The 515,128-nt window shown below is 42.2% G+C and overlaps 16 protein-coding genes and 2 long non-coding RNA genes across 52 annotated transcripts; 9 read left to right on the top strand and 9 right to left on the bottom strand.

The window, feature by feature from the left end:
- The first annotated feature begins 7,700 nt into the window (after nucleotides 1–7,700).
- Nucleotides 7,701–25,335, top strand: KLHL12 (kelch like family member 12). 10 transcript variants are annotated; one of them, XM_081194723.1, is made up of 13 exons: nucleotides 7,751–7,850; nucleotides 8,585–8,686; nucleotides 9,984–10,223; nucleotides 11,530–11,683; nucleotides 13,121–13,338; nucleotides 15,036–15,185; nucleotides 16,208–16,322; nucleotides 19,092–19,198; nucleotides 20,566–20,761; nucleotides 20,932–21,090; nucleotides 22,067–22,165; nucleotides 22,954–23,140; nucleotides 23,658–25,335. In XM_081194723.1, the coding sequence occupies exons 3-13, from the start codon at nucleotides 10,041–10,043 to the stop codon at nucleotides 23,782–23,784; spliced, it is 1,695 nt and encodes a 564-aa protein (XP_081050849.1). In that variant the 5' UTR covers nucleotides 7,751–7,850; nucleotides 8,585–8,686; nucleotides 9,984–10,040; the 3' UTR covers nucleotides 23,785–25,335. The 10 variants fall into 10 exon arrangements, with proteins under 10 accessions (XP_081050851.1, XP_081050849.1, XP_081050847.1 ...); XM_081194721.1 differs by having other exon boundaries at nucleotides 8,585–8,720; XM_081194720.1 differs by having other exon boundaries at nucleotides 7,767–8,079.
- A 1,430-nt stretch (nucleotides 25,336–26,765) lies between these two features.
- RABIF (RAB interacting factor) lies at nucleotides 26,766–28,742 on the top strand. The gene is made up of 2 exons (XM_081195082.1): nucleotides 26,766–26,933; nucleotides 28,177–28,742. The coding sequence occupies exons 1-2, from the start codon at nucleotides 26,781–26,783 to the stop codon at nucleotides 28,420–28,422; spliced, it is 399 nt and encodes a 132-aa protein (XP_081051208.1). The 5' UTR covers nucleotides 26,766–26,780; the 3' UTR covers nucleotides 28,423–28,742.
- Nucleotides 28,743–45,266: 16,524 nt separating this feature from the next.
- LOC308587606 (tubulin alpha-1C chain-like) lies at nucleotides 45,267–56,053 on the top strand. The gene is made up of 5 exons (XM_081195270.1): nucleotides 45,267–45,415; nucleotides 49,604–49,826; nucleotides 52,403–52,551; nucleotides 53,749–54,429; nucleotides 55,540–56,053. Exons 1-5 carry the CDS (start codon nucleotides 45,413–45,415, stop codon nucleotides 55,831–55,833), a joined length of 1,350 nt encoding a protein of 449 aa, XP_081051396.1. The 5' UTR covers nucleotides 45,267–45,412; the 3' UTR covers nucleotides 55,834–56,053.
- An 8,336-nt stretch (nucleotides 56,054–64,389) lies between these two features.
- Nucleotides 64,390–68,632, bottom strand: LOC308587308. Its single transcript, XR_014008314.1, has 3 exons — nucleotides 68,465–68,632; nucleotides 64,733–64,887; nucleotides 64,390–64,536 (listed from the first exon to the last, which is right to left on the bottom strand). It is a non-coding gene; the product is annotated as an uncharacterized lncRNA (long non-coding RNA).
- Nucleotides 68,633–71,459: 2,827 nt separating this feature from the next.
- KDM5B (lysine demethylase 5B) lies at nucleotides 71,460–122,460 on the top strand. 2 transcript variants are annotated; one of them, XM_081194655.1, is made up of 28 exons: nucleotides 71,460–71,683; nucleotides 82,349–82,426; nucleotides 85,307–85,429; nucleotides 85,771–85,941; nucleotides 89,418–89,474; nucleotides 91,871–92,005; nucleotides 93,289–93,391; nucleotides 93,864–93,973; nucleotides 95,063–95,221; nucleotides 96,488–96,607; nucleotides 97,833–97,991; nucleotides 99,878–100,059; nucleotides 100,280–100,442; nucleotides 102,159–102,278; nucleotides 102,934–103,128; nucleotides 104,794–104,975; nucleotides 106,993–107,117; nucleotides 108,774–108,924; nucleotides 110,993–111,107; nucleotides 112,129–112,484; nucleotides 113,935–114,073; nucleotides 114,388–114,567; nucleotides 115,889–116,047; nucleotides 116,759–117,244; nucleotides 119,478–119,589; nucleotides 119,784–119,938; nucleotides 120,996–121,313; nucleotides 121,615–122,460. In XM_081194655.1, the coding sequence occupies exons 1-28, from the start codon at nucleotides 71,546–71,548 to the stop codon at nucleotides 121,750–121,752; spliced, it is 4,629 nt and encodes a 1,542-aa protein (XP_081050781.1). In that variant the 5' UTR covers nucleotides 71,460–71,545; the 3' UTR covers nucleotides 121,753–122,460. The 2 variants fall into 2 exon arrangements, with proteins under 2 accessions (XP_081050781.1, XP_081050782.1); XM_081194656.1 differs by lacking the exon at nucleotides 89,418–89,474.
- On the bottom strand, nucleotides 122,336–127,594 carry LOC308587307. Its single transcript, XR_014008313.1, has 3 exons — nucleotides 127,378–127,594; nucleotides 124,126–124,939; nucleotides 122,336–123,797 (listed from the first exon to the last, which is right to left on the bottom strand). It is a non-coding gene; the product is annotated as an uncharacterized lncRNA (long non-coding RNA).
- A 1,646-nt stretch (nucleotides 127,595–129,240) lies between these two features.
- Nucleotides 129,241–162,616, top strand: IPO9 (importin 9). Its single transcript, XM_081194679.1, has 24 exons — nucleotides 129,241–129,536; nucleotides 141,132–141,193; nucleotides 142,544–142,630; nucleotides 142,869–143,070; nucleotides 144,188–144,276; nucleotides 145,514–145,600; nucleotides 146,817–146,936; nucleotides 147,691–147,791; nucleotides 148,304–148,362; nucleotides 148,791–148,942; nucleotides 149,202–149,300; nucleotides 149,723–149,829; nucleotides 150,545–150,684; nucleotides 151,085–151,244; nucleotides 151,499–151,725; nucleotides 152,489–152,637; nucleotides 154,251–154,379; nucleotides 155,902–156,177; nucleotides 156,716–156,882; nucleotides 157,130–157,263; nucleotides 157,983–158,102; nucleotides 159,043–159,147; nucleotides 159,449–159,525; nucleotides 160,584–162,616. The coding sequence occupies exons 1-24, from the start codon at nucleotides 129,386–129,388 to the stop codon at nucleotides 160,692–160,694; spliced, it is 3,111 nt and encodes a 1,036-aa protein (XP_081050805.1). The 5' UTR covers nucleotides 129,241–129,385; the 3' UTR covers nucleotides 160,695–162,616.
- A 2,710-nt stretch (nucleotides 162,617–165,326) lies between these two features.
- Nucleotides 165,327–188,943, top strand: LZTR1 (leucine zipper like post translational regulator 1). 2 transcript variants are annotated; one of them, XM_081194697.1, is made up of 20 exons: nucleotides 165,331–166,380; nucleotides 166,509–166,571; nucleotides 169,393–169,449; nucleotides 170,033–170,112; nucleotides 170,659–170,767; nucleotides 171,351–171,434; nucleotides 172,250–172,307; nucleotides 172,990–173,129; nucleotides 174,939–175,140; nucleotides 175,330–175,440; nucleotides 176,370–176,462; nucleotides 177,271–177,366; nucleotides 177,964–178,147; nucleotides 178,420–178,589; nucleotides 178,809–178,965; nucleotides 180,852–180,978; nucleotides 182,746–182,895; nucleotides 183,755–183,860; nucleotides 184,926–185,006; nucleotides 187,781–188,943. In XM_081194697.1, exons 1-20 carry the CDS (start codon nucleotides 166,214–166,216, stop codon nucleotides 187,895–187,897), a joined length of 2,352 nt encoding a protein of 783 aa, XP_081050823.1. In that variant the 5' UTR covers nucleotides 165,331–166,213; the 3' UTR covers nucleotides 187,898–188,943. The 2 variants fall into 2 exon arrangements, with proteins under 2 accessions (XP_081050824.1, XP_081050823.1); XM_081194698.1 differs by lacking the exon at nucleotides 182,746–182,895 and having other exon boundaries at nucleotides 165,327–166,380.
- A 3,081-nt stretch (nucleotides 188,944–192,024) lies between these two features.
- MMP24 (matrix metallopeptidase 24) lies at nucleotides 192,025–234,676 on the top strand. 2 transcript variants are annotated; one of them, XM_081194713.1, is made up of 9 exons: nucleotides 192,025–192,270; nucleotides 211,742–211,890; nucleotides 213,611–213,727; nucleotides 220,293–220,597; nucleotides 226,154–226,315; nucleotides 228,928–229,142; nucleotides 230,026–230,164; nucleotides 230,311–230,577; nucleotides 231,075–234,676. In XM_081194713.1, the coding sequence occupies exons 1-9, from the start codon at nucleotides 192,106–192,108 to the stop codon at nucleotides 231,410–231,412; spliced, it is 1,857 nt and encodes a 618-aa protein (XP_081050839.1). In that variant the 5' UTR covers nucleotides 192,025–192,105; the 3' UTR covers nucleotides 231,413–234,676. The 2 variants fall into 2 exon arrangements, with proteins under 2 accessions (XP_081050839.1, XP_081050840.1); XM_081194714.1 differs by having other exon boundaries at nucleotides 192,026–192,237.
- A 1,766-nt stretch (nucleotides 234,677–236,442) lies between these two features.
- EIF6 (eukaryotic translation initiation factor 6) lies at nucleotides 236,443–244,759 on the bottom strand. The gene is made up of 6 exons (XM_081194793.1): nucleotides 244,521–244,759; nucleotides 243,161–243,246; nucleotides 241,530–241,705; nucleotides 240,261–240,437; nucleotides 238,402–238,583; nucleotides 236,443–237,298 (listed from the first exon to the last, which is right to left on the bottom strand). The coding sequence occupies exons 1-6, from the start codon at nucleotides 244,625–244,627 to the stop codon at nucleotides 237,289–237,291; spliced, it is 738 nt and encodes a 245-aa protein (XP_081050919.1). The 5' UTR covers nucleotides 244,628–244,759; the 3' UTR covers nucleotides 236,443–237,288.
- A 1,718-nt stretch (nucleotides 244,760–246,477) lies between these two features.
- Nucleotides 246,478–384,878, top strand: CEP250 (centrosomal protein 250). 7 transcript variants are annotated; one of them, XM_081194633.1, is made up of 34 exons: nucleotides 246,478–246,604; nucleotides 259,965–260,037; nucleotides 352,711–352,893; nucleotides 353,536–353,592; nucleotides 354,185–354,267; nucleotides 354,407–354,572; nucleotides 355,220–355,326; nucleotides 355,478–355,735; nucleotides 356,485–356,581; nucleotides 357,299–357,397; nucleotides 357,891–358,043; nucleotides 360,936–361,114; nucleotides 361,603–361,785; nucleotides 362,156–362,300; nucleotides 363,721–363,867; nucleotides 365,231–365,461; nucleotides 366,180–366,373; nucleotides 366,882–367,009; nucleotides 367,146–367,315; nucleotides 369,018–369,197; nucleotides 369,762–369,896; nucleotides 370,829–370,972; nucleotides 371,484–372,322; nucleotides 373,079–373,238; nucleotides 373,481–373,838; nucleotides 375,712–375,839; nucleotides 377,170–377,290; nucleotides 377,938–378,092; nucleotides 378,780–381,245; nucleotides 382,016–382,144; nucleotides 382,436–382,588; nucleotides 382,974–383,081; nucleotides 383,316–383,363; nucleotides 383,901–384,878. In XM_081194633.1, exons 3-34 carry the CDS (start codon nucleotides 352,711–352,713, stop codon nucleotides 384,180–384,182), a joined length of 7,986 nt encoding a protein of 2,661 aa, XP_081050759.1. In that variant the 5' UTR covers nucleotides 246,478–246,604; nucleotides 259,965–260,037; the 3' UTR covers nucleotides 384,183–384,878. The 7 variants fall into 7 exon arrangements, with proteins under 7 accessions (XP_081050759.1, XP_081050763.1, XP_081050758.1 ...); XM_081194637.1 differs by lacking the exons at nucleotides 246,478–246,604; nucleotides 259,965–260,037 and adding an exon at nucleotides 350,107–351,013 and having other exon boundaries at nucleotides 383,922–384,878; XM_081194632.1 differs by lacking the exons at nucleotides 246,478–246,604; nucleotides 259,965–260,037 and adding an exon at nucleotides 350,107–351,013.
- FAM83C (family with sequence similarity 83 member C) lies at nucleotides 247,374–259,945 on the bottom strand. Its single transcript, XM_081194716.1, has 4 exons — nucleotides 259,017–259,945; nucleotides 254,140–254,307; nucleotides 252,350–252,474; nucleotides 247,374–249,671 (listed from the first exon to the last, which is right to left on the bottom strand). The coding sequence occupies exons 1-4, from the start codon at nucleotides 259,563–259,565 to the stop codon at nucleotides 248,804–248,806; spliced, it is 1,710 nt and encodes a 569-aa protein (XP_081050842.1). The 5' UTR covers nucleotides 259,566–259,945; the 3' UTR covers nucleotides 247,374–248,803.
- Nucleotides 269,764–314,355, bottom strand: UQCC1 (ubiquinol-cytochrome c reductase complex assembly factor 1). Of its 4 annotated transcripts, none has more exons than XM_081194777.1 (10): nucleotides 314,197–314,355; nucleotides 312,226–312,330; nucleotides 310,682–310,786; nucleotides 301,942–302,049; nucleotides 293,887–293,959; nucleotides 290,909–290,966; nucleotides 287,280–287,388; nucleotides 273,889–273,966; nucleotides 272,956–273,069; nucleotides 269,764–270,041 (listed from the first exon to the last, which is right to left on the bottom strand). In XM_081194777.1, exons 1-10 carry the CDS (start codon nucleotides 314,218–314,220, stop codon nucleotides 269,907–269,909), a joined length of 909 nt encoding a protein of 302 aa, XP_081050903.1. In that variant the 5' UTR covers nucleotides 314,221–314,355; the 3' UTR covers nucleotides 269,764–269,906. The 4 variants fall into 4 exon arrangements, with proteins under 4 accessions (XP_081050903.1, XP_081050904.1, XP_081050902.1 ...); XM_081194778.1 differs by having other exon boundaries at nucleotides 314,209–314,321; XM_081194776.1 differs by lacking the exon at nucleotides 314,197–314,355 and adding an exon at nucleotides 313,880–313,927.
- Nucleotides 338,709–344,101, bottom strand: GDF5 (growth differentiation factor 5). The gene is made up of 2 exons (XM_081195288.1): nucleotides 342,491–344,101; nucleotides 338,709–341,276 (listed from the first exon to the last, which is right to left on the bottom strand). Exons 1-2 carry the CDS (start codon nucleotides 343,125–343,127, stop codon nucleotides 340,408–340,410), a joined length of 1,506 nt encoding a protein of 501 aa, XP_081051414.1. The 5' UTR covers nucleotides 343,128–344,101; the 3' UTR covers nucleotides 338,709–340,407.
- A 1,327-nt stretch (nucleotides 384,879–386,205) lies between the features above and the next one.
- On the top strand, nucleotides 386,206–407,418 carry ERGIC3 (ERGIC and golgi 3). 3 transcript variants are annotated; one of them, XM_081194862.1, is made up of 14 exons: nucleotides 386,206–386,339; nucleotides 390,806–390,876; nucleotides 391,980–392,067; nucleotides 393,046–393,132; nucleotides 393,410–393,503; nucleotides 394,346–394,511; nucleotides 396,046–396,103; nucleotides 401,301–401,315; nucleotides 402,976–403,007; nucleotides 403,621–403,717; nucleotides 405,344–405,408; nucleotides 405,959–406,095; nucleotides 406,472–406,527; nucleotides 406,958–407,418. In XM_081194862.1, exons 1-14 carry the CDS (start codon nucleotides 386,252–386,254, stop codon nucleotides 407,035–407,037), a joined length of 1,134 nt encoding a protein of 377 aa, XP_081050988.1. In that variant the 5' UTR covers nucleotides 386,206–386,251; the 3' UTR covers nucleotides 407,038–407,418. The 3 variants fall into 3 exon arrangements, with proteins under 3 accessions (XP_081050988.1, XP_081050986.1, XP_081050987.1); XM_081194860.1 differs by having other exon boundaries at nucleotides 393,046–393,165; XM_081194861.1 differs by lacking the exon at nucleotides 401,301–401,315 and having other exon boundaries at nucleotides 393,046–393,165.
- Nucleotides 407,303–421,489, bottom strand: LOC308587326 (CMP-N-acetylneuraminate-beta-galactosamide-alpha-2,3-sialyltransferase 2-like). 5 transcript variants are annotated; one of them, XM_081194864.1, is made up of 8 exons: nucleotides 419,073–419,447; nucleotides 415,697–415,861; nucleotides 415,323–415,657; nucleotides 413,086–413,276; nucleotides 411,842–412,021; nucleotides 411,025–411,070; nucleotides 409,158–409,277; nucleotides 407,303–408,114 (listed from the first exon to the last, which is right to left on the bottom strand). In XM_081194864.1, exons 3-8 carry the CDS (start codon nucleotides 415,593–415,595, stop codon nucleotides 407,947–407,949), a joined length of 978 nt encoding a protein of 325 aa, XP_081050990.1. In that variant the 5' UTR covers nucleotides 415,596–415,657; nucleotides 415,697–415,861; nucleotides 419,073–419,447; the 3' UTR covers nucleotides 407,303–407,946. The 5 variants fall into 5 exon arrangements, with proteins under 5 accessions (XP_081050990.1, XP_081050992.1, XP_081050989.1 ...); XM_081194866.1 differs by lacking the exon at nucleotides 419,073–419,447 and adding an exon at nucleotides 421,337–421,489 and having other exon boundaries at nucleotides 415,323–415,878; XM_081194863.1 differs by having other exon boundaries at nucleotides 415,323–415,861.
- Nucleotides 421,490–425,355: 3,866 nt separating this feature from the next.
- On the bottom strand, nucleotides 425,356–460,657 carry LOC308587322 (arf-GAP with SH3 domain, ANK repeat and PH domain-containing protein 1-like). 6 transcript variants are annotated; one of them, XM_081194846.1, is made up of 29 exons: nucleotides 460,402–460,657; nucleotides 459,461–459,641; nucleotides 457,625–457,697; nucleotides 454,204–454,349; nucleotides 453,256–453,321; nucleotides 452,844–452,893; nucleotides 452,601–452,730; nucleotides 450,691–450,776; nucleotides 449,447–449,522; nucleotides 448,431–448,526; nucleotides 447,728–447,828; nucleotides 446,444–446,513; nucleotides 445,974–446,061; nucleotides 445,448–445,496; nucleotides 444,610–444,773; nucleotides 443,855–443,988; nucleotides 443,099–443,190; nucleotides 440,963–441,152; nucleotides 439,066–439,151; nucleotides 436,976–437,091; nucleotides 436,260–436,327; nucleotides 434,905–435,012; nucleotides 433,195–433,432; nucleotides 432,355–432,516; nucleotides 431,285–431,348; nucleotides 430,272–430,321; nucleotides 428,507–428,646; nucleotides 427,376–427,494; nucleotides 426,703–426,826 (listed from the first exon to the last, which is right to left on the bottom strand). In XM_081194846.1, exons 2-29 carry the CDS (start codon nucleotides 459,584–459,586, stop codon nucleotides 426,739–426,741), a joined length of 2,976 nt encoding a protein of 991 aa, XP_081050972.1. In that variant the 5' UTR covers nucleotides 459,587–459,641; nucleotides 460,402–460,657; the 3' UTR covers nucleotides 426,703–426,738. The 6 variants fall into 6 exon arrangements, with proteins under 6 accessions (XP_081050975.1, XP_081050977.1, XP_081050976.1 ...); XM_081194847.1 differs by lacking the exon at nucleotides 460,402–460,657 and adding an exon at nucleotides 460,286–460,381; XM_081194848.1 differs by lacking the exon at nucleotides 460,402–460,657 and adding an exon at nucleotides 460,309–460,373.
- A 128-nt stretch (nucleotides 460,658–460,785) lies between these two features.
- LOC308587321 (fer-1-like protein 4) lies at nucleotides 460,786–514,795 on the bottom strand. Of its 3 annotated transcripts, XM_081194844.1 has the most exons (46): nucleotides 514,431–514,447; nucleotides 513,047–513,266; nucleotides 509,968–510,023; nucleotides 509,261–509,349; nucleotides 507,762–507,861; nucleotides 506,787–506,878; nucleotides 505,665–505,706; nucleotides 504,297–504,452; nucleotides 503,567–503,627; nucleotides 502,452–502,583; nucleotides 500,834–500,896; nucleotides 499,609–499,693; nucleotides 498,335–498,494; nucleotides 497,667–497,850; nucleotides 496,714–496,900; nucleotides 495,682–496,052; nucleotides 493,742–493,850; nucleotides 492,501–492,699; nucleotides 491,471–491,591; nucleotides 490,189–490,289; nucleotides 489,686–489,773; nucleotides 488,570–488,686; nucleotides 487,348–487,500; nucleotides 486,111–486,294; nucleotides 485,154–485,278; nucleotides 484,104–484,238; nucleotides 483,404–483,577; nucleotides 481,896–482,012; nucleotides 480,909–481,070; nucleotides 479,685–479,853; nucleotides 478,738–478,904; nucleotides 477,077–477,208; nucleotides 475,683–475,725; nucleotides 474,026–474,132; nucleotides 472,705–472,836; nucleotides 472,228–472,338; nucleotides 470,790–470,917; nucleotides 470,055–470,225; nucleotides 469,236–469,390; nucleotides 468,418–468,596; nucleotides 467,685–467,770; nucleotides 466,292–466,390; nucleotides 465,697–465,938; nucleotides 463,325–463,614; nucleotides 462,622–462,722; nucleotides 460,786–462,102 (listed from the first exon to the last, which is right to left on the bottom strand). In XM_081194844.1, the coding sequence occupies exons 2-46, from the start codon at nucleotides 513,123–513,125 to the stop codon at nucleotides 461,922–461,924; spliced, it is 6,135 nt and encodes a 2,044-aa protein (XP_081050970.1). In that variant the 5' UTR covers nucleotides 513,126–513,266; nucleotides 514,431–514,447; the 3' UTR covers nucleotides 460,786–461,921. The 3 variants fall into 3 exon arrangements, with proteins under 3 accessions (XP_081050970.1, XP_081050971.1, XP_081050969.1); XM_081194845.1 differs by lacking the exon at nucleotides 513,047–513,266 and having other exon boundaries at nucleotides 514,186–514,795; XM_081194843.1 differs by lacking the exon at nucleotides 514,431–514,447 and having other exon boundaries at nucleotides 513,047–513,342.
- Between the last annotated feature and the right edge of the window lie 333 nt (nucleotides 514,796–515,128).

Below are 515,128 nucleotides of genomic sequence, written 5' to 3'. Positions count from 1 at the left end.
TGAGCAGTCCCACTTTCTCCTCTGCCACTCAATAGCATCTCTCCATGCTTAAGAGTCACCTGTGTGGCACACATACACCTAGGTCCCCAGGTACATACTTGGGAGCATCAGACTTGAGAACAACCAAAACCATCTCCACTATGTTCCTTAGTATCATCTCACCATGGCCTGAAAGAAATGTATTCAGCTCAGTTATCAGAGGGCAAGGTCCTTTGTGGCAGAAGGAGCTTCTGAAGTCATCCAGGTGAATCAACCTTACCAAGCTTCCACCAAAACTATTCTCATTCACATACTAAGCCTGTGAGCAAAATCATCCAAAACAACGAATTCTAGAGTTCCTTGAGCATCCTACAAAAGCCCAGATACTTATTCTGGGTAAAATGAGAATTTCAACTTTTATTTAAAAATATATAGCTAGCCCTTAAAGCAGAAATGGCTAGTTCATGGGCTGTATGTGGCCTGCCAAGATAATTTTGGTGGCCCATAGGACGCCCAACATTTATTGGTGGCAAATTCAGTGGTGCTGGTTGGGGGGGGGGCTTTCCCCATGTTTCCCCATGAACCCTTGGGTATAATATGGGTAATTTTCATCTGTGTAATTTTCTAAATACACCCCCAAAATGGCTCCCTTTTAGCTCTTTATAGTTCCATGTTGTAAAGAATGCTTTGCCTTAATTTTTGGCAGCACTATTAACAGTGATACTTACTGCGTTCAATAAATGAATGAGAAACAATCCAAGTATTTTCTTTGCACCAACTACATCTGTTGTTGCTGCTTTTTGGTACTGTTTCTATTCTTTTGCATGTGCACACACAAGATAAGATAAAAATAAACACAGCACTACTCAGTAGCTGCCTGCAATGCTGTCGGCAGCCAAAGTGTGGACCTTCAGCAATCTGTCCAGAGTTCTGCTGAATACATCAGAGTGGGGACAAGCAGTTGCAGCCAGCAGCACCACTTTAGCACTTAACAATAAGCACTGGTGAGCAAATTGTGTGTTGTGATTTGTAGTCTTTGTAATGGAGAACAAATGGTGTTGGGCAGGGAGGGGCAGTTGGACTGCTGTCAAATAAGCTTGAAGGCAAGGAAATGAATTTTGGAAGAAGAGATTTATTAAATAACTTTTAGAGGGAAGAGGAAGTTAAATGTATTAAATTGATTGGGGAGGGGGAGAATAGAAGTCAAGAATTTAATTCTTGACCTGGAAAGTTAATGGAATGAATTTAGGTTAAGGATGGAGCATAAATTGGTGTCCTTTTGGAGGTTTAGACAGCATGAATTGGTGAGTTTTGGTTGTACTCCAATGATTTTAGCGGGGTGGGATTTTGCTAGCAAGGTACTGTTAGAGTAGTAGGGAATTTAAAAAACCATTGATGTTCAGGCAAATCACCAGAAACATCACCCACACATCCCCCAATCCAGAGCAATCCAGAATTATATACAAAATTGTTTCAACCAAAGTAACGCCATGTACATCTCTAACTGCTGTTAAAATAATCCACATTGTAACCAGATTCAAAAAGCAAGTAAGAACAGTGCAAAAACATTGTTGAGATGGATATACTTTGAGCCAAGCATCTTCTCATGCACCCACCCCCAGGCTTGGTTTCTACATGTTGCGAAACGGAATGGCAATGTAAACCATAGGAAGGTTGAGAAGCTAGGAAGCTCCTTTTTTTCTTAACCTCATAGTAAGACCAGAAGCTTTCCTGGCCCATAAAATGTCTAAGAGGTAGGAACACACATTGATGCAGAACTAGTGCAAAACTTGAAGGTGAGCCCATAAACAAGGGCTCACCTTCCCAGCTGTGGCACCCAGTATTTCACAGCAGACTCCTACAGGAGTCATCTTGCAACAGAGCAATCTTAACTGTAGGAATTCTGCGCCAATTATGCCAGCATAAATTGCACTGGCACAATTTAGCCCCTATTCCATTCTGGAGGCATTTGATTTACACCACCCTTTCTGCTGGCTACGTCCTGCCGCACCACGTGATGGAGCTGAAAGCGGTTTGGGCCCAGGGGTGCCAACTTGAATAAATATTGGGGAGGAGTTGTGATGATACATTGGGCTAAAGCAGGCATAGGCAACTTTTGGCCCTCCAGATGTTTTGGCCTACAACTCCCATGATCCCTAGCTAACAGGACCAGCGGCCAGGGATGATGGGAATTGTAGTTCAAAACATCTGGAGGGCCCAAGGTTGCTTATGCCTGGGCTAAAGATTTTGGACATACGGTAATATTCAATTAGAATCATGGAAAAGTTTATGGAAGGAAGGTATCAATTTTACTGCATACAGTGCACTTAAAGAAAATGTTATGAAAATGATGTATAGATGGTATTTAACACCAGCTCAACTTGCCAAAATGTATAGGACAAGAACTAATCAGTGCTGGAAATGTAAAGAAAAGGAAGGTATCTTTTACCACATGTGGTGGACTTGTAAAGAGGTAAATGCTTTCTGGGAAATGATATATAATGAGTTAAAGAAAATGTTTAAAAATACATTTGTTTAAAAACCAGAAGCCTTTTTATTGGGTTTAGTGGGTGAAGAGATATCAAGGGAAGATAAAAGACTGTTTATGAATTCAACAACTGAAGCAAGATTTCTTCTTAGCCCAAAAATGGAGACAACAAGAAGTAGCAACGAAAGAAGAGTGGCAGATGAAGATGATGGACTTTGCAGAACTGGCAAAGCTGACAGGAAAAATCCGAAACCAGCAAGATCAAGTGTTCCAAAAGGACTGGAGTAAATTCATACGATATTGTAAGCTATTAACATCACTAGCAGGGTTGTTTGAAGACTTGTAATTGAAGGGGACAGGTTAGGTTACCCAAAAACCTGTGTAGTCACACACACCCCCAAGCAGGCCTCAAGACTTTTAAATTACTTTCTCTGAGGAGGGTTCAGTAGCTAAAAAAGTGTTAGCTAGCATTAGCTTTGCTGTAACAAAAAAGGCTGAGAAAACTGCTTTTTTGCTTCCCAGGCTTTCAGTGGCATTGTCTTACCAATTGTAACTTTCTTCCGGGAAGGGCGCCAGGAGAGCGAGAAAGAAACAATTCTATGGAAGATTGTTTCTGCCAACATTCATGTGTAAACTCATGAGGCAGGGCTCCTAAGGAGGGGGAGAAGGGTACCCCGATGGCTCTTTCTCTGAATTAACCCCTCGGTGTCTGTGTGGCTCCTTCTTCCCTTCCCGGGCGCAATGCTCTTCCTACCTTTCTATATTCATTTAAATTTTGAGTTATTTTGTAATGTGTGTAATTAGAATTGGAAAAGGTACAAAATGCAATGATATAAAGGTTAATTTTGAAAGTCATGAGGCGGGAGGGAAGGAAGCTGACAGGCCCTAAAGAGCCAGGGACGTAAAGTGGAGCGTAATGATGTGAACGTATATTATTACATGGAAAATAAACAAAAATTGTGTGTGAGAGCGATATTGGGGGGGGGGGGGGAGGACAGGTAAGCCCCGCCCCACATAATCGATCACATGATGCGGCACATGCACACTATTTGAATGGCAATGCCCATCAACTTGGGGCGGAGGGCGTCCCAAAGTTTTATTTGGAGGGACCTCGGCCCCTAGGAGTAGGTAGATTGGCACGGGTGCGAATCTCTCCTTGCTCCATCCCGCCACGGGGTTGCCGTGACAGCAGCGCGGGATTGGGGGGCGGGAAGGCCATGACATCCAGCCAGCTGTCGAGGAGTTAAGCGTAGGGACGGAGAAAGGTATTGCCGAGGCTCCTCCTGATCCTCGCACCCACGAGCTGCTCTCCCTCTTCCCGGCTCGCCAGCCCCCCTTCCCCCAAGGCTGCACCGCCATCCACGTGGTCCCTTGCGCCCTCCGCGCCTTTCGGCTCCGCCCCCGCCTCGACGTTCCCTGGTTTGGCTCCGCCCTCTCCAGAATACCGTCCACGAGGGAAGGAGCCGGTCCAATGTGCAGAAGTGCTCGCCTCTCCTCGAGGCCTGCTGGGGCGCGAGAGGGGGCGAGGTCATGTGGAGGACGCGGACCCCCTTCAAATCGCCTCGCATATCTCACGTCGGTTATAGTAGCTTTTTATTTCATGCATGCACCCCAAAGCACTTCTCTGGGAAACGCAGTGAAGTGCCACACGGGACAATAGGAAACCATCATAAAAGTTTTTGTTTTTATTTTTAGGGGAAATCCTTGGCCACCCAAGGATAGATCATGCCTGAGGTGTCATGAGCCAGAATTGGGGAGCTTGAACGGAACTAGTGCTCCGTCCTGGAAACTGAACAGCAGGGCATGCAGAGCAAGCCAACAGTCAGACAAGAAGAAGGGGACTTAACACACATGCAAAATGTGCTCCCCCCCTTCTTCAATGAATAAGCACAGTTAGCTAGTGTAATCTGACATTACAGACTTGTGCATATGTGCATTCCCAACTAGGCTTGAACCTAGCACCTATGGTTTTTTATTTTCAGAAAGTAAGCATTGCCATGATTGTATGCCACAAAATTATGTTCTCTTTCAGTTTACTTGTTTATTCAGTTTCATAGGCAGTTGTTGTTGTTTAGTCATTTAGTCATGTCCGACTCTTCGTGACCCCATGGACCAGATCACGCCAGGCACTCCTGTCTTCCACTGCCTCCCGCAGTTTGGTCAAACTCATGCTGATAGCTTCAAGAACACTGTCCAACCATCTCGTCCTCTGTCGTCCCCTTCTCCTTGTGCCCTCCATCTTTGCCATCATCAGGATCTTTTCCAGGGAGTCTTCTCTTCTCATGAGGTGGCCAAAGTATTGGAGCCTCAGCTTCAGGATCTGTCCTTCCAGTGAGCACTCAGGGCTGATTTCCTTAAGAATTGAGAGGTTTGATCTTCTTGCAGTCCATGGGACTCTCAAGAGTCTCCTCCAGCACCATAATTCAAAAGCATCAATTCTTCAGTGATCAGCCTTCTTTATGGTCCAGCTCTCACTTCCATACATCACTACTGGGAAAACCATAGCTTTGACTATACGGAACTTTGTTGGCAAGTATCAACTGTCATAGGCAGTATCAACTGTCAATTTGTGAGCAGCGACTGCTGCAGTAACTAACAGCCTCTTATGCCCAGATTTTCTGGCTCTTCATCGAAAGCTGCTAGCATTTCCTAGGCAAGCAAAATGTGTGAGACACCCCCAATCCTAGATGGTTTGTGAACAAGTTAAAAAGCAGATGTCCCACTACTGATCCTGTCTTAGAAGAGGTAAAGCTCTGAATAGGACCAAAGCTTTTTTTCCCGGGTACAGTCTAGAATTATTTATAGTGTATTTATATTACTAATCTTCTTGTTGTTTAGTCGTTTCCGACTCTTTGTGACGTCATGGACCAGAGCACGCCAGGCACTCCTGTCTTCCACTGCCTCCCGCAGTTTGGTCAAACTCATGTTGGTAGCCAGCCACTTCATCATCTCTGAATCTACTTGTACTTGTCCTCCAGTCTTCCTCACTAGAATGTTGGGTGCCTTTCAACCTGAGGGACTCATCTTCTAGCGTCACAACTTTTATATGCCTGTTGTCTTTGTCCATGGAGTTTTCATGGCAGGAATACTTGCCAGTTCCCACTCCAGGTGGATCACGTTTAGTCAAAACTCTCCACTATGACCTGTCCATCTTGGGTGGCCCTGCACAGCATAGCTCATAGCTTCTCTGAGTTATTCATGCCCCTTCACAACAAGGCAGTGATCCATTAAGGAGTTACTAATCTTACTGAATGGCTGGAATAGCACAAATGTTATTAAACTTTCTTTCTTTCTTTCTTTCTTTCTTTCTTTCTTTCTTTCTTTCTTTCTTGTCTACAATGTCTCTCCCTCTCCCAGTCAACCAAGAAAGTGTTTTGCTAAATTTGTACAGCTAAATGTGAAACAATTAGGAAAGTCTGCCATCTTCTGGAAGAAAAAAGGATTCCCAAGTTGGTAATTTCTAGAATACAGTAGTAGCACGTTGCCGCAAAAACAACAATATTGTGGCACTATCAGTGTGGGTCCATGGGGGTGGGAGAGGGTGTGTGGGTGTGGGTGTTTGTTTGTTTAATTAATTAATTAATTTCTATCCCGCTTTTTCTTCCAGAGGAGCCCACACCAAAGTAGTAAAACAATACAATTAGGACTTGTTATCATTTCTATTATATAAAAAGTCTGGAATGTGTTACTGGTGTCTCTGGCCTGCTTTTTGTCTCTTTTTCAAATTTCATACCTGTTTTCTTGATAATTTTGTTCTGTGCTTGCTTTTGAATTTTAATATATAACAGAGTGGCTAAAGACAAACAAAAATCATTTGGCCTCCCAATTAGGAAGATGTGACAGAACAGAACATGCTGATTAACTCCTTCCTTCCATCAAATTAGCATCTCATTTGCATGCATAAGGTCACAGGTCCAGGTAGGACTGTCTGAAGCCCCTGTCAGCTGTTGTCAGTCAGTGTAGTGCAGAACTAAATGGACCAGTGGTCTGACTCAGTATAAGACAACTCCCCATGTTACCCTCCATGTGTTTGACGGGTAACTTCTGCATTGGGGAGGCTATTATACTGCTGTATGATTTAGAACCCCAATAACCCAATGAATACAGCAGGCTCCCTGTTACATAAGTTGCCCCTCCAATGTATAGAGAGCAAAATAAGTACAATGGGGGTGGTAATAAGCACATCTCCACTCAGGAACTCTGTCTCTAGTTTCGGATGTCATGTATCTTATCTGTCTCTAGTTTCGGATGTCATGTATCTGATCCTGCAAGGAAAAATCAGTCATGAACATCCATCCAGCAATATGTGGTGTAGGATCAAAGTGCATGTCTAGAAAAATGAGTCACGTGAAGCCCTGATCCAGATCAGAACCATGCTGCACAGCCAAGGAGTGAGCCTACACTTCCCTCCACTTACTGTTCTCCCACTAAAAGGTCCCCCAGTTGTTGTTAACACCCAAAGATGCTTTGCCAAAAAGAAAAGAAAACCAACACACCAAAAAAGCAGTCACTGGGGAAAGGCATGGGGCAGCAGGAAAACAACATTTGGAGGAAAGGGTGAAATCTCTATTATCCGAATCCTAAGTGGAATCCACACGGTTTGTTTTTTTTAAAAGTGGTCTGAGAATATTGTTTTTAAACGCACACTTAGTATGCAGGTTAGGCCCTTAGCGGTTCACCAACAATGGCAACTGCATTCCCCATTACCTTCTCTCCTGCATGGTGAGAGTGTATCATACTGGGCTAGATTAATAGTTTCCCCTGCAACACCTGAAAGATTCATTTATTTAAAACAACAACAATAACAGTAATAATAATACAGTAGTCGTGGCTTTTTCCATGCCTCTGCATGCAATCTGACCAGCCCGGAAACTGAGGCTGCTTTTTTTTGCAAAATCTCCCCCAAAATTAAGTTTTTTTACCTATTTTTAGGAAAATCGCAAAAAATAATAATCAACACTTCTTATTTGGGCTGCCATACGCCCATGGATTTACCGAACATGTTAGTCGCTTTTCCAAAACTCCGCTCGACGATTACCGGTTATGTCCGGGAAATTCAGGGCGTATGGCAGTCCAACAACGGCAAGAAATGAACAGCCTTTTTTCTTTCTTTTTCTTTTGCAGCGTTCGGGCGGAGTTATCCAGCGGGCGGGAGCTGACATCGCGCGGCTTCGTTGTGAATCCCTGTTGCCTAGCAACCGAGGTCGAGCAGAATCCATCCGCCGCCGCGCTTCTTCCTATTTAAAAGATGGTTCCCGAAGCCTGCGGCTTGGCGTCCACCATAGTGACGTCATCGAGGCGCGCCAGATGCGAAGGAGGAAGGAGACGTGTGGGCCTGAGGAGCCGAGCCGGGAATCTCTCCCCTCACGGGGAGGGTGCGGCGGTGAGTTTGGACGGGGGAGGAGGCCCCGAGGGCAGAAATGCTGCGCGGCCCGCCCCCTTCCATGTGCTGCTGAGCGGAGCTCCTGAGCCCCCGCTCCCTCCGAGAGCTTCCACGGGCCCAGGGGAAGAGGTCCATGAAGCCCTGGGGAAGAAGGGAGAAGGAGAGCTTCCCTTTTCGCTGAGCCACAGCTCCCTTCCCAGCCGCTGCTGCTGAATAGCCAAATATATAGGCACCAGTATTTCAAAATAGAGGTCTTGCCCTGCTGTGGGTTTTGGCGACTGCACCGGGAATAGTACCAAATTGGGTAGCTAAATCTTCTCCTAAGCACTGATGGTTGTGGTAGGTCAGGACTGGGAGCCCTTTTCAGTCGGAGGGCCATATTTATTGCCTTCTGGGAGCCGCATGCCTGTGGTGGGTGGGGCCAAAGGGGGCAAAGTAGCAAATTTAAATTTTGCCTTTGTACTCTTAGGCTAGTTTATACACACACTCACACGGCTCTCTAACCTCCACCCGGAAAAGCGTGAGGCATGATCAGAGGTCAGGGATGAGTTCCAACTAGGATAAATACTTGGGTGTGAAGCAAGGGAATTGGCAGGTGGGGCATGGGGAGGCACCTGAAGGTCCAACAGAGAGAGCCCTGGGGAATTGCATTTGGCCTCTGGGCTGAGATTCCCCAATTATGTGCTAGGTAATGGGACCCATTGCTTGAGCTGAGGTCTATGTATCTCATTTAGGAATGCCCAAGAATTGCAATGTTATGAGGGAAGTTCTGTAGGTTCGTTGGAGAATTCAACTCCAGGAGAATATTATTCCCACATTGGAATGCCACTGGTATGGTCAACGAATCTCTTCAGTTAACAACTGTTTGTGGTAGGGAACAGAATTAGCTCTGAAATGGATGTTTTCTGCTCACATTATTTGCAAATGCGTTTGTCTTTGAACCATTACTTCAGTTGCTGCAACTAAACACCAAGTAAAACTTGTGTGTACAGTAAGTTACCTGTCATTACATTGATAAGCTAGGGGTGGCTAGGAGGTATAGCCTTAACAACCTGTGAAACAAGAAAGATTAGGCTACTATTCTGAGTTGTGCACCCTTGTTTTGGAGTGAGTTCCATCAATTCAGTGGTACTTGCTTCTAAGTAATTATTACAGCAGATAATGATTTTGAGTATCTGCTATAGTAAGTTCTTGAAGCTTTATTAACATACATTTATATACCGTATTTTTTGCACCATAACACTCACTTTTTTCCTCCTAGAAAGTAAGGGGAAATGTCTGTGCGTGTTATGGAGCGAATGCCTGCGGGTGGCGGGGGGTGTCTGCTGCAGTCGTGAGCAGAGGATCCATGGTTCCCCTTCCTTCCCTCCTCCGTGGTTACAAAGCATGGATCCACATGGATCCTCAGGATTTTTGCATTGGGCTACTCCAAACTCACTGTCAGATCACATGTCTGTGGCCACAGCATGAACCACAAAAATCATATATCCACTATTTCGTTTAAAATATTTTTTTTCTTGTTTTCCTCCGCTAAAAACTACGTGCGTGTTATGGTCCGGTGTGTGTTATAGAGCGAAAAATACGGTACTTTATAAAACAAAGGCAGAGGCTTTGATTGTAGAAGTCTTGTTCTATTGATCTACATTAGGAAATATTCATATATTTGTCTCTTTTTTAACTTCCAAATAAAATTGAAGTAATTGACATGGGGGAAAGTTAAATAGGTGGCAATATATGGTTTAACTTTGGCCACACTGTTGTGCTTTCCTGGACAGGTGGTGTTCCACCATTGTCCTTGCACTTAATCTTGTCTTTGTCTTTATTAGTCTGTAGTTCTGAGATGCTTTGATGTTCTACAATTTGCCTAGCACACATCTCACTGCAAATAAATGTGTACTGTTCTGAGATTTTATTGCATTAAAACATAGAATTTCTATGTTTTATGATATGCCTATTCTTCTGTTAGGTAGGGATGGTGGTCATCTGAATGTAGTTGAGTAGCGCAATTAGAAGTGAGTCAAGGTAGACGACAGGCCCATGGGATAGAAGAGAGAACCGGCAGAAACCAAGATTCTCATTCTCCACCTCTTTCAAGCTTGATTCCATTAGTGAAGCAGACTCTTCTCTTAACAGGTTACTCAAACTCTGAACCTACCTTCTCAACGCTATTGTTGACTGGAGTAATTCACTATGGCTCCTAAAGATATAATGACTAATTCTCATGCCAAGTCCATTCTCAATGCAATGAACTCTCTACGAAAAAGTAACACACTTTGTGATGTGACCCTTCGTGTGGAGCAGAAAGACTTTCCAGCCCATCGTATTGTGTTAGCTGCTTGCAGTGACTACTTCTGTGCTATGTTCACCAGTGAGGTAGGCAAGATGCAGAGTACACACATTTTTGTTTTTATTCATGCAAATAAGAAAGTAGCTTGTAATACAACTTAAAAGTGCAAAAATGCCATTAAGGTTGCAATTCTGTATGCATTTATAGCTTGCTCTTCACCAAGCAGCCCTAATGCACATTATGCACAAAGCCATGTACTGCTTTTCACTTACTCAGCAATTAAATCCATCTTAAATTGCAATCAAGGTCAACAACAGCACTGCAGTAGGGAACATCAGGTCTTATCCTGTACCTCTAAAGATCTAGACACCTGCCATCAAAAAGCATACGAAGACACGGCCATTTGCCCCTTGGATGGGGGGCATTGCACAGCCTGGGGGGCCACCATAGAATTGGCCCTCTCCCGCACTGCCACAAGAATCATATGGTGGCAGTCTTGTTAGCAGATCTCAACATCCCAGTACAGTATGAGAAAAGTTAAATTGTAGGCTTCCTAATGTTTCAACTTTATATACAATTTAGCTTTCTTGGATAACTAGGCTTAAAAAAATGTTATCTCTGTTGCAAATCCACACTTTTAAATTGTTACTAAGCTGGCTGGCAAATGTGTTTTGTCTTCTGGTCTACCAGGAAGGAAGCTTTACAAATGTTGGTGGTTCTTTTTTAATTTGGCTGCAAGTGACCCATGTAAGTACATAATGGGTAAACAAGCCATGCAGAATTTTTGTAGGATAGAAAGGCATTACTATGTTCTCCTCTCAACTCAGTGTAATAAGGACATTGCTGTAATTTATATGTAGAGGTGCATGTTAATTACTTTTGGTGAATTAATTTGCCTGCCCCTTGACAGCATGTTATTAAAGCTTTTGTTTCTCTGATATTTAAAATAACACTTTTCAAAGTCGAAACAAAATATATAAATAAAAATTCCTTCCAGTAGCACCTTGGAGACCAGCTAAGTTTGTTATTGATACGAGCTTTCGTGTGCATGCACACTTCTTCAGATACATGCACATGAAAGCTCATACCAGTAACAAACTTAGTTGGTCTCCAAGGTGCTACTGGAAGGAATTTTTATTTATTTATTTTGTTTCGACTACAGCAGACCAACACGGCTACCTACCTGTAACTAGAACTTTTCAAAGTATTATCCTTGCACCAAAAGGTCTGTAGGGTATTTGTTATATGTTCCATTTGCTGAAATATTCATGTGAGATTATTAATGCTTTGTATCTCTTCCCCATTGCCCCCACTGTAGTTTTCCAGGTTATGTTTTGGAAGCCTGTAAAACCCAGGGAATAAAAAAGTACTTCCCTTGTTTATAATTCGCAGCTTTCAGAGAAGGATAAACCCTATGTGGATATTCAAGGGCTAACAGCATCAACTATGGAAATATTGCTGGACTTCGTATACACGGAGACCGTTCATGTAACAGTGGAGAATGTTCAGGAGTTGCTTCCAGCAGCCTGTTTGCTTCAGCTGAAAGGTAATGACAAAAACATACAGTGTAGGTCAGGAGCGAAGAGCTTTTGAGAATCCTTGATCTGTACTGCCCATTTTTAAAGAGATTTATAAAGTGGTGAACACAATTAGAAAACAAATATATTTAGACTAATAACACAAATATAAAACCAGCAGCTTCTAATACAACATGAGCCTAACCTTGTCTAAAAGCCCACATGAACAAAAGCATTGTAGCTTGAGTGAACCTATTCAAATGAGTGTGTCAACCACTTGGGTAATATGATTGAAAATGCCACATTGCAGATACCAGTGGGTGATACTTTAGTGGGCTGGGGTCTGAAGAAATATCTTGAACCATGCTCTCAGCGGGCAGAAGGTGCTCCAAGGATTCATCAGAAGTGTAGTTTGATTAATAAGGAAAGCCAATAACAATATAAAAGTCAAGGAGGGTTCCTTTTTAAAAGTAGAAATTTTGCCATAATGAATAAAAGGATCACAAACATCTCTGCTTGTTCTTATTCAAGCACAGTAAAACATTCTTCATCAGGTGATGTTGGTGGGGATGTGGTATTTCTGTGGTTTCATGCCTCATGCATTGATTTTGTAATTGGACAGCAAGTAGGAACTGTTCTCTAGTGCCACACTTTTTATATAGAAACTGAAATTTATAAACTGCCTATCATAATGCATTCAGAGGCAATGTACAGAAAATTATACTACCAGCACTGCATATAAAATCATATTAAAACTCACATTACACCATAGTAAAAGGTATATACTTTTGCAAATTTTCATACTGGGACTCTTTAGTGAGAGAGTCTCCCCATTTTAAGATTGTTAAACTTGAAATTATATGCATACTAGGAACTGCATCCCTGCTAGCACTTCTTGCCAGCCCCACTGCTCCTTACCAACCCCCTCCTTTTAAGCCTGGCCAAACCCCCTCCCTTTTATGTCACAATTTGCATGGCTGCCCATTGGCCACACAGGCTTTAGCTTACAATTTTGTTATATACTAAGATACTGAACATTCAGTTACCTGAGTTCTGGGAGAAATGCAATCCTGAGAACAAATGAAAATATAAAATTGTAAAACTGTAAAAGCTGTTGATTAGTACAGTAGTTTGGGAACGTTTTCTGGGTAGTAAAATATTTATGTCTTTGTGAAAGGGTAGATATTGTTTTTGTAATATGGATAAAATACAATAGTTAATTAAGAATGTATTTTACTGATGTCACACCATTTTTAGAATTTATTACCACCAAAAAGAATCTCAATATTACTTACCAAGGAAAATGGCAGGCTGGTTAAGATAAAAAGAGGTGGCTTTTTATTTACCAGATTTAGTGTTTGTTAGGAAAATGGATGGATTTGTTAAGCGCAGTTTTCCCCCCTCTTAAACACTTTTCAGAACAGTGACTTAGCCCTCTGAAGTGCAAATCATGTCATTTCTCACAGGAGTGAAGCAGGCTTGCTGTGAGTTCCTGGAAAGCCAGCTGGATCCTTCCAACTGTTTGGGGATTCGAGATTTTGCTGAAACACACAATTGTGTGGACTTAATGCAGGCAGCCGAAGTTTTTAGCCAGAAGCACTTCCCAGATGTAGTTCAACATGAAGAATTTATTCTCCTAAATCAAGAAGAAGTGGAAAAGCTAATAAAATGTGATGAGATTCAGGTAAAATATTCCTTCTTGTTGTCCAAAGCAATGCTATTAAGTTCTAGTATTTGATACAGGAACCAAACACAACCTAGGAATTAACCAGTAAAATACTGTGGAGCTGACCGATGGAATTCATACTTTGGAGGTTAGCAATTTACAGTCCATGAGCACTTGTAAGATCTCACTAGAATTCTGAGAATCCTAGTTTTCATTTCAATATAAAAGCAAGTTGGTAGCCTTTACAGTTACCAAGATCTGTTTAAAGAAGCAATGGCAAAAGAGAGAATGTGAACAAAAAGGGGTTAGAATGGATGCAAGGCTAAAATTCAGAATTTATGGCAGAAGGGGGGCAGGGTGTAGGAGGATGTACAAGATGGAAGTCTGGAATAATCAATATAGATTTACAAGGAAAGTCCCTGGAAGACCTAGAGAAGAACTCTGCACTCAAGAGGAGCCCTTACTTGCTTCTCCAGGAATGCTCCCTGTGACACAATGTGGAGGTGTCTCCACAAGTACAGGAGGTTTCCTGTTGCAAACAGTAGCCCTTGAACTCTCAGAGGAACATGGGAGTGACCAGAGCTCATGCCTTGTGCCCCTTTTCCCACCATGTATGTGTGTTAAACCAAGATTCTGAATGTCCAAACAAGGCTTTTGAGGCACAGGGTGTGGGTTTTTTTAACAGTTGGTCCATGCTCTTAAAGAGTTACAAATCAATACTTAATTTTGTGCTACAAAATCATTGGCAGTAAATGAATGAAGCCATTGAAGAATGTTAAAGTGTGAAGTGCAGTCTTGCTAGTTACTCTGAAAGATTTTGTAAGGCACCACCCAGATCTTAAGCACATTTGTGCTTGTAAATATGATCACCCTTTTATCAGTGGGAAAGAGCCCTCTTTGTTCTACACTCATTCTAACCCTATCTTGTTAAATATATGTTTGCCTAGGTTAACATTATGGGAGATATTTGCTTTATGAACAAAACCCAATTGCTCTTAAAAGAGCAAACCCAAAGTTGAGTTGGGTGTGTGTGTTATTGTTTTTTACTTTGATATGGATTTTTGTGTTTTTATGTTGTAAACCGCCACGAGATCCTCAGACAGAGGATTAGTATAGAAATTTAATAAAGAATAAAAATAAAAGGGACTGCACTTTCTTCAGAGAAAATGCTTTTTGAAAGAAAAAATCTTGCATGGTCATGGTGAGGAATATGTGCTAGTCTTGGGTTAGAGTACTGTTTAGGGAGGGTTGCAGGGGTGTTTGTTGCTGTTAACTGATTATTATTTTTACCCTTATTTTTAATTTTTGCTGTGATTTGTGTGGAAATTGTTCAATTTGGTTGTGTACTTTTTGATGTGTTTATTGTTTTTGATGTTATGGTTATATTTGTAACTATGTAAGCCACCTTGAGCCTGGTTTTAGCTATGGAAAGGCGGCATACAAATAAAAAGAAGTATATCACATCATTGACATTGCACATTATATGCTTCTCACAGTTACACGACAAGGTCACGCATTTCCCCCTCTAGAGAGCTGCCTGTGCTTGCTTTGCAAGGTGGATCTTGCTTTCCAACCACCATAATTTTCTGTGCAAATGCAGCTTCCCCACACCAGAAGTACAATCTATGCTACACCCCCCTTAAAGTAATCCCTCCTCCCGTGTTGTAGCTATCTATTTTTCAAAAGACTGATTAATTCCATGCCTTTTCTTATAGGTGGATTCTGAAGAGCCTGTCTTTGAGGCTGTTATTAATTGGGTAAAGCATTCAAAGAAGGAACGGGAAGCATCCCTGCCAGAGCTTCTGCAGTATGTGCGCATGCCACTACTCACTCCACGCTACATTACCGATGTCATAGACACTGAGGTAGGGCCAGTTGCCCTATTATGCAGCTCATGGAATAAGTCCTGCAGAACAACTGCTGTATTTAGGAAAACCTCACTCATAATAGTAACTTTGTAATGTGTTCTAGCTGATCCTTTGCTTATATACATGTTAGAATATGGGAACAAAGATTAGTACCCCTGCAATTCTCCCTTAAGAGGAACCCTAACCTCAAACCCATCTACTTTTGTGTATTTTTAATTTCCGCATCCATGTAAAGAAAACCAACCCATAATTTTCAGTTATTTAGCCACAGGCCTTAGCTATTCAGATGGCTTAATATAACAAAATAACATCAGTTCTAATAAATGTAGTACACCTAATTTGCAGTCTACTACACAAGTCAAGGTTCCTTGGACAAATATTTGCAGCTGCCATAGAAAAGTTAGGCTGCTTTTAGAGTAGCCTTCTTTTTAGTATTAGCAAGTAGGTAAACAAGATTTTTGCAATTTTGGCCAATGGGTTCTTCCCTCTAATAACTGAGGAAGGAATTTCTGTGCTGTATCCTTGAAAATTAGAAGGAAGCTCACAGAAGGCTACCTGCCACCCTACCCAAGGCAGTCCTTTGCATTGCCTCAAAAAGGGGACCTTCCTGAGTGGTGTGGGATAAGGCATAGGGCTTTGCTAAAGGAAGAAAGAATTGGCCAAAATCAAATTCACAAATCAGTATCCTTAGTATATAATTTTACATTCAAACCAATTAAGTTATTGCAAAGGTCTTCTGGAACCAGTGTTTTAAGTTTTAATCCTGGAAACTGTATTTGAATAAAGATTTCTGTTGTATGCTCCACCAGCATGGTTTTTCCATGTTTTATATTACAGTACTCGAATTAATGTAACTGGACTAATTTTAGATTAATTTCATTAAATATTGGGGTTTTTTTGCAGTGGGTCATAATGTGCAAGTATTTCCATTCTTCTACTAGCTATAGGGTATTTTGAAGAATTGTAAAAGTGTATAAAGAATTGGATAAAGTGAAAATAATGCCTGTATGTTTCTGCAGCCTTTTATTCGATGTAGTTTGCAATGCAGAGACCTTGTAGATGAAGCAAAGAAGTTTCATCTAAGACCTGAACTTCGGAGTCAGATGCAAGGTCCCAGAACCAGAGCACGTTTGGGTAAGCATCAGAGAAGTGCATATCAAAATGGCTGGGAAAGGGTATGGTTTAATGTCTTCTGCCATTTGGCAGGCTCAGAATGAAGCAATGCTTCATGGTTATAAGGGGTCTGTTCTTTAGTGTACCTGAACTTTGGAACTCCCTGCCTGTTGACATTACACAGGTACTGTCACTGTAATCCTTTAGATGCCTGTTGAAAACTTTTGTTTCAGTGGGCCTATCCAGACATATAATTTTGATATGTAATCTGTTCTTAATTTGTTATGCTTTTATTGCTTTTAGATGTTTTAACCATTCTTCAAATGTTTTAAATATGTGTTATTTTATGTTTAATAATGTTTGGACGCGGGTGGCGCTGTGGGTAAAACCTCAGTGCCTAGGACTTGCCGATCGCATGGTCGGCGGTTTGAATCCCTAATGTTACCTAATGTTTTTATTATGGAAATGTTTGCCGCCCAGGACCTTTTGGGAGGAAGGTCAGGATATGATTTTAAAAAGTAAATAAAGCTGTGCCTTCAGACCATCCCCGGAGATATAGGGAAGGATGTGGGGGGATGCTGCTCGTTTGCACAGACCTAATAAACATGTGGGTACAAGGACCCAGACAGCAGCTGTATGATACAAAAGAAGCACCTTCACAGCTTTGTCTAAATAACTGCTTTGTAGGAATAACCAGCGCTTTTTTTAAAAAAATGTTTAGGGGTACTCTCATTTTGACTTAAGAAAATCACCATTTTATAGTTAAAATTGGGAAAAATAAACACAGTAAATGGACACAAGTACAAAGATTCACAAAATGTTTAGGAGCTATGTTTATCCTTGCGTATCCCCAGAAAAAAACACTGGGAATAGCAGCTGTTGCCCCCAAACACACCTTTGGGGAAGTAAAATTGCTGAAAGCTACCTGTAGTTAGCCAACACATTCATTTACATACCTCAGGTCCTGCACAAACATAAACAATGCTCAGAAAACAAATAATTGTTAGCTAGGTCTTTTAATTACTTGGATTAGTGTGTCTGTGTGTGTGGTATAGATGGATGTTAACTGCCTTGCAAATACTTCTGCAAACTGTCTAGCCTCAGAAAATTTTGCTAGCCTATCTGTCCATACTTGCCCACATAGCATATGTGACTTAAAAGAGAATGAAATTGGTTAATACTAGCTTGCATGCATGCCTGGAAGCTATTGTTAATCACGAAAGACAGCCATATAAATTGCATCTTACAAACCTGGTATAAATGATAAATATAATTCTTAACGTGTGTTCCAAGCAAGAGAGAATCTCTGTATATAATAAGCAAGCATATTAAAATACTTCTGCTGCAGTATGGTATTTAATATTACTCTCAACTGAAGCATTGTGTAAAGAAGGCTTGTTAGAAGAAGATGGAAGTAAGTTATTAGATAATATTACGGCTCAGTGGTAATTTTCAGATACTCAAGCCTTTTCCTGACAGGCATACAGATACTATTCTTAGATTCTGTATAAAGCTGAAAATTCAACCTAAATTTGTTAATGACAAACTGATGATGCTGGGAGAAATTCAAAGCATATTTTTTTAAGACAACATGTTCAGGATGTTCTGGAAAGTGAGCTAAAAGACTTCTCATGTGGTATGACAAACATCCTTGAAGCTTCACTATTATCTTCTGGATTGGAGCAATTAATTGGAAATTAATAGAATGGACTTGCCAAGGGCAAATATGGTTGGGAAACAAAGCCCAAGTGCACAGCTGCAAAATGGGCTGTAAGGTTGTCAAGAGAGAGAAATGAAGATTATATGGCACCAGCTAAGCATGAATCATCTGTGTGGTGGTGGTGTTGAAAAGAAAAGAGTAAGGGTTATTGGCTTGGATTCACAGACATAGGATATTAATACAGTTCAGTTTGGCGTTAAACCAAAACTAGATTCTTATTGTCACACTTATCTAGCCTTTAGTAGATTGATGGGCAAAATAGCAATCTCAAGGCTGTTGTTGAAACAGGATTAACTATTCCTCACAATCATGTAAGAAAAAGCAAAATGCAGTGAAATACACCAACTCATAGATAGGTTTGCTTACATGCTATTGAATTTTTTTTTAAAATTAAATGCTTAAGCTTCATGATTTGCAAATTGTGTCCTGTGTTTAGGCATAATTCAGGGGTGGCAAGTGGAGTGGGGGACTATGACTATGACTACAAAGTGCAATGAAATCAGTTGCTTAATAAAATAGGTGTCGCTTGCTGGAGAGTTTAAAAACATTAGGCAATCTGTCAAGAGTAGCTTAAGAGTATGTAGCCTTGTATTTAACAACTTACCTAGCAGCCATAGGAATTCTATGTAGATGCGTTAAAGGCCTGACTGAGAGATGGATTACTCCATCCTCCTCAGCCAGCCCACTTGGTTTCCAGTCTAGCAACAGAGGAAGGAAAGTCTCTTCCTCCACAACCATCACAGAAATGCAGTGGCAGAATGAAACACCTATCCTTTCACCAGTCTGCAGTTTTTTAGTAGCCTGCATTTCCATGCCAACAACAGGTGATGGACTTCTGTTCTCCACAGCTGGCATGAAAATGCAGGCCACTAGCTCTTTAGCCAAGTTATCAAAAAATAAAATAAAGGCTAGTAACACTTGCGCTTTTATTTTCAAGGCTGAACTAGTGTGCCACTCAGTTCTACTATTCTTGACCCACTACTTAGAGTTAGAGGATCGGTACACCAATAATGGAAGTAAAAAGTATATACTCTAGGATATTCACCTTAAAGTGGTCCGTTTTTATTCAGGTGCCAATGAGGTTCTCTTAGTAATTGGGGGCTTTGGAAGTCAGCAGTCACCTATTGATGTGGTGGAGAAATATGATCCGAAGACACAGGAGTGGAGTTTCCTACCAGTATGTAATTGTTTGCTTTATCACATTTTTTTTTGCAACAGTAAAATACCAGGTCTATACTTTAATAACACATGTTTGACCAGTCTGATTAAGCTTACTAAGGGGCTAACTGCACTTACTAGCTGATGCATGTAACAGTGCCTCAACACCTTTTTAAAAAAAAGAGATGAGGGAATTTAAAACAGGGAAGCAGCAACTGGGAGTGCTTTACCATCTCCCTGCCCTCTGTTTTTCCTGTGATTGCTTTTCCTCCGTGGGGTTTGCAATTGGAAATGCTTCTTTTGAACCTTGTGGTTGGAAGAGTTGCTGCAGGGAGGGCTTCACAAAGATGTTTCTAATGCAGGCATCTTCTCCACGTAGGAAAATGGATAAACCCTGTAGTATCACTGTTGTGAAATTGTGGGCTGGATTCGGCCTGCCAAACCAATGCAGGTAGCTCACCACACATTGGCAAAATCTGACCATCCCTTGCAGCACTGGGCTGAGAGGTGTTTAACTCTCTGCAATGTGTGTATCTCACATGTGTGTCTCAGGGGCATGGAGTTGGCTAACATCTGGCTAAAAAAAAGGGTTAGCCAGCTCTGCCGTACAGCATCATCTGTGGGCAATAATACATGTGCTTCTGAATGGTGACTTCACACCAAGTATGTGGGTGGCAACATAGTCTTGCACACATGCTAGGATAATAATTACCAAAAATGAACTGCGAGTCGGAAGTCCCCAGTTTAAATCTCATCTCTTCCTAGAATTTACTGGGTAATCTTGGGCAAGCCACACTCTTCCATTCCCACCAACACCCCCCTAATAATTTCCACCCTCAACTCCTTTGGGAGGAAGAGTGGCATAGGCTTTTAATAAAATACTGCCCTTTTTTGCCTTAATAGGGCTATTATAAGGATTGTCCAGAAGGCATGTGAAACTATTTGAACCCATGAAAGCATTGTACATATATAAATGTTAGAAATGCCTCTTGTGTAAAGTAGTCTGAGATGAAGAATTGGGGAGGTTCTGGATGATGCCTCACAGAGCCATCTGAAATTTAATGTTTTCTAAATCCCCTGGTGAGCTGTTTGCTTTTTGTATGTCAAAACCTTTTGATACTGCATTCCATTGAGGCTCTTCTCGTCTCATGCAGAGAACCTCAAAAGTGTGCTGCATACTGAAGACGTGAGCATGTGAAATTGAATATATTGAACATATTGTTGTAGATAAACAGGATATATAGAAATGATAAGCCCTGGCACATTAGTGCAGCATTGTCTGTATTGATCGCACTATCTCTGTATGGAATCAATAAGAAATTGCAGGTGCCCATCATACCTAAAGATACCCAAAAAAATTGCTTCCATTTTTTTCTTTATGCATAGAGTATCAGCCGTAAAAGACGCTATGTTGCCACAGTTTCCTTGCATGATCGGATATATGTAATAGGTGGTTATGATGGTCGTTCTCGCCTCAGTTCTGTGGAATGCTTAGATTATACATCTGATGAAGACAGTATCTGGTACTCTGTGGCTCCCATGAACGTTCGACGGGGCCTAGCAGGGGCTACAACCCTAGGAGGTATGTATTGGTAAACGTATTCTAATTCCCCTACTGATAATCATTGCTGGAAACAATCTTAAGTACATTCATTTTGCGGGGAAATTAATTCATTTATTCAACCAACATAAATGCATATTTGTAAAATACTGATTTCAAATACTGTGATTTGTTTAACTGTTGTGTTACAGACATGATCTATGTTTCTGGAGGTTTTGATGGAAGTCGGCGCCACACCAGTATGGAAAGATATGATCCCAACATTGATCAGTGGAGTATGTTGGGAGATATGCAGACAGCTCGAGAAGGAGCAGGACTGGTGGTTGCTAATAATGTTATCTATTGTCTTGGTAGGTAACTTCAGTGTATTTACAAATTTTTATATGGTAGTGCCTCAGCTGCAGTCTGGTGAAAAGACTATGCAAGAAGCTGTAATTAGGAAGTGATCTTGCAAATTTCACAGCATTTGTAAGTTCTGTTTTGCCCTGGAATGCCCATCAAGTATGAAAGGTTTCTTCCGTGGAAAGTCTTTGAATTCAGAATTCCAATATCTGAAAGCAGTAGGCTCCATATATAAACATAGAAACAGAGCAAAGGCAATGAATTTTGCAGGACGGAGCTCAGAAATTGTTGCATTGCATCGGTCCTGTATCTTTTGGTTTTTAAGAGGTGACTTAATATTTAAGAAACCATCCCAAAGAAATCCTTAGTAGGTGCTTAAGAGTTGTTCAGCACAGTAGATGCAGCAGCCCTCAGCTCCACAGGCTTCTCAGCCTACCAACCCTGAAGCTTCTGCCTTCAGGATCCAGATGCCCAAGCCAGCCACTGCCACTACTGGCCACCTTACTTCGCCAGCCAGCTTGGGGATCTGCTGCTTCTACTGCTGCCAGCTGGCCAGTTAGGAGTCTGTCTGACAGGAGGAGTGTGGGAACAAGGAAAGTTGGTAGAAGCAGTGGACAGCTGGCCTGATAATCCACTGCTGCAGTCGCCACCGCCAATCTCTAGGCTGGCTTGCTGCTGCCTTCCTCTTCCTGCAGTCCTCCTCCTGCCAGTCTGACTCTTCATCCTAAAATGTTTGGCAACAGCACAAGAAAGTCTAAGTCTTTCATGATCCTCCCTGCACTCCTCCTTTGCACCTCTGACATCAGGAGAGGCAAAGGAGAAGTGGTGGCAACGGGGAGATTGTAAAAGGCTTTTGGTGAGCTCTAAAGGGGATGTGGGTGTTTTTGGTGCGGAGGTTGGCTTGGTGAGTCAAGTGAAGTGAGCAGGGGCAATAGCCCCTCATAAAAGTAATACAAGTAATTTAATGGGTTCCTCTGCTTTCAGGTGGTTATGATGGTCTGAACATCTTAAATTCTGTGGAGCGATATGATCCCCACACTGGGCACTGGACAAATGTCACTCCAATGGCCACAAAGCGCTCAGGTGAGAGTCCTGATCAGGGTGGGGAGCTGTTGGCAGTATACCAGCTGTCTTTAACAGTATTGGTGGTTTAATAGGGACCATCTGATTAGAGTGAGAATTTTGTTCTTGCTTCTCCCTGCAACTGTACTCCTACAGAGTAGAGCTCCTGAAGCTTCCAAATAATGAATCTGGAATTTACTAAGGGCACCAGTAACCAGCCCTCTCTTCCCAGCAGCTCTCCAACTACCACAGGGTTGTATCAGACAGTGCATGGAGTTCTGCTCATGCAATGTGACTTCCACTTCTCCTCTCCTCTCCCTTCATGCTCCCAACATCTGCTCCAGACAGTCCCCCAGCTTCCTGGTGCAGATTTTTTTGGGGGTAGTGGTGGTTAGGATTAGGGTTAGAGAAGATGTCCTATTACACTGCACAAGCCTGTTTTGTGAGGACCGTTAGATACAATTCATAATATCTGAATAGCCTTCACAATATAAAACATCTGTTTTCTCTCACTCCTTTATACAATTAAGACAGTTTGCATACTGTCTTTAAATGTATATAAATGTATACTTTTCTAGGATTATTTAAGCAACTTTGACATCCTGTGCAAACATTACAGTTCCGGGAAGATTACTTTCCCCCTGTCACCTTTGCAGTGGTAGACTGTGACTATTAAAAGAGGCAGGCATTATGATAACTTCACTCACCAAGGGGCTTGTTCATTTTCAGAAGGCAAGAGGCGCAATCTTCCATCCAGATATGCCTAATTGTGGGATTTGGTGCCACATTCCATGGTTTTTCTTTTCCAGGAGCCGGAGTAGCCTTGCTGAATGATCATATCTATGTGGTTGGAGGGTTTGATGGAACAGCACATCTCTCCTCTGTAGAGGCGTATAACATTCGCACAGACTCATGGACCACAGTGACCAGCATGACAACCCCCCGCTGTTATGTGGGAGCAACAGTCCTGAGGGGGCGACTTTATGCCATAGCAGGGTAAGGGGGCCAAGCTTCACTCAGAAATACCTTTAAGCCCTAGCATAGCTGGGGAAGTCTGACTATACTTTTTATAAGTGTATTAGATGCCCAGTAACAGGGCAAAAGGCCCATCTGATACAGCATTTGTTTTTGCGCACTGAGGCACATGATCAAGATCAAAAATGCAGGAAGGATGAATGCTGTTGCGCTGAGGTCTTGCTTGCAGCCTCCCTATAGGTATCTGTGAGAGCAGGATGCCGAAATAGATGAGCTACTGGCATACCAGGCGGGAGTCTTCCTTCTGTGAAATTGTAATCTGTAGATTGGTCCATAGGGTGGGTTTGTTGTAACATGGTCAAAGATGGACATGGCAAGTGTTTCCTTGCACTGACCTCTCACAAAATACAAGAGTTCTGTCATCGTATGACTTAATAGGGATGGGTTTGCCACCGCTCCAAACTATTATTGAGTCATCTCCTTTTTAAGAGTTCCAGGCTTCAACATGTTCTCATCAGTAATCTTCTCTCACATGTAGGTACGATGGGAACTCGCTTCTGAGCAGTATTGAGTGCTATGACCCTATCATTGACAGCTGGGAAGTGGTAACATCACTGGGAACCCAACGGTGTGATGCTGGCGTTTGTGTGCTGCGTGAGAAGTGACCTTAGGGGGAAGGCCTTGCGAGAGCACCTCTGTGGAACTAAAAGACTATGGGAGAAAGTACTGGCTCACTTGCAGCTATTGCTCTTGTAGCTGTGGATGCAGTGACCATTGCTATCTGGCCTGCACTGCAGACCTTCAGGCTCATCTTCAAAGCTACTGATTCCATTTAAAAAACAATCCACACACAAGGCACTTTGAACTGAAAACAGAGAAATCACATGCTCGTGTAATGATAACCCTGTGAAAGTGAGTTGCCTAAAGCAGTAAAGATGTCTATGCTTTCTGGCCTGCTGCATCTCTAGAACATTGGCACATACAAGGAAGTTTGAGCATGGCACCAACGATTTGTGCCTGAATGTTTCCATGTACCAAATATGCTGCAGTGCAGACATACTGTTAGTGAGCATTGTGTGGGCACACTGTGTTTTGTTTTTGGATGCTTTTTACGTTCTGCACAGACTTGCCCATGGTGCTGGGGAGAAGAGCCAGAGGCTGATGCATGCAACTGATAAAGACGCTGTGTGTTGGTACAAGCAATCTGGCCTTCCACCATAACGGAAAAGGGGGCAGCGGAGACTATAGCCTGCTGGAATATTCAGTCTTATCTGCTGGGAAGAAATGCAAGCAGACAGGAAGAAAATACTGAATTTCGTGTTTTTACCTGAAGAGAGGGTGTGTGTTCTAGTACTTGTGAACAAAAACCTGTTTACATCTGCTATCTAAGCCAAGTTTTTTTTAGTGTTAGTGGAGCAGTGAAGTAGGAAATCTTGACATATTGGCGGGAACGAGTATAATGTGCTCTGGAAAGGGTGCATCTGCCCAGGCCACTTAGGCTGCCTTGCGAATGTCCCTTCAATCTCCACAAATCACTGAACATCTCTTTTCAACCCCACACTGGTCTTAAGCCTGATACCCTGTGCAGGCCTTCTGCATAAGCATTGTCAGCACAGGTTGTCTTAAACTCAGCTTTTATTGTGCTTCTGCTTTAGCACCAAAGTAGGAGCATGATACATTATATTTTGTTAAGAGCACACTAATGTTTACAGTGCATTGTAGGTTTACCTGATGTCATTTCTCTCCAGACCCAATTACAACAAGGCATTTCACGTGAACTGGAATATTTGCTCAAGGCATCTCTTTCGTGGCATATTTATGATTCTCCTTGCCTATTTTAATACCCCTCTGGTGTGTTATGCAGCTTGTACTAGATATGTGAATTCACACCACATTGCTGAAATGGACACCTGAGCCTGTGGATAATGCGCCTCCAACCCCTCATGGATGTGCCCTAAACTTTCAGCATGATCCTGGAGCTCTCTCTCTCCCATGACCCACTGAGCCTCTTCCTGTCACACAGCTCTATTGGGAGCCAAGGGGTGAATGTATTTATTTGCTGGGTGTTATTGACTCCTTGCTTTGGGGATATGGTAGCATGGGAGAATGATGCACTTTCAAATAACACTGAGTTTATAAGTCCTGTCCTATCACATCAGTGTTTGTGATTCATTTCTTACGTATTTTTTAATAAAAGTATCTCTGGTACATGTGAACATTTGGTTTCTCCAAGTAGGTTGCCTTTATTTTTGCAGTAGCATTTATTATTTAAACCATTTTTTAAAATATAAAGTATTTGTTGGTGAAGTGCTCCTTTTATGTAGGCTTCTTCTGAAGAGGTGACAAATGGGCATTGGTGGAGTCTACATTTGCCCACTTTTCTCTTAAGTTCATCTCTTTTTTTACAGCTTATTTCTTAAAGAGAAAGTAGTGATGGGGATTAAGAAAATGTTTATAGAATAATAGAATTGTAGAGTTGGAAGGGACCCTGAGGATCATCTAGTCCAGCCCCCTGCAATGCAGAAATATGCAGCTGTCCCAATATGGGGATCGGACCTGCAACCTTGGCATTTTCAGCACCACACTCTTAACTAACTGAAGATTATTTTTACTTTGATGCATTTGCGGCTTTCTTAATCTTGCATATCTTCAGATCTCCTTTTCCACTCTTGCTTACATTATAGTATGACCCCATTGCTCCTTTCAGGGAGGGAGCTGTCATCTATTGAGGCAGGCTCTGAATGAAATGAATAATGCATCTCATCATCTGGTAAAGAAGTTGCCAAGAAATAATTCTGTGTGTTTTCCTACTCTTTTGAGCCCTTCCACTTTTCTCTGTAATACCTTACCATAAAACAGAGGCAGGGAGCTTTAGCCAGGTATCAATCTCCTTACACAAGAAGCCATCACATTCTTCTTCCTCTTTAGTACTGTATTTTAATCGAACTCAGTGAAATACATTACAGGAGAGAAAACTGAGTAGTAGTCTGAACAGAGAAACCATGGGCACAATGAGTTGTTTGGAAGGCACAACGGCCGCATGTGTGAATGGAGTCACGTTTTATTTTGGGACGACTCTTTCCTTTCGGTTACTTACTCTAATTCCACCCGCCTAAAAACACACACACACATTACGGCATCTATGCCAGCCTTCAATAATTCCCCAGTTAGCAAACAGGAACAAAGAAGAATCAGCACTAGCAGGGCGTTCTTCCCAAAACGAAAGTGGGATGTGCGCGCTACCACCTTTCCTGGCATAACGGGAAGCTGTCTTCCATTCACGCAGACGTGTTCCTGGCAACTTGCAAGCTGGCGCTACTGTGAACAAGGGCGCAGAGCCATTTGCTCATCTTTTTTCCCCTACTGGGTTCGTAGCTGATGAATTCAGCCGGCGTCTACTTTTACTATTTCCGTTCGATATTAGTACTAAAAAAACCCCGAACTGGCGCAACAGCAGGATTGCAAAAGGAAGCAAAGAGCTTTAGCATTGAGGAGCGCTGGACTGCGCCGCTCGCTCGGTCTCCTCTCCGCTTTGCCGTTCCAGAGCCGCCGCGTAATTTGCGCGCGCGCCTTGCAGAGCCGGCCGAGGGGAACAAAGCGGGGCGCCTCTCTCGTCCCCGCTGGTGTCGCCCCGCCCTCGCCCTCTTGCGCCTGCGTGGCTATGGCGGCGCCCGGTTCGGAGATGGAGGCGGCGGGCGCGGCGGGGCCGGAGGAGCTGGTGTGCGCGCGGGGCCGGAACCGCAAGGCCGTCCTGTGCCAGCGCTGCAGCTCCCGCGTGCTTCTGCCTGGCACCGCCACCTTCACCCGCCGAGAGGTAGGCAGCGGGCGGGCGGGAGAAGGGCTTGCTGGGACGCCCGTCCTCGGCCCGCCTCCGGGTGCCGCGAGACCGGCTTGCCGAGGCCAGGGCGGGGTTTTCGGAGGAGCTTCCCCGGAAATCTCCCGTTCCTCCGGTGGTGCTTTGCTTAATAAGAGCCAGAGGTAGAAATCTCTGCCTAGCCCTGAAGATCCCTCGGTGATTTGGGGCGAGTCATTCTCTCAGACTCGCCTAACGCTACATTGCAGGGAGGTTGCGAGTTAAAAATGGGATATATTGCGGGTGTGGAGGGGGGTTGATATCTGCAATGTTGAGCTTGTTAAAGTCCGGGGTATAAGTGAAAATAATGGCTATGAAAGGAAAGACGTTTAGAAAGACGCTTGGCGACTTGTCTGGCTGCAGAATGGGAAGACTGTGAAGACACCCTGCAGATCCTAAGAGGCATATTTCTTATTAACACATGCTTTACAGTTATGGAGATAAGTCTTGCCTAAAATGAAACCTTGAATCCAAAATCTAGGTGGAGAGCCTACTTTGCAGCCAGAGGTGTACCCAGGCTCCCTTGCACCCTTCGCAGTGAGCTGTCTCGCCCCTGTCTTCCCTTGCACCCTTGGCAAGGAGATCTATTGTTGTGGAGAGGCACAATTTTTGCACCCTGGGCCTGCACCCTTTGCAGGGGCCAAGCTAGGCAGCTCCCAGGTACACCCCTGTTTGCAGCTAGTCAACTTGTGTATGCTAGGGGAGGCTAACCAGTGTTATTGGACTCTTGATTCCCATCAGCGCCATCCAGCATGGTCAATAGTCAGGGATGATGGGAGTTGTGGTCCAACAACATCTGGAGGGCCACAAGTTAGCCACTCTTGATGCATATTCAAAGTACAGTGGTACCTCGGGTTACATATGCTTCAGGTTACAGACTCCGCTAACCCAGAAATAGTGCTTCAGGTTAAGAACTTTGCTTCAGGATGAGAACAGAAATTGTGCGGTGGCGGCGGCAGCAGGAGGCCCCGTTAGCTAAAGTTAAGAACAGGTTAAGAACAGTTTCAGGTGAAGTACAGACCTCCAGAATGAATTAAATACTTAACCCGAGGTACCACTGTAAGAGTGAAGAGACAGGGAGTTGTGTGTTTGGGAAACTGTAGAAAGCTCTAACTATCCCATAGTAAGTAGCAGCATATCATGCCAGCCATGTTGCTTCTTTCACGATAAAAGCAGCTGACTTGCTTGTTTTGTTGCTTGACAGCTTTTCCTCCCTGCTATGAAGAAGAAGACCGCCCTGGTGGGTAACAGTGACTTGGATGGGGATGTCCTACAGGACCACTGGCTGGTTGATGACATGTTCTCTTTTGAAAATGTTGGCTTCACCAAGGATGTTGGAAATATAAAGTTCCTGATCTGTGCAGACTGTGAAATTGGTCCTATTGGCTGGCACTGCTTGGATGACAAAAAGAGTTTTTATGTGGCCTTGGACCGTGTGTCCCATGAATGATGTGCTGGCTGGTGACCAAAAGATCAATGATCTTCCTGTCGGCTGGTTCAGACATGTTACAGCTACTCTTCTCTCTAGCAGACTAATGTCTACTTTGTAATGCCAACATGCAGCCTTGAAAACGGCTCAAGAATGGTGCCCTAACATGTTGCATTGAAAGAAGTGTCTGCTTATATTGCTTGTCAAGTGACTTACGACTCCCTTGAACCCCTTCTTCCCCATTTGATTCTTGCCCTGAGTCCTGTTCTTGTCTAAAATCTTGCAGATTACATTGGTGTAATTTGAAGCAAAGACCTCGCTTTATTTAATTATTGAGTGAATAATTTTATTTTATTTTATTTTATTTTGCTTTTGGGCAGTATCATATCCAGATTTATGGTTTTCTGCTGTATTTTGGACCAAAGGGTGCATACTTTTGACTTTAATGTTTACAGACATGACTGCTATATCTCTGTCAATTGACATTTTATAATTGACATTTTATAATTTCTATCTTATAACTGTTATTGAAAGCCAAGTCTTGGTTGCGGGACTTTTTAAATGTGGGAAAATAAAACAAAGCTTTTGAGAGTGCAGAAAGAAAAGTACAAGAAAAAATGTCATTGGAGGAGCTAACCTTCTAATCCTTTACAAATATTTGTATTTAATTAAATGTAAACCAAGCTTTTCAATTTGTATGTTGTGATCTTTCTATAAAATGTTGCCAGAGATAATGAACCTAATGAATCTTAGCTAATTAAAAACACAGTAAATCTTGACAAAGAAAGAATGCTTCAGTTGGATTTACTTCCACTTCTCCGCATAGTTGAGGGAGTTGAGAATGTTGAACCTGGAGAAGAGGAGACTGAGAGGAGAGATGATAGCCATCTTTAAATACCTAAAGGGCTGTCACATGGAGGATGGACCAAGCTTGTTTTCTTCTCCCAAAGCTAGGACCTGAACCAATGGATTCAAGTTACAAGAAATGAGATTCCAACTAAACATCAGGAAGAACTTTCTGAGAGTAAGAGCTGTTTGACAGTGCAAGGACTCCCTCGAGAGGTTGTGGACTTTCCTTCCTTGGAGGTTTCTAAGCAGAGATTGGGTGGCCATCTGTCATGGATGCTTTAGTTGGGATTCCTGCATTTCATGGGGTTGGACTAGATGACCCTCGGGATCCCTTCCAGTGCTACATTTCTATGATTCTGTGATAGATCAAAGGAACTATTTGTAAATTAGAGCTACAAAACATTGCTAAAGGACTTCGTGGAGAGAAATGTCCAATGCTTTTGTTAGGCAAAAATATTCTAGACCAGCAATAGCCAATGTGCTGTTTTCTAGCTATTGCTGGACTACAACTCCCATAATCCCTGACTGCTGACCATATTGGCAGGGGCTGGTGGCAGTTGGGAGTCCAGCAGCATCTGGATTTTAGGCTACCCCTGTCTAGTGAGTAGATTTCTAGTGCCAACATCCTGCTTAGTTGAGAAAACCCAGCTTTAGAGCACCCCCAACCTCTCCTGAAGCCCTCTAGCCCTCTAAGGAATTAGTTCTATTGTTGACGTGCTCTCAACCATCAAAACATTTCTCCTAATTTAGTTAAAGTCTGTCCTCCTATCATTTAAGCCCATTAGATCTTGTCCTGTCCTCTGGGACACCAGAGAAGCCATTGCCCTTCTTGGCAAGCATCTGAAATGACCTGGAAAGTAAAACAGAGGGCATGATGACGTTTCCATTTCAAATGTACACCTCATGGTGGCACCACTGCTTCAGGGCTGTAGTGTGGATTCTTTTGCTTCTGGGATCCAGCACTTGTCTTGCAAATAAGTGAATGTGTCTCTGTTAAAGCAGTGGTTATTTCCAGTGCAGCAGCTTCCTTCATACCTCTTTACTACATTTTCTTAAGTGGCTGATTCTCCTTGACCTCCCAGTGGCTTTTGATACCACTGGCCATGTTATCCTTCTGGGCCATCTGTGAGAGGTAGGAAGCACTCCTTTGCAGGTCTTCCATTCATACTCTGTGGCAGCTTCAGACAATAGCCCTGGGTGACTTCTGCTTGGGCCAGAGCTAGCTTTCTTGTGGAATCGCACATGGTTTAGTCTTAATTGTCCATGCTATGTGTACGAAGCCACTGGAAGCAGCCATCAGGATTGGAGCACCAAGTCATCAGTATGCTCATATCACACACAGTGTTCTCTTTTCCACTTGTACCAAGCAAGGCACTGCAGCTGCTCAGTCAGTGCCTGGAGGTGGTAATGAGCTAGATCTGGCCCAATAATTCATCTTCAGTGTAGTGTGGTAGTTACAGTGTTGGATTGGGACCTGGGAGATGGGCTCAAATCCCCAATCAGCCATGAAGTTCACTGGGTAGCCTTGGACCAGTTCACTGTCTCTCAGCCTAACCTACTTCACAGGGTTGTTGTGAGGATAAAATGGAGAACCAATATATCCGCTGCCTTGATTTCCTTGGAGGAAAGATGGGATAGAAATGTAATATAAATAAACTGAAGCTGAATCCAAACAAGGCAGAAGTGCTATGGTTGTCCAGGAGGTGGCAGAATTAGCTGTTCTTGATAGGGTGCACTTTTTTTGAAGTGTGTATTTTGGGGACACTCCTGAAATAATCTTTTTTGTCACTCAAGGCCAAGGTGGCCGTGGCTAGGAAAGCCTATGTCCAGCTTCAGCTTATGTACCAATACAGTGGTACCTCGGGTTAAGTACTTAATTCGTTCCGGAGGTCTGTTCTTAACCTGAAACTGTTCTTAACCTGAAGCACCACTTTAGCTAATGGGGCCTCCCGCTACCACCGGAGCATGATTTCTGTTCTCATCCTGAAGCAAAGTTCTTAACCCGAGGTACTATTTCTGGGTTAGCGGAGCCTGTAACCTGAAGCGTATGTAACCCAAGGTACCACTGTATAACCATTTCTGGATAGGAATACCTTGGCTGTAGTTATTCACAATCTGATAAGCTACAACCTGATTTGCTGTGCATGGGGCTGTCTTTGAAAACTGTCTCGAAATCACAACTAATGAAAAATGCTGCAGTACTAATGTTAATTGGAACAGCAGGCCGTAAGCACATTACTCCTATCTTGAAAAAACTACACTGGTTGCCAGTTGTTTTCTGGGCCAAAATCAAGGTGTTTACTTTGATGTTTGAATGCCTAAATGGCGTGGGACCCAAATAGCTGCAGGAATGCCTCCTTTCAACTCAACCTACATGTGTTTTAAGATCAGCAGGTGACGCCCTCTTGGTCTTGGTGGTCCCTAAGCAAGATTGTGAGTGGCCCAGGGAAGGGCCTTTTCTATGGTGGTGCCTTGCAAGTGGATCACTTTTCCTACAAAGGTGCACCTGGCCTCACCTCTTTATAGTTTTAGGCACCTGGTTAAGATGCACCTCTTTCAGTAGGCATTTGGAGGATAAATGGATTACAGTGGTACCTCAGGTTAAGTACTTAATTCGTTCCGGAGGTGTATTCTTAACCTGAAACTGTTCTTAACCTGAAGCACCACTTTAGCTAATGGGGCCTCCTGCTGCTGCTGTGCCGCCGCCGCCTGATTTCTGTTCTCATCCTGAACCAAACTTCTTAACCCGAGGTAATATTTCTGGGTTAGCAGAGTCTGTAACCTGAAGCGTATGTAACCTGAAGCGTAGGTAACCCGAGGTACCACTGTACAGTGGTACCTCTAGTTATGAACTTAATTCGTTTCGGAGGCCCGTTATTAATCTGAAACTGTTCTTAACTAGAGGCATGCTTTCGCTAATGGGGCCTCTTGCTGCTGCCGCTGCGCCACCAGCACATGATTTCTGTTCTCATCCTGAGGCAAAGTTCTCAACACAAGGTAACTCTTCCAGGTTAGCGGAGTTTGTAACCTGAAGCGTTTGTAACCTGAGGCGTTTGTAACTCGAGGTACCACTGTATTGGCAATATTATTATTATTATTATTATTATTATTATTATTATCATCATCATCATCATCATCAGCGTTATCAGCATTATCATCATTATTTATTTATTATTTATACTCCACCCATCTGGCTTAATTTCTGCAAGCAAATTGGTTCAGGCCTCTGACAAGAGTGATGTGCCCCTCTTACAGCAGCCTGCTGGACATGCAACAGTGGGGGAGAGAGAGAACAGGGTGGCCTCCCACCAGCTGCTTGTTCAGCCCTACCCATAGTCAACATGTGGCCCCTGACAGACTACCCTCAAGGGAATGTGGCCTTTGAGAGGAAGCTGTTTGGCTGCTCCTGTTTGAACTGACCTGGACTGGTGTACCATAGTGTGTTTGTCCCCCAGCCAAGAGAGCTGCCTCTAAGAACAGTCAGGAAAAGGATGCCACATCAACAGTTTTCAGCCCAGGCACCTGTCAGAGGAGGCTGCTTCAGGCAGCACCGTCCTGCGATGGAACAAAAGGCCCCTAGCTACTGTTTAGTGCTAGCCGGAGAACATTCCTTCGATGTGTGGAGCGCCAGGAAATTCTTGCCTTTCCTTCATTATGGAATGATTCCTTTTTCTCCTTTCTGTGCAGATCATGACTTGGCTCATTCTGCCAGGACATGCTGAAGAAGAGGATGAAGGACTGGCTCTTTAGGCAGTGAGTACCATAGGAAAATTTGGCAGGCGGAGGGTTATTATAAGGGAACTAGATGTGGAGAACATTGCAGTGGGCCAGATTCAACTAAGTAGGTCTGCCAGCTGGAGCCAGTGCCAGGACTCCTGCTAGCACAATGGGACTTTGAGTTCAGCGGGAAGCATGTTTAGAATTGGAGTTTTACTCCCAATCAACCAAGTTCCCCTTGTTTTCAGTGGAACCTAACTCATGACTATGGGACGCGGGTGGCGCTGTGGGTAAAACCTCAGTGCCTAGGACTTGCTGATCGTAAGGTCGGCGGTTCGAATCCCCGCGGCGGGGTGAGCTCCCGCCGTTCGGTCCCAGTTCCTGCCCACCTAGCAGTTCGAAAGCACCCTTGGGTGCAAGTAGATAAATAGGGACTGCTTCCTAGCGGGAAGGTAAACGGCATTTCCGTGTGCGGCGCTGGTACTGGCTCGCCAGTGCAGCTTCGTCACGCTGGCCACGTGACCCGGAAGTGTCTTCGGACAGCGCCGGCTCCCGGCCTCTTGAGCGAGATGAGCGCGCAACCCTAGAGTCGGTCACGACTGGCCCTGACGGGCAGGGGTACCTTTACCTTTTTTAACTCACGACTAACGTTTGCTAGACTGGGGACTTCTTCTTTAACAACAACAACAACAAAAAGGAATATCAAATATCAAGCAGCTTTCCTTTAAAACAATATTTATCATATTTTTAATCAATACTTTTTATATGCTCATGAACCATTGTATATACATCCATTTATGACAGGCAACAGTCCTAAGTGCTTAAAAGGAAGCCCCACTGACCCCGGCTTAAAGTGGAATTATAAAGTAGCCATGCTAGCCCGTTTAAAAATTTTGTCCGAGGGAGGCGTTGGGATTCAACTCACCTTGCTTTGTAGACTGGCATGGGGAGGGTAAATAGGGAGGAACCTCCAGTATTCCTTTTGCTGATCTATTTATTCAGTATTATACTGATACTCTCAGAGCCCCTGGCCTCATTTCCTACTTCCTTTTCTTCATGCTCATCCTGGGAGATGAGACATCTTCATGAGTCTCTCCAGCAGACATCAGTGAGCAAACTCTATGTATCTCCACCTGAGTGAGAACTAGGATCTTTCCTATCAAGAATGTGTTTCCTTTAATAAGCCTAGCTTTCTTATATTCAAAACTCAAGAGTCTCAGTGTAAAGTGTGCTTCTTCAACAGTGTTTCAGTTAAGCTTCCAAGTTGCATGTTAACACCAAATACCATGAGAAAGTTCCTTATTGACCTTGGAGCAGCAAGGCATAAGAGCAAATTTAAAGCATGCATTATGGTATTGCAATCAGAAACTTTTATTAACTATTAAATTCTACCCCTAGAGACAGAGATCTATTTGTGTACTAGCGCTCTATTTGTGAACTGGCAGAAATCCAAGAACATGTTAACTCCTGGGCTGTCTCCTTTGACAGCCACCTATTACAATACTGAATTTGAAGAAGAAGAAGAAGAGTTGTTAAGCAATAGGTATATGTGGGGAACATCTGGTAGGATTAAATTTAGAAGGGATACTTGAATCATTCTATCAGATAAGAAAAAAGTGGGGTGTTCTATACTGTCTACTGTACAACATAAAAATGCAAAATGCAAATGCAAAATACATAACATTATAACATAAAAATTAAAAACAATATAAAAAACCCCTCCTACAAGCACATTTAAAAGCCCATCTTTCTTTGGCAAACACTTCTAGCCGAATAAGATTATTTTCCAATAAAATGGTCTTAACAGTGAGTGTGTAAGTGACTGTGAAGGCCAATTCTGGATCCACATGTCCTTCCACAGTAGGGACATAGGATTCTGCTGAGGGTTTGCCAAAAGTGTCTTATTCTTAGCTCCTTTCTCCTTTTTGCCCTGAGTTCATGCTTCTTCAAAGTCCATGGCACCTTTGGTAAAGTCTATTCTCCAATTGGAGCACTTGCAGGCCAGTGTTCCCCAGTTATCAGTGTTTAAACTACCGTACATTTGCCTTGAGAGCATCTTTAAACCTCTTTTCTTGTCCATTTTGCTTTCCATTCTTAAGTTGGGAGTAGAGTAGTTGCTTTGGAAGGCATCTGAACAATGTGACCAGTCCCACGAAGTTGATGTTGAAGAATCATTGCTTCAACACTGGTGATTGTTGCTTCTTCCAGTACATTGTCATTAGTTCTCCAGCCTTCCCAAGTGATGTGTAAAATTTTTCGGAGACACCGTTGATGGAATCTTTCGAGGAATTGGAGATGGAGTTTATAAGTGGTCCATGTTTCGATTGCTTAATCAGGCAAAGACCTAACGGAAGAGGAACAATTTGGCCTGGTGCCTAAAGATATGTAATGAAGGCACCAGGTGATTCCCACTGGGGAGAGCCTTCCACAAATGGAGAGCCACCACCAAAAAGGCCCTTTCTCGTGTTGGCACATAAAGAATATCAGATTCAGTAAGAAGTAGATTCAGCTAAAGTACCACCACATGGTATTTATTTATTAAAATGTGTTACATGTTGCTTTTTATTACAAAATTATCCCAAAGTGGAAGTGCAATACCATAAAACCATGCAAGCCATCAACAAACAGTAAAACCAGACACCAACTCTATCTGAGGAATAACCAGAGTGCCCTTCCTCAGGTTGCAGCATTTTCAATCCCTGACAAGGCCGGCCCATAAGTTAGAAGGTGCTCCCTCAGGTATCCAAGTTCTAAGCCAGGGTGAATAATTTTTTTGGCTTGGCAAACCAGATCTTTATCTTCCCACCCCACCCCTGTGCAGGCCAGCTTTGACTAGTGAACATGGCTACCCACCTGTCAGTCACTGGACATCATTGCTGGTATGCAGCCCCTGGAGGTCTGCCCAAGGTTAGCCAAATATAGTTAGCCACTCCTAGTTTACTGCATACTTCAAAACCTCAAATGTTTATTCATTTTTGCATTGCATTTATTAGCTGGACAATATACCTTAATTTATTGATGTATATATAGAGATTTTGGAGACAATGTTTTCTTTTCTGTAATAACAAAGAAAGGAAAAACGTGAGGAAAGATGAAAGACCCGCGGACATCTTATTTACAGCTAGCAGCATTGTGTCCTCTGCTGCTCAGTAATTCTAAGAAACCGAAACATCAGTGCTGGTTTGAAAAGTTCAGTCTGCTATTTTGATCGAAACTGCCATCCCATTGCATCGAAACATATTTGAAAACCTGCTCCTTGCTCTCCACAATTCTATGCAAAATTTGGTTATATCTTGAGATGTATCTAAATGCATAGCAAAGCAGGCAACATTGCAAAGTATATAGTAGATTGAGAGGTAAATCTCTGTTCACTCAAAAATCAGGTATTTACTTTACCAATTTAATAAAATATTTATACTATTGTTCAGAATTCTTTGCCATTTGTGAAAATTGTGCATCAGAAACATTAATTACTATGATCAACTTCTTTAGAAGTTCTTTATAAATCTATAATGTCTATACCCTTACCTTATGTAATATTTAAGGGGAAAGTGGGGAATTTTTAAATAATTAAAAATACAGAGGAAGCGCTGATTTGTTATGGAGTGATGTCTGTATCTGTCATAGATTCCTAAAACCCACTGATGAAACTAGACACCATTTTGGCACAATAAATGCAAATCATATACGCCAGAGAATTTCACCTCATCATTCTTCCTGCAAACTCAGAACATCTGGTTGAACAGAAAGAGGCCCTTTGCAAGATATCACTATCTTGCAGAAGGAAGTATATAATTATGCATTGCCTGGAGAGAATGGAGAGAGAAAAGCTTTACTCCCTCCTCTTGTAATATTAGAACCTGGAGACATCCCATAATGTTGGAAGATTCGGGATAGACAAACGAAAGCACTTCTTCACACACACATAGCACTTATCCACACTTAACTTTCATCCATGTTTTCAAGGCACAGACTGCACCTTAAAGCTCTGTGCCTAAGCACCCTTTTTCCACTCTAGATCTTTCCCCGTGAAAACCTGCTCTTTAAAGCTCAATCGGAGCAAGCGAAAATCCACAGAAAACCCAAATTTGCTCTGATTAAGTACTAAAGGGCAGATTTTTGTGGGGAAAGCTCCAGGGTAGGGGGATAAGCCAACTTGGACACTGAGCTTTTAAGCGTGGGCCTGTGCCTGGAAAGAGCAGGGTAAAAGCTAAGTGTGGATAATAGTTAAACTATAGAATTCGCTCCCACAAGAAGTAGTGATGGCCACCAGCTTGGATGGCTTAAAAAATGGATTAGGCAAATTTGTGAAGGATAAGGCAAACAATATCTCCTTGCCACCTCCACTGTTGAAGGCAGTATGCCTCTGAATGCCAGTTACTGAACCATGTGGCAGTCCTGAAGTGACAGGTTTGGTGTGGTTACCAGGGGTCAGCAAACTTTTTCAGCAGGGGGCCGGTCCACTGTCCCTCAGACCTTGTGGGGGGCAGACTATATTTGGGGGGGGGGGGAATGAACAAATTCCTATGCCCCACAAATAACCCAGAGATGCATTTTAAATAAAAGGACACATTCTACTCATGTAAAAACACGCTGATTCCCAGACCGTCCGTGAGCTGGATTTAGAAAGCGATTGGGCCGGATCCAACCCCCGAGCCTTAGTTTGCCTAACCATGGCTTAGATATTGTTTTTAGGTTTGCTCTAGGCATCCAGTTGGCCACTGTGTGAACAGAGACACTGGCCTGGATGTGCCATTAGCCAGAGCCAGCAGGCTTTTCTCATGTTCTTCTGAAAGAGCGGCAATTTCACTCAGAGAGCCCATGCAGCTATTTTGTCACGTATTCACTCAAGTGTATTATACAGTTGTGCCTCGCAAGACGAAATTAATTCGCTCCGCGAGTTTTTTCGTCTAGCGAATTTTTCGTCTTGCGAAGCACGGTGCCGGAAAAGTTTTGGAAAAGCTTCAAAAATCGCCAAAAACCTCAAAAAAGGCTACCACACCGCGTTCTATGAGTTGCTCCTCAAAGTCAAGTCGCAACTGTATTAACGGTGTTAAGAAAAAGGAAACAAACTTGCAAAAAACGCAAGACGTTTTCGTCTTGCGAAGCAAGCCCATAGGGAAATTTGTCTTGCGAAGCAGCTCAAAAACCGCAAAACCCTTTCGTCTAGCGAGGCATTCGTCTTGCGAGGCATTCGTCTTGCGGGGCACCACTGTATTGCCAATTAATTATGGAATGTGCAAACTTCAGGTGCAAACATGTTTTAAATTTGCACTGAATGCGCTTGAAATGTATTGTGTAGATCCACGTAACAACGGTGCTTTCCTTCTGCAACAAAGCAGTCATGTGATATATGTTGTACCCTAAATGTTGCAATTCATTCCTAATTATGGTTAACGTTGTAGGGATTAAGACATATTTAAAAGAGCAGGTTTTCTGAAATACATTTGATGGAGTTTTTGTACTGGATGAAAGACTAAAAAGACATTTGGTAATGAATGGATTAAGAAATATTATGATGCAATTACGTAGGCCCGATTCCTTCCTAACAGGTTAAACAAGAAATAAAGGTCTGCAGTCTTTGGTATGCAAAATAATATGGTACGGTTGCAAGTCTCATTTTTAAATATAGTGGAAATCTCATAAAATCATGCATTAAAATTTAAATTAAAGAGAAGCTGTCTGTACTCTTTGATTTTCAGGTGACAAAAAAGATAAAATTAGGTGTTTGATAGTGATATATAAATATTATATATGCAGAGAGGAAATGTCCACATTGAATCATAGCTTAAATACTCCACATGAGAGCCAAAGTTCAATGCTCTCACTTCGGGGGGGGGGGGAACTAGCACTCCAAAACACTGCCAGCTCACAAAGTCCAAAAGCTAAGCAGTTCTGTGTCTCTGGGCTTTTCTGAAAACTCTGGTCTCACTCAAAACTGTAGTCAAATGTTCTTCTCACAGAGAGACACCTTGTCATGCTTCCCTTGACTAAAAGGAATAAAATTTCCCAAGGCTCACTTAGTTTTCTTGGGCTATCTTAGTTAACACAGATACACACCATCTTAATATAGCTATCAATTGTCTTGTCAAATCTAAGAGGCTAGTCAGGTATTTCTTCAAGGCAACTCACATGGACAAAAAACCCATTCATAGTGATCTAATAGAAAACCCATAACAATCCAGCATTGTTGGTTTACACCTCATAAATCACACATTTATTATATCAACTCTTGCAATGATTAAATTGAGGAAGACTGTCCTGCAAAACCATTTATGGGATTGACCTTAGCAGCTGAAACAGCACTGTCTCTGTGATTCCTTGTGTGGACTTTCCCACCCCAGTTAAAAGTGCCAGCTTTCCTATCCTCTTTTCCTCCAATTTGAGTGACAAATGATGAGTCAAGGACAACACTGCAAACTATCTTTTACTGATACTGTCCCCAGATTCATCTTGTTATTTGCAAAATGAAACCCATGAGGTTAAATTTCAAGCCTTGTGCAATTCAGTAAAAATACCTGGCATTTAGAATCACAGCAAAGGGGAACAGAGATAGTTCAGCTGGTAGAGCATGAGATTCCTGCCTAGAAGCAGAGCCCTAGCTAGATGATCTTGCACCCCTGGCAGAACCTTCCAGATTGCAGCCCCTAGACACTGACAAATTAGCTCTTTTTTCCACCTCTCTTGCACCCATTCAATTCACCCTCTATTTAAAACATGTTCTTATGAGGCAATAATCAATATTTTTATTTATAGACATATTTGTTGACATACGTCTAGCTGATTTTGTGCACTCACCCTCACCTGCACCCCTGGCAAGGGCCTACCTCACCACCCCCTAGTTACAGCCCTGCCTAGAAGTACACACAACATCCAGAGCTCCTTCCAGCTATTCTGCCATATGCATGTGTGATCTTTATACTGCCTGGCTCTGGGTTTCAACTCAAACCCAGTAATATTGGTGAATCATTCAGCACTGATTTTGATAGAAGCCAGATTCAGCCAAGAGTGCCCTGGGGCCCTGTTTTTGCCATGGGACATTTCTCAAGTTTGAGCTGGACACAGCCCAATGTAAGTGTAAAGTGCACATTGCAGAGTATAGTCAAACCTTGGTTTCCGAACGTCTCAGCTGCCGAATGCCAAAAACCCAGAAGTGAATGCTTCCGTTTTCGAACACACCTCAGAAGTCAAATGTCTTCTGAGGCACATTTCTCCATTTTTTTCAATGGTTTTTGATGCCAGCCCTCTGATCCTCAGTTTTCGAACGTTTCAAAAGTCGAATGGACTTCCAGAACAGATTACATTCAAAAACTGAGGTTCCACTGTACCAGAGGCTGATCAAGAATGTGAGAAGAGAGCTGGGTCTAGCATCAAGGTAACTCAAACCTCCCGGTCTGCAATAGCAAAAGTAGGAAGAAAAATTTAACAGTTATGCTAGCTGAAGCTGACGGGAGTTGTAGTCTAAAACACACAGAGGGCACCAGATTGGGAAATTCTGCAGTAAGACATATTCAAATGTATTTCATTGGCCAATATCTACTCCCAGCTGAATCTTCTGTACTACACAAACCCATGTATTGGGAGCTCATGCAGTTCAAAACAGGCACATCAGTTATTCATACATGTGGTGGCAAACCTGCTCACAAAACCAGTTACCGGTACCATTGCTATAAAAGTTTAGGGTGCACACACACAGCAGACACACAGAATATTCCCTTAGAAAAATTACTTTATTTTAGCAGACAGAACAATCCCAAAAATCCATCTTGGCTTTCCTAATCATTCCAAATATTTCCTCTGCAGAAGGAAATACATTGGGGAAATATTTCCCAACAGTTCTTTCACTTACAAATCATTCAAACCCTGTCTTGAGGACATATTTTGTGTATGAATAGGGTATGCCTGTTACCTGGATTCAAGAACTAAAGTATTTGCCATCTCAAAAGCATGGTCAGGCTGTCCAGGTAATGCAATCAGCAAAACATTATAGGGTATCTTGACAGACAGGAGAGAAGGCATGTACTCAAATTTCTGCTATGGACAGCCTCCTGTGATGTATGTATGGTGCTTTTGGGGTGGTCTTTGATTAAGGGGTTGGGCAATTTCAAAAGTCTTTAAAGGGGCTTGCACACCTTTGTTCTTGGTTGCTCACCTCCTTGCAAAGGGTGGGGGGGGGACTCGTTGCAACAGAAAAATAAATATCTTCCTTCTTTCACTGGATTTTGCCTCCATCCATTCTTCTCTGACCGATCATGGACTTAGGGGACTCTAAGTCCCAAGGGAATTTGGGTTGCAAAAGCCAACCCCAATTTTTCTAAAACACCATGCACGGAATCAAGCAGACTCATAAGTAAAATCTACAGCCAAAAAAGTAGACAAATGCCATCAAAAATTAGATTTATTTGTTCACCCAATGGCTCTGAAACCAAGTGTGTGATGCACCCTAGTGCTATGTGGATTGCTGCAAAGCACGAGTATTTAAAGAACATGAAAGGGGGAAAAACCACCGAAATGTATTATGTGGGTGTTTAAAAATCCCTCAGCCTTACCTAACACACTCAAGAATGCAAAATAATCCCTGGCCTATCTTGCCTGGCCTGTCTGACTGGTTAATAAGTAAGTCACATACAGCAATTACAGCAGGCAGGCAACTCCCAGAGCTGTAAATACTCCTCCTGTGTTTCTCTTACCAATACCAGCCCACATTCCCCTTGCACACACACATACCATGTTAATTCCTGGTCATGTTCCTTCCTTCCAGAAACCATGAAGCAATAATTAAATTCTCTATAGTAAGAGTCTCCTACTGGGAAAAGGCCAAGGACAAACCAGGTTACATTTGCTGGGCTGCTTTAAATGAGAAAGAGGCTTGCTCACACACACACAATCAATCAAGAACAGAGTCTTTGGAAGTCTTGCATTCAAATTCTGCTGTGACCTCATTAGGCTATCTTGAACAATCTATTATTATCTTAGCCTCTTGTACAAATCCCTTCTGCAGTATAGGAATAATAATTCTGATCTCCCTAAAGATGGTTATTATAAGGAGGATTTTTGAGATAATGTTTGGGAAGTGCTAAATATCATTGAAAAATGATATTTAAATACTGCTGTTATCATTTACAGTGATTATGGCTCCTCCATAACCATGGTGCAGAAACTGGTGGCATTGTTGCTAAATGCCAGGTCTGTCCAGAATAAAACATCAATCATCCATGATTTGATTGTGGATGAAGGGGCAGACTTGGCATATTTAACTGAGACCTGGGTGGATGGGTTGGGTGGCCCTGTGCTAATACAGACATGCCCATTCCAGAATTAGTCAGGAGATAAAAACCCATAACAGGCCCAGCTGCAAGATGTTACTAGTTAGGAATAGGTGGGTGTCCTAGAAACCTGGGTACCAGCCTTGAGATAAGGGGCTGTAAATCTCCAGCAGCTGGCAGCATAGGCGCCGACTCCATGGGGCCTGAGGGGGCCCGAGCCCCCTCAAAAATTCGTTTGGGGGGGCTCCGCCCCCCCAATAATCTCGGGCGCCCCTCCAGCAGAGCGCCACCGCCGCCCCTCCCCCAGCCCAAAATGCACAGGGTCGGGCTGCATGCCTCCTGCCCTCCCTCCCGAGCAAAAGCTCCACCCAATTTCCTTCGGAGCTGATTAATAGGCGCAGCACGCTCTCCCCTATTCGCTCACGAGGAGGCGGTGCCACTTTATCTGCATATTCATGAGCTTATTTATTATTCATGAGCTTTCGCGGGCTCCCCCAATCTTTTTTATAAGTCGGCGCCCCTGGCTGGCAGTTATTTCATGAGATACTCAATACCCAAGAGCCCTTGATCTACCCCTGCTGCCGCTAATGAACCTCAATTTGTCCAAAGTCCAATAATAAAACATAACTCCCCTAACTAATATTTACATATCACAGGATTTTACTAAATGGTGACAGGGAGCTACTACCAAAAAAATACATTCTCTTATTATCATTACTGGAAATAATAGTTTATCTATGATTAGTTAACTATCAGCATAATCCTATACATGTTTACGTAGACAGGTATGTATCCCCAAACTCAGTGGGACACACTAGTTAGTAAGTGTGCTTGGAATGACAATTCACAGTATGTAACATATTGGCACAACCTCAGTTATATTGTATCTGTTTTCTATCAGATTTCTGCCAGCTGTCTGTGTTGCCCTGAGGCAATAAGTAGACTTGACAAGAGTGCTAGTAATGTGTTGGCATGGGAACTAATAAATAATTAGTCAACTGATTACTGATTTGGACAACTATCAGAGAAGGTACTAGCCCCCTCCTAGCTAAGGATGTGTTAATCTATGTGTAAACATACACTGCAGTTTGAGAAAAAACAGGAAATATACAGAGAACTCAGCTTGGGCTTTATCAGTATTTTAGGATGCTACACCTGCCTCCCTGCTACAGGTGTAGGGAACCTTTGACCCTCGAGATGCCACTGAACTACAATTTCCATCATCCCTGGCCTTTTGCTGTGCTAGCTGGAGCTCATGGAAATCGTAGCTTAGGAACATCTGGAAGGCTGAAGGTTCACCCCACCTGTCTTACTAGATGAAAGAGTGGACAAGACTCCAACACCTTTAATAGTTATGTAGGAGAGAGAATTTTGGCATGTGTAACTTGCATGACAAGCCCAACCTGCTGAAATCTCTACACAATTATTAACGTGTGGGAGCCCTGCCTGATATTTCACGCAAGAGCCCAGCTAGATCAGAGTAAATACCTTCTAGTTCAGCATCTTGTTTCCCACAGATGCCCGGAGGAAGCTCACAAGCAGGGGAAAAGCACAATCTTTATCTTCTGCTTGGGCTCCCCAGTGAATGACACTGAAAAGCAGGAAGCCTCAGATTCTAGGGAGAAATACTATAGTCACCATGACTAGTAGCCAATGGCAGCTTTATTCTCTGGTGGAGTTGTCCACAAGACAACTTGTAGAGAGCTTTAAAATTCTAAGCTGGTTGCCATCACCATAGTTGTGGTAGCTAAATTCCATGGTTTAGCAATGTACGGAAAAAGTAGCCCCTCTTGTCTGTCCCGAATCTTCCACATTTCAGCTTAATTGATTGACTCCAGCTTCTAGTATCGGGTTGGCGGGGAAAGACTTCCCTCTATCCACTTTCTCTACATTGTGCATACATTTATACACCTTTATCATATACACACACCCCCAACACACACACATCTTACTCTTCTTTTCTCCCAACCTAAAAAAAAAAGCTCCAAATTGTGTTAGGGTATTTACTCCAGTTCCCTGATCATGTTGGTTACCCCTTCCTTCAACTCTGCAAAATTCTTTTTGAAATGCAGCAATGGGAACTATATGCCGTATTCGAAGTATGGCTCTACCATAGATTTCCATCAAGGGCAGTTTTTCATCTCTTTCCTAATGGTCGCTGATATAGAGTTAAGCCACCCACCCTGCTCTCATTCTTGGAGACCTCACACAGGAGCAGCGGCCTTTCTGTGCCTGCTGGAGTGTTTAAACTGGGCAGCCGGCATATTTGTCCCCAAATGCAAATGTTACAAAGTTCCAGTGAGCCTTTAGCAACCTCCTCCCAAAAGGGACCCAAACCTGGCAACTCTTGGAGAAGCAATTTCATCACAACCATATAGAGCGCTGGGTTCAACCTAATTTAAAGTGGATTTATTTCCCATCGCATCGATGGTTCGAAGTGTGTCGGGAAGGAATCGATCAGTGCATCTCTTGGCACCCGTCGGATTCACGTCCAACGCACCTCATTCTTCAACCTGATCCGTCTTGCAAGCTGGCGGGATGTCGCCAAGTTGTGCAGAAAAGCGCAGCCAAAACAGGAGCGCAGGGTTCTCCGGCAAGCGGCTCGGCACAAGGTGGGCGGAAGGCTCAAGGGACACGTCCAGAAACAACTGACCAACCCCCAGCCTCTGGGGGACAACGCACTTGGAAATTTTCCAAAATCAGGGAAGCAATGCCTTGTGCTGGACTCCGCAAGGCCGCAGTCAAGCCCAGGTATATGAACCTGACATAAAAGCAGGTTCTGCCAGTGGTGGAAATAGCACGAGAGAGAGGGAGATTGCGGGGTTCGCTCCTATTCCGATCATTTTTGGTTTGGCGGGAACTCGTCTCCCAGTTTTGCCTCGTTACGAATTATCCTATGGCTGTCCGCAAATGGGCAAATTCATATCCGCTGCCCAATGATGGCGGGCCGGGGGCGTCTCCCTTTGGCTCCCTATTCAATGGGGCGCGTGGGGCGGGGCAAGGGGACTCTGGCGCTGTCCAATCGGCTGCGAGGGGAGAAGCGCTCCTTCGGAGCCCCTTATATAAGGGATGCCCGGACCTCAGAGCAGCTGTTTTCGTGGTGCTGATCAGACCCGTAGCGCGTCTGCTGAAGCCAGAGCACCGACAACCTCACAGACTCCTCGTAGCCTGTCGGAGACATGGTGAGGGCTGCTTGGTTTTTTCTTCCCTCCGGTTCCTGCCTCTCCCCCTCGGTGCCTATTAATAAAGGCGCGCGTTATGTGTTTTTTTGCCTTACGTAATGTCATGCCGTCGGGCTTTCCAACATCTCCCTTTCCGTTTTCTGTGCCGCGCTAGCGACGATGGGGCGAGTGGGGGCGTCGAAGGGCTTCTCCGCGTCCTTCGGGGCGGGAAAGAGGGTTGTAGATCGGTGTGTAATGCGCATTTAACAGAGCGGAAAGTCTTTGCTAAGACAACGATCCTATCCCCGCTTACACAGGAGTAAGCCTTGCTTAATGCAGCGGGACTTACTTCTGAGTAGACGCGGTTAGGACCGCAGCCCATGCCATCTATAGAAAGAAGCTACGGCAGAGGTGCAGGACTTTTCAGAGCGGGTGGGGGTCCCCTCGATCTCGGAAGGCCCACAGGTTTCCCTAAGGGTGGTCTCTGTGAAGCTAGTAAAGCAGGATCGGGCCTTTCTTCGTTTCCTGGTTCCCCGCCCGAATCGCGCGCCCAGCTGGTGTAGGCTGAGTTGGGGGGGGGGGTGAGCTTCGGGTTTTTGCAAAAGGTCAGTGTCCAAAGTCCTCGCGTGGGAGACCAGCCAACAGCTGCTGCGCTTGGACTCTTTTCTCCGATTCTGTCTCTCGTTGTCCCTCAACCTCGAGTTGCCCCGTTTGTCCTTTCTGCCAGCTCCTCTTGAAACCTCCGCTGCTGAGATTCTCGGTCTTAATCGTCTCAGGGCCTAGACATGCATTTGGGGATACGCAAGAGATGCCTGCATGCCCTCAAATCAAATCAAAGGACCAGCAAAAAGGAAGCTGAGACTTAAAATGGCTTGGGCATGACTCATTTGTCTGGGAGACTTCGAGTTGACATCTCCGAGCCCCCTTCCTTTGTCTGGAATGGGAAGGAGGGGCAGCAGGGGCGAGAGTTTTTGATCCACCACCCTCTGTCCTGCTTGCCTCCGTTTTAAGTCCTTCAAGACTTAATTGGTTATTTTTGACCAGGTAGTGGTTTTTGTGTGGTTTTTTAAGAGTGCTGGAAGCTTTCTTGGGTATCAGAACTAGTTTGATGCTGTGTTGGCCACTCACTGCACTCCCCTTTTTACAAGTTTATAAAGCAGCATTGCTGCAAAATGGTGGGAAGTTTTTAAAGAAGATGGCTGCCTCTCTCAGTCCTTCCCTTCCCTGGTATTTCAACATCCTGGGGTTTTAGGGTTGTTGTTTTTAAGTCTGTCTTTGATTTTTAGCCCAAAGTTCACATTGCTATTTTGTGTTATCCCTTAATGTGAATTGCTCCATCCTGTCAAACTGACTGGTGTGTGTGTGTGTGTGTACACACGTACACACATGCACAAATACACACTTCATTCTTTTAAAATTGGCACCAGGGCTTTCCTGTTACGTTCCATCCTTTTTTGCTAGTGAGTTCTCCAAGTACAACTTTGTGAACACACACCAAAAAAAAACCAAAAGGCAAGAGAAACATTGCTGTAATAGTGATAGACACTAAATCTTGAAATGACTACAGAGACCTGAATTCTGTCTTAGAGGGCATTTCTTAACATCTGGCTAAAGTGCTGTATTCTGTCCATCAAAATTATGGCCTTAGTTGAATTTTAGATTACAAATGTCTTGCATCAAGAGTGACTTGCCAACAATTCCGATTGTGCCAGTTAAATAACTGCAGGAAAGGATGTGATTTCCCCCCCCTCCAGACATGAAATAGCAGGGAGCAGTGTAACAGGTAGCAGAAATTATTGATCATTCCTCCTCATGATTCCTTAGGCAAAGGAAACTCTAATCAACAACTGAAGATTTCATCTGCTGTCCTAATATTCTTGAGAGTTTATTCAATTATGAAGCCAGTAAGCCTCATACACAAGCACACACACTCAGGGTTGCAATTTTGATATGCTTTAACTCCAGTGTATGATATTTCGACTGAACTAATGTTTCCAGGTTTCCACTGTAGTTACAGCCACTGCTAGCTAGCTGTGGACCTATTTCCCTTACTTTGATTAGATCATCTTTCTGTCTGTGCTTCATATTTTTCATTCTGCCTTAGCTGAGGTGTGCCTGCGTTCCATTAACAGCTGTCCCTGGCTTTGGGGGGGGGTGTAGTAAAAGACCTGGGGTTGTAAACCAATGTTAGTTCCACTCACGTAAAAACTTAAGTTGGGTACAACCCTTGAATGTGCACAGATGTCTGAGAACTAAATCTCCAGATTTTTTGCTGTAGCTGCAAATCCTGACAATACTGCTGGATTGCCCAGTAAGCCACCACCACTCTCGATGGGTGTCCTATGAAGTGCACTGCTTAATAGATGAAAGACAGATAGCAGGAACATGAATCAGCCATGAGGCTGTTTTCTCAGTGTTGGCAAGCCAAGGACTGGATGTTCCTGTTCTGTGCCTCCCAGCTTGCTGCTGAAATGAAGTGAGAATCCTGTGGCACTTTTCACACTAAGCAAAAACTCAGCTTGAAAGATGTGGGGGCATTAAACCTCATGCACTATATCCTTGGCCATTTATCCAGGAACCACTAATAAGGTGTCCGGAAGGTGGAAGGTGGAAAGAAAGAGACCTTCTGAAAGGGGATACAAGTTTTGATGGGAAAAGAGCAGAATGAGATTTAAAGCACTTACTAACATTAAAAATATATACAATTAAGTTATTAACTGCTGCTTAAGCTAAAACTGAAATACCATTGTGAGCTGTATAATTTAGATCTTTATCCTTCCGTGGTAGAAGAAAATTACCAAGTATGGATAATTGATGACAGAAATATCTAAATGTAAGAACTGGAGGGATATCTCAAAATAGGCCTTACAAGAGAGCATCACCTGAGCTTTGAGACACATGGGAGTAAAGTTAACAAATTAGGACAGCTAATTAAAAGTGCACCAATAGCTTGCTAATTGAGTTAGCTTTATCATTATTTCTAGATAAAGAGTACTTTGGGGACAAGCTTAACTTCTTCTCTTTTGCATTAAAAATCAATAAAGCAAGGAAAAGCAGCATTAGTCAACACGTAGTATGAGAGATGAATATTTAAATAACATTGGGGGGAGGACCTAGGGAAAAAACAGTAACTGGAATGGGGAGAACCTTAACTAGGGTAGATTTAGGATTTGTGTTAGCCCAATTGAAACATAATTTCTGTATGGCAACATATCACCATCGGGCTTGATGTTTGCACATGAACATCATAATCCAAACTGACGACAACTTCCTTGGAAAAAGACCATTTTTTCTTTAAATGGACTAATCTGTGCTTTATTTGGCATATTTGTATACCGTTCTTTAGTCAAGGCTCCCTGGGTGACTCACAATAAAAAAATTATTAATGCTGTACACAGTGCATTATAGGAATGTATATGGGAATCTAATTACAAAGCTCAAGCATCTTGGGTTTCTAATATTTTTTTTCTTGATTGGTTCTAGAAAAGCAGAGCTGCCAGGGATTCTAGATGGCCAAGAACCTTTTCTACTTCTTGGGCAAGATAGTAACTGGGAAATAATTTGAGTAGTAGATATCCTATACCCTTTTAAAATGTGGCTCTTTGGGGGGGAAGGTTATTGGGTCATTATTTTTATTTTATATACATTGTAATCTTTTCTGTGAACCGCCCTGAGACCTCTGGGTATAGGTCAGTACTGTATATAAATTCAAAATTAATTAATTGTACAGTTGGAAGAAACCATGAGGCTCATCTAGTCTAACCCCCTGCAATGTAGGAATCTTTTGCCCAACATGGGGCTTGAACCCACAACCCTGGGATTAAGAGTCTCATGATTTACCGACTGAGCTATACAGCAGCTAGAGAGGTGGTTATTGGCAAGCTGAGTTTTCAACCTAAATTAGATGGGTTTGTTTTCAACTGAATAATTAATATATTGTATATGCAATAAATGATGGGCCATCTGCTATCAGTACTATTTCAGTAGTGGCTAGGTTGGCAGTTACGGGACACAGAGACTATTGAATCTTTTTTTTTTAATCCCACAGGACATTGGTAACTGTAAATTGAATTGTGCTTGGCAGCTTCTCTTTCAGTGCATATTCCCCTTTTAATGGGTTTGGTGGCAGTTTGCATTTCAGTTTCAGTAAAGAACAAAGGAGGAGGAAACTGGGCATTAACCTTTTCTGTCTGTCTCCCTTCCCCACAGCGTGAGTGCATCTCAATTCACGTTGGCCAAGCTGGTGTGCAAATCGGCAATGGATGCTGGGAACTCTACTGCTTGGAGCATGGGATCCAGCCTAATGGCACCATGCCAAGTGACAAAACAATTGGTGGTGGAGATGACTCATTCAACACCTTCTTCAGTGAAACTGGTGCAGGGAAACATGTCCCTCGTGCTGTATTTGTGGATTTGGAGCCAGCAGTGATAGGTAAAGTAAATACAGCCTGTGCGGTTGGAATGGATGTGAGATGGGATGTGGGACAGTTGTATAATAACAAGTCTGGAATGTGAGGTTTCAGTTTTTCCCTGTTGTAATTTAGATTCTGTATAAAAGACATTGCATGACCTTAACTGTAGACATAGCCCAGGGGTCTGCAACCCATGGCTCCGGAGCCGCATGTGGCTCTTTTACACCTTTGCCGCGGCTCTGGGGCGGATACTAGCGAGGGGAGGAGGCGCATTGTGCGCCCCGACACTCCCCACTGTGGTGGGCACTGTACTGGCTGTGATGTCGCATGGGGGCAGTGCATGCGTTAGTCACGCACCATCCCGACGTCACCTTCCCGGTTTTGCGGCTCCCAGTGTTTTTTTCTTCGGAAACGGGTTCAAGTGGCTCTTTTTGTCTTAAAGGTTGCAGACCCCTGACATAGCCAGAGCAAGGCATAGTGTTTCTAAACATGTGGTTAACATATTTATCATTATTTAAGTTTAGAATCATAGAATCATAGAGTTGGAAGAGACCACAGGGGCCATCGAGTCCAACCCCCTGCCAAGCAGGAAACACCATCAGAGCACTCCTGACATATGGTTGTCAAGCCTCTGCTTAAAGACCTCCAAAGAAGGAGACTCCACCACACTCCTTGGCAGCAAATTCCACTGTCGAGCAGCTCTTACTGTCAGGAAGTTCTTCCTAATGTTTAGGTGGAATCTTCTTTCTTGTAGTTTGGATCCATTGCTCTGTGTCCGCTTCTCTGGAGCAGCAGAAAACAACCTTTCTCCCTCCTCTATGTGACATCCTTTTATATATTTGAACATGGCTATCATATCACCCCTTAACCTCCTCTTCTCCAGGCTAAACATGCCCAGCTCCCTTAACCGTTCCTCATAAGGCATCGTTTCCAGGCCTTTGACCATTTTGGTTGCCCTCTTCTGGACACGTTCCAGTTTGTCAGTGTCCTTCTTGAATTGTGGTGCCCAGAACTGGACACAGTACTCCAGGTGAGGTCTGACCAGAGCAGAATACAGTGGCACTATTACTTCCCTTGATCTAGATGCTATACTCCTATTGATGAGGCCCAGAATTGCATTGGCTTTTTTAGCTGCCGCGTCACACTGTTGGCTCATGTCAAGTTTGTGGTCAACCAAGACTCCTAGATCCTTTTCACATGTACTGCTCTCAAGCCAGGTGTCACCCATCTTGTATTTGTGCCTCTCATTTTTTTTGCCCAAGTGCAATACTTTACATTTCTCCCTGTTAAAATTCATCTTGTTTGTTTTGGCCCAGTTTTCTAATCTGTCAAGGTCGTTTTGAAGTGTGATCCTGTCCTCTGGGGTGTTAGCCACCCCTCCCAGTTTGGTGTCATCTGCAAATTTGATCAGGATGCCCTGATTAGATACAGTAGTAGATAGGTAGCCGTGTTGGTCTGCCATAGTCAAAATAAAAAAAATTCCTTCCAGTAGCACCTTAAAGACCAACTAAGTTAGTTCTTGGTATGAGCTTTCGTGTGCATGCACACTTCTTCAGATACAGTGTATCTGAAGAAGTGTGCATGCACACGAAAGCTCATACCAAGAACTAACTTAGTTGGTCTTTAAGGTGCTACTGGAAGGAATTTTTTTTATTCTGATTAGATACAGTAATCCTTGAGAAATTAGGTAGTACTTTGCTGTGACTTGGATGGAAGTGAAGCCTGGGTTAAGATGTCACTTATGAATATCTGTAATGCTTGTTATGTGAAATACTGGATTGCAGGAGTTTTGCCTAAGTGTTTACAAGAAAGTGTTTACAGATGAGGGGACAGGACAATTCTTGTGGCATCTTAAAAGGTGAAAGGTTATATCCAAGTAATTATTACTCAGAGTAGACCAATTTACATTAATGGACTATGTCATGCCCATTTATTTCAGTGGGTCTACTTTGCGTGTAACGGGTAAAACACTTAACATACTTACTAGTCTTTAAGGCAGGCATGGCCAAACTTGGCCCTCCAGATGTTTCGGGACTACAACTCCCATTATCCTTAGCTAACAGGACCAGTAGTCAGAGATGATGGGAGCCCTCTTTAGGGAAGTTTTTAATGTTTGATGCTGTACTGTTTTTAATATTCAGTTGGAAGCCGCCCAGAGTGGCTGGGGAAACCCAGCCAGATGGGCGGGGTATAAATAATAAATTATTATTATTATTATTGTAGTCTCAAAACATCTGTAGGGCCAAGTTTGGCCATGCCTGCTTTAAGATGTTTGAAGACTCTTTGTTCCACTCTGCTACAACAGACTAGCATGGCTACACTGTGGAAATTGTAGCTGGAAAAACATTTTAACCCACATACTGGATACTGTTGCCAGCTGTTTATACTTCTATGTATATTGTTTAAAAAGCAGTTGTTCTTGTACTAATAAAACCTGTTCTAGGCAATCGCTAGCAGTGCCTGTCAGTAGAAAAAAAAAGTTCTCTTCAAGTTCTATAAACCTGCAAAACTACTTAGGGTGCTTCAAGCACAAGCAAAATTGTAAATTTTATTTGTTTCATTTTTATTGTACAATAACTTGTGGTTTTGTTTTCAGACGAAGTGCGGACTGGGACATATAAACAGCTCTTTCACCCAGAACAGCTGATTTCTGGCAAGGAAGATGCTGCTAATAATTATGCAAGAGGTCACTACACTGTAGGCAAAGAAATAATTGATCTCGTACTGGAGCGCGTCAGGAAACTGGTAAGTTCTGTTGCTTTTGCACAGTCAAACTTGCATTGAAACATTTCGCCCTGTTTAAAAATTAATTCTGTCAACAAGTGTTCACCCGTCAATCTGCCTGTCAAAATGTAAATATCCTCAAGCTCTTTTGTAGCTCCATCTAATTTTTTTTGGGGGGGGTATTTAACTTTTGATGCTACTAGAACACGGACTGTTGCTTCATGTATTTTTTACTCTGGTTAGAACCATGTGGCAGTCCTGAAGTGACAGGTTTGGTGTGGTTACCACTGTCCCTCAGACCTTGTGGGGGGCCAGACTATATGGGGGGGGGGAATGAACGAATTCCTATGCCCCACAAATAACCCAGAGATGCATCTTAAATAAAAGGACACATTCTACTCATGTAAAAACACACTAAATCAGCACGCCAGATTTAGAAGGTGATTGGGCTGGATCCTGCCCGGGGCCTTAGTTTGCCTACCCATGGGTTAAACTAATAAGACTTGAGCAAACATACCCTCTTCCTTCCCTAGCCACCGTACTACCTCTTTGTCTAGGAGGTCTATGTAAGGCAACTAATACAATGTTTTACATTCGTTTCTGCCATTTTTTTATGGATTTCGTCTCGTCTCTCATGGTTTTAGAATTGAGTCAAAGAAGAATGAGGCTATAGATAACTACAGTAAGATAATTCTGGGGGCTATGACTTTCTTACACCCTAAAATATTTAGATTGCAATTTTTGTTGGTCTGGTATAGATTTTAGCTTTCTCAATTTTTATGTATAAAATAGTATTGGGTTAGAGAACTGAAAGGGGGGGTATTTTGAGAGTTTTAAAAATCTTTTTAGGCTGTGATTGCCCAGAAAATGTAAGTTATTGGGTGACTGAAATACTCTAAATAAATAAAACTACATATGGCCTGCTCAGTCAATGAACTTGCAAAATTTGCTTGTGACCTCCATGTAATAAGAAATATCTACCTCCAACTGGCAGATTTGTTTGGTTGGTGTGGGAACTGCTCACAGTTCCTGCTGATGAGTTCTACATTTGGTCTCTGCTTTTTTCTTACAACTGCTTAGTGGTTGAGTTGAATGATAAATGAACTTTTTGCTGCTGGGCAGAATACCACACCAGAAGGTAGAAAAGTGAATGGGCAAAACCCATTCTCAAATGTTAGGATTACTAGCCTGCTATAATGTCCTTTCCCCCCTCCCCAGGCTGACCAGTGTACTGGCTTGCAAGGATTCCTGATCTTCCACAGCTTTGGAGGTGGCACTGGGTCAGGATTCACTTCTCTGCTTATGGAACGCCTCTCAGTCGACTATGGAAAGAAATCAAAATTAGAATTTGCCATATACCCAGCGCCCCAAGTTTCAACTGCTGTTGTTGAGCCATATAACTCCATCCTGACAACCCACACCACCCTCGAACATTCTGACTGTGCCTTCATGGTTGATAATGAAGCAATCTATGACATTTGTCGTAGGAATCTGGACATCGAACGCCCAACCTACACTAACCTCAACCGCCTCATCGGTCAGATTGTTTCTTCAATCACCGCCTCTCTCAGATTTGATGGTGCCTTAAATGTGGATCTGACAGAGTTCCAGACAAACCTGGTGCCTTACCCCAGGATCCACTTCCCTCTGGTAACCTATTCCCCCATTATCTCAGCAGAGAAGGCCTACCATGAGCAGCTCTCTGTCTCTGAGATCACCAATGCCTGCTTTGAGCCATCCAACCAGATGGTGAAATGTGATCCCCGCCATGGCAAGTACATGGCTTGTTGTATGCTGTATCGTGGAGATGTTGTCCCCAAGGATGTCAATGTTGCTATTGCCGCTATCAAAACGAAGCGTACCATTCAGTTTGTTGACTGGTGTCCTACTGGTTTTAAGGTAAGCGCTGCTGATTGCATTCAAAATGGTCTGATTCATGTGAAGATTTATAGGTGATTGAATAAGCACATCTCAAGTATATAATTTTATAAATGGTGTAGGCAGGCTTAATTAACTGTGATTCAGTCTTAAGATGACCTAAAGGCATGCAGCCATCCCCTGAACTGGATGGTTGATCACAATCTTGGTGGAAGGGTATCTACTATTTCCTGCTTTTGCAGACCCTACATGAAGGAGGGTGTAAATACTCAGTCAATACTCAGCTTGCCATATATATGAACTAACTAAAGCTGATTCGAACGTTGACGATCAGGACTTTTCAATATAAAAATGCCTTCTAACGTTAGTCATGGTAGATTAATGTACAATTTGTGGGGGCAGTTTAAAATGGGAGCACTAGCTCCTAACAAAATTATAAAATGATGTAGGCCTGTAGAGAAAAGAGAATTATGTTGATGACTAATGATGTTTCAGCTTCTAATGTAGGACTGGGAAACCTGCATCCCTCGTGAGAGATGCCACGTGAGAGAAGTGGGCGGGAAACAAAGGAAAGCTGAAATGGGAGGAGGTAGAAAATCTCTCTGTTCTGACTTCTGGCAAGAGCTATTTGTCAATCCTTCCCACTGGGTGAGGAGAAAGGGGTGAAAGAAAGAACAGGCAGCCTTTGGAAGAAGAGATTCCCCCCCCTTGCTCTAATGGGTATCTGAAAGTCCCATCCACGTGTCAGTTATAAGAGCTGCCCACTATGCTAGCTGTGAAGAATAGTGGCGCAAAATACTGCACTTTGCAAATGGGTAAAAGTTTTCCCCATAACACAAATGCTACTTTGTGGGGAACGTATCAGGATACCCCTCAGGAAATGGATATAACTAGACATCTCTTACATTTAAATCAATGTGGGAAAGGAGCCCAGATCAAAAGATTTTTAGAACAAATGTGAAGTTCTACACTCCCAGCCCCGGTGTTCTTAACGCAGGGTGATCTTGACCTTGAGCTTGCTGGCTTGTGTACAGATGCAGCTCCTTTCTGACTTGCAAATGCACACAAATTAGATACTATTGTGATGTAGGAAAATTTACATTGTCTGCATTTCTATTTATTGTTTTCTAGGTGGGTATTAATTACCAGCCTCCGACGGTTGTTCCTGGTGGTGACTTGGCCAAAGTCCAACGTGCGGTCTGCATGCTCAGCAACACCACAGCCATTGCGGAGGCCTGGGCCCGCCTGGACCACAAATTCGACTTGATGTATGCCAAGCGTGCTTTCGTCCATTGGTATGTCGGAGAAGGAATGGAGGAAGGGGAGTTTTCGGAGGCCCGTGAAGACCTGGCAGCACTTGAGAAGGATTATGAAGAAGTGGGCACAGACTCCTTGGATGGTGACGATGAAGGCGAGGAGTATTAGACTTGCACGCATGTCTGTTGTATGGCTGTTACCATTTGCTGCTTTGTAATAGAGTAAATGGGGAGCAAATCTCAAATGTAAACAGAACACCTGGCATTCCATGCCAGAGCGCTTGGAATAAACACTTTTATAACTGAGGTATCTTGCCAGTTGATGATGATGCAAGCATTAAAGCATCCAGCTGGATGCAAACGAATAAAACCACCTTGGTATTTACTAACATGGAGTACTTGTCTCATTGCTACATGCCCTAAACACTTGAAGCAGGCAGATTTTAGGGAGAGGAGATAGATCATTGGGAAGAAGTTGGGTTACGTTGGTGGCTTAGCCACTAACAAACTTCGGTGGTCAATTTGCTTGCTCCTGTACTAGCAAGTAGTTGTTAACAAACAAAAAGCCAAGATGTTTTCAAACGTGCTTGAAAATGTTAATCATTGTTGTGAGTAGTGCATATAAATTCGACTTGTAGCTAATGAAATACTCCAGTCCTAGACATGCTTATTTGGAATTGCAAAATGCTAAATAACCAAAACTTCTAAATATTGCAATTGGTCTAATTAAAAGTAGAAACAAAAGAGTAAATGGCTAGCCCCTCACAACCTGCCCACCCACTGGAGGGAAAATACACCTCCAGAACAAGATACCACATGCAATAGGATGAAAGAGGGTGTTTGTTGTTTAGTCATGTCCGACTCTTCATGACCCCATGGACCAGAGCACGCCAGGCACTTCTGTCTTCCACTGCCTCCCGCAGTTTGGTCAAACTCATGCTGGTAGCTTCGAGAACACTATCCAACCATCTCGTCCTCTGTCGTCCCCTTCTCCTTGTGCCCTCCATCATTCCCAACATCAGGGTCTTTTCCAGGGAGTCTTCTCTTCTCATGAGGTGGCCAAAATATTGGAGTCTCAGCTTCAGGATCTGTCCTTCCAGTGAGCACTCAGGGCTGATTTCCTTCAGAATGGATAGGTTTGATCTTCTTGCAGTCCATGGGACTCTCAAGAGACTCTCAAGAGTCTCCTCCAGCACCATATTTCAAAAGCATCAATTCTAGAAGATGAGAAAAGGGGAAGAGAAGCTGCAGAGGAATCCAGGTAAGACGGAATTGCTGGATGAAATGAAAATTTGGATATACTGTATCAACCGCTGCTCCCCTAATTATGTGAACCAGTTGATGCCTGTTTGTATTGTATGAAGATGGCATATTTCAGCAGCTTACCTATGTATTTGTAAAGAGTTTTGCTTAGCTACAGGTAGCAATCTAAAGTAATCTGATAGTATCGAAGGTCTGTTTGTGGCACATGGCTGCTCAAATTCTACTTAGTTATATAAAATGTCTGAGGAGGCAGGAGGTAGGCCTTAAAATCACATATATTTACTAGATCACTTAAATTGTGGAGTTCTGCCACTGGTTACTGTTTGGCAATGTGCCAGAAATCTAATAAATTTGGTCTTTGTTACTATTGCTGACCAATTCCTGATGTTAAAAAAATGGAATATTTTAAAAACTCTTTGTTAATGGGGGTTGTGGGAGGAGAAAACTACATTTCTGATCAGATCCACTATTGTAAACGCATCATGCTATTGGTGTGTATTTATATTTCCACATTTCACAGAGCTATGATGTGATGGTGTGGGTACAGTCTGAGTTCCCTGTTTATAATTTTCTGTCATTGCCTAAAGCAGGCAAGGCCTTTTTAATATGTCACTTTCCAGTCACATGCTGTTCCTGGCACAAAAAGAAAAAAGCTTAAGACTCCCGAAAATAGGTCATGCTCTTATTTGCCCAAGCTTCAGTGGAGGCATGGAACAGAATAGGTTTGATGTATGTTTAGCCTTGTATGTTTGGCCTTGACTACCAGTAACAGATGTTTTGCAGAAAGCTATGGGGAGTTCATGATTGTAGTAATTTTGTAGGCATCTTTATTTTTCCTTTAGCTTATTTTATGGGGAGAGATGCTCCTCTGTCACAGGGAGCATTGAAATTGGCATATACTGCAGGATCTTGTTCTTAAACCTTGCAGATCAAAGAGGCATTATATCCCTAAATTATTTATATGGCAATACACTTGTCAATGGGGGACGCGGGTGGCGCTGTGGGTAAAACCTCAGCGCCTAGGACTTGCCGATCGAATCCCCGCGGCGGGGTGAGCTCCCGTCATTCGGTCCCAGCTCCTGCCCACCTAGCAGTTCAAAAGCACCCTTAAGTGCAAGTAGATAAATAGGTACCGCTTTATAGCGGGAAGGTAAACAGCGTTTCCGTGTGCTGCTCTGGTGCCGGTTCGCCGGAGCAGCGTCGTCACGCTGGCCACGTAACCCGGAAGTGTCTGCGGACAGCGCTGGCTCCCAACCTCTAGAGTGAGATGAGCGCACAACCCTAGAGTCTGTCAAGACTGGCCCGTACGGGCAGGGGTACCTTTACCTTTACCTTACACTTGTCAATACAGTGGTACCTCAGGTTACGGACGCTTCAGGTTACAGACTCCGCTAACCCAGAAATAGTACCTCGGGTTAAGAACTTTGCTTCAGGATGAGAACAGAAATCGTGCGGCCCCATTAGCTAAAGTGGTACCTCAGGTTAAGAATGGTTTCAGGTTAAGTACGGATCTCCAGAACGAATTAAATTCTTAACCCGAGGTACCACTGTAAAGTAAAGCATGCTGGGACTGAGTGTTGGGTCGGCTGGGGGCTAGGATGACCCCCAGGCATACGACAGGAACATTTCCAGCCTGACTCTCCCTTCAGCGTGCAGCTCTAGGGAGTTTCTACAGCCTTCCCTGACGATTTATAATGACTCAAGTCCTGGAGACACTGAGCACATATTCAGAGTCCAGCTTAGCTGTCTGCGTTTATCTCCGCTGGAGTTGTGAGCACTAAAAGCTACTGTATTAAGCATTAGGGAGAACAAAAGAAAAACATGCCTCCTCTCTCTCGCTCATCTTCCTCAGAGAGAAGTCAGAAGTGAAAGCAAAAGCAAATGGAAACAGAGTACAGTAAACATCCGCTCCACTGATTTCAACAATTGGTGCTGGAATGCATAACACAGACACGTGATGAGCCAATTCTACACAATATCTGCACGGTGAAAGGAATAGAAATCCAACACTGAGTAGGTGGGTCCTAAGCAAAAAAAAAAAAAAAAAAAAAGTGGGGTCAGAGCAAAAGGGAAGCCAGCCAACCCCTTCTCTCAATAACTGCTGGCCACTGCTCTATGCAGTGAGCTTCATGAGCCTCTTTGAGAATAATCTTCTAGTTCTGACCTGGTTCTCTCAACCCAGGCTTCCCATTAGACTCTTTCCAGCCTAAGAGGAGCCAAAGGACTTCCTTTTCCAGTTGGATTAGCTCATGGGAAGCCCTGCTTGTGACCTATAGGCATCAAGTTGGCCACGGTAAGGGTGGTCCACTGTTATGTTCCTTCTTGAACAAGGCCTACCAGAGCTCTAGCATGTCCTGCATTTCTCACCATGCTGCTCTAGCAGAGTCCTCCTGTCTTGTGGTTTGATCTCTGATCCTGATTTTTCTTCAGCATTCCTTACTTTGTTTTCCAGCTCAGCCACGTGATCACTTTTGGATCCTGGTAAGTCATCTGACACTGGACTCTTGTTCCTGGCTTTTGGTATTCTCCAGACTGCTGCCCATTGGCCCATACCTGACAGCATACTCCGACACCCTTGCCTTGGCCCTTGCTCACCACCACCACCACTCCAGCCCTATTTGAGGCCAGTGTGGTGTAGTGGTTAAGAGCGGTGGACTCGTAATCAGCTGCTGGGTGACCTTGGGCTAGCCACACTTCTCTGAAGTCTCTCAGCCTCACTCACCTCACAGAGTGTTTGTTGTGGGGGAGGAAGGGAAAGGAGATTGTTAGCCGCTTTGAGACTGCTTAGGGTAGTGATAAAGCAGGATATCAAATACAAACTCTATGAAACTAGGCCACATGTTGCAACCTGTCCTAGGGCCTATGTTTGTAATAATAATAATTGTACCCCGCCCATCTGACTGGGCTTCCCCAGCCACTCTGGGCGGCTTCCAACAAAGATTAAAAACACTAAAACGCCAGTCATTAAAAACCTCCCTAAACAGGGCTGCCTTCAGATGTCTTCTAAACGTCAGATAGTTGTTTATCTCTTTGACATCTGATGAGAGGGCATTCCACAGTGCAGGCACCACTACGAAGAAAGCCCTCTACCTGGTTCCCTGTAACTTGGCTTCTCACAGTGAGGGAACTACCAGAAGGCCCTCAGCACTGGATATCAGTGTCCGGGCAGAACGATGGGGGTGGAGATGCTCCTTCAGGTATACTGGACCGAGGCCATTTAGGGCTCTAAGGTCAACACCAACACTATGAATTGTGCTCGGAAATGAACTGGGAGCCAATATAGGTCTTTCAAGACCGGAGTTATGTGGTCTCAGTGGCCGCTCCCAGTCACCAGTCTGGCTGCTGCATTCTGGATTAGCTGTAGATTCCGGGTCACCTTCAAAGGTAGCCCAACGTAGAGCGTGTTGCAGTAGTCCAAGCGGGAGATAACTAGAGCATGCACCACTCTGGTGAGACAGTCTGTGGGCAGGTAGGGTCTCTACCTGCATACCAGATGGAGCTGGTAGACAGCTGCCCTGGATACATAATTGACCTGTGCCTCCATGGACAGCTGTGAGTCCAAAATGACTCCCAGGCTGCGCACCTGGTCCTTCAGGGGCACAGTTACCCCATTCAGGAACAGGGAGTCCTCCACACCTGCCTGCCTCCTGTACCCCCAAAACCGTACTTCTGTCTTGTCAGGATTCAACCTCAATCTGTTAGCCGCCATCCATCCTCCAACCACCTCCAGACATTCACACAGGACCTTCACCGCCTTCACTGGTTCCAATTTGAAAGAGAGGTAGAGCTGGGTATCATCCGCATACTGATAGTAGTATGTAGTAACAGTGTAGATTTCGGCACATCTACACAGAAGTATGTGCCGCTGTGGGGTTCCTCCCAGGTAAAGGTGTATAGTGGTGATCCTTACAGCTTCAAAATGTGCTGAAGCAAACCTGAAGCCCAATTATTACTTCCAAAAGGTAATGACTGTTTTAGAAATGTTGATGCTATTTAAAACACACAAATACTCACACTGGAGGCCTTTTTGGACATTGTTTTGTGTTGGTTTTTATAACTGTTTACAGAGTGCTGCCAAAAGCATGATAGGACTTCCTTCCTGCGTTGATAATTTCCCGTCAAGTCTTCTTTTGCCGCTGTTGCTTCTTGTTCCATGACCCATGTGGTCTGGTTTCTGGTCGCCCACATTAATTCAAGAGAGTTTCGTGCCGTGGTGATAAATGGCTGCAACTAGGTTCCTTTGAAGGTCTGGAATCCCAGACCAGCATATTAAACATCAGTCGTCAGAGCTTAACAAAGAAACTGAATTTGAACTAGAAGAGGGAAAGGAAAGGAAATTGCAAACTTAATCCTTCTTGCCATACAAATGACTAAAGCAGGGTTGGTGAACCTGTGAGCCTCCTTTTTATATCCTCTTACTCCAAGGAGTGCAGGGATCCAGAATTAGCCTCCACAGTCACTGACGGACTCACTGTTAAAACCGTGTTTATGGAAGACAATCTTACTCGGCTACGAGTGATCGCCAAACAAGAAGAAAATGATATTTCCTCATTACTCCCCACAACAATGACCCTCTGGAGTCCATTAGCCAGAGTGACTGGCCCAAGGGCACCCCATGAGCTCTGTGACTGAGAAGAAATGTGAAGCTGGGTCACCCTTGCCTAAGTAAATCACTTTAGCCATTACTTCACACTGGCTCTCTTTTTGCATCTCTGCACTTGCTGTCTACCTCCTAATGCATCCAGACCTTTTAATACATTGGGGGAATCCAGTACCCAGATAAGCTCTAGTACAGTGGTTCTTAGTCATGCTGGCCACATGACCTGGAAGCTGAATGCCGGCTTCCTCGGCCAATAAAGCAAGATGAGCGCCGCAACCCCAGAGTCGGACAGTTCTGGACCTAATGGTCATGGGTCCCTTTACCTTTACAGTGGTTCTCAACCTGTGGGTCCTCAGATGTTGTTGGACTACAACTCCCATCATACCTGGGCTCTGGCCTTGCTAGCTAGGGGTGATGGGAGTTGTAGTTCAACAACATCTGGGGACCCACAGGTTGAGAAAGGCTGCTCTAGTACAAGGCCAGAAGCCAGTTTTGGCTCTTGATCCTCATTCAGCGGGACTACATCAGTTTACAGAGGGGAATGAGAAATTCTCTCATCTTCATGTGCATGTATGCATTGAATTATGCAGCATACATGTTTCATTAATGCACATCTGAAGCTGCAGCAGCCTTAAAGAAAAAAGAGGAGTGGCAAAAAAATAATTTCAGCTGCCTTAAACTGAAGACAGAGTGCCTAAAGTGCTGCCTGTAGAAACTGTTGAATTGGGACCAACTACCAGCTCAGCTGTGATTGGGCCAGAGCAATGGTTTCTGCCAGAGGTTAATATGGGTGTTAACACCAGTGGCAGAGCTTCAAGCTCCAGAGAGGGAGGAGGAGAGCAGGCAGGGGCGTGGTGTGATATGTGTCCTGGGGGCATGGCGTGGTGTGCCACACCGCCTGCGGGGGCATGGCACCCAGCGTGGGGGGGGGGGAAGCTGCAATGACACCCCACCGGGATTGTGCCACTGGGGGTGGTGCGCTCCCCCGCACCCCTGTTCCTCCACCAGTGGTTAACACCAGTCTCAATAGTATATCTTGCCATGGCTCATGGCTCCTTGGTTGGTTGTCAAGTCTCTGGATGCTATCTATGTTTGGGGTTTGCAGACTTTGAAGGTGCCAGGGAGGTATCAGTGCACTGTGCAACAATTACAGATTATGCTTCTAGATAAAACTCATCCAATACTTTTAGAAGTTAAAAGCTGAGGTCCTGTTGAGGTGCAAAGTCTGAAATGAAAGCTGTTAAGCCATTCCGTATTATAGATGGTGAAAGTACAAGGGAAACTTATGCCACAGCTGATGACTCAGTGCTATGTGGGAAAAGGCATGTGTAGGTAGGTTGTGTGCCTAGCAAAACTGGTCTGGCCTGATCAGAAACAGATGCTCTCCATTTCTAAATTCATTTGTTCCCAGGAGGCTATTTGGCAGAATGAGTTTTCTAAAATTCCATGTGCATTGTGGCAATTGAATGCCCTTACTTGCAAATTTATTTAAGCCCCCAAGTGGACAGAGAGAATACTTTTGATGTTTGGTCTCAGATAACTGGGTTCCATTCATACAAACAATCAGCTACTTGGTAGTTGGTTGAAATTCCTGCATGAAGGCTGCTCTGCTTAACAAGTATTTTATTTTCTGATGGTTTTCTGATTTATTTTCTGGATAAATCAGCTACTTGCCATCACATAGCCAATGCAAACAGTCTCTTATGATATGAAGAGACATGGTGCAGTTGCTGGAACTACTTGGTAATTTAACTGGCTACAAACAAAAGACTTCTCCCATGTAAAGCACCATATATGCAGTCACAATTTTAAGTAGTCACAAAATGCGTGTTTTCTTAGTTGTGTAAAGGTACATCTCAATCTTTCTATATTGCAGAATGTTTGTGGAATACTATGTGGGATCTGGCCTCTTTTTCTTTGTTCGCAGCATAGGGGTTTGCAGAAGGGAGATACCCGGTTACCAGAATTAATTGCTATCTCACAGCCTTCTCCAAGTTGGTGCCCTCCAGATGTTGTGAACCACAGCTCCCATCAGCTGTGCTATCTGGCCCCATGTAAAACTTTCACCTGCTGGTTTTAACAGATCAGGCTGCTGTTGAAGGTACACGTGCAACCCTGGCAGCTCTTTTCTGGTTAATTGGCAAACCTACATTGTGAATGTCATGTCTGTTTTCTCTACAATAACTAGCAACCCCCTTGCCAAAAAATAAATAAATAGAAATGCAATATATATTAAAAAAACTAATATTTATAGTGCAGCATTTAAGATGTTAAGTTTATTTATTTGCCACACCTTTCTGCCAAAGCAGAACAAGCATTATGGGAATCATAGAATGAGAAAGGGAAATAGATTCCTTGAATCACATAGCCAGAAAATAAGTTCCAGACATTCAAAAACTTTCCTAATAGATAACCTATCCCTCTCTTAAGCAGAGGCCACTTTAAGGGGAAGATTATTTGAGCTGTTACAAGAGAGATATCAGAACAGAAATATAGATGTGTTTGCATAGCTTGTTGCAGATGGCAGGAGCTTTAAAGTGAATCTTGTGTCCTGCCAGGGTAGATACATGTCTGGCTGCCAGTAAAAACTCCCTCCACAAATCCAATTGTTGATAAAAGCATGTGAAAGAGGACGTCCTCTGTATGTGTGGCTTGTTTGATTCTTAGATTTTTGCCATTGAAAATTCTTTCTTCCCCCAATCTGAGGCTGCTGCATTTGTGTGTGAGAGAGAAAACTCTCACTGCCTAACATCCCACCCCATTCATCACTCAGCTTGCTTTGCCTGTATTCTGAAGCAAACTTTTTGTGTCCTAACGTTTGAACATTAGAGGCAAAAGCATCCTGTTTTATATGTTGCCATCTAGTGGAACATGTGAATAAGAACAGATCTGGTATATGAGGAGTTTATATGATGAGTTGGCTAGTTTGCCAGAAATCGTCACTTTACTATAAACACTACAAATGGTTTCCTGTGGATTCTTGTTGCCTGGCCGTTGCTAATCCCAAATCTGCAAAGAAATCAAGATTGGATTATTTTCATTTTGGTTTCAGATGAAAACATCCTACTTCTAAGCATCAATTCATCCTCCTAGGATGGATCTTCATGTAGTAGCCAAAATAGAACCATCCACACGAGTGTGAGATTATGAGTAGGCATGTATGCTTGGGGGAACCAATATCTATATATAGATAAAATAATCACACCATTTTACTCTTAATACCCAGCATCCTTCCAGGATTTGGTCTGAAGGCATATGGCACAGCCTCTTTGGTGATCTTTTGCACATCTCAGTCTGGTGAGATCTAACTCTGGCCTGGATAGGAGACTGCCTGTGCATCCCATTACATTGCTGCAATTTCTGTAATGGAAGAAAGGTGGGATAGAAATGTAATAATGTCAGACATTCACTGGCCTTCCTTTTGGCCCTTTTTGCGTGCTTTAACTTGGATGGAATGTGTCCTTGAACTGTGATAATGGCTCTTGCATGCGTAGATGGCAAGACTGGCCTGCCCATGAGGTAGACTGAAGCAGCCGCTTCGGGCGACGGAATCCTGTGGGTGCAATCACTGCAAACTCCTTGCCTACCACCTCACAAGATCTCACCAGAAGACACTGCCACTTAACCTCAGTAAGCATGACCTTGACAGGAGGTGGCATCTTTCTGTTTCGCCTCAGGCAGCAAAATGGGACAGGTGGAGAGACGTATGTAGAGATACCATTGATTTTTTAGTGGTTGCCATTTAGCCTTTTGTGTAAAGCTAAGAGTTGCATCCATTGCTCTGCCCCCTTTTACTTATGTTCCCCATCCCCTAAGGACACAGAACAGAGTGAAGAAGTTTGGCTAGAATTTGAAGGCCATGTCTGGTCCATTATATAGGAATTGTAGGGAACCAGTCAGTGGGGGAAGTGGATTATCAATAATATGTTGGCCATTTCTGTTTGCTGTTTGTTTTATTGCAGGAGGAGATTGCCTTGGAATTATTCAAGCCTTGGAGTCAGCTAGGAAGATGTTTGCAGGAGAGCTAAAACCGAATTTCTCAATATGTCAATGGCTGTTGAAATTTAAAAATTCAGCTTTGATTTTGAAATTTTATTTCAAATATGAGTGCTTTAGACTGTGGGGTGCATGCTTTTTTTTACTGGCAATGCAATGTTTCTTGATTGGTTCCTGAATCCCACCTTAGCCCTTTCAAGTGTGGCCAATTGCCAAAGAAGACAGGGCTACAAACAATTGAGTAAAAGAGAGTCTTTCAGGAAGTGTGACTAGCATGTGCTGAATTGACCTTGCTATTTGCCACTATTTTGCTTTGTTGCTCTTTTACAGTTATTGATTATTTCTGCTGCTTTTTCTGCGGCTTTCCTATTGTTTTTAGATGTTCTATGGTGGTTTTGTATTTTTATTAAATATGATTCTGTATTTGTCTAATGGAAGCTGCTTTGTCAGGATCCTAGTCCTAAAAGACGGCCTAAAATATCTTAACTAATAAATATTGAATGCCAAATATCAAGTAGCATTAAATATTGTATACAGAAGTGCTGAGCACTGGATATCAGGATAAAGTCTACAGAGGAGGAATGGGATTTTAAGGCTGTGGGTTTATTTGTTTTTAATGCAGGCACATATATTTGACCTTTACCATGATCATACAAAAGCCTTCTTAGCATAATGCATTTGATGAAAGCTTTCTTTACATCTGTTTAATTCTGTGCATTCTCACTTGGAAATGAGCCACACTGAAATCACACTGAGGTTAGAATTGTGCTGTTACCTGGGCCTTACTTTCGGGCATAATGGCCCTTACTTCTGAGTAAACATACAAAGGATTGTGCTCCACTGTAGCTTTTAATATACACATGCCCTTTTTGCTAATTTTTTTATTAATCCATCATAAAAAATACTACTCCCTGATTCTGTAGACACAGCAACTAACTTAGATTACAGCTGTGCTGAACTTCACCCACAGTGTGTACTGGAAGGTGGGCCAACGCCTTGCTTTCCGTAACTCAGTAACTTCCTTGTGAAGATGACTCGCGTGGATAAAAGGCCCACGCTTTAGAGCTTGGCAAACACGCCCCCACTCCACAGTGTGGAAACGACGTCCCCTCGAAATTCAGGGTGGCGCTGTAAGTTAAAAGACCTGATCCCATGTGGCTCGACGGCGAAGCCTCCCCTTAAACTGTTGCTATGCTGGAGAAGTTGCCTAGCGCATACTTAGAGAAGGGCGCGGGGCAATGGAGAAGTCGGGATAATAGAGGGGGCGGTGTCAGGGCCGCGGAGAAAGAGGAGTGATGGCTGCAAGGTTGGACGGCGGAGGGGGGCGGGAGGGAGGAGCAGGCTGGCCCAGAAATGCGGGAGCGAATACACGTGTGCTACGTGCAGCGCCCGCTGCTCCCCTGGGTCCTAGAGAGTTCCTCAATGGGGAGCCACCTCCGTGGGGTGCTGTGGGGTGGCTGCCTTGTCGATCGGCTCTTTGGCTCCACCATCCCTCTTTGCTGGGTCGACCCCCGAGGGGAGCCTCATGCCTCTCCCCCCTCCGCCAGCCCAACACGCCCTCCCTCCCTTTGGTAATAATGCTCGATGTGTTTCTTTACCAATGGAGGCGCTTCCTTCGACTCCCCTCGCCGGCCTCCATAAGGCAGACCCCTGCCAGATGCGGAGGGGGTGGGGAGGGGGCCTGGGTTGCGTCCGGGGTGGGTTGTGCCTCCCTTGGAGAAGCTGACACCGGAGGGGGCTGCCCCTTCCCTTTGTCCTGTTCAGCGGCCTCGACAGAGGCAGTGGCCCGGAGTAGGGGCCCGAGGGGGTGTCTGTTTGCTAACCTGCACGCCTTTAGAGCTGCTCACACCCAGGATCACCCGGCCGAACCCCAAGTTCCTCACCCTCTCCCAGTAATGAAATTGGGGGTGCGGAGGCAGGATTAGAGTAGCATGGAAGACTACACGAGGGGGGGCGATACTCATCCGGAGGGTTGGGACAGCTGCTGCAGGATTGCTGGAAGTGATACAGGGGTAGGTAGCGGAACCCACGAGCTTTGTGCAATACTAAAGGAGGGAGGCATAACTACTAAGGAGTTCAGGGTGGGAAGAGATTATTACAATGGGCGTCTCCAGATTTGGAGTGTGTGTGTTGGGGTACAATTGAGAAGATGGCTTGATCTGTTTTCTCTTAAGCGTAGGAAACAGTAGATTCACCGCCGCGCCCCCCCCCCCCAGAACACACCGTGGGTGTTTAAGAAGGTCTGGAGCGGACCACTTCAGCAACCTTTATCAGTGGCTCCATTTGGGGATTGGGGGGGGGCGAAAAGAGGAGGAACCTCTTTTGTGCACAACTTTTGGAACAGTTCCAATATCTCCCCCACCCCCTTGGAAGGGAGCCCGGTCTTTGCTGGAAGCGAAGGGGTTCTGCTGGGGTAGGAAGGATTATAAAACGGGGGGCGGGGGTGATGGTGCCAGTTCATCTCATGGAGAAGGTACGGGGCGGGGAGCGGAAAGGTTGTGGCCCGGTGTGGGGAGAGGAGCAGCGACAAAGCTACCTTTTTGGGGGGGGGGGAGCCCCGCCAGAGATCAGTGGGCGGAGCACTGTTAACAACTGCCAGCTCCCCGGTGGATCACCGCCCCTCCCCCTGAAGCGTGGCACCGTTTATCAAAAGAGCCTAGACGTTAAGGCTGCAGCCTTACGCTCGAGAATAAATCCTATTGAGCTCAGTGGGGCCTACTTATAAGTAAACCCGTGGTAGGATTGTAGGATAGTTGCGCCGAGCAATGCCCCCCCGCCCCCTTCCTCCCATCCAACCATTAATTCCCATTGTCCTGGGGACTCCAGTGATCTGCCTACAGTCCCCTCTGAACCAAGGGGCCTCCAAGTCTTGTATTAGAGCTAGGAAGCCACAGGGATAGCAGCGTTACAGTGAGCCCCCCCCCTCCTTTGCCCCACGCACTGCTTTACACTGGAAAGGGAAGGCTTCCCCACTGCACAGAGCCAGGCGCAGACAATGAAACAGCTCGGCCTCCCTCCCCCTCTGACGTCCCCCCAAGCCCTGGCCTATCCCAGAGAATAGAGAGGCTCTTTAAAAAAAGAAGTGCCGGCACTGAGGTGGCTGTCAGCTGTGAAGGATCCCTCCGCACATGTAAACATAGATCATAAAGGCGAAGAAGGTGGATTAGAGAGTAGAGACCCATGTGGTTGGCGTTCTCTGCATGGAGCTCATTAGCTTAGAGGCCTCTAGTGATCCCCTGTTGCTGGCGAAACTGAAGGGAATCTGTCATTGCAGCAGTCACGTTGTAGGTCCCCACCCCCATGCTACAAAGACAAATCCTAAAGTTTTGCACAACAGGACTAAAGGAGGAGATTGTGCCAATCCTGCGGTACTCCTGCTCTACTTAATTTAATAAGAAGTTTGGAAAAGGCCTTTATCTTTTGGTTGAGGAGCCATTAACTTATACAGAACATAATATTTTAGGGATAAAATAATTCTTGTGGTTTAATAATGGAATCCTCTCTCTCTCTCTCTCTCTCACACACACACACACTTGGGATAGATTATATGTATCCTCATTTTATTCCTTATTAGTTCTAAATTGAAAACAGCAGTATTATTCTGAAGGAAAGACTGAAGATTGCAGTCTTGTAACAAAATGCATGGTACTAAAAATGATCCATACCTACTTGAAAAGCCACCCACAATTCATATCATGTGATGTTGACTATGGTGATCAAATGTATAATCTGTGCATGATTTAAAATGTACAAGCCACACAATAAACTTCCCTCAGTGTCCCCCTCTCCACTATTAGAGCTAAAATGCAAGCATAAACGTATCTACCCAGAAGGAAGTCCTACTGAGTTAAATGGGGCTTACTCCCAAGTAAATAAATTATAATTGCAGCCTTAAGCATTCTCTTGGAATCAATACAAAACCACATGATTTTGATCATAGCTTTAGACAGAACTTTCCAAATTTTTCATGTTGGTGATACACTTCTTAGACATGCATCATTTCATGACAAAGTGATCCAGTTTTCCTAGCAAACCTGAGGTTAAACTAACCCCTTTCCAGCCCCAGCAGAAGCACTGGGAGCGTTTGTGCGGACACACCTACACACTGCAGCCAACACACTAATGTTTTGCAACACACAATTTGGAAAGCTCTGGCTTCTCTAAAGATCAGTATCAAGAAATACTTGGGTTATGGGAAGTTACAAAATTAAACAAATAACTGAAGTTGGTGGGCTTTACCCATAAGCCTGCATACAATGTAATCAGGCTGTTATTTCGTTTAATTTGAAAAAAAAACCAAAGGTAATATTAGAAATGCATGAGAAATAAAGAAAATAAATAAAACTAATGTGAGAGAAAACATACTGCTAACCCTATTGGCTCAATCTCCATTTTGAATTAGGAATGGTTTCCACATAAAGAAACTAAAATTCTATCTATGAAACAGTATAAAGTATGAATATAAAGCAAACCCAAACTCAGTTTTAAATGTCAGACTATTATTTGTTTCATATACTGTACCTTGCTGAGACACATTAATATATTTTTGACAATGAAATATTTTTAAAACAATGCATGGCTAAATAAAACCACGGAGTCCTAATCTTCCTTGCATGTGCATTATTCTCTTGTAGAATTAACTACTGCATTTGAAAACACATGTGGATCTGTTTTATGTTTATAAAAAAGAAGGTAAGAATCCTGCCTATTGAAGCATATTTAAGCACGTGAAGCATATTTAGGCATATTTAAGTATTTCAACATTAAGCTATAGCACATTTAAAACATTTACAAGTTTTTCAGAATTATGTAATTGCTAATCATTTGGCAGTATCAATGTGAGAATACAGCATCCTAATAAAACAAAATGTGATTTTCATCCCACCATATGTGAAACAAACTTATTTTAAATGCATGAATATGTTGTGCTTTGTTTTAAAAGTGCCTGGGGCTGGCAAAATTAAAGCTACTTCACTTAAAACCAGCAAGAAAATATGCTCATAATCAGAATGTCAATCTTTGCACATTTGGGTGTTATCACATAAAAATGGATATTTTCCTGTTATGGACAAACTGTTCTGTCCTAATAGGTGCCAAGTAAGTCAGAAACAGCTATTTAAAGCACAGCTAGTTGAATCATTTTATTAGTTATTAATTGTGGAAAAACGATGAAATTGAGTTATAAATACAGATTTTAGAGTGGAAGGCATGTAATGAAGATGATGATTGCTAGGGGTTCCTGGTTTTGTCAGAGAAACAAAATGGAGTGACTATGTTGAGTGTACTGTGTATCCTGAAACAAAATAATGGGTACCCAGACGAAGAACGCGAATTGCAAAGGTGGCTCCTTTTTCCTCAGTCCCGTTTTGTCGGCAAACAGGAGTCCAAATAGACTCCTGGATCACTGGATCGATCCCAAAACAATGAAAGCCTACCATGGGGCATGAAGGCCTAATCTCGTAGGAAGAACACGCTCCCTCTTTCCAAAACAGACACATTCCCTTTGGGGGAGGGGGAAAGAAACACAGCTGAACCAGCCCCGGCTGCAATACTTTCTCTGCTCCTGCTGCAGCCCCATTACTTTTCACGCATATGGGCCCCATGGGCGTAGCCAAGACGGGCCCTATACTCGGCCGTCCCAGAAGAGGCCTTTCTGCAAAGAGGAGCGAGCACGCCCGCACGCAGGCAACCAACCAACCCGTGTTTTGCGCAAGCTCTTTCGGACGAGAGAGTTGGGCGTCCGCGAGCCAACCCGAACAAAGGGGTGCGGTGGAGAAAAGGGGCTGGCACCCCATGTGGCGTGGGGGAGCGGGCGGGCGGGTCCCTCAGGAGGCACTTTCCATAGGGCCGGGCCTCCTCCTCCTCCTCGGGACTCTTTTTCTCCCCCTCCCCCCGCCCTCGCTTTGGCGGAGGCACACGGGCCGTTCCAGCGGCGCTCGGCGACGCTTTGGCTGTTGGGGGATTGTTCGGAACGGCTGCCTGACTCGGCGCTGCCCGTCCTGCCGGCGACCCAGGGCTGACCATGGCCGAGTTCCTGCCGCCGCCCGAGTGCCCTGTCTTCGAGCCCAGCTGGGAGGAGTTCGCCGACCCCTTCGCCTTCATCCACAAGATCCGGCCTATAGCCGAGCAGACCGGGATCTGCAAGGTGCGGCCGCCGCCGGTGAGTGAGCCTGGGCGACCGACCTGTGCGCCGCCTTCACCCCCCACCCCCAGCAGCGACGCCGCGGACGGCCGAGCAGGAACGGGGGGGGCGCCTGCGTGCAGAGAGTCTGGGGGCAACAACAACATCTCTTCCCTCTTCGAGCCTTTTGCCCCCCCCCACGCCGTCCAAGTTCCTAAAAACTCCCGGTCCCAAGACCCCTGCATTGGGGGGGGGGGGCAGGTATCATTTTACACATCCCCACTCAGTAAACTTGTGCATCTTCCGTCGGTCCCCCTCCCCCCTTTAATCTTCAGCGCGTCTCGGGGGGCTTCCATTCGCCCCCCCCACTGCACGCCTTCATGGGGGGAAAGAGTCCCCCACCTCCACCCATTGACCCTTGAATGATGGGCAAGGTTTGGGTTTGTGGACGAGCTCTGAGAGAGTCCTCAAAGGCGTCCTTGTCCCCATATGGACTCGCTTTGGAGGCCAGGCTGGCGTTTACCCCACAGAAACGGGGTCATGGGTTGGAGTGCAGAATGGCCCTCTTGTGTCGCTTCAGCCCAGCGGACTTTTGAGGTTTGGCTCCCCGAGGGAGACCCACTCTAATATGGCTGCCAGTGAGCTTTCTGCCTCTCTCTCTCGCCTCCCTCCCTCCTTTCCTCTCCCTCTCTCTCGCCCCCATGGCTCTCTCACTTTGGCCCCTGGCTCCCTTTCCACTCGGGGAGCTCCCCTCCCGCGGCTCCCCCATCTCCTCCTCCTCCACCACGACCCAAATAAAGTTGCCTTGTGTGTCTTATCCCGCGGGTTGGGGGGGGGAAAGCAAGAAACGCACACCGTTCACACAATGAGGCACGTTTCTTCAGCTGCTAGTTTTCCAAATCAAACGGGGAAGTTGGTCCCGAAGTGCTTCCTTTGGGATGACTCGTCCTAGGGTAGCTCCAGTGGCGAAAGCCTCTCAAGACCCAGTTGAGGCTTTTGTTTCTCTGCACAGGATCATATTAGCAGCTAGTTAAGTAATAAGAGTGCAGCTTTTAGCATGAGTGAGGAAGGGGGAGGTGGAAGAAACTTTATTAAGGCTCAAAACCTGCCTTGCAAGCCCACTTTTAAATTGAGGGAACAAGTTTTACCTCACAGGCAACTACAGTGAAGAAAGAAGACATTATTTATTTATTTCCTAAAGACTTAATGCAGCAGTAGTAGTTGATTTTTTTATGGCTAGAAAGAGGCAGCCATTGTCACCATTTTACCTTTTTTATAGTAGGGTATTTTGAAGGTAAATAAGTGTTTCTTCCACATGGTTTGTCTAACAAAGTTTAAGCATTGTCAAATTCTTGGGGACTGGGCTACTAATATCAAGAGAAATACTTTATAGCAGTCACTGTGTTAAAACCTGAGACAGCTGCTTGGGTGTTGCCCTCCATGTTGGCATTGTGGTTGAGCTAGGACTGTGGATTTTCTTATTTCCATGTTTTCTGTACCCACAAAAAGCTTTTCTGTGGCCACTTTAGTTCCATCTGGGTTAATTTTAATACTGGCACCCATATTTTAAAGTTGGGAATATATAAATAGAAGCCATTGAGTTTTCAGAGATATTTTCTTTCAGAATCCTAGGCAGACATGGCCACCATTTTAGAGTGCGATACATAGTGGGAAGGGTGATAAGTCTTCATCATTACCAGTATAAACAGACACTACAGAGGGCTATAGAAGGGGTGATTTTGAGCCACTAACTCAATTCAGTTTTTAAAAAATTGTTTCTCAGTATAATTTGCTTCAGATTTATTACCCCAGTTATTTGCACTTCCTTTTTAAAAAAGGTAAACTGTGATTGAGGAAGGATTTGAAGAAACAAAGATTTGTTTGTTACAAGGGGTATACACTACTTTCACTAAAAAGAAGGCAATCTTCATTTAGGGAGATGTATTGGTAAATATGGATTCAAACAACTTACATTCTAGTTAAAATACTTGAAATGTTAATTTGGAGCTGAGTATAAATGAGACATATTGATGAACTTGAGTTCTGCAATGAAACTTGAATTTTATTCATTCTCTGTGTATCCAGTTACATTTCAGTATGACTTTCAGTCCTAACTGGAAAACATAACTGAAGATTGACCCTTGAGTGAAGAAAGTAGCTTGTAGGAACTTTTCTTACTCTACTAGGTGAAATCTTGTCAACCTTTGTTCCTGTTAAATTCCATTTATTTCAGTAAGGTTTGTGTGCAAAGAGTGATTGGTGGGTGGAACTCACATATACACTTGAGTAGGACAGCCTTTTGATTTGAAAGTAACTCCATTTAATATATGATGTTTTAAAGTTTCTCTTCAGTTTCATTTTTATGTTTTAATTGTACATGTGTATGCATTAAAAAGTCTGTGGCTGAACAAGATAAAAACTGCACCTAAGATTGTGTATCATTCCTACCTACATGACATCCATTTTAAATCCCTGTGTTTGTAAAATTATTGTTGGTGGTTGGTTGTGGTTTTAGCCCCTTTGAATAGGGTGGAGGTAAAGTGTGTGTGTTATGTATGTTGTTAATGCTGAGATGGCCTGGCTTGATTGTTTGGTCCCAGTGGTCCTACCAATCAAGATTTACTTTTTAGGAAAATAAGTCATGAACATGCATTTCACAGAAATTACTTCAGGCTTAGGTGCGTTCTAGAAAGGCAAAGTATTGCCAGGCTGCCCTTTGAGGTGATTTTTTAAGGAAGCACATACCACAGGCCTTTTATCATATGAAAGCATTGTGTCCCATACATTTGAGATCCTTGCTGGTAGGTGACACCATATTTATAAAAGGGCCTGCTCATCCCTGGGTGGGTCAGAGCGCACAAAATATTGATGGCCCATGGATTAGTATCTAGACTATAATATGACCCTCAAGGACACAAGTTGGCCATCTCTGTTCCAAAGGATTCATTGCTGGGTGTTTGCCTGTTGTTGTTTTTTGTCATTTAATTTTGGCAGCGCTTGGTAGCAAATAATTGTTTATAGGAGCCTGCTTTCTTGCTTCCAGCTCTACAGAGACAAAATGACATCCCTTTTGTTTCTGTTGCCTTGCTGAAGAGCTTTTTAAAAGGGGGGGGGGGGAGCAATGAGAATTGTATGTATGTAATAATCCCTCCAACCCATAACACTAATGCTTTGTTCTGACTCAAGATGCAGTCTGCTGCCATTTTGAATGAGGTACACTCTACCACCATGTTCTTTGAGTGTGTTTCTTTTAAACTTGTTACTCCAACTTTTGTTGGTTATATGAGCAGACAAATATTTTTAAAAGAGGGACATTTGTGAGAATTGTATGTTTTCAAATGAAGCTGTTGAATAATGAAGCACACAAAATGCCCATGGAATTTAATGTCGCCAAATAATGCTACTCAACACCTCATGTTGGTGTATTTGATGTGAAATTAAACTCTGGAGTGTAGGTCCCATCTGCTTTTAAACTGAAAATTTTTTTGCACTGGTCTCAGAATACTTAATATTATAGGCTGCAGTCCAGCACACAGCCTGATTGTGTGCTTAGGCATGCCTAAGACCATGGATTTCAAAGGGTTTAGATGCTCCTAACTCTGATCAGGGTGATTGTTACGGATAATTGAGTCTCACTGAAATTAGTGCAACTTGTGCACTGAATTAAATCTACAGACTTAAAATCCTGTACACCAAGGGTGTGTGTGTGATAAAGGAAGCCAAAAAAGAAAAAATGGGGTGGTAACCTTTATATTTTTTAAAAAAGAAAAGAAATGCCCACACCATAAATTACCAGTCCAAAATGCCACCCAAAGGATAGTGGGTTTTGTGGACACCATCTGCTAAATGCCTACTTGTTGTAGAGATGCTGTAAAGTTAAGTGGGATGGATGATTGTTTCTCTGGAGCTCTATCCAGAAGGCAGATGAATCTTCACTCCCAGGCCTTCCTTGGAAAAGGTGCTGTAGCAAGCGATGTTCTGAAAATTAAAGCTTGTTCCCAGCTGTAATTGTGTTGATGTCTAGCAGGCAGGTAAAATGACTTCCAGATCTCCAAATGTTTTTTTCCATCTGCACCAGAACGATAAAGGCAATGTTGATAATGTAACCGAAAACCTCCTTTCTGGACTAAGAATTCGTTTTCCTAATAGCCCAACCAGAAATCATCAAACGGGAATGTTTGGATTCAAATAATGTTCATTTCATAGAAAAAAGGACAGTTAAAATGGCTTAAATGTGCACATTTCAGCATTTGACATTGCCTTCTTGGTGGCGGCACTGAAGTAGGTTATTGTTACTTGAATGAGCTGGCACAAGCCTTGGATCAGACCCAGGTTTTGAGCCTAACTTATTAACAAACCACCATTTGCCAAGTTTGTAAACCCAACAAACCACAATTTGTTTCTAACCAGGAATAGAAGCTTTACATCTTTCTTTTTTTATATGAAGGGGAAAGGAAGTGCACATACCTAAGATTTGTTTGAGCTTGTTCATGTAACAACACACTATGGTTTTTTTTATTACCCCTGATGAAGCCCTTACTCTGAAAATAAAGAATATGCATCTTGCTTCCAATTTTATTTATTATCAAGTGATCCTTGGATGTGAACAACTTTTATTTAACTGGGATAGCAGAATCACTCTCAACATCACATGCCTTATTCCTTCCAGTTGTAGAAGACTTAATATACATACCTTCATAAAAAGGTGAAACTTAGTCTGTTTCTTAGGCATTTTGCTTCCTGAAATGAGGTTATGATAGTATTGTTTACTATTCTGTATGAAGTGTCATATCTATAGCAACATGGAATACAGTCTTCTAGCATTACCATAAGACGATAGCTTTCAATCAAGCTTGTGACCTCTTGACTGTATTTGCCTGGCATAGACATTGTACCTTTGACAGCAAAAACTGAATTCAACAGGTGCTTCTCTTGGAATGGAGTTAGGAGGTCATGCATATTAGATTTTTGCTGTCAAAACGGCATGATGTTTGCCAAGAAAAACACTTTCACCAGACCTAAACTTGCCAAAGCTTGGCACACTGGTACTTTGATTAAATTCTAGCTGTTTCCTGTGTCTATACATTCAGGTGGTATAAATGTTAATTTCAAAATACATTCCTTTCAAAATATGAACATTTGGAAAATCTGAAGCAGGGACCTACCTGCTGATGATGGACATTACCTTAAATCTAATCTGTATCTTAGTCTTCATATTCTACTGTTGGGATGGCACAATCAGATGAAAAACTTGTAATTCTGGAATAGTTTTCAACACTTTCCTTGTGCATGCGATTGGTCTCAAGAGTACACTCTTATTTTTGGGAGGTCCAACAAAGGGATGTGGGAACCAACTCTACATTCCATGACTTAAAATTGGGGCTGTGCAATTTTTCAAATGATAGCTTCTGTTTCTCTAAGAAAATTTGTAACATGGTCCTTTTAAGTTTTCTTTTCAAGCCATTGTTAGTAAAGGATCACCAGTTGCATTGCAGTTCATTTGCTAAATACCACTTCTCTGAACTTGCTTTTTAGTAGTCTCAATTTGGTTGACTGGTTGTGAAAATCTGCAGTTCTTGGTGAAGGAGGATTTTCCCAATTGCTTTCTTGCCCTTGGAAAGTCCTCATAAACCCAACATCCTACCTGAAGAAATCCCAGCCAACCTCTACCTTCAGGTTATATCCCCAATCTTGGTCTAACTATAAAAAACTTTTAGGAGTTTGGTCTAGGGCTTGATCAGTGATGCCTTATTGAGCATCAGTCCTCCCCTCTTTCTCAGAGACCTAGACGTGAATTTTACAGAGACTATACCTTACATGTCTGATTTATATTAATGTAATTTAATATTGCAATTTCATTCCCAAGAGAAACTTCAACTGGTAATACACAAGTCTTGCTAAAAGGGCATACATAGATCAAAGTGATTTCTTGTGCAAAACCTGTGCATTATTATCACATCCCTGTAGAAACATGTAGAAACCAATCTGGTTATTTGTATGAACTGTGGCATGCTGAGGCATGCCTAATGTGTTATGAACCAGACAGAGACAAGTGAATGTACCTAAGGCAGTGAACACTGCCTGGAGTTGGTGTACTGCACAAACTAAGAAGCTTGGTGTACATACACACCTTAAAGCAACCTGGGCTGGAGAGTTCAGTATGAAGCACTAATTGGGTAGTGCTTGTAAGATGGCACTTGAATACGAAGTACTTTTTGTATGATCAAGCTTTTTTGGGTTATCTGTGTGGGGCAATTAAAAAAAATGGCAAATTTAGTATTTGAAATGCTGGATTTATGCAGGTAATGAAGTCTTCACGACTTCATTGACCCTTTTCAATGCCATTAAAACAATTCCAGAGCATGCCATCAAATATATCTTTTAGATATTCCTACCAGTAATTACCCTTATTATTATTATCTTTAAGTTGGCACATCACTGTTTTATACCGTGGACCATGTCTTTTCATGTTTTCTTATCTTGAAGGAACATACTGGAAAAATAATTTCATCACTGTACCACAGTCCCTCTCTGTCTGATGTTCATACAGCAAGACTCAGTTCTGTGAAGGAAAACAACAGTTTACCATTAATCCTGCTATATTAAGGAAAAGGACTCAAGCAAATTTTTGATTAATTTCATGGCTTTGTGATGAGCTAGAAATTATACACACAATATTGTTGTAGCTGATTTATAACTCACTCCAAAGTAGTTGTGGGGGTGACAGCTACTTTGCATAAGTGAAGAGAAAAGGGAGAACAAATGTGGAGAAAATTAACATAAATCAGTATTGGAAAAGTTAGCAATATTTTAAAATCCAAGTCAGGAAAAGGGATGATAGGCTTGCTAAATTTTCAGTGTGGTAACTTGTGTGAAAAGGCTATGTAGCAGAGAAAAATAGCACTTGCAGTCTACAGAATTGAAAAACTTTATGGAGATTTCAGAACATACACTTAACAGGAAACAGAGAGTTACCAGAGTGGGCTTGTATCAGGAGCACTTTCTATACGTCTGCTTCACAAGTCACATTAAACCACACTTCATTTTTTTTTTTATAAAATGAATGCACTGTAGTGAATGCCACTGGAAAGTTTTTGCGCTCTCTGCTTGCTCCTGATGTACCATTAGGAAACAAGCAACATTGGCTTGTCCTGGTGTCCAGACCTGGGCTTGTGGTTTGTTTTCCCAAAGCAAATGTTGTCTACTGCTTGTGCTTTTGAAAGAACCAGGAATCCTTGTTTGGATGCAATCACAAGCCAGACTCTGGCAGGAGCTGAGAAGGTAGAGTGAGAAATCCTTAGCTGCATGTGATAGCATGATGAGCATTCATATTAAACCATAGTTAACTTTGAACTATGGCTTAATGTGATGTGTGAACTAGACCATTTGAAAGCCATCTTTATATAGAAAAAAAAATGCCATGTGTGAAGTGGGCCAAACCTGATATTATGGGAGAAAAACTAGTTTCCCAGTATTTTCGCTTCTAAGGCAATGTGGGCTGGGGGATATTTGCAGAAGAAAACTAGTGGGTTGTTGCGTATGGGGTGCGGTGTTCTTACCTGTCAGTTCTCTCCTGTAGATACTGTCTGGGCACTTACTTTCCTTCTCTGATTTTTGATTTTAGGACTTGGGGGGGGGGGAGAAGAAAAATTATGTTGTGGGTGGCATTTGTAGGAGAAATTTGCAGGCACTGGAGAGATTACATAGCCCTCCTTTCTGCTTTCTGATCAGCACCTCCTGTGTCCCCCACTCTATCAGAAAATTGGGATTGGAACCTTATTGTTCCTGAGAATGTATACTTTAGCCCTTAATGTCAGTATGCTTGCTGTAGCAGAGAAGTGGTAGCTGTTGGATTCACTTTCACCAGTGTGGGACTAGATTAATTCTTAAATCTGTAGCTGTTATACAGAGGGTGGGCGAGAAACATAAGTGATGTAGCCATCTTGAGTTTAAATAGATCCACCTCTGATTTCTAGTTTAGGTTGTTCTTACATATTAGTGTGGCAGTTGTGTAACTATCCCTTTAAATTTAAATTTCTGCTGCCTTGTCTTTCTGGATGACAACAGAGGCTAACTGTACTTCTCCACTCCCACCCCAAAGGTAAAAAATAGGAATTTGAAAATAGTTGATTTCATACATTAACAAAGTTAGCCATTCACTGGCCCCATCAACTCCTGGCAAATAGAAGGGGAAGAAATGGAGGCAGTGTGAGATTTTACTTTCTTAGGTTCCATGATCACTGCAGATGGTGACAGCAGTCATGAAATTAAAAGACTCTGCTTCTTGGGATAAAAGCAATGACAAACCTAGACAGCATCTTAAAAAGCAGAGACATCACCTTGCTGACAAAGGTCTGTATTGTTAAAGCTATGGTTTCCCCAGTAGTGATGTATGGAAGTGAGAGCTGGACCATGAAGAAGGCTGATTGCCAAAGAATTGATGCTTTTGAATTATGGTGCTGGAGGAGACTCTTGAGAGTCTCTTGAGAGTCCCATGGACTGCAAGAAGATCAAACCTATCCATTCTGAAGGAAATCAGCCCTGAGTGCTCACTGGAAGGACAGATGCTGAAGCTGAGGCTCCAATACTTTGGCCACCTCATGAGAAGAGAAGACTACCTGGAAAAGACCTTGATTTTGGAAAAGATTGAGGGCACAAGGAGAAGGGGACGACAGAGGACGAGATGGTTGGACAGTGTTCTCGAAGCTACCAACATGAGTTTGACCAAACTGCGGGAGGCAGTGGAAGACAGGAGTGCCTCGTGTGCTCTGGGTTCATGGGGTCACGAAGAGTTGGACATGACTAAACAACAACAATTGTAAATTTGATATATAGGTATTGAGCAATCCTAACTCCTTCTCCTTCCATATTTATGGCTGGAGAAGGTTAAGATGGGATTGTGATGCTTCTCTGCTGGCCTCTGACATTAGAGTGAAGCACAGTTAGTGGGAGAGGTAGCTGTGTTCAGCCTGGTGGAAGGCTCCCACTGATGGTTCTCCCATTGGCAGAAGCAGGCAGTACATTCTGAAATGAGGTATTTTGAGGTTGGGCCCACAAATTCCCTGAGGAGTTTAATCCTAAGGCTCTTTTGGCTGCTTGAGCAGTGGATCCACCGCTCCATCACTCATTGAAAAGATCACAAAGCAGTATGCAAAGAAAAAGCAAAAAATCCAATAAAAATAGATATATTATGGAAAATATCAAAATCTATAAATAAGACAATATAAGAGAATATAAGAGATCAACCTCCAAAATGTAGAATTGCACACACTCAGTACACTTATCCTCTCTCAGTATCCACATCTACTAACTCCTCTGTATATCAGTCAGGCTGTAGCTGCACACATTCACCCACACTCATAGAATCTATGTTCTCTATATAGATTTCCATACTTCAAAATATTTCCATATAAATATTTACTTTGACTTGGTACAGATTGTTTTCCTTTTAAATTTTATTAAATTTTAGAGAGTACTATAAAAAAACCGAAGTTGCATCCAACTTAATCACTGTGCACATGAGTTGCATCCAACTTAATCACTGTGCACATGAAACAATTTCTACCCACACGGTGCAACTTCCCTTTCCTCTCCTCTCTCCACATGCCCTCCCCACCCACACCTGATCTGGGCCTTCCCCTGCCCCTGGAACAGATTTGGGGGTGGTATGTGGTCGGAGAAGGATGGGAGGTTCCATTATGCAAGCTAAAGTTGTTCTGCTCATGCAATGACTTGGATTAATTCCAGTGTTTGAAAAGATTAAAAAGGTAATATTGGTGATGACAGCATTCTACTGTATTTGACTAGATTTCCAGCACTAGTGGTTTTTGGCATGCATTTTCTAATGCCAATGAGATCTGCACTGTATGGTGTGAGGTAGCATTTTTACCCCATATAATATTTGTGTTTGTAGTATCGGATGAAGTGTGCTCAGCAGAACCCAAACACCCAGAGCCAGAAAACATATTCATGGGATATTGTATAAACAAGAAACTAATGTTTTTATTTTAAATTGCAAACAATTCCAAAGTGTAAAAACTATATTTTAAAAATGCTCTGGAAATACTGTAAAATGTCTAGAAAATGCTGTAAAATGTCTAGAAATTACAACTGAGAATTAACATTAATGGGTTTTTTTTTGGGGGGGGAATGTTTTTCTTACCCCATTTAGAAACCTACAAGAAAACTCTTCCTGGTTAGAGAAAGGTCCCCCAAACGGTGTTAACATAGTTTGTGCCAACCAACTGACATTTGCTTGACCTTTCCATGACCATTTGTCTATGAAAAAACAGTGAAGTGTTTTACTACCCCAATCCACTAAATTGGCTGGAGTAATAAACACACCCCAGTGGAAAAATTCAATGCTTTTCTGGGCCATTTTATGCTGCAGGTGGTTTTTGTTTACACTACTAAATCAGTAAGTGGTAACTGGCTCAAACTTGGGAATGCTGTACAGCTGACAATTTGTGTGTGGTTATGTGTGTGAGTAAATTGCACAGTGAGAAATGTGCCTGCAGTAAGTGTCTTACCCTGCAAAGCTGGATGAAGGTTAATGCCAGTAAGAAGTAACTGTGAACTATATTTTTCTGTTAGATTTTTCTACATCTGAAAATAAAGTGAACAAGATCTTTTAAACTGTATATCAGTTTTGGTTTGTCAAACAATTCTCTGTACTGAATTATTCCCCCCCCCCCCCTTTCCTAGGATTGGCAGCCTCCATTTGCATGTGATGTTGATAAACTTCACTTTACTCCACGGATCCAAAGGCTGAATGAGTTGGAGGTAATGAATTAACTAATTGTAAATACTTCCCAGTGGCCACTGATGGATTGGGTGCTTAAAACTGTTGAGAAAAATGCAGTATTTTTAATTAAAATAGCAGATCTCCTTTTCAGACAAAAAGAGGAAACAGGTGTGGTGATTAGCCACCATTCTGTTGTGATCTGTAAGGCCAGATAGAGAAGTTCTAGAATACTACTTCTCCCTCAACAGTTTGAGGATCTGACAAAGACATAAATTCTAGCTGGAGAGCCTCAGCTGCTAGCTCTCTGGCTGGCGTCTCAAACATTTTGACCTTTTAAAGATGTCTCTTTGGAGACAGTATACACCATATTTTTCTGCCTAATGTTCAGCTTCCCAGGGATATATTATTTAAGTATGCTTTCTTTCATTTGGCATCTCATGGTATACAAAGGTATAAACAGTTTGAACAATTAAGAACAATTAAAATCAGTAAAGATCCATTCCGAAAATATTAAAAATACAAAAGTGATCCAAGGAAAATTAAAGTTTGATACCCTATAGTGGAATCAAACACCAGCAAAAGCCTGGGGGCATTGGTATGTTTTTTATGAGTGCTGAAATACACTAGTGTTGGTCTGCAGAAGATGTAAATAGTTCCATAGGGAAGGTGCTGCTACAGAGAAGGCCCTCTTCCTGGTTACTGCCAAATTCACGTCTCTATAAAGTGTAGCACAACCAAGAGAGCCTCCTCATCTAAGTGTAATGAACATGAGGATATCCTAAAATAGTATCTGCGTAGGAGTGAGATGGGAAATAAGATACAGAAAAGTGGAAAGTTTCAAATGTTCTAGAAATGTGAAGAATGAGTACTTCATAAGCCTGGAAAAATCACACTACTGGTTCATTTGGCAAGAACTTCAGGAGAAGTCAATCTTAGACTGTATTTCTACCACTTTTCCTCTAAATATCTTGGCTGTTACATGTTTTATGTGACATTGAGTCATGCCTACCCCTTTCCAGTGGTTAAGATGTGGAGGTGCTTCAGAAGTGCCAGTTGATGCATTTTGGTGGTGTGTTGACAGCTATTTTGTTTTGAACAGTCATTAAGCTTGTTCTGCTCATTCTGCAAGCTCCTTTTGACTACTTTTAACCTTCCATTCTACCAAAAATATCAGATTATTATTATTTTTGTCATTTTAAAGAAGCAGGAGTAATTTAAATAAATATATGTAGTGTGTATTAAAATGCTATACAGTATTTGCATTTGATCAGAAGTCTTTTCCTGTGCATGCAAGACATCAGGTGGGACTTAAATGCCACCTAGTGGTAGCAGGCAGAATTCACTGTTTTAAAATTCTGAATGCTCTGGAGCGTTAATTCTCTCATGGACCCAGTCTAAAATTCTATCTCGCCACTTTTTTGACCTCTTCTGATTGCATGGTTCAAGCCTTCCATTGCAGCACATTCTTCATCTGGGAGCCCTGGTGGACTCTGTTGTGGGAACAATGTCCTTGTCTCCAGAGAGGATAGGCAAGGTCAAAGTGGCACTCAGTTCTGTCAAAATCATGAGTGAACCTCAGGGTGCAAATTCTGGGTCTCATGGCAATACTACATTCTTGACCTCTTCAGTGGCTGCTGCTCTCTCATCGAAGTTCCATAGCTGCCAAGTGACATATCCTCATTTCCCTGCCAAGATTGGTGTGTCACTCTTTCAGTGGTGGCTTCAGAAATCCTCCCTTCACCAGGGATTCCCGCTCAGACAACCCCCTTGGACAGTCAAAGGGATTGAAAATGCTCAAGCCAGCTGACTGAGCAGGGAGCACCTCCTTTGTGGAGAATGAATGCTTCATCTTGAGGTGTTTAGAAAAATTGTGTCCTGCTTTTGGGACAGTCCAGGTGGACCTCTTCACCTCCTTAGACAATCGCTCTGTCCTCACCATGGCCTCCAGGAATGCTTTATGCCTTCCCCCCATTCCTACTCTCCCAAGTCTTGAAGAAGGTGAGAGAAGAGAGGGTTCAATTCACTTTGTGGTCCGATACTGGCCTTAAAGGCCATGGTTTTCCGAGATGGGGATAGCATTCCCATGGACTCTTCTTTTGCATGACAACCTCTTGACTTAGGGAGAGCTTCATTATCCAGTTCCAGTGCGGCAGAACCTGCATGTTTGAAGACTGAGTGGAGGTATCTCAATCAAGTTGGGCCCTTCTCCCAGCAGCTGATACCATGTTGACCTCCAGCATCCTTCTTCCTTGGATATATCAAAGCACTTGGAAAGTGCTATCTAAATGGTGTAATAAGAAAGGGCTCTTGCACACACACAAAAGGTTGGAATCTCAGAGTTGTTATTACCTCAAGCCAGTTTGAGCATGGGCTTCAAACCTAATACCTTAAAGCTCCAGTCACCAGTCCTTTCAGGTGTGCTGTCAGAGAATCTGAGCAAGACTCAAGGCTCTCATCCATATGTCAAACATTTCCTTTGTGGTGCTTTGCTCAAATGTTCTCCCACTCACCATAGATTCCACCCATCTATGGGAATCCACATGGTGCTCCTAGCTCTCCAAAGATCTAGCTTCATGAAAGGACTAGAGCTCTAGAACATTCAGAATTTTAAAACAGCAAATTCTGCTTGCTACAGGTAGGTAGAGCTCAAGTCCCACCAGATGTAGTTTTTACATGCTAATTTTTACACCGAGAAGAACTCACATTTGGGTAGTGTACATGGTTGCTTAAAAGCATAGCAGCTTCTTCCTCCATACTGCTGCTTGCGTCACAGGATAATGAGTGCTTCTTAACCTGAAGAGACAGTAATCACCTTTATTTTCACTATCTTTGTTCATTATGCATAATAGATTGGAGAATATTAAATTATTACTTGAAAATAATAACTAAACTGTATAATAAATCCACACTCTGAACAGGCTCAGACCCGTGTAAAACTGAATTTTCTGGACCAGATTGCAAAGTTTTGGGAACTTCAGGGATGCACACTGAAAATTCCACATGTAGAAAGAAAGATCTTGGATTTATTCCAGCTTAATAGGGTAAGTTTCACATGCTTTTAGGCTGAAGTCATGCTAATTTTCAGTAGTAAGCAAGTAAAAATAAACTTGTTTGGTCCTGAAGGCCCTTGAGTTGATAAATATTTTAGAATGTAGCATCTAGATAAACGGGAATTAAGTAGTTGTATTAATTACTTAAAGCTTTGTTTTTGTCTGACACACTAAGTAATTGTGTTAAGGTAATAACTTCCTCTGGATCTGACATTTATTTATAAGATAGCACCTGCTCACTGGAGTTAAGCAGTTTCATTTTCTGAGTTATATTTGTCGGAAATGACCCTGTAAATTTGTAAATCTTGATGTGCAATCCTTTTCATTTGCAGCTAGTTGCAGAAGAAGGTGGATTTGACTTGGTGTGTAAGGACAGAAAATGGACTAAAATAGCTACCAAGATGGGGTTTGCTCCTGGAAAAGCTGTGGGCTCACATATTCGTGCTCATTACGAGCGCATTCTTTACCCTTACAATTTATTTCAGACTGGAGCTAGTCTACTGGTGAGTATTGACTACTTTTCCTAGATTGTGTACTTCTTTACAAATTGACTGTTTTTCCATTGTGGGAAAGAGTTATCCAGTGTTTCAACATTGCTTTCAATTTTCTTTCTTGGTGAATGCTTTTAGAGTTCTAAAAAAGACTTACTACAGCAGAGTCATGGAAATTTTAATATTTTTTTTTAAGTTTCACTGAGCACAAAGACATAGTGGTATATTAGCTGCTGTTTTTAGGGTTTTTATCTTCTTGCTTGATCAAGAAGTTGATACTTACAATGGCTATTCTTGCCTAGTAGAAAGGAAGTGGTTTGGACTGCTTTGCTCCTTCCTTACAGTTAGAAACAAAGTAGTTAGCTTTTGAACCACATCTAAAGCTGTACTTTGCTTTGAGGGCTCTATGCAGCACTTTTTTTACAGTACACATTTTCGGTGTGCTAATATTCTTAGCTTACATTTGTGCAGTTCTAGCCTGCTTGGGTTCCTTCCCTAGCTTCCACTGAATGGGAGTCAGCTTCTTACTTTATTGGACCCAAAGTGGTAAAAGTTTATCTGCAGTTTCTGAGGTAGTTGTGCAGTTGGTATATAGAAAGCTGGTATGTCTGAAAAGACTTGACACTGCTTTATTGAAAGAGTAGAAATGTATGTAGAAAGGATAGGCTTCATCTGATCAAAGACCAGTTTAGACCATCTATAGCAGCCTTTCTCAACCTGTGGGTGCCCAGATGTTGAACTACAACTCCCATCACCCCTAGCTAGCAAGGCCAGAGCTCAGGGATGATGGGAGTTGTAGTCCAACAACATCTGAGGACCCACAGGTTGAGAACCGCTGTCCTATACTTAAGTCATTGGGCCACTTAACTACAGCAGCTGGCAGCAGCTCTCCAGGGGTTCTGACGGGACAATCCCAGCCCCATGTGGAGATTCTGGGGTTTGAACCTGGGACTTTCTGCTTGCAAAGCAGATGCTATATTTCACTGAGCTGCAGTTCTTTTATGGCAAAGAACTCATTACACATGCACTGGGTACATCCAGACTAGACTACTGTAATTTTCTGTATGTAGAGTTGTTTCTGAAGAGAGTCTGGAAACAGATGTCCGGATGCTTGTGAGGATTAGGCAGTTTGATTATATAATACTAATTTTGTATTGGTTGCGTTGGTTTACCTTTTTGTTTCTGGACTAAATGCTGGTACTGATTTCTAAAGTCCCATCTCAGCCCCATTATTCAGGCAGCCAGGTCGCAGGGACATGGCCTGTATAGTGATGTCCCTACCCTTGTAGAATTTCTTCTCCCTAGAACTCTTTAATTGGGTCCTAAATATTTATTCTGTCTAGATTTTGATTTTTTGTTCCCTTCCCATCAACTTTATCAAATGCTATTTTTGTTATGCTGTATGTCAGTTCTTATGGGACGCGGGTGGCACTGTGGGTAAAAGCCTCAGCGCCTAGGGCTTGCCGATCGAAAGGTCGGCGGTTTGAATCCCCGCGGCGGGGTGCGCTCCCGCTGCTCGGTCCCAGCGCCTGCCAACCTAGCAGTTCGAAAGCACCCCCGGGTGCAAGTAGATAAATAGGTACCGCTTACCAGTGGGAAGGTAAACGGCGTTCCGTGTGCTGCGCTGGCTCGCCAGATGCAGCTTTGTCACGCTGGCCACGTGACCCGGAAGTGTCTCCGGACAGCGCTGGCCCACGGCCAATAGAGTGAGATGGGCGCACAAACCCCAGAGTCTGTCAAGACTGGCCCGTTCGGGCAGGGGTACCTTTACCTTTACCTTTATGTCAGTTCTGTTCTAAAATTGTTTATTGCAAGCCCTAAAACGCAGGGTAGAAATTTATCCGATAAATAAGTGAACAGAATGGGAAGAACTTCATGATCCAGGCTGATTTCCCAGACACCTCTCCCTCTCTCTCTCTCTCTCTCTCTCTCTCTCTCTCTCTCTCTCTCTCTCTCTTGTCAAATGAAAAACATAAAGGGTTCCCCCCTTACCCACAAATACAGGAGTTTTAAAGATTTACAGATCACTTCTGGCAATTTCTAAATAATTGAAGTATTTTGAGCAAAAAGAGAGATCCAAATTATATGTGTAACACTAGCTTTAAAACTAGTTTGGTCTGCTAAAAGGCATTTTTATTTTGGAATTTGAGAGAAGTTGTATCCCTGTCTGTACAGACTCCTCTATACCCTTCCTTCCTTTCTTTTACACTGATCTTGTTTTCTTTCTCCTTAAAAAAAAAGAAAAAAAAGTTGAAATTATTTGGTTTGATATAAATTCAGAAGGTGGATAGGCTTTTAAACTGAAGTCTGAAGTTGCAAAGAAAGCTGCACATTTTAGTGCAAGGTTTCTTTATCACAATTAAAAGGCTGTGCTTGCATTACCTCCCACCTTGAGCATAGCATACTTTGAATTAGTCTTTGTTTATTCTTCATAGTAGTTGTGCTGTTTGATAGCACATTAGAGGTCATTCTAAATATCCATAGTATTGTTTTTTTAGAATTTGTATTTTAAGATATTTACTAACCTATCTGTAGGTCTGTGTGGCACTGTGGTGCTTATTCACTAAGTTAGCCTACACAGTAAAGGCTATGGATGTATGGTAGTAATCAAAATAGCCGTCAAACTCTACCTGTGTCTGTAATAACAGGGATCTCTTCATATTTAAGGATCATGCAGAAAGCTGTTGTTACTAATTTTATCCCATTCAGCAATATGACAGGCCCTTTAAACTTAATGGTCTTTGTGTCATAAGCTTACTTACAGTGGCTGTGTTTGCACAACATGCATAGAACCACCTCATTCTGGGGGGGACTGTAATAGGCCAACTGAAACATAGCTGCTGATGAGCTAAAAGGGTTTAATTAACTCATAGAAAGTAGATTCCTTTCTTTCTACTAAATAACCATAATGGTATATTGTGGGTTGTAAAAATAAAACTCATATTTTCTCAAGTATATGTATATGTGTGTTTTTTTCAAAGTTCTGAATGTTTTGGTTATTAATTTGTAAAAATGCTAATGATGCAAGGACAAAACCTTTGAAGTAAAAATACTAGATTTTTGTATCAGAAAAGCAATTTTAGTGTTTCTGTCATTATGTTTGTTAATACATTCCTATTGTTTGTCCAGTAGAAGCCAGTAAATCATGGCAGTCTGTGTTTTGTTCTAAAGGCTATATAGTCATGGTACCATCTTATGAAGATCTGCTGCTTTGGCCTTGTGTAATCAGGTTTTTATAGTTATTGTAATAGGAACTTATAGAAGAGGATCTTTTTGTTCCATCTTAAAACAGGGCTGTCTTAATGCCCATGTACTTACTGAAAATCTAGTCCTGGTATAGGTGTCTTTATATTCCTGAAATGAAAACTTGCAGCTTTTCAGAAAAGGACCACTTAGAAGGAAATGACTTTCAAATAGCTACTTGTGACCCCACTTCACAGGGTCACAATTCTTTGAATTGTAACTCTCCAAGCTCTCTCTTGCAATAGGCGCCAGACATTTGTTCCAAACTGATGTGTTTAGTGGATGATGCAGTTCTGGAAAAGGTATGTTCAACATTTTTTTAAATGATGATCCTTTCCCGTTTCTCTTCTAAGCTGTTTTAGGTGCTTCCTCTATATCCACCTGTGCAAAATAGTTCTATATTCTGTGAAGTGCATCAAGGAATTGTGTGAATCTGTGTTTTGGGCACAGGATTTCAATTATATGCTTTTCAATAATGTTTCTATAAAAGCATGTTATATTAACTTGGTTTATCCTTGATCCATTGACTCAGGCCTATTCACTGTATTTTAATTTAGTGTGGAGTGTTCATTGCCTAACTCAGACAGTATTTCCTGTATTCCGTGATTGTGTGTTAGTGTATAATATAGAGAGGGAGAACGAGGCAAATGCTGTATAAAAAATTAGTTGCCTCTTATTAATATCTTGCATTCATTTTTAAGCAGCTATATATTTGTGATATTATGGAGTGTTGTGGTATTTGTTGTTTTATATACCTTTGCAATTATTTACTTAAGATTTTATTTTTTCATATGTAAAGCTTCTACCCTTCAAGCAAGTGCTGTTGTTGTATGCAAAATGATTCTTTAGCAGCTATGATTATTCTTCTCCCCTGTCTATTACTTGTATCTTCATAGCTTTTTGTTTGAAGTCTAAATGTTCCTCAGGAGAACAATTAGCACTGTGATGAGAATTGACAACCTTCTATGGAATTTTGTTTTATTGGTGCTTCTGTAACTTTTGGATTCTTGAAAGCTGCGTGGAAAAAAAGTTAAACACCATTTTGTGCATGTAGAGGTTTATATAAGTAGTTTGGTGAATGATTAAAATTCTGGTTATTTAAAAGGCATGGTGTACATGGTCAGGCAGAGAGAGAACTTTCAGATGCATCCAGGCCATTTTGGCCTTTTCCTTGTCTGGGCATCCCTGTTCTACCACCATGTGGTGTTTACCTATGTACCACATATTGATCAGGCAACACTTCAGTTCAATTGTAGATTTGTAAGTTCAGTTGTAGATTTGCTAGGAAACATATTTCAATGCACAGCTGGCAGAAGAGGAATGATCAAAAGGTTGAGAACTGTTTCTCACTGTGTCTGTTAAATTTACAAAGAATTCAGGTTTAGCTTTTTATGACAGTAGCACCTTGGTGTCAAAACAGATGTGCAATTCTCCCCCCTTTTTTTTAAATACTGGGAAAAGCAACACTCTCTGTTTAATATCCCCCTGCTGCAAATCTGCTGCTAATCCTGCTGGGGGAAGGTACAGGTACATGTACATTGACTTAATCTTTCCCTCCATTAGAATAGCAGTCAAGATTTATTTATTTATTTAAAAAGTGGGCATGGAGAAAAAGTGTACAGTGGTGCCCCGCAAGACGAATGCCTCGCAAGACAAAAAACTCGCTAGACGAAAGGTTTTTTCATTCGCGATTTGCCTCGCAAGACGAATTTCCCTATGGGCTTGCTTCGCAAGACGAAAACGTCTTGCGACTTTGTTAAACCGTTTAAACCGTGCTTCGCAAGAAGAAAAATTCGTTAGACGGCAAAAATTGCGGAACGAATTAATTTCGTCTTGCGGGGCACCACTGTATTTTCTACATTAAGCAGTGTATAACTTTAGTGAAATAAATACATAAATATAAATATTGCTCTCTTTTTTCCCTAGCAGTAAAACATTTATGCTTGGTAACTACTTGTGTTCTTTGCTTCTTCAGCAAAACATTCAATGATTTGTGCCTACCTGAGAGCCAGTGGTTGGAGGGCTGCAGTCAGAATGTTGTACCAGGACTGACCCAATTTCAGATTCCTTTCTCTTTCATGACACTCCTTGGGAGACCTTGGGCCAGTCACCACTCTATTCTTAACCTTATCTCACAGCATTGTTGTGACAATAAAATGTGCATGGTAGGGAATAAATGTACACTATCCTTCTCTCTAGGAATGAAGGGTGAAAAAAACAAGTAATACTTCAGTATATTCATAGCAGATTAGGTATTTTCTTCCCGCTGCCCAGAAAACTCAAGTGTTATTATCAATAGCAATCCACAGAAATGGTGAAATTGTCAAGAATTCTATTGCAGGTCCCATGCAGAGTAACTTGGATGTAAATGATCTCTTCTGTTCACTGTCATTAGTCGCCACCACTGCAAAACTGCCAGATTGTTGGATCCAGATTTACTTCTGCAGTTACTGTTGGAATGCCGTATAGAACACAAAACTTGTAACAGATTTATTTTCAAATAAATTTGCCATTATTAAACCATTTTAGAAAGTACAGATCGGTCATTCCAGTCCATCTGTAGTGAATATAATCGTGTATGGTTTTTTATTTTAGCTACTAAAAATACTTTGCATTGGTGTTTTTTTTTAAAAAAAATGTGAAATATTTGTTAGAAAACAGAGAAAGGAAAAAAAATCACTTTTGCTTGTTTTTTTAGTGTCTTCAGAAGCCAGATATTACCAGTGGCACAAAGGACAAGGAATATAAACCACATGATATTCCTCAAAGACAGTCTGTTCAGCTGTCTGAAACTTGTCCACCTGCTCGTCGAGCAAAACGCATGAGAGCAGAGGTAGGATTGACTTTTCATGTATTGATTTCTAAAATGACCATAATTCAAAGCCACAGAAGTACTTTATAAGTAGTTAGTTTCCTTGCCAGAAATTAAACAGCAATTCCAATATTTCCACATCATCGCTGCCTATGGTTCTGAGGAGCACATACAGTTTTATTTATGGACTGATGCAGACATACTCTTTAAGAGATTATGAGTGGGTTGTAGGATCACACTGCCTTTCCTTGTGGGAACAAATCATTCAGCCTTAACCACAGTGAAGTCTTGTGTTGGCACTACCAGCAGCTGGATAACCAGGGTTCCCATTTAACAAGGATTTGAAACTAGGGTCTAGATTTCACTAGCATTTCCTCATATTGTCTGAACCTGTTGACATCTTAAGTAATGCAGTTTATATTCATACAACATTTCTTATACACATTAGGGTTTAGAATCTTCTGTAGTCATCTATACAACAGCTCTGTAGAATATATGTCATAATTTCCGCTTTTGAGTAAACTGAGGCTGAGAAATGCTGACTATCCAGAAATCATGAGTCATGCACAATTTTGGTTGCCCTTGAAAACCGAAGGCCTTAAGCAACATAACATTCTTTTGAATTCCTACTAGAATCTAGTTTAGGAAAAATTTCCATTTGGGTGTCTTAGACTAAGTGTAGCATCCCTGAAGCTTTACAGTTCTCTGGAGAACCACCGAGGTGACTTATCAATTGTCTGAATTGGTGTGGGGTTTTTTTTTGTAATTTTAATCATATATTAGCACATCTGTTTTAAAGCAGCTGAATCTAAACTTTCTGAATAGTCTAGGATGCAGCTTTAGCCTGGATTGTGTGAATTGCCTTGACTTTGACTTTGACTTAGTCATCCACCTACAGCTGTGCAGGAGCAATATCAGCACATGAAACTCCTACCTACTTTTAGTAGGGAACAAAATGTCTATGAATGGGACTTCATTCTTCTAGTTTATCAGTAAAATATTAATTGTAGGTGTTGGATACTTCAGGCTAACATTCCTCAGCATTGTCGTTACTGTGCTTCCATAAGAGAAAATCAAATGCCAGCAGTTGAGGAAGGAGTCAGAAGCACTCCTTCCTTTTCACCTTTGCATAATCTTACTATTGCCATCAATAAGTTATGGGGCAGACTATACATTTAAACACATCCAAATAACTATTCCAGGAGTGGTCTACTGTTGCATATTATAAGCTCATGACAGGTAATTCTGTACTGAACAAAAAGGAAGAATAAATAAAGATTAAGCTTAATTCCCCTCCCCTCTAGGCTACTAATATTAAAACTGATTTGGAGGAAGCCACAGAAACCAAAACTCACAATTTGAGACGTAGAATGGGAACCACGCCTCCAAAGCTTGAGCCTGAAAGTGGTAAGTGTATCAATGGGGTGGGGTGGGGGGAATAAAATAGTAGGCATTTGCTTTTTAACATCCAAGTTATAGCTTGACCAATATTCATTTGGATGTAGTATTTGTCAAAATTGTGGTGGCTTTGAAGAAAAATCTTTTATTTTAAAATAAAGCTTTGAAATTTATGAACTTGCTGACCTTTAACAAGAGCAAATACATTGCTGAGACTGTTGGTTTTTTAAAATGTAACTTCTGTAAAAAAATATTAACAAATTGTAAGTAGGTGGTAGGCACCATCTTAGAAGAACCTATTCTCTTTCTCTTTGTTTTTACCTGACTTGCAGATTTAATAAATTAATAAATATTCACACAATTTAATCACTTAAGGATTCTTTAAGTGGGTGACAGCCCCATTTAAACTCTTTTAAAAGCATTTCTATTTTGTCTCAAACACTTCTGAGTAATATTTTCTAAATGTATTTTGCTGAATCAGATAAAGAGTCTCAAGGCCTTGTGAAACGGGAAACGGTTGAAAAAAAGCAACCCATCTGGGAAACAGAAAGAGAAAAACCAAAGGGACGTTCTAAGAAAAGCTTTAATGCAGTGAGTACTCTTCTCCCCCGCCCCCTTTAATGCTGATTGTAGAAAATTATGGGCTTGTAGTTTGAACTTAGTAGTCAGTAGAAAAAGAATTTCTTGGTATGTTGTATTGTGAAATACAGTGATGCAATACTTTTGATTCTTGGTTAATATAGAAAAAATATGATGTGTTAACTGTAACATGTTTTTGCAAAAAGTTGATCCAAATGAGGCTCTACAATTACCTCATTCATTTAGAATGAGATCTCAATTTTGGCATTCAGCTGTCCAGTAGACATATGGCAAATTCCATCTGATATCTGTGTCATGTGCTCCATCTTGCTATGCAATGGGAAAGCTGCTTTTTCTGAAAAGCTGAGATGCAGGAAGCTTTGTAACTGTTACTGGATCCTTTTTCTCTTCTAGGAGACAGACTGACTGCATATTTTTTTATAGCAGCCACAGCTGAGATGATAAAATAAGGTGGCTCATGCATCCCATTATGCTCCTTGATGGAAGGGTGGGATAACTATTAGAAAATAAGGGTGTTTTTGATGGTAGCACACCAGGTTTTCTTTACTCTTTTTTTCTATCCATCTATTCATAGATAACGTACTCCAAACAATTGGGACATTAATGGTGCAATCCAAACCTGACCTGGCAGCAGTAGGTTTTAATGAAGTGGCAGGATGCTTCTGCATCCCTGCCACTCAAGCTGCCCAGGACCGAAGGTTGCACCAGTCCGGAGTTGGCACAGCTATCAGGCTTGGGCCCAGTGCCATCAAGTCACAGCAGTGAAGTCCTGGGGCAACACACCTGCTCCCCCAGAATCCCTGTTTTGGAGCTTTCTGTGGAGTGCTGCTAGTAGGTTATACTTCTCAAACATACAGTTCATGAATCTTCTCACCAGTTCAAAGGGCGTTTGGATCACAGTGCTTCTAGCTTGAGATGTTTGTAAGAATAAAGAAATGAAATGTGTTTCTGCATACACATGACATGCCTACATCATATCTATCTGTCAAGTGTTTTCTTACCAAGAACCATGCATAGAAGTAAGCAAGGTAATGATGGGACCAATCCCCCATCCCTCACTTTGGCAATTTTTTTTTACAGGTGGATTTGTATGTTTGTCTCTTGTGCGGCAGTGGTAATGATGAGGATCGTCTGCTCCTATGTGATGGCTGTGATGACAGTTACCATACCTTTTGCTTAATACCACCTCTTCATGATGTTCCCAAGGGGGACTGGAGATGCCCCCAATGCCTAGCTCAGGTAATAATAAAATATGGGTGAAATATTTCCCCCCTAGGTCTCACAAATATAAAGGGTCAGCACCCAAGTAGACTAAAATACATTAAGCAAAAATCTGTTTTTCTTTGACTTCTCCTCTACCTTGGAGGTTACTGAGTGGTATCCAAGTAATATGTCCCATCAACACAAGGGTTTCCAGAGGTACTTTATCTGCGCAAGTGCCTTGCGCCTTCCCCAGATCTGCTGTACAGGGTGTATGGAGGTGTGGGGGCAGGAGTTATGTTGCACAAGTAGTAATCCAAGTAGTAATCCTCCTTCTGATGGGACTGCAACTTAAGGCTACTCTGGAGACAATCCACTGTTGTACACCTTCATCCTACCCAACCCCATGGTGCAATTACTCATTCAGTATAAGAGTTTGTTTAGATTCAGCATACTCCTAGAGCCCCAGACCCTTCTTATCATTCAACAAAGGGTTCTGGTGGCTCCATTGTTCCTCCTGGAGACAATTTAAGATTCTTCTCATCATAGGGCACCCGTACATATCTAATATAGCGTGTGTCTGCCTGGGTCTTGTTACAAAACCCCTTCCAATACTGTCCTGTATTTATGGAGTTAATTTCACTCCTCTTATCAGTAGCTTTCCCACTTACCTTTTAGGCAGTTCCCTCTCCAAGGTTAATTTATGGGTCTGGGATGTTAAAAGTGGCCTTCTACTAATTAACTTTTAAAGTCAGTTGCTCTGTGTCCCGGTCCAGCCTCATTCTCTCCACACACACCCCGGCCACACTCTTTTATGTTGTCGGAAGGGTACAGAACATGTGCATGCTTGACATCTTCTCTTACTCAGATGTTTTGTTTTACCACTATGGTAAATGTACACTGCTGCACTCCATCCAGTTATGGTTAGTTTTTAATACATGCCTCACAGGGACCTTTGGTTTAGATAATTAGATGTGAGTGATTGAACCCTGTGACCCAGGATTGATGGGAAGCTCCCACTGTCAGCCCTCTGTCCCCCAAACTGCCAATGAGCATTCTCCCCAATGGTTTGTACTCATTTTGAGAAAAAGGTGGTGGGGCTTTTGAAGAGCACCATCTACATTTCTCTACTCCTTGTTTATCCTTGTAGTGTAACCTGCAATTCCTTTTGTCAACCTGTAAAAATGGATCCATGCTAGTCCATCTTGGATGAAGTCCATTTTGTTGTTTGTTTAAAAAAAATACTTGCTTTATGTATGGTATGTTTTCTCTTTGTTAATTCAGTGCTGTATTTTAATTACACAGGAGTGTAATAAACCACAAGAAGCATTTGGTTTTGAACAGGCAGCAAGAGACTACACACTTCGCACATTTGGAGAAATGGCAGATGCCTTCAAGTCAGATTATTTCAATATGCCAGTGCATGTATGTTCACACTTCTAATGAGTCTGTTAACTTGGGTTTCATTATGGGGTTTATTAAAATTTGCATTTGGGGGAAACTATTGTGTTGGTATCTAGAAAACAAAAATGGAGAATTTAGTTTTGAATTTGGAATGGGAAACTAAACACTGGCAGTAGGGTTTCTATCTCATCCATATAAAGTGGGTGGCAATGTGACTTTTTATAAGACAGAATGGCAGCTGTTTCCCATTTGGTTTTTTACGTGATAAAGTTGAAGATTCAGAATTGACACTCTGGGCAGAACCCAGGGAAGGAGTTAAGGTGTTGAAAGATTCTTGCCTCCCTCTCCCACTGCTATTCTGGCATTTTAAAGGAGTTCAGTGTAACTTACATTTTAATGAACAGGTGGCTACTTTAACAACTTGACGGCCCCAGAAAGGATTTATATCCTGCTTGGTACTTATTTATTTGCCATGACACTTCCATACCGCCCATCAGCTAAGTCCTTTGGTATTAGTTACTACCTGACAAACTTGTCTTGTCACCTTTTCTAATGTTTCCTCTAGCATTTATTCTGATTTAATGCATTTGTTAAAAGGGTTTAACACTGAGTTGTGGAGTACAATATCTTCTAACAGTACCAGTGTAAATAATAATTTTTTTTTACTGACTCCCTAAAACTGCATGTGTTTGTAGTAACAGAAAGCAAGTACTGACCCCTGCAAAATGTTGCATGCAAGTATCACTGGTCATTTCATGTATAATTCTTACTGATGCCCATTAGAGACTGTTAAATCTATGACCCTAGGAATAGGATTTCCCCAACCTAAAATATTTTAACTATTAACCTGAGATACCTGAATCATCCACTGGTCCATCTCATCTTTCTCATTGGCATGTCTCTATTCATGCAAGGACCCCCAAGTTTCTTTCTATGTGGCACTTCAACTGGTCCAGGGAAAGTATGAAAGTGGTATTTTCCTTCGTTTTCATGGTTTTCACCACTAAGGTGCACTTCTAGTTCCTTTCCAGCTCTCTTTGTCTGGTTTCATCGTGGCCTCTCCTACTTGTATTTGCAGCATACCTGCTACATTCCCCCTGTTTTTTGATAGGGAATGGCATTCTGTGTTAGGGATAGTAACACTTAACCCTCACCACCTCACAATTCCGTTTCGGCCCTTTATATTTATAACATGCTGCTGTTTTATTTTTTGTTAGTGAGTAACTTTTACCTGCCTCTTGTTCAGATGGTTCCTACAGAATTGGTTGAGAAAGAGTTTTGGCGTCTTGTTAGCACAATTGAAGAGGATGTTACAGTGGAATATGGTGCTGATATTGCTTCAAAGGAGTTTGGCAGTGGGTTTCCTGTGAGAGGTGGGAAAATCAAATTAAAACCAGAAGAAGAGGTAAGATTTGATTATTAACTTATATTTGGCATGTAGGCTGTTTAGAAACATATATAAAATTTCATGGATTCAAAGTAAGAAATGAGCAACTCGGACTGGCCTCAGCCTTTTGGCGGTTTCTCTGCTTGTGAATTAGGTGGTGGTTATGGTATTTTTCGGTTCCAAAATGGCCATCTTGCTGATTCTCCAAGAGGAGGGAGGAAAGCACTTTGCTATCATTTTAGACGTGACGTGAATGAGATTCTGGAACAACAATATGCTCCCCCAGATCAAGCACTTCCTTTCCAGTGTGGTAAAATAAGCCAAAAATATCCCAGATGGGAATAATTTGAAGCCAATTACTTAGCTGCTCAGAGTTTCTATGCTTATTTCAACCATGGAAGCTTTTAAACTAGCTATTTAGTCCAAAATCACAATCTTTTGTTCACATACTATTTTTTTAACAAATCATCCAGATGACTTGGCCATCAAATGATTGTTGTTTTGGCTTTGTCTTGTTTGTCTCTCATTCCTTTTTGGAGCACATAAATTCCAACTATTGCAAGGGGAGGGAATCAGAAGACCATTGTAGCCCTGGCTGGTGTACATCACCTTTGTCCTACAGTCCCATACCTCCCTTCATTACATTTCTAGCCCAGGTTTCCCACCCACCCTTCCTTGTTGCACTGGAATAGAATTACTGTCATAATTCCACCCGACCCCCTGCCCTTAGACTCCAATTTGAAGGAAGAGGACTTTGTGTGGCATAAAGCTGGGGAGGTTTGCAGAACAGTGAAATACCTTTTGCAAATGATTCAAAGACACTATGAAATCCCCCTCCTTTCTCTGATTCATATGGCACTGGAGTTAGTGGAACACCCTCCCATCAGATGTCAAGGAAATAAACAACTATCTGACTTTTAGAAGACATCTGAAGGCAGCCCTGTTTATAGAAGTTTTTAATGTTTAATGTTTTATCGTGTTTTTAATATTCTGTTGGGAGCCACCCAGAGTGACTGGGGAAACCCAGTCAGATGGGCAGGGTATAAATAATAATATTATTTGTTTGTTTCTTGAAATCAGTGAGAGGTCCTGCTGCTTTTCAAGGCTGAGAAGAGAAGATCTCGCTCTCTCTTGCACTGGGCTGTGATGGAAAGCAGCAGGATCTCTTGTTGCTTTCTGATTTCTGCAGCTTCATGTGAGTTAGAAAAGGCAGGGGGAAATCCATGCCATCTGCACTGAGAGATATTTTACTGTTCTGATGTTCAGCACATCAAGGAAATGTGAGAGGAAGGAGTAATCCAGGGTGGGAAAACCTGTGGCTCTCCTGATGTTATCGGATTCCCATCAGCCTCAGTCAGTATGGCTAGTGGCCTGGGATTATGGGAGTTGGAGTCCAGAGAACCACAAATTCCCTGCTCCTGGATGAACCCTTCTTGCATCCCCTTCTCTTCATAAGTTCTGTAAAATTACAGTTGTGTGTGGACATCCACATGTACCCATCTTCATTTGGCCCTTCAGCATACGGGTGGGCATTCCTGGATGCTAATGGAAATGAAGCAACAGAATTAACTGCAGTATGGAACCATTATTTTTATTTTATTTTACAGCTGAGAATTATACCTCAGCAATGCTAAGACATCCTACTTCCAAGCAGCCCAGGTGATCTGTAATACATGTATTAGGACACAAGTGCAATAAGAACTTAATAGGAATATAAATTTATTTTACTGGAAAAGCTAATGTTAAAGCAATAGCTAGACTTCGGGTGGTAAAGTACCCATGCAATATTCTATGGCATTTTTTAAAGTTATCAAATTAGAAAAATGTCCTCCTCAAATAGAAAACTGCTTTTTAAATGTGGTTTGTGTTAAACCTGTGGACTCTCCCATTTGCTTTGCTTTCAGGAGTATCTTGATAGTGGATGGAATTTGAACAATATGCCTGTGATGGAACAGTCTGTACTTGCTCACATCACTGCAGATATATGTGGAATGAAGTTGCCTTGGCTATATGTAGGGATGTGCTTTTCTTCATTTTGCTGGCATATTGAGGATCACTGGAGCTATTCCATCAACTATCTGCACTGGTGAGTTTATAGGGAATGGAACATATAGATATGTTTGTGCAACCTGATATATATAGGTCACCAGACTAAATTATTTTGTTTCCTTTCCTTTTAACATTAATATCTATGTATTTGTATCTCTGCATACCTAAATTGTCTCCCCACTTATAGGACATATTTATGATCCTAAAACCTGCAAATGGTTGATTATTGTAGTTTAACTGCTTTTTTATGTTTGCAGGGGGGAGCCTAAAACATGGTATGGAGCCCCAGGATATGCAGCTGAGCAACTGGAAGATGTAATGAAGAAGTTGGCTCCTGAGCTATTTGAATCTCAGCCAGACCTTTTACACCAGCTGGTTACAATTATGAATCCCAATACATTAATGTCCCATGGTGTGCCTGTATGTCATTGAGCTTTTGTTTTCACCCCTACCCCTTCTAGTGCAAAGTTCATAGCTTAAGCAGTTGTTTTGTAGTACCTGACAAACTTCAAGCTTTTTTGCAAACACTAATAGTTGTGATGTTTCATGAGGTATAGCTATAGAAAGAGCAATACTGTCCTTGCTTCTCAATAATTAATTTGAAACTATCAAAACCAATTTTTGTTTGCTGTTCCAAGCTCCTATTGTGCACAAAAAATGAGCACAATTCCACAGTGGAAGATTATTAATTCCTTTGTTACACTTTGCTTGCTTTTTGTGCAAATTAGTCTCCAGGTAGGAATTCTGTGACTGTAAAATGATGTCATGATTTTTCTTCAAGGGCACTATTTTGGAGTAATTCCTATAAAGGAATAAAGGTGGAAAGTTACATCAGAATGCAAAATATAAACGGAAAGAGTTATTATTAGTTTTTCTTCTCCTCTCCCTCTCCTTCTCCCAATACTACAAAGCTTTAAAGGTGACTTGCAGAAGTAAGATATAAACATTCTATGCAACAAAACATCTGTGTGGATAATACTGAGCTAGATGGACCAGTGGTCTGACTTAATGTGAAGATGGAAGCATCCTTATAACAGTGATTATAAACCAATTATGAGCTATTGAAATCCCCCTTCCCCTGCTGCAACAGTAAGATAACCATTACAATAGGGAGCTAACAAAACTCTTCAAGTAGCAAGAGAAAACATTTTACAATAAAATGCCGAGGAGTCTTGGCCTGGTGCCAAAAGATGTGGAGTTACGGGTTGTTTACATGCCACTTTTTGTCTCAAAACCCCCCAAAGCAGTGAATGACATAGTAGTACAAAAGAAATATACAAAAGATAAATCAAAACAATATAAAATAGCTAAAGCACCAAACTCTCCTGATCACATTTGAGAGTTGCATTGATGTTTTCGCCACAAAAGCAGCTCCACAGCATTACGCATCCCATTTAATTTGCATCATCTTGTGCAGCACCAGTAGCATGCTGTCACTGGAAAACAGGTTGTAGGCTGGGTGAAACAGGTTGTGTCCATCTTGGTGTTACTCATAGCAGAGACATTGATTAGTTAATTGAACGTTCTCTTTGTACTATTACAAAACTTTAATAAACATGTTTAAATAAAAAAGAGCAAACCTGTTGCAATGACTAGCTCTGGGCTAGTCATGTTCATTAATTTCAGTGGCTCTGCGCTGAGTAAAAGCTTAGTTGAATAGCTTCCTTAATATTTAGCCCCTTTATGTTTGCCAACATAATGTGACAGGGAGTGTATTAGAGTTAGAGGCTGAGTCGCCTGGATAATTGAACCCCTCAGTATCCATGGGTTTCGAGAGCTGTCCCACTTTGCGAACAGCAGTGACTTCTTTCTGATGATGATGATGGCTGTCATCCTAGATAGCTTGAAAGAAAGGCTTGGACAAACTCGCAGGATATTTCTGTCAGCACCAAATAGATTTGATACGTAAATGTACAGAAGCAGTCCATACTCCTGGATACCAGATGGTGGGGACAAAGAACATGGAGGGTTGTTTCTCCCTTTACACCACATTTATGGGTTTCTTGGATGCAACTGATTAACTATGGTTAGAATCCAAATGGATGCTTGGTCTGATCTAGATGGCTTTTTAAAAGATTCCTAAAAATTCTAAATTTTCAACTTCAGCATTTTCTGGTTTGCTTTGCTTTGCCATAGATTTACCGTACCAACCAGTGTGCTGGTGAATTTGTGATTACGTTTCCAAGAGCCTATCATAGTGGCTTTAATCAAGGTTTCAACTTTGCTGAAGCTGTTAATTTTTGCACTGTTGACTGGGTAAGTTTTCCATTTTATTGCCATCTTGTTGGAAAGCATATTCTGAAATTTGAAGGTGTGGCCATTGTTTCCTTTTACCTTCAAAACACTTCTGTGAGTTGGATCACAGTGTGGTTAGTATGAATTTTATTCTTTTTTTAGAATATGAAATCTGGTTTTAAAAGATCCTGCTGTATTCTTTGGACACCTTGTCATCATCTCACCATAAGAAGCAAACGAATGTTATACATTTTGTTTCTGGTTCAAAATTTTGTAGAAGGGCTTCATTGTGCATATAGCATTCTTGACTGCCGAGATCTTCCAATCCACTGAAGTAAAATGGATATATCTCTGCCGATGTATTTCAAATTGTGTGAATGATTGAAACATTTCAGCTGGAAGTGTGCTGTCAAGTTTCTGGTTATGCTTCAGTTTTGTACATAGCACTGTACAATCTTAATTAGCATTGAATTCCTTTCTGCAGAGAATCGTTTTAAATATTTATTTGTACAGGGTCCTAGAATGGGCTGTGCTTACCTTGTTTATTCTGGATCAAGTGGACTGCATTAATTTAATATTTTGGCCAGTGATGTATTGGCAAGAACCTGTTGCTTTATACAGCTTCACCTCTCCTGAGAACGTTAAGAAAATCCATTTATTGTATTTTTTCTTCTAGTTGCCATTGGGACGTCAATGTGTGGAGCACTATCGCTTATTAAACCGCTATTGTGTGTTTTCTCATGATGAAATGATATGCAGAATGGCTGCCAAAGCAGAGACTCTTGATGTAGTAGTAGCATCTACTGTTGAGAAAGACATGGCTATTATGATTGAAGATGAAAAGGCTTTACGGGAGGCTGTGTGTAAACTGGTATGTTTTATGAAGTTAAGCGATTAGCAGTGAAATTGTCTCAAAGCGAGCAGCTCAGTGGTAGCCACCTACTTTGCTTGCAGGTCTCTCTGAGCAGGCCATCTCAGAGCCCTGGGCCACTTACAACTTTTGAGGCCCCCTAGCCAGTGGTGGCTTACTTCTGAGATCCACTCCATGGGAATTTCTCTCTGATAAGTATGTACAAGATTGCAGCCTGAAACCGCTAGTGTTAAAGGTGCCATACAAGGGCCCCCATGAACTTCCAAGCTATGGGGAATTTTTTTTTCCTCCCAAGTTATTCACTTCAATACGTAAAGTGGTGTTGAATATTGAGTGGAGTGGGACTTGGGAGATAAAGGGTTAAAAACACTGCTCAGATGGATGAGACCTCCTGGCCATAGGAGTACTTTTGGACTGAGTGACTGAGTTGTGCAGAGAGTTGATAGGCCAGTGAACAGGAGCTGGAGAAGTTCCTCCTGGAGAATACACACTTCTCTCAGAATTTAGGCCAGTGAACAGGAGCTGGAGAAGGTCCTCCTGGAGAATACACACTTCTCTCAGAGTTTAAATTGGTTGTGGAAGGATATATGGAACTGGAAAAAATGTGCCTTTGCGATTTTTTGGGGGTGTTAAAAAGCACTTGGTGTTTTAAGCCCTGGTTGCCCTAACGGCTCCACTGCCCCAGCCATAATAACTATGAAATATGACAACAAACAAAAACAAAATAAGGAACCACAACAAAAAAATAGACATATTTTGATTTTTTTAAAATTTAGGCTTTTCTACCCTTTTCCTGTGGAAATGCATAAATTACTGAGGTAAAATGGTACTTTCATGTAATATGGCAATTGATATTAAGCATATGACAGAAATCCATATCAGTTAAACAAAAATGGTGTCTTTTAGCAAATCATCCATTTGTTTAAATTTGCATTTCTAAGCTGGGAGGGTGTGTCGCAATCTGGTCCAATGTATATAAAAACAAGTTGTGAAACTTAACAAATTTCCCCAAAATAACAAGTGTTGAATTAAATTTGAGGCTTCCTTTGAACTTGAGTCCTCGGGGCAAATGGCCCTCTTAGGTCCCTCTCTGTTTGGCCCTGCTTCCAGGTTCAATTTCAGCATCTCTAGGTATGGCAGGGAATGTCCCTTCTCTCAAACATGCCAGCCAGTAATGAGGTAGATGGATCAATGTTCTGACTCTGCATAAGGCAGCTTCCTAAATTTCTATGTCCTGTACTCTCAACTAGCAAGGAGAGAGATTCCTACTTCTATTCCTTGCATGGTAGCTGCCTCATGAATAGTCCGTATTAGAAAAAACAATCGGAATGTTTGGTCGTTAATGCAGGTAACATTTATTTTTTTGAAAAGTTTTATTGTTAGTTTACTAACTTTGGTAAGGTAATTAATGTCTTAGCTGTTTAACTTCACTATTTAAAATGCTTAATTCTAAAAAATGATAATTGTTGATAATTTTAATCTACATGATGGGGTAATTTACTCATAAATGTACAGTTTACATGCAGTGAATCAGTTTATTTTTATGGAAAGTAGCTATGCCTGAATCTCTCAGGATGGTACGTTGCCATTCTTGAAATTTACTTACATCCATGAATTGTTTTGTTTTTACTGTCCTATGAAGTGAATGACTGTTGATTATTACAGGGGGTTACTGATTTAGAGAGAGTGAATTTGGAAATATTGCCCGATGATGAACGACAGTGCATAAAGTGTAAAACCACTTGTTACATGTCTGCAGTCTACTGTTCTTGTAATCCTGACTTATTGGCATGCCTGTATCATGTAGAGGACCTCTGCACATGTCCCGCTTATAAATACAAAATGGGGTAAGATTTTGTTTGCAAAATCTATTCCGAGGAATAGAAATGTTTCTCTTAAAGTATAATTGCATTTCTTTTTCCTGCTTTTGCTGAATATTGTGTGTAATAAAATATTGCATCTTAGAAGCTTAAACAACAAATTTTGTTTGGTTTATTATCACAGCCTGTAATAGGTTAGATTTTTAAATAAACAGCAACAGATCATAGTTGTATATAGGAGGGAGGGAAGTTACAGAAGCATAGCTTTTTCTGGGGTAGTTCTAGGTGAATTCTTTGCATTTTCAGTTTCATTTGGGGACAGGCAATGTATCTTTTGGATTTGTTCCCCCCTCAGTGTTTAGCTAATAAATACCCTAATATTGTAATACAGTGGTGCCTCGCAAGACGAAAAGAATCCGTTCTGTGATTCTCTTCGTCTAGCGGTTTTTTCGTCTTGCAAAGCAAGCCCATTGACGGATTAGCGCTATTAGCGGCTTTTAGCGGCTTATCAGCTTATCGGATCAGCTGATAAGCGGCTTAGCGGCTTAGAAAAAGGGGGGAGGGGAAAAAACCGCAGGAACTCGCAAGACATTTTCGTTTTGCGAAGCAAGCCCAAAGGGGATTCGTTTTGCGAAGCACCTCCAAAACGGAAAACTCTTTCGTCTAGCGAGTTTTCCGTCTTGCGAGGCATTCGTCTTGCGGGGCACCACTGTACATTATTTTGGAAGTAGTTGTTGGATTGAAAAAATGATATGCTTGGTCTAGCTTATGTGACTTAAGTTATGTACACCTTTTCTCTGTAGTTGATTTTATGACTTCCTTCCTAAGTTTTCCCCATCCTTATTGCTCTAAAATACTGTATCTCTGAAAAGCAGCTGCAAACTACCAGGAAGTGTTTCCATGCTGCTGTTTGCCACTGTGTAGGTTATTGGGGGTGGGCGTGTTATATAGACATGGTTGTGCTGCAGACCTGTTGCTGCGGTTATCACACTTCAGGTGTGTGTGTGTGTGTGTGTATACATACATACAGACACACCACACCACACACACACACACACACACACACACACACACACACAGCCCTGCCATTTGATTTACCTGTTATCCTTTCCTTCTAAAGCAGGGGTTGAGGAGAAATTTAAAGAGTAGAATGATGCGTCATCTCCGGAGGAGGAAAAAACTTAAACACGTAGCAGAGTTCCCAAAAAATAGACCAGAGGCCATTGTACTTCATCCAGCAGAGCTTTACTTGCTACTGAAGGCAAATGGGCATAATCTCATTTGCATGGAATAATAATAATTTTATTATTTATACCCCCCCATCTGCCTGGGTTTCCCCAGCCACTCTGGGTAACTTATAGTACATATTAAAACGTAGTAGAATGTCAGACATTTAAAAAATTCCTGCTACAGGGCTGCCTTCAGATGTCTTCTAAAAGTTGTATGGTTCTTTATCTCATTGACATCTGATGGGAGGGTGTTCCACAGGGAGGGCAAAGGTGAAAGCAAATCCCTCCCCATCCCATTGTTTTTGGAATCACTTCTCCACAGCTGTCTGGACCTTTGGACCACTTCTGTGGTCAGAAGTAACTCTTGATGGGAGAAGGATAGATGGGGGAAACTGTACAGGCAAGCTCAGTTCCCTGTCTTCCTGCACTTTAAAACTTGTCCTACCCCATAGGGAATTGACAGAATGTGTTACCCCCACATCTTTTCTCCTTTCCTTTTCCTCACCCAACAAATAGTAAATAAAAATGTGTCAATATGATGTAACTGCATCACAGGCTCAGTGATCCCCAGTTCACATTATTGAATTCTGGCTGTGGAGGTGGGGAAGCTTTAAAAAACAGTGACATTGCATCATTCATTTTTGTTTCTTATCTGTTAGAAAGGGGAGAAGTGGGGCTGCTACCTTTGGCAGTGGCTACAGTCTCCCTAACAATTCGGCATACTGTGCAGATTGTAGTAGAATAGTACATGCCAAAATGCTTCACTTAGAATTTCAAATTTGCAAGTCTTTATTGAAATTCTGTACTATTTCCAGATATCGTTACACATTAGATGAACTCTATCCAATGATGAATGCACTTAAGCTGCGGGCTGAATCCTACAATGAATGGGCTTCTAATGTAAATGAAGCTTTGGAGGCAAAAGTTAATAATAAAAAAAGTATGTATCTTTGCCTTTTTGTTTTGTGCTATGACTACATATTGTCAAATGTTGTTATTAGTTTGATATAATCTTTTTTAAAAATAATTTTTATTAACCGACCAATCACATCAAATCAAACCAAATTACATAAATTCCAAATTACAAAGCCGAATTTTAAATTTTTGTTGGGGGTACCCATATTTCAAGTTCCGAAGGGGATCCAATCATCTTCCTGCTGCTGCTTTAATGTCCACAAATCTGTCCATATGATGTTCACAATACTGTCCAGTCCTTATTGTTTTCCACATCTCCTCTTGTTATTCTCATATATTTTTCCTTTCGCTTTGTGACCTCTGATGCTCTCCAAAGCGGTTTAAAACAAGTTGTAATCCTGTGTGGATATTTTTATTCATTCAAGAACCATATTCAGACGGTTTCCGTATATCATCACTTCCATAAATAAAAACAGTCTTACTGTCGTTAATCTTCACAAGTCTGTCGCCTTTCTCCCAACCTCTGAGGAGGTTTGCCAGGAATGCAGTCCGAAAACAAATCCATTCCTCCTCCTGGTTGTAAATCCTTCGACAAAGCCTGGCAAGATGGCGACTGTTTTTATTGCTGCGTCACTCCAAAAGCTCTTATTCTTTACTCAATCTCCATAAAACATACTTTTGGTTAAAGTTCATTTCCACACAGTCCTTAAACATCCTGCTTAGGTCAGTTAGCTGACGGATCCAATGGTGCCCTCACCACTTTCACCACTAGTGCCCTCACCACTTTGTTTCGAATCTGGGGGTGATTTATGGGCACAGCAGGCAAGGGCAGTGTTCCCCATATCCCTGGGGCAACAAGGGAGGCTGCATACTCCCATAACAGCCTCTTAATTACCTCGTGTGGGCCGGAGAGATGTTATTGTCAGCCATCTTCCAATGTGCCCCTAGTGCCCCCCCCAGTTTAATATTATCAGGCTGTTATTTATCACATGTTCCCAGAAATTCCACTAAGTTCAGTGATACCTACTTTCCACTAAGTGTACATATGACTGCAGCCTAGTTCTGTATAGGTTGAAGATGAGCAACCTCATCTGTTACCAAGCCAGGTTCAAGCCCGGAACAACTTAGGTCCAGGGTACCCCAGAGCTCTCCTGAACCCTTTTCCCCCAGCTCAGTCACTGAAATCAACTGCAGGAATGCCATTGGTCGTTCCCCAAGTTAATGAAGGCTCATTTTACAACTATCAAAGGCCCAATCCTGTGGAATACTCTGCTAATAGAGATTCACCAGGCCATGTAGGCAACTAAGAATACATTCTTCCACAGTGTTTAATTAATCTCTGTTTTATACTTTTTTATATGGTTTTTATTGTACAGTTTTATATTTTATTGCTGTAAGCTGCTTTGATATACTGTATTTTGCCGTGTATAAGACTAGGTCTTCTCCTAAAAGATAATGTCAAAAATTAGGAGGCGTCTTATAAATCTGAGTCCCCCAAAATAGGGGGGGTCTTATACATGGGGGCATCTTATAGATGGGAAAATATGGGATATATTTTGCAGTATTTAAAATAAATAAATAAATAAATAAATAAGAAAGTAGAATGGTTTACTATAAAAGTGCAGACCCAAATTAGTGCACTTTACTATTCTAATGACCAAAAATTTTGGTTCTCGCAAAGGTCTCATGAATTTCAAAGCTTTAATTGAAGAATCTGAAACGAGGAAGTTTCCAGACAATGATTTGCTGCGACACCTTCGTTTAGTTACTCAGGATGCAGAGAAATGTGCCTCAGTTGCACAACAGCTTCTTAATGGCAAACGGCAAACTAGGTATGTTTAATATGTGTTTTGTAGCTTGATTTCAAATTCCCAGGGGGTTTATTAGGAAAACTTGCTTCATGTCTTTAAATTATTGTGAGTGTTTAAACATTTTTTGCTTCTAAAAATGCTGAATACAACCCTACAGCATAAAGTGCTGAAAATAGCTAAATTACCTACATTTTTATTGAGGTTAAATGTGAATAGAAACATGCATATCTATGCTTGGCATCATCAGTTACTATGATGGTGGGCATTAAAGGTAAAGGGACCCCTGACCATTAGGTCCAGTCGTGACCGACTCTGAGGTTGTGGTGCTCATCTCGCTTTATTGGCCAAGAGAGCCGGTGTACAGCTTCCGGGTCATGTGGCCAGCATGACTAAGCCGCTTCTGGCGAACCAGAGCAGCAGACGGAAACGCCGTTTTATCTTCCCGCCGGAGCGGTACCTATTTATCTACTTGCACTTTGACGTGCTTTCGAACTGCTAGGTTGGCAGGAGCAGGGACCGAGTGACAGGAGCTCACCCCGTTGCGGGGATTCGAACCGCCGACCTTCTGATTGGCAAGTTCTAGGCTCTGTGGTTGAACCCACAGCGCCACCCGCGTTGGTGATGGGCATTACCTGAAGCTATAAGAGCTGAGCAATGTTCAATTTCCCTTTGGGAGGAGTGCATGTTTGCAGCAAATAACACAGTGAAGTAATTGTTTGTTCATTCTGCTGTTCTCAGATAGCCACATTGACCTAATTAATAGGAAATGGCTGCAGACACTCCTGCATCATCAAAGGAACCTTGGTGGCAATCTCCCATATCTTGAGGGGAGGGGTGTTGGCAGGAACAGAGTGTAACTTTCTTAGGCTTCTTTTAGCAATGGTAAACACCAGAGGAGATTAGAAGGAGCAAAACAGGAGTGGGAAAAGACACAGAGGCAAGCATCACATGGTGCTGAAGAAAATACTTTCTTTCAAAAGCACTCAAGTTTTCTATTTTTACACTTAATGTATTTTGAGTGCACCAGTTCTTTCAGTAACAGTGGCAGCTTCTCAGTTTTTGAATGAGGAATTTATGTTTGGTGTGGCGGTAGACAATTGGAATGAGCATGGTAAGCAGTAAGATGGCCAACAGTGACACCAAATTATTCAAGGTAGTAAAAATAAAAGATATGTCTCCTAACTGGGCATTAAAATGGGAAATACAGCTCAGTGCATGTAATTGTAAAGTAACACACATTGGCACTAAATAAAACATCACCAGTGATGTCAGCTGATGGGCGGTTGGACGTGGTTTAGAGAAAATGGCATTGCACACCAGTTTTGACTCAGTAGTGGACCAGGTTTGGCCTGCAAACTGGATGTTCTCCACCCCTAGTGTACAGAAAGTGGAGTGATGTCATCCAATGAAGCTAAATGATGGGAGGTTCAAGACAGATAAAAGGGAGTACTTCATAGAGCTAAACCCTGGAATTCACTAGTGCAGGATCTGCGGGTGGCCATCAGTTTAGCTTTTTAAGGAGATTAGGCAGATTCATAGACAATAGCAGTGGCTACTACTCATGGCTGCATGCTGTCTGCAGGTTCCAAGGGTGGCATGCCTCTAAATATTAATAATTGTGTGGTAACAGTGGCTGAGAACTTTCCCCATGATGTCATCCTTGTGGGCTACCCATAGACATTGGGTTGGCCACAGTGGGAAACAGGATTCTGGACTAATAGACTTTTGGTCTGATCCAGCAGGGTTCTTCTAATGTTCATGTGTTGCAGTGTGTTTGTAAAAAAAATTAGACCATTTTCTTCTGCTCCTTTAAGATTTGCCATTTTGTATGAAACTTGTGTTGGCCTCATTATTCTCTCAGAAGAGTAAAATTAGCACATTCACACTTTACTTGGTGTTGACCACATGCTGTTCCCCACCCCTAGCTTATATGAAGTTTAAATAGCAGGTGAAAAAGTATCAGTTGCAACAAAATTCCATCTGTTGTAGGAATTTCATTGAATAGTGGGGCAGAAATCCCTTTTAAAAAATAATTTCTGATTATGCAAATAATTGGAAGCATGTTGTAATTATGTCTGTGTGATTGCAGGTATCGGTCTGGAGGAGGAAAATCTCAAAATCAGCTGACTGTGAATGAACTCCGTTTATTTGTTAGGCAGCTCTATGCTTTGCCATGTGTCATCAGCCAAACAACATTGCTGAAGGTAAATTAGAGTGCTCCAGATAATAAATATTAAGAAAACAGACTCTGATTTCTGAATGTTCCAAGAATTTGGATAGAGAAACAAATGCCACTAGAGCCAACAACTTATTGGGACTAAACAAACCGTAGTTAAGCTTGTTGGGCAGGGTTCGGGCAATCAAAACAGTCAAGTCAAGTAACCTTTATTGGCATCACATAAGAACATTCAGAATACATTTAGAATAGATAAGCCAATACGATCTCGTCACCACCCCAACAGCACAGTCACCTGCCAAAGGGGAAGGAGGTGAGCAATCTGCCTCATATCTGTGGGTTTCCAGCAAGGGCAGGATCCTGTAGCATACTTCGGCAACAAAAAATCAAATAGAGGAACTTAGCTACTGTCTTGGTGAGCTCCTGGTCTCCCCCCTGTAATAATATGTGCTCGCTTTGGCAGCACATATACTAAAATTGGAACGATACAGAGAAGATTAGCATGGCCCCTGCGCAATCAAACAAACAGTGGTTTTAATAAACCATGGGTTAGTGTTTTGTGCAAACCAGACATATATCATATTTTGGTGTATGTATTTGAACATAGTTTTAAATGAATGTAAATTGGCAGGTCTGCATTACTAATTTTCTATGCTTTCTTGGTGTAGAAACCTTACCCCAGGGAGTTGTCACTTCCTAAGAGCAGGAAGAATATGAATTCAGATTGGAGCTCTCCCTGACCAAAATCCACATCTAATAAAGTTGACTTGGTTAACTCATACAAAATTCTAAAACACATCAGAATTTTTGGTCATTATTTATTTAAGCAGATCTTGGCAAAGTTGATAAGCTCTTAAAATGAGATTTGTTCAGAAATCTTCAAATCTGAGGAATTATTATTTTTTTACTTCTTGGAAACAAATATGCCTCGTATTCTGAAAAGCCTGCTAGGTCGCTTGCTGTTCAGGTGAAAGTGACAGAATAGATTTCATGATATTTTGGTGGGAGAGTTTTAAACCCTTGACATATTTTGCTGCTTTATATTTCAGGATCTTCTTAATCGTGTGGAAGACTTTCAGAAGTATAGCCAAAAACTCCTCTCTGAAGAAATTCCCAGTGCTTCAGAAATACAGGAACTCTTGGATGTCAGTTTTGACTTTGATGTTGATCTTCCCCAGCTAAGTGAATTACGGATACGCCTAGAGCAAGCCCACTGGCTGGAAGATGTGCAGCATATTTGCTTGGACCAAAATTCTCTTACTCTGGATGATATGAGAAGACTTATAGACTCTGGTGTTGGGCTCGCTCCTCATCCTGCTGTTGAGAAGGCAATGGCTAAGCTGCAAGAGCTGTTGACAGTATCTGAACACTGGGATGACAAGGCTAGAACCCTGATAAAAGCCAGGTAAAAACGGAATCTTCCTCTTTCAGAACTATTGCAGTTACCACACACTGCTTTCAAGTAATTATTTTCCCAAACTTTCACAAAAATGAGGAAAGGTGAGTCTGTAGCACTCTGTGTACAGGAAAGAAAGTGAGATGGTATATTCTCTGTCCCAGCAGGCAGGAAATGGTTAACCCATCTTCCACTTGATGGCATTTGGGTGACGACGAGTCCTACAGTAATGTATTGAGCCTAGTTTTAACTACAGGCATTAACTTCTGACCTGTACCACTTTAGACTTCAAGATGGAGCCTTATGTGTCTCAATGCTTCTCTGTATGTATGTATGTACAGTATACATGCATACAGAATCTCTGCACATAAAAAACTGTTGTCAGGAAAGTGACCAGGCTAGAACTCTGCCCCGGATTCAGGTAACCATGCACACTAGTGAAGACCAGCACAAGGGCTCTCACTAGTGTATATGGGCTTCGCTCCCCCCCCCACTTCCCCAAATCCACTCAGAAGGGTCAGGAATACTCCCCAGAGCACCACATAGGAAGAGGAAAGATCAGAAGAGTGCAATGTTGAATTCCTCCCTCTTATTTTTATGTTATCACCATCGGGCTGAGAGAATCTTCCAACTCTTGGTCCCCATTCCCCTGATTAAAATGTAAAAATCGCATATGTGGGGAATATTTTCCTTAGCAAAAAAGTGTGTTGGGGTGGGGACAGAGTCTCTGTGTGTATGCATGTGTTTGCTGAACTGCTTTGCAAGCAGCATATGCAGGCAGAGAGAGCATGGAAGGAGCCGGCTGCTTTGGCTTGCTCCCGCTCCCCAGCTGGGCAAGGCAGTGGCAGCCCAGCAGCAGCAGCACAACAGAGCCCTTGCACTGCCTTCAGGGCTCTCTGATGCAGATGCTGGGCTGCCTCTGCCTTGCCCAACCCATGCGCCAAGGCGGCCTTGGATGGGGCAAGCGCGCTGGCCTGTCTCAGCTGCTGCTGCCTCGCTGGGGGGGGGGGGGGGAGTCTAATGGATCCTCCACCTGGTGTGCCGGAGGCATGGTGGGGGTCTCCTTTAAACTTCTCCATTGAGAGGCGGGCAGCTGCACACCCCCAGTGGAGAAGTTTAAAGGAGCCCCCACCTCCCCAGAATCCCTCCCCCTGTGTCCTCCTTATTGGCCTTCAAGATATGGAAACCTTATGCAGGCAATTCTCAATTTGTGCATGTTCAGCGTTGGAAGAGAAGCAGGGTGGGCATACACATGTGATGACCTGGAATGTGACCCCTACATAAATGGGGGATTGCCTGTAATTTAAACTGAATTATATATGCTTCTAATTTGTCTGTTGACATCCCATACCGACAAGAAGTGCCTTATGATACTATAATTGTTTGGCCAATAGCAATTTTGCACTAGCGTTTGAGTAATAATACAACATTTTGATCATATATGTTTGTTTATTTTAAGACCACGGCAGTCATTAAGTAGTCTTGAAGCAGCAGTGAAGGAGATTGAGGAAATTCCTGCTTACCTTCCAAATGGCATAGCTCTGAAAGAAGCTGTAAAAAAGGCCAGAGACTGGCTACAGGAAGTGGAGGGCTTACAGGTAGGAAAGATATATCTACTGATCATCAGTGATGTTCATTAGTGATTTCACTCTAACTTCATTTGTTTCTGTAGACTGTGTGGTGTTCAATTGCTGGCAGAAATTTAAGTTGTACAACTGATGTTTCCTTAGGGTAGGGATGGGGAACCTGTGATCCTTCAGATCTTGTTGGGACTCCCATCAACCCCAGCCAGCATGTAGTCCAGCAATATCAGTAGTCCCACAAGTTCTCCGTATCTGCCTTAGATAGGCATGCAGCAGAATAATGCAATTACTTTAATGTTTTTTTTAAAATAATGTTTCTACACTGTTAGGTTGGTGGACGTGTGCCTGTGTTAGATACACTTGTGGAACTTGTGTCTAGAAGTCGCTCTATTCCAGTACATCTTGAATATCTGCCAAGATTAGAATCATTAGTTGCCGAGGTTCAAACTTGGAAAGAGTGTGCAAACAATACTTTTTTGACTGAGAATTCACCTTATTCTCTTCTTGAGGTAAGCAGTTTATGGTGTATACATGCTTTTAATTCAGTATTTGTGATATATACACAGCACATAGAAATTAAGAGTCAAGGGTTGACTGAAAGTATCCCACAAAACTGGACAAGACACCTGACATAGATTTGTCCCAACTATGGTATTTGGATCACTATGAAATCAAGAATTTTGGCCTAAAATTGCCTAGCAAAACTCCCATAGCAGGCTTCTGAGGGTTCCAGCATACTGTTTCCTGTGGCAGCTACTCGAGGATTTGATGGAGGCTGCAAACTAAGCCTTCATTGTTGCCTTCACCACTATGCAGTAGGCACAATTATGTGTTCTAGTAGTAAATGTTCAGTTACCCTCACAGCAGGCCTTATGCCTATTGTTCTTAAGCCATTGTCTGGCCTGAAGCCCCACACAAAACCACAGGGGCATTCAGGCTCCATCATGCCAATGGCCTATCACATCTCACCATTCCACAGTGAAACTAAGGCCTCCACATCCTTAGCTGCCAGGAATTTACCTAGAATGCAAGAATCCATATTGACAAGTTCCTCACCAAGGCAAAGACAAAAGTATATGCTTTCTGTGTCAGGCCAGTGACAAACTTATGACTGATCCATGGTTGTCATGGAAGTCATGAAGTCCTGAGCTGGACCACATTAATCCTAATTGTCCCTCCAAAAGGTGGCTTTCATGGTTCAGAGAGGTCTATCAGGACGATGTTATACATGACTGTGTGCAGTAACTAGTTTGGCCCTTGATATTCCCAGATAACTATGATATGGGAAGTGGGATTATACAAGAAGTAAGTGCTGCAACGACAGCCCTCAAGGTTCAGGTGACTGATGACTATCATATTTTAAAAGATGTATGTGCAGTCTTCTGTTTAGTGTATGCCACCTCCCATGTTTGTTCTTGGCTACAGCTCATGTTTAGTGAGCAGTTAGCTTAACCATGAGTAAAAGGTAAGGTAAAGGTAAAGGACCCCTGGACCATGAGTAGCACTTCTGGTAAAGCATTAAGCCAAACCTTGGTTTAACTAGGTGTGAAACAGTAGTAAAAAGTACTTGGGAGGAGTAAAATTATTGTGAGCTCCTCTCCAGGAGCCTACAAGTTTGTCTTGCTGTGTTTTGTGAAACAGGTCAGTGTCTTGTTGCATCTCTCTTTTTTGACAGCATGACCTTGCATAGAACATCCTGATTCAGATGGATCTTTATTGCTTTTGCCACAACAGACTAACACAGCTACTGTGGATTGGCCATTTACAAGGCGGATACGATTATGCTGTTTTACACCAGGATGAATAATGGTTGTTCTGACTCTTCACCAGGTGTTGTGTCCAAGATGTGATATTGGAACATTGGGATTTAAAAGAAAAATGAAGAAATTAAAAGAGCCTGTCCCAAATGGAAAAAAGAAGAGTACCAAATTAGAGAGTTTAAATGATTTGGAAAGAGCTTTATCTGAGAGTAAGGAAACTGCTGCTGCGGTATGTATACTGTTAGAAATGAGTTTGGAAATAGATGTTCAGTAGATTAAGCTTTTCTCTTGCTTTGTTCTTTTATGATGCTTCATTTCTTCCATTTCCTTTGGTGTGGAGATGCACACTAATCCTTTTTTGTCTAGTACAGTCATACCTCGGGTTGGGAACGTGATCCGTGCGGGAGGCACGTTCACAACCCACAGCGCTGCGTCTGCACACGTGCATGATGCGATTTGGTGTTTCTGCACATGCGCGAGCGCCGAAACCCGGGAGTAACCCATTCCGGTACTTCTGGGTTTGGCGTGGTCCTCAATCCAAAAACTCACAGCCCACAGCGTTTGTAACCCAAGGTATGACTGTATAACTTTTTGCGTTCTCTCCCTAGTAAAGAGGGCATGTTTTAATACATTTTAAAAATTGGACTTTCTGAGGATTGAGATAAGATGTGTTTGGGATGGATCTTCTCTTACTCTACATGTAAGTGTATCCCTTAACATTTGATGAAGTATCAGACAACGTGCCATTTTAAAAAAAAGGTTCAAAAAGAATGCATTTGATTTGACTCCCTAGTTGGAATCATAGAATTGCAGAGTTGGCAGGGACCATGAGGATCATCTAAAGCTTTCTTGCAGGATTTGGAGAAAATTATAGTTGAGTCCTTCAGTTTAAAAACTTTGCTCTGAGGAATTTGACTGTTTTCATGTCATTTTCTTCCAGATGGCCACACTTGGTGAAGCCCGCTTAAAGGAGATGGAAGCACTGCATTCACTTAGAGCAGCAAATGAAAAAAAAATATTCTCCACTGAACAGGATGTAGAGATCAAAGTTTGTCTCTGCCAGAGTGAGCCCGCAGCACCAATGATACAGTGTGAACTATGCAGAGCGGTCTTCCATACCAGCTGTGTTTCAGTGCCCAGAACTTTGCAGGAACCTCGGGTGTGGCTCTGCCCTCACTGTCATAGATCTGAAAAGCCACCTTTAGAAAAGATTCTACCTTTACTGGCTTCCTTGCAACGTATTCGAGTGAGACTGCCTGAGGGAGATGCTTTACGGTATATGATAGAGAGAACCGTGAACTGGCAACATAGAGCACAGCAGATGTTGTCCTCAGGGAATATAAAACTTATACAAGACAAAGTGGGCTCAGGTATACTGTACAGCAGATGGCAAACCATGGCAGGCCAGTTGCAAGAGACAAGTAAGGTAAGGTTCTCCTTGATACGGGGAGCTCACCAGGATGTGTTGCGCAATATCCAACTGACACATTTATCTAAACTCTGAGCCAACAATACTGTGGTAAATTATTAAGGAATTACATGCTAATTCCCCAGCCTTGGTTCATGCACATTTATTACTTAATGGATTGTCCTATTAGGCCATGAATTCTACTCTCTCTCCTTGATATGTATCCTTGTTGTGGAGTTAAGCTGCCTTATGTTCCTGTCCTAAACTGTATCATTTAGAATAAAGTAAATCCTCCTGTACCCCTGCTTTCCTGCTCAGTTGTTAACAGAGGGCTCTCTTATCAGTCTTGTGTCTCTGGCCCTTCATCAGCTCCTCTGTCATGGACCCCCAATCTGCTTGTGGACCAGCTGATCTGATGTCACAGTCTGTTTAGCTGGCTTGGGATGAAACTTGTTTGACTATTTGTCTTGGGGGGGAAAGACCCCCCTCCCCCAAGGTATCACAAGGGACGTGGGTGGCGCTGTGGGTTAAATCACAGAGCCTAGGACTTGCCGATCAGAAGGTCGGCGGTTCGAATCCCTGTGATGGGGTGAGCTCCCGTTGCTTAGTCCCAGCTCCTCCCAACCTAGCAGTTCAAAAGCACGTCAAAGTGCAAGTAGATAAATAGGTACCCGCTCTGGCGGGAAGGTAATTGGCATTTCCGTGCCCTGCTCTGGTTCGCCAGAAGCGGCTTAGTCATGCTGGCCACATGACCCGGAAGCTGTACGCCGGCTCCCTCAGCTAATAAAGCAAGATGAATGCCTCAACCCCAGAATCTGTCACGGCTGGACCTAATGGTCAGGGGCCCCTTTACCTTTACTTATGTGGTACCACAAAGCCAAACTGGAGAGAAGGCAGTAATTTGCCATCATTTTAAAGTGGTGTAAATGTTGACCCTTCCAGTGACTTCCCCAAATTAAATGGTTATATGTTTTTTTCATGGAAAATGAAGCTCCCTTCTCCCCTACCTTAATGTGACAGTCTTTTGTCTGCAAAGGACAGGCACATCTTGCATAGCAATGTGAGATAAGCTTTGCTCAATCGGACTAAAGGTCTAGTGTGGTATCCTGTGTCTCACAGTGGCCAACCAGATACCTTCGGGAGAATAGCCCCACTGTTGTCCCACTACCCTGCCCCCCAACTGTTCCTTTTAGCTATAATGGCTTATAGCCATTGATAGACCACCTCCATAAGGTATCTTTTTAAAGCCCTCTAAATTACTGTTAATCCAGTAGTGTGTTGAGGTAGTACTTAATTTTGTTTGTCATGAATCTACTGCCAAGGAGTTTCACTGAGTTACCCCAAGTTCTGATGTTATAAGAGAGAGTAAAAAATAAAATACTTTCACTTTCTCCATAATGTACAGTATAACATTAACTTCTGTCACATTCCCATTTAATCATTTATTCTTGTCTAAAAAGCCCCAAATCCATTCAGGAAGGTGATCAGCTCCTAACAATGTTGGTTGCCCTTTTCTTTCCTGTTTTCTATGTGCCTTTTTTGAGAAGAGGCAATCATAACATGGAATTTGCTTTTTTTACTTCTACACACAAGAGTTGACATTTTTCGTTAGTTGTCTCTTTAACCCCCTAACACTTTTCCCTCCAAGTCACGGACAGATTAGACCCTATTACTGAATGTGTGGTTAGAATGTTTTGCCCCTTCACATTTCAATGGCTTTTCATTTGCTACTTTTTGCTGGCCATCCACCCAGTTTGGTGAGATGCTTTTTGGAGTTCCTCACATGTTTGTTGATTTTTCACAATCATGGATAAATTAGTACTGTATTTACTGCAAACTTTGCTACGTCACCCCTAACTCCAGATCACTTATGACTAAATTAAATAGCACCTGCTCCAATACTGATATTGCCGACATGGATTACTCTGTTGTGGAAAATTGTTTATTCCTCACTTCTGCTTCCTGTTCCTTAATCAGTTTCCAGTCCAAAAGAGGACCTAATCCAGTGACTTCAGTTTGTTTTAGATGGTTATAATATAGTGTTTTAAATTGTTGTAGCCAGACATAGCACCTTATGGTGAAGAGTGGCTAATAAATTGAAATAATAACAATAGAACTTTCTAAAACTAAGATATTGGGCATGTCATTTTAATCAATTGTTAATTTAAAGTTACATTTTAACACCATTATCATTCAAGTTCACAGCATGTTAAAGAAATAAGGTGGTGTTTAATTGCTTCTCTTTAATTAGGTTTCACAGACAATTGGTGCTACATCTTTCTCTTTGCCACATGACTGGAATAACAGACCCATGCATTTACACTCTCCTTTCTCTACAGGACAAAACTGCATCCCCCTTCATGGTAAATATGCTGTACTTATCATTCATCAGTGTGAAATCCTAAACATAACATTATGAGCTCCTTTGTGTAGGGTCTTGTAGGCAGAGAATTTGTAAAAATAATTTCAATTTGCTTGATGTGCTTTGGAAAGAAAAGTTTTAAAGCTATGTAACTTCACCACTGATAATTAAAAATTATTTTGTTTGTCACTCTAGCCATTAGTGCAGAGCTGAATGAACTGATGATGGAAGCCCAACTACTACAGGTTTCATTACCCGAAATACAAGAGTTGTATGAGATCTTATTCACAAAGCAAAGCCCAGTTGCAAAGACAGAACAGAGGTCACCAGTAGGACCAACAAGTGAAAAGGTAAATATTTTGGGCCGGGGTCCATCTCAGAAAGGGAGTGATTGCTTGAATCTGCTTGTTTGAAAATCTTGTTTTAATTGCTGTAGTGTAAATACAGGCTCCCCCCCCCCTCTCATCAACAGTACACATGCACACACAGAAGCATTTTCCTGTGTATCACTTTTATTTCTCCCCTCCCTCAACATCAGCCACCAGAGGATGATAGAGAGGGCACACTAGAAATCCAGCTCAGTTGTTTCTCTGTATCCCTTCCCCCCCAAAAAGCACACCAGATGTGCAGTTGCAATGGAATTCTTACAAACGTTCTGTTGCATAAGCTTTGCCATACCAAAGCTCTAATGTCCAGGTTTTTGTGACATTGCTTATGAGCTCCAAAAGTGGTTAGGGATAGCTTGCATGCTGTGGCAGCTCACAGCCAATATGTGTGCTCTCAATATTAATTCCCTTGCACTTAAAAGGTGAAAGGAGGTTTTTTGTATCTGTGTTGAAAAAATGGTAAAACTTTTCAAAAAAATCTCATTCTTAAGTACTATAAGAAAGAGATGCTGAAGTATTATGCTTAATATGTAAAGGTAAAGTAAAGGGACCCTTGACCATTAGGTCCAGTCACGGACGACTCTGGGGTTGCGGCGCGCATCTCGCTTTATTGGCCAAGGGAGCCGACATTTGTTCGCAGACAGTTTTTCCGGGTCATGTGGCCAGCATGCAGCATGACTAAGCCGCTTCTGGCGGACCAGAGCAGTGCACGTAAACACGGTTTACCTTCCTGCCGGAGCGGTACCTATTTATCTACTTGCACTTTGACGTGCTTTCGAACTGCTAGATTTGCAGGAGCAGGGACCGAGCAACGGGAACTCATCCCGTTGCGGGGATTCGAACCACCGACCTTCTGATCAACAAGTCCTAGGCTCTGTGGTTTAACCCACAGCGCCACCCGCATCCCATGCTTAATATGTGCTTCTCATTAAATGTGTGGATGGTTACTGCATAGCATGCCAGAAGTATAAGGAACTGGCTACATGGTACTTTATGATCTTCTAATGCATGTTTCTTGTAGACTGATTTTTGTCGAGGGAAGCGAGATGGAATTTGCTCTGTGGAAAGGAAGCTGAAGAGACATTTTGAGAGAGGAGATTTCTGCAGTGAGATGAGAACACGAGTCAGAAAAATAGCTCCCAACAAGAAAAAACTGAAATTATCTCATTTGAGGGAACTGGGTACTAGCAAGCTGGAAAGAAACAGGTTGTTTGACATACAGCGGTCTGGTGAAAGCCAGTTGCTTCTTTCGGATATGTCCTTCTCTGAACAAGAAGAATCTGAAGATGAGGATGCCATCTGCCCAGCTGTCAACTGCCTGCAGCCTGAAGGTGATGAGGTAAGTTGAAGGAAATATCTGTAAAGGATGTAAAAACGCATGGTTTGGTAGAATCATAGAGTTGGAGGGGGCATTGTAGGCCACCCAGAACAAACAAACCCAGTTCTTTCAGCCTTTCACCCTAAGACTGTTTTCTGAACACCAGTTTTTCTATCTCCTCAAAGTATTGTGCCCAGTACAGGATATGGTACTAGTAGACTGCTAGACGTAGCTACAGAAAACTTGCTAGCAAACAGATATAAAAGTGATGTACCATATTTGTTGTTGTGTGAAGACTTTTTAACTCTCTCTTTGTGTCTAGGTGGACTGGGTCCAGTGTGATGGCTGCTGCAATCAGTGGTTCCATCAAGTATGTGTGGGTGTCTCTCCAGAAATGGCAGAAAAAGAAGACTACATATGTGTGAGCTGTACGGGAAAGGACTCCCCATATCGAAAGTAACATGCCTGATGAACATAAGGACTCTACAACAGAAGATTAGCTTTTTTCTCTCTCCATAAAGCCACTGGGCTGGTTTTAGAGCCAAGTTGCAAATGGTGCTACTTCTATCCTAATGGGATCATTTTTCAGACCTTAAAACAATTTGACACTTTTGTATTTTTATCCTTTAAGCTGTTTGTGGTTATTGAGGTTTGAAATGCTGACTGTTCAGACAGGGGTTTTTCGCCAGTTTGAAGGCATCAAAACACGCACCTTTTCATGTATAGCATTAAATTACCTCTTTGAAATTTACCAGCACATTTAATCAACTCTGTTTAGGTGCAAAACACTGCACTAAGAATTCCCATAATTCCTCTTTTTGAAGAAATCCCTGTTTACTCTTTTGAACATTTTTGAAAACTTTAGATTCCCCTCCCCCCATTGATTTTGTAGACTAGGTTTATTTATCTGAGCAATAACTTCTGTGTCTGGTTTCAGTGACTGGAATTCTATTTCTGAACAGCGTGTGGTGCTTTTAGCATTGGTTAATGTACAGAAAGCAAATGTTTAGGTTCTAGTGTCACTGATGAACTAGTGATGTAGGAGACAAGAAAGCTCTGTAAAGTAATGGCCACAGCTGTATTTTGGCTTTTTCTTCTTTTTTGGTAGCTTGTATCAAATGTTGCAGTTTATATTGTGGAATAAACCCTTGGTTATGTTACAAAATTCCATGCTGGTGTCTTCAAAGATGTTGCATTGCAGCTGTTTCCCATCTTGATCTCTTTTATGATGCATGTTTTCACATGTTATGTTTTTAAAAGCATCCATGCCATTGCATTTTCAGACGTCTTTCTCTCCTTAATCCCACAGAGCCTAGATCTGCCTTGTAAAAACCTATTTCCTCATTACCTGTGGCAAATAGGCATAGAAACTTAACAAATCTGTTTCTTTTCCAAGACCACGAATGTGTAGGCAAGTGGGTTTTATGAGGTAGTAACTTTTGTAGATATGTTTTACAAAGGTCTGTCAGATGACATAAATGATGGAAGGGCCTTGGCTCAGTGTAGAGTCCATGCTCTGCAGGCAAAACATCCCAGGTTCAGTCCTCAGCATCTCTAGACTTGTCACAGAATTCTGATGGAAATCGGTGTGGAAAATGCCGATGTTCACTTATTTGTCCCATGTCTGGAACAGAAATCAATTCAGTGAATACAATTGGTATCCGCTCTTGTTTTGAGTTCGCCAGTGGTGCATGATTGATTGCTTTTTTCCCCATTTGTATTGAGTTCCCTGTGTATTGAAATGAATGACCATTGCATCGAAATGGTGTGTAATAACGTAATAATAGCAATTAATGTAAAACTCTGACAAATTGGAAAGTGAGGCTAATAATGTAGTTTGTGTTAGAAGACAAACTGCAGCAGAATGGACATAAATGTCTTCTTCCATCCCTAGCATCTCTAGGTATGGGTGGGAGAGACCACTGCTTTAAACCCTGAGTGCCACTGCCAGTCAGTACCTGAGCTAGATGGACTAATGGTCTGATTCAGTATGAGAGTCAGGATTCATCTTTGAGCTTTGTCAGCACAAGCCCTGCCCACGGCTATCTTGTGTATTGGACTGGTGTTCCTTTTTGTGTTAATTCCTCATGGTATATATTTGCTCACTTCTGACTTCGGTAAGTTTTTGGACAGCAGTCTTCACAACCAGATGCCATTCTTTCCCATTTCATGGGTGACGAGAATACAGTTTGGAAGTCTTGACCAGTGAGAAAAAGGACGGAAATATTCCTAGCAGCTTTGATCTTCTTGCTTCTATCTCTATATAACTGCCACTTCTAACCTGTCCGACTGAGTTCAGAATCAATGTTATGTTAGGTGATAGCTCAGTCAGCAGAGAATGAGACTCTTGACATACATTTGGCCTAAAACGTAACCTGCTAGTGGAAAGAAAAAACATTGGCTGGCTGTTACCTTTTTAAAAAAATGCCAATACATTTAAAGCATAAAACATATTTGTAACACAAAAATCAAAAACTGAGGGGCTATGGAATTCTTATTTACAGGCTTATTACAGTGGTGCCCCGCAAGACGAATGCCTCGCAAGACGGAAAACTCGCTAGACGAAAGAGTTTTCCGTTTTGGAGGTGCTTCGCAAAATGAATTTCCTATGGGCTTGCTTCGCAAGACGAAAATGTCTTGCGAGTTCCTGCGGGTTTTTTTCCTCCCCCCCCTTTTTCTAAGCCGCTAAGCCGCTTATCAGCTGATCCGATAAACTGATAAGCCGCTAAAAGCCGCTAATAGCGCTAATCCGTCAATGGGCTTGCTTCGCAAGACGAAAAAACTGCTAGACGAAGAGAATCACAGAACGGATTCTTTTCGTCTTGCGAGGCACCACTGTATTTCATTTTAACTTCTGGAATTAGTGGTGGGAATATGCTATGGGATTAGTTCTTAAGACTTGCACTAAATCTGACAGCTAGTGAGTACAAGCAGTACAAATTATGGATGCTATAGTCCAGGAGTTTCTTCTGTCTACCTGCAGCCCTTGTAGTGGTTACAGAATAGCAATGGAAACTGTGTTTTATAATAAAGTATTGTCCCAACTGCAATGGGTTGGCTGCACTGACCAGTAGCACTTTCAGAATTCCCATTATTTGAGAACAAACCATATTAAGACACCCTTCCCCAGCCTGGCACTTGCCAAATGTTGGGACTGCAGTTCTCATATTCCTTTACCCATTGTCATGATGGCTGGGGTTGAGGGCAGTTGGAAGTCTCAACATTTGGAGCATCAGCCTGAGGAAGGCTACCTGAGGGAAAGCCTTGCCTTGAAAGCCATGCCCAAAACAATCTTAGTGCCACATTTATTTATTTATTTATTTATTTATTTTAATAAATAAAGAGCATATTGATCAACACTTGGGTGGAGGGGCAGAATGAAAAACATTTTGCTCCTTTATGAAGAAACCTGTTCCAGAACTGTGTAGAAAAAGATTGTGTGTGAGAGAAATACTGTCCTAGGTGTGTTCCTTTCCAAAATGCTGTGTTGCTTGGGTGGAAAATCAGTGGACACCTCTGCTAGCAGATTCTGAGGGAACGTGATTTTTGCAGACCAGCTCTTTCTGCTATAGTCAACCTATGCCACCTCCCATATTTTCAGAAGTGTCCCTCAAAATTCGCTCTGATTTTTGGGGAAATGCTTGTACCTGTGGGGGCAAGGAAGAAATGGTGAACAACCCCCTCTATGATCATCCATTGGCTTAGCAGAAGCACCTGCTGAATCAAAAGTCCTCTTGTGAGCTTAAGAACACCAGTGTGTATCTTTGACTTGGCACAACTCATCCAAGTTATACAGTGGTACCTCTGGTTACAGACACTTCAGGTTACAGACTCTGCTAACCCAGAAATAGTACCTTGGGTTAAGAAATTTGCTTCAGGATGAGAACAGGAATCACATGGCGGCAGCTGGAGGCCCCATTAGCTAAAGTGGTACCTCAGGTTAAGAACGGACCTCCAGAACGAATTAAGTTCTTAACCCAAGGTACCACTGTGCCATGAGAACACAAAGTAGCAGCATCAATAGAGTAGTAACAAAAGTTTTGTAGACTGTTCAGCCCTAAGATTTTCAGAAATGTACCCTCTTCAGACCAATAAACATCTCATTTCAATCGACAATGTTACCTTGGAGCCAGTGCTGCCAGCCTTTTCCCCTTATGAGAGATGCATGTTTAAAGGTAAAAACATTATTGGCCTATGACAGTGTTTTTATTTTGGGGAGAGGGGAGCACCTATTGTATGGGAGTGGGAGAAAGAGTGGCCAATATTACATTGTTTTGCCAGGTTCCTGCAAAGGCCCTCAGCTTCGAAAGCACTGCATTGTGGGAAGGAAACAAAAAACCAGACTTTATCATATCACCACTGCACAGCCAGCATGAAATTGGGTTACATACAGTGGTCTAGTTGGTTCCCTGTACAATAGTGAGGTTATTACAGAGAGATTGCCATCATTTTGACAGAATCAGATCTAGAACACAAGGATCCTGGTATAAGAAAACTCTGATCTTTCATATGGAAGCACTTAAATAGGATTGTTTTGTCACCATGCCGGTCTATGCAAAGCAGTGTTCTCAAGCATTTACTCTAGAACACATGGGTGCTGATGTAACAAGCCAGTGCTGGAAACATTTAAATTGTCACCGTGTTGATCTATGCAAAGCGTCCTCTCAGGCATTCTCTTTAGTGAAAGCCGTTGCACAACAAAGCCAGTTAGGGAGCTTTGTCTTAAAATAGCAACAATGAAATTGGGTTAGTACAAATACTGTATTGGTAATAGGCCAGAAATAATAATGTCTCTGATCATCTGGATGTTTATAGGCTCTGTCATGCACTTCACTGGCATGACACATGTCTCACTACTGCCTGCTCATGAGATCTGAACTGGCATATTTAATTCTGGCTGCAACCCAACTTTACCTCAGAATGTGCTAGTTCAAAAGAAAGATGCCTATAGTCAGACCATGCTTGTGGTTTCATGCATCCATCTGCAAGACAGACAATGGGATATTTATAGGACATGTTGGATTTGTGAAAAATCCACACATTTTTGTCTGTGGTTTTTGCATGATTAATTAAATGCATTTCAGCCACTCTTAAGAAAAGCGTTGCAAGCCATTCAGCAGTTTGCTTCAGCATACAATTGGGGGGTGGAGGAAAAATAACTTTGCTATGTATTGATGCTGCAGGACATTTGTTACAGGTGCCACATAATACTTGTTCTGCACTTGTAATAAATCTGTCTTTTAGTGTGGCAGCATGTACACTGTGGAACTTCCTGTGAATGAGGTCAGGTAGTAGGCACTTCCACTGTAATCTTAATGGTGCCTGTTTGAAACATCTTTTGTTTAGGCAAGCCCTCCAGGCATGTAGAAGTTGCAAGTATTTTTTTTTTCCTTTTCAGCTCTGATTAATAAAAGTCCCCTCTCATCATCATCATTATATTTATATATCAACTTCAATTTGAAATTACAAGGCAATGTACAATAAAAAACACACAGTACAAAATAAATGAGCAGACAAGAGACAAGGACAGGCATAAAATTTATAAATGCAACCAAATTCTGGTCAATTCTTAGGGCCTCTTGGTGCAGCCTTTGTATTTTGTATCCTCCATAGCACTCATCCAATCCATATAAGGGAAGTCAGCTGTGGCAACACAGTGTAGCCCTTCAGTTCTCCTGTTCTTCCAGGGCTGTATGAGCAGTTGGCTTAAGAAAGCAGCCCTTATTGGGCTTTCAGCAATCCCTCTCTTTACTGCCTCACCACTATTTGAAGTACAGCCAAGAGAATGATGCCAAGCTACAGCTCTGCTTGCTTTTAGCTACATAGCTCACTACTGAGAAGGATGGGTGAGTGGGAGGGCATTTTAATTCTGATGGTGGCAATGAGGAAAAAAATGCTTGGGTTTTTTTAGAGACACAAGATTGTGTATGCACAGTGATGCCTACTCATTAATAGCAATCATGCATGCTATCCAGCAGGGGCCCATGACATGTATACAACCATGTGCCATCTTGAAGAAATTTTTTTTCTGGTCCCCACCCACCTAACTGATATCAGGGACACCCAGAGAAGGAGCTCTGATTACCCTAATATCCAGACAGTGGGAGCTTGCAGTCCTTTCAGATGCCCCTTCAGTACATCTCCACATTTTACCACTGCTCAGCTGACTGTCCAGAGCTTTGCAATGGCCAGACCAAATCAGAATGAATGTAAAGAATGTAATTCTAAGCACACATGAGAGTAAGCCCATTTCAATCAAGGTTCCCTAATTGGTCAGAAATAAGTTGGTATAGTCCCTCCACAGTCAAGAAGCAAGGTCATTTCTCCTCCCTGTCTTTTGTCTTGTTATTTATTTTAACTTTTATTGATTAAATTTGTATACCACCCTTCATCTGACGATCACAGGGCCGTTTGCAACATACAAAATGAAAACAAAAAACACATCATAATCATCCTCATTCTCATCAACAAACAAAGCAATAACCAGTAGGGAGGAACATGTGATCTTCGTTGGACTCCAACTCCCACCATTCCCAGCCAGCATAACCAATGGTCAAGGGGTGAAGGAAGTTGTAGTCCAGCAAGAGCCAAACATTCCCCACCCCCTGCTTCAAGATGTAGGCAAACAGTCAATTTTTGTATTGTATCTGCCCATCCCTGTCCAGCAATAATGGTGCCCATCCCTATTTCCAGCAAAAGCTATTGAGCTGGACCCCTAAGCCAGCCAAAAATGGATGGATCCCACTGTCCCATTTTTTTATTTCAAAAGTCAGCCTGTTCGGTCAAGGTGGGCGAGCCTGAATGGGGTCAAGAAAGTAGCATGGTAGCGGGGACATGCTGGAGACCCGCAAAAGGGGTCTTCACCCTGGACAAAGTGGTGAAGCGAAACACCAACTAGGAAACTGGTCATCAGTGGGTGTGTCTATGACGTCACCCGCTTCCTCAGTGAGCATCCAGGTGGAGAGGAGATTCTGCTCAAACAAGCTGGTAGAGATGCCACTGAGAACTTTGAAGATGTTGGCCACTCTTTGGATGCCCGAGAGATGCTTGACCAATGCCTTATAGGAGAGGTTCATCCGTATGACAGTAATCCTAATGTCTCCAAGGTTCCAAACAAGTCTCCCTCGAAAGAATGAAGTTTCTGGACAGTCCATCTGATCCTGTTTGGGGAGCCATAGTGTTGGGACTGATGTATGGCTACTACATGATGGATGGGAAATTCTCCTGATTTGACCTTGCTGAACCTTTAGGACTGGAAACCATGCCTTGCCACTGAAAATGGGGTTTTACTAAATTCTGATGAACACCTAGATTTTGTCCTTCACTTGTATCAGCCAGTCCAGCAGCCCTGCTGTCTGCAAAGCTAAGCAGGAATTTGGTGTGGCTCACTGCTATCTTTCTTGTAACTGCAGAAACAGCAACTTCCTGCCATTCCATGGCATGGCATTTCTGTCACCATTGACCATGAGTCACTTTTCATCCAGCACTTTCTGGTTTGTCATGATGGTGCCTCTGACCCACGCCAGCCTGTCCCATTAAGTACCAGCAGAATGAGATGGCATGCTGTCAACATTTCTCTTTAGCAGACCAGCAAGAGAAATGGCTCCACCAGCCCAGCGTAGAATGGGAACGGTGGTACACCTGCCTCTTCTCGGGTGTTTTCCTTCAGCTTCTTTCCGTACATGGTTTTTTGAAACGGTTAAATGGGTACATTTTTCTTTCAGTCTTCTGCTTTACATAGTCTACCTTTTTAACCTGCCTGATCTGTAATAAAGGACTCCAATTTTTTTTTTTAAAAAAGTAAAAGTTGTCAGCCTAAGGATGCGATGCTTCCATCCGTGCTGCAGGGGGCGCTCTCCGAGAACCGGTTCCGGCGGGATCCTCGCAGGCGCCGCTCTCCGCGCGAGAGAACGTCGTTGCGTGCGCGTTTGGCGCGCGGTGGCGGCAGCAGCCGCGGCCCTCAGCCCGCCTAGTGGCGCCTCATCCGCACCCGCTGCTGCCTTTCCTCCCGCCTCGCGCTTCCTCCCCGCCCCCCCAGCCCCGCCGAGGTTCTCCCTCGCCTTTGCTGCTGCTCTCCTCAGGGGCGCGGCGGTATGGCGGGCGTCGCGTCAGGCGTGGGGCCGGGCCCTGTGGCTCAGGGGCTGAAGGAGGCGCTGGTGGAGACCCTGAACGGCATCCTGTGCCCTGTGCAAGGGGTGCGCGCAGCTGCCGAGGAGCAGGTGAAGGTGCTGGAGGTCACCGAGGGTGAGTGTGGGGGCAGCAACTGCCGACGGGGCGGCGGCGGGAGGGAAAGCTCTGAGGGGAGCGGAGCCTCCCGCTTCTTCCCTTTTGTGGGCCTGGGGTCTCCCCGGCCAGGGCGATGGGCAGAGAAGGAGATGGAGCTACTCCTCGGTTTCCCAGTTCTGGATTAACCCCTTTTTTGGGAGGGCCTTTTGTGGGGCAGGGGCTGGAAGGGACTTTTCGCAGAGCTCGAGGTGGGCGGGGAAACTCGTGTCCTGCCTCTGCTGCCACCGGTTCCGCGCTCCCTTCATGGTCTTGCCCCAGTCTCGCCTCTTCTTCGGCACCGGAGATGCCGAGGCTTCCTTTCCAAGTCGTCCGGAGTTTATATATCTCGGAGTGGGCTGCCTCCGGCGGCCCCGCTTCTCCTTTTGTGCCCATTGTGTATGTAAGGCGTAAATCGGCCTTCGTCTGGTAAGTGTCGTCGGCCTAACCCTAAGGGTCGCCGCAGCGGTGCGTCCACACAACTACTACAGGGTGAAGTTAAAAAGTGGCTCCCTCCCTTTTGTGCTTGGTCAGAAAAGGTTGAAGAGGGTTCCTCATGGGATAAGGTTGGGTGATGGGGAAGGAGGGGGCTTTGTCTGGGCGCCTTGCTGAAGTTCGCCTATAAAGCAGCCTTAAGGGTTTCCAAGCTAAATTATTCAGACTTTAAAGAGCAGCACTGAACTGAGTGACATAGTAATATCTCTGTAGTAAAATTGGTTGGCCTAAAGGGTTGCGTACAGCCGGGTTTTAATGAGAAAAAGCTGTGCTCATTAAGTGTAATAGAATTAAATAGAGATGTAGATCTTAAAGCCTTCTGCAGAAATGTTTCAAAAAGGCGTTCTCTCCTACTTAAGACTAGCTTAGGTGTATACAGTACTGTCACAGGGTATACTGTCTTTCTCCCACTTCTCCTCTGGAGCATTGTTATGCTCACTGTGATAAGCTAGCTGTGGGAGTGCCTGGTATATAAATATTCCCACACAGATTGTGATCTACCATGTGAACTGGTGCAGATCAACAAGGGCTGAAGCATTGCATGTCTGAATTGCAGAGTCTGAACGTGCTGATACTTCACTCCATCATTTCCAAATTAGGCTTTTTAAATGTGCTCTAAAACCCATTTAAACTCCATAGATTTAGACATAGCAGTTCCATAAACATAATAAATTACTTCAGTTTAATGTAGAGAGTTATAATAAGATCTGAATTCTGTGTGGTTTTTAGTTGTTTGTGTGTGTGTGATATGTGTTGATATATACCCATATGCATACATACATACATGTGTGCTTATATGTGGTTAGATCCAACTCCCACCAGTCTCAGCCAGGACAGTCAGTCATCAGGGGTAATAAGACACGTATTCCAACCATTAGCTGATTGACACCATGTGCCCCAACCCTGTGCTAAGGAAATTAGTTTTTCCTGCCAAAATACCACAATAGAAAAAAATCTGCTTTAGCTTTATTTATCAATTTTTGAATTATTTATGTGCTTATGCGTTAGGAATATTCTGTTAAAATATTTAAAAACAATGTTTTCCATAGCAAATTCAAGTTAAATAAGCCTTTAAGAAATTTATCTCCTTTCCCTCTCTTGCAACCCCCAGGCTGGTAACTTAAATGACTAATGAGAAGAAAATTCCTGAGATTGTAGTTTGTAATGTGTTGTGGGCAGATAGGATTGCTACTTGGTCATTGTTGTGCAGGCAAGTGGAGCTATAGGGGGTAAAGGCATGACTACCAACTTTCAGAAGCAAGTCATGAACAATATAGCACTTTTGTGATGCTGTTCTTGTTGTTTGAAAGCTGTCATTGCTTGAAGGAGAAGTACCAATATTTATGCGTATTTGTACTATATTTTCTGTCTTTATGTTTTAAGCAGTTTGATTATGTCACTTCAAAGGGAACTTCCTTCAGACACCCAACCCAGCTGAAGCTTCTCCCAATGTGGTTTCTTTCAGTTGATGAACTTCTGTCTCTGGCACAACTTAATTGGAGATGTCTGCTCCAAAGTACAAATGTGTGTTGAGGTATTGGTAGAGAGGGCAGAAAGATTAATCGTACAAAGAGGACATAGATGGCACTATTAAAGTGTCACTAATTATTGCAATAAAAGAAATCAGTTGTATAGCCTTCTGAGAAGGCTTATCCATGAGGCTTCTTCACATAGGATTAAGCATTAATGATGTATATTTTAAGATCAGAAGTAAGTTGTGCATGTTTTCTTTGTAACTTAGCTTTATCTGTACCTATCCTGCAAGCCAGCCCACTTTTTTTGCTTAATTCTTATATTTTAAGAGCTGATTGCACTAAGGAATGCTGGATTGAAGAGAATTTACAGCACCCTATTGTGTATGAAAGTACCGTATTTTTCTCTCTATTACATGCAGATTTTTTCTTCTAAAAAGGAAGGGGAAATGTCTGTGCGTGTTATGGAGCGAATGTGGGGGGGGGTCCCTGGAGCCGATTAGGGGAGCGCAGGAACAAAAATCAGCAAAAATCAATCGTGCGTTGTGTCCGAGAGGGAAACCTGAAAAGAGGAAGTTGCAGCTTTCCTGCATTCTGCCTCAGGGTCTTACTGCCCACCCTCCTCTGTTTCGTTGCTGTGTTTGCTCAAACGGAACAAAGAGCAGGCAAATCCCCTCCCCTCCAGGCAAGCAGAGGGGAAAGCAGAGGTCTTTCCTTCTAGTAATTCCTCTCTGTGCTCCTCGCAGGCAGCCAGAAAACATGCAGGAGGAGAGAGAAAGCTGGCTTCGGTTTGTGGAAACTTTTGCCTTTCTTTCCTCCCTCCCGTAAAATCCCTCTCCTGCTTTCTTAGCCAGCTGCTTCTCTGCACAACGCTCTCTTGTCCCTTCTGTGTTTTTCCTTCACTCCCCACTTAAAATGTAGTTACAAAGCATGGATCCACATGGATCCTCAGGATCTTTGCATTGGGCCACCCCAAATTCACCATCAGATCACATAGCAGCCTGCCCCCCAAAAATCACACACCCACTGTTGCCTGGGGCTGCAATGGTGCAAAAACGTGGTTAAAAAGCATGGATCCACATGGATCCTCAGGATCTTTGCATTGGGCCACCCCAAATTCACCATCAGATCACATAGCAGCCTGCCCCCCAAAAATCACACACCCACTGTTGCCTGGGGCTGCAATGGTGCAAAAACGTGGTTAAAAAGCATGGATCCACATGGATCCTCAGGATCTTTGCATTGGGCCACCCCAAATTCACCATCAGATCACATAGCAGCCTGCCCCCCAAAAATCACACACCCACTGTTGCCTGGGGCTGCAATGGTGCAAAAACGTGGTTAAAAAGCATGGATCCACATGGATCCTCAGGATCTTTGCATTGGGCCACCCCAAATTCACCATCAGATCACATAGCAGCCTGCCCCCCAAAAATCACACACCCACTGTTGCCTGGGGCTGCAATGGTGCAAAAATGTGGTTAAAAAGCATGGATCCACATGGATCCTCAGGATCTTTGCATTGGGCCACCCCAAATTCACCATCAGATCACATAGCAGCCTGCCCCCCAAAAATCACACACCCACTGTTGCCTGGGGCTGCAATGGTGCAAAAATGTGGTTAAAAAGCATGGATCCACATGGATCCTCAGGATCTTTGCATTGGGCCACCCCAAATTCACCATCAGATCACATAGCAGCCTGCCCCCCAAAAATCACACACCCACTGTTGCCTGGGGCTGCAATGGTGCAAAAATGTGGTTAAAAAGCATGGATCCACATGGATCCTCAGGATCTTTGCATTGAGCTACCCCAAATTCACCATCAGATCACATGTCTGTGGCCACAGCATGAAGCACAAAAATGATACATCCACTGTTTCATTCAGAATTTTTTTCCTTGTTTTCCTCCTCTAAAAACGATGTGCGTGTTATGGTCAGGTGCGTGTTATAGAGCGAAAAATACGGTATAAGAGTGCCATAGGTCATCACAACAGGATAATACTAACCTGCAGAAAACTCTAGGCTGCCTCATTTTTTTTGAGAGCTTGTAAAAATATTAAACGGGAAGCAGCTTTTGACTCACTTTTCCAATTCTTAGAGTACACCAAGTCATAAACTATCCTTAAAACACAAAACTTAACCATATTGTTGAGCATGTGGGGAAGAGTTTTATGAGACAATCCAGATAATTGCCTTTTAAAACAATTGAAGCCAAATGTCAAACTATATTAAATTTTATTTGGTGAAAGGTGGGGAAAAAGAAAAGGGAAGGCAAAAACACACAGAGAGACATAAAATGAACTAAGTCAATATCTTGACCTAACTAGTTAGATCTTTCAGAGTACCTAGCAGAAAAGAGATTCAGAGAGAAAGCATCTGTGGTCACCTGGCTGAACGGTTTCAAAACACTGTTGATGGAAACTTAATTTTTATATATATATAATTTTTATTAAATTTTATTTTTAAAAATTGACAAAACATCCATCTTACATATGATATATAAAAACCACTTCGCCATCTTGGCTTGAGACTTCCCTCCTCCTTAACTAACATCATATTGATAATAATTTATATCTCTAATCTTACAAAACTTCTTGTAGCCCTACTAACGATGTCAATTGTTTACAGTTGTCTCTCAAATACAATGTAAATTTATTCCAGTCTTTTGAAAAGGTCTGGTCCTGCTGGTTCTGAATTTCCCCAGTTAGTTTTGCCAACTCGTCATAGTTCATTAACTTCATCTGCCACTCTTCTTTTGTTGGGATCTCTTCCTGTTTCCATTTTTGGGCCAGTAATATTCTTGCTGCAGTTGTTGCATACAAAAACAATATTTTATCTTGCTTATGTATTTCTCTATCTACAATACCAAATAGGAAGGATTCTGGTTTCTTTACAAATGTATATTTTAACATTTTTAAAAGTTCATTATACAGTGGTACCTTGGGTTACATACGCTTCAGGTTACATATACTTCAGGTTACAGACTCCGCTAACCCAGAAATAGTACCTTGGGTTAAGAACTTTGCTTCAGGATAAGAACAGAAATTGTGCAGCGGCGGCACGGCAGCAGCGGGAGGCCCCATTGGCTAAATTGGTGCTTCAGGTTAAAAACAGTTTCAGTTCGACCTCCGGAACGAATTACGTACTTAACCAGAGGTACCACTGTATATCATTTCCCAGAAAACCTTCACTTTCTTACAAACCCACCACATATGGTAGAAGGTACCTTCTTTTTCTTTAGATTTCCAACATTTATTATTTCGTCTGTACATTTTTGCTAACTTCACTGGTGTTATATACCTCCTATACATCATTTCCATTACATTTTCTTTAAGCGAACTGCAAGCTGTAAAATGTATTCCAAAGTTTTCCCCAATCCTCTAATTGTATATTCTAACCAATATCCTTTGCCCAATGTATCATAACCAATTTAACTTCCTCCTCTTTCACATGCCATTCTAAAAGTAGTTTATACATTTTCGACAATATTTTAATTTTAGAACTCAACAAATCTACTTCAAACCTGGATTTTGTATATTCAAATCCATTGTTTTTCTTATCTTCTTTAAATATTTCATTTATTTGACAATAATGCAACTATTCGTTCACTAAGCTTTTAATTTCTTCATATATTTTAATTTCCACTGATTCTCTATTTCGATCACCAAATCTTCATAGGTGGCCATATTTAACTTTTTTACACTTGTAGCCTCCAATGGCGATAACCACCATGGTGTTTTATGTTCTAACAAACTCTTATATCTATTTATTGATGGAAACTTAAATCCAATATAAACCATCCTCTTAATGAGAGCTGATGGTCATTTGGCCCAATCATGAGTTAATGCTCCTGATGATAGTGACGGCTGATCATAAATTTATTTAGACGCTGGGTCCACCTCAACAGCACTAAACATATTACGTAAGGCAAGCCACTTCAGATTAGCTGACCCACTGTAAATAAAGGATTAATTTGAGGATGTACTACTGAAAATTAAACTCAGGATATATTCAGGGACTACAGGCAAATTGACAGAGGTGCAGGATTTCAGACTCTTGAAAAGATAGTATTGGCCTGTTCACACACACTCTTACCCTCCTCCCCATACAAATTCAACGATTCCTAACCTATTTCTTACATGACCCAAGTGTCAGGTGCTTGCACCTACAGGGAAAATTTATATGCAGCTTGTAGTATCAAATATGAGCTGATAGCTGCTTTGAAGATCTGAGGTCAGCCCTCCTGTTACAGAACAAATGAGAATTGCTCATTCTAGGAGTGGCTGCTTCAAGCAAGCTTGGGAACATGTCACACTTCTACTTTTAGCAGCAAGCCCAGACTGTTGCATTATATGATCATGTAATGGTACAGTATGGGGTGAGCAACCACCATTGGGCCCTCTGATGTGTTGAACCTTACATACATCATTCACAACTATCACATTTTCATCCTGCACCTTCTGAATAGGTTATTTATTTTAAAAGTAGTAGTAGTAGTATTATTTGGCAGAACCTGCAGATTTTGTTATGCTGAAATTGGAAACACGGGCAAATTAACACTAGTTTGCCCTAGCAATTACTGAAGTAGTTTTTTCCCACCCTAACAATTATTCAGGTAGTGTAATAGGTATGAGTTACTCGTGCGTAAACTGGTGCCTTTCTCGGTTAATTTGCCTTGTTAAACCTTTCTGACTGCACAGCCCCTTCTCATCGTGGCTGCCTCAGTCACTGGCAGAATCCGTCAGTGGGCGTTTCTTGAACCTCTTCCAACATAAAAGTTGTTTGACACCCCGTCTCCTCCTCCTCTCACTGCGCGGGAGCCTTCTGCACAGGGAAGGTGTGGGTAGCGGAGGACCTGGGCTCTCCTCACTGATGTCCAGTGAAGAGTCCTGGAGCCCTCTCTCCAATTCCCCCATCTGCCCCCCTTTATCCCTGGTGTTGCGCTGATTGGCTTCCCCCTCTACTGAGCTGTTTCTCCCCCTGCTGCTGGGTCCTTCGCCAGCATCATCTGGGAGCCTCCCCTTCGCCTCTCGCTCCGATGTCAGTTCCCTGACAGGTAGTTATTTCCTATCCAGAGGGCTCTGAGTTGAATTTTAAGAGTTGTGAACCTATTGCTAGCTGAGGTGGGCCCTGAATCTCTCTCAGGTTTGAAAACGGGGGCATTTTTGACCCATATCACAGCCAAAGATACCTCTTCACAGAGTCCATTTGATGGGAAAGCAATGGCTGTGAGATTGCGATTTAGTGAAAATAGTTAATGGTTTTAAGTAATAACCTTGAGAATAGGCTAGTGTGAACCATTCTACATAGCGTTGCTCAGGAAGAGTTTTGCAAGCTTCAGTTGAGATAGCATATGACAGCATCATTGTCAGGGCACTTAAATTATGTCAAAGAGCATGTCACATGAGATGTATCTCAGTGGCCACCCCACAGCTGGCCATCCCTATTTTCCTGGAGAGTTTCTAGGACTGCCCTCAGTCTTGCCTCACCTCAAGTCACCAATATGTTTTAAACGTATAAAACAAGGGTGGCTAACCCGAGATCCTTCAGAGGTTGTTGGACTACAACTTCCATCATTCCTGACCATTGGCCATACTGATTGAGGCTAATGGAATTGAGAGTCCAAAGCCATGTGGAGGGTCACTGGTTAGTCACCTCTGGTCTAAATCAAGTGTGCATAATTAATCTGTGCTAGATGATCCTGAGTATGCACTTTTTATGACAGTATAAGAAGCTGCCTTATACCACGGTTGGGCCATTATTTCATCTAGCTCAGTATTGTCTACACTGACTGGCAGTGGCTCTCCAGGATTTCAGGCAGGAGTCTCTCTCAATCCTAACTGGTAGTGCCAGGGATTGAACCTGGGCCTTTCTGCTTGCAAGCCAAACCATGTACCACTGAGCTAGGTTTTGTTGAATTAGATCAAGGTCCATGCAAGAATGTCAACAATCAGCATTAAGGATGTCATCTTCTGCTGTTATGTGAATAAGTTAAAGTACTTGGTTTCATTTAAAACACAGTCTGAATGCCGTATTGCTTCTCAGTAGTTATGTCTTTGCTTCATTATAGATGTTTGTCTTTGCAGTGATAGCATAGTTTGAACTTTACTGTAAACAAATATCTTTTTCAAAATATTTTTGTCTTGTGTTTCTGTCTTAGGTAAATATTCAGCTGCTAACAAAATATAATCAAATTGAAGTATACATTTAAATTAAAAAACAAATGTAACCACAATTTTAAAATATCAGGAATCAGTATTTTTTTAAATGGCAGTATCAGCACCCGATGATTAAAGTGTAGCACCCAAAAAGTCTTTGGTAAGGATGTATGTTTACATAATTTGTACATACCTTTTTTGGGGGGGTGTTCGGTAATCTTTGCGGCACAACAGAAGATCCTGTCCCTAATGCCCACCACCTTCACTTCTTATGGGAGAGGGGCATAGAGTTGGGATTCTGAAGTTGACTTCTGTGTTCAGCTGGATTCTAAGGCTGTTCTTAGTATCCAGTCCTATGCTGTTTAATGTCAAAAGCAGCACTTTGAATTTAGCCCAGGGACAAATTGGTAACCAATGGAGATCAGATGATAATAGAGAGATGATCCAAACTGTGAGTCCTACCTAATGCCTTGGTTCACAGTGTAGCTGCCCATTTACTACAGCATGAATGAAAGAGGCCATGTGCCAGCTGAAAGCGTAAAATGCATTCTACCCACCCTCACTATCTGGTTTCTAGGCACAGAGCTGAATCCAGGAGCACTCCAGTATTGAGTCTGATGTTCAGGGTGGTGCAGTCCTATCCAAAACAAGTTTTACATCTACCTTCCAGTTTCCTCACCCAACAATATTTCCACTTTGTCTGGATTAAGTTGCAGCTTGTTTGCTCACTGCCAATCCAAAATTGACACCAAGCAGTGCTTTAAATCCTCCTCAGTCTTCCTGAGCTCATATTACTCCTGTGGTTTCAAGACTAGGTAACCATAGTGGTCATATAATGATTCCACTAACTTGGAACTGGAGGGGGAAATTGCTTTCCTATTCTCACTTGAGGTTTTCTGGATCTCTTCCAGTATAGCCTAAACAATGTTCTTCTGCGAAGGGAGAACCCTCGGGGATCAAGACTCAGTCCTGAGCATGTGGTGTTCACTGAGCCTAGCTGATGGAGCCTGTACTTGGATAAAGGCCAGTTTTGCAGTTTTTTACTACTAGTATTGGCTTTGGTTCCACAAGTAGTTTGAGAAAATATTTCTGAACAAAAGAAACATTTAACATTGCTTCTTCTTTTAATTAGGATGCTCCTGCTTTTATAGGAACTGTGCCCCATAAAAATTCAGGAGCAAGAAAGAAAGATGGGCTCCTTTTGAATTTTTCATTGCATTTTCTATATCAGGGTGGGGAACCTATAGCCCATGGGCCTCCCCATATGTCCTGCCAGGCAATTTTGATTGATGCATGCTTATCTGCCCTTCTGGTGTCAAATGTGGGACACGTAAAGTTACCGCTGGGCCAGAAAGGTGCCAGCAAAGCCCTATTCATGGTGCTTTGAAGTCCCAATTATCAGCTGATTGTTGGGGTTTTGAAGCACAGCTTAGGGCTCTCTGCAGTCACAGACGTCAGTTAATATTTTGGTGTTGGAGAGAGCCCTGGACAGCTGCAGCCCGTACATTCAGCTGGAAACAGCTGCACAGAAAGCCTTGTATTCAGAGAGTGCTGGAAGAAGTGCTTTGAATACAAAGGTGTTCTCTGCAGAGGAAAAGGTGTTCAGTTTTTAGGATCATTTACCCCTCCTTCCTGCATAATGGTCAGCATATTTTGAATGTTGATGGCTGTCAGTCACCTGACATACTGATATGAGGCAGGGCAGTCCAACTTTTCATACCAAATGGGCTACAAGAGTACTTTGACATGGAACCCATGGGCTGCACACTGCCTTATCATGCAGGGTTGTGGGAATGAGGCCAATCTTGACGTTGGGAAATCTTTTTTGCCCCCCAAGGGTCACATTCTTTTGGGGAAAACCTGTCTAATGCTGGAGCCGAAGCAAGAAGTGGATAGGTAAACAGGGAAGCATGACTTGATTGAATGACTCTTTCAGTTACCCTATCCTCCCCCCCTCCCTCTCTCTTTTCTACCCCATCTGTCTCTGCTTAGAAGTGTGGAGTGGAGGAAAAATTATGATTAAGATTTGCATCAGCAAAAGGGGAACCATTTCTCTGATTTGTGGGGAAGTGATTAAAGTCTATTTACAAATAAAAGGGTTGTATTGTTGGAAAGCTCAGCATACAAATTACATTTCCTGCAAAGATATCACATATCTTGGCAAAAGAAAGAATTAGTTGGTTGGGCAGCAGAAATACTTAACAGCTCTGCTACAAAGCAGCATCTTCCCATTTTTCTTTGTGAAATTGTGGGAATTACAAAGGGGGTGACTGGATGGGAACACCCTGTGAACCAGAAGTCCCACCCCTGAGCTAAAAAACTACATATATAAAATTGAATAATATGTCTTATTGGAGAGGGAGATAAGAAACTGCAGAGATGATGTTGGTGGAAATATTGAGGGACTGTACTAGCACTGCATCAATTATCAGCGGATTTTGCATAGGATAATTACAGGATGTGAATGTGATCAGTACGTACGTGCTGCAATGGTGTCCAAGTGCAGAAGCTTCTCTTGTACCATAGAACTGGCAGAACTGGAATCTAGCCATAGAACTGGGAGACATTAGGAATTATTTGTTTTAATTGAATGTTTATAGTTTTAAACTCATATTTATGTTAGCGTAGTTATAAGTTCCTTTGTGAAAGCTTTTTACCTTATAAAGGAGGTAGAAATAAAAAATTGGCGTGGGGAATCTCACACCTCAAGGCCACATGTGACCCTCCAGGCCCTTTGATTTCTTCCTGGGCCACATAGCTTAGCAACCATGCTCCATTTCCTCCTTGTGAGTCGATGCTTGACTGGAATGCTTGTTTATCTCGATGGATGCTTGAGAAAGGTGATATATATATGCATGTGCTTGTGGAAACTTAAGCATTTTGTGTGACTGGGTCATGTTTGTTGCTCCACGTACTTCTGCTTTTAGCCCCATTCACTACTGGCATGTGGCCCTCCAACTGAAAGCAGTTTGCTGCCTCTGATCTAAATAAATAAAATATTTACTGCTTAGATACACACAGGATTGTAATTTTAAAGCTTCACTTTCAAATTGTATGAGCTTCTTGCTTTGTAATGACCTTTTTGCTTTGTAAATCATTTGGTTGCAATGTCTGGTCCAACCAGACATTATTTTTTATCATCTATATTTGCGTATTAGTGGCAAAGTAATGACAAAGTGTTATTTTCTTCAAATGGTTCAGATTTCTAGATGTCCCCTCTTTTCTCCAACTTTCTGCTATAACCCATTCATTGAAAATACCTTTTGTTCATAGGATTTTTGAATTAAAAGGTTGGTGGAGAGAAGCTGAGAATAGGGCAGGAAGGAATGGACTGTGCAAGGAATAAAGGGTCACACATGAAAAATGACAATGTAGTTTCCCAAGCGTTATAACCTCTGAAACAAGATATTGTGTTACCAGTAGTTTACTTTTTTTTTCTTTTAATTTCAGAATTTGGTGTTCACTTGGCAGAATTGACTGTAGATCCCCAAGGAGCACTGGCCATTCGTCAGGTCAGTCTCAAATAATTTAAAGTTAAAGTATTTGTTTGCTGAGCAGCTTCCTGTTATCCCTATAACCAGGTGAGCAATTATTTTGGTACAGAGGATGTTCACTTTCATGTATTATGACTCACTTCTCCCTGCCCCTTCCACAGATGTTAATACCACAGAGCTGAGTAGGAGTCCCTTAGCACCACTTTCTAGAAACAGCTGCCCAAATAGGAGTGGAACCCATGTAAAACAGTGCCCCAGTCTTCATCCTAGAGAGCCAGTGCAGAAGAATGCAGTCATCAGAACCTTGCCCAAGAAGGGAGCATTAGCTATGTTGAGATAGAAGCAGAACATACATATTACAAAATAGTAAGCTACTGCTGAAGTATGTCACATTTTCTGGTATAATCACGATGCCTTTCTTAAAATAGACAGACTGACATGAATAAGGACATTAATTTTTTAACATTTTAAAGTTAAGCACATTTAAGTCCCATTAAATCAAATGAGAGAGAAAGCACATGCTTAAATTTCTCTCCTTGAAAACAAAAGTGCTTAACGTAGGAAGGATCATGCCAATCCAAAAGCGAGTGACTTCACTGGAATGTTGATAATGGCAGTCCTTATCTCCCTTGTCAGAGTGAGGAATGTAAGAAAGCTAACTCTTGAACATGGTATCGTGTAAGACAGGATGATGTCCTTGTAAAAAGTGTTCTTTTTGTCTATTGAAAAGTGCATTTATTGCCTTGCCTCTGAATGTTTACATTGTTTTATTACTGAAGCACAGACGACAACAAAATCCTAACTCTTTGCACATATCGTAGATTCCGGTGTATAAGAACTTTTTAACCCTGGAAAAGAGGTTAAAAAGTCGGGGGTCGTCTTAGACACCAGGTATGGGCGGCGCGGAGAGGAGCCCGCCCCCCACTGCTGCTGCGGCGGCTCCGAAGTAGCAGCAGCGGGCGGCAGTCTCAGCTCCGTGCCGGGAGAAAACCGCCTGGTGTGGATCCCGCCCCCCATTGCTTCTTCGGAAGCAGCAGAAATGGGCGGCAGGCTCAGCCCTGTGACGGGTGGCTTTCTCCCAGTGCTGGGCTTATAAGATGAACTCCCAAATTGCAGCTGCCAATTTGGGGGGGGGGTCGTCTAATACGCCCAGTCGCCTAATACGCCAGAATCTACGGTATCTATGATGGTTGACATTCCTTTTCTTGTACTTTGACACCAAAGAAGCAGGCATCTTCTGAATTAGCATGTTTATCTAATGTTGAGAGCTTTCCCTTTCTGTGGGCAATCTAAGAGATAAAAAGGACCTTTGAAGACCTAAATTTCAACAGCTCAGTTTTGTTTTATCTTCCTTGCTTTCCTTCGCAGCTGGCTTCTGTGATCTTGAAACAATATGTGGAAACTCATTGGTGTTCCCAGTCAGACAAGTTTAGACCTCCTGAGACTACAGAAAGGGTAATACTTTCATTAATTGCTCAGTTACATAATGCTCAAGTTTGGAAGAGAGATGTGTTTCCTTGATTTCCAAGTTAAAGCCATTTATAAATGTATAGAGAACTTTTTGTATAGGATACATCTCAGCTGGATATTTACTGATACGTGACTTGGAATAGTATAGCATCTGAACATCCTACTGTGTTGTGCAAATGATTGGTGTCCCTTGCTAAGTTCCTCCACCATTCATTTTCCACAGGCAAAAGCTGCCATTAGGGAACTGCTTCCCAATGGGTTGCGAGAATCTATTAGCAAAGTACGTTCAAGTGTTGCGTATGCCGTTTCAGCGATAGCTCATTGGGATTGGCCTGAAGCTTGGCCTGAGCTTTTCAATCTGTTGATGGAAATGCTTGTCAGTGGGGATCTGAATGCAGTGCATGGAGCTATGCGAGTGCTTACAGGTATGTGAGGATTGTGTCGTCTTAACTGAGTAGTTCTTGCAACTTGTTTTGGGGCTTCCAAACCATTTTAATATGTTGACTTTTTTTTTTAGATAGGAAACTTGGTGTTGCCTTCTTTCTTTGCCTTATAAATTACATTGTTCATACTGCAGCTTGTAATATTGGAAATACTTTTAGTTCCCCCTCTCCTTATACAAATTTCTGGAAGCTGCGTAATGATAAAAAATTTTAGGTGTAGTAGTAGATGAGACTGTTGATTCCAGTAAATCTTCAGCAAATAATCCACTCTAGCCATCTCCCTTGCACGTAGTCACTAGTTCATCTGTCTAGCAGGGTACGTATAACTATGGTGTTCATAAATGTTAAATTAAAACAGAAAAAAATCCAGTAGAACTGGGATTTATTTTTTATTACCTCTGCAGGGTTGGGTTTTTACAGAAGATTGTAATATAGCATCAGGCTAACAGCATTTTTGTCAAATTTGTTCCCAATTGAATCTTGTAGTCCCCCTGTGCCACTTCAACTACACTGAATTCTTGAAACTGTTGAGTGAAATGTTAGATACTTTGGGTTTAGTCAAAAGGCAATCAGTGATTGCTCTGTTCATGGACGCCACCATCCTCTTTTTGCGGATTTTCATAATGAACCTCTGTAGTTCTATCATGCCTGAGCCTTGGCTATACAATGTGAGAATTAGGGTGAATGTTAATTTCAAAACAGTTGCATGTAACTCCTGAGAGAGAATTAATGCTGAATTCTGAATGACTCCTGTACTGGATATAAGCCTAGTTCTCACTGAGGTTGTAAAGCTATGGCTGGTTTAGATGTTGGGGAGAAGACTAGGCTAGAACTCTTCAGCCTCGTAGTTTAGTCCTCTGTGTACAAATATTTGTTATGTATGGTGGACTCTTCAGTTATGTGAGCAACCGCCAGTAGTCTGAAGCAATACAACCCAGATGCAGTTTAACACCTCAGAAGGAAGTTGACTTTTGCTTTATGTAATCCTAAAAGGAAACTTAACCCTTGCCCATTTGTGAATATGTGTGAACAATATGGAAGTGAGATGTTACTCTGAATAATCTCTGAATAAGTACTTTGCTACTTTTCTTTTTTCTAGAGTTTACTCGGGAGGTGACAGATACACAGATGCCCCTTGTAGCTCCTGTTATTCTTCCAGAGATGTACAAGATTTTTACAATGGCAGAGGTATGGGTGAAAATGGATGACTTCCATCTAGTGGGAATAACAAAATTTTCATTAGAGGAACCATCCTACTAAGTACTGATATGTTTAGATCTACTGTGCTCTTGCATAGTTAACGCATACTTCCTCTAGCTTCTCTTCTAAATATGTACTTAGAGGATCCCTAGACAAGTTGAAATGTGGATGTATGACATGGGTGTAGCCAGGATTTTTGTTAGAGGGGGCAGGCCTTTTGTTGGGGGGGGGGAGAACCTCAGTTAGCTATGTATTTTTATTGATGGGGGGCAGCTGCCCCTCCCTGTTCCCCTTGACTACGCTCATGGTGTGTGGCAAGAACTATCCTCTAGGTGTGTTTTTGGCTCTGCTGCAAGAAGCTGGTGGCCCCTATGTGGTAGCTTCTGCATAATATAGACAGAGAAGATGCCTTTGGGCTTTGTTTTCATATTTCCAGGTCTAGAGTCATATTTATAAATATACTAGTAGCTACATGCTATATCAAGGATTACACCAACACAAGTTGTATATAATGGTTTCTTCAATGCTTATCTGCCTCCTAAGCCAATTCTGTTAGTGCCCCAGTGATCCTAGTATTATTCTCACAGAGAGTGGTGTCGTGGTTAAGAGCAGTGGACTCGTAATCTGGTGAACCAGGTTTGATTCCCCACTCCTCCACATGCAACTGCTGGGTGACCTTGGGCTAGTCACACTTCTCTCTGAAATCTCTCAGCCTCGCTTACCTCACAGAGTGTTTGTTGTGAGGGAGGAAGGGAAAAGGAGGTTGTTAGCCGCTTTGAGACTCCTATAGAAGTGATAAAGTGGGATATCAAATCCAAAGTCCAGTTATGTGATGATTCTAGATGAATATTTTACAAAAGGAAAATTTCTTACAAAAATGAGTGTTTTGCTTATTTTGGTTGTACAAGGAAATGATTTTCTCTCAGTAGAAACAGATTAATAAAGTGTGTGTGACAGAAAATTAAATGTCAGAACATTTCAGCTAGGAATGCTTTGAAAGGCTAGTTTGAAAGTATATATTATTCTATCTTAAAATATCAGTGAAAATCGTGCTAATTTTAGGTTGTCTGCACAGTGAAAAATTAGAAAGCTAACTACTTTTTACTAGATACAATTCTGCAGAATTGTGAAGCAGGAAGAACTAGTATTGTGGGTGGCAACTGCTGATAACACATTAACAAACACTAGTCGTTTTCATATTTTGACAAGTTGCTTTTCCTGTTAGGTTTACGGTATTCGTACAAGATCACGTGCTGTGGAAATCTTCACTACTTGTGCCCATATGATCTGTAACATGGAGGAGTTAGAAAAGGTAAATTGTTGATTCCTTATTTATGAGTTCTGTTGATTGTAGTAGTATAATATTCTTTCCATTATACTTGACACAGGGTTGTACTAACTGTGATAGATTAAAAAAGAGGCGACAAGATCAAAAATTTCTTCTAGCATCATGGCTGAAAGGAGATTTGAATGTGAATTTTTATGTCCAAACCCTCCGATCTATACCCTGCATTGTATAGGACTAGAGTGTATGGAAGGTCGCCTGTTGGTGCGAAATGTGTTGCCAAACTGAGAGAATGGTAATTTCTATAATTTTTAGCATGACAGTCATGAACTTTTAACTTGGTTATAATGTGTGGCAAGGGGAGACCTCCAGCAGTCTCCCAGGAATGGAAGCTGGTATGCTTAGTCCATTTTTAGAGCCTATCTTGAGAGTAAAAAGGTAAAGGGACCCCTGACCATTAGGTCCAGTCGTGGACGACTCTGGGGTTGCGGTGCTCATCTCGCATTACTGGCGAGGGAGCCGGTGTACAGCTTCCAGGTCATGTGGCTAGGTCCATGTCTGGCGAACCAGAGCAGCACACAGAAACACCGTTTACCTTCCCACCGGAACAGTACCTATTTATCTACTTGCACTTTGACGTGCTTTCAAACTGCTAGGTTGGCAGGAGCAGGGACCGAGCAACGGGAGCTCACCCCGTGGCAGGGATTCAAACCACCAACCTTCTGATCGGCAAGTCCTAGGCTCTGTAGTTTAACCCACAGTGCCACCTGCGTGCCTTCATCTTGAGAGTAGTTGGATTCAAATGAGGCTTGCTGAATATGCAATCCAATTGGTTGACAGTATTTGAGTGTATTGTATTTGGGGGTATGGGGAGAAGCCAAGTAATTGAGGGTTTATGAAGGCAGCTACTGGAACACTAAGAGAGAGGGGGAAGCCAAGGGCAAGCTGAGCCATTTTGGGTGGGATTCAACCAACATAGGTTCATTAATTTCAGTGGGTCTACTGTAAGTCTTAGTTGAAAACAAAGCTTGGAAACTAAGTGACAAATAAATGAGATGTAGAGGTTATGTGTAGCTTTAAAATCTGCAGCAATTAGAACCGGTTAGTTGTTTTTAAGGAGGAGGGAGACCATGAAGAGCTTTGGGGCATGTGAGTCACAAGTTTCCTTCACTGTTTTTTCCAGGGATAAGCAGTTTAAACATTGCTGTAACTGAAAACCAAATGATACTTTTTATTCTGGTAGGGAGCAGCCAAAGTCCTTATTTTCCCTGTGGTGCAGCAATTCACTGAAGCCTTTGTTCAGGCCCTACAACTGCCTGATGGACCTACATCAGATAGTGGACTTAAAATGGAGGTTTTAAAGGTGAGTATATAAAATACACCTGCATGTAAGCAGAGAACCTTTTTTTGAAAGTCTTGCTGTAGTGGGCAACAAAAATTGTGTTCTTAAGCTTTGTTTTTATTTACATGGTATGTGACATTATAACAATACTAATGTAGCTGTTAATAACAGATGCCATTCAATTTAGGTAAACAAAATGCAACACAACAGAGTTTCACGAAATATCTTTCTTTAGAAACCCTTACATAGGAGTAAAATAGCTCTGTTAGGGATCAAAAATAAGTATTCATTTTAGAAATGCTACTGCTGGAGAAGTGGTATGAATGCCTTGTTAGAAATTACTCCAGGATATTTTATTATATAGTTAATTTATCTAGAATGAGATTGGATCATATAAGGCCAGGGGTTTGTGTGCAACCCTTTGTTTGTCCTTTGTCAGAACCCATGAATAAGCTTTTCGTAAGACAGTAATATGTTTCCGGTTGGGTTCTTAAAGATGGACATGGCTTTCTAGCTCTCTCATCAATTGTCAGCTGCTACCTCCTAATGACGTAAATGAATCTATGGGTCATACTGTGTCTATGGATCATAGAATCAGAGAATAATAGATTCATGTTTGTGTTCATTTAATTACCCATTTCAGTATTAGCATTCACTTGCATATATATCAGACAAGTCTATTCTTCAGATGGAGAAATGTGAATATAGTGGTTTTTAGAGGGAAAATTACTAATTTTGTAAAAAAAATGATTCTAAGGATCCTTTCCTTCTGCAGGCAGTGACAGCCTTAGTGAAAAACTACCCAAGGCATATGATTTCCTCCATGCAACAGATCCTTCCTATTGTGTGGAATACACTTACAGAAAGTGCAGCCTTATATCCTTTTTTCTGCATTTTGGAATAAGAGCAGATTTTCTAGAAAGATGTACTAAGGCAGGAAAAAGTAAACAGCAGTGGTGGTGTAAATTTGAACATGCAACAAGCATTTTACTCACAAGCAAATGAACATGGATGCATCTGTGTCATAACTTGTTGTTTGGACCTTAGATTATCTCATTATCACTTTATTTGTATACCACCTCTTCACAAAAAGATTATTCTCTAAGTGGCTTACAACCCTGAGAAAAAAGTATCACATAATCAACAGTTGCAAGAAAAAAATTATTTTAACGTCTGTAATAAAGATGGCTGTGATATGCAGCCAGTTTGTCTATTTTTAAAAAAAGAATTAGCCACAATATGGTATTGATTTCCTGTTCAAGGGGTATTGTTGCTCACTTACGCTGACTGAAGTATACTAATTTCATTACAAAGGATTTGGTCCTTAAAAAAAGGTGCCATGATCTGGTAGTATGTCAACTGAATCTATTTCTCCTTAACTAACATACCTATGTGAGAACAGAAGTAAATTACACAGAAGAAGTAGAAGACCCAGTGGATTCTGATGGTAAGAAACTCACTGTTACAGGTGTGATCGAAACTCTATCTAAACATCTATAAGAAACATCTGTAAGACACTCACAGCACGTGGATCTCTAGAAGAAAGAAGTCATCCTTGAAAAGCATGCTGTGTGACAATTATAAGATTAAGTACTTTTTGTTGGAAACCTTGGGAAAAAATTTAAAACTGACTAACTTAGGTGAAGCCAATAATTTTTAGTATATTTCTATATAACTAGAGTTGAGATTTTAAATGTTAAAACAGCAACATAAACAACAAGATCCTTGCTGTTGGCAAAGATTTGAAACTGTGTAAAAAAAAGAAATAGGTTGACTGTCATGCAATAAGTTGAATTAATTTTGGAAACTATTCATAATTTTTCCTATCACAGAAAAAAGTATGACTTTAACAATCTTTACTTTTTTCAAATTTAGGTGAAGTTTTGGGCTTTGAAAACCTAGTATTCAGCATATTTGAGTTTGTTCATGCTCTGTTGGAAAACCACAAATTTAAAAGCACAGTGAAGAAAGCATTGCCAGAGCTAATATATTACATCATTCTCTATATGCAGATTACAGAAGAGCAGGTAAGTATATTTACTGTACATTATTATTTAGAAAATGATTTTTTAACGCTTCGTATACAGCCTTTAAAGCTGGTTAGAACTAAGTGATAGAAAATACAATATTTATGATTATTGAATCAGTTCCTTTGTAATAGTCTCCAGTGATCTGAAAAATAACATTGGAACCTTTCTGCATGTACTGGTTAATTTAGTTGCATGTATTCCTGAATAGGCTAAGGGTTTCCTATAAGTTACTGATGTATTGTGCTCTCCTTCTTAGATAAAAGTCTGGACTGCAAACCCACAACAGTTTGTTGAAGATGAAGATGATGATACATTTTCCTACACAGTTAGGATTGCTGCACAGGACTTACTGCTGGTAAGAAATAATATGCAGTGTTTTTGCAGTAATGGTAAATAGTAGTGATTTTTCACATGCAGCTTATACACAAATACAAACCCATATACGTGGTGCTTGAGTATTTTCTTTAGAGCCACTTCATGTATGATTTATTTGAGATTCCTACATTACAGGGGGTTGAACTAGATGGCCCTCAAGATCCCTTCCAACTCTATGATTCTGTGATTTCATTCCCTTTGGATATTCCACTAAGCATCTTGGAAAAAGTCAATCTGAAACAGAGAATGAAGATTTGAGGGCATTTCTATCATGCCCAGATTCTCTGTGTTCTAGGACTATGTACTTAAACATCTAGCTTGATTTTCAACAAGGTGTAGTGTGAAATGAGTTCCCTTTTTTCTTGTCTGCAAAATGTATCTTATTGTCATATTTCTGTGTAGGCTGTTGCGACTGATTTCCAGAATGAGAGTGCAACAGCATTGGCTGCAGCAGCTACAAGACACTTGCAGGAAGCTGAGCAAGCTAAAAACAGTGGTGCTGAGCATTGGTAAGACTGGGTGGCAGCTATTCATTTGATGGTACTATCTCAGACTATTTAGCAGGCAACGAAAACAAATCAGTTTCATTGATTGATGTAGTCAGAAATGATATTAACTGAAAGTCTTAACTATTCCAGTTTCCAGCTGTTAAAATTGTATTTATAGTGCATATGCACTATATTGATACTATTCGAATGCCAGTTAGATTATCCAAATTATTGTAGGATTTTTTTTTGGGGGGGAGGACTATGCATTTTATAATCTAAGTTCCCAATTGGGGGTCCGTGTAATACACCTAGTGGGTCTGTGACACCATTCACATAACAAAAGCTACCATCGAGATATCAAAATTTTCAAAAGTAGGGGGTCAGTGGCTTGACTCTTGAAAACGGGGGCCTCAGTACTTAGCTAATTGGAAACCACTGATCTGATTAAATCTGTTAATGGAGTCAGATTAATAGAAAAGCATAAATTCATTCATAATACAATTTACAGCAGTTCTGAATGGCTTAACTTTCCCCCAGTCCCCCCCAGTACAGCATTTTATAGAAATCCTTTTCCACTTTCTTTTTAATTATACAGTACTCTATGTTTACAGTTCATATATACAGATATTTACCTTTTGTGTTATTAAGGGTAACAAAACATCTGTATAATTTCTCCAGAAGTAAATTAGAAAAATGAATATTGGAAGACCTAAGTTAACTTATTTATTTATTGCAGGTGGAAGATACATGAAGCTTGCATGCTGGCTTTAGGTTCTGTCAAATCTCTTATCACAGACAGTGTGAAGAATGGTAGAATACACTTTGATATGCATGGATTTCTAACAAATGTAGTTCTTGCAGACCTCAACCTGTCAGGTACTTCATCATTTGGTTTACTGATTGGTTCCTAGAAAATAACCTGAAACTCAAGCTGTGTTGGAGAAATTGTTACCCATAGATTTCTAAACTTAAAAAAGATAAACTAGCCTAAAACATTAACATCAAAATATAAACGCAGGAGGGAGGCATTTGCTAAAATGAAGTCCATAAAATGTAAATAGCAGGAGCTTCAGTGTGGGAGAGGCGTTTTACTCTGAGTAGACCCATTGCAATTCATGAAGATGACTAATTTAAGTCCATTAATTTCAGTAAAGTTACAATGAGTAAACAGTTGAAGACCATTCTGTAACTCTGAGCTCTTCTCAATAATATATTGGATCCTTCTGTTTAATGGTAATGAGAGAGAAATGCACGAACGCTTTTTTCCTTCTTCCAGTGTCTCCTTTCCTCCTTGGTCGTGCTCTTTGGGCTGCCAGTCGTTTCACAGTCGCAATGTCTCCAGAGCTCATCCAGCAGTTCCTACAAGCCACAGTTAGTGGTCTTCATGAAACTCAACCCCCTTCTGTTCGAATTTCTGCAGTAAGGGCTATTTGGGGGTAAGTAGGTCAAGAAATGGAACCTATATTAGTTGATTGTAGGCTTATACAAGGAAATGTTCACAATTTCTTTCTGTGACAATGTTGAAGCTGTAACCTTGACTCTGTGATTATGACAGTGCATATCTACTCAGAAATAAGCCCTAACCAGAGTTATGTCTGGATAAGTATGGATAGGATTGCAGCCTGAAAGAAATATTGGACACCATTACTATATTACTGACTGTTGATGTTTTTTGGGTTTTCCCTCCTAGGTACTGTGACCAGTTGAAGATATCTGAAAGCACCCACGTCTTGCAGCCTTTCCTTCCCAGTATCCTTGATGGACTAATTCACTTAGCAGCTCAGTTTAGTTCTGAGGTCCTCAATCTTGTGATGGAAACACTTTGCATTGTCTGCACAGTAGATCCAGCCTTTACAGCAAGCGTAGAGAACAAGATCTGCCCCTTTACCATTGCCATCTTTCTCAAATACAGTAATGGTATGTGCTCAGGCAAAACTATTAATGATCATATTATGGATACAGATAATCTTCATGAAACTATCTTCAGTTAACAGGGTTATGTATGTGTTGGCTTTCCCAATGCCTTGTTGTGAAAGACAACTTTGAAATTTCCGTGGATAGGAAAATCCATCAAGAAATTGTGTTTGACATTCTCATTTCTTAATCCGTGAAAATGTCCCAGCTACAGCTTGGTGAACTTGGTAGTTATAATAATTAGAGCTATATATTATTTCAATCCTGTTTTCTCGTAAATAATGCCAGAAATTTTGAGGTGTGGTTGATCAGAATCTCTGCATCTTTCTTCACCCAGTTCTGGTAGCACCTCTTCCGCCCTTTGCATTTAATAATTACTGTTAGTAGCTAGGAGCAAGGGACATATTTTAAGTATGTGGAAATCAAGCATTCTTTCCCACTGTTTAGTCTTTTACTCTTGATTGTTGATACTTCTAACCAGATATCATGACATTGGGACTGCAGATGAGTCAAGCTAAGGCATCCCCACATACAATGCACGAATCACCAAGGGCAAACATCACAGCTGTGACTTTCTTTCTGACCTTTATAATTTAAAATAAACTGCTTTGTTTAGGCAGAAAGGAGGAACCCTGCCACATATAATGGAAGAGCATCATATTTGATCTAGAAGGATTTAAAATTAGCATGTCTCATTCCCTTACTTCAGTAATATAATTTGATGTAATTTTATACTCTTGGTAATTGGGTGTTTTTCTTGCTTTAGATCCTGTTGTGGCCTCACTTGCTCAAGATATCTTTAAGGAATTAGCGCAAATAGAAGCCTGCCAAGATGCAATGCAGATGCGATTGATCCCAACCCTTGTCAGCATCATGCAGGCTCCTGCTGATAAGATTCCAGCAGGGCTTTGTGCAGTAAGTATGAGGGTATCTTCTCAGAATGTGAAATGCTTTATATAGCCTAATGCGGTTTATAAAAACAGAAATATTTTTTATTACTGAAAAATACATAGTCATGGAAGAGAAGGGCATACAGTTGGATCGTGTCTTATGTGTGGGTTTGGTTTCTGACAAAGCACATATATACAAAATTGTGTACCGGCAACTCCCAACTTGCATGCAATCTACTTACATATAACCGCACACATGCACAGTGCCAGGAACCTGAAAGTTGTGGAAGAGACCTGGAAAGTCTGACTCACGGGGAGACTCCAGAGCCCCAAAAGATCGGCCTCTTTGGGCTCTGGGGATGGTCTCTTTGCAAGCCACAAGGACTCTCCGGGGTGCTCCCCTCTTACGCGCATTTCACTTATGCATACAGGGGCTCGGAACATAATCCCCATGTAAATGGAGAGTCGCCTGTAGGAAGAAGAAATACCATCACCAGCAGCAACAGGTCGTTCTTCCTCTCACTGGCAGCAGCAAGCACTTGAGCAACCCGCCAACTGCTGCTACAACCCAGCGGCCTTTCACAGCTTCTTTGGCACTTGCAGATCTGCCCTGCCTCTTCATCTCTTCTTCTTGTCCCCTGCCACTATGAACTCTAGCACCTCCAGCTACCTAATGGCCTCAAGAAGTACAGCACTGCTGGGTTCACCCTCTCTTTTATTGGCAGCCAGCGGGGCGGTAGAGGCTGCACACCACTGCTCTCCCACCTTCCAAGCACAGCATGTTGCTGGCACATACTGGAGGAAGTGAGTCAGAGATAAGGTGCTGTGAGTTCAGTATTGTACAATAAAATGGAACCAGTCCTCTACTCTTTGCCATTACACAGCTACACAGTGCCGAGCTCCCTGTGCCTCTCCCTCCCATTCAAGCAACATGCTATGTTTGGAAGCCAGGAGAACAGTAGTACCTCACCTCTGTTGCCAAGGCACATGTGGAGAGGGATAGGGGTTATGGGACCAGGTGGGGTGGGCCATTGCTAACTGGGAAGCCCCCTGAGGTGCCCTTTTCCACTCCACTGGGGGATATTCCTTGTGGAGAAGTGATGGGAACACCATTTTGAAACGGGACCCCCCCCTTTCGCTCCCCACTTGAGGAAGACCCACTGCAGCTGGATCTGCATAAATAGAATGCATGTAAGATGTGCCCCCACCATATATATTTTGAGAACAGTGCACATACCTTGTCTTTGGTCCTTTAGGTCTCACAGTTAGTTATTTCAGTAACTGTTTCTTGGTAAAAACTGAACTGTTAACCAGATTGAGAGTATTTTTCACAGTGTTTGGACCAGGCACGTTAGTTGAATTTAAATATAATTTATTTCCATGAGAGCTAGTCATGACTAATGTAACTCTTCGAGTTCAACGGGACCTAAGTTCAACATCTTAATTTGGTTCTAGCCAGCACACTGAAACTACCACTCTTCTGACTACTCTTGATGCGACCATCTGGAAGAATCTCTGCAAGAATATTTTGCAATGACAAAAATGTTTTCTGCAAATTGATCTGCTCCTTTCCTGACGTTGTGCTGTGTCTCCTTATTCCAAAACTACTCGCCATCTATCTGAATTTTTCTTTTCCAGACTTCAATAGACATATTAACAACTGTTGTGAGGAATACTAAACCTCCCCTTTCACAGCTCCTAATCTGCCAAGCTTTTCCTGCTGTGGCTCAGTGTAGTCTACACACAGATGACCATGCTACCATGCAGGTAATCATTTTTTGGAAGAGGAGAGTTTTTGTTAGATCTTGCATTGTCTGTAAGTTTCTGAGTTGAAGCCAGCCACTTCATACTCCATATCATGTTTAGGTTTATGGACTGGAATTTGCAACTGGATCTGTTATTGAAAGCATAAGTATCTTGTTTTTATTATAATTCTTGGTCATAGTAACTTGAAATTTACCTTGCTTAAGCCCCCAAAATACTAGAGCGAGTGAGTACCTCATGCTCCTCTCTTTTTCTTTTGGTAATCTATCATAGAATCTATAATCTATCATTTCTCTTAATTCAAAGAGAAATAAATGGGTTTGATAGTACCTTGAGAGTATTTTTTAGTAACTTTTTTATTGTAGAATGATATAACTTTTCATAGGAAACTGTCTATTCTTAGACTATTAACACAACTCAAATTATATGATTGAATTGGAGAGAAGCAAGAAACCTAAAGATGAATTATATTCACAGAGGAGTATTTGAAAGGAGGTTGTGAGTTGAAGTCCAAGCTCCTCACATAAACCAACCTGGACATTGTGATCATCATCTGAGACCCTTCTCAATGTACCCCTTCCACAGAAATTCTGAAGGGTGGAAACATGAGAATGGGCCTTTTCAGTGGTGGCTCCTGTTTGTGGAATGCTCCCCAGAGGCTTGCCTGGCATCATCTTTATTTATTTTTAGGTGGCAGGCAAAAACGTTCCTTTTTACATGGAGTTTTGGCCATTAATTTGAATGTTATTAAGTACTTACGATTTCTTGTAGTGGGGCAGGATCTTTAAGACCTGTCTTCTGTTTGTATAGATTTTTAAAATAGTTTTTGGTTGTTTTTGGTTGTGCTTTTGTAATTGGTTTAAGTAGGTCACTTTTGTGAGCAAAGTGATGAATAAATAAAATAAATAATACATAATAGAGTCTGCATGTACTTGAGGCAAGCTTCACTGACCTTGATTTCCTAGGAAAGGTAGTTCCCATTCAAATCCAAAACAATAACTCATAAAGCATAAACTAATGAATTATGGGGTCCCTTCCATCATGTCTTTGTTGGCACTGGTACTACTGTGCCTGCAATACAGGTAAGTTGTTATTGCTTAATAAGTAACATTTCCCCAGTTGAGTCTTTCACAGCTGGCTGGCTGTAGATCATGTTTATATTCAGATACAGTTCCAGGATTTGTCTCCCATCTATGCAGCAGCTAACAAGACCAGAAAAGCATCCTGTGTTTTCATAGCATTCTCTCAATGCATGAGCTCAGAATATTGTCATCATAACAGATTATTCCCAAGTGCCAGTTTTGCCAGATAAAAATGTTTTGGTGGCACTCAGGACTATTTCCTAGCCCTGGCATAAAAGGAAAGGAGCAAGTTTGCATGAAAAAGATATTCCACATACAGTTTTTGACTCGTACAAACTCTTGCCAGTTAGTTTGTTTCCTTTGGGCCTATAATGCTGTTTGTTAAATGTCTGAAGCACTTGGTAGGTTGAAAGTGTGTATTCTCACGTGCTTTGTTCTTTCAGAATGGGGGTGAGTGTCTACGTGCATACATTTCAGTCGCTCTGGAGCAAATTGCACAGTGGCATGATGAGCAAGGCCACAATGGACTGTGGTATGTGATGCAGGTGGTGAGCCAGCTTCTTGATCCACGCACTTCAGAATTCACAGCTGCCTTTGTAGGCAGATTAGTTTCCACGTTGATTTCTAAAGCAGGGAGTGAATTAGGAGAGAATCTCGACCAGATTCTGAGAGCAATTCTTAGTAAAATGCAGCAAGCAGAAACACTCACTGTAATGCAGGTAAGAGGCTCAAAACTTAAGTTGATAAAATGAGTTGCCTTGCCCAAACCCCTTGATGTATTTAGCTATACTGTAGTTTTATACATGAAGATGACCTGGCTTAGAGCAAAGCCAATTTGGTGAGGGATATGTTCGCTAATGCCTGGCGGGATGGTATTCCAGTTGTAAGTGGGTGTTCTGAACTGAACTCACAAGTTTGTTTATCCATTGCTTATGAAACAGTATATTCCCTATGATTAAAAATATTGTATTAGCTTACAAAACAACTTGTGTTCATTACTGCTACTTAAGCAGAGAACTTCTAAAATTCTAAAATTATATTTGAGATGCATCATGAAAGATGACTAAGCTTCTTAGCAGGGTTCATGGGGACTAGGTGCTTTGTAACTTTTTCAGTCAAGTTCAGTGACTGATCCTGCAATCCTTTTTTGGTTTTGCAGGATGTTATTGTTGAGTTCAGTTTCAAGCATTGGTAAAACTACTGAAATTCCCAAAATACAAAAGTCAAAATGTCTATCTTACTTTGTCTCTCTTGCAGTCTTTGATAATGGTATTTGCTCACTTGGTTCATTCTCAACTTGAACCACTACTGGAGTTTCTTTGTAGTCTACCTGGGCCAACAGGCAAGCCTGCCCTGGAGTTTGTAATGTCAGAGTGGATGAGTCGACAACATTTGTTCTATGGACAATATGAAGGCAAGGTCAGGTAAGGTGTCCCTTGATCACATGTATGCCTTGAAATACTTGAGCATGCTCATACCTTTCATTTTAAAAGAATCCTATGTCATTGTAGATAGTTGTTTGTTCCTGGTTTTGCTTTAATAACCTGCTCTTTGAACAAACCACTCTGCCCCAAATTTGTAGATAAGGGAAAACTAGTTCTAAAGTCTTGTAAATAGGATGACAGTAAGAATGGAGCTGATCTTCAAGTATGTGCCTCTTAAAATTTTCAGCTCTGTAGCCCTGTGTAAACTCCTCCAGCATGGTATCAATACAGATGACAAGCGACTGCAGGATATCAGGGTAAAAGGAGAAGAAATATTTAATATGGAAGAAGGAATACGCACACGATCAAAAGCAGCTAAAAGTAAGTGTTATTCTTTCAAGATTGAATCAGCCAGAAGTAAGAGGCATAGAAAGTCCATTAAAATATGCTACAACTCCCATCAAAACCAGTGGGACTTAAGTACCACTGATAGAGAATTAAAAGCTTTGAAAGTTATGACATGTACATCTTTTTCTGGTCTTTTTCAGACTAATGTACAATGCAAGGCTTACACAGACATAAGAGATTTGATAGTTGTTGAATATTAAATGCATGTTGGTCAGAAACAGTGAACAGTTGCTGACTTACAAATAGCAATTGTATATAGAAGAGTGCCACCTTTTAAATAATAAGATAAAGTGATGATGACTGTGCAAAGGATTGGCATTTAGTCATCCAGTTCTCCCTGATGCTGCAAATGTAACTGCTCAACAGGATGTATACTCAGTCATTAGTTTGGAAAACAATGTTAAAGGGATCATTTGTTGTTTAGTCGTTTAGTCATGTCCAACTCTTCGTGACCCCATGGACCAGAGCACGCCAGGCACTCCTGTCTTCCACTACCTCCCGCAGCTTGGTCAAACTCATGGGATCATAGTGAATATATAGTGTTGAAAAGAGTTGACTACTGCTGCTTTTTGTGACAACTTTAAAAACTGAAGAGTGTAACATATTTGCAGTTGTGAACGTTTACGTAATTGCATCGAGTTTCCTAAATTCTTAGCTGTATGTATAGATTTTCCCCCCTCTGTTTTTCCCAGATCCTGAACGCTGGACAAACATTCCTTTGTTAGTTAAAATCTTAAAATTGATAATAAATGAACTTTCTAATGCAATGGAAGCAAGCTCTTCTCGACAAACTGCTGCAGAATGGAGTCAAGGTACAACACTGATGTGGCTTTCAGTCTTTATGGTGGTTATCATTTGGTGCCATCCAATATGTTGCAGTGGTAAAGAGTTTCAGACTAGGCCTAGGAAGACCAGGTTCACATTTCCATTCTGACATGAATCTCACACTAGGGCCCGTCACTGTCTCTCAGCCTAGCCTACCTCACAAGGTAGTGGTGATGATAAAATGGAGGGATAGGGACCCAAGTATGCTGCAATGAGCTCCTTGGTAAGATATAAATGTAATACATTAAAATATATGACTGCTGCTTCTGTAGCACAAAATGTCAACTATGCCCGCATGGGGTGTGTGGGTGTGTGGGTGTTTGGTTTTAATTTTTTTAACCCATAAATCATAGAGAATGCTCACAGGCTGTGGACAATCTTAGATCTGCACTAAGCTGCATGAGAGCTCAGGTGTTTAGAGAATAGAAGTCCTGGGAATAAGTCTTCTTACTTACAGTGAGAGCTCTGCCCCCTTTATATGCCCCAATTCCATGTAATTTTCCACAGTGACTAGAAATACTAAGTATTCCATGAAACAAATATTTTCAATTAGAAGTATGTGAATTACTAACCAAAATAATATAACAAATTTACTTAGCAATAAATACAATTTTAAAATAGTACTTAATTGTAGGTATATGTGCTTAGAATTGAGCTTTCTATGTACCCATATAGAGCATTCCATTGTCAACCATGGCACTTTCAGTTTGTTTTTCTTTTTGGTGAGAATTGCAGCTTCCTTGGTAATATTCTGCTTGCTCAGAAATGTACAGCTCTGTCCAAATTGAAATTTCCAGTATGCCTCCTAGTTAAAAAGTGATTTCCAGGTGGTGAACGTTACATCAAAGCAAAACGTTACATCAACGTTACATCAAAAACAAAAAACCACACTCCTCATGGCAAAACTATTTCTCTCTTAATTAACAGAGGAATCCAATGATATGTGGGAAGATCAAGAAGAGGAAGAGGAGGAGGAAGACGAAGGGTTAACAGGGCAGCTATTGTCTGATATTCTTGCTACAAACAAGTATGGTGAGCAAAGCAGTTCTAAACTTGTGAAGATTATTTGTGCAGGGAGCGGTAGACCCAAACCTTTAGTAAAAAAAGTATTTTACAAACCACTTTCACTGTGTTGTTTACAAATGTGACTTGTATAAGAACTGAAATAACACCAATTTATTTCTTCTTTCAAATGTATTCGGTGTCTAAATAAAAGTGTTGTAGTTCCTTTCAGTGCAAAAAGTGTATGCAAAAAAGACAGATTTCTGTAATTGTGCATCTTGGTGTTTTCTTGCCAATATGATGGCTCACATATCACATTGTTTGTTTACAGATGACGATTATTATGAAGATGATGATGAAGACGATCCAGATGCACTGAAGGATCCTTTGTATCAGATAGACCTACAGGTAGGTTGAATGATCAAGGTTTTATTGCTGTTTACTAATCTTTTTAAATACTTTTTCTAATAAATACTTATTCTAATCTTTTAAAATACTTAATTCAGATACCTGGAATACAGTTAATACTGTTGAATACTGACTTGAATATTTATTCTCATCTGTTTAACATGCCCTCACAACAGCATGAAGATACTGTAATTAACTTTGAAAGCTTTATATCACAGTAATGCATAGCACCACACATAAGGCTGTAGACAAAAATCAGTACATCCATCTAGTGGTCAGTAAATAATGGGACTCAGAAAGAACAATCTAGATTTCTCTGTGTTGCCAACCAGTGGTCCTGAATATTGGGATGTAATAGTGCTCTGCTGCTGTTCTTTAAAGAGAAAAGCTTTTTAAATCTTGGGACAGGAAGCATCTGGAGTTCTAATTTTGAGTGGGAAAATGACTGAAAACGTTCTGCTTCTTTCCCCCTTCCCAAACTGCTTTGCTCTTATATTATCCCAACACAAATTTTGTAACTGATGAGTAATGCCATACAGTTGTTGTAGTTAGTGGAGGGTATGTATTTGGAGAGGAAGGTTCATCTTTCAGGAAAGTTTCTTTTAACAGCAAGAGAGCTATACAATACTGAGTCTGATGTATAAGAAAAAGAAATAAATCAAAATTGAAATTAGAATTCAATAAAACTCCTCTTTGGGGTTAAAATGCAATCATTTAGTTTAAAATAACTGGTAAAATCATACCAAAACAAAATAAACTAAAACAACAGAAGCAATAAAAGCGAAGCAGTGACAGATTATTAGTATTAGTATTAGTATCTGACAGGGAGCAATTCAGGTGGAAAAATAAAAAGGTATTTTGCCTGGCATGAAAAGAACATTGGAGTGGCACAAGGCTTAAGGGTTTAAGACCTTTAAACTAAGGTCTTGAGCATTTTATATTGTTATCACTCTCTTGCATTAATATATTGTTCTTCTGTATTATAGAATAATTTCACGTATAAATAATTGTGCAGTATCCTGTGGAAATGAATTGACAACTATTTGTCTTCCTTATAGGCTTACCTTACAAACTTCTTATGTCAGTTTGCACAGCAGCCTTGCTATGCAATGTTCTCAGACCACCTCAATGAGAATGAAAGAAGAGTTCTTCAGACCATTGGCTTATAAATCCTGAGCATTGTGAACATATCTGGAAAATATTTTTCTGGTTTATTTCACGTTTTGTGACATGAAACATCTTCTATTATTCACCAGATGTGGTTATCTTTATTTTGAGGAACTGTTCCTTATCTTATCATGATGTAGGGTTAAGAGAAGGATTGTTGAAGGCAACAAGAGGCAGATGTGCATAGAATTTTGCACACTGGATTTGCACAATGGGAACACTATTCTTCAGATCAGCTTTTCAGGAGAAAAATTAAGTATCGTGCCCTAAAGCCAACTTTCTCTCCTCCACTGAAAAAGCACTTCACTGACTTTTCACAGCACAGCTTAATGAAATGAGGAAGACATCGCCATTCGTTCGGATGTGTATTGAAACTGGGAAGTTTTGTCCCACTTTGCACTTCTGTCACACAGGGTAAATTATCTTGATCTTACCATATGGCATCTTTTTACCGACACTTGAGTGGAAATGGAATCCACTTACAATACAAGAGCTTGGATTAAAACCTGAAAAATAAAATTGTTTACCGTTCATATATAGAAGTAAACGACTCCTATGTGAGCTCCGTTATTCTCATGATTCTTTACTAAAGTTATCATGCACCCATTCTGAGCAGGCTTGCTAAAAACTCAGTTCCTGTGGTTACTGATGACTGGTTTTGCAACCAAACATTTTTATACAAAATCTTGATTGTATTTAACTTGTCTGTTTACTCCATGAATACAGCTTTCATATACTTTTTGCTTCCTTCACATGCACAAATCACACAATATGGCTAAGCTGTAGTCCACAAATTAGTATGTGTATTTTTATAGGGCCATAAAATTAACATTTACTGGCTAATCTGCAAGTACAGTGATGCATCTCACAACACCTCTTTGCCTTTTTCTCCCTTTTTGGGAAAGAAATTAAAAATAAAATTGTTCAAACCTCCATTGTTATCATTCTTTTTAAAATATCCAGGTAACAAAGTTGCATCCTTTGGTAATCTCTTTAAAATTCACATGTGAAAAGCATACCAGCCTTTAATTGCCATTGCATTGAACCAGGTATTGGTATCTTTAATTTGAGGTCTTGCACAGCTTGTTTCACTGGTTTTTATGTTAAAGGTTATATGAGTCTTCCAAAATTAAACCCAAACTTAATGATGTAATTTAATGATGTCATGATCTATCAACTTTATAAAAATACAGTAGAGACAGTTCATGTGTGTATTACAACAGTTTGGATGAGATACAGTATGATGGAGGAGAGTGATGGCTGCCAGGTCTGAAAACTGGATTTATAATACTTTATTCATGTTCAATGGATAAAATTTAATGAATCGTGAGAAGCTGGAGGTTTGGGGAGTGTTTCAGTTTAACAGCTGTCAGAGCTTTCAGCCCCAACTTGAGACTTCAACTGCGTAATTGCAGGACACTGCCTAGGAGGAAAAAGCAGTAGGGGTTCAGCAAGGGAAATAAGATCTCAAACGTGCTGGGGCCAAGCTTAGCTTTGCATGCTGAGTGTACAAAAAGAGACTGTTAATTGAGGGACCAATATTAACTGTAGTTCCACCCTCCCCGTAATTCAATTGGAATGTATGAGCACATTTGGACCAGGTTATTATTTATTCATCAATGAATTGCTGTTTGCATATGCCTTAAGGCAATTTACAACTATACCATAAAACCAGCTAAAATAGTTTTAAGAACAGTACAAAAAACAATTGAAGGTAAGTTTATTTTGTATTTTTGTTAAATCTAATTGAGATGCAATATGTAGGATGCATGTCTCTCCAACTCAAGTTGTTTGCTGACAGCATTTTTATACTCAAGCCTAATTTGCCAGTAAGAAGCAGTCTCATTGAAGTTCTGTTCTGCATTAGAGGCTGTTGCCTGAGTTACAAGAGTTTTACAAAATAATAAACATTTTAAAAAATCTACAGAGCAACAATGTCTAATTTTCTTTGTAGTATCAGAAACTATAACTTCACTTTCTTATTGTCAGTCCATACCAACTTCATCTATTACTGCACAACATGATTTTTTTAAAAAAATGCTTACTGCAAGAAGATTTTTAAAAAACCTGTTTGCTATGGATCCACTTCCAGAAAATTGCGAAAATAGCAGTTAACCACATGTGTATCTTCAGGCAAATATTAGGCTAGGGCAAAGAAGCTGAAGTGAAAGCAATGGTCTGAACTTTGAGTCATCTCTCTCATAGTGGCATATGAGAGGGTAGCATAGAACAATGCAATTTCTAGCACTCCACAAATTTAGGACCACTGTGCCAAGACAAAACATATAGATAGCTGACATTCTTGTGAAGTTAGCCATCTTAAATGTCTTCCTAATAAAAACCTATTTATATATGTACAGTGAGGGGTATTCCTCCTACTTATTCCTGTAACAACTATCTAGGCGGCAAGACTGGAGATAGCTGAGGAAAAGATTTTTTTTTTTAATAGTTTATAAACCATTTCTAAATTGAAGCTGAATTTAGACTATTTTATGGAAATGGTGTCAAATAGTGACGCCAACTTCTTGGAAGAGGGCAGTATCGAAAGCTACGACATTTGCAATTCTTTAAAGAACAATATTTTTTTATTGTCTTGCCAAAAATATTCCGTTGAACTGTAAAAAATAAATGCCTTAAGGCTTTTTTGTGCAAGTTAGGAAACTTGAAAAAAGACCAGTTAGCCGAGAACAATCTTGTGACACAACCAACTTTAAAGACTACGGATGGGATTCAACTACCATGCCCTGCTAGCACAAGGATTTTTGCTTGTGCAACAGGCATCTCCCCCAAAAATGTTCTAGAGTACATTTAGGGGGGCACACATGGGGTGGGGAGAGGAAGAAGAGGTTCCATTGTGCAAGATTTAGTGCTATGTTTGGTTCTACCCCAAGTGTGAAACATCCACTTGAATGGTTTCCCTTCTGTTTCCTTTTCTAAGGTATGTCTATAAAATGTGTTTTACATAGAACTGTAAAAATCACAAAATCCTGTGTTTGAAGTACATAAAGCTAAAATGTAAACTCAGGAGTTAATAGCTCAGGATAGCATATTAAACTATTATTTAGGATACTAGAAACAGTTTATGTCTCATACATTCATTGTCCCTTAAAATATCATCCTGTAGTCTTAAACTATCTTTGCACACTAAAGGATGGACTTTGAGTACCTCATGTTTTTATTGCTCCTTAAAATGAATGCCTGCTATACATCTCCTTGATGAAAGAAAATGCAAGCAACTTCCCCCTTTTTATATGTATTTATCTTGCTGAGTAACTTTCAGAGCTTCATATAAATTGAACAGAGGTTAGATCTGGTCAAATGCAATTTTAGAAACTGAGCTAAAGCTATCCATAAATATTGTTTGTGTCTTGATTATGTGTAGATAAAATTTAATAAACACTATAAATGTTCAGTGTCTGCTTTATTCTACACACAAAAGCCTTCCTGTGCTAATATGCATCTGTTTGCTTAAATGATGCAAGAACTCCCTGCCTGCATTCAGACGACTAACCCTGGATATGTTCTGTATTTAGTTTTACAACAAGGCTTACCATTTGGTTAACTTTGCACTGTTGTCTGGCCAGCATCTCTACATGTGCATGTTGCCTTATCAATCTAGCAGGTAAAGAACCATAACAACAAGCAATTTAGAGTGGAATTCTATTCATGTTTACTCAGAAGTCCTGCACTGAATGTGTATTACAGTACTCCCAACTAAGTACATAGGACTGCAGCCTTAGTTCCTGATGTTCTTTAGCCCTGGCAGGGATAATACAATCCAGGCTACATAAGGGCTCTCAGGAAAAGATAACTGGAAGTATGTATTTAGCCGATAGAGAATTTAATTGCCATTAAATTGTTAAATACAAGGATGCGGTATCTTGCCCACAGATGTATCTCCCATCCACCTCAACCATCCACTGCTGGAAAGCCATTAGTTCCTCAGCCCTGGTTTACCGGCTACTAGCTAGCTGATATTAGAAGGTGTGGCACTGGTGCCTAAAAATTACATCTATTTGTTGCCATACACCCACAATATTTGGCAAGCACTATCATGCCTAGTTTGCAAGCTTTTTCCAGGGCATCTGCCTGCCCTTTTAAAAACCAGTCTGCGACAAACTATTGTTCTATTTTAATGCAGGGAAAATGCTTGCCAATCTTGATCTTTCCTAGACTCAAAATTCCAATCTGGAGTGCGCTGCATCATAAAGATTTTGCCTAGTGTTAGCTAATGCGCTTGATAACAGTTCTACAAATAATACAACTTGATTAGGTGCATGATTAGGTACAACTTGATTAGGTACAACTCTGATTCTGTGCATTCTAACGTGACAAGGCTGCAGGAGGCACACAGCCTACAGTGGCTCTTAATCTTATCTCCTCTATTCACAAGAACTTGATACCCGTTTCATGTGATTCTTTTGCCTTACTGGACATAGAGAAGCTTGACAAACACTAGTTAAATGCTATCCGGAGTCTTAGTGAGAAATAAATAAATAAATTCAAAAATTGTCCAGTAGCATCTTCGAGACCAACTAAGTTTGGTCTGGGTATACACTTCCGTGTGCATGCACACCAAAGCTTATACTCGGAACAAAGTTGGTCTCTAAGGTGCTACTGGACAATTTCTTAATTTATTTCGACTACGTCAGACCAACACGTCTACCTACCTGAATCTTAGTGAGAAAATTCAAATTAAGACTGGTTTTTCTGGATTTGCTTCTTAAAGGTTTTAGCACCAGTGTGAAAAGAAGGCTGTCTTTCTCGGGGCTTACAGAGCAGAGAAGGATTTTCTGTTTGCTAAAGATGGTTAAATCCTGTTTCTTAAGAACGTTAGAAGAGCTCGGCTGAATTAAAACAAAGGCGCCTGTAGTCCAGCATCCGTGCTCACAATGGCCAGCCAGATGCGCTCTCCTCTCCCTGCTTGCGATTCCTAAACTGCCTCCGATACTAGTAGGCATGGAAAGCCCTATTTTCCATGAATTTGGCTAACGCCCTTTTAAATGTTGGAGGCTGAATGCCACAGTTAAACCAAGAGCTACGTTTCTCGCATTAACTCTCCACCACAGTGCTCTTATTTATCTTTATGCCCATTTCTGAAGCAAAGATCCAGGTCTTGTCTGGCGCGCTGGGAAGAAAGAGCTGCACGTCTGGCGCGGTAGGACCTTCAATGTGGCGGTTCCTAAGATTTTTATTAAAGCTCGGGGTCTTCTTCGTTGCGTCTGTTCTTTCGGGCATCTCTGAAACCGACAGAGGCAAAAAAGGCCGTTTCCAGGCGACGTTTCTGCGACTACTTCATTCCGCGTTCTAGTTTACGGTCCAGCCCTCCGAACGCCGGTCTCAGAACGCGCTTGGCATGCTGGGGATTGTAGTCTCACGTGGCCACGATAACGACTAAAAGCGCTTCTGGGTAGCGTCAGTTCCTCTGAGGTGAGACGGGAATGCCGGGAAGTGTAGTTTCTGCTCCGCCCTGGCCTCTACCGGCCGTCGTTGGCCCTCCTCCTCCTCTCTTGCCCGGGCCATGGCGGATGCGGCCGGCTCGGGCGGGCGCTCCAAAGTGGCGCCTAGCGTGGATTTCGACCATAGCTGCTCGGACAGCGTCGAATACCTGACTCTGAACTTCGGGCCCTTCGAGGCCGTGCACCGGTGGCGCCGCCTCCCGCCCTGCGACGAGTTCGTCGGGGCTCGGTGAGGAGGCTGCTGGGCGGCGGGGTGAGGGGAGGGGGGTTGTCGCTGAGGGGGAGCCCTGAGGGGGCGGCGGCTGACGGGTTACCGGAGGGATAAATAAGGCCGTTTTCTCTTCTTCGTCCTCTCAGCCGCAGCAAACACACCGTGGTCGCCTATCGAGACGCCATCTACGTCTTCGGCGGGGATAATGGGTGAGTCCTCCTGCCGGGAATCGCGGATACCCCGTTGCAGGCGGCGTCATAATCCCCAGGTCTTCATCCCAGGTCGCCTTCGCATTAGGCGAGGCTGATGCCGCTGTCGCTTTCTCTCTCCCTTCCCTCTGCCTTTTAGCAGTGCGATGCGGGGGGAAAGTTTCCACAAACTCCCCATCACTGTCTCCCTACCAGAAAAGCTCCCCTGTGGAATTGTTGCTTGTCACACGCTTATATTCGCAGGAGCCCCGCTAGGGAGAAGGGGAAAAAAGCGAGTGGCAACCCTAAACCCAGCTGGAAAGTGTACAGTGATTGATGGGGAAGGTGTTTTTTGCCGGAGAGATTTGCCGTGGAAATCAAAATCTACGCATGCAAATAAAAATATTTTGGTTTCTGATGTTTGGTATCTAAAACAGGAAATAGGGAAAAACAAAGAGCAGCCCAGAGGAGCTGAATTTGTTTTTGTGATTTGGGGGTGAGGGTAGGGGAAGATATATACAGTATGTGTGTGTGTGTGTGTGTGTGTGTGTGTGTGTACACACACACACATTATTATTTCATTTTATAATGTATATAAAACAGAGAGAACAGTTATAACAACAGACAAAAATTAAAATACGAAAAACAAAGCTATAAAATAGGCATGTAGCAGTTGCATGTGAGTTAAAATAACAAATAAGGACTTAACCACTTTATCAGATCATCAAGCATCCTTCCAGCTTTGCCAGGCTTGTGCAAGGGGTTGCCCTGAAAATGATGGTTCCTCTGTATGTGTCATAAAAGAATGCCAAATCATATTATAAGTGTCTAGAGGTTCTGTGGGGGGGGGGGGCGTTACTGGATTGTTGTTTTTATTTTGATTATATATTTTGTGGTTTTATATTTTGATTTTGTTCTGTGAACCTCCCTGAGACCTCCAGTTATAGGGCGGTATATAAATTCAATAAATAAATAAATAGTCCTTGTCAAAAGCTCAAATTATGTGTGATTTTAGAAACTGTTTTCACAAATTACAGTTAACAGACATCAACCTCTAGTTTTGCTTTCTGCTGAATATAAAGAAGTTATGACACAAACTCCACTAAGGAAGCAAAAAACCAAAAGCCTACTTATTATCTTTTGGTTTCTTATGTTTGGTATCTAAAATCTCTGTTTTAGAGCAAATCCAGGCAATATGGGAATAATAACAGTGTTATTAAGGGTAGTGTTAGTATAATGGATAGCATTAACAATCAACACAAAGTTACTGGCAGCATATAAAACTAACAGTAAAAACTGAGTTTTGCCTTGTCTCCAACATCATTCCCCACTCTCATGGGGACAATAATATTGAACTGTATAAGCTGCTTCCTCTTAGCCCATTCCCAACATTATGCCATCTTTGCCATCTTTATCCACAATCTAGAATATAGCTGTCCAATAGTATTCAGCAAGAACTGTTGGCAAGGCTGTTGAGTGGTTTAGCCTACCAGGATTGTATTCCACTGATCTTGCGATGACTGCCAATTTGCTACTGAGCCACATTCAGAGTATTAGTACTGTGATGACTTGTCAAGTCCAGTACAACTTGGGATTTAAGTATTTGGAGCATCGCCTTACATATTGACTTGCTGATGTGGTAAGATCATTGGTGGGGGACAATAGAAGGAAGCTGGGAAAGGGCCTGCTCTGTGGTGGCACCTCAGCTATAAAATGCTCGAGGTTTGGGGATGATGCCTGCAAATTACTAAAATCATGAATTTTCCTTCTGTGTCTCGTATGATAAGCTGTCATTATTTCCACTGTAATAAAGAGAAGGCAAAGACTTCAAAGATAGCTAGGAAAAATCATTTGCAAACAAAATAACCCTCTGTCCTGGTGTTGTCATATTTCTCCCGTAACTTCTGAAACTCGGTAAGATATTAGAAGTGGATATGCTGGAAGAAATTTATATTTAAAAACATTATGATTATAAAATTGGATCTTGATTGTGGGATTCAAAGCAAGTGGTAGAATTATTGTGGGAGAAAATTGCAATCTTGACTTAGTCCATGTTGAGGGATGGCAGATCTGTATGATTTCTCAAAGCAATTTACTAACAGAGACAAATGCACATTATATGTGTGTGGCAAATTAGTTAACAGTAATTAAATCCAAATTATGATAGGCATAGCCAGGATGGTTTCAGCAAATAATAAATGTGTAATATTTTAGCAAATCAGTGTAATAGCTGGTATAGTTAATTGTAATATAAACAAGTGCTATAAATAGCAACATTCGCATATATTGCTTAGTCATTTTTGGGGTTAACAATGGTTCAACAAACTTCAAGCCATCTCACAGATGAGAAAACACACTATAGCTTGTTTCACCAAATCTTGGTTTGTGTTTTGTCTGCTTTTGTCTTATGCCCCTGTAGCTTGGCAAAGTCTGGGGCAGAGTAGCCAAACAAACCAATGTTCATCAAGATGGTTGTATTCAGACATAAAGATAGGCCATAGTTTTAAAAAGCCAAGATTTGTAACCCACCAACAACAATGGTTCAATATTTTGGCTTGTTGTCAGAAAACAAATCCTGGTAAGCCCATAGGCTGATTCAAATATTCAAACAAAGTATACTTTGGTTAAACAAACCAATGCTTTGTGTTGTGAGTGAACCAGGCCAATGTGAATTACTGTGTTTGCTCTCATTTGTTTTGGGTACAAAGCATCTCTTTTGTACTCTGTGCTGCTTGGAATGTTTGGGGACTAAAAACTAAATAATGTGGAGGCCGGCATTATGCCTCTATATTTCATTTTATATCTGAGGATAACTGTATATATTATTTCCCTTATTCTGAAGGAAAACCATGTTGAATGACCTATTGAGATTTGACGTGAAGGACTGTTCTTGGTGCAGGTACAGCTATATTTCTAGTGAATATTTCATATATTATTTTGGCATCTATTTTAAAGCCTAACCGATTAGATCTTCTAAATGGCTGACAAAATTAGATATTATTGGCATGCGGCATTTTTTTAATGGATAATGTATACTTGATAACTATCTACTGTGGGTTTGTAATCAAATTATGTTGAAGTGTTATAGATGGGGAAAGAAGGGCAATTTTGAAACTTGTAATAAGGCCTCAACCCTTTCTTTATAAAATTAGGATACAATCCTAAACTTGGAAGTTTGCTAAAAATCTATATTTACAATAATGCTTTCTTATAGTAAAACAAAATATATCTAGTGGCTGCTGTTTTCTGCAGTTCGAAGACTCTAAAATGTTCTAAGAAAATTCTCAAAATACCACAAATTACATGCATCTGTAGAAGTGTGAAATGAACAAATTATTTAATCAGATTAGAGTCAACAGGGCAATAGAAAATGCACTTAAAATGCACGCCAAACTATGAATATTTAAATATCCTTACAAATAAAATATTGTCACATTAATGAGTACTCTTGCATTTGTACTGCTTTGTGTTACACTGTGCAGGGCTTTTACTACAGGGACCCCTCCAGCACCCAGATATCACCATTCAGCAGTAGTCTATGGAAGCAGTATGTTTGTATTTGGTAAGTTATTAGTAAGCTACATCATTATCTGTGAGCAAGTCTGAATAAATATAGGTTTGAGGTCTTGCTGGATTTGTGAAAACGCTGTCCAGCAAATACTAGTGCAAGAATTGACAAGTGGAATCATAAAAGTGTTTGTGTCATCGTATAGTAGATAATTGCCAATTTGCCAGTTTTGTAGAGTTTTGCACAACTTAATTCAAACAGGTAGCATGAATATGGATATCCAAACGAACAGCTTAATTCTTGATAATTTATGTACGGTATTCAGGATACTAAAATATATGAATAATTCTGTATTGAGCAATGGAAATTATAGATGATCATGAAAGCATACAGATGCAGTAGATCAAAACTGTGTGTGTGTGTGTGTTTAAAAAAAGCATCAAAGTTGAATTTTGGGCTGTGTTCTCTACTGATAGCTATATAGCGATCTGCACCCCAATTGGTTTGCCTTGTTCAGCTCCATAATTTTATTAAATAATATTTTGAATCTGAAATTGTGCCTAATACCCCTTTTACTGCAATCACATTATCATCATCTAGGTGGCTATACTGGAGACATTTATTCCAATTCCAATTTGAAGAATAAAAATGACCTTTTTGAATACAAGCTTGCAACTGGTCAATGGACTGAGTGGAAGATTGAAGGAAGGTAAAAGCCTGTGCATCAGTGTAAACCTTTTAAAAGGAGATTGTTATTATACCATAGTGAATATGATTGTAAAGCCTGCAAAGATACTTGCAATTTATTGTCCCTTTTTTTAAAAAAAAGCATCAGTGCTAGTCAGCCAATAAACAACAACAATTTTTGCACTGTTTAAAGTTAGTAAACTCCACTCATGGAGTTTTTAGGACCCCACCCCCAATGTTATGCACCACAGCCTAACCCATTCAGCAGGGCTCCCGACCCTTATGTGGGGACTGCCATGTTGTGAGTAGGGGGGCAGGAATGTTACCTTTTCCCTTCTTCTGGCATTTCTCTAGATCCAGTTCTTATTAGATACTACTAACAACTTCTTAAGGCATCAAGGCAAATATTGGGTGGTGGCGAGATATTCATTGGAAGTTTACTCAGAGTGGACTAATTGAAAATAATGGATCTAACTCAGATGTGTTCATTTATTTCAGTGGGTATGTTCAGAGGAAAACTTCGTTGAATACCACATATTGCCTTTATTATAAATGTGTGTTCACATTGTCATGTAAAATGATTGATAGGTCTGTTCTTATTTCAGATTACCTGTTGCCCGGTCAGCTCATGGTGCAACAGTCTATAGTGACAAATTGTGGATCTTTGCAGGATATGATGGGAATGCGCGGTAGGTAGCATTTTTCTGGTCTCTTCTGGTTCACACACAATAATCCAGCTTCAGTATTGCTAAATATGAAACAGGGTTTTTTGTCTTTCTGAGTTGTAACAAGAACTCTTCTCTCTTAGGACATCTGTGCTAGAGCCTACTGTTTTCTTATTTAGTATTTTAAGTTTAGAGTCGGACCATGATGACATCTAGAAACTTGTAGTTAATAAAACCTGATCTGGCATGTGTGCAGCTTATTGAGCAACTGAAACTGATGTGAAGGAAGATCAAATAACATGTTTAAAGTAGTTTTGAAATATGTTCATTGTTGGGAATTGATAATTCCCATCCTTTAGAGCCTCTTGTGCAGACAAGAACAAACTAGAAGTAATATACTTTGTGCCAAATGCCTTGCTAAGCTTTTATTTATTTAAACATTAGAAACCACATTTTCATAACATACAGAAAGGCAGTGTAACTCATAAAATGAGGTGAGAGTATGAGTTCCACAGGACAAGGCTTGCCACACTGAAGGCTCATTTCCTAATAAAAGGCTTGCTGACATCAGCAGTGTGGGGAGCAGCACAAAGTAAGTGGCTAATTCCCATAGTGTCTCTCCATTTCATATTCCCCTCTCCCCACAGCTGCTTTTTGTAGGGGGAAAGGTGAGAGAGGTTTGTTGCATGCATGTATCTGTAATGTCTAGATTGGTCTTTATTCAGTCTCCAAATTGGAAGGAATCTTATTATATATGTTAAAGGAGTAAAATATATTCCAGTTTGGTTGTGATCAGCTTTTAAAGAGTATTTTAAAACTGATCTTTCCTCTTGATGCAGACTCAATGACATGTGGACCATTAGTTTACAAGACAGGGATTTAACTTGTTGGGAAGAGGTAAGAGGAATGGATATTTTAAAAAGTAACTATTCATTTTAATGCTTGATATAGTTTGTGTCACTTATCTGATCTAGAAAAGCTTAGTCTTGTCAAAATTAAATTCCTCGGTAACAGTGAAAGTTAACCATTTCTCCAGAACACCCTGATGGCTTTGATATACATTTATAATGGAGCATTTGCCACACGTTTTTTATTGAATCATTGTTACAATATAATTTATCACCAACATTCAGTGCAGAAACTGTTATTGACAATATCTTATTATTGAAGTCTCCAAAGTTTCAAACTTAGTTCATCATGTGACACTGATAGTAGAAAACCAATGTTCATAACTAGGTGTGTGCAGTTACTTTGATTCCACCTATGTATTTCCTGGTAGATTGTACCTTAAGTAAACAAGGCTGCAGTCCTATGCCTGCTTACATGAGAGTAAACCTCGTTGACTTCAGTGGCTCATATTTCTTAGTGGATATGTATAGGATTGTATTGCAAGATATTAGTAAGGTTTGTGTTTTTAATACATTTGGGGCATGTTAACAATTGCATGGTTTGCTAAGAACATAGTTGTTGTATATGTTTTGTATATGTATATGTTTTGAGTGAGCAGTCCAAACTTGAAATTGACCTTTGGCTTAATTTCAAGATGAAATATGGTCTATTTTGTGTTGCTGCATTTCAGATTAAGCAAACGGGTGAGATTCCTCCTTCGTGTTGCAATTTTCCTGTGGCTGTTTGCAAAGAGAAGATGTTTGTCTTCTCTGGTCAGAGCGGAGCAAAGATCACCAATAATCTTTTTCAGTTTGAATTCAAGGAAAAAATGTGAGTATCAAAATACCCAACCCAAACCAAATTGTGGCTAAATTAATACAAGAACAACCATTTTGTGCATGTTCAAAGCACATGTGATGGTGCATGTGTGTGCCATTTTTGGACCCAGATGAGGGTGTAAAAATGCAGGGCTGACTTATGTGTGCTCTGCCATCGCACGTGACAACCAGGAAGGAAACCCCCACACAAATTGGGGGTTGCCTGTACTGTGAAATAGAAGCACTTGAAGTATTTAATGTGTTTTTTATAATGTGCCCACAAAAATATTGGGGGGCGGGTTCAATTCAATAGGAAAAAGTATGAAAATACTAATAAAAATGTAAATGGGGCTATAGCTGCAGCTGATTGTCATTTGGACTGGGTGGAGCAGTTTTAAACCTCTTCTACCTACCCCAGCACTGTATCTGCTTTTATTTTTTTCTGCTCCCATCAAAGTTAGTGGGACCTTGAGAGTATAAACACTTGTTTGGGTACTGAATTAGGCCCCCAGTTTGGGAGTAGCCATCCCTGCTTTCGTATAGTAATATTGTGAGATGACATCATGCATTGTTGATGCATTTGACACACCAGGTTGGGGCCAGAAATCCAAAGCAGTGTAGTTCTCCTCGCCCATGAAGGACAAAGATTGTCAATACAGACTGCTCTTCTGCTCACTTGATGTATATTGGGGCACTTATAATATATGCACCTACTAAAGTCACTTACTCAGACAAAAGCTTGTACTTCTTTCCCATATGTTGCAAATGTTTACATTTATTGCTTACAAACAAAATTCATTGTACCAATGTATTTAAAGTTTAAAAGAAATAGCACAATCGTATGTCTGTTCAGAAATAATCCCACTGTATTCAGGATTGTCATTAGGATTGCAGTCTGAGTGAGTATTGCATCTTAGACAAGACAACAGACCCAAAACACATAATATACACATAAAGAAAAGAGCTATAGAATTGATATCATACTACAGCTTGTGGTATGCTATGAGAATGAAAGATAACATAGTTGTGTGGCGCTGTGGGTTAAACCACAGAACCTATGACTTGCCGATCAGAAGGTTGGCGGTTCGAATCCCTGCGACGTGGTGAGCTCCCATTGCTCGGTCCCAGCTCCTGCCAACCTAGCAGTTCGAAAGCACGTCAAAGTGCAAGTAGATAAATAGGTACTGCTCCGGCGGGAAGGTAAATGGCGTTTCCGTGCGCTGCTCTGGTTCGCCAGAAGCGGCTTAGTCATGCTGGCCAAATGACCTGGAAGCTGTACGCCAGCTCCCTCGGCCAATAAGGCAAGATGAGCGCCACAACCCCAGAGTCGGGCACGGCTGGACCTAATGGTCAGGGGCCCTTTACCTTTACCTTTATGTCTGTTCAGAAATAATCCCACTGTATTCAGGATTGTCATTAGGATTGCAGTCATAAAGAAAAGAGCTATACAATTGATATCATACTACAGCTTGTGGTATGCTATGAGAATGTAGCAAATGTTTACATTTATTGCTTACAAACAAAATTCATTGTACCAATGCATTTAAAGTTTAAAAGAAATAGCACAATCGTATGTCTGTTCAGAAATAATCCCACTGTATTCAGGATTGTCATTAGGATTGCAGTCTGAGTGAGTATTGCATCTTAGACAAGACAACAGACCCAAAACACATAATATACACATAAAGAAAAGAACTATAGAATTGATATCATACTACAGCTTGTGGTATGCTATGAGAATGAAAGATAACATAGTTGTGTATATGGATTCATGTGTGTCTTCAGGGACTGAGCCACTAAAACATTTTGTTTTCTACTTCAGTTGGACAAGAATTCCGACTGAGCATTTACTACGGGGCTCTCCTCCTCCCCCACAGCGGAGATATGGTCACACAATGGTTGCCTTTGATCGCCATCTCTATGTGTTTGGTGGCGCTGCGGACAACACATTGCCTAATGAACTTCACTGCTATGATGTAGATTCTCAGACATGGGAAGTTATCCAGCCAAGCCCAGATAGCGAGGTAAAAAAAGGATTAAGATTTAAATCTGGTGTGGGGAACCTTTAGCCCTCCAGGTGTTGCTGAACAACCCCCCCAGAAAGTTGCCATCAAGGAAATGTGGCCTTTGGGTTAAAAAATCTCTGTTTTATATATTTGACAGATACAATGTCTGTTCATGTTGTGTGTCTTCCTACCGACCTCCCCTTCTAGCTACCAACTGGAAGACTTTTTCATGCTGCAGCAGTCATCTGTGATGCAATGTACATCTTTGGTGGAACAGTGGATAACAACATTAGGAGTGGAGAAATGTACAGATTTCAGGTAACACATTAAAACCACGTTAATTTCATTTAAGATTATGATAATTTTTTTTTCAATGACCAAGTTTAACAGCAAAGAACAATTTATTTTAAAAGTTTTTATATTTGGCTTCATTCTAATGTATAACGTGAAACTTTAATCAGTGTAAGTTCAACCATTTCATTAACATTTCAAACAATGTTCTTTAAATAACTCATCTTGAAGCATGGCCCTGTGACCAGGAAGAGAGTGCCACATCTATGTCAACATTCATATCCATAACAATAGCATTAGGCAGCTCTCCAAAATAGCTGCCAGTAGAAAACAAAGATGCTTAAATGTAACAGGAGCTTCATATTAATTTTTGCTGCACCTGGCTGATATATGCGAACTTCCCTGCCAGAGCATATATCCTTCTACCTGAGCACGGGGCATCTCATCATAAAACCACAAGTACGTCATGGAAATGTGTTATCCTCTGCTTACTTAGCAAAAACCTGATTTGCAAATATAAGAAGTGATGTGGGTGGCTGCTTGAACATCTATTCTGAGATGGCTCAGTGCAACAAGCTGTTCATGTGAAATACTTTTATTCTAGCTATTCATATATTCCTGATTATTATTATTTTTGTATATTTGTGTTGATGTATGTTGAAATTCACTAATACAACACACATTTCAGATAGCTTTCCATGCAGAGTTGCCCCCATTTGGTTATATTTCAAGTGGCCACCTACACCGCTGTTGGCACCTGGGAATTAGGCCTGGATGCTTCTTTCGCACTGCTCCGGTTCAAATGTTGTAAGTCATTCTACAACTGGCTGCTATATACTGCAACAATACATTGGGTCCAATGGCAACTTTAATAATTACACTTTTGTAATATGGCAACACAACGACAGAACTTTTCCGTTTCAGACTTTTAACAGAACTTCAACTCTCATTTTCAGTTTTCTTGTTATCCCAAATGCACTTTACATGATGACTATGGAAGACTGTGGGAAAACAGGCAATTCAGTGACCTGGAATTTATTCTTGGAGAGGTGAGTGTGTTCTAATGGACATGTTGAGCAGAAGTTGTTTCCTTCCTGGCTAAAGAGATACAGTTGTGATACAATACTACATCAGATACTTTTAATTATATACAGTACTTTGATGGAGAGGGAGAGAAACAGATGTTGCAAATTGGCTTTTTATGTGCTTTTTCACTGAAGAGTTTTCTTTATGTATAGGTTATAGGGGTAGGTATGATAGTGGCACATTCCACTGTTATTTAGGAAATAGGGAAACAGAGTAGTACATTGAGTGAGGTCCAGTCAGAGTAGACCCATTGAACTTAAGTTCATAGATTTCTGTGGATATACTTGTAGTATGCTTAACTGGCTAGTGCCCATTATCTCTGCTTGTCACTTTTTGTACCCCTGGTTTCAGGATTTTAAAGTTGCCAGCAAGAATATGTTAACGTTTTCATGATATCAACATGGATGGTGTAATATTGATTTTGGAAAATATTGAAATAATTTTAGGTTTATACTAGCTATTGCACATCTGTCACAATCTCCTCATTTTGTACAGGTACCTCCCCATTTCACACAGTTGGCACATGTGTGACCGCTCATGCACACGCCATTTTTGGCACTGTAAAGGGTCAGCACGGGGTGGGCTTATGGGCCTTGGAACATAGCTCCCATGTAAATGGGGAATTGCATGTATTTAAAATGAAAATACGGGTGTTTTTTGCTGTGTCATCAGCTTTTACTGCAGCAAGTTAAAAGATTTTAAAATTCAGCTATCTGTCAAATCCTATAACTGTCAAAGAATGCAGTTCTTTTTCTCTCAACTGTTTGACAGAAGGAAGAAAGAGTGCGAGGACATACAGCCATTGTCACAGCCCGCTGTAAGTGGCTCAGGAAGAAAATTACACAGGCAAGAGAGAGATTGAAGCAGGTATGATTTGCTGGGAAGGTTTCCTTGTGGGACGATTAGCTATTATAGTCGTCATTGTCATGGCATGCATTCTGAAAAACATTTTGAAGAATTGATTCTGTGGTTAATCTCATGACTTCCAGATTTGCAGTTTCATTGACATGGCACAGCACTATCTATCAAAAAGGGTGACACATTGTTTCTAAGTACCTACATAAGTTTGTCTTGATAAATTGAAAGACAGAGGCTATGACTGGATTCCGTTAACCTGGATGAGCACCTATGTCAGAATTGTTTGTTTTGTTTAAGAAATAGGATGTTCTAGGTCAGGGATAGCTAGTGTGATAACCTGAACGCTGTTGGACTATAACTGTCATTATCCCTGCACATTGGCCATCCTGGCTGGGGCTGATAGGAGTTCTAGCCTAACAACATCTGGAGAGCACAACATTGGTGACCCCATTCTAGGTTTTTAGTACCAAAGTTACGTTAAAAACATAAGTTGGTTTGCCTGATATTATCTGTACATGGTTAAATGCATGAATGGTTTTGGGGTGGTGTTATGCTGTAAGACTGCCCAGATGGTTCAGTCTTTCCTTGTTCCCATTGTGCTGTTAGAAATCTAAGCAAGATGTTGATGAAGAAGGAGAAGGGACACCCCAGATGGAGACAGCTGGCAACAATGTCAAGCTGTGCCGCCTGCAGCCACTGCTGGAGGTGACCATCCGGGAAGCTGAAGCCCAGCCTTTTGAGGTGCTCATGCAGTTCCTGTACACCGACAAAATCAAATACCCACGCAAAGGTAGGGTAGCAGAATGGCTTCCTAGGAGAAGAAGTGTACATTTTCTGTCTCAGCCTCTTTCAGAGTTTCTTCACATAATAACTATGTAGTTTCAATCCATAAACACATTGTTATTTATCTGTGCTTCAAGGGCATTTTCAGACTGTGCTAGTAGAGCCCAATTAAGTTCTTAATATTGGAACAGGGAACCTTTCCCTGCCTGCTGTCACACTTCTCTGTCTCCAGTACATTAAATTAAATTATTTTTTTATATATATTTTTGTGTTGTACAGGGCATGTGCAAGATGTATTGCTAATCATGGATGTGTACAAATTGGCCCTTAACTTCAAACTCTCACGACTGGAACAGCTGTGTGTCCAGTATATTGAGGCCTCAGTCGATCTGCAAAATGTGCTTGTTGTGTGCGAAAATGCGAACAAACTTCAGTTAGATCAGCTAAAGGTAGGTGTGCGCAAGACTATGAATAAGATTTCATTTAAAAACCCTAGTCCAAATAGAACCAACCTAATTGGTTAAATCCCATTCTAGAACATTCTGAGGGAGAAAAGACTTGCTGGTAGATTCTTCAAAGATAACTTGCAGGAGAAATATGACAGACTTGTGTTTTTCTTAAAGTGGTGGTGGTTCATCAGATGACAAGCAACTATTTGTTTCCTTTAGGAACACTGCCTGAATTTTGTAGTAAAAGAATCACACTTTAATCAAGTAATAATGATGAAAGAATTTGAACACCTTTCCTCAGCTTTGATCGTGGAGATAGTACGAAGAAAACAGCAACCTCCACTTCGAACACATTCCGATCAGCCTCTTGATATTGGTAACGCACCTTCCTTCCTGAATGAAATATAGTTTGTGGCTCTTGATGAATGTAAATAACGACCCAGATCCTGAACATGACTGTCTCCAGTTGTTGCTGTCATTTAATTCTGCTTGCACAACTACTTTAACTCTTTCAAGAGTTGATAGAGGGATGTAGAACAAAATTCAGTAAAAAAGTTATTTTGAAATAAAATGTATCTTAAGAGGATAGTATAGTGGCACTTTGTAGTTTTTAGTGGGGAGAGAATGGAAATCTGATTGTTGGCTAGCTCTTATTGATGGTCTGACAAGAGGTTACCAACCACTAAAGGGTCATGAAGACCAGAGACCCTGTTGCTGGTCTTAGTAGCTGGGTTGAGTAATAGTGTAACTATTACCCAGATTGAGAACTGGAGTACCTATCAGTATCTGGTTCTGCATACATAGTTAGTCCCATAGCATTCTATTGCATAATGCTGGTTGAGGGCCGTCCTTAAAATAAAACTAAGTGGCTTACTGAAGAGAATCATTTGACCAAACTATAGGATAGGAAAGAGTAAAACCCTTAGATACCACTTTTCTGTTTGCGAATTCTATTTTTAAGCCATGCTAATCCCCCTCATTACTGATCGTGATCAATTTGGTTGATTTGAGGTGATTATCTCTCAACACCCCTAGCAGTTGTGCTAAGGGGGATCACAGTGTACTCTCCTATGAAACATCTACATGAAGTTGTTGTGAGTGGTCATTAGGGGATCTGGAGTGAGGTGTCATGAGTGTGCTAATGGTTCCAGTTCTTTTTCTCTGTAACATCTGATTTGGGGGAGGCTGGGCAAACCTTGGACTGGCACCTGGACTTGGCAGTGAGCTGGACAAACTAAGTCAGAATTCTGACAAGACAGAAACACTGTTGGTAGGGTGGTTTCCGATTCCGGAACTGTGGATGTGCCTGCATCCATCTCTGTCACTAGAGACCCGGGTGACCTTGATGCCTTTTACTGCTTTCAGCTGGTAATACATTTACAACCATTTCTAGAATGGGGTAGTCTGACATCCACGTGTTGGAAAATCCAGTTTGGATTGCTGCAGTGCACTCTACATGGAGCTGCCCTTTAGGTTGACCCAGAAGCTGCAACTCGTGCAAAATGTGGTGGCTTCCTGCCATCATGTTACACCACTTCTGAACGAATTTCGCTGGTGGCCAGTTAGTTTCCAGGCTAAGTTCAGGATGCTGGTACAAAGCCCTAAACAGCTTGGGACCAGGATACATAAGACTCCTTACATACCCTGTCCGTCACTGTGCTCTGCAGATGAGGGCATCCTGCAAATACAATCTTATCAGGAGGTCTGTTCTGCACAGCATTGAAATCCGACTTTTAGTCTGGTGGCACCTACCCTTTGGAACTCCTTCCCCCCCGCCTTCATATCAAAGAGGCACTGTTTGTTGTTGTTTTTTGGTTCCTGTTGAAAACTTTCCTTTTTCAAAAAACCTAAGTGGAGATTTTTATCCCAGACAGTGTCTGTATTGGCTTTGAAACTGTTTTATATATATAATTACTGTTTGTATACGTGCAGTTGTTTTTATATGTGGTTTTTATTGTATGGTGAAGCCACTTTGAGATTCCTCATAGGTAGTTAAATGAAATAAGTACTAATAATTTTGGACTAAATTTTCCTTTAAGAATGTGATATTTTGCTTACTTCCTCCCTCACAGGAAAGCAGTATACAACTGTGACTCATTATTATTATTACTTATTTTATTTTATTTTATTTATTTTATATACTGCCCTATACCCAGAGGTCTCAGGGCAGTTCACAGAAAAGATCAAAGATTCATATTCATTTGAACTATACATTGATCCATACTTGTGTGTTACATTTATTCTCTGTATGTTCATGTTCAGGAACCTCATTGATTCAGGATATGAAGGCCTATCTGGAAGGTGCTGGACTAGAATTCTGTGATATAACTCTACTCTTAGATGGTCACCCAAGGCCAGCTCATAAAGCTATTCTTGCAGCCCGCTCCAGGTATGTTCACTTAGATGTTTTATTATGTTTTTGTATATGCTGGAGGCTGCCCAGAGTGGCTGGGGCAACCCAGTCAGATGGGTGGGGTGCAAATAATAACATTATTATTAATTATTATTACTAGATCAGTCATTCAGTGGTACAGAGTTATACTTTCAGCTGTTGGGGCTTTACTTCCTCTTTTCATTTCTCTTAGGTTTCTGTTTCCTTTCTGTTCTCCTTGTTCCTTTTATGGCATATAGAAGTGAGTTCCTGAATGGAGGGAGTTCCTGAGTGGAGTTCTGCTGCTGTTGGAATGGGGATCTCTCTTGATGTGTTATGGATATTGAATACACAGTGCAAAACAGATTTGATATCCAGGAACATCGGAGATCCATGTTAAAATAATTGTGCCCTCTGCCCCAGTTTGGATGTTGGCTTATATGCAGAGATTGGGGCCGGGGAAAGTATAAAAAGCTGAAATCTGCTCCTGTTCTCACAAACACACAGTCCCTAAGAAAGATAGTATCTTACCATAGCCATTAAGATGCCACAGTGCTATTGCTTTTGCTGCAACATACTAACCAGGCTACCTCTCTGGAAAGCATAGAAAACTTTGATTGTAAATTTGACTGGATACCTGTGCCACTGCCACACTTAAACTACCAACTTTTAATGGAATGTTTTGCTAAGATAGGTTGCAGAAATTATTGGGGAATGAGAAATACAAAAGTAATTTTTTTCTTTGGGATAGGCAACTTAGTGTGTTGCAGGGGAAACAACACTGTCTTGTTGCACCTTAAAAGATTAGCATATTTATTACAGTGGAACCTCGGGTTACATACCATCCTCCTTATGAGTGCTCCAGCTAATGAGCTCCACTAACCCGGAAGTAGGTGCTCCCGGTAGTGAACTTTTCCCTGGGATGCGAGCGGAAGTCGTACAGCAATGGGAAGCCCCATTAGCAAAAACATGGCTCAGGTTAAGGATGGTTTTGGGTTAAGAATGGACCTCTGGAACAAGTTAAGTTCGTAACTGGAGGTACCACTGTATAGCGAAAGCTTTTTTGGACCTGAGTCCACTTCCAACGGGTGTTTGATGTAAACTGGTCAGCTTGTGCACACATGTGGGGAAGAGTGAAGTTAGAGGGGAACCAAATGCAAAAAGAATATTAGGAATTATGTAAAAGCAAAATGGATAAAGTGACAGTTGACAAGACAGTGTTGGTTATAACACAAACATCCTGGCACTGGTAAGATAACCAACACATGATTTTTCAAGTGGAAGACATTCTACTTATGCAGTCATTTAGTTTGAAACCACCCATTTTCGGAAGTCAAGCTACAAGGGACAGCATTGAATTTCTTGAAGAATTGTAATACGGCATAAGCTTTCATAGAGCAGAGACTACTTTATAGATGCATGTAATATAATCCTAAAGCAAATTTGCTGAAGGAAAGTATAGGGAAATAGATTATTAAGAAATAAATTTAGAAATGCTAGTTAGTTGGTACGCATTAATCATTATTTGTTCAAGACATGATATGGGATGTGTTTCTGAAAAAGCTTGTTAAAATTCTGCATTTTGATAAGCCTAGACTTAAGCAATTTAATATATAAAAGAGGCATTTAGAAATGCCTTAGGCCTCCCACCATCCAATTTTTTTTCTTGCTGGCTAAAAATTAGTAAAACAATCTTATAAAAAGCAGACAGTAGCAGAAAAATGCCTTAATTATTTTGGCTGACCCTGTTTCTTCTTGCATCACCACATTTGCATTTTTTTCCAGTTACTTTGAAGCTATGTTTCGTTCTTTTATGCCAGAAGATGGGCAAGTTAATATTTCAATAGGTGAGATGGTTCCAAGCAAACAAGCATTTGAGTCTATGCTAAGATATATTTATTATGGTGAAGTGAACATGCCTCCTGAAGATTCTCTGTATCCTTTATCTGACTATATAGGCTGGATCTATTTCCTTGATACTTTTATAAAAATGTACTTAACATTTTAGTGTGTCCAGTTCACGCATTTTTCTCAGCTATAAATATGCAAAAACCATACTGAGGTGAACAGTAATTCTTTGTCAATCAAAATATTGTACATCTAGGCTAAGTCTTTGAATGAATCTTAAAGGGTGTAATAGGATTTTGGGGAAAGGGCTAGCTTTGCATAGTCAAACGGAACAGTAAATAGAGTATGTTTTTTGTGAGCATTAAACTAAAAGCTCAGATGAGTTCATTTTTCTTTTGTCTCAACATATTCTAAACACAGTTAAGACTGGAGAATCACTGAATATTTGCTTTGGTTCTCCCATCTGGTGTAAAAATATAGGGTAGTTTTCCCAGGGCACCTTTCCCAGACTTTTTGTATAGTTTATGATTTTCCTTAGTGCTGTTCCTGGCCAAAATCCTTGGACAGACAAACAGATAGTTTCAGTTTAGGAAGCCAGTTAGTTGGCAGTTTACTATAAGAATTGATCCTCTTCAAGGACACCAGTTCTGTTTTTTTGTTCCATTTTTTGCTTATTCTGTCTCTCCAGAATGTTTGAGTTCACAGAAAACCTGGAAACAGCTGCTGCATATATAGCATGGTTGATGTGGCAGTGCTATGCATGGCCCAGAGCCAAAGACAACTTTCAAGGAGGCAGCCAGCAGCAATTATAACAATAACACATTAGAGAGAATGCAGCAGACAGAGGTCAAATCTCTGTTCATCCTTATTGCCATTCCATTTAGGTTTATGGTACCTCTGTTCCTTGCAACTTGAAACATGAATTCTCTTTAACTGGCTTTTTTAGCTACCTCTTTGCTGCCCCTTATTATTATGGATTCTACAATAACCGACTCCAGGCATATTGTAAGCAGAACCTAGAAATGAATGTTACTGTGGAAAACGTGCTCCAGGTACTTATTACCACCTAATCAGGAACTAACTGTAATTACAATTACAATTAATAACTGTAATTACAATTAGCTCCTAACATATTTTTTTTCTATGGAAACTTGTCAAATAAAAGGCCCATAAATTTTTGTCTTGGAGGTTTGTAAGATGAATTCACATTCCCAGATGAACATTATGGCCACTGCCTAAAGAGGGTGCATCGGTTGGGATTGCATCCTACTGGCCCCATGGTGTAAAGACACCCTACAAAGTGGCTAAATCCTTAATATATTTCTACAACAGACTTGAGCTGATGCAGTATCATAGAAATTGCCCCAATTACTATTTTATTTTCTAAATGAAAACTTTTTAAATAAAGTTTTGGGTTTTTTTTAAAAAAATGTTTGTTTGTTTGTTAAGTTTTATGGAATTGCCCCAATTACTTTATGACTGCCATAAGGTTAAAAATGGAGGGTGCATAATCAGTATCTAGTTCTATGCTGTTTTCTGCCTCAAATACAAGAAAACACGAAAATCCTGGGAGCAATCCTATACACAAAAAGCTGGCATAAAGCAAGCCTGGTGTAAATTAAGCTGGTGCAAATACACTATGTTTCAAACTCATTTCAGGAGTCGGGCTACAGCTGGCTGAGGCAGCCTAAGCCTAGCAGAGGGAGAACAAGCTTTTAAAATAGTGTGTTACAGCACCCTTTTGATGGCCTAATTTACACTCAGTTGCCAGTTTCCTTGACTGAGCTGTATGCAACTCCCCTTTCTCAGGGCTTACATTGGTTTAAGAGTCACTGGGCTTGGCTCAGCCAGCTGGGTCCTGATTCAGCCAAGATCGGGGAGTTCTGTTGGTGTCTGTGTCTGAGCTGAGGATGAGGAAGCCAGTATAGCCTGTCTGTACTGGGAACCTCTCAGCACAGCTGGAGATCTTTTGGATCCTAATCCTGCTCACCCCAGTGGATCTTACAATAGGATTGCACCATTAATCTATAAAGACTGCTCTCAAACAATTAAACATTTAAAGTGGTTTGGTTTGTTGTTGTTTTTAACACAGTAAAAATGTAGAAACTCTGTTTCAGATTTTAGAGGCAGCTGACAAGACCCAGGCTCTGGATATGAAGAGACACTGCCTGCATATCATTGTTCACCAGTTCACCAAGGTTGGTTGGATGTTTTCTTGGGTTCTGGGCATCTGCTGTCCCCTTTCACTGCCATGGTTGAAAACAGTTTAAGGTAGTCCTCCATTTCATTCTTGTTCCTCCCTTTGGACTGTGTGCTATGCTTTTATAACTTGTCTTTAACACTGATAAATATATAGTCACTAACATGATTTTAACATGTTTGTGGTTGTGTTTTCCATTTCTTCAGTGCCTCTTTACCTTTTATTTGTTGTCTTCTTAAATACTGACTGTTCTATGTACCTTGTTTCCATGTGTTTCATTTGGCCATATAGCATAAAATTTACTTTCTGGTAATGAATGTAAATAGAACTCTCTGTTTTCTATTCCAGGGAAAAGATCTTCTGAAACTTTGCAAAATGCTATTTTCATGGAATTGCTATATACTTTTGTGTTGGTCAAGATTTTTAAAAAAATCTCTGAAAATATTCTGAGAATCTAAGGAGACTTTAGATATGTGTTTCACAAGCAGGAGCTCTGCCACACACCCCCAGACACACAGCATGACAACCTGCTCTTGAAATGCAGGGAATGTGATATGTCATAGAAAGGTCACCTTCTCAAAGGAACAAATCCTCAAAATTCCATATTGCTACATCTAGCCCATTTCAAGAGCCCAATAAGGATGAAGAAATGCATAATATTTAACAGCAGTGGAGCTGATTTGAAGTACCTTTGCTGTGTTTAATCCAAACATGCCTTTCCTTTCTCAGGGTTTTTTTTTGTGGGGGGGGAGAATCTACAGGGCTGTAGTAGAAGCTGTTTTGCATTGGGCTGATGGGCTAGTGTCTGTGATGTCACTAAGAAACTGCCTGTCCAACCGCAGACCAATTATATATATATTTAAAAGCCTGTCTTCGAACTTTAAATTAAAAATTATTGGATATACATTGTTGGTCCACACCTGTCATCTCAGTTGCAAAGCCAGCAAGAACCCAAGCTTCCACTGTGGCTGAGACTATCCTTGTATTATTATTATTATTATTATTATTATTATTATTATTATTATTATTATTATTATTTAAAGAAATCTAGCTTTTTGTAGGTTGGCCATTTTCTTTGAATTGTTTACATTTTTACAGTGTTTTGAAATTTTTATAAAACCTCTTTCTGTTGACTTCAGAAAAATATCATAAAATGAGTTCCAGAAACACCCTCTGCTTAGTCGCAGAGAGATGAAAACTAGAAGAAACGAAGGGAGATGCTTTTGTGGGGGGGGGGGGAGGTTCCATCTTCACTAAACCCGCTTGCTTAACAAGTAAAAAGTGTTTAATTCTATTGGAATTCTGTTTCCTGAACAGATCAGTTTTATTAAGCTAAAGAAAGGTTGGTTTTTTAAGAATAAAGCTTTACGCCTCATTACAAAATCTTGTTCAGAGTTTACTAAGTGTTAAATCGTGTCCCCCCCCCCCCCGGAGTTTTATGTTCTGTTATTTCTTTGTGTTGGAGACCTAACTGTCCAGGACAATACAGTACCTTTTTTCCTCCTTGATAAATGGCAGATTCCCACCAATGTTAACAGCACTACTCTCTTTTATTCTTTGATAATTCTACTGTACCCTTTTTGGGGACCTTTAAAGTCAAATACATATGCTGAGGGTATAATAGATTCATGAAATAGAATTTTTATATAAGAATAAGCCAATGTATTGTAATCTTAGTGAAAAGCCTTTTCCACCCTTGATGCAGAAATTGGTGGATGAAACTAGCAATATTTAATGGTCAGGAGGGTATTATGAGTTTCTTGTGATTTCAGTGGCGGGTTTTTTTTTGGGTAAAGCTTTTTATTATAATGTATAGAAAACACAGTATAATTATAACAACTGAAGAAAATTAAAAGATGAAAAACAAAGCTATAAAATAAGCAAGTAGAATGAGTAGTTGCATGTGAGTGAAAATAACAAAGTCCAAGTACAGACACTTGTGATTTCAGTTTCAGATGCAGAATGTGTTATTACTTTACACATACCCACACTCTTTTATTATGAATATTAGGTATTGACACATAATAAAAATGCAACATGTTTTGGATGCTGTTTGCTTGCTTGCTTGCTTGCTTACTTTAGAAGTGAGATTGTACTGTCTACTAGTAAAAGTACTGCTGTTGCTCAAAATTTAAAAGGAGTCAATTAAAAGCAAGTCTGTTGCAAGTGCTGTGCTCTTTTGAAACTCTGGTTGCAAATGACACCAATGTGAGGACTTTTAAAGTAGGGAAAAGAATACAAAGTTTCAAAATACAAGGGCACACACTTGCTTTTTAAAAAAAAACAAAACAAAAAACCCTACAGAATCTTTTATGTTGGTTCCAATATTTAATTTTGAGATGTTTGGAAACCTAATCCCTGAATATGTAAATATTCTGGTACACAATGCTTAGTGCTCTTGTGTCTATGTTTTTGAACAAATTAAGTGCTGTATTATATTAAAATGCTATAAACTAATAATAAAAATGTACCTGTACAAACAGGATACAATGAGGCTGAAAGAAGGCATTACAAAACTTGCCCATATGCCCTTGACGTTCATCAGTTCCAGCACAGCTGTGTGAGCTTGGGATGATTAGAGTTGTAGTCCAAAACATTTGTAGGGCATCAGATGGGCATGGGCTATGGTGCCTACAAAATAAATATTGTTTTTATTATTTCTATGTGTTTCAAATTCTATGTGTTTTATTATTCTATGTGTTTTATTATTTTATTTCTATTGTTATGTTACAGTGAAAACTAATTCCCTCCCCCTCTTTTTTCCTCTTGAAGGTTTCGAAATTGCCAAACCTTCGGTCCCTCGGTCAGCCTCTCTTACTTGACATCATAGAATCATTAGCAAATCACATATCAGACAAGCAATGTGCTGAACTTGGCTCAGATATCTAAGATTTCCTGTATTCTTCATATTGCACTTTTTCTTCAAGAGATGGCACTTTTCCTACCTGTACCACCAGTCTCTGTCTAACCTTTGTTACCATTCCACGTTGATCTGGTGAAGAACGTCCTCAAAGCATGAAAACCTTTGAATGTGTGAAAGGTAAATTTGAACCTGAACCTGACCACAGGGATGCAAAGAGAAGACGATACGACAGTTCTCAGGCATGTTGGCACTACTAAGAAACAAGCCTGATACAAATATTTACTTAACTTTATTACTGATAATGCCTCTTTGATTCTTTGTCCTTGAGAGCATCACATTTGAACCACGACAAGATGGTTTTATCCAAACACAGAAGTTGCTTCCTTTTCCCATCAGTACACTTCTGATGCCTGGCACATTTAATCAGGTGGACTGAGATATAGAAGCTGAAGGAAAAACGATTCAGTGCTTGATGGCTTCAGGTAATTATGAATGCAGTAGAGCAGCCAAAACTGTGTTCTGCTTCTCCGTCAGTGTAACAAGTCACTACATGGAGCATCTGTTGACAAGGTGCATCCAGCATATATTTGTTAAGTCGTAGGTGTTTTTCCTTTCCCAGCATCTAAGCAGATGCCACCAAAGACTCTTTTCAAAACAATGTTATACCTTTCATTGTGTCTGTTTGTAGTTTAAAGGTTGAATATACTTTCTGAAAAAAAAAGTGGCAAAGAAATGTAAATGTATATTGGAATGTGGTGTACTCTCGAAAGCCTTTGACGCAATCTTTTAATTAGGGAACATTAATACCTGATATTTTGCACACTTAAGTTCTCAGTATACCTTGAAACATTCACATAGAAATTGATCAAATAAAAGTTGTCTCCTTGTTTGTCTGCAATTTATTTATTTTTTATACATGTTTTCATTAGCAACCTCAACATCCCCCCCCCCCCGCCCACAAAGGGAGTGTAGCTGAATTGCTGGCTTGCTTTCTTTTTGCTTGCTTCTCTATTCTCACTGTACTGCTTTTGGAAACAAAAATGTATCTGAATAAAGCAGACCTTTCAATTAACTAATAGAGCATGTTTTGCAGTTGAATCAAAATGTCAGTTACAAGTTTCAGTAACAGAGGCATGCACAGGTATGCCATATTGGAGAACTCAGAAGGTGATCTCAGGGTCCAGGTAGGTTCATATGGAAATAGGTATCTTGAGGTATTGTGGTGCTGAGCCATTTAAGGCTTTATAGGTCAAAGCCAGCACTTTGAATTGGGCCCGGAAACTAATTGGTATCCAGTGCAGTCAGACCAGGATCGGTGCAATATGCTCAAGCCGTCTTAATTCTGCACAGGCTGAAATTTCTGAACCATCTTCAGAGGCAGCCCTATGTATAATGCATTGAAGTTATCTGTCTTTGAGGTTACCAGAGCATAGACAACAGTAGTTAGGCTGTCCCTGTTCAGATAGGGGTGTAGCTGGGCCACCAGCCGAAGCTGATGGAAGGCACTCTAGCTCACTGAGACCACCTGACCCTCGAGCGACAGCAATGGATCCAGGAGTACTCCCAAGCTATGAACCTGCTCCTTCAGAGGAAGTGTAACCCCATCAAGAGGCAGGCGATCTCCCATCCATCTGGTCTAGGGAACCACCCGCTAACAGTGCCTCAGTCTTATCTGGATTGGGTTCCTGTTTATTCGCTCTCATCCAGTCCATTACCGAGGCAAGACACTGGTCCAGCACTTCCACTGCCTCACCTGCAGGTGTAAGGAGAAATAGTGCTGAGGGTCATCAGCATACTGCTGACAACGTACTCTGAACCTCCGGATAACCCCACCCAGCAACCTGTGAGAGAGATAACTTATTATCCTGTGTATCTGAAGAAGTGTGCATGCACACGAAAGCTTATACCAGAACTAACTTAGTTGGTCTTTAAGGTGCTACAGGAAGGAATTTTTTTATTATCCAATTGTAACCATTACTTGAGCAAAGCACTTATTTTTAATAGTGGGGTTTCCACTAGGTCTGACAAAGTGTCATCCATGCCAAGGTAACTGGCTCTGGAGTGATTCTGCTAAAAAATAGCAGGGGGGGCACAGCTAGCTAGGCAGGGAGGTGATGAATGCCTCCTTGTGAGAGGGAGTAGTCCCTGCCTGCTTGAAGGAGGCAGCAGTAAAACCACTCCTCAAGAAACCCTGGACTTGGGAAATCTAAGTAACTACTGGCCAGGTGCCAATTTCTCCTCCTTGGGCAAGGTTCTTGAGTGGGTGGTTGCAGACCACGTCCATGTGCTCTTGGAGGAAACTGATTTTCTAGATCCATTTCAATAGGTTTAACACCCAAAAAATCACTGCAACTCCTCAGAGTGCCTGGTCAGTACCTTTAAGGTCCCAATACATTGTTACATGAAAAAAAGTGACCATGTTACCTATTGGTCACATACATGCATGATCATAGAAATACATAAATGATTGTCTAAAAACAAGCATTCAACTCCTTGTTAATTAGCATCCATCTTAGACATGGGTATCAAAATGGAAAAACACTCTGGTCAGCATTCAGTTAGGACTAGGCTTAGGTCCCTAAAAAGCAGGCTTCCACAGGTTTCTACCATCTCCTTGGACATTGCCTTTTTGACACTGACAGTAAACTTCCAACCACAAAGTGTGTCAGGTTAACAGTGTAGCTTTTTCTAAGAGCAGGTACCAGCTAAATAGGTCATGCTGCTTGCTAGCAAAGTCTGACTGAGAGAGAAGCAATCATGGCTGCACTTACCGTACATCAAGACAGTCTCTCTCTGTCTCTTTCAACACAATTGGTCCTCCAGGCCACCTTTAAGAGAATTGGAAAACGAGTCGTGGTCCCATCACTCCTCCCTGGGCTCTGAGCCTTATTCTATTGGTGGTTCTCCAGCTCGTTCCTCCCACCATTCCTCTGCGTCCAACCAGACCATGACATTGTGGCACAGTCATCATAGATCTCTTAACCTGCTAATTTAGCATTCCATATCTAGAATGAAAAAGCTAAACGATATTTCTCAGAACTTGGTTTACCCCTGCTTTCTCACTTGGTATGAGAACCACAAGTCTGCACATTTAAAATTACTTCGGTTACCTCTCAATACACTTAAACCTCTGTGGGGGGGGGGGAGTGTTGGGTCATAATCAGTGCTTTTCCCCCCAAGGGGTATTCAAGGGTACTCAGTACCAGCACTGCACCTCTTTTTCTATAAAAAAAGCACTGGTCATAATAATTAGGGACATGGAAGTGATAAGCATCACCTTGAAGCAAATTTACTAGTAAATGAAGGGATTCCGAGACTGGAGTAAAAAGGATAATAATGGGGGGGAGGGAACCACTTGAAAGTTAGCCCCGTTATAAAATTTTACTTAGTCATTGTGTTAAATAGAATTGGGTTGTAATTCAAGTCTGCATGTATTAAAAAATAAAAATAAAATACCAAAGACGCTTTAAAGGGGTAGCCAGTGGTGGATAATTTCAGATTGAATAATCTAGGTTAACAACATCAGGAACTTTCACACGGTGACCATCTGCAATCAAGACACTTGATATCTAAGGTTGCAAGCGCCACTGAATTCAAAAGAAAAAAATTCCTTCCAGTAGCATCTTAAAGACCAACTAAGTTAGTTATTGGTATGAGCTTTCGTGTGCATGCACACTTCTTCAGATACACACTTCTTCTGTAACTGTAACTGAATTCAAAAGGACTGACTTCCAAGTAGGCATGGTGAGGATTGCGCGCTAAAAGAACTTTAGAGCCCGTTCTGTTGCTGATACTTTCCCCCCATGCTTTGGCGAGCATCTTGGAGCCTTTCAGCCTTATTATTATTATTATTATTATTATTATTGAGTGCCGTCTTTCCAACCCGGGCTAAGACCAAACGTCGCCCGCCCGCCCTTCTCCTCAAGCGGCGCCGCGTTTGCCACACACGGTGCCCACCCTTGGCGAGCTTCTCCAAGGCGCGCCCTTCAGACAGGCAGACCTGGAACGGAAACCCTTCTTTCCCGCCACCTGGGAAGGAGGCTCCCAGGGCGGGTGGTGGGCACTGTCTGAGTGTGCGTCTGTGTGTGTGTGTGCCTGTGTTTGCGCGCGCGCGAGCGCGATTACCTCAAGGAACCAGCGGGGTTGAGTTGCATCGCGTCCCCTTCCCACCTCTGTGGCCGGGCGCATGCGCGGTCGGCCAGGCCCTGCTCTCCCTGCCTGAGCAGGTGCAGGGATGGGCCCCGCCATGGAGCGGAGGCAGCGGGGATGCCGTGGAGCCCCTGCCTGGGGGTGCCTCCGCCTGCTCCTGCTCCTCCTCCTCTGCGCCCCCCTGCTCTGCGCTTCTGGGGACACCAGCGTCGGCCCGGTAGGGACAGGGAGCGGCGAGCCGCCTCCCTGGGTGGGTGCCGTGAGGGAGACAAATGGGAAGCTGCCGCCCGGAGGGCTCCTTCCTCTCCATCCCCGGGCGTCGCCCCCGCTCCCAGCCCCCGGGCACGGCAACCTGGGGGGGGGTCCTGCTGGGTCGCCCCCCGGCTGAAGGGGAGGGCAGGTGGAGGCGAGGTGGAGCTGGACCAGTGCGCCTTCCCCAGGCTGGCAAGGCTGGCAGAGACAGGGAGGGGCTGCTGGGGTGCCCCCCTTCCTCGCTCTCCTCCTGGCACGGCGGCGTTGTCTCCAATTAAATGAAGGTGGACGCGGGTCGAGGGGCTCCTCCCGGCGCCTGGGGGGTGTTGTTGGCTGTTTTCCTTCCCTCAGAGGAAGGAGTGGGGAATCTCCAGGAAGGCTGCTGATGGGGGGAGATATGTTTGGGTGCCGCTGCCTGGGAGGTCTGGCGTGGGGTCCTCAGGGGAAGGGGCCTGAGCTGCTCTCTTCCGCCTGCAGGGAATAAGGGGCGGCGGCGGCGATTGTGGGGGTCAGGGGGAATGCCATGGAGGACGGTGGCTAGGATGCGCGAGGGAGAGAAAGGTGAATCGGGGTGCCCTGGTCTAATGGAAATGGGCACATGAAACATGTGAGCCAGCTTCTTCGGGGGGGGGGGCGACTCGAAAATGTTCTTTCTTTTACGTCCCTAATGGTGCGTTCATGGGAAAGATCTGCCAGTATATAGGAACGTGCATACATGTTATTGAGCAGCATGCACAGCTTTTGTGGCCAGCAGCGCAGGCACAGAGGGAGAAGTACGGCGCTGGCTAAACGTTAATGGTGCTGTTGATTTTGGGTCTGTAATTATATTCCTGTACCCTCTTCCTTTTGCTAGCTTTTTATGGTGTTGTTTGGTACATGTCTCAGTGTTAATGCCTTCCATCAATAATAGGAATAATAGAAAAACATGGTGTGAAAATGCAACCAGGCACAACTTTTAAGGACGAAGATATGCATGGTTGACAATGCACATTTTAGCGTTTAGGATGAGGTTGGCCAGTTATATGAGGTGTGCACTTTTGTTTGTCAATATAGCTGAGTGTTATTACCTACTCGGTCTTGAATATACCGATTTGGAAGGGTTAAATTAATGAGGTGGGTAGGAGATAAGGACAGTCCAGTTAACTGCAACTGTAGAACCTTCACAGAGCAGTGACAGGCTAGCAAAGCTGTGCATAAAACTTCTGATACATGGGAACTGCTGGTCTGTTTCTTAACATTGACCTGCTACTGACCAATGGCTGCTGGTGAGATGCCCCAAGGATCTTGTAGCTGACATTGCTCGCACAGCAGCAGCAGCCCCTCACATCACATGCTAAACCACTATTGACCCTGAGATAGGACTGGGGAAGATTTTTTTTTGTTTGTTTGCATTTAAGAGCAAATCTGCTTAATCCACGTTTTCTGCAGCAATACATGAACAACCATTCTTTGAAATAAGCACTTTCCTAGATCTTGCAGTGCTGTCCTTCAGACAAGTACTATGTACAGAAATGCATATACTCTAGTAAAATGTGCATTCAAATGTATATATTCTTTAAAATAACATACAAAATGCATTAGGGAAATTTGTTTGGCAAAAAAGGTATATTTTAGGCAATATTACCCAGAAGCTGTATGCCGGCTCCCTTGGCCAATAAAGCAAGATGAGTGCCACAACCCCAGAGTCAGTCATGACTGGACCTAATGGTCAGGGGTCCCTTTACCTTTTTTACATACAAGAGTGTATGCTGTATTAGGAGAAATTTGTACGAAAAGGCCAAATTTTCGTGAACTTTTAAAAATAAATAAATCTCAAGCTGATGTGCGGATATGGATAACTGAATTTAAGACTGGAAGAAAGAGAAAGTGGAATTGGCAGGTTTATACATCCATAGACTGAGGAAACTTTCTAAAGTAGTTTGGGAGATGGGGTGGGGATGTTGTATCATTATGGGTGCAGCCAAGCATTTGGGCATGCCTAAAGTAGCTGAAATAAGTTCCATTAGTTCCATCATCCCTGGTCACTGGTCCTGCTAGCTAGGGATAATGGGTGTTGTAGTCCAACATCTGGGGACCCTAGGTTGAGAAAGGCTGATCTGTAGAGTTGGGTGTGTATGTGCAGGTGAATGTTCCTGTAATGAAGGAGCTTGTGCTAATTACATTTAATATGCTACAGTTCTGTGGCCCCAATTTGGAGAAAGTTACATTTTGGTCATTTGAAATCAATGGGACAAGTGGATCACATCACAGCTAATGTTAAGTGAAACTAATAGTGCATTCTTAAAGATGTTTCCTTAGAAGGAATTCCATTCAGTTCAATAGGATTTACTCCCATGTAAATGTGTGTAGGTCTGTAGCCTAACATTCTCTGGATAGGATTCTATGAGCGGAGAAACTACCATGGCATGTGTGCACCCCCAGTGGTGGTGCTGCTGTGTGATAGCTGTGGATGCATTCCTGCCCTTAATTATGCATGGTTAAGTTTCCTTTAATTTAATGAGTTCTGTACCTGAGTAACTGGATGCAGGGTTGCAATTGCAGAGAGATCCTCCTTTACAGTGAAATATATGCATATCTGTTCAGAAGTAATTCCCATTCGAGTTCAGTTGGATGTGCCCCAAGGTAAGTGGGTATAGGATTCCAGTCTTATACTGTAATCCCAACCCCATTTAACTGTGAGTAAATGGGACTGACTTCTGAGTAGCCATGGTTAGGATTTATATATTTATTTAGAGGGTTTGTACCCTGCTCTTTAGCCAAAAAGGCTCCCATACAATACATTTTAATATATATATAGTCCCTTCCTGCACACAAAATCCAACTCAGGCCCCAGTTCTGTTCTTATAATGACCAGCTTCTGGTACAATTCAGAGGTAGGAGGTGCCTGATGGCAATCTGATGGAATGAGCCCTGCTTCCTATCTTTCTCACAGAGGCAGTCTGATGAAATGGCTGCTTCAAGGTGAAAGTTGAGGGAGAGGAGTCCTGATGGAGCTGGTCTGTCACAGCAGAGCTGATGGAGTGAGCTCTGCTTTCCATCTCCCACTGACAAGCAGAAGGGGACAGATAGATTACAGCCTTAGTTGCAAACATAGGCCAAGTTTAATTGACAATGTGAATGATCAATAGATTAATTACATGCTATGCAATCAATAAATATATGTAAAACTATGCAGTTATGCTATCTGGATTTATGATATGGAGCAGGGGAAGAGTAGAGGAGAGCAATGAAAGCTAGAAACATAGATGTAAAGAAGCATAAAATGAATTGAAACAATAGAGTCATTAACAGTATTTACCCAAGTATTTTTTAAACTAGATATGTCCTCCTGGGTGCCATTTTTCATGAAGTTTGAACCATTAGTTCTCAAGCCATTTGAACTAGGAGTAGCTACCATTCTCAAGTTCATTCAAATGACAGAAAATAATATGACATAATTTGCTTGAGTTTTATAGAAGCGTTTACAAGAAATCTATTTGAATATAGAAATATTTGAATGAATAGTTGGGTCTTGAGCCCTGAATTATATTGTTAATGGTCAAGGTTGTACACACTACCTGGCACAGGTTCATACTGGTGGTTGTTGTTGTTGTTTTGTATTGTGGAGGCAGCATAGCTGTGTATGAAAAGTATAGAGAAAAGCCATCCTCATAAGCAATTCATAAGCAATAGAAATGAGAGGCAAATATGTTACAGGTACCATTAGGCATGCAATTTTCAAGTAAATTTATAGCTCTCCCCCCCCCCCTTGGGTTTGTCAGTCTACGGATGCATTAAGTCCTTGGTGCTTTACTTTATATTCACTTGCTAAGTACTGAAGTACTAAGTACTTTGTGGACTTCAGCATCAGATCAATGAACACAAGGTGCAGCTGCTGTGTAGGTTGACATTAACTAGCTCGGGGTGGTTCTATCATTAGGCTTGAAGCTGCTGTCTCCTTGCAGAGGAGGTAATCCTAGGTTAGAAATGAGTAGTTGCAAAGTAGCTTTCTGGCATTTTTGAGTAAGACCCATTTGTATACAGTAAATCCTGCTATTTCCATAAATGATATTTCTACTAGGCGCTTATGTGAATTGTTGAAACAGGCCTAAAAGGTAAATACAAAGATATATATATATATTGCCATTTTTAGGGCAATTGCCTGTTTGCTTTGAGCCTCAATTCAAATCTCTGAATATTTATTCTAAAGTTCAGTTTACATTGCTAGACATTTGTTGGTGGTTGGTAGTCCTTTGAAACAAAAATATTTCTCCCCTTGCACAAACTCTTGAGTTTGTCTTGAGTGACAATAGCAGAAAGATTTCACCCAACAGAAATTACACCATAGTTCTTCCCATAATCCAAACACAGATGTGAACTAACGTCAGTTTAGGTGATAATGAATTTTTTATCTTCCCAAGATCCTTTTTGTGACATGTTGAAACAGCAGTCAATATATTCCATCTGAAGGAATTGTTTGCTGATGCAGCATGTGTTGAGATTGGGCTGTTAGTCTTTTGAGGCATGCATTGTAGAACTCATAGAAGCTTTCCTTCAGGTATCGGTTTGTCTGCTCATAATTAAAATATAATGCAAGAGAATATAAATTATTTAAATCTCCATGAAACTGAAATTGTTGCAGACCAGATATGGCTGTCCTGCTTCAAGCTACTGGTCAACTGAGGCAATCCTTATGGGGAATACAAAATGTCGGAAGGAGTGTTTAGCACAGCCCTCCTCAGGTGTATGGAACCAGCTATGTGGTTCTTTGGATCACAGCCATTTTACTCTAACCATAAGATTCAATATCATGCAGTTTCTAACACTAACTGTAGAGTGAAGAGATGATCATGTTAAAATATTCTGTTGGATCATTAGGAGTCCATGTCTCAGCTTCCATTTTAAAGGGGTAAATAAATACTGTAACTGTAACTTTCTCCATAATCACAGTAATGTTGAGTTATGTGGTTACTGCTCTCTCCTTTTCGGTTCAGTTGTTTATTTCTGTTCTTAATGTATCTTGAGAAGCTTTAAACATTGTCCTCTACTCTGTTGACTTGATGTCTTCATAAAAATAATTTTCACATTTAAGTTTGGTTTTCTTTGACTTTGAAGTAGCTTTGACTTTAGTAGTTTTGAAGAAGCTACTAAAAGTGTTATTAAATACCTTTCCTCCACAGCAAGTTCTGTTTAACGTTTCCAGAATTATGGGCAGCATCTAACAAAATAAGTTGCATTAGCACAAGGATTTGTGTTTGTGCAGTGAAGCTCCCCTTCCTCTCTTTCCCCCTGTTACACACCACAAACCTTCTCCAGGGGGTGGGGTGGGGGGATGACACAGAATAGGTTTAGGGGTGTAGGGGGAGGAGAGGATGGAGAAGTTCTGTTATACAACCCGAAATCCTTGCACTAACATAACTAATTCATTGGGTACCATCCTATGTTACTTCTTTTTCTTATGGGAAATGTTTGTACATAACATACGTGTGTGATCAATTAGGCTGCAATGTATGCTAACGTCTATCATAGTTTGTCTAATATCAATCTAAATTGGATACATCAGTTTACCAGTTTTTGGCAGTTCACCAAATACCTCCACTAAACACATTCTTATTATGTAGTCCATGTTCTTTCACCTTGCCATAATCTGTTATAATTTTGATATTGAATTCCTGTCTACTATATCAATGACTGAATATTTAAAACATTAGGCATTTTGGGGGCAATAAGTTAAAGATAGATTCAAGCATGGGCGTATCCAGGATTTTTGTTAGGGGGGACAGGCCTTTTGTTAAGGGGGGCAGAACCTCAGTTTGCTATGTATTTTTATTGAATTTTATTGATGGGGGGGCAGCTGCCCCTCCCTGCCACCCTTGGCTGATCTGCTTCAAATGCAACACTAAGCTATGGCTTATATAGGAAACCATGAGTTACTGTAGCTACCAGTTGTCCCACAGACAATCAACAAACCATGGCTTATTTATTTGAAGCTTGGTTTGTTTTCCAGCTACTTGAACCTTTGTAGCTTGATGAGCTCTGAGGTTAGGTGGCCAAACATCCCATGTTAAGGAAGGGTGCTAGTTTCCCACATAATATCAAGTCATAGTTAAAACAAATCAAGATTCATAAGCTAACAACAAGCCATGGCGTCAGATTGTGGTTTGTTGGCTACAATTGTACCATAGCTGAGCCACTGGGCAATGTTCACACAGAACACTAAAAAATGACTTAATAATCCCTGTGAATCAGGTCAGTGTTAGCTGGTTTACCCCTTTTCATCTATCCAACAGGAAAAGTGAGTTCTGTTCACTGCATTCAGATTCTTACAGAGGCAACACTAATATTAGAAAATTATTTAATATAGCCAACTAAGGAATTAAATAGTGTTTCATAGCTAAAGCTAGAAAAAATTGAAACAAAGTAAGAAACATTTTTTCCGATGACAGCAATAGGCTTTCTGACCACTGTCTTCCAGGGTGGTACATAAAATGCCAACTGTTTCAATTTCCCAGAACAGAGATGAGTTTTCTGGAATATTTGTTCCGCCTATAGTTTTAATGTGAAAAATCCAGTGAACTGTTTTAGGCAGGCATTTGGATTCTCAGTCCCCCCTCCCCTTCCGTTAATATTTTGTTTGAGTACATTTCCCTATACATTTCTGGCAGTATCATTTATATGAACTCATGCACCTGAATGTTTTAAGTTCTCTGCTTTCTGAAAAGTTAATCAGATTAAAAGTATATAGAAGAGGGGGGAAATGCTTTATGCATATTAAAATACCTTGGTCCTATAATTTAGACCTCAAAACTCATAAATGGGTTTTAATTATTAAGTCCAAAAGAAATCTTGTAACCCTGGAGGGGGGAGTTTCAGATGCTTGGGTGAAAATATAGAAACACTAGTTTCTGCCTTAGCTCTGCCACTGCAGGAATTAAAGTACTAAATTGGTCATTTTCGTACGGTTCAGGAAACACTGTAAGAAATTTTAATGCACTGTGGGGGTTTTGAATGCCACTTTACTGATTCTGAAGGGGAAGCTGTCAATCCTGTCAAAAAGCTCATTTTATCCCATTTTATATGGCTATTCTTTTTTATATAGTTTATAGTCACCTGAAGACTGGGGGAAAACAAAACATTCTCACCTTCAAGCTTTCTTTTGCAGTGTCTAATCACCCTTAATATGCTGTTGTTGGCATCTGTCTGTGTTGGCAGACAGGGCGGAGTGTGCCTTTGGCGGTGAAGTCACTGTTAGAAATTTACAGCGCCTGCTGTGGCTGTAGAGACCGATACAGGAGAGACATGTTTTGTTGCAGTTGGGGCAGATGAAGGTATCTGGTTATGATGCCACAGACGCACCATGACGTTTCTTCTCTGCACTCCTCCCAGTGGTCATTCCTCCTCTGGTCACTGCGATGGATTCATGACCTGCCTGCCTGTCTTCAGGCACTGCGGTTGTTGATGCTGCCAGCCTTCAAGTCACGTTTGTAGACATCTTTGTAACACAGAGTTGGTCTGCCAATGGGTTTGGTGCCACCCATAATAGTCCTCTAACTTAAATGTGTTATAGTTTTGGAAATTGTCATCCTGCAGTCGTTCTGCTAGAGTTGGAGAAAGTAATGATGTGCCTAGTATACAGAGGCAAATTCTTAAACATCCTAAGAAAGCTGAAAGATTTCAGGGACCCGTCTTAAGGTCAAAAGCGAGTGCAGGTAAAATTAATATTTTGCATTCTGAAATGATGGGCATAATTCTTAGTTCTCCAAAATGTACAGCTACAGGAGAGTAACAAGGGGATAGAATATGGGGGATCCATCTGTGTTGAATACCAACTGCCTTGACGGCAAGGCCAGCCTGCAACACTGCCATTTATGTCTACCATTACCTTTGTGGGTTGATTTTCTGCCTGGGAGGGTGCAGCTATACAATTCCCTTGTCATCACTAAGTGATTTCAGCCTGCTTTCTCTTGTCTCCCCTTGTCGCCTAGCTCTGCCCAATAATTGCTTTAAGTGCTTTTTATTTTTGCTCTCTTGTTTGATTATCACACACACACAAAAGTGAAGAGAGATGCTAAAATTTTAAAGCTGAAATTAAAAGGGAAACTCGTAGTGGTGGGGGAAGTAGCCCAGTAAAATGGCACTTACCAGGAAAGTCATGCCTTTTTAGTTGGTGCTAAAACACCAACAATTGTTTTAATAATTAAAACGAACAAGCAAAAGTGCATTTTAGTGCAAATAAGACAGATTTTTAAAATCATCATCATCATCACTCTCACAAAAATGGCATGCACCAGGTGTACCAAGAATGGGGAACCTGTGGCCCTTTAGATACTGCTAGACTACAACTCCCATCACCCCTCACCACTGGCCATGTTTGCTGAAACTGAGGGCAGTTGGAGTCCAACAATATTTTTTATGGCTGCAGGTTCTCCATCTCCTAGTATAGATGCATGGGGATAGCCTCACTTGCTCGATAAAGCACAGCACATATTACAGCTAAAGGTTGTATCCGTACCACCCGACGTTTTCAGACCCAAGACAGGGACATACTGTACGTCTTCTGAGATGATCTTCTGGGTGAGTCACATGACCCATGCCTTGCTATCGCCACCCCCCAAAAGGCAAGGGCAAGGGTATGGCACTCAAAAGGGTTGCCGCAATCTTGCATGGAAAAATGGGATATCTCATTTTTTTCTGGGGCACCTAGCAGGTTTCTGGTGCTGTGCGTGTGGGGACCCACTAGGATAAAGGGGCTTAACATTTCCTTTCCTCTCCCCCTGCATCTCCCCAAATCTGCTTTGTAGGGTCCCCAGCCCTTTGGAGGGTGCACATGGGGGCTGGAAGGAACAGGGCAGGAAGAAGAACTTCTGTTCCGCAGGTAGAACTCCAGTGTTGTTCAATACAATCAGGTTTTCTGCAGAAAAAAAGATGGGGAAATCCTACAAAGATGGGGAAATCCTACAAAATGATGATAACAACATATAGATGCCCCAATTAAAAATTAGTTCCAAAAACATGATAATTTGGCTTGGTAATTTGGTGATTTGGTAAAATGTTGGTGTAAAAGAATTCTAATACCTCCTGCTTTTAATAAACACACCTTGAAAAAATATGATGGGTCCAGCTTCTTTTTTTGAGGAAGAAGGTTGCCTACCATTGATGTGTTTTTATTTATTTATATTTTAATAACCACTTACACACAGTTCTCAATGTAATGTGAAATAAAAGTACCTTAAAAACAATTAAACGATTAAAAATAAACATACAAATAACATATATCCCAATACAGAATAGACACCCATGGCAGAAACCCATTCATGTAGCTGGAACAAAAATGTCCTCAATTGTTTCCAGAAAGTGTAGCCAGTGGGCACTTGCTGTATCTTGTCAGGAATACTGTAACACAGAGCAGGGCTTTCAGTGTGGCTGCCCTTGTTCAGAATTACTGTGGAGCAGGCCTCTGACAGCTTTGGGACTTGCAGAATAAGCCCTCTCACAGACCACAGTGACCTAAAAGGTGCATAAAAGCTAAAGGTGTATTGGCTCCTCCTCTTGTATGGTTAGAGGAAGCTTGCCCAAGCCCTGAGAGAAGGCGGCATGTTGAGATTGTTGTTGAGCTGTATTTGTGGTAAATTGAGATCAATATGTCAGAACTTTTTGGATTGCAAAATTGGGCTTTTGTGATCAAAGATATCTATGTTCTTAGTTTGGAGTGTTTAGCAATTGAGATCCTAGATAATTAGCAGAGACAAATAAGGTAGGATTTTAGTTTTGAAAGCATACCCAAAGAACAATCCTCCTTGATTAGCAATATAGGAGAACACTGCCTTTCAATGATTTGTACATGGAACCAACAGCTAGCCCTAAAATTGATGATACCTTATCCTGGAAGCCCCAGAAATTATTTGTGTAGCTAACTGATGAACAGATGTTGTGTCTGACTAATAGCCTTTCTGTGGCTTAATGACTCAGGATTTTGTTTTTGTCATTTTAATACATCTGGAATCTAAAAACTGGCTGGCTGATACCTCTGCCCACCCCCCACCCCTTTTTACTGCCTTTATATATTTTCAAGAATGCAAAATGAGAATCAAAGGAAAAAGAAAAACCCATAACAATAAAGCACCTCTGCCTTGAAAAAAACAAGGGCATTGTCATGTAGGAATCCTACCAGTATGCAGATTTGATGCACAAGACCTCAAGTATTTTCAGGTGCTTGAGGCACTTATAGTAGTGCTGCATGAATTTTGTGTTTTGTCCATTAAGACCAGAGCTTTTAGTGTGATGATACCTGCCCTTCAAAAGGTGCTTGCAATGAACACCAGGCAGAGACCTACAATATGGCATTTAGGTGCCTGCTTAACAGATACCTGTTCTCCTAAGCTTTCCCTGAGAGGTGATCCATCTATATTGATATACTAATTGGTTTATCCTGTATTCTGCAGTGTAGGTGCTAATGGAAATGGTTGCAAATAAATAAATATGTGGTCAACCTGGGCTGTCATGTAGTAAATCCTCTGAAATGGATGCAAGTCAGTGTTGCGATGCCATTGTGAATTAATTTTTTTTTTTTTAATTCTGCCTTATTGGACCTAATGACATAAATTAAGACAACTTGTGTATTTTTATGTATTAAGTTAACAGCAGAGCAGGATTATGCAGCTTTCAAATTAAAGCAAAATACATTTCTAAAATGTGCTCAACAATGTGCAAATTAGGTGGGCTGGCTGTATAGTTGAGGCAGAGGGCACCAAAGCTTCTTTCTGCCTTTCAGGATGGCTTGGCTCAGATCAATGAAGTTTTGTTTTGCAGGCTTCAGGTGAGACATTTGTTTTGGATTTGATTAAATCGAACTGTCTTGAAATATTTTTCATTGGTGACTGCAAATATAAAATCATTTTGCAAACAGCTCAAGTGATTATGATCAGTGCCTATCTACTGAAAATTAGTGGCCATGTGTATCCAATGGGTATAAATTTTAATCTAGATTGTTATGGTACGGTAATTCCTATATATGTCTGTCAGAGCTGCTTCCAGATCCTAGCTCACAGAGGATCACGCTAGCCAGCAATCATTAAGTAAAAGTCTTTATTGAATTACAGTTTCCATTCTCAAGCTGCTGCGTGCAACTCTACGTCTAGTGGCTAGATCGGCGAAGCTCCGTCTGAGTCTCCGCCCCTTGTGCACCAACTTAATATCCTAGCCCTGCTCCACCTTTTCCGCCTGACTGTTCTCCTCTGGGTCCCTCTGCTCCCCGGGGTCTCTTCCTTCCTGGATTCTTCTGACGCCGACCCCCCGGACCCCCCTGTCTCCTTGCGCCGGGCTTTAGGACCTGGCTCTCTTTCAGGGCTGCCTACTGCGTCACTTTCCTGTGCATTTGAACTTGGCGCGCGCGCCCAACCTTCCACTTTCCGTCTGACCGTTTCTTCGCTCCCCGATGGAGGTGTGGCCACTCCTGACTCATGCCCTTCCCCCTGTTGTGAGCTGCCAGCGCTTGCTCCCTGGCTCCCTTCCTCTTCCCTGCTCTCTGGCGGTGACGCTGGTCCCGATTTCCAACTGCTCTCCTCTGAGTCCCCTCTGGCTCTATCTTCCTGGGGTGCCCCCCTAGACTCCCCCCTTGCCCTGGCCACTGGTGCTCCTTTCTGTGAATCTTCTGATTCACTGGAAAGGCTCGGAGATCTCGGGTCGTCGTCATCACTCATCTTTTCTTCTGCCTCCTCCCCTTCGCTCTCTGTTTCCTCCCTTGCTCTTGCCTCTGCTCCTGAACCCCTGACATCCATCCCCCCTCGAAGCCCCCCGTTCCCCCCTCCCCTCCTTTTGGTGCGGGAGCTGGGTGCTGCTGTGTCAAAGGGACGAACGTCGGATACCGTTCGCTTCCCGTGGCGGGCCTCCATCTGAAGTCTCCCGGTTCTTCCCCCCTGCCCTCGTCGACGACGGTCACCTCCGCTTCCATCTCTGTGCCGCCGTGCTCGAAACCAGGGTCGTCCCCGAAAACGTCCATGTCCGTCTCTCCCTCACTTCCTCCTGGCGGCGTTGCTCGTCCTGGACCTTCCAGCCACTTCCTGCGCCACTGCTCCTCCGGTCTGTCGTCCCACCAATACGAGGGTTCTGAGGCAGATCCCGAGGGTGACCCCTCCGGGGAACGGGCGTCTCGTATCGGGTCCTTGTCTGAGTCGAACCCCCGGAACGTGCTGGCAGAAAGCGTGGGCGTGAAAAGCCAGTCGTCGAAAAAGTCTTCTGGCATTGGCCTATGTGGGAAGAGGGCATGAAACTCGTCTTTGAGCAGAGGTTCGTCCAAGGCGTAGCCCGGCACCCAGCTGTTCGCACTGGCCGGGGTGCCCTCCTTGGCGAGAAAGTATTCTACCCCCTCTTCCCCCCATCTGGAGTCCAAAATCTCCGTGACTTCGTTGATGCGCTCCTCCTGTGCCACTCCCGCGTGCCCAGTTCTTTCTCTGAGTGGACTCGGTGCCGTTCTGGGTTCCTGAAACCTGTGCGGTGCCTTGTAGGGTGTGAGCACCGATCTGTGGAACACCGGATGCATTCTGGAACCCTCCGGAAGCACCAGCCTGAAAGCTACCGGGTTGACCTGCTCTTCGACTTGGTAGGGCCCCAGTTGCTTATGCCCTAGTTTCTTCTTGGCCAACGACCTGGCCGGCACTGCGTGGGCTGCTAACCAGACCCAGTCTCCCACATGGATCTCTTCGCCAACCCTTCTGTGTTTGTCCGCTTGTACCTTGTATGCGTGTTTGGCCAGCTCCAGGTGCCGCCGCAGCTGATCGTGGACCTCCTGCAACTCCGACGCGAACGCATCTGCTGTCTGCGGCTCCCCCTCCCCCATTCTTTCCAGTCCCAGGAAGGTTCTGGGGTGCCTCCCGTTGTTGGCGAAGAACGGCGTGACCCCCGTGGACACGTGCTTCGTGTTGTTGTAGGCGAACTCGGCGAGCGGCAGGTAATCCACCCACGTCGCAGGCTGTTGATTCGCATAACATCTCAGGTACTGCTGCATGATGGCATTGACCCGCTCCGCTTGCCCGTTGGTCTGCGGGTGTCTCGCCGACGCCAGGTTGATCTTGACGTTCAGGAAGCCCATCAGCTTCTGCCAGAAATTTGAGATGAACTGCCGCCCCCGGTCGGACAGAATAGACCGTGGCAGACCGTGAACCTTGAACACGTGGTCTATGAACAGTTTGGCGGTTTGCTCCGCCGTGGCCACCTTAGCGCACGGAATGAAATGTGCCATCTTGGAAAACAAGTCCACCACCACCAACACTGCCGTATTGCCCCTCGAGCTGGGCAGATCCGTGACAAAGTCCAGGGCCACCCTCTCCCATGGTTCGACCGGAGTTTGCAGCGGTTCCAACAGTCCGACCGGCGGTCTGTGCACTGGCTTGGCCCTCTGGCAGGTGTCACACCTCGCCACGTAGTCCGCGACCTCCCCTCTCATTCCGGGCCACCAGAAATCCCTGGCGACTAATTCCACCGTCTTCTCCTTGCCGAAGTGCCCGGCAGTGGGTGCGTCGTGCAGCTGCTGCAGCACCTTGGCGCGAAGTTCGTCTCCCGGCACGTAGATGGCCCCTTTACGGAGGAGCAATCCATCTCTCAGCTGGAACCCGTCGGTCGCTGCCGTGCCCCTTTGCACCTCTGCCATCTTTGCTTGCGCGAAGGAGTCATCCTGCAACGCTCGTCGCACCGCCTCCAGATCCACGGTTGCCGCGGCGCACGCCCACACTGTTGGTGCGAAGATGTGCATGGCGGCCGCTGGCGTTGCGTCCTCCAGATACTGTGGCTTACGGGAGAGAGCGTCCGCCATGATGTTGGTGTCCCCCGGGACATACTCTATGCGGAAGTCGAAGTTCGCAAAGAACTCAGCCCAACGTATCTGCCTCTGGTTCAGGAACTGTGCCGTGCGCCAGTGTTCCAGATTCTTGTGGTCCGTGCAAACCTGCACCGTGTGCTTGGCGCCGATCAGGAAGTGCCTCCAGGCTTTGAACGCTGCATGAATGGCCAGCAACTCCCTGTCCCAGATGGTGTAGTTCTGCTCGGACTTGCTGAGCTTCCTGGAGTAAAACGCTCCCGGCCGCCAAACCCCCTGCGGGTCTTTCTGCAGCAGGACTGCCCTCACGGCTCTGTCCGAGGCGTCTGTCTCGACCCTCATCGGCCTGCTGGGATCGACATGCAGCAGCTGCTCTTCCGACGCAAAGAGACGCTTGAGTGCCTGAAAGGACTGCTCCGCCTGCTCTGTCCAGATGAACCTCTTTTTCTTGGAGCTAAGCGTGTCCGTGATGGCCGCTGTCTGCATAGCGAAGCCCTTGATAAACTTGCGATAGAAGTTCGCAAAGCCGACAAACCGTTGGACCTCCTTCCGGTTGCGTGGGCTTTTCCAATCCAACACCGCTCGCACCTTGGCGCTGTCCATGGCGAGCCCCTTGTCAGACAACTTGTAGCCCAGAAAATCCACCTCCGTCACGTCGAATTGGCACTTCTCCAGCTTGGCGTAGAGCCTATGCTGCTTTAGCCTGCTCAGCACTTCCTTGACGTGCCTGTCATGCTCCTGCTGCGATTCCGAAAAGATCAGGATGTCATCTAAGAAACAGACGCACGTCTTGTAGAGAAGTCCCGCCAGCACGTGATGCATGAATGCTTGAAAAACGTGGGAGCCATTTTGCAATCCAAAAGGCATAACTCTATATTCGTAGGTGCCCAGTGGCGTGAACATGGCTGTCTTCCACTCATCTCCTTCCCGCATGCGAATGAGGTTGTACGCGCCTCGCAGGTCTAACTTGGTGAACACGCTGCCCTTCCGTACCTTAGCGAGGAGGTCGTCGATCCGGGGCATGGGGAAGTCCGATGGCTTGGTCACACTGTTTAAGATGCGATAGTCCACGACCAGTCTTTTTTGGGGCGTGTCCCGCTTCTTAACAAAGAATACAGGACTGCCCCCCGCTGCCTTGGACTCCCGGATGAAACCGCGCTCCAAATTATGATCTATGAACTCCTTGAGTTCTTGCAGTTCGTCCTCAGACATGGAATACAGCTTCCCTTTAGGCAGCGCCGCCCCCGGCAGCAGGTCAATTTTGCAGTCATATGGTCTGTGAGGGGGTAGCCTGTCTGCCTCCTTCTCGCAGAAAACCTCCAAAAATTCTGCGTACTTGTGGGGAATCGCTTGCAGCGTGCCTAGCAGCAGCTGCGTCTCCTCTTCCTCTCCTTCCTGCCGGGGCACGATGCAGTGTTCAGCACAAAAGGAAGAGCCGAAGGTCAGCTGCCTCTGGTACCACGCCAGCGTTGGGCTGTGCTTGTCCAGCCAACTCATGCCCAATACAATGGGCGTGTCCGATAGTTGAGTGACGTTGAAGCTGATGATTTCCCTGTGATTCCCAAGTCGCATCACCATTGGTGGCGTCTGCTTCACCACTTGCCCCCCGAGCAGCTCCCTGCCATCCACCGTGACAACCTGCAGGGGCAGCGTGGCAGGCAGCAACTGTATAGCGTGCCGGTCGACAAAGTCTTGCCCTATAAAGTCCGCATTGCTTCCTGAGTCAATGGTGATTGGCACGTCCATGGTGATTCCATTGGGCAGCTGGAGCGATGCGGTGAGCCTCACTACTGGTTTGGGCGGGAGGGGGTTCACGGGCTGTAAAATCTCTGGGGACTGCTTCACTGACACGTCTGGCTGGGCCCCAGTGCCTCTTCCTCCAGCCAGACTGCGTCGTTTCCCTGCTGTGGTTCTCCGTGCTGCGTTGCTGCAGTTACCATTGCTGAGGCTGCAGTGTGCTTGCGGAGCCTCCGGGGACACTCTTTCGCCATATGCCCTGGCTCCTCGCAGATGTAACACTTCCTGTTCCCTCTAGGAGGCTTCGCCGTCACTGTTGTCGGTGCTAGGGCTCTGGCTGCTGACTGAGCCCTTGCACTTCCAACCTCCATAGGTTCTGTCCCTCCTCCAGACGGAGGCGTGGATTGCGCACGCGCTGCTTCTCTGGGAAGGAAGGAGGAGCCCCTGGCTGGTTCGCGCCCTCCACGCCCTTCGTCCCTGCTCCACGGACGTTCTTCCAGCCGCACCCCCACCGCCAGCGCCCTCTGAACGATCTCCTGCGTGGTCCGGGGTCTCTCCCCCCTCGCAATTTCATCTTTAACAGAGCCGTGCAATCCCTCCCAAAACAGGTCTCTTACAGGGGCCGAATCTCTGTCCCATTCCAGGGCACTGACCAAAGCGAAAAAGTGGGCATGGTACTGCCTTACGCTGGCCCTCCCTTGCTTCAGTCCATGTATCTGCTGCCGAGCAAGATCCACGTCAATGCTTGATAAAAAACATCCATCCATCGCTTTAATAAAGGCATCCGCATTTTGGAGCGCCGGATCATTATCCCTCCACAAATTGCGCAGCCATGCTTTAGCATCCCCATGCAAATGGGACATGATGAATCCCACTTTCTCTTGCTCATCTCTAAAGTCTTTATTCAGCAGTTGCAGTGCGCACATTACGTCTGCTCTAAAATTGGGGTACTGTTGCAGGTTCCCATCGAAGTGAGAGACCAGACCGCCTGTTCGTCTCGCCAACCCAATTCCCTCCTGTCTGGGTGTCAGTTGCCCTTGCTTCGTAAGCATGTCCAACCTGACCTGGAGATCCCTGCAGGCGGCAGCTGCCTCCTCCTCTCTCTTCCTGGATGCGAGAGCCTCGGCATTCAGTTGTGACACTGCTTCTCTGAGTTCCGCTATCTGCTGCTCAGCCGTCATGTCGGCTGCCGTTCGTGAGCTCGCTAGTAGGCACCTGCTTCTCTCCTCTCCTCGAGGCTGTAGATGCCCACAATACTGGGACGGAGCTTACTGTCAGAGCTGCTTCCAGATCCTAGCTCACAGAGGATCACGCTAGCCAGCAATCATTAAGTAAAAGTCTTTATTGAATTACAGTTTCCATTCTCAAGCTGCTGCGTGCAACTCTACGTCTAGTGGCTAGATCGGCGAAGCTCCGTCTGAGTCTCCGCCCCTTGTGCACCAACTTAATATCCTAGCCCTGCTCCACCTTTTCCGCCTGACTGTTCTCCTCTGGGTCCCTCTGCTCCCCGGGGTCTCTTCCTTCCTGGATTCTTCTGACGCCGACCCCCCGGACCCCCCTGTCTCCTTGCGCCGGGCTTTAGGACCTGGCTCTCTTTCAGGGCTGCCTACTGCGTCACTTTCCTGTGCATTTGAACTTGGCGCGCGCGCCCAACCTTCCACTTTCCGTCTGACCGTTTCTTCGCTCCCCGATGGAGGTGTGGCCACTCCTGACTCATGCCCTTCCCCCTGTTGTGAGCTGCCAGCGCTTGCTCCCTGGCTCCCTTCCTCTTCCCTGCTCTCTGGCGGTGACGCTGGTCCCGATTTCCAACTGCTCTCCTCTGAGTCCCCTCTGGCTCTATCTTCCTGGGGTGCCCCCCTAGACTCCCCCCTTGCCCTGGCCACTGGTGCTCCTTTCTGTGAATCTTCTGATTCACTGGAAAGGCTCGGAGATCTCGGGTCGTCGTCATCACTCATCTTTTCTTCTGCCTCCTCCCCTTCGCTCTCTGTTTCCTCCCTTGCTCTTGCCTCTGCTCCTGAACCCCTGACAATGTCTAACCCCATTTAATTTGGATTTCTTCAACTCTTTGTCATATCAGTACCTGCTGTTATTTTTGTACTGGACTGTTGTTCTGGGATTGAGTTATTTAGCATTTTAAATGCAACATAAATACCTCAATGTGTGTGTGTGTGTGTGTGTGTGTGTGTGTGTATGAACAGAGTCATGCTTGTGAAAATCCATTGCACGAGTAGATGGGCACAACTGGATATTGCTATGTATTTATGAAAGAGAAAATACAAATATAATTGGAGAAATGTTGCAGTATATAATAGCTTTGTGGGGATATTTGATATAGAAACAGTATGGAAGAAAGAGTTCAATCCTAACCCTCTTTCCAAGTCATAGTCCCAAGCATTATCTCTTCCCTGCATCCCACCCTGTCCTCCTCCTGGTGCGGCTGCATTTTGTGAAGAAAGAAAGCATGCTATTTTTAAAAAATGTCACCAACGCAACATTTTTAGTCCTCAGAATGTAGACTATTTTGAGTAAATTACTACTGTAGTCTGTAATAGTTGTGCAGTAGAGCTACATTGGTTGATGTCAAAACCTAAGACATTACTGCTACATTGAAAATATGTTGAATTGGTTTAACTTGTGAGCTCTGCTCTATACATGACAGGTCTGTAAACATCTTATCATCAGAATTTGCAAACACTGTGTGTGTTATGCTGGTAAATCCTATGTAGGTAGCAACACCAGTTAAGATTGCTTTATGACTTACTTTCAATAGAGAACTAACTTTTTCACTTTTTAATCTAATATCAAATTTTAATCCTAGCTGTTCGCCTAAGAGTACACATTCCTTTTAGAATTCTATGGACTAATGGTGAATTCATTCCCTTCCCCCATTTTATATGCAATAGAGGGAGATCTTAAACAGGCACTGTCACATATAGTTTGAACCAAAGCTTTGTTTGGAAACAGGACAGTCCTTTGCTTGAGGCTGCCTCCAGTCAGACTGGACAGCCGTGGTCGAGACTAGAGGAACAAATAGCCTGATCTGTTATAAGGCAATGTTTTAATTTTTCTCTGTGAATGTGTTCTTAAAGCCTTTCAAGTATTGGTCATATTTAAATGCATTGATTTCCTACATTGTCTTGTCACACCCTAATTTGATTCTCATTGGAACTCTATGTAGTCTGCAGCACTTTGATAACACAAAAACCATGCGGACTACTATCGTAAACAGGTTTATACATTTTGGGTATGACAAAAACACACACACCAAGATTGTGAAACAAAAATGTGTGAGCAATCTACCTACCCTCCACCCTCAGAACCACCTGGCATATACTTTAAAATAAGTACATCAGCTGAAATTGAGATATGTACACTAATGACCTGTATGCAGACAAAAGAGATAAATTTGCACACAAACTGTAATTCAACCACCCCTGGGAGGTTAGCAAACTAGCACTGATTATGGCAATCAGGCTTTGCTCATGTTGTACTTTTATTGTTATCCTCAAAACAGCATGTATTCAGATATACCAAGTAGAATAAATGAGCTCAAAATATGCAGCAAACTGTTTCAGCTTTGGATTTACAGTGGTACCTTGGGTTAAGTACTTAATTCGTTCCGGAGGTCCATTCTTAACCTGAAACTGTTCTTAACCTGAAGCACCACTTTAGCTAATGGGGCCTCCTGCTGCCGCTGTGCCGTTGCCGCCCAATTTCTGTTCTCATCCTGAAGCAAAGTTCTTAACCCGAGGTAATATTTCTGGGTTAGCGGAGTCTGTAACCTGAAGCGTATGTAACCTGAAGCGTCTGTAACCCAAGGTACCACTGTATATTAAAACTAATAAGAGTGTAACACTTTAAGAATAGCACATCTAACCTGCTTATATATACTGTCAAATCAGACTATGTTGTAAACGTGGTTTTGCTTTACCATATTTTTCAGAGCTGGTTAAAAACCTATGGTTATCTGCTCCCTTCTGACACCCGAATGTCTGCTCTGCACTCAGGAAAAGTTATGCAGTCTGCAGTCACCACTATGCAGCAGTTTTATGGCATCCCTGTGACAGGAGTGTTGGACCCAACGACTATTGAGTAAGAATTACTTTTGTAAACAGTTGAAAGCATTGTATTCACCAAAATCATCATTAATTGCTGGATGAAATCCTGTATAATGTGGACCTGCATAAATTCACTTGGTGCTTATGTATTCTCTGGAACAGAACATGTCTCTGACTCCTGGCTCAAAGGGCCAACCAAGCCCCATTTCTTGCTAAATAAATTTAACTGGAAATGAACTGATCAACTAACATAATCCATGTTAAATCCAAAATAAGTGTGTTCATACAGGGATTTGTGCTGGTTTAACTAAATCGGTTTAACAACTGGAACTCGTTGACATGCAAAAACAACATTGTGTGCAATGTATAATATAACCATTATTGAGTTTTGTCTAAATCCCATATATACAGAGGTATTGCAGTTCTATATCTTAAACCATTCTATATTCTGGAAGATACGCTATTTCAAAACGTGTCTCTGACATAATCTGAGCCTGATCTTTACTGATTTGCGTAGTGCCAGATTGCATGAGATGTTATTAATGAGCACACAATTTTTCTTGCAGAAATAACTAGCAGGGCAGGACGGTTGTGGGGAGTGATGTTCCATATTGGAACCCTGGCATGGAGCAGAGAGTTATTTAGCCCTCTACTGTGGTGCAATTGCAATCTGGAACAGGGGAACCCCATTCCTGCAATTTACGTGGGCAGAGGAGCATTAGCTACTTCTGAAAGAAAAATCACACATTAAGAGCAAATAGTTTGGCTCTTATGTACACATAGTTATATGAATGTCAACTTTCCTCCCTTCCTGCTTCCTACAGCTCAGAATGTAGATAAACTGATTGGTAAATGTATTGGTATTTTTACTTTGGTCTAATCTATAATGGAGGGACGCGGGTGGCGCTGTGGATTAAACCACAGAGCCTAGGACTTGCCGATCAGAAGGTCGGCGGTTCGAATCCCCGCAACGGGGTGAGCTCCCGTTGCTCAGTCCCTGCTCCTGCCAACCTAGCAGTTTGAAAGCACATTAAAGTGCAAGTAGATAAATAGGTACCGCTCTGGCGGGAAGGTAAACAGCATTTCCTTGTGCTGCTCTGGTGCACCAGAAGCGGCTTAGTCATGCTGGCCACACGACCCGGAAGCTGTACGCCAGCTCCCTCGGCCAATAAAGCGAGATGAGCGCCGCAACCCCAGAGTCGGCCATGACTGGACCTAATGGTCCGGGTCCTTTAATCTATAATGGATCCAAGTCATTGTTAAAATGTTGTTTTAAGCTCCCTCCCCACTTTCCTGAGTGATTTGGAAATTCCAGAGACAGGTGCATTTTTTGTTTGTTGTTGCTGTTGTTTTGCGGTTTCGCAGTGAAGAAAGAGAATCCTGAAAATGTGTGGTGCCTTGAAAGGATAGGAGAAACTGCATGCATGAATGTGGCACTAGTTCTTAAACCTCTTCAGTCTCCAAAAGCAACAGCAAGCCCTCAAGATTGCTTCTTGCTACCCTGCTTCAAAAACTCTAAAAGCTCTTTTTCTGGCCCAGTTCAAGCTGCCCTTTTCTTTATTCCATTTCAGCGCCTGCCCTCCGGGCAGAACACCCTTAGGCAGGCAGGTGTAATCTGCATTCCTAGCTTATCTCGGTTGCCCATTAATTAGCATTCATTATTTGTAGCTGAACCACCAAACAGGACAGCCTAGCTCATAACCATTCCATTTAGCATATTTCCCAGACTCACTAGGGAATATTTCGCTTTCTAGGTGGATGAAGAAGCCTCGCTGTGGTGTTCCTGATCATCCCCACCTAAGCCATAGACGAAGGAGCAAGCGATATGCGCTAACTGGACAAAAGTGGAGGCAGAAGCATATCACATACAGGTGTGTATAATCCTGTATTTTAAAGTTCAATACATAGATATTCAACTGAGTTCTATAGGGTGCGTGTGCGTGTTTGTATGTTATGTAGCAATCAATATCCCTAGGTAATTTTGACTTATTTAATAGCCTGCTGCATATAAATGCCCAGGATACACATTTTCAGTAAGGATAAGCAATTGGAGGCACCTAGTCCAAATCTCTTCCCTTCAGAGGTACTGCCTGCTCCCAAATCGCCCCAGAAGACATGTGACAGGAGTGGCAAGTCAAACCACTGTCTCCCAGCTTCTGTTTCCTATCTATAAAATGAAAATACAGGCAATTACCGAAGCATTATATTATATTGTATTACATTAGTAACCATAGCATAAGTCATGGGTTTGAGCTTTTTTGCTTACATTTTTTGGATATAATTAGTCAGGCTTTTTGTTAAAAACAATTAATGAGTGACTTGGACATAAGTGGACATTCAATGCAGCAGGTAGTCTGACGCAGGCAAAGCTTGACTGGGTCAGAACTGCCAAATTCCATGTATAAAATTAGCTTAAAATGGATTTCTCCTTTATAAGTAAAAAGACAACAGGGTCTTTTATTTCTTTCTTTAAAGCCCTTTAATCATTTATTTTTGCTATCTTTAATCTGATGTCTGACACACTTACTCCCTCTAAACTTAGCTGAAAAGGTGACTTTGTTAGTTATTTTATCTTAATTTATTCCAACCTTGCAAGATGGAAGTGATTGCAAAGTCTGCTTCAGGGAGAATGCTACATTTCAGTCTGCCTAAGTGATGAATTTCAATAGATAATGGTATTTTTAGCTTACTTTATATAAAAAAAAAGTAGGAGCCAAAAGTTCCATGTTAAAACTGGACTTAAATTAGGCTCTCCATTCCCCTGTATTCTTTGCTTAGTTATTGGTAGAATGTCCATGAATGCATTCCTTTGTGTGTGTTGCCCCTTTCATTGAAGTAAATGGGGAAATCCCTTTGAAGTGTGACAGCTCCATATGTATCTTTACAGTTTGCCAATTCCTTCCTCAACCTCCAAGCATGCAGCAATATGGCTTCGCCACCCTTCTCTCAAGCTTGCTGTGGCACAAGCAGAGAGTGCTGTTTTCCTGTTTGTTACCCTGGATTGGGATAAAAGTGGACAAATTGAACACTTTCCAAGAGCCAAAGAGTCATACAGATTCTCTGTACTGGTGTTCTTAAAGCAACAGATAGAGATTTGGGATTCTTCAAGATTTGGGATTCTTTAAGATACTTGGCCACCTGAAAGACTTTGTACACACCTCTGGTATGGACACAGCTATCAATCTAATGATAGCTGCTATAGTAACAATATCCTTCTTTTAGAAAAGAAGTAGATTGCTCCACCTCTCTTGGGTTGTGTTCAGGTTTAGAATCGTAGAGTGGTGGCCAGGAGCAAAAGAGGACAGGGCCCCTGCACCTTTACACCTGCTGAAATTTAGCCTTCTATACAATTATCAAAAGTGCTGAACCCCTGCTTTCTTTTGCATCACTCATAATGTGATAAGATAAGCCACTTAGTACAGATCAGAGAATGACAAGCACCAGACTACAGTTTCATGCAAAAGTGCTTACTGTTTGTAACGCGTTGGTGCTTCTGGAAATAGATGTCTATGTTTGTTATTTATTTGTGCATGCTTTATGTTCATAGGCGCCGACTCCATGGGGCTTGAGGGGGCTCGAGCCCCCTCAAAAAATTTTTTGGGGGGGCTCAGCCCCCCCAATAATCTCGGGCGGGCGCCCTTCCAGCAGAGCGCCGCCGCCGTCCCCCGCCTCCTCCCCACCTGCTCCTTCGCCAGCCAGCCAGCCGCGCGCCCTAATCGGAGAGCCCCGGCCGTCCCCCGCGAGATTAGGGAATCCCTGGGGGCGGGGGCTCCTGCCTCGCTGCTTCGCAGCACCACCGCCACTGCCAAGGCACTGCCGGAAATCCCGCGAGAACAGGGGAATCCCGACTGGCCACACCTCCCAGCCAGCCAATCGGCTGGCTGGGGGGGCGTGGCTTGCCCTATTTAGGGCCGGAGCCACTTTATTTGCATATTCATGAGCTTATTTATTATTCATGAGCTTTCCCGGGGCCCCCCAATATTTTTTCTAAGTCCGCGTCCCTGTTTATGTTGTTTATGGGATGGCATTAAAGGGCATCAGCCCACATGTGCAACTGGCTTCCACTCCATGTGCAACACAAACAGGACTTCCATTCCATTTCCTTCCCTGTACTTCTAGCAAAAAGTGTGCTAGAATGTCCCTGTTTTCTGAGGAATGTTGGAGGGTATGTGTTTGTAAAGAAATTGCCATCCATTAACATAGAGTGATACAGGTTTTACAGAAATGTTTGTATTTAAAACTATTTGGAATTTTTAAATGCAGATTAGGGTTATTTGCATAACCCTAATATGCATAACATCGGCTCTGGATCCATTCCAGTCCGGCTTCCGCGCTGGTCATGGGACCGAGACGGCTCTGGTCGCCCTAACAGATGACCTTCGTAGACAGCTGGATCAAGGCGGGTCGGGGCTGCTGATTCTTCTAGATCTATCAGCAGCTTTCGACATGGTCGATCACGAACTTCTGGACCACCGCCTTGCCGACGTGGGGATCCAGGGCACAGTCCTTCAATGGCTGCGCTCGTTTCTCTCTGGTCGGGGACAGAGGGTGGCGCTTGGGGGGGAATTGTCATCGCGCCACTCCTTGGTGTGTGGAGTACCTCAGGGTGCGATACTCTCCCCGATGCTTTTCAACATCTTTATGCGCCCCCTCGCCCAGCTTGTTCGGAGTTTTGGGCTGGGTTGTCATCAGTATGCCGATGACACCCAACTCTATCTGTTGATGGATGGCCATTCTGACTCGGCCCCAGACACACTGACCAGATGTTTGGAAGCTGTGGCTGGATGGTTACGTGGGAGCCGGTTGAAGCTAAATCCTTCGAAGACAGAGGTCCTGTGGCTGGGACGGGGCGATATGGGATTGGGGGGGCAACTCCCATCTCTTGCGGGGGCGCAATTAGTGCCAGCACCGTCCGTTAAGAGTTTGGGTGTAATCTTCGACACCTCCCTTTCCATGGAGGTGCAGATTGCAGCTATAACAAAGGCGGCATTTTTCCATCTCCGCCAAGCTAAGCAGTTGGCTCCTTACCTCTCTCGCCCTGACCTAGCCACTGTGATCCACGCGACGGTCACCTCCAGACTGGATTATTGTAACTCGCTCTACGTGGGGCTGCCCTTGAGACTGACCCAGAAACTCCAGCGGGTGCAGAATGCTGCAGCGAGACTCCTTACGAGGTCTTCGCTGCGAGATCACATTCACCCGGTGCTATACCAGCTGCACTGGCTCCCGGTGGAGTACAGGATCAGGTTTAAGGTGCTGGTTTTAACCTTTAAAGCCCTATATGGCCTAGGACCCTCGTACCTACGGGACCGCCTCTCCTGGTATGCCCCACAGAGAAACCTACGGTCTTCAAATAAAAACATCTTGAAGGTCCCAGGCCTCAGAGAGGTTAGGCTGGCCTCAACTAGAGCCAGGGCTTTTTCGGCTGTGGCTCCGATCTGGTGGAACGCTCTGTCACAAGAGACCAGGGCCTTGCGGGACTTGACATCTTTCCGCAGGGCCTGCAAGACAGAGCTGTTCCACCAGGCCTTTGGCCAGGGCACAGCCTGACTCCCTCCCTCGGCAATCTTCGCAGAGCTCTGGCCCAATGGTTGCCAGTGGCTTGAATTAATTAATTTTTATAATGAATGATTTTAGAATGTTGTTTATGTTGTACTTTTGTACTGTTTTATTGTTGTTAGCCGCCCTGAGCCCGGCTTCGGCTGGGGAGGGCGGGACATAAATAAAATTTTTTATTATTATTATTATTATTATTATTATTATTATTATTATTATTATTATTATAAGTCAATTTGTATCGGAACATTTTCTGATGCCTTAGATTTGAACATGATCTAATTTAGTACTATTATTATTTTACTTGTGTTTAGTAAACCAGAGATGACTAAGCTCTGACTCTCTGGAACTTGCTCAACTATAGGTCCCAAAACTAAAGATAATAGCAATGAAAATAATTAATTACAACCTTGAGACTGCTTTGTTGTTGTTGTTGTTTAGTCGTTTAGTCGTGTTTGACTCTTCGTGACCCCATGGACCAGAGCACGCCAGGCACTCCTGTCTTCCACTGCCTCCTGCAGTTTGGTCAGACTGCAGTTTTGGTCAGACTCAGACTCAGACTCATGAGACTGCTAAACTTGCTTAATACTGCATTTACAGTCGGAAAAATAAAATTCTGGACCCCACATCACCGTTTATATGGAGACAATCTTTTCCTTTTAGTTGCCTTGATAGTCAGCTATTGATTTAGCCCCCTATTGATAATTCCTTGTATAATTTCAGGCTGCAGTGTTTCACAATTTTATCTGAAAATTTGGTAGCTACTTTTTAACTAGAGACTGACAACTACTAATATATAGCCATGCTTCCCTCTAGTGGTTGATGCTGGTGACTACAACCAATTTTTAAGTGCTGGTATTTTAAAGGTTTTCAGACTTTGCTTTGGTTTCTGTGTTTATTCGTTTAGTTAGGAACTCTTGGGCATGCCACGGAACATTAATTATTGCTGAGGATTCAAAGATATAGAGGTGTGACCATGTCTGTTCTTGGCTCTGCCCTTTGTGAGTGTGTTCCAGAGATTATGCCTGTTAACAGTTGTCCATGAATGCATGGGAGCAAACGAAGGCTGGAAGTCAACATGGTTCTACAGCAATGGTTCCATCAGCACAAACATTTCAGCTTGCCAGGTGGAATACTCTCAGGCCTCTTCCCCCTGCATGTTGTTCTGGTGGTTCTCCTGTCCCCCAAAGAGCCAAAAGGGGGGTACGGGGGGAGGGAAGACTCATTGCACTAGCAGCACTTCTTGTGCTGACTGCTCCTAGTGCAACTGCTTAGTTTAATCCAGGCCAGAATATTTTAATAGGTAGTCTAAAATAAAATATTATAGAGTCAAATTGATAAATTATAATTATGTTTGTTACAATTAATTGCAATTTAAGGGCTGTTACAGATCCAATCCTTTTCATTTCAGGTCCAAAGAATGTTGGCCATATTGCTAAAATAGGAGTTTCCACCCTGAAGGGTTATAAAGTTGGCTTATTGAAAAAACCATGCTTTGAGGTTCAGTTGTATTGCAAAACTATGATTAAACAAACAAATGAAAAAAGGAGTGAAAACCTCTGACCTCATGGCTATGTCAGAGGAGGAGATGGGGGTTACTCATCTGAGTCTCAGAAAACTCGTTCCTGTAGTGATGTCATCTATCCTTCCTTTCTTTTAATTCACTGTACCTTACTTTGCATGTGAGGTGATTCCCCAGTCTCCCTTTCCAGTCATCTAACATTGTTTTTTATCAACATTTATTAATTTTTGTCTTTCTGGCTTTCCTAAACCCTGATTCCTCTCTCTCTTACTCTTCTCGTGTGAGAATCTATCAACATTCTTATCCTTTACTGACATTACTCTAATTCTGTGATATCCTATGTTTAAATCATCTGTGCTGATCACAGTATTCTAGATGAAGGCAACCCATTGATTTTGTACAATGGTGTAACATTTCATATGCCTTTTCCATCCCGCACATTATCAATGGCAACATGCTTTTTAGACTATAGTCTGCTAAGATCCCTGAGTCAGTCACTTTTACCCATACAAGAAGCAAATGGCACTAGTACTAGATTCTGCAGTCGTTGTGGACAGAGTTGAGCATTGCAGTTGGATGGGATGCTAAGCAGTTACACTATAGAGACAGTTCTGTATTACATATGGGGATTATCGGGGATTAATTCCACCAAGTGACCACACTGTCAAGCTGATTGGCTTTCTGTATAGCAGCTTGTGGAGTTTATCCCACTGCCAGGTTTGCTGCTATGTAGGGTTTTGAATAGAGATATGATTTATCGGGGCCTCTAAACTATATCCAAATAGGTTCCTGTTTCTGGACTGAGACAACATTGCGAGGAGAGGTTACACTGAATCAACCCATCCAGTCTCCGGTATTCATAAATGCTTTGCCAGTCTGGTAGCCGAAAGGGTTGAGCACAGCCTTCATAATTTGCATTCCAGATTCAGTGCAGAACTGTGATTAGGAAATAAAGGTATATTACTGTTTCCAAAACACTTCCCGTATGTCCAGTTGGGAGCTCAGGAACCTGTCATCTGACCAAGCCCTGAGTATTCATATTGAGAGGACAGTAAATGGCTCTTATTTGTGGTGGCCTTGTTGTTATGGATTAGCTGTTGGAATGCAATACTTTTAAGTCATTACGTTTTCTGAATTTTGTTTTTAAACCCTCTAGTTGTTATTATTATGTAGGAAATATTTGTAAACCTCATAATGTGTACCGTACCTGAAAGGACTCTCAAAATATATCAAAGTGCTCAAAATGTAGTATTACGGTTGTGTCGATCTGAGTCCTGAAACATGTTTGTTAACATCAGAGAATATGAAATTCTCTGAATGAATCCTCCTAAATAAACCCCTTCTCATCTTCTTCACAGTGTTCACAACTACACCCCCAAGGTTGGAGAGCTTGATACAAGGAAAGCCATCCGGCAAGCATTTGATGTTTGGCAGAGGGTGACTCCGCTCACCTTTGAAGAAGTTCCTTACCATGAAATTAAAAGTGACAGAAAAGAGGCAGATATTATGATATTTTTTGCTTCTGGTTTCCATGGTGACAGCTCTCCTTTTGATGGGGAGGGTGGATTCCTAGCCCATGCCTATTTTCCTGGACCAGGGATAGGAGGCGATACTCATTTTGATTCAGATGAACCATGGACACTGGGAAATTCTAACCATGATGGTAAGATGACGTGGGGCTTTTATAACAGTATTTTTGATATGACATTTCATGAGGCAGTTGGCTTGCAGAAAGGAAGAGGTGTCATCACAGGACTTCCTGTAAGAATGTGGTCCGAAGTTTGGTGATACTAAGGTGGACAAAAATCCGTGCTCCCGCCCAAGAACATGAGTTTGCCCTCCAAAAAATAATGCCAGTTTTGCTTATAAATCCAAAGCAATATGAACCGACAGATGAAATTTAAATGGCACTCTGATCTAGCTGCCTGAGAAACTAGAACAATTCTCAGGTAAAAGGGAAAAGGGAAAAGAGAGAAAATTAATTGGTGAAATTAAGTTTACACAAATTAAGTTTACTTAATTATTGTAAGTACTAAGTAAATATGGCATCAAATGTTTCAGATGCATTTGAGATCCAAACTGCACTCAGATCTGTGCAATTGACATTTGAACAGGATGTACATTTCTAACACCCTACATACAAAAGTCCAAATAGAAGAATTAATTCCTGGATTTGGGGATCTGTGTCTACGCTAGTTGGACTTTAGGGATGTGCAATCTATTCAAACATCATTCTTGTGCATCAATGTTCAGAAGACTCTTGGGATAAAACAACCCATTAGTTGGGGCAAAAAGCCCATTGATGGTAGAAAAGACTGTTGTCCAATCTGGGTTCAAATAAATTTCAAGTGAGTGATTCTGTAGCCCAAGGTCTGATGATAGCATCTTTTGCAGAGACGATGCTGTGCAGTGATGCTTTTCCAGTAAAGTCCATGCTATAAATACAATTATTATTTTTTAACAAGGCTTCACTGTGAAATGTTCTCCTCTAATTATGGTGATTATGTGGGAAATACAAATATTTTAAATCCCAGTATATTCTTCAAGTAGGTAATACCACAGTATGAAGCCACCCACCCTCTGAGGCTGTTACCCAGAGGCTGGGGGGAAATAATTGGATGTAGAGTGCTCAGCTGTGATGAGGGTACTTGGAGAAAATAGATACACTACTTGATTGTTTCAGGGATTTTGTTAAAACAATGGTTCTCAGAAGTCTCTCTCTCTATATATATTTGTACAGATTATTCTGATTTTGTATTATTGTTCCCCACTACAGTATTTTTCTGGTTTCATGTTGTGTGATGAGGTTGCCTTACTCCACTGTAGAAATTACATAAATATAACAAAAACATAGTATCTCCTCCATGAATGTGGGGCTGTGATTGCTGCTAAAATTGGCTTCTGCATGGTTGGGACTCCACATGACTGTCATTATATATACAATTGCTTAAGAAGCCACTGTGGGAGTCTTTGTGTCCTATGGAGTTGCAGTGCTAGTTTGGGGACTTGCTATACATTTCAGTTGATTCATGTAGGAAGTCTGCTATAAGTGGAAAGGCAGTGGTATAGTTACTGCCCAAAATTGCTTTCAGGGCTCCTTGTGAATGCTGTAATATGGATATTAAGCATTTGTTGTTTATGTACTACTCACACTTCGTATCAGATCATTGTGAAGTTGCCATTTCTCAGCTACCTAGAGTTAATGAAACCACATCCTATTTTACCACGACCTTGAGCCATTATCATTTTTAAAATATTTTGTATTCCCCAATCCTAAGCATCTTACTTGGGTGCCTCTCCCAGTAAGCAGGAAGCCCTTCATGTTTAATTATTGTAAATGAAAATGTATTTTTAAAGATTAGAGAGAAGGCAGAACAAATATGGAACAACTGCACAGCAAAATAAACTACAGATTCAGAGTTCTTAAGATGCATTGGTTAACTCCTATATGCCATCCTGGTTGAGAGAGAGGCGGCACCCCCTCCCCCATGATGAAGTAGACTTTCAAAATCTGTATCCCAGGCAGGTGAACCCTTGTCCTCAATTTTCTCAAATAATGTCCTTTCAAAACTGGCAGTGTAGTCCCTTTCTCCCTTGCTTTGAAAATTATACTGATTACCAAATCATACTTCTTTAGCCCCCACCACTTCCATCAGCTATACAGCCAAACATTTAGGGAAGGGCTGTAGCTCAGTGGTAAAACAGCTCCAGGTTCTGCTGGTACAGACTCCTGCTGGAAATATTGGAGAGCAGCCAGTGATGCTGAACTAGATGGAACAATGGTCTCACGTGGTATAATGCAGATTTTGATGGTCCTGAACCTAGATCCACAGCAGGCTGAATCCTGGGCATTGACATTTGCATTGATTTTATATAAATATATATATGCAGGCTGTTGTTGGTGTGGCAGGTATAGGGATTTATTTGATTAACCTGACTGCTGGTGACCTGAAATGAATTCTGGATCACTTAGTATTTTTGAAAGGTGATGAAAAGCATGAAAAGCCCAGGGTGTAATTAGGGGCTCCAGGGGCTCTGCAACAAAATTGTTCTATTGCACAAACCACTAATTTAATGGATTATTAGCATCTCATGAACAATTGGGTACAGAGGAATCCTGGGCCTCTGCAGCCTTCCTATAACTCAAGATGGCATTGCTTCACCCATAATGCCCCAAGGACTGTTGATTGGGGGTGGTATCCTAACTAAGGCTGTGTGAACCATTTACTCAGCACTCACTATGTTTCTGGTGCTAGGCTGTAATTCCATGTTCACATGGCATTATCCAAAATGCATTCGTATCCTGTGCTTTGCCATGAAATATTACTGTCTGATGTGTTTTTTCTCAAATCAGCCTCTCTTCAACTGGAATCCTTAATAAAAAAATTCCTTCCAGTAGCACCTTAAAGACCAACTAAGTTAGTTCTTGGTATGAGCTTTCGTGTGCATGCACACTTCTTCAGATACACTGAAACAGAAGTTGCCAGATCCTTCTATATAGTGAGAAGGTGGGGAGGGGTATTACTCAGAAGGGTGGTGGGAATGGGAGATTGGCAGATAGCTGAGATGAGCCTGTTGACGACTCTTAACGACTGTAATAGGTCTTACAGGAAAAGGCAAGGGGTGAGAAGGTGAGAAATGGCTTAGTCATGTATAATGAGATAAGAATCCAATGTCTCTGTTCAGACCAGGTCTCTCCATGGTTTTAAGTTTGGTAATGAGTTGCAATTCAGCAGCTTCTCTTTCCAGTCTATTTCTGAAATTCCTTTGTAGTAAAACAGCTACTTTGAGATCTTGTATAGAATGTCCTGGGAGATTGAAGTGTTCTCCTACTGGTTTCTCTGCTTTGTGATTCTTGATGTCAGATTTATGTCTGTTTATTCTTTGGCGTAAGGTTTGGCCTGTTTGTCCAATATAGAGAGCTGAAGGACACTGTTGGCATTTGATGGCATACACAATGTTAGACGATGAGCAATTAAATAGTCCCAAGATGGTATGTGTGATGTTGTTGGGGCCAGTAATGGTGTTGTCCGGGTGTATGTGGCAGCAAAGTTGGCATCTGGGTTTATTGCAGGCTCTGGTGCCAGTGTCCGTGTTAAGTCTGGTTGTAGTATTATAGAAGGATCTGGCAACTTCTGTTTCAGTGTATCTGAAGAAGTGTGCATGCACACGAAAGCTCATACCAAGAACTAACTTAGTTGGTCTTTAAGGTGCTACTGGAAGGAATTTTTTTATTTTGACTATGGCAGACCAACACGGCTACCTATCTGTAACTGGAATCCTTAAGTCATTCCTAATTTGTCTCTAGACAAGCTGTGAAACACCTTGGCATACAAATCTGAAACAAATGCAGCTGTGCTAATGTGAGCAGCTGGGGTGGCACTGGGGGAGGGGGAGAGCCGTGAAATTCACAGCAGAGGTATGGGGGGGGCACTCACTGCAGTCTGAGGCAGTAATGTCAACACCGCCACTCTATACTTGGATAAGTCCACTGATGTTAGTGAGTCTATTCTTAGTATGATTTCATTGGGTACCACACCACATGGTTTAGATAAGGCTGTTCCACACTTTGCTGTCATACCCTAAATTCAGATAGCACCTGTACTTTATTCAAACACTGTACTGCAAGAACTAAAAAGGACAGCCACTAGTGACAAAATAAATGCCTATGCCTTGACGCTGGACTAAATTAGGAGCTTTTCTCCAGACCTTACCGAAGCTTTCAGATGACATGTCAGGTTTTTTGCAATTCCTAAACAATTTTGATTTCTCAGGTTGTTTTAAGATCTGCTCTTAGAACTCTCCTCTGTTGCCTTTCTGAAAATCAGGCAGCTATTACGACAGAAAAAAATTGACTTAAGTGGATGAAACCATTTCAACATTCTATCCACTTTCTTTTATCTACTTTGCTATATTATCTGCTTTGCTATCCTATTAAAGGGGCTCATCTAATCTTTGCCATCGTATTAAAACTATCTCCCTTCTGTCATTCCTACTTGTTTAGACCCCGGTCACATGTTTGTTTCATTTCTCTTACTTTTCAACGTGCTGCTACACGGTTAGGACTGCCTTTCACTTATTTTCAACTTACAGAACTGAAATAAATGAAGTGTGTCTCATTAATAATATTGTTGCCATGCTGGCAAAGCTTAATTCTCAGTTTAATAACAAAGTAGGGCAGTTAGAGACAGATTAGGATCAGCCACATTTTACTTTAAATAATCATGGTTTTGTTGTCATTACTCTCAACCACACATGTGATTTATTTTATGGCCTACTTGTTTAATAACCTTGTCTTTATTTATCAGATTACTCTTGTTTTGACCGCTAACCACCCCTCACTCTTTGAGGACATCCATTTTCATGTTGATAAGAATCAGTCCTCCCGATTTCCCAAATGAAACTGTTGTACTGTTTGTACATGTGTACATTTGTACATTTGATTTTATTTGCTCTGATCCCAAGACTCCAAATGGATTTTTTAAAGGCACACTTTTGTACCGAAAAACAGAATTCCAAAATCCAGAGCCATGAAACTTTTAATACCCTTTGCTTCATGAGATGTCCTTGAGCAACATAGCCATTTGATGCAACAAAGGGCATGTCTAGGATGCATTTTTGCCTCCCTTCTTTTGATGCTGTTCTCTCATTAGCTTCTAGTCTTCACTTTCCCTAAACTCCAAAAGCCCAGTGCTACATATTTTACTTTTAAGATGCTGATCAGGGACTTCTTCACAAACAGTTAATTGAATCTGGGGCATATGTCTTTAGACTTAGGTTTTACATTCTCTCTCTCTCTGACTTCTCAAAATATATTCTCTCAGTTTTGCAGAGTGATTCAGTCATTGTCTCCTTTGCTGGTTTAATTACACATTGTCAACAGTCTTTTGCAATCTCTTATCACATTATATTTAGCGGACAGCAAAGAATCTGTTGGTGCCTTAAAAGATGAATGTGTCTGTTGTGCCATAAATATGAACCAGGGACTTCCTGGTCATGCTCTTACCAATTGCAATGCACCAGCTACTGCATCTGATGATCATCTAATTAGACCAGGTGCATTGCAAGACTTACTTTTAAAAGTATTCCTGCTGAGCCTCTATAGTTGTTGGATAAACTGCTTTATCTTCTTCTTTAGAATTTTGTTAAGCTTGTTTGTTAATATTGTTAACACCCTATGGATGTTGATGCTGATGCTTGTAACATCTTGCCTCTGTAGGAAATGACCTCTTTCTCGTTGCGGTACATGAACTGGGCCATGCCTTAGGTCTTGAGCACTCCAATGACCCCAGCGCCATCATGGCTCCTTTTTATCAATATATGGAAACACACAACTTTAAGTTACCACAGGATGACCTTCAAGGAATCCAGAAGATCTATGGTAAGATGGTACCTGTTTTACTAATTGCCATTGGCAGGATGCCAATTCCTCATCGCCTCCCATAAGCTCAGGCAAATTAAGGTACTGAAATATACAGATGTATATATTTATCTGGGATGTGTGGGCATGTGGTGACTGTGCCCATGTTGTTGTTTTTTTAATAAAACTTATAGCAAGGGAAAACACACTTAAAATAACTCCCACTTATTTTTCATTACCAATCAATTGTTCGTGTAAATAAACCTCTACAGGAAAATGATCAGGGTCTGGGTTTGGCACACTGCAGTAAAAACAAAGATTACTTCCAAAGCTGAACGGCAGTCACCCAAAACCTCCTCTTCCCATGTCTTGCATCTTGGTAACTGATAAACAGGGCACTCTTAGAATACTGTCATCAGGGAACCTTGAAGCCTTTCCACATGTTTGCTGTGAGCATTGAACAGGTCACTGAGCAGGTGAGCAGGATGCATATGAAGTGACTTTCCCTTGTAATTGCATGGGGAAATTGCATTCCCCCCCCCTACTGTAATATGCTGCTGGCTGGTAATATTCCATTTCCATCCTGCGCAACTGTTGTGAGTATAACCAACTAGTAGAATAGTTGCTCAAGTCTGACAAATATTTCAGTGTTCAATCTTCCTCTCTTACTCCCTCCCCCTTCCCCCAAACTGTCAACATTTTAAGAAGTATTTCAGACTGCAATATCAATACGGAAAGGAATTCTTAGCCAGATTTTAAAATGAAATCATTGATATAGTACCAATTCCAGCACTTCTGCCCTTTCTCCCACAGCAACACTCTGCTACTGTTTGATCCTTTGCCTCCTTTTTCTGTTTTCATGTAGTTCTATGGACTCCCCCTTTCCAGTACTGGAACACACATCTTTACTGACAACCACCCCCTTAAAATAACAATGAAGAGAAGAGCAGCAACACACACACACACACACACACACACACACACACACACACACACACAATGAAAAGAGCTCTCCCTTTCAGTGTTATCCTCCTTGCAGCAAGGCCACACCCTTCCAATGGGATATTGTGGTGCTGGTACCATGTAACAGTGTTCCAAAAAAACTAAATTGTGAGGGTTTCTAATACCTCAGTGATTATGACATGAGAAGCAGCATAAAAATGAGAACTCAGTCAAGATGAAGAGTGTTCCACTGTCAGGATGTCACCACCGAGAAGGTTTCCCCCCTGGCAGCCAGTTCTGCTGTCTTTTGGATGTTGAAGAATAAGGAAAACAAAGAATAGATTACAACCAACATGTGGAGACAGGCAGTCCTTCAGGTACCCTGGCCCCAAGTTGTGAAGAGCTTTAAAAACCCAAACTGGCACTTTGACGTAGGAGTTAGTGCAGGTGAACCCACCAACATGTGACCATAATGCCTAGTCTCAGTTAGCTCAGGGGCTGGCTAGATTGCCAATGCAGTCAGTGTCTGAACAATCGTCAGAGGCGGACCCATGTATGAGATACTTCAGTGGCCTAATGAGGTTACTAGAATGCAGGAAAATAAATTGGTAAGAAGTTACCATGTGTGAATCAGCCCTCTTTATCATGCTGCCAAGTTGCCAAGTTGCCGGGGTGCAGAGTGGGGAGAGACTTATGATACGCCCAGTGCAGTTGTGTGGTTAAATGGTCACCTGTATCCAGCCTTTTGCAAAGGGGCCAACACTTTTTTCTTTGGCTCCAGCCTGAGGCAGCTTCAATTTGCAGAATCTGGAGCTGGCTCCTACTGTTCACCACCTGAAAATAGCCACTTCCATCTTATACACCTCTCCTGACTCCAGCTATAGGACATTCCTTTACAAGGTTTGTGGCTAAGGAATAGAAAGTATATGTATAAACTATCTGAATTTGATGTATGCTTTTGCAGAGGGTTGCTTCTGAGGGCCTTATTGCTATGCAGTGAGAGCAGTTAGCTCTCATTGGGATTTTAGAGCCTGATATTCTATACAGCAGATACAACAGCAAATTTTGGAAACAGCAACCAAGACAAGGGGAACTTTAAAAACCTAGATTACTAGGTTTTATTTAGATTAGACTCTTGGATTAAGTTTTTGAGGTACTGGGATGCAAAGGAGTAAAATAGGGTGGCTTTGGGGACAAGTTAGAGTCTTATCGTTTGTTAGATTTCCTACCTATCCTTCACTATGAGGTCCCAGGTAGGAAAGAGATCTAATAATAATTGACTATGAGGTCCTAGGAAAATGGATGGGCCAGTTCCAATGCAAAGGTCAGGTGCTGTTGCTAGATGATGTTACACAAAAGTATGAGCATGATTGGGATGAGAGAGCAGGAGACTCTTAATCTCAGGGTCTTGGGTTCAAGCGCCACATTGGAAAAAGATTTTTGCATTGCCGGGGTTGGACTAGATGACCCTTGTGATCCCTTCCAACTCTACAATTCTATGATTCTGTGATCTACAGCCAATAATTTTGACAGCAAGTTGAGGATGGTGATTATGTCTGTGGTGGAAGGAAAGATTTTGAGGAAGAAATGGGAAGGAGTGTTCAAGCTTTGTGATGATCTTTCAAATGATGGGTACAATATTCAAGCTGCTAATTAGTTTTCTCTCTTCCCTCTTTTTTTTATTTATTTAGGCCCACCTGCTGAGCCACTAGAACCCACTAGACCTTTACCAACCCTTCCTGTTCGTAGAATCCATTCTACTTCAGAAAGAAAGCATGACAGACATTCGAGACCTCCCAGACCTCCTCTAGGAGACAGGCCTTCTACCCCAGGCAGTAAACCAAACATTTGTGATGGGAACTTCAATACTGTGGCTCTCTTCAGAGGAGAAATGTTTGTTTTTAAGGTAGTGAAAATCATCCTGTCAAAGCTGTTTTCATTAATCTTTATATATTACAAATGCATGTATAATTAATTAAATGCCACCAAATTTTCTTGGTATTTTAATCTCTGCAGGTTTTTTTATTGGTAGATGTCTTGGTTTGAAGAAATGATAATAAATTCGAATGTTTGTTCTGATAGCTGAAATAATGCATTTCCTTCAGTAACACTTAAATTAAGTGAAACTTCTTAAATCTAGGACAAAAAAATATAAATTTTTCACTTGTTTCCAAACGAGCCCTGCAGATGTAGTTCCTGTTTCCAGCATTTGTCCTGATCAATGAATCTTCTCTAGTATTCCAGAATTCTACCTTCTTAATGAACAGTGTGTAGATCAGACATGTGTGAGACTCTTTGGATTGTATTCAATTAACTTTTACTCAGAGTAGACCCATTGATCTGCTCAGAGTAAAAGATGAACACAGCCCTCTGTGATTCACTCTGGTTCTGCTACTGAATTTTATTTTGAGACTTTAAACATAGAGAATACCATAAATAATAAAGTACACTATTATTTTGTCTGGGGTAATGATTTGGTTGTAGGAATAGTGAGAGAAGTTCTGAGCAGGGCAGGAAATTACAGCTTTTTGAGGTGGCAGTTAGTGGCACTATTTGGCACTTTTTTGAGGTGGCAGTTAGTGCTTGGTAAGACTGGTTTTTTATGACTGGTACCTAATATAAGATAACAAAGCAGTGGAGGAGTCTAATTCTGCCTGAGAGGAATACTGACTGACATTAGGAAACCTGAGGGTGCTGTGATATTTTAAAATTAACTTAATCACTTCATGTTGGAATCTGATGTAGACATTTAACAAGACTCTTCTTTTTCTTTCTTCTTTTTCTTTTAGGACCGCTGGTTTTGGCGTCTCCGTAACAACCGAGTGCAAGAAGGCTACCCCATGCAGATCGAACAGTTCTGGAAAGGGCTCCCTGCAAAAATTGATGCTGCCTATGAAAGATCTGATGGAAAATTTGTTTTCTTTAAAGGTAAACATTTTGAGGTTGTATCCAGTGCTGTGTGAGTGAACTCCCCCTTCCTGTTGTCCCCCAAACCTGCTCCAGAGGAAGGCAAAGTCCCATTGACTGCTGCTGATTATATCTTACCCACCCTCCTCTCCCGCTTTTTTGCGTAGGCGATAAATACTGGGTTTTCAAGGAGGTGACTGCAGAGCCAGGGTACCCACACAACCTAGTGGAATTGGGCAGCTGTCTTCCCCGGGAAGGGATCGACACAGCTTTAAGGTGGGAGCCTGTAGGCAAAACCTATTTCTTCAAAGGAGACCGATATTGGAGGTATAATGAAGACAAGAGAGCAACAGATCCCGGCTACCCCAAACCCATCACTGTGTGGAAAGGAATCCCACAAGCCCCGCAAGGAGCTTTTGTCAGTAAAGAAGGCTGTAAGTATTAAGCTTATTTAGCAGCTTAGTAGTGTTTAATAATCCTCCATGTGTTGAACTTTGCATTCAGATTGTATTAAAGCCTGAACATTGACAAGATTGCAGACACATGTAGTCATGGACATTTACTTGCCCATATAAGACATATCCACCCACCCCAAAGTAAACTTGAGGCAGATATTTGTTTCATAGCACATGATATTCTTCCTAAACTGGGTGATTGATTGGTTTTCATCTGAGCTTTTCTCCAATTTTAATAATAAAAATATATATCAATTTTTCTTATCCCCATGAATGCAAGTACAGAAGCAAAAGTTATTTTCTTTGCATAATGTAAGATAGATTTCCCTCCCTGTTGTTATCCAATATATATCATACAGACCATCTGTATTTCCAACATAACCTCTCTTGCCATATACAGAATAGTTTCTCTTCCCTGCACACCTCCAGAATATGTGAATGGCACAGAATGGAATAATATATGTTTTCTTTTCCAGTTTATACCTACTTTTATAAAGGTAAGGAATACTGGAAGTTTGATAACCAGAGGCTGACTGTGGAGCCGGGATACCCCAGGTCAATCCTCAAAGACTGGATGGGCTGCAACCAAAAGGAGGTTGAACGGAGCAAAGACCGGCGGCTCTCTCACGAAGACGTGGATATTATGGTGACTATAAACGATGTGCCTAGCACTGTCAATGCAATTGCAGTCGTGATCCCCTGCATTTTATCTCTGTGTATCCTTGTCCTGGTATACACAATCTTCCAGTTCAAGAACAAAGAGGTCCAGCAAAGCGTGACCTATTACAGACGACCCGTACAAGAGTGGGTATGACAGGCTCACCAGCTCGTTGGGGCTGACAAGATGGGAGAAGACGGTGACGACTATTGAGGATGGTGGCAACAGGCTGCAGACATTTTGAAAAGGGGGAGATTGAAGGATAGCCTGCCAAACAAACATACATAACTCTTCAAGAGACTTAGATGAGTCAGAGAGAATTCTGGGACTGAAAGAACAGGAACAAAATTCAATTAAACCCAGGTGGCCTTGCACGGTGGAGCCGCTTTCCTTCTGACTGACTGACTGCCTCAGTGCCGTGTATGTCTTGGTGTGACATTTTTCACCAACCCACTCAGTGAGTGTCAGAGACCTCAAGAGGAGTTTGCTTCAACCCTTTTTCAACTCACCCGAGCAATCTTCTTCAGTGCCCTCTTTCAAACCCAGCATTTGCCAGTGTAGCCAAACACCTCTCAACAAGTTGTTTTTTTTCTACACTTGTGTCATCCAAAAGAGAGATAATACTGTGGGACACAAAAGGAACACTTCAGGACCTTCTGAAGAAGACATTCTGAGGCCGAGTCATTCTGAAATATTTTAATTTATTACAGGAACCAGGCAATTACCTGGATACCGTTTTTTTCCAATACCTGCTGGTCAGATGTTTTGTACATTCATGGTAATTAGCTGATGTTCCCACTCTGCAATGGCAGACACACATAAAGAGCTCTTAGGAGATAATTCTGTGTAGACCACGACTTCAAACAGCTCTAAAGCCAGATCAAATCACAACAGTAACCAGGAACCGAAATTTGTGAATACAACTAGTCTGCAAGACTAAGCAATTGGGTTTGAACACTAACATGAATGCAGCCCTTAAAACTCTTTGTTTTTAAGAACCTGTCATGTACTAAATATTTAAATGTCATATTACCACTATTTTAAGTTGGCAACAATAAATTAATTGTTACCATTATAAGATTAAAGGTAAATTCTGTGATATTTAAGAACGTAAGAAGGCTCCTGCTGAATGAGGCCAAAGGTCCATCCAGCCCAACATTGTTCTTACAGTGGCCAGCCAGATGGAAGCCACGAGGGCATGCGGGTTCCCCAGTGATTGGCACTCAGTAACATACCACCTTTGATACTGTATATGGTACTCTGCAAATACAAGTCCCCTTGATCCTTTTTCTTTTATAAATGGAAGCCAAGTGGCATGTACATTAGGATGCTTGATATTCTTTAACAAAATTATGAGAATTGTAGTTGCGGTAGTGCAGGAAAGGAGTGGCATCTAGAAGGAAATTCATGTTTTTAAAATCTGGTTTGTTTATTCAAGAAGCATTTATATACCACTTAATCATGAGTGGGAGGTTATCCTAAAGATTGCAATTTAGAAACTTTAATCTGGCAAATTCACCAAAATGTATAAAGTAAATTGCAGTATTTTATCGGTGCTTAAATGATCTTGGTGTGCCACATGTATCTTTAAAACAAGAAAGCTGCACGTATCTTTTAGACTACTACACCGGATGGCATTCACTAGTTGTGCTCTTGATGGCCTGGTAGAAACTATCCAACTCTGCTTTCCAGGTAGGTATAAAAACTAAGTATTTCTGGTTTATTCATGGGCTAGACAAACCAAGTTGGTTTATTCTGATGCAGTATATTTTTTTCATTCTTGTTGGCAAGACATCAATCTTTTTTGCCTTTTCAGGAGATTCTCTACTTGCTGTTATGCTAGATACCTATTGGAAATTATAGGAATGCAATCAGAGAAAAATCTTTTGGGGTTTTAATTTTTATTTTCATATCACAAGTTCATGTTGCCAAAACACTTAAGGACAACACCCAACATCACAGAGTCTTTCCTTTCCTAATTTCCCCCCAAATCTGCTATGGAGGGTTTCCCAGTCCTCTGGAGCAGATTTTGAGATGGGACAATCCATTCTGCCAACTGTGTCTGTTCTGCTAGTGGCCTGATCCCAACCTTTTTTAAGCCAAAATAATGGAGATGCAGGGCCCACTTGCGAGGAGAGGTGCTTATCCCATGTCCACTGACTGTCGTCTGCACATCCACTCTAGGCTTTCCAACTCCTCAAATTGGGGCAAAAATCATGAACTATTCAAGGTGGGGTTTCCATTCCCTCCCCCACAACTATCCCAAAATCATCAAATTGGTATTACGGGTGAGACACTGGATTGTCCCAGTTTCGGCATGTAACAGTAACTAGAAGATACTTCCCTTATATTACCTTCACTTTCAGGTGAAAGTTTAGAAAAGCTAAGCCATGATATACTTAAAAGCGGATACACATAATACATTTGATGTTGCCTTGAAAGCTCATGCCACAATAAGGCAGTCTGTAAGGTGCTACAGCATTTTGCCTTTTTTTTGCAGCTATTGATTAAGTATCAACTCAGGGGAGGATGGCAAGCATGGTTTTTAGATAGGCCATGTTGACTTTTAGCAGTGCATGTAAGGAGTTGCTTCTGTGAAGCAACATAAACCTCAGTAACTTGTGTGTGGTTTGCATGCAATCACTATTAATACAATGAACCTGAACAGATGTGAAAGTGCTACAAACAGTGAAATGCAGGTTGACAGTACTTGCTCATGTGCATTTTGCCACCCCCAAATACTGATTTATATGTGAATTTAATTGCAACACTCTAAAGGCTTCAAAGAGTTGGGCAGAGTAAAATATCCATACAAGTTGCAAGCTCGGGACTCTGCTATTCTGTGGAACTCTTAATATGGTTTAGTTGTGCACCCAGGAATAATTTTCACACTATCAAGCTTTTTTTCAGCACAATTCCAAACACTTGTCCAGTAGCACCTTAGAAACCAACCAAGTTTGTTCTGGGTAGAAGATTTTGTGTGCATGCACACTTCTTCAAATACCATCTGATGAAGTGTGCATGCAACGAAAGCATATACCCAGAACAAACTTAGTTGGTCTCTAGGGTGCTACTGGACAATTTTTTAATTTATTTCAACTGCATCAGACCAAAACGGCTACCCACCTGAATCTAATTCCAAACACTGGTACTGTTCTGAAATTACTCACCTGAGAAGGATAAAATTTCCAGAGCAGATACTTGATATAATCTAGAAGTTGCATAACTGTCTTATGGCAATCCATTTTTGCTTTAAAAATAATTAAAATTGCCCCTAAAGCTTTATCTGCTTTAAACATCTTGGAAGCCTCCTGCTAATAGCTGAGTGGTCCCTATGTAACACATCATCAAGATCACATATGGTATTAACTAGATTTAGAGTTTTGCCCCATATCTAATTCTGTCAGACTATCCACTTATTTAAAAGATGCTGCCATCATATGGACTCAATAGGATTTCATCCTTGTCTTGCAGCTCTGCTTTGAAAACACCTCCTTGCTGATACTTGATCTTATCCTAGTACCTAAAATTTTTATCTTACTCAATCTGTTATAATGTCCCATCTCATTATTATTTGAGTCAGATCTAAATTTTATAAAATCACATTATTTATTAATTCCTTATCTACACTGTTATGTATCTAAATCTACTTGTGTTACAATGCAAATTGACATTTATTAAAGGAGTTTGTCATTTTGCCATACCACACAAACAAAGTGCTCATGAAATCAAACACCAGCACATTTATTAAAGGAGTTTGTCATCTTGTCATACATTTTTAAATGAATGGTTGTCAGGACACTTGAACAGCATCTGTTGTTTCCAAACTCTCTAAAAATTTGAGACTGGCCAATTTATTAATATTCCAATAAATCTGCCTGCCCCTAAGGTGTTACATTTCTGGTTCTCCTGGATTTCAGAGTTTTTGTTTTTTGCTGTTTTCAGGCAGAAATATTTTGCTTTTCTAATCTGTTGATGGGAGCTTGTTTCTAGATTCCACACTTAAGGTGTTAAATGTATTTTCCATTTCTTCCATATTCATAATAGATTTTTTAAAAAACCAAGTAGTCTCTTTCCTACTGGTTACTGCGTAAGTTATTTGTTTCCCTTTTCTTAAACATTCTACCCATCACTTTTGCTAACATTTAAAGGCTGCTGCAGAAGGTTACATTTGCTTCACAGAGCAGTCTGGCTACTCTCAGAAAAATAGCCACATGGCAGAAGAAAATGTCTAGTCCTCTGTGCACACTCAATCTCTTAGTTGTCATCTGTGGGTCAGATAGCTAAATCAAATGCCACTGCACTCACATCTGGGATACAGTGGTTCAGCAATTATTATTCAATGTGGCTGCACTTAAAGGCATATATGGATGCTAGATATTTACAAGACGTTCCAATGTGAGCACGTATGGTAAGTTTTATATATATATAAACATGCCTGAAAGCTGTTGCAGTAGGGCATTTTGTGTAACGTCAGTAAGTTAAGTACTATAGCTATAAAGGAGTTTTCAATAGTCTATTGGACCACTACAGTTCATAAAGAAAATATGTTGTGAGCTGAACAATTTATTGTCGCACTAGATTCCCTTAACAGCATCGTGTTAAGAACTGCAAAACCCCACTATTGTGGGAGGTGGGGAAAGTAATATATTCGGGAAATAATGTAAGCAAACAGTGCAAGACTAGAGGATTAAATGTATAATACAGGAGCAAGAAACCTGTGGCCCTCTAGATGTTATTGGACTCCCAACTCCCGCCAGCCTAGCCAATAATCAGAGATGATGGGTGCTGTATTTTAGAACTATCTGGAGGATCAAAGATTCCCCACTCCAGTGTAATACACCTTCAGCTGCTTTTAACTTGCACCATGCTTCATTACTGGGATGTGTTTGAGCTAGATGTAGTAAAACATGGAGTAGAGCGCGCTGGGTCACCTTACAGAAGACAAGGGTGATTTTGTAATAGCCAGGAACAATGAGAAAAGACAGATGGCACAATTGAAACAGGTACTTTGGCCAGTAAACTGCAGCAGGGGAAAAAAAGCTATGAAATCATAAAGTAGCTATGGAAAGCATTCAAGCAAAAGCCAGATTGTTTAACAAAACATGTGTTCTTTCAGAACTCTTAAGTCTGATGCAGCCCTTATCCCTTATATTGAATTCCAGTATCAATGTCCAGAACAGTGGTTTCTAGATTTAAGGTTTATTAGTTTTAACTGCCTTTGGCATTAAGCCTCAACCAAGTGACACCATCACCTACTTCCAAGGATTGCTTCTATCGCTGCACAACAAAGCAGAGCCTCATAAGAGGCTTAAGATACAGGTTGCAAAGTAGTTTCTTATGACTGAATTGTTAAAGAAGTGTGCATACAACAAAGAGGCCAAAATAAATTATTTCTACCCAGGCTATTTCCTCTAAAGTAAAGGCTCTTCATAACTTCAGCAGATGGATGGATTGGTCTTTCACCTGGTCTTCCCCCACAGATAAAGGCCAGTGTCATTTCAGAGAACTGCTAGCACATGTTGGCTTTACAGAATTATAGGGATATGGCAAAAAGCTCCATGGCTTATTTCAGTCCTTTTAACAGGCAGTGCCTGACTACCAAATTTACATATGACAGCTACATTAATCTAGGCTGCAGGCTATGTAAAAATGATTCAGTAGAAATCCCAGCTGTGTCTGATCGAGAAATTATAGCTGGTTCAGGCACATGCCGGTGAATGCAGAAGGAGAAAACCATTTTGTTTTGTTTTTTTTTTAACCATTATTACATGTAATGGCATCTTTAAACATTTTTCTAAAACATAAACTTGCAATTTGAAAATTATCTCATGAATTAATGAAAGCAGGCCATATTATCAGAAGTAACAAAAAGGGGCACAGGTGTGTAACATTGCAGTTTAGAAATGCTGATTGTTGTATACCCTTCCTGGTCTAGGTCTGCAGAGTAATAAACAGAGCATTTACTTCAGTGAGCAATCAAGATCATAATCTGGCCTTCAGTGCTTCTGTGGTGGTCAGGGAGCAGCAGATCATGTCAAGCTAAAAAAGGAAACAGAAATGAAGGTTAGCCAAAAATACTTTGGGGGCTCCAGCAAGGCTGTCTTATTTTCATCTCAGTCATCTAAAAAACCAGGCAAGATGCAACAGAGAATTCAAAACCTGTCACACTAACTGGACTGCATTGTGAAGGTCACTAACTGGGTGCATGTAGAAATATCAGCTATACAGCCATGTCAGTACTGAATTCTCACAATGGTCAGATTAGACATGCCACATAAAGGCAAAGAGTCCAGTGGCTTCCCACTTTATTCACTGCCCCTTTTGGCCATTCCATAAGCCAGTAGCGAAGCACAATGTGCTCACACAGGTAGCAGATGCATGAGAAGGCGTAAGGTTTTTAAAAAAACTTACAAAGTTTATTCTTGAATCGAGTCATGGATCAAGTCACTGCAAATATTAATTACAGGCACATTGCCTGAATACACACTTACACGCATCCCACACAATTTTTTTGCAACACAAAATAAATGTTTACGCAGGTCGTCGCAAAATAGATAGGTCTTGCCTCACTCTGGGCTGCTGCCTTGAGTGAGGGAAGGTGGCTTTTCACTGGCCAGCACGGGCAGGAGGTGCCTTCTCCCCACCACTGCACACCCATCTTGGCAACAGTTCTGCCCTCATCCTCTGTGGCCATCCACCACCACGCGCACTAAGTCCCCTCTGGCAGGCTTGGTACAAGCCGGGCAGCAGTCTCAAACGATTTCCAGGGTGAGTCTCTCTCTCTCTCCTCCCTGCGTTCTCCCCTCCCCATTAAAGTGGTTTGCTCCCCACTTTATGCAATTTCACTTATGTGCATGGGCCCCCAAAATGTAACCCTCATGTAAGTGGAGTGAAAATGGTGAGTGAGATATATAGAAAAAGTGTTCCCTTTGCAAATGATGAAAGTGGTACTAGAACTTCTAGCAGATCAGTTTCACAGACCGTGGCAAGCAGGTGAAAGTACAGAGACAACTGAAGAAAATGAACTATAATCACCACCATTTGTGATCACAGGAAAGTTATAATAAGCAAAATGAGAATCCAGGCAGTCACTGACATTGAGGCATTTACTGGATTTGCGAGAAAACAAGTGTCAAACCTACCTGTCAATCAAAGAATCTCTCATAGTAGTAGCAATGGTACTTGGTTGTGATTCATTGAGTTTAAAGACACTCTCAATAACAGATAACTCTGTGCTGGTTGTGTCCAGACCACAGAAGGCACACCAGTCATTCACAACCATTCCAGCTGCAATCACCTCACTGCCACGGTTAACAGTTCCAGCCTGGTAAAAAAAGAGAGACATTCATGACAGTACCTCTGGCTAAGAGAGATTTTTTCTTCTTCCCCTCATCTATAACAGCAATACCCAATGCACTAACATCAGAGTTAATACCTCTAACCACCCAGGGTTGGATGTATTATGAGCCAGAAGTAAAGTATATGTAACTGATAATTTAGTTTGGAACCAGTAGCCTTGAATACTTTTTAGTGGAAAGGCAGGATAGAAAAAATTTAAGTAAAATATTTGAAAAGGCAATAGAAGCCAAGCCCTCCAGAACCAGGAAGGCATATGTAAGTTAGTTATTTATGTTTTATCATCATTTCAAAAATAATATAGCCCAGCATTCAGAAATGTCAGAAAAGCCAGGCCCCAATTCTCTAGCCCACAATTCTCATTGAGTGGCCTTGGGGAATCCACTAGTCTTTGCAAACAATTTACAGCACAAGTGCTCATCTATTGTGTGGAATTTAAACACAGGGCGTGTTTCTGTTTTGGGATTCTGCATTTCCGCACCCCACTCCACGTAGGCTCCAACTACACATAACATAGATTTCTGCATGTTATTCTCCACTTGTTTCAATCCTTTAAGACTGGAACCAGCTCCACCTATGCAGAAAATGGGTGGCTTAACTCCGTATAGCTTAAAACCACACTATGTGAGCTTTTTTTTTCCAGTTTGGGGGACAAATATACCAGTATGTGTAAGATATGGAAACTTCATATCACAACCCCATCCCCTGACTCCCATGGCTGAGAAAGCAACTTGCTAAGAAGGGACTGGAGAGGATAGAGTTAACCTCATTTTCCTCACACCCACTTTTGCTCAGAAACAGGCTGCCCTGGCTGCTAATTAATATGTAGAAATAATCATCAATATATGTGATCAACATAACTGTTAATGTACACATCACTTTTCAGTGTTAGCTATAGTAACTGATAGGATTCTCTTTACAGTGTGTGGATTCTAAAAGGCAGACAATTTGGGTAAGTGAAGAGTTGAATCAAAAGAAGTTTGGCACTCCAAAGTTCTCTTTACAGAATTCCAGGAGAAGTAGCATCAAAAGCTTTTATCCCTTTTAAGTCAGTTTCTTAAGAGAGGTACTTGTCAAATAGCTCTAGACTGATCCAATTTTGAAACCAATTATAATCACTAACACTGTATGCAGCCAATGTAACAATGGCACTCTGACATTTTTCATTTAATCAATGTTATTCCCAAAGCACATTTCAAACCCCTCTCCCCAGGACACTCTAAAACACTCAATCTTGGATGTCTTTCAAGTCATTAAGCATTTCTTGTTAATGTAAACATTCACTCAAATTCTTCATTGCTCTTCATATTCTTCTCCCCACCCCACCCATTCTCCTAGTATACACATTTTTCTGTTCTGGGAAAAGAGAGTACTCTTGTGCTTTTATACATTGCCTAGCATCATACTAAGAAATAGTTTAATTTAGGAATGGTTAGAACTGGCGTTAGAAAGTGATCTCGTGTTTTGAATTGGCCAGGGTGTGGCTATGGTAACTCAGTCATAAATACAGAGGGTATGGTCTCTGATCTCAGTCTTCTGAGACCACTAGGTGTGGGAGGCGGCAGCAGACAACTCAAACTCAGCCTGTTAACTTCTTCACAATGTAAGAAAACTGGGCACTCAGAAAAACAGAAAGAGTAGTTACCACAAGTGGGACTTGTAGCAATGAGGAGAGCTCATCCTGGTCTTCAATGGAAGTCTTGGGGTGCACAAGTCCTCCCTGGTTGCTGAAAGCACAATAACTTCCCACCAACACTTGTTCTGCTACCGTCTGCCTAAATACTTCCACTTTTAGTACGTCTGCTAAAATCTCTTCTGTCTCCTGTAAAAAAAAAATGAAATGCTTAAAACCACATTAAACATTTCCTAATTAATTAAAAGCAAATGCCAAATCAATTTATCTCATTAAGAAATGTACATATGATCGCAATATTAATATAAAGACCTTTTTGAGCACTAAACTCACAGTTTAATAAACAAAAAACACCACTCATGTTTAGAAGAGCCTGTGAATACTGAATGAGTATTCGGTGACCCTGTACTGGGGCAGGAGTATATGGCTTAGTTTACTTGCATTTGGTGTCTGTAGTTATTTGCTTTGAGAATGCATTTCTGTACTCCATTAACAGCAAGAAAGGTGTCACAGGAAGTTGGGTTAGATCTATTTCTGTGATTCTGTGGCAGAGTTTACACAGTTAATAGTTTACTGTGAACATGCTGGCCATGGATACTGGCCATGGAAGGGCTGTTGCTCTGTGCCAGTGCATTACCAGAGACATACAGAAAGTCTCAGATTCAATTCAGGGCTGAGAAAGACTCTTGCCTTCAACCATGGACAGCCACTGCCAGTCAGTGTAGACAGTACTGACTTCTGTGAACCAATGAAATAAAACAGCTTCCTAGGTTGCTAGGTGATTTCAACTGAGCATGATCAGTTTCCATTGCTTCTGACCATAGAATCTCAAGTCAGTAGTGATTAATAGCACACAGCATGTAGTTCTTACTGCTAGTAGGAAAGCCATATTAAAAGCATTTACTACAACTAGAATGGAATTAGCATGCTGCTGCCACCAACTTTTTGTGTTTTTATACTGTAAATCATCCTGTGATCCTCAGTTGAAGGGCAATATAGAAATTTAATAGAATAAAAAATAATAGTTTAAATGATAACTCCTTTCTTCCATTCCGCCAACTGCCTCTGTAACTATGTCTCTGGCATCCTGCCTTCCAGTTGTTGTAAAATTCAGCTGATGGTGTCAAGAGCCTGGAAGAGAGGATGCCAAAGTTTACAGGCTGCTCAACTGCTGAACCTTGTGTGGAAGAAGGGGGCTCCCTAAACTACTACTACTACTTAACGTAAGTAGCGGTAGCATGCCAATTGCTGAAAAATTCAGATCAAAATAAACTCATTTACTCTGTCAATGTCTGGATGGACAAGTGCTACATAGTCATTGCACGTAGTGACATTGCCCAAGGCAGAGAGGCGCTCTTCCACTCGCTGAATTCGTACGGAGTCTGGAAGACTGTTTCGGATGTGCTGAAGCTCCTGGTCCGTGGTATTGTTTGGGACTAACAAGCCATGCCTGTTTCCTAAAAGAAAAGGGATGGGGGAGAAAAGAGACACAATTCAAGATTCAGGAGTAACAGGTCTTTCATTTTCTTTCTCCCCCAAACTTGGATGCCATAAAGCAATGGATGAAAAAAATCACTGGTTGAGTTCACAGGTTGTAGTAAACAATACTTAACTAAAATAAAAAAATTCCTTCCAGTAGCACCTTAAAGACCAACTAAGTTAGTTCTTGGTATGAGCTTTCGTGTGCATGCACACTTCTTCAGATACACGAAAGCTCATACCAAGAACTAACTTAGTTGGTCTTTAAGGTGCTACTGGAAGGAATTTTTTTATTTTGACTATGGCAGACCAACACGGCTACCTATCCAATACTTAACTGTTTACCATGAACACACAGATGGCTTCACTCCTCCCCTAGTGGTACCAGAAACAAAACATGATCCCTGGTTTATGTAGGGACTGGGATGTGTGGTTTCTTTTGCTCAGACAATTGGGAAGACAAGAACAACACTGACTTAAGATCATGGTTTGTTTGAAGAAACACAAACAGCCACTACCCAGAAAACAAATCCTGGGAGCATGGTTTGAAGCTCCCATTTGCACTAGGGGAGAAGAAAAGTGGGGCCACCTGCATGTTCACAGTAAACTATTAACTGTGTGAACTCTGCCACAGAATCAGAGAAATGGATCTAACCCAACTTCCTGTGACACCTTTCTTGCTGTTAATGGAGTGCAGAAATGCATTCGCAAAGCAAATAACTACAGACACCGAATGCAAGTAAACTAAGCCATATACTCCAGCCCCAGTACAGGGTCACCGAATACTCATTCAGATATATAAAATTTTATATAATAAATGCAATATATCTAGCTAACAAACTAGTGCCAGAAGAACTAAATTGTTAATTTACATAAGTTAAAACAAGTTTATATTATTTTTTAAAAAATATATCTTGTCTTTCTGCTAGATAACAGGTTTCTAAGGTACAAAAAACATTTTTTAAAAAAATAGAAAGCAGTGAAAATAGTCTCCACCTTTAATTTTTATTCCTGGACCTGGAGTACCTCCTCTTAGGAATTGGACATTCTGCAGCTGCTAGATATTCCTGGAAACAGTGGTGACTTAAGTCACAAGAGGACAGTGATATTAGCTATCTGCTTCCCAGCTCTTAGATAACATTATGTAAGAGCGCTTTAATAGTAATAATAACAGTATACAACCATCAGTTCACATTGCTGTTTACTGTTAATTTAATATTGTCTGAAAATTATTTTTCTCTTCCTTTTTCCATCCAGCTCAGTGTTGTCTACACTGATCAGTGGCGGCTTTCCAGAGTTTCAGGCAGGGGACAGTCCCTGCCCTACCTGAAGATGGTGGAGATTGAATCTGGGAAGCAGATGCTGTATCACTGAGCTACAGCATTTATATTTTAAGAAGGATTAAGACAACCCAATTGGAGAATGCAACTTACCCACACACATTCTGCCAATGATTCGACATCCGGCAATTGAAGCATGAACTACAGGGATGGTATCCGAAAGCTCGCCTTCAAAAACACTAAAGCACAGCAGAATGAAAATTGTAAAACGATACCAAATTAAACATGACTACATTGTCAAGGACTCAAATAAAGGAGAAACTTGCACAAGGATAGTCAGTCACACGAGCCTCTTGCAGCCAAATACAAATAGCTCTCGCAGAATCTTAACCAGTAACAGATTTATCCTGGCATATGGCTTTATTGTGGCATAAACCAACATGGCATGACATGAGCTTGTTGATAAACTGGAACAATTTATCAACTGAGGAGGCAAACAGCCTTTGACGAAAACAGAGAAACCAACCAACAATAATGGGTCAGTGACTCTTTTTCAATGCTGGAGATGGATTCTGAACTCCATTCCATCTCTTGCCATTCTCCAAGGCTCAAAAAAAAAAAAGAAGAGAATATCCTAAATTGCAGGTATATAACAACAATAATTTATTTCTTATACCCCACCCATCTGACTGGGTTGCCGCAGCCACTCCAGGCAGCTTCCAACAAAACACAGGGGTCAACGGTGCATCAAACATTAAAAGCTTCTCCAAACAAGGGCTGCCTTCAGATGTCTATGAAAAGTCATACAGCTGTTTATCTTACTAGGGAAAAGCTGAAGTCGCCCTTTGGGGCACCTCAGGGTCAACTTTTATGGTAGCCCAAATCTCAGTTTTATGGGTGTATGTATATATATCTCAAATTTAACTCATGAGCTACTGCTGCAATCTAATTATCTTTATGAACACTGTTTTTATTGTGTTATGCGAGCTGGTCTTTGACCTTAATAAATTATCTCATCTGGGCAGGTGTCACTACTGAGAAGGCCTCCTCGCAGTGAGGAAACACCCAGAAGGCCCTCAGCCCTGGACCTCAGTGTCCTTCGGGTATACAGGGCGCTGGCCATTTAGGGCTTTGATGGTCATCACCAGTACTTTGACTGGCGCTTGGAAACAGGCCGGGAGAGCCAATAATAGATCTTTTAGGACTGGTGTGATGTGGTCCCCCAGTCATCAGTGCGGAAGCCGCATTGGAGATTAATAACAGTTCAAAACCTGCCACCCATAACTTGCCCAGCGCCTTAATGGATTCCCTCATAGCTTTAGCAATATTCGGGGGGGGGGGCAGGGAAAGAAGCCCGGCTGCCGAGCGGCAGCTTCCTTTTCACGGGCCAGGCCTGGCTCCTGGTTTCAGGGTCGGAGTTCGAAGGGCAGGAGAAAAGAGTGACAGAAATAGCCTGGAGAGACTCGAGGCGCGACCAGGCTGAGAGGAAGGCCTCTTTTTTTGGGGGGGTTACCTGTAGAAGCCCTCTGAGCCCCCGATGGCCACCAGGCAGTAGGCGTTCGTGAGCTTGGCGAAACAGCCGATCTCGTTGTTATTCTCGAAGCTGGCCCGCACCGCCATTGCTGTCAAGGAGCCCCCGAGCAGAAAGCACACAGAGAGGGAAACCGCCCAACGTCGCCCTTCGTCCCGTTGCCGTAGACACGCGGACAGTCCGCAAGCCCCGTCGCCCGGAAACGCGCCGCGACGTCACTTCCGCTTCTTCACAGTCTCGCGCCGCCGTCGCGCACAGACGCAGAAGTACGTCGTGCGTACGGAGGCCGCATCCCGGGGGGCACTTTGGAGTTTGGGTTCCCCGCCTCCTCAGTAACTCGAAGAGAACAGCGGAGAAATCCTGGGTTCCCCCCGTGTTTGTGACTGGGCATTAACGTGTCCCACATCCCCAGTAAAAAAGGAAAAGAAAAGTTCCAAGTTTTAATTTTATGTGGAAAAAACACTGCAGTATGCAAATGAGCGCTGGATTCGGGCGTCGAGAGGGCGCGAGGGGGAAATGTAAGGAGGCTGGTCTTCTTTGCAATTTGATGGGAACTTCCTGTGAGGGATTTTTTTTGTTGGGCATCCCCATCAGTCTGGCCTCTAACCCGCAATAATAGTAATGGGTTGCACTCCAGGGATGTTAGCCGCTCTTTCAACCACTACAGCCTGTAGTTGTGGGAATAATGGACTTCGTTTGTACCGGTAGGGATTGTTCCTTTAAATGTTTACAAGCCCCAAAATAGTTTTTACCACATGAAGTAAGATCTAGGTTTGAAAGAGCAGACACTTCCTGTTGCTATAGATTTTATTTTTCGGTTCTGCTGACCAAACGCAATTATGCTAAAATCCTTTCTACTCCCATCGATTTCTATAGCAGCTCCCATCTCCACCCCAGAGGAGAGGCTGCAGTTCAAACCTGGAAATTCCCCAATCCAGATGAGTCACTTTTCAGTATCACTGATTGCTACCTGCCTCCAGGTTGCCAGAGGCCATGACCCTTTCCCAGCGCCACTTGGTGCTGAAAAGGCTTTCTCTCAATGTTGGGTAATGGAAAGAAGCAAGGCTTTTTTTCAGCCAGAACTTGCCGGAACTCAGTTCCGGCACATCTCAGGTGGGTGTCATTGCCATTATAAGAGAATGAAGGAGGTGTTCCTGGTGAGTTCTGGCACCTTTTTCTCTAGAAAAATAGCACTGGAAAGTAGGACATTAAGCATCATATTGTTTGGTCTACGTAGTAGGCAGAAGACCAGAGGTCTGTCTTAAAAGGAGTGGTGAGGGACTTTGTTGTCCCAGAGTGGTTGCAACTCAATGTTCTCCTCTGAGGGGTTGTCTACACTGGAGTGTAATGGGAATTTAAGGTTGCTTATGTCTCTGTTTATTTTGCAATGCCCTCATGATGCCATCCCCACTCAGCCCCATCTCACACATTCTCACTTGTAGATCCGGGTTTTCCCAATCTGAGAATAAGCCAAAAATTGGGAACGGTGTGTGTGTTGCCAAACCAGTCAGGGCCAAAGGGATTGGGATGGGGCAGTGGCAGTGGTGTTGGACTCAGTAAGACACCCAGTCCCTGTGATTTAGTGGTTCTTGCAATGGCACAATGCACTAGATGTTAATTCGTTAGCATTATTTCTGATGTCTAAAAGTTGGAACACCTGAGAACTGTAGCACCTTTGCTTCCCCAGAGCCTCCTGCATCTGCTAGCAGCAGCCCAGTAGCAAAGCCTTGACTTCAAAGGGAGAAACATCTGGCTGCTTCAGCATCTGTTTTCAAGCCAGAAGATTAAGCAGCAGAGAAGTTACTGGTATCATGGGCCAGGAGTCAGCTTTGCCTGCTGAACAGCCTGAAAGGGGAGAAGGTAGAGTGACTCCACTTGCAGCTGATCAGCTTTCAAGGACACAGAGGAGAAGGCACTGATGAGAAACAGCTGGCTACTTTGCTGCTCCTGTTCACCTTGATCCTTGATCATTGGATTCCCTGGCCCCTGGACCATTTGACCACATGGATTGCTGTTCACCTGACCCTAGGACTGGACCTGACTTTGGACGATGACCCTGCCTACAGGCAAGTAAACCGTTGAGACTCTTCTGGTTCACTGGTCTCCCATTCCATTGAGTTCTGCACGTTGTTGCTCAGTATGAGACTGTGACAGTTGGAACATTTGAAAACTGTAAAGAAAATTATCACATACATAAACCTTTATCCTACTCTAGTAACTCCTACTCTAGTGATGGCCCAGTTTGCACATCACTTTAAGCCATATTTAAATTATCATTTAAAGGTGAATGCACAGTGTGCTGCTGTTCAGGCAGAAAATCACAGCTGCTCCACTCCTCTGCTGTTGCACCCTCCCAAAAATCTCTCCCATCAAGCCCAGAAAACTTTGCTGAACTAGTGCAGCTCTCAAGCAGCACATGCAGTCTTGATTTTGAGAAATAACAGGCATCTGTGGTGACAGCCTGCTTCTCTCTACTAAGTAAGGGTTCAAGATAAAGCTAAATGTGTGTCACTGATTTCAGATTGGTAAGCATGCAATTAATCCTCCCACTGAAATCAGTGGAACTTCCAAGTGCGTAACTTTGGACTGACCTAATTCTGTTCCATTGACTCAGGTGGAATGAGGTATTCTAGGGTTGTGTAAACCCTTTATTAAAATCTGGTTGACCACCTATTTGGGATAAATACAACATGTGTTCATGTAATTAAACACACACACACACACACACACACACACACACACACAGTCTCAAGGAATTCAGAATTCAGGTTGTATCACCCTTTGGAAAGGCTTCTTGTATATGTGACACCAGTGCTCAGTACTCAGAGGCCCAACTTGTGCAACACAAAAGTGTTTATTAAACACAAAGAGTCAATAATTATTGCCCTTCCCATGCTATCTTTCATCACAGGGTTCACAGGCTATTTTTAAGAGATACAATCAAAGCAAACCAATGTATTCTCGGTGTTTTCTTCCTGCAAGAGCACATTTATTTATTTTTACAGGAGCAAAACCTATGACTGACAAGGCACTGAGATTTATACAGTAGCTTTGCATAATTTCATATGACTAATCCCCCTACCACTAAGCATTTTTCATATTATCTGCTGCTTTCTCCATTAGAATTAATAGCTTTATGCAGGGCTGGTCCAAAACATTTTGGCACTTGAGTCAAACCTCAAAATGGCGCCTCCTTGCTACCATGGAAGAATGGCTGAGTGAAGATCTACATTGGGAACAAGGGGGGAATAAAGACCTATATCGGGAACAAGAGCAGGAGGAGACCAGGAGCACCTTCTATTCACCAAGAGGGTGCTGCAGAGGTGGCAGTTCCAGCCTCCACAGAGTGCACTGTAGCTGTTGCGGCTACTGTGGTGGCGGCAGCGGGCGATGCATTAATTGGAGGCCAGATATTCTGCCCCTGTGGATCCTGCTGCCTGAGGCAGCTGCCTCACCTTGCCTCATGCGTGGGTCAGCCCTGACTCTGACATTTCTGGGGGAGAAGGAAAGAGAAGTGGGCAAGTAACAACTGGGAGTAGGTGGGAGCATACCTTTTACTTTGGCTTCTGCTGATCTTTACAACTTTTACCTCTGTGAACTCTTCCCCTTGATAGCAACGATTTCTTGCAGCTCTGACTAGAGGGTGCTTCTGGTTCCACTAACAAGCTGCACTGAAGTCTCTCTACCAGCATTTTAAAGTGGGTGGTTTGTGTGCCTCATGTTACTTTTTTATGGATTGATTACATTTTTATCCTGTTTTCCTTCACTGAGCTTGGGATGACATACAGGTCTACTCTACTCCCTCATTTACCCTTACAACAACCCTACATTTTGCTGAGAGATAGCAGTTGGTTCAAGATCCCCAATGAACCTCACCAAAGAGACTTCCTAGTCATGATTCAATACTCTTAACTTCTACAAATGAGAGATTTAGTCAACCCCACCCATTATTTCAGGAACCACTAGTTATGTAATGGTGCAGAAGTCTAGACTAACCAATTTTCCAGCTTTCAGAATATGCCATCCTTTATATTAATTCTAGCACCCTACAATATCAAGAGTTCATCCTATAGCTGTCACATAGCTATGGGTTTATATTTCTGGACTCCTTTTTAAGACTATTCAGGTTTTTTGTTTTTTAAAACTAAGTCTGATACACCCAACTATGAATGGGAGATTTGGGACTTCCATATTTTTGTATTATTACAGATATAATTAACCATTTGAATCAGGTCATATGTTTTTGCTAAAATGATAATACAAAATTACATCTCAAATCGACTGTGAACTAGCTTTGGTTTTGACTTGTTATAGTTGGTAATGAGATCCAATTTACTGTGACCAAGAGTCATTCTTTTTTCATCCCTGTGTATTTTGCTGCTGTTTTTCGTTGGCGCATCATCAGAGGAGCAATAGGAACTAGAATCCGTGGTCTTCGGCTCAAAATGTACTGATTTAGTAGGCTTGTTACTGAGATCTAGTTTGCTGTAGCCATGAGTTGCTGGTTTTTCATCCTTCTGTATTTTGTTTACATCTTCCATAGCTTGAACAGTATAAGGGAACTTTTTGTTGACTTTCATTCCTATACTCTCAGGCAGATGCTTCACATCGTGCCCATTTCTTGTGTTGTTGCTTAGTATTGGTGAAGATGTTGACAGCAAAGATGTCTTAAGTCTTAGTAGATTAGGTGCATCATTTAATTTAGCTGATGCACTGCAGCTAGAGTCCAGCAGCTCCCTGGGCTGGTATTTCAAGTCATTAAGTCCCAGGAAGCCTGAAACATTCATTCTTGTTTCACCAGGAGTCCATTCTTTAATTTCACAGTGTGCATTAGAAGTTGTCAGGTCTAGATATGGTGATCTCCTTATGCTTACTACGCTTGAATTTGAGAGGCTAGTTGAGGGGCTTGTGGTCTCGCTCTCATTCATTTGAATACGCTTAGAAACTGGCTCAAGTTTCTGCAACAATCTGTGGGGAGAGGTTGTGGATTTTTCAGCTTTGGGGATGCTGAGTTTGTTCACAGATCTAGACTCGGCATATATGCATCGGAACTCTCTGTCAAAGTCCTCAACAATTTTTCCTTTGAAGTGTGTCACCAGGCCAGTGTGGACTTGACTGCACAGCCACGTAAAACTGAAAAGGAAAGGATTCAGAGACCCTGTGAATCATCAACATACCAAATAACTCTGATTTCAAATAGTTATCTATTTGGATACTATGGAAATGCATTGGACAGGATAGTTAGCTGAACACATCAGTATTATTTCAGTGCATGAAAATAATGGGTGGAGCAGTTTGAGGAGCAGTGATTCAGGATGAGTTCACAAGCATTAGGTTTGTTGGGCAATAATTGAAGCTATTACCTGAATAAGCCAAGCTATTATACTTCATGGTTGTTATAAGATCCTAGTAACAGATATGGGGGAAAAGCTGGTAGGTTTGTTTGTTGTCATAAATTCAGTATGTTAGAGAAAAAGACCTTGCGGGCCATTCCATCCATACCAGTATTCCCTAGATTTGCCTTTGATTTGCTCCCCAGTCTACAGTATAAGGAAATATCATTGGCCCTACCACTTGGCAACCCCAGGTGGTGCTGTGTTGGCAGCACATGTTACAGAGGCGACTGCTCAGAAATAGAAATTGAAGCAAAAATGGGGTGTTTGCTGCAGAATGTGAATAATCCTTTACAAGGGTTTAGCCCTGGCATTTATTTTCAATATTAAGGACCAGCTCTGGGATATAAAAATGTAATGGGTGTTCCTGAACATGTGTAAAGCACTTTCTGCTCAAGATGAGTTACTGGAGCTAATCACCATATATATTGGTTTAAAATTTAGTTTAGAGGACAAGGTTACTAGGGAGGCTTGACCTCCATCTTCCTCCAAGAGGTTTGCTCCAGGTCCGTGTGTCATTGGGGTTGCAGTGGAAATCATCAGCTTACGATATGGCATTCTTACAATGGCAGCACCCTGTCAGAGAAGCTCACTCCATCTCCGCTCTAATTATGTTTCAGATTCTGAGTTTGGGACTCTTGAGTTTTTTGGTTCACTGTTCCCGTTGGTTGTTTCCTGCTGCTGAATCGAATTAGTTAACAGTGTTCTGCTGTGATTTACAGTTTATTTTATCATGTTCTTACTTTTGTTCTTATTTACTGTTGTATTATGCATTTTTAATTTTTTTGTTAGCCACTTTCCAGAACTTTTTATATTGAAAGGTCTAAAAATATTGAAACAAATACAGAAACCGTTTCTTTTAGAGATTTCCCACTGGCCTGGCATTGTGGGCAAACAAGGGAAGGGCAACATGTGAATAATCCCACCAGTATTGTTGGGGTGAGGGGCTAGTGCAGGGGTCAGCAAACTGTTTCAGCAGGGGGCCGGTCCACTGTCCCTCAGGCCTTGTGGTGCGGGGACTGGACTACTTTTTTTGGGGGGGGGTGGATGAACAAATTCCTATGCCCCACAAATAACCCAGCGATGTGTTTTAAATAAAAGCACACATTCTACTCATGTAAAAACACGCTGATTCCTGGACCGGATTTAGAAGACGGTTGGGCCGGATCCGGCCCCCGGGCCTTAGTTTGCCTACCCATGGGGTAGTGGATCCAGGACCTGATGCGAGACAGGAATAGATTAGTAGCATCAGCTGCTCACTCTTCTAACTGGGGATCATTGAAATGCAAGGAGGAGGGTTAGTGACCCAAGAGCCCCAAAAGAGCGGCATTGGAGGGTGGATCTTCTGGACCCTTAATAATGATGTAGAAGAAGGGATTTCAGGAGTTGTAGGTTTTCATCTCTGGATGACAAGCTGCAATTGCTAAAACATCCTCTTCTACATAAATATTAAAGGTACAGGAGACTTGTCCCGTTTTGTCTGGTTTATTTGAAATGTGGAAATGGGTAAATGGATTCTGAGTAGAATAGTTAAGTGCAACTAATCCCAGCAACTCAAGAATCCAGTGGGTGGGGTTTTAATACTGCATCAGTGGTGTCTTGTGCTGGTGCAATAAGTTACCCTGTTCCTAAATGCCCTTGACAATTAACAAGTCTGACTGCCAAGTTATTATAAACTTCCACACCCAAGTATCCCTTCCTATTAAAAGCCATTAAGAAAAAAATGTCATTTTGGAATGCATGCATTGTAGTTCTTTGAGATGGCTTCATGATATGGGAACATTCCACTGGGTTCCCAGGCTTCCTGTAAGTTAAAATGAGAGGGCAAGGGAAAGGCAGCTATTAAAGTGTTGATGAATCTGTCTGGGTGGAAAGGAGTGAGTTGTATCAGTCAAGGAAGTCCTCTTGGCTGCAGTTAAAACAAGACAGGGCTGTTTCCTCCTGAAGGCAAAGCCAAGGGATTGGCATGTGTGGCAGGGTAATTGAGGCATGCAGATAAAAAGGAAGCTGCACTTACTGATGATGAAATACAGATGCTATAGCATCAGCAAGGAAAGGGACAAGATCAATGAGTGGACAGTCAACTTGTGAAACTTATCTCTTTTATATAAATGTTTGTGTCAGTGTCATATTATCTCTATTTACTTGGAAGAAGATTAGGGAGATCCATGTTCAACCACAATGTCTGGGTCAGTCATACTCTCAACAAAATCTGTTTCCGTGGAAGAACTGCCCTGCAAAATTCTGAGAAGTGTGAATTTCAAAGGATTGGCTGTGTTTTGGTTCTCATATACCCCACTGCCAAACTGCATGGACGAAGTAGCAGCCATATCAATCCTATTCACAAGGGCCTAAAATAGCACAGGTCCTAAAGAAAAAGGTGGCCATATCTTACATGCATTGTTCATGATATCTCACCTGTAGGTCCCTGCAAGGACTTCTTCGCCATCTATCAACACAAATTTCTCAAGTGCTTGTCCTGAAAGCTTCTTGCCAGCTTTGCTGTAGTATGTGTCTCCACTCACACAGCGTATGCGCATATTCTGAAATGGGAACAAGGCACAGTAGAGATCAAAGGGAGCAAAGACAAATGTCCCGTCTTTTCTGTGCTGAACTTAAATATGTATGCAGTGTGTATAAATTAATATGAAACTTGGAATTTGCCGTTGCAATATATATATATCTACATCAACAGTGTGTTTGGATTTCAGGGAATGTTTCTTTAAAAAATCCCATGTAAATGTTTCCTTACCCCATTAAGATTAACAGCACAATTATATACAGTAAATGTCAACTTGGAAGTAGGGCTCAGTGAGTTCATTGGGGCTTAATCCCAGGTGAGGATGCATAGTTGCAGTTTAAATATATATCTCAAAATATAATAACTACTGCAGATATGAAAGACCAGGAGCTGTTTTGCCTCATGTTTTGAGGCAAAATACTCTAAAATTATAAAATACTGGAAACCGGTTGTGGGGCCTCTATCATTTGACTCCTTTCAAATCCTATTTAGATATTTGAAAGCTATAGTAGCTGTAGACATAACTCTTTATCAATAAATGTGCAATACGTTCGAACAGCCAGAATTGCAGTAACCCAAAAGTGGCAGAAAAGAAAAACCTCTATGATACAGAATGGTTATTAAGAGTGTAGGATCAGGCTCATATTGACAAATATACTATAGGTTAAATAATGTAGACGATCAGGCTATTTGATTATTAGAAAATGGAAATAGAATGCTGTTGAACTGGATGAACTTGGTCTGATCCACCAAGGCAGAACTTATAATTTAATTCCTGAAGAAGGTGCTTTGAAGAAGAACATAGTTTCAGAAGACAAAGGGCACAATTAGACACGACACCAGCATGCCCATAAGTTTAAATTCATGTTTGCCCCAATTGTATTTAAAATAACAGGGAAATAAAATGTATCTATATTGCCCCCTCAGGCAGTTTTCTTTTCAGTTGAGTTTCCATACCAGAAATGAGCACAGATGGAAGAAAAGGGATGTGTGTGTGTGTGATTCACTCTCTCGCCCCATGTGCTTCAAGCATGAGCTTTCCATAAGTCCGTCTTTATATATAATCAAGGCAGACCTGGGCATATAAACAAATGTTTCTGTTGCCATTCTATCTGGTTTCACCCAAAATGGATGGATGGAAATATTTGGGTGAAGACGTCACGGTGTGTCACTGAGCCTGATGCATGGTATGTGCATTTGTGACTTAGCCCTGATAATTGTCACTCTCTCTGCTCTTGGGGTGTTCAGCTGCTCCTGAGTGGTAGAAATGACATGTGAAGCCTCCTCTGCCAATGCACAACCTCTGCTTTAAAGGCTGTACTTGTTCTGTTTGCTTTTCTGTCTGTCATCCAGCTGAACAAACATTCAGCAACACATTGTACTTCTTCACCTACATTGTAAGGAGGCAGGGATCAAAATTCAATTTTATTTTTTAAATGACGGTATAGCAAAACTGCAAACTGATATTGGTGTTATACAAGTTTAACTGTTATGTCTTCCAAAAAAAGCCTGGGGTTTAGGTCTGGTGAGGATGCTATGAATTGTTAGAGGTCTCTAGCCCCCACCCCCTCTCACAGCACTATAATGACAGGCATATAACTGTCCTCCCCCTTTAATGTCCATATATTTTCTCACAGGTTGTTTTAACTTAGTAGTACTATACTAGCAAAACTAACTAGAAACATACTGGGAAGTCATCCATAGTGAGATCCATTTTATTGCACATTTCTGCAAAGTGCCTCAAGTTCTTTTCATCAAGGATCAGGTAAACCGGAACACGCCGTCTGCTTGATGCCTCCATCAGGTCACTGAGGATCTCCATGTCTGTGAAGAGATCCATCATAATCGCAATCACCTGCACAAATGGGGGTGAAAGTGATAGGAGACATGTTAAAAAATACCAGCAGTAGATCTGTACTATTAAAAATTATTTTCAAAACATAGCAACGAGTTCCAGTATCTCTATAAGTGATTTAGTTTGCTTTGGGAAAATGGAAGAGCAAGAGTACTTTGCAGATAAAGAGTACTTTGGCACAGAGATTCTTCTGGCCCTCTATCCTAGGCTGCTCCCACACTAGCTCTTTTGTATGGAATATCGGTCCTTTCGCAACTCACTTTTTATGGAGAGTCTATGCAATATCGCTGACAAATAGGTACATCTTAGTGTTCTCTCTGCTGTTCACTCATGGTGGTTTTTTCCCCTTCTAGATTTGACTTAGCAGTGTTGTTGTTTGCAATAAATACCATTGCAGCACCAGTCTTTCAGATAATCCTGGGATTTATGTAGTAGCCGAACAGTGAGCATTAGAAAGCATTTTGACTAAGTGTAATTTCCAGACACACTTCAAGGGAAGCCCCATGTAGAACACATTGTGGTGATATGACTGAGGCATGTGTCACTCTGGCTAGATCTGCCTTCTCAGCTTGATCAAAGGCACTCCTAGCCACAGCAGCTGCCTGGATAGCCAGGTGTAATGCTAGGCCAGGAGCTACAAGCCTGGTGCTTCAGGTAGAGGTCATCCCCATCACAACAGGTCACATTTCTGTTCTTAGATCAGCTTATCTACTAACCAGCATTACTGCTATCTTGGCTGCATAGGAATCATAGAATAAGAATTGTAGAGTTGGAAGCCACACCCAGGAATTTCCATGTTTGGCACAGTTTAATCAAACCTTGATTCTAACTTTTATTTATTATAAGAATTATGGCTGCCTTGCACCCACAAAACTCTGGTACCCCAACACATAGCAGTATACAATGCAGCCACATAGCAGCCACATTAAGCAATTGTTTCTCTACAGTTTTCAGTGCATTTCCTCAACACTCCTTATAGCAGAAAGTTCAGGGCTTGTTTGTTTTGCAAGCGGGTTTGGTGTGCAATCTGAATTTGTCAGTATGCAATTGAATCCCGCCCACAAAATGGTGGCAATCTGGAAATGCCCCAAGGCTTAATTGTGGAGGGAGTTTCATAACTCAGTTTGGCAGGCCAGGACCTGAAGGGAATCCTGTACTTTGAAGTTCTTCTCATATCAAATAGATGGATTAATCTAAAGTATTTGTATGCTGCCTTTCATGCAAATATATCCCAGACTGGTTCCTAATAGTAAATTACAATAAAATGCAATTACTTAATGAAATACCAGGGTGGGGGTGGAGCCAACAACAACTCCATAAATAAAAACCACCCCACAAATTAACCACAACTTTAAAACAAATTCAGGGAGGATCGTGGAAGTCTCAATTACAGTGTTTCAAATATAACATCTTTTACCATAAGATTTTTACCTTCCATTTTATATACAGTGCCTGAGGGAATTAAAAATGCCTTAACCTGGCAACAGTATAGATGAAGATACTTTACATATGAAGTATTTCTGTTTCACCATGAGTATTAAATATTAAGTTAATAGAGTTAAGTATTAATATTAGGAGATTGGCCATAGCTCAATGATAGCACACACACAGGAGCCACAGGAGTTACAGCCGTGAAGGAGGAGTATGAGCTGAAAAGGCCAATTGTCTAGCTCCCTTGTTATATTTGCTTTTGTCTACTGCATGTTGTTTAAGTATCATAGAATCTTAGAATTGTAATATTGGAAGGGACCCCGAGGATCATCTAGTCTAGTCCAACCCCCTGTAATGCAGGAATATGCAGCTGTCCCAAACCTGCAGCCTTGATGTTATCAGCACCATTTTCTAACCAGCTGAGCTAGCTAGAGCACAAGTGATCTTCACATATTTTTTGCATTTAGTTATATTTACAGTTTTGGAATGTGTTTCTTGTATGGTATTGTTTCTCTATGTTATTTTGAAATTGTTTTTGTAGTGTTTGAAATGCCTTCCCATTCCTTTGTTGTAAGTGCTTTGAGCATGTTTTTGTGTATGAAAAATGGCATACAAATAAAATGAATGAGTGGCTTAGAACAAGTGATATGTGGATTATATATGCATGCGTGTGCGCATGTGCATACATGCATTTGTAATCATGGGTTTGTAAGCGACCCTCGAAACTGTCCTGTCTCAGCTGCTTCAAAAGTGTACAACACATGCACAGTCGTAATCTGTGATCCGCAAAGCTGCTATAAGAATTGAATAGAAATCTTAATTTCTCAAGGTGTGTCTTTCCCACCACAATGATAGTGACATTTCCTCTCTTCTATTCAGTTCTTTAGCATCCATAGATCTGGCAGCCCTGCCAACTAATGAGCTTAATTTCAGTGTCACACTCTTATTTCTGTAGGGGTTTTGTAATGACACCAATATTACAACATTCCAGTAAGCAGCTGAATTAACTGATCTCAACCATAAATGTCGATTAGCACTAAGTATTTGTACAAACTGGGAGTGCACTTAATCCTGCCACCAGTCATGTGTCCTTGCCACCTCTTCCTCAGGCAATACAGTCACACAGCTCTTGTCAGTTCTTATTATTGTTGGCATCTGCCTGTCTCGGGAGACAATGGAGGAGTGCACCTTTGGGGGTGAAGCCAAACCGCACTTGAGTCTTACAGCGCCTGCTGTGACTGTATGGATTGATATATTCCTCCAGAGAATCATGGGAGTTGTGATTTGTTTAGCACCTCCTCACAACTCTCAGTGTCTTTAACAAACTACAGTTTTAGGATTCTTTGGGGAAAACCATGGCTGTTAAAGTGGTAGTGTTTGGCGTGAATGTCATAGACGATTAAAGGGAAATTAATTCTATTCAAATGAATAACAGATCTACATGTAAATGTATTTAGGAAACAAATCTATTCACAGATGTGTTGCAAGCTCTGTTAAGTACTTTCAGCAGTCACCAGAGCAAGGTCTGTAGACATCTTGACATAGCACACACATTCACAAACACTTTGGAATTACTCCTTTGAGAGAATAAACATCAAACATTTTACATAGAAGAAAAAAAACTACTATGGAGGCACGTTTTGAGGAGATATCCTAGAAAAGGAACTAGCAGGAACCTGGCATCCTATTCATGGTTCTTTCCTAGAAAAGCCACATGGACTGTGGTATAACATTTTCCACATACATTTCTTGACTGACTCATCCCAAAGAACTCTCCTGTCTTGAGATTCTGCTGGGCTACAGTTTAGGGATAGCCAAAAGGAGACTGCAGAGCAAGGTATGGTCCGGGAAGCCATTTTATTTGGTCCTTGGAGACCACACCAAATTTAATGATTGTATGATAACCATTTTCTCTACTGTTTCATGCTTTAGGGAAAACATTTTCAGAAGCTGGGAGAGATTATTTACAGTTTAATGTTGCTTCTGTTTTTGAGTTTTGCACGTAATACCTGGGCCATGCATACACCCATCAGCTCCACGATGGTGAAGTTCTCACTCCTAGGTTGCAAGGATGACTTTATACTAAAGAATAATATAAGTGAATCTAATAATTTCTAAAGGTGTGCGGCAAAATATTATTCTTCCCCCAGAATTCTTATAATGGTTTTGAAAATATAGATTGGCCACTTCTGCAGTAGTTAAATATGACATACTTTCCACTACAATACTGAGCAATCGAGCGTCAAAGCCTGTCATGTAACCCTTCAGATAAAAAACTCATACAAGGCTAAAATACTAACACACACGGAGTTGACATAATACATAAATAATTGTATCCAATGCTGTCCAAATCAAAACCAAAATCCCAACTATCTGGAGTAGAGGTGCTGTGTGGGAGGCTGTCGGGCACATGAAAGGAGGGAGAAGTTCATATGTGGAAGTTGAAATTTGCTGTGTGAGCAGAGCAGTGGTGTTGGCTATAACCCAAAAATTTTAAGTAGGATATTATAAAAATGGGAGCAAACTACCAGGACTGGCCAAAGACAGTTTTCTGCCAGAGATGAAGGACAAAAGGGCACCCCACTCTTACTCCACATGCAGAAGGCAGCTGCATTTTACTACAATATTAGGAACAGGATGTCCACCACCACACCTGGGACAAACTGTAGGGCACATTCAGCTTTGTTTGCCAACAGAAAAGTACAGAAATGGGGCTCAGGGGAACAGGAGGGGGAGCTGCTCACTTGAGGCAGTCAGCTTACTCTTCCTAATGGTAGGACAAGCCTTGCAAACATATAAGTACAGTGGTACCTCAGGTTACATACGCTTCAGGTTATAGACTCCGCTAACCCAGAAATAGTACTTCGGATTAAGAACTTTGCTTCAGGATGAGAACACAAATCGTGCTCCGGCGGCACGGCAGCAGCAGGAGGCCCCATTAGCTAAAGTGGTGCTTCAGGTTAAGAACAGTTTCAGGTTAAGAACGGACCTCTGGAACGAATTACGTACCGTATTTTTCGCTCTATAACATGCACCCGACCATAACACACACGTAGTTTTTAGAGGAGGAAAATCCGTAGGCATGCCACCCATAGGCATTTCCTCCATAACACGCACAGACATTTCCCCTTACTTTCTAGGAGGAAAAAAGTGAGTGTTATGGTGCAAAAAATACGGTACTTAACCCGAGGTACCATTGTAATTCCAGTGCAACACCAGAACCCCAATGATCAGCCCCATCTTACCCTTTTGGATTATATATCAAATGCTCTACTTACTGTCTTGGCCTTGCCTATCAGAGACCGAAGTAATTCCTTTACATTTTGTGTCTTGTCCCTTTGGAAATACAAAGTGACTTCTGTTTGGCCAAATGATGAGACACTGGGAACCTCTGGCCAACCGAGCTCCAGATCTGGGGGATCAATGTCTGACATAAATGGGAAGTATGTCCCAGATGTGACTCCAGAGAGGAGGGAAGCCCCGTCACCACTGTCTTCTCTCGTCAGCCCTGCCTCTCGTCTTTTAATCGGAGACCCTGTGATGCTTTGACTATGTTGGCTCATGTAATCCATATCTAACGTGGAAAGAAATGGCAGCTCCTTTTCCTTAGTAATGGCTTGCCGGTAGCCACCTTCTCCCTGTTCCAGAAAGGCGTCCACAGCCAGCCTGGCTGTCTCGCTATGCTGCAGCATTGAAGGGGTGATTTCCACCCTCCAGGGCTTTTTCAGATCATCCAAACGGCTTTTCAGCTGCCCTGTGGTCCCTTGGGAGCTCCCATAGCCCCTGTGGAGCCAGCTCATTGCCTCTGCTGTTGGGTAGCCAAACATGATAGTACTCAGAGTTGCCCCTCTTGAGAAAAATTCTGCTGCTTTTTCACTCCTGTTTGCTGTTTGGTTTTTGCTGGGTTCTTCGACAACGTAGCTCACGACGACTCTCTAGCTCCTGAGGATCCGTATCCTTTGTCCTCCTCAGCCTCTTCTAAACATCCATTCCTTCCAGGAAGAAGGAAACTTCTCTGGTTGTTCCAGTTTGTCTGCTGAAGGAAGAAGTAGTTGCTGGAAATTTTGGTGTCCAGGGCCTGTTTCAATGTTGCCTTCCTCATGGAAATGTCAAGAAGGATTTCCCCATCTTTTCTGCAGTAGCTGCTTTTAGATACGCTTCCTTAAGCAGTGAGACTCAAATAAGTTCCCGCCCTAACTAACCGTGAACAAATTTCTCTGTTGCAGTCAAAACCCTGAAACCTGTTCAGGCAGTTCTTATGCCTCGAGAGGAAAGAGGAATGCTGGGACCTGTTCTAAGGTCAGTGTGGATTTATGTGACTATAATAACTATACAGAAATGAAAAAAGAATGTAGTAACACTGAGCCAGGCTCGAAATAGGAAGGAAGATGATAGTGCATTCTTTAGTGTACATTAGTATTCTTTTTTTCTTTTGGTGTTAATGGGTTCACACCTGTGCAATAAATTCTGCAAATTGCTGTAATTCAGGGCTGGGCAGTGGTTGTTTAGGGTCTCCAGAGCACATATTTTCTTTGAAGTGCACCAGAAAAGTATTAGGCAAACTTATTTTTTCACAATGTTTTAATAACCATGATTTTTAGATTTAGGACAAGTGTAGTCAGCATTCTGACTATTTCTAGGTTATTTCATCTGAAGCTCTCCTCTGGAACTTATTCTGAGGGAAACTTGGATGGTGATGTTGAGTGAGGGCCTTTTCGGCTGTGGCTCCTTGTCTCTGAAATGCTCTTCCCAGTGAGGTCTGTCTGGCTCCTTCACTGATGTATTTTTGATGTTAGGTAAAGACTTAGCTTTTCCACTAGGCTTTTGACAGACTTGAGTCAATTTTGTTCTGGTGCTAGTGTGCTGCTAAAGCTTCCTGCAGCTGTTATGGGCTGCATGTGTGGTGTTTTTTAAAAAAGGAATTGTAGGTGTTCACTTGAAAATTAAAAAGTTTGAGATGACGTTTAAATGATATTATGAATTTATGTGTATTTTAAAAATGTAAGCTTCTTGAATACATTTTAGGTAACAAGCAACTAATATGTCTAAACAATGTTGATAATATGGTGGTGGTGGGGATGCATAAGCAGCTTCTGCTATCACTTTCAGGGTCAGCCCAAGACATTTTGTTGCCTGAGGCAAAGGTCAAAATGGTGCTGCTCCCCATTCAATGTACAGAAGCTAATTGAACTGGCAACGGTATAGCCTCCTGCACTGCATCTGAGGCAGCAGGCCAGTTTAGGGGTCTCAGTGGAGGCCATGAGTCATACCCAGTGGCATCCTCCAGCTAAGAAGAGGGAACATTTGGTGGGCTTAAGAGAAACAGCCAGAGGGCTGGCATTGCTACTCTGCAGCACCTTCTGCCTGAGGCAGTTGCCTCTCTACCTAATGGTAGTGCCACCCTTGATCAATTTGTATTTGCTCATTGTTACATCATACTGTTCTCATGGGCTGCTAGTATTGATATATAAATAGCATACATTATGCATTATATGAAAATGCCCATAAGAGCAGGCATTGCCCCCAAGGATATTCAGTGTTCCTTACTTAGTAACAAACGTTTATGTTGTGAACTGCCCTGAGATCTACGGGTACAGGGCGGTATGTAAAATTTAATAATAGAAATAGAAATACAAAAAAGGAAGGGCAGAATATACACTGTGAAGTTGCATTGGTTTCAGTGAGAGAGTTGAATGTATGCATGTATATTTCCTATTGAAGTAAATGGAGCTTTACTATACTTTTTTTGGTTGGATCATTTCCTAAGGATCAGCCATGGCTGAATTCCATTTGTGTGTGTGTGTGTGTGTGTGTGTGTGTGTGTGTGTGTGTGTGTTGCATCCTTCCCCAGTTTGGTACCCACCAGAAGTTTTGAACTACATCTCCAATCAGCCCCAGCCAGTATAGCTAATTGTCAGAGACGATGTGAATTATAGTTCAAAATATCCAGACAGCACCAAGTTGGAGAAGAAAACCTACCGATATTTGAAGTATTTTCTAGTCTTTAGCGAATATTCCAGATACATTTTCTTATTAATAATAACAACCTAATGTTAAGGTTTGCAAAGCATATTGCCTTTGGATACAAGAGCAGCAATTAATCCTTGCTGCTGACAGTTAGAACTGACATATAGCTACTTAAAACTATTGCATTTTTATCAATGTTTCTGAACTGTGGGCATTACAAAAATATGGTGGTGCATGATTGCCGATTGTTACACATGTAGAAATGTTCATTTTTCAACGGTGACGTCTGGAATCAGAGCAACCCAAGTGTACTTTGGCTTGCAAAGCTTTCCGTTTTCCTGCTTCCTCCTTTGTCCTTTGTCCCGCTTTCCCCCAAAGCTACTCCTAAAGGCCAACAACACTCTGGGATGTGATGCAATGGTTTCAGTGGGGGTCAAAATCTGGGCAGCAGGGAGGCAGGGCTGAAGTGTCTTCCCTTCACTCAATAAGCTCTTTGGACCCCAGACACTGATTTGCTTTAGCAGTTTGCATTCATTTTAATAAGAACATGAGATGAGCCTGCTAGATCAAGCCAATTGGCCATCTCATCCAGCATCATCTTCTCCTAGTGGCCCAGCAGATGCCTGTGGGAAGCCCACAAGCTGGATTCAACCAGAAGAGCACCCTCCCCTCCTGTGGGTTCCAGCAACTGGTACACAGAAGCAGAGCAGATCCATCATGGCTAGTAGCTATTGATAGCCCTCTTCTACATGAATTTGGAAGACCATCACATTTAAATACTGCTTCTGAGCACAAGCTTCTGCCTCTTTCTCCTCCTCTGTTGCCACCACAGGCACTGTACTCATCATAAAAGGGGCTGGAGCTGCAAAATTACTAATGGTGTCCTGGTGATGTGACCTAGCCTAAAAAAGGGAAGCCATATCTAGAGGCATGTTTGCCAGGTGCTACTTTGGTCAGGATGGCCTTTGTTAGGGGAAACATCATTTTAATTTCTAAGCCTTCCAAGTCCACCCAGCTTATGGTCAAACAAGACATGAAATTTGGAGATCTATGATTAGATTCCTCCATTGCTATGATGATGATGATGATGATGATGATGATGATGATGATGATGATAGCAACACTAACACTGGTGTGGTGGTAATGGGGGTGCAATGTTGTTGGGGCTGTGGTGCTGGAGCAGAGAACCCTTTCTTCCATTTTGCTCTTGGCGTGAGGCCAAGCTTGTGAGCTGAATCAGCCTTGCTCTTCACCCAAGGGGAGATAGAGGCAGTAGGAAGGAAGGGCTGCAGGGTAGGGTGATGTGGAGAGCTTTGTTGCCATGCTGCAAGCAAGAGGAGAGGTCAGATCCAGCCCTGCTCACTTCAACACAGCAACAGTGTCAGGGATGAAGGTACAGCATAGCAATAACTCTGCCTTCTTCCTAGGGCCATTTTTTCGTATCCAGTGTTCAACAACCTTAGGTCCCCAGATGTTATTGGGACTACAACTCCCATCAACCATTACTGGCTAAACTGGATGGAGGTTATGAGAGTTGTGGTCCAACAATAGCCAAGGACCCAAAGTTTAAGAACACTGCCCTAATGAAGGTAATTGAGCAATTGATGGAAGCAGGCTTGGAGAGTAAGTAGATCTTGGCTTTGCTTGTGAGTCTAGCAGGTATAAGAAGAGATGAAGGCAGAGAGAAAGAGAAAGCAAGCAAGCATACACCAATGTAGCAGCTTGGAGCTTCCCCATTGACTCGATGCTAGATAAATAGATATGCATGCAGTTGTGAGTTGCAATATTAAAATATTGCAAAATCCCTAATGAAAGGAAGAGAGTCCCAGCCATGAAGGAGACACGCACTGTTCACAACATATTGTTGTTAGAGATTTTTGCAAACATCTGGGTGTGTATAGTTACAGCCCTGGTGGCACATTCAAAAAGAGTATTAATGAGGATAATAATAGTAATTAGAAATACTAGGCAGTATTATCTACTGCCCTGCAGTCACTGCTCTGCAGTGATACTCTTGGGGTGGTCTTGACCAAGTTTAGCTATGATTCCTGCATTGTAGGGGTTTGGACTAGATGACCCTTGGGGTCCCTATGATTCTATGTGATAAAAATTCTGTGATAAAACTTAGGAGGAAGTACATAGTGGCTAACTCCATGGGATGTCTTTTCTAACGTTGGACCTATATCAAATCCCTACAATAGGCTACTTTGCAGGGTTGTTGAAACCATGCACAGAAAGACTGTACAGCACCATCAAATTAAAAGTACAAAAAACGCCCCAAGAAATTAATCTATTGATATGGTTTTCGGTTATGATAAAGCCCTTTCTACTGGAACTTTCTAAACAAAAACTCAGTCACACCCTCTGATTCATTTTGAAAAGTGCTGCTGTGTGAAATTAGTATCTGCCTGTCATCTTGGCAAGCATGCAGTGACTATTTATTTTTCAACTACCTTCTCGGTAGTAATTGCGACATCAACTTTCCCCCCAACCAATTCCCGTTCCAGGAAGCTTTGAGGCTATTTTATCACAAGAGAAAACATTTTTGTAGCCAAACAGTAGGATAGAACTCTTCTAAATAACAATAAACGTTTGAGGAAAAACATAACTACATATTCACATATTGGAACCCTAAACTTAAAAGGAAACATTTGTCTAAGGTGAACAGACATGGGAGCACAGTTGAGTGTACTGTCCACTGACTGCTGTAGGAAATGGAACAGGCTTGCTTCAAAGACATGTTGCAACAGACACCTTTCAGTTATAAATTGCAATTGTTTGCACAGAAGGAGGTATGATGCATATAGTGCTCTTAATGTGCCAGCTGTTTCATGATCTCCATTTTACATGCCTTCACAGTGAACCTCTTCCTCTATTCTAATTCAATTAAATCATAGAGCCTTATCTAGATATCTAAGCAAATTCATGACTATGCTAGGATTTGCCCCCAGGTGTTGCAGAACCACCTGCGGTCAATGTGTTACACTCAAGCTGGAAAGACTAAAGTTCAAATCCCCCACTTGGTTATGAAGGGCCCAGCCTTTTCAACCCCAAACCCCTGTCCAAGCCATCAGAGCCTTGTGCTAAAACACTCTTGGCAAGGGAGGATAACATGCATTTGCCTCAAAAGTGTGGTCCTCCCTGGATCTAGCCTATCTCTAATATTCCCTTCTGGATCCAGTGGGTGGTGGCTGACAGCAGCAGGTACACCTGGAGAAAATAGGTTATCTAGATATATTCAACTTTCAGCCCTGATTTTGCCACCAATGCAGCCTTGGTCACCCTGACTGATGACCTTTCTTGGGAGAAAAGGAGACTGTGACCCTTCTTGACCACTCAGGAACCTTTTGACATTATTGACCGTGGTGACCTTCTGGCGGGACTCAGGGAGATGGAAACTGGAAGCGCTACATTATATTGGTTTTACTCCTACCTGCTGAGTGGCTGCCTACTGTTGCTTGGCCCCATGGCTTTTGAGCTGTGGGGTCCTGCAAGGGTCCATTATGTCCATTATGTATATGAAAATGTTGAACTGTCACCCAGGGATTTGGAGCCTGGTACCATCAGTATTCTGATGACATGCAGTTCTCTCTCTCTCCTCTCTCCCATTCCATCACAACCAGGAGAGGCTGTGATGGCTGGATGGGGGTCAATAAACTGAGGCTGAATCCTGACAAGGAGGTCTGTGGGTCTGGGACTTAGGCACTGCACTCCCCCTGAAAGAACAGGTTTGTAGTCCATGACTACTTCTGGATTCCAACCTGTCACAGGAGTCTCAAGTGGCTTCTGTGGCTAGGAGTCCTAGCCCAGCTTAGGTTGGTTCATCAGCTATGGCCAGTCCTGGATTGTGTTAGCCTGGCTTCAGTGGTCCAGGCTTTGGTGACCTCCAACCTGGACTACTGTAATGTGCTCTACATGGTGCTACCCTTGAAGACAGTATGGAGGTTTCAGCTACTGCAGAATGTGGCTGCCAGGTTGGGACAGCCCAATGGGATCATTGTCTTTAGAGCAGTGCACTGACTACCAATGAGCTACCGTGCCCAATTCAAGGTGTTAGTATGAGCAGATAAAGCTCTAAATGGCTTGGGACCCAACACCAGCCATCTTAGCTCCTATACTTAGCAGGGGAGACCCTGTTGGTGATTACCTGTGTGAAGGCCTTTTTGGTGGCGGCTCCCCATTTGTAGAATGTCTTCCCTAGTGAGATCTATCAATTTCCCTCATTATTAACTTTAGGAAGAATTGTGAAGCATTTCAGTTAACTCTGGCATTTGATGGCTGAAAGACCTATCCCTGTCAACCCCGAAATTATTGGTAGCTATAGGGTTCCAAATATTAGATGGCTCACTGTAGGACTGTGTGCTGTGTTGGGCCCACTGTAAATATGTGAGACAAATTAACAATCTGTGCAGTGCTTCTTGCAACCAAATTCTCACAAGAGCCTACCAATCAGTAATCACACTGTCCAAAGTTGGAGTTAACTCTTTTTTGGCTGGGGCAACTGTCAGATGGGCGACATATAAATTGTTGTTGTTAGCAAATACATGATCACTACAGACTTAGTTGAGTGTCAGGAATAATGAGCAGAGCAGGCATTCCCAGTGGTCTTGCTCCATGAAAATTATGGAGTAAATTAATGAAAATTAGTTGCTGAGACTAAAAGTCCCCACCTCCTCACAGCCGTCTTAAGTCTCCTTATCTCAAGGGATTTCCCCAAGCAATCAGAGACTGCGCCTGCAGGCAGCCAACCTCTCCTCTGCCCTTTTCATGCCTCTTCTGGTTCTGGGAGAAGAGGGGAAGCTTGTCGCAGCAGGAGGGGGAGACACCCATGACTCTTCACCAGCTTGGCTCATCTTTGCCTCTTGGCCTCCCTCCTCCCTCCTCCTGCTTCAGCCTCTGCCTCTGATTCTAGACTTCTCTCTGCCACAGACCCTCCCTGCTCACTAAGCCCTGTTTACCTCTTCAGCTTCCAACCCCTCCTCTTCCCATTAGTCTCCTTCTGACCACTCATCATTGTCCCACCACCATTCCCCAGGATCTAAGCCTTCTTCCCTTGGTCTTTCCCCAGCTGGTTCCTCCTGCCACTCATCTGTGTTACAACCAGTCCACGTCACTAGTATCTTACCTTCCTCTGTTGACTGCAACTGTACACCGACAGCCAAGATATCACTCTCATGGTTCATTTCTCTTTTGCCTCCATTTGCAGCTCAACAGCCATGCGGCATTTTCTGGGGCCACAGAATATTAATATGGATCTAGAACTTGACACTCAATTCACTGAGAGGTGCCAATATTTGAGTAGCCAATAACAAAACCAATAGTATTTAAACATGCTGAGGTCAGGGTCCCCTGGGCTCCACATGGTCCCATGGCTTAGAAGTGAGATTTCAACAATTCTAGAATGTAAACTGCATATCTGATGCATGACAGCTTTGTACCGGTGCATCCCAGGCCTCCACTAAGGTTGGCTGGCAGTATTGTACTCCCAAGGCATTGCTGGATGACAAGACAGTCCTGGGTTCAGGAGTGGGGGGTTAATGTTTAAGTGAGTATTTTGAATATGAATTAATGTATGTAGCTTTGTGCCAAAATATCTACCATTACTTTTTCCATCTATTCCAGGAGCAGCAAGATACACACAGTAAAGTTTATTTTGGTCCTAGGTATACTTCACTCCCATTAAAAATAAATTAATCAGCAAATTCCTACACAGCTAAGCCTTCTTTTATGTAAATACAACACAGCTGTAATGAATTACAAGGTGTTATTATCTCTCTCTCACACACTGCATAATACTTCACACATAAGAGGTTTTCTCTCCTTAGCTCAGTTTGCAACAAAAGCATCTTAAATAAACTGAGAAAAAAATGTTTGGTTTGTAATGTTTTCACAGAAGTGGAATATACCTCACACATATAAAGTTTCTTTATATGACTCATTTTATAACAAGTTAAACTGAGGAAGTTTGCTTTGGGGAAAAAAATAACAAATTGACTTTTTTTGTACAAAGAAAATTGGTAGCTGTTGCTGGAGCAGAGGCCTAAGGCTACATTCAGAGCAGCCAGCTTGTTGCACTTCATTTCGTTGTAGTTTTGTTCTTTCTCGTCTTCATACTAATTTGCACACATCTCCCATGCATGCCTGCTTCCCGAGCCTGGAGCTGGGACTTCGGTTTTCATTTTCCCCTAACACACTGAATTTGTAGAGTTACCAGTGTACCCATACACCCCCTCCCCCTACAGAATTGATTCAGTGTGTCTCAGCAAGGGATAGTGGTGTTGCAAGCTTTTAAAAGAAGCTAATTTCCATTAATAGGTACACAGGTGCAACAGATTTAATTCAACACTTTTTCCAAAAAATGCAGGGATTGGGTTGGTAACCTGTGACAAATGTTATTAGACTCTCATCATCCCTGATATTGGGCAATGCTGGCTGGGGTTGCTGGGAGGGTTGAAGGTTCCCCATCCCTACAGTAATGAATGAGGAGAGGAGCAGGACAATTACCAGGAAGGCAGCTAGGGTGAAACTTCTGTGAAAGCCAGTCATTGAAAGACGTTTGCCTTTACTTAAAAGAAGTACAAGCTTCTTTCATGCAACCACCTCCCCAGGAATAATAGCACTAAATAATGCATTTTCTAGTCCACCCCATCACATAATTATCTGCCAGTAGCAAATACAGAACATAAGAGTGCTTGCCTGGATTCACCCACTGAAGAGCAGGTTTGTGTGCTGGGGGTCATATTTGAGTCTTCCCAAGAGGATTAACACTTGACAGCCCTTTGGAAGGTATGAGGAAGAGCACAGACACATGCATAGACCTGGTTAAGCATCAAAAGCCAACTTCTGTGAATGCGCATGCTGTACAAAATGAAAGACTTATTTCTATATTGTTTTCAGTACATTTATTTGGATCAAATTTTAAAATGTGTGTGGAGAACTATTCTCCAGGTTTTCAGCAAAGGCATTACATGGTAAGGAAAAACATGAGAATTGTTTCTCGGGTTACATGTTGTACCATAAGAGAAACAAAATAGGTTGTGCCTCTAGAATGGAATAATGCGCTAACCTCCTTAATGCAGCACATACAAGGGCTGTTTTGAAGCGAATGAACTCTTGTTAGTCACATAGGATCCTGAGCCACTAATTTATAAAGAGGTGACCTGAGCAAAACAAACCCAAGAATAGGAAATGTTGCTCATACTGCAAAAACCTTCAGAACAGAGTTTGGAGACACGGAACCCTGAAGTGGTTTTTAATCACAAGTCTTGGGCCCAAACCAGCCTGACATGACAAGCATAATGTGCAGCTTTAAAAAATGCAAATAGCATCAGCTAGGGTGGGGCTGACAATAATCAAGATTGCATCAGGCATGGAGGAGAAATGTAACACCTTCCTCCCATGCTGTAATCCTCAGGTAAATTTCTCAAATGCAGATGGAACATTCAGTGGAAAGAAATTCCCAATTAATGCCAGCTGATGTTCTGCATTTTTTAAAACCTGCACATTACTATCATGTCTAGTTTGGCTCTCTGCCTCCCATGGGGTCATTAAAAAAGAAACAAAAACTCTTCCATCTATTGGGTCATAAAAACTATTACAGAGGCAGGGAAGGAAACTGTCCCTCACTATTTCAGCTTCATACTAACCTTAGTTGGGAAAGGGCAGGCAATCCTTTCAAAAACTTCCGCGTTTTTTCAAGCTTTGGAATTCTAGTTTCTCATTTGTCCCAAGATGCACAATACTTGTACCGAAGAACGTCTTTCACATCCATGCTTGTGCTTACCAGTTTTATGGAAGACAGAATTATGGTATGTTTAGACAGCTGATCCCCTCTTACTAGACGAAAAGCATATTGCCTGTCACTTTGGTAAACTATCTTGCTCTCAAGAAAAGGAAGCTCCATTCAAGAACCTGTGTGTTGGAACAACCAGATAATGGAACTCTGAGGGATTCCTGAAATGAACTAGCAGCATTTAACCACAGATATAATACTATAAAAGTAGCATGTTAATATTTCTAAGGTGAAAATAATTACAAAAAGAGGAGTTCTAATCACTCTTTCAAACAGCAAATACAGCATTTATTCCTTTCTTTCCTGGAAATCCCCACAGTATAAATCAAGTCTCACTTCCAGGAATTGTTCCACATATAGAATTAAACACAGTCAGCAGCAAACGTTTTCAAGCAGGGTGATGAAGATTTCAGAGTCCTTCATCATTATATGTGGGTAAAGCAGGTTTCACAATGCTTTGAGCATTTGTTTCCACAAGGGGGCGCCAGGTCACTTCACCAGACAGCAGCAGGTCTTCTGCAGGAATAGCATCCAGGTGCTGCACCTGACAATCACAACAAAATAATGCAAGTCACCCAAGAGAGATTCTAAATATGATACCTCTCATCAGAAGTCTACCTGTGCAACCACTAAGGAAGTAAAGAGAGGGAATTTGGGATCTCATGGTATTTCAGGTTAAAAAAAGGTAAAGGACCCCTGGCAAGTTAAGTCCAGTCGTGAACGACTCTGGGGTTGCGGCGCTGATCTCACTTTACAGGCCAAGGGAGCCAACGTTTGTCCACTGGCAGTTTTTCTGGGTCATGTGGCCAGCATGACTAAGCCGCTTCTGGCGAAACCAGAGCAGCACACGGAAACGCCGTTTACCTTCCCGCCGGAGCAGTACCTACCGTATTTTGCGGCCCATAGGGCGCACCTAGGTTTTTTTGGGGGGGGGGAATAAAGAAAATATATATATACCCCCCCCCCCAGGCACAGGGCTGGGGCGGGGGAAGCCCAAGCTTCCCCCGACCCCAGAACAGGCAGCTCTCTGCCAGCCGTGGGAGAGCTGCGCGAAGCCCAATGCCTGGGGGGCGCTGCTTGCGGATAGCTTCCTGAAGCCTGGAGAGCGAGAGGGGTCGGTGCGCACCGACCTCTCTCGCTCTCCAGGCTTCAGCAAAAGCCTGCATTCGCCCCATAGGACGCACACACATTTCCCCTTCATTTTGGGAGGGGGAAAATTGCGTCCTATAGGGCGAAAAATACGGTATTTATCTGCTTGTACTTTGACGAGCTTTTGAACTGCTAGGTTGGCAGGAACTGGGACTAAGCAACGGGAGCTCACCCCGTTGTCACGGGGATTTGAACCGCCAACCTTCCGATCGGCAAGCCCTAGGCTCAGTGGTTTAGACCACAGTGCCACCAGGTGTTAGTAAGTAAACCAGACATTTGTAAGATAAATAGGTAAAGGACCCCTGGACAGTTAAGTCCAGTCAAATGCGACAACGGGGTGCGGCGCTCTTCTCTCTTCAGGCAAAGGGAGTCAGCATTTGTCCAGACAGCTTTCTGGGACATGTGACCAGCATGACTAAACTGCTTCTGGTGCAACGGGACACTGTGACGGAAACCAGAGCACACAGAAATGTCGTTTACCTTCCCGCTGCAGCACTACCTATTTAGGTACTTGCACTAGCATGCTTTCGAACTGCTAGGTTGACAGGAGTTGGGACAGAGCAACGGGAGCTCACCCCATCGCGAGGATTCAAACTGCCAACCTTCCGATTGGCAAGCCCAAGAGGCTCAGTGGTTTAGACCACAGCACCACCCTAGTAAGATAAATAATGCCATTTAATAATGCCATATAAAAGGCAATTGTACAACATGTATCTGTTTAGATTTGAGCTGTTCTCTAATCTGAAGACAAATAGAAAATATTGGCTTCCAATGAGCAGATGGCTCCTACATACTGCTTGCTAGAGTAATCCATCTGATAAATGTGATAAACAAATGCATTTTATCTCACATTCTACCTCCAAGAAGCTCATGAAATTACCATATTTTAGCCTAAGTGTTTCACAAACTAGGTTAGGTGGAGAATGACTGGCCTGATGATCAGAAGTCTAAGGACTGACCTGCCTCTCTCCACCTGGTTTGGGGCGGGGCCTGACAGGCTCCATAAAGGACTACTGCTGCTGCTGGGCAGAAAGGCCTCTGTTTTGTTTTTTGTGTGTGTTTTTTAATTGCTATTATTTTTTATCTATATCATTTTAAATTGTGATTGATATTAATACTGTATTCTTAGTTTTAGATTTTATGATTTATGTGGAAATTGTTTTCCATTTGGTTGTGTACTTTTCATGTGTTCTAATTATTGTTTATTACTTTTGTTATGTTGGTAATTATGTAAATCTTGTCATGTTGTAAGCCGCCTTGAGCATTGTTTTAACTATGGAAAGGCGGCATACAAATAAAATGATGATGATGATGATGATGATGATTTCTCCAATATGCCTCCCTGGTCCAGGTCCTACACTCTAACCATTATGCCAATTGCCTGTGTGCAAGTGATTGGCATCTAGAGTAACCAAAACCACAGATCTTATTCTTTATATATCAGTTTTCATTTATAGTGGAAGGGATCATTCAAATGCCATTTCCTTTTTGCCTCTATGGGTGGTTTTTCTTTCTACAAAGCAAAAACTCTAACTATCTCATTAAAATGAATATATCTCATTTTGCTTTAATGATGTTTGCAACCCCCCACCCCTGCAAAAACGCTTTACATTTAGAAAAGCATTTCTACTGGGTATTAGGGTACTGAAATATATGGTTAGTAGGATGGTAAAATTATTGCTAGGTGTGACTGGACAATTTCCATATGACTTTGAATCTTTGTTTGTTCTATAATTGCCCTTACATGAGCCTACGTAGGTTGACAAAAACTTGATCCCTTAGCCACAGTTAAGGAATTGGAACCATGTACCGTATTTTTCTGTGTACAAGACAATATCCCTTTAGTCAAAAATTGGAGGTCATCTTATACACAGATTTATACAATAAGTACTGGGTGAGCTGACTGGAGAAACAAGGCTGTTCTGAGGTGCGGTGGGTCAAAAAAAGCTCAACAGCTTTTGGGGTGATTTTCCCCAAAACTGAACAACTTTAAAATAATGATTTCTAAATTTGGGGCTCCCTTAAGTAGGGGTCGTCTTATACATGGGGTCGTGTTATACATGGAAAAATATGGTATTTCTACATGCTTTCCCCTGGTTAAAGATTGTGTCAATGCTGCCCATAACCATGTTTGAAAATAAGTTCCTGTAAACTGGTGTTTGAAGCAGATTTCAAAGGCTTAACAATGGTTAAGGAATTGGGTGTGTGTGTGTGTGAAGAAAGGCTATTATTCCACAGCTGCAAGTACACCAAGCATGCATATTGTTTGAAATGTAGTGAGAACATCCACATTATAAATAGTTGCCCACCTGCTTGCGTATATATTCCACCATTATTTCCAGCTGCCTTGGGTCTTCACAATGCTTGTTGAACAGATTTCTCCAGATGGCTGCTGCAAGCACATGATCATCTGATAAAATTCCCTAAAACGAAAGAAAAACAGCAAATTAGGAAAATGTAAACACTAAATAGGAAGTCGTTTCAGACCTTACAAATGGCTATTTAGCTGGACATTCCCTCTAGTCTCTAAAGTGTAGCAATGTACGAATACAGCTTCAAACTTTCCAATAATAACAGCTTAAATGTTATGCTTTTAAACTAGCTCTTTATTGTGTAGTTTAATTGTGTGTAGATATTTTATAATTCATTTTATACTTGTAAACAGATCGGAAGCCGTTTTGGCTTGTAAGTGGCATATGAGTACTACTACTATTACTGCTTTTTATGGTGTGTACATTGCCTTCCTTTATTGGTAGGAGAAGACAAAGCATCAGAGATCTTATTAGCAGAGGGAAAACAAGCAGCAAATATAGTGATGAAACCGATGAAAACTTGGGCACAATTCTGAGAAGCAGATTCAGTAGCCTCAGGGATCAGGTGCTGATACTCTATATTTCAAAAAAATAAATAAACAAGTTGTACAAAAGTCTGCATGAGGCACAAAATCTTTACCCGGATTCATGCTACCTATGAACAACACATTCCCCACTAACATGCAGCACGATATGGGCAAAAGACAGCTCCCTTATGACCACATCACACTCCCTAGCTTTAGTCAATGAGCATCATTAGCAGAAGCAGAACAAATTAGCCAAGACAAGCAAGTATGCACAAACACACTTCCATTGGAATAATCTCTATGGTTTGGAAAACACAGTATATTCAGCACAGAAATAATGTATCTTTTTTGTAGTGCTTAATATGCACCTGCCATTTATCTTGTCTACATACATTAGTATTACCTCATCATATCCAAAAATAGCTGCATAGAAATTTTCTGTCATGCTTCTCATACTCGTTTTCAGGGCAACAGAATCAATCTGAAAAATAAAACAGCAGTCAGTAGTAGTATTGGGGAAATCAGAAGTGAGCAGTTTCTTGCTTATCCAACCCACATCTAGATAGAACAGAACAAGCACCCTTGTTGGCCAGGGTTTGGTGGAAACATGTCTGGATAAATGAATTTCACAGAAGAGCCTTGGAATACATAAGGAAGGTGCACATTCAGCACCACATTCTGCATGTATTTGCAATGCATGGGCAATATACTACTAAACAAAACTAAGGCAGGAAGAGTATCTTCCAAATATGGCTCCTAATATGGCAAGTAAACTACATGAAGCCACTCGGAGAACTCAACATTGACAGGGTGGGATACCTGTGGTAGTTCAGATTTTGCTACGCTACAACTCCCACCATTGCTGTCTATTGGTCATGGTGGCTGGGCCTGACAAGAGATGGAACGCAGCAATGTTTGAAGGGCAGCAGATTACGGTTGGGCCACCTTTTACTATAAGTAAAAGGGAGACCGAGCAGAATTTGAATATCTAGCCCCCAAAGATCATGCTGGACCATCAGTTGCTGAATCTGACACACAAAAGAAAGCTATGAATAACACCATACACAAATCTCAACACTTTGATAAAAGAAACCAGTACTGCTTCATCAATGATGTCATCAAAGCCCTATTAATATGCATATAGCCCTGCAGTTACTGCCTTGTAATAATTTCCCCCTCCAACAGCTAATTAGTTCATGTCATACTATCAAACCTATGGCTTATATATAGTCCTCCATTAAACTGTTATCCTTCATAACATTATTTTTATAATACACGCATACAGTGGAACCACAAGGAAAAAGTTCTTTTATGTCAGTTACTCATATTTTTCCATTTATATAAACTATGAAAATTCATGCATATATTTTATAGGCCATCAAGATTTGGTCACTGGGCTATTACTGAATGTTTAATGAAAAAAGTGCTAAATAGAAGAAATCACAGGGTTAAATGATGACTGCAACCTCTGTAATGACTTAATTAAATTTTTATTGAGTACATAAACTATGATGTCACTTTTAACCAACCAGGCTTGTACTTTCTAGGCATGTCAGAGACCATGGCTTTTCTCAATAGAACATACTCCTAAATAAGCAGCATTTCTATACTCTAATAAGGGGGAGCAGCTCTCATGTAACACACTCAATAAATTATCCTTCCATTTTTAAAACAAACAAATTCCATGAGTTATAATATATTTGCCATGCACTTTTTATGACATAATAAAAATGTTACCTTAAGGATTACTTAACACATACTACAAATGTTACAGCAGGCAATTGCAAGGGGGCAAAGAAAATAAACAGCACCATTACAGGGACAGGTCCTGGACTTTGTATCCCTAGGGGAGCAGCTCACTATATAAAAGCAAAAAGCAGCAGCTTTAAGAAAGAGATTAATAAGGAGATAACAAAGCTAAATAAACATGGCAATAAATAAAAATATGACTCTTACATTGGAGGGGGGGCAGTATCCTGGATAACATCACACTTTTTAAGAGGGCTATCGCAGTATTTGGAGGAAACTGGTTAATACTAGAGAAACACCATCTCATTAAAATAAGTAAATAAACTTAAAGAAGGGTTCTTTAGAAACATTCTTTTCTCAATCCCGTCTTCCCAGCACTGGCAATTCTCAACACCTGGCTTTCAATAGAAATGACTTCACTGACTACAAGCTTGTCTCAAGTGTCAAGGGCACTAGAAAAGTTTAAACTGCTACTCAATGCTAATGCTGCTAATAGCCACTGGATTTCTCCTGTAAATTTAAGCTCCTTCACACTTTGTCAAAAAACAGACCTTGGACTCCAGTACCTGCTTTGGTTCAAAATAGACAAGGATTCTTAGGAGCGATGAACAACAAATACAGTGGCACCTCGGGTTACATACACTTCAGGTTACAGACTCCGCTAACCCAGAAATATAACCTCGGGTTAAGAACTTTGCTTCAGGATGAGAACAGAAATCGTACAGCGGCGGCGCGGCAGCAGCAGGAGGCCCCATTAGCTAAAATGGTGCTTCAGGTTAAGAACAGTTTCAGGTTAAGAACGGACCTCCGGAACGAATTAAGTACTTAACCCGAGGTACCACTGTACTAGGTGGATGGAATCTTCAGAATTTCACCAAAGGGTATATATTAAAAGTTATATCCAAGAATTCCATAGCAATTTTGGAGTATACCTGCATATAAGACCACTGAGATCTATTTAGTTTTGAAAGAAGCCATTCAGTCTTAAGCAAGTCACTCAGAAGTAAGTTCCACTAATTCACCTGGACTTACTCCTAGGTAAATGTGTTGCGCTCCAGGGCTTAAGAACTATTCCCAGTCTCTCAGCCTAAGGATTTCAATGGCACTCATTTAAAATTTATTTTTGTTTCTTAGCAGTATGGTATCTATCAAGGACAATATAGAGGGACACCTTAGCTGCATTCAGGCATAGCAAGATCTCAAGCTCTCATGCTTCCCCCTCCACTGTCTTCCTCAGGCATGGCTGTAAGGAGACTGGAAGCTTTTTCTTCCACTCTGTATTAACTGTGGTTTTCCTTTACAACTAAATGTGAACAAAGTGTAGTTAACTTTAACTATGGTTTATTGAAACAAGCCACCTTCAAACCTTGGGCTACGAAGCTGGTTTCTTTTAATACACCATAGTGAAGTTTAACCACAGTGTAGGGTTCTGGTGCAATGCTAAACTGCTGTTAATCAAAAATAGAAACAAAAGTTTCCTATAGTTTCCTCGTGGTTGTAGTACCATAAGAAGAGGTGGGAGGGGCAAGCCTGGGAGCCCAAGGACTGTTATGGATTGTTCCTGTAACAATAAAGAATAGTTTATTGATACATCTGAATACAGAGTTTTATCAAAGTTTTCACCTAATGTCTTCTAGTGTCATATATTTGTCTTAAACATTTTCAATCTCTAGTCACATTACAATGTTTGCCCATAACGTTGGTTATATTTGAACATTGCATTTGTAAAAGTGAAAGTTTCATATGTAGCCTTGAAATATTGTCATATACACTGCAGGATTTCCCCCTCCTCTCTCAAATGTAGAGGGATTTCTAGATCAAATAAAGCTTAGCTCCCCTTAAGCGCTCCTCCTACCCAAGGCATCATATTCATGCTTGCCACAAAACAGTTAACAGTTAAAGATTTTCTTGCCAATATTTTAAGAGTGCAGAAGGTTCCAAATTGCTGGTAAAATAAACAATGCCAGACTGTGAAAACTCCTGGCTGCCATGCTCTCTGATGTTAACAAGAGTTCCTTTATTACTATAACCTTTCTGAAGTGAATAAAAATTACTTCTCTGCCCTACTTCTGCCCTCAACTAAAAGGAAAAGAAGGAAAGTGAACCACAAAAAAGTTACACAGTAAGATGTCGAGAATCCTGGAGGATTCTTAAGTTTTAAACATTTGTTTATATGTTATGTAAACACATTGTACCCTTGTTGCAAAACTTATGTCCCACCAATGCAACAGTTTCTGCAAATCTCCAAAATGTTTGTTCAATTTTGTTGAAAAAAATTATGTGCAAAGGACCCTTTATGATAAAGTGTTCATCTGCTCTTTAGCTGTGTTCATCTTTTGGCGGTATGTGATTCTTAATTTGTAGCAAAAAGTGTTCATCTGCTCTTTAGCTGTGTTCATCTTTTGGCGGTATGTGATTCTTAATTTGTAGCAAAAATTGCCACAACAAAATAAAGATTGCCAGTGCCAAAATACCAAGTGCGTTTTATTTGCTAGGCTTTCTTAACAGGCCTCAAACTTGCACATTTGTGGTTCAATCTAGCCAAGTTTAATCACCTTAAAGCACTGCAGAGCTTGGTGACAGAGTTAAGCACATGCTTAACTTTCCCATTTAAATGAATGGGACTGGCAGTGAGAAGCACAGTGTGACAATTCATAACATCTTTGAGGGAAAGGTAAGATAAGAGTACACATGGCTAAGCTAGGAAAGCATATCATTATCGGGGGAAACAAATGAGATAACATTTATGATAAATTGGTCGTCATTCATTGATTCACTTGCAGAACTAACTGCTTACTTAAAGCTTTGCTTTAAGATGTTATAGCTAAATTACTTTATGTCCTCAGTTTATAGATGGGGGGTATAAGTGATTAGCACATAACACTGACATGTAGTCTTTTGCATGTTAACTGGATCTCATTTAATGATATGATATACTTTTAGGCAGCTGATTGATACCACCACCACAAACCCAGAGAGAAGGATCATCTTCCCCAGCTAGTTTTCTTAAGCAATAACATAATTGAGCTCAAGTGGTTCAGAATACAGCTGCAATTTGCAAGTTTGTTCTCTCTCTCCCTCTCTTAAAATACTCTGCTGTATAATTTACCATACATTATCTGTACATCATGGTATTTGCTGACAAATGTTTTATTTAACAGTTGAGATTTCTATGTCATGTTGTATTTGCTGGTATTTAATGGTGTGGATGAAATACATATAAGCAAGAGGTGGGCAAATAGTGGCTTGCAGGTAACATCTGGCCTGCAGCAGCTTGAGAATCACTCAGCTCCTCCTACTGGCTCATTCCTGGGCCGCTTTCAGTGGACAAGGGAGGACAGCAGCCTCCTTCCTGTTCCCTTGTAAAGCTGGCCTGTCCATTTCAAAAATGAAATCCAGAAGCTAACTAATGAAAAGCATCAGAACACAGGCTAAATTTCAGATCTCAACCTAAAATTCAAAAACCATTTTCAAAATCTGAAGAGCAGAATTAGAGATTTTGGCAAATGCTGTATATTTGTAATACTTGTTCTAGGTCTCTACAGGGTTATAACATTGCAGCAGGTCCCAACCCATCAGCTGAAAATCTATTATCTAGAACACATCCTGCTGAAAAAGAGTGGTGAGATCTTGGAGTTTGGTTAGCTATACAAATGAAGGGGCAGCTATGTTAGGAATTTAAATGTACCAACAGAAGTAGTGGGATGGGTGCTGGGAGGTAATTTAATGATATGTAACAGAAAGTGGGAAACAGTGCAGTCAGGAAAGGGAGGATTAAAGGCATGCAGACACAGACACACACACACACACACACACACACACACACACAGACACACACACAGACACACACACACACACACACACGAGAAACAATACATTTGAATGTCAAAAGAAGTTGAGAGCACAACTGGAGAATTACTGGAGAAATGCGAGACTTAAGAAAGAATGGGTTTAGAAACTTTAGAAAGGAAAAAGAAGTAGGAACAAGGGAGGGTGTGGAAAGGCAGAGATATGAAGAGCATCATATGGACAGCAGATTGATGGAGGCACAAGAAGAGTACTATCAACATTGAATGACAATATGGTTGAGTTCTAGGAGCAAGATCTTCTCTGGGATAGCTCAGTCAATACAGTATGAGACTCTTAATCTCATGAGTTGAGGGTTCAAGCCCTGCGTTGGGCAAGAAGATTCCCTCATTGCAGGGGGCTGGCCCCTTCCAACTCTTAAATTCTATGATTCTACAACAGTTCACAAGAGGGAGGGTCATGGCACTTTAAAAAAAAAGAATATGAGGGCTCAATCATTATACCCTGATGCTAAATCAGGAGAACCCAGGATGATCAGAAGCAGTATGTGGAACATCACCTCATAGCACCTTCTCATGTGGCTATACCTCTGTCATAGTTTCCCATAATTTTCAATGATGTAAATTCTATTTGACCTTTCATAGACAAATTACCAATGAAAAGCCCTTTCACAGTAACCAATGAGCTACCCACTACTGTTTATACCAGCCCATCTTCCCACCACTAGGAACTGACCTTTTGAAGCATGGAATCTGTTTCATACAAATATGTGGCTTTGGGTGGAGGTAATTCCAAGAAATCTATATAAGCCACCCTCGCTATACTGACTTACTGACTGAGATGTATTGACACTCCTAATGAACATTATAGCCTCTGACCACAAGTAAGAGAAGAGTAGCACAAAAGACAGAACTGTAAGAAGTGGATGTTTGGAATACAGTCTATGAGCCTACAACTCTCACAGTCCCCCTCCCCCTTTGCTTGGTCTACTATCTCCTGTATGTGCTCATTAGCTGCAATTTTGGAGTTGGAATTGCCATTCTCATAGTAAATATACCCAATAGAAATCTGCAGTGAAGTGAGGGCAGATCTGTGGGCTTTGACTGGCATTTTTGGTATAAAAAATAAAAAACCAAGGCTGTTCGGGCTGAATAGAAGAGACTGATGGAAGCATTTTGCATCCAGGGGACCTTTACCTTTTACATGCAAAATCTAACACTGGATTAGTTTTCTGTGCCAGACATGCACCTTCATTGGGATGCAGACCAGGAGGGACTAAGAATAATAGACATGAGCTCTCCTCAAGCTGTATGTCGAGAGAAGTGGCACTGTGGCTGTTTGTCCCACAACCTCCACGTATTGGGTACAATGTGAGAACAGGTATGTGTGAACATGGTTTCACATCACTCATACAGGCCCTACATCTGTAAAATTGTGTATGCAGGACCTGTTCTCATCTCTCACCCAATGTATGAAGGTTGTGGGAAAGAACAGTAAATGTGCAGAGCTCAGAGCCAGCTAGGGTGATCCTGATTACCCTCCAGGGTTTTAGCAAATGCATGAAGAATAAGGTATGATCTTGGGGCTAATTCAAAGAAGGAAACCAACGAATGAGAAATAGTTTCCATACTTTGTCAAGTTGAGAGAACAACTCAAATACTGTATCTTCAATAGTGAAGATTTGTTTATTGAATTCATACCTCACCTCCCCTCCTGAAAACTCAGGGTGGCAAACATACCCACATTTCAAACAAGAATTCTAAAACAGTTAAAGTATTCTAAAAACAGCTACAGTTAAAAATATTATTCCATCCAGTGATCTCAGGGTTGTTGCAAACAGTATTCTTTAGTATTCACCAAATGCCTGGGTAAACAAGAAAGTTTTCAAATTCCTTCTAAAAATTAATGATGGAGAGAGAGAGAGAGAGACACACCTCAAAGTTCTACCCCAAAATGGACTTGATTCGTGTTCAGTTCACCTGCAATTATGGGAACTGCTTTCAGATGTAGTTCTGAGATTTTAAAATGAATTTTGTGAACTTGGTTAAACCGAACTAGTTCATTCCAAGCACCGCAAATGGCCAAATTCACACAAGCAGTCACCCTGCCACTGTTTTAAATGAAACTACGTAGAAGTTTTTTATGCGCTCTATTGTTCATATGCAGTGACTCACTGCATGGGTCCAAATGTTTCCCTTGTTAAACTTAAAAGGTAAAGGGACCCCTGACCATTAGGTCCAGTCGTGACCGACTCTGGGGTTGCGGCGCTCAAGTCGCTTTATTGGCCGAGGGAGCCGGTGTACAGCTTCCGGGTCATGTGGCCAGCATAACTAAGCCGCTTCTGGTGAACCAGAGCTGCACACGGAAACACCGTTTACCTTCCCGCCGGAGTGGTACCTATTTATCTACTTGCACTTGACATGCTTTCGAACTGCTAGGTGGGCAGGAGCAGGGACCGAGCAACGGGAGCTCACCCCGCTGCGAGGATTCGAACCGCCAACCTTCTGATCGGCAAGTCCTAGGCTCTGTGGTTTAACCCACAGTGCCACCCACGTCCCTTTGTTAAACTTACCCTCCTTTTATTTGGGGGGCTGAGAACTCTCCAGATATGTATTGCTAACTTACCACATGGAAGGGCTTCCATAAATTTAGCTGGAGTTTAAAGTCACTGTTATCCCATTGTTTCTGTGCATTAGTCTGGCCTTTCACTGGGATCGAACATGAAGGAACACAATGGCCATGTTTTCCTGTCACCATATGTCAAGATTGCTGGCTTATCATAGTTTACCAGAAACGACCAGTGTGTTCCTGCATGCTGCCCAACTGTTCCTATTTCACTCCTATGCAGCATGAGCAGCAGAAACTAGAAGCCTCAATTAAACATGGCTTCCTATGCTGTCCAAACCCTGGACCCTAGTCTGTTGCGCTTTAAGAAGTCAGCAATTTCAAGTTTTTTTAAAAAATGGCATGGTAGAGAGCAACAAACTAGGATCCTGGGTTGGATGTAATGGGAAGCCAAGCTTAATTGCGGCTTCCTGGTGTTTTGCTCCTCCTTTAGCATGAGCAAGTGAGAGCAACTGGAAAGCATGCACTAGCACACTGCCTGTTTCTGATAAGCCACAATACCGGCTTACTGTGACATGTAAATTAGGCAGTTTTTACTCTCCTGCTCATATAGAGAAAAGCAACAGTACTATCAATTAAGTGGTTCAGGGTTACATGAACAATTTGTTTGGTCCTGTGATAATTATCCATTCAGACTAATTTTACTGATTCCTTTCCTTGCTATCATTGGATCTGTTTGTAACAGGAGAGATCCTTCTGAATTGGAAGTGTGGCATCTATGAAATAGATTAAGACTGTGATTTGTATACTAACCTCTAGTGCCATTATAGTCTAGTGTTACTATAAATTAATCCACAGTGTACTGGTGGGGGGGGGGGGAGAGAAGAAAGGAAGAAAGGAAGAAAGAAAGAAGCATGAGTTTTATTTCAATTAATTGCAGAACATCAGGCAAGACTCTCATTTTAGCCGCTCTCGTGTAATATGAAGTAATCCCAGTAAACTTCATCTGAACCACTCCAGAGTAACTGAATATAGAATAGGGGCTACTGTGTATAAATAGCTCTACCTAAAAACATAACAAAGACTTCATTGTACTCCACAGTGCGGGACCAATAAATGAATTCAAGAGACACTTAGATGTGTTTCTGGAAAAGGAGGGGCCTGAGTGGTCTGGTGGGAAAGCAGGAAGGTGGGATTAAGTTAAATTAAAATGCGGTTGGCATGTTGGGCTGGACGGCCTCTTCCTGCTCCTATCATCTTGTACAGCTTTTAAAACAGGCTCAGCTACAAATCAGGATTTTACACTGAACAAACAAGTCTTGTACGTTGTGGGATAAGAGCAGCACTCCAACTTGAAGGCAAGGTTTTTGTTAGAAAGATGTTTGCCATTAGGAATGCTTATTTCAGATGTGATTTTAAGTCATGTTTTCCACAGTTTTTAAGTTTCTGTATAGAAAGTGAGAGCTTTGAAATTTTAAGCAGAAGATAACATTTCTAAGGACTGGGGCAGAAATAAAAAATAACTAGGGCTTAGGGATCAGGAAGAGGTTGTGGGATTCTGTGCTTCCTACTTCTCTCTAGTTTGGTATTGCATGCTATAGCCATCAATCTACAGATGCACCAAGATTCTCCGTATGTGTTCAGAAGCATTGTGGGGATCAGCTTAATGGGGGTCAGTGAATTCAAGAGACTCACTTGATATATTTGGGGGGGGGGATCAAGCAGTGTAGGGGGGGTGCAGAGCATGCACAACTGCATAGCAGACTTCCAAAATCCTAGTTTAAAATTTACATCAGCGAGTAGCCTATAGGTGCATTCAAATGAACACCTCTCCATTTATTAAGCTGAGATATACAAAACCTTTTGGCCATGCAAGAACTCCTTCACAGCAAACAGAGACTGAACCAAGAAGACTCTAATTAAACATGGTTTCCCATTTTGTCTGAACTGGGAAACTGTATTTACAATCTTTTGGAACAAGACGGATTATTCAGTTACAATGTGAACATATCAGCTTAAAAAGCAAAGATGTGACAATCCAAACCAGGCCTATAACTCACTGAGCGACATATACAAACATCTACCATTTATTTTAATCCTACCCATCCCCAGTTCAGATGTTTTGAAAATGAAAAGATGATTCAGGGTTTTTCTTTTTCTAGAAGCATCTCAGCAGATTTATTTATTTGTTTAGGTAGAACATTAATTTGTGTTTTCAGGTTCTGTCCCTGGCTCTCACCTACGAAAACTACTGAGCAGCTGACAGATTAGACAGTTCATGCCTATAAAATGCAAGACAGACACAAGAGCAGAGCAGGATCAAAAGGAAATCTTTTATCGAGCCTAATGTTACTAGTAATACTTTGAATCACTGCATCAAGCCAATTTTCATGCTTGTTTTTAAGTTTGGTAGAAAAGTCACAAGTGGAAAAATTAAGTAAAGAACACTGGTTAGCCACAAAACTGGACACACCTGGCTGCATAACCACCAAAAGAAACTGACTTCATTAGTTCTAGGGGCAGGAGAGTAAAATTTATATATGAAATCTGCCTGCACCAGTAGAATTGCTGAGGCCAAAGGCTTTCTTTCTGTTTTTACAGCTGTGTCAAGTTTTGGGTCTCAACTCTTGCCAACAATCAAGAGTGCTGAAGGAGCCCAGGTTAAAGGGTCCCAAAACTTTGCAGCTGAGATTCAGATTGCAACAATTTTAACAACTAGTCTATGAATTAATACACCATTTAAAACAGGGGTAAGCATAAATTTGAAGTGAAAATGCAATGGATTGCATTGGTTCAAACCATGATATCCTTACATCTGTAATACCAGATGGCATGTTCTAAAACTAAACAAAGCCACCAGATCTGAAATATATAATTTTAACATCCATTTTCTCTACGCATTGCCAGCTATGAAAGCAATGTTTCACTTGCCTTGCCAAAATATTATCTAAGTTTTATTTTCTTCAGCATAGTTATCTTTCAAAAGTATTTCAATTAACTACAGACCTTTTTATAATTTCTTCATAAAGCTTTCCCCTAAATGGTGTTTCTTTGTAAAAGTATAGCTGACCTTCCTTGTGCCTGTTACTTACACTGCTATATCTATATGCTATGTTAGTATGAAATTACCGATTTATGCTTTTGTATAGAACTCAAAACGGATAGATCTCAAATCAAAATTCTGAAAGTCGAAAGTCCTTCTAACTTTGAGTAAGCAAGTTTAATAGGTTGAAATCCCCCTTTTGGCCTAGAAAGGTATCATCAACGTTTTGGAATGAGCACTCGTTGCTTTGAGCTAGTTTACTTTCTCTGCCATTAATTCTTAACATAAAAGTGAGTGCTTCTGTTTTAAGAAACATCATTGTTTGGGTCAGCAGAACAAGAAAACTATGGAATCAGACTTCCTTACAAGCTAACGATAACAAAAATTCTCAGGTAATATTAATATAATTAATAATAATTGCACTTTCCTGTATGTGAAAATTCAGAAAAATATGTATAAAGCAAACAGTGACTTTATTGTGTTTTATTCGTGTTTTATTCTGGCCTTCATATACAGCTTAAGAAGCCAGTGCCAGATATCTATCTACAAAAAGGACGAGGACTTAGGGCTTTACAAATGTTATTTAATCTACACTCTGTCTTTCAATACCACTCCATTTTCTTCTTTATTACTAACCCATAACTGAAATAAAGCTTGCAGTAGTTTCAACCACACAAAGTCTCATTATAGTTAAATGATCCTCTAAATTAATAAAGCAAGTATAATAGTTTGCAAAATCCCCATTAGCAGGGCTGGGGAACCAGAGAGTCTTCAAATGCTGTTGGGAGTCCAACTCCCAGCCAGAATGGTCAATGAGCAGGAAGGAAGGAAGCTGGAATCCTACAACATCTGGAAGACTTCAGCTTCCTCATCAATGATCCTTAGGTTTGCAATATTTTTTTCTTGTACAAGTATTTTTATTTCTCAGGTAGGAAATAGCAATGTTTTGACCTTTAATCTTGGCTACATTTAGAGATGCAACACTTCCAGAGATTTTGAAGCCATGGAGAATTGCTCTAGAATCTCAAAACTAAATCAAACATCATCAGAAGGAAGCAAGGAGCAATTCAAAGAAAGCTAGGCCATGTATAGTCTTTTCAACAAGATGGCAGCGCTCTCTAGATTCAGAAATGCATAAGGAATTTGTGTGCTATATATGCCTACAGTTTACTCAGGAATAAGGCACTCTACTGTAGACTATCTGATATAAAAATAACAATATTATACATCCTTTTCTTAAAAACCATATCACTCATTCAAAGAGAAAAAAATATTGCATGAGAAATTTTCTCCTTATAGTGTTCCCCAAAATTTTCAGTGTTCCCACTGGAAAGTTATTTTAAAGTTCTTGAAAAAATATTTCCGTGTTTTCCCCTAGGCCTTCACATCATTAACTATGAGTTGGTAGAAATAAAAAAAATCCTTCCAGTAGCACCTTAAAGACCAACTAAGTTAGTTCTTGGTATGAGCTTTCGTGTGCATGCACACTTCTTCAGATAGGACTACCAACTATGAGTTGGTAGAATTACTACGGAGAAAGTAAAACTGAATACCTTATAAAAAATATCCCATGGCAATGCCAGGAGAGTTTTTTCTTTTTCTTCTTTTTGCCTTCTCCTTTATTACATGACAGGCTTTGCCTTTTAAATCACATTGGTGAAACTGACCAAATCAAGCATATTTTCAGAAAGCATAATTTGATTGGATTTGACTTTCTGAAATAAATACTGCTTGATTAGCTAATTGTTAGCTTGTTGCTCTGGGCAGCTGAAGGTATATCCTTGACCTTCCAATGCTCTGACTGCTGCTTACTATAATTAGTTCTCAGCATTAGGCAACACACTTTTTTATAGACTGGAAGGATGATTTGAAAACCTCCACTGTGAGTACATCATAGGAGCAGCAAGCTGACTTTTTCCTCAGGTACAGAATGATGGGAGTGTCTAAGAGAGTGGCTAACACCTCTCTACAGCAACCCATGAAGTCATAGCAACTGCTGTCCATTCTGTATAAGTAGTCAGAATGCATTTTTCCCCCATCAAGGATGAACACTTGCAAAGAATCAATCCACAGTGCAATAACTGGACACCATCATTAGATTATTGCTGGCAACAAGAAATCACTGGCCAGTTGGTCAAACCTAGCATTTATACCTCATTTTGCCAAGGTCTGCCTACCTACTCTCCAATGGTTAAGGAGTTGCCTGCTAATCTCACACAGCTATGCTAAGGATTTCAGCCGAACCTAACAACCTACAGGGCTGTGGTGAAAATAAAATGGAGAGGGGATGCCACCTTGAGCTCCTTGAAGGCAAGGCAGGTGGGATATAAATGCAATAAACAAAAACAGATGAATGAATACATATTAGCTGTTGCAGTTACCTCAGTGCGAGATACTTAAATTTAGCTTAAGATGAAGTTTATGGCTAGCTGTACTTGCATGTGAGAAAAGATCATTGGAAACATCATCTGTTCACTGTTCTGCTCAGTCATTCTTCCAAATATATTAAATAGTAAAATGTTAGATGGACCACATGGCTAAGGCAATCTGAATTCTGAAGCACTGGCTTCCTGACACCGACACAACATGACAGTCATGTGATAAAGGAATCTGTGCCAAAGACTACTTACTCCCATGACCTTCCCACGTTGCTCAACATCTTCCCACATAGAATGAACTATATAGCGACACATGTATTTTCCTGTTCTTCCTTCCTGCTTCATTCGTACTAAACACATCCTAGAGGATAGCAAAGGAAATACATTAGATTCTGGAAATCTTGACTTTAAGAGTATGAGAAGTACAAAGGGGAGACAAAGGAGGAGATTCAACTGGTGCATGATCCAGGAATATAGAGCAGCAGTGTGTCTGATAACAACATAAGCACCACTATAAGCTCCGTGGGACCATGGACATACCCGTTTTTACTATAAAACTTTTGTCAAATGTTCCCTGTAGTATTATTAATAATAATAACAACAACAACAACAAAAAGAGGATCCAAAAGTGGCAGAGACCAAGCACGGTAAGCTCTCACTGATGGAACAAGAACCAAATGTTTTTTTCAAGTAACACTTAGCCCAACGCTTTAAAAGATGCTGTATATTTGGATGTTTAGTGCTGTCACAGAGCAGTGTTGCAGCACCCTGAATGAGGTCATGGAATCTGGAGTTTATTTTTAAAAAAACAGTACCTCGTTTACAACAACTGCCACTTGAGGTTAAATGACACACGTTCTTAGATTTTCTAACTACATCAACACAGCTGCAAAACTTTTTATTGTTTTACCATAAGGTCATGTTTTGTAATATATTCAATTATTCAACAACCAAACCATATTTTGAGTATAGGGAAGTTTTGCTTTAGAGATGTATTAATACAGTATCTGGGATTTTTAAAAAGACTATCCATGTTATTTTAAAAAAGATAATTACCTTAGAAATATGAACAGGGCAAGTTTATTCTATGCTATGGGCATATATCTGGGGAACATATAACAGGGCCACAAGAGAGGATATTGATTGATTGATTGATTGAACTTGTATACCCCCTATACCCGGAGGTCTCAGGCTGGTTCACAGACCTACAGGCAGGTATCAACAGGAAAAAGCAACCTTTCAGGTTCCTCTCCTTACCTGCTGCAATCCTAATAATTATCATGCTTCAGCTGATGCCATTTGCATTTTTTTAAAACCTGCTAATTAAATGCAAAGATCCATTTAATGCCTAGCTTGGTCCTCAGATATCTTCGGTTTCCAACACCTCAGCCTGGAGCAAGTTGGTGTGCAAGTTGTAGGATGTGTGTCCAAAATGCACGGCTTGTACTTGCCCACTGAAGACGGCTTCTGAGTACTATCCATCTCCTGCGATAGCCATCCTCAGTTTTGTTTGGGGTTTTTTATTTTAGTCACCATTAAGCAGCTAGAGCTCTCTAATAAAACATCACAGTTTCCTGCTCCCCTGTTCAGCATTTTAGAAAGAGGTAAACAAAGGAGGCTTGAACAACAGTGCAGGCAACTCGCTCCGGGGCTTTTTGTGTTGCACTCAAAATGAAATATCTGTAACTTTTATTTGGGGTGTGTGTGTTCTGACAAATTTCAGAAGGATACAAGCTGTGGTTTTCCAGCAAGGGTAGCAGTTGCAGTTGGGCGGAGGGGAGAGATAAAAAAGGAATCACTTAAAGTTAGTATGAGTTTTGTTGTTTTTTTAGTCTATTGTGATTTTTACTTTCTCTATGTTTTAAATTATGGCTGTAAATCATTAGTGATAATTTCATTGTTTTATCAGTTTTGTAAACTGCTTTGATTTTCCTCCCTACAGGTGGTATATAAATTGTATGAAACAAACAAATAAATAGGTACTGGGAGTGGGGTGGGGAAACAATCTTTTATTTTCGCAGCACTCACACTTCTGAACTCCCTGCCTATTGACACCAGGCAGGTACTGTTGCTGTATTCTTTTCAGCGCCTTATTAACACATTTTTGTTCAGGCAAGTCTTTCCAGACATGCATGTGATGAATGCATATGATTTAAGCTGTTTCATCTTAACTGTTGATTTTAATTATACAGTGGAACCTCGGTTTTCGAACATAATCTGTTCTGGAAGACCGGTCGACTTCCGAAACATTCAAAAACTGAGGATCAATGGGCGATCTGCAAATTCCATTGAAAAAATGGAGAAATGTGCCTTGTAAGCTGTTCAACTTCCAAGGCATGTTTGAAAACGGAAGCAATTAATTCTTGGTTTTTGTCATTTGGCCTTCGGCTTCCGAGATGCTCGAAAACTGAGGTTCCACTGTATTTGAATTCTTTAAATACTTTGTCTTTTATTAAAATGTTAATGCTTGTTTCTTGTAAACCGCTTAGAGAGTCTATTTCCAATCAAGTGAAATATAAGTTTGTTAAATAAATAAAAATAATTAAATAAACAAGATAGATATATGCTTCAGCGCTTTTGCTCATATACGGCAAAGGTTATTTTTCTTCAACATTCCTCCTCAAGAACACAGATTGGAGAGTCAAAGTAAAACAATTCCATTTGATTACAAGCTTGACCTGTCAATCACAAGAGAGCATTCTGCTTAGCTTTCCATCCTGGTGTCTACTCTCCCTTATCTCACAGCCTACCTAGTATTTCCCTTTCAAGGTAAGCTTAAATACATTAGTTTTGCTGTTAGCAGAAAAATTTCTGCAACATTTTTAGACATCTTAATCACTGAGGCACCACAGGACTTTACTTCAGGTACCTGGTCAGATCCCCAGTTCACCTTGGGACATAGCCAAAATCTCCCCAAAGCACCCTATATTAGCTCAGGATTCACGTGTCTGCATGACACCTTTATTTCCCCAACCCAGTGATTAATGCGCTCTAATAAGGGGCTTTCTTAAATGCACTCATGAGATGCATACACACTTTAATCTTTCAGGTGTCTCATTTTCTGAATGCCTGTTGTAAGCTAACACCACACACCACTGGAATAAAGTTCATAATATCATTTGGAACCCTGAAGAAATTGAGAAAGCTTGGAAAAGGAGAGATGAAAAAAAGTACACATGCTATCTGGGTCATGTGGTTACACTTTGTTCGGTGACAACTTTTGAGCGTCTATATTGGTAGACTCAAATCTAGTGCTATTAACTTTCAGAGAGGCAAGCAATTGGAAAAATAATTTCCTTCCTTCTGCATCATTGCTATATCACTTTGACCTTTTCAAACACGTAACTTTAGATGAAAACTATATTTTGCCTAATTATTTTTCTTGGCCAGTTATTTAACAAATGAAGGAAAAACTCACTTTCTGAGGTGTTAAATATTCTACATGCAACCAACCTGGCATTCACTTAATCTGTAGGTACATTTTAGAGGTGCAAATGTAAATGTCAATGGTATAATTTGTTAAAGGCTTCTGACAACCAGAAAGTAAAATCACCACAGGTTCTCACAATTCAAACCACTTTTACGTAAATGTGAGATTTTCCTATAACAGCTAAATAAGAGACCTTTCCATACAAGGTGAATGAAACCTTTATATATTTATTTATTTTAAAGTTATTCCTAGCCATATCCTTCCCCCACTAGACTTTAGAAATAACTACAAATATTAGGCTTCTTTGACCTTTGTTTTTTAAAAAACTGCCCACAAGTCCAATATTTTTGTCACTAGCAGTGACAGACTTCTGTAGTTGGTATAGATGTTGCAGAATTCAGAAAATACAGCTTTTGAGGGGCAGAAAATATAGCTTTAAAGTTTTGCTTACCAGACATGAAGCTGTGCTACTAAAAACCATGAGTTCAACGTGTCAGGCATCTGAAATTCTTAAAAATATATATATATAATTATTTTTAAAATCCATTACTTTAATCTTTTTTTAAAAAAGTATATGAATTTACACAAATGTATTTTTTAATGTTTGACGCTTTATTATGTTTTTATATGTATTGGAAGCCACCCAGAGTGGCAGGGGAAACCCAGCCAGATGGGCAGGGTATAAATAATAACAACAACATAAAATACAATAATAAATATTGTAACAAAATCAAATGTTTTCCTATGCATAGTTTAAAAATTAATGATAATTTGCTATGCAGTTAGTACCACAAGGAAGATAATCGCCCACCAACAAAACCTCCATCTTATCTGGATTGAGCTTCAGCTTATTGCTCCTTATCGGGTTTTAGACTGACCTATCACACTGTTTCACTGTTGGTGGGCAATTCATAGAACAGGGAGATGTCCAAACTGTTCTGGATGGGGCTGGATACAGTGGGGGTTCATGGGCCACCCACGGCATGCAGCACCTTCACATGGTTAAGCCTGATACACCAGCTGCAGCCATGGGCATAGTCACAGGGGTGCAGCTGCCCCCCATTAAGTAAATAAACAGAAATGCTGAACTAGCTGCCTGATTGTATTGCAGGTATTTTGCTTTTGCCCCACCCCCCAGCATAAAGCCTGCCTCCCCCTTAAAATAAATCCTGGCTATGCCCATGGCTACAGCCTGTCTTTAAAACAAACAAACAAACAAACAAACAAACAAACAAACAAACAAACAAATGGGCAGCAGCTATCCACACCCTGGTAACTTCTCATCTATATTATTGCAATGTGCTGTAGTGCTTTTTAAGACTTTTTGGAAACTTTTGTTACTGGACAATTGAATAACTAGGCTACTAACTAGGATCACTTCTTAAATAACTGTAGTGGCTGCAGTATATTTCCAGGAACAGTTCAAGGGCATTTAATGACTTAGGACTCAAGATAGTTGACCACACAAGCCTGCCCAAATTTTACATTATATGAAAGCCCTTCTCTAAGTTCCTGTCACCTGAAATTAGGTGATTACCAGGCAGAGGCAGTTTTATCACCCATTATGTAGAATGCCCTCTTGAAGGACTTTTGCCTGGTACCAAGTCACATGTCTTTTCCAGCATATTTGCCCAGGCTTTTCAGCATGTTACCAAAGCTGCTTTAAACCAATGGTTCTGCTAGACTTAATACTCTCCTGTGCTTCTATTGCTTCATGTGCATTTTAAGTTTAATTTTATTTGCTATTTTATTGTCGGAGTCAACTTTGGTTTTTCTTAAACTGGAGAATCATAGAATCACAGAATTGTGGAGCTGAGAGGGACCTCAAGGGTCATCTAGTCCAAACCCCTGCAATGCAGGAGTCATAGCTAAATGCAGGAATCACAGCTAAGCATATAAACATTTTAAATAAACAACAAATGCTGTATTTTGAGTGAGCAAGGTGTTAACATAAGAATGTAATACCAAGATCATGAACTATCATCATTAATATACTTGCCTTAAAATGTGTCCTGCGACCTCTCACCTCTGCAGAGGAGGAAGACAACCCTTACTGTATCCCTATGGCTCTGGGGGATTTTCTCAGCTGTGACTAGTGGTGATTCTGTCAAAGAATGCTCCCTTTTCAGCCTCAGACAATTGGTCCATATAGCTCAAAATTGTCTGCATGCTGACTGACAGCAGATCTTCAGGGTTTCAGACAGGAAACAGGCCTACCTGAAGATGGCAAGGACTAAAACTGGGATGCATGTACTCTAACACTGAACTATGGCCCCCTCCCTTCAAGCTGTAGCTGACCTCTGGAATGGAGAAATGATTAGCACTCTCAAAATTATCACTCCCAAATATCCACTCTTACGAGTGAGAACCAGATTGGCTCTCTAGTTTCTGGGAGCTTCAATTAATTAAAAAACTACAGGGATGAGAGTGGGAGCAAGCAAAGACTTATGATGAACCCAACTGGTGTAGTCCACTTGTGTGTTTGATCCTTGTTCTTCATGGCTTAAGATGGGGTGGAGAAGCTGACCTAGTAGATTTCCTAAACAGCCTACATCAAGGATACTTAAAGGATCAATTCCTTGCCAATCTTGCCAATCCACCCAAATCACTGGGAGAGGTCTTCCTACATCTCCCAACCCCATTTGAGCATGATTAGTCGGAACATGTGGGAAAACTCTGTTACGGCAACTGTTCTAGAACTCTGCATCTTCAGAGATTCATATGGCACCTTCTCTGGTGACATCTCACCACTTTCTGAAATTTTTTATTCATTAGGCAAGCCTTCTGTCTGCAACTTGGTTAATTTTACGTGTTTACTTCTTTAGTTTTTGTGGTTTTATTGATTCTGTTATAAACTAGAAAGGTGAGGAAAAATGGATTAATGATTTCTGGTTGTCCACTCAATTGCTCATTATACACTGATCTATTAGTTGAAAACCACTCTCTTGTTTAACAGCCAAGTCATTAATTATTATTGCAGGACCATATTAATGATAACTCTCTTCCAAACATGGGCTTCACATTCCATTCTGTGCTTGAATAATTAAAGGATCATAGGATGGTTGAAAAACAAGTTGAGCATACAGGAGTGGCAACAGGGCAGGAAACTCAGTGCCTAGGTTACCTGCAGTGACAGTGAAGACTAGTGTTTTCATATTGCTAAGATTTGGTTTTTTTAAAAAAGTAGGTTGGATATGAATGACCTCTTTCTTTTCCCTTTAAATATGCAATATGTTGGCTGTATAGCGGGCTTTGTTTCATAAGAACTGTTCCTTATAACAGGCAGAAATAAGTGTAGGCATACACACTTATAAGGAAATAAGCAAGATTTGAGCATTAAACCCACGCTGCAGGCTGTCCTACTTCCTTCATAACCTAAGGGTGGGGATGTAATAGAAGTGAACAAGAGATGAGAGATGGAAAACTTACTGTTAAAGAATTCCTCATAGTCTGTTTTCTCCACACAGCATGTGTACATTCGCAGGGCTGCTATTTTGATTTTCTGGAGAGGAAAAACAATTGCTTTTAGTACTCACAACATGCATAATGTGAGAGTTTTCATTAATCACTCCAAATCACTTCTTCTGCTATCAAAACTATACATTTGTTTAGGGTCTGTAATAAAATCTTAAAACATTTGCATAAATAATTGTGGAGATGGCCTTCAGTCTTCTGAGATACTTACCGTATTTTTTGCTCTATAAGACACACTTTTTCCCTCCTAAAAAGTAAGGGGAAATGTGTGTGCGTCTTATGGAGCGAATGCAGGCTGCGCAGCTATCCCAGAAGCCAGAACAGCAAGAGGGATTGCTGCTTTCACTGTGCAGCGATCCCTCTTGCTGTTCTGGCTTCTGAGATTCAGAATTTTTTTTTTCTTGTTTTCCTCCTCCAAAAATTAGGTGCGTCTTGTGGTCTGGTGCGTCTTATAGAGCGAAAAATACGGTATATTATTGTGCTATGTTTGTTGCTATTTAACTGTGAAGCACTCTCCCATACTGAAAACAAACCAAAATACTAAGTTAACTTTTGAGAGCCAGTGTGGTGTAGTGGTTAAGAGCGGTAGTCACGTAATCTGGGAAACCGGGTTCGTGTCTCCGCTCCTCCACATGCAGCTGCTGGGTGACCTTGGGCCAGTCACACTTCTTTGAAGTCTCTCAGCCCCACTCACCTCACAGAGTGTTTGTTGTGGGGGAGGAAGGGAAAGGAGAATGTTAGCCGCTTTGAGACTCCTGAAGGGGAGTGAAAGGCGGGATATCAAATCCAAAACTCCTTCTTCTCTTGGGTTATCATATCGATGACTCCAAATGCTCAAACTGTCTAGTCAGCAGTGCACATTTTTTATCAACATCTGTCAAGGTTTTTTGCATGCATTTCAGCTCTTCACACATTTAGGCCATCTAAATTCCTGTTAATGACAGTCATGAGCAATACTGTTTTCCAATGTGTTTGCTGTTTCATTCCATTATATGGATATCTGATGAGTAAGTTCATAAATGAAAAAATATTTGCATACTGTACTCACTTCTAAGACTAGCCCTTCCAAGGTCTCGTTTCATGTATACCATTTATACATTGACACATTAGTCAATATTCCAGCCAATATTTTTTTCTACTCCGCCAATAAGATTTGACACAGTTCCATGTTCTTAAGTCAAGAAACACATTATGTTTACTGGATTTTCCTGCCACAGAATGATATTTTGTTGGGTTGGCAATATTCTTAAACTTATACTGGCTAGTAGCCACCATCTCTTTTCAATCCAGGAAATTATGACTAACCAATTTATTATTTACACTAACAATTTCTTGGGCAGTAAAAATTATAGCAATTGATTAATTAGTTCTTCAGGTCCTCTAATCCTAACCCTTCCCCTTTCTAAGAACTCCAACTTGTCTAGACCATTTTTTTTTAAACCAACAACAGTGTAGGAGACTGCAAGCCAATTTCCAGACAGGTTTCTGGTGAGCCTCTGCAAAGTTAAAATAAAGACAAAGAAAGAGCAGGACGCTCAATACTCCTTCATCTCAGATCTGGGAAAAAGCAAGAGCAGCAAGAGAAAAAGACCCTCAAAGGGCCCATAAAGGAAATTATAATGAAAACAAAGATCATCTGGAAAATAAGCTGAATGAGCCCACAGTGACAACATATCAGAGAATATATGGCACATGTGAAGGAGCACATGATCTGTGCAGTTTTGAGTACTAGGCTCAATGAATGCATGTATACAAAAGATGGACTGAGGATCTTCCCCCTAGGCAAATCACCCCACAAGTTACAGCCCCATTCTATTCCCTATTATACTTGTTGCAGTGCGAGCACAAGATGTGCAAGAGAAGCAGATGGGAAAGCCTCTGACTCAGTTGCTGAAATACAAAACTCACTTCTTCACTACAGCAAAAGTGTGCTCTGGCATTAGCTCAGGCTCCACCCACTCCAAATTTTTTTAAGCCCCTTGTGTTGGCATTCCTGTGCTATGTAGATCTTTTTTTTCTTTTTTTTTGAGAACCAGAGCCAAAGGATTCAAGAGCACAAGGAGTCCCTTTGTGCTGCTGCTAGAAGCCCAGAGCCTAATGCTATATTCCAGAATCTAGATTGGGCTCTTTAGTTCCAATTTGATTGGCCAAGTATTTATTTAAACTGCATCTCACAAGGTCGCAGAAGCACCCAGAAATCCAGGTGCTGTTTAGTGAACTAGTTGACATTCTTATTTTTTTCCCTGTGTTGTTGGCAGTAAAAGTGGAAGCACACATGCTTAGTATGAAACAAGAACCCAAATGTAATCCCTGCCATCGCCAGCTAAAAGTGTCAGGTTGTGTGTAATGTGAAAGACCCTGGCCAACATCCCTAGAGAGCCAATATAAGTCAGATGAGGCAATGCAAGACTATATGGGCCAAAAATGTCTGATCTGGTATAAGGCAGCTTCCTATAGGGCAAGCATAGGGAACATCTGGCCCATGGGGCAAACCAGGCCTGCCAGGGGTCCTCATTTGGTATGTAAATCCATTTCTCCTCAGCTACATGCATCTGACATCAAGGTAAAGCTGTGGCTACAAAGAACAAAAGGGAGTGTTGGAGTGCACTCCTGATCATTCTTCTGCAAATGGGACTTGTATTTGGCACATTTTTAATTTGGTTCCAAATTCAATAATTGCTGGGATTGGCTCCATTAAGGAAAAAATCTTCCTTTCCAGATGAACCCTGAATTTAAGCTGCACTTGCAAAGGAAGGAAAAAAAGAATCTATGTGCACTAAGTCACCGGACACCACAATGGAATCAAGGTAGCTGATAGGCAGGCAGAATAAGAATAAGAAGAAGAGTTTGGATTTGATATCCCACCTTTCACTCCCCTTCAGGAGTCTCAAAGCGGCTAACATTCTCCTTTCCCTTCCTCCCCCACAACAAACACTCTGTGAGGTGAGTGGGGCTGAGAGACTTCAAAGAAGTGTGACTAGCCCAAGGTCACCCAGCAGCTGCATGTGGAGGAGCGGAGACGCGAACCCGGTTCCCCAGATTACGAGACTACTGCTCTTAACCACTACACCACACTGGCTCTCAAGGCCTGAAGAACTAATATAACTCAAGTTATATCTAAAACATATTGCTAACCATATTGCTATGCAAATTATCTATATGAAGCGGCAGGGAGAAGTCATTTTTCACTTCTGCAAGCTTATCCTGAGGAGACTGTGGAGCTCCTAAACCATTTGGGGAGAATGAGGGAGAAGCTTAATCCAGATATGACATAGGTACTGTGGGTGGGACAGTAGACACCTTTGTATAGAGCTTTTCAGCCTGTCCTTGACACTGTTGCACTAAACCTAAAGGATCAGTTGGCAGTTTGTTGGTATTTCCAGAATTATTGCTGTCTGGGAAAGCTCTGGTGGTGATGGTAGCTTAGGCTGGTACTCCAACTGCAACCCTATGTAAAGAGAGGTCAGATCTCGCCTCAGTCATTCATGCATTTGTCACATCCAGATTGGACTACAGTGGTGCCTCGCAAGACGAAATTAATTCGTTCCGCAAGTCTCTTCGTCTTGCGGTTTTTTCGTCTTGCGATGCACGGTTTCCCATAGGAATGCATTGAAAATCAATTAATGCGTTCCTAGGGAAACCGCCTTCAGACCAGGTCCGGGGACAGTCTGTCCCCGGACCTCTTCTGAAGGCTGGGGGGGGGGACAAGGGCTTTTCTTCCCACCCCCAGCATTTTAAAAAACCCCGGGACAGCGGAGGACTTCTCCGCTGTGCGGGGCTATCTTAAAATGCTGGTGGGCGGCATTTTAAAATCGCCCCGAACAGCGGAGGACTTCTCCGCTGTCCGGGGCGATTTAAAAGCCCCTGGGAAGGCAGGCAGGGGGGACAAAGACTTTCGCCCCCTGCCCGCCTTCAGAAGGTGTCCCCGCCCCCCCGCCCCACTTCGGAACAGCTTTCCGAAGTGGGGCGGATGGGACAGGTGTCCCCGCCCCCCCGCCCCACTTCGGAAAGCTGTTCCGAAGTGGGGCGGCGGCGGCAGGTGTCCCCGCCCCCCCCGCCCCACTTCGGAACAGCTTTCCGAAGTGGGGCGGATGGGACAGTTGTCCCCGCCCCCCCGCCCCACTTCTGAAAGCTGTTCCGAAGTGGGGCGGCGGCGGCAGGTGTCCCCGCCCCCCCGCCCCACTTCGGAACAGCGTTCCGAAGTGGGGCGGCTGGGGCAGGTGTTCCCCCGAGCGCTTCTAAAGGCGGGCGGTGGTGAGGGAATCCCTTGGACCCCCGCCGGACTTCAAAAGTGCTTCGGGAAGTCCCGCGGGGGGCCAAGGGATTCCCTCCCAGCCGCCCGCATTTAAAAGCACTCTGGGCAAAGCAGCGAAGTGCGCTGCTTTGCCCAGAGTGCTTTTAAAAGCGGGCGGCTGGGAAGGAATCCCTTGGCCCCCCGCCGGACTTAAAAAGAGCTTCGGGAAGTCCCGCGGGGGGCCAAGGGATTCCCTCCCAGCCGCCCGCATTTAAAAGCACTCTGGGCAAAGCAGCGAAGTGCGCTGCTTTGCCCAGAGTGCTTTTAAAAGCGGGCGGCTGGGAAGGAATCCCTTGGCCCCCCGCCGGACTTAAAAAGAGCTTCGGGAAGTCCCGCGGGGGGCCAAGGGATTCCCTCCCAGCCGCCCGCATTTAAAAGCACTCTGGGCAAAGCAGCGAAGTGCGCTGCTTTGCCCAGAGTGCTTTTAAAAGCGGGCGGCTGGGAAGGAATCCCTTGGCCCCCCGCCGGACTTAAAAAGAGCTTCGGGAAGTCCCGCGGGGGGCCAAGGGATTCCCTCCCAGCCGCCCGCATTTAAAAGCACTCTGGGCAAAGCAGCGAAGTGCGCTGCTTTGCCCAGAGTGCTTTTAAAAGCGGGCGGCTGGGAAGGAATCCCTTGGCCCCCCGCCGGACTTAAAAAGAGCTTCGGGAAGTCCCGCGGGGGGCCAAGGGATTCCCTCCCAGCCGCCCGCATTTAAAAGCACTCTGGGCAAAGCAGCGAAGTGCGCTGCTTTGCCCAGAGTGCTTTTAAAAGCGGGCGGCTGGGAAGGAATCCCTTGGCCCCCCGCCGGACTTAAAAAGAGCTTCGGGAAGTCCCGCGGGGGGCCAAGGGATTCCCTCCCAGCCGCCCGCATTTAAAAGCACTCCGGGGAAAGCAGCGAAGTGCGCTGCTTTCCCCAAGCGCTTCTAAATGCGCTGCGCTTCCCCGCTGTCCCAGAGATTTCCCTATGGGCTTTCGTCTTGCGAAGCAAGCCCATAGGGAAATTCGTTTTGCGAAGCGCCTCCAAAACGGAAAACCCTTTCGTCTAGCGGGTTTTCCGTCTTGCGAGGCGTTCGTCTTGCGGGGCACCACTGTACTGTAATGTTCTACATGGGGCTGCCTTTGAAGATGGGTGGGAAACCTCAGCTGGAATAAAGTGTAACCAACCGATTACAGGTGGGTGTAGTCAGAACATACTACACTGATATTGTATCAGTTGCACTGGTTGCCAGTTCATTTCCAGGCCCAATCCAAGGTTCTGGTTCTTACATTTTAAGTCCTGAATGATCTTGAAAAGAATGCCTATACTCATTACCTGTACCGTGATCTGTGTCACAGTAACAGCAAGCAGGCTAGTAGTACAGTGGTATCTCATTTTAAGAATAGCCCTGTTTACGAACTATTCGGTATAAGAACTCCGCAAAACCGGAAGTAGTGTTCCGGTTAGTGAACTTTACCTCGGTCTAAGAACGGAAGCCAAATGGTGGAAGGGCACCGGCAGCAGGAGGCCTCTTTAGGGAAAACACACCTCAGTTTAAGAACGGCTTTGGTTTAAGAATGGACTTCCGGAACGGATTAAGTTCATAAACCAAGGTACCACTGTATAGGGCCTTCTTGCTCTACTACTAAGTTCAGTAGTAGAGTTATGGAACTGGAAAAATTAATCCCAAATGGAACTGTAATAATTGACAAGTAACTTCAGTGCACTTTCTTTCGAATAACCTCTCAAAGTATTGTTGCACTCTGACAACATACTAACATTCCAACTATCTTCCACCAAGTTTTCCCTCAAGTACAGTAATTAGAACAGCAAACATCTAGATTTCACTTCCATCTGCCTTTGTAAAATTTCTGATAGTTGGTGCAAGCGTAGAAGCTAAGCTTTAAGTTCTGATAAGATTCTTAGTTCTTTCAAGAAGACCAGCTCAAATAAGTATCTACCACTTATTTTTAAGAACCTTCCTTTAAAGAAATAGTATTTAATTTTACAGACTGAACAACTCCATATTACAGGAATGTTTACAGTATTTTGACTACATGGAAAATTATGACAGTTATAGAAATGCTTAATTCAGTGAAAACTCCCATTTTCACATCCCAATGCCATAGGCAGTTTGACAGTATACCACATCCAATTCCAACTTGATAGCATGGGCAGGAGGGTCAATTGTGGTACTGAAGAGAAGCACTATAACATAAACTGTACTTTTGATTGATATAACACTAGACATAGGTAGGTACAACTCTCTAGTTCTCTTTAAAAACATAGTTGAAATCCCAGGAAATTGGTATCTGGAGGGCTTAGAAAGGAGGCAGATTTTTTTTTAAGCAGTGAGGATAGTTAGTGGATGAAATGAATCCAAGAGAGGTGATGGAATAATCATTTCCAGACCTCAGACTAAGTGATCATAGGCTTGCTTGTGAACACTATTGTTGGTGCTTACTATGGAATGCAATGTTTGTGAGAGTCAAGGAATCCCATGTATGCTAGCCAAACCATCTGTTCAGTCAGTTTTTATAGATTCAGCTACATCCATGTCTATAAAACATAAAATCACGATGCAATCCAAGCCAGCCAGATCAAAATTTCACAGGGCCCAGGATGGAGCTTCATACCAGCCCATGATGGTATATGGGGTCATTACTAGAAATGGGCCCTCTGAGAACTTTCCATGTTACTAAGGTGCCAGGCCAGCAGCAGAAGTGGTCCAATAATGCCAGTGGCATTATTCTTATCTTCAAGTAATAACATCTTAAAAGATCAACAGGCTTATCAAATCAATGATTGTAGAGATGGGATGGCAGACAGTTACATCAGTATATGCTCTTGAGATGTTTTCATCTAATTTTGATTCATTGTTGTATCTGGATACGATTTTACTGCAGTGCTTTTTATATTATATTTATTGTGTTATTTCACTGTACACTGCCTTGTCATGGCAATTGCCCTGAAAGGAGGTCTATAAATCTTTTAATAAAATAAAAGACACACAGAGGAGAAGACTAAAAGGAACTGAAATTAAAAATAAAGCTTCAAAACAAAAGCAGCTGCTGCATTTGCTGCTGGAAGAGCATTCCAGGGGCTGGGGGTGAAGATCAATCTATCTCCTGGACAAAGCTCAAGAGATACCATCACCACCACACCCTGAACTGCCCCTTTCCCAGCCTCTTTAGCAAATTTAGCAAGTCACTGTGTACACCCCCACCCCATCCTTTCAATGTATTTTTAGACAGGTCATTCAAGGTGAGATATGAGCTCTGTTGTTGTTTTAGAAATATTTTATGTTTATAATGTATTTTTACTTCATTTGGCCTTTTTTCACCCAAAGAATTTTAGTGCCTTTGAGCCCCTGGGGGTCAGACAGATTGATAATAAGAAAAAAAAAACTGCTGTAAGACACTCTGTGATTAAGTGGAATATCAATAAATAAATCAGATGGTAGTTCCACCAGAAAATGTGGCACAAATGTCCAGCCAGTCCATTATAATTGGCTGAAATCCACACATACACAAGCTTTTAGCCATTCAGATACAAATGTGAAGTAGCATTGCAATCCTACAGATGTGTACCTGAGAGTGAGCCCCTACTGTACTCAGTGGGACTTCCTTCTAAGCAGACATACGTAGGATTGCACCATAAAAGACATTCAGACATGTGCTTGTAAGCAGAAGCTTGAACTACTTTATTCTGGTAGTCCTTCCTGATTTAGAGCCACTGAAAACAAGATGAATTTTTTACCCATTTGTTATATTTTAGTGGTCCTGTGAAACCCATTGCTTCTATTATCTTCGTGAAAGCACCTACTTTCTCTTCAGATGGCTGAGGGGAGTCTTTGGCTGTAAAAACCTATAATAAAAGCAAAGAAATGTGTTAACAGGAGTCACATCTTAATCACCAAAGCACTGTCTGCAAATTAAAGCTACATTAAGCCAAAAGGGATGCTTCACACATTGGAGGAAAGGTATTGTCCAGGCCAGGCCAATCTGGAGTAGGAGGTGGAGGCTGCCATGCCTATCTGCCACATGCATGGTCCTATTTGACCAGGCCACACAAATGTGAAATCCGGTGTCTGTGTAGCCTTGGCGGTGTAAGTGACTGTGCAATGTGGGCTCATCTGTGTTAGACTTTATGCTTCTATATCACATTTACATGTTATACACGTTTGTGGACCTCCAGTAGTCCTGAAGATGGGATAAGTGTATCCCACGAGGTGGGAAATCATGATCTTTCCACATTGTTGGGAAGAAATCAAAGCCATTACATGACAATAAAAACAATGTTTCTGATTACCTTTGTCACTTCAATAATATTCTTAAGCCTTAAAAAAACAACCATTGTTCCTAACATGGGAACACATAAAAACCACAGAGCATGGTCTGCAACAGTAACAGTAACTCTGTGTTCCAACTGGCGGCTGGACTAGTTGAAGAGAATTAGGAATGAAGGCCACATGGTTGCCTATGAGAAATAAGAAGATGTCCAGCCCTATGAGATAATATATTATTGGCAACACATTTGGCCTTCCTGTTCTAATTAACCAGGTAATTTATGCCTACATAAACTTGAAGAAGCCAATGTGAGGCTGGTGCTTTAAAGAAATAGAGAAATCCATGACCAAAATCCATGACCAAAAGCACTATATGCAACATGAAAAACAAGATTCGACAAATTCATGGATATACCTATAGCTATAAGTCAGGATGAGAGGTTGCTGATTGCTGTCTAAATCTACTTTCACAACCCTGAAATGAACAATCGGAGATGGAAGTTCTCACAAAATAGCTTATTCCTATACAGTTAAGTTTTATCTCAACAACTTTTACTGTTAAATGCATATTTGTCCCTTTAAAACTAGCATTATATTGCCTACTAATAGCAGCATACAAGAACTTCATTAAAAATCCTTCTACCGTGTGTGTAAAAGGAACTGGGCTCTGAAATGTAGTTCACATAGTACATTGTATATGCTCTTCCTTCTAGAAGACTGTTAAGAACTGTACAGTTGTTAATTTTATAAGCCTTAAACTATCACAAGTGAAAATGAGAATACCTTAGGTTCAATTCAGACCTGAAAAAAGGTGAAGCAAATTGTTGGCCACTAAGCAGGTCCACTAAGCACATGTGATAATGCATTCTGGAATAGACTCCTCTTTTAAGAATATTCAGTTCACTACATTTTCAAATTGTCTACCCAAACTCTTGAGCTCTCTTTTAATCAGTCTAAATACCATAATGGACTTCAAGTCTTTCAAAGTCAGTAGTTTCAGGGGCGCCGTTTCAGAAGAAAGGCATGAAACAATATGGTATAAAGATATTCAGCAGTTCAAATGTATCTGCTCTGAGATACATTTTATCTGTTTTCCTGTCTTGTAATAAAAACAAGAACAACACAGCATGGTGACTTTTTTGTAAGCAGCAAAGATTCCCTTTGGCATGTAAGCATAGCACACAAGACCATTTATTTGTTTTCTAAGAGGATATGGCAGTATGTGAAGCCATGTGATGGTCCGAAATACAAGTGTTTCTGATGAATAGTCACATGTGATCTGCAATTCCAGGGTAAGGAAAGCAGACATTGCTCATATCTACCCTCTAGAAATGGTACACCTAAACAATTATTTTGTCGAGTTGCAGCTCGGCATCCAGGGAAAAATCAGTCTCACACCATGATAGGTTCCGAAATATGGCTGCTCCTAGGGCTAATATGGCAGCTTCTAGGGCTAATGCAGCACAGCTTTTATTGTGTGAAATCAGAAAGATACAAAATACAAGCCAAGCAATTTGTTCTAGCCAGCAGATAAGGACATTCGCACTAGACTATGCGAGCATCAGGCCATGCTACGTTAGCCAATCATATAGGACAGCACGAGCTGTTCACGCGCTGTTCATGCTCCAAGGATGCTTCTAGCTATGAGATCACCCTGCAACAATAAGAACTTTGCTCATGCTCTCATGTACAAGCAATCATTTCCCCACATGTCCCCTTTTCTTGTTTATATTATTAGAGGAAAAGAGGGACCATTAGTCCAAATCATACACTTCATTGCCTAAGCGTCTACACTTTGCAACATAAATTCCTCTTGTAACCCCTGTGGTGGGCCGTGGTCGGTACCACCATGCAGTGCATTGGGAAATCAAAGAGGGTATGCATTGAATGCAACAACACACCATAATGAAGCCAACAATACATGCAATTACAATCAATAATATTTTTCTTAACCATAATCCATTAGGCAACCAAGAAAACAACCACTCCCATGGATCAAAACCTTCAGGTGGATTCAAAGGATTATGAGCTATCATTTGTTCCATATAATCAATAACATTAAGAAAACAAGAAGATCCATTAATGTACTCATATGTCCAATTACAATATGGATAATGACCTAAAAATATACTATTATGATTAAAACGAAAACAAAGAGACGCGATAAAGACACAGGGAATAAACTTATACGATTATCCTTCATATTATTGCTAATCTTAAATGAAGCATTTACTGGAATGCTAGAATACCATCACCAAAAAAAAGGTTCAAAGCTTTGAGAAGCTTTTTAAAATCATTTTTCTGAGCAGCAAAAAGGCACTAGCTAAGCATATTTTTTTCGCTTCAAGCATATTCCACTTGCTGTAACTAAAAAGATTGCAACAAGGTCGAGAACAGAGCCCATTGTCTTTGCAGACCCTGCCAAAGAACCACACCGCAACCCGCCCTCTGTCCGGGAACCATGCCAAAGCACAAAAATGGAACAACTGGAACACACTGAAATCCCCTCACCCCCTCCCTTGCCAAGAGTCCACAATAGTTCTAAGACAGCCCTCTGTACATGCTCAGGGGAACACATCATAAGGCAGGACTCCTGAGGGAGGAGAAAAAAGGAAGAGATCTGGGGGGGTAAAATCCAAGCGATGCCAATAAGGATGAGAATGGTAAATTAGTCCAATGGCTGTTTCCGAGCAACCTGCGTGGTATTTCGTGGCTCGATTATTGGCATGTAAAAACCATAATCCAGAAGAAGTCACACAACCATTTCTGCAGATACAGGAGCCCATTTGCTGTAAATAAGTCTGATGTATTGCTCCTTGTACTGCTGGATCCTTATGTCCTTTAAGGGCAGAAAATAGTGGAGACAAAGTGGAGGTGGGCAGGTCCAAATAACTCTTTATCCGATTCAGCTGTCCAAGGATTTGTTGTAAATCCACCAGTCTAAGTTAACCAGGAAACTGTAGTTGAGGCGTAACTGGAATGGCTGCAGATGCTGTCAGCTTGTGTCCCAGGTACGTAATGGGTAAAGTCCGCTGGATTTTTTCTTTAGCCACTGTCAATCCAACAGGTTGTAGCCTTTGCAGGATTTTGGGACACGGCGGAGGACAAGGCCGTGGCTAGCAGGCCGTGGCTAGCAGTGCCCACTGACTGGCAGGCTTTAAACATATCAGCAATGGCTATATTTGCTGTTGTCATCAAAGGGCACAGTGCTTGCTTATGGTTCTCATTTACATTAGTGAATGCAAGCTGGCGTACAGTCAGGTCTTGTGCTGCCAGGTCCTGAACTTGCCGCTTGAAGGTATTGTACAAGCGATCAACAAATTGTCCATAGGATTCTGTAGGGCCTTGTCTAACGCTCCCCCATCGGCCATCACGCTCAGTTTTGTCATCAGGGACAGAGGCCAAAGCCTCTTGGGCTGCAGCGGTGGTGGCTGCCCAATACATAGGATCAAGGGCCAACTGTTGGGCAATGGTAAGAAAATTGCCTCCTCCCGTTAACCCATCGAAGACATCAGCTTGGGTTAACATGACGGGGGCTGGGGGTGGGGCGGCACCAGCAGCGGCAGCAGCCAAAGCAGCCTGATGATTAGCCAATGCAACATTATTAAGATTATTCCGAATCCCATCAACACGACGTTGGCAGGCCCAGTGCCAAGCTTGTATAAACAAAATCATTTGATGAGGCTGCATTACAGTGCGGGCCAACAGCTTAACATCCTCTGGTATCAAATTTTGTTGAAAAATAGTGCCAAACAAGCCCAGGGTGTAAGGAGATTGTAAACCATTGTCCTTGACAGAGGAATGCAGTTCCTTTATGAATCTCAAATCAAACTGTTCGTGCCGGGCTGGGCCTCCCCCTGGCGCGGCAGGAGCAATCACAGGGAAGAGATTAGGAGTTGCACAGTCAAAACCCAACAATGGGGCAGCGGCACGGAGAGATTCTTGGAGAGGAGTAGTAGAAGCGGTGCCAGAGGCCTTGGGTGCAGGAGGTGGAAGAGCGGGAGGTGCTGAATGCGAAGATTCTTGGAGAGGAGTAATAACGGGAGGTGCAGGAAGTGAAGAATGCGGAGAATGCAGGGGGGGGGACGACAGGAGGAGCCGAAGGGAAAATGTCCGGCGGTTTAGGAGGTAGGTTTGAGGCAGGCAAAACAGGTACCGGGAGGGCGGGCGAAGAAGCTGTTGCAGCAGCCAGAAGAATGTTTGAAGGAGTTAAACACGACATAGCTTTGTAGACGTTACACCAGGCATGCAAAACCTTGACATCAATTTGTGGATGATTTTGAAAGAAGTGTCCAATTTTTTTCCAATCATCTAACCCCCAAGTTCCGTCCTGGGGGAACCACGGACAGTGAGTGTCCAGGGCTTTTATAAGGGACTTAAGGTCAGCTTTCCGAACAGCAAGGTTGTTACTGGCCAAAAGGAATTTAAGGTCTTTAAAAATTTTTTTCTGTGGTGCAGAGAGAGACTTTCCCATGATTGCGAGAGTTGCAAAAAGAGCAGGGAGCACTTACCGAGGGATCCTTAGGAGGATGAGGGAGGCGCCTTTTTGCCCTGTCCGGGCGGAGATAAGTGCTGATAAGTCCGTAACGTAGTCCAGAATCACATTCACACGGGAGCTCTCACCAGGGATCCACTACGTGGATGAACGACGCGTCTGCAGCCCTTGCGGGGCGAGGTGAGAGCTGAACGTTGTAAAACAGCATGAAGTCCGAAAGAAATCACACGGGAGCACTCACCAGGGATCCACTACGTGGATGAACGACGTGTTGGTGAGTGCTGAATAATCCGAAGGCAGTCACACGGGAGCACTCACCAGGGATCCACTACGTGGATGAACGACGTGTTGGTGAGTGCTGAATAATGAAAAACAACGTGAAGTCCGAAGGCAGTCACACGGGGCACCAAATGTCGAGTTGCAGCTCGGCATCCAGGGAAAAATCAGTCTCACACCATGAGGGGTTCCGAAATATGGCTGCTCCTAGGGCTAATATGGCAGCTTCTAGGGCTAATGCAGCACAGCTTTTATTGTGTGAAATCAGAAAGATACAAAATACAAGCCAAGCAATTTGTTCTAGCCAGCAGATAAGGACATTCGCACTAGACTATGCGAGCATCAGGCCATGCTACGTTAGCCAATCATATAGGACAGCACGAGCTGTTCACGCGCTGTTCATGCTCCAAGGATGCTTCTAGCTATGAGATCACCCTGCAACAATAAGAACTTTGCTCATGCTCTCATGTACAAGCAATCATTTTCCCACATTATTTATTTTATTTAATAAATTGCTTATATTATTTGATTGTAATAAAATCTCAAAACGGCTCACAAAAAATTAAAATATTAAATTAAAATGATTGATAGAAGAGAGTTAAAAACATATATATAAATAATAAAAAGTAATTAAAATGAACAATAAACTAAAGTATCCTGATATTACCTTGTCATACAAGTTAGTGGACTTACTGACTAAAGTGTCCTCAACAGCTAGCACTTTCCACTAGCTCTGCCTCTGTCATTGCAGGAGATGGTGGATTGATGCTGGCTAAAATGATAACACAGCTGCCTGGAGCAACTGCTGTTTGAGCCACTTACAAAGTGTACATATGAAGTGCCCTGTCCCTGCCCATACTGCTCCCTTTTTCTGTGAAGATACTCCATGGGTGCATCTCTTTGAGCCAAGTAGTCTTCGACAGGCATCAAGGACACTGGATGGATGGCCCTCACACTAGAGGGTTTCCTAATGAAGATCCAATAACAACAACAAAACTATGAAAATAAATCACAGCAGTAGGCTCTACAATTAGGCATACACCTCAATTCTTAATTCCCCATGTTGGTTTCTTACTGTAGGTATGAGCCTCTTCAGACAATTATTGTAGTGCCCCCCAAGTTGAACAAATCATAAGTCGAGGGGCAGAACCTATGATTCACAGGCCAGATGTGGCCCTCAGGGCCTCTCTATTAGGACTCTGACTCTCCTTGAGAGACACCTCTCCTTGGCCCTTTACCCTTACCAGCCCCACTTTGTCCCCTCCTGCACCCCACAGCTTACCTATGAAGTGGTTGACAATATGCCCACCCTTATGTTTACAATATGGATGGGGGAATAGATTAACTGAAGGCAGTGGATCTGGGATGATTAATGATGTGAGTGAATATGAAAAGAACAAATGCTTGTGTGGGGATGGGTGTGTGAGAGAATAACTAGGGCATGTGATTATGAAGGGTGTGTGTGTGTGTGTGTGTGTGTGTGAGAGAGAGAGAGAGAGAGAGAGAGAGAGAGAGAGAGAGAGAGAGAGTAATGCATGCCAATATATAGGTGTGTGAGAAAATAAATGAACTGAATGGCTGAAGCTTACCTACTTTTGACACCAGCCCCCAGAAAGTTAGCTACAAGGCAATGCAGTCCTTGGCTTGAAAAACATCACCCATCCTGTCACCAAGATAGAAAACACTTTTCATGTTTTCATAAAGAGTAAGAAGTTAAGAGAAAACCCAGTCTGACATTTTCTTTACATTCTGGAAAGGGGAAAGGTGAGGGGGTGGGGCTAGAGAAATATACGGGCCTGTTCCAGCTGTGAAGCTTGCCAACTTGGCATTTTAAAAAAGTATTCCACCAGATGAACAAGTGAAATACAGTGTGCATTTAGCTGTGAAACTGCTGCAATATTTAACAGCTTATGTATCTGAATTACTATGCAGGGCCCTTAGCATGTGACATAACCTAACTCACAATTAATGTCTCAGAGGTAGCTGAGTGACAATGGACATACACAGGACCAAAATTTTGTAATTGCATCTCAAGCACTTCCTAAACTACTTTCCAGATTAGGTTTAGTCAGATGATATTTTTTAAATTTTTAAAAAAGTACTGGCTATGCTTATTCCAGGTTGTTGAGAAACCACTCACTCAGTATGGAGAGGAAGAATTCACTATTCGCTTCAGGCAACTTGACAACAGCAAGTTGTGCCCATTGTTAAAGAGTGTCTGGGGTTCAAGCCCAAGTGCCGCAAATTATTAGCGCAGGTACATGTGGGCTGACAAGCTAGAAACCATTTTTGTGTCTTTTTTAAAAAACACCATTATTATTATTATTATTATTATTATTATTATTGCAAAGCTGGCTTAGTTGATAACTGCAATTTAGCACTTCCATGTCAGTGTTTCCCCTGCTCTACACCAATGCTCACAACTTTTTCGTCATTCAGTCTCCTTCCCCCTTTTGCTTTATTCTCCCAATCTGTTAACCCTCCTCACAGAGTATGACATAAAAAGCATACGGACTTTCACACACCAAAGGAATTTGGGAAACATGTGGGCCATGCCATATGGCTGGCTTCAACAGACTACAAGCCAAGTCATTTCCACTGCACACCTCTAAATCTAGAAAAAGGAGCAGTAGAACCCTAGTGACAAGATTCTTAGCCTTTTATCTCCCTGCAAATTTACCAAGGTGCAAAAATAGCTTTTGCCATGGTGTGTGTGACTGGTTTTGATGATTGCAAATCTACAAGAATTTTTTTTTTAATTGCTTAACATGTCACCCTGGTAGCCATGAGATCAGCAGATAAGAGTTTTTTTAAAAAATTTTTCCTGTAACATTTAAAAATGGTTTTAGTTGTTTTTTTAAAAAATGTTTTATCGTTGCTACGCCTGCCACCCTGGGCCCCTTTGGTAAGAGGGCAGATATAAGTCAAATAAATCACCAACACCATCAGGCACAATAAAGATACGTTGACATAAGAATTGCTTTGGGGAGCTATTAGCTGAATCAGACAAAATGCAATGCAAGATGCAACTAAAAACAGTTGTCAGAGGTCATTTGCACACTCTGATTTTGAATCCATAAAAAATTGTAGTATAAAAAGCAATCTCATTTTTCTTCCTTGTGGATCTTAGTAGCCAGAATAACATAGAACCCTATTTGTGCCATCTCACCCCTTAACATTCTGATTTATAGCCATTTAAGATCTTCCATGAATTTGTCCGAACCGTTGAAAGTATTCTGCTAGTTTCAGCAGGTGTCACTTCCTCAGATTACTCTGGGATTTAATGCTTCTCCTGCATAATAGGACAACAAAGACTGTGCATTTAAAGATTTGCTTGAAACCTGTTAACTCAAAAAATCCCAACCCCCAATAGAACCACAATCCTAGTTCAATAGGGGCAGACAGCATTTTTTAAATACAAGACTTCACTTTGGTCTGACCTTGTTTGTGTGATGAAGTGTTCTGTTTGGCTGCTTTACTGTACCAATGGTTTGTATTAATCCACAGCAAACTTGGGTTAGTTGTGACTGGCCATTCTTGCGTCTCTGGTAAAACAACAAAGAGAAATAACCAAGCGTAAAAAATAGTAGTATGGAAGGGCAACAATGGATCATACAGTTAGGCACACAAATTACACATTAGTGTTTCCCTGTGGAAGAATTTCAGATCAGAGACTTGCAAAGTTATCAGGCTTATTATACACATGGGCACAGCACAACTTTGATGAAGAAAAGTAGCAAATACATAAGGAAAGACTTACATTGCCTTGGCCTTCTAAACTTACCAGCTTCATACACCAGAAAAGATGAAAAGGTCATGAAGACACCACACACCCTCAACCTAAGAATTATTGCAACTATCAGGAATTTCTTGAAAACATAAGAAGAGCCTGCTGGATCAGGCCAAAGGCCCATCTTTTCCAACATCCTGTTTTTACAGTGGCCAACCAGATACCCATAGGAAATCTGCAAGCAGAATCTTCACACAACAGCACTCTGCCTTCTTGTGATTCCCAGCAACTGGGAACAATTACAGTAAAAGTTATCTCAATGAAACCGAAAAAACTCCTTCCAGTAGCACCTTAAAGACCAACTAAGTTAGTTCTTGGTATGAGCTTTCGTGTGCATACACACTTCTTCAGATACACTGAAACAGAAGTTGCCAGACCCTTCTATATAGTGAGAAGGTGGGGAGGGGTATTACTCAGAAGGGTGGTGGGAATGGGAGATTGGCAGATAGCTGAGATGAGCCTGTTGACGACTCTTAATGACTGTAATAGGTCTTACAGAAAAAGGCAAGGGGTGAGAAGGTGAGAAATGGCTTAGTCATGTATAATGAGATAAGAATCCAATGTCTTTGTTCAGACCAGGTCTCTCCATGGTTTTAAGTTTGGTAATGAGTTGCAATTCAGCAGCTTCTCTTTCCAGTCTATTTCTGAAATTCCTTTGTAGTAAAACAGCTACTTTGAGATCTTGTATAGAATGTCCTGGGAGATTGAAGTGTTCTCCTACTGGTTTCTCGGTTTTGTGATTCTTGATGTCAGATTTATGTCCGTTTATTCTTTGGCGTAAGGTTTGGAAATAAAGAATAAACGGACATAAATCTGGCTCAAACTATTCAGTTCCCTGAAATAAGAGTAAATACAAGCCATGGAAAGTTAATATTGGAATGTTAGAGAGTAGACTTGCTGGATCAGCTCTCAGACCTATCTAGCCCAGCATTCTGTTCCCACAGTGGCCAACCAAATACCTGTGGGAAGCTCACAAGCAGGACATGAGGGTATGAACACACTCACACTCATGTTCTCCAGAAGTTTTATTCAGAGGCAGCAATATATAGCCATTATGAAATACTAACCATTGAACCACTACAGATTTGCAAAGCATTTCTCTTAGGGCTCTGAAAACAACAACTGAACAGTTATTAATTCCATGATAAGATCTAGCAAAGTTCTCATTCTTGCAATTTAAAAAAATAATCGTACCTGGAGAGTGCCATGGAGCATTCTGCCCCATTGTTGCTGAGCTAATGTCGTTTGTATCAATCCACTGCATAATGCAATCCATTGTGGTACTCCAGCTCGATGAGTCTATAAAATAATAGCCACTAATCAGCAATGATTATTTTGACCAGCATTATCAAACACCCACCTTCCTATAACCCCATGTTTGAATAATACTGTAAAAACACAAGTGCTGCTCATCTGAAGATTCTGTATCTCCTCAACACGATTCAGTATGAACAATTATAGTTCAAAGTAACATACTGCTAGAAGTTCAAATATGTAATGGGCATGCAGAAGTATCTGCTCAGGCAAACTGATACGTTCTCTACTAAGAGCTGTGAAGTCTTAACTAAAATCACAAAGATATGAAGAAAAACAACTAAATGTTCCCAGTGTAAAAGGACCCACAATCATTCTACATGACTGATACAAGCAAAAATCAGGAAATTATATAACTGGCTCCATGTGTCTAAATTATTTCCTGCCTCAAGACATTGTGTGTCTTACCACACCTTGCTCACTGCTATTCTCTTATATAATTATATCCTAGATTATATAATCAAGGTAACATGGCTTAACTTCTAAAAGATCCTGCCTGGCCAAAGAAGATTGGATAAATCAACCCACATGTCCCTTCCAGTTCCAGCCCTTTTGCTGACTACATAGCCCATAAGAAGAATGTTATAACAGACAATGAGACTTAAAAGGCTGCTGCTAGTAAGCAAGCAGAAAAGCCAAAAAGAGGTTTAGCTTCCTATTCTTCAGGTTTAAGCCAGGAGTGGGGAGCCTTGGCCATAAATATGACTCTCCCCAGACTCACACCTCACCAGCCCTGTTTCATACCCCAAATGTCTTTGCTTGGTTGGAATGTGTATTTGAACTCTGATAATCCTTCTTGCTTCCCTGAATGGAGGGGGGGGGTGTTTACAAATATAAACTTTCTATTTGTTGCTTTCCCCACATTGCCTCTGGCCCTTTCCACCACTGGCACACAGCTCCCAGAAGGTGGCCCAGAAGGATATACAGCTCTCCAGCTGACACGTATGCCCCATTTCTGATTTAAGCCATACAGACACAGAGAACCAGGCATGAAATGGTGCAGTGAAAACAGAGCTGAAAAATGTGGTGCTTAAGTCAAGACCATCTCTGCAAAGAGCTTTGACTCAGAGCCCACCTCCATTGCCATTACAAATATTTAAAAAGTAGCACTACTGTACTACTAATTATGACAGAGCATGAGCCAGACTATTAAATTAACAGCTGAAGATCCTGGTTATACAACCAGAACTTCTGCCTCAGCCGCTGAAGTTACTTTACAAGCATTGTAATGGTTAGTGTTGGACTAGGATCTGGGAGACCAGGGTTCAAATTCCCCGCTGAGCCATGAAGCTCACTGGGTGATCTTGGGCCAGTCACAATCTCTCAACCTAACCTACCTCACAGGGTTGTTGTGGGGATTAACTGAGAGGGGGGGACTATGTATGCCACCTTGAGCTCTCTGGAGAAAAAGGTGGGATATAAATGCAACAAATAATTTTATGCCTAATTCTGGGAAGGCCTGTGATGCTTCTACGACGGGTCCCAACTGAAGCAGCTACGGCGCTTTCGTCCTTCCCTCAGCAACGTCTGTCACCTCGCCGAAGCCTCCAAGGGCAAAGCCTTCCATAGGCAGCAGGAACCCTCGCTCCCGATTTCCTCAGCCTTCCCACCACCAACCGGGTCGCAGCTTGTGGGGCTGCCCACCGACAGCCCCCTGCGGACCCTTTTCTCCACCCCCCCAACACACGCCCACCCCGCGCCCCTTGGCTGGTTCAAGCCCACGGCGCCGGAGAGGCTGCCCGAAGCCGGCCTCCCCAGCCCTATCCCTCGGGCCCTGCAGGCCGAGAGAGCGGTGCCGGCACGCCGAGCTCACGAAGGCAGCGCGCAAAGGCAGTCGCCAACCTCACTCACCACAACCCTCACCAGCGCCGCCATAATCCTTCAAGGACGAGCTTCCGCTTCCGCCAAACTTCAAAGTGCTTCCGCTCCTTCATCCGATGCCGGTGCCGCCACCTAGTCCCCCCGGGATGCTCTTGCGGAGCGTGTCTGGCCGGGGGCGGCGGGGCATGCGCCTGAAGAAGCTCCTTCGTAGCCTCGATGGTAGTTTTGCGCCAGGACCTGTGCCAGTGGGGCAGCTCGTATTTATTATGGGGAAGCCAGGAGACTTTCCGTAGGGGGTAAGGGGGGGGCTGGCTGTTGGGAAACGCCGTGAAGGTTTCTTTTAATTTTATCCTCTTCGAAATCTGTTCCCCGTAAAGCGTCGGAAACTTGATGTATTTTTAATGGCGAGGAAGGTGCTTTCTCTAGCAGTGCCGGATATACGTATAAGCTAAACAAGCTATAGCTTAGGGCCCCACTCTTTTGGGGGCCCCAAAAAAAGTTATAAAGGAAAAAACAACAACTGGATGTACATTTCCAAAATATAAGATAAAAACCAAATAAAACCAAATAAAGATTATGAGGTTTTGTAAATTGTGTTTCTAAAGGAACTTTTGTTATTGCCAAATGCCAATGTGTTTGCATTATTAAGTTTGTTATGAATAAAAAATCATTTTAAGTTAGAGCTTAATAATTATTTCACTATTAATATACTTATTTCAGTTCAACAATTACCTTGATAAAATACATATTTTGTTATGTGCAAATGGCTTTAGATACCTATTCGGTACATAAATTACCATATAGCATATATTCAACGCAAAAGACAGCGACAATTTGTTGTTGACAAAGGACAGCTGGACATATAAAGGGCCCCATTACCTTCAGTAGCCTAGGGCCTCATCAAACCTAAATCCGGCCCTGTTTTCAGGAATGTGCAGAGTGTGATTTTCTCCCACCAGTTAGTAGCCACAACTGGCTCCCCCAACACACATACCAAGGATGAGGTGGCAGGACCTAATTCTGGCCACGTTGTTCTCTGTTCTCACCCTCTTCTTGTGCGCTTAACCAGTGCCATAACTAGCCATAACTGCGCCTGGTGCAAACCATACATTTGGTGTGACACCCATGTCAACTGCTGCCAATGTATGTTTAAATTAGAACCACAGATGTATAATTACATAAGAAAAGCTTAAAAAATCAGTGGCAGCTGGTAAGATTTTGTCTAGGCAGGGCTGTGATTTTGAACCTTGTGGTTTTTTTAACAATAAGACTAGTATAGCACTCATTTTGGAAAGTGTACCATTTCACATGCACACTGTCTCACTAAAAAAACAACCTCCATCAATTATTCTCTGCACTTTTATGGACAGGGGAAGAGGTTCTGTATAAGGGAGCAACAGCATTTCCTCCATGCTGCATTCAATATATTTTGAACTTTGCTATGAGAGGGGCAAGTTGGAAGCAGATACACTTTTTCTGGAAATACGACAACAATTATTTATTAAACCTTGCTCACCTGACTTGGTTGCCCCAGCCATTCTGGGAGGCTTCCAATAAAAATACAAGGGGAAAACCAACATAAAACATTAAAAGCTTCCTAAAACAGGGTTGTCTTCAGATGTCTATGAAAATTTTTATAGTTGTTTAACTCTTTGACATCTGCAATCAAGCAGTCTTTCCTTACTAAACAGCTGCTGCTGCTGCTGCAGTAACTTTTAATGAGTGGATGCAGGGAAATGGTTAATACAGAGTTTGTTGCTACATAAGCCACCAAACATTTCTCCTCCAGTCGAATTCACAAAATTGATAGATATAGAGACACACAGTGCCCACTGTTCTCTCTCTCTCTCTTATCCCCCACCTCACCTCTAGAAAGGGCTACAAAACAAATACTATATAAAAGAAACAAACAAAAACGCTTCTCATAGTAGGAGACACACACTGTTGCTTTTCTGGTTTACCAGAACATGCTAAAAAGTATGCGGAGCTCTGGCCTTCAAGGAAATATTGGAATCTAGAACGTTTGGAGGGGAGGTGTTAACATGTAGTAAACATGTGCTGTGAGGCTGTGAATGACCAGTGATCTTTTTGATATATGTGTCTCCCACATAATACATGAACCATGCAATGAACAAGTGCAGATTCATATTTAGCATAATGTGTGAAGCAGTCCTAAACTCATTTGCAACCCAGCTATAAATCACTTTTCCATCTTCTGAATGATGGCATTATTAATTACCATAACTTTCAACTCTGAATGCCAAAGATGCAGGATGCTATCAGTCAGATGCCCAGGCCTTGTAAGTTTCCTTAAGGCTACTTCTGCAAGTTCTGCCTCTGAAAGGAGCTGTGAGGAGCCATTCATTGTGGCAGTCTTGGCCTTCTGTAGTAAAAGGCCCATTTGTGAAAGAGGAGCTGGCAAGAATGGAGTCATGATGAACATGGAACAGTAAGAAGGAAAGACTTTCTTTAGCCATAAAATATTTGTGTTGTGAACAAGCTCCATTCTTAAACTGTTTATGCTTCTGAAGTTCTATACTCCAAATACCCAGACGATTTCCGGTAGTGTACTGGCAAGTTCCCAGATAGGCACACTGCCAAATCATATTGGCAGATGCTTTTCCCTGGCCTATTTTAAAATAATTTCCAGTGAAATGGATTCCATAATCACCACTATTAACTTATTCCACTCTCCAACAATTTTCATATTTACAATTCTTTTTGTAATATTTAAGCTGAAAATGTTCTTGTAACTCAAAAACCATTGCTTCCTCCCTTACCTTCAGTAGCTATGGAGAACAATTGATCTCCATCAACCTTATAGCAGCTGTTTAGATATGTACTTGAAAAGAGTTGCCAGCTTTTTGACAGCATAGGCACTTTCAAGACTGGAACTCCTGTTGTTTTCTCCTTGATAAATATTTTCAGTGCCTTCAGCTTCAACTTAACCAGCTCTCAGATGCCTGGTTAAAACTATTTTATTCCAGGAGGCCTTTGCTGAGTGAATGCTGCTCTGATGTGTTAATCTCTGATGTTTTAAATCTCGCATGTTTAATTATTGTTTTGAATTTTTGTATATTTTATGTTTCCATTTTGTAAGCCACTTTGAAACCCAGATGGGGAATAGTTTAATAAAATAAGTAAATAAGTTTAAAAGTTGCCTTCATATATATTACATTTTAAATCCAATATATTCCTGCTTTCTTTTAAATTATCCACTTGTTTCTTAAAGTCATTGCCTGAACCTAGACACAATATTTAACTAGATGCTAATGGCACATTGGTTCTAAACAGTTGCCAGGCATTAAGATGATGCTACAATTCTTTTTTGACATGGTAACAGCTAGCTATTGATACGCTCCATTTTAAGTAGGAAATCAGCCTTTGCCAGCTTGGTACCCTCCAGATGTTTTGAATTACAACTCCCTTCAGCCCATTATCATAGCTGTGATGGCTGAGGGCAGTGCTTATTTTCTGAGGGGACTCAGGGGTGCACATACCCCTAAACATTTTGTGAATCTAAGTTTGGCCTCATTGAGGAGCACTATTTCAATATCACGATTACGATTACGATATCTTTATTGTCATTGTCCCTTGTGGAACAATGAAATTTAAAAACTACATAAAACTACATAAAACTACCACAAAACTACATAAAACTACATAAAAACTACACAAAACATTCAAAAACCCCTAAAAACTCTAAAACCCCATTTTATGTAGGAAAATGAGAGTATTCCCAAACATTTTTTAAAAACAACAATGCACTGGCTGAGGGTGACAGGATTTGTAGCAGAAGACATCTGGAGAATAAAGGTACCCCTGCCCGTACGGGCCAGTCATGTCCGACTCTAGGGTTGTGCGCTCATCTCACTTAAGAGGCCGGGAGCCAGCGCTGTCTGCAGACACTTCCGGGTCACGTGGCTGTGTGACATAGCTGCTCTGGCGAGCCAGCACCAGTGCAGCGCACGGAAACGCCGTTACCTTCCCGCTATAAAGCAGTCCCTATTTATCTACTTGCACTTGGGGGTGCTTTCGAACTGCTAGGTGGGCAGGAGCTGGGACCGAACGACGGGAGCTCACCCCGCCGCGGGGATTCGAACCGCCGACCATACGATCAGCAAGTCCTAGGCACTGAGGTTTTACCCACAGTGCCACCCGCGTCCCTTATCTGGAGAATACTAGGTTGGCAAATGCTGTACTAAATAAAGGGCTGGTATGACAATATAAGGTTTGAGAACTAGATCATGTATTGAAATCTAAGTGTTGAATTCCCCCTCCCCTAATTTTGTAGTGCCTCTCAAGGAAGTGTTGACTTGTGACAACAGGGGGTATAAATAACATTATACAATGAGCAAAATTCATTGAAATTTATTAGCACATTTTTGTGTCTGGGTAACTTGTCACCTATGGTGACATTTCTCTTTGTGACATCTAATTCCACCTGTCATTGACTGGTTGGATGCAGAGGAACGGTAGGAGGAACTGTTACGGAAAAATCTGGGTGCGGGGTTACTCTGCCACCCAGCTCATCGGACTAAGTCCGTGGGTCCCTGCGGAAGAAAAATGAGCTCAGCCGGACGCAGGAGCAAACTGCAGAAGATCCAAGTTTATTGCGCAACAGGTTCAAGGCGAGATTGAACAGCGAGAAAGGGGTGACATGAACTTTTGAAATTTCCCTCCATATCCCAGAATACAGTGCAAAATACATCCCAGTTACATCATGAATACATTAAGAGGTTGGGTTACACAGATTAACATATGGAGGAGGGAGAGGGGAATATGCAGAGAGCTGGATGGAGGAGGGAGGGGGGAATATGCAGAGAGCTGGATGGAGGAGGGAGGGGGGAATATGCAGAGTATGCAGAGAGCTGGATGGAGGAGGGAGGGGGGAATATGCAGAGAGCTGGAGATATGCGCAGATAAGCACATCCTGAGAAGACAATGGTCCATGTTTGCATAGTCTGTCACCTGGCATCGCCCGGAGGAAGGGCTTGGCAGATGGAAATAAATGGATATATTGTAGCGAAGAAGAAGGTGAGGACGACATGCCCCCCCCCGTTCTGTATCAGAACCAACTGGGAAATCCCCAAAGGAGTAAGACTCAGGGCCCGGGGACTGGTGGTGGGACAACGATGAGTGATCACAGTAAGAAGACTGAGAAGAGGAAGTGTCAGAAGCTGAAGGGGTAACAGGGCTTAGTGAGCTGGGAGAGTCTGTGTCAGAGAGATGTCCAGAATCAGAGGAAGAAGCTGTGTGAGTTGGAGGAGGGAAGCTAAGAGGCAGAGATGAGTCAGGCTGGTGAAGACTCCCGGGTTGTTTCCCTCTTCTGCTGCTCCCTTGTCGCCATCTCCCAGAACTTGAAGAGGTCTGAAACTGGCAGAGCTATGGCAGGCTGCACATAGGCATGGTGTCCGATTGCTTGGGAAAAGCTCTGGAGAGGGGGAGACTTAGACAGCTGTGGGAGGCGAGGACTTTCAGCCTCGGCAGCTGATTCATGGGATAAGACACTCTGCTAAGTCTGAGTCTTTTTTCCTTTTTACTTGTAATAAAGTAAACTCCAACTTCAAACAGTGTGATTTACTGCCGGTTCTCTCTTTGACACCACCAAAACCCTGTTTCCATTTGCTCCTTACCTGAGCACAAGATGGCCATTTTGTTTCAAGTACACCCCCCCCCCCCATATTAGCATGCCTGTTTCCACCAGCTGGCAATGTTGAAGACATGTTCAGATCACAGCAAGCTGTTAAGGGGGAAGCTGTATTCTCAAGATACTTAAACAACAACAACACAAGGGTCTTCAACAATACCTCTTTAATAATAATAATAATAATAATAATAATAATAATAATAATAATAATTTTTTATTTATACCCCGCCCTCCCCAGCCAAGACCGGGCTCAGAGCGGCTTACAAGCAATAATAAAAACAAGATGAGTGATTACAACTTAAAAACAAAAATAAAATACAACATTAAAATAATGGAACATTAAAATATTAAAATGGAGCCTCATTGCAGGAGAAGGAAAAGAAAAAAGAAAAAGGGGGCGGAGGGAATCAAATTGGCTCCAATCCAAAGGCCAGGCGGAACAACTCTGTCTTACAGGCCCTGCGGAAAGAGATCAGATCCTGCAGGGCCCTGGTCTCATGAGACAGAGCGTTCCACCAAGTTGGGGCCAGTGCTGAAAAGGCCCTGGCTCTGGTTGAAGCCAATCTAACTTCCTTAGGGCCTGGGACCACTAGGGTGTTGTTATTTATGGACCTTGAGGCTCTCTGTGGGGCATACCAGGCAAGGCGGTCCCGTAGGTACGAGGGTCCTAGGCCGTGAAGGGCTTTAAAGGTCAAAAGCAGCACCTTAAATCTGACCCTGTACTCCACCGGGAGCCAGTGCAGCTTGAAAAGCACTGGATGAATATGCTCCCATGGCAGAGACGCTGTGAGGAGCCTCGCTGCAGCATTCTGTACCCGCTGGAGTTTCTGGGACAGCTTCAAGGGCAGCCCCGCGTAGAGCGAGTTACAGTAGTCAAGCCTGGAGATGACTGTCGCATGGATCACTGTGGCCAGGTCGGGGCGGGAAAGGTAAGGGACCAACTGCTTGATGCGGCGAAGGTGGAAAAATGTCGCCTTGGCTGTTGCTGTGACTTGCACCTCCATGGAAAGGGAGGCGTCAAGGATTACACCCAAACTCTTAACGGAAGGCAATGGCACTAATTGGGCCCCCGCAAGAGAAGGGAGTTGGTCCCTCATCCCCATGCTATCCCGACCTAGCCATAGGACCTCTGTCTTCGAAGGATTTAGTTTCAATCAGCTCCCACGAAACCATCCAGCCACAGCTTCCAAGCATCTGGTCAGTGTGTAAGGGGCCGAGTTGGTGTGGCCATCCATCAGTAAATAGAGCTGAGTGTCATCAGCATATTGATGACAGCCCAGCCCAAAGCTCCGGATAATCTGGGCAAGGGGGCGCATAAAGATGTTAAAAAGCATTGGGGAGAGAATTGCGCCCTGCGGCACTCCACACACCAAGGAGTGGCATGACGACATTTCCCTCCCTAGTGCCACCCTCTGTCCCCGACCAGAGATAAAAGAGCACAACCAGTTACGGGCTATGCCCTGTATCCCCACGTCTGCAAGGCGATGGTCCAGAAGATCATGATCGACCATGTCAAAGGCTGCTGACAAATCTAAAAGGATCAGCAGTCCTGACCCGCCTCGATCCAGTTGTCTACGGATATCATCTGTTAGGGCAACCAGAGCCGTCTCCGTCCCAAAACCAGGACGGAAACCGGACTGAAATGGATCTAATGCCGATGTTTCCTCCAGAAACCTACCAAGCTGTTCAGCAACCGCTCTCTCAATTACCTTACCCAGGTATGGAAGATTTGAAACTGGGCGGTAATTGGATAGGTCTAAGGGATCTAATGAAGCTTTCTTTAAGAGTGGACGCACCACTGCTTCCTTCAGTTCCCCTGGGAATGTCCCCGTGTCAAGGGACAAATTGATAATTTCAACCAGGGGGGTCCGCGCAACATCTGGACACTCCCTAATCAGCCAAGACGGGCACGGATCAAGGAGGCAGGTGGTGGGCCTACCAACTTGGAGGAATCTATCCACATCAGTAGGGAGTATCCGATCGAAATGGTCCAACACTGGACCTGAAGTCAGTCGAAGGGCCTCCAGTTCAGTCACTGTATCTAAATTGGCAGGGAGGTCACGGCGGAGCAACAGGACTTTCTCCGCAAAAAAGCTCGCGAATGCCTCACAGCTGTGGGTCGAATTTGTGCTTAAATTTGGTTGTCCTCCTAAGGACGTTATTGACCTAATTATTCTAAAAAGTTGTGCCGGGCGAGAGCTAGCGGATGCAATAGAAGCTGCAAAGTAAGATTTCTTAGCAGCTTTCATAGCCATCTCATAGGCTTTCATAAGCGTCCTATAAGATGTTATTGAGGCTCCGTCACGAGTCCGTCGCCATACTCGCTCTAGCCATCTGAGAACCCGCTTCATTTTCCGGAGCTCCTCAGTAAACCAAGGGGCCCGGTTTCGACGGGGTCGCAGAGGGCGCTTAGGCGCGATCTCATCAATGGCTGCCAAGAGCCGGTTATTCCAGTCCTCAACAAGGTCATCTAATGAGTCGCCAGGAGGAGCAGGGTTCCGCAAGGCTTGTCGGAATCTATCAGGATCCATCAGTTTTCGCGGACGAGCCCAAATAGGCTCGCCACCCGAGCCGGGGAGGAGCGGGAAGTCAATCTTGGCTTTTAAAGCGTAGTGATCAGACCATGGCACTTTCACAGCGGGGAGCATGATCACATCTATGCCAGCCCCAAAGATCAGATCCAGCGTGTGGCCTGCTTGATGAGTGGGGCCCAAAACAAACTGGGAGAGCCCTAGTGTTGCCATGGAAGTCACTAGGTCTAGAGCCTGTGAGGAGGGAGCGGCATCGGCATGGACGTTGAAGTCTCCCAAAAGCAGTAGGTTTGGGAACTCCAAGGCCCAGCCCGCCACCACCTCCAGCAGATCTGACAGGGTGGCTGCAGATGTGCTGGGTGGTCGGTACACCAGCCAGACAGCCAAGCTCTCCTTGGTGCCCCACACGAGACCAACACATTCAATGCCGGAGATTGCCGGTGAGGGCAGAGCTCTGAAAGAGCAATCCTCCCGGAATAACAACGCTACTCCTCCCCCCGACCTACAGTCCGCGATTGATGGAGGACAGAGAAACCTGGGGGTGTTATCTCATGTAGGGAGACTACTTCACCTTCCCGTACCCAGGTCTCCGTCACGCAAGCCAGGTCAATCCCCTGCGAGACAAAAAAGTCACGCATGGTGGCAGTTTTGTTGCCTATGGACCTGGCATTGCACAGCACCAATGACGGAGGTGTGTAATCCTTGTTCTCCCTACCCTCATCCCTTGGGATGGGGCGTAGATTGGAAGGGGTTCGAGGATCACTGCATCTCGAAACCCTTCGCCGATAGAGATATCTAGCCCTACCGCCATTCCTCCCTAGCCCTTCAATTGTGGAAATCCTAGATCCCATACTAGCCTCCCCAATAGATGGGTAACATCCCCTCAATAACAAGTCATCCTTGGGCCAGGACTCCTGGGTCAAAATGGTATGGGAAAGAGGTGGAGGTCTGATAGGGTAAGTATCCCTAGAAGATAAAACCCAACCAACCGCACCCCAAGCGGGGGGGACAGTCCCATGGTGTTTCATTAACTGTCAATCCCCCTCTCCCTCCTGGGTTAATTGGAGGATTGTTGGTTCTATCTGTGGCTGTGGAAGTATCAATGAGGTATGTGTTATAAAATGTGGATCACTGGCCAACAAAGAGCCAGATTCGAATTCGGAAGATCTATCCATCCTGTCTCGCCAGGAGTACAGTAGAGAAGGCTGATCATTCTGATAAGTTTTTGGAACATTAGGCAAAGGTCCAGATGTAGAGTTGGTGCTGGATATCTCCAGATTGTCAGCAACATAGAATTCTTTAGGTGTTGTTGCCATAGAAATGTCGGAGGTGCCAAATTCCTCATCTAATTTGGTGTCGTTTGAAAAGGGAACAGGGAGTTGCACTGATGTCTTTCTATGGGATAAAGAGCTATTGGACGTCTTTAAATATTGTGCTCTAGGCTCTACTGTCCTTATATTTTGGGTAGAAATCTCAGTCTTTATACTCATTAGCCTCTTCTTCAGGTCTTGTAATTCTAGGCTTATAGAGTTCTTTTCTTCCTTCGGGCAATTAGTATTTCTAGTGTTGAGCTTGGTTTCCTTTATCCGCATTAGCTTTGACTCTATGCAAGGGACCAATTGCCTCCTTGTTTCGTCTTTAAATACCCTCACTGGGCGGAGAGAGTGGGACCACCATAGAGTATCCTTTATCTCCATGAGTCGAGATGGGAGGGTTGATGACCTAAAGGTCATAAATAGGCGCATGGTGTTTCTCAAGGTAGGCAGGAAGTGGAAATTTTCTAGATCTACATTTCGGTAATGGTAATTCAAGAGCTGAGACAAGGACATAGTAATTTGTCTGCGGTTCATCCACCTATGAGTGTATCGGTGAATCTCAAGCATTATCTGGTTCGTTTGCAAGACTTGACAGGACCTCACTTCATCCATAGTTTGAGTTGGTGAGTTGTTAACAGAGTCATTTCTTATCATCCCTTGGGCATTTAAAGGGGAGGAACTAGTATCCAATTGTTTCTCAATGTTAACTATTCTGGTGAGGATTTCATCCAGTCTTTGGAGAACCAGAACCATAGTATCTGCAGACAACATGCAAATCTCTTGGTAGGGGTGCGTATCCCGAATTGGTTGAAAGCAGGTGCTTTATCAGTTGGGGTGCAAGCCTAACCCAGATAAATGTAACTTAGCCTATTTTGGTATTAAGTAACATATTTTTAAATGAAAATTCACACATGCACATATAAAAAGACGGCACAAACCTTCATTTTACCCATTAGGAAACATGATAATTAGTAGGTCTTGTAACATTTGCTCTTGCACACTTCCTGAAAATTATCTATCTGTGTGTATGCCCAGAACAGAAAAGGGTTGTGGAAAGGGGAAGGAGCAATTGAAGGAGCAATTGAAGCTTCTGAATAAGATCAGCATAGCAATGAAAATTCATGACTCGAAAAAAATTGTGTTTGGAGCTAATGTGCAGGCAGACAGACACTAAAATCAAATCTAAATGACGCATGTGAAAGTACCCTTAATGCATGTTGCAATATATTTGTGTGTATGTGTATGCGTCTTGCATTCCTTAAAATTAGGTTTATGTTTTGGTTATGTATACTGCTCTGGTGTTGCAGTAGATAAATTGTGGCCTATTAATACTTTTATAAATGAAATAAATAAATAAAATGCCCAACTCAGGTACACCCCACCTGGAAGCTCTCTTCTGCAAGACAAAACCAGGTACAGTGGTACCTCGGGTTACATATGCTTCAGGTTACATACGCTTCAGGTTACAGACTCCGCTAACCCAGAAATATTACCTCGGGTTAAGAACTTTGCTTCAGGATGAGAACAGACATCGTGTTCTGGCGGCGCGGCGGCAGCAGGAGGCCCCATTAGCTAAAGTGATGCTTCAGGTTAAGAACAGTTTCAAACTAAGAACGGACCTCCAGAACGAATTAAGTACTTAACCTGAGGTACCACTGTATAGCCCAGCTTTGATTTTAAACAAATCAACTGCTCCTGGCACTTCAAATGCAATAATAAACATTGATACCATCTTAATAAACATGACCCCCAGATGTTAAGCAAATGCATAGAAATAGCTGTACAAAGATTAATCTGGAATTGAGGGGAAGTTTAAGCTCTAATATTCATTAACACTGAGGTCTTTCCAGACTTGTCCTCTCCAGAGAAACATATGTTTGGCATTTAGAAATAAAAAGTGTTTTAAAAAAATATTGAGGATTGCCATATGCTAGATGGAACACATCCGAACTTGAAGATGTGGTTACCATAGAAGGCTAGAATCCATTATCCAATCTGACTTGTTAAAGCTACCTTGGGCATTAGAGCAGCCTACCTCTATTGCCAATGTAACAACCCCTCTGTCCCAAGCGCCTGTATGAAATTGTAAAAGACTGAGAATGTTCTGTTGTGAACATTCCATGACATTTCATCAGCTCAATCACTGCCAGAGGTTTCACCACCACAAAATTCTTTAGGGTATTACAATATAAAATTCTTGAAACCAACAAATTTAACAGTTAGTGGAATTAATGTATTTGACACCAAAAGCAGTTTAATAATTACCGTATTTTTCGCTCCATAAGACACACTTTTTTCCTCCTAAAAAGTAAGGGGGAATGTCTGTGCGTCTTATGGAGCGAATGTGTGGTTCCTGGGGCCGAATTGCCCAGGGGCAAAAAGCAGATCGTGCTTTCTTTCTTTTTTAGAAAGAGGGAAGGGGGTGTTTAAACAAAGCCGCTGAGCAGCTGATCGGCAAGCGATAGAGGGGAGATAAGGGACTCTAGTGATAAAGGAGGCTGCCTGGGAGGTGGGAGGTAAAGACAGAGAATTTGCAAGGAGAGGAGACAGGAAGATTAAAGCAATGAGGAGAGAAAATAGAAGAAAAAGAGGAGCAAAAAATTGCTCCAGCTAAGGAAAAGACACTAAGGCAAACAATAGGGAAGGGGGTGTTGTAACAAAGCCGCCGAGCAGCTGATCGGCAAGGGATCGGGAGGGAGATAAGGGACTCTAGAGATAAAGGAGGCTGCCTGGGAGGGGGGAGGTAAAAGCACATGGATCCTCAGGATTTTTGCATTGGGTCACCCCAAATTCATCTTCAGATCACATAGCATGTCCATGGCTACAGCCTGCACCCAAAAAAAAATCACACATCCACTGTTTCGTGGGGCCGCAATGGTGCAAAAACATGGTTACAAAGCACGGATCCACATGGTTTCTCAGGATTTTTGCACTGGGCTACCCGAAACTCACTGTCAAATCACATATCATGTCTGTGGCCACAGCATGAACCACAAAAATCATACATCCACTGTTTCATTCAGAATATTTTTTCTCTTGTTTTCCTCCTCTAAAAACTAGGTGTGTCTTATGGTCAGGTGCTCTTATAGAGTGAAAAATACGGTAGTAATGCTTCTGGAACCTCCATTTTCACTTGTGGTCTGCACTTCCTTGAGGACAAGTACATATCAAGGAAGTTGCGGAGTGTTTTTCAGGACTGAGCTAATTTAATTGAGGTTTGTTTTGTTTTTATTTGCTGTAATGCTTTCCACTATGTAGTTGTGCCTTGTCTCATGTTCTGTGATCTCAGGTCTTGCTCAGTAGATTCCCCACAAATTAGTCATTGATCATTCAGTTGCTACTCTGGACTAGACTCTGTACTTTCTGCCAGTTCCAATCTGCTTTTATCCTGTTGGGACTTTTCTTTCACAGTTCTGAAGCCAAAATCAACCCGCAGCACAAGTTTCTTGACTTCCGTACTGCTTGTTGTCACCATCCGTTTTCTATCAATCATGCCAAGATTTTTCCTTCCCTTTTCCAGCCCATGGATTCAGGGTAATAACAAAATAGGTTGGCATTTTTGTTTGTGTTTTTCATGCCAAGGTTTATCCTTCCTTTGCCTCATGGCCAGGGGGTATGCGGTTAAAATTAAAGCAGATTCCTCACAAGTCCTCTAATTTGTAATTTGCTTACCTTCAATAAGAAAATAATTTGGACCTTTCACGTATCAGGAAAACTTTGGGGGTTGGGAATCAATAGGTGACAAAAACTAGACCTATCAAACACAGAAGGCAAGGTTTTGCAATCGTATTGGTGCTTGGAACAGTTAGTGATCTTCAAGATTGAAGCTGCAGTGGATGGCAGTGCAAAAATGGCGGAGCAGGTAAAGCAAGTGGAAAGAATAGCTCGGAGGAAAGAGTGGCTTTGTTGTTGCAAATGTGGGATGGTGACATTTAGGGTATGGTGCCAATTAGCACAAAATACGGCAGCCAGACTTGTCTGGTACTCTTAGGCTGGAGCACTGAACTGATTTTACACCAACTTCATCAGCTTCCCATTTGCTTCTAGGTCCAATTCAATGTTCTAGTTCCATCCTTTAGTGTGAAATGGCAAAGAGCAGGGTGGTCCAATGTGTGGGCCGCAAGGCCTTTTTTGGCAGCCCTTGGTAATCTTAAAATAAATTTAGGGCTCTAATCCTGCCTGGAAAGCCATACACACAAGCCCAATCCCCATGTTCCCAAACTATCTCAAGGCAGCAGAGGTTGGCAGGGAAGTTGACAGACAACGACATGAAGCCAAGCTGCCACTGCGTGCCTCCAACTTTTCTCCCACACATATCAACTGCACATTAGTGGGTACAGTGGTACCTCAGTTTAAGTACTTAATACGTTCCAGAGGTCCGTGCTTAACCTGAAACTGTTCTTAACCTGAAGCACCACTTTAGCTAATGGGGCCTCCTGCTGCTGCCGCGCCGCCGCTGCACGATTTCTGTTCTCAACCTGAAGGAAAGTTCTTAACCCAAGGTACTATTTCTGTGTTAGCGGAGTCTGTAACCTGAAGCGTATGTAACCTGAAGCATATGTAACCCAAGGTACCACTGTATTCAGTATCTTATGATATAGTAATATATTGGAGCATGAAATAACACCCAGGGATAGGATCATAATATCCCCCATGTCATGGGACACTTCCAGATTAAAGTTTGTTCTGGAATTGGTGCTACTCATGCGTGCTTGCATTTCCCCCCAGCATCCACACAACATTGTTGGCAACAAAATACCTGTCTGGTCTGTCCCCCCCCCCCATTTTCCCATTTAATCTGCATCTCTGACAATAACTCAACAAATGTCCAGAGCAGGGTCATTGGAGACCAGTGTCCGCAGAACGTTACCCATGGCCAAGCAAACCTGGATTTTGGCAAATGCAAGCTTGTTCTATAGACAAGCCCTGTTCCATATTAGATTGTTTTGATCATATGCATGAATGCATTTGGTGTGAAAAAGAAGGTCAAGAAGGCTGAGGTACCATCTATGAGAAAACATTTTCCAGATTTTGGCTTTCTCTAAGGTAATATGCAAGTGCAATTAAAACAGAACCTGGAAATACAGAGTACAGTAGCCTATTCAAAGCTTGTTGTATGAGCTGAACTCCCTTCATTGATAGTTTTCCAAAACACACAGCTGCAATAATCTTTATCCAGGGGCAGGGAATAAATTAAGTCTGAACACCTCCTCTACATATAGTGTGGTACAGTGTGCAGCCCTGTACGCTGTATAACCTCTTATTGGTAATGGAAAGCTAAAGCAGGCAGGAGTGAAAAACCTGTCTGACCAGCAAAGGTTCTCTTCTTTAAACAGCACACAAATGAGAAGAAAAATCTGACAAAGTAGAGGGCAGCTTAATCACTGTTCTGTTCTGTTGCTGTAACAATGTCTGCTGGAGTCATCAAACCTTCCAGTTTGGGCACTGGGCCAAAACATATTCAGAAATTGACAGGGAGGGATGAAATGCCAGGAGCATCCTGCTGGGCAGGTAGTCGCAAACAGAGCCCCCACAGATGATCAGCTAAAGTAAATAAATGTGCCATTCTAACAGGAGTAGCAGGAACCACTAGCCTTAAAGTTGGGTAAAGTTTTCCATTCGCTTCCTATGATTTTTGCCTCCATCCTTTTATTTTAAAAAGTCCACTCCTGGGACTGAAATCTGAAGACAGATCCTCTCAAAATCATGTAGTGGAGTGTGCATTAGTGACCTCTGACCTGATACATTTGGTTTCATTATTCCAAGTTGCGGTGTTCAGACAGGGGAGTCTTACAACAGAGAGGAGAGCATGTTCCAGTAAAACTGAACCAACTATATCCAGATAGTAAAGCATTTTACAGTATTTGCTGCCTGTTCTAAGCGAGTGGTCTAAAAAACTTGGTGAGCAGAGCTCATGCATAGCATACGTCTAAAACTAAGAATCGACGACAATATTATGAGTTAATTGCATTTTAATAAGTGATGTCAAGATTGGTTTTGATTTCAAAGCCATATTTATCACTCCTATAATTGAGCTTGAAAAGTTTGCTCTCATAAATGCACTGCCTTATTCAATGGCAGTTGGAGTCATCATCACTTCTTTTTTAAAAAAGAAAATTATTGGCATCCCTTTCATTGCATTGAAGTATGACAGTCTAGTCAATAAATATGTTTAATAGATTAATTCATACAATATTTAAAACATCTATGGGGATCCAGATTTTGTATGACACAGCATCCAAAATGCACCACAGTACTTCTGGTAGGATAATTAATGTTTCAGAGGAGTCCCATTGCACCCTACATTTCTTACTGTAGGCTAGTCATAAAGTCATTCTGTGTAAACCTGAGGGCTTGTAACTGAACAGCATGCTCTTCAGAATGTGTGTCTGATGTATCATATCAAAGGAACATGAAGCTAACATAGGAACACACGAAGTTGTCTGATTCAGAATCAGACCATTGGCTCATTTAGCTCAGTGTATTTTCTACACTGACAGGCAGCAGCTGCCCAATGTTTCTGTTAAGTTGTGGGTGAACATATCAGACAACACAGCGATTCTTCAAACAGCTCTTGTTTATTCACAGGCCAGAACAGAACTGAACTGAAGGGTTCAGCCAGCCTGCTTACATAGAGCTCCTCTACAACACAACAGTAACAACTTTCTGTAACTATCCAATCACTGAACATCACTTTCAATTCCTTATTTGCATATGTGGACCTGAGTGAAAACTATCTACAGTATCCCCCTGCTGGCCCAGGGTGAGAACTTCAGTACATAACAGTTTCAGACAGAAGTCTTTTCCAATCCTACCTGGAGAAGCCAGAACCCAGGGTCATCTGCATGCAAAGGAGCTGCTCTATCACTGAGCTATAGCCAACCCCACTGAAATGTATATAAAGGTATAAATCATTAGGGACAGCACAAGTGCCATAGCTGGGGGGGGGGGTTAGCTGGGGTTTTTTGCCCCGGGTCTCCAGAGGGGTGACATTGAGGCTCCCAACCTGTGTGTGTACATAAATGGGGTTTGTGTGTGCTAAACTGGGTCTTTGACCCGGGTGAAATAAATCCTAGTTTTGCCCCTGGACAGCACAAATATTCAAATCGGGAACTTGAAAAAACAGGCAACCCCATTCAAATGTTTTCCAGCAAGGCATGGCAAAGTGGACCCTGCTCACCTTGAAAGCGAGTGCCACACACCCCTTCCCATGTCCCCAAATCTCAGTAACTTACCTTGGGCATAGGAAGGATGCAGGTACTGCCAGGACTCAAGCAAAGCATCTTCTCCCTCACTCAGCAGTCATTCATACTCTGTCTCTCATTGCTCAGGAGGGGTTCCCAAACCCCAGAGAGCGGTGCATGTGGTTGCTGAGTGGGGAAGGTTGCCTGCTGAGTACTTCCTGGGGTAACTTTCCTTTGGATCCAAGGCACTTTTTAAAAGCAACTAACAGAAAACTGCACATTTATAATAACAATATCAAGGATAATATGTTCCAGCCGCTACTGCAGATGAGCAGATATTCTCTGCTCTGCTCTGCATTGGATAAACACATGTTCTTTACACGTTATTTTCTGGAGTGAAAAAGAAAACTGTGTGGAGGGGGTACCCATCACCCATGATATCATGGGCACTAACATCTAGTACTGCAAAACTGGCCTCATACCTAGGAACTAGTTTAGTGTTTCCTCAGGTACTGCTTGCAGAGTTACAGAAATCGGCAAAGTTGGTTTGTGCCAGGAGCTGTGGTGGGACAGTTTAAAAAAAAACAAACTTGCTGTCCACACAGTCTTATGAATTTTAGTGGCACTAAGCTGTTTTTTCGCTTCTGCACCTTTGCAGTCCCTGAGGATTAGGCGGCCTGTCAACTAATTTGACTATTTATGCTTGACAATTATTTAACAATTGTTGAAAACCATCGTCACCTGATATGTAACTTTATGTCAAACTTGTAAAAAAATACCCCTACACTATGCAACAAGAATAACAATTCCTAAAATAAGATTAACCAAAACCACAGAGTAAAAGTTTTTAACAGCAAAAGAAAAAGAAAAAAAAAATCTTATCAGGCTTGGGTAAGATGTTGTAAAAGCAGTATCTTTTAACACCTTTTATTATACAAGGGCCAAGGGGGTTTTATGTTTCTTAAAAGCAGCTTCAAATAGCCCACATACTGGGTTACTGCATCTTTCATATGGCTGCTGTATAAACAAGCACATTTTATACAGGAAATGACATAACCATGTAAAAGTGTACATGGAGTTTAGGCGCATATTCAAACACTAATGGGAATGCATTGTTTTAAATGGCATACTTTTATGTTTACCTATTCAGCTTAGTGTTCATATTTTAGCCAAATGCAACAAAAATTACCGACACATACCTGTCTCATAGTGTACTGTTTATTTGAAATTTGGACCTTTACAAAGACTCACTGGGGACAGATAATGACCCTAGAAAGTAAATAAAAATGAGACATTTTCAGTAAGAGGGAGAGAGAGGAGAGAAACCTGCCATCATAAAGGTGGAAAGCTGAACTTTTAACCTGTATTATTTTACCACTCATGTTTCTTCTCATTTTTACCATTTGGCTAATGCCAATTCCCCAGTGGACAGCAGGGCACTTGGCAATAACAATAATATGGGACGCCAGTCTTCACACTCTGTATCAGAATCCAACAGCTGATAAGAGAGTAATAGCTATGGGGTTGTAAGCCTTTGGCATATTTTGGTATAGCTTTTTATGCTTCTAGATATGGGCTGCATGTGCAACATATATAAATGTATATATTGTCATTAAATAGGACATACTTACAGGAGAACGTGCTCATGGCTGCAGCCACAAAGCATCATGAAAGCTCAGAGTTAACAATTAAAGTTTGTTCAATGTGGGAACTTGAACTTGGACAAGTGACATGTTGGATCAGACCAATGATTCACTGTAGACCAGTGCTGTGTCTTTCAAACTGCCAAACTTCCCCAAGGAAGTTCACAAGGAGGGTGAGTTGTTGATATCCATTTCTTGTTTGCTTCCAAAATCCATTAGATGGAAGTGGTACCACAATAAATATATTCAGTAAACGTCTCTGGGGGTTTCTTAAGCCATTTGTGCTATTGGCTAACATAATGTGAATTCTATAATGTAGTTTATGTGTTATGAGAAGTACTTTAGGCTGCAGTCCTATAAAGACTTACCTGGGATGAAGTCTCATTAAATTAAATGTGTCTTACAATGGGGGCACATGTATAGGTTTCTGCTGTTAATTATGTGAAATCAGTTTAATAAGGGGCCCTGACTAATTAAGAGTGAATTATTTCTTTGCTCAGTCTCTTTATACTAGATCTCATTTTATCATTCTTTCTTTTCTGGTTCGCTAGAACAATAAATATTTATTGCTCATAGCCATAGCCATTGCAAAAAAAAAAGAAGAAAATGTGTAAAACACAAACATACACGAGCAATGAAGCTTCCTAGTTCTTATTTAACATACAGAGTTTAGCTAAAATAAATCCTTAACAATACCTTCTGAAGGTTTCCATTTCTTAGGTTGTTCAAATTCATGAATCACTTTTACAGTCCAATTACACTTTATTGAAAAAATCCACATAGATTCTCTCCACTGCTCTTGCAAACAATGTAGCTTGGTAAGATCTTTCTTTCTTTCTTTCTTTCTTTCTTTCTTTCTTTCTTTCTTTCTTTCTTTCTTTCACTTGCTTTTATATACCACCAACTCATGTACAAGAAAACATAAAACACTATAAAATAGTACAAAACCACCATTAAAATGACTGGCTAAACAAGAAAATGTAAACCATTGCATTGGCCTATTGGCATAAAGAAGAGTCTTCAAGAGATGCTTCAAAGTTAATAGCAAGGATGCCTGACAAATTCCTGCTGGAAGAGGATTCCACAGCACGGGACTGGCACTCAATCTCCAACTTCAAGTTGAGGCCAATGAGGCCTCTGTAACATGCCCCCAAATTAGAACAAATTGTGGGGCGCAAACAACGAACAGCCCCAAAAGATGCAATGACACTGAATGGCGACTGAGGGAGGGACCGGGTAGAAGGGAGAAAAGAATGGAGTGGCTGGGAAGAAAGGAAGGAAGCAGGGATACATAGATGGCAAAAGTATAGAATGTGTAGAAAATTCCTGCTTCAAACGGAGAAGCTACTATAAAATGTTCTTCACAGTAGAAGACAGAGCTGATCATAAATATCAATGGGAAAATTAAATGTTTTACTCTACCTGGGATTAGGCACAAGTCTGTCCAGCCCATCTCCACCCCCAGAAAAACAAAACAAAATGGCAACCTCCCCCTACCAAAAAAAGTCCACAAAGGACTAGGCATGTTCAGTAGGCATTATATGTTTGCTGACTGTTATGCTGGCTAGGGAGGAAGGGAAATGGAGTGGATGGAACCCTAAACAGAACTACCCAGCACTGCAACACTTTGTTGCATGGACTCGCTTGTAGACTTATGATCCCAGTTATCCAATCTTCTTCCCCACCCCATTCCCAGCCTCAAACATAGTGGGACTTACTAAAGACAGGGGCATTCCATTAGCACTTTTTAATTTTTTTCTCTCTTTTAGGTCCAATATGAACAAATTTCAAGTTTTAATTAGCAGTTCTGAAAAAAAAACTTACAACACTAAGCTTAAAAAGATCTAGTATACAATCCTGAAAGGTGTTTTTTTTAAGTGGTCAGCATCCATACGTTGGTGCTATGTAGCAATGTATGCCACATCGTGTCTTCCCCACCGCCAGCCTTTCTTACTCACTTTTCTTTTCTTTTTTGGTAGAACTATTTCCTAATATTTTTGGAAAGTTTTTCTTCTTTGGGTGGGGCCCTCCAGACTCATTTCCTTTTCCATTGATCACTACCATGCATGGGTTGAAAACTAACTCTGCCCGCCAAGTCATCTTTGCTTTGTTTTTTTCTTCATTACATGTGGGAAAGATCAAACTATGTCTTCCTTACTTTGGAGAGGCTCATTATGGCAATAATTTCCTGCCTCATGCTCAATACTCACAGGGAAGAGGTTCTTAAAAGGAAGTAAGAAAGAGATATTTCCGCAGGCCAGCTAACAGTACGGGCTTAGCAGCAGACACAGAATCCAGGAATCACAATTTCAGGAGTACAGGAGCAGGACAAGAAGTTCAGAACTGGTCAGAGGCAACAAAGATGTCCCAAGAGTTTCCACATCCTGCCTGTCAAGCCTTTTAAAAACGGAGTGTTATGCTCTCACTCATGAGATTCGCTTGCTTTGTGGGTTTGCAGATGCACACTCCTCTGGGGAGGGTGGGTCTGCTCAGGTCTGCAGGATTGGTGCTTGGTTCTAGGGGAAAATACTGCACTCTCCTGTTCTGATCAGATACTGCTGCCTCCTGATTTGCCGTCCCCCTCAGCTGCCCACAGCCCAGCCCAGCCTCCAGTAAGGCTCTCCACTCAGCCAGGAGATCAGAGCATGGAGCTGGCATCCTTGCCCCCACTTCCAAAGTGGTTGAAGTTGAGTCCCCTTCCCCAACCCTTGCTCTCACCAGTCAGCCCCCCCCCCCCCGCCCCACTGGTTGGACCTTTCTTCCTCCTCCTGCGTTGGGGCCAGTCAACCCAAACCTAATCCTGATATTATTGTGAGGTGTACTACAGGTGTCACAACACTTATGGATTTCGAAAGCATGAAGCAAAACTTCTCAGGAAGGTATGGCCATTTTGCCATTTTATTTATTTGGGCAGTATATTTTTTTGGATACGTGTATCCAGCTGTTCAAGGAAAAAGCATTTCACAAGCAACAGTATAGCTACGCTAATTTAGAAACAATAAATCATTACATTTTAAAAGCCAAAAAATTTCCCCGAAGCTCTCTCTTGATTTCCCCAGATAGGGGACTCAGGGCTGTTTAAAGCAAAGGACAAGACTATTCTCCTTCCAGACCATTTACCGCTTATGTTGTGTCTTTTTCGATTGTAAGCCTGATGGAAGGGTCTTTTATTTTTTAGCAATCTGTAAACTTCTCTGGGATCCTTTTTTGGCTTAAGAGCAGGATGATATTTTAAATATTTATATAACTGGCAGTTGAATCTCAACATGGGTCCTGGGGCAGCATCCTCCACTGTACATTGCTATAGCAGGGTAGCTTTTTAGGGGACTTGGGGGGAATGGTGGTGTTGGGGCTGCCTCCAGTGGCTGCCTCCTTCTGCCTAGTAGGGCCAGCACTAGATAGATCCTGGAGTCCGCCAGCAACTACCAGTTAGTGCAACACACCCTTTTGTTTCACCCTTATCCTGAATGTTATCAGGCATAATGGGCAACGTTTTAGTTTTCACAGCCAATTTGTGTTCCAAATTGTTTCACGAGGCTCTTCTCCCAGGTGCTGTAAAGACTTCTGTGGGGCCATGTGATCTTGCTCCCATCCTTTACCTGCTGCTGAAATCCAGATGTTCTGTTATATCAGAAAGAAACCCTAGTGGCTTAGACGTGTCCTGCCTAGACATAAAGCAAGCCTTCACCCTTCTCTTTGGGGTTTTAGTGTAGTATTAATGGAATTTAGCTAAGGGTACAATAGCTATTTATGAATGGATTGACATGACCACTTTCTCCTGGCTATGAACAGAACGTTCCATGTGTTTTGTGGAGATACATGTGAGGATCAGTCCTGTGATTGTGAATGGGTCAAATGTGCATGTACTACAAACACTTGGGAAGCATATCTTAGGGACAGACTCCATCCTTTGGGAGTAATGCAGCTGAAGTTCTTCAGAAAATTAATTATTGGGCCAGCACGGAACTAGCCTTGGAGGCTTAGAAGGTATACTGGCTGGGTGTATTCTGACATGATGAAAGTGCTCAGGTCACTGTGCCATCCAGATGCTTTGGACTACAGCTCTCACCAGACCCAGCCAGCATGGATGCATGGCTGACTGAGAAGGATGGGAGCTGCAGACCTAAACAGCTGAAGAGCACCAGGCAGGAAAAGGCTGCTGTCGAGCCACCCATGCATACTCTAGTTTAGTCAAGCATACAATCTCTTCTCTACAGGATAGTATAGGCATACCTTGGACATAGTGTGGGTTTGGTTCCAGACCACCATGATAAAGCAAATGCCGCAATAAAGTGAGCCACACATTTCCCCCCTGTTTCCCAGTGCGCATAAAAGTTATGTTTACACTATACTATAATCCAGTGGTTTTCAACCGATGCACCACAGCACCCTGGGGTGCCTTGAGTGATGGTCAGGTTTATCCCAAGTATCACACAGGAGAGCTGCAGAAAGAATATGACTGCAATATTCACCTTTTTGAGGGAAATTAAACCTATATTCAGTTCTGCACCGAAGACAATTTCTCTACAGTCCCTAAAGGGCAGTCATAAAGTATGGGGAAGAAAGGTGGACTGAGGCTACATTTTTTATTTATTTTTTTATCTCCCAAACTACTTATTCAGATATTGACTCAGACAAAGGCCAGAGCTAGGGGCCCTGAGTCACTCAATAACTATTTACTGAAATGAAGGTAACACCCACAGAAATGTACGTAAATACGAATATATGAAACTGGCAAACTGTCTTATTCCACCCGATCTAAGGTCCATTTAGGGACGCGGGTGGCACTGTGGGTTAAACCACAGAGCCTAGGACTTGCCGATCAGAAGGTCGGCGTTTCTGTGCGCTGCTCTGGTTCGCCAGAAGCGGCTTAGTCATGCTGGCCACATGACCCGGAAGCTGTACGCCTGCTCCCTCTGCCAATAAAGCGAGATGAGCACCGCAACCCCAGAGTCGGTCACGACTGGACCTAATGGTCAGTGGTCCCTTTACCCTTTACCTTTTAAGGTCCATTTAATCCACTGCTGAATACTCTGACTGGCAATAACCTTCTATGGTCTTCAGCATAAACCTTTCCAGCAATGTTGCTTGAAATCTTTTAACACAAAATGCCAGGGGATGCTTAGGTTTTTACTATATGCTATCCATGTCCTCTGTTATTGGGCGATGTCTACCTCCTCCCTTTAGGGATTGTCTCGATCATCCACACATTATTGAAACCATTGTTTACTCTGGACATTGGCTGCTGCTATGCAGAGGCATTAGGTTCTCCTAGATTTCATCACATGCTCAGTTCTGCATGCATTAATCATTCTAGACTTCACAAACAGCTTGTTACAAAGTACTAGAGCAGCAAGTAATGAAACATCTGAGAATCAACTGCTACTCTTTTCTCATGCATATTTTGATGTTTTGTTGCTAGAGAAGCAAGGTGAAGCCTCCTCAGCAAATTGTCTTGTAGCCACCATAAATTGTTAGAACAGCCCATACTAGTCCTTTGACAGCTGTTAAAACAGTGGTACCTTGGTTCTCGAACTTAATCTGTTCCATTTGACTCCTGAAACTGTTCGAATACCAAGGCATGGCTTCCGATTGGCTGCAGGACCTTCCTGCACTCAATTGGAAGCTGTGGAAGAAGCGTTGGATGTTCGGCTTTCAAAAAACGTTAACAAACTGGAATACTTACTTCCGGGTTTGCGGCATTTAGGAGCCGATTTGTTCGGGAGCCAAGCCATTCGGGAAACAAGGTACCACTGTAACTGGTTATTGTTCCCCCCTTTTCTACCCAGTTGAGTTCAAGTGAAAGAAGCAACCAGACTTCTGGTACTAGTATATCAGATGCATTAGTAATCCATAAACCCTCACTTGCCACTCTTTGCAGTGGGCTGTCTTGTCTGCTAGCACAGGGTGTGGGAAGGAGCCAATAGGATTCTCAATGTGGCAGCCCACTGGTGGGAGCCAATAACAGATTCTGGCTGGAAGATGGGCGTTGCCTGAGGTAGACTGGCAAGAGAACCTTCCTATAGGCTGCTCCAAGGGTATAAATTGCAAGTACAACCATAGCAATTTCTTCACCCACAAACCCTCTAGAGAAGATACAACTGCTGGCAATCAAACATTTGCGCAAAACCATAATAGCTCAGAAACAGAGCCCACCTCAATCCTAGGTTTTCTTGTTTTGTTTTCATTAATTGAACAAAACATTCAAAACAAATAGCTTTTTAAAATAAAATTATATTTATGGTAACTATGGCACCTAGATACACTTAACACTGTCAATAATTTAATACATCTTAAGCTGTTATTTTACTACGAGCAATAGAGAACAGCGTGAATTAGAAGCAGAATAATACAACAGTTTGAACGTTAACATGAAAAAGATGGATATTTAATAAAGATATGAAGCTGAAATAAAATATACATTGAAAGAAATAGGTTTGTCTGCAGTTCTCTAAATCCATGTATAATGCGTACAATTTAAAACAAATTCAACATTTATTTATTTATTGGTAAATATACAGTTTTAAGAATTATGAAATGTTGCTCATAACTATTTGTGTTAAACTAGTTAGTTTAAACACTGTGGGTAGAATTAAACATGCTCTTCCAGTCATTCCATCCGTACAAGCCTTCTGGCTACCAGATGGAATGATACCCCTCCCCCTTTCTCCATGTGCTGTTCTGGGGGTTCTTCTGACACCCCCTTCCCCAGTCAATTTTTTGGATCATGGGAGTAAGAGATGAGGCAATGCTCCATTCCACAAATGGGGCTAATGGGGTTCGTTATGTGAATCTTGTCCACTGTTTTGTAGAGATATCCTAAAGCACATATGAAAGTTATATATGTGGTGATGAAAACAGAGGATTAATCCTGCAAAGATGGATTATTATTGTTCAGGCTTCGAAACTGTGCCAGAAGGAGAAAGCGAAAATGTACAGAAGCAACTTGCACTGAATTTGCCAGTGTCCTTAGAAATTCAAAAATCTGTATCATGTGAAAATTAAATGTCATTTGAAGAAGGTTTTCATAGGAAAGTTGTTACTCTGGGTGAATCTGTGCAACTCTAGGCCTGCCCTACTGTATGTCAAAGTGAATCAAGCTGCTTCAGGCAGAGGAATTTAGGTGGATAGATGAAGGCAGGAACTGACTTTCTGAAGTGTTGGCTCTAGTATCTGGAGCACCATTTGGCGCTCTGCTCCAGAGAGCAAAATGTCTTGATCTAGAACAGAATCTGGAAGTAATAAATTAGTGTTGGAATGAGTCCAAAAGGTAGATACAAAAACAATTACATTTCAGTAGATTTTTCTTGTCACTTTTTCTATAAATCTATTCTAGCTATTAGAAAACATACAGCCTGGTCCTATGAGTTGTGTCACTAGTACAAACATTTAAGGTGCAGTGCAACAGATGCTGCACTGATGCAACAACGTTGTCTATGGCTTGGCACCATGAGCTGATCCAAGGTTTTAATGGCTACTTCAGCATATTTCAAGCTGCTGTGTTGGCAGCTGTGAGCCTCTCCAAATGTGGCACAACAGCATTGCATACAATTGCTAATTAGTGTTGAACAGGACAGACAAGAAGCACGATGGAGGCATGGTTGATGTATGGCAGGGAACAACTGAACAATGTAGCACCACAAACAGAATTTCAGCCACCATAGGGTATGCAATATTACACAGTCCCCCATGCCACTGAGCTTTGATAGTAGCTTGTAGAGGTTAGGGTGCTGCAACTAAGAGGCTGCAGAGTAAAATAGGCTTGCGTTAATTGCCAACCAATGCATTGCTTGTGACAGATGCCACAACATGTATCGACCACTCTGAGTGATATCACAGTGCTGATCTGTGTCAGTTCATTTTTGTCAACTGCTAGGAAAGGCTTTGCAGTTAGTACTGTGAGAGATTGCGCTGCTGCTACCTGCAGCCGCAGGACTCCACTACCATGTCTTCATATTGTTTGTAGACTACATTATTAGCAGAGTCAATGAACAGGATGCTAATAGGACTCAGTCTTGTCGGAACACAACAAGTTGGAGGTGTCGACTCTGGGTCCATAGAGTTCATTAATGTTTGGATAACAGCATGATTGGTGGGTTCCAGATGGGACCGAAGAGGAAATTCGCAAAGTCCTTCACAATGATAAGCTTCATACTCAAGAGGGGCTATTATCCAGTCGTCCCAGCCCATATCCTTAAAATTCACATGAAGTGCTTTTTTGCTGCATCTTGTCTTCAGATTCTTGTTGGGCCTCTTTCCTTGCCGAGTTGCTAGAGGAGCCCGTCTCTTTCTTCTCTGATTGAATAGGTATTCATAAACAGTTTTGTCATCCTGGCCAGATCTGGCTTTTATTTCATTGAAGAACAAGTCTCTTTTCTTTGTCCTACCAAATACTAAGAAGAGAGCTTTTTCATTGACTTGCCTCCCTGTTCTGTTAAATCCCACAGTCCTTAAATCAACAGGCCTTCCCCTTTCAAAAGCCTCCAGTTCAAAACACAAGTTAGCAGAGTTTTTAAAATTCCTAAAAAGCTTCCAAATGTCAAAGACTTCCCATTTTGCGGTATCTAAGATGTTGACTGTCCGAGAGTCCAAGAGGATGGATGCTTGCCTGCTTATGGAGCAACTGAATAGTTTCATTTGACATGTTTTCCCATGAGAAGTAGGCTTCCAGTTGTCAGAAGGTTTTTTCCTTAAAATACGCAGTTCTGCCCCCAGTAAGCCATCCTTTTCTAATGCACTGATATCAAAAATGTATTTCTGCTTTTTAACAGCTGGAGCACGGTCATCTAAAGAGAGAAAGAGGGAGAGATGTATGTATATTGAACAGAAATTTGTTCAAAATTTCAATTTCTCTTAATAATATAACATGACCTTCACTATTCGTTTGCAGCCTTGGGAATTATAAAACAATGCTATGGAAATGCTACAAGTTCGTACTCCATGGAGGCTTACTAAAAGAACACTTCGAATTCAGACATAGAAATATTTCTGCATTATTTTAGTCTGTGTTCTTGTCCCCCAAAGTTAATCCGACAGTACATTAAGGTTAATCAATAGGACTTAGTTTCCATTTGACTGCATTTGGTATTAAGATTCCAGACTGCAAATTTAATACATTTTGTTTTATTGTACTTTTGGTCACTTATGTGCTGTCACTTGATTTAGCGTTTGAAGGCATACATTCTCTTTTATATACTATCTACCTATTGAGATACATAGAGAAAGTGTGTGAGAGGGAGTCTTTGTTGTCCATTAGCATGACACTTCCTTTAGTCTAGATAAAGACTAAACACTCAACATTAAAATGACTGATCCAAGCTAAATTTACCAAGCATGGTTGCACAAATCATTCATTCCAATGGTGCTTGTGTCAGAGACCTGTGCACCCAACAGCACTGTCACTTGATCCATCCAGCATTCACAGGTTGCTGTGGGGCCCTGTGAGGGTCTAAGGAAGAATGTGGATGGACTCCTGATGAGTTCTTGGAGACATCACCGAAATATTAAATCTCCTGCTTATTTCTTATAACAAGGTACATCTAAATTTGTTTGATTCATAACAACAGACAAACAACAAAATCAGCAAGGACTGACTGACTGAAAATCAGAAAGACTCGAGAGTCTTTTTCTCCCCAAGTCTAACCCTTTAAATTTGTATTTTAGCTGAAATGGACTAATTGGGTATTGTTTGCTGCAGCAGATATACTGCCACCACACACTTTTAGTAGCATGTTCTGCAGGAAATAAAAGCATTTTATTTCACTGTAAAACAACAACAACAACATAATCCTAAAATTACTAATATCACTGAGATAAAAGCATGGCCGTTTTGTTTGGTCATTGTAAACATACCAAAAAGCTGATGTGAAAAATGCTTTTTAAATCTACATTGCAAGGATGAAAATGCCAAGATTTTTGGAAAAACAGATCCCCTCTGCCCTTTAACTTCTGACATGGATTTCATACACTTGAAAGATAGGCAAACATTCTATTTTCTTACCTTGCCCCTTGTCTATGAAGCTTGTAATTGTATTGGCAAGCCCAGTCTCCAGTTTTACGCTTCCATTAACACCTTTCCGTTCTGCATCAGAGAGAGTCCTGTACAGGGAGAGCATGTATTCATGTGGGGTGATCGCAGGATGCCTGAATGCCTCCTTAGATTCCCTTTGGGCAATAGCTTCTTTAGTCTTTTTGGTTTTGAAGGAGCTGGCATCTGAATTGCTGGTGCCAGTTTTCTTCAGTGGGGCCTTGGGGCCAAAGTTCTGTAGCTTTGGGGTCACCGTCCTTATTCCCGATTGTCTGTTTGAAGATTGAACTCCTACCTTTTTGTCTGTGCTCCCTGCTTTAGAGAGAGTCTTCTTTGAGTCATCAGTCTTTGCCAAGAGAAGTCCGGCTTGCGCATTATTATTTTTTGCCCTGGACTTTGAATTCCCAGCACTATATCCATGGTTCCCCGTTCTAAAGGTACCTGCCCTTGGCAAGGGGTTTCTCTCTTTTCCATCTATGTTTGACAATCCTAATTTGGATCCTGGGTTGCCTTGACTTGCTTCAGCAGGACTCAGTGCTAAGGAAATGAAAACGAGGTAAAACCAGCTAAAGTGCCAAAGCAGTAGAGTAAGAAAGTGCAGGATTTTCATCCTCTGGTCTTCCTTTGAATGCCACCAAAGAAAAAATCAGAAAAGGTTCCTCCAGTTTGGCATAAGAAAACATGAAAAAAATTAAGAACCAAAGTCAGCAGAAAGCGTTTTATTTTAAGCTTAAAGCACTTTAAATCTACTTGTTTAATATTTGTATCCAGTCCCATAGTGGAAATGCTAATTTAGTCAATTTGGTCTTCTCCTGGTTTCTGCTAGCAGCTTGTTCTTGAAAAGAGAAAGTTTACCACCCCCCTTTCTTCTGTAAAAGTGACTAAAAACTTGAAGGACTCTTGTTTAAATCGGAGAGGGTTTTTTTTCCAAGAAGGAAGAATGGCGTAATGCTGCCTCTGTATTAAAAGGTTTTTAAAAAAGTTTTGAATCCCTTCCAGTGAAAATATTTCACACACAGAAACCTGCAGGTGCTCAGAAATCTTTTACAAACCTGAACTCAGGAATTGGAAGCGGAATTCCAACAAAAACCTATTTAATTACTCTCTGATGTCATGCTGTCTAAACTAATTTAAGTGTGATATATTTCTTTTAAAAAGTCTTCTTTGCCCTTTCCATTAGCATGAGTCATACTCTGCTTCATGTAAAACAACTCTGTAGGACCCAAACTCTATAGAATATGCAATTTAAAGTGGCAACTTGTTGCCTCTTTTAGCCTTAAATGAACTTCTCATTTTAAACAAGACAAAGCCGTATAAGAGAAAAAGTAGAAGCCTTTAACAAAATCAGTTGGAATAAATGCATTAAAGCATGCTCTAATTCACAGAGATGTTTTATAAAGTTCTTCTGAACATAGACGCTGACCTTTATTAGCAGCAATTTCCTTCTGTCACTGGGTGATGAAAGGATGAGAGTTAACAAGAGTATTAACAAAATAAACTCTTCTTTAATAAGCATGTTAAAACATTTATTATGACATATTTTTAAAAGTCTTTAAGAAATTAAGCAAAATCTCATGTGATGCCTAGCTAAGGGAATATTTGCTAGCGCTGCATAAAGCTTTTTAGAGTCTTTTATTTAACTGGTTCTCTTTACCAGGATTAGTCAATGTTTAAGCAGCAGTGTCCCCTGCAGGAACCTAGAGCTCCTGTGAAAGAAAAGACAGCTTGTTTAAATAGTTTAGTATAAATGTGATATTTTACAGAAAAATTAAAAAATTGCTATTATAAAACAGACTGCTGGAACTGTAAAGGTACTATATATCATAAATACATTTATATGTGGAATGAAGCTTTCTTGCTGCATTGATTCCAGAAAACAGGATATAAACTTTGGGAAAACAGACCGTGAATTAGGCAAATAATGTCTTCTAGATTGTAACAAAAACAGGTGAGCTTCGCTGAGTGATGTCTTCTGCATGAAGAAGAGCATCCCAAATCTTTAATCTTGTACATGCTGCTCAACAAAATTTGGCCCCAAGATGAATTCTGCTGCATAGGGAATGTTTCATGGGCTTCTTGTCCACCTGTGCACCACAACCTACATCACCTGCTGAAATATGCCCAGGAGCTATGACTGCTTTGTCCAATGCTTATTTTTGTTTTTATTTATTTGTTTACTTTAGATGGATGAAATGTCTGATTGGGGCTGTGTCCACCTTAGGCATTCATATGCACCTGGGTCACTGTTTCCCTGTGTATATTTCTGTGCATCCAAATGTGAGCGCTTTTAGTTTTAAGCCTCTGAAATCTCTCTCAATGTTTCCCATCCACATCAGTTGGTGGTGTTTGATGGGAATTATTCACACAGTGTGTTGCTGTCTCCTGCCCTTGATTAGGACTCCCCCACCCACCATCGTTTCCAGAAACCTGTGGTCCACTGTAGGCATGTGCACAGATATCATTTATCTTAATTTAAGATAAAATTATAGGTTTTTTTAGTTACCAAATTTGCGCAAAAAAGCAGGCAAGTAAAAAAAAAGTGTGCGTCACTCCAAAATGAAAATAGATGTGGCAATAGATGGTACACAGTGAAATGTCACCATGTATGTAAACAAACTTGCCCATGCAATGTACACAATGTGCTTCAATGTCTTCACAGTTGGGTCACATGGGATTTTATATTGGATCTTATTCCCTTGTCAGATGACTGGCATATCAGGAAAATCTGAATGGGGGGCAGGGAGGAGAGCAGGGTACCATTTGAATGAGGAGGATGTCATTTGCCAGACAAAAATACAGAGACACAAACAGCTTCAAATTCCCATTAAATTTCAGTGTGTTAACAATTACAATCCCATATATACTTATCTAAGGCATATATACAGGGTGATTCATAATGAAGTATACAGTTTCCATTTACTATGAATGGAAACTGTATACTTCATGATGAATCACCCTGTATATATATTATTGTTAACTCTTGTAATAATATAGTAGACCTTTTTCTTTTTTCACTTTTTCTATTTATGTTGTTAAAACTGTTCTTTAAAAAATAAACTGCAGTGTGAATAAGTCCTGGATCTTCCATTAACCTTAAGGCACAAAACAAAACAAAAAATGTGTGTGTCGCTCCAAGTCAGGCAAAAAACAAAACAAAATTCAAAGCGGAGCTGGTGGATGACTGATTTGATTGGGGAAGCAGGCTGGAGAGGGTTAACCCTTCTCCACTATGCCATCCCAACTCCAAACAAAATTGCCCTCTAAAGCTATTATTAGGATGGCAAAAGGTACTGATGCACCTTGGCACTACAGACTTTGCTGTTAAGTCTCCCAGTTGCTGCAGGAACACCACAGCTTTGTCACATGTAGTCAAGTTTTTAAATTCAGAATAATTACAAGATTTCTTCTGTATATGTCAGAAAGGTGACTTGTTTCTATTAGAAAAAGGAATGAGCCCAACCAGCTCAGAGAAAATAAAATATAAAGGAGGTGTTAATTGGGGTTGAGGGTGTCATTTGATCCTTAAACCATTTTTTTCCTGCCAACAGTTGGTTTTGACCATGACCAGAAGCAGAAATGTTTAAAGAAAGTACTACTTCAAACATTAATTTTCTTACTAACTGTGCTCTAATAGCCTGAGCAAGCAGCATGATCTCCATTGTACAAATAGAGATTGCAGTCCTCAAACCACTAATGAGCGCTATAGTTTTTTATGCTGACGCAGCTGTTTGGGGACTGAGCAGTTCTTTAGAAGTTAAAGCACAGGGAATTTCAGCGGTTTGACAAAGAACACGTGAGGTGCAGTGTTAGAAACTCAGATATATAAGCTAGGCACCAAATAGCTCCTTAAAACAGGGTTACAGTCATCAAAATGGAATGCCTAGTTGCCATTTTTATGCCAGAAGGCTCAAAAGTCATCTTTTTCAATTACTTTTTGGTTCCTAACATTCATTCTGATTGTGCAAATAAAATATAAAGAATAGAATAGAACATACAGGATATGTTGCTAGTGTGTGAAATCAGTCAAGATCCAAGGATCCCCAGGCACGCACCTCCAGATGGTGGAGACGTCAGGCACCATTCTGACACCCGGGCATCTTCACATGGTCGCAAGTAGCCGATAGCCAGCTGCAAAATGCATCTAGTGCCTGGCGAATTTTGAGCGCTGGTCATGAGCAAGAAAAGCCTAGAGTAGGGTATATACAGTTATCCTGACTCCCCAAGGCAAGGCATTTCCCAATCTCCTCATTTTACCAGATTTTAATATGAAAACTTACTATATTTTCAGCTGAACAATGTGGACTTGCTTGGGCTCAAGAGACTTATAAAGTCAGACACAGGCAGAGGGTACAGAGGAAGGAGAGGAAGATGGAGACAAGGGTAATGGGAAGTATGTGCACTTAGGATTGGTTTAAGTGGAACAGGAATGGAAAACCTGTGGCCTCCAGATCTTGTTGGACTCCATCAGCCAATGGTCAGGAATGGTAGGGGTTGTAGTTCGGCAACCTTTTGAGGGCTGCAGGTTCCCCACCTGTAGAGGATGAGGCCTAAGGGGTTCTACTATTATATGAGGACATACCCCTCATCCTAGTGTTGGGCTGGACTCTGCCCCCTTTAAATGCAGGGTTTTTTAATACTTGGAAAGTTTGAAATGGCTAGGATAAAAAAAACCCACATTTAAGGTGGCGAAACATTGGGGTGGGGATGTCCCCATATTAATGTGGAGACAGGCTGGTGCAAATCCACATATTGCTTCAGTGTGGATAAGCCCTTCAGTCTAATCTCCTCCAGTTAAGACTTTTGGACTGCTTGCTAGAGGCCATCCCAAACCCTAGGATCTCTCATGAGTACTTTATAATTGTCAACCCAGTTGTTTGTTTCCCAGCATTCAGTCTGCTGGATTTTTGCCATTCTCAGTCCAGCACACCAACTACCCTCCTCATTCTGCTGAGGGAATTGACTATGTATGTTTCCAGTATAGGTCTTAATCTGCAAATGGGTTGTTGAGACGTTGTAAATAGGCAACAAATTTGTCTTGATTGGATTTTCTGTGGGAAGAGTAAATCTAGAGGGGCAAATATGGGCTGGTGTTTTGATGCCAATGATGTGGCTACTGCAAAAACAAACAAACACACAAAAACTTGCATGCATGAGGTGCACTGATCTCACAATAAATGTGTCTGGAAGCATTCTATGGTAGCATAACAAATTCTTATTATATGTCCATGGTATTACTGGTAGGTACCTCGCTCATTTTTTCCACCTACCTAGCTGTGCAATTTGAAACAATTTCCATGCTCTGTTTCCCCCTTCTTCGTTTCAGAGGCTGTGTGCTTTCTGATCCAGTGCTTGGGTACAAAACTGTAGCCATTAAATTTCCCCCCTGGCTATCTCCAGCACAAAAGCTTGTTCCTGGGCAACCAGGCCAATTCCACCCATTAAGTGGGAATAAGTCTCATTAGAGCTATTTAGTGCTGTTACAGCAAAACCGTCAGTTTATTAGCTATACGGACAGAAACTCTTCATGATAGGAGCTGTCCATAAATTGTACAAGCAGAAAGTGGAGGCCGAGGGACTGCCTAGATGTATGCCAAATATATGCCACAGCAGGCTATGGCGCCCAAGAATGATTGCAAACTTTTAGAATGTCTCACTATATGGAATATCCTGGCGTAACCTTAGCTATGGCAGGGCTTGAGCTTCACTAAAGTAAACAGAAAAGTGAAGAAAGAATAGTGTGTTTCAGTGTCAAGAGGCTTAGCAAATATATGCAGGCAATGTACTCAGACTGCAACAGTACTCCGAAGGGAGCAGTTTTAAAAATGGTTCCTATCTACAAATCACTGCTCTTCAGACCTTATGTTTAGCTAGTTTCAGAGAGAAAAATCCCTTTGCTAACCTAGGAAGCCACCATATGATATAGTTTAAGCCGTCACAAAAAGACATATGGCCAACCATCTTCTTTGGAAGGAAATAATAAGTTGTACAGCACTAGAACGTCACACTCTTTGCTTTGTAATAAAGCTAAGAAAAAGTTCTCTGCAGGATTCTAAAGAACCACAACTTGGGTTTCATGCTCCCCAGCTACTGGGAACACCTGCTGAAGTAGCCACTGATGTGAGCTTTATGCCATAGTTGAGAGGTAGCCCTTTATGACCAAGGAACCAAAAGGCTGCAAATACATTTTCTAAAATGTGCTCTCATAGTGGAGGCCCCTCAAGGGTACAGTATGGATACTGACAGCTTCTGTGAGTTGTTACAAGAGACCTGAGGAAGAAAGGGGCCTCTAAGGGGCATGGATACTGTGGGCTTCTTTGGCATTCACAAAAAAGGTTACCAATAATTTCTGTCCCTTTAAATAATAGAAACCAGATGTTGCTGTTGGCAGTGTCTAACAAATGACATTTCTAATAATTGGAAAGCAGAGTCCAAGGTCTCCAGCTTCTTGGGCTTATAAATCAATAACATTAGTGTCTTAATGCAAACAGAAGCATAAGAATCTGAAGAAGCAAGTGGCTGAGTACAATAATCCAAGGCATGGAAACTTGGAGACAGAATCATGTGATTTGCTTGTCTGCAGCAGCGCCAGAACGTTATAGAAACAAGCTGCAACCACTCTACAGAAATCATGTGTGTATCCAACAGAATTTATGCTAGATCTGAAGCACATGCAACAATCTTCTACATCTTTGAGCCAAAGTTAACATTATCCGAATATTTTCCTGATCAGTTCCATGTGGTTTTTCTTCTGAAATCAGTACTAACTTGAGAAATTATATTTTATTAATAGGTTTTTTTAAATGCTTCATATGAAAAAACAAGAGTTCCAAAAAAATCTAAAGGAATGGATTCATAATTTCAGCAGGGCAAAACACAGATAGTACTTATGTAGTAGGACAGATGTGTGGCAGAAGAAATTTTACATTTTTAAGGAACTTTTCAGGAAAAATAATACAGTAGTATCTTGGTTTGCAACCGCTTTGGATTACAACCATTTTGGATTACAACCACGTCAGACCCAGAAGTGTGTGTCCCTTTTTTTGGATTACAACCCTTTTTTTATTACAATCAATTTTTTTGGGGAGGCCCCATTGGCAAAAGTATGCCTTGGGTTACAACCTGTTTTGGTTTACAACCAGACCTCCGGAACGGATTATGGTTGTAAACCAAGGTACCACTGTATGATGGAAGAAGTCTTTGGAGCCTGACAGAAACTGTTTGCAGTGAATGAGAGGCTGATACCACTACTGTATTTATTTGGAAAGAAGTTCAGTTGAAATAAAGTTGTCTGCTGGTCAACAGGTTTAGGCTTTGCCATGTCTGAAGTCTGGTCAACTGTAGAGGCACTAAGATGGCAATTAAGATATGGATGCTGAAAGGCAAGGCCTGTTGGTCGAGTAAAGAACTGCTCAGCTTTGAAATTTCAAGTGTTCATACATTTTGAACCTTTGGCACAATCAAGTTTTTAACGGTACTTCTTTAAAACACAACATGAAACTGGAGATTCTCAGGTGCTGAATTCTTCATATATACCAAATTCTGTGCTTAAGTAGTATGATTCACAAGAAGGGTTCATATGAACACCCGTGTGCTGACTCAGATTTTGGCAACCTTAAAGGTATTATCTGGGAGCATATGTGATTGTTTTACATGTTTTAAATATGTTAAATTGTTTTAACTGCCTCATGTTGGGGAAAAGGTGGGACATAAATAAATATATACTAATAGTAATTCGGTAAATAAGAAGTAAACAACGTTAAAGAGAACCCCTCTGTATTTTGAGCACAAGTTTGTAGCCTATCCTATGGAGAGCTTCTGTGGGCTTAAGAGCCCAACTCCGCATAGGAGTGAGCTGTCCCTCGGGACGAACCAGACGCTTATGTGCCCCAAACTGCGAACAGCGGGGTCAGCACTTGCCCAGACTTCCCGACGCGGCCTAGACGGCCTTCGGGGCGCTGTGTTAGTGAACTGGCGGCGGCGAGAAGCCGAGATCTGAGGGCCCAGACGGCAAGCGCTCTACAACCGCCAAGGGTGCTTGTGTTTCGCTGGAGGGGTTGCCGTGAGAGGCCTAGCCTCGTCGCTCAGGAAATAATCGCGCAGCTCGCACTTCCGAAAAGCCACTGCTATTGCCTCGCGCTATTCCGCTCCCCCCCCCCCCGCCTTTCCTGCCGGCGGCATTGGCTACTGGGAGTCGGAGCTTCGCACTAGGCCTATCCTGCCTGTGGGGATAATATACCAGGCCTAGACAGTCCCCTTGCCCGGCTCACAAGGGGAACGTGCGCCCTCATACGCCCGGGCAGCCAAGAGTCTCTTAACTGTGGAAAAGCGGGGCGGCACAAACGAGTCGCTTGGCCGCTGCCACTAAGCGAGCGAGCAGGCGGGTTTCCGTTGCCGGAGCGGAGAGAAGAAATGTAATAGGACTCCGTAGGCCCCCTTTCCCCGCCCACGAAAGCCTGCAGGCGGCCGCGGAAAGGAAGTTTCACCATCGCTGGGGAGGTGAGCATCCGAGGTGCACGTTGAGGCGTGCTCAGGTGAGGGCGGGGAGGCTTGCTTGCTGTTATATACTAGGCAGGGCAGAACAGGTGAGGGATAACGTGCTGCTATTGACAATTATAACGGAGTGCCATCACCTCGCTCCGCCTCCGTGCCCAACCCGTTTGCAGAAAGGGAAGCTGCAGCTTGCGATCTTCCCGGACTCTGGATTGGAAGAATCTGCCATTAATAGAGGAACCCCCGACCCACAACCGCCTCAAAACTCGTGCAGATATATGTGGCTGCTTACTGTCGTTGCAAACTCAAAAGTCCTAAGGTTAAAATCCTAAGCACTTGCAAGTAAAGGCCCATTGGATTCAACGGAACTTGTTTTTGAGTAAGCAGGCATGAGATAGTGCCAATCTGCATTACAAGATTGTTGTAAATAGTCTTGAGGTGCATTAGGTTAGGGAAAGTATCAGGGATGCATTTCTATGCAATTTCCAGCAAGTAAAACGCCTGGAAATCCATTATACTTTCAAATAAATGCACAGGGGAATAGGTTATGGACTCTGCACCATGAAAGCTTGGGTCTTGATAAGTTTGTAAGTGCCACAAGACAAAAAAAGTTGTTTTTTGCTTCCACAGACTAACATGGCTAGGATGTATAATGTTATCCACCGTAAAGTTGAGATGGATAGTTATCTTATCAAGGACAAGTGGTGAGAAAAGAGAATTTATATTTATTTGTGCTTTTCACACATGGAATTCTTGCATAGATTTAGTTCTGTGTTGGAATTCGTACTTATTCCAAGTGCACATGTGACAATCCTGCATGTTGTGATTTGCTGCTATACAGAATGGACTGTAGGAATTTGTTTCAGAATATTGAGAGAGTTGTGCAAAACCATAGATTATTGACAAACCATAACATGTTATATTGAAATTATGATTTCTAAAAATGCAGACTGATGCATTTACTTGAGAATAAGCAGCATAGCGGGAATTGTTTTTGAAAACAAACAAACAAACATAGGACCACACTTCCTTTGTAAGAAAAAGGTATTGGATCAGTTGATGCAAGGAAGATTTCCATTTGAAATTTATTAGTCACATTTTTGCTTTTACTCAATCATATTAAAACTTTTTAAAATGTCAGCTTGAGGTTGGTCTCTCGCATCTCCACCTGCTTTTTCTTGACTCTGTAACACACCGCTTTATGGTTTGTTTGTGTGTTTTTGGTAATATCCCCATTCTCATAAAATATGACTCAAAAATGACTGACCAAAATGTGCTAGATGAAATATATATATCTAAATTTACAAGAATTGTCATTCGCTGCGTCCATAAGGATTAGGAGTGCTGAACTGTCACCTTTGTTTCATTTGTGTAACTCTGCATTCTTGTCTGGAAATACAAAGAACCATTTTCTCAACTGGTTAGGATTCCAGAGAAACCTTTTCTTTTTCCTTTTTGCCAGAATTTAGGCTTGACAAATGTCATAACTAATGCTTTTTCATTCTTTATACAGAATGGAAGCCTGCAACAAGACTGTTGAAATGGCTTTCCAGCTAACAAGATTTTTTTTCCTTCTGTTGGAAACAAAGCAAATTATTTCCCATCTTTGTGCATTTTTCCTTTTGAGAAAGTAGAGCCATCAGGGCCATCTTGTCTGCTAGATTAATTAAACCAGTCTTGCTTCTTTCTGCTTTGACCTTTAGATGGAAGGAGACCAAGCAGCAAGCAGTATGAAAACACAGACAGTTCACTTACTTCCAGAAGAGCAACTAGTGGCACTACATCACCAGATGGTGGAAAATCAGGCATCCTATCAACACAGACTACAGAATTCCCAGGAGGCACAGCATAGGCAGGCAGTACTTGTACAAAAGTTACAGGCAAAGGTAAAACCATTACATTTCTAGTGATATCTCAAACAAGGAGATGATGAATTTTGAGTAGAGAGCTCTTGGTGGATGGAAGAAGGGTACATGAAGAATAAAGTGCTTGCTTTAAACAAGTTTCCTTCTGCTGTTCTTCTAAATATGCATTTTGGGCATAGAACCTTTTTCCTGACTTGGCGAATTGCTCAGTTCTAAACTTGCGATATCCCCCGTTTTTCTGTCTTTCTGAAAACCTGTACCCCCTCCTCCCCGAAGCAATGAGCTGCTGTGCCAACTGGTAAATATTAGCATCATTGTACTACTTCAAAGGCACTCTGCTGTGCTTGCTGGAAGTTAAGCTGATGCATCAATAACCAGCTAATTTGCCATTTGATATAAATGCTGGCCACATGACCTGGAAGCTGTACACCGGCTCCCTCGGCCAATAAAACGAGATGAGCGCCGCAACCCCAGAGTCGGTCACGACTGGACATAATGGTCAGGGGTCCCTTTACCTTTACTTATGTATGTGCAATGCACAAAATCATCCCTAAACAACTTGGAACAAACTCAGAACTCTTAGAATTTCATGAAGGGTGTTGCTGCATACACACTCTAAGAGGTAATAATAATAATATACCAACTTTTCCTGTTTTATTGCAGGTGCTGCAATATCGTAATTGGTGCAAGGAGTTAGAAATGCGTCTGGAAGCAAATAGGGTAAGTTTTAAAGTATGTGAGTACCATTTTTTTGTGGTTTTGCTATTGGTAACAAAGTGTTGGAGAAATTGGTGCCCTTGTCCTGGCAAGGGAAGTTTATTGCTATTTTTCGTGTAGTGGTCTACTTCCCTTTTGTGATCACTGTTAAAAGAAATTAGCATAGTTCAATATATGCTGTAATGTCACAAACAATGGGCATGCTTATTTACATGGAAACTAGCAAGGAAATCAAATTATGACACAGCTTTGACTAATCTTCTATTATGAACAGCAGGTGTGTGTGGAGGGGTGGATTCTGACTGGGATAATAGTGGGGCCAAGTGATTATAGTTCCATTTTCTCCAGTTATTTTCAAAAATAAGCCACACAAGGACTAAAGTTGTGAATGACACTGTGTCTTGTTTGGCCCTTAAGCATCTTTCATTAAGCAAGAAAAACCCTAAAAATGCAAACAAATGCACTTCAAGTTGTGCTCATCTCAGCTGTTCACTGGCTTATTGATTCATGGGACGTTAACAAGGAGATCCTGAAGTGAGGGAATAGACTTAATATGGATGTTGTTTTGATTAAATTGTCTGCCTTTTTTGCAAAGGGGTCCCATCCACACCAGTGGGATCGTAAAGAGGACCATAGTCTAGAGAAAGCGCTGATCCAGTTGGAAGAAGAGCAGCAGAGGTGAGTGAGCTTTTGCAGAAGCTTTATCTTACCTGGTTTTTGGGGAAAGCAGTGCAACAGCTGCAGCACCATCATTTCATCTTATTGGGACCTTTACAATAGAGATTTGCTAATCCATTGCCTTTCTCCTACGCTTCAGATGTGAGAATTTGGCTGGGGTGAACAACTTGCTCCGTGAGCACTTGGACAAAGCCAATGAGGTGAATGGGGCTCTCCGAGAGGATGTCAGCAAGCTGATAGCTGACTGGACAAGGGCCAGAGATGAGCTAGAGCACAAGGAGAGCGAATGGCATAAAGAGCGGGAGGTAGGAATGTGTCACTAATAAGATACTGGGTAGGGAAGGTGGATTTCCTTATTGATTAACCTTATATTCTAGGCACAAATACTCATTTCTGGTTTGGCAGGCATTGGCTGGGATTAAGAAAACAGTAGAATATTAATTCAGGATGCGTACAGATGTACATTGTTCTAGAAGTCAAGACGCTGCGGAAATTGTTTCATATTTAATATACGTAAATTATACTGTAAGTTATAGACATGCAGTTCCCAGTGAATGATTTTCAGAGGTAGTGTCGTGAAGAAAAAATAACTCCTGTATTCAGTATAGATCTGAACATACCTTTCATTGATGTGGAAAATGCTGTGTATTATGAGATTATCCTATACGATCCATGCATTCTAGGTTAGAAAAGTATTTCTCAACCATTTGACTTCTTTCCAGACTTCTCAATAATTGGTCAGTCCTAAACAATATAATAAAAGCTTTTTCAAATTTCAGAGAAATGTATTTTTTAACAGTATAAAGAGACTCAGTTTTGTCGGTTCTGAAAGTCTTTAACATGATTCTGAATGCTGCTGGCAATAATTAAATATACATTTTTGAAAGAAAGCAGTTTTTGTTTTAGGCTGGGAAAATAAAGCTGTGACTTGCTGTTGTCTTTACATATATAGTTCTTTGAGAGTTATATGCGGACTGAACATGATCGTCTCTTTGGCATATGGCGGCAAGTAGTGACCTTGCACCGTTATTTTGTGGAAATGAAGACAGCAACTGACAGGTGAGGTTTTTCTGTCAGTTGAATGTGAAATCATTTGCTGAACTAAAATAGCTGATTAACAGGGGGGGGGGACTGACTCTAGCTTTTCACGTCTTTAAATCTGTAATTTAATTTTTTTTGTCCAGTATAGTATTATTTGTTTCTGTTTCAGGGATCTGTCTGAACTAAAGGCTGAGCAAGCAAGGCTTTCTGGCTGTATACTTGTCAGTTGCTTACACTTAAGTTCTGGCACACAGCTCTTGGATACCAATAGTTTTGAAAAACTTACCCTGAGGGGACAGGCCCAACAGCAGCAACTTCATATCAGGCCCAAGAAGTTGGATATGGAAAAGGAAATATACCAGCAAGCACAAGCAATTGTGAGTTTGCATGTCAAAGGAGAATTAGCAAAGGAGGATCTTCATAACAGGTAAAGTACCTCCTTAAAAGGCCCCACTAGCTGCTGTCCTCATTTACTGTAGATTTTTTAAAGAGTCAGATGGGACATAATGACATAACAGTGCTGCTGAATCAGACCAAAGGCCTATTGAATCTAGTATTCTCTTAAAGTGGCCACCTAGAAACTACTGCAGCCAATCAGAAGCTACACCTTGGTTTTCGAATGGTTCCGGGAGTTCAACAGACTCCTGGAACGGATTAAGTTCAACAGCCAAGGTACCACTGGACTAGAATCTCAGAGATCAGTCACTGATCCAGAGAAGGGATTCAACCCAGTGTGGTTTTGTCTCTAAAAAAAATATTGACCGGTGATTTTTGAGCTGGGGGTGAGGAAGAGGATAAAAAAGACAAAGGCTTTTTTTAAGCTAGTATAGTTGATGTCAAATGAGTTGTGAAGTATAGACTAAGTGGTTTGGTGTCTGCAACTTTGGGCATGTGAAGTTGTATAGGAGTATGTGTTGCTGCACAATTTGCTTCATAACTTTTTTCCTAAGGTGGTTGGAGATTTACATTTTTTAAAAAAATGAAAGCTCAAAATCTGTGGGCCCTGCCTAGGGTCACCAGTGAAGACTTTCACAGGTGCAGGATTGGCAACCCCTGTGCTAATGTGTTAGCCGCCCTGAGCCCGGCTTCGGCTGGGGAGGGCGGGATATAAATAAAAATTTATTATTCTTAGTGAAAAGCCTAGTGTGCTGTAAATGCTTCTCTTCTTTTTCCAAGGGTGATAGAGTTGACTGCCTTGCTTGAACAGTCTCAAAAACAGAATGAGGAGAAGGAAATGTCAATGAAGACTCTCAGAGACACTGTGGAGATTCTGGTATGTTTGCAACTGTTTGAAAAATAATCCAGTGGCTGTTGTGGAGAAACGTTCCTTTGTCCTATTGTAAACATGAAGAGGAACTGCTCATTCCATATATATATCTAATAGTAGAGACTGTCAGCACTTAGAATAGAGGTGTCTAAGAGCGAGTTGTTGCGAAGGGTTGCAATTCTCAAGTGATTCTATAGTATAGAATGCAACAACTGGAAAAAGGTTATCTGAAGTTTCTGAGGAAATCTGCTTTGCTTCTTTCTTCTGGACTTGCCTATAGACAGACTTTTTAAAAACGTATTTTCTTAGGCATCTTAGTTCTGGTTAGTGACGTAGCAGGCATTTGGAGACACTCCACTGATATGATGCTGTCATTCAGTACTCTTCTTAAACCTGTGCTCTAAAATATGAGCTATATCTGAGGGAATTGCACCTCTAGAAGAAGGTGTAAAGGTAAAGGGACCCCTGACCATTAGGTCCAGTCGCGGACGACTCTGGGGTTGCGGTGCTCATCTCGCTTTATTGGCCAAGGGAGCTGGCATACAGCTTCCGGGTCATGTGGCCAGCATGACTAAGCCGCTTCTGGCGAACCAGAGCAGCGCGCAGAAACGCCGTTTACCTTCCCGCCGGAGCGGTACCTATTTATCTACTTGCACTTTGACATGCTTTCAAACTGCTAGGTGGGCAGTAGCTCCCTCTTAATCTCCCTTATTCTTTTTCTAGGAGGCTGATCGCTTGCGGAAAGAATATGAACAATCACTGAGCAATAATACACATGAAGAGATACTTTCACTTCAGCATGTGATAAAAGAAATAACTGAGGTAGACCTAACTGGAATCTGTCTTCATGGTTGCTTCTGTAGAATTTCCCAAGTCTGTATTTAAAAACAAAATTAATGAAAGCAGATGTGGTATAAACATATGATCTAAACTTTAAACACAGGTTTTACATATTTTGCACCTGCTCGGGGCACTTCCATTTGTTCATGTATTTCAGTGTTTAAAAACTGATTTCAAAACTTTTGTGAGGACTAAGCGCTGGTAAGGCTTGACACAAATTAAGCCCTGATACTCCTACTACTACTACGATTACTACTATTATTATTATTAGTTGATTTCCCTTGGCTGATTATGTAATCCTAGATTTTGCTGCCGCCATTTTGCTGGGTTGTATTTTGCCCCATCATCATAATTTCCCATCCTTGAAAATGCAATGGATCACTATTTTCCAGCAGAAGTGAAAGACAAATAGGTAGCGAGGTGCAGTGTTTTGATTGTACAGAACTGAGAAAGTAACGTTGGTCTTGGATTTCAGGCAGTAATCAATGAGAGTGATGCAACGATTGGCACCCCACAGGATGAGAACTATGCTGAGCCTTGTAGCTTCTTGCAGTTGAACCCTGGTGACCCAGATAGGGCTGTCCTGCTGGTGCGTGAGGTGCTGACTAGGAGAAGCAATGAAGTGCAGGTGAGAGAACTTCAGAGGTTCCCTTGCCAGTAAGACTATCACATCACCAGTAGTAAAACTCCACACCTCGTATAGCACTTTTCTCTGCCTTTGATGCTCTGCCTTATAAATTTCAACCTCTTCCTCTTCCTACTAATAAGTATTCCTAGTTCCGTCAAGCTGGTTTTGACAGTCATTTCTTTCCCAGACAGGTCTTGCATTGGTGATTTGTTCTTTCCACTTTTCTAATCACTCCCTTTCCCCATGAGCATTCTGTTTATGTCCAATCTTACAACTTTCTCTTTTTATTTTTTTATTATAATTTTAATTAAGTTTTCAGTTTTACATTTCAAAATAAGCATTTTGCAAACTTTAAAATACCCAGTGATTTCCCTCCTTCTCCTTCCATGGTTCATTTTACATGTCATACATTCCTGCATATTTTACCATAACCATTCAGATCAGTTTTCTTCTTTTACATCAATCAAATATTATTTACACTGTTGAATTTATCTTACTGATGCCAGGTTTTTCAGCTGTGTACAGTTATTTTCCATTTATTCAATAAATGTTTTCTACTCTTATTTAAATATATGTTCTTCTTGCTCTCTTATTCTATATGTTAAATCTGCAAATTCTGCATATTCAATCAACTAAAGTTGCCAATCCTCTTTTGTTGGGATCTTGCTCAGTTACCATTTTTGGGCTAACAGAACGTGGGCCACAGTTGTTGCATACATAAATAACCTTTTATGACACCTTGGAATTTCTGTCTGGGTTATTCCCAATAAAAAGGACTCTATTTTGGGGGGCGGAAATAATGTTAAACATTTTTTCAACTCATTATAAATCATTTCCCAATAAACTTTTTACCTTTTTACATGTCTACCACATATGAAAAAAGGTTCCCTCCACTTCTTTACTTTTCCAATATGTATCTGATCTTGGCCAACTTATCTGGAGTTAAACACTATCTATGGATCATTTATAAATACTTCTCTTTTAGTGAGTAACATGCAATAAATTTCAGATCATTTTCCCGAAGTTTCTCCCAGAGGTTGAAATCTATATTGTGTCCTATATCTATTGCCCATTGTGTCATTGAAATTTTAATAAGCTCGTCTTTTGTTTCCCATTCTAATAAAAATTACACATTTTAGACAGACGTTTACCCTTATTTTGTAAAAGTTCTTTTTCAGATTGTGAACTTTGGTCCAGAAATCCATTCTTTTAATCTAATTTAAACATATTGTGTGTCTGTTGATATTGTAGCCAATCCGTAACCTGGCTCCTTAAGTTTTCCATTGGTTTCAGTTTGGGTTCCCTCCCTGTAAAATCCAGCAGTTCCCTGTAAGTCGCCCATTGTCTATCCATATTAACTCTCTTAATTGTAATTGCTTCGATGGGAGTTAGCTATAAAGAATTTTTTATTTCCAGCAGATTTTTGTATTTCTCCCAGACTCTATAGATTCTTTCTAAGAATGTGGTTCATGAAACTCTTATAAATTTTAGCCTTCCCATACCAGATATGCATGCCAGCTAAATTTTAATCATGGCCTACTAAATCTAAAATGTCTGCATTGCCCAATACAATTCATTCTTTTAACCAATTCAAACAAGCTGCCTCATAATACAATTGCAGGTCTGGCAGGGCAAAGCTTCCTCTTTCTTTTGCATCTATCAGAATTTTTTGTTTAATTATTGGCTTTTCTCCCCGTCATATGAATTTAGAAATATCTTTTTTTCCATTCTTTGAAGAAGCTTGGATTATTTACAATCAGATTAGATCAGAATAAAAACAGGATCCTAGGGAATATATTCATTTTAATGGGTGAAATTCTACCTAACATGGGGGAGAATGAAACTTTCCCTATCTCCAACTCTTTCTTAACCTCTTTCCACAATTTAAATATAATTACTTTCAAATAGGTTGAATTTGGGAATTTGTCAGCCAAATTTCCAAACACTTAATTTTTTTGCTTATTTTTAAACCAGACATCCTTTCTAAAAATTTTATCAACTGCTCATCCATGTTTTTGACCAACATTTTGGTTTTATATGGGTTTATCTTGAAACCCACCACTTCTCCAAATCTTTTATTTTCTTCCAATGTTTTGGGAACACTCTCCAAAGGTTGTTCTTGTGTCAACTCCACATCATCAGCAAATGCCCTTAAATTACAGTCTCTACATCCCACCTCAATACTTTTAATTTCTCTATTTCTCCTTACATTCTGAAGCAATATTTCTAATGTCATAATAAACAACAGTGGAAATAGGGGACAGCCTTGTTTCGTTTCTTTTTCTATTTGGCATTTATCTGAAAGAATATTGTTTACTAATATATTTGCAGATTGATCAGTATAGATTGCTTTAATTCCTGCTAGGAAAGAATTACCTATTTCCATTTTCTCCAGAACCTTAATCACAAAAGACCATGAAATATTGTCAAAAGCTTTCTCCACATCTAGAAAGATTAGGGCAGCCTGTTTTTCATTTCTTACTTCCAGGTAAATTGATTGCATTTCTTATATTGTCTTTCATTTGTCGGCCTGGTCTCTGTGAACTGACTCAGTGTCCTTTTCAATCTACTAGCCAAGATTGTAGCAAATAGTTTATAATCACAGTTCAAGAATGAAATTGGTCTGTAAATTTTAGTCTTTGTTAAGTCACTGTCTTGGTTTGGGATCTGGGTAATGAATGTGTGTTTCCATGAAGCTGGAACTACTGCTGTCACCAGAATTCTGTTTATGGTGACGTCAACCTTACAACTTTCTCTGCCTGTACATAACATTCCTTCAGTCTTCAGCTGCTGCTTCTCTGTGGACTAATTCTTAACCACCTCTGTCTGTATATAATACCCCTTCAGTCTCTCACTTTCCCCCTAATCATTATATTTTGCCGCATTTTGCAGCACCTGAGACAGCAGCTCTTGTCTAGTCAAAATTCTGTCAGCTCCCTGGAGAAGCAACAAGAGCAGCAGAAAGACCACTGTAAGTTCCTAAGCCAAAAACTTGAGCAGCTAGAAGGAGAGCAAGACACACTCATTAGCCAACTTCAGCATCTGCAGTCCATGGTGGAGACTTACCGCAGGTCAGACATGTAATGCTTTCCCCATCTTTAAAGACTTGTAAAATAGATCCATATGCTTCTCTTGGCTTGCAGTGTTCTTTCCTCTTGTCAAGTCAGTAGGTTGTCTCCAGTGCTAGTCCTACTCAGAGTAGACCCATTGTAATTAATGGGCAAACGTGGCTTTTCCAATGGGTAGCAGTTAGCTGGATTCAGCCCAATATCTCTCTGGATTTGAAGCACCTATTTAAGTTGTGAATAAACCTTCATATGTGGTCTGTGCTCTTCAAAGTTTGCCTGGGGCAGTTTGCACCCACAGGTTGGAGAGAGACAGTACTCAAGAAGTCACTCTGCCTTTCAGATGTGATGGTGTCCTCATTTCCCTGTATTCTCCAGTAGCCCAGATAGGAAAAGGAGGATGCTCAGTCAGTAGTAGCTAAACAAGTGCAATGAAACTTTGCAGTGTATCTCTGTTTTTTGTTTTTCTCTAACTGAAGACTTTTTCTTCTCAGTGACCATGTCACCCTGGATAAATCCAAGATAGAATTACAGCAACAGCTGGAAGTCTTGGAACAGGAAGTCCAGCACTTGCGCCGAAGCAATACTGAGCTACAGCTGAAAGGAGACATGGTGGATGGCCAAAAAGAAGAACAGCAGCATCAATTGGAAAGGATGCTGCGGGAGAGAGAATATATGTGAGCCTTTTGTCTTTCCCCCCCAAAGGGCAGTAAGTTTGTTGCTAGGGAAATACAGGAAAAAGAGAAGCTGGCAAGAGCATTCACAAACCCAGTTCTTACAACAATCCCTCTCCATTTTATGAAGGTTGTGGAAATTTGGAATCTTTGCACTTTCTTCACCCTCTTGTCAGGATTGTGTATGGGCTCTGCCAATTTCACTTTTAAAAATGAGCCCCTCTGGATAGCATTTGTGAAATTTGCCCCCCCAAAAAATATGGTGCTGTATGAGGATTTTTATGTTAGAAAATGAAATTTGCAGCCCCGGTTAAGCTTTGGAGCTCTCATGTACTTCACTACTTAAAATAAATAAGTGTATGTGTTCATTCAGTCAGGAAGACCGGAATGCTCTTGAAGGAAAGCATTCATTGTTAAAGAGTGAGTTGGTAGCCATGAAAGAAGCACTGGAAAAATCTCACCTTGATGGAGAACTGGTGAAACAAGAAAAACATGAACTTGCTACAGCACTGGAGCAGGTACAGTTATTTTCTTTTCCTAGTAATAGCCAAACACACTCTTGAATTTAAACAGGAAACTACACAGACACTCACTGTAGACAGACACTGGCATGTTCATTAAACTGCTGTAAAGTGGTGGTCAGTGAGCATAACAGTAGAGTTTACAAAAAAAAATCAAAATCAAAATTCTGGTATTGTCCTGTTCTGGGCAAGAGGCTGAGCTGCAAATCCAGTTCCCACAGCAAGTTTCCATGTTTCCTGGCCACCACATGCTCCCATCTCTTTGCCCATGGTTTAGTAAAGCCTGTGAAGGACAGTTATGGAGAAACAACATTGTAGCAGCATTTGACATTAGTGCATGTATATTGGCTATATGGCTTAAATTTATGCATCTGGGGCAATTCTTTATAACTTACCTTTGATTAATTTTGGGAGGCTAAAAACAGGAACAGCTGCAACTTTCCTTCTTCTCTCCTGCCTGCCTCCATTGCAGCCATTCTTCCACTGAAAGTCAGAACTTCTTGGACTGCATTTGATTTTGAAAAGAAAAGAAAAAAGGAGGAAGTTCAACAAATAATGTGTAATGTCTAGTTCCAGTCTAAGTAAAATGGTGCTAAAGATTTCTACTCAGAAGTGTTCTGGTTGTACTAAAAAAAGAAATATATATATATCTGGCAATTGGAACGTGTTTCTGACACAAGCATGTGATCCTTGTGACTGGCTCAGAGATTTTTTTTTAAAAAACACAAACATACACATTTGGATTGGTTTTTTCATGATCAATCAGAATAGTGGTTTTTTCATGGCATTTAAGCTACATACTCATACATTAGTAAAGTCGTTGGGTTTCTATTTAAGGAAGAAAAGGAGACATACTGATGGAAAACCAGTGACATAATGGAAGATTAAGAGGGTATATTCTAAATAATCCAACAGATATTAATCTAGTCTTTTCCCCATTAGAACCCTCAATGAAGGTTCCATGCCACAGGGAGGCATTGAGGATAGAAGTTATCTTAAAAAATATGTATGTATCTTAAGTTTTACTCGAGTGCTGCCATTGAAATTAATTGTTCTAAGTTAGCTATGTCCATTAATTTCAAAGGCTGTATTCTAACTGTGACTAATACAAGACACAACACATTGCCTTGAATGGCTTCAGAGAGTGAATCTTTGATCTTTGGTGAGTGGGAGGCATTTGACTTTCCTCAATGGGGAATCTGAAATATCCAGCTGTAAGCCCTGCATACTGTTTGGGCGGAGGTGTCTCCTCACCTTCAGGGACAACCTTTTAGGGAGTGCAAGAGGTTGCTGCAGGAAAGTCCATTTGGACAGCATGATAAAATATGGTTTATTTTAAGTTAACAAAGTTAGGGGCAAGTCTTATTCTGCTTTTATTGACTGGTATTTCTTTGTTTTGTGTTTTTGGGTCCACAAGGCTGAGCAGTCCTTTGCAAAGTTAACTGGTGCACACAATAAGCTAAAAGCAGAAACTGCTCACCTTCATGATGCAGTTGCAAAGATGAGTGCCCTTAATGAAGCTCTAGCATTGGACAAAGTGAGTTTGAATCAACTTCTCTTGAAGGTAAGAAGACTGTTGCAGCTGAACTATTCTTATTCTGTGCAGCCTACAAAATATATGTAAGTAATTTGCTAATATGTAGGTTGCATTTTTAGCAGTTCGAAAGCACGTCAAAGTGCAAGTAGATAAATAGGTACCGCTCCAGTGGGAAGGTAAACGGCGTTTCTGTGTGCTGTTCTGGTTCGCCAGAAGCGGCTTAGTCATGCTGGCCACATGACCCGGAAGCTGTCTGTGGACAAACGCCAGCTCCCTCCGCCAATAACGCGAGATGACTGGACTTACGACTGGGGTCCCTTTACCTTTACCTAGGTTGCATTTTATTCAGAACGGGGGAAAGGAAGGCTGCTGTTTAAAAAAAAGAATTAATAAATTTTGAATATAGAAACAATCATACAATCAATTACAGTTCCCCCCATAACAACCCCAACTATGTCCAGCTTTATTAGTAGTAATAAACTGAAACATAAATTCAATAGCTGTCAATTTAAAAAATGTTGTTCCACAAGTTCCCATGGCCTATACACATGTTTTTTCTTCATTGCAAATGAAGTAAAAGTGGACCACATTTTGTAAAACTTTTGTAGATTCTTGTGTTGTCTTCTTTCTTGTACTTTATCTCTCAACCTTCCCATCAAGATAAAGGCCCAAACAATAAGCATACCAAATTTCATATGTTTGCATTCGATATCCTCCAGTGCCTTGCAAGAGCAAGAAGTGCTGCAGTTATAATATGCATAATTAAGTCTCTGTATCAAATATAATTTGCTTCAGCTGCAGATATTGAAATAGTGCCATTTTCACATCTAATCAATTTAAAAGTAATTTGTTCCATTTCCTAAAATACCCTTAACTAGAAGTTTTTAATCTGTGGCATTTTCACCACATGTGTATAAATGTTCCTTTATCCCCACAGTTTCTCCAACATTGTAGAAAGGTATTTTTGCATATTTTACTTAGTAACGTGGAGTGCTGGTACCATCTGTGGGTTAGCTTTAAGATGTTTTCTCGTACACGAGCAGAATTAGCTCAAAAAGGAAATATTTTCTCACATTCTTTCCCATAAAACATAATAAATTTCTTTTAAGTCTTTCCCATCTAGTCTTCAAATTGGAAGATTTTGATGTTTAAAAATTAACGATAGATTTATAAGCTATAAAACATTTTAAAACAAGGTTAATGAATTTGTTCCTTGTTTGCAAATTTCTGTGATACTGATGAAGTGAATGATTTGAGCGTTTACCATCCAATTGTGGGAGAAGTTTGTTGTATAGCTTTTCCAGACAAAGGGGTACCTCTGGTCTTTATACCAGAATATGCCCATTGAAGGCTGCTCTTTTATCAGTTGCTTCCATTTCCTTAAATGTAGATGGAGCAGGAAAAACAGGCACTTTTGGACAAAGTTGATCACCTGGAAAGACTAAGGAGCTCTTCACAGAAACAGCTCAACCAGCTGGCGAGAACAAATGAGGAACTAAGTGCAGACAAGACTCGGTTACAGCAGTTGCTACACAAGGCTGAGGGAATGCAGGAAAGTTTACAGGAAGAGTTAAAAGTACTAAGAGATGAACAGAAAGAGACTTGTGAGAAGCTGAGCCAGGTGAGTGTTAGCAGCAGACTTGAGTTATCCTGCATGGACATTGGGCAGCAGCAGTGTTGTGCTTCTGAAGTTGGGTTCAGTTAGATTATGGAATTCTGCTTGAACAGTGAATAGCTCAGTTAGTTTGAAGGTGGTGCTGATAACACCAAGGTTGCAGGTTTAATCTCCATATGTGACAGCTGCATATTCCTGCATTGCAGGGGGTTGGACTAGATGATTCCAACTCTACAATTCTATGATTCTAGGAATCTTTTCAGTAGCTAGTGCTGCTCATCACAAAGTTCATTTTACTATTCTTGCATAAGACAATCTTTTCAATCTTATTTGTACTCCATAAGTGTTTCTGGGTAAAGTATGTTTTGCAGCCATTGTAATACTCATCTAGATTTTCTTCTTTTCCAATACACATTCTTTCTAAAATCTGGCCACCGGTGAAGTGTCACAGTAAAACATTAAGTGCGGTGGCCTTCAGGCAATTATATATTTTGTACTCTGGTTCTCTCCTGTGTATAGATAATCAAACTTCTCCATAGCAGTCCATCTGTAACAGATCCATTTTTCTTTGTAATGTGCAGTTAGGCAGGTCCATCTCTTCTGTGACAACAATTTTCTGTCCTTCAAAAGAAGCTATAGATCTATTTCTTTTTACAGTGCATTATTGCTTAGAGTGACAGAGCTTTGCCTTTTGCTATAAATTGATTTTCTTTCTCCTTCATAGGCTCATCACCAGCATGAGACATCTAGTACTGATTTGGAGCATGCACATCAGGAGTCAAGTCGTCTTGGAGAGGTGCTGGCCAAGACGTCCAAAGAAAAGGAATCATTAATGCGTGAGAAAGCCGCATTGGAAGTACGACTAGGGGCTGTTGAACGAGAGAGGTGGAGTTTTTCAGAGCAAGTGGCAGAGTACAGGTAAGAGGCTGACGAATGGAAGAACCTTGCCTATTTGAATAATTATTTAATGCAATCATTGTAGCTCTGGATTCTGAGAGATGACTTTCCATCAGAGGACTATGCAGCTTTTTGTGTCTTGGCTGTTCAACCATGTGGCAGAAGTAGTTCCACATCTGCAGAAAGAAATTCAACAAATGCACAACAGGAAAAATGTTTAAGTCAAGCCCAAGTTTGAAATCCTGTACACAGTTTGACAGGTCTGTTTTCCATAAAGCTGCAAAACTTATACTTAATAGTATTTCTGTTCTTCCAGACATTGTTTCTTGTATCAGCATGACAAATGGCCTGTGATTGTTGTCCTTATTGTCTGTATATTTAGAGACTGACTGGTGCACTGCTACAAATGAATGACCTCCTTTTGTTCATAGTGTTTCCAGGGTACTCAAACTGGCTTTGCTGGGATTACATTTATCATGTCATGAGCAAGAGATTAAAGTCCCACAAATTCTGTATATGTAATTTGTAGATCAACGAAGGATCTTCTGGAATCAAGCCTCCTTCAAGCTCAGCTGCAGGTGTCTGACCTGGAAGTTACCAAGGGTCAACTGGAAATGAAAATCCAGGCAATCAACCAGGCCAAAGAAGTGATACAGGGTAAGATGTTTTCAAAGGCTTCCAGCAAAAGGTAGTATCAACAGAGCACCCTCCCTTCATGTGATAAAAGGCCAGTGGTCAAACAAGCTGTTATGCCTCATACATTCTGACTCCTGCTCTTTGTTTATTCTTACAGGAGAGGTGAGATGCCTTTGCACTGAACTGGAAGCTGAAAAGTCAAAATTTAAGCAAGAAAAGGAAGAAAAAGCACAACAGCTCTTGCAGGCCGAGCAGAAGTACCAAGAAATGCTTGACCACTGTCAAATTGTACATAAGGAGGAAGTTAATACACTACGTCAAGAGTTGGTAAGCAACCATATGGTCACCTCTTTAATTCATGATATATATATATTTTTTTGGGGGGGTGGGAAATTGAGCAGAAGATAGAATTAATAAAGTGGCTCAAAATGCCAGATGATTACCAAGACTTACTTTTCCATTCAACTGTTATGCCTTGTACTAATTAAACTATTAGTCTTTTAAACTACCTTGCTTCGGATGGGTTGTTTTCAGCATAATGCTAAGGTGAATTGTTTGTCAGCTCAAGGATTTCTCTGTGCACAATCAAGTGCTCCCCCCTCTCCTCCCCCTGTGCACTCTCTAAATCTGTTCTGCGAACCCCCAACACTCTGGAGTAGAATTGGTGTGGGACAGATGCAGGGGGAAGAAAGGTGGGGAAGCCAGGTTTTGATGGACACAGAAATAAGAATCTTACCTTAGATTGCCAGGAATTTCCCGTTGCAGCAAACCTTAGCAGAGGGTGCAGAGAGGTGTTTTGTACACATAATGGTCCAGTGTCTTGATCTCTAAACTCTGGTTCTCTTATACATCTGCATCAGGATGCTCTCTCTGCCTTAGCTGATAAAATATTAGTGATATAATGCTATTAAAGTGTGTGAAGAGCTCTGAATACCTGACATGCACATAGGCCATGTTGTAGTGAATGGAGGGGTGGGGTGGATAGCTTCCTTATACTATCCACTACATCGTAGTTAGTGTTATGGCTATAATAGTATGCTGCCTTGTTAAATGGATCTGGAGTAGTTGTGAGTGTGCATTTGTGCCTCCAGTTGCATGATATGTCACATTAAAAACGTTGCCCAAAATTTTTACTCTTTGTTGTTGTTGTTTTTTACTTCTAGTGTGTTTTTCAATATAAAACAAATTCATGAGGTGCTTGTATTATTGTTGCATATAATTTTTACTTTAGTCTAAAATCTCCCAGTCTTCTGGCATTGATCAGTTCAGGAAAAATCTGTGCCTGGCAACCTTGTGGTACAACTAATTTGGCTTCCGCTACATCCAACCTTAAACAGGCGCCTAGCTATTTTGTATTCTAGCTTTCCTCAACACCAAACATATAACAGCAGCAGAAAGTGGAGAAAATATTCTGTTGCAACAAAGTCCCTAACATCTCTCCACACCCATCTATTGCAATGTTACTCATGACTCTTTCATATTAGCTAGGCTTGGAAAGCACCAAGTAACATTTGGAAACTGGAAAAAGCATGATATTACTTAATCCATTCCATGTTCCCCACCTCATACACACACATAAAAGGCACAAAATGCTGCCAAGAAGAGCTCACAGTGCCTCTGGCATAGCTTATGCCACATCCAGTGGTTAGGAGAACAGCAGCTGATGTCTGCAGCCACGAGCACCAAATTTCCCAGTCTTTGAAACCCCTAGGAGCTCAAGCAGATCCTGTTTGTAAACAGTCACCCTTTTGGCATGGCCGCACAGAGAAAGGAGGACTGGCATTCCAGTTGAACAGTCTGCCAGTTCCATAGGCCAGTGACTAATAGGAAACCTTCATTTAGTACCCATAGGTGATAATTATTACTCTCAGAGCAAAGTGTGATAAATATCCTTCCCAGAAGCAAAACTCATAACACTATACACAGCATCTGCTAAGGTAAGTAGTAAACGTTACATCAGTGGCTAGAAGCGAGACTGTTTTTTCCTTTCTTTTTGTTCATTTATTGGAATTGGCTGAAATGCTTCCAGGAAGGTGAACGAGAACGCCACCGTTTAGAACTGGAGCAGGTGTTGGAGCGCATAGTCAAGGAAAAGGAAGAGAGTGAAAGTGTCTATGAGAGGAAGCTGCTGGAACTACAACAGGAGGTCGTTGCTGTAAAAACACATATGGAAGACGAGCTCATTAAGGCTGAAAATGCCAAGCAAGAGGTAAAGTTTGATAGGTGCTTTTGACCTAGAGACATCCCCCCACTCCTGCCTTTCTCTTTTGGAACCTTGTGATGGAATGGTATCTGCAGGAAGCTGTCTCCCGCAGAGCATAGTGATTGGATTTTGTATATAAGGGATGAGACGATCTTTTAGGTATCCTAAAAGCATGGGTGTCGTCAGGTTTTATGTTGGGGAGGCAGGCTTTATGTTGGGGGATAACCTCAGATAGTTAAGTATTTTTTTATTGATTTACTTGTTAGAGGGAGGCAACTGCTCCCCTTAGCTATGTCCATGCCTAAAGGTATTATATGGATTGCTTAGGTGTTGTATGAGAAATGATGTATTTTAGGTATTATGTGAGAAGGAAAAAAGCTTTTCTCTATCCATTTATACTGCACCATGCATAATTTTATGCATCTATAGCATGTCATCATTATTCACCTTTTCTCTAACTAAAAAGCCCCCATTTTCTGTAATCTTTCCTCCCAGGGGACCTGCTCCAATCTTTTGATCAGTTAGGAGTTCAGCTGGAATGTTTTAAATTCTCTGCTTGCTAATATCTAGGTGCTGCTAGAAAATGAGAATGAGAAGAAATCATTACAAGAGCTTCACCTCCAAACAAAACAGGAACTCACTAGTACTTGCCAGCAGCTAGATTATCTCCGTCAGGAAATAAAGAAGAACCAAGAGAGGGAGCAGGTAGGAGTAGACCAGAGCAGAAAAGCTTATGACATCTACCAAGAATCCAGCAGAAAGCTATGACGCAAATATGAAATAAAGCATATTAATATGATAGAAAGTTGGCTCAATGAATGGATAGTTTAGACCAATTACATGGTGTGTGAAAGGTTTTCCTAGGACTATATGCATAGAATTGATTTCAGAACTCTTGCCCAACCCAACCACATTTGATAATGCTTCATTTTTGAAGAACTGCTTGTTGAATGCCTGTTAATTAAGGTTCAGACAGTTCCTGCATTTTTCCAAAGTTGTGACATGTGATAGAACTGAAAGCAAGGAGATGGGTTCTAATTCTAGTGCAAAATTGCATCTTATTAGCACCTATCAAATTTTGGCTTACGTTTGGTAACTAAGGCATTTATGAAATCCTTACACAAAAGTTTATCCAAATGGTTTTAGACAAAACCATAAATGAAGCTACTTGCAGCTTTTTCTTGTTCTGCCCTCCATTTTTCCAGTATAATTTGAGTAAGATATATCCAAAATCCGCCACCTTGTTCTTTTTTTAGAGTTCATTTTGATGTCAGTGCAAAGATTTTATCTTTCATTGCATGCTCCTCATGAACCCCATTTCTCTTTGTAGAGTATAATCCTTAATTATGCCCTACATTTCCCCTAGATACTTGGTATGATTGTTAATATGCTATACTGAAATTTGCATTTTATGTCTGCTTCATAATTGTTCATCTTCTTACTGTCATTTATTGATTTTTGACTGAAGTATTAAGTCTTCATCCCACAAGATTTGTGGCCTGACTGTTGTGAGATGTAGATCATTTTTTCTTGTACAGCAGTTGCTGTACATGTATTATAATTGCACATTATAAAATAGTTCTCAAACCTGAACCTTGGAAAATAACTCAACTTTTTTGGCCGGGTGGGGAGTGCAGGATACTTTGCAAGGTTTGGAAGCTAAGCTGAAGGAGGCCCAAAGTACTATAGAAGCACTAGAAAAGGAGTACAAGGAGGAGCTCAAGTCTCTCAAAGAAGAAATCAACTTTCTCCGTAAACAACGAGACTCTTTGCAAAGTCAGGTGATTTTACTTAAAACTATGTTCTAAGCATTTCGTTCAGTGCCAAATATGTGGTTTTTCACAAGCTGCTTCAACAAGTAGAAATGGAAATCTCTTTGTGGGGTAAAACTAAGTTATGGGAACCTTTCCCAAACCATCGTGGAAAATTACTTGAAGTACTAAGGAAACCAAAAAGCCATTATTTGAAACAGTTTTGGAAAAATTTTGATGCAATACTCCAAGAAAAGCTATGTGTTTGGTTCTGTATAAGAAGTCATAGGCATGCTAAAAATGTATTCTGTTTCTTTCATGTTACTCAAATGGGGCAATGTCTCTATCATGCTTATAAAAAAGTCTGGCTTGGTTTATGAAGCAAATAAAAAACTGCATTCTGTTAAAGTGGATGTTTGAATTGACATGAAACTCTGTTTCTTGAAATAAGATGCTTGTATCTATATTATCTCCTCATGTGTACTAAAATAAGTGGATACTGTAACTGCTGCATCTTTGCTGTTCTCCTGTCTCTTTCTAGGTACAAGAGTTGCAGTCACAACTACTGACAGAAAAAGATTCTTGCCGTTTGATTAGCCAGGAGGCTCAGCAGCATTTAAGTGACATACAAGAGTTGTCCAGACAGAAAGCATTGGAAGTTGCACACCTCCAGAAGATGATGGAAGCAGAAAGAAAACTTCGAGAAGAGAGAGAACATCAAAACATGGAGCTGCAGAATCAGAAAGAAGAGATGGAGCACAGAACCACAGAACTGCATAATATGCTGCAAAGTCAATGGGAGGAAGAACAGCATCTGAACAGAGAGCTGCAAAGCAAGCAGGAAGAAATTGAGCACCAACGTGCCACAGTTCAGGCCCTGGAAAGGGAGCAGAGCCAGTGGGAGAAGGCAAAGCGCCAGAGTTCAGAGCAGCATTCTGCACTCCAGAGGCAGTGGGAGGAGGCAAAATGTCAAAATAAGCAACTGCAAAATCAGAACATAGAGCTGCAGCACCAAAAAGAGGAGGTAGAACGTCAGAATGCGCAGCTGAAGGCTGTGCTCCAGAGACAGCAGGAGGAAGCGGAACATGAGAGTGTGGTGCGTCAAAACCATTGGGAGGAGGCAGAACAACGTTATTTAGAGTTGCAGAGTTGGAAAGAGAAAGTTGAACATCAGAATTCAGATTTGCAGGCCCTTCTCCATACCCGGCAAGAGGAGTTGCAATGTCGGACCATGGAGCTGCAGGCAAAGCAGGAGGAGATGGAACAGCAGAGCACTGCTCTACAGAAGATGAAGAAGGAACAGACTCAGTGGGAGGAAATTGAACGTCAGAATTCAGATCTTAAAGTAGCATTGCATGCTTTGGAGCAGAAACACACCAGGTGAGCCCAACTGTCATAATTTATGGGTGGACTAATTGTCTCAAATAGCTATCTCACCTCCACACACCCGGTGTCTAAACAGTTAGGTATGTAGACATAAATTTTCAGAAACTGCACTTTTCAAAGCTTCTCTTGGAGAAATACTGGGCATTAATTGTCTACTCACTTCAGATTGCCTGATCTGGAACTTTTGGCAAAAAGGGGTCCTCCTAAAACCCCAACCTTGGCTGGGATCAAATAATGCACGGCGGTTGTGTCTTTCTCACACCACCCTGCCAGCTCTGAGCTGCATTGCGATTCAGGGATCTGATCTGAATGGCTTGCCTGGTGAATCATATCCCAGCCTCACAAAGGAGTGCAGGGCTGACAGGGCGGTGTGAGCAGCACCCCCCAGAAAAATGCACCCAGGGCCATTGTCCCCAGCCCCCCCCCAACACTATGCCCCAGCTCTCCACCCCATTTATGAAGATTGTAACTGGAATGCCTCCTTTTCACTTAAATCCCCTTTTTGTCCCATTACATAGAAATTATACATAAAAGATATATAGTCTGCACTTGAGATTATCATTTATTTATTTTTTAATAATTGCAGTGTCTTGTGCACATATGTTGGCACACTGTTTGCCATAGCCAAGTCTTTCATAAGTGTGTCATGTAAGAGAACCAAGGTGAAAAGCCAAGTCTTGTAGTTGCTTGCATCGGGTTGGTTTTTTTTTTTCATTCTGTAATAGAAGTCCTGCTTTTTTCCGGTTTCAGTTTGGCTGCATCCTTGGAGGAGAAGGAACTCAGGCTCAAGAGACTGCAAGACAGTGATAGTGCTCACCAGGGTGAAGTCACCAAATTGAATACTGCACTACAGCAAGCAGAGCAGCTGCTTGCTGAGCATAGCCGAGAAGAGCAGGAGCTCACTAGACAGGTATTACCTGAAAAAAACTCAATACAGGGTGCAATGCTGCTTTTTATTTTTCTGCCCTACTGCCAGCCCCCATCTGCTTCACATGGTGTTTCTGTTATATAGCCCCCCTCCCAAACATGGCTTCTTTTCCATAACACACTGGCTTCTCTTCTTTGTTTGGTTGATTATTCACCCGGTGCTAACTTCTTTGCATTCTAGTCCACCATTACAAAATCATTGCAAGCTGTGTTGTTTTCCCCCAGATACAATCCCTCAGGGAAATTCTGCTAGAGAAGGAGGCTGCCTTGGTAGCTCATAAGGAGCAGCTCGCCCGGAACCTGGAAGAGTCCCGTGCTAGTGAGCAGTCTTTGAAGGACTCCATGAAAATGCTGGAAGCTGAAGTATCTCAGCTCCGCCTGAGCCTGAGCAGCACAGAGAGTCGGGCAGTGGCATTGGCATCGGAATGTCAGCGTGCTTGTTCTGCCCGTTGGGAGGCACAGTCTCACTTGACTAAGCTACACTCGGTTCTGCAGTACATGCTGTGCAAAAGTCCCGAGGCAAAGCTGGAGCATGGAGGGAGAGGAGACAAAGCTATTCGAAGCTCATTGTTCAGTGCAAGAGGTGAGTCTAATAAGTGGACTAGTATTATGTCCTTTGCAAGTAAATTGTTGAACATGTGACAGAGCCAGAACTCTGCAATAGGGGAAGGTACCTTTTTGTGTGTGCTTTGGTGCTTATTATTTATTTTCTAATATGATGTCTTGAAATGGCACACCTTTTCACATTGATTCAACTTCAAATGGAGTGGCAAAGTGCCCTAATGTTGCCATCTTTGCCTAAAGCTAAGATAGTGAGTGACACCTTGCTCCTTTCAATAGCAGTGGTATAAATTGCTTATTTAAGCAGCCCCTGCCAGCATGTGGCACATGTCAAGCTATTGGCTGTCTCAGGTATACAGGATGGAATTGATCTTTCCTGAGATTAGTTGGGATAGCCCAGTGGAAAGAACAGGCTGCTGTTGGAGGCAGAGCTGACTGATAGCACCAAAAGTCTTGAGGCCACTTCCTTGTAGGGATGGTACAAGGTTTTGTGTAGAAGGAAAACTCAACTGTGCCAAACAGTTAAGAACCATCAAATGACAGGGCAGTGTCAACTGTGTCCTGAGAGTTGAATCAGACACAGAAGATTGGGGTGGTGAGACTGGCCAAGGTGTGTAGATTAGATGGGATGGGAACACTATCATTTTTCTGTGGAATATTGCTGAAAATAAGTCATAGTGACAAGTCTTGGGCCTAGCTACAAATTACACTGATACCTTGGATTCCTGTTTGTGTGACAGCCCTGACATCTTGTGGACTGTGTAGATAATGCACTGGGTATGATAATTACCCTGTGAGGTCAAACTTTTCAAGAGCTATGAAGCTGTTGCTTTGTGGGTACTTCCACATGGAACCCCTCTGCTGATTTCTTTCCCTTCTCATTCCACTTTTGTCAGAATACAGGGTAGCGTGGCACCACCCCCACCTTTCCAAAGTTTTTGTTTTTACACCTATGGTATTCCATCCGCATCAGTAGGTGGTGCATATCTGAAAGTGCCTATCTTGTTCTTGGTGATTCTTGCTCACTACTGCACCTCACTGAGCATGCACAGAAAGTATGGAGCAGGGTCTGATTTTTGTAATTGTCCAGCCACAGGAAATGTTTGTCATACAGTTGTACAATTGCCCATACATTTCGTAGTACATCTCTCTTTCTGCACCTGCAGAGTTGGGCTTTTTTTTAATAATAACTGAATGGGACTTGCACCTTGTCAACAAGCCCAGCTTATGCACAGCAGAATTGCCATCTCTTTCTCCTTCCTTTCAAAGTAAAAGCAACAGATGTGGCTGTTCTGGAAATAAAATGGCTCAGATGTGCCAAACTGGAACCAGGCAGAAGTGGCTATAGAGCTCACCTCAATAAATGCCATATGATGTGTCAGAAACTACATTCAAAAATGGAATAGCTTTGCTCTGAAACAGCCAGCCCGCATCTTCAGCGTTTTCGCATTTATACTGGACTTAACAGTAATACTTCGATTCTTCCAAGTTAGGGAGAAACTGCTTTAACAAGGGTGACAGGGTAGGGGGCAGATGGACTGGAATGCATACAATTCAAGCACAAGGTCATGTGGATCTCCCCACCCCAGAAGTGTGCTCGGGGACACTACAAATATACAGTAAATAGGAATCCTCTGTGTCTTTTTGCTACATTTTTCTTGGAATATGCAGTGCCATACATTATTGGTACTATGTCATGCATCTCTTCCATCTTCCCACCCTTATCTTGCACTGAAGAGTTCTTGCATTACAAGAAAAAGTGAACAGTAGCAGCAGCTCCATATCTCTTGCAACATCTAGTTCTGCCTTCAGTGAAAAATAATCCTAGAATTTTCTATATCTTGCCTAACAACCCTTCAGCTAGACGCTGTTACAGATGAGGTTTATTTCTTCAGAACAGGATAATGGGACGGGACTGTCTTTATCTCAGCTGAAGGACCTTTCTGCTGAGCTTACAGTGGAGAGAGTGGCAGAAGCTATTCAGGACCTGCGGCAAGAACTCTGGCAGACTCGCCTAGAGCGGGTAATTGTTTCACTTCCTTAAAAAAAAAAATCACTGTCCTTTCTTGGCATCCAAGCTTAAAAGGATATAGTAAACTTTTGAAACATAAATACATTTCCCATGGATTAAAATAAAAATAAAAAGCATGTAGTTTCAGCCTTACTATTAATCCTCCATGTGGTGACTAGTATACATTAAGTCAGCCTTGGTCAATCTGGTGCTCTGCAGACGTTTTGGTTACAACTCCCATCAGTCTCAACCAGCTGATGGTTGTCATCCAGAACATATGGAGAACACTAGGTTACCCAAGGCTGAATTAAGCACTATAGTAATAATTATCAGGATGTACCATTGTATTGAATTTACTTTCGCTTGTTGTGTTTAGCAAATGAATCTTCAGTTTGCTTAATATAATAATATATGCCATGTCTGTTCTCTGTCATACTAATGGTTCTATGTGGTTCTGTCTATCTGAATTTTCTGCTGCTGCTTCTACTAAAAAATTCTGAGCTTAGCAAAACTTGTTGCTCTGTGATTCAGCTAACATCTGTCTTTTCTGTAAACTTTGCTTTTTTTAGTACAACTAGTTAACGGCTGGATATGCAGGAACTCACAATGCATTTTCCTATCAAAGTGACAAAACTGTGTCCAACAAAGACTGACGACTCTGTCTTCTAAAGCAACTAAGGCAACTGCTTAGGTCTCAATGTATTGGGATTTTGCCGTAGTGCCATTAGCTGTGGAGAGAAGATAATTTTAGGAACGTAGGAAGCTGTCATATGCAGAGTCACACCATAGGTTTATCCAGATCAATATTGTCTACAATGACTATCAGGAGCTCTCCAGGGTTTCAGGTGGAGAAAATTCCAAGTTCTACACAACTTTTTACTGCTGACTTGGCCCTAAGATGCTACTGGGGGCCAAACTATATGATACACAGTTTTATGTAACGTTCCCCTAATGCTTTTTATGTTTAATTTTTTAAGAAAAGTAGTTGGTAGACCCTGTACCTAGAGTAGAAATTTTGTGGGCGGGGAGTTAGAATAGTGTTTTTCTTAGTAGGCAGTTTTCATCTCAAAATTTCTTCTTGCAGGAGAAAAAGATTTTGGAACCTCTACCTTTTCCTGCAAAAGGAAAAGTGGTTCAAATGGGGCAATTTTTGAGATAAAAACTAGTTGGCAAAGAAAAGGTTTACAGTATACCTTATACAGAACTCTGTGTGACATATAGTTTGGCCCTGAAAAGGGGGTTTTGTTCATAGTCTTTGGGGGTCCCTGGTCTTTCTCCTTATTTTACTGTGCTCTTCATTGGACATGCATAGCATACATTGTACCCCTTTCTTTTCTTGCAGGATGAGATGAGAAAGAATTCAGAAAAGCTGAAGCAAGACCTCAGTGAAAAGGAAGCAGAAAGAGACCGCGTCAGTGCCAAAGCCGAAGAGCTTCAAAAGTGGCTAGATCAAAGCCAAGAAGGTATAGACTCCTCATTTTCACTATGGTGCCTCAGAAGTGTCATAAATCTCCCAGAAGTAGAGATGTCTGCTCAAAAAGTGTAAGCTGGGGGAAATCCACAATATGAAAAACATTAGATGTCAATAAAACGTGCTGTGCCATGCATAGCAGGGGTTGGAGACAAAAGGAGACCCTTTTATGCAGAAAGTTTTGGGTGTAATATAAGAAGGAATAAAGGGAGGTATCCAGCAGCTGCAGGACATTAATTTTTTCAAACCAGACATCTACAGTGTTGTTTTTTTTAGAGAAACGGTTCCAAAATATAGTTTCCCCTTGCAGGGGGCGGGGTCACTGTTCAAAATAGCTGCAGCTTGTTATGTTTTTTTGTCTAGTTATGCCATTTCTATCCCACACTTCATTGCCGGGTGCTTTCAGGGTGCATTACATAGTAAAAAGCAGGTGCACACCATAAAATTGAACCAATAAAACATTAAGCAGCATTAAAAGTATTCAAGTATGCTCACTTTAATCTATTCATTGTCATATAAGAATATGTAAGTCTCAAAATAATGACCTCTATCTTCACCAAAAGTCTGGAGGAAGAGGTAGTTCTTTCACTGGTGCCAAAAACAAAAAAAATGCTCTTCTTCTTACATTCTCCATTTCAGAAAAAAATGTGAAAGAAGGCAGACGAGGCTCCCTAGAGTCTGCCTTGAAGGCAGAGGTCATTGCTTTCAAAGAAGAGAATGTGACTTTGCATGGGAAGGTGACTGCTTTGGAGAAGACTCTTGAGAGTACAGAGAAGCAAAGAAAGGATGTAATGGTAAGGCTAGCAGGTGGTCTGCAGAGGTCCAGTTATGAAATTGGACAGGCTCATGAATATCTGATGGGGAGTGTTACTATTCTTGATGTGAGACAGCATCTATTAAGGATTTACTTTCCTTCTCTTACGGCTTTTGCAGAACCATGCCCACTGAACCTACAGCATCCTCTACTTTTTGATAATGCTATACTTATCTCCCACAGCCTGTTGAATGCTTCCAGCTAATTCTTTTGCATTTAACTGCAGGGATTGAACAGTTTTTGATAAGCAACTATCACTAACACAAATGAAGAAAACCCAGAAGAAATAATAATAAAAATCATAAAATTCAGTGAAGTGTCATAGTGCTGTAGTCTCCTATTATTCAGAGCCTGATTTTTAATTAGTTGTTTGCTCCTTGTGTTATTCTGTTATGGCTTGTGAACATTTCAGAAAGTTATTCTGAACTTGTCTATTATGTGAAGTGATGCCACTTCAGCAGACATTTGGTTAAAAAGAGAGGTAATCAGTTCAGTTTTTATGTAAAGCTTATGTTGAAAACCAACCTATTTCCTGTTAATATATATAGTTAACAATAAAAAACCAGGATGGTTCAGCTAACATAATGGCTAGCTTAGCACTCTGCATAAAGAGAGCAAAGAGTTGCAGTTTGCTTCTGCATTTTGAGTATTTATATTTCTGTTTCAGAATGAACGAGACATGCTACAAATGGCCAAGGAAAAGCTGACATGGGAACTGGATCTTCTTCGGGAATCTGTCACAGCCTGTGAAATTCGAGCAAATGCCATGGAGAAGATGAATCAATCCCTAGAACAAGAGCTTCAGGCAACTCTCTCCACTCTCAAAATTAAACAGGAGGAAGCAGAGACTCAACAAAAGAGATTTATGACTTTGCAGCAAGATGCAGAAGTGCGAAAAGGTTTGCAAGAAAATCTGGATTGCCTGACTGTTACTCTAGGAAAAAGAGATGAAGAAATAAAATCCCTGCTACAGCAAAACAGAGAACTGGAGAGGCACAGAGAAGTGCAAAAATCTGCTGTGGAACATCTCACTAAAGATCTAGAAAAGAGAGAGCGAGAAATTGAATCTCAAAACAAACAGATTAAAGACTTGGGAAAGCAGAATAAAACACAGGAGGCTGCTCTAGAGAGACTGAATATAGATCTAGAAGAGACACTCCAGAATGTGAAATCTCAACAGGACAAGATCCAAATACTAGAAGACCTGTTACAAAACCAAAGCACTATAATGGAAAGCCTGAATTTGAATCTGGAGCAAAAAGTCCAAGAAATGAAAATCATGGAGGAAAAAATCCACATTGCTGAAGAGAATGAATCAGCACAAATTGGTGCTCTGCTGAAAGAGTTGGGTGACTTGAAAATAAGGTTGAGTGAGAAAGATTGGGAACTCGCATCTCAAAAGCAGCTACTTCAAGAACGGGAAGAACAGGGGGGGAAGCGGGAAAAGTCTCTTCACACTAGCCTAGAACACATGAAGGCCATTCTCAGGAACAAAGAAAGGGAGGTAGAATCCCAGAGGGGACAGATAACAAGATTCCAGCAGTGCGAGGCTCAGCGTGAGAACCATCTCCATGAACTGCAAGAGAAAGTAAAACAGATGACATTCATGTTGACCCAGAAAGATCAAGAGCTTGAGTCACAAAAGCAGCAGATAAAAGAGCTGGAAGGAGAAATGGAAACAGAACTAAAGGCTCTTCGTGAACTTTTGGGTAAGACAGAGGCATCCTTGAAGGAAAAGAACACGGAGCTGGTGTTTCAAATGAAACATGAAGAAGAACTGAAAAGGCAGTTAGGAGTTCTGCTTGGAGATGTCCAGCACAGTGCAGCAGTATTAAAGGGGAGAGATGGTAGTGCAGAGTTTCAGAAAGAGCAAATGCAGCAGCTGAAGCAAGAAGAGCTACAAGAAACAACTATTGATATGTTGGAGCAACTCAGGGTATTGCTAAAGGAGAGAATGCAAGAAATTGAGTCCCTGAAAGAGCAGCAAGAAGAAAACAAGGAGGAGAAAGAAAGGCTTGTGAGAGAAATGCAGACAAATCTTGAATTAGCAGAGCATGCTCAGAGAAATGGTGAGAGGCAGCTGGAGTCCTACAAGGAGGAGAATTGCCAGCTTAAGCAACAAGCGCAAAAAGCAGCAGCACACACTAAATCTCTGTTGGAGAAACTGGAGTTGAACAGATCTTCTCTTCAAGACAGAGACAAGGAGATAGAATCTTTACAAGGGCACATAAAGGAACTCTTGAGGCAGAAAGAATTGGAACAGAAAAGTATAGCGAGCCTAAAGCAGGAGCTAGATAAAATGAAGCAATTACTGTCAGAAAAGGAAGATGAGCTTCGCAAGCAGGCTGAGCAAATTAGCACATACCAGGTTAAAGTAGACGTCACTCTCGCAGAATTACAGGTATGCCAGAATCGGGCAAGTCATCTGGAGGAAGTAATTAAACAGAGAGAAGAAGAATGTGAGAGAGACCACCAAAAGCTTCAGCCCCAACACAAGCAGTTAAAAGGGGATGAAAAAGAAGACTTTTTAGAAGAAGGGCAGAAAGAAAGGGAGAAAGAGAAGAGAACTCAAGATGAGAGAGTGCAAAGGCTAATGAAAGATGAGATGAAAGAACTTCTTGAGAACATACAGCATCTTCAACATGCACTGAAGAAAAAAGATGAGGAAGCTGAGTGGCAGAGAGAGAATGTTAAGCAGCTGGAAGAGAGAGTTAGAGTTAAAGAGAAGGAATTGTTAACCTGCAGTGAACAGCTGAAGGAAATTGTTTCTGCTCTGAAATCGGAAGAGAAGGGAGAATGTAATTTACAGAGCTATATCCCAAAAATTCTTATGTGGAAGGAAGAGGAAGCAGCCAAGAACAAGTCCCTTCAGGAAAAGGACCAGCAGTTGCAACGGCAAAATGAAAAAATTCAACACTTGGAAGATGAGAAAAGAGTAAAGAGACAGGAATTTGATCGTCTGACCGCTGTTCTGAAACAGACAGAAAGTGAAGAGATAGAATGGCGAGAGAGAGCACAGAAGCTGGGTTTGTCCCTGGCCCAGAGTGAAGAGGCCTTGAGAGCCCTGAGAGAAGAAATGGCTATTGTACAGAGCATGCTTTCGGAAAGGGATAAGGACAGGCTTCATCTTCAAGTAAGGATTTTAGTGGTGCTATTTAAAAACTCTGGAAGTTGATCTGTTATAACAAAGGGGATTAGACAAATTCACCGAGGATAAGGCTGTGAATGACTACTGGAATGATGGCTATGTTCTAGCCCCACTAATGGAGGTAGCACGTCCCTGAATAGCATGAAATCACAAGTAGAGAGGGTATGGTTGCACTTGTGTCCTGTTTGTGAACTTCCCACAGACATCTGTTTGGCCGCTATGACAGCAGAATGCTGGAGTAGATGAACCTTGGGCCTCATTCAACAGGGCTCTTCTTACACACTCTATAAAAATAAAGTAAGATTATATTTCATGGTATGGTTGTATCTGTCCTTCAGTTCATTTTGTACTTTGTAGCAGGAGACTGTCTTGGCTAGATAGCATTATAAAAATGGGATTTTAGTGAGGTACCGCTGTGTTGCTCTCCAGATTTGCTGGACTACAACTCCCATCAGGCCTAGTTATTACAGCTGGTGGCCAGGGGTGATGGGAGTTGTAGTCCCGCAACAATGGGTGGGCACCACCTTAGTTACCCCTGCTCTGGGGTGTAATTAGCAGGATGTGAGTAACTCATAAGATGAAGTAGGAGAGAGAAAGAACCCAAGTAGCTGTGGGTTGAACCCTGACAGACACAGACACATTTAGATACAGTTCACTTGTGCATAATACTCTAGGGACACAGTAATAACATGTTTAAAAAGTCTGTGTAACTACTTGGGTACTTAGGTAAGTGAATAATATGGTTTGTTCCGCAGGAGCAGTTAGATACAGCTTTCAAAGCTCTGGAGGAAGAGAAACTAGTTACTAAAGCTCTGGCAGGAGATGCAAGTCTGCTACTCAAAGAAAATGACATGCCAGAAGTAAGGCAAAAGGAGGCTGGAAAGGTAAGATAAAGGAACAGGTGGGAAGGATACCAAAATAGAGAAGAACACTTGAATTCTGATGTAGAAGGGGCAGTTGTTGAGTTTCCCAATTTATGGCACATGTCTAGTTTAAGGGGCTAATTGCCTGATTCTAAAATTTCCAGTAACAACAGTGCTGAGACGAGGTTCTTTCTAAGAGAAGGAAAAGACTGTGCCCTATCCATGGAGTAAAGTGTCTGTTCTGCATATATATAAATTCCAGTATCTTTTATGGTCCCTTCTTTACCCCACCCTGTTTTCTTCATCATGCAGGATGTGAGAAAGGAGGGAGAGCTGACATGGATAGCTGAAAGGAGACTCTTATGCAAACGCCTGCAGCTTCTGCAGCAAGCTGTTGCCAGGCTGGAGAATGATAAACATGGCCTAAAGCAGCATAATATGCAGCTTAGAGGTGCACTGGAGCAGGTGAGATTACAAAAAGAAGAAGAACCAGGCTTAGTTCATGTGCCTCTTCCCCATTTCCCAGTGAAATTTAAACCTACCTTATCACTCATTGCCCACCCCTTTAGATACTGTAACAGTGCCTGCTCCTGATTTTTTCAGTGCAGGCTTGTACTGCTTTACTGATTTAATGGGCCGGTGATCTTTTTGTTCTTTTCTCTCATACTCTGTGTTCAGAGATTCGGTGCTTTCCAGAATACCAATGCCCTGTGCGACCTAGCCTGCTCAGCTCCCATGCTTGGGGTCGTCCATTTTCACAACCTTCTTCTGCTTATCCCCCTTTGTCCTGATGATCATTGTCATCATCTCTTTTGTGAATGCCCTTGCCTGCTTTTTCTCTTGTCTTCAGGTAGAACGTGAACGTAGGAGACTGAAAAGAAGTCATGGAGACCTTTCTCTGAGCTCTGGACTCTCCCAGGCTGATTCTGACACCCAAAAGGTTCCATCTCTAGCAAAGGTCTGAATACTTGCATGCTCTTAAAACCCATCCGTTATTTTTGTCCTGTAATATCTTTTCTTCTGGATATTAGCATGCTGGTCTCTAAACTCTTTTTCAGTGCTATTGTTGTCTTCAGTTGTCCTTGGATAAATGGAAGAAAAAAATAAATTTCTTCTTTAGTACTTTTCTCCCATGTTGTAGGCGTCTTAAAAATAAGCAATTGGCTGAATCTTGTCACTTTTCTTTCTCTAGGAAGAAATTCAGGTTCTCCATAAGCAACTGGAAGAGTTACAAAAGCAGGTGAGCAGTTCATTTCTATAGCACCCTGAGGCTTTCAGAACGGTGTGCCTCTTTCTCCACCTTTTCTTCCGTTTTGCATTTCCACTGTAGATGAGCCCCTATAGTAGAGATGGCTAACCTGTAGCATCTGCCCCTACAAGCCATCCTTTAAAAGTAATAATAATTGGAGCTAACAGAGATTCATTGAAGCATTTTACCATCAGTGGCATCTGGACAAATCTTTTAAGGGAGAGAGGATGTAGGCTTCCTCCCCACCTTAATCTGTTGAAATCTTAGTCCCTCCTTTAACATAGCTGTTTATTGCAGATCATGTCACTTTGGTCTTGTTCTTGCATTTTACTGTATGTGTATAAAATGTTTACTTACATAGCTTACTGTGCTAACATTGAAAAATGCTAGAAATGATTAATAATAATAAACCTGTATGATAAAAAATGGGACTGAAGGTGTTCCTTGCTGAGATGCAGAACTGTTGAAAGCAAGATACTCAGAATCAAACCATCTAGTGGTTCCTGATACTATCTTTTTCGTTTTTAGGTTTCTGTTCTACAAAAGCAGCTGTCACAGGAGCGGAAGCAGAAGCAGGATTATGTTGACAGCTGTGCCAAAACAAGCCAGGAGCTTTCCTGCCTACACCAAGAGCTTTCTGATTCTTTAGCTGCTGTGGCTAAGGAGCCCGAGGCTGCTGTCCTGGAACTGGAGACTCGCAAGTTGGATGAAACCCTGAACCACAGCTTGGCAGTAGGCTGGGATTGTTTCTTTTCTGGAAAACAACCGATAAACTCAACACCCAAAACAGTCCAGAAGACCTCAAGATAGCATGAAGGAAATGGCAGGAGTCAGAAGCTCTGCAGAAGTGCCTCCATCAGAACAATCTGGAAGGACTTTCATCAACATGAACTTCAACCCATATTGAACAGCATATAATTATTAATATGCAGGGGGCTTCACCTCACTCAACTAGGCCTGGACTCTAGGACCCATGCTGCCAATTTGTCTGTTCATTGTTTGGAGTCAATCATGTTAAAACAAGCTGTGAAATAACAAGAATAGCTGGTGGGCTGCATATTAAGTAACTGAAGATATGTATTGTGGAGATTGTGTCATAGAACAGAACTCTGAGCTAAGGATGAGAATCTAACCAAAACAGAGAGCTGAATTTCTGGTGGGGAGAGTAGAAGTGAATTGCTGAAATTGAGTCCTGAGGGAGATGGGAGTTCACTAAAAAAAAGTTCCAGCCAGATTTTACATAGAAGTCAGGTCAGAACTGTATGTTGGGGAGGGATTCTAACCAAAGCAGCATTATCTGAATTCCTTAATAATTTTATTGGGTAATGAATTTTTTTTCAGAATTGATGTCTTACCCTGTTCTGAATGCAGCAGCTCATTGTAAAATATCTTTAAAGTTGATCAGTATTTTTGTACTAAATATTTTCTTAATATTTATAAATATATTCACTTTAACTTTTTTAACTCAAAATACCCTTCCACATTAAATATGTCTACTTTACTTGATCACTTCAGTTCCTATCTTGTTTGTTTCTATTTGTTAGGAAGCTGTACTTTCTATGCTGATTTTAGCCCTTAATGTCAGTATAAGGGTATAAGCTTGTGCTGCTGGACCTGCAACTGCAAAAAGAAACACACTCACACCTCTGAAATAAGTATGTGCTTGTCTCATACACTCTTTTTTTGAGATTTTCCCTGAGATCCTGTCACTGGTTGTTATTGTAATGCACAGTGTCCTTTCTTCACAGCTTCATCAGCATGGCAAGAACTCCTAGGTAAGTATGAAATAAAAAAATTCCTTCCAGTAGCACCTTAAAGACCAACTAAGTTAGTTCTTGGTATGAGCTTTCGTGTGCATGCACACTTCTTCAGATACACTCTGAAGGATTTTTTTTATTTTGACTATGGCAGACCAACACGGCTACCTATCTGTAACTAGGTAAGTATGGTTAAGATTGCAGCCTTATTTTATGTGAAACTTCTCTTTTTAACTTTACAAATTCCAGTAACTGCCAATGATCCCCATTTTGCTGGCTGGGAGAGCAGAGTTTGGTAGAAAGTTGCTTTTACAGTCTATTTTCGGGTTACACAGTCTGAAGCCAGGTACCATATCATCTGAAACATACTCCTGTTTATCTATAAAAATTTAACGCCCTATATCAAATTGATTTCAGGCTAGTGATCCATCAAGAAATAGATAATTTCTCCAATTTATTGTTTTATCTTAAATACAGAGTGACTAGTTCCTCTAGCACAGGAGTGGGGAACCTTTATTCTCCTGTAGTTGTCCTGGTACCACTTTTCCTGACTCAGGCAAGAAAGAGAAAAACAGAACTGGATGTCACCAGCATGTTTAATGAGAGGTGCAGGCTAAAGCTGGTCTGGATGTCCAGCCAAAAACCTCTCCTACAAAATGTTCGCGTTCCCAACAAAAGTCAGTCTTCTTAAATTGATCCCCCAAAGCCCTTTCCATTCCGCAGAATGCAGAATATATACACACACCCCTCGCAAATTCACTGCATTCATTCCTCTCTACATGGAAACAAGCCCCTTTCTTTCAATGGGACTTCCATTTTCAGTTGTCTCTTTAGGATTGCGGTTCACAACCCGAGTTGGGGTGAGGGGAGAGGGGGAAAAAACCCCGTTGCTACTTTTAAATTCGTTGATGAGGAGAGAAATACGCTGTCCGGCCAGGGCTGCACTAAAAATCCTAACCGTCTAAAAAAAGCGGGACCGCATGTCGTCTTAGGGGGGGTTGTATGGCATCCCACTCCTCTCTATCGTGGCTGCCATAGCAACGGGGGCGGAGCGGCAGAGCCCCCAACCGGAAGCAGGTTGTTTTTCCGGGTCACGGGGAGGGCGGGGTGGGAGTGCCCGTCATGGAGTCGCTCGGGAGGCTGAAGCGGTTCGATGCGTTTCCCAAGACTCTGGAGGATTTTCGGGTTAAGACCTGCGGCGGGGCGCTGGGTGAGAGGCGTCGCTTGCGGGGGGCGGCCTAAATTGTGCCCTGGCGAGGAGCGCCTTCCCTGCGGCGGGAGCGGTCTTGCGGCTCGCGGGGTTCAGACGCGAGTTGACTCACGATGTGATGCTTTCACTTGCGTGTCCCGCGTGCGAGTCTGTTCCGTGCAGTCGCGTGTTCAGGTGACGGGCTTGTTTCGCACGTGATATCTCATCACTTCGGCGACTTGCAGCTGAGCTTTCCTTCCCGGAAAGCCTCTCGTGTTTGAGAGGTGGCCCTTCTGTCTGCGGTGTTTTTAATCCGTTCTGGTTTACTCGCACGTGTAAGTCTCCTCGATGGCAGCAGCAGCAGCATCAAGAAGGCTGGGCATGTGGGTGCGAATGAACCAGCTCTGGAAGAGATGCAAAACATATAGGAAGCGGCGTCCTTTTACTATACTGCTTCGAGCGGCATAGCAGGTGTGTGGTCGGTTTGGTTGTTGTGCAGAGCCTCTTCATGATCAGGCAAGAGTGGGAAGAGGACTAATTCTCAAGAGATGCCCTTAGCGGCTGGTTTAAAGAGCTTTTAGTATTTAATCAGGAAATGTCTTGGGTAACATTCCTTCAGTTTAGTAAACTTCTTCTCCAGCAGATGTATTTTGCTAGCCTGGCTTGCTAAGAGTCTCCAATATTTCCATGCTGGCTACAGAGGATGGGAATCTCCCATTTTTGTGTGCCCATTATGAAGATGCAAGAGACTAGCAACTAGTTAGAAATCTATCAAGTGTGCTGGCAGAGGAGGAAAAGAGCTTAAGGGAACCATCTTCCCTTTCTGCTCAGCCAACATAAAAACCAAGCATTGCTTCCCTACTAGCCCACTATGCTCTCCCCCTACCTCACTTTCTCTTATTACTAAAACCTTAGTTCTGTAAACACCTTCAGGGAAAGGAGTAAGAGGGTAAATCAAACCCCTAGCAAGTCTTGATGGAGCAGTATAGCTACCATTGCTACCACAGTACCACAGCTTGTGCTGGGGAAGCCCCTTTGCTGTACAGTGGTACCTCGGGTAAAGAACTTAATTTGTTCCGGAGGTCCGTTCTTAAGCTGAAACTGTTCTTAACCTGAAGCACCACTTTAGCTAATGGGGCCTTCCGCTGCCGCCGCGCTGCCAGAGCACTATTTCTGTTCTCATCCTGAAGCAAAGTTCTTAACCCAAGGTAATATTTCTGGGTTAGCGGAGACTGTAACCTGAAGCGTATGTAACCCGAGGTAGCACTGTACTATATCTTGTGGCAGCAAGGCTAGCTCAGAATCCAGTGGGTCTTTTGCCAGCCTAGTCTCAGCCCTCGAATGCTCTGTTTCATGGGTTTCCCCATGGCTACTACCTCCAATAGGTGAGGTGGAGTCACAGATAGAGTCAGGCAGGCTGGGTAGAAGGACAGTTGGCCCTATTCACACCCCTATTCAACACTGCAGATTGAGGGGTTGGATTACTCTCTAAACTCCACTAGACAGTATGGGGCTAACTTCTGAGTAAATATGCATTGGACTTCCCTGCAAGGCTGGATTTTCCATCTATTCTTGCTATTTTCCTGGTGGATACCAGCACTGAACCAGCATAGTTTATATGTATAAATAAGCACATGGGAAGCTTTATACAACACTTTTTGTAGTATTTCTTTGCATGTTCTTATGGCTATACCAGGGGTTTTCAGCCGTGGTGCCTTGGGTTGCCTTGAATGGTGGTTAAGGGTGTTGCAGGCAACACTGGCCTCTGCCCTTCTTTCCTTCCCCCCTCCTCTGATGCCCTCTCATTTCTTTGCCTCCCCAAGACTTACACAGTTGTTTGTTGCAGCAGCCCTGGCTACAAGCACCACAGGTAAATTGTGCCTTTGGAGAGGAGAGGAGAAGAGGCTGAGGGAACACTCCACAAAAGCGTGTGTTCAAAAAGGGCTGAGGGGCTGCTGGCTCTGCAGGCAAGAGTTGGCATAACTGGGATCCTAAGTCCCACAGGGGTGCTACAGAAAGAATGTAGTTGGGTCAAGGAAGCCGTGGACTTGAAACGGTTGAATACCTCTGTGCTATACTATTCAGAAAAGCCTATTGCGTGTATCTTCCTTTATAAGAAAGTCAATGCCCTGTAGATGAGTGTAAATAACTCATAAGACCTAGTATGCCTTTGACTTAAATTAAACTGTTGGATTAACACCCATCTTATAACAGTAACAGAACTGGAACCCTTGCCTGACACCTTCACTCCATATCTTTAAGCACCAAGTGAAAACATTTCTCTTTAAACAGGCCTTGAGCTAATTAACATTCTATGTCCCTTTAAATGTGTTGGGGGTGTTATTGGTTTGCTTTTGTTTTTGTTTTACTATTTATTTTGTGTTCTTATTCATTTTTTGTTGTTGTAAACCACCCTGGGATCTTCAGACTAAGGGCAGTATACAAATTGAATGAATAAGAACAACAACAATAGTGAAGCCGCAACTTCCAACCAAAGGACAAAATACTTACTGTGTATTTTTTAAAAAAATCCACCCCTATTTAGTATGTAATCAGTTTGTTCCAGGAAACAACGCCTAAGCCAGCAACCTGCTTGCTGTGCTTCCTAGCGGCTTTCTACTGCACAGTAGATTATTTTTGGAGAGAACCTTGGGGCTTATTTGCCAAGTGTTGTATTCTAATTGGTGCTTGTTTTGAGAGCACACCTCTTTTACTGAACACAGGAAACAAGGAAGTAGGATTTTCTTCCTAGTATTTTTTTACTGTGGAGTAATTCCAGTTCCTTGAAAGTAGTTAAGCAGGAAAAGAATTAAAACTGATTCCACCAAGATGCTTCATTCTGTTCTTAATGGTTTTTGTTTTACTGTATTCATATTATTGTACACTGCCCTGGTATTTTATGAGAGGGCAGTATACAAATACTTTTACAAATACATAAAGAGAAGGGATTTTTAGTGGGTGGATTGAAGACTTAGTGACTACTAAAGTAGAAAGTGATCATTTAATCTAACTTAGGCCACTCAAGTACATACAGTGGTACCCCGCTAGACGAAAGGGTTTTCCGTTTTGGAGGCGCTTCGCAAAACGAATTTCCCTATGGGCTTGCTTCGCAAGACGACAGCCCATAGGGAAATCTCCGGGACAGCGGGGAAGCGCAGCGCGTCTTCCCCACTGTCCTCGGACCTCCTCCCGCCGCCCGGCTTCGGAACGAATCTCCGATGCCGGGGGGGGGAACGCCTCCTCCCGCCGCCCAGCATCGGAACGAATCTCCGATGCCGGGCGGGGGGGGACGCCTCCTCCCGCCGCCCGGCATCCGAACGAAGCTCCGATGCCGGGCGGGGGGGGGGGACGCCTCCTCCCGCCGCCCGGCATCGGAACGAAGCTCCGATGCCGGGCGGTGGGGCAGGAACGCCTTCTCCCGCCGCCCGGCATCGGAACAAAGCTCTGATGCCGGGCGGGGGGGGAACGCCTCCTCCCGCCGCCCGGCATCGGAACGAAGCTCCGATGCCGGGCGGGGGGGCGGGGACACCTTCTCCCGCCGCCCAGCTTCGGATGGCTTTCCTGAAGACTTGGGGTGGGAGGAGGGTTTTCCTTCCCACCGCCAACATTCAGAATGCTGTTCTGAATGTTGGCGGTGGGGAGGAAAAACCCTCCTCCCACGCAAGCCCCGGGAACAGAGGGAAAGCGCTGCGCGCCTTCCCCTCTGTTCCCGTACCTGTCCTGAAGGCTTGCGGTGCGGAGAAAAGCCCTTCTCCGCACCGCCAGCCTGGCAAGCGGTTTCCCTAGGAACGCATTAATTGATTTTCAATGCATTCCTATGGGAAACCGTGCTTCGCAAGACGAAAAACTCGCAAGAAGAAAAAACTTGCGGAACGAATTAATTTCGTCTTGCGAGGCACCACTGTATGTGTTAAGGCTTGGTGATATCTGGTTTTCAGCATCATGATATATCAACAGCTAAATATAGCTGTCTGAAATGTATCTCGGCTTCATCTTCCTCCCCACCTTTCTGGGATGGAGAAGAGTGCAGCATTTTGCAAAGGGTTCAGGGATATCTTTCAGCATGCTGAACAATTCATGTGGGGGTGCTGACCAGGTCTGTTGAGCCTTGTAATCAAACTACATGTACTGAGAGTGTACCTGCCAAAGAACACATGCAGAGCTCTCTTGTTTGCTGTGTGTTTCATGGAAAGATTAGAGGTGACGGGCAAGCAGTTTTTTGAGAATTCTTATCTAACCGTTGATCTTCATGAGCTCCTTATTTAGAAGATATCAGATCAGTTCCCGCTATCTCCAGGAAAAGACCCATTTGGAACCCAGGAGAGCCACTGTCATTCAGTGTAGACAACATCAAGCTAGATGAACCAATAGTGTGACTCGGTATAAGTCAGCTTCCTATGTTCCTTAAAATATTGATAAGATCATGTGTAGTAGAAGTTGCAAGATAAGACAATATGTTACTTGTATTTTCCTTTCTCTCTCTGCAGTGACTGTAGTCAGTGGACTTGTCATGCTCTTACTGTTCTTCTCGGAACTCCAGTACTATCTCACAAAGGAGGTAAATGAGTCTGTTTTTCTCATCCCCTGTGCACACACTCCCAAATACGGATTTTGCTTCGTCTTTGTTTTTTTATGCTAGAGATTTCGATAATTGTGGATAGACTAAGGCTGAAGCGATCCAGCCATGATGCTCATGGAGTTATTCAGAACATAGGAAGCTGCTTTCTACCAAGTCAGGTCATTGATGGGCCAGCCACCATCTGTTAGCCAAACTTACTTACCTCACAGAATGGTTGGGAAGATAAAAGGGAATCCAGCAAAGTTGTTGGGTGAGCAGAGCAGCTTCCATTCACGCAATAGAAGTTCACCTTCCCCTCCTCCCCCTGCACCCAGGCCATCTGCACCAGAGGGTTGGGAGAACCTCAAGCAGATTGAAGGAAGAGATGGAGAAGTTTCATTGCATGAATGAAAGTTGCTTTACTTGTGCAATCACTTCGTTAGATGTCTCCTTGAATTACTTGAGGACAGGGTAGAATAATATTCAAATACTAGCCACAGCTTTAGTGTACAGTTTATGTACAAAATCAACCAGAATTTTCATTCATGCTTTAGCTTAGGTTTCCTAACTATTTTTTAATAGTCTTTTACATAGATTAATGCAATTGGAATTGTAAGATGCTATTCTGTCTCTAGACACATAATCTTTTACTTGCTTCCTCATTTAAGATCCTCCATCTAGGCCTCTTTCACACTTCCTTAATCAAAGGAGGAAATCAATAGTGTTATTTCTTTTTCCGCTCTGAAAATGTCCTACCAATGATTGTTGTGCCTCAAGGGGATTTTCTCTTTCTTCGCTACATACAGTTTCAGAAAGATGAGCAAGACAGAGATCTAACCCATGTTCTGGGATTTGGTCATGATTGTGCCTTAAACTAAAGTCTATAATTCTGTTAGCCTGGTTATTCTAATTCTTATTCATGTCGACCTCTGACACTGTTTCTCTTAACGTTCCAGGAAATTTCCCTCCCTTTTTAGTTCTCAGAATGTGGAATGCTTATAAACAAACATTTACAAATCTGGACAGATGAGAAAAAACCTGATTTTTTAATTTTTAATATTTTTTTTTGCAATTAGGTGATTTTTCATTTTCTTCATTTTTAGATTCACCCAGAATTATATGTTGACAAATCAAGGGGAGACAAACTACGGATAAACATAGATGTTTCCTTTCCACATATGCCATGTGCTTGTGAGTATCTTCCTTAACACTTGGCTTTTGATTATATTAAACCATGACAATATGGTATGGCTTGGCATCTCATAGCACATTATATAACTTACGTGAACTTCCTTGGTCTTTACAGAGAAAATGAGTGAGAGACCAGGGGTTGAACCAGGTCCCTTACGCAGGATGGCGTTTTCTGTTCCTCTAGTGCAGGCTTCCTCAGCCTCGGCCCTCCAAATGTTTTTGGCCTACAACTCTCATGATCCCTAGCTAGCAGGACCAGTGGTCAGGGGTGATAGGAATTGTAGTCTCAAAGCATCTGGAGGGCCGAGCTTGAGGCAGCTTGCTCTAGTGAATTATTGGTCCTTCCCTATGCCCAGCTAATGTGGATATAAGGGGTCTACATTGCTGTTTTTGGATGCTTAGTCCTCTCATCAAATTCTCTTCAGTGAATCGGCCTAATCCTTAGAAAGGTCCTCTCAGAAAACCTTTGTATTTTGTACCATTTTGATATTTGATAGCTCAGTGGGTATATCACAGTGGTGGGGGACTTTGGCCCATGGACCTGATTAGGCTTACCTGGCCTCCTCATTTGGCCTGCAGGGCCATTTTGGCCAAGCAATGCCCACTTGCCATCGCTTATGGTCTCAGGTGTGGTGCAAGGAAAGATGTGGCTGAACTAAAGGGAGGTTTGCAGGCACTGACAATCAACTGATTGACGGTGTCAGTAAAGCCCTGTGAACAGTGCTTTCCAAGAGCTGCTGATTAGCAGTTCCTGCTGTGCTTTTACCTGCATAGTATAATTTCAAACCATGTGGCTTGACAGGTGATTGACAGGTGGGTGTCCTCCCACACCTGTGGCCCTTGGCTCTTGGAAGTGGGGGAGAGAAGGATGTGGCTTTTCTCCCAGAGCCAGATCCGCACCCCTGGTTTATCATGAAGTAAAGGAATCATCTGATGTCTCACGAAATCTGCCTTCGCCTGTCCATTGTTGTTTTTCAGATTTGAGCATTGATGCAATGGACGTAGCTGGAGAACAACAGCTAGACGTTGAACACAACCTCTACAAACAGCGCTTGGATAAAGATGGCAAGCATGTGACTCCAGAGGCAGAAAGACATGGTAGAATACACTGCTCCCCCCGTGTGGGAACAGTATTGCAGACAAGATGCTAACACTGTGGCATCTGATTTAAAGGCAGCTAAAGTGAGAAGCTCACACTCTTGTCTACTGTAGGGCCAGACATTTGCTGCTTCTCATGGAGGTGCACCGCTGTTAACGATGGTTGGGTGTGCTTTAGATTGATAGTTCCATGCTGGGAATCTGGGGGTTGCTAGTACAAGGACCTTGTCTGTCTTTGTTTCAGAGTTGGGAAAAGAAGAGGAGATACTATTTGATCCAAACTCTTTAGACCCTGATCGATGTGAAAGTTGCTACGGGGCAGAATCTGAGGACATCAGGTATGCCTTAATTCCCTCACTATTACCTAGAGGCAAAGAGATGAAGTTGGAAGGGGGCTGCATAACCATAGCATTTCCTGAACCTTCTAGGAAGGAGTGGGCTCCAGAATGCTTTTAGTCAAACACCATGTGCTTGCCTATTCTGCTTACTCTGGAGGTCAGGTTGAGGATGATACTGGTTTCCTCATAGTTAATTGGAAGAGAGGATAAATAGGCAATGCGTGGATTTCATTAACCTTCTGTCTTTCAGATAACAATGGGCCGGCTGCATTTAATATTTATTTTAAATTGTTGTAACCCGTCCCTGGGATCTTAGGTTGAAGGGTTTGTAAAAAATTAAAATAAATACAAAATCATCATAAGATGGTGATGATGGTGATTTGTTGTTATTATTCTGTGTACATAGCTCTGCAATGGTTCAGGCTGCCTGTTTCACTGATTAGAAAGGTCCTGCAGGTTGCTTCTGTGAGTGAAGCCATAGAAGGATGAAGAGGTGACCACTTGTCTGTCAGCCATGTGCTAGTAATCTGGGAACAGCTCAGCATGCTGCATCTGAGATAGGGAGATACATTTTTTCCACATTATTTTACTTATGGGAAGACCTATGGGGCACATCTTTTTGTGTCCCTGCTGGTGGCTATTTCTTGCTCAGCAACCTTCGCCCTCTCCCAGCTGTGAGTTTTCTGAAGCTCCATGAAGCACACAGGAAGCAACTGGCAGGGTTTACACAGCTTTGTCCATTTCAGATGGAAGTATAGACTTTTATGAAGAACCCCATTTTCTTACTATGTGCTTCATAGGTGACCATTTTTGCTGATTTACATGCTTATTCTTTTTCACAGATGCTGTAATACTTGTGACGATGTGAGAGAAGCATACAGGCGGCGTGGCTGGGCTTTCAAGAATCCAGACACAATAGAACAATGCAAGAGAGAAGGATTTAGCCAGAAAATGCAAGAGCAGAAAAATGAGGGCTGCAAAGTATATGGCTTCTTAGAAGTCAACAAAGTAAGTGAGTCAATTTTTATCACCTTACTCCAAAAGGTGTATTGAAATCCCAGTGACACAAGTGACCAAGAAGCAAAGGAAACTAGAAAATGGGATCCGCACTCTGGTGTTGCTATGGTTTGAGTGTCAGTCTCTAGATTTTTGCAGCCGTGCATATTACTGTTGAGCAACATACAAGATAGATACCATGTAGAATAGAAATTAATATAGTGATTAGCAAAAGTTCACCCACAGTTTTTAGAGCCAGAACGTAAACTCTTTATTTAACCCCGTGGAGAATATGGGTTGCATGTGGAGTATGCTTTTATACGCTTTGGTCTATCACAAGTTTTTGGCAGCTTAAATCTTTACTGTACTTTGTTTAATCTTACAAAGAGGAATGCCAGTGTCTCCCTCTAAGCTCTCTTCCAGATTCCTTATAAGTTAGATAGTTCCTTCAGCATTTGGCACTAGCTTCTCTCCTGTAACTAACACCTCTGTAGCAGGAAGTGACTTTTTCGGACCAAATTTACATATGTAGACTACTAAATACTAGGTTGTATTACTAAATGATAGCTTGTACCACTTCAGACTTCTGGGTGAAGGGTACTTCATTTCTGAATATAAAAAAGAAAGGGTGAGGACCACCCAACATACACAGTAGGGAGACCAGGCTAGAATCTTTCCTTTTATTTGGGATAGTGCCCAGACCAGTTTTATTCATCATATGAGGGGGAAGGGATCTAGCCCTGTTTGCTTTCTTCTGTGCTAATCTACTTTCAAATAGTGTGGTTTTGATGGAGGGAAAGATTCAAAAATGTGGTTCACCACTTGCAGACTGAAGTGGTAAAAGCCATGCTGGATTTTGTGGGTTTTGTTTTGATTTTACATAATATTACATATTTTAGCAAAGATTGCGATTGTGCCATAAAAACATTACTTCCGATCCAGAGGACCTGATTAGTTTATGAACATGTGAGCTGATTTACTTCCATGAAGGAAATGTATGTGAAGTCCAAAAGCATAAGGGCTGGAATGGGGAAAGGGAGCTACTTCTGATGAGAGGTGCTGTTCTTCCCCCAAAGGCTTCCGTGAGTCCAGAGTATGTGGTGATCCATAGTTTGGGCTGTGTCTGTTCAAGTTGAGTATTCTTATCTCTTCAATGGTCAGTGTAGCAAGCAATCTGCATTTGCAGTTTGGAGGAGGGGTTCAAAGCCTTGGATATCATTTTTGTATCTTTCTAAATTTGGTGTCTCTTGACTTTAAAATATCAACTGTATGTTGATATAGTAATTCTCATAATAAAGACTGGCTGTTTTCAATTTGCAGAGAAAGGCAATAAGATTTGTACATTGCTGTGCTTTGGACATTAGCAACTCCTGCTTGGATCTAGTTTGGGTGAAAGTGTATTGAAGTACAGTATATAGGTTAAACACTTCACCTTCACATTCCTTGTGGAGTGCCCTTTTTAAGCTTTACAGCTTCACTTTTAAAAGTTGTTACAATCTTCTATGGAGAGCAGGGCAGTTTAATGAAATGTAGCTGTCTTTTACAGGTAGCTGGCAATTTTCACTTTGCACCAGGAAAAAGCTTTCAGCAATCTCATGTTCATGGTAAAGTAGTTTGCATTCTTCTGAGTGGGTTTTGTTGTAATGTTTCCTTTTTACTAAATATCAGGAAATAATTGTAACTCATGCACTAAAGTAGGTATATAGAGTATACTGTTAAGGAGGAACTTTCTGAAGGGGTGTTCTGAGAGGTATGTTAGAAAACTGTGATATTTCTATTCACATGAGAAAGAAAGTTCTAACATTAGATCCTTTGAGGCTGTGCCTTTCTTCTAGAAATGGGTTTTTATCAATAGCCACTTCTGTCCTGGCAGTGGTAAGACTAGCATTTCAAAGCAGTTCAAATCCTGTTAATAATCTGCTGCCTTATAATACAGGGTTATTTGACAACATAAATGTTTTAAGTAATGAAATTTAAAATATTGTTATCCTCAGAGCCACGCCGCTCAGAGTAGCTTACAAAATTAAACAAAAAATAAGCACAAGTATACTTACCATGCACAGCATACATTATATTTCAAAACAAATAAATAGGATATTTTAAGACCAAGATTGAAATTGCATGCAGTAGTTTGATGCATCAAAAATTTAAAGCATACATTTTATGGCAGGCTGTAGCATAGTTCTGTGAGCATGCTGAGCTTATTCCATTGCCATACAAGACGAGTGGAAATTCAGCTTGAATGTGCACTTCCAGTATATTAAGATTTTGATACAAATGTTAGACTAGATCGACTAACACAATTCAGGAAAAAAGTGCTTTGGCATCTGCAGCTTTTTCAAAATTCAGAATGCACATAACACATGCATGTGATAGTGAATATACTGTCTGCAACCACTGTCTAAAGGTTTCCTCTTCAATTTTGTACTGACTATTCTCCATTTCTGGTTTTCACTCCTGGAACCATAGAAATGGTTCCTGCCAAAGTTTCTGTGTGACAGTGCTATAGAACAGTGGAGTGTGGGGAACCTTTGGCCTGGCACGGGTCCCAATTTTTGACTGTAAAACTTTTCCTCAGAACATGTCCACCTGCGTTATGTGATCTCAGGTGTGGGCAGGTAGAAATGTGGCTGGATCAGCTGCAGAACTGAGTTTCCAGAGAGAACTCAGTTGTGCAGCCAAATCCCTGCAGGAAGCATCTTTGCCATCCCTTTGATTGGCACTTGGGAAGCACCGAGCACAAGCTTTGCAAAGCACTTTATGCAGTGCTATCTGAAGGTCCAACAGCTACCTAGTTGTCAGGTACTTGCCAAGTGCTGAGCACAGGGCTAGCAAAGCCTATTGCACTGCACTTCCCAATTGCCCAACAACCCTTTGACTTTCAGACATTTGTGAAATGCTTTGCAATAAACTTTGACAGGGTGGTAGGACAACCCAACTGTAAATTGTCTGACATAATAATGGTAGTCCCACCTACTTGTCAGAGTTGGCCAGAGGGGTGGTGGTGACAGATAAGGCACTGGCCCACCGGGCCAAAATGGTTCCCCACCTCTGCTATAGAATATTACTCCTTATGGCTTCTGTTAACTTGTTGAATGTTTTCTGCTCTAGCACTTAATCAAAGGAAGATGAGCTTTATTATTTTCTGTTCCTCCCTCTCCTCTCAAATGGGAACTTTGTCAGGGAATTTCCCCTTCTCCTTTTCTGTCTTGACATCTTAGTCTTTTACCAAAAGTTTCACAAATGGCACTTTATTACTGATGAGTTCTTATACATCTGATTTGAAAAGTCTTTGCTGCTAAAAGGAAGTCAGTGCTGAAATACTCGTCTTTTTCTGGAATCTTGTTTTAGATATCCTGCCAGTAGTTTAAGATCAACATGATTGTGTTTCTTTTACAAACCATCCAGCTTCTTCCTCCTGTTTGCGTGGAAGAGTAGTCTAGTCCAGAACAGCATAACATGGGATATATAAAAAAAAATTGATATTGAACAACTGTTCTCTTGCCTTCATGTTCCCCTTAAACCATAGCCTGTGCTAGAGGAAGCTTGGGGGGAAAAAGAGTATCTAATGTTCAGAGGCTGCTGCTTTTGCAATAACGTATATTTTCTCTGCTTTAGAGCCTTCTGGAACAGTTGAGAGCAACGACCACTTATTAATACCGTATTTTTCGCCCCATAAGACGCACCGGCCCATAAGACGCACCTAGATTTTAGGGGGGGAAATAAAGGAAAAAATTTTTATTTCCCCCCCAGGTGCGCTGCGCTACACCAGGAGCTTGGGGCGTGCGGAGCTCAGCGCCCCCCAAGCTTCTGCGTGCCGGAAAGGTCTCCGCTAGCGTGGGAGAGCCGGGCGCCTCTCCCAGGGCTAGCGGACCCCTGCGCTAATCCAGAAGCTTGGGGCAAGCTGAGGTCAGCGCGCCCCAAGCTTCTGCGTGCAGGCAAGCAGTCCGCTGCCGCCCCCAGCCTCCCGCACCCGGCAGGAGGTCCCGCTGGGTGCGCGAGGCTTGGGGCGGCAGTGGACTGCTTGCGCGCACCTAGAAGCTTGTGGCTTGCTGAGCTCAGCGCGCGCCAAGCTTCTGCATGCCGGCAAGCAGTCCGCTGCCGCCCCCAGCCTCCCGCACCCGGCAGGAGGTCCCGCCGGGTGCGCAAGGCTTGGGGCGGCAGCGGACTGCTTGCGCGCCCCTAGAAGCTTGGGGCGTGCTGAGCTCAGCGCGCGCCAAGCTTCTGCATGCCGGCAAGCAGTGCGCTGCCGCCCCCAGCCTCCCGCACCCGGCAGGAGGTCCCGCTGGGTGCGCGAGGCTTGGGGCGGCAGCGGACTGCTTGCGCGCACCTAGAAGCTTGGGGCTTGCTGAGCTCAGCGCGCGCCAAGCTTCTGCATGCCGGCAAGCAGTCCGCTGCCGCCCCCAGCCTCCCGCACCCGGCAGGAGGTCCCGCCGGGTGCGCAAGGCTTGGGGCGGCAGCGGACTGCTTGCGCGCCCCTAGAAGCTTGGGGCGTGCTGAGCTCAGCGCGCGCCAAGCTTCTGCATCCCGGCAAGCAGTCCGCTGCCGCCCCAAGCCTACCGCACCCGGCAGGAGGTCCCGCTGGGTGCGCGAGGCTTGGGGCGGCAGCGGACTGCTTGCGCGCACCTAGAAGCTTGGGGCTTGCTGAGCTCAGCGTGCGCCAAGCTTCTGCATGCCGGCAAGCAGTCCGCTGCCGCCCCCAGCCTCCCGCACCCGGCAGGAGGTCCCGCCGGGTGCGCAAGGCTTGGGGCAGCAGCGGACTGCTTGCGCGCCCCTAGAAGCTTGGGGCGTGCTGAGCTCAGCGCGCGCCAAGCTTCTGCATCCCGGCAAGCAGTCCGCTGCCGCCCCCAGCCTCCCGCACCCGGCAGGAGGTCCCGCTGGGTGCGCAAGGCTTGGGGCGGCAGCAGACTGCTTGCGCGCCCCTAGAAGCTTGGGGCGTGCTGAGCTCAGCGCGCCCCAAGCTTCTAGGTGCGCGCAAGCAGTCCGCTGCCGCCCCAAGCCTCGCGCACCCGGTGGGACCTCCTGCCGGGTGCGCGAGGCTTGCAGACACTCGCTGGAAGCAGGGGGAGCCCTCCAGAGGGCTCCCCGTGCTTCGGGCGACAGGCTGCCGCCCCAAGCCTCGCGCACCCGGTGGGACCTCCTGCCGGGCGCGCGAGGCTTGCAGGCATTCGCCCCATAAGACGCACCCCGATTTCCCCTTCATTTTTGGAGGGGAAAAAGTGCGTCTTATGGGGCGAAAAATATGGTAATACTGATTTGTTTAGTTAAATTTTAATTGTAGCTTCATAGGGTTTGGACTCTTCTTTTCAGAATATGAGCATTGCTCTACAGCTAATATTTTATCAGCCGAACTACATAGGTCAACCAACTGTCATTTAAAAAAACTATTAATCTTCTATCTTTTTTAAGTTGGGAAAATATGAAGGCATAAAGAATATTATGGGCCAAAGCATTCTGTTTCTTTTCTGTGCACTGTCTTTTTAATTTTTCCTGTAATAATTGATTCAGTTTTAACATGATTACACTGGTCCAAGTGCGTCACTTCCCTGCATAAACCTTGCTCTACCTGTTTCAGTTGCATGAGCTCCCTTCTGAAGGAAATAGGTTTCGGAATCTAGCAATCCGCATGACCTCAGTTGTAGTTCATGGTGCTGATCTTTGCTTTTCAGCATCTCCACCATCTGTTAAGGGTAATGGATGTCATAATTCTGGTCCATTATTAGGCTGTTAAATATCACTTATATTAGATGGAACTTCTGTAGCTTAAGTTTGTGAAGGACTGTAGCCATGTGCATTAGCCCTTGTGGCTGTAGAGAGAAGATGTACAGTATAGGTGTTTTCCAGTGATTAGGGTACAGAGGTTGTGCAGGTGCTCAGCTCCCTGGCTCACAGTCTCATCACCCCAAATAGTTGATCCTTTGCTTATTACTGTTTCCTTGCATTACTAGCTGACAAAATCAGTCATGGAAGAAAGACGAGTTGTTAGGGAGGTTTAACCAAATTCTGATGTGGATGATTTGCATCACTTATTCTGGCTGCTCAGTGGTGTAAGACTTGAGATTTCTCCCAAATATGTGATACTAGGACAGCTAAAGTCATGCCCATTTTTCTTTCACAGTTGAGAGGCAGTTGGCCAGAGGCAAAATAATTCCTTGGTAGAATTCCTGTGCTGTAAGTGTCAAGATCCAACTTGCTAATTGTGTTGCTTGTGAAAGGCCTTTGCCAGTGCAAAATGTTACACTATGCACAGAAGCATTGGCCGGGCAAAAGATGGAGATTGGTTGAGATTTGTTTGAAACTAGTGATCAGTGCCAATTCGTAATGTTTTCCATCCTCTAATCTTTGCTACAAGACTGAGCAATAAAGACTTCTGTGTTCCACAAGGCCATTCTTACCCCAGCCCCTAAAAGACCTAGAGCAGGGACAGCTTAGCCTTGGGAGGGCTGTATAAACACATGCATTCAGATCATCATATAGCATCCTGGTTTCCTCTGTGGGCTTGTAGTTGGTGCCCTGCAGCATCTGAATGGGCAGCCAATGCTGTATCTTTAGGAAGCAACACAGTGTTCCGTTTTAGTCCTCAGGCCATAGGTATATGTGAAGGTTCACATGCGCGATTCAGTGCTGCTTTGTGTCCCTTCACAAATTGCTCCAAGGCCAGAGTTTTGTTGGCAGAGTAGCCAGTGCTGCTTCAAAGCAAAACTAATGTCAAGTATTGCCTTTGTTTTTACATCCTTGCTTTTCAATATGGAGCTCTGAATGTTTCTCTCTTTCTTTTCTTAACCCTGCTCATTTTTGCAGTTCACGCTGTTGAGAGTAAGTGTTGCTGACTTATTTTCTTTACTATTTCTGTACTGTCTGTAATTAAACCAGTTAATTTCTCCAGTTCAACCTTGGTGCTCCCTAAAGATTTGACAGAATTAAAGTATCAGTAGACACTGCATGTTTTCAGTCAAGGAACTGCAAATGGTTTTCACGTGGCTTTAGAAGGTCTCTTTTGTGTAAGAAATGTCAGGTCATTTCCGTTCTTATCTTCAAAATAATGTTTGTTGAACATACGGAAGAGAGTGCAGGATTAAGCCCTCTGCCCAGCCAATTGGATCTCACAGCATGTAGGAAAAAAGAGGACAGCATATAATATTTAAAAAGTCAGAAACAAAATTTAGCTTAGCTTTATATTGCGCTCATCTTAATACTGAATGAAATGTCTCCATACCCTATAAAGACATTATGCCTAGACAGGGGACACCTAATGCGTGCAAGGATCTTGGGACGTATATCAGGCTATACATGTTCAGCCAAGCACAGAAGCCCCTTGGAGACTTTCTTCTGCAACTGGGGGGTGGAGCAGGTTTGCGGTGCAGGGTATTTTGAAGGCAGGGCCAGTGCAATTTGCTCTGAGGGCTATATCTGTGTTGCCGTAATGCTTGAACAGCACATTTCTTTCTTCTCATTAAAGTATGAATGTGCCTTCTGAAACTGCTCTATAGATACATATTTTACTTTAGTTTGCAAATGCGAAGACCTAACCAGACTGATCGGTTTGGGAAGCTTTGCAGACAACTGAAGGCAGCTTCACACATTTTAAAAATGCAAACCTAAAGACCTTGCATGGCATATTTAAAAAAGAAATTGATAGGAATACATACTCCAGACAGCAGGGATTGGTCTTAGCCGCCACATCTACACCCAGTAGAACATGCATATACACACAGATACCCCTTAGTTGTAAGCCTGAGAGTGGAACATTTAGTATCTCTGTCCTAAATTCTCAAAATGTTAGTAGCTTCATTCCCAGTTGGATCTGACACTTACTGCTGAATTGCCTTGCTCAAATCCCTGTCTTATATTACAGTCATCTTAATATTATATTACTATTATAGATTTGGTTGATAATTTGCAGTGGATTCCACTTACTTAGATTTCCAAATGTTAATTTGCATAGAGCTAAATAGCATAAAAAAGCGGGAAGTATTCTATTTATTTAGTAGAGCTTATTTAAAGGGATTAACAACTTGCTATCTGAAAACTCCTAAAGAGGAATTACAACTAAACTGGGATAATTTGGCAAAGTTAAAAGCCTGCTCTGAATGCATTCAGAAATTAACATAAGCTGTATTTGCAGGTTGGGAAAGAATAAAGAGCTGCAACCTTGAAAACACAGTTGAGAATTATGGTGGGCAGTATCTGGTGATGGAACAAATAGGTGTATTCTAATCCTTGTGCATATGCTTAGAATGTGGCATATGAGTTGAGAAGTTGTACACTGTTCTGAGGTTGTGTTTACAATTAAGGTATACATATTTTGTTCAACAAATAAAATATCTTCCAGTTGTGCAAGGAAGTTTGTCATGTCCTTTCTTGGAAACATGCTATAATTGTGAAAATTTGCAGGTTTTTCTTTTTCTTTTAAAAAAGAACAGAGCAGGAAGTCTTTTCCTTTATGTAACATTTTGTTGTCTTGCCTCTCTTACAGTTCATGATCTGCAGAGCTTTGGACTTGACAATGTAAGTATCTGGGAGAGACATACTGAGTTTGAGATACTGATTCACATCTGCAGAGAAGGGAGTAAAGTGTCAGTGCAGATGATTTCCCCTTGTGCATACTGGTGTGGCACATCTAACTTTGGCAGCAGCTGTGTAAATGATAGGCAAAAAGAACAAAAAGCAACATTTAGAACAAAACTGTTTCCCCCCAAAAGGTGACCACATAATTCATTGTATACTGGTGCTTTCAGAATCCAGTGAGTCACTAAGCATCTATCCTGAGCTCCTTGCCTTATTTTATTCTCACCCTGTATGCCACTGAGCACGAACACCTCATCTCCTTCCTGTGACTGCCGTTCCCAGAGGAGAAGAGGTGTATAATTACAGAGAGAGGAGCGTATTTCTAGCAGGGCTTCTACCCTAAGGTGGTGTATGCATGAAAATTGTGCAGAAGAGAAAACATCATTAGCTGTGCTCAACTTGCATAAGCAGCCACAGGTGCTAAAATCCTGCTGCTCTTATTGGAGAGAGTTGGTGAAAAACACCTACCTACCTTTTGATCATAGGCTTAGTACTCAGCCTGCTCTGTCCTTTGCTGGTTCTGTTTGAACATGTTTCCCTTTTTTTGTTTCAGATAAACATGACCCATTTTATCAAGCACCTTTCATTTGGGAGGGATTATCCTGGCATTGTGAACCCACTTGATGGGACAGTTGTCACAGCACACCAAGGTACTGGTCTGAAAATAAGTTACGTTATAGTTTGCTTGTATACTGCTTTTGCCCCCAAAGTGATGAATACTGTATTAATACAAAGAAAGGTGCAGTAAAATACGGTAAGTCAGCCATAAAAGCAATATAAGATAGCTAATAATAATAATACCGTACTTTTCTGTGTATAATACTATGCTTTTTTCTTTAAAAGTGGAGGTCTTCTTATACATGGATAGTGAATTAGGCGGACGTTTGATTGATTGCTTCCACAGCTGTCAGCGGCTATTGTGCGTGTTATTGGTTGCTGCGTCAGTGGGTGGTGTTGATTGGCTGATGCTGGGGAAGCTAGGCGGGCGATTGGCAGCTCCTGCCAGTGACGGGACAGCCGGGAGGTGGAGTTTGTGATGCGTGTAGGTGAGTGATTCTTGGCAATCCCCCCTAAAAAAACTCAACCACCCTGGGCAATCCTCCGCAAAAAGCTCAACATCTCCCCCCATTTTCTTAAATTTGAGTCTCCCCAAATAGGGGGCGTCTTATAGACGGAAAAGTACGGTGTGTATAAATAAATAAATGATTCCCTTCCCTTATAATAGTACCTAAACAATGAACTGGCCAAAATATGATGGTTACTGTCTAACCTAGGACTTTCTCACTTAATCCAGTCACCGTCTTTTAGCTCTTTTAGTTTGCATCCCCCTCTCACTACATCAGGGTAAGCAAGCAGACCCTCATGTTTAGTTCATCAACCTACTTGGTGCTCCAATGTGCAGGATCCTGGTAATCTACTTTTTAAACAATAGGCCATAGGAGATTTAAAATAATAAAAAATTAAAAACAAAAATGCATGCCTCTAATACCACCCACAAATTACACTGAACATTGCTTCTTGGGCTGTAGTCGTGCTCTCGCCACAGACACAGCTCTTGCGTGTTTCTGCTCACATGCACTGAAGGGTTAACAGCCTATTTTATAAATACTAATTGTAATAAATAAAATATTTTAATTAACAATATTAAATTTAGGTTTGCATGAGAAGGGAATAAAACCTTGTAAGTAAAGACTGTCACATGCCACACAAGTTATGTATATATGTATTTATTTTAATATTAAGTTGGGCAACTAACTGGCTAGCTTCTGGCTCAGTAAAATGGAAAAGATGCCAGCAAGCTTCCTCTTCCTCCTGGCTGACAGTAAGTTATAGGCAGGGGTGCATGCATGAAAGAATTGTCTCTGCTCTTTTTTCCACCCCCTTTTTTTTTTACTTTCTAAGCCACTCCCAGCTCAGAAAGATGGAGTTATAGGGACACACCCCACAGCAAAATAAATCTGGATAGGGAGAGGGAACTAGCCTTGCCTTTCTTCCCTGGGAATGAAATATTGAGTTTCTTTTCTCTCCCTCCCTCACCTGCTCTTTCATAAGACCCTGCTCCCTGCTGGTAAGATTGTAGACTAAAGTCATTATAGCAGGAATTATTACTATGTAGCTTGGACCTCAATAGAATTCTAACTTCCCACTTCAAAGTTACTGCTGCTTACTAATTATCTATTCAAATTCCTTCTTGCCCCATATCAGTTTTGTTAAGTTCTGTATAAGAGGACTTTCCCCCCAAAGTGGCTCCTATTAACACCGTATTTTGCACTTAGCATCCATGATGTTCCAGTACTTCGTGAAAGTGGTCCCCACAGTGTATATGAAAGTCGATGGTGAGGTAAGATCCCCACATTTTCTTTTAAAAACAAACACACACACCAAAACCTAGCATTATATTTTAATATAGAACAGTGCTGTCCAGGTTATTGCAGTGTAATTAGGGGTTGGGACATGAGGAAATGAAATTGCAAAGAGTTTTGTATATCTTATTACCAATAAGCCTCTGAAGAATCAAAGCTCCAGACTTGCAAAAGTGTGGATGACAACCACATGGGGATTTCTGAAAGAGAGAAGTCTTTATTGCTGTGGACCCAGTTTCCTCAGGCTAGAGAATGTAGTGTGACGACAGGACAGTTATGAGTCATGGGGGGAATTATCTTGAGTGTATTGTAGGACTTGGGTAGCTGGTTTCTTTGTGTTGGGCAGAGGCGGGTGGAGAGAGAGGACAAACTAAGGTATACTTAATGCTTCCTGCTGGATGCATTGTGCATTGTGGCAAAGGCATTGTGGCAAAATTCAACCCAGCTCCAAATCCTATATAGTCAGTTGTGTGTCTTAACTTGTTTAATTAGAAAGAGTAACATTATGTTCTACTTATGTTCTACTAGGTGGTGAGATCAAATCAGTTTTCAGTAACACGACATGAGAAAGTAGCTAATGGGCTAATTGGAGACCAGGGTCTCCCTGGAGTATTTGTGCTCTATGAGCTTTCTCCCATGATGGTGAAACTAACAGAGAAACACAGGTGAGAAGTTTTCACATGAACCCATTTTACAACTTGCTTATAAAATTATGTTTCATTTATTCATACAAATAGGTTGTAGAGGTAGTTGCAAAAAGCTTCCATTTGAAGCAGTTAACATTTTGACTGCCTTTTGAGCCTAAGTGTTCATTGGACATGGTCAAGTGGGATTGAATTACTGTATTTACTCGAGTCTAATGCACCATTGAATCCATTGTGCATCTTAAATTTTGCAACGTGATTTGGCCAAAAAAGGTGAGCATTAGATTAAATACGGTAATCCATGGGTTTCATTCCCCCCCCCAAGTTTTAACTTGTTCATTCATAATGTACACATTACATGGTAATCAATGTTTCCCCCCCCCCTCACCCCATATAGGTCCTTTACACATTTTCTCACAGGAGTCTGTGCCATCATTGGAGGGGTATTTACAGGTATTTGAATATTTTAATTGTTCTCCTTACCCATCTTGGATCTAAAGTTTAGCTTGCAAATGTTTTGATCAATACATCCTAAGCATTTTCAAAACTTGTTTTTACAAAGATGGCAGAATCGTCACTAGTAGTACAATAAATATGATAGTACATCTGTTTTCTATACATACAAAATGAGCAAATATGCAACTGAATTGGGCTTATCAAAAAGCGTCTCCTAGTAGTATTTAGTGAGCAGCTTATTTTGGTTGTGTGATATGGCTCTTTGGGCAGTGCACTATTTCCTCACTGCTTTGACAAGTTTAGGAATTCCCCCCCGAACACCAGCTTTTTGGAAGAAAGAGGGGGGTTTCTTTTTTAATTTCCCCTTTACATGCACTGTCCATATGGAACATATATAACCTGACCTTCCTTTTCCACCTTCTTCCAGTGGCAGGACTCATTGATTCTTTGATCTATCATTCGGCTCGGGTCATTCAAAAGAAAATAGAACTCGGAAAAACAACATAGATTATCAGGTGCAATCCCCTCTGGAGAACTTGAAGGAATTAAAAACAAATGGTCAGTGGTCATTTTGAGGGTGCCAAGACGATCCCTGGACTTGTACCAAGACTGGAACTATCATCAGTCTCTCTTCACAAGTAAAATGGGGGATTAATTTAAACAACCATCTTTTGTGGCAGTGCTGTATACCCTAGATTTCAGTACTTGTCTTATATGTTGGCCTATCTCTCAACTTCTAGATCATGAAATGAAGAATATGGAACACAAGACCTTTTACATGTGTAAAACAAATATTTTCTATTTAATTTGTACACAGTGCTACCCTTAGGATGTTTGTTTGGACCAAATTCTCAGGAAAAAGTTTTAATAAAGTCGTGTAATATTTGCTTTCTTTTTACTTACATTTCAAAACTCTGTATCAAATAGCAGCCAAGAATATTGCTCAGTAGTCTGTGCTTGCTCCTCTGATACCTTATACTTAGCATTTCTTAACCACTTAAATAACAGTGGCTTTAGCACAAATGTAGGCCTGGGAGGTACTGTCAATATCAGCTTTTTGAAATCTCTGTCCAAGGATAAAGCATCCTATATTGTCCATAAAATGCAATGAAAGAGAAGCACAAAGTCAGCTATCAGAGATAGCCTCTGTTGTCCAAATTTAAAGAAAAACATTTCAAGTTGACCATCTTGCTAAAAAAGTAAAGTAAAGAAAGAAGTGGTGTTACATGTGTATGTATGTGTATATACATACATACCTGCATCGGGTGCAGTAGCACTGGGCTACTGAACTGTGCTTTGATCTCTAATCCATCCACCTTGTTTCTCTTGTGGCTCAAAAGACCATCATTGGTCCTAGGATTTGGGTTCCTCTTTCTTGGATTAGTGACTTTGAAGTCTGTGGGGCACTGGAGCAAGCTATTTATAAAATGATATTCTGCCTTCAACTGCTAGTCTCTCAATGAGTGCCAGTTCAAAAGTGGCATTGTGGACTCCAGTCCTGCGGAAAGCTCCAGCGTACCGATTCTTTTCCCAGTAGTGGTGCCAGTTCCCTCTGCTGTCTGCGCCAAAACCAAATGCAGAGACCTGCCACACAAAACATTATGGGGAAGGAAATGAGAGTATGAGGCCTATGTAGCCCAAAAGCTGCTACCTAATCTAGCATTCTGTTTCTCAGAAGTCTGCAGGCAGGGCACAAGTGCAACAGACCTTTCCCAGGGAGCGGTGGTCAGCTACATGCAGCCTTCGATAATAAAAATTCTTTAAAACAAAAAATAATAATAAGTTTTGCCAAAAAAAATTGTTCATCCACAATAACACTGTCACAATAAAAAAGATAAATATAGTTCCCCCACCCTTCTCCCATGGCTTTCCTCAACTCCCTCTTTTGGTTCATAACATATTAACTTCTCCTGCTTGTTTTGTTATCTCTCAATAAAGCTGTCTTAAATTTAATAACCGATAATCTAACCCTGTAAGGAGTGGCCACATTTTATGGAAGCAGACTCCATTATATAAAGATAGCAGTGACGAGGTTAATTTCGGCAAAGATTTTTAAATGTGAAACATACCCTACTACATTAACAAGCAGAATTTACTGTTATAGCTGTTTAATAGATACGTCACTCCTAATTTAATTTGGGGCTTTGTGGAATTTTGGCAGGTTTAGTTAGTTCATTATTTAAGAGATGGATTTTTATGCAAAGACAATGAAACAAAAATGGAAAGTCACACTGCCAGCTTGTAGCATATTCAGCTTATTATCAGGGCCTGCTTGTTTCTGTATAATTTGAGCAATTTTTAGGGTGGTTTTTTGTTAAAAAAAATCTCTTATTATATTGCAACTTAGTGATCAAGACAGAAGACATCCAGCACAGTTTCAATACCAGCCACATGCAGTCTCTTCAGTCAACTTCAGTGTTTCAAAACATGGGAGAGGACTATCTTGTTTTCTGAGAGACTCTGCCCATGTACTTTCTGAACTACTATTCTGTCACCAAATCAGTTGTGAGAAAAGTAGCTTTTTTAAACATGGCCCAAAGAGGCAAGTTGCCTCACAATCAAATGCACTACATCCCAATAGCAACAGCAGCCTGTATCTGTAGACATCTGGAGATCACTGTACATACCTGTTTACAAGTATGGATAGCAAAAAGCAGTGCAGCGAATCCAGTGGATGGATACCTTCCAAAGCGCTTCATCCATTTATCGTGAATATATTTTAGGAAGGCAGGGTTCAGTATTAAGACCTGAGGAGAAGAAAAACATTTGGACTGAGAAGTTCTCCTATTGTCATAGCCTCTTCTTCCTCAAATTGCCCCACCTGCCACAAGCATAGCTAATGAGAATGAGATGGTTTGTGACTCCTATGCTCAACATATTAAAAGCAAAGGTGTTGGTCTTTACTTAAAGCAAATTCTTGCTGCTTGATAAAATTAAATCTCCCAAGAAGTTCACATACACAAATGAAACATCAGTTCATATAAAAGTACGAAATAACCTTCAATAAATATTTCCTTAAAACTTAAGTAAAAGCAATCACAACAGCCCTTGCCCTTGTAAACATTAGTCGCTCCAGTCATGAGTAACCTAAGCCCAATTTGAATTAGCTTTTAATTTCTGAACTTGAGCTATAGGGCTCAGGAGTGTTGAACTAGGACCTGGGAGAAAAGGGTTCAAATCCTCACACAGTCGAGAATCTCTGTCAGAGATCAGTCACGCCATCTCTCAGCCTAACCCACCTCACAGGGGTCATGTAATGACAATGTGAGGAGCAGGGGAAACGTGTGCTACCTGGAGCTCCTTAGAGGGAGGAAAGGGTGTAAATAATACAAATACAAGTTTTCCAGTACAGCGTTTCATTAGACTCGAAGGCCTAATGCAGTGGTTTTCAACCAATGTGCCGTGGCAGCCTGGGGTGCCGTGAATGATGGTCAGGGGTGCTGTGGGCAACACTGCCCTCTGCCCCTATTTCCTTCCCTCCTTCCTCTGATGCCTTCTCGCGTCTCTGCCTCCCAAAGGCTTGCACAGCTGTTTATTGGAGCAGCCCTGGCTATGAGCTCCTCAGGCAAATGCTGCCTCTGGGGCTGGCCAGGAGGTACTTCCCAGGCCCCTGTGGGGCAGTGTGAGGAGGCACCTCTCTCTTTGTGGGGGGCAGCTCAGAGACCGGGGGGCAGCTGCAGCTGCTCAGAGGACTCCCAAGGAGAGAGAAGAGAGGAAGCTGAGAGGACACTCTACAAGGGAGGGTGCTCAAAAAAGGGTGAGGGGCTGCCAGCTATGTAGGCAAGGGGTGACATAACTGGGCCTCTGAGCCCCACGGGGTGCCACAGAAAGAATGCAGTTGGTCATGGGAACTATGGACCCAAAAAGGTTGAAAACCTCTGGCCTAACAATTTATTTCAGAAGGTAAAACAGAATTTTACTCTTGGATTGTTGAAATTAATGAAGCTGTTCATTTTCTGACGGAAACCTCAAGACTTCCATTGTTCTACTCCATAACCTTTTCCTCGCCCCTAAAAGCTGGCCCATTAAAATTACATTTTATGTGAGCTCTGTAGTTGTGCTTTTAAGTGCCAAGGTCTTTTTTTGTGTCTTCTTTTGTTTACAGAAATTGCCAATGTGGCGCCCCCAGTCAGGATCAGGATTCTAGCATAGGGGTTGGATGGCTTTATACCCACTGCCCATCCTCACTTGAGAATGAAAAGGCCTCCGTTCAGTTTGCACTGCAGTGAAATCTTCCATTTGTTTCAATGCTATCCCTTCCACACCCCTCCAAATTGCAGGGGAGGATATGGATTGGGAGCATAGTTGGGGCAGGAGGCGATTAAAGCTCCTCTACCTCCATTCTAGGGTCCTGGAATAAGACTGTGGGGTCCACACTGGCAATTTTTGTAAAAAAACCAAAACACTGCAGTTGCACATATCATTCCTTAAATTCACAGAATAAACAAGCAATGACAGATCCGAATCAATGTATTGCCTGCATTCACAACTTACCTTGCTTTTGTCAGCTTCAATGAAGGGCTTGACTCTTTGGTATGTACTATGAAAGAAATGGAAGAATAGCATTCATCATTTTATTACTTTTACCATCAAACTTTCTATTTCCCCCCCTCCAGTGTTCAATATACATAAAACCCATTCCTGGAGAGTCACGCAACTCCATGAATAATGATTGACCAGCTGCTCTTCTGTTATTACAAGCATATTTCCATACATTTGCAGCACTGACCTAAGCCCACAGTGGACAAATTTGTAGTCTCAATGAAGCTTTTATGGGACACTTCAAGATTTCCCTACTGACTGAATGTAAAGGCACAAAGAAACCAACTCTGCTCTTAGCAAAGGATGTTTATCGTGAGGAATGAAATCCACATCATGCACTGTTTGGAGAAGTACGTCATTTTGTCTGTCCTGAAACTCCCACCATTTAGCTTCATTGGATGACCCCAGATTCTAATACCATGGGAGAGGAAGAAATAAAGCTCTCTCTCTCTCTACTTCATCCACATTTTATCTATGATGTCTCCCTTATAAACCCCTTATAAACTAAAAAACAGCAACCCCACAAACATCGTAACATTTACTCACATAGGACATGCTCCAGCCCCTTGATATTCTGATTTCTCTTTTCTGCACCTTTTCCAGCTCTATGCTGTCTTTTTAAGGGGTTCAAGCAGACCTGTACAGAATATCCTCACACAGTGCAGAAGTTGTGCCCAAAGGAACCTGCCCCATAAATGAATGCTTAAGGTTTTGTTCCTGCTGTAGTACTTGCCTAGCTTTTTGTACTCCAGTTAGACAAAGTGCTCACCGCTTAATTTCTCCTGAGGAAAAAGCACTAGCTAGCCATTTGAGATCCAGAGGTTTGAAGGGGACAAGCACAAGATGGACGCCAGCATGCAGGTTCACAGCACTCTCTGGGTACATGAAATGGTGCGTGGTTCTTGCACCAACATCTTCCTCAAAGCCTGCAGTTTGTGCTGTGTTCATCCTCAAAGGACATAAGAAACATGATCAGATGCTTCACAAAATATCCAGTCCACAAACATGGGGACAGTCAAAGTCTGAATCTGACACTTGATGGGCTGAGGCCTAGGGACATCAATCAGATGCCATTCTTCAGGATTGTAGATTACCAGATTTTATTTTCAAAAATAGATAATATTTCAGGATTTTCAAATCTGGAGTTGGGATTGTTATTCCCAGCAACTATTCCCATACATTACAGCATACGCAACTTTTGTCACACACATCCCAACTTCTCTAGCTGCTTCTGCATTTGCATCTCCCCACCATTTCAGAATTTAGACTAATCCCCATTCTGGCAGAAGGAACTGTTCTTTGCTTATGCTAATGCCTTATGCCAGGGGTAGGCAACCTAAAGCCCAGGGGCCGGATGCAACCCAATCACCTTCTCAATCCGGCCCGCAGATGCTCCAGGAATCAGCATGTTTTTACATGAGTAGAATGTGTCCTTTTGTTTAAAATGCATCTCTGGGTTATTTGTGGGGTATAGGAATTCGTTCATTTTTTTCTTCAAAATAAAGTCCAGCCCACCACATGGTCTGAGGGACGGTGGACCGGCTGACCCCTGCCTTATGCACTCGAAGGGTCTAAATGATGCTGATGATTAGAATAGCAGCAACCATAGTAATCCTTTTGAATTACAATTACTGTTCAACAATATTTTGTTGGGTAATAATCCTATTAACCCTATTGGAAGGTGATGGCTTCATTATTTTTTAAAAAAATACAAACTGAGAAGCATTAATTAGTTAATGATAAATGGTCCCTTCCAACTATGATTCTGTGGCTGAGCCTTCAGTGTTAACCATCAGAGAGAGAGATTTAAAGTATCAAGAGATCATATCCCCAACAATTATCTCTCATCAGCCCATCATTCTGACCTGTTAACAAATAATCTCCCTAACAAAGGAATGGTTTCTCATCAGCCATAATACTACATTATAGCAGCCACACAAAAATACTTTTCAGCATTATTCACACTAATTTTATGAAGCCCAAGGTAGGGCGTATATACTTTACTCCACTTACCTCAGCACAAAGTGGTGAGAGTCAATCTTTTTTCCATATTTAGAGCCCTTCAGCCTCCCTGAATTGCCCACCACAGCACATGTTCCACACTGGCCAAAATCCTGGGCTGTAACAGGAGGGGAGTGAAGGATGTCAAACAAGTGCTTTATTATCTTCTGGAGTTGGCTTCCATCCTGATATCCTTGCAGCCTCTAATGAAACAAAGTATGCTTTTTGTTGTTGTTGTTGTAATTTCCCCCCAGTAATTTCCCCCCAGGGACGCGGGTGGTGCTTTGGGTTAAACCACAGAGCCTAGGGCTTGCTGATCAGAAGACTGGTGGTTCGAATCCCTGCGACGGGGTGAGCTCCCGTTGCTAGGTCCCAGCTCCTGCCAACCTAGCAGTTCGAAAGCACATTAAAGTGCAAGTAGATAAATAGATACTGCTCCGGCGGGAAGATAAACAGTGTTTCCGTGTGCTGTTCTGGTTCTCCAGAAGCGGCTTAGTTGTGCTGGCTACATGACCCAGAAGCTGTACGCCGGCTCTCTCGGCCAATAAAGCAAGATGAGTGCCGCAACCCCAGAGTCGGCCACGACTGGACCAAATGGTCAGGGGTTCCTTTACCTTTTATGTTGTTATGACCACCCTGGGCTCCTTGAAGAGGATGAGATATAATTATTTTTATTATTAATAAATACTAACAGAGGACATTAAGGAAGGGGGTGTAGAACCTGCTTTCCAATAGCATATTTTTTATATATAAAAAATGGAACTGCCTGCTTAAACAGATCACAAAAGAGAAATATTTGATGGTACAATTGACTGACTGCAAACTATTCTGAATAGAGATACAGAACAAAGGCAAATATCTCTAGTGAGAATGCCTCATGCAAAGGTGGCTCCTGTGCTGTCAATCAGGAAAGCATTGTTCATGTGCTGCTTTTTTTATCTCAGAAATGGAAGATGTTTCTGCTGGGTGGCTTCTCCCTGCCATGCAACTATGAAAGCACAGGATCTCTCTTTGGGTAAAGCAGGTGGCCTCTGTACATCTCCCACCCAGTGGCTTTCCTGGTGCTGCAGCCAGGACTCTTTCCTCCTTATTGAGAGACTCCTGGGTATATGTACAAGAGAGAGTTAATGGAGCTGGAAGGACTGCTTAAGATTGGTCAAACCAGCTGGCCAGATCGTCCTTTTGTTAGGGAAATTATGACCATGGGCTAAATGATGAGTAATGGTTGCTTTAATAAATAGTTATAAAGCAATAAATAGTGACTATATTTATTGAATTTATATCCGTGCCTTCCTCCCAGAGTTGCTCAGGGAGACAGTTTGCTCGGCTAAATATTAGCAAATATCATAGCAGTGTACAACACTGCAATAAATAAAAATGGTTTCCCAGAAAAACTGACCCATGAGTCAACTTATCCTTCTAAGGTAAAGGGAAAAGGGAAAGGACCCCTTGGACGGTTAAGTCCAGTCAAAGGCAACTGTGGGGTTGTGGTGCTCATCTCACTTTCAGGCCAAGGGAGCCGGTGTTTGTCCACAGACAGCTGTCCAGGTTATGTGGCCTGCATGACTAAACCGCTTTTGTCACAACAGAACACCATGACGGAAACCAGAGTGCACGGAAACGCCATCTAAGAAAGCCTGTAGTAATAGGAGAGACTTTGGTATCTGATGGTTGGACTTCATTAATATTTTTTAATGCGATGCCCTGTGTGGGGCCAAAATTGGGCACCCCCAAATGGATCATCTCAGTTATGGATCTTCTCAATTTTGCGCCCCCTCAGCATAATGCCCTGTGGGGGGAAACTGCCCACACCACCCAAAACCCAGTGCTGATCTGATGAAATGTAGATGTTGGAGCCTGCCTAATTTCAATGGGCTGGATCTCCAGCACAGACAGGTGAAGATTAGTGGCCTGAACAAATGCAGAGCAGGTAAAACATTTGCCAACTCTTCCTGCTCTGCATTTGGTGCTGCTAATCCTGTATGAGAGGGGAACTGCAGGACCATTTCTGGAGAAGGGACCCACCTCAAAGTAATTTACAGCAGCTGGCCTTGATGTTGGACCTCCTGGTGAAGTTGGGAGTTAAAAACAAAACAAACACCAAACAAAAAAAAAAGGCATGCAGTGCACTGCTGGAACCTCTGAGCACTCAAAGAAGTAAGGAGATGCTCTGTGTTTCATTTCGCTCAATGGACACAGCAGAGAGGAGCCTTTCTGCGTGTTTGTCATTAATGTGGTGCAACACTCACCAGCCACCACTGCAGAACCTCCGAGGGGACCTCTGGATTTCTAAGAGTCAGCAGGCAGTTTACTGAGGCATCAAAGTGATCACAAAACCAGTCCAACTTGCTATGCTCTGTGCACCTGTTCTGGCTGCACATCTTTCCCTCCCAGGGAGACTCCATCAGCGGCCATTCTCCAGAGGAAGGCGAAGGGTCCATATACACAGCGTTGTAAACCTTCCAAAGGAAAAACGCAAGGCAGAGGGCCAGGATGCACCACAGCTTTTTCCTGAACTGCATCCTTCACTCAATCAGCTGGATCTCATAGTTAAAAAACCTTCTATGAGGCAAAAGCATCATGCAGTGTGGTTTAACTTTATTGCCTATGTCACACTTTTTGCTCTGCGAGTTTCCTGTTCACATATGATGGGCAGGTCGTTTCTTGAGTAGATACTGCTCCACACAGATGCACAGCCCAGCAGCTAAAAACTCAGAAAAATCAAGGTCCGACTCATTCTCCATTTATTCAGCCAGCCAGTGTTCTGTGGGTGTGAACCAGTTAAAGCCTCACATCAAACGAATGCTGAAACACACAGGAAAAAGTGTGATATCACGTTAGTATGGACTACAAATGGCAGAGGGAAATGCTTGTGGCAAGATAAAGTTATTATTTTCAGACATTGTTCTGTACATTAATAAGTTTAATGGTGTAATATTTTCCTAAATGTCCATGCTGTTGGTACCAAGCTTTCCTCCAGTTATGCTGCATGCAGTTCATTAGCAGTTTACCAGATGGGGCAGAACTGCAACACTACCTTCCCAGCAGTAGCATTGCTGCCATTTACTGAAAGGGCTGAGTTGGTGAACAGGTCAAAGGTGCTCTACAGGACTCTACAGGCTTCAGAATCACAGAGTTGTAGAGTTGGAAGGGACCACAAGGGTAATCTAGCCCAACCACTTGCAATGCAGGAATACTTCAGCCAACATGGGGCTCAAACCTATGACCCTGAGATTAAGAGTCTCATGCTCTACTGACTGAGCTATCCCTCAACTCCCAAAATCACTGGTGCATCTGCACAGCCCCAAACTCCCTCCTGCCTCCCCATCTATGTTCTGGTAAGCAGCAGCAAGACCATGGCCAGGAAACTAGAATTGTGGCTCTGGGTGAGCCACTTCGAGTGTGATTTGTACCCAACTGTAAAGCACTGTGTGCAACCCATCCAGTATCTATTTCTGCTCATCTCCAAGATTTGTGTTAGTAATAAAGTTAGCATCTCATTAAACACATCCTGACATTTCCATAATTTGCTTCATACATTCTGTATTGTCCCATATCCCAGCCAGTTAAAAAGACAGCTTGTTCACCTATTCACCCATTCCCATCAATACTTGCATTTTCCTTTCCCTCTTATTGCAGGGTTTGTAGATTTTTATGATATTATACGGTCCTAGTTATTTTTAGATGGAGATTCCTCCTCCTAGCACTCCAGTAAGCATATACACTGGCGTATCCACACTAAAAACCGAGATGACTCAAAATAACCTATTCCAAAGCAATAAAGCAAAGGACTTGTAAAGAGCATGTCATTTTGTGTTGGGGGGTTTTGGTTTCAAAACTAGACTCATCAAAAACTTGCTTTTTTGCTTGAGAAACTGCCACGTGTAAGTGGGTCAAATATTAGCAGAAAGCACAAGGGTCTGTTTTGTGCTGGAAGTCGTTCAAAGGAGGGTCAAAGGTTTTTCCTTAAAGGAAAGTCAAAGGTTAATCCTTGTTCTTAACCAAGACTCTCCCCTTGTGCCTAGTTAAAAGGGTGGAAGGGGGAGTGAAAATATGGTCTACAGGTCCAGCTAAAGAATATGAGAGTTCAACAAAAGGCCGTGGAGTCAGAAATGTAAAAAGCTGCAAGAGGGAAAAATTGATTAAACCATTTCAGAGACCTGAAACAATGGGAAGTGTTGGGAAACCACAGTTAGGAACCACAGCAAAGGAGCCCAGAGAAAACTACAAAGGGATGCAGAAGCTGAACTGAGGATGCAAATTTTAAGTATTGGTTTGGTCAGAGAAGCAGACTGGTTTGTTTGTTTTTTGTTTGTTTGTTTGTTTTTAAAGTATTTTTTCAATAAAGTAAAGATTTTAAAAAACAAAATAGATAAATCAACTACTCTTATGGGCAACTGCTAAAAATGTAAACCATTTTCTCAAAAATGTGTTGCCTTGCTAAACCTGTAAATAAATACACAATGTGTTTTGGGAAAGTTTGGTGTGAGGTCTTGTTATTCACTCCACACACAACTGCCATCACACACTACCCAGTATTGAGAGTAGGATGGGTCAGCTGCAGTCCAGGTGGTTAAATAGCTGTTTAGTGGGTAATGGGGGGGACGTTAGGGGAAATTGGGTGGGTGGGGAGATATTTTCACCTGGTGGCAACAGTGAAATTAGCAAGGAGGAGAGGTTGGTTTGCTTACAGGCTACAGCCTGTACTGTCAAAGGAGAAATCAAACTAAACTGGAAGAACATGAAAATAGAATGCTTTGGGTATGTTTGCACAAGCCTGGATTTTAACAGAAAGCCTTAGTAATGTGAAATGTTCTCATTTCAGGAAAGACTTCTAAATATTAAAATAGTGATGCAGAAAGGTTATCTAGAAATGTTCCTTTAAAATGCTCTGAGTAATATATGTGCTGTTATCAAGAAGATGGAAAGCTAACAAAAATCCCTGCAAGGCAAATACAGACTGGTGCCACTAGATCATTTTGGACTCTGGACCTACTGATATTGAGAGAAGGGTTTCGGTGGTAAAGTTACTGCAAATGAGAAACACAAAATGCACCCATCACCTCCAAAGGTACACAATGCACTGTGCCACCTACACAGGGTTGTATGCAATGTTAGTCCTACTCAGATGCATTAAAAATAATGGTCATGGCTAACATTGATTTCAGTAGGTCTGCTCTTGAGTATAACTTAATTGGACACAATTCACATGGTATAAACCGATCCTGTGCAAAATAAATCCCACTATGCTCAGTAGGGATTATTCCAGAGTAAAAGTTTGTGTCAGGTTGCAACAATTAAATCACAGCCTCATCGCACAAAGTGAGAAGTTGAGCTGGGACACCAGAAAGAAACAAAACACACAATGCCGGAAAGAGGGGCATTTTATCTTACCCATCCCTTTAACTCTATACTTTGGAACTACTGATATGTTGTTAGAGCAAAAGAATCAAGTGCATAAGTTTTTCTGGGTCAGTAGTCAAGAACACTGTTGGATCTGAAATGCAATTATGCAGGACTGAAGGAAACACACTCTGTACATGTTTTGCGACTTTCATCTAATGACTTCACAATCCTAGGCACATTGCTTAGGAGCGAGTCCTATGAAACTCAGCAATATATTCTTCTGAATAAAAGGTGCCTAGGATCTGGCTCTAACTGAAGGGGGAACGGGTGTGTGGAAGGAATTAAAAACACAAATTACAGCTGCAAACACACTACACCTTTAATGCAAGTTTGAAGCACATTTCCTACTCAAAGAATTCTGGGCAGTGTAGTTTATCCATCACAAACAATTCCCAGCCACTCTGATCAAACTACTGTGCCCAAAATTATTTGAGGGGAGGAAATGTACTCCGAATGTGTTTTAAAGATATGCTAACCGGATGGCAGGAAGTGAATGAAGACCAGTTTGTGAGCAATGAACAAGCAAAGAAGAGAGAGGAAGAAGGCAAGGGGGGTTATTAACAAAAATGAAAGAAAGACAAAACCCTCTGCACACTTACCCGGGAAGAGCAAGCCCCACTGAACGCATTGGGATTTACTTGTGAGAGTAGACACGCACAGGCACCGGTGGCTGCCCCAAACGGAAGTTTTGTTGCAAATTCAGCTGAGATAGTGGAGTTCCTCTATCGAGGGAGAAGCACTGGTTCTAGCAACGAGGGAATCGTTTCCCATTTCCTGCTAGTTTATCGCTGCAGCGTGGAAAGTTGCTGCAAGCACAACTATGACTCACTTGGAAAAGGAGGTTGCTGCGCTTGGCACCACTGCAAATAACAGCTTCCGAGGAGGGATCTTCTTCAGGACTTCAGCAGGAGATTGTCCCCTTCCCCACCTGGCTGAGATAATCACTAGGCACTAAGGGTATTTGCACTAAGGGTATTTGCATTTCAAAAACAAAAACCAATGCAGACACTTTCTGCTAAAGAAAAAACTGGCTCTTTCCCCTCCTTTGTTAACCAGGCAAACTTTTTAGCATAATTGAGGTTATGTTTCAACAAGTTCAAGGACACCTCAGCAGACTCTACAGTGTTTTCAAGAAACAAGGATCTGCAGCGAAGACTGAACAGGCTGTTGTTTCAAACAGCTACTTTATCTCGTGTCCCTGAAGTCTCTTATCAAGTCAAGCGACATGTTGCTACTATCTTTCAAGCAAAGAACATAGCCATGAGAGTCAATTACTGCTCTCCAAGGCAGCTCTGCGTGACAGTCCTCAACTTCTGAGGGGAAAAACTAGGGAAGGAATTGTGTGGGAGGAGGAAATCCTGCTTGCACCCCGCCAACTACTGCAAGAGGTGATTCAGTGGAGGCAGGAGTTTGTTTTCCCACACGAAGCTTTCATTGTTTGATTAGTCTAAATCACTCTGTAAGTACAGATAGGTAGCCGTGTTGGTCTGCCATAGTCAGAATAAAAATATTCCTTCCAGTAGCACCTTAAAGACCAACTAAGTTAGTTCTTGGTATGAGCTTTCATGTGCATGCACACTTCTTCAGATATATCTGAAGATATATTCTTCAGATATATTCTTCACCAGTGTATCTGAAGAAGTGTGCATGCACACGAAAGCTCATACCAAGAACTAACTTAGTTGGTCTTTAAGGTGCTACTGGAAGGAATTTTTTTTATTTTCACTCTGTAAGGTAAGCGCAAAACCTATAATGGCCAGGCACCTTATTATTTTACACAAATCAGAGTTAACGTCTCCTATTTGTTTATTCACATTTACATGGATTTTTGCACATTTCATCGGAAAGAACTACAGCTAGCAAGTGCACTGTGAAAAATGCTTCAAGGCAAGTCCTATTCTCATCTATTCTTTCAGAGAGTGTCTTAAAGGGTGGAGGATGCAGAAATGATCATCCTCTGAGACCCTTCTTTGTATGTCTCCTCCATGAGAGATTTGGAGGGTGGCAACATGAGAATGGGCTCGTCTGGAACCTTCATTACTTATCTTTAGGCACCAGGTGAAAATGTTTCTCTATAGCCAGGCCTTTGGCTGATTAACATCCTATGGCCTTTTAAATGTGTTTGTGGGAGGGGAGTTATTGGTTTGTTTTATTGCATATTTTGTGCTCTCATTTTTCATTTTATATGTTGTGAGCTGCCCTGTGAGCTTTGGATGAAGGGCGGTATACAAATTTAATTAATAATGATAATAATGCTGACAGTGGAAAGAGGTTCGTGCTGGTTGTCAAGACAAGCTTTTATTCATTATTTCCAAGCACTGTGGAAATATGGGCTACAGATAAGCAACTTCTACTAAAAATAATTTAAGGCATTAGGCAGAGTACATGTTAGATTACTGGTACATGGTTGTGTATTTATTTTATTAATTTCATAAAATTTATACACTGCCTGATTGTGTGTGGGGTTTTTTAAACCACCCTCAGAGCATTTTACAAATACTGCAAAGGAACATTTGCTCTTCTTATGCAAATACTTTTAGTTTACAAACTGCCAGAATGTCCCATTGATTTTAAAGGGATATTTCCTGCATTAGCAACATTTATGTGTGTCCAAATGCTAGTTTAATAGGGCCTCTCCCTTCTGTGCAGTGTCAAAGCAGCGTTGCTTTGGAGTATAATTTGACATTTTACAGCAGCTTGTGAAGCAGAGCACAATTACTCCTGAAACACACTGTCACAGAGATACATGCACTATGTCTGATGCTACTCATTGCACTGAATAGTGTCACAGACCCTACACTGAGAATCCTAACTGTAGCTGCTGAAATATAGTTTGCTAGTGTTACCACCTGCTTACCTTAACCAAGTGTTGGAGATCACACAGTCCGGGCAAACTGAATTATTGTTCTTCCTCTTCCTTGGTTGCACTCAGAATATTAATGAAGATTGAAGCCACCTCCCATGGCTGCATGTGGTAAGTGACTCATTTTGAAATAGTGCTTTCGAACAGGAACTATTGCAAAAATAGAAGGGGAAGTTAACAACCCAATGCCAACCACATCAGACTGAGGACACATGCTTTAAAAGCAAATGGTATTGTTTAAGCTGCAGGAAATGCTTCCTGCAGCATAGAGGAGGTCACTGTGTGGTTGGTCACACCTGCAGGCAGGCAGCCACTGTTGACTGCATTAGGCACATAGGAGGCTGCCTTATACTGAGTCAGATCATTTGTCCATCTACACTGACTGGCAGCTGCTCTCCAGGGTTTCAGGCCAGAGTGTTTGCAGCTGTATCTGCTGATGCCGGAGACTGAACTACTAACCACTGAGCTACAGTCCTTCCCCAAATCACACTCTCCTCCTGCTGTTGCAAAATTGGCTCACACAGCTGTTCTGCTTAACCAATCAGAATTATCAACCAACTTTGGCCGCAATAGGCACCAACCCAACTCTCCCTATTTGTCTTCTGATAGTAGGTTATCTCATATATTTTCAAGCCCTGTTGGTGGGAAATATTGGAATTTCTTGAAAGTTTCAGGAGGCTCCACAGTGAGAAGATCAGTAATGGTGGGCATCCACCACACCTTTCATCACTGCTAGGAAATCCATTGGAATTCACAACAGCTGGGGAGTGTTGGGTGTATTCTAGGTACACTCTCAGTTTGCCAGGGGAAATGGCTAATTCCAGCAGGCTTACCCAGCACCCTGTAAGAAAAGTTAACAACCCAATGCCAACCACATCAGACTGAGGACACATGCTTTAAAAGCAAATGGTATTGTTTAAGCTGCAGGAAATGCTTCCTGCAGCATAGAGAATACCACAGAATACATACCAAAATCCTCTTTAACATACAGAGTTAAGAGGAGGGTACTCCACAAGCAGGCTGCCACTACAGAAAAGACCTGTTCTCCATTCCCTAACTCAGTGAATCTTGGTAAGTGAAGGGAGCCCCCCCCCTACCCCCAAGTGGCGTCTTACCAGATCTTAGGGCTTTGAGAGGCATGTATGCAAACAGGTGGTCCTAATAGCAATCTGCCAGCAAAAGCTTCCTGCAACATGAATCCTTTACCTCTCTAGCTGCTTGCTAGAGAGGTAGCTAAGTGAGTTTCCTTTATAAGACAGGAGGAGTCAAACAGAAGTCCCTGATCCTTGTTCTTACAGGTTTCATTTGTGCAAAAGAAGGAACATGGTTAAACAGAGGTCAGATACTTTCACTTTCTCTTGTAGGATTCCTATTTTAGGATAACAGTTTGAGCAATAACATTTATTCGCCTGCAAGCTAGATTGCATTTCTGATTAAAAACTGAAGGTGGCATTTCAGCTGCCTGAATATACTTGTTTTAAATGTAATCTGTCGTCCGTGTGTGTGTGTTACACTCCAGACCAGGATGTTTAGTTTTAAAAGCCATTAATTTATACAGCCTCTATAGGCTGTATACGTCTGACCAAACTGCGGGAGGCAGTGGAAGACAGAAGTGCCTGGCGTGCCTTAGTCCATGGGGTCACGAAGAGTCGGACACGACTAAACGACTAAGCAACAACATCATATAGGCTTTCAGTCATCAGCCAATTTATTAACCTAACCTGCTTTCCCCCCTCATTTTCCCAGAGTTTCTTCTCTTTTGTAGCAACACAATAACAGCAACACAATAACAGCAATGCTTTGGGTTTTCCAGAAGGTGGTGATGTCCATTGTATGAAAGGTGACTGTCAGACTTGGCCTCTGCAGGTGGGAAGAGATAAGGATCTGACCCACCGGCCAGATCTGAGTTTCCCACCATAGAGAGTGATATAATTTAGTAAGTTTAGTTTACTTATATTTAGTAAACAAAGCTGAAAGCTCTAAAACTGCCAAACTTGTCTAATACAGTGGTGCCTCGCAAGACGAAAATCTGTTCCACGAGTCTCTTCGTCTAGCGGTTTTTTCGTCTTGCGAAGCAACCCTATTAGCGGCTTAGCGCTATTAGCGGTTTAGCGGCTATTAAAGGCTTAGCGGCTTAGCGGCTAAAAGGCTATTAGCGGCTTAGCTGCTTAGAAAAAGGGGGGAGCGAAAAAAATCGCAAGACTCGCAAGACGTTTTCGTCTTGCGAAGCAAGCCCATAGGGAAATTCGTCTTGCGAAGCGCATCGAAAAACGGAAAACCCTTTCGTCTAGCGGGTTTTTCGTCTTGCGAGGCATTCGTCTTGCGGGGCACCACTGTACTTATTTGTAGTTGCCATTCATTCATTGTTACCAATGAACTTTGGAAATGGAAAAATAAAGTGCTGAAAAAAATTGTCACTAATTAACATTCATGATACTATTCTTAACAAAGTTTGATTTATAAAAAGGTGTCACATTCCCCCTCACATAATAGGGGGGACGACCGAATTTGATGAGGTTGTATATGAGTGTGGGAGTCCATAGTGGTTTGATGGTGATGGGCAAAGTATCTGATGAAGCTGGAACTTCAGACTACCTGGAACATCCACAGATGTGAAGGCCACCAGAACATGTAATTCTCTTTTGTCAGTTTTTCTTACTATGCTTTCAGGGAGAGGTCAGTAACTCTAGACTGTATTTTAGCTTTCAGGCATTTATCTATGTGTAAGTAAGTAAGTAAGTAAGTAAGTAAGTAAGTAAGTAAGTAAGTAAATGCATCATATGTAAGTATTGAAACTTAACCTTTATTCTTGTTTTTTTTATTCTATGTTTTTGTTGTGAACTGCCCTGAGATCTATGGATGAAGATATACAAATTTAATCAAACAAACAGACAAACAAATAATGATTGATTGATTGTACCAGATGCATGAATTGCCAGTTTATTTCCAGGTCCATTTTAAAGTACTGAGCTTATTCTTTAAAGGTTTGGGACCAGGTTACCTTAGAGTAGGGCTAGGAAACCCTTTTTAGCCTAAACTGCATGCCACTGGTGGGTAGGGTTAAAGATATAAAGTGGGTGGAGCAACAGATATGACTCTTACCTTTTGTACAGAAGGCTTCATTGCAGCTATGCAAAAGTCTCCATCCTTCATCCAGGCAAAAGCACTCGGAGAGTGTGCAGTAAGGCTGGTGGGAAGGGGGTATGGGTACTTGTGAGGGGGCTTATTCTTGGAGAGTCCCAAGGCCTAGAGGTTCACTCTTCCTGCCTTCACCTGTAGTCTGCTCACACTTTGAGATCAGCTTCAGAGACTCTGCTTGTGTGCCTGACTGTAAGAGCAATTAAGCTAATGGGAATTTGGGAGAGGGCCTTTTTGGCAGTGGCCCCATGCCTGTGGAACTCTGTTTCAGCTGAAATATATAAGGCTCCATTATTGTAGACCTTTAAGCAAGCCCCAAAGATCCACCTATTTACAACTGACTCCTCTTAAATAGTAATTTTATTGAGTTGAACTAGGTATATATGGTGCAGGTGTACAAAGTTATTTAATATCTACATTTCTTTTTTACTATTTGACACACAAAGCAGGTTTTCAACTTCCCTCAAAACCTTCCACTCAGAAGTAACACAGGAAAATTGTGATTTCCAATCTCCTTTGGTAGTCTGACTAAGCAGCATGAGACGTAAGCAAAAGAAAATTTATTACAGGAGTGGTGGTGGTGGTGGTGGTGATAAAACATGCATTCAGGTGTACCAAAAATTTTAGGAAATAAAGAAACATGAGACAAAAATTAAATAGTATACAGTTTTGGACTGCAGTACATTTTCTTCTCAGGTGGAATCATATCATTTGAAAAGATAGATAGGAAAGAGCTCTGATGATTCAGGCAATCTGTAAAGATGTCAACTGCAATTCTTGGATATTTCAGGTTGGGCAGTCTTAGTAAGAATATATAAATAGGGTTACTGTTATGTAAAGAAATGGTAATACTTTATTTGCAATGAAGTGTATAATGCTTGTGCTGTTCAATAAGGATATACAGGGTGAGTTTTTAATAGAGGTTCCGTGGAACATGTGTACTCTGTATCCACAGGGCCTCTTTTAAAGGACTCACCCTGTAATTAGATCAGTTAGAACTATTATTTCTGAAATCACTGGTATGAATGGTAAAACTGTCCTGTTAAGATTGGAGTGGGATTAGAGATGGCTTGGAAAGCCTTCTAAGGAACAGGAACCAATGGCCCTCCAGAGGTTGCTGAACTCCAACTCCCATCAGCCATAGTCAGCAAGGGCAAGGATGCCGGGAGTTGAAAACCAACAACATCTGAAGGGCTAAAGATTCACCATCCTTGTGTTATATAAGCAGCAAAATCTGAATTTATTCACAGGGTGGGATACATTTGCAAAAACTGAAATATATTTTATGTGAGGGTTTGTTTGTTTTTAAAGGAAGGTGGGGCTCCTTGCATCACTAGAAAAAGGTTGCTGCATGGGGTGCACATGGGATTGGAGACTTAGCTGATGGATTTTGCTTCATGGACTGTTTGATTGCTATGTTGGAATTCAAAAAGAATGTTTCCCATAGCTTGTGGAGGGCAATGAAAGGGGGCTATTATGATTTTGTCCCACTTGTTTCTGCCATCAGGAACTATAGGCTCAGCAAGTATCTTCCGCTGGTTAACATTGGGTTGAGCTTCATAGCCTTTTAGTCCTTCAGGTTATATGATTCTAACTCACACAGGGAGCTCCACATTGTTGAAAATGCCTATTTTTCCGTGCAGTGGAAGGGGAGTAACAGTGAAGAGGTGGAGCTTTCCTAACAGAATACCTGGAACATATTGATCCCATTCACAGATACACAGTGTGGAAGCTGCTTTCCTATGGAACAACTGCTGCCCGAGTGTGCATGAATGAAGCAACCACCTAGAGAGGTAACCTAGAGGATCTTTCCCACCCAATTATTACCTAGCTGTGAGGTTTGAGAATGATTCAGTTGGAAAAGATGCATGGAGTTGGCTTCACTCTTGGATGTCTGGCATTCATACAATAAACCATAGCAATGACGGATTGAACCACCAAAAAAAGGGCTCCTGTGCCACTCTGAGTGTGTATGAAAGAGGCCAGTGAGTTTGTCAGATAATACAGCGTAGCTACAATTCTATTTAAATCAATGGGCATTTTACCAGTGGCTTGAATGAGAAGTGGGTTGCACTTTAGTCTATGATGACATTTCTGCATCAGTGAGCCTGATTCCTGGTCCAGCATGTCGTCCTACAGATTGGTGACCAAGTTAGTAAATGTGAGAGGAATACTACTGAAGTCTTGGCATGCTGCCTTCAGAGGCCACTCTTAAAGCAGAAGATCATATTTTCAGTAAATAATTCAGTGTTCTTTCATCAACCCATCCTTCTATTCATGCAGAATGTAAACAAACGATGCTGGGAAGAAACCTTTCCTGGAAGGCTGCCCTTCAATCCTGCCACACTGCAAAGAAAGAAAGAGCAGAAGGTGAGGCAGCTTTAACACAGAGAGAAAAACCTCAGTGCATTGTAATTACAAGTCTTACAACGACTGTATTTCTGAGACCATCATTCCCTATATTTATGGGATTGGGATGTGATGCAATATGATGACTGGAGGCAGCACCCGGCGTCATTGGGAAGCAACTGGAGCTCCAGAGCCCTGACCAGGGTCGTTGCCAATGCAGACCTGACTTTCTGAGCAGTACTGGGTCTACCTGCCATTTTAATATTCAATACACAATATTCCCTCATGCTCCAGGGCATTGTGGGAAATTAAGATTGTGTCTGGCAGCATTGTTGAAAATAAATGGTGGATAGATCCCCTGTCTGGTGCTGAAGCTGTTGCATGACACAGCCCATCAATGCTAACTCCTGCCAAGGCCCACTGACCACAGGGCACTTTGCTGAGGACCCCCTCAAACCTGGAGCTAGTCCCATGGGGTAGGGTAATGATCAGTGCCATGATAAGGAATCCCCAGCAATCACCCAGAAGAAACTGTCACATACCCACCAATTGGAGTCCTCCTGTCCTTCTACTACAATTATCTCTCCGGTCTGGAAGGTTAGCTCATCTTCATGGTCAGCCTGGCAGTCATAAAGGGCTCTGACCCGACACACACTGGAGTGTTTCTGAAAATGGGCACCAGAAAGCAATGTTAAGCTTGCAGACACAGATAATGTAGTTCAGGGTTGGGGGAACTTGTGGCCCTCTAGATGTTTTTGGGACTCCTAACTTCCATCAGCCCCAGCCAGCACAACCAATAGTCAGGAATGATGGGAACTGTAGTCGAGTAACATCTGGAAGGACACAGGTTCCCCCAACCCTCATGTAGTTCATGTGGAAGGCCTCAGTCACTTACACATGAAGAAGCTTTATAGCAAGAAGGAAATGCTCAGAACGGAAGGAAGAAGAAGAAGAAGAAGAGTTTGAATTTGATATCCCGCTTTATCACTACCCTAAGTAGTCTCAAAGCGGCTAACATTCTCCTTTCCCTTCCTCCCCCACAACAAACACTCTGTGAGGTGAGTGGGGCTGAGAGACTTCAAAAAAGTGTGACTAGCCCAAGGTCACCCAGCAGCCGCATGTGGAGGAGCGGAGACGCGAACCCGGTTCACCAGATTACGAGTCCACCGCTCTTAACCATACTGGAGTCTTTGAATTGTTATTTTTGGCAACTTGTTGTGGATTCTTAGCAAGCAGGGCTGAACGGTACATTTGCAAGCAACTGGCATCAATTTAGTGAGTGAAGTCTCTTCTCAGTTATATTGTGATGCAGACCTCATCACAATATGGCTGAGGAGAGGGGCCACCACCATGCAATTAATTTCTTCACCCCGAATCCTGTTAGTGACAGACAGATTTCATTACCTCATCGCTTTGGCTCACTTGGTGATTCATAACATCCCTGAGGTTGACAATTTCACATTAAAAAGTGGTGTACAGACTACCCCCCATTCTTCAGAAGCTTAATTCACACACACACACACACACACACACACACACACACACACACACTCCTACAGTAGTAAGAGGCAGCTTAGGTCGGTGAAAGGCAACCATCCTTAGCTAATAGTATACTAAAATGAAGAGGGAAAATGAAAGCACTTAGTAAGAAAATGTAAATTTAAATGAAGAACACACCAAACCTCCCCTTTTTGGCAGTGGTGGTGGGACATCATCTGATGATTCAAAGGATGATTCCAGTGAGGGGGAGGAAGTCCACTGGCTTTTTCTTGCATGTTGATTTTGCTCACAAATTGTCTCCTCTTCCTTTAAGGCAGCTGCAACACAAAACACAGCCCTGTTGTGTTATTTCATGTTGGAAGTGCAACAGTGGTGATCATTCTGTGTGCAACTTGTCAGTGTTAAAGTCAACTAGCTAAGAGGAGGACAGGTTGAGGTGTTGCTTAGCAACCATGCAGAGTACCATGATGTTTGCTGAGGTATAACATGCTCTTATTGAATGTGTAGTTGTGCAGGAGATTTCCTCTTTATGATTGGTTAAATGTCTCCCTGCTATGTGCAAGGCCTGAAGTAAGAAAAACAAACCTCTCCATCCCTTTCTGCTCAAATTATGTTTTCTCTGTGAAATCTGGCACTAGAGTAAGGTTGCATTACATATACTACATATTTCAGTTTTTAAAAAATGAAATTAGCAAGTGTTGTAGTTTACCTCTGCAGCCAGTCCTCACACAGTTTAAAGACAAAAAGAAAATTGACACAGTACTAACAATTTAAACCTGATTTTTGCCTTGCAAGTATAGCAGGATTTCTACACAGTTTCGGGAAAATCCAGAACAAGAGGCATGGCATTTTAAAACACCTAGTAGTGGAGGTGCAGTCTGGTAATATATAGAGGCAAGGTTACACATCACCAGCAAGCACCTCAGAACCAAGTGAGACAATGGAACTATACTGGTTCACATCTGAAATGACTGAACTACAATTCAACAGAAGCTCCCCACAAAGTACTTGCAAAACCAGAGCAATAGCTTGGGCGAGGAAACACAGGGATGCAACAGTTAGGGGAACATATCACCTAAGGCACTTCTTTTTTTTTCTTTTTCTTTTATTTCCAGCATAAAATACATCAAAAAAAGAAAACCACAAACATTCCAAAAAGGAAAGAAAAAAAAAGCAAAATACATAAGCACATTAAACTACATAAAAGAACATTAGTTCGTACTATATTATTAATCTGACTTCCCTCCACCACGGTTTGAGCTATGTCCCAATGTTATCTTCTGCAGTGTCTTTTTACCACTTTTATCTCTACATCGCAGGTTTTATGTTACACCTACTGTGATTTTAATATTTCCTAAATTTGTTTCCATGTATGAAATAAATTTGTTCCAATCATTAATAAAGGCACTTCCAGACTGTTGTTATTTTGGGGTGGGATTCAATCACATAACAGCAAATTTAGCTTGTGCAATCCTATGTGACTGGAAGTTATGTGGAACAAACCTGGTTTCCTCCAAATATTTGACTTTTTGCAGTAAGGAAAGTGATGGGAAAATGCACTTTAAAGTGTGGATAACATTTGCTTTGATGCAATGTCATTTAATCTCCCCAAAAGCAAGTCAATAAAAAATAAACCTGCTCAATAAACAGGTCATTTGGAAGTGCCTCTAGATTCTGAAATGGTGTCAAAATGGAAGAACAAGGCTGATGTAGGGACACCTTGTGCAACTGAATACAAGGAAGTAAAATTCACAAAACTTATGATATAGTAGAAGTCCGTAAGTTCAAAAAGAAATCAACTTTAAAAGGAAAGAATATGTGAAATATTGTTGGACGACTGTAGTGGGGAGAAGGAAGTAGCTAAGCTGGTATATGCTGGGGGAGAGAGAGAGAGAGAGAGAGAGAGAGAGAGAGAGAGAGAGAGAGAGAGAAAGAGTTTTACCTTGTTGCCAGGAATCCTCCACCACTTCAGGGAGTTCAGAAGAATCAGAACTAAAGGAAATAGGGGGGGGGGAGTGTTCATTCACCTTGAAGAATCCCTCATTTCCTAATTGATGTGCTTCAAAAAACAGCAGCCACCTAGAAACTCATACCAACTGACAGGACAGGTGAGCAGAAGAAAGGCAGCTGTCTTGTAAATGAGGATTCTGACCAATATAAGTTTTATATTCACAATGCAAGTTAAAGTTGCTTCCATATTGTCACTATATTGCGGGTATGATTCCATCATATACCAGAAACTTCAGTTTGCACAATTAAAGTAAATTTGGTGCTCTTGCAGAACAAAACAAAAATTTTGGTGGTCAGGAAAGTATACTGGAAAGAATGGGATGACAGCAAAGTTGGGCAACATTACATAACCTCTGTGTAAATTCTGTGCAAATGAATCAGGATGAACAAACAGGAAATCTGGAAGAGCCCTAACTGAACTGCTTTAAAACCTCATTCTCTGTTCTTGAGCAGTATATACAGAGACAGACAGATTGACAAAGACAAAGATTGCCCAACCACCCTATTTCAAAACACAGCTGGGGTGCACCAGGCAATCAGCTCTGCATCACAGGGCCCCTCCAGAACTGTGTTTTATTGCAGAGGCATTCTGCAACATGTTCTTGACACAACAGTAGTGGTGGATTTATTCTGCTTTAGTTTGTTCTGCAGTGCTGCCCCAAAGCTACCACATTATTGGTGTCCAGGGGGGTGCAACAGTGCAACAAAAGCGGGACAAAAATAAACTAGAACAATTGTAGTATGCAAAGTTACTGAATTTCAGCAGTAAGCTATGATATATGAGCTGGCCAAAAATGAAGCCGGGAGACTGCCGCAAAACATTTGCAGCTGCAAACAGTACTGAAAGTGGGATCACATATGACAGCCCCAATAGCTTCATGAGTACAAATCACAAATGTGCAATGAAAAGGATGTCTGGAGGAGCCTCCAGACACACATGGTTACCTCAACCTCCTAGAAGAGGCTCCTTCTGGAGAGTAACGTCTTGGAAGGGAGAAAGATCTAGGGTCTAAGACAGAGACAAAGGGACTTTTCTGTTTACAAGCCAGCATCAGGTCAGTTTACTATAGCATAAACTTATGAGCAAACAATCCTTTGATGACATAGTAAAACCAGTTGAGTCCCCCCCACACCTTGTTTGCCACAATGACTACCGTAATTTTGTGAATGTTCTGACCTGCCTCTGATATGCACATGCCCAAAACACATCTCACAATCTCTCAAAAATCCTTCAAAATGTGAATCCACTAAGGAGGCATTATAAAATCGCCGTCTCAACATGTCAGAGGATTCACAAATCCTGTCACTGCAGCAAAAAACAAACAAACCCCAACTTGTGGACTCTTAACAGCATCAATGACATGTCAAAATGGTTGTGAATTAGAGTGGTGCATTCAGGATAGTTGTGGTCCATTCTCACTATCATGCCACAGTCCCTGACTTTCATGTAATCAACTTGAAGGTTATTTGCTACCTCAAAAGAATGCATTCATCCTCTCTCCATTCTGGATTGTTTGGAATGCTTCTGAAGTGATTCAGTATATGAACGGATGGGCATTTTTAAAGAAATAGCTAATGTGCTAAAATAAACCCAATTTGATTTTTAAAGGGAATTTTAGCCAGATGAACTGAATTTGTGAACCCACCACATCTTGATTAAAATCATATTTTTTGCAGGTTTGCAAGATGTGGTGGCCTACATATTCAAAGTGTGTCAGAGCATTCACAGATAATCAACATTTAGAAATGGTGCAGGAAGGCGTATAAAAAAAATCACCCGTGTTTCCTAACTTCATATACCTAGAGCTGTGTTTCCAGATTTTAGCACACTGGGGTCCTGTGGTAGTTTGTGAATAAGAAGAGTTAATGTCCCTAGTCAATGTCAATAGTGGACCAATGATATACCTCAGCATAAAGCCTCCCCCCCCCCAATAAATCTAGATTTAGATATATTCCTGTTCCTCATTTTTATAATCAATGCAGCAATCCTCAGCTGATTCAGTGAGCTCTCTTACCTGCAGTTGGGCTGGTAGGATTGAGTGGTGTGCTGGGAGAAGGCTCTGAGGAGGTCCGCTTATGTCGGATTGTCAGAGGTGGAGGCAGGATCTTTCTAGGTGCTGTGTCTGCAGGGAGGACTGACCAGCTGGATGGGGGCAGTGGAGGAGGGAAGCTGGGGGCTGACCAAAAAAAGAGAAAAAGTCAGTGATAACACTCTTGTTGAAGGTTGTTGGACTGCAGGTCCCATCAGCCTCAGCCAACACGCCCAGTGGTGAGGCTTGATGGGACTTGTACGTCAACAATGTCTGGACAGCCATGAGTTCTGCACCCATGCCCTAAAAATAAAGGAACTGGCCATCCATACCTAGGTGCAAAATTTAAGATATATTGTATAGTTTGCATATAAATAGGAGATGCACAACACTGCTCACCATGGCAGTATTTACACTTGAAAGTAGCAATCAGTTACATCTTCTTCACACCCACAGAGGTATGTGAAAGAAAGGATATCAACCTCTGCCTCCCTGTCTTCTAGGTCTCCAAAATCCCCATTAAAATACATTATTGACCAGAGTGAAAAGTGGATATGAATAATGCACCTTTGGCCTTACCACCCTTACACTTTACTCCCCTCCGTCCCGCCCCCCCCCCCTGCAAAAAAGCTGTAGGGTACACTTTGCACATTGTGGAGAGACAGAAGCCAACATCTCTACTCAGGCAAAATGGGAGTACAGTAATTAGACGGCTCATATGGTACATCAGGGAATTAGCTAACACAGGAATGGTACAGTTATAGCACTATAATTCTGTAGCTATAAAGGCAGTGATGAAATAGGACATTATCAACGCTGTCTAACCTTTAGGTGCATTGCGCGGTGGCAGCGGTGGGCCTGTACAGGCAGGGGGCGATGTTGCCACAGTGGGTCTAGAGGCAGAAACATGTGGCACAGCGTATAGCTCACGGAGCTTCTCTGGGGATAGTGGACTGGCTCCCTTGGAGAAGTCAGCTGGATTTTTCCATGACTGAGAGGCTGTTCCAGGCAGATTGTAGCAGCTCTGAGGACGATGAAAGCGATCTTTTTTCGCTGGACTAAGCTGAAACAAATAAATGTAAACCATGTTAATAGACAGCAGAATAAAATACTAGAAACCTTACCCAAGAACAGCATTGCTGGATCAGCAGCCCAATTTAATTTAGTATTCTGCTTCCAAGAGCCTCCAGCCACCAGGACGCTTTCAAGAGGTCACAAAGGGCAACAGCAGTTCCCTGTTGTTTGGTATACTACTTCTGTACATGGAAGTTCCAGCTGAGAGGATGTACACAATGCATGTAGAATAAATGGATGAAGGGCTTCTCCTTGAGACGTATTCATTTTTTACAATTCCGAGGTCCTTGTTCAAATAAGAACTAATAATTATAGTCAGTGCCTGATCCTGGAAACCAGATGCTTGTCTATTTTGGATCTAAGTTTGAAACACTTAAGTTGTGTGATGGCTTTTTAAATGAACTTTTTCTCTTCAGGCAAGCGCCTCATGGTGAAGACTGAAGCCTTATTCATGTTTAATGCCTAGCATGTGTGCACAGGATTGCAGCCCTATTTTATAATAATAATAATAATAATAATAATAATAATAATAATAATGATGATGATGATGATGATGAAGGAGCTCTCCTTAAAAAAAAGTAATAATTGTAGTCTTGAGCATGATAAAGAGCTTTCCTCTGTGGTGAATAGCTCCCTGCAATCTTTGATTAAAACATGCAGGCCTGTATTCAACTAACTTGTTGCAGAGAAGCAAGTGCAAGGATCCCCACTAATGCAACAGGATTCCAACCCTACTCTCCTGTTCCCTCGCCTATGCCCTCCCCAAGTCTGTTCCAGATTGCTTGGAGAATCCCTAGAACAGTGAGTGGGAGAGGAAAGGGAAGATTATTTCCTTGTGCAGGCAGAAATCCTTGTGCTAATGGAATGACCTCCTTAGCACTATGTTGATCACAACCCGTGGGCTGCAGCCTAGCACAATAATAATAATTTATTATTTGTACCCCGCCCATCTGGCTGGGTTTCCCCAGCCACTCTGGGCGGCTTCCACAGAAACCAAAAAACACTAAAATATCATACATTAAAAGCTTCCCTGAATAGGGCCGCCTTAAGATGTCTTCTGAATGTCGCTCGGGGGTCGCATAACTAGTTAGCATGCCAGAGTCTCGTTCGTTATCGGAATTAACCAGACAAATCGCTCCTCCAACTAAGAACGGCCATGCACCACCACCCACAAAATCAATTATGCTGAAATCATTGGCTTTGAGTGGCCTTGGAATACATTGATTAAAATGATTCACATTAATAACCCCAGTAGTGGATCATTCTTGGGATTCTGCCAATTCTATAATTCAATGACTACAGAAATATCCATTCGGTTTTGCCTATTTTCACAAACTCCCTGCTGGAAGAGGCACCCAACTTTAAGCGACCAAATGTGTTTTAGGAAGGTGCTGAGAAATGGGAAGCAATGGGCAGACCTCCAGCTCACAAAACAACTGATCAAACGTGCTGGGACCTTACCTTCTCATCCAGATCATCATCGCTTTCGAACATGTCTTCTTGGCCCAGCCGCCACTCATATTCCACATGAGCTCGCATGTTGAACTGATCATTTTGAGCCTGCAATAGCTGCAAGAGAGATGACACTCACTCTAGTATCTCTTCACATTCTTTCTTATTATAGTTTGGAAAAGTTCCAAAGCAAACTTTAAGTTTGCTGGAGTCCTAGCTGCTCTCTTTTGTATTCCAGGGTTCTAGTGGGGAAGTGGAAAATAGTACTGCCGAAGGACAAAAGGTGCTTCCAGCTTAATATGGAGGTTTAATATTGTAAACAGGTCTGAGATATCACAAATGGGTCATTGCTGTTTTTTTTTAGTTTATCAGATTTTCCCTGGAAAAGGTAAATCCAAATTAAAAGAGGGGCAGGTCAGGATGCAGGCTGCCATATTAATGCCAATGATGTGTGGATGCTGCAATATTTTTTTTAAACTTGCGGGCATGATGAGCAGGTATCCCACAATAAATAACCATCTGGAAGCACCCAGAAGAGAAGGGGTAGTGGGGGCTATAATCCCAACACCACAAATTGCCAATAAATTGTTGGTGAATTGGGGCTGTATTTCTGTCACTTCCTTAACTACTCACACAGAAGCATGTTTTTCACTAAAGCAGAAAAAGCTTTTACAAAATGCAAATGAAGAGAAGCCTTGCATATATATATTTTAAATATCTATACCAGCCTTTATCTGAAGATCACAGGGCCGTTTACAATATAAAAACCCAAAACTATATAACATAGTAACAAAAACAATACCCCCTTCCAGTTTAGAAGGCCATAGATTGTTTAACTGGCCAAAGGCCTGGGAGAAGAGGAATATGTCTAACTTGGTGGCTACCGTCTCCCAACTTCTCTTCTCTCATTTTCATAGGTGAATTCACACAACTGCACTACTTTTACAGGGTATAGTTTTAAAGTGCTAGGTAAACCTGATAACCTTGTTTTCAGCAAAGACCAAGTGAGAGTGCGCACACAAAATAAGCACAGGAGCAATGGGCAACGAAAGTTTCATAGTAATTTGAATCTCTTGAAAATACAGAGCACTAGATATTTAATTTTGCCAAGAGCTCAATATTTGGGTATGTCCAGATTCCAGACACAGGAACATAGGAAGCTACCTTACACCAAGTCAGACCATTCGTACATCTGCCTCAGTATTGCCTACACTGACTGGTAGAGGCTCATCTGCTTTTCAGACAGAGGCCTCATTCAGTCCAATATGGAGATGCCAGAGTCTGAACCTGGCCCTTTCTAAATACTTCTCAAACTCATTGCTTTCCTATAGTGGCAAAGCAGAAATAAACCTCCCATTTCTTACCAGATTTTCACACACATCGTGATTCATTTGCCTAGCAATATCGAGGGCTGTCTCTCCAGCTTCATTCGCTGTTAAGAAATATCAGATGACATCAAATGAGTAATAATGAGAGCAACAGACTAAGCTCTATTGATATCACCATACTTTTAGGAACGGGGGAGAAATTTGATTCAGTTCACATTTAAAGGTGAATCTTTGAAATTGGCACTTTCCAAAAGAATATGGGAACTAAAACATGGCCACCTGTCAAAATTTACATTTGTCTGAATTTTTTGACTCAGTTCTCCAACCAAATAATTACAAGAATGCATATATTAGGAGGAAATGTGCACAGGGGGAAATGAGGGGAGCTTGCCACAGCAGGAGAGGGGAGACACTGCATGACTCTTCACTATCCTGATTCATCTCTGCCTCGTGATCTCTCTTCTCACACTCACCTGCTTTTGCTTCTGCCTCTGGTTCTTGATTCTCTCTGCCACAGACTTTCCTAACTCACTAAGCCCTGTTGCCCCTTCAACCTCTGACACCTCCTCCTTCCAGGGCTTCTCCCTCTGACCACTCAGTGTCACCAATCCCTGGGCTCTGAGCCTTCGTCCCTTGGTGGGTTCCCCAGCAGGTTCCTACTACCATTCCTCTGTGTCCAACCAGGCTGTGACAAGTAAGGCGTTATTTCCCCTCCTAACTCAAACGGTAATTTTTGTTTGGTAACCACTTACTGATTGTGATGTTGGCTCTGGCCCGTAGAAGGAGTTTTATGCATTCAGGTTTATTGTGAAGGCTGCAGTAATGAAGTGGGGTGTTGCCCTTGGAGGTCTGCTTCACCAGGCTCCCACTGGATGAGAGACAATTATTAGCCAGGCAGATTGTTTCCCATTTATAGAATGCCGTATTTTTCGTCCTATAGAGCGCACCGGCCCATAGGACGCACCTCGTTTTTTTTGGGGGGGGGGAATGAATAAAAAAAATTATTCCCCCCCCCAGCCACGGCTGCCGCCCCAAGCCTCGCGCGCCTGGCGGGACTTCCCTCCGGGCGCGCAAGGCTTTGCGACACCCGCCCGAAGCACGGGGCACCCTCCGGAGGGCGCCCCATGCTTCGGGCTGCAGGCTGCTGCCCGCAAGCCTTGCAAGCCCGGTGGCGGGAGTGGATAGCTTCCTGAAGCCTGGAGAGCGAGAGGGGTCGGTGCGCACCTACGCCTCTCGCTCTCCAGGCTTCAGCGAAAGCCTGCATTCGCCCCATAGGATGCACACACATTTCCCCTTCATTTTTAGAGGGGAAAAAGTGTGTCCTATAGGGCGAAAAATACGGTACTTCATTTCTTTGATGGCTTAATTTACCAAGGAGTGGAATCTGTCTACAAATAACTCCCCCTTACTTAACATTCACACTCCAGATAAATGTACATTTTTTACAATATATACAGTCAGTGAGTCTAAGCAATACAATGGTAATGCAATGGAGTATGGCTTGAATATGAGGAACAAGTCTTGGGTTATGCAATTAAATACTGCTGAGAACTAGAAGAGGAAGAGAAAGAGATATACCTGGACCTTGCCATTACAGTGGTACCTTGGGTTACAAATACCTTGGGTTACAAACACTTTGGGTTACAAACACTTTGGGTTACAGACTCCGCTAACCCAGAAGTAGTACCTCAGGTTAAGAACTTTACCCCAGGATGAGAACAGAAATTGTGCGGCGGCGGTGTGGTGGCAGCGGGAGGCCCCCATTAGCTAAAGTGGTACCTCAGGTTAAGAACGGTTTCAGGTTAAGAACGGACCTCCGGAACGAATTAAGTTCGTAACCAGAGGTACCACTGTACAGTAGTACCTCGGGTTACATATGCTTCAGGTTACATATGCTTCAGGTTACAGACTCTGCTAACCCAGAAATATTACCTTGGGTTAAGAACTTTGCTTCAGGATGAGAAAAGAAATCATGCTCAGGCGGCATGGCGGGAACTGAAGGCCCCATTAGCTAAAGTGGTGCTTCAGGTTAAGAACAGTTTCAGGTTAAGAACAGACCTCCAGAACGAATTAAGTACGTAACCAGAGGTACCACTGTACTGCCTCAGCTTCAACAGCAGCAATTGACACCACTTTGTTCTCTCCACCATTTCATTTCCTCATTAGCCGAGGGAGTTAGTGTTGCCATCACCACCCCTCCCCAGCTGTTGATAGGTGCCATTACACACACAATACACACACACACACAGCTGATCCAGCTCTCCAATAATTAAATTCTGTTTTTGTCCGGGGACTCAATCTTCTAATTAACATGACCAAATTAAAATACATGTATATAATTGTCAGCATCATTTTCAGGGCTGGAAACTCAGAAGATAGCACAACAGCATGTAACATATAGAGAATGCCTTTTGGCACACAACAGGCACAAATTCACACATGCATGCTCAGCACTGGATGACATGCTCAGCCTGGTGATGATTTACATGAAGGAACATGCCATTCTAGTTCAAACACCATAGAGAACTTTAATATCTTTTTCAACTCAATGGAAAGAGTGCTTAAAAAAGGGGGGGGGGCATGAAGAGGGGGCTGAAGAAAACTTCAGAAGAGCCCAAACAGACAAGACTTCTTCAAGTCCAAGCAGCTTCCCTTCGTCCCCAAACAATGCAGATGGCTTTTTGCAAGGAAATAGTGTGTGTGTGTGTGTGTCTTCCTACTGTCATTCAGGACATTTCTGTTGTTGTTGCAAAAAATAAAAATAAAAAATAAATCCCAAAACAAAACCCCTCAATAGTAGGTCTTACCTCAATTTATCATGAGGCCTAGGGAGTCAGCTTACCTATTCTGCACCAGAAAATCTACAATATGCAAAGATGTTCGGTCACATACTAGAACCGCCAGATGGAGAAGTGTCTCGCCTGGCTCCTTTAAACAAAGAAGAAGAAGACAAAGTGATTGTGCAACTATGTTTTGCTGCTTTCTTTGCTTACTGCTAAGTCCTAGCCATTGATCTTTAGCATCATGGAAATCACTTCCTGATGGCATTCATATCGCTCTAAAAACTTCAGGGGAAGGCTTAGGCAGGCTCTTAATTGTATTTTTCTATAATCAGTTCCTGGCATAAACTTCAAGCTAAACTACATGCTATGCATTGTGTATTTATTTTATTAAAATGTTTATACGCTGCAAATTATGCAGGCAACTCAAGACAGTTCAACAGCAATATCCAAAAATACAATCTAAATAACCATTAAATAAATAAAGTACAGTGGATCTGTCATTATTTCTCCCTGAGAGGTTTTTTTTTTTGTAAAGGGGGAAGGGAGGCAATACTGTATATGAGATGCAAGAGACAAAGGGAGAAGTACATAAAATACACAAAGGCAAAGGGGAATATGATCCTGGGTGCCAAATGCTGAGTCAAAAATAATGAAGAGGAAACAACTGTGTTGCTTTATTATGCAAGCAAAAGGCCTTGGAGAAATAGCCAAATAACTAAAGCAATGCTATTCAGTGACTCAGAGTTTATGAATCTCCTTAGTGTACAGTGGTACCCCACAAGACGAATGCCTCGCAAGACGGAAAACCCGCAAGACGAAAGGGTTTTCTGTTTTGGAGGCGCTTCACAAGACGAATTTCCCTATGGGCTTGCTTCGCAAGACGAAAGCCCATAGGGAAATCTCCGGGGACCTGTTTTAAATTGCTGGCGGTCGGGAGCAAAGACTTTCGCCCACAGCCGGCCTTCAGAAGAGGTCCTGGACCTCTTCTGAAGGCCGGCGGGGGGGGGGGGGCAAAAGTCTTTGCTCCCCCCCGCCTGCCTTCCCGGGACAGCGGATACTTCTCCGCTGCCCCGGGCGATCTTAAAATGCTGGTGGGCGGAAGCGAAGCGTTCGCTGCCGACCCCCAGCATTTTAAAATCTCCCCGGGACAGCAGAGACTTCTCTGCTGTCCCGGGGAGATTTTAAAATGCTGGCGGGCGGGAGCGAAGCGCCCCGCTCGGGATGGCGGCGTAGACCTGCCTGCAGTCCCGGGACGGCAGGCAGCTCTGTGCCGCCATCCCGAGCGGGGCGGGACTTAGCGCCCCGCTCGGGATGGCGGCGCAGAGCTGCGCTGGTCCCAGGACCGCAGGCAGCTCTGCACGGCCACCGGGAGCGGGGCGGAGCTTCTCTGCTGTCCCGGGGAGATTTTAAAATGCTGGGGGTCGGCAGCGAACGCTTCGCTCCCGCCCGCCAGCATTTTAAAATCTCCCCGGGACAGCGGAGGCTTCGCTCCCGCCCGCCAGCATTTTAAAATCGCCCCGGGACAGCAGGGGCTTTTAAAATGCTGGCGGTCGGCAGCAAAGCCCTCCTGTCCCCGGAGCTTGCGGGGCGGGAGGTGGGAAGAAGGGCTTTTCTTCCCACCGCCAGCCTTCAGAAGAGGTCGGGGGACAGACTGTCCCTGGACCTGGTCTGAAGGTGGTTTCCCTAGGAACGCATTAATTGATTTTCAATGCATTCCTATGGGAAACCGTGCTTCGCAAGACGAAAAACTCGCAAGAAGAAAAAACTTGCGGAACGAATTTATTTCGTCTTGCGAGGCACCACTGTATAGCCTAGGCGCAAATACCTTCTCTTACAGGGTTCAATAAAACCTGTTCTGGTTGGACTGTGTGTGCTGCTTTCCTCCTGCAACATTGGTGTTATCTCTGCTAAAGTGTAGGTGTGCTTGTCATCTCTTTGGGGCAGAAGAAGCCTCACCTGCCTGTACTCCAGAAGGGCCTGATTTAAATCCACCTTTTCAGCATATGCCTGAAGCAAGATAAATATATCCTTGTCTTTGACAGCATCCTGCAGGTCCTTGAGCCTGGCAGCTGGGCTCTCTGTGGTCCTCCGAGCAACATACTTCCTATCAACATACTTGGAGATGATAAAATCCTTCCGGAGAGCCCTGTAATGGTGCAAAGCACAAATTGGAAACCATGGCTCTGATGGGGCATTTTGATGCAAAGCCAGCAGAAAAGCCGATGTCAAGAATAGCCTCTAAGTCAACAAGAAGCAGAAGTTCAGAGCTTCAATCTATGGGTAGAGACTATGGGTTTCACCAGATGACCTATTTATTGAGCATTCATCATGATTTGCTTACACAAAACCTACACAGTGTTTAGGCTATGCCTGACCTCTATTGAGCATTTCTTCTGATTTGTTTGCAGGGTGGACCAGTTTAGGATATGCTTTATATTTTATGTAAAACATCTTACACCTTGCCCTTTCAGAAGCAGAAAATAAACCATTGTTTTAAAGTGTGCTCCAATAAGGGAATTAAGATCAAGATATGAAACCTGGTTTCTTTTCCCTCAGTCTGATTATTATTGGCTTGCGGTAACACAGAGACAGGTTTTTTCACTAGTGTCATTGTTGTTGTAGAACGCTGACCTTGCTGAAATGCAAGAGAGGTCCATCAGTATTGGCATGCTGCCGGTTTTTGAAGTCACACCTGTTTAGACAAGCATTTGCTTGATCTCCTGCTTCAAACCTCCTGCTTTAATTGTTTTAATTGCTGTTTCAGCTCTTTTAATTGTGCTGTTTTAATAGTCTTGTCTTAGGGCTTATCTATACTTAACTGTCCTCTGAGCTTTCTCATCATGGTCCACACTTTAAAACTCTGTGTCTGAGCACTCTTTCTTTCTGCTCTGGAGCTTTCCCTGAGAAAACCCATGTATCCTTGAGTACCCCCCCCCAGGAAAAAAGCACTTACTACTACTACTACTGGGATGCGGGTGGCGCTGTGGGTTAAACCACAGAGCCTAGGGCTTGCCGATCAGAAGGTCGGTGGTTCAAATCCCTGCAACGGGGTGAGTTCCCGTTGCTCAGTCCCTGTTCCTGCCAACCCAGCAGCTTCAAAAGCACGTCAAAGTGCAAGTAGATAAGTAGGTACCACTCCGGCAGGAAGTTAAACAGTGTTTCCGTGCACTGCTCTGGTTCGCCAAAAGCAGCTTAGGCATGCTGGCCACATGACCCAGAAGCTGTTTGTGGACAAACGCCAGCTCCCTCGGCCAGTAAAGCAAGATGAGCGCCGCAACCCGAGTCATCCGCAACTGGACCTAATGGTCAGGGGTCCCTTTACCTTTACCTTTACTACCACTACTACACAACAGGGTTCTTATGTTCAACTGGGGGTGGGGGCAGGGTAGGCTAAAAAAACTACCAGGATTTTACCAGGGATCTTCCTATATACCTGGCTCTCTACATCAAAACAGCAGTGCAGGAAAGTCTGTGTCCAGACAATCTCTAAAGCCCAAGTCCTCAGGTGTTAACCTCACATCCTTATTACACATGCACTCTCTACTAATTTAACCTACATCATTTATAAGATATTATGTCACAAGTAGTACAAGGTATTCCTATAAATTTGTTAGGCAAAATCTACCTATGGTGAAACCATGCTGCCTTATTGTCTATCTGCTATCTTCTCTTACATATCTAAGATGCACTCTTCTAACATTGACAGTAGGACCTTGTAAACAGAGAGGTAGGACTTTTGCCTTCGTTCCCTGCTTTTACACTTCTCAACTGGATTATGGACTTGATGCGTCATTGGGTCTGATCTATGCCAACAAAGTATAAAATATCTATTTTAATAGATTCCATAGTTGCCATCTCTCACAATATAACCACTTAATGCACTGGATGTAAGAAACCCTCTTTGAAAGTTCTTGCCACAATCAATTATAGACAATAAATCAATGGGTGTCACCAAAATTTGTTTTGTTCTGACAGTTGGCTTGTGATGTAATGTCGGAAATGTTTGGGCTTCTCCCATTGCCCACCCCCCAACACTCTTTCCCACTCACCAGAATAAAAAAAAACAAAAAAACCACAATTAAGATTATTTACATTGCACTATTAGTAGAAGGCTTTAGAGATGCGCTGGGAAGATTGGCTTCAACAATGTCATTAAACTGTGTGTTTCCAATATTCTTTGCCAACTGCAAAACAAATAAGATGTAATTCAACACACAACAGGAAATAAAAATATAGCTATGTCAGTGCCAAGCATGTGTTTGCCCACAAGCTGCATCCTGGATGGGTCTTAAGACAGAGAAAATCACGTTAGAGTAGGAGAAATGTTGAACTATGGCAACATTTGAGTAGTACCTCTGTGTTATTTATGCCCTGCTTAGCTTAAATGTAAAGGAAGGAGTAAGGAGGAAAGTAACGACACAGACACAGCCACTCTGTGTGTCTGTGTGTGTGTACATACTATGCATTTAAAGTAAATTTAAACCCCATAATGCCCCCCAAAGAATCCTGAAAAATGAAGTTTGTCAAGGCTGCTGGGAATTGTAGCTTTGTGAGTGGCAAACTACAGTTCCCAAGATTATTTGAGGGGAAGCAATGTGCTTTAAATGTATGGTGTTCACACAGCCTGGGTTAGCAGGCAAGGTGAAACCATGCTAACGTCACAGAAAGTGGCAGACTGCAAAATAAATGGGGTAGAGAGGAAAACAGCATAATCACCGAAGGAATGTTGTAACCAAAATAGAGCTTATTAAAGAGGTGAATCAGTTGTACTTAGAAGGGGAAATGCCATCATGAACTTTGAATGGAAGGTGGTTGTTGTAGTGCAGAACACAGTCAGAACACCCTTACCAGAAGCTCTGAGGTTGCCAGTTTGTCCAAGGCTACTGACTGAATACGGGAATGATGGACACCCATCTCTCGGTGAATGCCAGAGCATTCAATGCAAATCAGGATTCCCAAATTAATGGAGAGCCAAGCTGGGTCTGTGCAGAGTAAGCAAGAACAAAACAGGTATTGTCACCTTCCTGAAGGTGATGGACAGTATGGTAAGAAATCTTCACACTTTCGCCTCATGGAATGTTCTCAACACCTCTGAGGGCCCTCAAAAATGTCAGTGGAAGGGGTGAACACTTGCTCAGTTTACTATAGAGCAATTATCTTCAAAGCTTCAAACACATGAAATGAAATAATAGGATGTCTAGTGAAAACTAATGACTTCCTAAAAATCACTGCAACCCCCCCATCCCCTGCCCACATGCCCTGGGTTGCTGTGCGAAAGAGAAACCTGGCAGACAAGCAGCGGCAAGAACAGACCCATCTGCCATGTCCAACAAAGTCTCTTGCCAGGTCAATTCCTTCATCCACGATCACGTCATGGATGGCAGTGGTCTTATGAATCATTGACCTGGCATTGACCAGACCCTGAGGCAGGAATAGTCCTCAGACAATGTCAGTCCTCAATAATGACATGATCTGGTCATAGCATAAGTCCTCCTTCTGCTCGTGATCACTGAGATTGGGTATCCAATGCATCCCCCTTTGTAGAACCTGCCCCAGCCATTCAGGGTCAAAATGGGAAGTAGTTCAGCTGTCTCCTTTTGCACCTGATGCTGAGCAGTCACAGCACATGCTGTTTCCTGGCATGCGCTTTATCTCCTTGATGATAGCTCCGGTCAGGTCGTCCATGCTGCACTCTTCCCTGCCTTGTGCTTGTTTGAATGCCACGTTGAGAGCCTCTTCTTTACTATTGCTGAGGACAGAGACCCATCTGCAAGGCAGAAGGAAACTACTGTCAGATAAATTGAACTTCCCCACCCTTTCAGTCGGCCTAGGCCTCTGTACTGTGGACTGCATGGATGGCTACAAGTGGAAGTAAATGGAAGCCACAATCTGTAAGGAATCCAAAGTAAATACCTTCCCCATGCATGCCATTTCCTTAAGCAAAGGGATGCAAGGCAACAGATGAGCTTGAAGATGGAACTTCAAACCACACTATGATGTTGTTAGGACACTTTGCTAAGATGGAAGATGCTGGACCCATAAGCAGAGGTCCCACCTGCACCTGGGCCACTATAGCAGGAGACTGCAGTTCCCATCATTCCTGACCACTGACTGTGCTGGATGGGGCTAATGGAAGTTGGTGTCCAACAACATCTGGAGGACCACAGGTGTCCCATTCCTGCAGCATGGGGATGCAGGCACACATATATCCCTGTGAGTTCTGTTAGTTTAATGTAGCGGAGGTCAGCCTCCCCCCTACAGGAAGAATAACAGAACCATGCATAATGTGTAGTTCTGCTCAAAGCCCTGTTAATAGATCAAAAATAAATGGTTGGGGCTTTTCCCTAACATGAGAAAACAATAAACATAGAAGTGTCACCTGTTGCACTTTTTCAATCCACACAGGTCTTAAGGGCTCCATCCCTCCTCCCCAATACTTACATGGTACATTCCTGTTCGTCCTCTGCTAGAAAGTGGTATGTTCGGTTATCTGAAATAAACACACACACACACACACACACACACACACACACACACACAGAGTAAATTTGTTTTAGAAATATTATCAGAACACAAAATAATCCCCCAGAATCTCCCAACAAACCATGAGCTGTTAAGTAAACCAAGGTTTGTTTTTGATTTACCACTCATGGTTTATTAGGAGGTGATGAAACATGAGCCCTAGGTTGCACAACTGCAGCATAGCTGGGGGAGGAGCAAAATGCTCTGGGGACCTGCAGGCTTGCTTATTCTGACTAAACCATGATTAGATTTACTGGTACATTATGTGTAAATGGGCCAAGGTCACCCAGTGAGAAAGGAATGAAATTCAAAGATAAGGTAAGGTTTAAGATGTATTCCCTCCCCGGACTCCTACAAAAAACCCCTCTTCACCTGTACTTTTCCTATGAAGCACTATAGGAAAAGGGTGCTCTTTGAAATGCTTCCTCAGAAAATGAGGACTTACGTGAAATAAGATCAAAGCACTTCCTGTCATCCACGTTTGGCTTCACTTGGCAAGTGAGCAAATTCAGCTTGACTGGAGTGCGATTTAGCTAGATGATGAAAAAGAAAAGAATATTGTAAGTCAATTTTAACAGTGTCCAGCTGCACAACATACATACAATATGGATTATGCACATACGAAACAGAAATAAGGTGGGTCTTCACTACACACTCATCATTCTGATCACCACTAGACCAAATACTGGTGTATGAAGAGCAACAGCAAACATTGTTCAGAACCAGGAAAAACTCACTCCTGACCCCTGGGATAACAAGTGTTTCTTTTAAGGGATACTTCAAGCTTCACTTTTGTAGGGAAGCTGAACTTTGGAAGTACCCAAATAAAGTTATTGTACGTAACTGGTTTCTGAAGAAGCTTATTCTCTAATCCATCTACACTGAACAGGTTCTAATACGAAGCATAGTGCCTACCGTGCTGTGTGAGATGGTCAGGTAGCCATACCTGACTGTGCACTTTCTCTTCTGCCAGACCTTTCTTAAGCTGAAATTTAAAAGTAACATTACATTAAACAGAAAACAGAAAGTCTCAGGTGGGAGACCCAGCCTGTCAAATACTAATTCCAACCACTTCACTAGGGTAAGTGCATCAAAGGGCATGATGGAAATAAACATGATGGCTGTCATCCTAAATTAATTCACAGAAGTTCATGGGAGGAGTGTCTACTGTTGTTTCCCCCTCCTACACTCACAAAAGTCTCTCCGGAGGACTCACTTGAACAAGCATCTTAGTGACAACATCACATCTCTTATTTAGCCCTTGTTACAACCACATATTAAACTACATAGGATATTTCTAAAATGACATTGGGTTACATACAAACATGACACAACTCAGTCTACCAATTTTTGTGAGGGTAAGGCATGGACCTTTAACCAGCAGCATAACAAGCAGGAATTCAGCAACACATGTCCCTCTTCTCAACATGGAAATGCATGATGAGAAATTTCATCCATTGAAGTTTTGCCTGTTCGGTAGTTGCTTGTTTCTTTGTTTTGTTTATTTATAGTCTGCCGTGCCATATAAAATCTTTCCAAGGCAAGCTTGAAGAATGATTTGGTTCACATGTCACATTAAATCATAGTTAAAACAAACAAACAATGGTTTAATGTGAGCAGATGGTGTGCTGGTGCATGCTGCTGAAAGGGTAGACATTTCTCTACTCCTTCACTACCACTGCTGGGAAGCAAGCCAGAGTCTGTTTTGTCATGCTGCCCAAATCCAGGTTTGTGGTTTGCTTCTCTCCAAACAAACCATGAGCAGTGAAACTAAGGCTTGCTTTTGGCTTGATACTCATGGTTTGTTTAGAGGAGAAAAATCATGAGCCCAGGTTTAAATATCACAACAAGCCAAACTCTGGCTTCTTTCCTGGCAGAGTGGTAACAGCATGGGTGCAAGAGGAGTAGACAAAACTTTTCAGCAGCATGTGCCAACACACTGTGCATCCACATTAACCCATTGGTTGTTTTAAACTATGGTTTAATGCAATGTGTGAACCAGACCCATGAGTGTGGAGAATGCTGCTGAGTTCAGGTTCTGCTTGCAGGCTTCCCATAAGCATCTGGTTGGCCACTGTGAGAACTGGACTTACATGAACCATTAGCCTGATTCAGCAGGCTCTTCTTATGATTTTGTTGTTGTAAACTGAGCTCACAAAATATATTTGCAGTTGCCAGATCTGAAGTGGTTTCACTTACCCATCACTTTTCTTAAAGAGACTCCCAGATCTCTCTGTGCCATACTGCTTATTTCCTTGTAACTGGTGCATGCTGTATCTCAGTGGCTTGCTAACAGAATTCTGTTGGGAAACAGAACAGTTTTGCAGAACTTTGTAGTTTTTCTGAAGTACAAATCTAATATTGGCCCAGGGTTCAAAAATCTAAGCTTCATGCTCTTACAATTATTCCAAACCTCTGTTCACATTCACCAAAAACATTTGTGAAATAGAGTTCCTTATTTTCTGACTCCAGCACACTAGAATTTTAATGTAAACCCACCCAATTTGCACATTCTGAACCAAGATGGAAACTGAAACATAGCTGTGTCTCAAAATCTGTCCGAATTTTGCAATACAGGTCTCAAACCAAACAAGATACACAAAACTGCACATATTAAGGGAAAGCGTGCAGACAAAATGAGCTTATTAGTCAAAGTAACATGGAAAAATACATACTGCGGGAAATGACTTGCCCAAATCCATACCAATGGCCACGATGCGTACAAAATATGTATATTAGGAGAAATGTGCACAAAATTGCATGAAGATTTTTGAGTCCTTTTTTTTTAAAAGCACACTGATGAGGAAACTGAACTTAAGATTGAAACAATGTTGAACTAAGGGAAACCAAATTAGCTAATTCATCCATCCCTATTCCTAGGCAAAAGGAGGTGCTCCCTCACCAGTTTTACCTCCTTGGGCTCCAGCTGCAGTGCTGCTTTCAGCTGATCGCGAAGAGAGCACAACTGCTTCTTCTCCTCATCCTGCTTGGCCTTCATCTGAAAGGGCAGCGCAACAAACATTCCATCAAGCAAGGGAGTTCTTCCATCTGCTGCTGCTAAATCCCTTCAGTAGGCATTTCCTTCCTGTTTTTAGATTCTACACTGAGTAACTCTGCTATGTATACTGCAGAGATGGGGAGGCCGTGGCCCTCCAGTTCCCAAAACAGTTCCCAGCCAGCTTGGTCAATGGTCACTCCCAATAGGAGCTACTGTCTAACAACAATATCACTTGGAGGGCCATAGGCTTCCCACACTTACAAAGACTAAAAGTAACTAAGGCTGATCACCACTTGCAAAAGTCCCCGCTTAGATTTTCATGTGCCTGCACTTTTAGGCCACATCCAGTTCTGTCACACTATTATTGTGCTCTTCTACGGATCCACATGGCTGACAGGAACCAGTGCAGGTGAAAAAACAGGATATGCATTTTGTATTAATAATAGTTGTGTCCTCTGCACCCGAACAGAATATCACAGGGCAGTGACCTAACAATGGGTATTTTCTGCTCCTCCTCCTGCACTGTATAATGCCTCTTCTTCTGTCATACATGGAGCAGCAACCATCAATTGTATCAGAAGTCTTGTCAAGACTTACCTTTTTGCCTTTTCCCGGCTCATAACATTGGAACCTGTTTTACATGTTTATGTGTTTATAATATTGCTGTTTTATTGGTTTTAGTTCAATGATATTATACTATGCCTTAAAAGCAGTAGACATGGTGACAATATTATTGTGAAGGGGGAAATACATACAATTTGCTGTAGCTTTTATGATTTGATTATGTTCTGATTTTTAGATAGCTTTTGAGTTTTTGGTTGCTTTCATTTAAGTTAGTGACGACCATTAATTTCAGCAAAGTCTGCTCTCAGCAAATGTTAGTCGAACACAACCCTCTGAAACTGATGAAGCATACTCACACTCTGAAGCTCAGGAGTAAGATTCTCTATAAACTGTTTGTGCTTCTCTGTTGCCTTTAAACATGCCTGGAAAAAACTGTCAGAAAAACATTGTGGAACAAAAGTAGAAAAAGGATATTCCCAGTTCCCACCCCAGAGGCAAAGCACAGCCATCATAGCTAGTAGCCACTGATACCCTTTATCCTCCATGAATTTGTCTAATCCTCTTTTAACACCCTGTGGAACGCCCTCCCACCAGATGTCAAAGAGAAGAATGACAACAGACTTTTAGAAGACATCTGAAGGCAGCCCTGTTTAGGGAAGCTTTTAATGTTTAATAGACTATTGTATTTTAATATCCTGTTGGAAGCCACCCAGAGTGGCTGGGGAAACCCAGCCAGATGGGTGGGGTATAAATAATAAATTAAATTAAATTAAACACATTCTGAGTTGGTAGCCATCACTGGCCTCCTGTGCAAGTGAGTTTTATAGTTTAACTATGCACTGCGCGAAAAAGGGCATTATTTAATCAGTCCTGAATCTTCCAACATTCAACTTGGTTGGACAACCACAAGTTTTAGTGGTATGAGAGAGAAAAACTTTATCTACTTTATCCATTCCGTGCACAATTATATAAACTTCCATCACGTCACTTCATACTCACTTTTTATCAGAAATATAAAATCCTAAATGCAACTTTTCCTCATGGGGAGCCACTCCACCCCCTTGATTACTTTGCTTGCCCTTTTCTGAGCCTTTACCAGCTCCACAATGTCCCTTGGGGGTATTCCAAACATGGTTGCATAATCCAGGGCTTAATCCAGATTGGAATGTTCTGGAACTCCCTTAAGGCTGGAATGGGACCTTTTTGAGTCTGGGGGCTGCAGTGGAAAACTGTAAGGGGCCACATTTCATAAGCAAGCAGGGCCAGAATCAAAAGTGGGTGAAGTTGGGCAGCGCAGTATCGCACATCTTGAACACACAGGCACAATCACACAAGTTACTTAACGCAGACGTATACTTAAGGGCAAGGCTTAAGGGTTGTAAAGATGTAATGTGGGGAAGCTCTGCTATGGGGAAAGAAGAGTGTTCAGAATAACAATAAAAAAGGTGTGGCGAGAGAGATCTCACACACACTATAAATGAAAAATACATGAATATCATAAGGCTCTCCTACAGAAGCTCATGATATAATACTGTTGGGATGCTCAAGAATTTATTGCAACTTTGTGAGGAATGAGAATATAGGAACTGAATGCACTTACTTGAACTGGGAGTTGCAGTGATTGATGTTGTTCTGCAGCAAGTCAACTCCTTTCTTGGTGTTAATCTCATTCACTTTAATTAGGTACTGGAGGGAAAGTGAGCATGGACCTGCTGAGTTTACTTATTTTGTTTTGTTTACTTATGCCTCCTCTGCTCAAATAGAAAACAATGTTCTGCAGTGATTTGTTTTGTTTAAAAACGCTTCCCCCAAATTACATGCCTTTTTTTTTGTAAATTGTACCTTGCATCATTAGCATAATGAATTTGCTACATGAACTATATAATACACTAATTGTTCTTCAAAGACAGCACAATAAACTGGCTAAGATCTAGATTTCTTGTAAGCAGAACTCAAAGGAAGTTCCTGCTGCTGGAAAGTGGGCACATAGGGAATCTCCCACTTATTCCCTCTTCCCTCTGCAGCACCTGTGCTATCCAAAAAGCTGCTCTTAAGGCCAGGAGACTCACAGAACAAAATGGAAGGTGGTACAAAGTAAGAGGGCAACAATCAGGAAAAATTGCCTCCCCCTGTCCTTTCCCCAGTGGGATCTTCCACTGGATCTCAGTCCCTTCCATGAATGAAAGGAGCCCTTCCGTTTATGGAAAGACAAATCTGGATCAAACTCTTTGTATTTAGATAACTTAAATCAGTTCCGTTTCCCCTCCTTCAAATTCTAAAAAAGGCAGATATTATACAGTGTTTACACTGTCTTTTAATTTACCCTTGATAACTCATTCTTACTTCCACAGCTACTAGTGTAGAAGGAGTATTTCCCCCCTAACAGTGAATAGCAAACACATTCAGTTGATGCTGGTGGATATGTTGTTAAGATATCCCTTTAAAAGTAAAGGACCCCTGGACAGTTAAGTCCAGTCAAATGTGACCATGGGGTGTGGCGCTCATCTCGCTTTTCAGGCTGAGGGAGCCAGCGTTTGTCCACAGACAGCTTTCCAGGTTGTGTGGCCATCATGACTAAACCACTATTGGTGCATGGAGGACCGTGACGAGTGCCAGAGCGGCACCTATATAACCACATTGCATTGTACCAAAGAGAATACACTCTCAGGAGGAAGCATTGCATTTCCCCAGGTACAAAACACAAAGCATTAAGACTTCAAGTGCTGGAGAAATCTGATATCCTGGCAACTGAGCCACAATCCTGAAAACTGCACAGAAACAAAATAGAGGTCCAGCGCCGAGGGCCTTGTGGTGGTCCCCTCACTGCGAGAAGCCAAGTTACAGGGAACCAGGCAGAGGGCCTTCTTGGTAGTGGCACCTGCCCTGTGGAACACCCTCGCCCCAGATGTCAAAGAGAACAACAACTACCAGACTTTTAGAGGACATCTGAAGGCAGCCCTGTTTAGGGAAGCTTTTAATGTTTGATGCATTACTGTATTTTCATATTTTGTTGGAAGCCGCCCAGAGTCACTGGGGAAGCCCAGCCTGATGGGCGGGGTATAAATAATACATTATTATTATTATTATTATTATTATTATTATTATTATTGAAGCAAGCACACATTTATTGTAGAGAAATGTCTTACATCTGGACTCAACTTCTGTTTGTACTGTAATATTTTTTTTCTAGGTTGTGCACAGTCTCATGTAGGAACCATTGTTTCATTCCATCAACAATGAATGTAAAATCTTTAGCAGAGGAGAATGCCTTCTTAAAAAAATTATTGCATCTACTTGGCCTGCAAGTGCCCTGCTTATGGAGTTCAGAGATGCTTCCTTTCTCCTAAATGAAGTAATAGTTTGCAACTATTATTATTATTTACATAACAATTTAAATAATCTGATATCTGTCCCATAAAGGGAAATAGACAGACTATATCAGTGTTGTCAAGCAGACTGATCCACACAGGAAACGAAAGGAAGAAGCACTTTTTCATCTGCCCCACTCACCTCACACATGTGTAACTGGAACATCCTTCGTTCCTTTTCCATCTCCTCAGCAATCTCCCCTCCTGCAACCTCTGTCCGTACCATCCCATACTGTTTTGCCAGCTCTCGTTTTTCCTTCTCTATCTTTGCACTGAAATTTAGAAAGAGACAGTATTTATTAATGGCTGTGTGCAGGTGTATTTTGCTAGAAACAATTCCAGGTACAGAAGCAATCACTGGCTTAAGGGGGAAAGGCCAACTTACAGTTTGCTCTCATAGTCTTTATAGGCTTTCTCAAAAGGCTTTTTAAAGTCCTATCAAGAGACAAAGAAACTAAGACTTAATAAATCTAGTTGTTGTTTTATTTCTTCTTCCCTATTTCAGTACTTTCAATGCACCTCACATTTCATACAGATTGCTAAACTGTTATGCTGCCCTATATGGGGTGAAGAGAATCAAACCTTTATTTTCCCTGCCTGCTATTTTCATGCTTTTTATAGTGCATCTCAATACTTGATCCCACAGGATTAAAAAAATGGAAAGAGAGCCATTTGTGCCTCCTTGAAGTTCTTGGAGGAAAGACAGAATGCAAATGTAAAAATGAATGAACAAAAATCTAAGCAATCTCACAGTAATAACAGGACAGAAACACATTTTTCAGCATCTATTTACTCACCCCTTTAAAGTCTCCCTTGATCAGTGAGTCCAGGGAAAAGTGAATGTTGTGATACAGGCTCAGCAACTACAAAAAGAGAGAGTTCAACATGTAGCTAGCACTAACAGCTTCTTCGTATTATTGAGTGCTCTCCAACAATAGATGATAATCTCAGGCATCATTTTCATTTAGAGAATACAATACTGCAGATTTAGGGCTTTGTTTGCTTGTAACAACCTAAATAAAAACATATAGATCCAACTGGCACTATGGGAATGCAAAAACAAGTGCAACAAGCAGGCAATCTCAATCTTTTGAGTATTACCCCAAACTCTTAAAGCATCTCTGTAGTCCAGTCCAAAACTTTACAGATCTCTTCAGAGGCAATGTCTTTTCTCAGAGATGCCAAACCAATTTCAGTAAAGGAAAACCAGAAGGCCTATTGTATGAGAGGCATTAACACCAAATAGTCTTGTCTATTTGATATAGCAAAACGCCAGTAATATGTGGCTTATAATGCCACCTAGTCCGGGCACATGTGGAATCTGCTGGATCAACCCAGTGGACCATTTCTCACAGTGGACGTCCTGGAGGTCCTGGAGCATTTTGTGCTTTAGAAATGTGCGTTGTATTTATGATTTTTATTGTAAGCCCCCTTTGGAGATCCAAGTTTTAATTGAAAGGTGGGGATGGAAACGTTTAAAATAAAGTAGAACAAATAAAGCAAAAATAATTGCATTATTGTTTTAGCTTGTCAAAAAGGAATGGGAAAGGAGGGAATCAAACTGTAGACTTATTTGCATGCCCTAATTTCAGTAAGTAAAGGCAAGGTAGCCTTTTGAGATTCTCCCATGGCCTTTGCTCTTCTCCTTAGGGCCCGGAAGGGAAGACTGACACCATTGACCATGCCCCTGTCATCATGCTTCTGTTTTTCAGACAAATCTGTGGGTGCGGAGAACAGTTTCATACCAGGCTCTTAACAGCATCAAGCAGCTCCCGTGAGAATGAAGCAAAGGTGATGAAGGCTTCAGCTAGCTTCTCATCACTGTTGTTGTGATAGTTCCCTGAAAACCTCTCCTGGGTAATAATGTGAGCTTCTAAGTGGTTAATGAGATCTGCAGAAGCAAAATTTGTTTGAACATTCATGTACGCCTTTCTGAAACAAACAAAAAGATTCCCTAAAATGACAAAACAGTGAGCTACCTGTTTGACTGAATTAGCAATGAAAGCCCTGACACATATTGATTCAGGAGTAAGTCAAGTGGTTATGCTTTGTTAAGTTGCTTTCTTGCTAACAATCAATAAATTATGGAGTGATATTTTCTTAATGGCAGCTATTAACTACAATTTGTTTGTACATGGCAAAACAAAGGTACAATTTGGGCAGAGTCAAATGGAGGAGAGGGGCAGATGGAGAGAGCTGCCAATACGATGAAGGATTTTGACATTGTGCAGCTGCTGCCTTTGGGAACCTGACCCAACTGCAGGACCAGCAATTCTGCAACCTGTTTTTAGGAATCCATTTGTTTCCAAGAAACTCTACTTGTATTATTTTAAACAGCTGTTGTAAAGATGACACCCCTGGATTTCACATTGCTCGGGGAAGTGAGGAACATGGGGAACTACTGATACAGTGGTACCTCAGTTTAAGAACAGTCCGGTTTAAGAACGATTCAGTTTACAAACTCCGCAAAACTGAAAATAGTGTTCCGGTTTGCAAACTATACCTCAGTCTAAGAATGGAATCCGAACGGTAGAGGGGCACTGGCGACGGGAGGCCTCATTAGGGAAAGCGCACCTCAGTTTAAGAACAGTTTCAGTTTAAGAATGGACTTCCGGAACGGATTAAGTTCGTAAACCGAGGTACCACTGTACAGAGTTCTGATCATTGGTCTGTCTTGCCTATGCTGCCTGACAGTGACTTTCCAGACAAGAGTCTTTTCTAGTTCCATCTGGAAAAACCAGGAGCTCTGCCTGGGACCTTCCACATGCAAGGAATGTGCTCTACCACTGTTGCCAAATTATAAAGATTTCGTTATCATTTTAATGTGGTTATCACACATTTTAAAATATAGGGTAATGGTTCCCTGCATGGAGTATCCTAAGCACAATATGACTTGTTGTGAGTAAAGTTTTTGAGTGTGCACACTTCAATAAATAATGATGATGATGATGATGATGATGTTGCACTCCACCCCAACCTCCAAGTGGCGCTTACTCAGAGTTCTGTTTCCTTGGAATGAGGGACAGCACCGTCTGTAGTGTCTTTAGGATATATGGTTTAGTAACACATATGGACAACCTGAGCCTAAAATGAGGGGGTTCACAGCATTAAAACCTCAAAAGATCTTGCTTCTGCCATAGCCACAGCCGTGGTTTCTAGCAGAAATCAAGCATGGCTCTCCCTCTCCAGCTTCTGCCTGCAGCCTGTTTTCCTCTCTCACACACAAGTGCCCTGGCACTTCCAACTACCAATTAAGTGAGGGAGGGGGCCCACCCTTTTGTTCTCTGGCACAGAGTAACTTGATCCTTATGGCCATTAACTCACACACACACAAAAAACCTTGCCTGACTAGTTCAACAATGAGATCCTCCAAGATATTTTAACCCTTGCTAGTTCCATGATCCCAGGAATTAGAAGGGAGTCAGGCATCATGCAGATTAACCCCCCACAACTCACAACAATATTATGAATGCAGTATGCCATTTAATTGCCCAAGCGGCTTGCAAGTTGTTTACAAAACCAACTGCAAAAATATTAGCACACTAATCTAAAATATTGTTATAAGTTTGAGGTGTTAAGGTATGTGCCAGACTCCTCTAATCTCTGGATCCAGCAAGTGTTAGAATTTAATCAAGGCTTTTAATTCTTGGAATAGTCAGGCTAGTGATAACCTGGATGACAGGCCATGAAGAGGGAATAAGGGGCTAGGCACAAGATGGCAAATGGGTGGAGCCCCCTCCCTCAACAAATGAAGTCAGAGTTTAGAGTGGAGAGTTGGAGCAGTAATGTGACACAGAATCAAAGCAGTGCACAGAGAGAGAGAGAGAGAGACAGACGAGAGAGAGAGAGAGAGAGAGAGAGAGAGAGAGAGAGAGAGAGAGAGAGAGAGTGTCATCTGCTTGAATCCAAGATTGCAGCTATGGGAGAAACAAGACCCTTTTGGGGTGTTGATGCTATGAAATGCGCCCCCCCCCCATCATAGGCTTAGGTACCGTATTTTTCGCTCTATAGGACGCACTTTTTCCCCTTCAAAAATGAAGGGGAAATGTGTGTGCGTCCTATGGAGCGAAGACGCCATAGCCCTGCGACCCTCTCCCGGCTGGAGAGGTGACGCGCGGCTATGGCAGGAACCTCTACAGCCCCGTGTCACCTCTCCAGCCGGGAGAGCGGGCGGGCGGGGCTAAAGCAGCCCCCCGCGACCCTCTCCCGGCTGGAGAGGTGACGCGCGGCTATGGCAGGAGCCTCTCCGCTGCGCCTTTCCACTGCTCCCTGACCTGCTCTTTGGTGGTGGGCTTCCCCCGCCCCAAAGAGCAGGTCGAAAGGAACCTGAAGCCTGGAGAGCGAGAGGGGTCAGTGCACACCGACCCCTCTCGCTCTCCAGGCTTCCAAGGTAGCCGCCTGAACGCACCTTAAACGGCACCTTGTTTTACAGCGGGAAAACAAGAGGGGGAAAGTTCTCCCCCTCTCTGTGCAGTGCTCCTGCCGCTTCACTGAAGGGGCGCTGGGCAGAGAGGGGGAGAATACTTTTTTCTTGTTCTCCCCCCTCTAAAACAAAGTGCGTCCTATTGTCCGGTGCGTCCTATGGTGTGAAAAATACGGTATATATGGGTAAATAAACCATATACTGTACCATAAAAGCACAACCCCACAGTCTCCACTGTGACTCATTCCAAAAGGAAACACGAACCCTGAGTAAGCGCCTGGAATCTCACAACACTAGGAGATTGGGATGGCATGCAATAAAAGAAATCCATTAAAACAACACAACAGTTAAAAGAACAAATTAGAACTATTAAAACAGGAGGCTCCGGTCAGGAGATTAGGGAGTGCTTGTTTAAACAGGTGTGTGTATGCATAAAAGCAAGATGTGTCTTTCAAGATCTCATCCTATCAACTACATCTATGGTTGCCAAATTCTGTCTGCAACCCTATACATACTTGCCAAAGAGCAATTATTACCATTCAATTAATTTAATAGGATTTAATGGGACTAGTAGACATGTATAATATTGCATTGTAAGACTCTGAGAGGGATCGTCTTCCTATAAGAATTGATAAGTGGACACTGGTAAAATTAGCTCTTTTAAGCAACCCTTAAAGGTACAGGAAAATTCTCAGGGCCTCTGGGCTGGGCAGCCCATAGCACATCCCCAATGACAGTCTGACCTTGTCCAGTTGTGTGCTCTGCTTTCACTGCTTTCCTCATTTTTTGCAGAACGATTCGATCAGAATCTAAAGCCTAAAGGCATTAAAGAAAAAAAGAAAAAGACATCCTAAGCACAAGCTGCTCTCCCAAAGCAAAACAAAGTTTATAAATATACAAAAATTATTATATATGATAAGGTTATATTTTTCTAGGTGCAAAACAGAATTCAAGTTGCCCCAAGGGCTACTGGGATAAACAAACCAGTAAATGACCACTCTCCTCTATTTGGAAAATCAAATCATGTTGGGTCTTCTATATGACGTCCAGCTGTATACCCACGCCATTGTTTTGAGGAGGAACTCTGGATAACTCAAAAGCTTTGTGCCCCTCACCCTCATTACTTTAACATTCTAAAGCTGCTCTCTTGAAATTATGGGTGCTGCTTTCGATATTCCTGCCTCTCGTGCACACTGAGTTCATGCAACATTTCCGTTTCCTGATGTGCAAGCTTTTCTTTTCAGCTCTCAAACTATTCATATTTCCAAATGGTTTCCTGTTTCCAGCATTTCATTTTATCTTAACATACTGCCCTAAGGCTCTTTTACTGTTTTGTGGGTTCTGCTAAACTGCATTATGCAAAGCATGATCAGGTATCCTGGCCTTTGGATTTCGCTTCACAAATGAGCCCAACATTTGGAAACTGAAGGGCAGATATGCAACGGATTTCATAAGAGGAAATGAGAAGGTGAGAAGGGCAGAAGTGGTTTCAAGTTAGTCAGAGGACAGTTTGGTGGTGGCTCCCACACTCCTACACAGAAAGCTGTGAGATATAATTGCATTTTGAAAGGGTTCCCTATAGGAACACAGGAAACGAGGTCAATGTTGTCTACTTTGACTGGCAGGCAGCTCTCCAGGTTTTCAGACATGGGACTGCTTGGAGAGGCTGAGATCTGAAACTTGGACATTTTGCATGCTCTACCGCTGAGCCACAGCCCTTCCCTTATAGATGGTAAGAACAATGTGGTTTAGTTAGTATCAGAGCAAAGCAAACAGATATACAGGTATCACATGGACAACAGTGCAATTTATTTATTTCTTTTAACGCCAACAGTGCAATCCTATACATGCTTTCTTGCACCATTTTAGCCCTAGGTATACAATTGCCTTGCTTGCCAGTCTTCTAATAAATGCAAAGTTGCTGAGGACAAGGACTTAAGCCACCAAGCCACTGAATAGGGATGAGAATAATTCCGAAGGCAAATTTATGTCCTAGGTCACTGTGACAAAGGGGCAAGTCAGCATGTCTTAGGGTGTGCTTTCTCCTAGGTGACTTTGGTACGCATGGAATGGGCCTTCCTTTGGGTTCCTTCTGTCAGTGAGGAGAAATCTGACAAGATATCAAGTAGAGGCTCTTGCCTGCAACATAGCTATGGAATCTGTTCCCCCAGATCTGGTCCTTCGGTCATTTAGGAGGCAAGTGAATACTGCCTGTTTAGAAGAAGTGGTTTCTGTTAATTTCATTGGCTGGATGGGCAGTTTTGTATTGAATAAAAGTTCCTCTGAAGCTTGTGCTATTTGGTTTTTCGAGCTCATTTATGGGAATTGGTTGTTCTCTGTTAATCTCTATGGACATTGTGCAAGCTGTTTTTAGCTTCCTCTTTTGAAGGAAATGTGGGGTACAAATCCTTAAATAAATAAAAATAACTGCAGCCATCTTCGCTCCTCAGTTTGTCTATTTCCCTGCACAGAGTGAGGAACACCCAGCAGCAAATTCTCCTCATGGGATCCCAAGATCTCCCCCTCCGCTTTGGCTTCGGCCCAGCCGCCGTCACCTCCTTCCTTGAACCCTCTCTTACCTCCTCTAGGCTGCAAACGGTGTTCCTGCATTTGCCCATGTGGCTGGAAAAGGAGGAGGTGGTGGGAGAGCTGAGATCCTCTTGGGTCTGGGAGATAAAGTCCTGGACAGAGATAAGCTCAGGCATCCTGCTTCCTTAACGCCTGGTTGCAGATCAGATCCAGAGAAGCAGCAGCGTCAGACTGCCAGGCCACAGAAAAAGGGGAACTCAGGATTGAGAGGAAGCAGCTAAGGGTAGCTGAGAAGGCCACAAACACCAGAAAGGCAGAGCGACGGCCGCTGCCCCTCCATGTCCACAAGTTGCAAAGAGCTGGCCTCTTGCCACTGCTTCCCCTCCCCAAAACACACACACACACACACACACACACACACACACACACACACACACACAGTGTACTACTCAGAGTTTGTTAAATACTGTTTAACATGGGATCCAACTGCTAGGGGCTGGGGTCCCTTCAGCCTCCCCAATAAAATATTTGAGGGGACTCCCACCCAAAAAAGTTGATTCAAATGGTGTGTGTGTGCCGTGTCTAGTGATTGATTATGTGGGGTGGGGCTTACTCCCCCCCCAATATTTTATTCAAGTTGGCACCCCTGTTTCTGAATCCTCACTGAAACCTAGTAATTCTCTCTCTCTCTCTCTCTCTCTCTCTCTCTCTCTCTCTCTCTCTCTCTCGATAAGGGAGTAGGGTTATTCATTATGTTTACTACTTGAAAAGCTACATTCTGTTTAAATCGTCCAGTCCAAGTCTAGCTCAAATATAAAGAATCAAAAGATGGGGGAGCAGGAGAGGCCTTGAAGTCACCCATCAACACTTAGTACCTGAATAGTACAGACCAGGTTACCTGGTCACAATTTTCTCCACTATAGTGAGATGTATTGCATTTCTAGTCAGCTGCTTAACCCTCAAGTTGCTTTTTAAGCTTAAAACTGCTTACCCTCAGTTGCTTCTTCACCTGCAGGGGAGAGAAACACACACACACACACAGGGGGGGGGGGAGAGAGAGAGAGAGAGAGAGAGAGAGAGAGAGAGAGAGAGAGAGAGAGAGAGAGAGAGAAGATACAGGAACCCCAGAGCTTCATCAGAGTTTTAATCCAAAATTGCTAGAGGGCGCAAGGTCACAGAAGGCTAATCTACTTTTTCAAGAGCACAAGTAGGTTGTTGGACTGACACAGTGTGTCCCCTCCCCCCGCACAATTGCCCCAGCAGAGCAGATCTGCATTTGGAAATTTGCCTCTATGTGTGAATCACTCTGGTTGTATCCAAAAACACATCTGTAGAAATATGCATTTCTGGGGAAAAAACCACCCTGTAATTTGCAAAAGTGGCAGTGTTATTTATTTTTAAAGTGCATGGAATCTTTAAAGAACAGCAAAAATCATGTTATATCAATGTCATTATTTCACAGGGTAAAAAGACACAAGCAGCATTTCAGCTAATACAGGCAATATGGCGGGGGGGGGGACGGGGGGACGGGGGGCATTACCTTTGTCCAAGACAGTTTTCTGTTGCCAAGACAACACATTTTCTTTGCTCCAAAAGTGCAGTATCTTGCTGGGAAAATCGAATCGTTTTGCTAGATAATGCTGAATAGTTCTTCACACAATGAGGTTGCACAAATGTCAGAGGCACCTTTTAGGCAGCGCTTGCAATGCTTAGGAGTAACATAACCCTTACTCCTTATCCCTCCAATCTGTGATTTATATATTTACAAATATCATTTGATGGATGAACTTGTGATCTAGCTGCCCTGCTCTACTAACAAAAATGGAAAACAGCACAGCTGTCTCCCACTTCCAAACATGATGGCATGTATACTGCTTATTGCGCTAGAGTGTAGGGATGGATGAGAAATGTGACCCGCATTTTAATGCAAATTTAGCAAATCCACATTTCTCAAACCAATACATTAAGGAATGAGGAACTGCCAACCCACAGACCAACTGTGAACCACTAGGGGTATCAATTGGACCTGCCAGGCGATTCCTAGCAAACCACACCCACATACCAGACTCATATGATTTGGAGACACAGACAGCAGTGGCATAAAACTATAAATTCCTTTCCATTTTGCTAGATTTCCATGCTTCTATATCTATTGCTATAGGTGGCCTCTTCTTATTTTCTTCTTAAGTGACAGTTGATTGCTTTAGCCTATAAAGAGTTGCAGGGTCATAGAACAAGCATACCATCTTAAGAGCTAATGAAAGGCAAGGCGTTTAATGAATAATGCCAAAGGCTCTTCAGAGATAATTGTCATCACATCACAGATGTGAGCAGGATGCCTGACTGCCTAAATATGGGCAGTCTCTTCCCTTACTCTGACAGTTGCATTTTCAAAGTGCTCCAGGCACAATCAGCCAGCTGCACATGTTCCTTAAAGTCTTTGGCACAGAAGTCACTGTTATCTTCCTTTGTCAAGTCCCAACTTGGGGAAGAGGACAGAAAGCACTGTCTTTAGCCGTTTATTATCTTCTCGCTGATGTATCCCGGCATTGTGTAGAGTATGAGAACCAAGAATATGGTCAAAATTGCAATAATAAGTAGTGCAATTATGTACTTCTTGTACCGCTTCCAGATGAAGAAGACAAACGTCTTCATGGGATTCACAAACCAGTTGAAGGATGTTTTCGGGCGGCTGGGGAGAAAAGAAAGGGCAAGATTCGGTGCAGGTTTGGACAAGGGTGTAGCAACAAAGTTAATGTTGGTAGCACATAGCTATCCTCACCCCCCAGCTGATAATAGGTCAATGTTCACGGTGAAGACAAGTCAACCTATACTTGAATGCCTGGAAATCCAAAGGTCATTTTGCATTTAATCAGCTTTCCCGTTAAATAGTGTGTTCCAACAATATTAATGTATTCCCTTTAATTAACAACAGTACAAAGCAGGAGTGGGGAACCTGTGGCCCTCCAGATGCTGCTGGACTACAACTCCCATCATCCCTGGCTGATGGCCATGACAGCTGGACTGATGGGGGTTGGAGTCCACAGATTCCCCCATCCCTAGTATAGAGCAGGGGCTTCCCATAGGCTTGTATGCTTCCCATAGGCACCTGACCACCATATAACAGGATGCTGCATTAGACGGACCACGACCTGATCCGGCCTGGTCTTCTCATTTACAGAGTCATTTATATAAATCTTTAGATACTTACTTGGGTTTCTCTAAAGGCTCAGGCTCTTTCCGTGCCCGACCAACTGGGGCATTCTCAGCCTCCTCTACAGTCAGTAGCTGGAATTCAGCTTCCACTTTTCCCTAGAGAGAAGCACACTGTGAGCAAAATGTCTGACATGCTGCAAGAGTCTGCTGTGCTTCAGAGACTCCCATCCGCTTGCTGCCAATGGTGGAGATCCTGCCAGCGGCAGTTCTGCCTTACACAGAGTGGAGTGTGGGTTCTGGGCCAGCAGAGTGACGTTGGCATCGCTCTGCAGGTGGAGGCCGGTGCAGCTCAGCAGGACTTGACAGAAGGGGAGTCCCACTCAGCTCAGGCCACACCCAGTGGGTGTGGATTGCACCCTCAGTGTACTACAGTGGTACCTCTGGTTACGTACTTAATTTGTTCCGGAGATCTGTTCTTAACCTGAAACTGTTCTTAACCTGAAGCACCACTTTAGCTAATGGGGCCTCCCTCTGCTGCTGCGCCACCACCATGTGATTTCTGTTCTCATCCTGAAGCAAAGTTCTTAACCCGAGGTACTATTTCTGGGTTAGTGGAGTCTGTAACCTGAAGCGTATGTAACCTGAGGTACCACTATATTTGATATGTGTTGTATGCTGCCTAGAGAAACGGCTTAACAGATAGCTAATAAGTGTAAATAATAATAAAAATAGGTGCATCTTCAGTGCAGTTCTCTTACTGTAAGGATGAAGATATTTCCACTAGGATCTGAAAACTCAACATCTTCTGGTTTTACAGAGCTCCTCCACTTCTTCTTCTTCTTCTTTTTCTTCTTCTGCTTAGCCTCCCTCTCTTCCCTTTCAATGTCTTCCTGGCCCTTGAGTTTGATGAATGGCCACCAGCCTCTCATTCGTTTGTTTCGGAAGATGGAGAAGCGGGGCATGGCTTTCTCCTTGGCCATCTTGATGGTGCATTGCTCTGAACTCTTGGCAGCTCTCACCATATCGTTCAGCTTCAACTCAATGGCTCCTTGAAACACAACAAAGTTGGGATAACATCATATACTGGCCACTTATAATGGGAGATTTGACAATTTCCCCCCAGATGGCTAGGAAACACAGTGTTTCCATCCATAGGGAATTGCAGGAATTTTGCTTGCAGCTATTGGGCTATGATATGATTTACAGAATGCAGCCACTACATTTTTGTAGAGATCACAACAATAGACTGACGCAAACAGACCCCTGGTTCAAAACAGGAACTTCCATCATAAAATAAGTAGTTAGAAAATGCACTGCAAATAGGTGCTTACAGTAGGGTTACCAGGACACCCCAACAGTTGTTGAGCTTTTGGTTTTTTGATTGACTTGCCTGACATCCAGGACAAGCCACCACCTTTCAGAAACTCCCACTGGACGTCAATTCCGCCTTTAAAATCCCAGTAATGTATGGCAGCCCTAGCTTACAGGGTAGGGAAGCCTGAGATCATTGTCAGCCTGACTGGGTGGAAAAAGTATTTGCAAACCCAAATACAGCAGTTTGTCTCAGTAGACAAACTGAGACACAGTCAGCATAGCTGGATCAGGGGGAAATTAAGGACCATCAGGCAAGGAATGAGCAAACAAAACTGAGCAGTATTCAGGGAACAGCAAGGAAACAAAGAGTCAGAAAACAGTTTCAAGGCATAGCCCAGGAACTACTGACCAACTAATCAGCAACCTCTTCCACTTCCTTTTAAAATACAGTAGCTGCTAGGAGGCTGGAAAGCACAAAAGTAGGGAAGCTCAAGTAAGCCTGCATTCCAAGGCAGGGTGGGGCAGAGGAACTCTTCCTCAGCAACCAAGACATTTTACTTCTGGAGACAGAGAGCATGATGGCGCTGCCCCACAACTCCACATAAGAAAGCCAGCCAGACTAGCAAGAATGGCTGGTGATTCATGGAGCACCACAGAAATTTGAGAGCCCCAAGTCCACCACTGCAAAATGCATCCACTAAATCATCCCCTGGTGTATTTGTACACCACACAACATTACATTAAAAGGGGAGGGGTGAAGGAACACAATCGCCTAAGCAGAAAGATACCTGGGAAAATGTTAAATGATCCTAACAGGTCACAACAGAGGCATCAAGAAAAAACTACATGATATCCTTCTTTCCTTCCATCTCAAGCTTTGTGATGTTCTTTGCCATCACAGCTATTCCAGAATGTTACATCTTCATTGGTTAAAAACATTCTTCTTCAACCTAAATTAGTCGTTAGCGTGCAATTTCTTACCACTAGGATGTTGTAAATCCCCATATTACATGAGGAAACAGTGGGATGTACAGAAAGAGGAAATATGTAAAAAGACGGCATAGTATGAAATACAGCTGAGATCTCTTTGTTGCTGTCCAATTTCATGAATTCAATTGATATCTGGGCAGCAAACCATGTTCAGAATTTGCAACTTCACCCCAACAAAATCAGAATGAAGTTCAAAAATCTGCAGTACCTTGGTTAACCACTAGATGGTGCTGCCTATTAGTTTTCCCTTTTTAGAGCTTGTTGTTGCCCCAGTGTTTTTACAAAATTTCATCCATTATCCCATATTGTTTTGATTCAATTCCATGCAATTTAATCAACAGGAACTGAAACCAAATCAAAACAATATGAAGTCATGAATGAAAGGCTTTGAGTGGTGCTTTACCATTTGTTTGCTTGCAGCAGACAAGCTTTTAATAGCTGTACTGAGAATTTAGACACAAATGGGCTAGATTACTTTTACTGAATATAAATTATTTGTATATGAAGGTGAAAAACAGATGGACTATAGAAAGATGTGCTTGCTGAGCACATGCATTCTCCTTTTCCTATCCCTGGAAGCCTCTTCAGTTCAGATTAGCCGTTTTAGGAAATTGCACTCCTAAAAAAGCCTCTTAATGGATAAGTTTTATGCAGGCAGGGAAGGAGGAGTAGAAAGAAAAGGAGAGTTTCAGAAGCCTTGTAGGGACAGCTTTTACCTTCCTTGCAATATATTTGTTGCACACCCTTCTGGAAACAACTAAGAAGAAGAAGAAAAACATTTATATATGCCCCAAACCTTTAAAAGGCACAGTGAGCATTAAATTACCTAGAAAGTCATTTGCTGCAATCCTATCATAGTCCCAGACCTGAAGGACCAGGACAGCTGGCTCTCGGAATTCCGATTCCTCCAGAGAGAAGATGGAATCCTTCTTCTTGTAAGTTATCTCTTTTTCTGTTGGGAGGTAGTCAAAGCGAAACACAAATCTCCAGTTGAAGTTGCCTTCCCCAGTCAAAGAGTTAAAGTGAACATCTGTCTCTTGCTTGTCCTTCTCCAGTCCTTTGATCCAACTGCAGAAGAACCTTTATTAGAATCTAGCAATAATTTAGCACCAGTACCTAGCCCCACCTCACAAAAGGCACAAAACCCATAATTTAGGGAGTACGTGTGGGAGAAGGGGGAGGGGGGGTCCCATTGTACAGGTGAAAATGGGACAGTTACTTAGCACTACATTGGATACAACCCAATATTACTTATTAATCAAAAGCTTTAACTCCTGCTAAACTAGCAACCCACTGTATTGAAACCACAACAGCTGGCTGCCTATTCCATCAGGGAAATCCTCATGTTTCTAAAGAAATGATAAGCTATACTTATCATTTCTTAATCATTTCGGACTATCTGAATCTATTGTTGAAGGCACCTTTTTACATAGATGTCACTGGAGATTTCTCCTGTTATTGGATTGACGTCGTCAAGGACCACATCGTCCGTGTTCCAGATAATGACACGCAGCTCATAGCTAGAAAGAATGAGAAAATGCAAAGTTCTGTTCAAAACTTATTTTATGCAACTGTAAATTCTGGACAAAATTTTCCACAAAGAACGAAGAGTACCCTTTACCAATATAAGGGGCCAGACTACCCAGTATGTGAACCACAACAGAAGCATGCCAAATGATCATAGGATAGACAGGGTGCAACTGAGTAATTTTAGTCCATAGACCAGGGGTAGGGAACTGCATCAGGAAGGCGGGCCAAATCCTTCTCTCTTCCACCCCTTGTGCGCCAACTTGTAATGACATCAGGTGGGTGACACCTATCAAACCTCAAAAGAGGTTGCTGTAACCATCAGTCAGTTGACGGTTACAATAACCTTTTTTTGAAGAAGCAGGTTTAGTGCCAATGAGCTGGGTTTGTGCCTTCAGAGAGGCTCCCTGTAACTTCCAATCAGCTGATCGCTGGGTATAAGTGTGAGGTTTCTGCAGCAGGGGAAATGCTTTCAAAGTCAGGTAATTTCCCCTTCTGCAGAGAAAGGCTGCATGCAGAAATACTCCATTTTGAGTCCAAGCTGTTCCTCCCTTTTTGCTGCACTAGCTGTAACACCCACTGCCATCCAAGGGCGTCAGGTCACCTGCTCAAACAAAGGCCTTGTCAGCTGACTTTGAGTTGGTGGTGGTGCAGTTCCTTGGTGGAAATGCACCCAAGTGCCACCAATGCCAGCTGACAGTGTGTTTGTAGGAGGGAAAGTTATTGTGCTGTTTTGGCTTTCTTCTATTTCTTTGTGCTTTTATTCTGTATTTTTTATCTTGTGAATGGCCCTGAGATTTTTGGATGAAGGGTGGTATATAAATTTAATTAATTAATTGATTGATTAATAATAATAATAATAATAATAATAATAATAATAATAATAATAGTCATTGGAGCTTCAACTGATTCTTTAATCAATACTTGGTGCTTGTTGAGAACCTTACACTGGGCTTTGAAGCCGCAACAATCAGTTGATTGCTGAAGCTTCGAAACATCTTCCAAAGGACTCTGCGTTTAAACTTGCTTCATTTGCATTTCACCAGCATGTTAAAACAGAAGAGACTCCTCCTCTTTAAGGGGATACCATTTCCATAGTGGTAGCCATTCACATAGCAATTACTATACATTATTAGCACAGGCACCAGCAGGTCAGGTGCCTGTTGCAGATGTTTTTCTGCAATAGTTCCTACCAGGGGGCACACAATGTAGGAAAACATTCTATAAAACGCAAAGCAACAAATAGTTTAGGTATTGGCTCTCTTCCAGTTCACAGAGGGCCTTTACCTGATTGGGAGTCGTGGTTTGATGTTGACAGGAGGTGGTGCAGGGACATCGTTTGGAAACATATCAATCCACATGTGGAGAGCACCCTGGGAGAAAACAAGGTGTTTGTTTCTGAGATTCAAGAGCAGTTGAATCTATCTAATGAAGGGAGAGTGAAACATCCAGAATGGTGCTAACAACTATTTATGAAATATTGCAGACATATTTTGAAACTCAGGGAAATGATTTTTACTCAACTTCAGTGTTCAGGAGCTAATTTTCTTTTTGCTTCGAAGTGGCCTGGGATTAGCGCAACAACTCTCACTCATTCCAAAATCTCTGCATAATGTTTTACAAACCACGTCTACATTGACACAGGTATGATTTCCCAAGGCTCCAATGGAAAGGGAAGAAGCTAAGCCAGTCTTTGCCAACCTAGTGTCCTCTGGTGGCTGGGGCTGATGGGACTTATAGTTCAAAGCACCTAGTGGGCCCTACATTAGTAATGGCTGGCCTAAAGACCTTTATGATTGTGGAAGACGGTATGCATTTTTGGTCTCAAGTGCTGCCTCTTGCCATACCACCCTTTCTGTCTATATCTGCTACATATAACAGCCTTGCCCTCCCTACAATGGATATAACAGGTGTGTGTTTTCCCCGCTGCGGTTGTGCTAATGCAACATTCCTTGCACGTGATCCTATAGTACCAATGTGCAGAAGTTGTATTATGAGTAAACCAACAGTCTTGTCTCACCTGTAGGAGACCCGGGCTGTCTGGATTGTAAAGGGAACGAACTTCTACATGTTCTGGTACTAATTTATATCCATATTCCGGCATTTCATCCCAGTGTTGAAGAACATACAAAGCCTTGTGCTCATCATAAGCAGACCAGGTTTCATCTTCGTTTTCTTTCTTGTCTTTTACAAAGGCTTCTATAATAAATGAAAATAAATAAATAAATAAATAAATAAATAAATATAAAAAAAAAACCAGAAGCCCCTAAGAAAGGGGACCAGACAGAATCAGTACTGTTTATCAGTATCAACCAATGAAGAACGCCATGGCAAAGCCTAGGAATTATATAACCTTTAGGAGGCATCTGAAGGCCGTCCTGTACCGTATAGGGAAGCTTTTTAAGGTTCAATGTTTTAGTATGTTTTTATATATGCTGGAAACCAGCCAGAGTGGCTGAGGCAGCCCATTCAGATGGGTGGGGTACAAATAATCAATTATTATCATTATTATAAATAAATTATATAGGAATCTCAAAGAGATCTCACCACTGCTCACTTTAGCAGCTTTGGCTTTATGTTCTCCTTTGAAACACTGAACAAGTGTGTTGTAGTGGTTAGAGTGTTGGACTAGAATTGGGTAGACCCATATTCAAATCTCCACTGAGCTGGGATGTTCACTGGATGACCTTGGGCTAGTCACTACCTCTCAGCTTAACCTGCCTCATAGTGTTGTTGTGAAAATGAAATAGGGAGCATGAGAACAATGTATATCACCCTGAGCAACTTGTCAGAAAAGTTGGATAAAAAACGTGTGTTTTTTTTAGCATAAACCAGTACCTTCAGGAAAAGCTTCAGGAGGGATCTTAAAAATCTTGTTGTTTACTTTGACTTCCTCCCGCCTGTACTCAGCTGAGGGGAGTGAATTCTTCTTACACAAACTGTCCAAGATATGTGTGGGTTTGAAAGCATCACGCCACATATTGTAGCCCTCTCTGTAAGGAAGGAACAGGATCAAACTTATTGGCCTGGTCTGCACATAATACTACACCATGATTTGTTAAGTCAAAGTATGGTTTGTTTGAACATCTGAACCTGGCAGACTAACCATGGTTTGTTTTCTGAAAACAAAGCAGTGTGAAACCATGGTTTGTTATTGGCTTAACTCATCATGGCTTGTTTTAACTTTAGCATGGCATTATGTCTGAACACAACTACCTTAATTAACCTTGTTTCATTTGGTGCTCATCTAAGCTACAAGGCAAGATCAGATGGAGAACAAACTAAGCTTTGGAGAAATAAGCTGTGGCTTGTCAGCTCATCTGTAAGATGACCTGTGGTTTGCTGAACAGTTACATCAAATGATGGCTTAGTGTCATGTGAGGCCATAGCTATTACCTCCTAATGGGTATAGAACTGAATGTGAAGCTGGTTTATTTCATCTTAGTGCTAGCATTCCAGGAAACATTTCTATAGAGCAGGGAGCAGAGTCCAACCCCTACCCACCACTATAGAAACAGGCTTCCTTGGGAAGGCTACAGAGTTGCTACCAGCCACTTGAAAGAGCAATACTTTCTGCAAAATAATAATTTTTAAAATACTAACAAAATGACAAGAAGGGTTTGTGGTTGCCTTGCTAACTCCTTCTACATTACATACGTGTCATATTGCGAGGCCACCCCACAGTTGGCTCTGTGATTGCTGTAGAATCGGTTCTCCAAGTCGATCTTTGTTTCCCCAATTAAGTCATCTGATCCGACCAAATCATGGTCAAATATCGATATGGTGAGTTCTGATTCTATGGGAAAGGATATGCTCAGCTCCAGCACTCTGAAGAAGAGAGAGGCAGACAGGATGAGAATATATATGGGCAAGTAGAGGATGGGAAACAACCTATGGAAGTAAGCTCTGTACAACCACCACTACTTTAATTCTTGTTGTAATAGAGCCTGCACCATTTTAAACCTATGTATCGTATCTGGGTAAAGTCACATACATCCACCCATGACATCCAACTGGCACAAGCCCCCTTTAACAGACCCTTCACCTTGAAGACCCTGAACTTGCCAATTTCCCTCCCCCATCTCATGTGGCCAAGTCATTGGCAGAACCCAACAATGCTCTCGTTTGTTCACCCCTCATTTCCACTATCCTTTGATAACTCCTATAGATCCAGCCCTCTTTCCTTCTTTGCTGCACCACCATCTTGTTAGAGCTGTATGCACACCTAGGTGGTGCTGAGAATACAAATTCCTCCCTTTTGCATCTCCAACAATGGGACCAACACAAGCTACCCTTTGCAGTTGCTTAGGTTCACCTAGTGCTAAGGCAAAGTCTGCTATAAGCATTGTGGAGAGGATACAACTCAGACGCAAAGTAAAGCTGTGTTCTTACTCTCCAAAGACTGGATGCAGCTGCTTTGGGATGTACCGCTCCTTGGTGTCTTTCTGTTGCTGCCCGATTTTAACCACAAGGTAGGGATCTGCCTTGCCATTGGGGTCTGCTGGACTCAGATTAGTTGCCTAAAAAACATAACACGTGACACTATAACATTGGCGGAACAAAAGCATATAGCATTACATATATTTGTCTGGAAACACTTTCATGAAGCTTCAGGTTGAATCGGTAACAAAAAACTACTATTGCAAAAAATCACTGACCTGTGTTACATGGTCAAAACATCAAGAGTTATAAAGTCATAGAGTTACAAGGAACTCGAAGATCATCATTTCCAGCCTCAGGAGGAAGAGACCTAGAAGTTAGCCGCTTTTCCCCTTCCCCAAAAAATTATTTCCTGCCAGCCAGACCAATATGTCCCAAGCAGGAACAGAACCATGACTAAAGTGCCTGTCACTTCAGAAGGCTTGCTTGCTGAAGCTAGGACACATGTTACAGACAAAACTATGGTCACTAGCCAATCAAACCTAAATGGAGTGGGGAGGAAACCTAGGGTTGCCATACTTCAAAAAGTAAAAACCAGGACGTCCTAAAAGAGTGAGACAACCCCTGAGAGTGAGACGACTCTACTTTCCCTCAAAAGGGAACTTCAATGAAGCAGTACTGTTCTAAAGTGGAAAAGAACTGCTATGTTTTTATGGTGTGATGAGATATATTGCAGGCTCTTGTTTATTTAGCATTCATCCTGATTATTTTGCACAAAGGTTATGCAGCATTCGTTCTGATTTCTATATAGGACAGTTATATGACAATGAGCAGTCAGCCTGAGTTCATTCTGATTTGCTTGTGGGGTATTTACATGTCCTCCCATTAATTATTCATCCATCCCTCACTTTTCAATGCATTTCCCTGTCACTTTCCAAACTGCAAAAAGGCTGCTTAAAATGGAGAGGGGGATTTGATGCATTGGGATGATAGAACACTTTAATCTACTTTAACTGTGCAAACCTAACATTTTCATGTGCACTTGAATGCCTCCTGCAAAACACTGACAGTCTGGAGGTTCCCTACAAAATACAGAACATTTTAGAATGCTGTTTGCATCTCGGAATGGAATCGATGGCACTAGCAGTCCCAAGTCTCCCCAATCTAAAGGCAGAGTCTGGAAATTCCAGGGGCTCCTTCTGTGACATCTCATCTTCAAATTCATGAAAGCACAATTATTTGGAGCAGCTTGAATTGAATGAAGGGTTTAAATCACAGAGCTACTATCCATCTTGGGAGATCATCCTTGCCATAGCTCAAAGGAGATACAAACAGTGACAACAGAATCCCAGGGGACTTTGCAGGTTGTGGGATGGTTATGAATTCATTATCTGGTAATTGTAGCACAGGTTTCAAAACTCATGCCATTCAGTACAAATACCATACTTACTTTTACAATGTAAATTCGGACAAGGACCTTAATGGGTCTGTTTCTGGGAATGCCCTGGGAGATCTTGTGCTCTGCACCTGCCTCTTCAGCCCGATAGACATAGAATGAGCCCTGCAAAAGAGGGATTAAACAAAAGGAAATCTATGTCACTCTTTCTAGTAGAATGATATTTTGAATAGCCCTACTACACCTATCAGAAGATTTTTCTTCTTGTTTCCTAGGAGACTGCAGCATGTTGAGTACTGCAGTATCACAGCTCTACCACACCTCTGGTGACACATATATTGGAAGTACAATAAATCACAGGAGAGACAGGAGAAGGAAAAGCCCAGTAAAAGTAAAGCTATAATTCCATAAGGAATAGACACAAGGAGGTTTATCACTGCATTCTGAGCAAAGTATTAGCCTTCATCCTACAGAGCAGGCTAGATCCGCCATTGCGTTAGTGCACAGGGTTAGTTGAATCCAGCCAATTACCTTGTATTTTCCCACTAAATTATCCTCTTCATTTCCATCTTCATCTTCATTGGCTTTCCCACGATGAAGTGGAAAAATACAGAGCCAGTCCTCAAAATTGTCGAACTCGTTTTCCAGCTCTGAACTGTAGACCTGAAATGAGAGACATGTTAATTTTAGAGCTTTCTTGCCATAACAGCTGATAATAAAAACTAGTAGTACAGAGAACAGTTAGTGCAACCAGAGGCCTCTCCCCTCTAGTGATCTGTTTTCAGTTCTATCACCGATCAAGTGAATAGGTTATGTCATGTCGCTACAGGTGCTACAGTCACTACAGGTCTCTACATCATTTTTTAAGTGGATCCATTAAATCCATTAAAACTTGTGACATAACAAATGTGTAGTCTTTAAGATGTTGCAAGATGATCTTTGTTGGTTTTGAAGAGCTAATAAAAGAGCAGTCATTCACGTCTCTCCTTATCATTTTTCACTGTGGTCTCAGCCTCAAAGGCTGACAGAATAGAACATAATGAACATTGGTGCCTTAGTCAAAAAAATTATGAGATGGTGGTATATAAATACTTTTATAAACAAATATCAATACACACATAAATAAGACAGGCCACTCTTTCCTGGCCTGAGCAAACAGTGAAGTAAACAATTATTTCCACTACTCCTTCCCGATTTTTGTTTTGTGTGTGTGGTAAATGTCAGGAGCAGACACAAATCAACTGGCAGGAAATGCCCAAATTGATGTGCACAATATACAAATTGGGGATGGGGTGGGCACTGAAATACACCAGCCCTAGTCTCACAGAAATCAGTAGGAACATAGGCAACGCCTTGTATCTAGTCAGACTGTTATGTACTGAAGTTCTCACCCTGGGCCAGCAGGGGGATACTGTAGATAGTTATGCAAATAAGGGATCAAAAATGACGTTCAGTGATTGGATAGTTTTAGAAAATTGTTACCGTTACGTTGTACTGGAGCTCTATATAAGCAGGCTGACTGAACCCTTCAGTTCAGTTCAGTTCTGTTCTGGCCTCTGAATAAACAAGAGCTGTTTGAAGAATCGCTGTGTCGTCTGATATGTTCACCCACAACTTAACACAGACCATTTGGAAGTTAGCTCAGTATTGCTGACACTGATTGGCAGCAGCTCTTGAGGGTTTCAGGTGGGAATCTTTTCCAGCCCTACCTGGAAACACTAGGGATTGAACCTGGTGCCTTTTGCATGCAACCCATGTGTTCTGCCAATGAGCCATGGCCCTTCCCTTACTTATCCTTAATAGGATGTACCCTTGATTACTTAGGACAGGATTCTATCTCTGAAAGACCTACCTTTAATGTAGCTATAAGTTTCCTTTTGGGACGAGGTGGCTCAACTTCAACTATTGTGCCATCATCCACTTCCATGTCAAGAGAAGCAACATTTAAGTTCCCTCCATCTAAATAAGACATTGAGAAATTAATGGGATAATTTGCTCAACTCATACAGTCAAATATCACACAGATTTTCCATTCAACCCCTGCAGCTTTGAACAATTTCCAACAAAGTCAGTGACCAGATTGTTGCTCTCCACCCCGTTCTTCTCCTTTATTCTTTCTAGCGTCAGGCATTCATGCTTGCAATTGAGAATTCAGTGTGAGCACTGAGCAAAGAAAGGCTGGAAGTGGTTCCACTGCAGACACCTGTCGCAGCTGACAGAACCAGGGCACACTGTAGGTAGGCACTGGGAGGTTTCTGCAAGCATGGTGCTTCATTAAGATGGCTGTGTGTGAACCAATCCTATGAAATCTGAAAGGAGCAGTTTGCCAGCCAAAACCAGTGTTACAAAGAGGTTCTAGACAGAGAAAGAGGTTTTTGAGAGACTGAACACCTATTACTGTGAATTGACTCTGTGCCCAGTTATAATTCCTGTTCATTTTGTACATTTGCAAACAGACCGATATTCACAAAAAGCACCACTGGTCTCTGTTGTTGATACTACAGTGGTACCTCGAGTTACAAATGCCTCAGGTTACAAATGCTTCAGGTTACAAACTCTGCTAACCTGGAAGAGTTACCTCGAGTTGAGAACTTTGCCCCAGGATGAGAATGGAAATCGTGTGCTGGCGGCACAGCGGCAGCAAGAGGCCCCATTAGCGAAAGCGCGCCTCTAGTTAAAAACAGTTTCAGGTTAAGAACGGACCTCCAGAACTAATTAAGTTCATAACTAGAGGTACCACTGTATATCACACTTTGACTAGGTTGAGCAGCAAAGTATGCACAGCTCCAGTAGAGTCTTCCAGCAGAACATCAGAGTCTTCCTGCTTTCCAATAGTCAGTCTTTTCCAGAATCCCCGGTTAAGAAAAGTCCTTTTCCACACAGTCCAGTTCAAAGTATAAAGTGTGTTTTGTCTCATGGTGCAAGACAAGCATAAACACACTATCTACATTAACTTTAAGAGATGCTGGTACATCATGAACTAATCTACTATAATACAGTTCTTTGGTTTTAGAAATAAACCTTGTAAAGATCCAAGTTTACAGAGAGATACACTAGCACTTTACTATGCTAGCTCACCATGCTGTACTTGACCATATAGCATGTAACCTTTGCATTTGGCAAATACCGCACAATCATGCCAATATGGCTGAATCCAGCCTTGACTTTATACCGATCACTCCATGTACAAACATTCCTTAGAGAAAGGGAGAGTGGATGAGTAATGCTTTAGGCATTTGGTCTCGGGTGGATACAAATAACCTAAAGATATTTTTTTACCACCCAGTGCAGCTGACGTGCTAACCCTGAACAGAACCCAGGCGCAATTTCACCTATTTTTCCACATTACACCAACACAGGGAACCGTGCTTCTCACAGCTCAGGGAAGGGGAGCACAAACAGAACAATAATAAAAACACCACTTTGGGATGGGTATGTCATTTGAACACCAGATATTCAGGAAAGTTCAGGTCCTTGTCCTAGCAATTTCTATAGTATGAAGATCTCACCTGGATCATTAGGGTCCTCTTCTTCTTCCTCATCACTGTAGGACTGTCAAATAGGATAGTTATTAATCAGACTATGACAAATAACCATCAGTCACTGCTAACTGAGCAAATCTATTAACAATGTGAGATGAATTTCACAATAACACCACCCCCAACACTCCAGAAACCCATAAAATTTGCTGCAGAAAACATAAGCTATATAACACAAATTTTGAGTTGTCTCCAGTATTAGACCTACTCAGAGTAAACCCATTGAAATTAATGGATATGACCAACTTTGATTTGTTAATGGTTGACAGGAGCTTTAGTTTATTAGGGTACAGCTGGGATCTCCATCAGAGTGGAGCCCTCCCACCACCAGTGCTCCTCTCCTGGACTCTGGGCACCATTCTAACCCCCATCCACCCACATTCCAATTCAGTCTTTAAAGAATCCTGCTTTGTACTAGAACAGGGATGTCCAACTCCCCAGAGACTACGATCTACTCCCACTATAAAAACACTGGCAGTGATCTACCCATCGGATTGACCAAAGTTGTTAAGCTTTTTGGGGGAAGCCCTCACCAAAGTTCCCGAACTTTTGGGGGGGAGGAACACCTAATGGGCATCCCTGTACTAGAACATCATAATCAGCATTCCACTCTAACACAAAGCTTCACAGGATATGACAGTTTCTTGTTGTGGCCTTGCTGGGAATCCTGCAAGGATTTGTGTATGCTAGGGAGACCTAAACTGATTTATTAATGTGTGACGTTCTAGAAACAAAGCACCCTTTACTTCACATCCTAACCTCATATATTGAATTGTAAATGGAATACAATAAGGCAGGACTCTTTTTGTGACGATACAGAATACTTGCTACCTCTTTTGCACCTGCCCATAGTAGCCGTTTTGTGCTGGCTGGCACACACAGCATTTCTATCAAGATATGATTACTGGCACCTTATTTTTTTTAACCAAAAAAGCGCCTTTGTATTTGAAATAAACTGTTCGTTTGTTTTTTCATAATTTAATCGCCTTCCTGTTTTTTAAGTAGTTCTCAATCCATAAAAGAACCCATCCTCTTGCTAAGTTTACTTAAGGACCTTTCCTACTCCCCTTCCATTCTTCTTTCTTCTCCTTCTCCAAATCCCATGAGGGGATTGCAGTATCCTGGTTTTTCCTGCTTCCTCCTACCTGTCCTATGTAGTTCTCTACTGCAGTCATTTGCTTCACACCTGAGTCACTCCCCCCTCCCCAATCTGCTGCCGTTCAGATTTTTTGGACTACAGCTCCTATCAGCCACAGCCAGCATGACGAATGCTCAGGGATGAAAGGATCTGTAGTCCAAAGCATATGGACAGCAGCAGGTTACCTTCTATTGCAAATACAATTCAGTAGTTGAAATCCCATTACCTGGTTGTTTAATTCCTTTAATGACTCATAGTACTTAGACCACCAATCCAGCTCTTCTTTCTCAGGTTTTTCCTCCTCAAATTCTTCCTCCTTCGGCATGAGTTTATCAATTGGGAGTTTCTTCAGAGGTGCCTGAGAATAAATTATCTCAATCTATCAAAGGCATGTGTGAACACAAGGGCCTGACTGGGTTGGCCCAGAAGCTCCATCAGGTCCAGTGTCCTTCTTCCAACAGTGTCAATGAAGCCTATAGGCAAGCTCTAATCTATTTCCCCAGCAATGAGTAAGAGGTAAACTGTTCCCAAACATGGAGGTTCCATTTAGCAATCTGGAATAACCAGTGGCGTAGCGTGGGTTGTCAGCACCCGGGGCAAGGCAAGTAATTTGCGCCCCCTAACCCTAACCCCCAGATGTTGCGCCCGGTGCGGCCGGGCCCCCCTGCACCCCCCACACTACGCCACTGGGAGTAACAGCTTATGGGAACTGGAGTTCAACAGTACCTGGAGGGCCCCTAGATTCTGAATTCTGGTCCACATGTTGCTGCTTTACTACATCATTGCTTTCCCTAATTCCAGATCATTTATGAATACATTAAATGGTACCAATTTCAATAGCAAATCATTGGAAGACCTTGTTGCTTATACCCCTTCTTTGTGAAAATTATCCTTTTACTGGATTTCACTGGATTCTTACTCTTCAGTTAGTTACAAGTCCACAAGAGGACCCATCCTCTTATCCCTGTTATGTTCACCCAGAAGTCATTCACGAAGGACTGTGTTAAATCTTTTTTAAAGTCCAAATGTAGAATGTCTGCTACTAAAATGCTTCTACTGACACTCTCAAATAATTCTAAAAGATTAGTGAAGCAGAAATTCCATTTGGGGGAAGCCATGCTAATTCTTCCTTAGCAAAGCTTGTTCTATAGGTTTGATAATTCTAACTTTAATCACACTTTCCACCGATTTTCTGAGCTTCTTATCTCCCAGATTCTCCTGGTTTTATGCTGACTGCTTACTAATGCTCTGATATGGAACTGACTCACATCCCTTAAACCAGGTTACCTCCCACAGTTGTTGCATGGCTTTTCCTACAAAGGAAATTTCTGACGGGAAAGATCAAAATGCTTTCCCTGGGGCAGACGTTCATGAGTAACATGCATAGCTCTCTCACATACACACCACAACCCATGCCTACTGCTAGAGAAAGCAAAGGACTGCAACTCAGCACAAAGGACCGCAACTCAGCACTCCCTTTTGTGATAAATACCTGGGATTTAGGATAGAATCTGTGACCATCCAATTGCTGCACTCACCTTTGCAAGCTTAAGGGGATTTACTTTGCTACCTATGTCTCCAGCAGCTGCACCAATATTTATTACTGTCTGACCAGCTCTGGAGCCAAGTGTGGATTCCTAGGTAAGATCCTCCCTCTATTGTGTGGGCAGGTAATCCCTCCCCTACCTGGCCTGGTCTCCTTGGCAACGCTTCCCCCAGGTGGGATTGGACAACTGACTGAGGTAGGTGGAGACCTCCAGGTATCCCACCTGAGGGAAGGCAAAGCCAAGCCTATGCTGTTGGAGCCGCTCCAGATCTAGGGGCTGCACGCGTCCACGCAAAGGGCGCCCCCCATTTTAAGCGGGGAGCGGTCATTGCTGCACTCACCTTTGCAAGCTTAAGGGGATTTACTTTGCTACCTATGTCTCCAGCAGCTGCACCAATATTTATTACTGTCTGACCAGCAGCTGCACCAATGTTTATCACCGTCTTCCCAGCAGCTGCACCAAGATTCAGAACTGATTTGGAGATTTTCGGCCGTGAGGCTTTCCGTGCTGTAAGAAAACAGTATAAATTGTATACTTTAGCATGAATGCATGCCTTCACCTGCTGAATCATTTCCGCTTTACTAACCAGTTATGGACACACCCACGCCATACATTTAAAGCACATTCAGTGCACACTTAAAGCACACAACTTCCCCCAAAGATTTCTGGGAACTGTAGTTTCATCCTCCCTGAGCTGCAGTTCCCAGCACCCTTAACAAACTATAGCTCTCAGGATTCTTTGGGGGAAGCCATATGCTTTAAATGTGTGTTTAATGTGCTTTAATTGTATGGTGTGGCCCTGCCTTTTGCCACCCACCCACAACTTTCCTCTAATTAGCAGACAAAGAGAAAGGATGTTGCATTTAGATGTACCACTGGCCTGACTCATCTTAAAACTCCTTCATGAAATACAGTCTCTATATGTTCACAGCATGGGTTTTAGGTGGAAATAATACAATCTGGCTCTGAGAAGATATTAAAAAAGCAAAATGGAGAAATACTGAAGCTTAGGTTGTTTGCACAGTCTTGCTACCATGCTCGACTTAGATTTTTCTTTCAAAGCATGGTGCTTTGAATGTTTTCTGCCTTGGATTTGACCTTCTGGCATAGGAATGCCAAGAAATTAGATATGGCCATGAGCAGCAGAGTAGCTCTAGTCCAATGCCATGTGCAGGGTGTCACACTCTGCAAATGTTAAATCCCAGCACATAAAACCCTAACTTGACCCTCACACAATTCCACCTCATTGAAAGGTCCCTTAAAGGAGTTGGGATTCTAAAGACTCACTTTTGGATGGGCTGTCGTCTTCCTCTTCCAACTCATCTAGCTCTTTAGGAGCAAATTTCATTATATGGGAAACTATGTGAGTTCCCACCATGACAGAGCGTCCAAAGGCTCTCTTTTCCACCACGAAGATACTGAGAGGTGGGTGCAAGTACACCTGCTCTGGAAGCTCCTGTGGAATACAATCAGGTGCCACAAAGCAGATTATTTATTCATTATTAGTCATTTATTGACTATACATTGCTTGATGCCCAGATGACTTCTAAGCAGTGTACAAAGCACACACACATATAGCACAACATTGTTAATATGCAGAAAATTTTAAAATACACCAGGATCAAAATACAGGCGGCAACCATTTTGTGTGCATCCCATTGACACATGACCAAAGGGGGGCAGAACAGGGGCAGGGTGGGGGCGAAACAGGCTTATGTGTAACCACTGACATGTGCAATGACCTGGCATGCAGCCCCCACACAAACAGGGAGTTGCCTGTACCTAATAAAACAATGCAGTTAAAACTAACATCCATGAATAAAGTAAACAATAAAGCAATCATTTTAAAACAGCCCAGCAATGACAACAGAAATTAAAACAGTAAACTGAATTAGTAATCTTGGTCAGCAGTTAATATAAGGTCCCAAATAAGATTCTTTACTGTATAAAGTGATTTGATAACTGGTGGGATGGTTCTATATCCTAGTTCAACAAGATACTGTGAATGTTTCACATCAACCCTGGCAACATTAGGAAGAGAGGTCAAGTAAAAGGTATGGATTAAGAGTCAAAATCTCAGAAATAAATCCAAAGCTGCTATAAGTAATCAATTCAGGCATTAATCACATATACTGGTTGGGTTGCATATATGTTTTAGTGGTATTTTTAATGCAGCTTTTTTACTGTGGCATGGTCTTTCAAGAGCAGCAGCTTGCTCCATCATTGGAGCTTCCACAGGTATGATAGCAGAATTCTACAGCTCTACTCAAGACCAAAGTATCAGCCATTCAGCAACATTCAGGTTGTTGGTCAGCCATTTCCACTGATAATCAAGCACACAGAAACCTCAAAGGTTCTCAGTGGATGGGAACCTTATTTAGCAGAAATGTATACAATGTGGAGGCTAATTCAAGATAATGGGAGCTTCTAAATTACTGCCGTACAACTCTGGTTTTGTTAATCAGGTAATGGAAGGCGATCCCAGTCTTTTAAGATCTGCCTCTTACTCACCACATCAACAAATTTGACAAGTTCATTGAAATTTGGGTTCTCTTTATACACTGTAATCACTTCAGATTCCACTTTCTTCCCAGCACATTCAATGATCACCTGTGGGTGGTCAACCTCAAACAAGTTCACACGCTTCAGATCTCTCAGGCCCCAAAACAAGATCTAAAAAAAGAAAGAAAGCAGAAGAGTTGACTCTTCTGGGTACTCCGTACAGGGTCCAACACCCTCCTTCTCTAAAATGGTCCTCTTCTCAAAAACCACTGAAGCACCTTTCCCAATACCCACTCTCAGATGCATTCTAGATTGTTAACAGACCTATATGACACCCACCTACTCTCTCCTGTTCTCTGTTTGTTGCAAACTAGCCTACGGTTGCAAGCCAAACCCCAGCTGAGGAACAATGGATCTTAACATGGTGGTGGTGCTGGCCTGGACAGAAGGCAAGGGAATAGGCAAATTTCTGTGCCATCTTGGAGCTGATGTAGTGATTGGGCCTGAATTAGGCCTCATGTAAACACATGATGGTCGTGGCCTCAGTTCATCTCTGCCCCAGAACCTCACCAGCAAGGATCCCACCAGCAGCATTTTCACTCACCCACACATTTGGTGGGCAGAACAGAGAGTTCTGTGCTATTGGAGTGACACTGGTGGAGACACCTCCATCCAATCCCTCCCACAGCCTGGTGCAAAGGGAATTTGGATTGCATTCTTAGTTACTGTGTGTCAAGCTAGATTCCTTCATTCTCTCCTCTGTTTATTTCCTTGCTACTTTTTCACAAAATTGCGCCCAAATTGGCTCATACAAAATGCTAAATGAGCAACAATTAATATGATAATTGCAATTACATATTAGGAATGATTAAAAATAATCATCATGTCAATACGTAAGAGGGAGGATCCCTATAATACTGATGTATTTGAACAGGTTAAAAACAAAATGGTTAGGTTAAATAAATCCTTTGCTAAAAGAAGAACAAATAATGTTACCTCTATACGAAACTCTTTAAGGATTGGTCGGATACCTTCAGGGATAATGAATCGTCCAGAACGGGGGTCTCCCAGATATTCCGGCTCCTTGGGTTCTACATCACTAGGCACTGATGGCTGGACAGCACAGAACAACAATTTAAAAGTCTTCTCTATAGCTATGTAGACTTAAATGCCCACCAGTCAATTTATCCACCAATTACCATCATAACCAATCTTCACTTTCTAAAGTGAAAGCTGTGAAGGCTCTCTCTTCTAATCCTAGATGTATGAACAGCACTGGTTGTGGGTGGTCAGCAGTGAGAGATGGTCACTGGTTATATACTGAAAGGCACTTGGGTACTACCTGTCTCATATCAAGTCTTTCCATAAAATTCTTTCCCATCAATGCTTCAGGATCCTGTTCTAAAACACAAGGCCCCTCTGCTAGGAGAACATGAAGAAGAAGAAGAAGAAGAAGAAGAAGAAGAAGAAGAAGAAGAAGAAGAAGAAGAGTTTGGATTTGATATCCCGCCTTTCACTCCCTTTAAGGAGTCTCAAAGCGGCTAACATTCTCCTTTCCCTTCCTCCCCCACAACAAACACTCTGTGAGGTGAGTGAGGCTGAGAGACTTCAAAGAAGTGTGACTGGCCCAAGGTCACCCAGCAGCTGCATGTGGAGGAGCGGAGACGCGAACCCGGTTCCCCAGATTACAAGACTACCGCTCTCAACCACTACACCACACTGAGAACTTGGTTTTATCACAAATTCTGGTTAGTTTTTAAACAAGCCAACATCAAACCAGGGGATATGAAGCTGGCTTGTTTAACTAGCCAGAGTTTATGATAAATCACAATCCCTGGTTTACACACAAAATTAAATTACAGTTAGGGATAAGTACATCTATCAATGTTGGTGTCTCTCTGTTTCTCCTTACTCCAATCTTAAATTCAGTTCTCCACATTTCCATATCCATTTACAATTTCTTTTTTGTAAAAAGCCCTCCCAATAGAGATGTCCGTATGATAGTTTGCCTAATATGCACATCGCTTCAAGCAAATATTGCACATTTTGTATGTTGTTTTCACTAATAAATGCATTATAATAAATACTAATAAATACATTTTACACCAGCGTATACATTTTTGCACACATTTCTTGGCTGGAGAACTTTGCAAAATTTGGAGAAGGGGGAATGTTGAAGGATGGTTGTGTTTCGGTTCATGTGGAAAGTGTGAATGCAATAGATTTGCCTTTAATTGCAAACTGAAACAGATTTCTCCCCCATCCCTAATTACAATGAAATGAAACACTGACAAAGTCCTCCAGCACTACACAGGATGAGATGATGGAGCACATGTCCATGAGGTTTCACTTAAGTTCAGTCCAGCTCATCAGCAAAAAACTTTACTGTTACATGAGATTTGGGCCATTTTTTATTATTATGAGACTATTCACAGGCTGTTCACAACCTATTCGAGCTGCCAAACACATCCCTGTAGCCATGAGGTGGCAATGAGCCCTCTTACCTCTAAGTAGCCACTATAATCCAGTTCAATCAGCTCAAAGACAGCAATTAATTCCCCAGCTGCTTTGTGTCCCTTGTAAATGTCAAAAAACTGGAGAGAAGGTTTGCTGTATGGCTCATCTACCAGCTTCACCAGTGGTGTAACAAAGGCTCGGCCAAGGAACACAGGTGAGCCCTGGAAAGAAGAGGAAGCAGCTATCAGATATAGCAAGAAACATTATTTCAGGAACCCAGTTTCCCATTAGATCAAATGACGGGCATTTTACCCACACTGCAGCACCCTTTGTATCTAAGAGCAATGAGCTCCCTTACCTCCATCTTCACTGTATCACAATCCTGCCTCTGCTTTTTACTTTACTCATGCAGAAAATTCACACAACTGAGCACTGCTCAGCAAGCCTGCTGCTAGAGTGATTTAGCCTCTCCCCCAACTCATTGTTTAGATTAGGAACTAGATTAGTATGAACATTCAGCCCACCCAAGTGCTTGACTAGATCAACTGTATTGGTGTAGGTTTTTCTGCAACATGCCATGTATATTATTCCTTCAACCTGCTGGTGGTTCCCAAACCATTCTGAATTGCTTCTGCAGGAAAGTGGGGTTATGGTCGATGTGAGTTCCTGGTCCCCGAGAAGCTATTGCAGCCAAATAGAAAATTACAGCCACACAAAACAGGTGACAGTTTATATGTTCAAACTTACAAATTTATTGTAGTCAAAGATATTGACAACAGCAATTGGAGTCTCTGTCTTCAAGTCCTCCTTCTTTCCATCGATAATGAGCTGGTCATACAGAAGTAATTCATTCCACATTGGGCTGAGTGTCTCTTCCAAGATCTGAATTAACAGAGATCAAAGCTGCTGTTTAAACAGCTCCTTTAGGACCAGGCTAGACCCATGCAATCCACAGTCATGTATATTACGGTATATCTTTCACCCAACTTACTTTTTAAAACAAAAGCTGCCCCAGTAGTCTGTGAAATTAAGTAAAGGGATGGACTGCTTAAACATTTCCCTTCCATTCTGCTTCTGGGCTTTTCATCGGTATCAGGTTGAGCAACCTGGAAACTAGTGCTGGACTGGATGGGCCATTGGTCTCATCCAACAGGACTCTTATAGTCTTTTACTATTGTTACAAAAGCCCGGTGCCTGGTCCTCTCTCTCTGCCAAGCAGTGGCAAGAGCTCATGGGGCCACAGGCACACCCTTTGGAGAAGGGAAGACATGGCAGAGACTGTCGTACTTTAAGAAATATGGTTTATTCGCCTATTTACACCTTTAGTCTGCATGGAGGGGGTCCAGATCTTATGGCATAGTCATTCCAAGAGGCAGCAGCATAAGCTGCTTGAGGTCAGCACACTCCAAAGATGGTTCTCCCCTCTTCTTCTTTCTTCCTCCCAGAAACACCTTGCTCCCCTCCCCCAACAGTTACCCTGGCAACCTTTCAAATCCCCATTTTCAGGTCACACCTGGGGCAAGAAGTTTGTAACGACCCTCAATGGCTCTCTATTGTTTCCTTAACAGCCCTAGCTTGGCCAGGCTACCCTTTGCAGCTTATATTTCTACTTTCATACCAAAAATAACCAAAATAACCATTTGTTAATTTTATCCACATCTATAACACCATTTCCCCACTAAAACACAACAAAACCATCTCCCTGAGCCTTTTTCCCCACCTCTATCCTGGACCATTTCAATATTCACCTGGGCTATCAAATGTGTTTACTCACAAGTCTGCTGCAAATACACTTACACATGTAGTCTGGCACTGAGTTGAAAACACCACTTTTGCAAATGGATCAGAAAGGCCATTTTCATCAGCTGGGAGAATCCCCCGAGCCTGGTACAAATGGGCTCGCAGCTGAAAGTAACTGAAGTCTGCAAAAAGCAAAATGCATCTGTCAGCTTTCCAAGATGACAGCCATTTGTGAGGCTCACACATTAGACAGGACTTTTATGTGAATCATTGCTGTTTCCAACAAGTTTACAATGGGGTGGAATGATAAGTATATCCAACAGCATTTACGGTGATTATGAAAGAGAAACTGCTAGAACTCAAAAAAAAGCTCCACATGAACATTTCATTTTTAAAGCTCATTGGAGTCTTGTGGCATTTTGAATAACTGACTAATTTATTATGGTGATACAAACTTTCATGGACCAGGATCCACTTCAGATCCATTGAATGCTACCTTAACTAAGTTGGTAGGTATATGTTTGTGTGTGTGTCACACAAACATACACCTGCCAACTTAGCTAAGGTAACACACACACACACACTTGAGTAATGAGGGGATGTTAGCAGTGAGCTCACTAAGGAGTCTTCCTTTAACATATCAGAGGCTGTATTTCTTCACTCTGGTATGAAATTGTTGAACAGTAACATACCAAAAAAAAACAGTTCTGTGTGGCATGTTGCAGGTTCTTATCTCACTACGGCGTTTGACAATAGTGGCATGTGTGATAAGGTGGAGCCGCTCTCCTAGCACTGATGTCACTGCTGTTTACTGGAATGGGATAGGATCACTGCCACCAATCAGCTGTGCCACAGCTTTGTACAACCAGCCATGATGGTTAGGGCTGATGGGAGTTGGAGTCCAACAACATCTGGCTATCCTTACATCAGAATCTTTTATCCTGCGTTAGTTTTGAGTTATATCTTTTCATTTCTGAAAGGACTGGGAGGTAACAAAAAGCAATATGGTCTTACCATCTCTGTTGAGCTGACTGGGTGGGATGTACGCTGGAATCCTTGCGGCCTGCACTGCCTTATCATATATTGGTTTGAACTCCTCTGGTAGCTCTGCGGTGCTGTTCTTCACATATTTAGTTACCCCAAGCCACATGTAGATTTCCAGTTTTGCAAAGATGTCACCACTCCGTGACCCTGGAACCTTTAAGCCCCAAAAAATATTTTTTTAGTTAAAATATGGTGAGGGCAAGAAGTGTTGATATAGTAAAAGCATGAAATAAATTATTAGGTCTGCTTCCACACATAAAGCAATTTTCTAAGTGTGTGTGTGGGGGGGTGTCAGACCGGGTGATAAACATGGGTCCCTTCCAAACCTATGATCCTGTGTATGTGAAATTAGAATCTATGAGAGAAAACCTGCCATTTATGTGTCAAAAGAGGTTGCCCTGTTGCATAGGGGAAAAAGGATGGGCCTTTTCTCACCTCACCTGGCGGGATGCTATGCCACCCTAAGAGGGAGAGCAATAGGCCAAGTGGGGGTTTTGAGTGTGCGAGTTTGTGGCTGGTGCTGGAAGCTGGAGACACAGAGGCTTTATCTTCCTCTATGCTAGATCCCAAAGCTATGCCCTGGGGCTCTCCCTAGGAACCTAATGGGAGGCAAGAGCTGTGGTGCCCCTCTATCCTATGCTCAGGTTGTATATGTGTGTAAATAACACCATATATCCTAAAGATACTAGTCTCCAATGACCATTCCAACACAGTGGTACTTCAGGTTACATACACTTCAGGTTACATACACTTCAGGTTACAGACTCCGCTAACCCAGAAATAGTACCTTGGGTTAAGAACTTTGCTTCAGGATGAGAACAGAAATCGTGCTCCGGCGGCGTGGCAGCAGCAGAAGGCCCCATTAGCTAAAGTGGTGCTTCAGGTTAAGAACAGTTTCAGGTTAAGAACGGACCTCCAGAACGAATTAAGTACTTAACCCGTGGTACCACTGTAGCACTGTATCAGGAATTTTAAGAAATGTTTTGTTTTGTTTTGTTTTTATATGTGGTGGAAGCTGCTCAGAGTGGCTGGGGAAACCCAGACAGATGTGAGGGGTATAAATAATCAAGTTGTTGTTGTTGTTGTTGTTGTTCCAAGGAAACTAAACCATTGGTAAGTAAGTGCTGGAACCCCTGGAGTCTCTTGCTGCTTCGAGGGTCATGTGCATGCAACAGAAATTTAATGAGCAAAAATGGTGAGCACCCACCTTGAGAAAGACCGTTTGTATCTTGGCACAGTCCTTGCCTTTCTCCTCTTCTACCACTGCATAAAGGATGTGTTGGGCAGGGATCCGAGTGTATGCGACACGCTTGTTGTTGCTAAACATCCAGATCAGGACATCAGGGATAGGACATTGGGGCTGGGGGCGGGAATGAGAGGGAAAGCTGAAATAAAACTAGCTTAATTTTTTTTAAAGTGCAAACATTCTTTTTCCTTATCGGGGGGGGGGGAGAGAGTTGAGTTTTTGTTTTTTGTTTTTAAATGGAACTTTTGGTTTGAGACCAAGAAGTGAAGGAAAGTGATTCACGGGCGTAGGCAACAGATGTAGGGACCAGAGTGAGAGCTGAGCTTCTTCACATTCATCTCAACCCTTGATCCTTTCATGCACCATCCATACACCTTTTGGTTTGGAAAACATCACACTGAATTTCTCACATGCACTCATATTTCTCCCCACCCCAAAAGGACCAGAAACCTGTTTGCTTTCTTCTTTCAAAACATAAACAGAAATTCTAAGGATTCTAGGGTATTACTAGAATATCATGCTCTCTGGTGCAGTGTTTCCTTTCTCAGTTGCTTGAGCTACCCAGCTTTTAATGCAGTGTTTCCCAACCGGTGTTCCGCGGAACACTAGTGTGCCGTGAGACATCAGCTGGTGTGCCGTGGGAGGGAGGCGGGCGAGTCGGGCGGTGAGAGGCGGCGGCGGCGAGGATCCGCGTCGAGCCGGGGGCGGCTCCGCGGTGGTGGTGCCGAGCGGCGGGGCAGCGCGTGCAAATGGAGGAGCGCGAGACAGCGGAGGAGGAGGAGGCCGGCATGTCCGGGCAGCAGCAGCAACAACAGCAGCAGCAACTCCCGCCGCCGCCCCCTCCTCCGCCCGCTATCGCCGCCACCACCACAACAGCCGCCGCCGCCTCAGCTGCCGCCGTCCCTCAGTCCCTCGCTCTGCTGCCTCCTCCCCCCCCACCCCCAAAGCTTGGAGGTTCCCCGGCAAGGGGGAGGGAAAAAAAGTGAAAACTTTCACTTTCGTGCGTCCCTCCCGGCGTGACGCTGCGCGCTGACGTCACGGGGCAGTAATGGTGGTGTGCCGCGAGATTTTTTTGATTAAACAGGTGTGCCGTTGCCCAAAAAAGGTGGGGAAACACTGTTTTAATGTATAAAGTATAGGAGCTCCCAAACCTGATTGCATTCCCACACCTGCAATTACATACCTCTTTAGCCAGGAAGCGCAGCTTTGACAATATTATCTTTGTCTCATTTACTTTCTCCTTGACATTGGTGCGAGTCAGGCGCCTTCTTATGCGCATCCCCTGTTTTGCATATAGTATCTGAAGACAAAAAATCACATCTTCTAACCATGAATTTAACCACATAGGGGACCAAGCTGAGAGGTCCCATCTTCTTTCCCCCTCCATCAAAAGGTGAATCCCTTCTTCTGCTCTCCCACACCTCCTTGCAAACTGCCCATAGCAGAGAATCTCCAAATTCTATAGCTCTAAGCTGTAGATTGCTGAGGAATTTGTGTTTTCGTAAGTAGAAAGTACTACTGTAATTTTAGAAATGTTTATTTCACTCAGAGAAAGGGCCTCTCTAGGTGGGATCACATATGACTGCCCCAATACCCTCACAAGGACAAATCATGATTAATGCACAATAAATTAAAAAAAAAGACATCTGGAGGGGCCCTGAGTTTGAACTCGGGGATTGGAGCAGTAAGGGGAGAATAGTATGGGATGGAACAGTCAAGGCAGAATGCAGCAAGGGGAAGAAGGATGGAGGCCATGCACTGATACCAAGGGTTAAAAAGAAACAAAACAAGGAAGAGAGGCAGGATAAAGCATAGAAAAAAATAAGCCATAGTGTTCAGACTAAGGAGGCAGTTATTTCTTGCTTGGAACTTTTTCAGGTCCTTTGATCAGTAGGTCCTTTGACAAGTAGACTCTACTTGTTAGAGAGACACATATGTTTTCAAGTAGGACCTGGCTGCAGCCTGATTATGTGGGGTTCCTATGATTTACTTCTCCCTTGCAATATTTTTTTCAGCAAGTGCAATTAGTAGCTGTAAGTTGGGGGGGGGGGAGTCTCCTTATGAATAATTGCTACATGAATGGATGCCAATTGGTAATCTAGATCCACCTCGCCAATGGGTTTCAGAGCTATGCACTGATCTGTGGAAACTCTGATAGCCACTGAACCTGGCAACACATTGAGGGTTCCATGTTTACATTGGGCTAGATGAAGGTCAGAATATTTGTTGTCACATGGTACATTCAAATTCCTTTCTGCTCCTCAAGAGTGCATGCACACAGCTTGATCACATGACTTACAATGTTTTGTGGGAGAGATTTCATCCGGCAACGATCAAGGTTATTCGGACGGGCCATGGGCTTTTTGTCCACGTTAAGAGAATACTGCCTGGAATCAGAGAAGCTGTGAGTTCTGAGCTCATGACAGTAGCACACACATACCACACAGGCTGTAGCTACACATATCACATGAAAACATGAGCTGAATTTAATACAGGGTTGGGGACGATTCCTGTTCACTCTGCATTTTGGAGAGAACTTTCCCATTTCACCTCCCTTGGACCCATGCTTGGATCGAAATGCTGGCCTGTGGATTAAGCACCATAGTCAACAGCCCAAACCACACATGGGTCTGTACTGTACCTACAAGATGATCTGAGGGTTGCCTCTTTCTCCCTTTTAGCTTCTAGGATTTGTAGTTCTTGGATTCCAGGATATTATTTCAAGATTATTGCAATTATCTGTGGCTGAGGGAGCTAAAAAGCCAGCTTTATGTGAAAAGAAATCAAATAGGTAGTACTAACCTACATCCAGCTACAAACTCCTCTAGCACCTGCCGAAGCCTCTCATCTGCCTTTGATCTTGGTCTCCTCAGGAGCTTCTCCACCTCTTCTAGTCCATGTTCCTGTTACAGCAAATACAATAATGATATCAGTCCCAGAAGCAACATGTATTCTCTTATGTTCTTGAAGTGTTCATTTACTACACTACATAATTGTGCTGAAGGGGGGAAATGATTAAAGCAAGCTGTTCTCACATGCATAAGCAGGAGGAATCTAGCTGGTCATTAACTTGTCCATTAAGTTATTCAACCCATACCTCTGGGTTTTCTCTCTGGCCAGATTTAAAAGAAAAGGGAGGTGCTTGCAGAAACCACTGGCCTAACTCACATTGCAGTTGTGGGCAATGCTTTGTAACAGCAATTAAAACAAGCCAAGAGCTAAAACAATTGGCAACTGCCACATTGCTAAAATATTGTTATGAGTTTACTGTATGCATAGACTGTACTGTATGCAGTTACCCTCCCACCCACTGGGATCCTGCTAGTGTTAAACTATAAGCCAGGCTAGCTTCCTGTGTTGAAGTGATGGCCTGGATGATGAGCTATTAATGGAAACAAAGGAAAGGAGCTCTGTGTGATATGGCAAATGGGTGTGGCCCCTCCCCAGCTCATGGTTAGTTTGGGGGGGGGGGAGTCAGAGTTGATTTGCAATGATGTAACCTGGAAGAAAAGCAGCAAGCTGGAGAGAGAGTCAGAGCAATGTTTGATTTCTGTTTGAATCGAAGGCTGCAGCTGTGGGAGAAACAAGACCTTTTTAGGGTGCAGATGCAGTGAACCCCTCCACTGAAGACTAAGGTTGTATATATGTGTAAATAAGCCATATATGATAAAGACACCACAGTCTCTGCTGTACCTCATTTCCAAAAGGAAACATGAATCCTGGGTAAGCGCCTGGAATCCCTGGAATCTCGCACCGCTCAGAGATGGGGATGGGGAATACAAGTCAGTATAAAATCAACAGAGTTCAATAGAAAAGCTAAACAAAGCAGGGGGAAAAGATCTCCTTAAAAGTTGGAAGTGCAGGGGCCATACATACTTCCTGGTGTAAGGAATTCCAAAGATAACAAAGTAAGTATCTCATATATAAGCAGCAAGGATATCATCCTTCATCAGGAACAGAGCTGAGAGTACTCTGAATCTAATCTCAATCATGCTTTTTCTCAGTCCAGTTAAGGATGTGTGGTGCAAATAAAACAAGTGTATCAGGGATTGACAGAGCCTTTAAAGGTAGAGCAATACTTTACCAAACGCTCTGCTATTTTGACAATCCAGTTGGAATTACAGAGTCTCCAGCTATAATCTTCCCAGTAGCTCCAAACATACACACAGGGCTTCTCATGCAGCATTGGCACGCAGCTGTAAGAGCTAAGAGCAGCAAACAGAGAAGTTTTACAAACCTTCTACTAATAGCTAACAACTGTCTGCATACCAGAGTTATACTCAGATATATAATATCAGTAAGGTAAAGGACCCCTGAATGGTTAAGTCCAGTCAAAGTGACTATGTCCAGTCCAGTGACTATGGGGTGCGGCACTCATCTCGCTTCAGGCCGAGGGAGCTGGCGTTTGTTTGCAGACAGCTTTCTGGGTCATGTGGTTAGCATGACTAAACCACTTCTGGCACATGGAAATGCCATTTACCTTCCTGCTGCAGCAGTACCTATTTATCTACTCGCACTGGTATGCTTTCAAACTGCTAGGTTGGCAGGAGCTGGGACAGAGCAATGGGAGCCCACCCTGTCACATGGATTTGAACTGCCAACCTTCTGATCAGCAAGCCCAAGAGGCTCAGTGGTTTAAACCACAGCACCACCCACTCCCTAATATCAGTAGGGGTGGCTTTACAGGATAAAGAACTGCTTTTCCCTTGGTGTTTTCTTTTTTTTAAAAAAAAAAGGAGTGCCAAAGTACAGAAATATAGAAAGCTGTGTTTCTGCTACACAAATTTGACATAGATGAAAATCTATTCCACTTTCCCAGGCCAAAATTAGATAGTAGCATCGAACAGTTCCTTACCGGATAATACAGTAATAATTAAAAGGCTTTCCTGATCAGAAGGGCTTATAAAGTTCTATGCAATAAGGAAGTTTGGGGAGACAATGCATGCAATGACATTGGGGGGCAAAACTTGTGAGTGTGTTCCTTTCCCCTTATACAGTTTTGCACTCAGATGTTCAGACAAATGCCTCAACATAATTTTTTTAATGTATTACATTAGAAATGAATGAACAAACATGAAGATACAAACAGGGCTAAGAGTATGAAGAGTAATTACTTGTCATATTCAGTGGGTTCAGGTCTTAGGTTCTCAGTCATAGATTTATCAAGCAAAGGTGTACTTGGTGCTATGACTTCAATATCCAGCTCATCATCTGAACTGGGTTCCAGCAAAGGTTGCTTGTCTTCACTCTTTTCTCCCTTCTCATCTTTCTTGGAAATTTTGGTCATCACTTCTTCAGCTTTGCCATAGTTCCCTTGAAGATGAGTATAGTTATTCTTTATTCTCATTAACATTTCATATTTATAATGCTATATAATTATAAAAATAAATTTATAATATTTATAATATTATAAATATCTCTGGAGCATTAACAACTTGTGTTCATAACATGAATGCTCTAGTATATTATAATCTATGGTCTGAGTTAGAGAGCCGGGAGAAATTCAAATCAGTTTGTAGTAAAAGCCAAACCTATCAAATTCACACTCATATGAGAACCAAAACACAGCTTTCCTTAAAAATTCTTACTTCTCCGAGTTTTGCGATGCAGTTCTCCAACACACCGTTTACAAAAAATGTATATATTGGGAAAAACTGCATAAAAATTAAGATCTTTGTGAAAGTAGCATGCATTAAGTTAGGGGATTTTTTTTTTGGCAAAAAAAAATGTACATTAAAATGGCTTAGAAAGATGTGTTTATTAGGATAAATTCACATGAAAATACTGATGAATTTCCATGAGGATTTTAAAAATAAATAAACAAATAAAGCAAATTGCTGCAAAATGTGGATAGATTAATAATTCTGGAAAAATTAGAAACTGAGAAAACTCAAGCTGACAGTTTCTTTCCATCCCGAGTAAAAGCAATGAGTTCCCATTTCCCTAGACTGTTCTCTTGCTTGTACTTACAGTGAACAAACACCTACATGGGTAACCAAAAGCTTCCACTTTCTCAGGTGCTTTAAGAGCAATGACAGTGAAGGCAGAGGCAAACAGGGCCAACTACGTGTGGAGATAATCCACTGGGGGGCATTTTCCAAGCCATTTTGTGAGTGCTAATCCTTAAGCAAAATGTGCCAGGCTGCAAACCTGGCCACAGTGAAATCACTGTGGCCTATTGCAGACAAGGCTGTATATTTGGTGTAGTTGCAGAGCTAAGCGTACAAGGTAGTCATAAAGAGAGGGGCATTTATATAAAAGAATACGAGAATAGAAAGCATGAGAGAGAAACAAAAAAGGAGACGCATTGGGAAGAAACTGTTTTAAAGTGAACACAAGTCTATGTCAAATTTACCTATGGAGATCTCAAACTTCACAGGCTTGCTACCTATTGCTGGCTCCATCATAGTCACCTCAAAGAAGGAGGCAAAGAGAAGGAATTCTTCTTTCACTCCCAGGGCATTCTGAACAACAACAAAGAAATACAGTTTCAAAACAGCCGAGGTATACAATATTGACCTCCTCAAATAATAATTCAGAAAACTAACTTGTGGATAAATCCAAGTACTAATTTGTGATGGCTGCTAAACATTGACACCAATTCAGGCTTCACACATCTATTGCTTGTATTGCAGGTTTATTCATGGCCTATTCATAGCCCCTTTGGGCTGGGCTCTAAAGAGAAACCCGTAGTAGGGTTTCTCCTCATCCAAGAGAAGGCTGGGTGGGGAAAACTGGAAGCTGGATTCTAACTGAAGAGACAAGGCAAAGTTAATTCACTGTGTCTTAATACAACACACTAATCTTAATACAAATGCCACCCAAGACAAACAAGGGGAAACAGCTGCGGGGTTCCATAGGTAATCACCTATGATTAATGACTGGCTGCTCAGCTCGGTTTCTGTTTTACAGGTCAGTATATGGATGATATCATCTTGGGAGAAGGATGTGAATATTGGAGAAATAAGTCAACCACGTGATCTAGAGTTCTGAGTGCAAAAGAATACTCATGCAGAAGTCGATGCATTAGATGATCTGTCTTCCTTATATGTAAAGGATGCAAGTGCCTGGGAAGGCCAGAATATTCTGGGACCCATATGACACTTTCTTTTGTTCCAGGGACTTAAGCAGCAGCTAGTGGTAGCCACAGACACACAAAGCAACAGAGGCATGTATCCTGCCTTAGTCCCATTAACCCGACACCTGAAATCTGTCATACAAGACAGTTCAATTGTTTGTTTGATCCAAAAGTAGGGTTGCCACTCATCCTTTAAAATACAGGTTTGTCCCATTTTGGCGGCACAGAGTCCCTTGCCTGTTTGTCCGCCTGTTTGTCCAATTTTTGAAGCCATCATCTTCCATGAAAAGAATAAATTGTCATTTGTTCACTCCCCCTAACTTGCTTGTTTGGTGCAGCCTAACTTGCTAGGCAGCTCGGAAGCTGAGCCTGCCCTCTGGTTAATTGACATTCCAGGCTCAAGCCAATGGCTCAAAGAGAACGAGAGGAATGTTTGCTGGAGCCTAAGTCTATAGTTTCAAAGGTCTATAGCTGTTTTTATTAAAAGAAAAAAGAAAAAACTTCCTTGGAACTGTAAGTCAGGCAACCTACTATATTTACTTATTTCATAAAATGTTATTAGATTTGCAGCCAGACCAGGAAGGGAAGGCTCTATGACATGGGTGTGGTGCTTTTCTCATTTCATTTGTCCTTTTCGCTGTGATAGAGCAGGTCAGAGCTCTTTGTCCTTATCTATATAATTCTGTTGTATAATCACCATCTCTACCTGCTCACTGTTCCCATTGCAAACACTTGTATGAATTGTAAAGTGCTGCATAGTTACTGTAAAAGCACATGTGTACCAAACACTTTCCTTTCCTCCGCAGAGTCTAAGGGGAGCGTTATCTGCTAGATCAGGGATGGGGAAACCTTTGGTCCTTCAGATGTTGTTGAACTATCATTGACTATGCTGGCTAGAGCGGCTTCGAGCTGGAGTCAAACATCTGGAGGGGCAACATATTTGCTTAAGCGTCTTGAAACAATTTATCACAACTCTTTAAATTTGAAATGTGAAAGAGATGCTTACAATTTCAAGATTTCGGAATTTCAACTTAGTACCTACCTTGCAACATAGTACCTTTGTCTTACATAGTGCCTTTGTAAGAGACAATTATATTACGTTTGTAGCTGTCCAGGAAACGTTTCATCTCTATTCTGGAATTCACATATATGTGTGTATAGAAGAAGGCAATGCACACAGCCAGAGCTTTGCTTTAAGATCTAAATATGAGACTTACCTCTGGGAGAGGATGGAGGTCCTCTACCTCCACAATCACCTCACTTGGCTGGTCAGACTCCTCCAGGACGTCACCCTCAGCTTGGCTTTGTTGCTGCTCTTTGACAGAAGCTTTGGATTTCTCCTTGGCCTTTTTGCTCTTTTTCTTCAGCTTCAGCTTACTTAGGGCACCTTTGAGAGCTTCCACAGGCTTTTTCTCTGCTGCCTGGATAGTGCTAAAGATCTCCACACTAATGGCCATGAGAAGACGCCCGCGATAGAATATGCCTTCACCCAGACCTTCATTGAGATCTTTGTGTACATCTCGCAGGGCAGAATTCTTGGGTGATCCATATAAATTCACCCAGGTTGGGCCAAAGGTGGGATTAAAGCCTGTGGGGAAAGACATTTCTGAATTTACTGTTATTTGGTTCAGAATTTCACACATGTCATTCCCCACTACGGAGCAGAGCAGAGCAGAGCAGAGCAGAGCAGAGCAGAGCAGAGCAGAGCAGAGACAAGACTCTTGGTGACCCTCCTAGATACTGGCTATAACCAAACAGAATTCAGCAGGAATGACTGTGGCCATATCCCATAGATTGCCTACGTACCATACACGTAAAGCGCACACACCCAAATCTTGGAAACTGTAGTTTGTTAAGGGTGCTGGGAATTACAGTTCTGTGAGGGGTAAACTATAGTTCCCATGATTCTTTGCGGGTATATGCTTTAAAAGTGCTCTAACTGTATTGTGTACATGCAGCCTTAGATTTGGGTGTCCATCAGATCTCCCCTACTTGTGCTTCTACACACACAAAGATGGACATATTTGCATACCTGGCCAGCTGAGCTGTAGTAGATAAATTAATATTTATTATATGCTTGTATGTATTCCATCCTTCAAATAAATTCCCTGGACAGGTAGCTCAGAAGATAAGATTGAAGATATAATCAAAATATTTTTTTAAAAAAACAAACCACTCCAGACAAATAGGCAATGAGTGAAAGAATCATTTGAACATTCAGAAGTGCCTGCTGCTCTGAGGGGGCTCACCATTTCTGCCAGGGTCAGATATTTGCTGCAGATCAATAAAGTGTGTGGCAAGGGCAACATCTCCAATGTTGGCATCATCCAACATTTGGACTTTTATTTTTCTGACAAGAGGCGGGAACATTTCAATGAAGCTGATCTGTTCATTCCACACTGGTTCTGTGGTACTGCTTTCAACCGAAGTTTCTCCCTGAACCAAAGAAATGAATCAAGATTGCACGCAAGGGAAAACAATAGAAGTTTCCACTTTGAAACAACACAACATTAATTTTCCATTCATAATAACGTGTGGATGTCCAATGAGGTGAATGTTGGAAGATTCAGGACAGATTTTTGAAAGCACTTCTTCACACAGCACATATTTAAACTATGGAACTTACTCGAACAGGAAGTAGTGATGGCCACCAACTTGGATGGTTTAAAAAAGGATTAGGCAAAGTAATGGAGGAGAAGGCTGTCTCTCTAATCAGTTTTCTAATCAGCTTCCTACATTCTTAGTACATATCCTCTCTCTATTATGATGCATTAGAAGAAGAAGAAGAAGAAGAAGAAGAAGAAGAAGAAGAAGAAGAGGAGGAGGAGGAGGAGGAGGAGGAGGAGGAGGAGGAGGAGGAGTTTGGATTTGATATCCCACTTTATCACTACCCAAAGGAGTCTCAAAGCGGCTAACATTCTCCTTTCCCTTCCTCCCCCACAACAAACACTCTGTGAGGTGAGTGGGGCTGAGAGACTTCAAAGAAGTGTGACTGGCCCAAGGTCACCCAGGAGCTGCATGTGGAGGAGCGGAGACGCGAACCCGGTTCCCCAGATTACGAGTCTACCACTCTTAACCACTACACCACGCTGGCTCTCTCTTAGAAAAGCATTTGTTCAAGTTACATAGACTGGACTGTTGCGAGCCACAGAACAAAGAACCAAACATTTCACAGAAATCAGTTGCTCAAGCTTAAACTTACCTGCTGACCAGAAAAAACCACTTGCACATATGGATCAATGAAGACTTTCTTCTCACCCACAATCTTTGAAAAACCACCCATGATTCCTGCACTCATGCTGGGCAGACCCTCTGCCTTGTACATTTTGATGCAGAATTTCGCCCATGGCCTTTCAGCTGGGACTCTTTTAGGCAGCAGCAAGTTCCTGAAAGGAATATATTTGAGTTCTAAATAGTGTTCACAGCTCCTAGAAAACCAGAGGCTAACTAAAATTGAAGGAAAGGAGATCACTGAATCAGAACAACGGCCAATTCCATCAGTTCTCTAATCTTGAATAACATTAGCTATCAATCCCTTGCCAATCCTTTGGGAGAACACACTACAGTGGTACCTCGCAAGATGAATGCCTCGCAAGACGAAAAACGCGCAAGACGAAAGAGTTTTCCGTTTTTTGAGTCGTTCCGCAAGACAAATTTCCCTATGGGCTTGCTTCGCAAGACGAAACGTCTTGCGAGTTCTTGCGAGTTTGTTTCCTTTTTCTTAAAGCCGCTAAGCCGCTAATAGCCGCTAAGCTGCTAATAGCCGTGCTTCGCAAGACGAAAAAACCGCAAGACGAAGAGACTCGCGGAACGGATTAATTTCGTCTTGCGAGGCACCACTGTACATACCTCTCCATAACACAAACTTACTTTTCAATGTCTTCATTCTGACTTGTTGAGGTAGTGGGAAGGGAACTCATTACATCCCCTCGTGCAATGACAGAAATGTTGCATTTCACAAAGCCTTTGACTCCTGCCCTGGTGTCCTTGGGGTCATGAATAACAGCCCACTTCTGGTAAAATCTGTGATCTAAAAGGACATAAAGAGAGAATATCTGATTCAAAATTTTCTTGGATTCAATACATATTATAATGACAACTTCCATCACAAGTTCAAAGCCTCAGAGAAAAGCCAGCAGAGTTGTATTATCCTCACAAAGTACCACGGAAGACACTTAGCAAGCAAAAATCAATATCCATTCCCTGAAACCAACAGAGCTCTGCAGATTTACGGGAGGTTATGCACAGGAAATATGAGCTTTACTGAGGTCTTTCCATGGGCATGGTAGAAATTCCATGGAGCTTTCAGTTTTGATGAGGCAACACTTTGCACAATAAGGCTCATATATCCCCTGAAGAGTCAGAATTTTGACCAAGAGGGCTGTAGAGGGTTCAGAAGCATTAGCGCTGGAGGAGGAGCCAAGCTAGCCCTACCATAAAGCAAAGTAAGATTGGCTGTCACAGACAACAAATGCTGCATACACTCCAACATTTCTCTGATGAAAATAAGGAAATCCCATTCCATGATGATAATCTGGGCGGCTTCCAACATATAAAAATAATATTAAAACATTAAACATTTTTTTAAAAAAAATCCCTACACAGGATTGCCTTCAGACCGCTTGGGGGTTGAATAACTCCATTCGCTCCAATGCAAATAGGGACAACCTAAGGAAAAGTTGGACATTCTGGGATCAAATCAGAAATCAGGGTGGCTTCTCTAAATCAGGGACGTCGCTGGAAAATAGGGACACTTGGAGGGTCTGTTGCTGGCAAGAGGCATCAAGATGTTGGAGGTCAGAGTTGTGTGAGCTATGCAGCCCTGCACCCTCCTCCTCACTTGCAAGTCTGCTACCCTTCACCAATTTTCAAGGAAGATTCAGCTGCCGCCATCTGGTTGCCTTTTGTACATGGAATAGGGAAAGGCACAATGGTATCCTTAGTTTTCAGCAAAAATGTATTGGGGCTGCCCTGACTAGGCAGATGAAAACCATTTTACAATGTTCTCATTCATTACTTAATTGTAAATTATGTTGTTGTGAAAGAAAGAGTTCAAAATAGACCATAATGCAAGGGCGACTCATATCATAGGCTCAAAGCAGATAATGGAAAAGGAAATCAAGAATCATTTCCAAGTACTGTACCTGGCTGGTTGTATATAGTCGCTAGATCAACCTTGAATATCCCTATGAGTGCACCTAAGAATCGGATCTTCTTTGAATGGAAGACCTGCACATTAATACAAACCACTTTCTCAGTATTGTCAAAAGGTGTGCAGAACGTGATTAATGCTACAGTAGTAGCCCTCTATCAGCAGTGGTGGAGGGAACTGAGCTAATAGAATTGTTCGGTGGTTCCAAAGGATAGGGGGAGTGGCAAAAAAATGGCCAAGTTAAACTGTACTATATGAAACTGAGACAAGTTTAAAGGATGAGGGGTGTATTTCAATGTTGTCAGTCTTCGCTAATCTTGTGTTATAAGTCTACAAATAAATTGTAAAGCTCTTTTTCTCAACACTGGTATGATTTGTTTGGTGCTTCTTTTCAATTTAGAAGTTTAATCAAATTATTTTTCCTTCTTTCAATGACAGGATGTTAAATATTAATAAAGTATTTGAAACATATGGAACACATATGCATGTCGTTTATAAAAGCAGCCTCTATTTCAGCATTCCAGAGGACAGATACGGGGCATCGTCACACAGATGATCAAACTGTCCCATGGAGATGTTGCAAGGTTGGGATGTTGCAAGGATTTTACAAGGCAACCAGCTCATCTCTTCCACCCTTTACAGCATTCATAGAATGCATTAGAAAACTGTTTCCTAGGTACTTAGAATTCCTACCTCCTAGGACCAAGGCAGCCCAGTATAGCTGAGGTTCAGATTACTTTAGGTGCTCCTTCAAATTTCTCCTAGAATACACCATTTTCATTGGACATTTGGCTTAACCCCTGAATCCTCATTTTCAGCTATAACAAAACTTTGGTTCACATAATTACATTTTATCTCATTTGTCCCTCTACCACCCCTTTGTTTGTTGTCTCTCGATTGCATGCTCATTGCAGGGAGAGACCTCTCTGATGCTCCTGCAAAGTGCCACCTACACTTAAGGAACTATAAAATATCATAAACAAAAATAGTACAGTAATGCCTACATTGGTTTGGATTGTAATGGTTTCCACTGAGGCAGTCATTCTTATGAAACTAAGAATCAGCAAAACTTTGGAAGCAGAGGAAGGAAACCTAAAGCAGAGGCATGGTTTAGTACCCCACCTATTTTGTTACGGTTCTTTGCACCCATGTTGCTATGCAATAAGTTCGTGTTAGCTCTCTCCCCATAACAGTGACCCACAATGGCTGATACTTACAGAAATCTCTATGAGTCTGTGGAACAAAACATCTCTTGGTTCATGGAATTCAAATGTAAAATACTGGAAGGGAAAGGTGAAGAATTCTGACTCATGAGTGCTATCATATTCCAAGGACCACAGTTGTGCCCGCCCCCCATGAGATGCTTTCTTTAAAGCAGGGGTCATCAAACTTTTTCATCCCATGTGCAAATTTGCAAACTGGGGAAGCTGCCATGAGCAACAGGCAAGCACTGCAACCATCCGCATACTGAAGCCATTCACACCTGCACACTTTACAGCCACACATATATGCACACATGGCATAAGGTAAAGGGACCCCTGACCGTTAGGTCCAGTCATGGACGACTCTGGGGTTGTGGCTCTCATCTCACTTTACTGGCTGAGGGAGCCAGCATACAGCTTCTGGGTCATGTGGCCAGCATGACTAAGCCACTTCTGGTGAACCAGAGCAGCGCACGGAAACAACGTTTACCTTCCCGCCGGAGCAGTACCTATTTATCCGCTTGCACTGTGTGCTTTCGAACTGCTAGGTTGGCAGGAGCAGGGACCGAGCAAAGGGAGCTCACCCCGTCACGGGGATTCAAACCACCGACCTTCTGTTTAACCCACAGCGCCACATGGCATACACACATGCATTTGCTGCAATCTTGCACACACCAGTCACAACAATGTGCATACCAGCAATTAGGCTTGACAAAAGTGTTTTTGCTTCCTGCCCCCCTCCAAGTCTAACTGAAGGCAGAAGGTGGTATTCCTGGAGAAGACACCCTTCCCTCCCCAACTGCAACCCCTCCATCATCCCTCTTCCATTGTAATTAGGCCTGGGGGGAAACATTCCATTGTAGTCAACAGAGGACCTCTTGTGTGGGAGGCATTTTGAGTCAGGAGGCTCACAACTGGGGGGCGGTCACCATTAACTCACCCTTCCCTATTTGAGACCCCCCTGCTGAAAATGTTCCCCACCCCCACAGTTAGGCTTCATTGAAACTTTTTGGCTACAATAAGTTTGGCAGCCACTTCTCTAAACTTTTGAACCCATACCCAGCCCACCTCACTGAACCCTTCCCTCCACCCATCAGTTGGCATTGCCCAGTGAAAAGAGCTGATTGACAAGTGGTTATGGTTTGGGGGGAAATGGCCTCTCAGGGAAAACTGGATGTGGCAGGGCAAGATTCGTCCATAGGCCAGAGGTTCCCCACTCATGCTCTACAGAGGTGCATAAGCGTAGGACTTTCTCACATGTTGCGAAATTTCTGTACAGACAGCACTCTCCCGAAGGAATAAATGGTTGACCCACATGCTGATAATCCAATAGGTGATCATGAACACAGGGTACTTTGATTTATATACTCCTGGCCTCCACGTGCTAGTAGGCTGCAGCAAAATTTTTGCAACTGTACACAGAACCATTACTCAAGTGTGCAGCTGCCAACCTTGATAATTTAGTTATGACTTGCATGTTAATGCAACATCTTTTGTGGCATATGCAAGAGCATGCGAGTCTTTTGAGATAAGTTTGCAGCCTGCAGTCAGCTGCCTAACAGTGGCCAGGATATGTACAAAACTAGAAGTTCTGAGTGGTGGAGTCATGGAATCTTGCCTGTACATTACATACCTCATTGTAAAAGGGACAGTTGGTTGACTTTTGTGTTGCTGTGCGTCTCTTCTCATCTCCGATTTTCACAACTACAAAAGGGTCAATATTCACTCCTACCAATTTCTGGGCTTCAATAATGTTTATGCCAATCTGTGGAGACAATACACTTCCTAGGATCAGTCTGAGGATGTCATCATTATGGGAGATGGAATTAAATAAGAGGAAGGAGAAAATTGCTTGTTTCAAAGGCGCAGGTGTCTGAGTTTTTTCACAAGTTACTGGTATGTCAGGGTCACTTGGGAATTTTCTTTCAATCTGCAGGCAGAGATGGGGAATCCATGGCCCTCCAGATGTTGTTGGAATCCAACTCCCACCAGCCCCAGGCAGCACTGCTAATGGTCAGGGATGATGGGAGTTGCAGTTCATCATCAAGAGGGGCACAGGTTCCTCCACTCCTGATCTAACATGTCCTGGGCTAGTCTAATAGGAGTTTGATAACTTGGAACTAGTCCCATAAAATATCACATGCCCTCCCAGAAATCTTAAGGCAATATGAACATTCCCTTAAACCAGTGGTTCTTAAAGAGTGTGGCATGACACACTGGTGTGGCAGGAGAAAATGGCAAGTGTGGCCAGAAAATTCAAAGGCATTTGAACAATTCATTTCTGTTGTTGAGGAAATGAGAGTTTTTCTCAGATTAGACCTAATATAAATGAGGTTTAGACCCGGCAAAAGCAAATTCACATCTCTCATTGAGTTTGTATACATACTTAAGGTACATACAGTATACCAGAGGCACATTTATAATTGTATTTTGGGAATGGTTCATGTTCTTTTGTAGCTGCAATATTTTATACTTTCTGGATGTCCTATGATCATATTATAAAATAGTTGTGTTCTATCTTATAAATCAAGCACTGCTAGGAGTTTTCTTTTTGTTTTCCAATGTATTTCCTACCAATACAAAATTTGATGTGGTATGAGCATATTTTTATTCTGAAAGTGTGGCCTCGCTATATATATATATATATATATATATATATATATATATATATATATATATATATATATAAAAATGTTTGAGAGCCACTGCCTTAAATAGTTTACACAAGAAGACTGGCAAGTATAGTACCTGGAAGTTCTGTGGTCTAGGAGTAGCATACAAGTCCCATTTGGAAAAGACCCTAGAACGGCTGCAATGGAAAGAAAACACTGATTAAACACTTCAGCAATGCCATTCTCTGTAAACCATTACTTTATTTTGGAGGTAAATAAGTAAAGCTTTTAGTTTGATCTGTGACCCTTGTTAACATAATTTAAAAGGGAAGGATAATAGAAGAAAACGAAATGTTGACTTCAAATCAAATGCTTTTTATTGTCATCGCTCTCTCAACAGAAATTCAGCAAAGCACTTTCCGCTTTAACTTTTAAACATTTCGCGCCCTCATTTTGTATTTTTATGTTATGAACCACCTTGTAATCTTCGGATGAAAAGCAGTGTACAAATTTAGTAAATAATACTAATCAGGTTTATGCAGACAATTAAGAATCTGTAATAATATGCAGACAATTAAGAATTTGGAATAAGTGATTATCTGTAATAATCACTTATTCCAATTTTTTTAGTGGTATTCTAGATGCTCCTTGGGGTTCCTTCCAACTATGAAATATGCTGTTCCTGTTGATAAATGATGAAAGACCCTCACATAGCACATACACACTGTTCTGAAAGGTACATTGTGCTTAACACCAGGTTCCTTTTTTGAAGGGATATCAAATACGGTAGCTATGTGATGACGTGCCAAGCTAGCTAGGAACATGAAGACAGACCCTTTTGTGTTAAAGTGCTTTCAGAAAAGTACCTCTTGACAGGAGTGAAGACAATGCCGGAGAACTCCATGTCAGACACATCATAATAATCATCCTCATCATCATCAGTCTCCAAGCCTTTGACAAGTTTCCTGCCAAGTACTGCAGCCTTCCTATCCAGATCAGCAGCTCGCTTCACTTCGTCAGGGCTGCAACAAACACAAGCTCATGCTACATGCAAAGGAAACTTTAAGAAGCACAAGATATATGCAGTTCCTACAGCATCACAGTTATCAGCCTCTAAAGCTTTAAAAAAAAATTATCTATATCATTCATGACCAAAACTGAGCATCTAGTTCTTCCCTTTTTATTACTTTTTATCATCATCATCATCAATAACAACACAATCCACTCCAAGTTAATCAATTTTAATCAATTATTACAGTGTCAGAGGTTTAAGGATGCCTTCTTTTCCTCTCGATCTATAAGACATAATAATGCTTAACTATGGCTAGACCTGGAGCCCCCCCCCCGCTTTCCCGTGAAACGAAGCAAAAGAAACGCAAACCAACTAAAAACAGCATACAGAATATAAAAGCAGTTTAAATCAACCCAGTGTTGAAACAACACAATGAAACATCCAAAGTTGTGCAGAGACAAAACATACTATAACTCTGAGTTTCTGGAGCAAAATATTTTCATATTGTGGGTCCTTCTGTTGCTTGTGTATTCCATCACAGGCCCATTGCAAGCACTCTTTGCCCACTATGCGTCATATCACAACTATGCTTGGCATTGCTACACTGCATCTAGCAAATATGGTAAGTCACCAACTTTGCAGTGTTGATCTCCCAGTGCTATCCTGTTGTAGTGCCCCAAGTTGACTCACAATGCAAGTGCAATGCCCCAACTCAAGGGCTTTCCATCTCTGATTGCTGGCAGGGCAGGCGGGCGGGCATGCAGAGGGGGGGTGCGCACCAAGGGTGGGTGGGAAACGCAAAACTCACTCACTGGAGCCTGCCGGAAGCGCCTGACTCTCTCCCGTGCCGGATCATCACAGCTTCGGAGATGGGCAGTGGCAGCGCCTCTCTGATGCTTCCAAGCTGTGTGTGATGCCCATCTGAGAGGGGCAGCGCCACCACCTCTCCGACGCTTTCGCCCCTGGGTCAGGCCTGACTTGGGAGTGGAGCAGCTACCGCCCATGCCCCAGCCCCGAAGGTCAGCCTGGGCACAGCTTCATTCCATAAGGGACCTATAGTGGTTGTGCCCCCTCAAAAAATGCACCCAGGGCAACGGCCCCCTCCCAGCCCCCCACGCTGCGCCACTGCCCCAACTTGTGGTTTTGAACCAGTGCATAAAAGCTTTTGTATTTGATCGAGTAACTCAGAATATCAGGTTATAAAATGGAATAGGACACTTACTCCAGCTCCTCAAATCCAGGGTTGCGGATTATAACCTCTGAGCTATATTAAACAGGGGGAGAAAAGGAATAATGACAAGCATGCACCGACTGCAGAAAATAGCTCTCTATCCAATTTAACCTTTCTTGGGTTATTTCCATAACAGGGCCCTTTATCCCTGCTGAGGGTTTAAATTTCTGCAGTTAACTAGAAGCTGAATAATGACTATGAGTACACACACAGTTTAAACTGTTGCTCTAGCCTATTTCCCAGTTGGGACAGGGACGTCATAAACAAGATATTTAAAAAGAAAGGATGTCAACAGTGAAAACCCTGGAATGCAATTGTCTTGTCTCCACTCTCTGGAAAACCTGAGTGAGTGAATGATATCAATGTTGGCTGCACTGACTGGTGAATCTTCTTAATGGGTTGCAGTCTCTCTTGGCCTAACATTTCATACCAACAGAGTGATTCTGATGGCAATCAGAACCCCTCAGATTAGTGGTTGAGAGAGGCCAGTTATGGTGCAATTACTTCCAAAGCAACATTATGAGTAATATGCTTAACTGTGACAATTTCTCTTTCATGCCTCAAAACCCACATTGCCTGGGGCTAGTCATTCAATTTGCACTTGCATGAGCCCTGTATGTGCTGAAATCTTATCTTTCCTGATCTTACATTTCTGTGCTTGTTGTAGAAATGCTTTGAAATCTCCTAACAGGGGAGAGTACGTGGAGACATACCTGTAGGAATGCTGATTGAATAGCAGACATCTAAGTCTGTGCTTTAAAACTAAGGGTATAATCTAAACTCCCCCCTCCCACTGGTGGGACTTTGTGGAGCAGTGGAACCACTCCCACATTTGTAACCCTGCTGGTTTCAGCAAATATGGGGAGGACGATCAAAGTGGATGCCATCTTTCCGGCTATAAACTGGCTCCCAGGCAAGCTCAGTCCAGCTCTAGCCTTTCTCCGCCCTTGGAACACCCATTTTGGGATTCTGCCAACTGTTGGTAGGGATCCTGCCCACCTGTTTGGTAACTAGGAGGAGGCTGACTGAGCTAGGTTTCCTGAGTGGAAGGACACTTCTGCCTAGTCCTACCTTCTGCCCAGTGTAATTTTCTTCTCACATTATATCCAGTACCTGTCTTTCATCTGATAGACAAAATCTTCTTCAGCCCATGTTCCTGCGGCTCCATCAGGAGGCTGGTATCGCAGATCTAGTTCAATATATATCTATATGGGAAAGGCAAACCATAGGAAGACCACAACTGTTATAAGGCAGCTGGCTTGGGGAGGTTTTTTGCCCTGAAATACATGATGTAAATTGGTATGGACAGTGTGTTTTTTCTTTTAAAAAAATGTTTAGGGGTACTCTTATTTTGACTCAAGAAAAACACCATTTTACAGATCAAATAAGGAAAAATAAATACAGCAAATGGACAAAAGTACAAAGATTCACAAAATATTTAGGAGTATGCATCCCCCTGCATGCCCCCATAAAAAAGTATTGCGTATGGATAAATGCATGCATGCATGAAATACGTAAGAATATTTTAAAACAGAAGAGAATATAGTAAATGCACATACAAAAGTAAGTAAAAAATAATAGTGAGCTAAATTAAGTGGAGGCCTAGTATCTCAGCCTAACCCACCTCGCAGGACAGTTGTGAGGCAGGGACCATGTATGCTGTTCTGAGCTCTTTGGAGGAATGGCGGAATTAAACATATAATAAATGGACCGTTTTTTTGTGCATGCCCAAAACCAAAATCTAAGCATGTTAGCAATGGAAGATGTCTGCAGAAAGAATCTTCCATAACTCATGTAGGATCTCTTTTGAGGAAATAGGAGCCTAACACGTATTAAGTACTTTGTCAAGTTAGCTGTGGCACTCAAAAGCCAGCTCACTGGTGCTTTTCAAGTGTCCCTGGGCATAGCCAGGATTTTTGTTGGGGGGGCAGAACTTTTGTTAGGGGGCAGAACTGATGTGATTAGTCAGTTAGTTAAGTATTTCTATTGTTTTACTTGAACTGGGGGGGCAGTTGCCCCCCCCCAGCCCCACCCTTGGCTACACCCATGCAAGTATCCCAGTATTCTGATGATAGTCAAACTACTTACACCTGTGATGCTGTGGTTTTTGTCAACCAGAGCCTCTCTGATGTTTAGTCGTCCAGATGTTACTAAGTGCTGAAGGCTTATAACTAAGGAACCAAGTAATCTACAATGAAAGAATAAGCAATGTTGAAACAGAGTACTAAAGTATGCTGGGGGATGATGAGACATGAATAGAAACATATCGGTGTGAGCTGGTAATTCTGCATCATGGGTAGCCAGTGCGGTACCCTCCAGATGCTATTGGACATCAACCCCATCCAGCATGACCAACAGTCAGGGAATCAGGGATGTGGAGCTCAGCAGTCCAGCAACATCTGACTATTCCTATTCCACCCATTGAAAAGACTAAGGAAGACTACATTTCTTTGTGTGCAGGCAGGCATGTATACACATATGACCGTTAGGGTACCCAGGTATCAGCCAAGAGATCATGGATATATCTTTAACAGGTTAAAAGCACTTGAGTCTCCTGCACTTATGCCACTGCTTCTCCAGTCCCTTTACTGTTTCTCTTGCTGTTTTGGAATGTTTAAGGGTGTCTGAGTTGAAGTGCTGGGACAGGAGAAAGGTTAGACTACCATGTGAGCCCTTCTTCTCCCCTGCTTATAATGGACCCCCTAGGAATGCACCTTTTGCCGTGCACTGGTGGGTGTTGAATTCAGGCAGCAGCCATTTTACACGCATCCAATTGACACGTGACCACTGACCTCTGGGTCCTTTTGTCCTGGAAGAGGGCAGAATGGGAGGCAGAATAGGGTGCAGTGGGTGGGGCGTAATGGGCTGTTATGGGGCAGGGCAGGGCAGGCTTATGCATGCTCTGTCGATGCATGGGGAGGGGGGTGCAAGGAACAGAACCCCTGCTCAAAATGGTTGCCATTTGTACAAGCAAAAGAGTAGTGTTTGAAATCTTAACCAGTTCTAATGCTCGCACAACTTGATTGCCTTGCAATTGTTCAGTGGCAATGTTTCTCAACAATGTCCACTTATGTACCTGCCATTGAACCTCCCACACCCTGGTGACTTCACAAAATGTGATCCCATATTGACATTTGACCTCTCTGGGGTGGCTGCCTGTATGTGTCAAAGCATGAGTATTTGGCTGTAGGCAAAGAAGAGGGTGGATATGGATTAGGGATTCATCAGGTCAGTTTAGAACCCACCATCTGCTTCAGTTGAGCTCTGATTTAGACAACTCGCAATACTCCTGCATCCAAATCACCAAAATTTAATTCTGTTGATATTTAAGTCAAGGGCATATATTTTAAATCCACTTAACCCAGTTGTGCCATCCAGAGTCCACTGGAAGGTCATAAAGTCATAAAGAACACAATTTGCCTCAGGCAAAGTACAGCAACAAGACCTTCCCAGTGGAGGCATGTGTTGATTTCTGTGAAATTTGTGAAATGGACACATACATTGGTGACATCAGCCAGGCTTGTTGCCCTAAGCCTAAATCTAGCTAGTGCCTCATAGTCACCCGCTTGAAATAAATATGAACTTACCTATTACTAAATACCTTACTGCAGTTGTAAACTTTAACAATCAGCATCTCTTCCATAATCAGCTTTCCATAGTGTGGCCAGCGAAAAAGCTAAAAAGAAAAGACAAGCAACAGAATTCATGGTGGGCTCCTGGAGCTCCTGAAGAGCCCACTTCCCCAGTTCTTCATGGCATATACCAGCCTTCACCAACCTGGTGCCCTCCAGATATTTTGGACTATAACTCCCACCAGCCCCAGCCATGTTGTTGAGGGAAGTCAACCGAAACATCTGGAGGGTGGTGAGGGCTGTCATATATAGTTAGATGGGTACCAAGGTATGGAGTATCTTAAAAGAACACATGAGAGTAAGGCAGTCATCACATCTTTTGAGTCACAGAACTTCACACATTAAACAATGGTGAGAGAAGGCTTGTCATCACTTTCTCTTATAGCTTAATAACCTAATTTAATATACTGGGGAAATTATAACACTATATGATTTAATAAAAGTAGACTGTGGGGCAGAATGAGATTCTGTGGCTAAGAGCACAAGCATGCCTTCAGCCAGATCATGCTGCTTCATGCTGTACAGCAGCCTGGGGACACTATTTTGCTGTGGTAGACATGTCAAGTGTGAAGGCGCTTGTCCACAAACACTTTGGGAGCATATGCTAATGTGTCATAACTGAAAACTCAATCCTCTTTGAGCACAATGTAATGCTTCCTTACCTCTCCAAAGACTACTTCCTGGCCACAGTGTATCTTCTTTGTCTTCTGAGTAAAACCTTAGAACAAAATGCAGAGTTTGTCATTCTAGAATAGTGGTGAACTCGTTCTCACAACAGCCAACCCAGATGCCTATGGCAGTAATGAGGAACCTCTGGCCCTCCAGATCTTGTTGGACTCCAGCTCCCATCAGCCCCAGGTAGTATGACTGACCAACAGTCAGGGACGATGAGTGTTGTACTTCAATGAATCTGATATTAACAGAAGCTTCTCTCTAGCCTTAGCATGCTACTACTAGCATGTGTTTAGAAAACAGAGATCCAAATAATTTTGCCTAGAAAAGCACCACACCTCAGAAAACATTCCTGGTCACCCTTTGCCTTGCACCTGAGTTACCTGGTAAGGTCTCCCTGATAGGACTTCCCATGCTGCTGTGCAGGGAGAACTCAGAGCACTGACACCTTTGATAAAGCCACCTGTGTCTTTTTGAGGTATATACCAGACTTAATCACAATAGCACACCTAAAGACAATTGCTATCTAAAAAGTGTTTTGGAAACCAGTTGTCTGAAGGGATATGCACAGGTGATGTCTCAGACTTCATCATCCCACTGTTGTTATTTAAAAGAAACAGAAACGTTATCCTTGCCATTGTGTATACCCCCTTGCATTTTATCCACACAACAATGCTGTGATGGGTTCTGGGCTGTGAGTATGTGGCTGGCCCAGTATCATCCATGAAGCTTTGTGGCTGAATGGGGATTTGAAGCTGGGTATTCCTGATCCAAGTCAAGCATTCTAATTACTGTTAGTACCCTCATTACAGTGGTACCTCAGGTTAAGTACTTAATTCGTTCCAGAGGTCCGTTCTTAACGTGAAACTGTTCTTAACCTGAAGCACCACTTTAGCTAATGGGGTCTCCTGCTGCTGCTGCCACGCCGCCGGAGCACGATTTCTGTTCTCATCCTGAAGCAAAGTTCTTAACCCAAGGTACTATTTCTGGGTTAGTGGAGTCTGTAACCTGAAGCGTATGTAACCCAAAGCATATGTAACCTGAGGTACCACTGTATAAATAACAAAATGTTCTAAGTTTTCCCCTCTAGCCATGGTAGAATACATGCAAGGAGGAAGACTAAATAATGGTGACTTTAGAAGCTTTTCCCATAATTGAAAGCAAAACTCTAGCTTGCATTCGGTGGTGTGAGCTTTTAATCCACTGTCTTACTGGACTTTTGTACACAAATAACTTTCTTTTAGCATAAGAGGAATTATCCCTGGATATACGGAGAGGAAGCCTCTGCATAGTGTTAGAAGTTGTTGTATGACATGAATGGTCTAAATAAGGGGGAACCAGGGCACAAGGATTTCTGGGATTATAGAGAGTGTTACACAGGGGAGGGAGACAGGTTGCTAGATGAAATTATCATAATTTTTGGTTTTAATTTAGAGGGGGGAAACTGTTCACCTATCTGGGTTTCTTGGTTGTTCAAAGGAAACAAAGCTTACCACACGGATTATCACCATAACTAAGACATGACCTGATAATTCACTGCCACTTTTTAACAAGCAGATGGGAACACCTCTTTCCCTTAGCAAATATTTCATTGCAGTGGAATGTACACAAAGGATACTAGGCTGTTATCAGCTACTGAGTCAACAACTACTGGTGAGTTGCTGGACTTAAATAGAGACCAAAGAGGAAATGACTGACTGACAAAAAAGCTGCAAGAGAAATCCCTCCTTGGACAGAGAAGTGAAAATGTTTCTGAGGTGGGTAATTCAAATCACTGGAAGCATTGCCTAAAAGATCTAACTGAACCCTTGTAGCCAGAGCATAGTTACTTGGAGGTGAATGTTACTTCATACATTAGGTTTTTCCTGCACAAGAAGTAATCTTCTAGGAAAAGTGGGATCTTTTGATAATTCCTATATCTTGCTGACCTCCATTAAATTAACCTCCAATTAAGATTAACACTGCAGAATGGGTTTCTATATATATTTTTTTGCTGTCCTATCTCCAGTACAAAATATTGTCCATTCAGGTGATTGGACAACCTGAATTCTGCCTCCACACCTTGTTACTAGTAATGCATACATATATGAGGAACGAACAGGCCTTTTTTTAAAGGTAATTTAGATTTTTTTAAAAATTAGCTGAATTCACCAGAACTCAGTTCTGGCACCTGTCAGGTGCATAGCTGTCAACGTTTCCCTTTTTTTAAGGGTAATTCCCTTAGGCCGAATAGGATTCCTCACAAGAAAATGGAAAAGTTGACAGCTATGCTCAGGTGGGCACCATTGTCATTACAAGAGAACAAGGGAAGCGTTCATGGTGAGTTCCGGCACCTCTTTTTTGTAGAAAACTAGGACTGGGAATGACTATTTGCTCCTAGGTGGTTATAAGACTTAAGAGGTGTTTCTTTTGAGGGTATGTGTGTATGTGACTGAGGAGAAAGGTTTTCTTTTTTTCTTAAAGAGAGCTGCTTCCCACGACAAATTTTCTATACAGCTAAGTACATCCTTGTAAGAAATTAAGTTATGTGCATATACAGTCCTGTGTGTTTAACATACACACGACTATTTCACCACATATTAGAGTTGAGGGAAGCCCTGCATGGGGGCCAGCTCCCATAGCACACTCTTGCAGTGAAACAGACAGAGATCAGTATGTTTGTTACATGTGATGTTGTACACACAGATGCAGGCACTTTCAAAAAAGAGAGTGCTATCTGTGTTGTTGTTTTTTTAAAAAAATGTATCATATGTAAAGAGTTCCTCGGTTTCAGAACTTTCTTCAAGGTTACATGAACAAGCATATTCCATGACAGAACAAGCAGGACCACAGCTCACATAACAGACATGTTCATATAACTGAAAAGGAAAGGCAGTGGTACCTCTACACAATGCACAGAGTCCCACACACCTGCATCTTGGCCCCCTGATGCATTTTCATCACCTCAGGCTAAAGCAAACAGATTCCTGGGCTACCAGTTCCTTCTCCCCTTCCCCAAACCTTGGATGCATTTCCTTTCCTTCCCACCTCACCCCGACTTCCTTCCCCGCGCCTCCCCATGCTCCGCACCTCGGAAATTCAGTTGCACCTGCCGCTCCCCTGTCCCTGGCAGGTGGGTGACCCTCTTGACGCTGACACTCAGGGCCATGGTGCTGCCAGGGCTTGGCTCGCTTCAGCACTGACCAGGCGTGAGGGCTGGCTGCTAAACAGTCCAGGGCTCCACCTGTCTCGTCACTCAGTGAGTCAGGCCTGGGGACTCACCAAGCAGGTTTGGCTGCCCAGACCCCACCTGCAAGTCACACATTATCCAATATTGGCAAGTACGTTCAAAGTGGGTAGGCACCAATCACTCCAGGCTGTATTCAGTACTACAGTGGTACCTCAGGTTACAGACGCTTCAGGTTACATACGCTTCAGGTTACAGACTCTGCTAAGCCAGAAATAGTCCTTCAGGTTAAGAACTTTGCTTCAGGTTGAGAACAGAAATCGGGCTCCGGCGGCGTGGCAGCAGCAGGAGGCCCCATTAGCTAAAGTGGTGCTTCAGGTTAAGAACAGTTTCAGGTTAAGTACGGACCTCCGGAACGAATTAAGTACTTAATCTGAGGTACCACTGTAGTGCTTCTCAGAGTAGGCCCATAAGACATGACTGAATTCTTAGCATTAGCTGTAGCCCTCTATCCTGACCACTCTGATTCTCCTTAATACAAGCCATGTGCCTAACGAGCATAAGTCACAGCCAGCTGAGGAACAGCAGCCATTTCCCCCTCAGCAGGTCAATGAGGTAATTTTAAACTCTGGACTTAATGGTCTGATTGAGGATGGGGGCTCTTTAGATAAGTGTATTATTCACAGACTTTGGACCCTTTCATCCATACTTTTTATCACACATTCATGATTTGTGCTCCTCATGCTATCCAGGTGCTCATACATAATCTCATTTTCAATACTACTTATGCCTGCAAAAATTTTGGGGTGGTCACACTGCTTCATTTCCAGTCAGTGCAAGTCCCATATCTTTCTGCTAAAACCTTGTGGCTTTTTATGCCACAAATATGGTTTATTTTTGCCACGCTTTTCTTGCACGAAAGCTCATCTGGACAGTAATTATATGGTAGAACTGGGTAAGTGTTGCAGAACTAATAACGCAGAATAAATTCACCACTGATCCATTACTATTGTGTCACCAACATGTAGCAGAATGCACCCACAATGAAGCAACAGTCTGGAAGGGCCTTTCATGATAAGTAGGCCCTGTTGTGTTTGGGGGCCCTCATTCTCCTATGGGGCTCTAGACTTCTCTCCCCCGCCCCCCTGCCGCCTTTCTCTGACTCCACCACAGTTATTTGTTCAATACATCTGGGGCCCCATCTATCTTTCCACTTGACCTTCTATGTAATGCCCCCTCCACTCAACCAGTGGAAGTAAAGTGTCAGATCAGAAGCTGCAAATTTACTTCAAGTGATGTATTCAGGTCTGGAGCAGTGTGCAAGAGCCCTAATACAGTGGTACCTCAGGTTACAGACTCCGCTAACCCAGAAATAGTACCTCAGGTTAAGAACTTTTCCTCAGGATGAGAACAGAAATCACGCGGTGGCAGCGTGAGGCCCCATTAGCTAAAGTGGTACCTTAGGTTAAGAACAGTTTCAGGTTAAGAATGGACCTCCAGAATGAATTAAGTTCTTAACCAGAGGTACCACTGTATTAGTATCATTTCTTCATATATATTTAGAATATCTAGTGAATAACATAAATTCACCGCCAATCCTAAATACATTTGGAGGTTCCATAATTTCTGCTTGAGTGCCATAAACAACACTTCCCACAGTCCATATTGTGTTTCCCCTCTTTTCTAGTTGTTGACAGAATAGGTGGAGCACATGTGACTTGCCTCCTGCTTAGTTCCAAGATTCTGTTTGCTTCCTTTGCTGAGAAACTTGAAAATGAATTCCCTTGTCATGTACATGTTTACAGTATTATTCTGTCCTGTTTCTTTCTCAGACCATTTAATCTCTCTCAATATTTTAGTTAGTTCTAGCCACAAGGGCTGGCCCACCTGTGAGGGAAGGTGAGGGAACCTCCTCAGGTAGCAGATTCCGTTGTAGATCTTCATTCACCCCGTATTCACTGGCAGAGAAGGGGGCGCCATTTTGT

The sequence above is a fragment of the Podarcis bocagei genome (assembly GCF_964188305.1).
Source record: "Podarcis bocagei genome assembly, chromosome: 5".
NCBI lineage: Eukaryota > Metazoa > Chordata > Lepidosauria > Squamata > Lacertidae > Podarcis > Podarcis bocagei.
The sequence above is the reverse complement of the archived record's forward strand: the minus strand, read 5'-3'. Positions and strand labels throughout refer to the sequence as shown.

Coding starts and splice junctions, on each gene's coding strand:
- KLHL12 (XM_081194723.1), top strand. CDS start 10,041: ATGGCTCCTAAAGATATAATGACTAATTCTCATGCCAAGTCCATTCTC. Junction 11,684..13,120: donor CTGTTTGCTTCAGCTGAAAG/GTAATGACAAAA, acceptor CATTTCTCACAG/GAGTGAAGCAGGCTTGCTGT. Junction 19,199..20,565: donor AGGAGTGGAGTTTCCTACCA/GTATGTAATTGT, acceptor CTTTATGCATAG/AGTATCAGCCGTAAAAGACG.
- RABIF (XM_081195082.1), top strand. CDS start 26,781: ATGGCGGCGCCCGGTTCGGAGATGGAGGCGGCGGGCGCGGCGGGGCCG. Junction 26,934..28,176: donor CCACCTTCACCCGCCGAGAG/GTAGGCAGCGGG, acceptor GTTGCTTGACAG/CTTTTCCTCCCTGCTATGAA.
- LOC308587606 (XM_081195270.1), top strand. Junction 49,827..52,402: donor TTTGGAGCCAGCAGTGATAG/GTAAAGTAAATA, acceptor TTTTGTTTTCAG/ACGAAGTGCGGACTGGGACA. Junction 52,552..53,748: donor TGGAGCGCGTCAGGAAACTG/GTAAGTTCTGTT, acceptor CCCCCTCCCCAG/GCTGACCAGTGTACTGGCTT.
- KDM5B (XM_081194655.1), top strand. CDS start 71,546: ATGGCCGAGTTCCTGCCGCCGCCCGAGTGCCCTGTCTTCGAGCCCAGC. Junction 85,942..89,417: donor AGACTGGAGCTAGTCTACTG/GTGAGTATTGAC, acceptor CTCTTGCAATAG/GCGCCAGACATTTGTTCCAA. Junction 119,590..119,783: donor AAACTGCATCCCCCTTCATG/GTAAATATGCTG, acceptor TTGTCACTCTAG/CCATTAGTGCAGAGCTGAAT.
- IPO9 (XM_081194679.1), top strand. CDS start 129,386: ATGGCGGGCGTCGCGTCAGGCGTGGGGCCGGGCCCTGTGGCTCAGGGG. Junction 144,277..145,513: donor AGATTTTTACAATGGCAGAG/GTATGGGTGAAA, acceptor TTTTCCTGTTAG/GTTTACGGTATTCGTACAAG. Junction 149,830..150,544: donor AACAGTGGTGCTGAGCATTG/GTAAGACTGGGT, acceptor TATTTATTGCAG/GTGGAAGATACATGAAGCTT.
- LZTR1 (XM_081194697.1), top strand. CDS start 166,214: ATGGCGGATGCGGCCGGCTCGGGCGGGCGCTCCAAAGTGGCGCCTAGC. Junction 180,979..182,745: donor ATTCTTGCAGCCCGCTCCAG/GTATGTTCACTT, acceptor ATTTTTTTCCAG/TTACTTTGAAGCTATGTTTC. Junction 182,896..183,754: donor ATGCCTCCTGAAGATTCTCT/GTATCCTTTATC, acceptor TGGCTTTTTTAG/CTACCTCTTTGCTGCCCCTT.
- MMP24 (XM_081194713.1), top strand. CDS start 192,106: ATGGGCCCCGCCATGGAGCGGAGGCAGCGGGGATGCCGTGGAGCCCCT. Junction 192,271..211,741: donor GCGGCGAGCCGCCTCCCTGG/GTGGGTGCCGTG, acceptor CATATTTTTCAG/AGCTGGTTAAAAACCTATGG. Junction 230,165..230,310: donor AAAATTTGTTTTCTTTAAAG/GTAAACATTTTG, acceptor TTTTTTGCGTAG/GCGATAAATACTGGGTTTTC.
- EIF6 (XM_081194793.1), bottom strand. CDS start 244,627: ATGGCGGTGCGGGCCAGCTTCGAGAATAACAACGAGATCGGCTGTTTC. Junction 241,706..243,160: donor CATTGGCAGAATGTGTGTGG/GTAAGTTGCATT, acceptor CTTTTCTTTTAG/GAAACAGGCATGGCTTGTTA. Junction 240,438..241,529: donor TCCATCCAGACATTGACAGA/GTAAATGAGTTT, acceptor TTTTTTTTACAG/GAGACAGAAGAGATTTTAGC.
- FAM83C (XM_081194716.1), bottom strand. CDS start 259,565: ATGTTTGGCTACCCAACAGCAGAGGCAATGAGCTGGCTCCACAGGGGC. Junction 254,308..259,016: donor TGATAGGCAAGGCCAAGACA/GTAAGTAGAGCA, acceptor CCATTTGTGCAG/GTGATTGCGATTATGATGGA. Junction 249,672..252,349: donor GTCCTTGCAGGGACCTACAG/GTGAGATATCAT, acceptor TTTCCTTTTCAG/TTTTACGTGGCTGTGCAGTC.
- UQCC1 (XM_081194776.1), bottom strand. CDS start 313,912: ATGGAAGGCTTTGCCCTTGGAGGCTTCGGCGAG. Junction 310,787..312,225: donor TGCTCCATGGCACTCTCCAG/GTACGATTATTT, acceptor TTGTTTTACCAG/AGACGCAAGAATGGCCAGTC. Junction 270,042..272,955: donor TGGAATATATACGCAAGCAG/GTGGGCAACTAT, acceptor TGTGATTGTCAG/GTGCAGCACCTGGATGCTAT.
- GDF5 (XM_081195288.1), bottom strand. CDS start 343,127: ATGAAAATCCTGCACTTTCTTACTCTACTGCTTTGGCACTTTAGCTGG. Junction 341,277..342,490: donor CTTCATAGACAAGGGGCAAG/GTAAGAAAATAG, acceptor TTCTCTCTTTAG/ATGACCGTGCTCCAGCTGTT.
- CEP250 (XM_081194633.1), top strand. CDS start 352,711: ATGGAAGGAGACCAAGCAGCAAGCAGTATGAAAACACAGACAGTTCAC. Junction 369,897..370,828: donor AGAACCAAGAGAGGGAGCAG/GTAGGAGTAGAC, acceptor TGGGGAGTGCAG/GATACTTTGCAAGGTTTGGA. Junction 375,840..377,169: donor GGCAGACTCGCCTAGAGCGG/GTAATTGTTTCA, acceptor CTTTTCTTGCAG/GATGAGATGAGAAAGAATTC.
- ERGIC3 (XM_081194860.1), top strand. CDS start 386,252: ATGGAGTCGCTCGGGAGGCTGAAGCGGTTCGATGCGTTTCCCAAGACT. Junction 392,068..393,045: donor TCCACATATGCCATGTGCTT/GTGAGTATCTTC, acceptor GTTGTTTTTCAG/ATTTGAGCATTGATGCAATG. Junction 403,008..403,620: donor AGAGCTTTGGACTTGACAAT/GTAAGTATCTGG, acceptor TTTTTGTTTCAG/ATAAACATGACCCATTTTAT.
- LOC308587326 (XM_081194866.1), bottom strand. CDS start 415,595: ATGCAGTTCAGGAAAAAGCTGTGGTGCATCCTGGCCCTCTGCCTTGCG. Junction 412,022..413,085: donor TCTCACCACTTTGTGCTGAG/GTAAGTGGAGTA, acceptor ATGTCCTTTGAG/GATGAACACAGCACAAACTG. Junction 408,115..409,157: donor CTATCCATACTTGTAAACAG/GTATGTACAGTG, acceptor TTTGTGTGGCAG/GTCTCTGCATTTGGTTTTGG.
- LOC308587322 (XM_081194846.1), bottom strand. CDS start 459,586: ATGCCTGAGCTTATCTCTGTCCAGGACTTTATCTCCCAGACCCAAGAG. Junction 443,989..444,609: donor CTGTGACTGCTCAGCATCAG/GTGCAAAAGGAG, acceptor TACTCTGCACAG/ACCCAGCTTGGCTCTCCATT. Junction 432,517..433,194: donor ACCGCGCAATGCACCTAAAG/GTTAGACAGCGT, acceptor TTTTTTGGTCAG/CCCCCAGCTTCCCTCCTCCA.
- LOC308587321 (XM_081194844.1), bottom strand. CDS start 513,125: ATGGCCCTGAGTGTCAGCGTCAAGAGGGTCACCCACCTGCCAGGGACA. Junction 488,687..489,685: donor AATCTCTCCCACAAAACATT/GTAAGTCATGTG, acceptor TTTTGTCTTCAG/ATACTATATGCAAAACAGGG. Junction 481,071..481,895: donor TTAAAGAGTTTCGTATAGAG/GTAACATTATTT, acceptor TTCTTTTTTTAG/ATCTTGTTTTGGGGCCTGAG.